The sequence below is a fragment of the Microtus pennsylvanicus genome, chromosome 22 (genome assembly GCF_037038515.1).
Source record: "Microtus pennsylvanicus isolate mMicPen1 chromosome 22, mMicPen1.hap1, whole genome shotgun sequence".
Classification (NCBI taxonomy): domain Eukaryota; kingdom Metazoa; phylum Chordata; class Mammalia; order Rodentia; family Cricetidae; genus Microtus; species Microtus pennsylvanicus.
In genome coordinates this window covers 29,711,575-30,277,904 of record NC_134600.1, presented here as the reverse complement: position 1 = coordinate 30,277,904, position 566,330 = coordinate 29,711,575, and the positions used below count along the sequence as shown (strand labels likewise).

At 39.7% G+C, this 566,330-nt stretch overlaps 1 protein-coding gene and 3 pseudogenes across 3 annotated transcripts; 1 reads left to right on the top strand and 3 right to left on the bottom strand.

Annotated features, from left to right (window-relative positions):
* Positions 1-134,259: 134,259 nt before the first annotated feature.
* LOC142839843 (branched-chain-amino-acid aminotransferase, mitochondrial-like) lies at positions 134,260-137,529 on the bottom strand (annotated as a pseudogene).
* A 10,641-nt stretch (positions 137,530-148,170) lies between these two features.
* On the top strand, positions 148,171-148,687 carry LOC142839842 (AP-3 complex subunit sigma-1 pseudogene; annotated as a pseudogene).
* Positions 148,688-160,903: 12,216 nt separating this feature from the next.
* Pclo (piccolo presynaptic cytomatrix protein) lies at positions 160,904-431,060 on the bottom strand. 3 transcript variants are annotated; one of them, XM_075956227.1, is made up of 26 exons: positions 430,691-431,060; positions 423,242-424,898; positions 403,602-405,062; positions 301,733-302,458; positions 289,900-294,946; positions 287,523-289,540; positions 258,219-260,406; positions 253,029-253,165; positions 248,678-248,768; positions 239,941-240,066; positions 231,181-231,289; positions 230,595-230,662; positions 229,607-229,821; positions 225,815-225,865; positions 222,788-222,912; positions 220,659-220,685; positions 212,827-212,920; positions 211,583-211,654; positions 209,239-209,419; positions 207,466-207,660; positions 206,113-206,187; positions 191,351-191,486; positions 186,492-186,559; positions 164,488-164,622; positions 163,871-164,016; positions 161,916-162,204 (listed from the first exon to the last, which is right to left on the bottom strand). In XM_075956227.1, exons 1-26 carry the CDS (start codon positions 430,927-430,929, stop codon positions 162,064-162,066), a joined length of 15,528 nt encoding a protein of 5,175 aa, XP_075812342.1. In that variant the 5' UTR covers positions 430,930-431,060; the 3' UTR covers positions 161,916-162,063. The 3 variants fall into 3 exon arrangements, with proteins under 3 accessions (XP_075812343.1, XP_075812342.1, XP_075812344.1); XM_075956229.1 differs by having other exon boundaries at positions 288,000-289,540; XM_075956228.1 differs by lacking the exon at positions 206,113-206,187 and having other exon boundaries at positions 160,904-162,204.
* LOC142840033 (calcineurin B homologous protein 3 pseudogene) lies at positions 357,090-357,639 on the bottom strand (annotated as a pseudogene).
* Positions 431,061-566,330: the final 135,270 nt, after the last annotated feature.

Genomic DNA, 566,330 nt, shown 5'->3' with positions numbered 1-566,330 from the left:
AGATCCTGTCTCTTAAAAAAGTCAATAAGTAAATAAATGAACAATCAATGGCAATTCAATTCAAACATTTGATTTCTAAATATTGGATTTAAAGTATTTTCTCAAACCCTAGAAAGTATTCCTTAGTATAGAGGAAACAGATATTCTTTTTTTTTTTTTCTGAGTGAAAGCTCATGATTTTATTGTCTTCATAACAAGGTCAGCTTAGAACTGGATCACTTGGCCCTTTCTCTTCTTATCACCACCCAGTTCAAAATGCTTGTATCTCTTACTAGCCAGCATCCTCTTAGATCTGCAGTTGGGCTCCACACATCCCAGTCTCAGCACAATCTTCTTTGTAGTTTTTGCCTTTTTTGCGGAAAATAGGCTTAGTCTGCCCACCATAGCCACTCTGTTTCCTGTCATAACGCTGCTTTCCCTGGGCATACAAAGAATCTTTACCCTTCTTGTACTGGGTCACTTTGTGGGGTTGGTGTTTGCCACATTTCTTGCAGAATGTACGGCGGGTCTTAGGAACGTTCACCATGTTGGCGGGTGCGATATCAGCACAGAAAGAAAGCGGAAACAGATATTCTTAACTGACTAGATTTGCTGTCTAGATTTATGAACTACAAGACTGTTCACCAGGTAAAGTTGTTGTAGAAAGTTGATTCACCTCATATTTTATACAGAATTTAATTAAAATGACATTTTCCACTGTAGTGCAACATTAATCAATTTCCATCATCAAGTGCTTTATTGAGTTTGAACTCTGCCAGTTCAAATGACGAGCTAATGAAGCCTCTGAAGACCTGGGCATGGAACGGACAGGGGCAGAGGCATTTGGGCATCTGGAGACAGGACAGGATCAGAACATCTCAGGAGAGTCACAGCCCATACTCATTAAGTCTGCAGACTCCAGAGAAGCACCGTTGGCTTCAAATGCCACCTCTGTAATTACCGGCTATGTGCCTCGGGGCGCATCTCAAAATATTTTCTTCCTTGCAGTAGCTATGGTTTCTCAGTAGATAATATCCTTGGAAATATGACTCTTTCGGGGAGGTCTGATTGTGCCATTTCTTCCCAGATATTTTTACACCAATTAAATCTTCCTAACACTTGTAAATCTTAGCTCCGCTATAGACTTCTAGGGCTTTAATTTCTTACGCACGGAGCCACGCTCACTTGCAAAATGGAGACAACAGCAACTTCTGTTTTATTGGGTTGCTAGAAAAATGAAACAAATCAATGTTTGTAAAGCCCTTGGAATGAGACCTGGCCCTTAGCACACAGCACATAAATACAAATCAATGTACGACCAGAAGCTACAAGCATCCTGCTACAGCTACAAGATTTGTAAATGATTTGATAAGTCAATCTCTACCTCCACAAACACTAAGAGATAGGAAAGTGTTTCAGAGCTAAAACCTGCATCACATGTATGCATACCTTCCTTAATGGTAGTGGGTTATAGAAAACCTGGGGCTCGTGTCTGAAGTGCAAGTGTACTTAAAGCCCAGGACTGTGCATAGATAGCAGTAAATCAGACAGCAAATCCGTATCTACAGGCTAGCCGTGGGGAAATGGTGCTGACAGCAAATGCCATGGCCTACAAAGGCAGTGATTCTGATGCAGACAGAGCAGAAGGCAGTCCTCCTGGGACATGGAAGAGGCCAGGAGGTGGTGCAGAGCTGAAAGATGAAAGAAGATTGAAATCTGGGTAGGGATCAGATGAAGAAGGACTGTGCCTTTCCTTAGACTCCTTACCGACGGCTCAGACAACAGTATCGTGATTGCTCATGGTGCCGTTCTGTTTGCTTTCTGTGTATACATGGAGCTACATACCCTGACATTGTTCACCGTTCAACCATTTCTTCTTCCATACAATGATTTTACCAAACCTTGCTAAATAGCCAGCGTTCAAGAGTAACTGTTTGTCCTTCTAATTGTCTTGTCCAACTCTGATGTGTTCATTTTTTATCTGCTATAATTTATTATTATTTTATTAGTCTATAATAAAAGTTTATTATAAAACATTTTATTTTATTATATTATTTCACAATCCTGTTTGTTTTCTAAAGAGAGACAGAAAATGAGTAAATCTAAATGAGAGCGTAAGGAGGGAGAGTAATCAGAGCAAATTACGTGAGAAAATTATTTTCAATAAAAGGAAAAAATCCAAAAATAAAGATAAGAAATTAATTGTTAAATGGGGTAATGATTGAGCAAAGTTACAAGAGGATGGCCATAACTTGTTTTTAAATTAATGAAAAGAAGCAGCCAATAATTTGAATGAGAGTAAAGCCACGTATATAGGAGGCTTTGAAGAGAGAAACATAATATTATCTCAAAAAAATTTAAATAAAATTTAAACTGGAAAAATGACATAAGCACACCCAAAAGTGTCATTGCTTCTAAGCAATAGTGCATCCAGGAATCCAAATGGGCAAAGCTCTGAAGCAGATGGTTTAGATATACCTGACAAAATCATGCTTAGTGCTTGCAAGTGTTCATATCTATAGAAACCGTATGGACAGGGAGTCATTTGTAGCGACCATAGCAGTTTTACTTCTTTAAAACTAAATAAAACCACAAACGTTCCCAAGGATCTATATATTTATTATAAATTTGATATATTCCTGAAGTGATTATAGGTTGCTGTGACTAACTCAAATCCTTCAGCAGGAGATGCACAAAACACACATTCAATCTACGCGTCCATCTGCTCTTGCCTTCAAGGTCAGGGCCAGAGCTTACTGTATTTCTTCAGCTTTCCGAGCTATTTCTGTGTCTTTTTATCTTTTTATTAATACTCTCATTTTGATAGCCTCTGAAGGATTTGTCATATTATCTTGATTCCTCCTGAATGCTTATGGCTCCACCACATCAATGATACTTCCCTAGACTCTCTGAGGGTCTACACAGTGAATGTGTGATTGACAGACTCTGTCTTGTGGGGATAAAAAAAAATGACAAATGAGGTGATGGCCATGAAACCATGCATATACTTAAAACCGTTGGAATGTATGACTTAAAAGAGTGAATTATTTCTTAAAACTCTACTAACGGGGAATGATAGGCTCTTGACCATTTTTCCCAAAGTGATAAATCTCTAGGCAGTAGCCATGATACTGGGCTTGCTGAACTGGGATGTTGTTCACTGATACGGATTTTTATGCCCACACCTTTATAAGTCTATTTCTTTGGTAATATAACTTTGAAGTTTTATTGGCCACTGTGTGGTGGGCATTATGTCTCCTTTGAAGGGTTTAACTTATAGGAAGCACAAAGGGACCTCTTGGGCAGTTGGGAGAAATCAGAGCAGCTAGATTCTCAGGTTCCCTGTAGAGAGTTAGGCTGTGTAGACGATTAGGCCTAGAGTTCAGCCAAGTTTTATCCCTCGAACCAGTGCGTTGAGCGCTGTGTACAAGCTGTGCATATCATATTCATTTCGTATTGGGCAAATAGAAGCTACCAACACTATTCTAATTGACTCCTTCATCCACAACAGCTATTAGCTATCAATATGCAATATCTTCCTTCCCATACTCACTTGGCTGACTTTCTTTAAACTTCCTCCCTGCCTCGTGTGTCTGTGTTTGTGTCTGTGTGTGTGTGTTGTTGTTGTTGATCGGTTCTTCCTTCCTCAGTAACCAATTTCCTGTGTGCATTGTTCTCTATAGTTATTCTTGAACTGAAAACATGGGAAACATACTTCACATGTTTATTTCTAAAAATGGCATATATTCGTAAAAATGAACACATCCTACACAATACACTATAATGAGTGAGGGAACTGGTGTATTAGTTATATTATCCCTTATCTTTGCTTGATGCTTTCTGCAAGATTTATAACTTCTCATTGAGTGCCAAATGTCCAAGCCCTTTTAGAGGCTCGCTACCTTCATGACCAACATCGTTGCTGTTATTTGGATTATTTAGTTGCTGCAATGTTCAAACATGGCTGTTAGAAGCTAGTTTAAATTGCGTATTGATTTTCTTAAACATGAACCTGGAGGAGATCTTTGAAGTTCCTGGCACATAAGACAGCTGTACTCCATGAAGCACTGATACTTAACAGAAGTTGGAAGAGAATTAGTATCTAAAAACAGGCAGTAGGGGATATAAGGGTTTGGGAGATCTGAATGAGGGAGTTGTTAGTTCTTGGAGCATCTGTGATTTCCCGCAGTCCATGACTTATTACCATGGCTGATGCCTGTATCTTGCTCCATGTATTTCCAACTGTTCCCCACAAGGGAACAATTTGAACACATAGTCTTACCTGTCACTAAAACTCTGCTCTTTGTGCTAGTAGCCCAATTTTAGTTAATATATTTAAAAAATTATGAGTCATTAGGATATTTACTATGAGAAGAGAAACAGAAGTTAGGGTGCCAGGAATTTTATCGCTAATGTAATTTCAGTTTTAGAAACTTAGAGGTTCTAAAGAGGAGAGCATTCCCTGTCTAGTCAGTGAACATCAAATTAATGTGAAAAATAGTTGATCTGTATCAGGGGACACCACTCTTTCCTTTTTATTTCCTCCCCTTTTCCTTCTTCATTTGTCCATATATAATTTCATTTTACTGTTTTTTTTCTCTTGAGAGCATCTAATAACCATTTGCTGATTAACAATCAACATCAAATATTGTATGTGTGTATAAACCATTCTCAATACCTTATATGGCAAACGGTTCAGTGATGTGCAAGCCTTGGCAAAGAGGAAGGCCTACATAATTGGTAGCTCTCTTAACACTCTCGGGAGCTTTTATCACACCCATGTGTACCCAACAGAAAAATCAGAACGGGACATTGAGAGATTTTGGTATTAATTACAAATAGTAAAAGGAGAATTATAGATGTCCTGTGAAAAGTGTTCCACTTCCAAATGTCACCTGGTCAATGTTGTCACCTTAAAGAAGGGATCACATGGTGTTACATTAAATTCTTTAAAAGATTTGATGCAAAAATAACACATAGTGTTTCTCCTGCAAAAAAAATGTACTTCTGTATGCTTTTTGAAAGGACATTGACTTATGAAGATTATTACTGATGCAATATAACATATCTATATAGATGGATAGATAAATAGATATCTTTTTATACACTAGTTTGGCAATAATTAATGTGTAAATCACATGCTAGAAATAGGAACCCGAGATCAAACAGATTTTAGTTAAAATTCCTGCTCTAACACCTACTGCTGTATGACTCAGGACAAGGGTATCTATTCTTCGTGCACCGTTTCCTTGATTTAAATATAGGAATAATGTTCAACCTTAAAGTAATTGTGAGGATTGTGTGAGTAACTATAATTATGTGTAACAGGAAGGCCGCTCGTTTGTTCCCAGCCACTTAGTCCCAAAATAACGACACAAAAACTATATTAATTAAAACACTGCTTGGCCCATTAGCTCTAACTTCTTACTGGCTAACTCTTACATATTAGTTTAACCCATTTCTATTAATCTGTATATTGTCAAATGTCAGTGGCTTACTGGCAAAGATTCAGCATGTCTTACTCTGGCAGCGGCTCCATGGCAGCTTCCTGACTCCGCCCTTCTTCCTCCTAGCATACATCCTAGCTTTCTCTGCCTAGTACTGTTCTTCCCTGCCATAGGCTCAAAACAGTTCTTTATTAACCAATGAAAGCAACAAATAGACAGAAAGACCTCCTATATCATTTCCCATTTTCTGTTTAAACAAAAAGGAAGGCTTTAGCTTTAACATAGTAAAATTACATATAACAAAACAGTTATCAAGAAAGCAAAATTACAGTTACAATATTTATATCTACCTTATTTTTTATCATAACTAAAAAACTATAACTATAATTATCTATCTATTCTTCAACTCCATCAAGAGCAGAAATATACATATATAGTATAACAAAATTTACCTTAAATTTGTATCAATAAACCAAGATCCATACCAATGCAAATTATTCATCTCTATAAGATATCCCCCCTTAAATGTAAACAGTAATTATAAACAATATTTGGGAATATGTTCTGTCCACAGTGCTTCCTGCTGTTTGGGAGCACCTTTAATCTTGATATGGCCTTAGAATATAAGAACATTCAAATAATTTACCTGTGTTAACTCAGATTTTTCACCATGTAGAGTAATGTATTAATTAAGGTTCAATAAAAATAAGGTTGTTTCATGAACTAATTCATGAAAAAGTTTTCAATGTCATTAATGATTTCAACATCACTTCTGGTGTACCTATGTCCTTAGTTAGCCCTTTAAAGATTGCCATGAGCATTGGTTTGGAGGAAGTATCTACTCGGTGATGGCTTCTGTTAGTATCGGAATAGAAAGGTAGGGTACTGGAGGTGTGAGATGCTCCCCATGGCACATTGCTGGGATTCTAGTCATGGTTTCCCTTAGTGCCCAAATGTATTTTAACAACTTCATTGATGCGCCCATTAGTCTTTGGGACTCTGAGTTGAATAAACCTCGCTACCCTTGTGAAAAAGATACTAACGTACAAATCCCAAGAATGTGCGTGCTTAGGAAACCTGTGCACGACTGTCTCCTTTGCAGTGTGTTGAATGATCCTGTTGGGGTTTCTCTATTCTGCTGTCATTTATTCAGTAAAACCCAGAGATTCAATGTAGGAGTTCTCAGAATCATTGTTTTCAAGTTGTTGTCCTATAGGCGAAGTTACAGACGAATACATTCTTCTCAGGGTTCACCTTCGGCCTAGACTGGCTATGGTATATAGCGAAGGTCATGAACATTTCAAGCTATAGTTATAATACAGTTATAATATGTAGAAACCATTTTAGATTCAAAATATTAAAACATGTGTTTCTCTGACCTCCGTTTTTCTTCTCTCCTCTTTCCTTCCCTTCTTACTTCTCCCCATCTCTCTTTCTCCAGCCCAGGACGTTCTACCAATGAGCCGTTGCCAGTCTTTTTCTCATTAAAACAAAATGATTAGAATTTGGTTCACAATGCTGACAATAACGTGTCAGCTAGGGGGAAGTAAATGTCACTGGAGTACTGGGTGAGAAGAGCTAAGAGTCAACGGTTTTCAGTGATAGTTACATGTATCGGTAGCTACAGAATTAGTGGATAGGTAGCGCATAACCCTTACAGTAGGAAAGAAGATAAGCAAAGTGATGGTAAATCGCTACGTTTCTCCCTATTTTTTCTTCAAATATTTTTTTCATTCAGTATATTCTGATATTGATTTAGCATCACCAAATCCTCCTGGATCTTCCTCACCTCTCCGCCTACCCAACCTCACCTTTTGTCTTTTTTCTTTAGAAGACAAACAGGCAAACAAAAAAGCAAACAAATCAGAATAAAAAAGGCAGAAATAGCAAAGGCACAAGAAACACACACACACACCATCAAACATAAAAACAAAAGAACAGTAAGTTTAAAAATGCCCAGAAGAAAGCGATCTGAGACAAAAACAAATCCACAGCCTCCCACCGAGCCAGTCTTGTGTTGCCATCTGCTGTGCACGGGCCCCAGCCTGAAGTCTGAGCTGCATTCCCAGTGAGACTCCATGGAGTGAACTAACTTTTCCCCTGTAAGCAGTTGCCAACTGAGAGCTTCTTGATTAGGGATGGAAGATCACGTGGACTTCCCCCTCTCAGGGCTGAGACTCCTGTGGCCTGAACCTGGGCAGACTCTGTGCATAAGGCCGCAGCCTCTGTAATTTCATATGTGTGTCTGTACAGTTACGCTGAGAAACACTGTTTTCTTGGTGACAAACATTCCCCTCGGCTTTTACAAGCTTTCGTCTCCTCTGCCCCACAGCTCGCTGTATCACAGCATGCTGTGAAATGAAGGTCTAAGGAAATATTTTTCAAAGCCTTTTGTACCAAAAATATCTAAGACTATGCTCTGCCAAGTATAATGAGATCGGAGGAAAGAAGGCAGGAACAATAAATGGCGTTGGATTCCTCTGGAGACTGCCCTGGCAAGGAACCGCCGAGCAGTAGCCTAGGCAACGGGAAGCCGATCCCTCACAGCTCTGCATTCTGGGAGGCCCCGTCAAATCCAGCCGCTTTCCTCTGAGGCTTCTTCACGGGCCTTGCAGATGATCCCACATATGTCCCATCTTCGCGTGGCCTCCTCTGTCCAGGCCTGAAGATGCTCTGTGGGTTCCCATTGTCTATTATACCAGGAACCTTAGTTTAGATTACAGCGTGACTTAATGACAATGATCAAACCCAGGCTTCCAGACAAGAGAGATCAGCGCCCTGCCACTGAATCACTTCAACTCATGGCCACAGTTTAATTTAGCTTCATTCCAGGACTACTGCTCCGTGATATCGCACTGGGAGAGGCTGGCACTTAAGAGTTTCAAATGTGAAGTCTGGGAGAGCACAATCCAGTCTTCAATAAGCTTGCATAACACAACACAAGCAGAAAAGCAAAATGATGCCTCAGTGAGGTTCCCAGGACAACAGCACTGCAGCCCAGAGAGTCGCTAGTCTGCAAAGTGCAGAAAGATAGACTCTCTGACAATGACAAGGAACTCTGGAACTTTTAGATTTACCCAGACTGTATTGAGAGGATGCACGTACTGAGAATATGTCTGTACTGAAAGAATGTATGTACTGAGAGAATGTGTGTACTCAGAGAACATATGTACTGAAAGAACGTATGTACTAATAGAACATATGTACTGAGAGAATGTGTGTACTGAGAAAACGTATGTACTGAGAGAAAGTACGTATTCAGAGAATGCATGTATTGAGAGAATGTATTGAGTGCATGCTTAACCTTCTGGGAGTTACTGGGAGAATTGGTGATAGGCAGATGTAAAGAAAACTAAGCAAATAAAAATTCGGAAATAATTCACTCCACAGAGAACAAAGGATTGTAGAAGAAAGAAAATATAAAGCCATTGCACACCATAGTGATAATAACACTCCTTATAATTTCCACTATAGGAAGGTGGTCAGGGAAAGGATGAAGACACTCGACCTGCCTCCTGGGTGAGTTCCTTTCTCATTGCTGTGACAGAACAGCTGACCAGAAATAACTGAGAGAAGACTTAGTCTGGCTAAGCCTTTGAGGGCGAACAGTATGTTATAGTGAGGAAGACATCATAACAGGGAGCTTCATGGTGGAGACAGGATGGGACAACTCTTTTTACTTCTCCAAGGACCATGTAGCAGAGAGAGCGAGCGAGAGAGAGAGAGACAGAGACAGAGAGAGACAGAGAGAGAGAGAGAGAGACAGAGAGAGATAGAGACAGAGAGAGAGAGACAGAGAGACAGAGAGAGAGAGAACACTAACTGAAAAACTGTAAGCAGAAGCCATATGGCCTGCCTTGGGGGCTTGCTTCCTCCAGCAAGGCTCCACTTCCTGGAGACCCTACTACTTCTCAAAACAAGGCAGCTAACCAGGCACCGAGCTCTGGAACTCCTGAGCCTAATAGGGGAGGGGACATTTCACATTCAAACCACGGCACTTTCTGTAACAAGAAGTTAACACATGACAATAAAAAGGCCAGGAGGTCATCAAGTAGCATATTAAATTCTTGGAGGATCTAGAACGTTTAAAAGTTGGCCTCTAGAAGTAAAATCCTAGAAGTAACCAGAGATGAGGAAGGCAGTTTCTTTTAATTTTCCAAGCAAACTTTCCAAACTTTTAATTTTTTATCAAAACTTTGGAAAATTAACAGAAGTGCTTTAACAAGGAAAAAGCACCTAAGACTTTCGTGCTGGTAAACACAAGCTGAAGCCCAGTGGAAATTTCTCTCTGAACATACCTGCCTCTCAGTGTCCTAAAATCTACATACTGGGTTTTTTATACGGAGCTCCAACTTAGTCCTAATGCCACAGGCCAGCCTTCCCTGTCCCCTCTTCCTTCCTCCCCCTCTTCACCCCCGCTGGACCTCTTCTTCCCCTGCTTTTCTATGGAGTGAATGGCACCTTATCCAGACAGACAGTCACCTGTCAGAACACCGGCCGTATGTTTCTCCATGTAATGCCAGCTCAGATCACCCAGTCCTCGTCACTTACCCTCTTTGTTGAATCTGAGCTGTGTCTTTCTCCCCATCTTTACAGAGTCTCCCCAGCGTTGACTCACTGGGCTTCTTAGTTAATTGCACCCATGTCTGACACTCTTCTGCCGCGCATTCCAATAACAAATTGGTCCTTCTGCTGAGACAAATTTTCTGTCTTTTTCTCAGGAATGAGCAACAGCAATTAATCCTCCAGAATGTTCTTCCCGACACATTTTTATTATTCTTCACATTAGCCTAAATACTATATTTGTGTCAATCATAATGATGGACATATAGAATATGTATAATTTGAAGGGTGAATAAATGAGTAAACTGAATGAATATTGATACATCCCAAAAGAATGAGTCTGATTCTTTTATTGAGTATGAGTGATATTTAGATGAATGAGACTTGCATAAAAATCTGTTTCTCTATTCCACTTAAATTCCACACTGGCTAGAATACCTCTTAAAACTAATCGTATTAAGATATCCAAATGTTTGGGTTCTATCATCTTCAAAGACAAGCATCACAGATGGAAAGCTGGAAGCTACCTGTCAGGGAGGGTGTTAACTAGACAGAGAAAAGGTCCAGTTATAGGGAATGTCTTCTGTTGGGAGGCTACCCTCAGCAGACGGGCACTGTCTGCTTAAAAGATGTCAGTCAGGGTTTCAGTTACCCCTTCCCCCTTGTTCCTCCCTCAGCCAGGCAACTGTCGCTCTATCAGCGCAGATCTCAGCCCTCGTCCTGCTAGCATGTCATGAGGATGCATATTCTTCTAAGACTGCTCGGCACGGGGTGACCCTGGGTGCCTGTCTTTCACCGTGTGTATTTTTAGTCGAGATTATTTTAACATATATTTTTCCCCTTCACATGAGGATATAAGTTTGACAGCTTGGGGGGTAAACAGCCACATGAGGTGGCCGAGTGGGAAAAAATCAGTGGCTTTGAGATTGAGAATTTGAAGCAAATAGAAACTGCATACAAGCTGTGCAATTCCCTTTGTTTCTCCTTCAGATTTCCAGCCCTGGAACTTTCCAGGTGCCAAGCGCAGAGCGAACACCTGTATTTTCATCATCCATCTTGCGTGGCTTTAAGCACAAGGCAGTAAACAACTGTTGTGGGTTTTCCTGTTTTATTTTTCTTTGTTGTAAATTCATGTGTGAGGTCATGAACTTTCCTTTCTTTACTTTCTTTTATTCTGTGACCTTGAAAATTTGTTTTTAAACTGTAAAGCCAAATGTCATTTTCTAAACACAACACTTGAGTTAGTCAGCATTCTGCCATTGGAATAAAATACCCCAGGAAATTAACTTAAAGGAGAGAAACTTCGATTTTGTACAAGGTTTTTGATGGGTTTGCTTCTGGTTACTTTGTTGTTTCTGGATTTGAGATTTCAGAACATGATCACAAGGAGAGTGTAGGGGAGCAATGCCACGCCCCTGCGGTGGCCTGGAAGCCAACCAGATTGGAGAATAAAGAGTCCAGGGCGATGCCACTCATTCTCTCTCGCCCACTAGGACTCCCTTTAAAGTGTCTGCCCCCTCTAGTCAGCTATGAACCGGCAACCAAGCTTTGCTTTTGCACATGAGCCACAGGGAGATGGGAGACATTTGTTGGGGGCAATTAAAAAAAAAAAACAAACCTTTATCAAACTATTCAGAAGGGTATATGAGCATGTCTTACAAATGCAAAATATTATTCTGACATAACACGTGTGTCATGTTTGTTATTGAAATTTCTACCTGCAATGACTTAGAGACACACGCTGTTCCCAGTATAGGCGGATTAGGTACGAGATTTGTTCCTGGTAAAATTGTGGTGGTTTATTTTGCCAAAGCAGGAACAGCTCTATTGGAGACTAGGTTACGGTTAGGCTTTGAAAAGGCTTCAAAATGCGGTCACATGTTAGGAAGTGATTTTGTTGGTGAAAAGGAATTGAGCGTTAGCCTTTCGCTCTTTTATCTGCTTCTGCCTCGTTTCTACAGTCGATTTAAGTTTCTGCCCGGTAGTTAGCTTCGCATCCAGAGTTGAGGCTAAGTCAAGTGGCCTCGCTCCTTTGCCACCGTCGTACACCAGTGACGTTCACACGTTTGTGTTGAACCTTTTGCTTGTGATGAGAGTGAAAAGGAAGAGACTCCTTCCATTTCACACAGCGGCAGCCACACACACGGGAGACACACGGGAGCTCACACGAGGCTGCATTTCCCAAAAGCTGGGATCACAAAAGTGCGCTCCAGCCACTGTAATTTTCCAGGTGAGTCTTCCCTTAGAGGAGCAAGCTCTCATCAGTCGCTTCTGGTTCTGAGCCGAGTCTCTCTTGGTGCGGATGCGCGCTGTTCTAAAGCCCGGCTGTTCCAATCTACATACTAAGTTCATTTCAAAACCGAGCTTTGCATCTCATACAATCTTAGCACTGGGCTGTTCGTTTCCCCCATAGGACCCTCTTTGTCTGCCTCTGGCGGAAGTTTTCTTCTCTCAGCATAGTAAGGAGTGCTCCGTGTCCTCATCTGACAGCTTCCACAACCCAGACCTGAAAACTTAACATTTTTCTTCTCATTTGAACCGGTTTGAATCTTACCGTCAAAACCAGTGCTCTCCTGAAGCCTAGTGTTTCTGCTGCCGGCAACAAGCAACACAACTTTGGGGAAACTTAAAGGAAAAAACTAATCTTTCCTTGTATTTTTTAGAGGAGACGCTGTGTATCTTGGTGGCTTCCCCTTTGGGGTCTCTTTGGACTTGGTTTCCTCGGGTTTGCCTTCATTAGAATTTCAGTTTTCCTTTGTTTGGGCGCTTGGCTTGTATTTCAGTACCCTGGAAAGGCTTACTTTTAAAAAGATGGATGTGTTGTCTTGGTAGTCTCACGTCAGCATGAGACAAGATAGAGCTATGTGAAAGGAGGGGAACTTAATAGAGAAAATGCCTCCCTAATATTCAGATGTAGGGCGTTTTCTTAATAAGTGACTGATAGAAGAGGCCTCAGCTGGGGGTTGGTGCCATCCCTGGGTTGGTGGTCCTGACTTCTGAAAGAAAGCAGATTGAGCAGGGCGTGGGAGCAAGCCAGTAAGCAGCGCCCTCTGTGGCCTCTGCATCAGCTCCTGCCTCCAGAATCCTGCTGTGTTTGAGTTCCTGGCCTGGCTTCTCTCAGTGATGAATAGCAATGTGGAAGTATAAACCAGATGAACCCCTTCCTCCCCTCGTTTCTTTGGCCTTGGTGTTTCATCAGGGCAATAGTAACACTTGCTATGAGCATCCCCTGATCTGTACTAGCAATCTTAGCTGGAGCTTTAATGTTTCCTAACAATTTATTCTCTGTAAGAGAAGAGTCTGATGGTAAACCTGTGGAAACTTCGTGATGTCTTTTATGGACTGACCCGCGACTCTGCAGTCTGCACACATTTCCAAACAGCATGAGCCACTTTCTCCCCACACCTCCTGATGCCCAGCAGAAATAATAGAACACTCTCCACATGCTGTCCAGTCGCACGGAAGCACACAGAGAAAAGCCATAATTGCGGTGAGGCAGGACAGACGGGTTCAGAAATGCTTAAGAGGGAGTCGGAAGTGTGAAGAAGGAATCAGAAAGGAATCAGACACTGAACTATCAAGGTATAGCAGCCCAAAGTCGCAGGACTAAATTCTAGCAGCATAAGGAGGCAGCACCAGGTTAGAACACAAAGCATTGTGGTGCAGGGCGCAGTATTAGGGGGTTCTGTCATCAGGGAAGGAGATGGTGGGGCGTATGGCAGGTGGGGCAAGGAGGAGACTGTGATGGCTGTTCTTGGTTGTCAACTTGACTACACCTGGAATTAACTATAACTCAAATGGCTAGTTCCACCTGCGAGGATTTTTTTCTTTCTTTCGGGTGTGGGTTGGATGTTGAGATCGGGTTTCTCAGTGGAGTGTGTGTCTAAGGTTGGTGGAGAAGCATGGCTGGATCTCCCCTTTGTTTGCCTGAGCCTTGGTAGAACAGGGCAACCCGGAGAACCTAGGACTTTAAGAAGTGCCAGGCCAGAGGCCTCTGTGGGACCAAACCCAAGCCAGTGACCTCCATGGGAGCAGGTACGAGGCAGCAACCACCAAGGGAACAGGCCTGAACCAGAGAACTTTGCCAGCCCAAGTCAGCAACATCTGCAGGATCAGGCCCGAGCCAGAGAGCTCTGAAGGAAAAGGCCCAAGTCAACAGGAGCAGGCCTGAGCCAGCCATCTCAGTGGGACCAGGCCTGAGCTAATGACCTCAGTGGAGCAGTCCCAAGCAAGCGACCTTCCTGGAAGCAGGCCTGAACATCCTCTGTGACTGCAGACAGACCCCTGGGAGCACCAAGAGACCTCCGGGGTGACTGGAACCATGGACCCAACTGCACCATGAGGAGCAACCACCTGAGCCTTGAATCCACTGGCACCTGGAAGATTGATCCCCAGAGACATGGCCTCAACTATACCAATTAGAGAAAAAGATGGGTAAGCAAGATAAGAACACACTCAACACCACAAAGAGCATCACGACACCAACAAAACCTTGTGGCTCTACAAAGCAAGACTTAAACACTCTAATATAGGTGACACAGAAGAAAATGACCTAAAAGATAATTTTAGGAGAATGTTTGAGGTTCTTAAAGAGGAAATGAAATTTTTCCTCAAAGAAATGAAGGGGAAAACCAACAAAAATTGGAAGAAATTATTAAATCCCTTAAAGAAAATCAAGAAAAAGCAATCAAACAAATGAAATATATGATTCAAGACTCGAGATAGGGTTTCTCTGTGTAGTCCTGGCTGTCCTGGACTGTAGAGCAGGCTGGCCTCAAACTCAGAGATTTGCCTGCCTCCGCCTCCTGAGAGCTGGGATTGAAGGCGTGTACCACCACTGCCCAGCTTGAGGAATTATTTCAGAATTAAGTAATTTGAAATGGGAAGACCTTCTTTTAATGTGGACCTTTTGGCGTGCGAAAATTCACCTTTATTATAAACCACACTTTCTGGTGGTAGCCTATGTAAAGAAATTAGGAAAGGGACTTTTCTCTATGTGTCCTCATCCTGGCTGGAAAGTCCATTCCTCCACCGGCATTAGAGTCTGCTTCTTCAGAATTCTGGGGCATAGTGGAGACCAGGGGAGACATCCAGATTCATGGACTGAATAACTACTGGATTCCTGAACTCTCTGTTTGTAGACCACTAACATTGGACTATTTGGACCAAAGCCTGTAAGCAACTCTATTAAATCCCCTTACTATGTTTATATAGATTCCTTCTATCAGTTTAATTCCTCTGGAGAACTCTGGCTGCTATGGAGGTCCTGAGAAGGTAGAGATGTGTTCTTAAAGGGCATTGTAAATCCCTGGTTCTTATGATTTTTTCCTCTTTCTCTTTTGCTCCTTAATATAGTTGGCCGTGTGATCACTGCCATTGTGATCTGGAGTGACCTCCAGAGACCCATAGTGATGGCTTTGTACTGATCTTGAATCAGGACTTCCAAAACTTTCAGTTGAAGAGAAACACTTTCTAGTCAGTGATTTCATGACAGTCGTAGAAAAGAGTTTAGCTGCTAGTCACATAACGCTGATGATTTGAGGAGAAAAGGGGAAGAGTGTGTGTGTGTGTGTGTGTGTGTGTGTGTGTGTGTGTGTGTAGTATCTTTATTCTAAAAGTCCTATTTTTGGAACACAGAAAACCAGTTTAATATATTCTAACTTATTCAGCGCTAAGATGGGTGCTTTAAACAGAGAGGAGCTCACCTTCCCCTGCCTGGAGAGGAATTCACTGTTTCATGCCTATAGACTCATGACTATAGAGGCTGGATTCAGATCCAAGTCGGTCACTTATTGGCCATGAGGCTGTTTGGTTTAACCAGCTTACAATAGTAAGGAGGTTGTCCTTACGGAAGATGGGATGGGAATTCTCATTCAAACGGCTAGACAACTGGGCTGCACAGAAAGTTCACTGGCAAAGTGTTTGACTATGTGTGAAGCCACACATAGATGTACGTACACACATACACCCACGGCTACACAAAATCATAGGAAACGTGTGACAATTACTTTTAAAATGTCAATGAACAATCCTGCAACATTTGATTCACATTTTGGTACATTTTAATAATCGCTTACCATCTACAGTGTGCCTGATCTGGGACGGCTAGTATATCCGGAACATATGTGAAACCCAGTATGTTAGCTATTGATCTATCGGGGATGGTGTACACGCTGTGCCCAGTGGATGTGAGGATGTACGTGCGTTTGTGTAAGTGTATGTGTGTTTATGTGCATTTGGGCACATGAGAGGGTGCTTGCGAGCAAATGAGAGAAGCCTCATCTGAGACGATCTTATGCTTACATTAATATGTTAATGACGCATAGTTTTCACTGAGGAGGGGGAGTTTGTGCCCCTGATTCTCTGTCTGATAGCTTCTCGGAATTGATAAACATTTTCCCTCGTGCAAGTCCTCTACCACAGAGCTACAGAGCTACGTCTCAGGCCCCTACAAATATGTTTAAAGCACTCTGCAGACATAAACATTTATGTGGCAATGTGTCTCGCCAGTCTTCCGAATATAGAGCTCCTGGCGACGTCGGGCTGGGTCATTGAACATGAGTCACTATAGTGAGCTGGAAGAGTCTCCGTCCTGGTAATTGTCACCAATGCAGCTGGGGACATGCTCACAAGATAGAGATTTCTGACTCTCTGAAGGAACTCAAACCTCTTTCTAGTCTCAGTAATTTAAAGAGCAGTGCTGCTCCAGATGCCGAGGAGACCGTGTCAAGCTTCTCCTTTCTTTCTGTTCTGTTCCAGCATTCTGACTGACAGCAGTATTGTACAAACAGGGCTGAGACTCTTAGCCTCAACCTGAGTGTTTAACCTCACCCTCGTTCTCAGTGGATGGTGGTGGAAATTGGAATCGGAGTCTAGCGAGTTGGTTAGGTCCTCTCTGCTGTTAGGTCAGAGTGTTGACATCAGCATGGAAGCTTCCTAAAGCCGTGGCCTGGGACTCAGGCGAGGCTGCTAATGATGGAGTTCCAAGTATTTATTGCTCTCGGTCAGTTCCCTAGACCTCCAGCCTGGCTAACAACACAGCTCGGACTACAGGCTCCTTCTCTGAAATGTCGCTTCTACCCTCTGTCCCAGTAAATTACTAGCCTTTTGGTAGGAGAGAGAGAGAGAGAGAGAGAGAGAGAGAGAGAGGAGACGGAAAAGAAGGAAAGGAAGACTCAGAGAGAAGAAACTGAAGTGAAAATAGATATCCTTCCAATATTCAGATTGAAATGTCCTTCTCTATACAAAATCATGCAGGTATTGTTAGTTAGTGAAGCCTTACCTGAAAAGTCAGTCACCAATCAGGCCCCCCAAAAATGCTGAAGTTTTGTTTGATCACAAAGTTCCAAAGGCATGGAGTGAAGGAGGGTAGATGGCGTAATTGTGGTTACCTCTCTGTCATCGCTCAGACATTCACAGCCTGCCCACTTCTACTTGTTGCCAGGAACCCTACTCCCAAAGCCCATTTCCAAGGAGAGGCTTTGTCCTAAGGTGTGAAGAATGCATTTCCATGGGGTAATTGCTTGGTAAAGAGCCATTTTCTATATTTTACCAATCTAGACTTTAGTGACTCCGGGACTCAAGTGACTTGTGTCAAGCGACAAGAGTGCATGGCCAATCAATGCCAGCGTGGGAGCTAAATGAATGCTAGCAATTCAGCAAGGGACTGTAAATCAGGGTGACCGAATCTATTTATCACATCCAATTCTGTGATAGGAAATAGGCCTGATGAAATACAATAACTCAATCCACCCTGAGACCACCTGCCCTATCCATCAAGACAACAAGACACCACCCACATATCTTTTCCTTCAAAATAACTTAAAGGAACTTTGTAGTTCCGTCTAAACATCTTTTCAGGCCTTATTCTCTGAAAAATCGGTATTTCTCCTCATTTAATCACCCAGGGAGGAGCAATAGTGGTGCTGTTTATCAAGGACCATAGCTAAGGCATGTGTGGTAAGATGCATTTCATCTTAAGTATGAATTGATTATATTCGTGTAATTTAAATCATTACAAAGAGATTTGCTTATGGACACATAAGCAGTTGAAACAGTGTTCTCAGGCTTTCCTGTGGAACTTTGTTGGCCACATTTTCCCACGAAGGCCAATTTATCCTGTAGTAAAATCAGCCTCTTAGCGGCACGTTTTGCAGCAAGGTCAGTCCCAAAGACATGGACATAACCACATGGAGGAGCAAAAAGTTGGGGTTTAAAATGCTTTAGAAAGTGCCGACACTTTCCATTCCCAAGTGCCTCAGCTTAATCATGATCAGCTCTGTGGCGAGGGACTGAAGGACAATGGAGGGCTGTTGTTTATCTAGCGGGAGAGGAGTCATTACCTCAGGCATTATTTGACATGAAAACAGATGTACCTCTGCCGCCGCTTTGACCTCGCTAACAAGATGAACAACGGGGCTGATACGTTTATTGATCAGAGCAGAGCCCATTCCACCGGAAACGGGCCGTAGATGCACGCGAGTGTAAACGAGGACTTAACATCTGTTCCAAGGGGATTGGCCATTAATCTAACATCTGAAACAATACAGCTAGCTGCACTGCGTCGCTACACTGTGTTGCAGGCTCACAGATTAAAGGTCTATTTCTTTTGGCTGGTAGGCAATATTTTCCAAATGTAGGTAATTAATTGTCTGTGAGACTTGTAAATCAAGTACACTGAGATTGTTCTGGAGTCTAAGTGGGCCGAGTATTGAAATTGTCCATCATTCCGCAGTGACCTTGTCTCTGTTTTTCTTTCTAAAGGCAAAGTACAGCCATCTTGTAAGTTGGCACTCACTGAACAATTCATTCAGATTTTCCTCCTGTTAGTGACATTTGCAATATTTGCAAGGCACGCTTTACAAAGTATATGGCGTTAATATACTTTGCAGTTCAAATAAAAGCTGCAGAGGGTGAGGCACGGGGTGAGGCACGGTGCTTCTTGAATAAGAACTCAAGATGGCTGAGAGAAACTTTCTAAACTTACTATTATTCCCGGCTCTTTTCATGTCTTAGTATGAATTTTCTATTTTCATAGTCTTTAACTATTGAAAAATAAGCAGCTAACACACAGAACAAAAACGATTTATCAATAATTAGTTGAAAATAAGAAAAATTACCTTTTCCTTACCCAGACTAAAAATAGATCAACAAGAGAAGAACAGACTTATCTGCCATTTTTTTTGTAATAAAAAATGAAGATATGAAGAAACAATAAAAATATCCATAAGTTATAGTTGATTTGATGAGAGTGAACAGTCATAGGAAACCATTGTTGGAGGAGGAGAGTTGTGACCAGTGGGAAGAAGCTGGAGGACACCACACTCGGCTCTTCTTCAGGTTCTTTTCTGTATCCCTTGATCTTCAGAGACAATGACGTCCTTTTCTTCAAGGGTAGAATAAAGGCATCTCCCTTGCATGGGTCATCCTCACTTATTTCCCAGGAAGGATAGACAGTCCTTCTGAGGGTTTAGATCCTGCTCCAGAGAAAGACTTGGAAAGGGCAGAGTGAAGGCACCTGCCTCTGCTGCCTTATCACCTGCCCAAGTAGATATCCTGAGCCCCACCACTAACTAGGAAACAGAAATCACTAGCCTCTTTGATTCAAGTAAATTATGATATATAAACAAATGCATGTTTGGGAACGGAAGTATGTAAGAAGCTGTCTTTGTAATGGACATTTCATGTATCTACATTTCTTTTGAAATATATTTTCTAAAATTAATTATAAGCATAGAACATTAATTGGAGGGATAAATGCATCCACATATTCACACACACACACACACACACAGACACACACACACACACACACACGTCTTTTTGTCCATCTACTTAAGGTTATAAAGGAAAGGATGATGCATTTGCTAGGGTAAAAAATTTATGTCAGGGATACATGAATCAATCAATAGTTTTGCAAATTATTTCACAGAAGAACTTTTGTGCCAACTCATATGCTATAAATATTAGATGTGCCATACTGAAATTGCTTTTTTCCCATGGAGATTTACTGACAAATCTGAATCCCTTGACGTTCTGAATGTAGACTTTAAGCAGTGATAAATGCTGGGGTCCAGTCTTCTGTCATTTCTATACAGATAGGCTCTTTTACTAGATGTCAGAGGGAAGAAACTTCTGAAGTGGTTTCCTTGGAGAACCCAATTCCTTCCCTCACAGTGAAATTGAAAGTTGCTTAGTTATGGGCTGGGGGCGTGTAGCTCAATGAGAGAGCAAATGCTTCCAGAAGCATCAATAAAATTCCTGAATTAAAACTCCATCCACTGGATAAGGTCAAAACTTACGTTAAATAAAAAATTACAAATCATGAAGAAAACCCTCTTAGAACACATGAGTCAGTTTGAATTTGGACTTCTTTTGAAAATTAAGAATAGCTTTGGCAATTACTCCACCTCTTGAAAGTACAAATTCTATTATGGAATGAGGGCTACAGTTATAAACAAGAACCATATAAGAACATCCATTCTTATTTAAGTCAAACGTATTTGGAGTACACATTATTAATGTTGCCAGTTGATAATTCCCTAAACTGATGCTGTTGGTACAGCTGAAGGAACATATCTCATATTATCATTGATAAACAAGGGGCTGAAAATGACCAGTTAGGAAATTTGTGCAAGATTTTATTTTGAGAAGCAGAAAAGCGGTCTCATCCAGTAGTCTTTGTTCCTCCCCACCCTTGTTTTGTTGAGTTGTTGACCCAGTGACCTCCCAAGTGCAATGGAGTTGCTGTCTGGTCCATCAAAGGCTCATGAACGCTGCTGTCTCTTGTGACCTTCTGCAGCGTTCTGCATCTGCCATCTGAAGTGACCATGATGGACAGAATTTCAGGGACTGGAGAGAGCTGGATTAAAAGAAGAAAGGTGAAGAACAGCGAAAACTTCCAAGGCAGCATAGGATGAGAAGTCAAGATGGTAGGGCCAGAAAACACCACCAAATGAAAGCATTGAGAATTTATATAATTTTCCTAACTTCAACATTAATCTCCATAGATAAAATATGTTATTCTTAATATTTCCGGAGCCTTCCTATCAGACATCTCACTAGTAATGGTATAGTACTGGAAAGATGAATCTAGATAGCACGCTGAAGTATGGAAAAGTTTCCCCAAAGATTATATTTTATTATTACTGCTATGAGTCAGTTTATATGGTCAGTTCTATACTCACGGTGCCTAGCAGACACTAAAGCAAACACTAAAGATTATTTAGTCATCAATGAACAGATGCATGATAAAAGTCACAGAAATGTAACTCACATGAAACATTGATGTAATTAATAGAGAAAATTGGAAGATAATTTAAATGTCCCTAGTAACAACATCACATACCAAATTCGAATTTGAGCCATTTTCTTTCTAGTCTTTTTCTCTTATTTGTAGACAGTATTGATGGAGGAAAGTCATTGGTTAAAAAATAAAGAAACTGCCTTTGCCCATTTTATTGGTTACAACATAGGTGGGTGGAGTAAACAGAACAGAATGCTGGGAGGAAGAGGAAGTGAGCTCAGAGACTCAACAGCTCTCCTCTCGGGGACAGACTCCTGAGAGAGACACAATGCCCCGCTCCCGGGCAGACGCCATGAAGCAAGCTGCCAGGTCAGACATGCTGAATCTTTCCCGGTAAGACTGATGCTACATAGATTATTAGAGATGAGTTGATCGGAATATGAGAATTAGACTGTAAGGGCTAGAGTTAATGGGCCAAGCAGTGTTTAAAGAATACAGTTTGCGTGTTGTTATTTCTGGTGTAAAGCTAGCCGTGTGGGAGCTGGGCGGGATAAAAAGCAGGCCTGCAGCTCTTACAACACAGTATGCAAATCTGAATACCTTATATGTGTATTCTTTATTTCAATAGTTTGTTTGGTATTTTATTTAATCATCCTATGTTTATATCATGCTAAATACTTATTAATATCCAATGATTCACAAAAAGGGTATAGTGATTTGCTTCAGCATTTCTCACTAAAATGACTAATTGTTTTGGTAATTTTTTAAATGACAAAATACCTCAGTTTAAAGAATTAGATTATTTTCCTGGGTGTGGAACTGTGTATTTGAGGTCATTCTACACAGGAAGTTCTAGTCCAGTTAAAGCTGTATAAAAAGATTTTGCTTATTTAAATAATAGATTTTTTAAGGATAGAATCTCAGAAGAAGAAATTAAGAAAGGATAATTTTATTTTTTGGATGAATTTTTGTTTTCAAAATCTAGCTCAATTTACTTTTAGTGTTTGAACACTCTGATTTATCCATGCTGTTTATATGGTATTTATTATATGAATGGGTTGGAAGAAGACTTTAACTTATTCAGATAAATGTTAAGTGTTTTTTGCTTAATGTAACATGGAGTGCTGGCTTGTTGTTGGGGGTTCTGTCCTGCCCGGTACCCCACAACTGTTTAGCCCCAAAGAAAATCACACATAGGTCTCCATAAATTATAAGCTGATTGGCCCATTAGCTGTAGCCCCTCACTGGCTAACTTTCACATCTTGATTAACACATTTTTCTGATCTATATTAGCCATGTGGCTCAGTACCTTTTTCCAGCCGGGCAGATCACATCCTGCTGCTTTGGTGGTCTGGGCAGGAGTGGGAGGAATCAACTTCCTCCTTCCCAGAATTCTCCTGTTCTCATTACATCATTTCTACTTCCTGTCTGATTTTCCCACCTATATTTCCTGCTTGGCCAATCAGCGTTTATTTAAAACATGATTGACAGATTACAGACAATTCTCCTGCACCAGCTTAAAACTGGTGCATTTCAACTTTTCGGTTGTTCATTAGCTAATAAGCAACTATCTCTTCTCTCTTGTGATTTCTTTCACACCTGTATGTGTTCATTCCTTCAGCAGTATTCACTGGATGCTTGTCTTGTCAGACACTGGCTGACACTAGGAATCCAAAGTTGAATAGAAACTCATTGCTCTCAAGTTGTTTGGAATCTGTTTGCTATGGAAAAGCTCAAAATAATTTTCTGTGTTCATTCTTTCTTTGCTTCTAGCCTACCCCTACTGTCTCAGAAAATATAATTCAAATGTTTTTTCTTGGGTGATATGACTGCAAAGCCAATAACGTGTAGTCTGTGAACAGAGGCTGAAATGACAAAATAAACACAGAAGTGCTAGGAGAGCATCCAATTTGGGGATAATGTCAAATGGGCCATTGAGTGAAGTACAAAAAGCAAAAACCGACACCCAAGTTAAAAACGCAAATGATTAATAATTTCATCCCCTTTAGAAAACTGCCAAGCTTCCTTTTGTGATTTCAGATTAAAATGCTTTTATTCTGTATAATTTTCTTCCTTTCCACAATGCTTTACCATGATCACATCTCTTTAAAAATAGCTACCATCAGCTTTCTATTCATCTTATTCAATGATCCCTTCTAGAACATTGTGATTGAGGATTTAGGATAATTATACAACACAGTTAAGTCTGTACATCCATCTTGGAACCTATTGAAGATAATACTTGGTATTTGTGAAGTTATTTTTTATTAAAGAAATATAAATCCACAAAAATTTGTACTGGAATCGGCAACAAAGCTGGAAGGCAGACATAATGAGTCAGTCTCCATTCAGAATCCGGCCGTGGAGAGTCAAAATTCTCCAACGCAACTCTCCTAAACACCCTTTATCATTAAATTATTTCCACCTATTTTCTGCCTTTCTTTCTATAACTACCATTTTGCTTTCCAATTCCTAGCCTTTTAATTCATATATTTTCTACAACTGGCTAAGTAGACTATTTTTGCACACACTGAAGATCTAAATGTAATGGCTTTCTGTATTTTGCTTTCATTCATTCTCTGAGCAAAGTAATTTTGTCCTGTTGTGTGCTTTATCTTAAAGCATTATATACCTCCCACTGTGCCCAAGTTGCTATAGTGCAATTTCCTTACTAAATCATAAAAGCTCTGTAAGAGGAAAGCAGTTCCCCCTCATGAGTGCTGATAGGCAGGCCTGGAAAGAGGCCTGTTGATACTCAGTGACTGTCTTTTCCCAGCCTTCTTAGAGCCACCAGAAGCAATGCCTTCCCTTCCAGCCACGCGGTCATTGTTGATAACTATTCGTGATGTGTCTAAATCCACGATGTGCCTATACACAAGCAACGCTTGTCAACTATTAGTACCAAGTGCAGATAATTAAACTAATGTCAAGAGTTTGGAGTATGATAGGCAAGAGCAGAGACGGCAGCCTATTTGGAAACATCTGCAGCGTTCAATCCTTCTGAGAACACAAACAAAATCAAAGTGTTCTCAAACTTTCTCAGACCTCACTCACGGGCGGTGAGTCTGTAGAAATTATTATGGGTGCTATAAAGTCCTTTCCATTTTGTTGGGAAATTCCAGTGTACCAACCTACGCTGCAAAAAGTTTTCACAACGAAACTTTTCTGATAAGATAAAGTCTATAATATATTAAAATATATTGGTATACAAATAAATTTAGTAATTTTGATAAAAGTATTGTTTATGCAGTGATTATTTAAAAATGAAATATTTAAATGGAATTTGTTCGATGTGTTTTTCACATCATGTATTTTGATCCCATTAATACCCCTACCATTGTATCCACCCTCTGTCCCTGCACCTCCCCCGACATAACACAAAATTTAAGAGAAACGAATGAAGAAAATAAAATGAATAAAAATTAAAATAAAGAGGAAGGAATTGAAAAGATCATCATGGAAGCTTCAGTGTGACCCAACGAGTCACACCGTATACCCCTTTGTCCGTAATTCTCTGCTTGCAAGTGTTCACTGAAGAGTCATTGATCTGGGTGGAGGTCCCTGATCTCACTCCACATTCAATACTTGGCTCCAACTAGGACTCTTTCTGGACATCCCGATGCTGCCTGCCCTGTGTTTTGGAGATCCTACAACTTTGGGTCAGCAGGTCAGGTCCCTTCACGTGCTCCAGCATAGCACAGATGGAGTGGACGTTAGGGCAGGCTGAGTCATAACCCTGGGTCTGGGCCTGGACAGCTGTGGGATTGGCCTCCAGAGGGGAAATGGGCACAGCTCTCCCATAGTCCAGGAGGTGGCTCACCTACACCTGCGGTAACGGTATTGGCTCTGTTGGGCAGACCTGGAGAGGAGCAGGGCCTGCTCTACTGAGTATTGCAGCTGATAGGGGTCAGGGATGTCTCTCCCGCCTGCCTCCAGCGTTGAAGGGGGTGCACACTTCTCTCCTGTCCCTGTTGTCATAAGTCAAATGGGCAATGGGGACAGCAGTCCCACTGACACCGTAAAAACAAAGTATTTTAAAAAAAGTAGAAGAATAAAGAATTTTGCAAAAATCTGGAAAACATCCTACGTTGACTACAAAAATAATAGACTAGGGTTAGTGTAGACTGTTATTAATATTGAAGATAACTTGTGAAATATCATCTTTACTGACTGCTATTGAAAATTGTAGATATTTGTTATGGGGGAATTTTTTATACAAAACAAATTGAAGTAGACTCAGTTTGGGTATCTTTCGTAAAAAATCCTGGAGGCCACCTGTATTTTGCCACCTATTAAAGTTCAGATGTTTTAAAGTTAGAGCACTGATGTCCACCATAGCTCACATCCTGGAGGGGACTGGCACAGCATCCATGTTCAGGCTCACCAATATTTCTAGAGCAAAGCATGTGAGTATTCAGAACAAATAACCTGAGTAAAATGAGACGGCCTTTCCCAATTCTTTTTCTGGCCATGAGTTATAGTTTAATAATTTTAAATAAAATTCTATTTTTCATAGGTATATTGAATTTTGTTATTACAGAAAATGACTTGTAAATTTTTGCTGCTTTTAAACATGCGACATGACTATATTGAAGTTTAAGCAATTACTTTATTTTAAAAATTAAGTAAGTAGATGGATTTTACATAAGAGTTCCCTCTTTGAAAGCGTTTTTAGGCTATCCACATTTGTTGAGACTATATTTGGCTGTAGTATTAGCATCATTATATTACAAAACTTAGAAGTTATATTAATAACACTTTCTGGTCATTTTTGATATTATTATAAAAAGTATAAAAGGAAAGTCTAAAAAGTAACAAGAAAATGATTAACCTAATGATATTATAATAATAATACCCCATATTTGTTAAGTCAAAAATCTGAATTATCTAAAGTCACAAATTCCTTAGAAAAATATATGAGTATAAGCAAATATTTAGAAGGCAAAAAAGCAGTAGTAGTTTCTAATCTTAAGTTTGTGGCCTCTAGAGTCATTGAATTTTGACCAGGTTCTTAGTACCAGGCATAATGTTCCTCCTGTTGATCAGATCTAATGAGAAAGTAGTTTCTCACTTCATAACCATCATGCCAGGGTTGCATCAGTGGCTACATCTTGCCTGGCAGGTATTGTAGTGTGCAGTGGCTCGCACGGGGTTAACCATTTCTCCCAGCAGCCTACATATGCACCTTCTGGCTCTCCACAGCTAGTCAGCAGGGAACACGTCCTTGTCATAGTCACTTTGTCATGACACTCAGTGTCACACTGCACTCTCCAGCTTTGGGCAGAGATACTTCTCTCTACCTTGGTCAGGAGTCAATGGAGAGACCAAAGTGTTGAGACTAAGTAGTCATGAGTTCTCAGCCCTAACTGGACATTTTCACAAATACCCCATCCACACCATGGTAACACTCATGTAACATCATCACAGAAAAGGAGGTGGGATGGCGAGGAATGCAGTGAAGTGCAGTAATGTAGTATTCCCCTTTGTATGCTATAAATATGTTTTAATACCATTGGTTATTAAAGAATCTGTTTCAGCTAGTGGCTTAGTAGAGTAAAGCCAAAAGGAAAATCAGAACAGAGATATATAGAGAAAGTAGGTGGAGTCAGAGAGACACCTTGTAGCTGCCGAAGTAGAAAGAATCTTACCCAGTAAGCCACAGCTTCATGGCAATACACAGATTAATAGAAATGGTTAATACAAGATGTAAGAACTAGCTAGGAATATGCCTAAGCTATTGGCCAAGCAGTGTTGTAGTTAATATAGTATCTGTGTGATTTTTTTCAGGTCTGAGCAATTGAGAAATGAACTAGCAGTCTCCATCTAGAAAATGGCATGCCAATGTGTGCCAGCAACATCCACATAAAACCTAAGAGCTGAGGAAGAAATTCTAGACACACACATAGAGTTAAACACAGCTTCTTGGTAGCAGCATTTCTCAGGTGGGCTCTGTCTGCTAGAAGCAAGTAAAGTCACTTAAGAGAAGGTTTTCTTGACCAAGTGGTAGCAGAAAAAACAGCATGGTTCCTTTAAGAAGGCTTCCTGGTATGTGCTAGTTGCAAGAACATTTGAATGGGATTTGTGGGTAGCATTCTGCAAGTTAACTTGGTGGCAGTGTGGGCCAACTGCTTACCAGAGTTGAGGTGGTGAATGCAGCTCCCACCCAGTTGTCCCAGCGCTGGTGGTGAACTGCCTCCACCATGTAATAAGGCTGAAAGAGGTGGAGCCAGCATCCATAACCACTGTGACCACACTGCTTACCATTCTAAAATGATCCTTGTCAGAAAAGGATTTCAGACATACAATAAGACAGAGTTAGACATAAAAGACTTCTAAACTAGATACAGTGCATTTAAAAAATGTAAGCAGTCTTGGGAGAGAGAAGAAAAATGGTATAGACAGTCATAAAAAATAGTTTTAAGAAATAAAACAAATTCTTTAAAGAAACAATAAAAGTAATATAAAAGATGGGAGTTCGAGGCCAGCCTGGTCTATAAGAGCTAGTTCCCGGACAGGCACCAAAGCTACAGAGGAAACCCTGTCTCAAAAAACCAAAAAAAAAAAGTAATATAAAAGAGTACAGACAATCATAGATTAAAGGAGTAAAAAAATAAGTCACATAAAGATGAAATGACATGGAGAGTCTGGATAGTGAATGCTATTATGTTTTCTTTGAACTTTTTGACTGTGATGAGCTAAGTACAGAGAGATATTTCATTGTACAGGCTGCTAAGCTAAACCAACGTATATATTTTAAAGGTATCTTGACTTCAAAATTTGTGTCTAAGAATTTGTTGTTTTGAAAAAGAGGTTCTGCTTTTGTTTCCACAGAGGATAGAAAGCTGTGGATTTCTTACCAGCTAGTATGGTTTGATCAAACAAGACCACCTAAAGCAATGGCCCAGATGGTCCAGCACCCATGACAGCTTCAGGACTGCTGACTGAGACGGACCTACCACACAGGATACATCATGACAGACATTATTAGCAGCACCCCCATACAGCAGGAAGTAGTCGAGAGAACAATGCCCAAATTCACTAAATGATTGTTTATAAATGTTTGTTTACATTTAAATGTGGACATGCTATAGAGATGAATACTTTACATTGGTATGGATCTTGGTTTATTGTTACAAATTTAAGGTCAATTTTGTTATATGTATGTTTCTTCTCTTCATTAAAGTATTGTGTTTGTGCAGCTCATTTGAAAAATGTAAAGTATAATTAAGAAAGTCATCTATAACAGTCAAGCTTATAGTCATTTTAGTTAGATTTCCTAGATGTTTAGGGATATATTTCAGATGGATATGTATTCTTCAAACCTTTCAAAGACTTATAGAATATGGCATTCCTTCCTTCGTTTCTTCCTTCCTTCCTTCCTTCCTCTCTTTCTTTCTTTCTTTTCTTTTTCTTTTTTTTTGAGACAGAGACAGTGGAGACAGAGTTTCTCTGTGTAGCCCTGGCTGTCCTGGAACTCATTTTATAGACCAGCTTGGTCTCAAACCCAGAGCCCTGCCTGCCTCTGACTTCTGACTTCTGAGTGCAGGAATAAAAGATATGCACCACTCCCACCTGGCTTACAAGTCTATATTCCAAACAGTGGCTTGAATGGACTAAGGCTCCAAAATACTCTACTGATTTGTATCTGAAGTAATCTAATTCCTGGATGTGAATATTTATAATTCTATGTAGAAAAATATAATCCAACTGCATGCCTCATGCTATGATTGATTTTTTTTTACCAGAAATCCATGTAGATACCTCTTAAAAAGCAAGTCAAACTGGTGCATTTGATATTAAGTGTAAGGAAAATATGGTATATTTCTTAGATGGGATATCTGTTATATATGCTAAGATATATGTATGCAAGGAGATAGTTTTAAAAGTAATTAAAATCTTTTTTAAAAAATGGGCCATTTTTATGCCCAGACTTATTAGCAGTTGATGGTTTGTTGTATTTTCTTTTGGTCTTTTGAGATACCATGTCACTCTGTATCCCAGGCTAGTCTGGAACTCACTATATAGCCCAGGCTGGCCTCAAATTCACAGCACTTCTTAGGAGGCAATGATAGAATTGTAGGCATGAGCCACTTAGTCTGCAGTTTACAAAGTCAGCCATCGACAGAAGATAAGATCCTACGACTCTGGCATGTAATTAGTTAATCTATTTGTAGATTCGTAATTTGATGACATGATTGGGAGGTGATGGAAACTCTGGGAGGTAGGTGTATTTAGAAGTCTATCACTGGGGATGTATCCTTTGTGAGGGTAGCTTGTTATAATCTGTCTCTCTCTCTCTGCGTTTCCTGGTTGCCTTGAGGGAAGTGCTTTCTCCCACACATTCCCAATTTTCGTGATAGACTACCTTGCCTCAAGCCCAAAGTCATGAACCCGCTGACCTTAGACTGTGATGGTGTACCCGATTTCATGGGCTTACATATTATCATGGTGGGAAAAGCTGGCACTGGATGCTTCCTCTTTGCTACTCTACACAGAGAGTCCAGTTGTCAAGGCTGCCTAAACTCACAGAAAACAAGACAGTGGAGAAATGCAGATTGGACTTTGCAGATGAAAATATGTAGCTGAGCCTCTTTCCTGTTTCGTTACACAGATGCCTCCCTGAGAGCTTAACAGAAGGTAGAAAACTTTATTTCAAATCTTTGTCTGTGTGGAAAGGAAAATAGAAGCATCCCTTTCAGTTTGCTGTGCTTGTTTATTAAACTAGGTGGAGTGGCAATGAGCTTCATAAACCCTAGTAAAATGCTTTGAGTTATGCACAGATAATATATTAAGTGAAAGAAAAGCATAGGATCTTAGATTTAATATGGACTATCCTACAGTAGCAGATGCAATTGCCCATTTTATGCACATTTCTATTACCTGATTTTTAATTGAGTGAACTGAATTTTTGTTATTTCACTTAGTTGTAGTTATATAATAGATCTCAAGTACTGAATGTTGTTAAAAGGTGTGAATATTAAAATGAATTCCCATGATTATTAAAATTAACTAAATGTCTCCTATGAAAAATGTAAAATAAAATTTTCAATTTGATATCAAATGGCATAAAGATAATCCCTGATGATTATGAAATTTAATTTTTTAGTGTAAACATTCAAATTTCTCTGCTCAGATCAGCTTTTTCACTACTTTAACACTTTAGGTATGATGCATTTGGAATAAATAATTGAGAGAGAAAGACGACATCTGCTTGGACAGATGCATCTTCTAAGCTTATTTCAAGCAATAAATAAATAGAATTAAAGATCTCACAACTGGCTCACCTCTCATGCCCTAGCAGTTTTATGCCAACTTTGCACAAGCTAGAGTCAGCTGGAAAGAGGGACCCGGTTGAGACAGTGCCTCCATAAGGGTTGCCTGGAGGCAACTCTGTTGAGTCTTTTCTTAGTGCCCCAGACCACTGTGGGCAGAACCACCTAGGCAAGCTGTGCTAGAGTTTATGAAAAAGCAAGCTTAGTAAGTAAGTGCTCCTCCATGTCTTTCTTATCAGCTCCAGTTCTGTTTGCGTTCCTGCCCTGACTTCTCTCAGCCCTGGAGTGGTCGGCTGAAACAAACCTTTTCCTTCCTCAGTTGTGTATGGTCCTGACGCTTTACCACAACTGTAGACACTTAAACAGAGAGACCATGTAGCTAGATGTGAGGTCTCTAGCTAGTAATGACAAGCTAGCACTTATTATTCAATGGGCATACTGTATGACAGACTCCCAATCAAGGAGATAAGAGGATTTCAAACGAATGTGTTTCTCTAAGAAGTTCACAGTCTAATAGGCCTGGCAAGGGTTGCCAGATAACCACTAAGTGTATGTACTGGGGCAGAAATAGATGTATCACACTGACATTTGGGCCTGGTTTGATTGTTTCTCCCCAAGGGTCATGCATCAGGAGCTTAGTGCTCAGTGGGACGGAGCTGAGGTGTCAAGTGGAATGAAATCATGTTGCAGAGGCTCTATCCTCATGAATGAATTAAGACTGGTCTCATGGAGTGTGTCGATTCTTATGCTAGTGGGTTGTTATAGGAAGAGTTTCCTATGCTGTTGGCCCTTTTGATACATGGTTCTATTCCCTCCTGGTTTATACCATGTTGTGACATGGGGAGAGGCTTTCCCAGGCCACCAGGGCCACACTCTAGCTTTCAGAATTAGGATCTAAAGACGCATTCTACTTTACAAGATACACAGCCTTGGGTGTTTTGCCACAGAAGAGAAAAATGACTAAACCTAGCTTGTTAGAGGACTATAATACCTGGCTCAGGTAGGCTGGGAAATACCTCGGTCCCCACCCCACCCCACCCATCACTGACGCTTGCCTTTGAATAATGAAAAGACTTGTTCCTAAAGAAGAAGATGAGCATTTCATCTGAAGGACACATCTTATAAGACAGCAGGGAAACTGCACTTGGAGCAGGCTGCTATGGGACCCTAGTGCTGTCCAGTGTGACGAGGACAAAGTGCTTTTAGGAAAATGAGGGACATGAGAGTCTGGCACAGGCTCATGTGCAAATGGTCTGAGAACCCACATGAAAAGAGTATAGCTCTTCTTGGAGGAGAAACTTAAGTTTGGAGAGCTACAGGATCTGCTTTGCCTTTTAAAGTGCACCTGAAAGATTGGAATAAGAGCAGAACCCCGAATGCAGGCACATCAGAGTAACTTCACCCAGAGAGAACCAAAGGAGCTGTGGCGGATTCACCTCCAATGTATGGGCAAAGTAAAGGGAATCATCCATGACCCGGGGGCGGAGCACAAAGACGTGAGGAGAACACAAAGACGTGGGAAACAGAGAGAGGGTCATGGAAATTGTGGGTCAAACAAAAGGGTAACCTATCCCAACAGAGCCTTCTTAACAGACCTCTCAGAGAGGAAGACATAGAGTCAAACACAACTTCACCCCTTCCCTTCTTCCCGTCTTCCTACACACTGTACTGGATAGACCCACAGTTTGCTCTCTTGACTCTGCAGCCAGGAGGCTCAAGGTCTCCCCAGCTCAGCTTGCTAGTGCATTTTGTAAGGGTGCGAGCCCTATTAGTTCAAGGCTCCACCTTTATGACGTCATTTCATCTTAGTTATTTCCCCACACTAAGGACGGTCACTGGTGACTGGAGATCCAGCATAGGAAATGGGAGTGGATACATTAGTACTCACAACCCACGTCTAAAATGTTCAACAGCAAAGCCAATCGCACCATGAAAATAATTAGCGACATTCTAGGAGTTTCAGACAGATCTGTCAAATGTGAAGCCTCATTCCACTTGTAACTCGGTATTAAGTAAAAAGGGTATGTGTTATTGTTTTTAATAAAGTAGAAGGTATGTATGCCAGAACACATTCAAATTTCACTTCTCACATTTCTCCTTTCATAGTCGACTGAGTTCTGAAGGCTTTTTTTTTTTTTAGTTACAAAACTTCGCTCAGCAGATGCCTCTGGCAGATTGCTCAAAGCAAGACTATTGCTAGGTGGATGCCCGAGAACTCAGGCACTGCCGTTCCTTAAGAACTTTCTGGTTCATAACAACAGTTAAACACATCCGTGTCCAATAGTTTAATAAATAATGGTCTTAGGATTTATAGCTTTTCACCTCAAAAACAGCTCCCCCCACCCCCCCAAAAAAATAGCCAGATCATTTCTCTTCCCATCCTTGTACCTAGAATTTCACTGCAAAGTAGAGCTGAAGCTTCAGGTGTGCAGAGTCCCCACATCTGCAGCGGTGTAACTACGGGATGTCGGTCCAGTCGTCTGAGTTTATTTCACATTCGGAATGCGCAGAGCTTCCTTGATGGAAATCTGCCTCGTCTACTATAGTCTGCTCACCGCACCCGCCAAGCCAAGCACAGCAGATGAATGTAAATACAACTCTCTGTTTGGTGATCGGTGCAGTTTCACAGTCAACTTTCTAGTGTATCCAGCTAGAGCTGCATTAAAAGGAAATTTCACCCTTGGGGTCAAAGAAAAGCTAATGATTTTATGAATCATTAACAGGGATCCTGGAAGAAGAAAGAATGTTTGCTTTGAGATCATGGTATCCCATGCTAAAACTACTCCATCGTAACACGGCAGACATTTCATGGTCCTCATGGCACCTACTTTCATTCTTTTCTGTTGCTGCTTCTCATAGTCATGTTCCTAAATTACAGCAGTAACATCATCTACAGTGCCTTTGTCCGCAGTGTAATAGCTGAGGCCAGCCTCCCCTTCCTCCGGGAAAGGGATCTCTGTGAATAGGCTGTGTTCTCTGTGCTCGGCAAAGGAAAGGTGAGGAGCTTAGACTTGTGAGGTGTGGGGTGGTGATGGGTGATCACAGAGAAAGTACTTCTAGTCGCTATTGATGAGACGCAAATCCTTCTCTCTGATTGCCTTAGCCACAGCACTGGTATTTCTTTTTGGCATCAGCCTCCAACTTTAAATGTGGACAGGACTCTCTCGTCTACAGCTTTGCAGGCCTGGGACGTGGCAAGCTGTTCATAGTAAACAGTTTGATTTCACAAAGCAGTGTTTAGTAGGATGTGAGGGCAAACGTATCTAAACCAACAAAACTCTCCACCCGTTTGATCTCCTTTTGAAGTCTGTTTCTGTCACCGACAGATGTGCCACAGTTTAGATCTGAGATGACCACTGTGTGCTGCATGTTGGGTCTCCAACTGACGATGCTGTTTTGGAAAGTTAGGAAAACATTCAGAGGCGAACCTAGCAGGGGAAGCAGGCTCATATAGATCATCTCGGGATGCTTCTCGTTCCAGCCTCTGCTGGAGTGTGAGGAGTATCAGGCGTTTGCTTCCAACCACCATGGACCAAGCATCTCCATCATGCCTGTGCCCTGAAACCACCAGTCAGAGTAACATCTGTGGCTTTTATTCTGACCATTATGCCTTATTTAGATTGCGGGGCTAGGACTTTGTTTTCTTCTTTTGGGGAGAAGAGTCAATCAGGGGATCTTCCCTTCCTCAATTGAAGAGATAGTTGTGTGATCTAGGCTAATCTGTATGTTCATCAGGGAATGATGATGGCTGCTTTACAGATAGAGGCAGCGTGCAAGTTAGGTTCCTGAAAGAGAGCCGGAAGGTTTGTCATCACATGCTGAAGAAAAGATTTCTTTCTTTCTTCCTTTCTTTCTCCCTCCCTTCGTTCCTCCCCCACCCTCCCTCCCTCTCTCTCTCTCTCTCTCTCTCTCTCTCTCTCTCTCTCTCTCTCTCTCTCTGTCTCTCTCTCTCTCTCTCTCTCTCTCTCTCTCTCTCTCTCTAGCAGTTAGCAGAACAGGTGGGGTAGAGCTAGAAGACCGGGTTGTCCTCCAGGAGGTGGGGCATAAAATATTCAGGGGCTGATACAACAATTTGAAATCTACCTTGGAAATTTCCAGCCACACTAATCAGTATTTAAAAACAAAATGAAAACAAAAACAAGCAAACAAAAAACCAAATTGCTTTGAATTGTGTTTTGATACTGAAAAGATCCTGATTCTCTTATCAATTAATGTATAAAGTAAAGGCAACAGAAATTGTAGCTGCATCAAGGAGTTTTCATAATACATATAAAACTACACATTATGTATTGATAGCTCTAAAAACAGTCCCCGCTTTTAAGCTTTTGATTGTCAAGCGTTGTTGTAAATGCTTCACAAGTGTTAACCCTATAATCCACAAACAACTAAGAAGTATTTTTATAGTGTAGAAACAGAGATATACCACATTAAAAAAAATGTTTCCAGCCACGAAGGTTTTGAATGGCAAAGGTAAGACTCAAGTCATGGGAGCTTGGCTCCAAGTTAATGCTCTTAACTCTTCTTCCATAACAAGGTTTATCCTCTCAGTGCCTGACACAAAATAAGGTCCACAGAAGTATCATCTCCCAATGATTCATCACCGCTCCTGGATTTACCAGTGTCTTTGTCGCTGCAGCGACGGTGGCACCGGATCGTCACAGGTGTTTCTGCAGCGACCCTTGCACCTGCTCATTACAGGTGTTGTCTTTACAGTGAGTTCTCATCCTGGACTTCCGGCTAAGTCACCTGCACAGTTGCTTTAATCCAGAATGGTCCTCCTGCTTCTGCTTCTGTAGACTTGGGGTAGGCGAGTGATTAGCATTGCTAACAGGTGTGGATGGGAAAGCTGATACAGCTGCCCTTCCGCTCCAAAGAAACATTGTAATGACCCTGTAGCAGATTGTAATGCAGACCAAGAGGATAAAGGAGGCATGGCAAGATGAATCTTCTTTTATCTCCGCATAAACAGGTTTTATTGTTTCAGACGTGTGTGTGTGTGTGTGTGTGTGTGTGTGTGTGTGTGAGAGAGAGAGAGAGAGAGAGAGAGAGAGAGAGAGAGAGAGAGAGAGAGAGAGAGAGAGAGAGAATATATGCATACATATGTACATATGCATGCAGCGGCATGAAGGTCAGAGATTGACACTGGGTATCCTTTTCTGATTGCTTTCAGTTTTTGAGACAGGGTCTTCACTGAAACTGGAGCTTGTGGATTTGGTTAGACAAACTGGGCAATAGGCTTCAGGGACCCACTTTCCTCCACCCCCTAAACCCTGGGATTACAAATTACAAACCACAGTTTCATTTAGTATGTGCTTCATTTGATATAAAAACTTCATAAAGTAATTAAGATCAAAGAAATGGTTAGATTTGTGCTTTTATGCTAGATCCATGGGGAGTAAGTAACTGGGGCAAGTGACTGGTCAGATTTTAATGAACTGAGGGCAATTTATTAAATTTATCTCTTGAGATGTCTTTCTGGATCCTTTTGTCTTCCTTTGTGCAAACAAAGTACTCCATAAAAGAGGGCTCTGTTGTTTTGTTGTGTCCTGTCAAGGGGGGGGGGGACAAAAGACCACCAGGGAGACTGACTCACAGAAACGCAAAAGCAAGGTATATTGTGTGCACAGTACAAGCCTGCAGGGACCTCATCAAAGCAACTGGTACAGCAGCAGCAAGAGGAGGTCCCCTGCCCTTCTGGAGGGCATCATTTAAAGGCAAAAGCCAGAAAAGTTACTTCGCAGGGTGTGGGGTGATGGGTTTCTAAGGTTTAGGACCCCAGATTGGCTGACTTTGTCTAGGGGTGTCCTGGTGAAAAACGATGGGTGTGTGCTGGCAGGTGATTCTGTCTAAAATGACTGGAACGTTAGGAATTTCTTTTGGATGGTCTGTTCCAGGATGGTACCTGGGTGGTCTCAGTTTGTGGTCTTTATCAGAACCAGGGTAAACTACTGAGACTCAGGCCTTGATTGAGCTAGTGATGGCTGAGTCCTGCGATTTGCCTTAGAAACATGAGACAATTCTGCCTACGTCTTATATCCCTGCTTCAAATACTCTCCCCAGTCTCAAATGCGCAGAGGTAGAGGGCTAAACCCACGGGGTACACATTCGTTGTTTCGACTTTGACTCTTCCTAGATCGAAATTTATCATACACACATTCGCGTAAGGAATGTTTTCCCTAAGAATTTGCTGGATACATGTGTCATGCTATATAAAGCAGAAATCTTATGAAAACATTCATGGCATGCCTTTGAAACTCTGGGATTCACTGGCTTGAAATTTTGTATCTTACTCAGGCATTCTCCAGAGTAGCTCTCTCTTTTTACTATATAACTTCTCAAAGAAAATTATGCATTGTTGTAATCATAAGCAGGGCGATCATACAAACTCTTCAACCTTGCAGAAGGCAAATTCAATTAATGTTTGTGTAAAATCATAATGGCTAGGTAGATGTCAGCATTTAAATGATTTACAGATGGGTTAAAAATAAATTTCAAAACCATGCTTTCCTTTTTTTCAGTAGGACAGCAAAAAACACATAAATAATGTATTCATGAGCCGGGCAATAGTGGCGCATGCCTTTAATCCCAGCACTCGGGAGGCAGAGGCAGGCGGATCTCTGAGTTCAAGACCAGCCTGGTCTACAGAGCTAGTTCCAGGACAGGCTCCAAAGCCACAGAGAAACCCTGTCTCGAAAAACAAACAAACAAACAAAAAATGTATTCAAATAAGGATTTGGGGAGGGGTTAGAGAGAATGTAAATTAAAGTTGGTTTTTATTAGAGCATCAATTATCATCATTTAATAGCACAAACTGAGTGATACTGAGTTTCAAACTGTGCTCACTAAATGACTAGAGATGAATTAGTATGTTTTCTGGTCATGTATGGCAGGCACACAAGGCACTTGGTATTGTTTCTGCAACATCATCATCAAGACTGCAATATTCAGGTATTTTCTAGACCTAGGATTATAGCTCTTATTTCCATTATGACACACTACCCACATCCAATTCTAAGACATGTAGGAGACTATTAACAGCTATAGAAATGAGCTTGAGTATTATTTTTAGCTTTCCCCAAATTAATATATTGCTTTAATAAGCCCTTGCTATTCCTGAATGTCATTATAAAGACTCATCTACCAGGGCTTATACATTCAAGAGAATGTATTAACACTTATTACCACAAATGTCCTCATTAATATTTTACAAACCAGCTGGCACAGGAAGTGACATCAATTCTCTACAATCTTGTTGCTTTATTAGTAGTTTCAGTTGTGATTTAGGGGAGCAATGGGGGATACGGGTTTCTGTGTGATTCCATTGAATCTGAGACAAACACACATGAGTTGCTACTTTTTAATTTACTTATAATTTGCGACCTTTCACATTCTAAATGCAAAGTATGCTAATTCATTAAGAGATAAAGTATGTGGGTTGCAGAATAATGAATCAGTTTCCTTTGAAAAGGACATTTTTTTTCAAAGACCCTTATACAAGAAAAATCACTTTTCTTGTTACAATGCCAAAATACCTGACCAAGGCATCTTAGTGAACTTGTTTATTTTCGCTCACAGTTTGGAGGTGTCCAGGAGGTATGGCAGTTACAAGTGGTAGCTAGCGAGTTACATTGTATCTGGAGTCAAGAAGAAGAGGCAAAAGGAGCTTGGCCCTCCTCTGGCTATCTCCTTCTCCCTTTTTATCAGTCTGGGACTCCAACTTTGGGATGATGCTGTCCAGATTCATGATGGGTCTTCCATCCTCAGGACACCCTGTTGGAAAGTGTCTCACATGTGAGGGAGGCCATTCTTCTGAGCATCCACAGTGCCTCCAAATATCTAACAGAACAAACTACACAACCAAGATTTCAATATGTGCATACTCACAAACTTACATGTGTTTATGGACGTGACATGAAAGCAGCAGAAGGACTTTTAAGGGATAAGAAGACAGGTAGGAGGAGGGGGGATAAGGGAGGGTGATGAGGGTACAGGTGAAACAAAGGGAAAATGGGTAGGGGGCTCTAAATGTTGCAAGGTCAATACAGATGGGATGGGAGTGAGGAGGGAAACATGAAACCAAAAAGTTTGAAAAGGCCTAAGGAATCATATCCTTTTATATTTGCCTAATATTTCATAAGTATATATCTATAACTGTATATGCATATACATATATTTATAAATGGAAATTATGATACTTCAGCCAAGAATGCTCCTCAGAAGAGTCACACACTAGTTATATACCAGACACTATAGACTATTGCTGTTGCTCTTGATTTCCCCCACCCCGAAGTAGAAGGTAAGTCTTCATTGCTGAAGACACCCTACACATCATATACAGAACTCAGAAAATTGCAGCTGTATCTCACGTGTTAGACTCCCTCTGAGGTCTGGTTTCCATGGCAGCAGAAGGTGCTAGGCAAACTGCCAGGGGTGGAGAGCAACGAATACTCTCACACAGTTTTAAGGTTTGAAGCATATGACCAGCATGGCAAAATGTTCCCAAAGGTACAATAGTGGCACTTATATCTTGGCAGGAATCAAAAACTGTCCAATTGGACTTACAACAAGCTCAACAAGAAAGAAACCACGCCTGGTTCTGGAACCCTAGACAGTTACGCAGGGCTTTTGAGGTCATGAACTCAGAGAAGAATCTACCGCCACTTTACTAGACCAGCCCAATTCCTTACTGCATTCTAGAACTTAGCCTTGCTCCCACAGATAAGAATATTCCTGCTCCTCATCAAAGACGGTGTTTTTTGCAGTAGACAGACACCGTTACAGAAAGCCATGGCTGTTCAAAATGCAGAGATCCACTGGTAAGCTGTCCTGCCCTGCTGGATACATCTACAGCACAGCTCCTGCACCTACAACTCAGGAAAAATCACAGAAGAGGGGGTGGGAAGAGAGTTAAAAGCCAGAGGGCTAGGAAATCTTCTGTAAGAGTGTTTCCTAGAAATGACAGACAAGCTATACCTGCAATACGCCAACAATATGGCTGTCTAAACAAGACCTGAACATTTGGATAATACCAACAGACATGCTGACTAACATAGGAGGAGAAACTCATGGAATTGCATCCCTAAACGAAGAATTACATGGAACTAAGTAATGCTGAGAGTCTGAAAAAATAGTATTCCCCATAGGTGAGCCCCATGATTGGTTATTCAATATCAAATTGTCATACACATACCTTAAGCCATACATATACATAAGATCATATACTACAAGCAATGCTAAATGAATGAAGTAGGTTATTTTTGCATATTTATGAATTTATATATGTGTGTAACAACAATAATAAAAAAGAGGTCATGAATTTGGAAAGGAATGAAGTTGAGGTCACGTGGTAGAGGGAATTTTAGAGAAGAAATGGAAGGAAGGAAACGGTGTAATAATATTTTAACTAAAATTTCAAAAATTAAAAGAATAAGATGTCACTACAGTTTTTAAAATAAAAGGAAGAGTAGAACAACATTAACTGGTTGGAATAAGATACATTACTTGAATCTGTTCTGTGAAGGATGACATTCAGACATACATGTACATCTGAGGAATGCTATCAAGGTTTTAGTATTGCTTATGTAGCCTGTGACAAAACAGATAATTTAGGACATTGTCACTCTGATAATCAAGAAACGTATTGTCTAAGCATATAAATCTCAAATTTGAGCACACAAGCATAATTGGCTTATAAATAACTGAAAATCATTTCCATTATTTATGGCATGTCCTTTCCTTTTGTCCTTCAATGCATATTCTATCCCTAACTGTGATAGGTTTGTGAACTTGACAAAAGCTAAAAATCATGGGAAGAGAGTCTCAGTGAGAAACTGCCCTGACCATGCTGGACAGTGGGCATGTCTGTGCGAGTTCTCTTAATTGCTTTAACTAACGTAGGAAGACCCAGACCAAAGTGAGTAACACTGTTCTCAGGGTTTGGGTTCTGAGCTGTATAAAAATAAAGAAATCGCTGGGTGATGGTGGTCCATGCCTTTAATCCCAGCACTTGGGAGGCAGAGGTAGGCTGATCTCTGGGCATTTGAGGCCAGCCTGATCTATACAAGCTAAATCCAGGACAGACTCTAAAGCTACAGAGAAACCCTGTCTCAAAAAACAACAACAAAAACCCACACACACTCAGGGGAAAAAAAGAAAGAAAGGGGGAACACTCCTCCATTGTGGGTGGGAGTTGTATAACTACCATGGCAATGGTTCCTTAGAAAGTTGGGAATGGATCTACCTCAAGACACGGCTCTACCACCGTTGGGCATATACTCAAAGGATGCTCCATCCTACCACAGTGTTTCTTGCTCAACCATGTTCACTGAGGCTTTTCTCATAATCGTCAGAAACTAGAAACAGAAGAAGGAATGAAGAGAATGTGGTACACTTACATAATGTGGAATTATTCAGCTATCAAAAAATGACATGAGATTTGCAGGCAAATAGATGATAAACTAGAAAAGAAAACACTCTGAGTTAACACAAACCAAGAAAGACAAATATGGTCTGTATCCTCTTGTAAGTAGATATTAGCCAAATAAAAAATAACAACCAAGTTCAGTCCATACACTCAGAAAGGTTAGGTAAAGAGGAATGGTCTGAATCTCCTCGGGAGGGAGAAATGGCATAGATTTTATTGGTAGGATGGGGAGAGGGGGGAGACAGGAGTGGAGCCATAAGATATTGACAAGAGTGTGTGGGAAGACAAGACTGGAATTTGGGAGTTTTTTTGGGGGGTGTAAACCTAGTGCAATAGAAACTTCCTAAAATCTGTGAATGTAATCCTAATAAGGATTCCTAGTAAGGAAGATGCAGAGTGCCAACTGGCCTTCTCTTGTAGCCAGCAAGGCTTCCACTGGCAGGACTGGGTTGCATTCAACTGAGGGGTTGGCCAAAGGGACCCCATGGAATCCCCCAAACCAGCCAGGCTGATGCTAAGACCAAAGACTGCTCTCTGCAAAGTAACAGTGGGGCCACGTTGCCAAGGTCAAAACCCACACAACTAATGGATCATGGAGAAGTTGAGCTGGTGCCTATATGGAGCCTTCATCCTATGTTCTATTCTCTTTGATGCTGGAAGGTATTTGCAGGCTACCAAAAGAGACACGTGGATAAGCCTAGCCATGAAACCTTTGGCTGCAAAATATGCTGGGGTCATGGGGACACAGAATTTGTAGGATTAACCAACCAATGTCCGGCTTGACTTAAGGCCCACTTCACAAGAAGTAACCCAGACCTGACACTGCTTAGTGTCTGGGAACCAGAGACTAGGTAGATATATGGTGTAAAACCAAACACTACAGGTCAAAAAGAAAAGAAAAGAATGCAACAACCACAAAACAATAAAGTGATTCCTGATGATACTCTGCAATACTCAAAGAGTGCCTTACCCAGTCACCATCAGAGAGGCTCCCTCCACCAGGAGACGGGAACAGATGCAGAGACCCATAGCCAGATGTTATTCAGAAAGAGAGTCTAAATTGGAGACCTCCATCAAATCCCTCCCCTCAGAGCTCATGGAATCCTGGCAAAGAGGAAGTGATAAGTTTGTAAGAGCAAGAGGGGATAGAAGATATAGGAGAGCACAGCTCTCTGAATCAACTAAACAAGGCACATATGAGCTCACAGAGACTGAAGCAGCAAGCACAGGACTGGCGTGGGTCTGCACCAGGTCCTCTGCTTATATAGTATAGCTAGCAATTTAGTAGTTTTATAGGACTCCTGACTGTGAGAAAGAGTTGGCTCTTGGGATGCTTTCTCTTCCTCCTGTTGGATTGCCATGTCTAAATTTGATATAATATTTTTTTGTTTCATCTTATTACATTTTATTTTGTCATGTTTGGTTGTTATCCCTTAGAAGCCTGTTTTTTTTTTTGTTTTTTGTTTGTTTGTTTGTTTGTTTTAATGAGAGACCAAAAAAAAGTGGATCTGGAGGGGAGGGGAAGTGGACAGGAACTGGGAGGGGAGACCATAATGAGGATATGTTGTATGAGATAATAATCTATTTCTTCTTTAAAAGTACAGGCATATTACAAGTCAGTTGTGGTCTACATTACCTGTTCTTATTTACAATCTCAGGCTGACAGAACAACCTTGCCTGTGATGCTATTGGTCAAAGAGAGAGGTGATTGAATCATAGAATGGTTCTTCTTTTTTTTTTTTACCTTGAATTATCTCTTACTAAGGCTTGGTCCTCATTTACTGGCGTTTTAGAGAGGGTATTAGATCAAGAGAGCATTAACTTCAGCAGCTAATGAACATATCAATGAGTTCCTAACGAAGGAGGTAGTAGGGGACAGGGCCAGACTGGATGAAATAGGCCAACGAAGGCCCCTGTTTAAGATGGATCTTCCCACCTCAAGGAACCCGATTATGAACATCTTTCAGAAGCATGCCAACCAGTCAACCTGACCTAGGCAGTTCCTCATTGAGGCTTCTTTGCCGGATGGTTCTATACACTGTTACGTAGACAATCAAATTATCGCACCCAGGAAATCACAGAAAATTAAACATGACTCTTCCCTGGTGAAGGATTTATTAAATAACGCTATTGTCAAGGAACAGAGTAGAATCACTAGCAACAAACTGTCTTTTGAAGCTACGGTTTCTGTCACTCATACACGATACAGTACACATGTCCCTGCAGGCTGTCACATGTGGAATCTGTTGTCTGTAACCCAGGCCAGGTCTGTCCTGCAATAATTATCAAGTAGGGGACATTTTCAGTTGTCACCACTTGCAGACTTGGGAGCATTGTGTTGTTTGCTCCTACCACCTAATGGATGGGGTTATAAACATCCCACTAGCCCAGGATGCTTCAACTCAGCCAACTGACAATAGTATCAAGATTGGGAAACCCTGGTATAGTGCAATATTTAGGTCACCTTTATTCATAAGACTTTATTCATGAAATAAACGATCATGGGATATCTACCCTCATTAGATTGAAATCATAAATTCTTACCCCATTCCAATTTTAAACTTCTTTAAACTTTTGATGTTTTTATGTACATCTAAAAGTTATTTATCATTTGTCTAGAAATTACCTGTACCCTCTGTCATATTAGAAAGATAGTGTCATTGGCAGGAAAGTTATATGTGGAGGGGAGGCTCTGAGCACAATGGGCTGTAATTGGCAGTCAGGAGGCTGAGGTTGTGTGGTCAATCCAAGCTGAGTGGGCTCTTGGATGCAAAATGCATTCAGATGCACTGTAGGGGCATTTTCCTCTCAATCTCACTTTATGTTAATTATATTAATACAATTATATTTATATTATATATAATTATATTAATTATGCTGTATTAATAACAACTCAAATGCTTTAATAATGGACATTCAAGTAAATAATCTGTAACATTAATGTTCATTCCCCCTCTTCTGAGTGGAACAAGAATAATTTGCCTACGGTATGTTAGGCAGAGTTACTGCCTCATTGGATCAGAGTCTTCCTGTTTCCATGTTATATCTTCTGGATTATTTTTCAGACACTCCATATCACTGCAAAGTTTAGAAGAATGTCTTCCAAGGTGTTTTCTAGCTCACATCTAAGATCAATTGACATTCTACTTCTTTATTTACATTTATTTTTGTTTTAGATTTGTATTCATTGTTAATTTCAGGTAGTGCCCAGTGTGTTCCCAACTGTCCTCAGTCTCATTATATAGCCAAAGACTATCTTCAGCTGATCCTTCTGCCTCCAGCTCCTAAATGCTGGGTCATGGCAAGGATTATTTCCATGCCCAGATGATGCAGCCCTGGAGATCAAACCAGGGCTTTGCATCTGCTGGGTGAGAAATCTACCAGCTGATCCAAAGCCCCATTCCTTGTTTACATTTTCAAATCACATCAAATTATTTAAGGGTTATCATTAGGCAAGAAGGTTAAATAAGTTCAAATTTTAATAGAAAATGCTTTAACCACTTTCAGTTGACTCTATGGTATGACTGCCTTTCCCTAAAGTTCATGTATTGGGAAATTAATCCTTAAATCCATGTGATGACAATAAGTCATGGATCTTTTGAGAAGCAGTTAGGATTGCATGGAGAGTCACTGGCTCATCAAGGACTTCCTAGGAAGAAGAAGGCAAATCTGAGTGTGCATGCTCACTACCAACCCGGTCACATGAAGCCCACCACTGCAGAGTATTCGGACCAGGTGGAGTCCTCCAGTCTGGAATTTCTTTTCCCTTGATCAAAGAGATAAAATACTCTATTATTTATAATTTATACACTATGTGGAATTTTTTGGTAGCAATAGAATACAGACTGAGACAAATGGTAACAGAGTTTGGACAATCAAACAATCGATGTTGAATCAATGCTGGAAAGCCTTACGTGGCCTTTTGTTCTTATAAGTGAAATTGATCTGTTTGTGCAGGTCACTTACAGTGATGTTTTGAAAAATACCATTTTCTAAGGCTTGGCAAGCTTTTCCTTTGGAGGATAGATTTGGTTTTAGACTTTGTGTGACATGTGCAATATTTCTACCCTTCCACTGCAGCACAAAAAGAGTCAGAGATAATATGTAAACAAATAAGATTTGCTACTTTCCCAGAAAATTGATTCTCTTTTAAAGAAAGAAAGTAAAAAAGAAGCTGATGTAATTTTCCCTGCAGAAAGGGCTGGGTGACCCTTACTCTAGTCACATCAGAAAGCAATTGTAAGTAGGACAATTTTCCTTCTATTCAGGCCATGAATACTCTACAAACTCTCTAGCTGTGTGACCGAAATTCCACTGTTTGACTCCAGTTCATGTCTCAGTTTCTTTTCAGCTGATTCCTTTATATGATGCATACACCAACTAACCAAGATAGCCTTCTATTATCTAATGAGACATAAGAATTCCACACCTGTTGTCTTTATCTTCTCTATCACATTTAGCACTCTGCCTTAGATTCAGGATCTATATGAGTTGAGTTGCTTCTTGCTGGGCAATGACCCTGATATTGTTTGTCTTTCGGTTTGTGAAGCAATTTCTTCCATGTAACATGGAGTGGTGCAACTGTAGAACTGTGGGAAAACCCAAGCGTTAAGGACATAAACACATGCTTAGACATCAGTTCTGTCCCCTGTCAGCAATTTGGTTTTACAGAGCATATAGCTTCTTTGAAATATTCATTTACACTGTTAGATACTAATACTAAATATACATAAAAGGACCATGATTTGGGATGAATTGGCTAACTCAATAAGATAGCAAATACAGGTTCATAATGAATGCCATATATTATTTCACTTTCTTTAACTTTAGGGAATCATAATTATTAAATGCATCAATCAATCAACAAATAAGTAAATATGGTATTTCAAGGCAAAGTTGCCCACTCGAACTTTTCTTATTGAAGTATTTTTGTTGTAGATGAGTGGGGGCAATTAAACAAAAGGCATTTTTAGATTTGCCAAATCAACTTTGGGAGATTGGCTGGAGATGACTGTGGTGTGTCAGAATTTGGGAGTAGAAAGAATGTATTATTGCACTTTCCATTATGGTAAAAAAATATATACCTTAGATAAATACAACAAGTTAAGTATTTCTTGGGTCACAGTTTTGAAGGTTCTGAGGCAAGAGAATAAAGTGGAGAGGGAGACTCAAGATTCTAGAGTCTAAAGGCCTCTCCATTAACATGAAAAAACCCAGTAGCAGTTGATCAGAATTCCAGTCGAGCAGGTATTGACATTTGGTAGTGGCTGGAGAAGGGTAGAGTTCCTATGTTACAGTGGATGGTTCCACCCCACTGTGCATATAAGCAATGGTAATTGACTCAGCAGGTCATAAAAAACAATAAGGATTAATAAAAAAAAAAAGAGGAAGAAGCCATAAGATTGGAATAGAATTGTTAGGGGGGTGGGGTCTGGTAGAATAGGAGGGATACATGGGGGGTGGGTGTGATCAAAACACATTGTAAACGTATATAAAATTCTCAAATAATAAATAAAAATATCATAAAACCAAATGAACAAACACAGTGGCAGATCTAGACTGCAATCCTTTCTACACATGGACTTCATGCAGCAGAGCAGTATGGGGGGGGAGGGGGAAGGGAAGCCATGCTCTCCAAATTCAGGAGAACACAGGGGCTGTATAAATAGCCTGTAGAGGATCTCTAATAGCTCAGAGCCCTTAAGCCTTGGACCATTCCCAGCTCTCTTCCCCCTTTCTGAACACATTGTCTCTATTTCTAGCATTACCTATATTACATGTGTCTAATTCAGTTCCTTATCACAGGACACAAGAACCCAGTGACCTCATTGGATGCCCTGTATACTCTTGCTTGTTTGAGTCCATGGCAGACCCATTGCCTTGTGCCTGTGTGTCAGGAGCCAATTTCCTCCTAAAATCATTACAGGAACCATCACCCTGGGGAGTCTGCAGAGAACCCCACACCCCTAATTGTGTTAAGAATGGTTCTATTGACAGAGCCTACCCCACACCCAAATTGGCTGTTAATGAGAGCTATCTGTTAGCGGAACCCACCCCACATTCCAAACTATCCAGGGAGCTAGGTGTGTCAACTTCCAGGCCTACAGTGACCTGACCAAAGATAACCTCCTGCCTACGTGACCAACTCGGACCATGTGACCAACGTGAACCACGTGGCAAGAGCCCAGACCCCTGTGCCCATCCCCCAACTCTTTACCATATATAAAGCTGTACCCCATCTGTAATAAACGGAGGCTCTGACAAACTTTGCATGGCCTTCTTCCTGTCTCCTAGCCCATATCTTACAGGTAGTGCCTCTCCGGGACCCTGAAATAACTGAACTGCCAGGCGGGCTACTAACCCTAGACTAAGTAGCCCGCCAAGACAATCAACACCTGTGGAGAGGCAAACACGACATGGGGTGACCATGAAGTAAGCCTGTAAGTAAGTTCTTCTCCTGGCTGGGATGCAGCAGGCAAGAAAGGGGGGATTCCTTCCTTGCTCCTGAAGACCAGTACTTTCTACCAGGCCCATTTCTTCATCACTTTTATCACTGCTCAGCAGCATCACAAGTGGGGAATCAGCCCTTAACATAAGGGTCTTTGCCGCAGCAGGAGCTGGAATGGAGTTTTATGCAGAGAACAAAATGATGATTTTCTTAATTTACAAACAGCACGTGTAAAAAAGCCAAGGAAAGACGACCAAACCAATTTCTTAAAAGCACAAGATGTTTCTCAAAAACTTGAATGGCGATAAAGTTGCTTGGGAATGGTGTTCACTCTGTTACAATTGAAGAAATGCAAAATATGAAAAATAAATTGTATTTCTTTCCAGTTGAACAGTCAAAAATGAGAAGAGTTTGATTTTCCTAGTGCTGGCCTTGGTGTGGATAAACGGGTTCTCTTATACTCTGTTGATAGTATGACTTTCTTCATCCTTTCTAGAAGACAGGTTTGCAATATCCACCAAGACTGAAAATACTCATATCCTCTAGCTACCGCTGCTAATTTAACCTGGCAACGTACTACGTGTTGTCAAAGGTATATACAGGCATATGTGCTATAGGAATTCCTGTTAAGAGTGAATGCTGAAAACAACCCAACTGTTTATTTGAAGGGACTAGAGCAATACATTTTAGTACCTCTGGTGATAGACTGCCCAGTAATGGTCCACAGTGATAGTGATAAATGACAGATCATTCTGCTTTAATGGGGAACAGAAAGAGGCAGAACGGTTTGCTATGGTTCTTAGGATGCTTACCTGACACCAGCTCTCGGTACGCAGCTCTGGCTCACATGCCATCAACTTCTGTCACTGCTGGTATCAGGTAACCCTGACCGTGGTAGTATTTATTAGTTTTGCCATGTATAAGGCTCTAAAGGGAAAGGCTGCTACACTTATGGGAGGGGTTTTGCCCTCTGTAGTTCATAGACCTCCAAGCAAACTACAAACTCGTTGGTACAGATGGGATTTGTCATGAATTTGCCCAAATCCAGAACTCCAGATAAAGGGTTTCAGCTTAGACCTGAAGATCATAATGAATACGGTGGAGGACCCCATCGCAGTCATAAACTACACATTGTGATCCTACGAAGAGGAAGGGAAAGAGACAATAAAAATGGACTAGGAAGAGCGCATTTCCCTCGAATTCACAAGAACATCCCATCAGTGAATCCAAAGTTGGAAGTACTTAAGCAAGTCACGAGAACCCAGCCCAGGACTCTGCCACAAGGGCTTCCCCTGGGAGAGAACACGTATGCTGTTTGCCTCAGACACACTGGGGACTGACAGTGCCATAACAGCTCAGGCTGACGGAGCAGGGGACAGAGCAGCCACACCACCCAGACTCACTGAGCAGGGGACAGAGCAGCCACACCACCCAGACTCACTGAGCAGGGGACAGAGCAGCCACACCAACCTGACTCACATTACAAAATTCAAACACCATTATCTAAGGTAGTGTTTCCATTAAAGTAGATCTTTGGGGAGGGCAGAAATATAGAGTTTATTTAGTGGGAAGAGTATAAGGGTTAAGGGTTATGGAGTGGGAGAAGAGGGGGGAAGAGGGAGAGAGAGAGAGAGAGAGAGAGAGAGAGAGAGAGAGAGAGAGAGAAGAGGAAGGGGGAAGGGAGAGGCAGAGGCAGCTTCTTCAGAAAAAGAAGAGACAGAGTGAGCTAAAGTATATCTTAAAATAAAAAAAAATCTCTTTTGAGGAAATAAATTCAGAACTAGTTACATTGATATGGATATATATATTTCATTTTTGGATAAATATATTTCAGTGAGAGAATGATATCACAAGAAACTATTAAAAGTAAGTATTTTTAAAATACAGGTTAATATCAAGGGTGAAGGGAACAGAGAGACATTTAATATTTTCTGGGCTATATAAATTTTTTTAACATCACATAATATATCACTTTTAGTATTTGGCACAACAGCAAAATGTGTGCTAAAATTTAGGGATGCTTTGTCTTTTCCCCTATATTTTGAGGAGAAAAAAAAACCCAACATCTTAAATATAAATCTATCCAGAAAACCATGTATACACACACACACACACACACATGCACATACACCCATGACCTGTGTGCATGCACACACGTGTGTGTATGTGTGTAGGTTTAAAGCTCTTCCCATAAGAACCGTCTCTAGCGATGCGGTATGAAGTAGAATGCTAGCATCAGGTAGACAAGGAATGAACAAATTGCTGAAACACCATGGAAACAGCCGCATGACAGCTTGGGGCACAAATATATCTCAGTTTCCTGGATCCTGTCAGAGTTTCTGCTCCCAACCACAATTTTTTAGTATTTATAATATTGTACATGTATGCGAATGAGGAATCGTGAGCTCTAAATTGTGTTTTGAATGTATCTGCACTCCGCAAACTATGACGAGAGAGAGAGAGCTTGTTTGTTAATGGGCACAGAGCCGATAGACAATATTTTTAAAGCAACGAGTCGAGTGCATGATTCAAATCTCAAGTTGGAAGCTTGAATATGGATATTCTCAAAACATATTCTTCATAGTGCATCACAAACCTACCTCTGTTTAATCCATGTGATCAATGTTGTCTTCCAACACTTTAAAAGGGAAACTGAATAGATTTTAGTGATGTAGAATGTTAGAGAAAAATCACTCCAGTCTACCGATCTTTCCTGGCTGCTGAGCTCCATCGCCCCGCCCACCCCGTCCCTCCTTCTCCTATAGCCCCTTCTCTTCTTCCTTCCTTTCCTTTACCCCTCCCCAGATGAACCTTTTTTCTTCTTAGTTTCTTTGTGTGACAAGAGAAGCTAAATTCTGTCTCTAGAAATAATTTCTGGTCTAGTTTATTAATTTTGCCTATTTTATTAATTTATAATAAGCACATCACTGGAATGGTTCATCCTTCATGAGTCATTTTCCTGCCAGGATGTTGGAGAAGACCATTTTAATTGGCTGTTTTAACTTATGAAAGTCCCAGAGGGTGAATTCACATCATCAGAAAAGTTCCCGATATCAGATAAAAATAACTTGCCCTTTCATTTCCTGATACCGGCCCAGACCTCATTTGTAATACTTGTTCGTAAAGACAGCTGAGCAGGGGGATGGAAGAAGGTGTGAGAGGCCGTGTAAGTCCTCCGGAGAGCCTCGGAGCTGTTCAGCCTGGCATCTTTGCTTACAGCTGTGTAATAAGCAGAGCTCCTCTGGATTCTCGAGGGGACCTCCATAGAGAAGTGGGGCGTTTCTGCGAAGGGTCCCCTCTTGCTGTGCTCTTCAGTGGACACGGGCCACAGTCACTGTGCTGTCCCTCACGTCCACTACACGTGAGGTAGGCGCTCCCCTCCCGACCCTTGCCTCTCCCAGCTAAGTAGATTCTACACGAGGTCTTGCCTTACCCTCTAAAGCTTCTCACTGTATGCAATGATGACGCTCCCTGGGTTTCTCTCCTTTCTTTGACTTTTGCCTTTCTCTGAGATCATTCTCCTCTGTATGGGAATGTCATTTCCTCCTCTGATTAAATAAAGAAAAAAGAGTAACGCTTCCCCCACCTTGCTCTTTTCCTGTGGCTTCCAGAGTATGTTGCTCCTTACTTTAAAGGGTAAGCATTTTGGAGGAGACATTTTTGCAGCCTAACTCTGATTAATGACCGACCATTTACATCTCCATCCATTCCTGTTTATTTTCTGCTATTACTGCTCCCATGGGACAGTGCCCATCACGGCACACAAGACTTGCCAACACGAAAGCAAATGACAATCTTGCTTCCTGCCCCACTTATACTCCGTGATGCTCAAGATGTCGCCATTGCCTTCTACTTTTTACTTTTAAAAAATTGCATTTATTCTATGATAATTCTTCTGCCACTGCCTAGAGGTCACTTCACAATCAGCCTGACTAGAATTTTCTCTTTACCGCAGGATCTGTTAAAGGTTTTCTGGTCATAAGTCTCCTTCCCTCCCTACTGTCCCCTCCCCTCTCTTAACCTTTCTTTTTTGGTCATTTCTTGTAGACAGAGACTGTTCTTTCATTTCTTGACTTCTCTGTCCTAAATAATCACACAGAAACTTTATTAATTATAACACTGTTTGACCTATTAGCTCAGGCTTCTTAATAATTTCTTATTAACTCTTTCATCTTAAATTAACCCATTTCTATTAATCTGTGTATCTCCATGAGGCTCTGGCTTACCAGTAAAAATTCTGAGCGTCTTTCCCCTCTGGCAGCTACATGGTGTCTCTCTGACTCTGCCTACTCTCTCTATACACATATATCTCTTCCAGCCTGGCTATATTCTCTCCTGCCATAGGCCAAAGCAGCTTTATTCATTAACCAATATAAACAACACACGTGCAGAAGGACATCCCATATCATCTCTCCTTTTCTGTCCAAATAAAAAGGAAGGTTTTAAGTTTAACATAGTAAAATTATATATAACAAAACAGGTATCAAGCAAAAATTATATTTGCAATATTTAGTCCATTTACATTTGAAAAATACTCTATCATCTATCCTATCTTTAGTCTTATATCTAATTTGTTCTTTATCATAACTAAGGAAAACTGTAACTATATGTCTTCAACTCTTCAATGACTCCAGAAGGATGTAATATTACCTAAGTAAACAGGAAGTGCATTGCAAGCAACTTCCAAAGTTCTAGAATTGACAGAGACATCTTGCTGCCTGGACAGTTACCCAAAGTTCTTCTGTAATATTGGGACATCCATCTTCAGCCAACAGGCCCATAGTCTCCAGCAGGTTTTTCCGTAAAACAAGAAATTTGGAAGACTGTTTTGTCTATATTGGCAGTTTGTCAGTCACTTTCTTCTGTGTCCTACAGGATGTCTCACAGACTCTTTCTTAAAGCAGGAACCCTGAAGGACCGGATTCTAGTTGAGCAAACTGAGCTAGCTTCTGAGCTTCTACCCTAACCTTCACCTGCATAGTGCTCCAACATCTGTCTTGAAACTACTTCTCTCAGTTCTGGAAATCATAAAGCCTCCAGAGCCCTCCGTGAAGCCATTTCTCCTGTTGGTTATCTTATCAGTCTGTGCTCATATAACAAAGTATTCTAAGCAAGGTAGATCTCAAACAACAGAGGTCTGTCATATTCTGGAGACAGGAACACTGAGGCCAGAGCGTCACCATTCTGGTGAGGACCCTCTTGCAGGTGGCAGAGTGCCAACCCATATTCTACCTTCTCAAGGCTGAGCAGAGAGGGGAGTCAAGCTGACGCCCGTGGCTCTGCTGAGGACACTGGTTCCAGTCCTGAGGGTTCCATCCTTGTCATTTCCCCTAACTGCCCCCCAGAGGCCTTACCTCCCAATGCTGTCACCCTGTGGAGTGAGGTTTCCAATACGAGCTTTGGGAAGACACAGACATTTGGTCTATAATGTATTCATTGTGAATTTGAATTGCTCAAGTTCCAAAGAACAAAACTGAACCTTGTCCAAATCTATTTAAAACTGAACATTCCTTTGCAATGTGTGCTCTTCCTATTCCCTCCCTTCTTAAAAATGCCCCCACAGTTCTCTGCCCTAGCCTGGCAGCAGACCGGTTTAGCCAGTGCCCCTATGGCACAACCTCCACCGAGTACTGAGACATTGGTACCTTAGTGTCTTGGTTTTGTAGTATATCTTTAGGAACTGTGTCTTGAGCTTTCTAGATTATCCCGAGAGACCATAATATACCTCTTGCCACTAAATTTAGCTGCTACCCATTTTGTTCTCTGCAACTAGGTCCAAACCAATCAACTATCAACATAATCTTCACATAAAAATATCTTGCAGACATCATCATGGATTTTCCCTTGCTACTGGTACAACCACTGCCAACTCCTTGAAGACAATATCCTTGTGGTACTAAAGGTAGTAGATGGTTAACATTTGTTAGTCATTAAATTCATATTCAGTCAATGCACAAAATAAAGGGTATATTTAAAAACAGCTTTATAGTTATTTTTTAACTAGAAGCTATTGAACTACATAGAATTGTGCTTCAGATAGTAACAAAACTGTCACTTAACTCAGGGTAGGACAGTGCCTTTTAACAATAATAGGAACTCCTTCCAAGGCTTACATTTTCTTCCAAATTTCCCTTGATCAACTTATTTTTTTCTACAAGAAGTTTTCATGCATGATTTCACTTTTGTTTTTGTGTTTGAAAACAGAAATTGAACTTATAAAGTTATAACCTTAAGATACATTGATGCTGTCAAATTGAAGGCCATGCAAGTGTTTCTTTGCGTTCCTCTGTGGTTCTTAGCATGTCAAGGATGACTAGTTGCTTTCATTAAGCTGCAGGGCCCGGGTAGGAAAATCCAAAGACACTGCATGGCTTGTCAAAACAGCTGAGTTCTTTTAGAATCTTTTGTACCATTTATTTTAAAGTTTAAGGAATGGAAAATAAAGATTTTGGAATAGTGACAATTATGGTAGTGATTTCAAATGGTAAGTGGCAAATAAAATTTAGTCGTGTTTATGAGAAATGCAGTCTGGGGACAGCGATAAGTAAGTTCCTGAAATCTGTTTCTGGCATTTCTATAGTTCTGAAAGTTGCTTGCTCTACACTTCCTGTTTACTCAGGTAATATTATGTCATTCTCAGGTCTCTGGTGGGGTTGAACGATAGATAATTATAGTTACAATTTTTTGTTAACAAATTCAGAAAAAAATCTCACAAAAGAGATGTAAAGTATATAAGGATGAGAGACATAAATAGAAGCTTAAGTTGTTCATCTAAGAAAATGTTTTAAGAATTAAAAAGATATTTTAGAATGGTAATACAAATCAAAATGTTTTAAGGATTAAAAAGATATTTTATAATGGCAATACAAATCATGATAAAAAATTATTTTAGATGTAAATCTTCAGACTCACTAAGATAAGATAGAAAATACAGTTTTTTTCTGAATTTGCCAAATACATATGGACTGTACATTGTGAATGTAATCCTTACTTGATAATGCTTCTTATTTTGCATAGTTTTACTGAATTAGAGTTAAGGGATATTTGCTATGGGATATTTGTACACTGTGTGAAAGTGTGTTGCTGTGATTGGTGTAATCAAAAGCTGAACAACCAATAGCCAGGCAGGAGGGTATCAGTGGGACTTCTAGGCAGAGAGAGAACTCTGGAAAGAAGAAAGGCAATACACCAGGGAGATGAGAGACAAACCAGACATACGATACAGAGGAGAGGTAACCGAGCGATGTGACAGAACATAATAAGAACAGGTTAATTAAGTTCTAAGAGCTATCTGTGGAAAAGCCTAAGTTAAGGCCAAGCTGTCATAATTAATAAGTCTCCATGTCCTTATTTGTGGGCTAGCAGTCCAAGGCAGTCTGACAAGAAAGCTTATCGATCTTGGTGCCAATAATCTGACAAAGCTCTTGAAAAAACTGTGTACCTACACACAAAAACTTTAATTTAATATAGAAAGCAATCATCACTGCAATTAGTAAGATGTAATTAGCTATTATATTGAGAGTAGGTGGGTTTTCTTTAGTACATTAGAGCAAGTCTATTCCTAAGAGAAAAATGCAAATGGAAAACACAAGATAGAGTAACTCACAGTTTTGCATATGTAGAATTATAGCCATGATTTTATAGAGATGAGTACTATTCATCCATGAGCAACTTCTATATTCATTACTAAGATGTGAAATGGTACAAGGTTAATTACTTTGTAGTCAGGCTTCTTGGCTTCAGAGGTAGGCTGGAGCATGATATGTGATAGTGTTGAGTTGTTAGGGGATGTTGTGGGAATTGTAGAACTCAGCCGAAAGGATTTAACAGTGTAGACACCCAGTAAATACAAAGATAAAAGCTACAGGTGGGTGGACTGATTTTCCAATCTTTTCATCTATGAACAGATGGAGTTTTAAGTTCCAGATTAGGGCAAGTGTGAGGCAAAGATGAACGATTGTTCTGAATTTCTCGATACTTAGCAGAGGAAAGAGAAGTATAATCACAACCAGGTAACAACCCATGTCATTTACAAACATACAGAGATGTTCTGAAATGTGAAGAAACACCTGCAGATTGGAAAGACAAAAGTGGACTCTAAAGATGCTATACTGGTAGTTATGTTGGGCAGACACCTTATGTTGGGAGGATGAGGCAGGAGGATTGTCAACTTGAGGCTAGTCTGGACTATAGCCTGAGACCTACTCTTAATCGAATAAAACAAAAATGATATTTAAGAGACTCTTGCAGGTGGCAAAGGTTTTGACAATGTAGAAAAGGAAAGGGTGTGAGCACCAGCTACAGCAGGACAACAGGAGAGGGGAGGCATGGACAGGAGAGGGGAGGAGTGGACAGGAGAGGGAACGAGTGGACAGGAGAGGGGAGGAGGGGCAGGAGAGGGGAGAAGTGGACAGGAGAGGGGAGGAGTGGGCAGGAAGGGAAGAAGTAGACAGGAGGGGTGAGGAGTGAGTGTTGGCACCAGTTACATCACATGGTGACAGGAAAGGGGCTCTCCCTCAGAGCACATTTAGAACAACAGAAAACAATAAAATATTGACTGCTTGACTTGGAGAAAGCCAAAGGATTGTCCTTAATTTTTTTTCTCAAAAGTCATCAGGGTACATTTGTAGAGCAGATCAACCCACGCACACACCCAGCCGCAGCAACTTCACATAGAGGTTGCTGACACGCCCATGTTTGCACGCGTGCTTTTATGTCCTAGAGTTAATGTTTACAGGTCTGTGGGGTGAGGCCCAGAGGAAGTCAAACAGCAGGACGGAGGAGGAGCCGGAGGTCCAGCTGTGCTTGCTGGAGGAGAGTTCATTATCTCACTGTAGTTGGTTTGGGGAGTTTTTTGTTATTGTTTTGATTTTTTTTTTTGTTTCTTGCTTAAGGGAAGATCAGTAGACTGAAAAATTCATGCTTTTGAACAGGTTAAGTAAAGAAAGAAAAATAGGAAAAGAAAATTAGGAAAGGAAAAATACAGAAAAGAAAATTATGGTTAGTTTATTGAAACACTGTTTTCCTGGTTTTCATTTGCCTAAAAGTCATTTTCTCAAATTACTTGCAATTTTACATAATTACTATATTTTGATGGCTGACTTATTATTTTTTATGCTATTTTCATGAACTTACCCATGTTTTGTAAAACAAATATATTTCAGAAGCTGTACCTTATCAAGATTAATCACATCATAAAGTGAATAACAAAGTGTATTTTATAGTCAGTAACATGTCAAGACAAGATTTCAACAAAACATTAGCAACTGACGTGAGTCTCTGGACTTTCTTGGAGTAAAATGTTTATCGCAAAAATGAAATCGCATACCCAAAATATAGGAGTCAGTGTTGCCTCATACTGTTGGCTCCTCTGTCTTCTGTCTACAGAGAGAGTAGGGGGTGCCATCTTTGTCCTTTCTAAGTACCCCAGGAATTTCTGCTAGAGCAATATTTTCAAATCCACGTGCAGTGCTATTAGTAATGTAAAGCTCCTGCTGTAAACTCCGTGAACCTAGACCCTGGGAAAGAGTAGGAAGTTTCACGGCACATGCAGGGAAGCAGCATTATGCACTCTGTGCTTCCTTGGAGTCTTTTGTTCATGTTGTCCATGAAGACTTGGCTTTTCCAAACTGTTCCTGTAGCTTTAACTCACTGCAATTTCTTTCTTCTTGAGCTCAAGTCTTGCCCCCTTTACTTTTATCTGCATCAGATTCCAAACTGAGAAAGTGATATCATTAGGTATGAGTTTCTTCTCCTCCCAAAAACTTTCTTCCAAAGCTCTTTCATCCACAGGCACACGTATCCCTATAGGACGAACACTACTGTTGCCCCAGGCAACCAGGGTCCAGTTCTCTAGCATTAGAGAAAGCATTTTTGCCTTCTTTGTTGATTTGTCAATGCTTTTCATGGAAACAGAATTCACATATATACTGTGTGGTATTCTCCTTCTCCGATCATAGCTCTCAGAAGGTAGAGGCAAAAACTCAGAACATGAAACTGTGGCATATTTTAGATTTAGAACTAAGTTTCTTTTGGTATCAGTTCTGTATTTAAACAAAATCTCTTTACATTCGTTTTACTGGACATATGAATGTCTTTTGGTTTCTTCATTGCCAAAAGCTTAGTTGTCCAACGCTAACTTATCCCAGTGAACCATGTATTTAATCGAAACAAGTCAGAGAGTTTTACTTGCACCCAAAGGGGTCTTCACCACTAACCCTTGATATATACATGTAGAGTAAACTTTAAGGACAAAGGGAATAACATGTAGAATTTTATAATTCTAGCAAGATGTTCACCATCACTAGTCATCAGAGAAATGTACATTAAAATGATACAGAAATATTAGCAGAGAGTTGAGTGTCAAAAAGTGACAGTATCAAGTATGAGTGTGGACTGACAGAAGGACATTGTTTATAGGAGTAAAACATTAAACAGCTGCTCTGGGAGACAGCTGTCAGCATTTACAAAGTCAAACACATGCTTAACACAGGACTGGGCAGGGAAATCCTTTTCCGTTCACTCAAGAGAATCCCAAGCATCTGTTTTGCTAGAGACTTATATTCACAGTAAGCTCAGAAGAAACAACAGTCAGTGCAGAGTACTCTCGACACCAGGCACAGGAACCAGTGAATCGCAAAATCATTTTGCCAGATGCAAAAGCACATATACCTTATACTTAGAGAAAGCAAAAAAAAAAAAATCTGTAAAATCAAAATGCAAATAAATGATACTGGGACAGAGTTTGGAGAGCTGATTTCCGAGCACACGAGGAAACCTTCCATGGCAACAGAAATGTTCTCTCTCAGGTGATGTCTCTGGCTGCATCTCACCTCAGTGCTGAGTGCATCAAACATAGTAACTGTCTTAACAAGAACTCACTGTGGGCTGGCGAGAGTGACTCTCTTTAACCTAGCAGGCTCACATAATTTTTCTTATTGTATGAGAATAAAATTGTTCAGTTAGATGATAACAGAATTTATGTATTTTCGTTGGTGATGCTCTCCCAGACTACCAATTCAGATACTGTGGAACCTCTAATATGAGAAAAAAATGCAACTCCTATTAGCCACTTGAAAAAGTTACTTAGATGTTTCTATACATACAAAGATAATATCAACAGTTTTACCAATTACATTAAAATACTTCCACTATATTTATTTTTTATTCATCAAAATCTACTTATGAAACATGAAGTGGGCAGAACTGTATCAAGTTTCTCCATCAGTATTGCTGCCAGAAGATGGAGATCTAATTATCATCACACAGTCGGTTTGTAAGAGATTAGCAGCTAATATCTTCTGAATAACAAGCTTGCCAAGATAATTCAAAAACTTCTCTGGGGTTTCAATGTGTATTCCTTGAGAGGCCATGCTTGTCTTTTCTCAGATTAAAATCTTTTTTTCCCTTTGAAACTCAAATTGCTGACTACAACCAGTAATACTGAGTGTTATAAATATTCTATTCAGATTGCAGAGAAGATTTAGTTGGGATTTTATCCTTGATGACAGATGAGACAGGGAACACAGGGCAGCCTGTTATACTCTGTTTGTATTATAGACAGACAAGAGTTATATTTCTATTTTCTCCAAAGGGCAGACGATATAGGGCTTCTTTCATAAATCTATGGGCATTTTCTGGGCAAAGACCATCATAGTCAAATGCATGAGGCACTTTGATTTGGGGATTGACAGAGTTGTTTCCTCGGAAACAGGATACACGTGGGATGTTTGACTAATGGTGTCAGTCTAAACTGATAAATGTTTAAAACAGCGCTCTGAAAAAAAGGAAAAAAATAATTTGTGGACTTTTCTGAGGTCCTGAGTGTAAATACTTCAACCATGCTCAACTCCAAGTCACCTCAGCGACAGCAGCCAGTTTGCAAAATTCTCAAACTTAGCCTTGGTTGCCATACGTCATTTTCTTTCCTCTTAAAAAACGGCTGAAAGGAGCACTTCTGTTCAGTAATAGACTTAAGGCTCATTGATGACATGGTCAAGAGAAGAATTACAACGTCTTTAACCGGAAGTGGGGAATGATCGCAACAAACCACAGCTGCTACTGTATTGTATTATTCCTTAATGTAAAAGAAAAATATACCAGTCTCTTCATAATGCAATAGTGTGGTCCATAACCCTCAACTCAAATTTTTATCAAAATGTGTGTGTCAGTTACGTGTTTACATCAAAGCCCAATTTGTCTTGAGTGTGAATTTTTAATGAAGAGTCAGCACACTAGTTTTCTCACGGAAATTTGTTGCTTGAAGGCTGCCTAGAACAGAAAGTGTCTTTGAGGTTAAACTCAGTGAAATCATAAATGCACTTCCTCTGAACAGTGCTGCACTGAAAAGCCCCTCAGAGACAGAAAAGTAAGTTCCTGTCGGCAGTGCTGTGCGTTCCCTAAACTGTATTCCTTTGAAGCTGGCGTCAACAGCTGCCCCTCAGTGTATATGGTTTATGGCTTCACCGTGAGTCAACATTAAGCATCATTAAAAGGGGCAATTAGAAGCAAAAGGGAAAGTTCTATGTATCTTTTGAAGTATTCTGTCCTTGAAACAAAAAGACACTATAATAAAGTAACCTTTTTTTTTTTCAAATGCATGGGCAGAATTAGGAGAATGTATGTAGATACAGTGATTAAAACAGAAGCCTGTATTTAGTATAATTCTTAAGCAAGGTGTTATGGTAGAACCAACCCAGCAACATAGTAGAAGGGTAAGAAAAAGCAGCACACGCACACACAAATACACACACACAGTTGAAAGAACTGTTGCTAGGATTACTGAAAACTACAAAAATCAAAATGTTGTAATAGGAGCAGCGGGGCTGCGTCCCCAGCACCCCGGGCCGCCTGCTAGCTTATGCCCTGAAATAAATTACACGGACACTGTATTCTTTTAAACACCACTTGGCCCATTATATCTAGCCTCTTCTTGGCTATCTCTCGCACCTGGACTAGCCCATGTCTAATAATGTGTGTAGCATCCCAAGGTGCGCTTACCGGGAAGATTCTAGACTACGTCCATCCTGGGTCGGAGCTTCATCGCGAGTGCTTCAGAGAGCAGAGCTATCCCGTCTGCCCAGGAGAGGGGAGCATGGCGTCTCTGAGCTCACTTCCTCTTCCTCCCAGCATTCTGTTCTGTTTACTCCACCCACCTATGTTCTAACCTATCAGGGCAAGCAGTTTCTTTATTTAATTAACCAATGACCTTCCTCCATCATCAAAAGACAAGTGAGGAAAATCTCAATTGTCCAACTTAAATATAAAATGTCTTTTAAATGACACATTAAGTAATTTCAAATACACTTTCACATATAGTTACTATAAGTAAAATACACTGCAACCATAAATGAAAAATTCCATCTCTGCAGTGAGAATAATTGTGAAATATTAAAAATATAAAAATATATCTAATAACACTTGTCTCACCAGACATTTTCTATAACTGGCAACTGGAAAATAAATATCAATTCTAAAGTTATTTTGAAAATTAGCTACATTTTACATGACTGTTTCTGTCATATTCTTCTTATTATTATTAATTTATTCTTTGAGTTGTTTCACCACAGGAGGTGGTGTTCGCATCTCATAATTGATCCTTTGACATCTTCATACTTTTGTATACTCAAACTGACCATACTCAGCCCCTGACTGTCTCTCATGACCCTCCTGCCTGTATCTTACCTCTGCTTCCACCAAGTTCCTGCAATGGTAACGGCTCTGATTGTCTCATATATTTGAATACTTGATCCCCAGTTGGTGGAACTGTTTAGGAAGGATTACGAGGTGTGGCCATGTTAGAGTAGATGTGTCACTATCCGCTCCTGTTTCAGTGCTGTGCCTGCATGCCTCTTGCTATGTTCCCCACAGTGATGGTGATGGACTCTAACTCTCTGAAGCTCTAAGCCCCTAAACAAGCCTCCTCTGAACTCCCTCAATCATGGTGTGTCATCACAGCAATGAAAAAGTAATCAATACAGTCCTCATTCCACTTTTAGGTCTTTGGGGGGGTTTTGTTTGTTTGTTTTTGCTTTGTTACCTGCTAGGTTTAACCAGAGCTACTTTAATGGGCATTGGGGTGGCACTATCAACCATAATATGAGACACTCACCAGTGGCTATGTCACTGAGGACTCCCTCTCCCTCAGCATACCCCAACTTCCAATATCTCTCCTAGGCGGAATAAGGCTCTGTGAACCTCTCCGCCAGGAATGATTGAGTTCCTACAGCCTCAGTCTTGTGCATGTCTGTGATGGTTACTATTGTGAACTTCTAGAAAGACCTGGAAGATGACCCTCCCTCTAGGCATGTGTTCAGGTAGATTATGTTTATTTTATTTATCGAAGTGGGAAGACACCCTCATGATGGGGAATACTATTTCCTTACTAGAAATGTGGATTGTATAAATGAAGACAAGGAGGTGAATAGAACACGTGGTCACTCATTCCTCTTTGCTTTAGAGAGCTGTCAAGTGCTTCAAGGGACTGCTCCCTAGACTTTCCTTTCATGACTGATGATGTCTGGAACAACATGTTAGAATAAACCTTGCCTCATTAAGTTGTTTTTTCATGTATTTTATAGCAACAAAAAGAAATTAATACAAGGTCCTAAGCAGGAGACCCCAATTAGGCAGTATCTCAAGACCCTCCCCTGATGGAGGAGAGTCTTCTGTTTTGTGTTAATTTCATTGGTTAAATAAAGAGACTGCCTTGGCCCTTTAATAGGACATAAAATTAGGTAGGCAGAGTAAACAGAACAGAATGCTGGGAAAAAGAAGCCAAGTCAGGAGTCACCATGATTCTCCCACCGGACACAGATGCAGGTTAAGATCTTCCCTGGTAAGACACCTTGTGGTGTTACAGGGATATTAGAAATGGGTTAGATCAATATGTAAGAGCTAGCCAATAAGAGGCTGGAACTAATGGGCTAGGCAGTGTTTAAAAGAATACAGTTTCCGTGTAATTATTTCGGGGCATAAGCTAGCCATGTGGGCGGCTGGGTGCCAGGGACGCAGCCCCGACGCTCCTATTACAACACTCCCCACTATGGCATAGTTCTTACATTCTTTATGTTCTGCCTTCCATGATGTTTGTTCCCTGGGCCTCCAGTGGAAGGGAAATGAATGTTCTCATCAGTGGGCTACGTCCATAGCAGCCATGCCTCTATTGCACCAGTAGGCACATCTTTCCTAGCAAGTTGTTATTACAGCATGCAAAATACAAAGCTGCAGATAAGGAAGCTTTTCCCTTCAGCTCCCTGCACAAAACAATTCTTCTGTCACCATGAAAATTAACCATGAAGAAGGAATCTGCCAGTTCAGTTCCACAATTGTTTCTTTGAGTTTGTCAACCAAAGTGTGTGGTGTCTTCATCCACAGGTTCCTACCATCCAGGTCTGGTGGGAAACCAAAGGCAATGATAATAACCCTACGGTCCTCTCAGCCAACAACTCATAGGAAGGCACCCCATACCCTAGCACTGGGATTTTTGTTTAATAATCCATGCTTTTGCAAAAGTTTTTTTAATTGCATGGATTTGAGGAGAAAGACCATCAACTCCAGTCTTCCTGGCCAAATTAATTAAAGCAAGCTTTTTTTTATTCATGTACCTGGGCTGTCCCTCTATGAAGGTAGAGTTAAACAGATCACCATTGGACATGGGTAAGATACAGGTTCTTATAGTTCAGAAATATGGGCTTTACAAATGGAGGATTTGGCAGGCAAATAGGCAGGATTACAAAATCAGAATAAATGGTTGAAAAGTGGTCATAACAAAGTAATTATAACAAGGCAGTCATAACAAGGTATTCAAAGCAAGGTGGTCATAAAAACCTTTTCAAACATAGTTGTTGTTTCTTGGAACAGGCATTTGTGGTTAAGAATACAGATAGGGAATAGCCTAGTTCTTGAGAAACAGATTAATCACAAATAAGAATGAAACTAGTTTATCTCTACTGTAAGATGACTTCAAGCTTAAGATGAAGGCAGGCTGGCTCACTGTTTTCTGTTAAGTGACTCGTGTATATAAATTCAATGATATAGTGATATTTTGGCTCCAGGTGAAAGAGATTCAAGTTCAATCAGAACTATAATGCTTGTTTTGTTCATAAAAAGCAATATTTTAGCTTTGATTCTAAGTTATGGGTATGACTTTATTTCAGTTAGCTTTGATCTGCACTCTCTGAGTAACTTTCACTGAAAGATCATATTTAAATGCATGTTGAATTTATAAAGGACTTTTAACAAAATACATCAGAATGATAAAAAGAAAACTCTTACATTTAAAACATTAAAAATTGGATGTTAAACATTAAATAAGTGCTTCTGATTATACTTTTTCAGTGAGCTCTAATATTGAAATGCTAGGGATGCCCTTTGAATTTGAAAACTGTGATTTCCACTAGGGAAGAATTTACATCCTGCTTCAGGGGAGCAAGAAGTGTTTTGTTTCTTCATGATTCTTTGTTCAGCTCTTACTCAAAGCTTTAGCCTCAAGCCTCTGTGGAGACAAGAGCCCACACAGGGGAAAGACTCCTAATGCTGGATGGGAAAGACTGACAAAGGACACAGTCCCAGCAATAACAGGAACTAGCTTTTCTCAGTGTTCTAATGTCATGCCTGTTGCTACAGCAGAATGCTCAGGAGAAAAAAAAAACGACTTAGGGAAGCAAAGGGTTTATTTCTCTTACAATTCCAGTTCACAGTCATCACAACAGGATAGTCACAATGGTGTCAGGAACTTGAAGTCCCTGGTCACGTCACACTCATCATCAAGTGCACAATGAAATGGATGCTGGCGTACAACTAGCTTCATCTGTCCATTTCTCCCCCTCTACAATTCACAGCCACTTGCCTAAGGAATGGTGCCGCCCACAGTGGTCTGGCTCTTCTAATATCAGTTAACTAAGACACTCCTACAGGGACTGGTCCAGAGAGCAACCTAGCGTAGACAATCCATTAGTGAGCATTTGGTTCTAGGATGTGCCAAGTTGTCAGTTAAATTTGATCATCACACTCTCAATTTAATTGAGGTTGCAACTAGAAACATATTTCTATACAAAAACTACTTTGAGCTGCACAGTTGTGATACACATCTTTAATCCCAGCACTCAGGAGGCAGAAATAGATGGATCTCCATGTGTCCGAGGCACTCCTGTTTTTTTTCCCTACTGAAGGCACCAAAGTTTTTTACAAAAGACTTTTTAAAAATATGACTTCATATTTATTAATATATTTTTGTCACTTTGAGAGAGGATCTCACTCTGAAGCTCAGGCTGGCCTTGAATTTGCAATCTTCCCACCTCCAGCTCAGCCTCTTGGGTGTCTGGATTATTCACGTACATCACCATGGATCTTTAGTAAACCGTGATAGAATCCGGCCAACTAATAAAAGATGAAGAGCTATCTATCCTTCCTTATAATCAGAGGTCGCTTGTTCATTCCCGGTCACCCAGACCCAAAATAGCCATACAGAAACTGTATTAATTAAAACACTGCATGGCCTATTAGCTTATGCATATTTCTAGCTAGCTCTTGTATGTTAAACTAACTCATTTCTGTTAATCAGTGTATCTCCATGTGGTTATGGCCTACCAGTAAGGTTCCATCAGGCATCCAGCGTTTGTCTTCTGTAGTGGCATTTTTTTTCATTCTACCTACTCTCTCCTCCTCTAACTGCTTGGTATTCCCGCCTTACTGATTTCTGCCCTGTTGTAGGCCAAAGCAGCTTCTTTATTAACCGATGGTGTTCACAGCACTCAGAGGGGAATCCCGCATCACTTGCCGCTGCCACGTTCATGATGCTCATGGACATCACGGTCTCTAGGGCAAGCTGGGGTCTCTGCTAACAAAAGTGTAATGCAGGAACTGTAGACACATGCAAAGTTTGGGAACCTGCTGGAAATGCAAAACCTCAGGCCATGACCAAGATTCAGCTAAGAATGTGAAGGATAAAGAGATCTTCACATGGTTTGCATAATCATCAAACTGAGAGGCACTGCTCTAAATTCTGTCATAAGCAGATTCTCACCTTCCTTAAAGATCTAGGTGGTTCTAACAGGCTTTTTTTTTCCGGTTTAGCTATTTGGTATTACTTAAACTTTGCCTGAAAATGATTGAATTCTAGATTGTCTCTTTTGCTTAAAAAAATAATCCTTCGGGGGTTGGAGAGATGGCTCAGAGGTTAAGAGCACTGATTGCTCTTCCAGAGGTCCTGAGTTCAATTCCCAGCAACCACATGGTGGCTCACAACCATCTATAATGAGATCTGGTGCCCTCTTCTGGCATACAAACATACGTGGAAGGAATGTTGTATACATAATAAATAAATAAATCTTTAAAAAACAATAATCCTTCTAAAGTGTGATAGAGTAACATCTTGCTGGAGGAAGCAAAAGAGAGGATATTCAGAAACCCAAGGAAAAGGGCAAATGACCCTGAGTTTCGGGCTCCATATATAACCCAGCTATGATTATTTTTTCCTTAAAACAGAGGCTGTGTCTTGGACTTAAATAATTACATTCCTGATGAAATTGTGCCGTGGCCCAGTAATCTGAGCAAAAGGTCCCCATTTCTCTTCCAGTATAATCTAGACTGTTTTACTAAAAGCAAATCTATTATCTGTGTCTATCTTCAAGTGTTCTAGAAGGAATGGTTATTTACATGGTGAGTTTACTGAGGTGTTTCCTTTTCTGAAAGAATGACACATGGCTTCCAGTTTCGTCAGAATAAACTGTTAGGCAAAACCTACGTCGATGAAGTCCAGTGGACATATAAACCGTGTTGAGCAACTCTGTGTGACAATCTCCATTGAAATTGCCCTCTATCTCCTGTCCCTCTACTCTACCGAGGACCTAATTCTTACCTTGTTTCTCTTTTGTCCTTCTGACTAGTTCTGTTATTCGAGTTGTGTCATGCCTTTAAGTTACCTCCAGTTCTGAGAAAGACAGATGTGTTCCAATGTCTTGCTGAGAACTGATGCTATGAACAGTTTCTCACTTGCCCCCAGGAGACAGCACTGACGGAATGACAGGACACAGCACGACACAGCAGAACTAGACCATGCGTGACTGACTGCATTCTATTACCTCTTGGACTGGCCTTTGCCGTTGTATATAGTCCTAGATCACCCTCAATGCCACAAGGCCGCTTTTCTGATGTCCTCCCAGTGTGGTCATGCCCAAAGAAATTCATTTTCTCTTCCGTATCATTTCCATCTATCTGTCTTCTAGTTGGACTCCTGAGGTAGCAAGTGACCAGTGACCAACCTAAGGTCAGGATTGGGGCCATGACTCTGGTAAGCACTGTGTCTGAAAAGGCAACTTCTCAGGGAAAGTGGGAGCCTGGATTTTATTGACTATGCTGTGGGCTCTTGAGTTCTTGGAAGAGTATATCATAAATAAGACTTATCTTGTTCTAATTTCAACTTTTATTCTCTACTTTATGCAGATAAAATAGGCCCAAGGTTCTCAAAGGAAGAGACAGATTAAACAATGGTTGCTAGTGTAGCTGTATGGATCGGGAATCCTTACCGACCACCTTTGGTCTTTGTAAAGACACTAACTTTTCCTTTCTCCATCTTTCTACTCTCCAGGAATTTATTTTTTAAGTTATCATTAACTGAAGTTAAAAGACATCTTGCTATGTTTTACTGATTGTTACATCAAGACTCTAGATTATTTAAAAGTATTGTATTTTTTAATATAAGTGTTTATCTTTTCTCTGTTATTTTTAAGCTTATAATTCAAGAAGTATTCAAATGTACCCCAGGAGGTATTTGCCTTGGAGTTGTAGATAATATTTCCTAGTCTAACACTTTTACAATATAGCCATCATTGTCTATTGTCTTTTCTTCCAAAAAATAAATAGAAATACAGACAAATGGTTACTTAGGATTAATAAATGGATTTTAAAATATAAAGTACACTTACTTATCAGGATACGCATTATCAGGAGAATTTAGGGTATTCATCCACTGCTTAATTTTTAAAAGAACTACATTGGGATTCTTATCCTTAATGGAACTGAATTTCTGATGTAATTAAATAAAAGTTGTTTGAGCTATAGTCTTAAAAAACTCAACTATTCCACATGGCTTAACAATACACAATAAGCACTAGAGTTGGGGGGGTGGATCTTTGACGTTCATGTCTAAGTTAATCACTAGGGCTCATGGCAAACGCAGTGGGTTGTGCAAGTCATAGAAGAAAACATTTCTGAAATATAGTGCATTAGAGATTATAACAATCTTTGTAGCAATAAAGGAAACATGTCTGTAGTTGAAATTATGACCTCAGAGATGCAATACAAGCAAATAAGAGAAACTAATACCTTATTCACAACAGAGTAACCTTCCACTGATTTATTCATATAACACCTTATTCACAACAGAGTAACCTTCCACTGATCTATTCATATAACACCTTATTCACAACAGAGTAACCTTCCACTGATTTATTCATATAAAATATTATTCACAACAGAGTAACCTTCCACTGATTTATTCATATAACATCTTAGGTCCAATATAAGCAAAATCCCAGAAGACACTGGAAATATGATGGCTCAGCAAGTTAAGGTCCTTGCTATCAAACCCAACAAGAGTTCAACCCCTCAAACCCACATGGTGGAAAGAGACAACCGACCCCCATACGGTGTGTCATCCTTCCTCTATAAACACGTACCATGTCATGAAACACCCCCATCCAATACCGTACTAACTAAATAATTATTTTTTTTAAAAAAATAAGAAAGTAGAACCAGAATAGAAATAGATCCCAGAAGGGAAATGTAGCAAAATGCCAAAGCAATAGAAACGGCTCCACAAACGCCTAAGAAAGTGAAATCATGAGACCCAACCTGCGAAGCAATTATGTCAAAAATATCCTCAGAAGTGACAGATTTCAAGATGTCTGTTGGAAGCAGGACAGTGAGAAAAATGACATGGAACTTGATTGAAAATGAACCAAAATAATCATAACAATAAGAACAAATGACAACCGTTGACTGAGAATGAAATCAAGTTAATACCGAAAACCGAAAATTACATTGACTCAGTTGCTACTGTAATCAGAGAAAACAAAGACCCAAGTGAGAAAGTATGAGCTGCGGTTTGAATGGGAAAGACTCCCAGACGCTCACGGTTTGGACACTTGAACCTTAGTTCATAGGACTGGTGGAAGAATTAGGAGGTGCTGTCTCATTGCAGAGGTGTCGGGTGGGGTGGGCTTTGAGGTTTCAAAAGGCTTACATCATCCCCAGTGTATTCTCAGCTCCCTCCTTTCAGATCAAGATGTGAACCCTCAACTGTTCCTGCCACCATGCCATTGCTTAGCCATCACTGACTCTAACCTTTGAGACAAGCCAAATTAAACACTTGCTTTTATAAGTTGCCTACATCACTGTGTTTTATCACAGCAGCTGAAAAGTCACGAAGGAAGTGCAATATTCATTCATTCAGGATTCTAGAGAGAATGGAACGAGACAATATCTTAAATTACACTTGCTGAGAATTTTCCAGAATTGATTACTTTAACTCACAAACTCAAGTAGCTCAAATAATCCAAATCCAGACAAAGACTTCTCTCTACAAACATAAGCAAACCAGGAGAGAAGGCAAATAGAAATGCATTAAAGCACCTAGGCTTCAAAAGAGAGATGACTTTCAGAGGGATGGTGGCCACACTGAGCAGAGCGGAATTAAAAATGAGCCCCCAAAGATGGGTGGAGCAATTGAACTTACATGGAAGAAGAAGAGCGTAGTTATATAAGAAGGAATAAGAAGTACACAGTGGTTGCCAATGAAGAGATGCATACAGGTTCATGGGGAAAGGAAGAGCTCCCATCAGGGAAGCATGAATCCAGCTTGTCACTTAATAGCAGAGGAAAGAAAGAATGGAAAACAAGAACATGGAAGACTAGAAAGAAATGAATAACAGTATTGAAGCCGGAATGGTCTAGGCTCGCTAAGGATTATGGGAAAGTGATATATGAGGGAGAGCTTGACAAAAGCAGGTCCCTGGATGGCGGACGATTTGAGGTTCTGCCAGTTACTGCAGGGGGCGTTTAGCTTAGCCAGGTTCCCTCTTAATATACTAAATTTTCCCGAGGACTTCTACAAATATTTAGGGACTGGAATCTAGTTGCATGTCACAGTGACTTACAATTTAAAGTTACAGGATTTTTCAGACAAACCTGATTTTGAAGGTGGGATTTCATGAACTCGTTGTTGTCAGGGATCGGAACTTTATAAATGGGAGGCAGCGGTGATGCAAGGATGTGGGTACATTTTCTGCTGCACGCTGGGGTCCTAGGCTCTTGTCCATGTGCTGATGAGGGCAGCCCTGTCTCATTTTCCTGCCCACACCAGCTGGAAGCCACAAGTTCTCCGGTGAAGAGGCTTAAAGGCTGTGGTAACTCTCATGATTATTTTCTGGGCATTATTTTCACAGATTTCCACTTGTAAAAAAGTATGTTTGAATATTTGACTTAGCTGGTTGCAATAAACACTCGTTCTGCAAAGAGTAATTCATGAGCCTATGTTCTTGTGCAGCTTATAAAATATTTGAACAGCTGGGCAAACATTCTTAACTGAACAAAAAGGGAGTAAGGTCAATTAATCACTGCAATAATAGTATACAAATTGGCCCAATAAAAGCAATAGAGGGGTCGCTGAGTCTTAAGGGACCGCTAAGGACTGGCTGCACTTAGCTAGCCTTGAGCTGCAGAGCAAAACCAGCGTTAGTGATGTATGAGACGGCTTAACTTGAAATTAAATAGAGTGGTTACAAGCTCAACAGCCCTCAAAGTAAACAACCACTTGAAATATTAGTAGCCCACATTTTCCCTCACGGCAGATTATTTTTATGCTGTGTAGATTTAGCCTAAACTCTCAGCTTCATATAGACATTTACCAGTGTCCCAAATATCTTGATACCGTTTATCCATTGCAAGGTAAATTGGATAATCTACAAAGTAGCATTTCAATAGCTGAATAACAATTTTGAGACCGAACAGAGTTATCCTTTTGGTATTATGTTTAACATTGTGTTCAAAGCCTTTAGGTCACAGCCAGTCTGTCTGCTCAGGTGTTAGATAAATACTGCTTTATCTTGGGGCATCCAGCGCAGTCATAGTAAGATGCTAAGAGTTCAGAGACCTGTTAGTAAACTTCGTTGATAGATCATCAGCATCAAGAAGATGTCCGCATATCACATCATCAATATCTGCTATATTCTCCTTCCTCACAGATCTCACATTGCATCACTTAGCATAGACTTCAGAAATGCCTGGTTTCTAAATCTAGGTTCATCTGACAGTTGTAGCTAGGTCAGTATGGTAGCAGGGAAGTGTGGTAGCAGGCTTTGACATCACCATTTTGACCTAAATAGTAAGAATATTCTCTTAAGCAAACGACAGGAGGTTAGCCATTTGGGCATCAATTGGCAGACCATCTATATGGTAAGGAGAGCTGAGGAGGACTCTCCGGTTTGGAGAAATACCGTTTCGTTAGGGTCAGTTCCTTTGTGTGCAGTTCTTGGCATGGAGTTTTACAATGAGCAATCCAGTCCAGAACGGTCAGTGTGAATTCATAGCAGTTGGTGGGAGCTGCTCTGTGCGTCATATCTGGTAATACCATCTCTGCCATGGAAATAAGGGCAGTCCTGGTTGATCAAAGTCCAGATCTAGACAAAGGCTTAGATCCAAGAGTTCTGGGCTGTAACTGAGGGGCTAAGAATATTGTATTCTGCCACTAGCAGTTTGGGATTTCTGGGTCATGCTTGTTAAAGTTTTCTACTGAAGACCAGCTCCATTTTCTGGTCTGTTAGGAACAACCTTACGTCCACATGGACTTCCCTTTGTCTTTACCAAGTGGTTACACTTGGAGGTTGATTGATCGTAATGAAATCCAGATCTCTCCCTCTCTGTTATATTATTTATAATAATAAGTAGAGTTGGTAAGTGGGCCATTACAGTCTTTGTATGGGATGTACAGTCATTTTGAAAGGCTGTCACTTAGTGAGTATTGGCTCCAATCTCAGGATCTATTTTGATGCTTCAACAGTGAGTGCCCCCCACTCGGCTGCTTGGTGCTTTGCTTCCTTGTTTTTCCCTGCGCTGTGCACGTATACTTTAAAAGTGCCTTTATTTTGTAACCTTACGATGTCCGGGTTGGGCTCAGACTTGTAATTCTCTCGCTTTTGCACCTTGAGTTCTGGGGATAATCGCTTAGCATCTGCATCTCTAACTCAAGTAGCTTAATTTATAGAAGGGAAGAGTTTACAATTTGGACTGGATATACAACCTATGTTTACATAGCATATTATATTTTCCAGTGTGTCTTTAAAGGCTTGATCACAATTTAGTTAGCAATCAGGTCAATAAGTTCTTCTGGTCTGAAAGGAGTGGAAGACATGGAGGAGTCCATATCTTGCTGGTGATGTGTGTGTGCGATATTTGGTAAGGATGAATTCTGTTGGCGGTAATTAATTTCAAAGACAGTGTCTGTCCCACCAATGTGGAGTATACTGGTAAATTTTGAGATGATTCCAGAAAGCTGGTGAGTTACCCTGTGCCTGAAAATGGGATGCAGCCATGCTGTGCTGAGCACAGACCATCAGCAGAATGAGAGAATCACTTTCAGAAAGACTGCCATTGTCAAAGCCATTCGACATAAACCTTAAGGTACCTACATAAACATAAGACAAAGATCTCCAAAGCCTTTTTGCATATATTTATTTGCTTTCTTGGCTTTTGCATTATTCCTTGTTTGTCCAACTGGTCTTCAATATTCCTTCAAACTGTAGCTGAGTTCATGAGCATTCACTTTTTCTGCCCTCTTTGAGGTTTCTGTTGCTCATATGCTAAACACGATTTTCTTTTGACCTTTTGTTAATGGAATAAACATCTAACATGCACTTTGGAAGATGAATTTTGGTTCAATAAATAAATAGCATTTATCATAGTTTTATTGGGACTGTTGTTATTTATTTTCTAATTCCCCAAGATTTGTGAGCAAACGTCATGGGGTCACTGAACACACTAACGTCATGGGGCCATTGGACACACTAATGTCATGGGGTCATTAAACACACTAAAAAAAAGATACAAATACTTTAAGAATCCTCATGAATAATTCCCAGGCAAATACCATTGTTACAACTCCAATCTGCATTGTCTCAAATTCTTCATGAAAAACATTAATCATATCTAACATTCTAAGTGAATTAATAATCTTTATAATAGGACATTCTTATGTATGGTAATTTTATGAATTTTTCATGATACAAATTTCCCCTTCGAAAATAATTCCCGTCTTTCAAATTTAAATACAAGTCTCATGTTTTGCAACAATCCCCTGATTAGCACTCTAACAAAAATATACACACATCAGAGAGTTTCTGAATAAATTTTTTATTTCTCTTGATAATAACTTTTACTCCTAGTAAAAATATTATGAATCACTGAAGGGGTTTGAATTTTTTGGAGGGGTGTTGGATTTTTAAGTAGTATTTTGCATATGTCAATCCGAATTTGATTTACCCTCTTGCCAGTTGTTTCCTAATCTCAGAATTCTATCAAAGTCACTATTATTTTGATGTTTCATTAAAACTGGTATAAGAACAACTGTTATAGAATGAAGAACTTTCCAGAAGATACTTGATTGATGAGCTTTGGTCAAGGATTCACGGTCTGACTTCGGAGCCCTTATTACTTATTGAAAACAACCCTGGAAAGAATCAATTTCCTCGCCCTGGTTTGTCCTTTCTGTCACTGAACACGACAGAGCAGGAAGTGTATAAGACACCAAAAGTTTATTCAGCTCGTCCTGGAGGTTGAGGGGCCCACTGCTGAATATGTAGAAAGGGGGGGGGGCGGTTCGCATTTGGCATCCTCTAATGTCTACAGGGCCTGTGGACAGGAGAAAGCCGTCCAGAGAGCCTGTGGTCAGGAAGACAGCAGAGCCTTCCCGGGGTCTGCTTTGTCATGCGGCATGGCCGCTGCTGGGTGGGTGTTACCTCTGCCTTTCCTGCTGCTGTGTTCCCTGACCTGTTAACATCTGTCTCTTCACCCCGTATTCTAGACAGGGGGCTGAGCCTCCCCCACTCAGCTCATATAAATTGGCTAGCATGAAAGTAACATTTGCTCAGGAAGAAACCTAGCCTCGGGCCTCCAGGAACTCTCAGGATCAGGTCTGGGTCTCCTCCAAAGGAAAAGGGAAACCGCGGAGAGATACCCCACTGATCACAGGAGCTCCCGGCCATTGTCTCCTTGTAAACCCCGGAGTCACAGCATAGCTCTTCATTCACCCTTCCACCCCGCAGACAGGAGATCTGAAACACTGGAGTCTCCTGCTTCCCTCAGGGACAGTACTCAATGAATGTGTGTGTGTTTTTTTTCCTTCCCCGGCTAGATTTGTCTCTTGAGTTTTCCCAGAGCAGCAAGGAGTCAGAAGCTCAGATTCTGACAGAATCTGGGGTAGGTGTGCAGCCCTCTGAGGTGGTGATGGGCATGAAAGGGGCATGCAAGCGACAGAGACAAGCTGACTTTTGCAGAAGGGACTCCAGAGATAACACACTAACCGTATTCGCCCGCAGTATCTATTGGCAGTTGTGACGGTACACGTTTTTGTTTGTTTTAAGGAACTCAAGACCGGGCATAAAAAAGAACCTCAAAGCAATTTTAGTCAATACTCTGGAAATGCTTCCTGACGTTTCTTTCATCTCTCTGTCGTCTCTTTTTATTTTATTTTATTCTTTTGAAACTCCTCTTTCCATAATGAAAATGAGGGCGTTATTTTGGTAAAATATTTAATTTTGGGTGTTTTGTCCACATGTATGTCTGCGCACCACATGCGTGCCTGGTGTCAGAAGAAGGATCAGTTCCTCTGGGACAGTTGTGACCTACCATGTCAGGGCTGGGGATCAACCCCAGGTCCTCTGGAAGAGCAGCAAGCGCTCTTAATCACTGAGCCATCTCTCCAGCCGCCTCGACACATGCTTACCTTCAGAAAGAAAATGGAGGTTTACGCCAGATTATGTGATATTCTCTCTTGTTCTAAAAATGGATACTTTGGAAACCATGCCATAAATATTTTGATTCATAAATATAGGATTATTTTGACCTGCTGTGTTCTTTGTGGCTCGGCATAATTCACAGTTATTAAAATTTCTTATTGAAAATTTAATATCTGGGTATTACAGTAATAAAGCTGCCCACTAAACGCGTGATGGGTGATACTGTTATGTTAACTACATCCTGCGTGTTACTGTTAGACATAATTTTTGACACCCATAAAGGTGATTGAATGTTATAATAAAGTTTGAAGCAGTTATACCATTTTTCAGTTTATTTCAGGTAACAAAATGTTTGTTCCAAGCATGTGGGAACCGTAGTATTTGAACACATGGTTCTATATATGGGCTTCAAGTGTGTGGTAACCGTAGTATTTGAATACATGGTTCTGTGTATGGGCTTCAAGCATGTGGTAACCGTAGTATTTGAATACATGGTTCTGTATGTGGGCTTCAAGCGTGTGCTAACCGTAGTATTTGGATATCTGGCCCTGTATATGGGCTTCAAGCATGTGGTAACCGTAGTATTTGGATATCTGGCCCTGTATATGAACTTCAGGCTGTTGTGTTTCATTAGAAACGTCAATGGACTAGAAACTTTCAACCTGACTCTTCAGTTGAGCTTCACAGAACACTAAAAACTGTTTGAATTTAAGCAAGTTCGTGCTCTATGTCTTGTTTCTTTTTCTACAGTATTCGTTCGCCCAATAAGAATTCCCCGAGCAGTGGTGGCACAAGCCTTTAATCCCAGCACTTGGGAGGCAGAGGCAGGAGGATCTCTGTGAGTTCGAGACCAGCCTGGTCTACAAGAGCTAGTTCCAGGACAGGCTCCAAAACCACAGAGAAACCTTGTCTCGAAAAACAAAAAACAAAACAAAAAAAAGAATTCCCTGAGACCTTCTTGCCTCAACACCATGAATGGACGGTTGATGGAGGAGGGTCATCTTTCTATCTGTTGTTTCATTGGTTAAGTAATAAAGAAACTGCTTGGCCTCTGATAGGACAGAAAATTAGGTAGGCGGAGTAGACAGAACAGAATGCTGGGAGAAAGAAGCCAAGTCAGTGAGTTGCCATGATTCTCCCACTCCAGACAGACGCAGGTTAAGATCTTCCCTGGTAAGCCACCTCACGGGCTACACAGATTATTGGAAATGGGTTAGATCAATATGTAAGAGCTAGCCAATAAGATGCTGGAACTAATGGGCCAGGCAGTGTTTAAAAGAATACAGTTTCCGTGTAATTATTTCGGGTAAAGCTAGCTGTGCGGGCAGCCGGGTGCCAGGAACATAGCCCACAGCTCCTCACTACAGACGGTAAAAAGACAGACTCGAAGAGAGTAGTGATGGCGGGGTACAAGTTTCAGAATATAACTGTAACAGCCATGTGAACATAGCGCAAATGCCAAAGAGAAATCTCCACTGATGACAGAAGCTGCAAGATGGCAAAAGAGTCTCAGAGGCAGGAGGAGGATTGTTAAATGGTTGAAATGATGCTTCATTAGAACACACCCCACCCTACAGATTCACAAGTCAGCTGTCAACCTTGAAGGGAAGGAAGTTTATTCTAGAGACAGGTAAGAGTGACTCTGGGCCAGAGACCTTGATCTGGTTCCAGACTCCATGTTCCACAGTGGTTAAGAGTTTATTGCTTTTCAAACATTGTCCCCCATGGAGGTACTTCCATCCAAACTCTCTTTCCTTACATTTTCTAATAAGCTTATCAAACAGTAGACTTCCACACGGCTTCTCTGTCTCAATAGTTCTCATTACCACACCCCTCCTCTTCCCATTCCCTCCCATCCCTTCCCTGCTCAGACCCAACTCCAGTGTTTCCAAGTGCACGTTCATGTCCCATGTCTTCTATGATCTCTCACTTCCCTGGGGCCTCTTTTATTCCCCGCTAAAGGCCTATGCCTACCTTTCTGGTCTCTGTCATCACGCAAAGTGAAATACACAGCTCTGAAATTTTCTATGGCAGATCAAGGATAAGGTTTGTCTTGTTAGGCTGTGTTACCTCACTCAGTAAGATATGTATTAGGGAAGCCTATGTTCTTTGGAAGAAGCAAAAGAAAGATGAAAGGTTACGGAGAAAAGCAAGAGGAAAAAGAGACATCGGTAGTTAGGAACCACGGGAGTCTGTTCCTGGGCACTATGTATTAATAAGGGTTTGCTGCACAGGGAAACAAGACCTGAGTGGAAACCGTCTATGGAGCCTGGTTCTAGACTAACTCTCTGGCCTGTTGGGGAGCCCAAGAAGGGAATAAAAAGTCTCAATGCACTCCTTACCTCCGACGGCAGCCAGGAGTTGGGGTCAAAGCATGGGTGTAACCCCTATTTCAAACTGCAAACTAGAGCTGGGACCAAAGTATGAGTGGGATCCCCAACCTCACCCTAAATAATGTTCACGTCCAAAGCATGTCTTAATGTAGTTATGCCAAGAATAGTCATTTTAGCATGCAGCAGGTTTACAGTGTAAAACAAAGTGGCCCCAGATTTCCATATATAATTATTCTTAAGAACTTGAAAGAACAGGTTCAGTATTGGCTCATGATGTTTTTTCCCTTGAAAAGGCATGCATACAGAAAAACAGCCAGTTACATTAAACCAGTGATCAGGAACATACATAACTGCCTTACGTCTGACTGTACCTCTTTGTAAAAACATGGGGGAAAGCTCACACTGCTGTGTTTCTGAAATGTGAAAAAGGCCCGGTGCAGGCAGAAGGATGAGAAGTCGAGGGTGTTGTGTAGATTTGATTATTATCGTTCCCAGTTTAGAGCTAAGCAGCAGAGGGACATGCACCCCCCCATGGAAGTCTTGACAAGCAGCCTGTTATGCTGGTCAATAGGATATGGATTTATTTCCAAACCCCGGTAACCCTGATGTGAACAAGGAAACGCCACAGCTTTTGCAGAGAGTCTAGACAGCAGTTCCCTCGTCCCCGTGCCCTAAGAGAGGTCTCGCCAGTCTTCCACCTTGATTCCTTTGGGGCTTGGAAAGGAAGACAAGACTAGATCAGAAAAAAATGGGGGAGAGTGAGCACGGAGAAAATTACCTTTAGTTCTGATGCAGCCTCAAAAATTGTATTACTTTATTATTCAATGTATGAGGATTTGGGTAGGTGGGTGCAATGTGTGGTGTGTTTGTGTTGAGTATATGTGAGTGTGCAAGGGTGTGAGTGTGCATGGGTGTGAGTGTGCCCATGCAGAAGCCAGAGAAGGACCTGAGTGTTTTCCACTATTGCTCTGTCTATGGCCTTGAGACAGGGTCTTTTCACCGCGTGGGGAGGTCATCATACCAGCTAGGCTGGCTGGCTCATGACCTGCCAGGTTCCACCTAATGCTGGGGTTATAGGCATACACCACTATGGCTGGCTTGTCATGTGGAGCTTGGGATTTGAACTCAGGTCCTTGTGCTTGCTGGAACAATGTTCTTACACACTGAGCAATCTCTCTAGTCCCTCTTATTTTAAACATCTTTTTTAAAAAAAAAACAAAACTTACATATAGTTTCTAAAACATAATAGAATTTTTAATTACTAATTTTATCATGTTTCTTTTGATACCAATTAAAAACTAGGGTATCCATTCATGACCTTTAATTCTGTTGATTAGGATTTCTAGCTTACTTTGCAAAGAAAAAAATGAATAAGCATTAGAAAGCAATATCAACGCAGAAAAAAACTAATTTAGGGCTACCAAACGTGCTCCACTTTGAGGAAAACATATTGCTATCATTACGATTGGGTGCATCCAGTTGTGCAAATGCTTCCAGGGTAAATTAACACAGCAGCATAAGACCAGTTTGTGTGCTCAACGACAACTTTCTCCAAACATTTCTGCTTTGAACTCTGTTTTCCTCCTTCACGTGATATCATGAGCTTCCCTGTGATAGCCAGGGGCCCTGTGGTTTGGGTCAGACTTCTGTGTGGCTTACCGTGGTAACTCCCTCGGGTCTCATCCTGAGATACTTGCTCCATTGTGTCTCAAGCTTATTAGCTTCTTTACAGGAACATGGGCACATCCAAGACATTAGAAGATCAGTGATCATCTCTTATTTCCTTTCCCCAGCTGAGCTAAAAAATAGTCTCCCCCAATCCACCCAAGAAACGAGTATATTGTTTGGGCTGTCCCATGAGGTTATGGCACATCATGGGGTGGGTGGTTTCCCCAACTCTTCCATATGTTGGACACGCCCTAAGGATGTTTGTGATCACTGCTTACTTAATTCAGAGAGTACACACAACAAGGTTGCAGAAGGTAGTGGAGGTCATGGAGAAGCACAGAAGCAGAAACTGTAAAAATGGTTGGCTACTAACTAATGAACACTCTGAAAACAAAGGGATAAACCAAATGCTTTGACGCTGAATGTTCTAGAAGCAAGCTCCATGAGTGAGCTAAATGAAATACTCGGAAACACACAGAATTTAAACAACCAGCTCAGAATACACAGTGGACCCATGACCATGCTGAAAATGGTTTGAGTCCGAGAAAGAACTCACCATTCTCTGGAGGAGACAGTGATGGACGGCTGAGTTCAAGGAGGCCCAGCTGGTATGTGGTGCCCACCCAGCTGAGAGACAGTGAGTGGATCAGCCACGATTCCCACATTCAGGGGCCAAAATCTGTCCTTGTAGAGCACAGCGCCTGAAAGAGAATAAGTGATAGTTTATTCTGGAGAGGAATGTAAATGACCATGGGTCAGGGAGGTGGATGCAGACTACAGCAAATCCCGTGTCCCCACTGGTGACAGTTTCAGGAGGATTTGATGTACGTACAGAAAAGGAGAAAGTAAGAAACTGGGGCTCTTTAACAATACATCAGTGGAAACGTCCAGGAGGCGGTTCGCCGCAAAGTGGGAGAAACTCGGCTGTAGGCTGAAGTTACCTAATGGCGTTCGCAGACTCTAAGTCTCAAAGCTAGCGGCCCGTGGGTACATTCTGATGAGATTCACCTCGTAGTAACGAGGGTATTCCACAAAACACAGATGAGAGCGATGGATGGTGACTAGGGGCCTCGGATAGCTCGAGGTAGCTTGGCTTTGAACCCTCAGCATTTCAGCTCTTCACGGCCATGGAGGTTCGAGTCCACCAACGGGTCTTATAGGATCATTCAGTGTCGTGTCCACCCCCCCCCCGGGACCCTTAGATCTTTGACATGTGGATTATGGATGAACACTTGCTCTCCCTGTCCCTAACGCAAAGAGACTGGCTTTTCTTTTTCTCATGGAGCACTTCTATTAGTAAATTTGGTTCATATCAGTAGTAGATTGCCGCGCTCCGCGCCCCCGTGTCTGCGCTCGGTGCGCTGGCACCCAGTTCGCGAGCTTCGGGCAAGGGGGCTGGAGGATAAAATACACAGACACACAGACAGAGAGACAGCGACATGGGTCATCCTTGAATTCCCCAGGAATGCCCCCGGGCCAGATTATGTAGAGAGAGCCACGCCCCAGCCAAACCCACCAGAAACCACTCTCCTGCCATCAGGAACTCCTGAAGGTCTCGTGCTCAGAGCAGCTGTAGGCACTCAGATCAGGGGAAAACAAGTTGTTTACAAGAAATTCAGGATCTGGGGTCTCTCTGCTCCTAACAGTAGATCTTATCTCTTAAGATTTTTTTTAATTTAAAAATCGCATATTTCTATTTGTGTGTGCAGGCACACATGTGTGCCACGGTGTGCGTGTGGAGGTCGGAGGATAACCTGTGGGCGCCTGTTTTTCCCTTCTATCCTATGGGTGCTTGACAGCAGCTTCCTTGGTGCACTAAGTCTTCTCTCCAGCTCGGGAGTCTTATCTAGAAAAGACAGCCCTGATTTTTCTGTGCGTTTCTTCATTTCTTACAATTTCACAACTTGTCCCCAAATCCGAGTTCACTGCTCGTTTGTCTCACCTAAAGCAGGATGTAAACTTCCCAAGTCAGGTGGACCACTTCATTATAGGTTCTTGGCGAGGATTCCCTTCCACACATGCTGGTTAAAACTTCCCTTTTCTCTTACTAACTTCTCTTTACACAGTATGACTTTCGGGCTACAGATTGCACTCGCACAGACAGAAGGAAAAAGACTGGTGTCTTATAACACAGTTGTTAACTTAGATCTAGTATTGTTAAAGCCATTCAAGAACATAAAACTAATCAGCATGAGAATCATTGATATTTTCCAATAATGTTTTCCAATAATGACTGCAAATTATCTAATTCAGTAATAACATAGGAAGTCAAACAAAAATCACAGATTTCTAGGAATTAAATAACCCTTCATGTTCTGGTAGATGCACAGGCCATACTGGGCACGGGCCCAAATACTCAGCATTATTAAGAGAAAATGATAGAATGTATAAGAAAAGTAATTTTTTAATGTTTTGGTAAAAACTGGAGACAGGAAATTTCAACCTGTCTCCACCTCACCTGTAGCAATGGGCCACATACAGAAAAGATGAAAATGCACGTTCATCTGTGTGCACAACTTATTGAAACCTGCGGGGCGACTGTTTGTCTGAGATCCAGGTCTCCTGGGGATGAGCGATTATTGATCAAACTGTCGTTTTCTGATTCCTAGCTCCCTAGTATACTTCTGCTTTCTGTTCTTTAATCTCGAAGGACATGGGACTTTGTGTCATCTGGTGAGCTCTAAATAATTGAGCGGACTCACGCATGGATTCTACCCAGAGCACGGGCGGCGTATAAAAATGAGAGCCACATGCCTGCCTGAAATCAATTTCGTGAGCTAACGGCAGCAGGAGGCAAGGCTGGACTGTGCTAAGTGCGCCACCTAGTGGAGCAACTGGAAACTGGCAACGCAGGTAAGCTTTCTTGCTCCCTTCCATTCTAGCTACTATTTTTTTTTTCTTTTGTGGGACATCCTAACCTTAACAACTTTGCCTCTTGTTCCTAACCAATGCTTTCTCTCACCCCATTGTTGATTGTCATTCTGGGTTTTGGTCCTTCGTGGTACAAGCAAGCGCGGCAGAGGGTGGGGAGACACGCATAGCTCAGACTAAGCTCACCTGGAATTCACTGCTTCCAGAAGCTGATAGCAAACATCTCAGAGCAACCTCGCACACACAGACTTTTAACCTGTCATGGTAACCTGATTAAGAACCAAGTTTGCTAAACAAGCTTAGCCCTCTCAGAAGATTGCACTAAGACCGCGCAGCCTCCTAGGTGAGTACATGCTATGCTCACCCTTTTTGGGTGTGGAGTACCTCACTCGGGATGATTTTTCTTTTTTAGTTCAATCCATTTATCTACAAATTTTATGATGTTATTTTTTAGCAGCTTGTAGCCAGAGGTCGTTTGTTGATTACTGGCCACTTAGACCTGAAATGATTATTCAGAAATTATATTATTTAAATCACTGCTTGGCCAATCACTTTCTAGTATTGCTACCCAGCTCTTATATCTTTGGTTAACCCATTTCTATTATTTTATATTTTACCTTGAGGCTTGTGGCCTACCGGCAAGGCTCCAAATAACAACTCAGTTTTCCCCGTCTAGTCTTCCCTGTCACAGGCCAAGGCAGTTTCTTTATTGACTAACCAATAAGAACTACACATATACAGAAGGACTTTCCACAGTGAGTAGTATTCCAATGTGTAAAGGATGGCACATACCACATAAAGGATAATCACACTAAAATTCACAGACCCGGAGAAGCTGAGGAACCAGGAGTGCCCAAGCAAGAGGCAGAGGGATCTCTCTACAATAGATTCCCTCCTTAGACTGGTGGCAATGGGGACAGAACAGAGTGGGTTAGGTTGTGGGAGCGGGAGAGAGAAAATACTGGGGGAAACTGCTGGAATAGGGAGGGGATTTCAGAGGCGGGGCAGAAACCTAGCACTGTGTAAACTCGCAGGAATCCATGAGGGTCATTCTAGAGAAGATTCCTCGTAATGGGGGATTTGGAGACTAAACTGGCCATCTCCTGTAACCAGGCGGGGCTTCCAATGAAAGGACTGGGACACCAAGCCAACCACAAAACCTTTGAGCTGTAATTAGTACTGCCTGTAAGATGTGCTGCGTGAATGTGGCACGGAACTTGTGGGAGCAGCTAACCAATGACTGGTCCACATTGAGACCCATCTCACAAGAGGATACTGCCAGATATATGCCAGATACTGCCTGGAGAGTCAGGTACCAAATTCGGGGTAGTTCTAAGACCAAGGATAGAGCCTAACACAATCAGAGATAGATGGATGGATGGATGGATGGATGGATAGATAGATGATAGATAGATAGATAGATAGATAGATAGATAGATAGATAGATAGATAGATAGATAGAGGATAGGGATAGATAGATAGATAGATAGATAGATAGATAGATAGATAGATAGATAGATAGATAGATAGATAGATAGATAGATAGATAGATAGATAGAGGATAGGGATAGATAGATAGATAGATAGATAGATAGATAGATAGATAGATAGATAGACAGACAGATGGATGAATTGATGATTCCTAATGAAATGATTCCTTATGCTATTCTGATATACTTGTAGATCAGACTCAGCATATTCATTATCAAGAGAGGTAACTCTTATAACAGATACAGAGACACACAGCCGAGCATAAGGCAGAGCTCAGGAATCCTGCAGAAGAAAAGAAAGGATTGTAGGAGCCAGAGGGGCCAAGCACACCGCAAGAAAGTGACTCACAGATTCAGCTAACCTGGACTCATAGAGTCACAGAGACTGAGCTGACAATCAGCGAGCCTGTATGGGTGTGAGCTAGGTCCTCTGCATATATGTCACAGTTGTGTAGGTTGGTGTTCTTGTGGGACTCCTAACAGTGAGAGTGTGGGGTGTCTCTGACTCTGTTGCCTGACTTTGAGACCCTTTTTCTCTTATTGGGCGTTGTAGTTTATCTGCGGTGAGAATAAACCACAATGTACAACAAACCCATGTGGAAGTTTATTGATAGAGGGCAACAAGGGGGGTTGTGGAGGTATGCTCCGGAAAGAAAAGTGGTGGAGAGAGAATGAGGAAGGGAGGAACTCTCTTTTAAAGAGGCCTTAGCGGGTGCACGCAGTCCATACACACGGATTGCATAGTGATGAACAGCCACGGGACACGGGCCTCACTAAGCATCTGTCTCAATACTGACAATTCATGGCTGTAGGACCCTGGACTGACTAGCTGATGCCAGAAATGCTAACACTGGGCTGTCTTGTTCAGCCTTGATATGAGCTATGTGCCTAGTCTTACTGCATTTTGTTATGCTGGGTTCAATTGATATCCTGGGGATGCCTGCGCTTTTCTGAAGAAAAGGAGGAGGAATGGATCTGGGAGAGAGGGAATGTGGAGGGGAAGGATTAGGAGGAGTGGAGGGAGGGAAAACCGTGCTCGGGATGCAATGTGTGAGAGGAATAAATTTAAAAAAAAAACAAAGAAAGAAAACTCAGCCTGCAAGATGTGCCCCGGCAATGGTGGTGCAGAACTTGTGGGAGTGGCCAACCAATGTTTGGTTAAATTTGAGGCCCACACCACTAGAGGGAGCCCGTGCGCTGTACTGCCTGAATGGCTAGGAAACAGAGACTGGATAGCCCAGAAACCTAGGGTAGAATGAAACTGGACAAGCAAAAAAAGGCAATGAAATGGTTCCTAACGATATTCTGCTATATTGATAGATTAGAGCTGCGTCCAGTCGACATCAGAAAAGCTTCCTCCGCATCAGATGAGAGCAGACGCAGAGACCCACTGCCAGATTTCTTCATAGAGAGACTAAATTGGACGTCTCCATCGGATTCTTCGCTTTGGAGATCGGGGAACCTTGAGGAAGATGAGGAGGGACGAGGGTATGGAGGACACCAAGAGAACACGGTACATGGAATCAGCTGAGCAGGCAAGAAGCATGTGGCCTGCAGGCGTCTGCACAAGTCCTCTGTGCATATGCTACAGCTGTTAGCTTGGTGTTTGGTGGGACTCTCACAGGGAGAACAGGTTTGTCTCCGGCTCTTTTATCTGCTCCCGAGAGTCTCTTCTTCGTGTTGGGTTGCCTCTCAGGCCTCAATATGTCTGAGAGCTTTCACCTTGCCTGACTCTATCTTGTTTTGTCCTGTTTGGCTGTAGTATCTTGGAGGCCTGCTTGTTCCTGAAGAGGAAATGAAGCGGGGAGAGAAGAGGGGGGACTGGGAAGAGTGGAAGGAGGTCAGGATGTATTATATGAGAGAAAAATCTATTTAATAAAAAAGACTCTCTGGGGCTGATGTGATGTCTCAGTGGATAAAGGTGCCCTCCACCAAGACTAATGACTTGAGCTGGGTGCCGAGACCCAAACGACGGAAGGGGGAAACAAGTTCTCACAAGTTCTTCTCTGACCTTGCGCCTTCTGTACTGTCCGTGCAGACTCACACACCAGTAAGTAATAATATATACTAAAAATAAAATAGGTGCCCATCAGATTACCATTTGAGAACTTAATATATCATTTCACATTTAAGAAATTTAAAAACCAAGTACCAAGGTTCCAAGCTATTTTCCTCCACACACCAATTGCTCTGAGATTTTAATGACACACAACATCAAGAAGAGCCTTTAATAATTAAACGGCATTTGTGTTTGTTCTGGGTCTAGAGGCAGAAACTCTAGGATTCTTTAGGCTCGGGCTTCAAGCCTGCAATAATACAGGGGGTAAGAACTATTGCTTGTTTGCCAACCAACAACTAAGAGCGTGCATAGGTCAAGAGTATGCAACACAATATTGAATGTGTTTTATGATATGACTTACCTTTCAGGTGTTCATGAACAATGCAATTGAGAAAACCTTAAAGCTGATACTATTTCATACATCTTACATCAAAATGTTAGTTTTAAATTTGCTTTGAGATGAAGATGAGTAGATCCAATGATCCCTTATGGCTTTATAAACTGTTCTCTTAGCTCACATGCATGACTGCCAGAATGCATGCGAAGATGTTAGTAACTTAGCACCTCAGCTGCAGCTGTTTCTTATAGCACGGCAAGGCAGCAACCACGATAGTATTTTATCAGGCTTTTAAATGTTATAAAATTAATATATATGTGTATAAAATATACAATTTACAAAAGATTATAGATCGTTTACATAGTTACATATCAAACTGTAACCATCTTCTTTTTAAAAAAAACTTTAATTTTGTTACATTCCTTAACTACTAAAACCCCAATGTGCTATATTTTTCTTTGGGCCACAGGCTCACAAAAAAAATGACATGGAGATTGATTGTTAATTAGGAAACGTCCATCTATAGCTTAGGCTTGTTTCTAATTATCTTTTCTAACTTAAATTAACCCATTTTTATTCATTTACATGCTGCCACATGGTTTGTGGCTTTTACTTCTCCTCCTGTAAGCCTTTCTTCCTCCCCGAGACCTCTCTGCCCCCAGAAGGCCCATGTAGTCTCTTCCAGGCTGGCTATTGGACATTCAGCGGTGTCTGAAACCAATCCCAGTGACACATCTTCGCACAGTGGAAAGGGATATTAAATAATGCCCCGATAGGAGAAGGCATGGTATGTTACCTTGATATATTAAAACTAGGTATTTAAAACAAGCTATTTTATAAATTTTACTAAGAGCAGATGAATATTTTAATCAATATTAGTTATGTAGATGGTAAGGCCATATTGCTGAAGACAATAGCTATTATCTCACTGAACATGGAGACGTCCTGCTGGTGTCTAATTTGGGCCTTTACCCCGCTGACTAGAGTTCATGGCACCATAAGGTACCTGGCACACTACCAGAGCAGCATGGTGACCACCATCCCGCAAGGACGACCAACCTGCACGATATGCTAGCGAAATCCTCGCATAAAAGTTGTGGGAGCAACAAGCACTGTCTGATCGGATTTAAGGCCCACTCCATGAGATAGAAACTATGCCCGACAGAGCTTGGGTGGCCGAGAACCTGAGACTAGACAGACCTAGGGGAAAACCAAATACTACTGTTCTGCTAAAGGAACGTAGCAATAAAATGACAACATTGTTCTGCTGTATCCATCACTGTGTAGACCAGTGCTGTGCTCAGCCATCATCAGAGACTCTCCCTTCTGCAGGAGATGGGAGACCTTGGAGCCCTCCGTCCTAAGTGAGATGTCTCCATCCAGTCCCTCCCCTCAGGGCTCAGGGGGTGATGCAGAAGAGGAAAATGTGTAAAAACCAGCAGAGATGGGGGAAACCAAGGAAACACTGTCTTCCAGACACACCAGGACTGATGTATGAATGAAGTCACAGACACCATGACAGCACGCACAGGGCCTACATAGGTTCTAATCCAGACGGCCTCCCAGCTCTGAGAGGGGAAGTGGTCTCGAGTCCCTATGTCCAACCCAATGGCTATCTCCATTTGTCAACTTCTTGCAGAGAAAAAGTTAGTTTTCTACAGCGGAGTCTCACAGAGCATACATGCCACACTGAGGGGCAGGGTCTATGCCCAGCAGTAGGTGGCCAACACAAAAGGAACTCAGCACTTTTGAATTTTTTGTTTCATAACGCTTTGAGTATTCTTTCTATAAATCTGTCTGTCTATCCATCCATCCATCCATCCATCCATCCATCTAGCTAGCTACACTTCACTGGACTTTTTCTTATTATGATTTCTAACTTTGTGTTTGTGTGTGTGTGTGTGTGTGTGTGTGTGTGTATGTGTATGTTCTGTTTTATTCTGGTTTGTTTGTTTGTTTCTATGTTTGTTTTCTAAGAAAGAAGGTGTGAAGTTGGATGGATAGGAAGATTTCTAGGATCTGGGATGAAATGAGGGAAGGGAAACCATGATCAGAATATATGGTATAAAAAATATGTTCAATAAAATATCTTTTAAAATATTAGTTATTCTAAAAATAAAGTACTAGATTCTGTTTTTATGTCTGTATTTTAACTTTGATCATAGAAAACCCTATAAATAAATGTTAGAGCTATAGTTAATTTAATTACTTATGACACTTATCTTCGGCCAATCTCCTGTAAAGGTTTGTAACTCCTTTAGGTATTCATTCATAACACAAATGTTTAGACCGGTATAAATAGAATGGCAGGTAAACTATAAATCAGTAACCACACATAGACTACCAGTACTTTTGTATTTTTTCCCTTCCTTCCTGTCTTCCTTGTTTCCTTCCTGCCTCCCTGCTTCCCTGCCTCCCTCCCTCCCTTCCTCCCTTCCTCCCTTCCTCTCTTCCTCCCTTCCTTCCTTCCTTCCTTCCTTCCTGTCTTCCTTCCTTCCATCCTTCCTGTCTTCCTTCTTTCCTTCTTGTCTTCCTTCATTCTTCTTCCCCGAAGACAGGTGTCCTGTAACCAAAGCTGACCATAAATTTCTGGCCCTCTGCCTCTACCTCCTAAATTCAGATCACAGATCTGTGTCACCATGCCCAGCTGCACTTTGTCTCACAATTACTAACTGTTCCTTTCTTAGGAAACAAAGCAACAAATAAAACAAAATTATATTTCTTGACTTTAAAGATTCTGATATTTGAACATTAGACTCCAGTTTGCCTCTCGCTAATGCAGAGTGTCTTTTGTGGCTATTCAAGGTTTTATGGATTAACTCTGATTTCTATATATTCATAATTAAGACCCAGTAGGAAAACCACTCAGATGTCTACACTAGCATTACACAGTCATTAAAAATATACCATATCTGGAGTGTGAATGGCCTAAGAATTTTAGCTCAAAATCTTGTCAACTATAATTGTAATATGTTGGGGTTTCTGTCCTGCCCAGTTCCCGCAGCCGATAGCCACAAAGAAAACCACACAAAGAACTCCACAAGTTATAAACTGATTGGCCCATTAGCTCAGGTTACTTATTAGCTCTTGTAGCTTATATTAACCCATTATTCTTATCTATGTTAGCCACATGGCTCAGTACATTTTTCAGCGGGACAGGTCACATCCTGCTTCTTTGGTGATCTGCAAAGGACTGGGAGGAATGGGCTTCCTCCTTCCTAGAATTCTCCTGTTCTCATTGCCCCACCTCTACTTCCTGTCTGGTTGACCCCACCTATACTTCCTGCCTGGTCAATCAGCGTTTATTTAAACCACAATTGACAGAATACAGACAATTCTCCCGCACCATATAATGTCAAAAACATCTGAAATATCATGTTTCTAAGAATCTAGGTAAGGCAGTCAGGGGAAAGCTTAGCTGGCCCATTTCAGAGAAGGAAAGACGTGTGAGCCTTCCTAGAAACTGCCAGCCATTATGACTAAGACTAAGCTTCTCTTATTGATAAGTAGGTGGTTGCAGCTAATTAACTCCACTCAAAACAGCCTTTATTAACGGGTCTTTCCAGAGAGCCAAAAAAACGAGTCTCTAAGGCTTACTACCACCTACAATAGATAATGGGTGATTCATAACTAAAATAAGAAAGAAATTGCCCTTTTATGAATTACGAAATTCATAAACCAAAGGGACGTTTTGTGGTCAATGGTTTATGAAACACCCTTAGTTGACCGAAGTGTAGAACCGTGCACAGGTTTTCATAAGCCTGGGTTAGTCCAGTACGCATGGGAGAGCTGTTTTCCACATCAGCTTGCCTGAGCCGTTCTGGCCTTCTGTCATGTCACCCACATCTGCAAACTGACTCTGTTTCATCACTCTTAGATCCCCTGTTAAGGCACCAGATAAGGAAGTCATTTCTGAGACAACGAAACTCCCCAAATTGCTGTTCTTGAGGCCAGAAAATTACATTAACACAAGCAAGATGTCTGTTAACAGAGCTGAACACATCTTTAGCTCATCGAGTGTAAATGTTCTTACTTGTCAGACATCTACTGATGTGGAAACTTTAGTTCTAAGGAAAAACAGCACGACAATACAAATTTTCCAGGTCCAGAGACACGTGATTAAGTCCAAATTAAATTTAAGACAAATTGAAAAAAGCCGTGGCTATTCATATTGCTAAACATTCGGATTTACAAGCCTTATAAATTACCAACCAGTTTTGAAAAGTAAAAAATTTTTCAAAGTTTGTTTAACTTTTTATCTTCTTTCTGTTTTTAACAATCTGATTTTTATATATCTCTACTCCAGCCATGATGAATTATAAAATAATTCTCTGAATAATTTTCAATCATTGGCCATCTTTTTTTTCCTATCTAAACAGAAAAGATAAACTAGACAAATACAGAAAAGTTTTAAACAAGCAAACCAAACTACCGGGCTTGGTTGTGCATCCTTTAGTCCTGGTACTCAGAAACAGAGGCAGGTGGACCTCCGTGAGTTCACGGACATCCTGGTCTACACAGCAGTTTCAGGACAGCCAGGGCTACAGAGAAAGACGCCGCTTCAGAAACAACAGAAACAAAACCCAAATACCAAAACACCCAAACTAAAATGGCAAACCAGCCATGTGCGTGTGTGTGTACATGTGTGTGTGTGAACACGTATGCATGCTAGCGACTACACATGTATCACAGAACTAAAATGAGAATTCTCCAGAAATAACATGAACTGAAAAGGCAGAGATGATGTGTTCTTGGGTGCAATAGCCGGGTACCTCAAGAAGAGAGCTGCACTGATTCAAAATACCCTTCATGCACACGCGGTCATATGTGCACTGTATGCACACGCAGTCACATGTCACTGTATGCACACGCAGTCACATGTCACTGTATGCACACGCAGTCACATGTCACTGTATGCACACGCAGTCACATGCGCACTGTATGCACACGCAGTCACATGTCACTGTATGCACACGCGGTTACATGTCACTATATGCACACGCAGTCACATGCCACTGTATGCACACGCAGTCACATGCCACTGTATGCACACGCAGTCACATGTCACTGTATGCACACGCAGTCACATGAGCCATGCTGAGAAGCTCAGGAAAGTCATCTCTCTCCAGTCATAAGCAAAACTCTTCTACCGATCCTTAGGACAGAATTAGTGCTTTTGTTCCCATGCAAACGATAGCACAGATCTCCAAGTACATCTGTTTCTCTCTGACTCCTAACAGTCACCCAAATCAAAAACAAAGCACAAAGCATCTTAATTGCCTTCTCAAAGAGTTGGAAAGAAGCCCCATTTTTTGTTCATAAGACAACCCCAGAAAACAAGCAGCAAATGGGCGAAAAGCCACAAAGAATAGGAAAACAAAAGAAAAGCAAAGCCTGCTGTCCCCTGCCAACAGGAGTTCACCAGGGAGACAAGTCTGCTCTACAGACTCCAAAATAGCTTTCCATTTTGTCAAAGGTGGCGAAGAGCCATGGGTGCTGGCTAAAGGAAGGGAAGGGTGGGCGGGAAGAACACAGGGTTCCTGCTGCAAGAGCTAGTCTCTTCTAAGTCCAGTGTTGGTGAGCTGGGAGCAGAAACTCTGGGACTGTCAGCCCTATATGGTATCACTAGCAGCTCTCTCTATGGTCAGGCCCACTGTTCCCAGAAACCCTTGCTGTTGTTTGGCATCTCATCCAATGCTCACTTTCATGAAGAAACAGCCTGGCGTAATTAGAAGTGGACAAAAGCATTTACTTGTAGCCTGGGCCATAACTGGAGAAAGAGAACTTCTCACCCATATTCCACCTGGTGCAGTTTCACCCTGCACAGAAAGACAGAAGATAAGAAACATAGACTCTGGTGTCAGCTGCGGCCCCAGTTTCCTGGGAATGGGAAATGTGGTTTTCCTCCGGTGCCGGCGATGATGCCCCTTGGGTGGGCCATTTTCACTCGCAGTGTGCTCTTTCCTGTAAGCGGTCTTTACTTTCTAGGGCTTCATTACAGCTGAGCAGGTTCGATAAAAACACTTACAGAAAGCACAGCAATCCCTTTGCTTATATTTGTCAAGGATCAGAAAAATTCTATTTACCACCAAGTTCTGTTTAAAGATCTCAGCAGATTTCACTTTACACTTTGGAATTGGGGTAAGGCTTTATTCCATAAAGCAAAATCAGTTTTCTTGTGCATGAAGCTGGAGCCAGTTTTATTGACAGGGGAAAGATGAAGAAAACTGGAACAAAGAGTAAGAAGCAGATCGACCCCTGGGCATGGATTCGCACCTATAATCCCAGCAGCTGGAAGGCTACCGTGTGATGGTTGCCATCGGTTTGAGGTCAGCCTTGACTATAGAGTGAATTCCAGCTTGAGTTATTATGTGAGACCTTGTTGCAAACAAAACAAACCAGAAAAGGAACAAGCTGATAATTTCAAAACCACCTTTCTTGGTAAAGCTGCCACATAATATTATGGCTAAAACTCAAGCTTCACAGGGGACTGAACTTGACCGCCCGTCCCAGCATGGCAATTAAAGGTGAGCAGCGAGAAACGTTTACTCGGGACAGCTTGATTGGGAAGACCAACGCGGAGCTCAGTGACTTTGGGTGGCACATTTTCAGGGAGCCCGGCAGAACCCCAAGAGTTTGCAGTGTTGCGATTGTCCCTTTCGTTCCGATAAGACAAAATTGAACAAAACTGCATTGGAGGACAAAAGGGTTCACTTGGCTCACATCATGGAGGGAAGCCAGGATTGGAGCTCAAGAAAAGACCCAACGGAGAGACCTTGGAAAAACGGCACTTAGCTAGATTATGTCTAGTCTTTCTCAGATAGTTTATTATTTTCATGACAAGCCAGGCCCACCCGCTCACGGGTGGAAGTGCATGCTGTGGGCTGTGCCTTGGGTTGGTAATCAAAAATATGCCACACAGATGGTCAGTCTAACGGAGCCAGTTCATTAAGTGAGATTCATCGTCTCGGGTACAGCTAGGTGGGTGTCTAGTTGATATAATGTAAGAAACGTGTGCGAGAGAAGCAAAGGCATCCGGGAAGGACTAGTAGCTGGAGGATTGTACAGTTGCAAGAGCAGCTAGCTTTAAAGAGGAGCTGGTGGGCTGGTCGATCAGATCCTGAAGAAAGCTCTGTTGCTGCTAAGACTCGAGAGGAGCAATGCAGGTCTCCGATGTGCCCCTCTGACAGGGCAGCCTCTGCTTCCATCAGAGTTTAACAGCCCCCACTTGGGTCTGTGAGCTCATTATGTAGTTATCTGCCCTTCGAGGCCTCATTCCCTGCTATAAAGGTGTTTAACCATCAGTCCCGCTGTCCCTAGAATCCAAGGTAACTTCACCGGGGAGTTATTTCAGAGAGGAAAAACGTAAAGAGGAAATGCAGAGTCAGGGAACAGCCAGAATGGGATTAATTAATTACTGGAGCCCACCGCTCCTTCAGGGTGAACGGAGGAAGGGAGAACTACAAAACAAAACAAAGCAACAAACAAAACCAATGGATTACCAAGTGTGTACCTGTGGTCTTAACACTCGGGAGGCTGGGACAAGAAGTTGCTGGATTCAAGGTCAGGATGGGCAGTATGACAAGATTCTACCTCAAAATGGACCAAGAAATCCCCAAGCTGAACAAATTATGGTGGGGAGTTTTCATTGTCAGGAGTGCTGGACTGGAATCACTTGGGAGATGCCCCTATGGATGCCTGGGGGGGCTTTTCCGGAATGCTTTGGCTGAAGCTATGTGCACAGGGGACACCGGCAGCATCATTCCGTGGGCTGGCTTCTTGAGTGAACATGAAAGAAGAGGAGGAAGTAGCTGTGTGTTAGCATTCATCACGCCCTTGACTGAGGACACAGGGTGATCAGTCACCTCGCACTCCGGCCGTCAAGCTGTGCCGACAGTGATAGATTGAACTCTTGCACACTTTGAAACAAAATAAGCTCTTCCATCTTTTAGTTTGTTAGATATCTGGTCACAGTACTGAGAAAATTGACCAGCACGGAATATTGGTGAGCCTTTCTTCCTTAAGGTCTCTTACCAGCCACTTCGTCCACAGCAAATAAAAAATAAAAGTAACAAATACACAAATAAACCAAGGCTGATTGTGAAAGATTCCCAGAGCGAGTGACCCTGGCAGGTCCCATGGAGATGGCGATGGGGGACTGTGGGGGGCGGGTACACCATGCAGAGAGTGCTTGAGCACGGAGGGTTTATTTAGAGGGTGTCCGGGGGGCATAAGGGGGGGCAGAAAGAGAGAGATAGAGGGAAGAGGAGAGAGAAGGAGGGAAGGAAGAAAGAGAGGGCTACCTCTTCAGAGAAAATGGTAAGGGGAGAGATAGAGGAAGAGAGGGGGGGAGCTGAGACCAGCTTGCCTCTGGAGGGAGAGACTGGAGGTGTGCAGAGCTTGTCTCTTAAAGGGACAGGGTGCTGACAGGGAAGACCAGCTCAATCGTAACAGACTGGCTCATGTCATGTCTCTCCTATCACTTTCTTTTAGGTTGTTTCTATAAGAATTAAAGGATGCAAAATCAAACCAGTGGGACTTCATCTCATAATAACTGATCTGTTTTGAAAAGCCTCCAGAGATGGTTAATCCCAACAGCCAAGGACGAGAATAAGACGCCTACTACAATTTAAGCCAAATTTGAAGTCAGCTTGATTTTTTTATTTGGTGCGCCCAAGAAATGGCCAGCAACTGCCTCCTCAGTTGGGTTAAAAATAGCAGACTTCTTGGCAATTTGATCCGCATGCTTGTTACCTTGAGTTTGGCGACTGAAGCCATAAGCCAGGTGGCACCACATAGATGCATAGGAATGCATTAATTTAAGTTATAAGAGCTCGTTAGAAATGAGCCTAAGTTGTCAGCCAAGCTTTCATAATTAATAACGAGTCCCCATGTCATTATCTGTGAGATGGTGTCCCAAAGAAAAAGCCTGACTAAAAACGGCATCCAATGTCTGGGACATATTTCCATATCAGACCTGAGAAAGCTTTTTTAAAACATTCCAAACACACAAACATGTAGTCAAATATGACTTCCTGGTCCTTCAGTCTCTCATGCAGGCCACGGTACAGACACATTTCCCGGCCACAGCAGCCAGCACAGCATGAGCTAAGCTGCTTGGCAGTTTAAGATTTTGCTCATGCAGACAGGAAAGGTTACAGATATGAAGTGAAGGAGGTTCAGAAAAAAAAACCCTTTACAATGTGTTTAGCAATGTGTGTGGGCTTAAAAGTAAAAGAAAGAAAAAGGATATAGTCAAAAGTAGTTTTGAAATACTACTTTTGTGGGAAATACACAGAGAATCTGGGTCCTGCACAGTGTTGTGTTGTCTTTCGATTTTTTGATTTCTGATAAACAACAGCAGCTGCGGAGATACATTGGATTTTTATAAACTACTGAATTAAACCAACCTATACATCTTTACAATGCCCTAAGTCAAACATACGTTACATTGTAGAAGAGGCGTGGGTTCTTTCGAGGCTGATCGAGTCAGATGTGATTGGGGAAAGACACCTTGAAAATCCTGGCTACAGATAGAAAGAATTAAACCTGGAATAACAGCAAGACAGGGGAGGTATATTTCACCTGTTGTATGTTCAAACATACAACAGAACAAGAAAGATCATCTTTTGCTGGCTTGTGTACAACACACAGTTCATACTTGTGTTAACGCAGATATGTGTGCTACCTTTGAAAGCTTATGCGTTTTCAGAGCACAGGACCAGACACCAGTGAAGTAGGTGGCCCGGGTGATCCAGCCTCTCTTGTAGTTTCTTCAGAGCTCCACATACAGAACAGCTTCCAGGCTGCTGGCTGAGATGGTCCAGCCTCAAAACTATTTTAGCCAGAATTTGACCATTTTCTTAATTCTCTCCAGGTCCCTAAACAATCCAGGGTCCCCAGAAAACATGAAACAGTCTAAAGGAAACACCCACATTCCCAAAAGGTCAGATGGCTGGTTTTGGTCATTCAGTGAATTATGGATGCTTAATATTGTTTAAGGTGTTGATTAAAAATTGTTATTGGGGCCACTGCTGAGAAAGCTGACCCAAGCCAGACCTCTGCAGGACCGGGCGGAAATCAGCAACTTCTGAGGTAACAGGACCAAGCCAGCAACCTCCAGTGGAACAGGCCTGAACCAGCAATCTCCACCAGAGCAGGCCTTTTATGAAAAGCAATCTACAGACTCAATGCAATGCCCATCAAAATTCCAACAAAATTCCTCATAGACTTCGGAAGAACAATACTCAACTTCATATGGAAAAGAGCAAGGAAAGAGATATCTTGATTGAGGGAGCCATCATGGAGTTAGCAAGAATCCCGGCTCTAGAAAAATGCCCAAGAACCCACAGGGATGAACCCAGATAAGACCCTAAGCAATAGAAGAGAGGGTGTCTGAACTGGCCTTACCCTGTAGTCAGACTGATGATTATCTTAAATATCACCATAGAACCTTTGTCCAACAACAGACGGGAACAGAGGCAGAGACCCACATCGGAGCACTGGACTGAGCTCCCAAGGTCCAGTTGAAGAGTGGAAGGAGGGAGAGTATGAGCAAGGAATTCAAGACCATAAGGTGATTATCCACTGAGACAGTTTGCTTGAGCTGATGGGAGCTCACCAACTCCAACTGGACTGGGAATGAATGAGCATGGGAACAACCAAGCCCCCCTGAAGAGGGTTAACAGCTGGGGCAGACTGAGGGGCCACTGATAGTGACACTGGGATGTGTCTCTACTGCATGTACCGGCTTCATGGGATCCTATTCTCTTTGGATGTAAACCTTGCTCAACCTAGATGTAATAGGGAGGGCCTGGGGCTTTCCACAGGGCGGGGTGCATGGCCCTCTCTTAGGAATGGAGTGGTTGGGGTGGGAGGGTCTGTGGAGGGAGAAGGAGGGGAGTGAACAGAGGAGAGGGAGTGGGAATTTGGAAAAAAGAAGTTTAAATAAATAAAAAAACTATGTTGTTATAAAACAAATGTTACGGAGCATAAACCATTAAATAAGAAATTTGGCCATTAAAAAAGTTAAAAAGAGATAAAGAAAACTCAGACACCTAAAAAAAAGCAATAAATTCAGTAATGTTGCCGGTTATAAAACTAACATGTAAATATCAGTAGCATTTTTCACTACAGTAACAAGAATTATGAGAAATGTGAAAATAATGCAATTCACAGTAACTACGAAGAAAAGAGAGGGGGAGGAGGGGAGAAATGGGGAGTGAAAGTGAAGGACGAAAGGGGAAGAAAGGAGAGAGCAGTTGGGAGGAGAGGAGAATCTAAAAGTCTAGGTGTTTCTGCATTCTAGACTAGAACTTTTCCATCTGGTCTCACACAGGTCTAAAAATGATAGTTTGGAGATGATTATTTGTATAACAAAGTATTTTAACATTTTCTATAGGTCGCCGATTGGATGAAGGCTAATGCCGTTTAACTGAAGAAGACGTGCAATACAAATTAACACTCATGAAAGAAACTGAAGGAGACACCTGCACAAACATAGAGTTCCCTTATGTAGAAGAATTCATATGGATTTTCTAAAAATCTGTATTACCCAAAGTAATTTTGTTTTAATGCAACCCCATTAAAGTACCAATGACATCCTTCATAGAACTAGAGGAAATAATTCTGAAAGGCATATTGAAACACAAGAGTTGCCCAAGCAATCTGTTTTTTTTTATTAAGAATTTCCTTTTTACTGATGTGTGTATTCGTGTCTGTGGGTGCCTGAATTGAGCAGAAGAAGGTACTAGGTCCCAGGAGCTGGAATTACAGGTTATCCACAGTCCTGAGATGTGGGTAGCAGAAACTGGACTTAGGTACTCTGCAAGAGCAGGAAGAACGTTTAACTGTGGCGCCATCTCTCCGGGCCTGGGTGCTCCAGAAAAGGATGAAACTTGAGGTCATTATAACGCCTCATTTTGAGCAGTGCTAAGATCTGTAGCCACAAAACAGCGTGACACTGACATTAAAAAAAAAAAATTGGAGTCAAGTCTCCAAAGACTCCACTGTGGCCCCGCCTCTCGGGGCGGGGCTTGGCGCGGTAGACGCGGTGGCTGAGGAGGCTGAGCAGCTATGGGCACGGGGGCAGTTCCTGTTACTATGGTAATGACAGCAGGGGCAACAGCCACCTTTCCTATGAACAGCTGTATCAGGGAGAGAGTGACTGTGGCCAAGCTCACACTGGAGAATTTTTACAGCAACCTGATTTTGCAGCATGAAGAGAGAGAAACCAGAAGAAATTAGAAGTGGCCATGGAAGAAGAAGGATTGGCAGATGAGGACAAAAAGCTACGCCGATCACAACATGCTCGTAAAGAAACAGAGTTCTTAAGCCTCAAGAGGACCAGACTTGGCCTGGATGACTTTGAGTCTCTGAAGGTGATCGGGAGAGGAGCTTTCGGAGAGGTGCGGCTGGTCCAGAAGAAAGACACAGGGCACATCTACGCCATGAAGATCCTGAGCAGAGCCGACCTGCTCGAGACAGAGCAGGTGGCTCCTATTCAAGCAGAAAGAGACTATTCTTCCAGAGGACCCAGGTTCAATTCCCAACAACCATCATGGTGGTTCACAGTCGTTTCTCACTCTGATTCCAGGGGATCCTACATCCTCTTCTGGCCTTCTGGGGAGAAGGCACATGCTTCACAGACAAGCATGCAGACACCCCCCCACATATGTAAAGCACATACAAAAAATAAAATAATAGTAAATATCAAAGGCAGCACAGTACTCTTAACCACTGACCCATCTCTCCAGCCTGATATTGAGTTTATACTCAGCATGGTGAACTTACATCCCCTTACATATTTCTGTCTGATGGAAAAGAATATCACAAAGGTTATGATCCCGTTGTCCCTAAAGACATTCAGTTTTGCATTGACGTCACCATCTAATTCAGGCGTCCTTTTAAATTTTCTCCTGGGCACTCAGTTCCTCGCAATGCTTTCTGACGCAGTTTTTACCATTTCAATAGACGAATCACTAGGGAATAAACAGTCGACACGTGCTGATTTCATGGCACGTGAGGGCCATGTTTCTCCCTTTTTGAGCGTTGACAGAACAAACGAGTAGATGCAGCAGCCGGCTCTGCTCTGCACTCGCATGCCTTCAGACTGATAGCTACCGTGTTTGTGAAGCTCAACTCGACTGTTTCCACGGAGCCTCTTTCATACCCGCGAATTAATAAAGTGCCAACATCTCGAGCCCGTGCAGAATGGCTTACAAGGGTGCGGCTTCTGGGAGATCTGGGGGCTGAGTATATTTTGCATTTGGGAGAAATAAAAATAATTTGTGGTTATTGGCCAATTGGGGTAGTTTTTATAACTGTCTACAATCCTGTTGATTATCCTGTGTTCTGTGGGACCTTGTCCCTGCCTCTCACGTGTGAGTTGAACTTAGTGACCTGTTTCTAATGAATGAAGCCATTTGAGGGTAGTCTGAGAAGACACTGCGGCTACCCTCTTACTCTTGGATCACTCACTAATAAGAGTCTCCTACAACGTCCTAGTGATGTGCAAGTGGCCTGCAAACATACCCCTGCAGCCCAGCCAAGGCCTCCTGCCAGTGGGCATTGAGGTATTGAGGCATCTGGTCACAGGGGTGTACCATCTTGGTGACAGATGTCCCAGCATGCATTAGGGCTTCTGATGGTTGCAATCCAGCTCATGTCTTGACCATTTCCAAATTCCTCTGATGTTACAATGCATACTCAGTGTTATAAATAACTAAGTTTGGAGAAGTCTGTAACACAGCAATAGATCACTACTACACCTGGCTAGCAGGCCACATGTACTTTAAGGATCTTCAAGTACATTGCAAAAATGACTATCTCAAAATGTGATCTCGATTTGCCCTCCTACGAGTAATTTCCTAAGATGGCTTGTTTACCCAGACTCCACTCCTCTTCAATTCTTTTAGTTTTCCCTCTCCTAGATTATGATCATAGACAGTGACAGTCATTGTTTCATTGCTTTCATTTATATAATTTCAAATGAGGTGGAACTTTTCTTTCATGCATTTACTGCCTATATTGTGACTCTCAGGTTAAGGTTTGCATTCATTGGATCCTAAGGCTATTAGTCACTCATCAGGTCTGTCTCTGTGTTACAAGTTGTCCGCTTTGTCTCTAAGCACAAAAGCATCCTTCTTGCAAGTGGGGCTAGGGGACCACTGCCTGCAGCTCTCTCAAGGAAGGACTGTGTTAGCTTCCGCTTGCGTCTTACTCAGGGAGCAGCCCTGCTCCAGTGCATCTTGCATAGACTTCCTGGTGTGAGTCAGGAATGTCTGTAGTGCCTTGGCCAACCACCAAGGGGCCATTCTCGCAGGCCATTTGCATTCCAGAACCCTCTGTAAGGTCAACATTATTGGTCTGTACTGTAGGTCAACTTCTCCCCAAGAGGTCTGTTTCCTTCACCTCCTTTCCACAGGTATTGATCCCTAATCAATACCATGCCTGCAAACTTGGTCTCAAAATCTGGCTCTGAAATACACTGCACCTACCCTGTGATGCCTTGGAACTTAAATCACTTAGCTAGTAACTGGCATATTGCATACATTCCTTTATGCATTACTTACAGGTTTACTTGAGGGTGTGTGTGTGTGTGTGTGTGTGTGTGTGTGTGAACACATGCGTGCACATGTGCATGTGTCTCTGCCACAGTACGCATGTGAAAGTCAGCAGACAACTTATGTGATGTTTCTCCTTTTCTACCATGTAGGTCCCAAAAACTGAACTTGACAGCAAGCACTCTACCTGCCTAGCCACATCAACAACACTGTTAAATACATACATACATACATACATACATACATACACACACATACATGTTGATGGAGTAGTTATAAGTGATGTGGAACAATGGTCTGTATTCTGTCAATTATATTTTAATTAAACGCTGATTGGCCAGTAGCCAGGCAGGATGTAGAGGTGGGTCAATGAGAACAGGAGAATTCTGGGAAGAAGGAAGTCCTAGTCTGCAGTTGTGACCCAGCCACAGAAGAAGCAAGATGTGACTGCCTCGCCGAATAAGGTACTGAGCCACGTGGCTAACATAGGTAAGAATAATGGGCTAATATAAGAGTTAAGAAGAAGCCTGAGCTCCCAGGCTGATCAGTTTATAACTAATGTAGACCTCTGTGTGATTTCTTTGGGACTTAACGACTGCGGGAACTGGGTAGGACAGAAACTCAGTCAACAGTTATATGGAATTATGCGATGCAGAACAGCATTTTAATACATGTGCACAATGTGTAATGTCTTGATTGTAGTTGATTTTAATCAGACTATTTAAGGACAAGACAATAATTATGAGAGAAGGTAATTAAAGTTGACGCTGGAGACCTGGGGTAAAGCGAGGACTAGTCCCTAACAGTCACCAAAGTGGTCATCAGTCAGATTGCTCTTTTGTGGCAGGACGCTTGAGCAGCACAGGTTGATTTACATCCAGGACAATAGGAGACAATCTCCATCCTGGGCTTTTGTGGAAAATACTGACCTCAAAATAAAGCTCGAGTGCACTGACAATAAACACAGTTTGTGTTCGTGTCTAAGCTCACCTACAAGACTGCTGTCGCTCCCAGACACAACCTTTAATGCTGTCATTAATAGCTCTCGGCCTAAAAGGGTTTTCCCTGTGCTTAGTAAGTAAGCCATCCAGTTTCCCAGTCTAGCTGGACCTTTTCCAGTTAGAGTTCTTTAAAACTCTTAAAATCTTTCCTCAGAAGGTGTTCGTGCCCACGTGCCCACCCCGGTGTTGGTTCATATGTGTTCACGGCAGTGTTTGTGCACACATGCCCACGGCGGTGTTCATTCACACGTGCTCAAGGCGGTATTTGTATAGACGTGCCCACCCCGGTGTTGGTTCATAAGTGTTCACGGCAGTGTTTGTGCACACATGCCCACTGCAGTGTTTATGTATGTGTGCCCACGGCGGTGTTTATGTACGTGTGCCCACGGCGGTGTTCATGCACGTGTGCCCACAGCAGTGTTTGTGTACACGTGCCCACGGCGGTGTTCATGCACGTGTGCCCACAGCAGTGTTTGTGTACACGTGCCCACGGCGGTGTTCATGCACGTGTGCCCACAGCAGTGTTTGTGTACACGTGCCCACGGCGGTGTTCATGCACGTGTGCCCACAGCAGTGTTTGTGTACACGTGCCCACGGCGGTGTTCATGCACGTGTGCCCACAGCAGTGTTTGTGTACACGTGCCCATGGGCGTGGTCATGTCCACGTGTTCACAGTAGTGCTGTTTACACATCTTCACGGTGGCCTTGTCACAGCACCCAAGGGAAACAGAGGCATATAACGTGTCCATCGAGGCCTGAAAAAACAAAATGTAGACACACACACGTTATGTTTTTCCTCCCTAAAAGGAAGGAAATTTGATACATAACATAGAGAACTTTAGAGACACAGTGTTTGATGCCAGGCCCATAACAAATAGATAACGTGTGTATGTGTGTCATCCTTTCATAGAAGATTCTTAGAGTAAATGTCTGTCCTAGGGTCAAAAATAAAATGGTGCTAACTAGAGGAGTGGGGAGCAGAGGGAGAGTTACTGTTCAGTCGCTAAAGAGTTTCCGTTCACCAAAACGATTAAGCTCTGGTGGCCAAACAGTGAATGTTCTTAATGCAACAGAACTGTGTATTTAAAGCTTGCCAAAATGTGCAAATTCTAGGCTATAAACATTGTGCTACAATAAAAATGAGGTAAGCTAGAACATACTAAAATATAGATCACATGAGCATATTTACAGTGTAGAAATTTACACATCCCGTACTTAAAAATGTTAGTTCTTTCCTGTACATTTGCTGTGCTTCAATAAAAGAGTAAGTCATGTACTGAGAGAGGACAGTGGTCCCACAGAGCTGGCCTCCAGTGTGAGGGACTACGATGTTCATGGGATGATGTAGCCATGTAGGGATGCATTGCTTAGCAACTATCCTGATTGTCAGGTGTGTGGACGTGATAAAAGGTAGAACAGAACACTTCTGAATGTGTTGTCTGTAATACGGTTAAACAATGCTCTATGAAACTTTTGTTTCATCGTGTGTGTGTGTGTGCTGAATCAAGATGACAACTGTTATTTGGGTTTTGTATTTTTAGAAAAAGGGGGAAAGTCGGGTGCAGTGGCACATGCCTTTAGTGACTACTCAGTAGGCTAATACAGGACGATCACTTAAGACCATGTGTTCAAGACCAGCCTGAGCAACGTAATGAGACCCTGCCTCTAACAGAGATGGGGGGAGGCAGAAGAGAGGGAGGGAAGGAGAGAGGAAGGAAGGGGAACTGTTGCTGAGGCTCGCCTCCATTTCCCGCCATGCAGCTTCTTCCTTCTTCCTGAATTTGATATCCTTTCCCAGTGGACATGGTTTCAGTTTGCCCCTCACTTACTCAGGCAGAAGATCCCTTCCCCTGGGGCTTGTCCATCATAAGCAGTGTTCTCCACGTCACGGCTCCTGGTGACCAGACTCTACACACCTGGTTAGCCCGACAGTTCTTGTCCAGCTCCAGGAAAGCACTGGCTGTGCTGTGATGAGAGACAGATACGGGCTTCAAACTTCAACTCAAGAAAAACTGGTTCCTTTAGGTCAAAGTGATTGGATCGTCAAAGTCTATGGTGCTTATGCCTTCTGTCATAGAGTTTCTATGGCCGCATTTGGTGTAGGAGGTCCTTCTGTTTGTGTGTTACTTTCATTGGTTAATGAGTAAAGAAACTGCTTTGGCCTGATAGGAAAGAACTTAGGTAGGCAGAGAAGACAGAACTCAATGCTGGGCGGAGGAAGGGCTGAGGAAGAGAGAGCTGCCATGGAGCCTCCAGAGACAGAAATACTGAATCTTTCCTGATAAGCCACTGCCACGTGATGATACAAATGATAGATACAAATGATTGATAGAAATGGGTTAAATCAATATGTGCGAGTTAGCCAATAAGAGACTAGAGCTAATGGGCCAAGCAGTGATTTTAATAATATAGTTTGTGTGGTTTTCAGGGCTGAGCAGCTGGGAAGCAAGTGGCCCTCTCACAACACAGATTGTTGTGTCTCAAATGACAGAACTCAGTTCCTAAGCCCAGACCATCAATCACATCCTCTGAAGCAGATTCGCCAAGTAACTGGCAGACCATTGTCCACTAGATGGCAGCGTAGGGCAGAAGTGAGAGGAACGTGGTGTGCTGTAGAGGATTTTAAGATCCAGGGCAGCCCAAGGACGCTAGTCACCACACCACGTTCCGAGCAGGCTACTGTATTTTCTCGTGCTGTCCCAGGATGGTTACTTCATTCTTGCCGATAGGCTGGCTTTTACAACTGGTAAACATTCTCTTTCCTCCGCACTGCTGTTGTCCGGGGAAGCCTCCACCAGCAGCCTTTCCTCTCTGCCTGGCTTCTTCCGTCCGGTACTGATAAAGAAATGCCCTGGTTCTTCGGCGTCATTTTCCTCTGTCAGCAACTTCTTTGTTTCTTACTTTATCGCTCGCCGTAAAGACACAGGACATACGCGGCAGGGATTTGGGGTTTTACTGCTCAACTATAAGGACAGACCTCACAAATCACACAGCTGTCTCTGGAGCGGCTCTCCAATGATGAATCACAAGTGATCCCAAACAAAACATTAAACTTCGTGTAATGTTATCTTCTGAAATAATGACATATGGAAACATTTAAAATCACATAGAATCTCTACTATCCATAAAACTTAATCATATTTGCTTGGAAGCCATTACTTTTACTTCTGTTTAATCTGTACTCAGTGTCTTGCATGGAACCCAGAACCCCATGCATGATAGGGGACACTCTATCCCTGCACACTCCCAGCTCGGTCATCCTTTGTGAAGTAGGCAGAGAGGAACTTCTGAATCCTTTCTCCTTTGCTACTTATATTCTTATGTCACATGAATTTTGCAAACACATATTAGCCTGGCAAACAGAAGAATAAAAACGTTTGCTGTAGAATGGTGTGTCACTGAGGGGAAACATGGGTTTGAGTCCGGCACAGTCCGAAGAGTCCTTCCTGCGTGCTCCTGCCAATTAAGTGCTGTGCACACTGTACTCGAACGCTGGGTTTAGAAACAGTGTTTCTAGATCTGAGTCCTGCAAAAGCGGTTCTGCTGTCAATGCTTCCTGATGCTGCAATAGAGCGTGTCCAAGGGGCAGGATGCGGTCCTTTGCATGTCTCCACCTTTCATTCCCAGGGACTGTGAGGTGGGTACCAACAAATTCCATCATTTGTAGACTTCACCATAGGTAAAGAGAAATTCTAAGAAAGAAAATTGGACGTGTGCAATGCTACGTTTAAGGAATTACAGAGACAGGGAAAGGCCAGCCTTCTGCTTGTCGGTTCAAGTTCCTGTGCACAGACGTTCCCAATGGGCCGCTGAGAAGAAGCTGGTCTCCTCAGCGGGCTGTTCAGGAACTGGATGCTCCTTTTTGCTTTTGCTTTTTCTACGGGTAAGAATGAACAGGGACAAGAAGAAGGGGAGCACAGGACAAGAATCCTTCAGAACAGGCCTTGTGGTTATGTTATGGTCTCTTCCCACTAGTCAATGTATTCTTTACAGCTGCCCTGTGAGGCACACATGGGATTTATTTGGGGTATAACGGTGTTTTGCCAGCATGGATGTCTGTGTACCACCCCAGTGCCTGGTTACTGAGGAGGCTAGAAGACAGTAGTGGATCCCCCATAATTGAAGTTTCAAGGGGTTGTAAGCTACCATGCAGGAGGGAGCTGGCAATCAAACCTGGGTCCCTGCAAGTGAGCTAAACCACTGCACTGTCTTGCATGTACATGTGCCAACATGTGTATGATCTCATTAAGGCTAATCCCTAATGCTGTGTTAACTTGTGGGCTGTCAGATGGCATTTTGATTATGTGTTTTCCTGCATCGTGCCCAAGAGTTCATCCAGCTGATAAAAATGGTGGCCCCTAGTGATCTCCAGGGAAGGACATGGGAAGCCTGAGTTCTAACCGTGCTACTCAGATTGGCATAAAATCTAAAATGTCTGAAGTGCTTATTTCTACAAAAGTCCACTTAGTGTTTTCCTCTTTAAAAGCGTTACTTTTAGCTCTCTGTGTCTGTGTGTGAGGGCGTCTGTGCTTGTGTGCGCCCAAACCTGAGCTCCGCCATGTGGATGCAGTTACCTATCAAGGCCAGAAGAGGGTGCTGGAACACCACCGAGCTGCATCTACAGCTGACTGAGTCTCCAGACTGATAGGATCCAGTCTGCATGAACACTCCACGCTCTTACCCACTACGTTCTGCTCCAGACCACCACACACACACACACACACACACACACACACACACACACACACACACACACACACACACACGCTTCCCGCTCTACTTCAGGAGTGGTTATGTTTGAACTGCTGTTGGCGGAGGGCAGGGCTGTGTCAGGAAGTTCTTCTCAAGCAGAGCTCTTTAGGTTCTGACTGAACACTGAGTAGATCTTTACATGGGAAGATGGCAGAAAGCCTTCCAGGAACAGACGCTGCTCTTGTAAACGGCGCTAAGACAGGGAAGTGGTCAGTTTCCAGGAAATGAATTCTCTCATGTACAGAGCAGAGTGGGCTCAGGGAAGTGAGACGAAAGGAGGGCAGGGAGGCAGACATGGGTCCCGACCGCCTGTTCTGAGCATGTGCGAATTTCCATCCATCACAGCACTGGTCATCGTTGTATGACAACACACAGAATTTCTCCTGTGGCTAAGTGGGTTTATTCCTGAATGTTAGGTCTGTGAATCCAGGACCACGAGAGACAACTGTGATCCCCACCACCCAGGACAACCTGCCCTAGACTCTTCCCCAAGCTCACCCGACTCTTGCCAGAGAAACAACAGTACCCGCCATGTTCAAGCCAGACACTGTGCCAGGAGCAAGAGCCAAAGCTGCCTGTCAGCCAGGGCCCTGCCTTGCCATCCTACATAACAGTTATCACCCTCATTGGCATGGGGTCTTACTTAGGAGACTCATTTTAAAATAAGATTTGTTTTTTTTAATAGTATGTAAGTCTGTGGTCTATTTGGGTAGTGTCCATGGATGCCAGAAGAGGGCACTGGATCCCCTGGAACTGAATTTACAGATGGCTGTAAACCAACAGGAGGTCCTCTGGAACAGTAGCCAGCGGCCTAACTCCTGACCCATCTCTCCAGTCCTCCAGTGTAGTCTTAATGAGTGACCTCAACTGGAGTTAGAGACTGTTAGTCACCATGTGGTTACAGGGAACCAAACCAGTTCCTCTGTAATGCAATGAGGACTCTTACCAATGGGGTCATCTCTCCAGCTCCCAAAGTTTAATAAAAGATTTTGTGTATGTATATATGTTTACTGTTTTCCTCCCTGTATCTCACTATTGTAAAGGGTTAAAATCTAGTTCCACTTTAAAGTTCTTTTGTACCATTGGGACATCCATCTTTGGCCTACAGGCCCATAGTGCAGACATTTCCATGAAGCAGAAAATTCCAAAGACAGTTCAGTCACTATCTGCTGTGTCCTGCAGAATGTCTCTCAGACTCTTTCATGAATCAGGAACCCCGAAAGATCATCTCACCTTTAGACAAGTTCAGCAGTCCTCTCTCTGTGGGTTCTCTGTGTCCAGTTTATACAACAGTCCAGGTAAGAGCAGTTTCTTGTCCAAATGGCTATCAAACTCCGTAAGGAGCCTCTTCGATGCCCATCTTCCTCTTGAAGTAGATTGGTGCTGCCAGGAGCAGACGTGTCTCACTGTGAACAACCCTAAGTTATTAAAACATTTAAAATGCCATATTCTGTAGTCTTGAAAGATATGAAGAATGCCCATTTAACTGAAATATATCTCTACATTTCTAGAAAAGCTAACATGACTACAAGCTTGACTATTGATGATTATCCATTAACAACCTATATACATTTTTAAATGAACTACACAATCACAATACCTTAATCAACATCGGAAATACATATACCTATAACAAAATTGATCTTAATTTTAAATCACTAAAGCAAAATCCATATCAATGCAAATTATTCATATCTATATCAGCTAGTGACCAAGCTGCAGGCATGACTGTAGTGCTACCCCCGGAAACAGAATGCTAATGCACTTCCACCTTAGTTTACCTGGGCGGATAAAAGGTATTTGGATAATAAACGTGGGTGATCCTCAGGATTTGAATGAAGCCTGAGACTCCCTTCTGATATTGCTGTGTGAACTGTGTCTCTATTCCCGCGCCTCCACGCTGGTCCAGAGAAGGAAAAGTAGTTTATGTTGGGACATGGGACCCCGACAGGATCCGTGCTCTTCGCCCGTGCTTCAGTCAGGGTGCTGCTGACAAGATCCCTCAGTGGAATGGTGGTGAGAGCAGCAAGGAGAGGCTCACGGGCTTTCCTCTCATTGAAACTGCTTCTCCTTGGAAAGTCACTACTGGAGGATGCTCAGGGCCTCTGAAAGCTCCTCCTTGCTGTCTCCTGACATGCGCCATGCACTGACAGACATCCCTCAGCTCCTTGTCAGAACTCCTTAGGCCCTGGGTGCCACAGAGCACCAGTTGGGAGCCAAACTGATGAGATGATCATGAGGTTTGTATTTTTCAGTTTATGGTGACTTACGTTGATTTTTGTGTAACCGTCCAGCAGGTCAGTTAGTCTAGGGGTTGTAACCCGCCTGGCAGGTCAGTTATTCCAGGGTCCCGGAGAGGTGCTATCTGAAAAAGACATGGGCAAGAGAGAGGAAGGAGGCCAAGCAAGATGTTGTCAAAGCCTCCGTTTATTAGCGTCATGGTTGCAGTTTATATAGCCCCTGGATGAGGAATTTGGGTTGGGATGGGGGGCAGGGGCATGGGATCTTGCCGGGGCAGCAATGGTCACGAGTCGACACACCTAGTGTTCTCTATGCAAGCGGAATTGTTCCTTTTGTGATTCCAACCACAAACAGTTCTCTAGATAGTTGGAATGTGGGACAGGTTCTGCTTACAGATAGCTCTGCCAACAAACAGTTCTTAATACCGTTGGGGTGTGGGGCTCTCTGCAAACTCCCCAGGACAATGGTCCCTGCAATATTTTGGGGGGGAAATGGCTCCTGACATATTTGTGTGCCACAGTTATAGCTATCCCATTGGTTACTCCATGTTCCTGGAAATAGCTCAGCGCTCCTGTGCTTTGCTCTGCTCTCTTGGAGTTTGCTGTCTCAGGCCTACTTTGGCCTGGGTTGCCAGTTTTATCCTGTTTCTGTAAATCATGGTCTGGATTCCCTCCTGAGGAAGTCCCTGGCTTGGAATTGGTCCTGCAAAAGTTTCTGGCTCAGGCCTACTTCCTCTGAGGTCCCAGACACACGCCTGGCCCCCCAGAGATCTCTGGTTCCTGCCTACTCCCTTGGAGGTTGCAGATTCACACACACCCAGACTGGCAGAGGACCTGGCTTAGGTCTACTTCCTTGAAGGTCCCAGGTTTATGTGCGGATCTTCAGCGGTCTCTGGCTTACTGGCACAGCGGTTAGTCCCCTGTAACTTTTCCAGTAGAGGTCACTGACTCTGGATCAGGTCTCTGGCTCAATCCTGATCTGCCAGTGTCCTGGGACTGGATTGGCTCCTGGCTTTTGCCTTCAAGGAGCTTGCTTCCTCAGGCCCACTCTGTCCTAGGTAGCTGGTTCAATCCCACTCCTGTGGAATTTGTTGCTCAAGGTGGAGTTCCTTGCCTCAGGCCTACTTGGCCTAGGTTACTGGCCTAGACCTTGTTCTACGAATCCTGGTCTGGATCCCCTTCTGTAGAAGTCCTTTGATGTGAGAGTCCCCTCTGTGTGCTGCTTCTATTGGTTAATGAATAAAAAAAAACTGTATTGGCCTAATAGGGTATAACTTAGATAGGCGGAGAAGACAACTGAATTCTGGGAGGAAGAAGCAAAGTCAGAAACACCATGGAGCCACCAGAGACAGACATGCTGAATCTTTCCCTGTAAGCTACTGCCATGTGGCGATACACAGATTAATAGAAATTGGTTAAATTAAGATGTAAGAGTTAGCCAATTCGAGGCTAGAACTAATGGGCCAAGCCGTGATTTAGTTAGTACAATTTGTAGTTATTTTGGGGCTAAACAAGCCAGGTGGGCAGGACTAACAATCAGGCCCTCTTCTTACAACAGTCTGGCTTGGATTTGTTCCTGCAAAGGTTTCTGGCTCCAGTCTACTCCCTCAGAGTTGCCAGGCTAAGGTGCTCCCAGAACCACAGAGGACCTGGCTCAGGCTTACTCCGTCAGAGTTCACAGACTCACACTTTGACCCACAGAGGTCTTGGCTAGGCCTACTACCTATGAGGTCCCAGACACATGCCTGGCCCCAAGAGATCTCTGGTTCCTACCAACTCCCTCAGAGGTCCAGATTCATGCCCAAACTGGGAGAGGTCGTGGCTCAGATCTAGAATCTGACATAGAGACAGCTTCTTCCACTCAGAACACCAGGTGCTGCAGGACACTGAGAAGGGCAATCAGGGCTAGCCTGTCAAGACTGTGTTGCTTCCGAGTGCTGCTGGAGCTTCTTCTGCTCCTCCAGCCAATAGCCGCTGAGACGCCAGCCCACTGGAGCATGGTCTGCCCCACATTGGGCGCCATTCTGTAACAAGGAGGGCTGGCTTGTTAGGGTTTCAGTCCTGCCCAGTATCCCACAGCCAGCAATTCCCAGAGAAAACAACACAGAGATCTCCATGAGCTATGAAACTGATTGGCCCATTAGCTCAGTCTTCTCATTAGCTCTTGTAGCATATATTAACCCATTCTTATCTATGTTAGCCATGTGGCTCAGTACCTTTCAGCCGGGCAGGTTACATCTTGATTCTCGGTGGTCTGGGCAGGACTGGGAGGAATGGGCTTCCTTGTTCCCAGAATTCTCCTGTTCTCATCACCCTGCCTCTACTTCCTGTCTGGCCAATAAGCATTTATTTAAAACATGATGGACAGAATACAGACAATTCTCCCGCACCATTGCATGCATGCTTCTACCTGTTTAAAACTTTTTTATGTATTGATATATATATATATATATATCTGGTGTATTGATATATATATTTATCACATGGCAATGTACATTTCTACCTCCGATTAAGATACTTATATATTGTTTGTGTATTGATATATGCAGGGAGCCGGACAGAATTGCCATTACAAGATGGCGCTGACATCCTGTCCCGTTGGAAATAAACAACTCCATATATGGCTATGCCTTTGGGAGCTGCGTGTCCCCTGCTTCCCGCATGCACGGTGGATAAGGGCTCTTGGGCCTATCCCGATGCAGTCTGGTGTCAGCTGATGGTGGCAACCAATCACAGAGCGACCCGTGTGCCTACTCCCTATATAAGCAGCTGCTTTAGTGCTCTCGAGGCCCCTCGCTTCCTGCTCCCCCTCAACGAAGAGGCACTCCAATAAAGCATGATCTGAGAAGAATCCTCGTGTGGTGGTTGTTCTTCCTCGCTGGTCGAGAAGTTCGCCGCAGCTGGTACCAAAACCCGGGAACTTCGGTCGCCGAGCGAGGGGCCGAAAAGGATTCAGAACTCAACACGCGGAGTGGCGACGTCAGTAAGTTTCTCCAAGTATGCTGATTGCGGAAGTTGATCCTTGGGTGTTTTGTCTTGTGTTCTTGGCGTTTGTGGTGTTTGTCCTAGCCTGCTATTTCTGGTTGCGCTGCCATCAGCCTGGCCGCGAGTGCCTTTGTTTGGCTTGATAAGCGAAAGTAAGTCCCTTGTACATAAAGAGGCTTTTCAGTAAGGGGTAGCTCCGCTGTAGAAAAAGCGGGTCCCTACTTTGTCCCCTTGGATAAACCACGCATACGTAAGTGTGTACCATGGGGAACCAACAGGGGTCCACTGGTGGATCCGAGGAGATTCGCAAGCTAATTCAGGACTTACTTAAGAAACGGAGCCTTAAAATCTCTGCAGCCACCATACGTGTCATCGTGAGGGATATGGATAAGGCCGCCCCGTGGTCTGCAGTCTCTGGGGATCTTACTTTGCCATCTTGGGTGAAACTCGGCCGAGATTTGGAAAGAGCTAAACAAGAGGACAGGTTGGGCAAGGGCACCATGCCCCTATGGCAACTGGTGCACACTTGCCTCAAGGAGGGAAACATGAGGACATTCTGAGAGAGGGGCGGAGAGCCTTGATCAAACACAAGGACAGTCTTTCAAAATCAGACTCAAAGGGAGAAGACTTGGATAGGCCTAAAAGAAAAAGGGAAAAGAGAAAAACAAAAGAAAAGGAAAAGGTAAAAGAAAAGGATCCTGATGCAGTCCTCCCTAAAGAGGAGGCAAATGAAAAGAGGGGAGGTCCCCTCTATCCAGTGCTCGAGGAATTTGCGGGCCTGGACCTGTCTGAGGAGGAGTTAGACCCTCAGGAGGGGGAAGAACTGGAGGAAGCCGCCGCGGGCTATGAGGAGAAAAGATATGGGCAGAGGCAGCCCCCCACATATAATGTGTCAGCAGGGGTGGGTGTGGGCCTGTTGGCGCCTCCGGAGCCACGCCCGCCCCCTGTGCCTCCTTCCTATTCACAAGTGGGAGGGGGATGCCATTTTATTAAAAGAGATACATGGGCACATCTAGCGACTGTGTTTCCAGTTTCTGAGGACCCGCAGACTCATGAGAGATATTATGAGCCTGTACCCTATAAACAGTTAAAGGATTTAGTGGAAGCAGTTCGAACCTATGGAGTTACAGCTAGTTATACCATAGCCTTGCTGCGTAGAATCGCCACCATGGCCATGACTCCTACAGATTGGTTTGAGGTTGTTAAGGCTTGCCTAAGTATGGGACAATTTTTGGATTTTAAATCCATTGTTACGGATAAAGCTCATGTCCAAGCTAGAGTGAATGCCCAGAATAATCATCCCCAATGGACAGCGGATATGCTTTGGGACAAGGGCAATGGGCTGCCAACCAGCTAGGATATCCTCAGGAGGTGTACCAACAGATTAATGATATCTGCTATAGGGCGTGGAAGTCTTTGCCTAATAAAGGAGAAGTCAAAGGCCATCTAACAAGGATTATTCAGGGGCCAAATGAACCCTTCTCTGATTTTGTGGCTAGAATTCTTGATATGGCTGGAAAGATTATTGGGGATGTGGATCAGGTGATGCCGTTGGTACAGCTGGAAAGATTGTTGGGGATGTGGATCAGGTGATGCCGTTGGTACAGCAGATTGTTTTCGAACAGAGTACTAAGGAATGTCAGGGGGTCATTACTCCTGTTAAAGAGAAGGGAATTGAGGCCTGGCTGAAAGTCTGCCGAGAGATTGGAGAGCCCCTTACCAATGCGGGCCTAGCGGCTGCTGTTTTCCCTACCATCCAGGCCGCAAAGACTGGAAAAAAAGGAGGATGTTTCAAATATGGACAACAGGGGTATTTTAAGAAACAATGCCTGCCACTGAAAGGGCTGACTTCTCAGGCTCAGACTCCTAATGCAAGGCAACCTGGCCTTTGCCCAAGATGTAAGAAAGGAAAACACTGGGCTAATGAATGCCGGTCTGTTAAGGACATCAATGGGCAGCCCATTGTACAGCTTGGTGGCCAGGAATCAAAAATCGGGATGAGGGGCCCCCGTCCCCAGGTGCTGGGAGCCGATTTGAATAGCTGCCATTACAAGATGGCATTTGGCCCCAGCCTCGCTTGATAACTCCATATTAGGGTTGCAGTTCTTCCACTGGGAAACAGGGTGAGTTGTTGTGATCTAGCTGCCCACACTTCCCCTGACCGGCAGGGGAACATCCTGGTCTGTAATTGACAAGGATGTTCCCCTGCTTTCTTTCCTGCCAGTGGGTCTCCAGAAAAGCAGTTAAAGTATCAAAGTATCAAAAGTGGCTAAGCAGACTCCCTATATAAGCAGCTATAGTTCAGAGCTCCGGGCCCCTTGCTTTCTGCTCTCCCTACAACCAAGAGGCTCCAATAAAGCGTGATTTGAGAAGAATCCTCGTCTGGTGGCTGTTCCTTCCTGCTGGTCAGGGAGCTCGCCGCAACTGGTGCCGAGACCCGGGACGCTGGGACAAGCTTTGGTACCGAGTGAGGGGCCAAATAGGATTCAGAACTCAACACGCGGAGCAGCGACGTCGGTGAGTCTCCCAAGTATGATGATTGCTGGAGTTACACCTGAGGTACTTTGCTTGATCTTTGTGGCCCTCATCATTCTCGTTTTTCTGTGCTGCTTTTGGTTGCACTGGGAAAGGAGGAGGGCACTGCAAGCACACCAGGACAGCCTATCAGAGTCTGATTTAAAAGGGGGGGACTTAGGCAGGTCTAGACTGAAAAGAATAAACATAAAAAAGGATAGTAAAAAGGGAAAGGATAAAAGGTATACCAAAAAAAGAAACTCAAGAGAACCCTAAACGGGAAGAAGGGGATGAAAAGGAAAAGAACCAGCTTTACCTAGTCTCCACAGAGTTCGCTGACTTAGATTTGTCGGGCGATGAACTCAGCTCACAGGAAGAGGGAGAGCTAGAGGAGGAGGCTGCTAAGTATGAGGAAGACTGTTAACCAGAAATGATGCTAGAAATATTGTAAAAGCTTGTTCTTCTTGCGTCACCTTTCTCCATCCTCCTCACGTTGGCATCAACCCCCGGGGTCTGCGACCAAACGCCTTATGGCAAATGGATATTACTCATGTTCTGGAGTTTGGCCGCATCAAGTACCTTCATGTTTCAGTGGACACCTACTCGGGTGTCATTTTTGCCACCCCCTTGGCGGGGGAAAAATCTATTCATGTGAAGACCCATTGCTTGGAGGCCTGGGCGGCATGGGGAAAACCTGTCCGTTTAAAGACAGACAATGGCCCTGCCTACTCTTCCAAGGGTTTTCGTGCCTTTTGTGCACAACTCCAGGTTGAGCACACTTTTGGTCTGCCCTACAACCCCCAAGGCCAGGGGATAGTGGAAAGAGCCAATCGCAGCCTCAAGGAGCTCTTACAAAAACAAAGAGGGGGAATGGCTGAGACTGCCTCCCCCAGGAATAGGATTGCTATGGCCCTTTTTACTCTTAATTTTTTTGATAATGGATGACAAAGGTTGTACGGCAGCCAACCGACACGCCCACTCCTCCCCAGAAGGGGCAGGGAAAGTGATGTGGAAGGATGCATTGGGTAATAAATGGTATGGCCCGGACCCCGTTATCCGGAGGTCCAGGGGAGCTATTTGTGTTTTTCCCCAGGATCGAGAAGTGCCTCATTGGGTCCCTAGCCGCCTGACCAGAACTGTTGAAGTCCATCATGACAATGACCCAGCCGCTCTTCAGGATGCTGATGCTGCTGATCCGGTCGAAGATGATGCCACTGCTGTTCCTGATGACAATGGCGATGACAATCCGGATTCGAGCAGAGCAGAGATGGGGAATACTGTCTGCCTTCTTCACACTGGCAGGAGGTGGCACCCTCGTCTGATGGCAAGGCATGCTCTGGACACTCCAGGCAAGGGCTTTCAGACGCCTCAGACTTGAAGAATCCTGGCAAACAGGCTTGGCAGGCATCGGCAACCTTCTCGTAGCCCGCCTGGCACAGACACTGCCCAACAGGTACCAGCCACAGTGGCCAGGGGGTGAGTCTCGGAGACGGCCATGGTGATGGTCTCAGGGAAGCGAGCCAGGCTCTGCAGAATCTCTGGACACGGACGGGGAGTAGCGCCACACAGGCGCCGATGTCCTGGAAGGCCAGGTAGAAGCCCTTCCAGGTGAGCGGCCTCACCGATGCGCTCCACCACGTTCAGCTTGACATTGCGAGCCTCAAAGTCGCTGCTGACTGTGATCTTATCCGGGACTATGGTGTCGATCTTGGTGAACTGATGCTTCTGGAAATTGGTGCCATAGTCCACATCCGACTCGGCGTAGTACAGGTTGAAGGTCTCTTTGCAGGAGCTGGCGCCTCCCGGGAAGTGTTGCAGTCTCGCACAGTGAACTCGAGTTCAATGAAGATACGCTCAGCTTAAGTCCCACCCTTTGCCATAAGGGTGTGTGAGCCAGCCAAGTTCCCCTTCCATTGCTGTGAAGTCCAACAAAACAACTTCCTTTCCCTGTGTCGCCGTGACTGCCATCGTGCAACCCCACAGCAGCGCAAGGCTCCATGCCGCGCCTCTCGTTCCCCGCAATCTCTGCTCTACCGCTGGTCCGTTATGTGCCTCCTGGAAAAGAAGTTTCTTCATCTTTCGATCTTGAGGGATTTTCTGGAGGCAAGAATCTACAAAGTTGTGAAAATAATCAGACCAGTGATGCCGTTTGTATGGTTGCGTGATGGGACACTTGAGGTGGAGACGGTGGATCCGATGCCCTTGTTCTAGGATAACATAACTATTAGACATCACTGTATGGTCTCCCTCCATCATGTCAAGCTCACTCTTGTCACTCGAGGTATCTGGAAGACTGTCAACACTGCTGCTTTGGCTGTAGGCACTGATAGACATACTGGGAATAGACTGATTACTTCCAACACTATTCACTGTTCCTGTTCGCCACAATGCTGCGGTTTTTCCCCGTTTATTGAAGCAGCTTCTTTGACCCTGACTCGACTGCTGAGTCCTTCACGGGGACGTTGCTGCTGTGTTCTGCTCGGTGCCCACTTCAGTTTCGCAGGCCCCAGCTGAACCTGTTTGACACTTGGCGTGTGGTGTTTTTACCATCCGGCACTTTTGAACTTTGCTCAGAGGGTAACACAATGGTGGATTCCTTTGGGGCAACAAGTTCAGTTTGGCTCTTGCAGGTCTCCTCAGTCCCTACTTTGAGGGGGGCTATTCCTTCCCCCTCAGAGCTGTGTGCTCAGCCTCTCCTTCGTCTTGACTTTCCGGGGAGACGACCTTTTGGTGGTGGGCTTGACTTGAGGGGGTGGTTCCATGACAGTGAGAAGCTCCCCCCCCTTTTTTTTTTGTTTGGGATGTATAATCTGCCCTAGACTAAAATGCCGCCCCCGAGCTCACATTTCGAGAAGGTTGCGGTTTTACAAGCATTAGCCGCTTTGGAGAACGGCGATTCACCCCAAGTATGGTTATCTGTCCTAAAAGGCCAGTAGGTTTGTTCCTTGCATAGCCTTTGCACTCTCAGGGAGAAATTCTCCATTGCACTGAGGAAGGTATGCATTTTTTACTGAGTACTGCCTTTGCACCTCCCAGGAGTTTATTCCATTGCACGAGAGAAGGAGTACCAGGAGTTTGGGGCCTCCTTTGATAGGTCCTCACATCATGAGGTGAGGACCTGACCGGGAGTAAGACCTTCTCACTGGCCTACAGAGAAAAACAGAAAGGGGGAACTGCTGGGAGCCGATTTGAATAGCTGCCATTACAAGATGGCATTTGGCCCCAGCCTCGCTTGATAGATAACTCCATGTTAGGGTTGCAGTTCTTCCACCGGAAAACAGGGTGAGTTGTTGTGATCTAGCTGCCCATACTTCCCCTGACCGGCAGGGGAACATCCTGGCCTGTAATTGACAGGGATGTTCCCCTGCTTTCTTTCCTGCCGGTGAGTCTCCAGAAAAGCAGTTAAAGTATCAAAGTATCAAAAGTGGCTAAGCAGACTCCCTATATAAGCAGCTATAGTTCAGAGCTCCGGGCCCCTTGCTTTCTGCTCTCCCTACAATACAGAGGCTCCAATAAAGCAGTGATTTGAGAAGAATCCTCGTCTGGTGGCTGTTCCTTCCTGCTGGTCAGGGAGCTCGCCGCACACAGGTGGAGAAATTTTCAGCAACATACTTGCAAACTGAAGGAAGGCATACATCAAAATGATTATCACAAACATTTTGATTTTTCCCAGAAAATGTTAAGTTTACATACTTAAATTTATACACTTAAAAATTATATAAATTAACTGAAAGGTGAATATTACACAATATTTTCTATTGATAAAGGAAAGCCCCTTGACAAATCTGATGATTCATGATAAGTGACCAAAGACAGAAGAACTATAGGGGTCATACTTTACGGTTTTTAGATGACAAAATCATAGACAATGTCATTCTAAATGGAGCAAAACTCAAAGAAATTAATTACATTAAAATCTGTAAAGTGATAGCACTGTCCACTGTTCCCATTAATTTTCAGCATATTGCTTTGGAGCCTGAGATAGATCAGTCACGGAAGATAAACAAATTAAGGGGATCCAAGCAGCAAAAGAAGAATTTTGTATCATCCATATTGTAGATGATGTTATATAATACATAAACAGAAAACTAAAACCTCTAGAAATTATTAATGCATCAAGAAGAGTATCAAGGAGATGAAAACTAACAAACATCATTGGTACTTTTATACCTATAACAACAAGCATGCAGAGAAAGTGATCACTTCAACATCCTGTGCACAATAGCTTTAGTAAAGCTTATGATCTAGAAATATAACTAATAAGGGAGGCAAAGACCCTCTACAAAAACAACTTTGAACTTTTTTTTAATTGAGCTCTACGTTTTTCTCTGCTCCCCTCCCTGACTCTCCCCAAATGCATTCAGTGTGCTCCACTGGCAAATTCTTCAAGAAACCCCCAGACTAGCAAAGGAAATTATCTTCATGCTTTTGAGATGTGTGTAGAAACTAGAAATGTCATGAGGAGATAGAGCCCCCTATATGAGGACCACCTCTACAGAAGTGGCCACATAAAGTGAGTTGAACCAACCCCAGCTTGTGGCAGTTAGGGCTTGCCCATCCCCCACAGTCCTGCCCACCAACTGCCATTCTCAAATGGGGCCTGTCTCTCAGCCTCCCTTTCACCTTATTCTCTGTCACCAAAGCATCCCCTGCCTCTGAGCAGGACCAATGGTCAAACACATGTCTGTCCTAGGTTACTTTGCATTAATGTCACAAATATCACCAAGAAAAGTAACTTGGGGTGGAGAAGGGTTATTTGACTCACACATCCTTTCATTTACTCTAACACAAATTCTAGTTGTTCTTAATAAAAAACCCAAGAGACAGATATAGGGGTTAATGCTGAGGATCAGGGAAGTAAGGGGCCAAGCCCTAGAGTTCTCATGCTCAGAAAGGAAGGGGATCCTGTCCTGCATTACAGAATGCATCTGTCTCCACCAAGCCTCAGACTGCAGTGAACTCTTGCCTCCTCTCTCCTCCTATTTCTCTCTCTGCCCAGCCACATCCCTTCCCATCTCTACCTCCCTAGTGCTGGATTTAAAGGCAGGAGACACCCAAGTAATGGATTTAAGGGCATGGACACCCAAGTAATGAGATTAAAGGTGTGAACCATCACTGCCTGGCCTCTGGTGGCTCTGAGCTCTGATCTCCGGGCAAGCTTTATTTTTAAAAACACAAACAAAACACTCACTATAATTGACCATCACTGAAGGGCGGTCAATGGTCAGGAACACAACCAGGGCGGGAACCAGGAGGTAGGAAATGGAATGGAGACCTCAGAGCAGTGAGTGCTGCTGACAGTCTTGTTTTCACTGACTGACCAAGCCAGCTTCCTCTACCTCCCAGGGCATTCTGAACAGCGTTATCACAACCCCCAGTGGGCTAAGTCTGTTACAGCTCAGATGGAAAGGTATCCTGGCAGTCAGGACCCCAGCACAACCCCACTGCCACTGGGACTCCCTAGGCCTCTGCCCTCCCTTCCTCCTCCTCTCCCTGCCTTTCTCCCTCAGTCCTTCCCTCCCACCCTCTCTCCCTCCCTCCTGGACCTACCCTGTGCCCTCTCAGCTGGTCCTGCTCTGGCCCCTGTAGCCTCTCACCTCCTGGACTCCACTGCTTCACTCCACCACAGAGGCCCTTGGAGGGAGGGCCAGCCTTGCTGGGTGCCATGCAGACCCAGGCCACCTGCTGCAGTGGGTTCCTTGTGGTCCCTGGTACAGAGGGCTTGGTGAGGGTGCGAGCCCATGCTAGCTGTCCTCAGGGACCTGGTCAATTTAGGCCAGACTTTATGGAACTGCTTGGTCGGTTCGAATTTACAGAGAGAGCAAATGCTCCAAAGGGAGGGAGAGGCCCCGTTTTAATGGGGTCAAGTGCAAAAGCTGAAACTGCCCCCAGGAACTTCCAGAAGTCAGGACTCCTGTGTGTCCCCCCTGTCCTGTCTCTGGGTGACAGAGATATCACTGTAGGTGACTACCCTGGCCTTTGGTAAACAGAACTCAGTCCCTGGTCTGCTTACAACCTATTTTTTTCCACAAATAAAAATGCAAATGACTTCACAATTTTATTAGATGACCGTGATGAAATAAGGAACAATGAAGATTTAGAAATTAGGCAATTTTGGCAGAAGAAACAACACACTACTAAATAAAGAGTGGTTCACAAGATAATGTAAGGAGAACATGGAAGTATTCCTGAAAATTAATGAAAGCACAATGCAAAATAACCTCTGGGGCATACTAATCACAGTCCTAAAAGGTAAACTTGTAAGTGCTTACATTAGAAAAAAAAATAGCCTGACAGTGGTGGCTCAGGTCATTAATCCTGGCCCCCAGAGGCAGCTGCAGGTGGATCTCTGGGAGTTGGAGGCCAGCCTAGTTTACAAGGGCTTCCAGAACAGGCTAAAGCTACAGAGAAACCTGTCCAAGAGAGAGAGAGAGAGAGAGAGAGAGAGAGAGAGAGAGAGAGAGAGAGAGAGAGAGAGAGAGAGAGAGAGAGAGAGAGAGAGAGAGAGAAATAAGCAAAATTAGTAGCTAAAAGATGCATATCAACAGTTCTGAAAAAGAAGCCAAACTCAAATTCAGTATATTGAAACGTAATTTTGAAAATGGCAGATATTAATAAAATATAAAATAAAACAATCAATCAATGAACCTAAGAATTTACTCTTAGAAAAACAAATATAGCAACCAAATCCCAGAAGACTGACAAGCCCTTAATCAAATTATCATGAGGGGCCAAAATTAAGAAATTAAGACAGGAAGTAGAAAACATTATGGCATTCAAAAATTAATGGAAGTTGTTTTCAAAACCTATAGTACATTGAAAGGCTAAATCAGTGAATTTCTATACATCAAGGAATGGAAAATTAAGCCAAGAAGAGTTGATTACATTTTTAAAATCTCATAGCAAGTAAGGAAATTGAAGCAGTTATAAAATTCCTTACCTAGAACTAAGCTGGTGCGATGGCCCAGCAGGTAATATTTATTATTTGAGAAGACCTGGATTGCAGGCCCAAATACAATATGTTATTAAGAATGAAATCTATAACTTAGGTTTCAGGGAATCTAGTAACATCCTCAAATCTGAGTGCACTGGAGGGCACACTATACAAAGACAAACACAAGTAGGCAGAATATTCATAAACATATAAATAAACTCATTTTAAAAATCCTGCATACTAATGTGAGCAGAGATCCAAGTGGATTCACAGCAAATTATTACAGGAATTGATGAAGAACAACGAGTTGTACGTATGAAATTATTCAAAAAAAGGAAGAAACGAAGAAATAAGGAATAAAGGAAGGAAAAAAGTAAGGATGGAACACCTCCAAGTTCCTTCCAGAATGAAAGTAAAATTCCACTACCCTAAAAGGTAAAAGAAAATACAACAACAGAAAATATAAGCCAATATCCTTAAAGACATAAGAACATAGGTGCAAAATTTTCAGCAAAATACTTGCAAACTGAAGGAAGACATACATCAAAATGATTATCTACCACAAACATTTTGGTTTTTCCCAGAAAATATAAGTTTACATTACTTAAATTTATACATATAAAAGTTGTAGAAATTAACGTAAAGGTGAATATTATACAATATTTTCTATTGATAAAGGAAAGCCCTTTGACAAATATGATGATTTATGATAAATGTCCCAAAGAGATAAGAACTATAGGGGTCATACTTTAACATAATAAAGGTTTTTAGATCACAAACTCATAGACAATGTCACTCTAAATGGAGCAAAACCATCAAAAGCCACCGTGGAAAAGGAGCTCGGCCAGCGTGCTGCTGGCGCCCGCGAGCTCGGCCTCCTTCCCTCCCCCGCTCGCCTCCTCGATTTATCCACGGTCTCCGGAGGCGAGGGCGGGGGCGGCGCGGGGACGCGGAGGATGCGGGGATGGAGGTGGCCAGAGCCGGGCTTTCCCTGGGACGGCGGGCGCGGCGGGCCGAGGCTCGCACGCCGATTCCGAGCTCATTCCAGCGGCCAGTAGCGCAAGGCTCGCCCGCCCACCTTGCTGGCCTCGGCTCCCAGCCGCGCTCTCCGCCCCCACGGCAGCGCTCCGCCCGGACCCGGACTTACCTGACGGCCGAAGGGAAGGGCTCCTGGCTCGAGGGACCGAGCAGGCAGGAAAAGGGTCAGAATCAAGGCCTGCGGTCTTCGCGAACCGGCCTGGAGGCGGCCGCGGGGCTGCACGCAGGGGCCGGGGAACCAAGCCAGGGCGCCGACCCCTGCGGGAGGGCGCGCGGGGAGAGGCGGGCAGGGCACGGGCGGGCGGGCGGACTCTCTAGCGCGTGGTGGCCGCTCCGTGCCTAGGCTGCCTCGCCTGCGCCGCCTTCAAGCGCGACCGTGGAAACGGAGCCCGGCCAGCCTGCTGCCGTCCCTGCGCGCTCTGCTTCCCGCGCTCGCCTCTCCGATTTATCCACGGTCTCCGACGTGAGGGCGAGGGCGGGAGCGGAGCGGGGGCGGAGGGGGCGGGGACGTGGAGGCTGAGGGGATGGGGGTGGCCAGAGCCGGGCTCGCACTGCTTCCCCTCTCCCGCCCCCCCCAGACAGCGGGCAGGGCGGGCCTTTGCTAGCACGCGGGTTCCGAGCTCATTCCAGCGGCCAGCAGTGCAAGGCTCGCCCGCCCACCATGCCTGCCTTGGCGGCTAAAAGCCGCGCTCCCCGCCCGTGGAAGCCCGGCGCCTAGTAGGGACCCCGGCCTCCAATCCCCGCCCGGACCTGGGAATGGCTGCTTGTGTCTCTAACCCCAGAATTGGTGGATTAGAGGAGGGAAGAAAGGAGCGTCCTGGAAGCTAGACAAAATGGTTGGCTTTAGTTTTAGAGAGATACCCTGTCTCAAAAAACAAGTGGAAAAGTGGTGAAGAAAGATTCCTAACATTACGCTCTGGTCTCCACATGAGCACAACCAACCACACAATGTACCTATGCATGCACACACATACACAAAACTAGGAAAACAGTTCACTTTTGTGGAGAGGAAAATGAGTTCCTCATACGCCAACTTGCTGAAGATTATTAATGAATGGTGTATAATTCTGCTGTTTACAAACAAATGTTGCTGAAGGAAAATACATGTAAGTGAGCAGAACTACTTATACTAAACATAGTAAATACAATCATACATAATTGGATGGAAAGATGTGTTGCATTCTTTTATGTTGCAATTGTTAACTTTGTGAAGTTGTGATTCTTGGCCTGTCTAAAAAACTTGATGGCCTAATAAAGAGCTGAATGGCCAACAGCGAGGCAGGAGAAAAGATAGGAGGGTCTGGCAGACTAAGAGAATAAAGAGAAGGAGAAATCTGGAGGGAAAAGAAGGAGCACAAGAGACCAAGGAGAGGAAGACATCAGGGGCCAGTAACCCAGCTACACAGCAAACCATGGAGTAAGAGTGAAAGAAAAGTTAAACAGAAATAGAGAAATGTAAAAGCCAAAGGCAAAAGATAGATGGGATGATTTAAGAAGAGCTAGCTAGAAAGGTCTGGCCTTGATAAGAAAGAAGAAGACCACCTGTGTGTTTATTTGGGAGCTGGGTGGCTGGCCCCCAAGAGAGTAGAGAGTAGAGAGAGAAAATGATCAGTTTACACATTTGACTCCAGCTGTTCAGACAATTCGTACTGGTTTGTTAACAACATCTTTCAACAACCTTGCAGCTTCTTCCCAGTAACTTCATTTGTTTTCCTCACAAATATTTAAGGGGGCTCTGCCTTGTCGGTCTGTTATGTGCTAGGATGGAGGAAGCAATAGACCAAAAGATATTACAAATGCATGCTGTTCTGAAGGAATTCATTCAATTAAAGTATTATAAAATACTCTGGTTAAGGACTAAGTAAATATTAACCACACTTAATACATACTGAACCAAAAATTGGAAAAGCTAAAAAACTCAAAGCACTAGTTAGTAGGATTATGTATTTTAAAATTTAAGTCATAGATTTAATAACGGTTTCCACAGTTTTACTTTCCTTTTACCAAATGATTGTTAGCACACATTGTAGAAGATGGGTAAATCATTTTCTTTCTTTAAGATGTTTGAGGGGCCAAAAAAAAAGGAAATATGTTCGAGGGGGGTAATAAGATGGAAAATGAATTTTACATAGTTTCTGGAGATGTATGTATGCAATGACTATATACAACAATACAAATGTACTGAATGCTATGAACTTTGCATCTAAGTTGTTAAAAGAATACCTTTTGGGTGAAGTGTGTTTTATCATAACAATAATTATGATTAAAGCACAGTTAACATATACATTATACTCTATATAGTAAAATTGGTTGGTGTTAGTGGACATGTTAAGTATACAATTAAATGTTGTTGTATCACTACTTGTTAGTTGCTGAAAATTAAAATATAAAAATTAAAATATAAAAACAGGAAATAACTTACTCTGTCAATGTCTAGGTGGGTTAGGAGGATCTGCACTATTTCTGCATGTCCCCCTCCAGCAGCAAAGTGAAGAGGTGAGCTGAGCTGCCCATTTAAAAGGTTTGGATTGCACTTTTCTTTCTCTACTAATATGCGAGTGGCCTCAAACTTCCCATACCTATAAAAATGTACATAAAAATAACCCATTTGAAATGCTTAAAAATTCAAATTTTACAGGATACCTGAAGGAAATCTAGAGGACAAACAATGTATTAAGATACTGACCTAAGTGTCTGGAATGCTTGAAATATTTCATGTATTACTTTGGTTCAATTTAACTATTTCAATTTCTGACCAACTAAGAGAAACATATTCTCAAAATGATAAAAAGATGGCATGATTATCCCATTAAAAAGTACAAAAGTTAGCCCAGCAGTGGTGGCGCATGCCTTTAATCCCAGCACTCAGGAGGCAGAGGCAGGCAGATCTCTGTAGTTCGAGGCCAGCCTGGTTTTACAGAGCAATTTCCAGGACAGGCTCCAAAGTTACACTGAGAAACCTTGTCTTGATAAACCAAAGGGGGTGGGAGGCGGAGACCTGAAAAAAAAAGTACAAAAGCTAGAAATCAGAAGATATGATCTTTAGTTCAAAATTGGGTCAGAAGCTGTAGCTCACTTGGAAGTATATGCATCAAGAACTCCAGGGTTCAGTTGCTAGCACCATGGGAAACAACCAAACCAAATAACAGCATAAAAAACACCTAAGAATCCGAAATTAAGTCATAAAAAAGCTTACACCGAGTAAGTTATAGAATGCTGTAAGTTTTAAGTAGATAGCTAGCATAGCAAATCAGTACGATTAGGACAGGTAAGTATGTTTCAAAATCCGTTTTATGTGTACGGGTGCTTTGCCTGCATATATGCTTGTGAATCATTTGCATGCAATGCCTTTGAACCTCCTGGAACTGTAATTTCAGATGGTTATAAGTCATGTGGGCACCGTGAAAGGAACCCGGCTCCTCTGACAGCAACCAGTGCTGTTAACTACTGAGCCATCTCTCTGGTACTTCAAATTTTTAATGATCAAAATAGTAAACTCTAAAAATTATTTGAAAAGAGAAAAGATACAAATCTAGTCCAAGGAAATTTTAAGTAGTATTTTGAAAAAAATAAAAAGAATTTGAATTGGATTTTAAATAGGACAGAACTTAAAAGGTGAAGAAAGTAAAGTATTTTAGATGTGAGGAAAAGGAGTAAGCAATACAAGATCTCAGGAGAGTACCAAGCCCATGCCAGGTACACTGGGTCAAGACCAAAGACATGCTGAAGGCTGATCCGAACAAAGGCAGAAAAAGACTTGCTGTTTGGAAAGAAGGGAGTAGTAGGGATGAAGGGAAGGGAAATTTGGTTTTCGCTGTAGTACATGTGGGGAAAATAGCATACTAAATGTGCTGTGATCTGCCTTCAGCATTTGCTTTCTTTCCCTTCACAAGCCCCATGGTTTCCTCATACTCTGAACTGGAACTTGTATTCTAGCCTGTCTTAGTCATATCACCTCCCACTGTGTTTTCTTTTTTTACTACTTTTAATATGTTTTTCCTCCCCCCCATTTTGTTCAGAGTTTAACACGCTATAATTATCAAAATTAAATTCTTTTAAAATACCAGTAAGTTATAGCATTTCAAATAAAATTTAGTATAAAATCTTAACAAGTATCCTTCACAAATATTTTTTAATTAAAAATTTTTAATTACAGAAGTTTTCGTTGATTTTCTACCAAAGAAACTAAGATTTCAATGAATTTACGCTGAAACATTAGGATGAAAACATTTCATTTTGCTTTAAGTTTTGAGTAAAGATTCATTCCCATTCCACAGTCCATGGGACTTTTTCAGTTCCAACATTTTAATAAGATCATCCTGGAAAGCCACTACATGCAGAAGAGCTGCTTACAGAAAGTGAAAAAAGAGGCTTTTCCCAAAAATTCCTGTTTAGCAATTATTTTCATCTTCTATAAACGACTAAAACATAATAAAGTATAAACGATAAGATATATGGATGCCTTAAAGACCTCAATCTTCTTTAAAAGGCATTGTACTGTAGAGACACTGTACAAAATACATGGTAATTACAGAAAACAATGCTTTCTAGAAATCACCTACAGAAGAAATGAAGTAGCTGTTCATTTTCTACACAGAATTTAAAGTAAACTAATTCTTGTTTCAATCAACTCATAACAAGAAGGCGCATTGAGGAGCCGCCACCCTCTTATTTCTCTGCTTTTGTAAAAGGACCAGGGGCTGCAGGAAGCCCCTCGGTGGTCAGCAGAAGCCGCCGCCCCGGGAGTTCGGGTCTGGGCTCCTGCTCTCCACCGTCCTTCCCCTTCCTCGGCCCCCGTCGCCCTTCACCCTCCACGGACTTGGGACTCCGAAGACCGCAGCCCGCACCTCCCCGCTATCCGCACCGGCGCCGGGAAATGACTTCCGGGGTTACGCCCCATCCTGCTTCAGGTGTGCGGCCGCAAACCCTCCGGGTCGCTCTGCGGGGGCCGCGGTCGTGCGGGTCCGCGCCACTCGCGGCCGTCTGGAGCGGACAGCGGCCACCGTGCACTCGCGGTGTGGGCGGCGGCGGAGCCCGAGGCTGGCGGGGGGAGTTCGGGGACCGCGGCCCGGCGCGCACGAACAGGCGCTGGACTTGACCGAGCGGCGGCGGCCGGCGCCACGGCCCCTCCTCCGGCCCTGAGAGCGGGGCGCAGCCGGGGAGGATGGGGCGTCCGCCCGGTGTGAGCTCGCCGGGCGTCGGGCTCGCGCAGCGCTTCCCGCGCCCTCCAGCGCGCATCCTCCGGCTCCGGTGGACGGGGCGCGCAGTGGACCCGAGGTCACCGGCTCGGCGCGCGAGGGCGGCGGCGGCGGCTGCGGCGGCGGAGACCTGCAGCCTGCGGGATCCAGCCGGGAGAAGGAACCGTAAATCGGAGTCACGGCTCGGCTGTGGTCGAGTTCACGCCCTTCCGCGTCTCTTAGAGCGGGTGTGCCCGTTGTCCCTTCTGTCCCCATCCCCGAACAGACACAGCAGCCTCTCCATCCCGCGGGGTTTCTCTTGCTCACGAGTTTGCAAGCCTCCGGGTTTCCGCAGGTCCCTCTGCCCTCTAAAGATTCGTGCCCTCCTTCATCTCCCGTAGAACCCGGAGCTCACTGCCTCCACAGCTGGAGTTGAGATGTGAGAAACCTCGGATTCCTCAGACTACGCGGACCCGAAGGACCAAGGAGCGGAGCAAAGAGTTAAAAGTGCCTCGCGGGATTGTCATGGATGAGGGGGATAGGTGCAGATGGCATCGTTGGACCTTTATGTTGGTTGGTTTTGCCCCCCCCAAACAAAAAAGAATGGATGCTCCTCTGTGCCCACATTCCTGTCCCTGTTTATGGGAACTGTTCTTACACTGATGTTGGAGTCGGAGCAAATTGGAGCTGGAGCTCTGATGAAGCAGCTCCTGGGGAGGTTTTATTCTCACAAGCTCTCCGTTCATATGGAAAGGCACTTTGAAAAATCTTGTCTTGCAACGATCCATCCCAGGAAAGCTTTACTTGTAAATCTGAAGAACGGATGTGGACTGTTTAGTTAGTATACTTTGGATACTGTTAATTTCTTAGTGTTTTGATTACTGTTTCACTAGACTTTTCCCCATTAAATTTTAGTTTGTTTTTTAGGCTACTTCTGCAGAACTTTTCAGAAATTAGGTTAAAATATAACTTTAATACTGTCAGGGATTGAACAATTGCTGTCATGTGTCTTCATGTATTTACTGCTTTTCAAGGCATTGTAGAAAGCAAATGATAATCTCAAATTAGTGGTACTCTGTACATTGCAGGTTCTGTTATTACTCTGTAAGCTACTCTAAGTTAGGATGGTAGCATTGTTTTTTTTTATTTTTGGAAACTATTATTTCTTTAAGAACAGTAAGTATGTTTAGTCACCCTCCCTCCCAACATCCTTTTAGCAGTCCATTCTGTAACTTTGCACTTCCCAGGCCTTAGTATTAAGCAGGCTCAGGAGATGTAGCTCCAACCTTCTTCTGGAAATACACTGTGGGACTCCTCGCTTCTGAGAGTGTTGATTGTCTTTTCTCCTTCTTTCCTGGGTGTGTTCACTTGTGAATGAAGTGCATATATTTATTTGTACAGCCTACCCATAGGTAAAAGATCAAAGGTATTTTCGTATATGAGTAGATACAGTTGATGGAAGAAGTATGAATTATTCTCCATTGGTGGAAGTGAAAACTTCCCTCAGTGCTTTTAATAGTTTATTTTTCCCTTTGAGGCTGCATATATCATTTATCTAGGTTAAATTTTTGAGTGTTTCAAATATTGAGTTTTATTTGGCACGTATTGTTAAAAAAAAAAGACTTTGAGAGTCAGCTTAGTATTGCCGGAGGAGTTTCTCTGCATTATCCTAAAAATGCTTAGGTATCTTATTTACCTTCTCAAAATGATCTACCAGCCGTCTCTACAAGGAGCTTGCTTTTGCTTTTTGGTTTGTAAAGACGATAGATATTTGTAACAAAGAATCCTCTTTGCTACTGGAGTGTGAATGCTTCCGTGTGCTTTTACTCACGTGGTTAGGATAGATGGTTTGTGTGTGCACACATGTATATACACTCATATACATATCCTCCTTTTTTATTTTGTTTTACTTTGTTTCTGAGTCATTTTCCAGACTGTCCTTAAATTTATTGTATAGCCAGGGTTGAGTTATATCCCTAACTTCACAAAACAAACAAACAACAAGTTCTAGGATGTTTCCTCAGGAGTCAGAAGTCAGATGTAGGCTGTCTGGGGCAGCGTGGTGGCTCCACAGTGCTGGCAGCAGTGCCTGCTCCTTGCTCTTTCTGGTTAGTGGTCCTGTCTCACCACCTGTGGTCTTACGGGTGATGCTCTAGACTGAGTAGCAGCTTCTTTCTATTTCTTCTCTCATCATGCATGCCTCTGGGTGTGTCAACAGTATCCTGTCTAGTCATGTCTAGAATAGAGCTAAGACAAAAGAGCTGTTCCCTCTTTCCATCCTCAAACAAGTTCTTTTCTCTTCTTTTAGAAAATAATTCAGATTTGGCTTCATGTGACTTAAAATTACATTTAGGTTAGGAACTCGGAACTTTTTTTTATAATCTCTTGAGTTGCCACACTTAAAAGGTTCTCGTGCCCCCCCACACTAAATTATTTACAAACAGAGAGATGAACATGATTGCTTATATTATCAACTTGGAAACCAATATTTTGGAGAGTACAGAAATTTATCATTGTATAGAATAAATGCAGGTTAATTAAAAGAATTTTATGTGCAATTGTAATATGCAATGATTATAAAACTGAATAATGCTGGGACTTTAGAGATGACTCAGTGGTTAAGAGCAATGGCTGCCCTTCCAGAACACCTCGGTTCAATTCCCAGCACCCACATGGCATCTCATAAATGTCTGTAACTTCATTTCCAGGGGATCTTTCGCCTTCACACAGACATACATGCAGGGAATGAAATAAAATAAATTTTTTAAAAAACTCATTTTCTCGCTTCTGTCTACCATGCCCACCTACAGTGTGGCGCGTGCGTACACACACACACACACACACACACACACACACACACACACGTATAAATAGTTAAGAGAACTGAACAGGGCTCAAGAGCAGAGCACTCACTCGCCTAGCAACTGCACAGCCCTGTGTTTAACCTCTAGCACCCTGAAGACAGGTGAACTAACCCTGAGTGTGATCTGGCTCTTGCTCTCCAGGAGTTTACACATAACCAGGCGAGCAGATAAACACTGAGGTACAGTTTTAGGTGGTTTGCTCCTCCCATGATCAAGTTAGACATCTTATAAGTTAGTGAAGGGTTGGGGAGCTATGATCCAGAGTCCTCCATAGTGAAAGTGCCTTTTAAAGTGCAGGCAGGGAATTTTCCCTCTGTGTGTTTATTTGGGACTGAATGGCTGTGGGGCCAGGTGATACAGACACTTCCATCTACACAGTATTCCACATATGCAAGCTTCTGGCTCAGTGAGACCCTGTTCCAAGGCAACAGGATAAACAGCGAAATAAAAGTACATCTGATGTCCTGCCCTGGTCTCCAACTGCATCGACACAGGCAAATGCACTTGTACACTTGCATGCATGCAACACACACACACACACACACACACACACACACACACACACACTTTAGGGCTGGAGAGGACACTCGGTACTAGACAGCTTGCTTAAATTATGAAACCCTGGCTTCAGTCCCCAGTAAATAAGCAGGAGCTGGAGAGGCAGCCTAGCAGTTAAGAGTGCTCGCTGCTCCTTCAGAGGACCCACGTTCAGCTCTTAGCACCTACACTGGGCAGCTCACAATCACCTGTATCTACTTTAGTTCCAGAGGGATCCATCCCCTCTGGCCTCTGCCAGCACCCAAACTCATGAGCACATACACACCCACAGAGACAAAGAACCAAACAAAAACTCACACAGGGCTAGGGGTGTGGCTTAGTTGGTAGAGTGCCTTCCTAGTGGTATACAAGAATTCCCCAGGGCAAGTCCTCATAGCCCTGGGTGTAGTGGGCCTGGTGTGACCAGACCAGAGGAAAGATAGATGGGGAGGGGGGAGCGGACAGAGACCAAGAGAGAGGCAGGCACTATGAGAGGGGAACGGGGAGTAAAGGGACTGTGGTGGCCAATAGGTATGTATAGGGATGATGGATTCCTGTAGCTGAAAACTGGTTGCCTCATTAACTGGTAGCACATCTGGCCACTTTTCCCGCCTTGAGACAGGGTTTCTCCAGCAGCCCCAGCTGTCCTGGAACTCACTCTATAGTCCAAGCTGGTCTCAAACTCAGAGATCTGCCTGTCTCTGTCTCCCGAGTGCTTGGATTAAAGGTGTGCACCACCACCACTCAGCTTAAGCTTGGCTACTTTTAAACTGTACCTTAGAAAAGTCACACCTCCGCTAAGACCTGACTTCCCACCCACCCTTTGAGAGTTGAGAAATTTCTGGAAGGATTGGTTAAGGCGACACACCACAGAGGTTTCTAGTACAGGAACGTGGTGTTGAATGTTCAAAGCCTGAGATGTAGAAAGTTCCCGATCATGTGCTGTTCCTTCTGCACAAACTCCCAACAGCCTTGTCAAAATTGTCTGGGTTTCCTTGGTCTCAAGCAGTCCAGGCCTGCTTTGAATTTGCTCTACTGTAGCTGAAAGGTCCTCCTGCCTCTGCCTCCTTAGCACTGAGATTATAGGCCTGTCTACTTATTTATTTACTAATCCATTACACAATTCCTGTCCACCCTGATCATCTTCTTGATATCTTTTGATTTGGTTTAGATTTTTGGTAAACTACAACCAAACTCCCAAATATTGTTTATAAATGTTTACATTTAAAGGGAGATAATGCTATAGAGATTTGCATTTGTATGGATCTTTGTTTATTGATACAAATTTAAGGCCGATTTTGTTATTGAAAGACCCCAACCCTAATCTCCATCTTAAGATGTTTTTGTGATCAACTAGGCCAGGTAAAAACAGGATATCTGTGAGGGCAGAAGCAGCCTTGAGAAAAACACCCAGTCCTTTGTGTATCAAAGCCCAGGGAGGCAGAAACGGGCTGAAACTGTCTTAATTTAGACTTGTTTTTATCCTGTTAAACTTGTTTTTGTCCTGTTAGACTTGTTTTTGTTCTGATGTTGGTTCCCCCCATATATTAATTTTAGTTGACCAATGATGTTGCTGTTGCTATGGTTCCCCGTTATGTAACCCTGAGACCCTATAAATGCTTGCTGGAAAAATACCAAGGGGGTTCAGTCTCACTGGAGTCTCGAGTCCCCCGTTGTTGCCTTCGACATTAAAGAATCCTCTTGCTGTTTGCATCCATTGGCGTGGTGAGTCTGGGGGATCCTTCCCTGAACCCTAGAAATTAGGGTCTTTCAGTTATATGTGTATTTCTGCTCTTGATTAAGAGCACAGCTCTTAATTGTGCAGCTCAATTAAAAATTTAATATATGATTAATAAATCCAGGTTAGTAGATACTTATCTATACTAGGTAAAATTGAGATGTAAGAGTTAGCAAATAAGAAGAAGTTAGAGCTAATGGGCCAAGCAGTGATTTAAATAATATAGATTCCGTGTGATTATTTCAGGGCTGAGCAGTCAGGAACAAACAAGTGGCCTTCCTATATCATACACATACATATATATGTGTGTGGCACACATACACACTCACTCATGTATGAGGACTGTCTGGGATACATAGCAAAACACTGATTTTTTTTTTAATTACTGGGTTGGCACAGTGGCTAATAGCACTGACTGCTTTCCCAGAGGACCGGGGTTCAATTGCAAGCAGTAACATGATGATGGTTCAGTAACTCCAATCCATTCCAGAGACTTCTGTGGGCTTCTGCCTCCCTAGGCACCAGGCACACATGAGTTGTAAACTTTCATGCAGCCCAAACAGCCAAAGGCATAAAACAATAAAAGATTTTTTAAAAGGATCCCAAGAACATTCCTTTGAGTGGGGTATACCCATGGATGTGGATTGGGTTAAAATGCAAAATGAAGAAAATAGCAATTCATTTAAAAATGAATATTTAACCCATTACATGCCCTGTTTAATTGACCTTTCTGGTTGTTATAAGAGAGTAAGTGACCTTCAAAACCCAAGTTTAAGAGCCAGGGTGCGACTTAGTCTTAAGTCGGTAGAGCTACTTTCCTTTCTAGATCATTCCTTAAGGAGGATGACCAGGCCCTGAGTAAAGAATCAGTGAGCGGCTTTGGAACCAGGTCTGACCTCGGGGATACAAAGAAGCCAAATGGCTTTGTATTTCGTCACTCAAACTGCAAGAGACCTGACAAAAATGGCTCAAGGAGGTTTTTATTTTGACTTTTTAAATGCAAAACAGTCTAGAAATGAGGAAATTTTTTATTCATTAGAAGAACAAACTTGCCCTCCACCACCACCCTTGAAATGTACCAGATAAACAAACGACCTTGATTTGAAAGAACCCAGTGAAAGACAGGAAGTGTTGACAGCAACCCAGGAAGAACCAGAAGCCAAGAAAATGAGCACCCAGCAAATTCTTGCACCAGCTCTGCACAAAGACATCCTTCCTTCCTTCCTTCCTTCCTTCCTTCCTTCCTTCCTTCCTTCCTTCCTTCCTCCCTCCCTCCCTCCCTCCCTCCCTCCCTCCCTCCTTCCTTCTTCCCTTTCTGTTTTCGGTTAACAAGACAAAGTTTCACTGTGTAGCCCTGGTTGTCCTGGAATTCACTCTGTAGACCAGGCCTGCCTCTGCCTCCCCAGTTCTGGGATTAAAGGCCTGAGCCTCACTGCCCGGCTGGAAATGGGACTTTTATAGAAAGGTTGAGAGACTTTTCAGGGCACCACTAGGTTCAGGGTGGAGCAGCTCCATCTTATCAATAAAGGAAGGAGGAAGATAGTCTTTCTGGATTTTTTGATGGAGGGAAGAAAGCTTCCCAAGGGCCTGCAGATTCTCCCTTGCATCCCCCTAGGCCCTTAACCTTTGCTTGAGCAATAATTGGCAAAAGGCACCTGAAGCCGAATGTGTCAGATGGGAACGTGAATGAAATAATCCCACACTAGCTCCGAATAGGCTATACTAAGGCTTTTCTTTATTAAAAGGAAAACTCACGGATCACAACGAGGAAAGAGGAACGGGATCCAACATCCAGGTGTGGCGTGCAGGAAGAGGTCGAGCGGGAGCTCCCCTGGAATTTTGGTAGCCAAAGCCATGCCCCAGCCTCTCAAAGGCCATTGGCTAAAAGTGGTTCCCCATTAGGCACCAAGATTTGGCAATGGATCATTTTGGTCACCTAAAACACTGGATTTCCAATCCAAAGGGTGCTGATTGCTTTGTACCGATGATCATGTCTGCCAAATGGTGCCGCGGACTCTCGTCTCTCCCCAGCGAATTTGATCAACAATAAAAGGGCATTCCCAAAATCAAAGGTAGCAACCAAAGAGACCAGGTTGAACCCAGATCTGCAGCTGGGTGCCAGGTAGTAAGCTATTCCTAGAGACTCATATGATACTTATTAAAGTTTGTGTGTGGGGGGTAAGGGTTGGGACCCAAGACTCCCAAGAGCCAGAGTGGGAACTCCTGCTGCAGTCAAAGAACCAGGGCCTCACTTCACATCTCTTCGTAGTTTGCCTCTCCACTCTGAGGAGCTGACATCCCTGAGAGGCACTGTGGTTGTTTGAATAAGTGGTCCCCTTAATCTCATAGGGAGTGGCACTGTTAGGAGGCGTGGCTTTATTGGGGTGGGTGTGGCCTGTTGTAACAAGTGTGTCACTGTGGGTGTGGACTTTGAAGGTGCTATGCTCAGACTACTGCTCAGGGTCATAATCTGCTTTCTGTTACCTTCAAGATGTAGGACCCTGCGGCTGCCCTAGCATCACATCCGCCTGCCTGTGGTCAGGCTCTCCACCGTGAGGATAATGGACTGAGCCTCTGAACCCCAAGCGAGCCACCCCAAGGAAATGTTTCACTTTATAAGAGTTGTCGTGGTCATAGTGTCTCTTTACAGCGATTGAAACAATAACCAGGGATGTCTTGTTCTTTGACATTTTATTTCAAATTGCAGCAAGGACGGGGGGGGGGGGGAGCATCATGGGGAGCAGCGGGGAACTGGCCTGATAACGGAGATAAGCGAATATGTCAAGTTCCCCCTGAGGAGCAGCGGAGGGCTGAGCCCTGAGACACAACACTTGAGGTGGGGTTCACATAGTCTGGGTCCCGCCCTTAAGGCTTTGGAGTATAGCGGTGGCAACCCAGCTGTCCGCCCAGACCTTTTTCTATGGCACTTCTCGTGTGTCTCTGGATTGGATGCTATAGATCCGCCGATCCGATCCGTGAGAGCACAGCCGGCAGCGTCACACAGGAAACATCCAATTGTGGGCCCTGGCTCCGTGCTGCAAGACAACGGAGTTGGGGCATTGAGGCAGTTGCACTACAACTCCCAGCAGGCTCCGTAATGTCGCAACCCACAGCTCACAGAGCTGAGCCCCAGTGCCTTATAGGAAGTGTAGTCCTAGATCCGGAGGCTCGCCCACAAATCCATAGGGACAAGGCAGGGAGTTGCAAAGCCTTGAAGGCGCTTGGGAAAAGGCATTTTCAGCTAAATATGCAGTGCTAGGCGCCAACATGGGGCCAGAATACCCAGTCAACTCAGGTCCAGCTCATTGGGAAATGAGCACAGAGGGCCGCTGGAAGCTCCCTTGGCTCACACGAATGGGTATGCTCCAGAGACTTGGCAGGAAGCCTTCCAGGTCAGGGGAGGGAAAAGGAGGAAGGCTTGCCACATCGAAAGGACAGCCCATGGCCCTAGGGAGTCGTTGGAGGCTCATTTTTGTGGCCAATGACCCAGAGGTTCTCTCGTCAGGACCCAGAGGCGCAAAGACTCCTGGAGCACAGAAAGTTCCCGTGCTTCTGGCCACAGGTATTCATTATCAGAGTTGCTACTCCTGAGCTCACCTGAGTAGCCTTCAGCTCATTCTGGAAGCGCAGGATGAGCTCTGGCCCTTTCTCCATGGTGGGAATGTGGAGTTGCTGAGAAAAGGAGGAGTGAGGATGGGGCCCTTTCCCTTTCTCTCCCGCCAACCCCGGCAGCTCCTGCTCACCTTGCCTTCGTACAGGATTGGATGCACTGGGCAGATCTGACAAGCGGTGCCTGAGCCAAAGATTTCCCGCAAGCGGCCCTGCTCCAGCGCCCGGAACTCACCCTGCGGAACAAAGGAACAGAAACACTGCAGTCCCCAGACTCCTGCCCTGCAGCCGACCACTGTCACTCTCTCCCTAAGGCTGCTGGGAAAGACAGGTCTAAGCATGGGACAGGGAAGAGGGGACATGGCAGTGGGCCCAACTTCCACCACAGCCCCACAGCTCAGGGCTATGATCCCAAGATGCAAGTGCCACGCATGTCCTACCCAAGTCCTAGCCAGGTCCAGCAGGCTTAGTCGCACCACTCCAGGCACGATGAGGCCATCGAGTGCGGGGGGGGGGGGGGGGGGGGGTTGCCAGCTCCAGTACTAAGTCAGGGATGACGGATGTCACTGCCTCCCACCCTTAAATGACCTCCCTTTCTCTTAGAAGCAACCTGCCCAGGACCCGGAGACTGTATACCCCAGTAGGAATTGGGCAGGACATCATACAGGGTGTGGGTTGGGTCATGGGTAGGCTCACCCCGGTCCTCATGGGTCCAGTAGATGAAGATGTTCATGGTGCCCACCTCGGTGAGCTGGTGGTCCAGCCAGTACAGCCAGAGGACTTGCTCACAGCCCTTCTTCTGGGCTTCTTTGCTGTAGGGCTACCGTGGGCCCATATTTCCTGGAGGGAAGTCTGGTCAGACTGGGCAAAGGCCCTCCATGCTCCCCATAACACAGCCAAGGAGGAGTCTCCTTCCCCAGCCTACAGCCCTCCTAGGAGGGCTCCCACACCTCCAAGACAGAATTCTTTTTTTTTTTTTTTTTTGGTTTTTTCGAGACAGGGTTTCTCTGTGGTTTTGGAGCCTGTCCTGGAACTAGCTCTTGTAGACCAGGCTGGTCTCGAACTCACAAGATCCACCTGCCTCTGCCTCCCGAGTGCTGGGATTAAAGGCGTGCACCACCACCGCCTGGCCAAGACAGAATTCTTAACCTAACAGTTGGGGTTAAGTTTAGGGCCCTGTGGGGCTGGTGTGCCCCCTTTCCTGCCTCTCCAGCCCCTCCTCTCTCTACCCCTAAGTACTAAGGTTACAGGCATAGTGATGGTGGTGGTTTGGCTTACTTTTTTTACTTTTTTGCTTTTGTGTATTTTGAGACAGGGTTTCTCTGGGTAACCTTGGCTGTCCTGGAACTCACTCTACAGACCAGGCTGCCTCTGCGTCTGGATCACCGGGATTAAAGGCTGTCACCACACCCAGCTGGTTTCAGGGTCAGGGTCTCTGGTAGCAGCAGAAGGTGGCCTCCAAAGCAAGATGTAGCTGGAGCTAGTCCTGAATTCCTGACCCTCTTGTCCCCACCTCCCAAGTGCTGGGGTTACAGCTGTGCACCCCCACACTGGTTTGCATCCTGGTTTGACCCGCAGTGTGTGACCCACACCAGGCTTTCCTCTTAATCACTGTCATGTCTCTGCCTCGGGACAGGATCCCAAGTCATGTTCTGAGCCTTGTGCCAATACTGGTCTTGTCTGCCTCCCTTGGGCCAACCATGATCCTATCCCGCCAACCCAGAGTTAGAAAATGATTGGGTAGTGGGATTTGAACTTAAGACCGCTTATGTGCCCGGCAAATACTCTATTGCTGAACTCCACCCACAAGCCCCCTCTCTGGGGGAACCTAGGCAGGGGCTCTGCTCCCCATCCTTGCCCGCTAGCTTCCTTTTAGAGCCCTCCTGCCTCAGCTGATTGAGGAGCGATGACTACACATAGCTTACATTCGTGGCCATTTGCCTCCGTGCCTGGCTTCTCTTACCACCTCCGTCGCCAAGAAACCACAAATAAAATGTCACCTCTTATCTGGAGCTTCCACACGATGCTGTGAACCCTGCGTTAGAGCTCCCGTAGGATCTGGACACTAGAGTTCCCAGCAGCCCTGGGGGTGGCGCTGGCTGCAGCCCTCGGGGGGTGCACTATCCATGTCACATGATGCAAGTCATTTGAGTCCAAGTTTGCCTGCTCTGCTTTTTCCAAGGACCTTGAGGGCTGTGAGAGACTTCTGATTTAGCGCACGGGAAAGAGCATTTTGCCCATGAGAAAAGAACACTCTATAAGGCAGAATTGACTCCAAATGGAAACCGAGTCACACAGGGGCTACCACACTTCAGTTCCCGTTCTGACCCTCTGGGCCCACCATTCTGTATTGCTGAAGGTCTTGGCACAGGATACTGTGAGGAGGTGCCTGAGCCTCCTGAGGGCAGGCCGGATGCAGGTTACTGGCATATCGAAACAAGGAAGGATGACCACACAGGAAGGCTACTCAGGTCCTCTCAGAACACACGAGTGTTCTGGGTGTCAGGTCCTGCGTGGGCTGCATCTGGTCAACAAAGGTCAAGCCTGGTCAACAAAGAGAGTTCTAGGACGACCAGGGCTATATAGAGAAACCCTGTCTTGAAAACAAAACAACAAGGCAACAGAACCAAGCCAAATCAACCAAACAAACAAAAAAGAAAGACCCTGCGTCAAGACCAGGATGGAGAACAATTGAGAAAGACACTTAGGTTAATCCCTGACACACACAGGGGAAAAAAAAATCATTCTGAGAACTTAAAAAAGCTCTTCGGCTATTGGAAGAACTCTGGCAGTTAGTTGGGCGAGGCTTCCTTCTGGGAAAAAGGCTTGGGCAGTGAGGATAGAAACTGGTACAAGATCCTCAGAGAACAGTTTAGTACGCTGTTCAAAATGGGCTCACCTGCCCTTTGACTCACTAGAACTAGAAGTCGGGCAGAGACACTCTTGCATTCAGAGAAAGTGCCATGGGCACCTGGCTGGTATTGCAACATGCCTCATCCTGTCTCAGGGCTGGAAAGAAGAAGCCAGATGTCCAGCAGCAGGGGACTGCCTAAGGAGGCCTCTGTCAGTCAGAAACGATGCTGCAGCAGCCAAGACGGGCCAGGCTCCGGAGGGAGTGTCATAGGAAAATCAGGCTGCTAGTCTTTCATCTCCAGCTTAGGGTCTTGTTCAATAGCCCTGGCTAGCCTCAATGTCACTGGTGCCCCTGGGCCTCCACTTCCTGAGTGCTGGAAGTATATTACTTCCCACAGGACCTGAGGGCATCTTACTATATCCAGGCTGGTTCTGTCCCTGTTCAGACTCCTCCAAAGCTCCTCATCTCTGGGGCCCTGATGGAATCGCAGGCCTCCTCTCTCCCACTGAGACCCCCCCATGTCTGCCAACCCAGCGCATCTGTCTGTGTGAGCATCTCTGCCAGGGGAACCCCACTTACTTTCAGAGCACAGAGTTTCAACAAAGTCAAAACCTGCTCATCACAGGAACCGGCTGTCTCCTAGTTTGGGTCCCAGAACACAGGGGATCTCAGGAAAAGGTGACAGGGAGGCAGCAGGGTGGGCCACAGGAGCCCCCGGCGCCACCTGCAGAGAGTAGTTCATGGCTGAACAGGCTGGGTGCAGCGTGAGGTTCTGGAAGGGCTGGATCCTTGGAGTGCTCCAGCCTGTCTTCTTGGTCCGCTCCACCATCAGCATGTGGTCTGTGAATATATTTCCAAACAGCAATGGCTGGCTGGGGTCTGACTTCTTCTGTGGCTCCCCGGTCACCTGAACCTGGAAGTCTGCAGCCTGAGCCGAAGCAACAACCAGACAACAGTTCAGCAGCCTGGAGTCCCCAGCCTGAGAGACGAGAGCTTCCATGGCCCCGGCCTCGGCCCCACAGAGGACCAGGCTCCACGAGGCTTCTGAGAGATGCTGCATTATCTCTTTACAACACCTGAGAGCAGACGACCAGCTGACCCCAGGGCGAGATGAGACCTGCCCCCCCCCCTCCAACACAGCAATAGACCCCAGGCTTCCTTTCCCCAGACCCTGAATCCCTCTTTTACCTTGAAGTTGGAAGACACACATCTTCTAGGCCCACACAGATGGCAGAGGACAGGGAGAAGTTTTTGGGCCCAGACCTGGGATCGCAAGGGAAGTAAATATGACCAAGGCAAGAGCCATCAAGAGCAGGCATCCTGGCACCCGGCTGCCACCTCTGGCTGGGGAGGCCCATGAGGTTGGCTCTGTCACAGTCCCAGCACACTCTAGACAGACCCTGTGCTCGGCCCACATCCCCACGGGGATGACTATCCCTAGAAAGAGAAAAGTCAGTTCCCGCCCCTCCGCCATGCAGGGCAAAGTCGGCACAGAGGTGCCTTCTACTAGAGAACTTTGGCCACAGCTTGTTACCAGCTTAGACAAGACAACGACCAGGGAGGAGGTAAGGGGACACTCCTGGCTTCGGGGAACCCAAAGTCTGACGAGAGTTAGGAAAGAATGGATCCTGCTTATACCAGAATTGAGCAGCCCAGACCCCAGAGCCCCTCCCTGAGACCCTGGTGTAAAGGTCATGTGCTTCTCCATCAAACCTACGGATCCAGAATCCAGCTCGCCTTCCTCAGACCCAGTGGGCCTCCTTAATCTTCCTCCCTCAGACCCACAAGTGAGAGATTCCAGCTCTCCTCCCTCAGAAATGGGGGTCCTAATGCTTACACTTAAGGAGTATCAGTCACTAGCTGGCGTTGCTACAGCCCCAGCCCCACTGGGCGCCAACTGCCTTGCTCGTCACTGTCATTGGCTGAAGGGCACACATCCCTGCTGACCCTCCCTGAGTACAAGGGATGCTGGACTGGTTATGTCCAGAAAGGCCCCTTCCTGTTGACTTCTGACATCAAGCTTTTCTCTACAGACCTAGGGAAGGCACCTGGGTCCTGAATTTGAGGAAGACAGGACAATAGCCTGCTCCTGCTGGGAGAGCTGATGGTGGCCGTAAGAGGGGGGCATCCAGCAAAGGTCACAGGTCAGAGGTCACAGGTCAGCAGGTGAGTCTTGGATGCCATGTGGATGAGGCTGGGCCATGCAGTAGACTTTCTTCTGCTATTTTTTTGGGGGGGGGGGTTGAGACATGGTCTCACTAAGTCGCCCACTACCCTCAAGCTCACTCTGTAGTCCCGTCTTGAAGTCATGATTTTCCTGCCCCAGACTCTGCTCTAGCTGGGATGATAGGCATGGGTGCCACCCTACCTGGCTCAGGTGAGATCTTTGTGTATGTGCGTGTATACACGTGTGTACCATGTGAAGGTGAACGCGTGCATCTGTAGGTGCGTGCTTACGGAGGCCGAACTCATATGTCGTTCTGCGGATGACGTCCATCCTGGGTTCTGTTCATCGTTCGCTTTATGCGCATTGGTGTTTGGTCTGCATATACGTCTGCGTGCGGGAGTCACGTCCAATGAAACTGGAGATACAGACGGCTATAAGCTGCTGTGTGGGTGTTGGGAATTATACCTGGGTCCTCTGGAAAAGTAGCCAGAGTGCTTGGCCCCTGAGCCACCTTTCCAGCCCCCCATCCTGCTTTTGATTTGTTTGTTTTGAGACAGGGTTTTACTGTGTAGTCCTGGCTGTCCTGAAACTCACTCCGTTGACCAGGTTGGCCTTGAACTCAGAGATCTACCAGCCTCTGCTTCCTGAGTGCAGGGATTAAAGGTGTACACCACTCCCACCCCACAGCCCAGCCTGTTTTTTGAGACAAGGATCCCGATTGGGTTCTGGAGTTTACCAGTTTTCGGGGACCCTCCAGTGTCCACCTCACCAACAATGATATTTTAAGCGTGAGTCGCTGCACCTATTTTTTTTCGACTGGGTTCCAGGGATCAAACTCAGGTTTTCATGCTCATGTGACAAGCACGTTACCAACTGTGCCCATGGCTTCCCAGCCCTCAGTGACAACCCTTCTATGTCTCTGGGCGGTGACATGATGCTTCACCCACACGCCACCCTGCATCAGACACTCGGAGTATGGGGAAAGACAGCCACCTTGGGCAGGGCAGCCAGCATGGAGGCAGGAGCAGAGGGAACCAAAATGTTGCTTTTTTTTTTTTTTTGTTTGTTTAATAGAGTGAGCCAGAGAAGCTGAACAGTGCGGAAAAGAGATCTTGAGATGAAGAAATGAAAAAAATTGAAGAGGGGGCGGGGTTATTCAGTTGGTAGAATGTTTGCCTAAGACGCAGGAGTCCCTGGGTGCGGCGCACCCCGCCCCCGTGTCTGCGCTCTGTGCACTGGCACCCAGTTCGCGAGCTTCGGGCAAGGGGGCTGGAGGTTAAAATAAACAGACACACACAGACAGAGAGACAGCGACACGGGTCATCCTTGAATTCCCCAAGAATGCCCCCTTTATTGTGTTCAGGGGAAGATTATGTAGAGATAGCCACGCCCCAGCCAAACCCACCAGAAACCACTCTCCTGCCATCAGGAACTCCTGAAGGTCTCGTGCTCAGAGCAGCTGTAGGCACCCAGATCAGGGGATTACAAGAAATTCAGGATCTGAGGTCTCACTGCTCCCAACAATAAATCACGAACGGTCGCACAGGGTTGCTGTATAGATCTCTCATACAGGGCTGAGCACGTGGCGGTCCCTAGTTCTCAGCATTTTAGTCTTCACATTACCAAGTCTTTCTCTGTTTTGCCATCTTAATAATCAGTCTCCTTGGCATTATTTGTCACCAGCAAGGGCCTGGGCCTTTAGGAGCTATGCAGGCTCTTTTTTTGTTCCCACAGAGGATGAGAACCTGTTGAATCTTCCCAGACTAATGTGGTTTGATGGACTAAGACTCCTGAAAGGTTGCCATAAACACCCCCCAAAACTTCACCCAACTGCTGACTGAGATGAGCCTAGCACACAGGATACACCATAAAAACCTGATTAACAGCATCCCCAATCAGCAGGAAGTAGTCTGGAGAAGAACTAAGCCTATATTCCCAAATATTATTTATAAATGTTTTTTTACATGTAAAGGGGAATATGCTATGGAGATTTGCATTTGTATGGATATTGGTTTATTGATACAAATTTAAGGTCAATTTTGTTATATGTATATTTCTGCTCTTGATTAAGGCTTGTGTTTGTGCAGCTTATTTAAAATTGTAATGTATAATTAAGAAATATGGGTCAATAGATAGTCATCTAAAATAGTCAAGTTTGTAGTCATGTTAGTTAGATTTTTTAGATGTACAGAGATGTATTTCAGATGGATAAGGATTCTTCACATCTTTCAATGACTACATAATATAGCATTTAAAATGTTTTAAAAACTTAAGATTTTTCATGACAATGAGACACATCTGCTCCTGACAGCACCAATTACTTCAAGAGGAAGATGGGCATTGAAGAGGCTCCTTGTGGAGTTGGTTAGCCATTTGGGCAAGAAACTGCTCTTGCCTGGACATGCAGGACCACAGAGAAATGACTGCTGAACTTGCCTAAAGGTGAGATGATCCTTCGGGGTTCCTGCTTCATGAAAGAGTCTTCCAGACATTCTACAGGACACAGAAGAAAGTGACTGACAAACTGCTGGATACCATGGGCCTGTAGGCTGAAGATGGATGCCCCAACAGTACAAAAAGAACTTTGGGTGACTGTCCAGGCAGCGAGATGTCTCTGTCAATTCTAGAGTTTTAAAAGTTGCTTACAGTGCACTTCCTGTTTACTTAGGTGATATTATATCCTTCTGGGGTCTTTGATGGAGTTGAAAACTTTATAGTTATAGTTTCCCTTAGTTATGATAAAAGATGAAGTAGATATAAATATTGCAACTATAATTCTTGCTTGATACCTGTCTTGTTATATGTACTTTACTATGTTAAAATTAAAATCTTCCTTCTTTTTAAACAGAAAAGGGGAGGTGATGGGGCTGATTACCATTGGTTAATAAAGGAACTGCTTTGGGCCTATAGCAGAGCTACCGGGGAACAGAGTTAGGTGGGGGAAAACTAAGCTGAATGCTGGGGGAAAGAAGGAGGAGTAAGAGAGAAGCCATGTAGCCCGGCTGAAGCCAGACGGAACTTTAGCCGGTAAGCCACAGCCATGTGATGAGACACAGATTAATAGAAATGGGTCTGAGGGGAGAACACACAGCAGGTGATGAGCGAGGACAGGCTCGGTGGAGGGAGATGAGGTAGAGTGAGATGGGAGGGGACCAGGGTCACGGAGGAGGTCAAGAAAGAGGAGAGAAGGCAGGAAGCGAGGGGACCCAGACCAGAGGCCCGAGCACCACGGTGCAGTTGCCGCCCGTCATGGTCATGGTTTCTATTGCTGTGAAATACACTGTGAAGGAACACCGTGACCCAAAGCAGCCTGGGGAGGAAAGGGTTATTTCTGCTTACAACTCTCAGGTCACCTCCATCCCCGAGGGAAGACAGGACCTAGGCTCAAACAGAAACCTGGAGGCAGGAGCTGAAGCAGAGGCCATGGAGGAACACTGCTCACTGGCTTGATCCCTCTTTCTCATACCATGCAGGACTGCTTGCCCAGAGCTGGGCTCTCCCACAGCAACTACCCCACAGGCTCGCCCACAAGCCATCTTCGCTCTTCCCCAGTGGAGAAGACAGTGACCAGCGTGCCACTGTAGAAGACTGTGAGGGCAGAAGACTGGGTTTCTAGAAGAAGGGTCTACAGACCCGAGGGTAAGGGAGGGGGAGCAGTCAGGCAGCGGCAGGGACAGAGAGAGTTTATTTCTCTTTCAGCTTACAGACTTTCAGCTGCTGTACCTATGCACTTTCCTTACTGACTCAGAAACTTGGTTGGATGCTGCCCCCTCGTGGCCATGTTTGGCGCAACAAGCAAAAATGATTCTACACTATTTTCCATTCTTTTAAAGCAAATATCGTTTTCCAAATTGGTAAAAAAAAAGAAATAGAAATCACAGCGTCACCGAAGAACAGAAGGCTGTTTTTAAAACAGTGACGTAGGAAACAGCCCACAGCGGTCAAGGAGAGGTCGCTGGCTCCCACATTGACAGCTGGGCTGGCTCTGGCTGAGGAATAGAAAAGTTAGACCTATGACATTGTGTGTGTGTGTGTGTTTATTTTGTGCGTCTCTGTGTGTGTTTGTGTGTGCGTGCATGTGTGTGCGCGTGCGCATAGGGGCTAGAGATTAAAATGGAGTGTTTCTCTCAATCACTTTAAAAATTATTATCATCATCGCCATCGTCATCATTATTGATAGGGTCTCATTAAGTAGCTCTGGATTGCTTGGGACTATCCATGTAAACCAGCGTGATCGCCAGCTCATAAAGATCTAAGACCCGCCTGCCTCTGACGCCGGAGTGCTGAGATTCAGGGCGTGTGCCAATACGTCTGGAGACTGCCTTATGTTTGAGACAGGCTTTCTCTCTGGAACTTGGAGGTTTATATTTGGCTAGACTGGGTGAGCAGTCAGCTCCAGGGTCTCTGTCTCTGCCTCCCCAGCCGTAGGATAACAGGAGGACACGCCACCCTCAGCATTTTTGTGTGGGTTCTGGGGAGCCGAGTTCCGGTCCTCACGATGGTACGGAAAACACATGAGTGAGCCATCTCCCTGACACCCTTCATCCTTCATCAAAAGCAAGGAACTGAGAAAACCTCTTAACATCCTGGGAATTGTTAAAGGAGACAATTTTAGTGGGTGAAACTGTCCGTGGTCACTTGGGCACAGCAATGAGGAGACAGCATCAAAATGCCCAATACTATAACTTGGAAACGTTTTAGCATCGCCTGCTTTAAACTTTTCTTCTTTAAATCTCGCTTTCCAGCACTAGTCCGTCCATGTTTGTTGACAGTTTTTTTTCTTTTGCGATCGTTCTGTCGAAGCGGCGCTATATAAATAATCTTCTCAGTTGAGTCCGTGTCCATTTTTCAAAAAAATGCCTCTGGTTTTGCAGTGGCTTTGCCGCTCCCCCCCCGCCCCCCCAATCCCTGAGTTGTTGGAGATAAAGCCCAGGACCTCCAGCATGCTCGGAAGAGCTCGACCACGGAACTAGACCCTTAGGCCCTGGATTCGGTATTGTTCGTACAGTCTCAGCCTGCTGTTGCTTAGGTATTGGTGATGGTTAAGCCCCCTGGCAGCCCTGGACCTTGACCCAGCTTTATTTCCGTCTCTGTGAACTCAGGTCGCAGATGGTGAGTGAACAAAAAAAATGTCCTCATCTTACCAGAGGCTCCCTTATTTCCCAAATCACCATTGTAAGGTGCCGTCGGGTCTGTCCGCATCCAGCACACGCAGGTGAGACACTCCACAACACCAGGTACACACGCAGTCGATACAATTTTAGTAATGATTCTTACCACGTCCTCGATCTCGGCAACTTCAGGTCTCATGATTTATGTTCCATAGAAAAACCCTCACAGTTGCTAGATAGACCTGCACAGAGATTACACTGTGAAATAAAAGCATGCTTTCGTTATTTAAATACATATTGTATTTAAAAAGAAAAAAGAAAAAGAAAATCGTTCCCGAGGCTGTTAAGTGGATTTTTTAACTTCCGAAGAGTTAGAGCACCACCTTGTGGCCGAATCGCAGTACGACAGCTGTAACGAAAGTGCTTTTTTTTTTTGTTGTTTTTTTGGTTTTTTTTTTTTGCTTTTTGTAACAGGACACTTCATTCAAGGAGAGGTAAAAAGTGCTTCACTACAAGAAGGCAGTTGTAGCCCCTCCTGAAACTGTCTTCATCCTTCCGATTTCCCCCAGGCTAGGAGGAGGTTTCCACTCTCCGAAAACGAGGTAGTTTCCTTCAACAACTAAAGGGAAAAATGCACTTTTAAGCCCTTTATCTGATATAAACTTGTGATTGGTAGGCATCTTCTCAGTATTTTGTTCTCCATGTCTCAGCCACTACTGACGTGAGGAACCGGTGGACCCGGCTCCGCGTTCGGACTTCAGAGGTTTCTCTGTTGGAAGGAGACAGCAGCAGATTCCGAGGAGCAGGAAAACAGACTGCGGACTTGAAAGGCGCGTCTTGTTTTTATTTTACCTTGGCATTCAAAAATGGTGTCTGTTTTACTAGTTCTTTTAAAGTGTGTTTTGTATCCCCCCCCACCCCGTCTTGCTCTTTCCAGTGGGGTTTCTTTGCGTAGCCCTGACTATTATTCTGGAGATTTCTCTGTAGACCAGGCTGGTCTCAAACTCACAGAGGTCTGTGTGCCTCTGCCTCCCACGTGTCATTAATGTGAAGCATATTGATAGTTGTTGGTAATGGTGCATGGAACTATTTCTCTTATCAGATATCAACAGTTCAAATGTAACTTTTTTCACTTATTGACTTGAAAGCACTGACCAGCTAAAATTAATTTAAAAAATCCATAAAAATTCATATAAAATCGTGAACCAATAGCAAGTTCCATAGCGCATTTCTGTTTGGCTTTAATGAAAATCTTCCGAGCACACATTGACGTTCCCAAATGACTTCTCACCCCGCAGGTCTCCAATTACTACTCTAGTAACACGCGGATCAGTAATGGCGTCCTTAATGGATCTCACCACGCTATCAATTAGAAGGAGACCACCCTTGAAGTTGAATATAGGGTGTGGAATTTGCTAATATATAATTTTTTTAAAACTTTGAAACTCCTGATAGTCTTTCATACAACCTAATTTGTAACAATTTTCTCATTTAAGATGTGTATCTTGGAAAAATAAAACTTACAAAGATTAAGCGTAATATGAAAATTAAAAATCCTGGGTCTTGTGTTGTTAGTACTGTGATATGGGGCTTCATATGTTTCTGTATGTTTATATGTATTCATTGCTTGTTCTTCCCTTTGAGACAGCAGTCACCATGTTGCTCAGGCTGACCTCAAACTTCTGAACTTCCTGACGTTGTCCTGAGTGCTGGGATCACGGACAAGGGCCATGTCTCGACAAAAATATTTGTTTCTTAATATCAAAGATTGTTACAAACAGTTTACATGTAACACACCAAGGCACTCTTGTGTATTTGTACATTGGAAATACTGTGCCCAGGGAGGTGATCACATAGGAAAAAGGAGACGAAACAGGTAAGGATTGTACAGAATGCAGAAGCACAGTTACGGGAGCAGGAGGAGAAGCTACTTCTGAGCGTGCTAACTGCCACTTGGCCAGTGACGAGCCAGTCTCTCATGAGTATCAGGTCCTCCCTCCTTCAGCCTTCTCTGTAACCTGCAAAGTTCCACTTAAATACAACCAGAAAGTGTTTCCCAAGTCTATTTTTCAAAATGTTATTGGTGAGAAAAATCTGGAAAACAATTATGACAAGAGGCCAGCCAAGTTTCTTCCTTCTTTTTCAGTTAACGTCAAGTTTATTTTATCAGAATATGTATTAAGGTTATGTAAAAAGGTTGAATTTATAATAGCCACTTAAAGACAATTCTCTCTCAACCACTGGTCTTTATTCCATCACCCATATTTTAGGGTCTCTTTTAGTCTAAAACATCTCTTTTCAGAGGATCTGAACTATACTCTTTTGTGTTGCAGACAAAATATCTTTGTTTGCTTTAAAATGGTACAAGAAGAGTAGATCAAACTTCCATGTTTACAGAAACCCAGGCTGCAAGGATTGACCAATACCTGTTTACTTACTCTGTTTTGTTCAGATAGTAAATAAACTTCTTAATGCTTATATTTCCAATCATTATACTTTCCTTGTGTTATCATTCTGACCCTCAAGTTAAAACATGTCAAATTCAGCCATCAGCGTTATAGTTACTGTTTATATCAAATAGTAATAGCATCAAAACTTCAATCCCTATGAATTAAACATATTCAAAGTACATAATTAACATACTACAAGTACAGTAAGATTGAAATACTCTGCCTTACCTTTATTTAAATTGACAGGCATATCAGATTAATCATATATCTCTATAACATAGCAATAGAATAGCGTACCACACAGGCTGTGCACATGGAAGAAATGAAGAGGACACAAGACATTGCCTTTGCTACAAGGGACAGGAAGATAACAAATCTAGGTGCAGAAGGGGACAGAGAGGAAGGCAGCAGCAACTAGCTCCTGCAGGCAGGGCTTACAAGCCCGCCTCAGCCCTGGCCCCGGTGCCCACTCGGCAGCCTAGCCCAGCCATGATCAAGGCCACCCACACCTTCAACATCCATGGGAAGCCGCAGCTTTCCGAGTTCCGCCAACCCTATAGTGAAGATCAGTAGCAGCGGATCATCAGAGAGACGTCCATCTGGTGTCTAAGTGAGGTAAGAATGTTTGTCATTCTTTAGGGGGATGATTATTAGAGGATCTGCCAACAAACCATAGACATTATGCAACACTACGTTTTGTCTTCTGTGTGGATTCCTCAGAAAGTGAGCTTGTTATTTTAGATCTAATTCAAGTATACGTGGAAACATTAGACAACTATTTTGAAAAGGTCTGTGAACTGGATTTGATATTCCATGTAGACTAGGTTCACAATAATCTTGCAAATGGGGGGTGTTATTGGGGACCAACACGAATGAGATTGTTACACAAACTATAGAATAAATGGGGGAAACTGAGGCAGGCTGAGCAGGAGCTGCAGCCCACGGTGTAGCAGCTGTAAAGAGTATGAATCTTCCTGGGAATCTTCCAAGGTATTTTGGGAAGTAAGTTCCCGGATACAAACTGTCAATCATTTAGAAACTGTTGCTGTGGGAAGGGGGGGGGGGGATGACTACATCAGTAAAGTGCTTGGTATAAACCATGAAGACCTGGGTCTGGATTCCCAACACTCATGTAAGAAAAATGCAAGGTGGCCTATGTTCATAAGCTCAGATTTGGAGTTGGAGAGATTCTTTTAATAGTCAAGAGCATTTAATACTCTTCCAGAGGTCCAGAGTTTAGTTCCCAGCACACACGATGGACGGTTCAGAATTGCCTGTAACACCAGCTCCTGGGGATCCGGTGTTCTTTGGGCTGCTGTGGAATCCCACACATGTGGCATGCCTTTGTGCATACACAAAATCATACAAATAAAGAAAAACAAATATAGTTATCATTTAAAAATGAAATCAGCACCTAGAAGGCGGAGATAGTAAGATCCCTGGGGCTCAGTGGAGAACTAGCCTAGCCAATTGGCAAGCCTCAGGTCTTGGTGAGAGAGTTTCAGGAAACAAACTGGGTGGTTCCTGAGGAACAACACCAAGGCTGGTTCTGACCTTTATACACAGGAACACAGTCATGCCCATGCATACACGTAAAGATCACACACACACACACACACAGACACACACACAATGGCTATTCTTGGTTGTCGACTTGATTGCATTTGGAGGTAACTACAAAACTGGAGGGCACACCTGTAAGAAATTTAATTTAAAGTAGGAAGATCTACTTCTAATCTGGCTCTCTGAGATAGGAAGACACACCATTAATCTGTGCCACGCTTTTACTGAAATCCTACGTATGGACATGAAAGAAGGAAACTTATGCTTTTTGCTTGCTAGTACCTATTCCTTTGCTGTATTAGAGCCTACTCCTTGGGGATCCAGTGTATACCGAGGACTAGCTGAGACATCCAGCCTTGTGGACTGAGCAACAACTGGGGTTTTGGACCTTCCATTCACAGCCAGCAGCGGTTGGATTAGCTGGACTGTAGCTTATAAAACATTCCAATAAATCCCCTTTTTATTTATATGTCTCATTCTATACATTGAGTTACTTTAGAGAAGCCTAACACAATGTGTGCATGTGTGCGTGTGTGTGTATGTGTGTGTGTGTGTGTCTGGGGGGGGGGAGAGGGAGAGAGAGAGATACCAAATAGACGAAACGGGTTGTATTTATATATTTTGTTTATACATAAATAATAATAATTAAAGTAAAAGAGGTCATGAATTTGAAATGAAACAAGTATTGAGAAGGAGAAAGAGGAAGAAATGTTATTTTAATTAAAAAATTTAATTAAAAATAAGTCAAACATTCAAAAATCTCCAGAAATTTTATGTTATAAGCTTATCATAAAATTAGAAGTTGGGTATATATAGCACAATATAAAGAACGATACTGGTTTTGAACATGGTAACTGATTGATAATAATTTTTTAGTATTCTCTCTCTCTCTCTCTCTCTCTCTCTCTCTCTCTCTCTCTCTCTCTCTCGTGTGTGTCTGAGAACACATGAGGAGGTCAGATGACAATCTTTATAAATCTGTTTTTTGAAACTGTCTCCAGACTGGTTCAGTTCTAAACCGTTTACTGACCCAAGGGCATTGCTATCTTCACAAGGGATGTCCTGGTAACGATGTATATTTCTACAAGTATCTGTGAATACTTGGATCACCCCTGTGTAGTGGCATTTCATTTGTATTTTAATAAATAAAGCTTGTCTGAAGATTGGAGAGTAAATCAGCCCTACTGGTGCAGACCAAGCATTGGTGACACACACCTTCAGTCCCAGTAGCCACACTAGTTGCCATAGAAATCAGGTGGTGCATGCCTTTAATCCCAGAACTAGAGAGGATTATAAAACGGGAAGAGACAGACAGCTCTCAGACACAATCTCATTCTGAGATTCTTGGAGGCAGGATCACCATTTCAGACTGAGGTAGAAATAAAAGCCAGAGGCTGGCTGCTTTGCTTTTTGGATCTTCATATTGAACCCCAGTTTTTGTCTCTGAGTTTTAATAATCATGCTTTTGGTGCCCAACTTTGGGGGCACAAATTAAAAAACAAACAACAAAAAAAAGCTGTTTGCCTGAGGCTTTTTTGCCACCAGCCCAGGCCAGAGCTGGGATTGGAACTCCAGCTCTAGGAATCTGAACCCAAACCTAGCCATCAGGTTTGGGAGAAGCATTAGCAACTCAGCTCCCATTGGCCCCGGCTTAGCTTCCTTCCCGCAGTTTGCATCACACTATCGTACCAGTATGTCTTGCAGGAGGTCCTTGTTAATGGTTACATAGGGTAGTCATCTGTACAAGTAAAATTTAAAATACCTTAAGTGTAGAACTTTTCCGTCATGGATATAGGAAGTGGTAAATAAAGATAATAGAGAAGCCAAAGTCGTCATGAAGTTTGACTTTGCTGCTTTAGTCATTTAAGGAAAATGAACAAACTAATGTAAATAGACCTACCAGAAAGGTCTCTTCACAGAAGAGCTGAAGAGCGTACACTCTGGGCGCCTTCTCTGGTAGCAGGATCCTCACTGACTGAAGACTCTTGGTGGGTTCAGATACTCACGAACCTCTATGAAAAGGAAGTCACAGGGCTGGATCAGAGGACACAGCTCACGCTACTGGAGCTGGGGATGCTCCGGCCATGGACACACAAGAAAGAAAAACAGACCAGGAATTCTCAGGGTTCTGAAGCTTCAGCTTTCCATGTGGTAGTTCATGCTAATATAAAGAGATCCATGTTCCACACCATAAAAAATGGAGACACAGGAAACAAGATACCAAGTTTCTGGAGAGAGATTATTGAATGAAATAATTTGGAACACTTACCAAAAGATGGTTAGAATAATTGCATGTTTATTCAAATTATTGAAAATATACCTTTCTTTAACTCATTTTTTTTTTTGAGTCTGGACCTAAAGGAAAAATAAAACACCAGACACTCCATTTTTCTTACTAAGAGAGAGGCCAAACGACTGTGGAGAGAAGGTACCCACAGGTTGGTTAGAGTTCCCAGCTCCTAGAACACAACTGAGAAATAATGACCTTGGGTTTTGGGGTGCATGTGTTGTAATGTTTCTGAACTAAACAAAGAGTACTCAGGTCCTACAGAGGCTGCTGAAAACCCAAGGGTCTAGTGACTATAACCTTAAGACTCTTCTACCTCCTGCTGAAAACCCAAGAGTCTAGTGACTGTAACCTTAAGACTGTTCTACCTCCTGCTGAAAACTCAAGAGTCTAGTGACTGTAACCTTAAGACTGTTCTACCTCCTGCTGAAAACCCAAGAGTCTAGTGACTGTAACCTTAAGACTGTTCTACCTCCTGCTGAAAACCCAAGAGTCTAGTGACTGTAACCTTAAGACTGTTCTACCTCCTGCTGAAAACTCAAGAGTCTAGTGACTGTAACCTTAAGACTGTTCTACCTCCTGAGGATCACCCTTACATTCAGGTCAGGTTAAAATTCATGACAGATAAACAGCAAAACAATATCTACAAGCTCCTCCCCTGCTCCTTTATCTTCTGACCCAAGACCCCAAAGTTTGGCTGTACCATTCCTGAAAATGTGTTTCCACCTGCTATGATTTTGAACTTTCAGCTGTAATGTCTATTTGGCTCTTAGTCCTATCTATCTCGGGACCAGGCGATTGCAAATGCTACCCAGAATTGGGTAATGTTTAACATACCGAAGGCGACGTGCCCACAAATGTGACACCCGACAGTTGTTGACAACAACGATAAAAGACAAAGAAGAACTCTGTTCAAGCAGGAAAGAGGAACTGGACAGAATACATGAGACAGATCAATAGCAAGAAAATCAGGCCAGCCATGTTTCAGGTAGAGCACCTGTGTAAACAAAGTGATTTTGATCTCGATTGCTTATCTAAATGTATCTGGGTCTCAGCCTTTATTCTTCCTTGGGAGGAGACACACTTTTGCATTCCACTTCCCGAGGGCGCTGAACAACTGCAGAGGCAGCAGCTCTGGGCATTCCTTTGAAGTCTGTACTAAGGAGGCCTTCGGAGCACAGCTGAAAGTGGGCTGCGCCATCGTTAAAGGATGCCATTAAAGCCAGGAAGCCAAAACCTGCTGCAGCAGGCTAAGCTACTTATTTATTTATTTTACACATTAAAAGAATATCGAGCTGACCTCAATAATGTTGTTCAAAGGGTCTCTGCTTGTTTACATGGGAGCTAACCAGCTCTGGGCCAGTATTGTGTTTTATGCATCCTATCAATGATTTTTAGTGATTTCTTTGAATAAAAATTTTAAAGGGCCAACTTTAAACATACAGCATTTCATTTAATCCAAGGAATAGATTCTTAGAGTAAACTAAAATAACGCTTAGGAAGAGAACCATCAACGGTGCTCAATACTATGCAGAATGCGGTGGACTAGAAAAACACTTCTGCCAAATTCCAAACCCGACTCCACGTGTCTTAAATTCTAATTCCAATTCATTTCTCTAGTACACATTTTTCTGTTTGACGTTCGGGATTGGCACAGAGCCTGATGTGCTGACGGTGCAGGAGAGCCATCCATGTCTCTCCATGGGCCTGTGGTGGAGCAGATACTGCTGTGTCTAAGGAAAGCTCCACCCGGTGTTCTATAGCTGCTATCAGCAAAGGGCCGAAGACAACAGCGATCACCTGCAACAGATCCGTGTCTCTGCGCTTCTAGTCAGCTGGGCACCATTTCTGTAGCCTGGGGCTTCCTTTCCAGTTCCCCTCTCAATCTGCCAACTGTCTACCTTAACACCTCCCCTGCGCCCGCCCGCCCGCCGTGGCCGTGTGTACTTCGTGCGGCTTTATCCTCCAGAAGCAGCCTACCTGGTCGTTGCTTGCACATCACGCTGTCTATGTGTGGGAGGACAAAGAAGGAGTGGGTGGCAAAGTGGTGTTCAGGGGCTGGATCGTTCGCTCGCTATTTACCCTGGGGAATGTGAGGCATGAAAGGTACCCGCCTGAGAACCCAGCGCAACTCCTGAGAAGTCGGGAGTGGACACTTTAGAACAGTCTTCATGGCAAAGAGCATCCCCGTGGGCGTTCTTAGTAAGGCATTTGAAAGACACAGGGTGAAGAGTGCCTGTAAAACAGCAGAGATGACTTTACCACCTCGCTGAATTGACTACTTGTAGAGATAGGGCTACTGAATTGAGGACAAGTAAAAGGGCCAAAGTCAAATATGAGTGCCCTCACAGTTTATAGATGAGCCCTGGCCGCCTGCAGGGGAAGAGCAGATGTTCTAGGAACAGCCCTTGTCAGGCCTGTTTAGAGCAATAGAACCCCATTAAAATCAGAATAGAATACCCTGGTCTACAGCTTCTTAACCCCTTTCAGCCTGCCCCATAAACTCAGACTGCACCGCCTTTCCTGGGCTCGATATTCTGGTCTACAACTTCAAAAGACTTCAGCTTTACCAGAGGCTAGACCAGATCTAGAAACTCATAGAATCAACTACCTAAACTCATAGGGGCTCACAGAGACTGAAACAACAATCAGGCAGCCTCCATGGGACTGACCTGGGCACTTTACATATATGTTACAGTTCTGTAGCTTGGTTCTCTTGTAGGTCTCCTAATAGTGGGAACTGGGTTTTTTTCCCCCTGACTTGTTCACTGGTTTTTGGGACCCTACTCCTCCGCATACTGGTGTGCCTTGCCCAGTCTTTAAAGATGGGGAGGTGCTTAGTCTTCCTGTAACTTGATATGCCTTGTTTTGTTGATACTCACGAGAGACCTGCCTTTTCCGAAAGAGAGATGGTGGGGGAGAAACTGCAGCTGGGATGTAAAATAGATAAGTGAGTTTAAAAAAGGAAACAAAACCAGTTCATGTATTAGGATCGAAACCTAGTGCCATTGTCCTTGGCTTCTCATCAGCCTTCATTGTCGGCCACGTCTAAAAAAAATAAAATAAACAAACAAACAAAAAAAGAAAACAAAAATAAAAGCAAGGGGGAAAAAGCTGAGTAGAAAGTTGATATGATCCCAGTCAGGGTGGCTGTCATCAAGAAGGAAAATTACAGCAAAGGCTGGGGAGGATGGTAGGGAAGGACCAACCTGCTCATCGCTGGGCATCGTAAAATGCTGCAGCCACTGCAGAAATCAGTATGAAGGTGTCTTCTCGCTACTGTGACCAAGCATCCTCATAAAAGAAAACTTAAGGGAGAAAGAGTTTATTTTGGCTTACAGTTCAAGAGGGCTGTATTCCATCACCGAGGAAGACACGACAGGAGCAGGGGAGGCCTGGTGGCATGATCAGACACTGGTGTCACATTGCATCCCGTCTCAAGACGCGGAGAACCATGAATGCATGCTAGAGCTCAGAGCAGTGTCTGCATTCTGCATGGTTCAGGATCCCTGCACATAGAACGGCCCTGCTCAGAATTCATGTGGGTCTTTCAACATGAATCAATGCAATTGCCACCATCTCCGCAAGCATACCTGGAGAGCTCCTTCCCATGTGATTCTAGATCCCATCAACTTGGCAGTCAAGTGTGCCCGTCACTAGAGGGTTCTCAAAAGCTAAAAGTAGGTGTACATTTTTGATCTTATTCCTCCTGACCTGGTGAACTTTTTTCCATGTATATTGTAGTCAGAGGCTGCTTGTTCATTCCTGGCCACCAGACCAGAAATAATCACACAGAAACTGTATTAATTACAACACGCTTGGCCAATCACTTAAGTGTATTGCTAGCTAGCTCTTATACCTTAAATTAACCCTTATCATGCATTCTTATTTAAATTAACCTTTATCATGCATTCTTATTTACCTAAGGGTAAATGCTGGTCTTAGTAGGTCAACTGTAGAACAGAGGGAAAAGGGCTCAGGTATATGGCTGTTATGACTTATCAACAGTCCTACCAGGGAAGTCAGCTTTAGGAAAAGTCCCGGAGAGTCCAGTACTCAGCAGACCTTCCTAATGAATTGTTGTCAGCTCCTGGTGGAGATGGGGCAGCCACTAGGAGAGTCCCGAGACCAGTATTATTACTGGAGGTCACCAGTGAAGCTTTAGGAAAATGCTACGCAGGCATGAGATTTGCAAATGCACATTCAAAATTTGGATCAGAATATATACATTTATATAGAATTGATGGTGATTTCCACTCATGGATTCTCCTGAGGATTGTACTGTAATTAGCTACAAACGGACTTTTCTTTGGACTGCCAACTTTCAAAAAAATGAATTGGAGACATATTTATTATGAAAGCTAAGCCTAGGCTTAGGCTTGTTCCTAACTAGTTCTTATTATAAACTAACACACATATATATTTTTTTTTATCTAAGTTCTCTTAAGTGGCTTGGTTACCTTTATTCTGCACTGTTCATCCTGCTTCCTCTCCATGTGGCTGGTGACTCGGTTTTCTTCCTCCATTTTCTTCCTCTCTGAGTCCTCTCTGTCCACAGAAGTCCTGCCTCACCTCTTCCTGCCTAGCTAATGGCCATTTATCTCTGTTAAACCAATCACAGAGAAAAACATCTTCACACAGTGGAAATGAATAACTCGCAACAAGTAGCTTTTAACTATTCACTACCGAGTATTCTAAATTGATTCAGACTGCCTATACATGTCAGAGGTTATTGTGTTGATTTTTTTTGATTCTCAATGACATTTACTAATGAGGATCACAAATCGTCCAACTCCTTAATAGTTTTGTGCAGTTTCAAACACACACACACACACACACACACACTTCAGAGACCTACAGCTTCTGTCAAGGTTTCAGTGGTCTGTTGTTTAGAACTACTTGAGCTATTTACTGACAAATAAGATAAATTGATACATTTTCCAAGCCCTGTCTCAGGGAAGGAAGGACAGTTCCTAGTGGAGCTGTTGAGGGTCTTGTTGAAGCACACAGATAATGTAGACACTGGCTCAGATCCAATGTACAGAACACTGCTAGCCCTGCTGAGATCAAGGTAGAGAACGGTTCGGCAGGGCTTCCTGAGAAGACCCAGACAGCTCTGCTGTTTGACTCCTTAATCTGCCAGGCCCTAAATCATAAATGGCAGTAGTGGCAGAAGAAGATGGAACTTAAGTTTCTGCACATATTTTATTTGCAACAATTTTTATTGATAGATGAACTAAGACCAAATACAGACCCTGTTGAGACATGATGGTTACTTTACTGTCATACAATTATTCCACCAGACCAGAGTTTTTGGAGTTTATTTAATCAGATTCTAAACCCTCACGGACCTCTCTTTCCAGCTTCTATCACTATTAAATTTTCTTGAGCGATTAGTGTGGATATCCGTGGCCTTCACTGCTGTCTCTGTCCCGCCAGCTGCGATTCTTCCTCTCAGCTCAGTGGGCAAACTCTAGTCAACGTCTGAGCTGGGCTTGCTGCAGGGACACGGGAAGATTTCCAGACTTGGCAGAGTCTATTCCCTCCTTTAATTTTGTAACGATTTTATCCCCAGTTCATTTTCCTCAGCTTCCCTACTTGTCTTTTTTAATGTATGCTCATCAGTTATACATCATCCCATTATGCATGCTGCACGCATGCACACCTGTTACTGCTGCTGTTTAATGGATCTGATAAGGCCTGCCATATTAGAGTTTATCATTTCCTTTGTCTGCTTGCACATGTAAACTCCGTGTTCAGGCTCAGGAATGTTCCAGCTTCTTTATCCTTCAGTCTCTCTGTTCTCCTACTTTCCTTGAGAACTATTTTAAGTCCGTCTCCTGAGAGATAACCTGTATCAGCTGCCACTGCTTTCTGAGCAGGTGACTTCATACCTATTTCACCAATGAAATAATACGCGTCAAAAGGAATCCTTTGTTTCTTTTTTTTAAATCCTCTTTATTCAAAAGCTAGTCTATATCCACTGTCTTTTCTCTTGTTTACTGGTTTTGGTTTTCATAAGGTAGTAGGTTCTAAGCTTTGCCTCCACATGACAATGTATAAATATATTCTTGCCTGGACTGAAATACTTGTTGATAAACACAAGAAGTTAAACTGATAGTTTCAATATTTATTAATAAGGCTGATACAACAGCCTTTATACAGCACAGTTTTCATAAGTTATCAAGATACAACTTGTGTACGGTCACAAAACCAATACATGTTTTTACATAGAGTGAAACTCAAGACAGATTTACAAGCATTTTGTTCTACACAATTCTCATGTATTTTCAGGTCAGTTTATACAATCAATAGCCCAAGAATTTGCATTTGTTCATTAAAATTTTTTTTCAGAGTGTTAGGTAGACAAAGAAATAATAAAAAGATTTGCAAATCACCAAGAAAGCATGCAACACATGGTCAGAAATGGGACACATCTCCAAGTACTTCATGTTTTATTGGAAACAAATTTTATTAGGTTTTAAACTTAGACAAGAAACACCCTTTGAAAGAGACGCGTTGGTAAGATATTAGCACACACATTGGTCAGTACGGGAGCACCGGAGCACATCACTAAACACAGACACAGACACAGTTGAATGAGAATCACAATCACATGCTGACTTCCAGAGGATGGGGTTAGTTCAACAGCTGCTGTGTTATCAGAGGTCTAGCTATGTACAGGGTAACAGATTCAGAAAATGCTCTCAGGCTTCCTATCGGACAAAGAACTTGATTAAACGATTTTTGTTGACTGTGCATCTTTAACAACAGCTACATGAGACATACAGAAAGCATAGATATGTCATATTCCATGAGACTGTCAGCTTCACTCATTCATTCTTGTTACACTAGAGGCCAACAGCTATTCAGGGAAAAGCTCCTGATGCGTTATCGAGCGTTCACTTTCATTTCAAACTCAAAAGGAGGGAAAGTCTCTCCTGTCATACATATATTTATAAACACATTTTGCTGTAGTTGGCTAATTTTGGACTATTTGACATTATAGCAATTAAAATAAGTTTTAAAAAATATTGTTAGTTATGATTTAAATAATAAAGTAAAAAAATACTATAGACATCTTTATGGTATTTTAATGAAACGAAGCATTGGTTAAATCATTTCTCATAAATTGGGCACAATATAGTAACAAATCATTTATTTTACTTCACATCACTGCTATTGTTACTATGGCTACCACCAACATCATTACAGCCATTCTACAATGAGAATCAGTATCAGCTGGTTACCAGCTATAATTTTCCCAGGATACAATTATGCAAGTGTGTGTGATTTCCCCAAATCAACCTCATAGATATGCAGAGGATGTATATTTAACTCTCATTAATGACTAAAATATGGACCGTATTAAGGATCAAGGGCAAGTGCTATCTCTTAATGTCGAGTATTGTTCTTTGAAACAGAAATGCTAATCAAACAAGTTCAGAATCACCAGAATTTTTCTTAATATTAAGTAAAACCAGAGAAAACACCAACATCTTGCTACAAGCGTCACGTAATCATCTGTAGCAATGATTCTATAATTCCCTGTTTTTATAAAAATTCACTCTGTGCTTTTTCTTCTCCGGTTGAAAGATTCCTTACTACTCATCTTTAAACCAGCAAGCGACTTCTGTCTCTGACGACTCAGTGGACTAGTAGGGAAAACAAAATGCTTCTCAGGGTGTAAATGCTGCAAGAAGTTTGATAACCTATTGATTAGAGATTATAAACTTTGTTACTGTTAAGATAGAAAAGCTAATTCTAGTAATAAAACATAAAATAAAAAAATGGAAAATCATGTGTTGCGTTATTTACCAAAAAAAGTTAAAAAAAACCCACTAAGAGCCCCATTTGCAATTAAAAAAGAAAGAGTTCCGTGGTGAGAAGGGCCAGTGGCATCTCTCCAAGTGCATTCCTGTAGGAATTGGTGTTGCATAGAACAAGTCCAGTTACAACCTAGGAGCCTGGTCAGCTGCACACTGGCAGGACCTTTTTCAAGGGGAATGCTGGTGCATAAGAAGTCCTGTCGTCGACTCTCGATTGATCTCATTGATCTAGCCCTATTGCTACTCCCTTGGAATGAAGAGGCAGCGGCCCTAGAGGGCTTCCATTATTTCAGGTGTAAGAGCTACTCCTGCTGATTTTGTTCTGGTGGGTCTTCTGAGTGTGTAGGTTGTGACAAGAACGGAGTAAGCTACCTGACTGTACAACCTTCCGCCAAACCCTCGGAGTACCAGAGACTGTAGAGCAGGCTAAGAGATGGACCCGAGTTGCCTGTGAAGAGCTTTTGATGTCCCACACCCTCTTAGACGCCTTTCCTCCCCAGTTGTGACTGGTTACAGCTTTCCAGTACAAGTGTCTGCTGGAAATATCCATGACAACCACCAATATATCTAGTAGTCTCTAAAAATAAATGTTAGCAATATCCTGTCTTCGAAAATTTGCATCCCCCATGTTCACTTAGAAGACTGTCAGTGGTAAATGGTATTGCATTGGGAGGGGAGAAGAAAGAAAATAGGGGAAAGAGAATGTTGGTATTTTAGGACAAAAAAAGTGAACTTGTATTTTTTTTTAATGAGTATAAGATATACGATTTGGCATATACTAGAAATGTTTACTTCTAGGGTTTTGCATTAGTTTTAAATTTAATGTTTTTTTTTTCCAAAAATGAGAAAATTCAATATCCAGCCAATATTTTTGAGATGATTTCCTACAATCCCAATGAAACCTCATCTTAAATAAGCTAACAATTTTTAGTTCAAGTACTCTGAAAAACAATTTTGTTTATTTTGGGTAGAATGTGGTAGTGGAATAAGAGCTGTGGCTTCAGAAAATTTTGTATGACAAATAACTTTTATTTAACATTCTATCTTTTTCAGGTTAAATGGAAGTCTGTTTAAGTGGAAGTTGAATAAAATGAGTCTTGGAACAATTTACTGTTTTTATTCATGCCTATCCTTGGTCGGAAGTTGTTTCTCACGTATAAAATTTGTGAATTAAAAAACTACACAATAATTGTCTTTCAATTTGTATTTGGGCGTGTGCTTTCCTAGTTCCTAGACCTCTTTATTTGAGCATCCTGGCATCCTGTTAGGAGGGACCGGAAAACACCATTATTTAGGGGGAAGAGAATTTGATCTGCATTTGAGAAGTGGTAACATGCAAGGTCAGTAGCAGAATCAGGACCAGACGCCAGGACTTCAGCCTCGGCTGAGCGCATGTCCCGCGGCTCCGTGCTACTTTTTATTTATTGACACTGGTGGTGGATAGGGAGAGAGTGCTTCGTTTTGGCGATGCACACATTGGTTGTTTGGTTCTATATTATTAAAATAGATCAAATGTATTTTAATTTCCAACATTGATTCCCCCCCCCCCAGCCTTTCCCAACATTAGCTTTCTAACGATGGTATTATCACCAAAAAGAAAGCAGAACAGGAGAAAGGACTTGAGGGTGTTGTCAGGGTGTTCATTATATTGTTATTGAGTATAGAGAAAAACCACAGAAAAATTAGAAAGGGACAACAGTTTAATCAATGTCATATGATAAATATGATTTTCTTTGCCAGAACAATAATTTGATGTCTCTGACAATACATTATGCAAGAGGAAGGAAATACGTAGAATGACGCATGTAGGGCAGCGCCTCATGAATGAGCAAACCTCCTCATAGGACACACCAATTAATCTGGAGGCCTTGATGTGCTGAAAGTGCCCTGACTTAGTGGAACGATATGGAGACCGCAACGGTTTCAAACAAGGTACATGTTTCGCGGGTCAGCATTCTCTTTTAATATCCAGTCACTAGGTTTTTTGTTTTATTTCTAGGCAAATACAGTTTAATTTTAACCTACGATTATCTTCACTCTTCACTATTTTAACTTACACCAAAAGGAGATGTGCTTCTGCCGGATAGGATCCAGACCTAGCGCTGTATAGCTTCCTAATGGAGACATAGGGAAAACATGCACGGTCCAGTCTCAAATCCATTGTTCACAACTCCTGCTTCATTTTCCCCATCCACGCAGTCACCTTCTGGTCCTGTAGACAACTCATAGATGCATCTTAGGTCAGAATTCCAAAGCAGGAAGTTTTATGAGAATATAAGACAAAGAGTTTTGTACTTTTCAAAACCGAGCTTCACTCGACCCGTCCTTTGGAACAAGGTTTCTATGTGCACAAACAATTGCTTTCACTTTACCTTTGACCGCCATAGAAAAACCTCTGTGCCTCTTCATTAGCTTCAGCCCAGGCTGCTCCAAGACTGCCACGTCAAAAAATCAAATCTCCTTCTGCAGCTTCTCTTCACAGCTTTGAGAAATCCAGGGTCTCGGGCCTGTTTTCATCGGTTTGCTTCCAACACGTGAACTTTAGGAGGCATGTTGTATTCCACAACAACGCGGTGTGTTGGCTTCTTGTTTCCTACCCCATGTTTGCCCCTGAAAACATGGATCATCAGCACAGAAGTGTTCAACTCCAGTCTCCCTCTGAGGCTACGGAGCTCCGCTTCCACACCCTGAGCAGACACAGCTTCAGTGTGTTTGAGTAGGCGTGGCTAAAAGTTTGTACCAGTTCACTAATCTCTTCCTCAGATCCACTTTGTCAAGCCAGATACAAGCCTCTCCGATCAGAGTCTTCTTCATGAACTTCCCTCCATTGGAGAAAAGCAAAATCTAGAGAGCAAAGTGAGAATTATACGTGTATATATGGATACACACACACACACACACGTACGTTTTTCAACTTTTCGAGACTTTTTTTCATCAAAGAATAACAAGGAAGAAAGAGAGACATGAGGATATAGTGTAACTATTTGAAAGAAAGAAGAAATAGTATTAAAATATCTATAAATTAGTCCAGATTAACATTTCTGGGAAGGATAGGCAACTATGTCATATACTGGGAAAGCTGATTCTAATCAGATATGCTTAAACTGACGCAAAATTTGATATTTAAACTCTGGAACTTCAGATATAACTATAACTTCTGCTTTTTGATTTGGGTGTTTCTCATAATTTTTTAATCACTAGAGTCCCTGCGATCATATTAAGTCAGTTTCATAAAAACTCATTATGCTTTTTTCTGAAAACTCCCTTTTCTTAATTTCTGGATGACACCTGTGTTTTCAGATGCTTTAGAGTTTTGTCCTTAATATTTTATTCCTTCCTACCTTCATTTTAGCTAACTCTGTCAGTGAGGCTTAACTTTGTTTTTCAAATATATATGCATATATAAAATATAAATGTATGTACATATGCATATCTATGGTTATTTATATATATTGCTAAAACTTTAATTTGCATCTATGTACGTCTGGCGAGTCCAGAAGAGAGTGTCAGAGCTCCTGAAGCTGAAGGTAGAGGGGGTTGAGAACCAGATGACATTGGCCCTGATGGTGAACTTGGGTCCTCTAGAAGAGCAGTATGTACTTTGGACCACCAAGTTATCCTTGCAGCCCTGAACTTGTCTTTGTTACTTATGTTTTCTCCATCATGAAATGGCGTCATATGGCTGCATCTCTTCCCCTCTATCCACATTTCTCCCCCTTCCCTTGTCTACTGAAGGCATGCTATGTGAAAATAATTCTGCTAGATGGCAGGGGAAAAGATAATGAAAATTAGGCCTTACCATAGAAAAGTAGCGGCAGGTGAGTGCATACATTATTGTATAGGAGAAATTTTGTTGAGTCCCATAAAAAGTAAAATAATTTGTGAATGTGTTCTGAAGTATACTTAGGGTTCTCAGTCAAAAAGTATACTGAAAGATGGAAGATGGTGATACATAAGAAGGAAGCTTTGAAGGAGAGGAAAATATGAGCCAGGAACTCAAGGCTTAACTTACAAAGACTCAAAAGTGTCTGGAGTACTGACTGAGTAGGAAAGCGATGAAGACCCAAGACCAAAACAACATAACTAAAGCTCATGGTGGGGGACTCTGAATGATGCAAGGAAAATGACGCTTTACTGGACAGCTTTAATGGAAAGCAAACCCAGTTTAATAAAGAAAACTCTGGCAGCAGGGTGCTGAAATGAAAAGGTGAGACATCAGAGAGAAATGGACCAGGTGAGCTACCAAAATTCTACAGACACCAAAGAAAGGAGCCAAGAGTGAGTGTGAGCGTGGGAGCAAGAGCAGAGTCCACCTAAATTAGCAGAGGAGACGAAAGGATTGGCTGGTGATTGGATGGACTGAACAGACCGAGAGGGTTCAAAGGGGTCCTGCGGTGATTCTTAGTGATTATTATATAGTATATGATCAATATTTAAACACTGAATAATTGAATGAACAACACATATAATGTGAATGAGAAAGTTGGTCACTATTATGGGACACAATTACCTGAAGAGAATGACCCGCAGGACTCAGGCTGAACCTGAAGGTTTCGTTGAAGGAAGGCTCTCGGTCATGCCTGCATACCCTTGTCTTCTTCTTGATAACCTTCTTTTGAGTAGAGATGTTTATCACATATATTTTCACATATAAATCTGTAAAATAGGAAGTAATCCCGGTGAGTGTCCATTACCCCTCATAGTGCTTCCTGTTGCACTGTGATGAACACAAGCACAGGAAATTCTACACAGTTTGTTGCAGAAAGCATAGAGTGATTGTAAGTATACAGCTTTCTTAGCAATTTAAGTTAGCTTTCCTGTTGTTTATTAAATGTATCTCTCCAATTTATATATTTAAAAATCTAGCTGAAGACTAGGAAATTACAAAGTATATAAATTAAAATTTATAATTTATAAATCTCTAATTTATATGCTGGAAAATTTTCTAGCTGAAGGCTAGGAAAATGATTTTATCCTTTAAGTGAGAAATAAAGCATGTTCTTGTTTCATAGTTTTTCTAATGTATTTCATGCACACATAAAAGTTTCGGTAGAATTTCTTAGAATATTTAAAACATGGTCCTAGTCAACTAGTAGATATCTTGTTTATCATCACGGAACTAGATACCTGGTAAGTGATCCGGAGACTTAAATTTGTAGGTAATATTTCTGCACTGGAGAATTTCAACTATTAGTTGTTCGCCGTCTGTTTTCATTTCCTTTTTCAGGGCTAGCTTGATCTCTCCCATCACTTGAGTTTTGGCTAGAAGATTTAATGAAAACAATTTGAGGAAGCATCAGCGCTACTTGTTAAATGCTTAGCTTATTCACTTCCGTATGTTCACTTATGGGATTTTTATCAAGCATTAAACACTTTGTTGTATGCTATGGATATGAGGCGCAGTCCAAACCCTCAAGGACTAAATAGTTTCATGAGATCCCACCATTCAGATACTGGTACCAAAGAATGCTAAATATGATGGTAGCCTAGCAACCAGGGACATAAAAGAAACCGTAAGCAGATGCACCACTCAGCTGCAGAGTCTTAGGTTTGAAGAGGTGACTGATGACCTTGTAGGAAGAAAGACAAACACGGAAATTACAAAATTCTAATATACTATGTAGGCATTAGAAAGGCTTTAAAATGTGGTATATTGTTGGCCAACAGTTGTGTCTCATCAGCTTGCTCACGAAGACATGGTAGCTTAACAAATCTCACTGCATAGAGTTTCCGGTTCCCATTTCCTTTCTTGATATAGACAGTTGTGATGTGTAATGACAAAACTGTACAAGGCAAACGCACTGCTTAGGTAAAAGCAAGCCAAGCAGGCAGGGTCGGGAGACTGTCTGGGCCGTGAACCGGCTAAGCCATTAGGCCGTCCACCCAGGAGGCCTGGAGTCCAATTCCACATGGGCGCCAAATGAAGAAGGACGCTTATAAGAAATCCCACACCAGCTCAGAATTGAGAAATAGCCGGTTATGTATTTAGGGATAGACTCACAAATCAGAATCCTCTGCTTAAACGGAGAACAGAAGCCGAATCCAGCAGCTGGAAAGAGAGCGGACCCATGTTCTACATCGGCTTATAGAGCATAAGAGGCCATGCCCCAGTGGGTGGATAACCACAAGCTGTAAGATTTCCTACAGCAGATGTTAATTGTAAACTAGATTCATTTTAATTTTTATTGCTGCTTTACCTTTCTTTTTAACTGAAGCAACATTTCATGCCACATGAAACCTGTTATTAATCTACCCGTTTCTCTATTAATTCATGAACTCATCCAACTCCTATTTGGTTCACTGTTCTACTTTGGGATTAGCCAGCAGAAGGGATACGGTATGTATAAAATGCCGAAGCATGAATGTAAGTTTATTTTTAAGTGAGAATCTTACATTTCTAATGCCGATAAATATAATCCACATAATCAAGACTCTTCTGAATTTTTAACAGCACAAATATAGCCCGAGAACAAATGCTCGAGAGCACATCGTCGGCAGCTGTGCTCAAAACAAAATATAAACTTAGAAATTTTAAATAATCGTCTCGGCTCACAGGATTTTTCACCCACCGGGAGGAGATAGTTTAATTAGAGATTTCGATGGGTGAACAAAGGAATAGGAAGAAAGATTCTGAATTTTATAGTGACTTGGTTCCAAAGAGAATGTGACACAAGACCTCGTCCTGGGAAAGGCTAGAGCTGGGAGGAGGGTGAGGACTAAGTGAGATGCAGGGGAAAGGAATCCTTCTGGAGAGAAGGAAGAGCCTGTTAGCAAACAGGACTATATCACGTGGGGAATCCAGGCCTGAAGGGCGGGGCCGGGCGCTCTTCACTGGGGCTGCACCCGCAGCTTTGTTTACATTCCCAGAGCGCAGGCAGCTATTGCAAGTCTTTCAATACAGCTGCCAACAATGTCTGCTCAAACTTTTGTTTCAGGAGATATATTTATACTTTTTAAAAAAAAAAATCAGAAGGGCCTTGCTGGTAAGGATTATATCTCTCAGCATTAGAGTTTAAAATTCTAATTTAAAAATAAAATATAAAGCTAAGCATTTTAAATAACCATTCATCCAGCGTGAAGGGAAACAAAATATTTACAAGTAAACGAGGAATATTGTTTTATGTACTTTTCAAATTTTCAAAACGCTTGGCTCAACAACAAATGTGATCTCACAAGTTCTACATCAAACCCACGGTGACACACTATTTTCACAGAGGTATGTGAAATTCATTCGAAGCTGGAAATAGGAAATATATTTTGCCACCCATTTTGGACATTCATCAATAATTTTGATACTATGTCAAGACTTAACTAGGTGTAGTTTCTTTTCTTTAAAAAAATATTTATTTATTTATTATGTATACAATATTCTGTCTGTGTGTATGCCTGCAGGCCAGCAGAGGGCACCAGACTCCATTACAGATGGTTGTGAGCCATCTTGTGGTTGCTGGAATTGAACTCAGGACCTTTGAAAGAGCAGGCAATGCTCTTAACCTCTGCGCTATCTTTCCAGCCCCCTAGATGTAGTTTCTTGAAGGTTATGGGCAAAGTAAGATCAGAGGAAATGGACACTTCTGAAGTTCCAATTTAATTTAAGATAATGATCAGAAAACTGTGAAATTATTTTAATAATGTTATTATTAAGAAGGTTAAAAGGTGATTAAATTTCTAACTCCAAAAGCTCAAATAAAAGCAAAAACAAAACAAACAAAAAAGGCTAGAAAGTAACAGGAAAGAAATAATAGAAGGTAAAAATAAAAATCTGTGAAGCAGAGAATTAAACAGATTATAGATCTCATTAACATATCAAAATTCTGGCATTCTGACAAATATTAGCACTCTAGAAAGGCAATAGTGTTAGACTATAGCATGTGGGCCTTACGTATGACATTTTAAAGTTCTGTGTTGTAAACATTTCAGCGTCATGGGTACACTCTAATAATGCTTCGCTTACATTTTGTTCACAGTTTATTGCAGACCGCAAACCATAAATCTCATCCAATGTATTTACTTGAACCCGAGGTGGCCAGAATTAATTTTGGTTAGTTAGCTTATTTCTGAAGCATAGCTCCCCATATAGCTCAGACTAGCCTAGAACTCGTGATCCTTCTGCCTCAGCCTCTGAAGCTCTGCTTTCAAGCATGACGCATCAGGCCTGGGATATTCTTTGCACATTGGAAGTGAGAATGAATTGGCACCAAGCCGGATGACTTGTGTGTTTCCTCCCCGAAAGCCACAGGGCAGACCAAGAGAACTCTCACAAGCTTCTGACCTCTTCATGCATACTGCGGCACAACCCTAGCCTTAATAAACGAATAAGGGTTAATGAAAGGGGGAGGTGCCTAGTCTTAATTATAGCTTCTTATGCCATGTTCAGTGGATATCTCTGGGAGGCCTGCTCTTTCTGAATGGAAAATGGAGGAGGAGTGGATCTGGGCGAGAGGGAGTTGGGAGAGGAATGGGTACCAGGAGGAGTAGAGGGAGGACAAACTGAAGTCAGGATGTATTGAAAACACATAAACAGACAAAACACTACCAAAACATTGTTAAAATAATGGCAAACCCATTCCAGTCCATTCGATCTTTAAATGGTCTCTCTCAGGAAAGTAAAAAAAAAAAAAGTCCAATGTAAAAATGAAAAAGATGGCCAACATTTAGAATAACAATCTTTAACATCAGTGAAAATAGAAAAATAAAAAGACTTAGTAAAGTGTCAAACAGCATCCAAGCAAGGAAAACGCTGTAGTCAGTCTCTTATCAGAGAACCTAAAACCGGTTACTTAGAGATAGAAAGACAGAGCCCAGTGAAGTCCGGCTTAGCAGCATCCCTGACTACGCCGCACGTTGCAGAAGTTTGCAAGGAAAAGAGAAGAGTAGGCCACAAAGGAGGACCATGGACTTCAGTCCTAAGTGGATGATCGACCTGGCAGCCTTAGTTCATCAGTACGGGGCTCTCTGAGTCTTAGCAGGCAGGTGAAACAGTTACCGCGCACCACAGCTGAAGATCCTTCAGGCTATGAAGACATTCCTCTGTTTGCTGGATTGAACACTCTGACCCGTTCTCAAAAGAAGAAGTGAAACCAAACCCAAACAGGTGGATAAACTCGTTACCAATGACTGGATCCCTGTCTCAAAGCTACAGAAAGACCGACAGGGGCCCTCCATTTATCAAACCATCCCTGAGATGAAGGGAGGGAAATTCTTTTATTATTATTATTATATGTGAACTCTATAGAATATTGGGCTTTATTGTGATATTCTTCATACATGCGTACAATGTAGCTGGGTCAAATGGTCACTTTCCTTGATCCTCTGTTCTCCCCACGCCCCCTCCCTGACCGGCTCTCTTGGAACGAGAATTCTCACTGTAAAGTGCGGTGGAGGAAGAGTCACACACTATGTGGAGCCAACAGAGGTGGACATCAGTGAGAGCCTTAACGTTACCGAAGCATTTTCCCCTGGGGAAATACACTTTCTAGGCCAAAGCCGTCTTTTCTGGGCCCAAACTCCGCCGCCAATTATCTGTTGCTTCCTGCCTTCTCACTTGGCAGAGAGGGAGATGAAAAACCTGTTAATTAAAGTTCCCGAGCCCTCACACTGTCTGCTTGCTTCTGGGGAGTTCAACCTCACATCCCCCGCCGTGTGATATTTGTAAAGCGTTTGATAAGTTTCCCTCTGGGTAAAGACTTTTCCAACCTGCTTTTTAAGTTTCTCCTTGAAGAGAGAAAAGGACATGTTTACTGAAGTCATCTTAAAGCAGGTTCTTTTGAGTGACTTTGTCTTCTAAAGCCGACGTTTGTGTGAAGATGGAAAGAAATCTATGTGTCTCCTGTCTTCACAGGGGGGCCGCTGGCTCCAGGTCCCAGGGCACCGTATACATAGGAGACGTGTGATAATATTTTGGAATAAGGGGTCAATGGCAGCAGAAAAAGACTTCAAACAACGTCTGTGTCTTGATGTCTTGAAACCCATGCTTCTTTGAATGTATTTAAAAAGCAATATTTTAAAGTTAGGAGAAAAATGATTGAAAATTTTCTGTACAATGAAATCATAAATATTTGAGCGATAGGTCTGATTAACCTGATTTGAATGCCACACAATGAATTAAAATATTATCTGGTCTCCTTAGTAAATTGAGAGCCTAGGAGCCATGAAAGAGGATAGAAGGGGAGGAGAGAGGAAGGGAGGAGAGAAGGGAAAATGTATAGCTCAATAAAAATAACGAAAAGAAATATCATCTGGTAGCCTACAGATGTGTATAACTATAATGGGCCAATTTGCAGAACTAATAATAATAATGCTACTGAGAAAGGAATTCTACAGTGTAGCACAAACATAGAAAGAGAATAAAGCGGATATTGTGGCACACGCCTATAATCCTTGCATTTGGGAGGTACAGACAGGAGGTTCCAGAGTTCAAAGCCAGCCTCGGCTACACAGTGAGTTCAAGTCAACATGGCTTACATGAGACTCTATTAGAAATAAAGAAAAGGGGGCAATAGAGGTAGAGAGATACAAAGTATATGTTTCAAAATTAGACCAAATAAGATTTGAAGTGAAAATGAAAAATACAGCTCGTGCCGATAATCGATAATCTTGGTTTGAGAGTATTAATGAATAAGAAACATCTGGAAACAAAAACTAAATAAGATAAATGAATATTATAGGTAGAGAAAAATATTAAGGCAATATTACATAATGTATATGTGGTGGTTTGAGTAATAATGGCCCCCATAGACTCATAGATTTGAAGGCTTGGTCACCAGGGAGTGGCATTATTAGGAGGTGTGGCCTTGTGGAGGAACTATGTCACTGGGCGGGGGGTTGAGGTTTCAGATACTCAAGTCAGGTCTAGTGTCTTTCTTCCTGCTGTCTGCTGATCTGAATGTAGAACTCTCAGCTCCTTCTCCAGCACCATGTCTGCCTACGTGCTACCACGCTCAACATTATTCCCATAATGGACTAACCCTCTGAAATTGTAGCAAACTCCAGTTAAATGTTTTCTTTTCTGTCTTTCTTTTTTTTTTTTAAATAAGAGTTGCCATGGTCATGGTATCTCGTCACAGCCAAAGAACACTAATAGAGTATCCTATCATTCTGGAACTACTGATGATCTTATAGGCTGATAGAGCTCATTGAGGTGCACTTCACAGACAGAGAACTCTGATTACAGAATGGACAGGAAAGGAATAAGGGTCTAAAAGAAACAGTCATTGTGAAACAACTAAGGCCCTGAAGATTGAATAGGTTAAAGGACTTAAAAGAATAATGCAAGGAGAAGAAAGAAAATAGCAAGTGAAAGAGGGAGGGAGGGAGAGAGGGAGGGAAGAAAACTAGAGGGTTAACCAGATGGAACGAATCCTGTAACGGAAGAAAGATGGATAGAAAGCAGACCACCTCCTGCTTTAAAGACAACAGTAGAATTTAAAGCTGAAACACAGCCTTAAAATGATACAAAGTTAATCTCTAATACTTAATTTAGTTTCTTAACCTGTGAAACTTTAAAAATAAATTAATGCATAAAATATTTATTGAAATTAAGTCACTCCTTTATTTAACATTGATATATTATTTTCATTTCAGTTAATATTTTATAAAGAGAATGAATAATTTAATCTGATTTTAGCAGAACTGGGTTCTATTATCTCTTTAGCTGGATAACACGTCCCAAGCAGTGTAACTGTCAAATTATCCCTATTTCCAACAGCTTTTTGAGCACTTCCTGATGTGTTCTTTTCACTAAAATATGCAGCGATTGCCCCGCTTCCTCCTTCAAAAGAGGTGATACACATATTTGAAAAATTTCTTTTTATCCATATCAATAGACCCACATTTATGTAGACGCTGAAAGGCTTAACTCATTTTAGGGAAATATTAACCACTAAAATTAACAAACAATCATTATCTCACACCAAAAAGAAAATACAGTAAGCATAATCACCATTTCATAGAAAATGGCAGTTTATGTATTTTGTGGTTCTTAAGAAAGTTACAGAATTGTGCAGTGGCTTAAGCAGAGCAATAATATAGATCTTTTGGCTTTAAGTCTGGGGCTCTGCCTTTCAGAAACACTTCGCACTTGCTGATGGTTAAAATATTGACTCGTTTGTGGGCATATTCACTTGGCTGTGTTTTTATAGAAGTATTAGAATGGAAGGATCCCAGTAGTAATTTTGTGGATTACTTTAGCCATGTACTAGACCTTAAAAAGCAAAAGATTCAGCCAGAGAACTTTCACCGGACTTAAACTATGGAAAATGTCCTCTTGAAGTCATTGTCCACATGTACACAGTGGGTCAGAGAGGTGGGGTACAGACTAAACAGCAAAAAGATCAAGAAAAATCTTCTCCAGCAGCCAGGCCTGGTGGCACACACCGCTCATCCCAATCCTGGGGAGACAGAGGCAGGTGGAGGATTATGGGCAAGGCCAGCCTGATCTACAGTATGACTTTTCCAAGACTGCTTCAAAAAAATATACAAAGGACAATTTCTGAGGCATTTATAGAAGAGCCTTTGAGAAAATGCTTATTAAACATGCAGTGTTACTTTATGAAGCACACAGTGACTGAGAAAGTGTTTATCTTTAAAGGTTTATTTTTTGATCATCTTTCTGCGCATGCATGCATGTGTCTGTGTGTGAGTCTGTCCACTGGCATCTAGCAGAGGGAGGAAGAGGATGTCCGCAGTGAGCTGGAGTCATGTGCCATTGTGAAGCCATGAACTGAATGCTGAAAACCAAATCTGGGTCCCTGCATGAACAGTAGTACTCTTAACTGCTGAGCCATCTCTCCAGTCCCTGACAAAATACTCCTCTGAAATTACACGTTTGCAATCTCTAAATCTCTTATGTTCAACCAAACGTCATGGTTCGGCTTGGCTTCGGCAACCTCAGCAACTTTTCCCAGTGCGGGAGCATTTCAGGCAACGCTGTCTTTGGGAGGAATTGAATCAGCAGGAAGTGACTAATGTGGACAAGAAGTGAAGGGAGAAAAACGAAGCTGCTTTTAGAGAAGACGACCATACAATGACGCCTTACTAGACCGAATCAGTCTGATTAGACTTAGAATCGGGGTGGGTTTATTGTTTTAAAGTAAGACATTTCACCTTCCATCCCAGTGAGGGGGCAGTCACCACATTAGATATGGTTTAATCATGAGTGGCAGACACAGGTGACATCAGAACCTGGAAGGTGGAGGAGAAGGGTGGAGGGGTTCAGTCACCCCTCATGCACACAGGGAACTGGATGCTAACCTGTGCTTCAGGAGACATCGCCTCACGAGGCAGAACCAGAGCCCTCTCCGACTCCTCAGAGCTCACACGTAATGGAAAGTTTGCAACGTTACCCTTTCTACAGCTACTTCATATTTATAGCAGAGGTAAGCTTTTGAGTTTTCTAAAGATGCACAGGTCTGAGCCTCCACTTACTAAATAGCTTCTGTTTTAAATAATATTCTATAGTCCCTAAACCCCATCATTATGGAAGGTTTCACTCAAGTTCTCTTCTTTGGAAGTAGTATGTAATTCTCTCATATGTTACTGCATTTGCTTTAACTGTTTTCTCTGTACCAAATACACACACATGTGTCTGTGTGGATGTTTGTGATTTGTAAATGCCTTTACTATCTAAATAAAATGTTGAGACTATTCCTGACGTGAAACTTAACAATCTTTCATCATTTACATTTCTCAGCATTCATTACCTTAAAAATGATATATTCCATATTATATATTTGTGATTTGAAACAGGACTTCTTGTTGACCAGCATCCACGATCTCACTGTAGCGAGGCGAGCCTTGCACCCCCTTTCTTTCTGCATGTTCCTCTCTGGTTCTGGGCTTACAGGTATGCGTTTCCATGACTGGCGCAGAATTTGCCTTTAATTGGCAAAACTAATTGTCTGCCCTTGTGGCGTGATGTGTGGCGATGTGGAATGAGGTGCGGCCCCTAAGACCCTGGCATTTATTTCCCAGCATGACTGAGACAACGGAGATTCAGACAACAGATCAGCTGACAGCTCACCGTCTAGCCAACCTGTGCTCGTCATTAGGGGGTTTCCCCTTTTACTCGGAATAAAGAAAACACAGTAAAGGAACCGTGTCCTGAGGTATTCATATGTCAATACTTTAAATGGAAGCATATATGTATATATATACACACATACATACACACACACACACACACACATATATACAGATGTGTATATATATATATATTAAGAAAAGAAGTCCTTTCCTACCTTGCTGAGCCTGTCAGCAGGAAGTAAGCTTACTAAGCTTACTGTCTCTTCTCACCCACCTCCCTCAGTTATTTCCTATCAGGTGTGCTGTGCTACCCTGCAGGCTATAAAGATTTCACTTGCCAGGACAAAAATTGCAATCGCATTCTTTTATAAAACGTACAAAGTCTTTTAGACTATGGAACTCAACTACCTATAACCAGCACCTCCCTTTGCTTTGCACCATCTCCCCCAGTAGCAAGAAAAGCTCCTAGATTTTTTTTTTTTTTTTGATTTTTCGAGACAGGGTTTCTCTGTGGCTTTGGTTCCTGTCCTGGAACTAGCTCTGTAGACCAGGCTGGCCTCGAACTCACAGAGATCCGCCTGCCTCTGCCTCCCGAGTGCTGGGATTAAAGGCGTGCGCCACCACCGCCCGGCAAAGCTCCTAGATTTTAAAACAAGTGTGGCCATCTTACAGTCTTGCTTGAACTGAATTCCATGACCTTGTCTTACCATTCTCTGGAGGCTCCATTAAAAGCACTGTTGTGTTTTCAAATTTAATTCTTAGAGATTTAATTCTTGACAAACTACTTTACCTATATGGGGCAGTTTATAAATGTGTGTGTGTGTGTGTGTGTGTGTGTGTGTGTACATAGTGCTAAATACAAGAAATGACATGTTTTCGAAGGTTTAACCTAGTTTTCTGTTTCTTTAAAAAGGGAAGCAGAATAAAATTAGCTTATTTTATCCTGTTTGAAATACTCTCCTGGTAAGGTCTCATGGGATAGCTTCCTGATAAGACAGCTTGATTATACAGTGAAAACAGGAATAACGAGTTATTTCTCTCCCCCTTTGTATCTTTATAACCCTGAGATGATTGTTGGCTCCAGCACTGCCTACTAATAATGTTGCAAAAATGAATAAAATAATTATTTTAAAACAATTTTTGCTAGTATTCTCATATATTACTAGTGGGTATTTTAACATTTTCATACATACATATACATATATTTTTATCACATCCCTTACCTATTATCTTTGAAATTTACTAAGTTTTCTCAAGAGACCTTGGGTGAGAGGTTACTTATTGAATCACCGGGACTGAAGAGAAAGCTCAGTGGGTTAAGCTGTCTACTGCCAAGGACCTGAGGTTTATTCCAGTGACCCACTGAGTAAAAAAGAGAAAAGACACTTGAAAGTTGTTCTCTGATCCCTACCTGTGCTTTGTGGTAGCCATGTGTACCCCCTCACATATCCAAACAATAAATACAAATATGTTGAGAACAAAAGGAAATTTGGCTACTGCCCAATGGTTACGCCACTGATGCCAGCGTTGGAGAATTCACAAGACAGAATCTGTAAACTGTTAAGATATAACAAATTTCATTTTTATGTAGCCATTGCATTCAACTATCCTCACACTCTGCCAAGGAATTTAATCTATTCTTTTACAATTTACATTCCTAGGCAACCACAGAAATAAGCTATATTACTGGTACTGATGAATCCCTATGAAACCACTAAACAACAAATGTAAATTCCTGTCTCACTATTTGTAATAATACCCTAACATCTGTAGATGTCGATACCCTTGTTCTAAAAGAAAATGAACAGTGTACATGTTAGACTAACTAAATTGCGAACGTCATAGATCATTATGTATTTCCAGTAACTTGGCCTCGATTTATTTGCTAATTTGTGGTAATAGCTTATGTGCTAGTAATTCTTGTCCCGTATATACTCTTTCATAATCATGGCTTAGATCAGGAATTTGGGACTGAGGAGAAACACTAGCACACCCACATCCATGTGAACTGGGAGACCAATCTTTGTGGGACTGTTGGCCTAGAAACATCCGGAACAGAGAAGCCATGGAACAAACAAGTAGCCATTGTCTTGGCGAGAACTGACGGGTTTTCATGAACTCCTCCTTTATTTCAGCTGCAATGGCTCCGTGTGCCGTCTCAGCAACACTCAATGCTGTGTGCCCTGCTCCTTGTTTGCTCATTAGTCCCAGCCTTTACAGTGTGAAGACTCCTTACCCTTTATCCTTGTCCTTTTAGATCACAGAGAAAACACCTAGAGGATGTTAGATTAGTTGTATAACCTCTCCAATAGCTATTGGAAACATCAAAAAGCAATCATCATTTCCACTTTGATCAAAAGAAAGCGATTAAGCTTTCTAATTCAAAAATTGGGTGATCTAATTAAAAATCTAAGCCTTTTTTCTCTAAGATACGTCGAGGCCACTAGTGAGAGGTATTTTGGAATTCTTTCCACTCCTATGGAGGATAAGTTATTGTTTTAGCTTTCTTTTTTTTTCCATAGGTGTGAATATTTGAGTCACTACTATTCAAGCTATGAAGTGGATCCTGAGACATTTCCTTGTTTTAAGGCTAAATGAGAGCTGAGAAAGTAGGTCTTTGTCGTATTTTCACTAATTGCTTTTCCCGAGAGAGAGGGTTGTGCGAGCCATTCTTAGGGCTTTTATTTGCGATAACCCAGAATCAAGAAGATAGACGCATCATTCAATACGCGCATTTTATTCTGCCCTGCTCCGATTCAAGAGTGCTGGGAAAGTAGGAGAAGCCTGCTCATCCCCTCTGCGTTCGGTGTCTTTCTTTCGGAGACAGAGCTCGAATGGACGCAATTTAGGGAGGAAAACTGGCTTTGCTGACTGATGTCCTCACGTATCTGTGACGGCTGTGAAGACGCCCTTCTGATACACGCTTCTTAGCATTCATTTGCTTGTGGCTAGAAATAGCCAAGACCTTTCCGTAAAAAAATGTAATTGGAAGTCTGCCATTGTCTCGTATGAGACAGCAAAAAACGTAATTTTCACAAGAGAACTCGAAAACCTAAATGCACATAACTTTTTAAATGTTTAAAATGTTGAAATGCTTCCTGAAAGCCCGAGGAAAACGATGCTTAGGCGTGAACAAAAGCTGGTGAACAGGAACAAGGAGAGGGAAACGGCAGGATGCAGCTGACAGGAAGCGAGACATGGCGGGATGAGGAGGAGGGTCCCAGCAAAGGAAGGAAGGTCAGTACAGAAGCACGGGGAGAGAGGAGGGACAAGTAATTCTAAGGCTGTTTGATAACGCTCCAAGGAATCTTATGGTTTTATATTTGCATAAAATTATGCACAACATATGTACTTATGCATATACATCCATCTCAGGAGCTGCTGAGGGAGGGAAGCAATTACTAGTCCTAACCAGCTGTGAAGTCTGAGATCCACATCAATGACCGGCATGGCAGGGCATCCATGGAGCTGTAGCAAGTGGCACTCACATGGTGGTGGCAACCAGCAGCATCTAACTGGACTCAAGGCCCACCCAGGAGGAGAGAAACCATGCCTGGTAGTTTGCTTCTAGGAAATTCCCATGGCTAGTGAGGCCATGGATCCTACAAGAGATTTATCAGTGCCACTTGATTGGATTGACATAACTATTTACTTTATTCTAAGTCTTATCTACAGGTAAGCATAGGTGTCGCCCTCATCCAAGAGGCTTCTCTTTACAGTAAATGGAGACCCTCCCAGAAACTTACAACTAGACATGATAATTAGCAGGTCATTGGGAGCCCATGGATATCCATGTCCCAATGGACACATTCACTTTATAGTCCATGCCTCCGTGGTTCATGGAATAACACAGAAAGGGGGCTGAAAGATTCTACCAACCAGGAACCTTAAAGTCTTCCGTGGAACAGTTGGTGTCTGGCGCTTTCAGCCAAGGTTAAAGCCTTCCAATTTGGAGGGAAACTTGTTAAGATGTAGGATATAAAAGAAAAGGAAAGCATCAGGAGAGTTTAGGGTGAGCTGTTTACAAACATGTAAAACAACAGAATGCCTTAAGAGAAGGAGAAGCACTTCCTTCTTCTAGGAAGCTCCTTTAGATAGGCAGGAAACAATCCAACATAGCTTCAGGAAGTCCTGACACTGACCAAGGACCCTTAGTCACCTCCCTTCCTAAGAGTGGATTAGTAACAACAGCTGAGAGTCCCTTTGAGACAGGCCAGACTCCAAAGGAACTCTAAATCAAGCCCTGCGGCCGGGAAGAACCTAGCAGCCTGAAAGAAGCAGAGACAAGCTGCAAAGCAAAGATGGAACAAAAGCCAGCTGCATGAAGAGGTTCCAACCAACTAGCTACCTGGAAAGGACACTCTGAATTTGCGTTTGTAGCCTGTAGTATCTGAGGTCTGTGCCAGCTGCTGGGAGTTATCACCCTTGCTGGGGTGAGCTTTGGTGGTACAACTGTCCTCATTTCTGCTTCTCCTGGAGCAGCCTCCCACCCGCATACCTGGAAGCAACCCCAGTAGAACACGCTGGTCACTAAGTTGGACATCGGTGGATCCATACTCTGGTCTGTTGCTGACTTCCTATCTGGGGTGAGCATACACGTGTTATGTCTTCCCAGGATAGTTTATCACACGGAAATCTACCACAGACTGAACAATAACAATATCTACCGACATGCTAGTATGGGAGTGGGGTGGGGAATCTCACCTGATTATACCACTGGACAAAGAACTATAAATAACATGATCTTTGAGAGAAGGGAGAGTGAGCATATCCCAGGAATGAGCCTCCCTGAAGGGGTCAGTCCTGAATCTATATTCACCCAAACAACAGAGACTCAGGGGACTTGGAAGGAAAGGAAAGGGCAGAGTGATGTGATTATATTTTAACTAAAAATGTATAATAAAGTAAAATAAAATGCTAAAAAGGAAAGCCTTTATGATAGATGTGTTAACCGAGTAGAGAGAAGACCAATAAATAGGTCAAAGCTAGCTTGCTGTCCTAGGATGTGAAATCTGAAAACCTAAATTTGGGTGACACTTGGAATAGGAAGGAGAGGGAACGACTTAAGAAACACTAATAGGCACGGGGCCCTGCAAGGATTTAGCAATTACCAAATGCACGACCAACCAGTAGAACAAATGGAAAAAGAGCACAGCCAGATCCTAGACACACTGTATGAGGACAGCATTTGACTTCTCTTTTCAGCGGCCGTGAAGGTTTAAATCCAGGGCCTCACGATTGCCAGGCAATGGAGGTCTCACTGACACATCTGGTTTCAAATATGAAATTAGGAGCTAACCTGTTAGGACAGCCCTCACCTGTATCTTTTGGAAAAACTAACCACAAACTAAAATACAGAAAAAATTTGCACAAATAAGTTTGTATATCTCAAATCGAAAATTAAATGTTGTCTTTACTTTAGCAAATATTTTTTTGTTCATTTAGCTGTTTTGAGAATCAATTTGAAGTAGCCCAATCTAGCCACAGACTTACTAGGTACCTTGAATATTTAATTTCTAAGCCATTGCTCCAGCACTTTGGTCTTGAAGTTTTGATCCCTCTGCCTCTGCCTTTCAAGTCCCGAGATGACAGGTATGGCCAGCCCATCCAGCTAAAGAATTGTTCTTAATAAATCAAACAACTGTCCTTTTTCAACAAGAATACTATGTATTTCTGCTACCATGCCTCCACGCCATTGTTCCTGTCATGGTCACAATTCAGCTTAGGTTGAATTCAGATAATATTCTAGCTAGAAGAGAAATTGATCACTCACTAGTCAATACATATGTAACTTTTGAAACCAGATTTTTAAAGTAATTCATTGTATTTTGTTCAATTATCTTGATCTTAAGTGCAATGATTTTCATGACTATCTTGTAGAAATATATATATATATATATATATATAATATATATATATATATACTTTAGTAAGGATGATAAACTTAAAACTTTAGGTACAAAATATAAAAGTATCACCCAGGAACTGCTAATCCATGCTCACAAAGTCACAAGGAAGACACATTCTGAAAACAGATCACACCCAGAGCTCCAAAATATCCTAAAGCCAACAGCTCACATCCCCTTTACCAGATTACATCACAGATAACTATTTAAAATAAATTAAAAATTGGCTGAGAAATATCACACCCATCTCCAAATCAACTAAATGGAGCAAATGGATTTACCGTTTGGCTCAGCCAATTATTCATTAATTAAAAGGAAACAAACTCTATCTACCAGACAATTGAAAGTAGAAAGAGACCGAGAGAAAATAGTTTGCATGAAGAACATTATGGAAAAACTGTTCCTGTTCGTTCACCTGTGGCAGCAGCTGAAATAAATTTGTGCTACCTACCCGCTGATTAGAGCACGTAGAAGGCAGAGTCAACATGTCCCTGCCTCTCTCAACACAGGCGTGAGACATTAAAAGAGAAACAGCCACTTTAGGTCCCTAAGACTCACAGTGGATTGAAACTGCTCAACTTCTGATAGGTTTGGTTCTCTGAATTAATAAAACATTCATCAATGAAAGAAATTTTTCAAAAACGTAAAACAATACATTTGTTAACTTTCATAGGAGATTGTTTTGATAAATTCCATTTCTTCCGCTTTGAAGAACTCTTCTGAAGTTCCCCCCAAATCTCTGTAAAGTGTCTCTATTGTTACATATGTGTAAGGTTTTTCCAAATATAGAATTGTTACTTTTTGACTCAACGTGGTCTGAGTACATTAGGGTTTTATTCTAAATATTTGTTCTCTTTGTATAGCACCTTAGATGTAGAACTCACCCCAATGTGCCTGTCTGAGATTCTTCTCATCGAGAGCTCCCCTCCCACCCCCACACTCCACATCAGCATATGGAAGGCCTGGATTCATCAAACTGTCTATACATAGAACAGCAGATCAACGTCACCATACAGACAGACAAAATTAAGAGAGTAAAATGTAAGGATTGCATTTAGTTTAAACTCCATTTGACTCTGAAATCACGTTGAAAAGCATGCCAGATGGCTTTCAATGCATAGCCAAATTCTTTAAAATCTTATGAAGTGTGGGTTTGCACTTCATCTTCCTTCAGTTCCCCTTGCTTTCATTTCCCACATTACCCTTCCTTGTTAATGTCTTCCTGAATCTCATCTTCCTGAATCAAACCTCTGTTAATTGCTGATCGCTTATGCAACTAACCCATTTCACCTCTGTGGTGCCAGGCGTCAAAGGCTGGTGGTTGGCATTCTGACTCATGCTTAGAATAAAAGCAGACACCTTCTAGATACCTAGATCTCCTCCCAGATGCCTTCCACAGCTGGCCCCACTTTTCTCTCTCGGCACTCGCATCATTTATGTGAACCACTGGCAAGCTTTCTAGCCAGTTCCTTGATGCAGATGTGATTCCATCCATCACTGCAGCAAAACTGTGAAATTTCCTTTCCTCTTCCAACTGCCAAAGCACAGTGTGGGTCAAGAGTATTCCTGATGGCTTCCTCTATTTTATAAATTATCTGAACTGTGTCTCTCTTTTGAGCCTTGTATCCCCCTATTTCCTCTAGTACAAAACTATGAAAAGAAATCAGGCAGAGATGTGGGGGAGGCTCATCTTTGTCACCTGCTGTCTCTTGTTGCTTAAGCTTTGATCTTGAAGCTTCTCCCTATTGAAACTCTAGCGAGCATTAGTCCAGTTATACCGCATATGCCTTTATTCCTAAAACTATGTGGAAAATTCTTTTTCTTCCAGGAAAATGTTCACAATTCAATCTAAACACAGAGTAGCTTAATCCTCAGTGTGCATTCACCTATATGAGAATTCAAGCCCAGTTATTCACGAACACATCTGTGGAAGGAACTCAGCATTGGTCACCTCCTTCTGTGCTCAGTAAAAAAAAGTACAGACCATAAAAGCAAAGACTTAAACCTTAAAGTCAATTATAAATGAGGTCATATCCTTTTTACTCAAAGCTTATGAGGTAACCCCCTTAAAAGTCATACATTAGCAAATATGAGAAACATAAATACTCAAGGTCCTTGGTTCGAGCGGTATGTGCAAAACATATTGTTTGAAATTTCTCAGTGTTTGTGTGTAAATATTATATTAGGTCCACAGCTGTCACTGTGCTTGGTCCTGCCTTTGGTTTATCTGAATATTGATTTCTTGGTTCAATTTTGATTAAAAATATTGATTCAATGAATATTTTGTGTTAGTACCTTGCTGGACACTAGGAATAATACATCGTAATGGGTGGGGGTCATTATTTTTTTAAAAAGATCCCAGCAGAATAAATGGCCATAATCGGCATCTGTGTTCATTTTGTTACTAAGGGGTACATAACTTTTCAAAACAATGAATCGTTAAGTAGGAAGACATCTTTCAACTGCATCCATGTCCTGATCAACCCTGTAAGGCAGAACCTGGCCACAGCAGTATTCCATAGCAACGGTGAGAGCTGTCTGGGCTTCAGAGAACAGTGCTAATTACAGAAGCCACACAGGTGTGCTGTTCCCCGCGGAAGCAAACATCTGCTTCAGATGATAACAGTTTCTACCTGCATCTGTGGAATTCTCAGACGCAATGACCTGGATAGACAGCGGATCATTTTACAATACAAGACTTAACCAGTATGGTCCCCTCCCTCCCACCATTCTCAATGTCACAAAGCAAACGTACAATGAATATATTGATTACTTTGGAGGAAATAGCCAACAGAGAGCACATAAGCACTGTGCAATTGCGACATCCTTATCTCTAAAGCCTGTTTTGTGAGGCTATGACGCTGGATTGACAAAGATGTTCTTTTATGGACTATTCTGGTTGTTTTCTTTGCAATTCTACTTTTCTAATCACATATAAAACATTTTCCTTTATTAGAAAACTGTAATTTTCCAATTTTACTTCTGCTGAATAAGAAAAATAAAAATATATTTTAAGCAGAGAAAGTAGCAGATTAAATGGTCAGAAAGGAAACTTACTTTAATGAACTTTAACATTTCATAAAATTCTGATTTTTTTGTGCTTAATATTTATAAATGCCTTTTACTTTGGAGTGAAAATAGGTATGTTGATAGGCTGCCTCAGATAGGCTTTTCATTTCCAGAGATTTTGTAATTTTCTGTCACCATCTGATGACAGATTTCTTTTTTTAAAAAAAATATTTATTTATTATGTGTACAATATTCTGTCTGCATGTATGTCTGCAGGCCAGAAGAGGGCACCAGACCTCATTACAGATGGTTGTGGGCCACCATGTGGTTGCTGGGAATTGAACTCAGGACCTTTGAAAGAGCAGGCAATGCTTTTAACTGCTGAGCCATCTCTCCAGCCCCAATGACAGATTTCTTGCAAGTGAAAGACTCTATCAACACTGGTGGGCAGAGCTTTTTAGCAAGCATGTTAAAAAAAAGTACTTAATTTGTTCAGCAACAGTGGTGTATGCCTTTTTCAGGACTGGAGGCAGAGCAGGTGAGTTGAACACTCTGAGTTCAAGGCCAGTCTGGTCTAGAAAACAAATTCCAGGCCAGTCAAGGCTGTATAATAAGACCTTGTCTCAAAAAAACAAAACAAAACAAAATATAGTACTTTGTTGCAGGAACTACCAGTAAAGAATTTTAAAGATTTAGACAGTTGTATGATTCAGGATAATATTGAAAAGTTATATATTTACTGCAATAATACGACCGTCTTTTTCCTCATCCACAAAGTTCTTATTGATCCATACATCTCCTTACATATCACTTAAAACGTATGACTTCTTTAAGAAGATAAAAACTTCACATTTCATAGTTCATTTTGTCTAAGGTTTAGTAAAACTGCGAAGAAGATAAAACAGCAGAGAAAACTCATCAACCTGTTTAAATATTTTTTCTACATTTCTCAAAAGATTTTTGTATAATATACATGCACATTTACCTTATAATGCATTGATTTTTGAAAGAAAATTTATTTCAGTAGTTGAACAAAGTCTTCCTGTCCTTACTTACTCTTATGATAGTGTATGATAATCTTAATTAATTTAGCATTTATAGTAACTTGACTATGTTTTCCCATTGCTATGATGAAAAAATTTTATGGATTTCTTTACTTAATTTATTTTGTTTTCACCAAAATTATTAATTACTTTTTTATTGTTTTTAAACATATAGGTTTCTTTTTAAAGAATTTTACACTTTGTATTTTAATCATATCCATTCATTTTTATTTTAGATTTTCTTAAACATATTTTTTTTACCTAGTAGAATTCCATATACTAGCCACTGTTGTGCGTGTACATAAAATATATCCATATAAAGAGATATTGAAATGCTAGGAGAAGCAAGATTCATGTGACATTCATATGCTTCCATCATTTCTACCTAAATTGTCACATATAAAAATTTTGTGGTAAGAGAATGCATTCTATCTTGTCCTATATCCTCTCTCCCCTCATAGCATTAATATATGGCGTGCTTTTATACATAACCAGGACAGTGATCCTTAACATGAAAATGTCTCAGTATCCAAACAGAAAACTTTTGCTCTGTAAACAATTGCATTTTACATAGAAATGAAAATTGCATAGACAAAATTGCCTGTGAATAACAACCCCAAACACTATGATGATGTAAAAGTTAGTAAGAATCCCGACTCATTGACCAGTGTTGTAATTAAGACAGTTTCTGTGTGATTTTTTGGGTCTGGGTGGTTGGGAAACAAATGAAGAGAGTCTCCAGTTACACTATGATACAGTTTATATGTATTTATATGTATAATACACACACACACACACACACACACACACACACACACACATATATATATAATATTATACCATATCTTCACAGATAGCTTTCTTTGTAATGGGCTGAGGTATTCAATCAATGCATAATTAAAAATTCAAGATAGAGTAGAAGATCAAAAGAATCAGCTTTTTTTTTTCAACGAACTGAGAGTTTTCCTGGTACCTAATAAAGAATTAAAAGGAGTGAAATGACCAGCAGGAAAACATGGACTTTATCCCAAACCAAATCATGCTGATTCCGTTTGGTTTGCTTTTCTTTTTTCCATTGAACTGGCTGTTCAAGTTGCCCGACAACAGAAGGAAGCAAAGGCAATTATCTGTGTCACGGGAGTACTCTGAACATCTCTGGAACAGCAAAAGTGACTGACGTGTTCGTCATCTTTTATACATATGTCTTTCAGCCTAGTTTCACAGAACTATGAAAATGACAAATTTGATTATTTTTAAAGTTAGTCTTATCTAAGACCTACACAACTTGTCTGAAGTTCTGCGAGTGCCCAAGGGGAAGTGACTATAAATGTCTCACACTGCAGTCAGTACACGTCCCTGTCCTCATGGTTTAAGTATGTTGCAGGATTGATATTTCTATTTGTATGATATTTAAAGAAACATTCCTGAGGCTTGGCTCAGTCATGAAAAGCACTTGTTGCTTCTTCAGGGGACCTGGGTTAGATTCCCGTTACACACATGGCGACTCACAGTGTGTCTACAATTCCAGAGGGCACCAGGCATGCACATGGTACACATACCACATGCGGGAGATACCCTCATACACAGAAGATGAAATAAACAAACCTAAAGATAATCTAATTTCTTCATGTTTCAAGAAAGTATACCTTTTAAAGCTTCACCTTGTTGTCAAATTATTCAAAGCAAGTTTGACATCCAGAGAAGATATTTTTCAGGACATTATGAATCTCAACAGTATTTCCACCTCTATACCCCTCCCCTCCTTTCTCTGCCTCTTCCCCTTTGACACCAGTCACTCTTCCTCCCTCCCTCCCTCCCTCCCTCCCTCCCTCCCTCCCTCCCTCCCTCTCTCCCTCCCTCCCTCCCTTCTTACAGTTTCCCTTTGGCTGCTTTCATGTTCTGTGGGCTTTTTTATGTGTGATTATCTCTATAAAAATCTATAATTCACAAATGACAGAAAAGGTTATATTTGTGTTTAAGCATCTGGTTGTTCTGTTCAATGTGAAAATCTCCAACTGCATCTATTTTCCAGGAAGGGAGATTTATTCCATCTTTGTGACCGAATACAAAGCCATCATGGATGTACACCGCATAGACACCAAGGTCAACTCTAACTTAGTTACTTTGAATAGTGTTTCTATACACATGGGCCTCATGATACGCTGACCTAGATCCCTTGAGTATGTATTAGGATGTGGCATAACTAGATTATGAGATAGTTTGACTTTTAGTTTTCCAGAACCTCCATACTGATTCCATAGTAGCTTGACTAATTTACGTCATCAACAGCAACGCACAAGCATTTCCTACTGTCCCGTGTTCTACTCAGCATTTTCTTGATGGACTTTTTTCTGACTGTGGTAAGAGGAAACTCAGTGAAGTTTTTATTTGCATTTTACTGGTGGCTAAAGATGTTGAATATTTCTGTATGTTTATTGGTAACTTTTACTTTATCATGTGAGGATCAATTATTCTTTTTATTATAACATTTATTGATTTATTACAGTTTTTAAGTTTTATATATTATGGAGATCAATTCTGCTAGATTTTTGTTCCTTTGTGATATATAGAAGGTTTTAAATATCATGCAATCTCATTTGACAGTTCTCGATATAACCTCCTGGCTTTGGGGTTCTTTTCATCAGAAGCCCATGCTTAGACCTGGACCTTAACACTGCTCCTCATGGTCCTTCTGACAGTTACAAAGCTTCCGGTCTCATATTGTGAGTTTTGATGTAATTGAGTTAGTTTTCATACAAGATGTGAGAGAGATCTACTTTCATTTGTCTTCATGTGAATATTATTTTCCAGTATCATTTGTTGAAGATTTTTTCACCCATCTGTGTTTTTGGACTCTTTGATAATTCAGCAGGCGGTAGCTGCATGGGCTGAATCCCGTGTCCTCTATTGTATCCTCTGATCTTTTGACTCTATTTTCCATCATCCCCATGACCCTCCTAAAATATTTGGTACCCTACGGTACTGAATATTTAGATGAAATTGAGAAAGTCAACAAGCAGTTAATAAACACAAAGTTACTCTTACTCATTAGATGCTGACTTACGATCTGGTCTTTTGTCATTTTACACAGAGGAGTTTATAGTGCCCCATGTAGATTCCGGCACAGTTCAATAATGTAAAAGCCACTCACCTTCTGTGTCTGCCGCTCCCATTCCCGGCTGCTTCACAGGGTCTTGTCCATTCTGTCCCATCTTTCCTCTGTTTCAAAGAGAAAAAAAATGACATCTTTAGTTATGGTCCCTTTAACAAAATAAATAAAAATTGGCTTGTAGCAATAAAATAACATTACATATTCAGAGTCAACTATGGATGATTTGAAAAGCAAATATGCAAGCAGTTAATTGTGTTCTGTCACATTAATTTTAGAATGGGGACTTCATTATTATTCCTAGTCAGTCTAAACATAATATCACAGAAATCAATGCATCTTATTTATAAACTCATTTATAAAAATTGAACTCATGAAATTTTTAGATTCCCCCTTTTATAGAAAATCTTTCAATACACAAACAACTTAAAAATGCTCACATTAAAAGACTACATAGTTCGTCAAAATTTGTATATATACACAGTAGCCAAATCCAGTCAAACATACCTGTATCCTTAAACATATATGCTTGCATTTAATTTTTAACTCAAGAAGGAACGATATCTTTATCATAACAAAGCGTTATGGGTTCTTTAGTGAGCAGGCAAATAATTAAATAACAGATGTAAATAGTTTTGTAACTTAAATAGATATTTCCTAGATGAAATAACAAGTGCTACATGAAAAAAAAATTACCATCCCTAATCACCAGGTAATAAATCAAAACAGCAGTGAGTTATTACATTCCTCTAGTATAAACGTTTTGGCATGTCAAACAAATTCTGGCAAGGGTGCGGTGAGGAGAGATGGCTAACACACTATTTAGGGAATTTCAATCAGTATGGCCATTATGGGGAATGGCGTGGACATTGATCAAAAATTAAAAGTGAATTTTAGCAGTGTGTCACGGTTCATGCAGGAACTCATAACTCCTCAAAGTACTGACAGTAAGGACTACGTGTCCCTAAAAGAAATATCTGTTTCACCCACTTCAAGAAAGGTGGGAAGACTATGTGAGCCCGAAGACAGGAAGGAATACTATAAAATGCTATCTTCTGGATATAATATGGTGTTTGCTGTCAAAACCTCATAGTGACTGTGAACACCTACATGACTTGTACACACAAAATTGGAAACGTCCCTGGTGGGGTTATGGAGGAGATCAGTCGAAGAGAAGGGAAACGGCATAAAGAGACGATGAGAAGGTAATGGAGAGAGGAATATAATAATGATGTGCTGTATACAAGAAGAAACCATAACAATACAACACAACAAAAATCCTCTGTAGGACTGTGAGGTCAAACGGTAGTTTGACTTTTGACCTTTGTCAAGTGAGAAAGTCTTTACGAGGATCCTATGAAGTTTTGGCTCAGTGCATGAGTAACTATAAATATTCAACATGTATATAGAATTAACAATTAGATAATGCTCTTACACTTGGTAACTGAATTTAACAATAAAGCCTCTCTTAATTTAGTTTCGGCCTCAAAGCTTTGGTCAAACCAACTGGATAAACACTTCACAGCCCTTTAAAAACTGTGATGGTAGATTGTCAGCTGGATAACAGGCTGTGGCTACTTCTTGTTGCTTCAGCCTGAGGAAAGGATTCATGACATTCAGTGGGCTCTGCAATCGCCTTTGAATGTATTTCGATTCCACCACAACATGATAGAATAATACTCAAACATGAACTGGTTGTGGTGGTGAATGACTTTTGTCCTAGCACACAGGAGGCAGAGGCAGGCAGATCTTTGTGAGTTTGTGGTCATCCTGACAAACATTGAGAGTTCCAAGACAGCCAAAGCTACAGGGTGAGGCTTAAAATAACACCACCACCAACGAAACAAAACAAAACAAAACAAAACACACACACACACACACACACTTCACACATTCAACATGCTAAATGGAAGCACGAACCAAAGAATGCCTTTATATGCAACCTTCTAGATAGTAATTCTGATACAGAAATGTTTATTAACAATTCTTATTTCCACAAAATGGTTTTTATTTCCTGGATCTATTCAAATTGTAACTACTCTTATTTCTTAAGAATCTAATTATTTCTTTTTAAAAACCACTTTAAAAATATCCTCTTGTCATCCGATTCCAGAAAGGAATCTGGAATGTTTCTGTATGTGACAAAAAAGAAACATGTAAATTTATAAATTGGTTTATCTTCAAAACCATTATATTGCTCCTTTTTTTTTTTAACAATTTTAGGTCAAATATTTAAGCACAAAATTCTCTTTAGTGATTGAGGACCATGTGCATGCAGATTATATAATTGCTAACATTTGTATTTATGTGTGTATGTTTGTATGTATGTATTCATGCATGCAGAGGTTAGGAAATATATATCTGCATATCTAGATGTCTATATGAATTCATAGTCCTGTTTAAGCAGCATATGAAACTTCATTTATTCTTTAAGACTGAGCCTAGGCGTGTGTATATTCTAGGCAATTCTCTACCACTGGGCTGAATTTCCTGATAAGCATCAGATTGTGTAATTGTTCCATTAAGACGACATTAGTTAGGTTTAATAAACTAGTGCTCCTCCATCTGTTACTGTTAGAGGAAGGAAAGCTTAGGGCTTAGCTGCAGTGTGTGTGCTGGGAGAACGAAACAGAATGTATCGTGTTCCTGGACGAAACCCAGCAAAGGATGAGGGTCGCATCAGGACTGCCCGCACTGCAGGTCAGAGTGTGGAAGAAATGCCTATCTCTGTGCTCTGTTAAAGTTTATCAAAATTGTTACAATTTTATTAGCTTTAATAATTAAAATTTGATCTGAGTCAACAATTTTATTTTTAATGATAATACCTGAAAGTAGTCTTGGCTTTTTAGTGAAAAATGAGTTTCCTTTGTTTTAAAGAAAAAGCATCAAAACGGGAAGGCAGTCCACCTTGAGGAACGCATGAACTCTCAGAGCACATGGGCCCAGTGAAGGTAAGTGACGTTCCAAGGGAATGCAGCTGTGTCTGTGTGAAGCAGCCAAGTTTCCGAGTTCTCCTCAAATTGTCTCCATCTCAGAGCGTTCAGATAGCAGACGCTGTACCTTGAAAGCCCAAGCTATCTATCAATCTATAGCTATTGAACACTTATTCCAGGTCTAACAATTGCGTGAGACACAAGACGCTGAAGAGAAGGAACAAATACTATTTCTCACATAGGCCATGCAGTGACTTGTCTTTGTGTCCGAATTGTAAAATGATTGTCTCTACACAATATTGAGAGATATTTGCTTATTGAGAAAGGCACAAAATAAGAAAAAAATGGGGTTATGGTAATCTTTTCACCTCAGACATCGAGACAGACCCTGAGGAAGTAAGATGATTTGTTCGCTGGAAGTTATAACTTTCACTAAATTCTATAGTCTGAAAGGTCCAGACAGAACAGAAGGCTGTTAGACTCTTTGTTGTACAGTCTCCATAAATAGCTATTCACAGAGTAGAGAGAAAGGCAATGAACTCATTTAAAATTCTGTTACTTCTTCCAGCAAGATTATCAGAAGTGAAATGTTAATGATATCAGATTCTTTTTAGGAATGATTTTCAACAAACAGAGCCGATTAAGTATAACCACTCTCATTTATCCCACAAACTAAATTTCTAAGATAAAGTCATATAAGAAAAATCTCTCAGATGAACTGGCAACAGAACAAGAATTCCTTTAGGTTTGGAAAGCTGTAAGGAAAGCCCAAAACAGTGCATTATTCTGTGTAAAAATCTGTTCTCCCTATTATTTTACCTTCTTAAGATAAATCAGTATCTAACTATTAGAATTACTGAAGGGATCAAATGGGATGTTTCCATAATATTTTGTATGAAAATAATAAATTCCACTGCCTGAGAAGACTTCCCAGCACTGGAGAAAATGCAAAGACTCGTGACTGTCCTGATCAGAGCCGGTTCAGATGCTTTACGTTACAGCAGCTCCACGGTGCCCTGTAGCGCAAAAGCAAGGAGGGGGAACACAGATGTCCACCCACAAGAACAGCTCTGTCCAGCACAGCTCAGCCATAAAAGGTCATTTTTGTATATTGTTCACGTGTCATGAAATAGCCTCCCTTTAAACATTAAAAACGGCAAAAGCCATTCAAGGTTCTTATAAAACCAGCCTTTGGGCTCTGCGAGCTGTGGCCTACTTACAGCTCTGGATACCCTAGCCGGGTTTCCAAGCCCCCAAGATTATAGTTCATGGAAAGGAATAGAAAGGTCTGCCAGGTTAGATTTTGAAACTGGAACTGACATAATCTACAAACCATCTAAATCCATTCTATCATAATCTGCTTTAGTTTTGTATATGAGTTGCAAAATTGCTGTCATGAGGCTTAACATACCATGAATGAGCTATCTTCCCAGAGAACGAATGTTTCTGGAATAAATTTAGAAATCGCAAAAGCACTCCAAACCCTTCCATTCTAACTGCAGAAAGGTTTAGAGTTGAAAAGGCTTAACCATTATCCCAGTTTGCCATCTGTTTCAAAGATTCTATGAATTCTTCAAATGTGAAATCTCTCCTAATTAAAAACAACCCGTCTGTGTTAATGTCAAATATCAAGGTTTGGTGTCTGGTCTTTGTGTGATGAGCATGCGGCTCTGCACTCCAGACTGGCCTAGCTCAGTTACTATTCTAACTGCTTTTAAGGTAAACACAGGCAGCGCAGACAAAGTCAGTATACTAGTCGTCTGTGTTCATCTTTAGAATTATCTGAGACAATCCAGTCGTCCCTGGACAACTGATTCTCACGTAGGCATCGGCAGTTTAGATGTCCAAGGTCCGTGATTCAGAATTGGATTAATTACCTTGCTCTCCTCCCGTGAAATGCTAAGGATGAATTACTCACGATGCTGTTAAAATTGTAGTTTCTGTCTATTTTATAAAACGACCACTTACATCCTTGGGATAGGAAGTAGATTGGTTTCCCCTGGCGCGCTTCCTTCACTGTCCACGCTGTACCCACTGCCAACGCTGCTGCCCGAGGAGCCGGTGGACACGGAGCTCTCTGCAGGCCGGTGATTGGCGGGCTTGGCTGCATGACGTGGGGAGAGCCAACACCAGAGTCAACAAGTGAAGTTCACTCTTATCTCCAAATGTCAAACTACACATGTGTGCAATACTCATAGAAAGGATCGGCAGAGACAAAACGTTCTCTCTTCTTCAACCTGCCTCTCCTTTTCATTTCTTTAGCCAGTAGTGAACACTGGCAATATAGAATTCCTTCACTTTTTATTTTTTTTTTTACTGCGTATGAGAAAATGGGAAAACATTCCCGTCTTTAGACTTAGTTAAGTACTATGTCATTCTTCCGCTGTTTTTGCTATGCGTACAGCATTGCAATAGTGTTACGGCAAGCAAGAGGGCGGCTGGGAAACTTCACAGAGAAATATTTTAACAGAATTAAAGAGATTGGGCAATTACTTTTCATGTTAGTAGTAACAGGATAGTCTCATTAGAAGGGAAAAAGGAATGTCAGAATAGATATTTACAGGTGGCTCTACCAACTCTCCAGGCGTTTCTGTTTTTAAATCGAAAGGTCTTTCTTTCCCGTCGGTATGTTGTGATTGATACGGGGACCTGTTTCAGAGTTTTCACGAGCTTCAGTTATGGATACATGAGTCCACAAATCATAGAAACATAAACAGATCTGTGCTATTATGCTATTATGCAGCAGGGGCACAGCACTGGCGTCTGGCAGAGCTCTAGACTGAAAGGAGAAGGGGCGGGTTTGCCATGCACAAGGAGGAAACGGAAGAAAGGCAGTGCCTGCTCCAACTTTGGGAGGCAGAAGGTACTTAGCAATTACTTGAAGCCAGTGATAAGTATCCCTTGCCAGCTCGAGTGACCTTTCGTCTTCCTGGTCTGTGCTTACTTGGTAGACCCCTAAAGCTGAGCTGTTGTGTGTGGAAACAATGTCATCAGTGATGACCTTAAAAGACAGAATAGGACTGGCCAGAAACAGGGGCCCAGTGGTTTGCTCTCCTTCCTCTCGGGATATTAATTCCCAAGCTCCCACCTCTTCTTTCTTGGTATTAACAGTCTATGGCTGTTTATTAGTGTCTTTGAGCGTACCTGCTCTTTGACAATGAATTGATCTGATTCTAAGTCTATATGTGTTCTAAACTACAGGAGTGTTTAGCATCCTTTTCTCAACACGCACATCCCTGTTCCATCAGTAGTCTCTCAGTTGAATGTGCTCATGCTACTGGGTGAAGGGTTGATAATCATTTCATATTGAGAGATCTATCTATATATTTCTCAAGGAAATATTTAAACATGATGATTCTTAGCCTGGAGGACTTCTAACCAATATAGTCAAATAAAATGAAAACTCAAAGAAATTGTACAGGACCCTGAGGGCAGGCAGGATAGCTACTATCAGGTCTTGCAAAGAATTTAACTTTTCCTTTACACCGCCTTGTTCCATTACAGCAATAAAATGTTCTCACAAGCTAGCCAATAATTTCATATCTGTTCCAATGATGGTAGAATTCCTTCCTCAGAAGAGGGGAGCAAGAAAGAATTTTTAACACAAGTCAGTATATAGATGATGCTTATAAAATGCAAACTGTTACTTAAAAGAAGGTCAGAGCGGTAGTCACCAATAAAATACTAGTTACTTATGTAAGTCTATATCTACATAAAATAATAGTTCTAATATTTGCTAAGTCTTTTATTCAGTTTATGTAGAAACTCAGATTGCATATCTAGTATTAAAGAAAGTATTTTAAAGTGCACAATTAAAACTACAAAGTTAACATGACTAGAATATTAAATTATTAATATGTATACACCAATTAAACTGCATAATCAACCAATAATGACTCAGATTATTTCATTAATTCAGACAAATGAAAGTTGTCATGCTTTGAATTGACATTAAATAATCCAACCCATTAGATTTTTAATAGTAGATAGTATAACACTGAAAGAAAAACATTAATTTTATTAACCAAAAAGATAAAGCCTCCTCAAATCAACTGTCTTTACTGGTTTCAAAGGTAGTTAATAGAAAATAATTTAAAATGATTTTTATCTAAGAGCAAGTACACTGCATATCAGAATTGCTACCTTAAAGGACATATCTCTATAGCAACTTCAATTTACTTATAAATGTCAACTTCAAGTACCATGGGCTTCATGTGTTTCCCTCTTCCTTTACATCAGAACAATTCCTAAATCTGGAGAATCCATTATGCATGATCAATGTATCATTCATGAGAATGGTCACTTTCTAGTTGGAATGACATTTGTTACATTAATGCCACATTGCCGGATCCTTAGATATTTGGCCTTATATATTAGTGATCAGCTAATATTTGATGAATGAACAAACAAATGAATATCAATGCCAGTGATTTTTCCTAAACCAAACACCAAGAATGCCATATTTACAGGCAGTATTTCATTTTATCTATGGTGTATTTTTAAAAAAATTTGCATATCACTTATTAAAAGTGAACTGATATAGAAGATTTTCCTCTCTCTGGTGTTGGAGGTCTGACCTAATATGCAATCTCTCTCTCTCTCTCTCTCTCTCTCTCTCTCTCTCTCTCTCTCTCTGCCAAAGACACCTGTTGAAAGCATATCTTTGTAGCTTATTAAAATAAGTAAGGACAATTTTTATCCCCTCAAATGTGGAAAAATATAATCAGTTGACTAGATTTTGAATTCCACTGCACTCAAAAAAGGGTTCGAGTCAAGGTATTTAAGTGCTAATACTAAACACTGAACCCATAGATTTGTGTGTTAATATACAAAGTACTGAAAGGCACAGATTTGTGAAGCAAAACGTTCATAAGAGACCATGAATAGCATATAAATATAAATATTCCCATTGGATGAAAGAAAATACTATGCATAGCGGTGTTGTGTGGTCGTATTTCCTATCCTGGTATACAGACAGAGAGCTTCGAATTTGATTTCAGTCTAATATCTCTTTGTTTTCCCGCATTTTCAGTGAAATAACACAGAAACATTAAAAGCTTGGTCTTCCACGAGTTTATGATTTTGGAATCACAAAATAGTCTACATCTGATTTCCTCCCAACTCTTTGAAGTCGAGTTTCGGAATTCATATAATGCTGTACAAGGAGGTATGCATCTGTGTGCGGCAGAGTAAAACGATCTTTTCACAAGAGAACTGAAGTTTTTCAAAAACGCCATTTTTTTTTTTTTGGAATCATTTTGAGATATCTACTTTGGTTTTGAAATGCTGATCACAAAGGTTCACATTGCAGGAAAGACTGAATATTTCACGCATTCTGGGAACGCTTGCTGTTGTGCGCAGGGCAACATCTTAGAAGGGCCCATTCCTTCTTGATACGCGGTTATTGGGGAGGTGTTTCAGGTAAATGTTTTACCTTCTTGGGGACAATACAAACTCTTTAAAATTATTTTTTTTCCCTTTGCCATTGCCTTTGGCTGTTTTATGGTTACAGCCTGTCTTGTTTTATTACTACTTGGTGGCTAATCCTAATTAAATATGGTACTGTCTCTGCACATCTGTGGTCCTTTGGTTGTCTTGGTTGGATGCCCTGCCCCCTCCAGGAGACGTGGCTATGCAACGCTATCACCCTAGCTACCACATGGTGGCAGCACTGTTCTCGGAGAGCTCCCCAAATTGTGGAACTACCTGCGGCTGTGGAACCCTGGCCTTCAGGAGCTTGTTAAGACCTCTAAGGGTCACCTACTCTTGAACCATCATTTCCCCGTAGGAAAAATAGTCTCTGTAAAGATTAATGACTGGTTATATCTCACAGCTAATGAGAGAATTTAAAGTTGCCAGTTCCCCTTTTAAGATTGCATCTAGTTGTCTCAAACAAACATATAAAAAACTTGAGGGCTTTGGCTACTTAGCCTCGCTTTGTGGGACATTGTATCATTTGATCTTACAGCGGGGGGGGGGGGGCAGTAAAGAGCTATGTGTCATTATTTCCGGAATAATTCCTGATCCGGGCAGCTCGCAGCCAGTTCCTGAATGACTTGATTCACTCAACACTAAATCTTCTCTTTATAGAAATAGTCTGCAGGGCTTTAGGAATGTTTGATATTACAAGAAATGAATGGATTATTATTTTGTTAATTACAGTAGTTTGATATAACAGAACTGTTTATCTTAAACTATGTGTATATATATAGTGGGTTTTAACTTTAGGGACCTTTTCTTCTTTCCTCTTCTGCCTCCCTGTCTCCCTCCCTTCCTCATTCCCTCTGTCCCTCCCCCCATTCCTCCACTCTTCCCGCCCTCCCTTCCTTTCTTTAACCTCCCTTCCTCCCACGTTACTGCTGCTCTTAGTTTTGGACTTACTCTCCTGAAGGGATTTTTAGTTTTTTTTTTTCTAAAATGCTCATTGATTATGGATTTAAAATGCCAGCTTTTAAGTCTAAATATGACTGGCATTATTCAATCTGTTTCCCCTTCAACTTTACCTGATTACATATTTGAGTATTTTCCCTTTACAGTTCAGGATTATTAATTTAAGGAGAGATATTACATTTTATATTTTAGAAGGCAACTCTTTCCTAAGTTAACTTCAGTGTGTTTGTTTCCAAGTCTGGAAACTTTTTTTTTTCCAGTTTCTGAACTGGAAAGCAGCACAGAAAACTTCCTCACTGATGCTCGCAGGAGTATTTACACGTCCCTTGGTTTTGCAATGAAAATTATTGAAAATAAATATCTTTGACACCTAACTCAATCACATGTAAATCTTGGAGTTGAGCAATTGAAGTAAGGATGTCTCTGAAACACCCTTAAATAGCAAAATTACTAGTTGACTATCTAGTTTTCATTCGCAGTATTTCCTATACAGACAACTGGTGTGTGTTCATATCACTACGCAAACCATGATCCATGAAGTTCTGCTGCCATTTTCCTTGTGAGACATGGAGACACTAAGGTTACTCCACATTCACAGAGCTTTTTCCATAGATGGAAATGCAGATAGAAAGTCTCCTTTGATACTGTAGAGGGGAGTTGGTAACAATCTTAATCATGCTTGTATGTCCCCCCCCCCTTTCCATACTTGCTGACTTCATGAACGAAATTTTCAAGGCATTTCAATGATCAATTTGCTATCTTTTTTTATCAAATAGTACCAGTAATCTGCAGGTGTTTCCTATGCCCACTAATCATTATAGAAACAGGTTCCATGTTCCCCTTGGATTACAGAAGTAATTCTGTAATGTGTTTAACATAGCAAAAGAGAGTGGAATTAACTTAATAACAAGATATGGAGGAGCCTTTCTTATATAAATTATACATAATGGTTAAGATACTATAATAATTGCCTCTATCTTATAATTTTCCTTTTAAGTCTGTCTTCCTTTTCTGAGAAGCATTTAATTCAGAACTGGTTTGAAATGAAAAAAAAACCCAAAACACATTTTTAAATTAGCCCTAAATTTTTATATTGAATAGTGGAATAAAGTTTGATTAAGATACCTTAAATAAAAGTTAGAAAGTCAATTCATCTATCTTGAATAAATCTAATTATAATTTTAGCTGCATTCAACTAAATAGAATGAACCACACTAGATCATGGGAAGTTTTGGTTTTTAACTACGGCTCTAATTCAATAAATATTTTTATCTATAAAAGACTGATCTGAAGAGGTGTTATTAAAGACTTTCACTTTCATGGGTAACTCTTACTTTTTTCAGTATTAATTTGATTTGTGCGTGAAGGAGAAATATTACCTTTTTTGTGTTTTACTGACAATATCCTTGCGTTACGTTTTTCTAATAACTGATAAGCATAAAAAATATTCAGAAAAAAGAAAGTACTTGATAGTATTTCAACCAATTGGAAAATACTTCTAGAAACAGTCATAATAAATACCTTAATAACCAAGATGTTATCCTTAAATGAAATACAAATGGTTGCTCCATGAAATTCAATTTATCAGTCATTTATTTATATCTGAGAAAGGTTCTTATGAACCTCAAGCTAAGCTAACAAGGTCCCAAGAGTAACAACCTTGAACTTCTGATCCTGCCGCCCTCGCACATCCAAATGCTGGGATTGCCGTGTTGGTCTCCGGCCTGTTTTGAATTGTATGTTTTTCTACAGATCGAACCCAGACCTTCATACATGCTGGGGGAGCAGTTTACCACACTCGCAACCTGCAATGCCCCAAATTCAACTCAAAGGAAATAAAGGAGTAAGTTCCCAGTGGAAGTAATAAATTAATAATGGCAAATAAACTGAGGCGGATAATACTACAGCAAACGCCAAATAATCTTTTCCCCATTGTTTAAATTTATTTAAGCGTTGTAAAAAGGAAGCTTAGAGAATATTTGATAAATGTATATGTATTTATCAAATTTAACCAGGATATCTAGCCTCTTTTCTAAATTTTAAAAGACATTATGGTCAATTACTGTCCTCTTTGTTGCTGGCTCCGGGGGATTGCAAAAAGTATGATAGGGACACAGAGCTGGGCCAGTCCCTTTTACTAGTGTATTCTACTAAATGAACACCGCATTAAACTCACTCCTAGTGATTTATAACTGTACGTATAGATTAATGGATCTCTTAACCTTCTTCAAGGAAAATTTTAGTTATAGTAGATGGTGATTATTACAAGACCCCCAACAGGCCAAGATATAGTGTAAGAAGAGGCTAAAGAATAACCAACCCTTGATGGACAAATATCAGTCACCATTGCTGAAGAAAGGGCAGGAAGAGGATAATGCCCAAGGTCAGTGGAGGACTACAGGGAAGCGTCTATTCTGGACACAGTAGAGAAGCTGTGCACACGGACCGTAGAGGCGGTGACTGTGCACAAACCTGAGTGTCTCAAGCCAGATCCAGTTCCAGCACAGAGAAGAGACCTGGCCAGGAAACCTCGCACATATTTCCAGAGCTATTGGCGACTGGTATCTTCCGAGAAAAGGAGGGTCAGTGTTCTTTGAGAATGTAGTCCTGGTAAGTTACATCTTATTGCAGTGGAAGGGCACGCATCCAAGAATATTTGGGCGGCACAGATTGGTTTCGATGGGGTTAGAAACAGGACACAGAGTTGATGGGGAAGGAGATCTGAGAAGGGATGTCGGGGGGGGGGGACTACAATCAAAACACATTATACAAAAATCTCAAATAAATAACAAAAATATTACAAAGAATTTTATTTCCAGATATTTCAAACCACGATGAAGTTTGGTTGGCTATAAACTCAGGTCATTGAGTACAAACCAATCTCCATTTCAGATGAGCTTAGAGAAAACGTAGTTTCTCCTACATCACAATTCTTCCCAGATACTGATAAATCGCTTATTTAATAAATATTACTACCTAGAATGGGAGGGCTCCAGACAGGGATTTCTGTCTATTTTGTTTGCTGCAGTATCACCCAACTTGAAGATGTCCCGAAATGTAACATGCTTAAACAAATATGCATATGGATATGAGTAACAATGGATATGAGAAAATTCTGCTCCTTCAGTATCAGATGGTAGGAAACTTTCAGTGTTTCTTTTCACTCCTTTTTATTATTGTATTTTTTTTTTGGAGAGTGTTTCAGTCTGTAGGTAAGGGTGGCCCAGAACTCATTTGTAGCACAATTTGGCCATAAACACATGTTCTTCCATTTTTCTTCAAAGAATCAAGATGATAATGTTCATTCTCACTATTTTATGCTAATACAAATATTTTTAATATGTAACATGAGCAATAAATATGATACGCTTGTCTTTCAAGATATAAACAGAAATATGATTGTTTACTGTTATAAAGCGTTGTCATGCCATCCTGGGCTTGGGATGGCATGAGACGACCTGATAGGCAGCTGAACTGACCAATCAGAGTTCAGGAGGTGGAAGCAATGAATATGGATATATAGTTATAATTTAATCCAATTGATGCCCAGGGAAAAATTAAATTTTTTATATAAATTGAAAATAATATTTTTTGAAGCCCTTAATAATTATAAATTAGTATTAAATGAGATGTGAAAAAAGATGTCCTGAAATGTAGTAGAAACAACTAAGACACAGAAAATTAGACAAACGAGGTAAGTGGGTTTTGAGAGGAAGGCCTTGCTCTTTTCCTGTTGTTGTTAATTGTAAAAAAATATTACTGTGTGTACACACTTGCTTGGTCAGTCTTATACACTTTGGTCTTGTGATTCTTTCTAATATTAAAAAATTACTTAATAATTGGCAGGACATGGTTCATGAAGTCCCACCCCTTGTTGAGATGCCAACTTTTGGCTGTTGGAAGAGGGAGAGCTATTTTTTTTTCATGCTCTAGGAGTTAGTCCTACATCCACGCACACACAAGCACCACTAATTATACCCAGTCAGTTTAAAAGTTTAAAGCATAAGGAGAGTTATGGAGTTGAGAGAGAAAATGGTGGAGAGATATGGAAGGATTTTAGAGAAAGTGGTGGAGAGATACGGAAGGATTTTAGAGAAAGGAATGTGGGGTGATTTTGATCAAAACACAGTATGTGCACGAGCTTAAAAGTACTTGAATTTATATAGGCTAAATATATTGATATTAATCAGAGTCTAAATTATGAAACTTGAAATGACTGACATTATTCCTAAAAAATATGTTATAGAGCCATTGTAAACAGCTGCATACTTGAGAAAAATGAGAATGAAAACCAATATTTTAACATGTATGTTTGACTTTTCTTAAACAGTGATGAAAAGGATTTCTGGGGCTTTGTTGGTGACTGATGATATCAATGAGAAAATTCAGTAATGAAACGAGTACTGATTGTGGGCACAAACTGATACCATTTAGCAAAAGCTTTCCTGACGATCGTCAACCATCAGGTACCACCATGTGCCTTAATCATTGAATGATGCCTTTCTTTCACGTTTTGTGTCTGCACTTGGTTTCATCCAGAATGACATGATTCTAGCAACTAGTGTATGGTCTGAGCTAGAAAGTACATTTAGCATAAAGGCTTGACTTTTCTCCTTGCTTTGAACAAAAGAAAACCAAAACAACTATTTTATAACATACAAAAATCTAGAGTAAATAGGGTAACTGGAAGGCATAAATAATATAAATTATTATCAAACACTATGTGAAGCCCTTTAAATATAAATTAAGAGTCGGGTGATATTAACCTAATAGTTATTTACTTTAAATAATATTAATAAGAACACCTGAAAACAACTTAAAATTAAAAACATATAAATGATTTGCTTATATTGAAAGAAATTTGAGTCAATGAGTTATAGAAATATAGTTTCTGTTTATCAAGTGAAAATAATGCTTACATAACTAGATAGTGTATGGTTTTGAAATTGAGTTGTTCAAAATGCAGGAAGAGCAGATTTTGATGCTATGCCCTTTTAAAGAACAAATAAAACAAATGTTTATTTTACCTTCTTGCATTTTTAAGAAAGGCATCCATTCCTGTGACCTTTATTATGTATGTTGCTTAACTTTTTTCTGCTTTTCACTACTTGTAAAATTACTAATTATTTTTCTGTCAGAGTACTACCAATTTATTGGCTGCGTTTTCAGTATACTTGGTCATACTAAAAATGTGGGCATGAACTCATATAAATATGAGCTCCATAATAATATCTATATTACTTATCTTGATACATTTAACAAAATCAACATCCCAACTAAATTCTGTATTTCTGGTGTTTTATCTTCTCAAGAAATTTTTTTATAGTTTCTTGTTATTCATTTATATATAAACACACAGAACTACAATAAAGTAAAATTAATGTTGTGGCGGTATGGTCCAATGTTTATGAAGGTCCCTTTCATCCTATTTCACGCCTACACCTCCTCTCACCTAGAGCAACGGAATAAAAAGCAGTAAAAATTTCTAGTCATTCATGGGTTCTTGATATGTGATTTAGGAACTATTGTTAGGTGGTCTAATAGGGCCTCTGGCAATTGCTTCCCTCTCCCTTGGTGGTTCCATGCTTCTTCTCCCAGATGAAAAGCTCTTTAGCCCCAGGTTCACATCTTAGGTTGACTTGTGAACCTATTGTGTTTTGACTTCACTTTCTGAGTCCCATGATTCTTTCCTTCGTTTATTTGCCTGATCAATGTTTTCAAGCCAATTTACCCAAGTCCAAGGTAAAGTAATGTGTATTTTAAAATTAGGTGTCATGTTTTTTGCTTGTCATAGACGTAAGAGTATTTAATGAGTATTTGTTTGTTAAAACTAGGACCTCAGCACACTAAGGTTTAAAGACATTGAAAACAAGTTTTGGTAGTTTTATACTTAAGGCCAGTGGATGTTGCTAGTCCTATGAAATTAATTGAATAAATTCCCAGGGTTGACCAAATCAAATGATGTGAATGGTTCATTGGAGACCCACAACTATGACTAGAAAAGAACAAATATATCCACTGATGGGGAATCACGTGTTCACTTTCAGAAGGAAAGCTCATTAATAAGACTATCATCATATGTTCAGAACTACACGGTCACTGGTTGCGACTCTACAAGCATAGCAGAGACTTCTGACAATAATCTTAAATGCTTACAAAATATTTGAAATTACACATATAATCATTCTAAGAAGATGAGGAAACTCCCCCAAAGCATTTTGATTTTCACAAAGAATATCCCCACCACACATAACAGGCACTGTTGAAAGGTGAACATTTTCAATAGCCTGAATATTGACTTTCTTAGACTGTTTTGGGACGGGGAAGTATTTACTCTGTTCACATGATTGTACTGTCAATTTTCCTATAATTTCAAACTGCCAAGGGTTTTATTTTTTAAATATGACTTTTTATTTTTACACAAATACATTGATTGAAGAATGTAAAATTTTAATTTATTAACCATGTACACCCAATATTAAGACAACTCCAATCCCCAAATGGCCATTTAGTTTGTCTTGCTTTCGATTTTACTTTGCTTAGGGCCCTGTACTTTTCAGAATAGAGCATACTAAACCCCTTCTGATAAAACTGGTTGTTTATTTGGGCCAGAAAAAAAAATGAGACATTGGTTATCTACTAACATGTGTAACCATCAATTCTCCTCTTTCCCAGAATCCAACCTCTTCCAACCAGCCACCCACTACCACCTCTCCAAGAAAGCAACTCCCACGCCATGGAACACCCCACAGTGAGCTTTATTGATAGTGGTATCTCCAGAAGCCATGTGTGGATGTAGCTTCAGACTTTCTTCAGACAACTGGGCCACACCAAGAAACTATCAAGCCTATCTCTTATCTCTTATGTAAGACTGTGTCTGCACAATCTCCTCTTCAATCACTCTAAATCACCCTTACTTTGCTAATTTGGAGGAAGGATATGTCCTATACTATCTACTTCTGAACCTAAAATGCATACTTCAAATCTTAGTGTCAAAAAAAATTGTTTGGAAGTTGCAAATTGCACTTAAAACCAGTAATCAGTTGTCAAGTAAGCAACTGTCCAGAGTTAAAAAATGTTGATGTTTGTTTGAGTTTAGGTATAATCTTCAAAACTGTATAGTAAGGAGATGGGCGAGGTTTTATACTCCAGCCTGACTCATAGTGAATCTCAGGCTAGTCTGGATTATATGGTTTCTCTGCAGGACCTAGACTCAAAAAATCTATATTAAAAAAAAGGGTAAAAATAAAAGTAACCCAAAGTGCTTAGTAACCTTTCTTTCTTGGCTGCTAAGAACAGTAGAGCTGATGCTCAACCAAGGGAACTGTAAGAAAATAAACTAACATAACACTTGCGCTTGCTAAGATTTCTTGCTACAAATCTGTTATTTGGCATTGGGCTGATTTGGAGTAATCTGTCTAAGGCCCCCTTTCAGATCTCCTTGCCTGCAACTAAACTCCAGAAGGAGAGAAGAATTCCATTGGCTTCCTGTATGACCCTTGCTGTTCCATATCTTAGTTCAAGCATAACTCTTATAAAAATATCTGAAAATTTCTTTAGGGACACTTTTGTCACCTTTGATTGAGATACCTGTAGATAAACACTCAGCCTCCTCTGGAGAGCTATGGCTTGCTGCCACTTGGGCTTTGTTCAGTGGAAGCAGCATCATGTAGGTCAAGAATGTCAACCTTGTTCCTGCTACCAGTTCTAGCTATGTTTAACAATTTATAAGATGTTCAGCGATAACAAAGAAGTAAATCACAATTGTTTAGAATGAGAAAGTTTGATTTCAAAGGAACTATTGCATTTAGAATATGCAATAGTTCACAGCCACAGACAAGGGTTATAGAGATAGCTTCGAGCTGTGTGCACAGCATCCCACCCCCTGACACCCGATTATTACCCACAGAACAGGGTAGAACAGTTGAATGTCTACTTCATCCACTTCCTGTGATAAAGCAAGAAATGGATGATGTGACACTTTGTACAGCATTAAGAACTGTCTAAATCGACTGTTATTTTCAGAATGCAATGGGATTCTATGATCTACATTGGGAGGACTAAAAATGACAGGATTTTATTCAAGCTCATAAAAGTCCAACCTCGACCTCTGTGGAAAGTAGAGGAGCAAGCAGGGTCTGGCTAGCTGGTTGTATATTCACAATTCTGGTCAGTTTACTCACCAGACCAATGAAATCATATTTAATTTACATAAATTTAATTCTATAATATGTTTATGATAAAGACCGGGCAGAATTATTATTTACTTGTATTATATAACACTTATAGATAGATACAGGGAAAGCATATGTATATTTTAGAAAACAGAGTTTAGTCATGGATTAGGACAAAATAAATAAGAAAAATACAGTTACTTAGCTTTTCTTCTGATTTGAAATCAATAAAGAGTGACTTCTAATTCAATTATAGTACTTTAAATGTAAATATATATTTGAGTCTTATTCAAATAAAATGAGCTAAATAATTTTATACAATTTTTAAGAACAAGTCTATGATTAAAATATTACAATATTACAAATAATTATATAGTAATAACTAAATCGCAATATAAAAAAGAAGGCAAAAATATGACTGTTTTGACATTTAAAGTCAGTATAGTATCTCAAGTAAGACGATGAGTAGCTAGAGATAAACCCCAGTTATTTGATAGCACAAAAGGTATGAAGGAGAATTGCTTTTCCTTATCTTTTAGGGGGTAATGGAGTCTCACTACGTAGCCCTGGCTGTCCTGGAGCTCACTGCCTATGTGTCGGTCGGGATTAAAGCATGGGGAACTATGCCTGGGGAAGCAGTCGCATTTTAAGCATGTTGAGAATTTTCTAGGAAGACGAACAAGGAAGAGAAAATTGCTCCCTGGGGTCAGCCTTTAAACGGAGCTGAAACACAGGCAGTGAGCGTTGTGCTTTGGCTATCTGCTTGCTTAGCCATCTGGAAATCTAAAGAGGCCCGCAGTGATTGCCTCTCTGCTGCCCCAAGCATCTATTGCACTCACATATCTGGTATGTGTGAGGCACAGTAGATGCTTTGAATTTTCTAAGAACAAACCGAAATTTTATAAGAGAACGAAAGGCACAGGTTTGGCTTATGGAAGACTACACAAAATTGAGTATTTCAGGAGTAGAAATTATTTAAGAAAAATGCCAACTTTAGATTAGTTAGTTTATGTGATTATGAATTAAATTGGAGAAAAAATTTAAAGCAACACTAGTTTGGTACCTGTCATGGGCAGTGACTCTTACTTGTGTGAAAACTCCAGATGTTGGGGTCAAGAGAGTCACAGTTATCAGTTTTCTCCATTCCTACTTTAGCTGTGACACCAAAGTTAAGTGCACATTCAAAGGAAGGGCTAGTGGGATCTACCTTCCTCTCTGCAAACACCTGAAAAGGCTGTCAACTAGGCCAGACAAGGGGGTGGAGGGAGTCAGGAGCAGTGAAAGTGGTACCTACTAGGCCAACTCCATCAATCATTTATGTTTCCATGTGAGCTCTGCTTGAGTTTGTAAAGCTTTCCCTTCTGACTTAAGTTATTTCCAGTGTGAAACTCTGTTATGCTCCCAAATGTTTTTGTCCCCATAGCTCTAACTAGCATGTATCGGTGGCCATATCTTCCTTCAAGGGACTAAATGATAAACAATAAAACCCAAACCGACACACTGATTTTATGATGTATCATATAACAATGGCTCAGAACCCAGTAGTTTATGAATGAAATAAAGAGACTTTATTTATTACACAGGCACTTGGATATTCACATGCCCAACACAGCTGATACACTTAACAGCTAAGGAAACACGCACAGATGTCTGCTTGTAGGCTCAGGAGAGAATGTTCTCTGTGCCACGGTGAATGAGTGCATTAACAATTGTTCCTTCGCTTTCCTCTAAAGCATTTCCAAAAGTTACACGACAAGTATTAGGCAACAAAAAACTGATCTACATTCCAACTGGTAGGCTAACTCGAATTGTGAGCAGTGTAAACTTTTATCACAATGCAACATAGTTTGTAGTCATGCTTGAACAGGTTAGGTTAGTAGCATGCATTCCATTGTGCGATATGAATACTGTTAAACTATTTTCCAACAAAAGTCAAAAGACGCCCTGCATAGAAAAATACAAATCACTGTAGTCAATATATCGTGAGACCGATCTTGGGACTTACATGAATGGTGATGAAATCCTAAAATGCCATGCCCACAAAAGCACATTAAAAATGGGATAAACAGATTTCATTAGACAATCCCTAAAAATTAAGGATGAGAGCCTTAACATTTGGGGGGGGGCATTCTTGCTGTGTGCTTTGAACAGGGCCTTTCTGCTCACCTCCTTCTGGCTTGACTGGTCCATCGGACATCACCTTCCTGAGGGCTAGCTGGCTTTGGTCCTGGTTGCCATTGGCTGGTGGAGGCAGAGTACCAGACTGAGTTCTTTGCATGGGGAGGACGCCTGCTATGCTGTGTCTGTGCTGCTTCCTGGCATGATTACACGGCCCGCTTTTGGGTGCCGCTGTGGCAGTGCGGGTGAAATGGAAAGCCAGAGTGTATCCTCAGATGGAACCAGCTTCAATGTTACTCATGCAAACACAAGTGTGCTTTGGTTTGGTTGAAACCATGTTTCCGAAGGCCAAAATGACACCACATGCACAGCACTGAAGGGGTTAAAAACTGGCTGTTTCCTTGGAAATGATGACCAGAGAGATGAGGGAAACAACAAGCTGCCTCTACTCCCCGGCGGACGCTTCTTGGAGGTGGCAGCACACCTCAGCCATGAAACATCTGCACTTGGGTTCTTATAGAGTTGTATCAGAAGATGTCACATGTGAAAACTCATCAATTAGGAGGAGTCAACGGCTAGACTCTAATGGACTAACAGCTACTAGACATAGCACTTCTTGACTTTGAAACCAGTTCACTGGTTAGAAAAAAAAATAATCTGCAGATGCTGCTATTCTGTACAAAGTGTGACCCAACAGAATGGACCAGATTGTGCCCCTTAATGAGATCACGTTGTCTCACCACATAAACCTATATGCATATGAAAAATACGTATTTTTGAGAATACGGATTTCTGCACGTTCTTCAGGAGACTATGAGGTTCACATATTAGCTCCTTTCTTCACACATCCTGTTATCAAACATTGCTTCAAATGGCTTTTTACCCTGGGTTCTAGAATTTGACTATTGGTCTCCTTAAGTATCTGCTTAAATGCTGAGTGTTTCCTGGTCCAAGTACCCCATTATTGACCTTACTTAAATATGTATGTGTGTCCCCATGCTTGCTTTTGTGGGGATAATGCTGGAAAACTGGCAGTCCCTTGTGCTTGTAGTTCCTGGATTCTAAAGGAGAAGGACGTGCACACAAACACACACACAACACTGCTTTGCCTGCAAACTTACAGACATGACCACCAAGTACTATGAGCCAGGTCGGAGAGATGGTGGGAACAAAGGAGAAACAGCCAGTTTTGTCTACGTAAATTAAAAGAAAAAGAAAAAAAGTAAAGGGGGGGGAGCATATTTATGTATTGATACTGTTCTTACACAGACAAAAGGACAGAGAACAGAGTGAGCAGGGGATGCCAAAAAGACAGAAAGCAAACAGGGAAGGACAGCAGGAGAGAAAGGCAACAGATGAACATTAAGCTGCCATGCTGAGGAATTTATTTGCGTCTTTTACTTGGTTGAATGCGGAGTTGTTGCACGGCAGCTTCGGCCGCGGCTATGGCAGCCCCTGCGTCTTCCAGGTGGGTTTGAGTGACACTGGTTTTGCTTTGACTGCGAGATGGTCCATGAGATCGGAGATGGCCTTCGGATGATGATTTTGAGCTACCAGGACTACTGTGGGATTTCTCAATGGTGGGAACTTGCATGTCTGGTTACAAAAGGATAAAACATGAGTTAAAGTTGTTCCCCGGGTCCCCCCTCCCCCACTGTTAAAGTCTAGTCCACACATAACTTGAAACTGTCTAAGATGGACATTCATGTTTTTCTTCACGGGTCAGTTATGCAACTTCACACCATACAGTAATGCAATTAAGATTTGGAAAGCCATTCAGGAAAGGAAGTAAGGGGAATGGAGACTAGTGAAGGGGCTCATTCATCACGAATGAGTTGTAAGAAGCCTCAGGCAATGGATGCCTGCCTCAGTTGCCCCTTCCCCAGCAGCTCTGCTCTTTCTCATAGAGGTTGGTAAGACAATGGATTTCCTCAGTTGCAGGACCAGATTAGAAGGTATTGTCAACTCATTGTCTCAGGAAACTGAGAAGGTATGGGTGCAGAGCAAGAGGGAGAATGAGATCTTTATGCTAATCATCTTTCAGGAGGTTGAGAATGGCAAAGTTGAAATGGTTACGTGGAATCCAAACCCAATACAAAACACAGACATAAATCATCTTCTGTTTTCTGAAGTCAGCCTGGTTTCTGTAGTCAGTGGTTCTCAGTTGCATTAACTCCATGGCCTCTGAGACGTGACCTCGGCTTCTCCTCCTCTAGAGTATTTTCACACAATCTGTCCTCATCTGATGTACACAAAAGCACTCTCAGAAGAAAGGAGTGCTCACTAATTGCCTTTAATCCTTATAAATAAGTAATGTATCTGGTCACCACATGTTTATCATATATAGATTGATAAATTTATCAATTACGAGGAGGATTAGTCTTATGCTGTAGAACTGTTGTTAAAAAATAACAGGAAAACTCTTTCCAATAAAAATAAGGCTGGGCAGCAAGGGCACATGCCTTTAATCCCAGCACTTGGGAGGCAGAAGCAGGAGGATCTCTGTGAGTTTGAGGCCAGACTGGTCTACGAGAGTTAGTTCCAGGGAAGCTAGGGCTGTTACACAGAGAAACCTTGTCTTGAAAAAAAAATGCTGTGCATAGTGCTAGATCCCATGTGTAATATCATGATTCAAATTAAAAATTAATTGGAACCCAACATCCAGGGAAGACTTGAGGAATTTGAATTGCCTTTTGTCTTGATGACATGAGAAAAATGCTCTTCATAGGATAAGTAAAAATACGATGCAAATTTTGTTTGTAGACTGACTGTATGAGAATTCAGAGATCCAAACCTTTAAAAGAAATATAACTAACACTGATGATGGCCATGCTTTTTCATCAACATACTAGAAGAAATTTTATATTGTTTGATGAAATAACTCAGTGAATTTTCTAAGATCCCATTAGAATGGATACAACTATCTTATGTAGTCCAATCTCATTTTTACAAAATAAGGCAATGACAATGGTGAAGCTACCACTTAAGTCTGTGCTGATATGTGTTCACAGCGCCTTTCTTCCTAAGTTAAAACACTCTTTTCATGATGTCACATTAATTTTCCCACAGAACTGAAATTGACAATGTATATTACGCATAGAGCGACTCAAAGTCAAGAAGGTACTGACTGACCAAACAGACAAACGACCACGTTCTACTTGAAATGTCTCCTACCCTTGGATGGGTCGGGGAAGACACCATGGCTTCTGCTTTTGATGACAGAGGGCTTTGGAGACTGCTGGCTGCTTTGACTGGAGTGAGACTTGCCGTGGTCAATGCTCTCGGTCTGTTCCTTCAGTGGATACCACCGAGGAGTGTTGTCCAGGTGAGACGTGCTGGATAGATCAATCAACACCTGGAAAGGATAAGGAAGAAGGAAAGAACATGGATTGAGCTCATAATAGGCTTAGTTTTCCCACAACCTAAAACACACTAAGGATGTAACCAGATGGATAAACACCACCTTAAGGGTGGGGACGCTACCTTCCTCACTTCACTTCACTTACTGACTAGTTCTTCCTCAGTTATGATACTGAGATGCGTAATAAATGTGTGGCTAAACTAAACTACATAATTTCTTTGACTCTTCCCTAATTTACTCGGGTAGCATGAAAAGATCAGAGTCATAAGCCAACCATTTTATGAAACACAAGTTGGCTTGGGTTGTTCTTTTATTTATTTATTAAAAAAGAAAACAAACTATCCTTTTTCATTATACACACCAATCCAAGTTCCCACTCCTTGCCCTCCCCCCATTCCCTCCTACTTCCCCACCCCACCCCCATCCACTCTTCAGAGAGGGTGAGGCACAGTGCTTTGGGGAAGGTCCAATGCCCTCCCTACAATGTTCTATAAAGTAATTTTTACTTTAGGAGAAATGTATGATTTTAACGGGAAGATGGACAAGATCAAAGAATGAAAAGAACAAGTAATTTGCCATTATCAGCTTATTTTTCCAATCTAAAACACACTTTAGTGTTTTAAATACCAGTTGCTGATGGGTCATGGCTTACCTAGCACCCCTCCTTTCCTAATGGGACGCACACAAATACTGTGTTTTTACAGCCACTGGCTTCTTAGATTTAATGAGTAATAAATGATATAGATATATGACCTAGGGTCGTATAAACAAGAGTAAATTAGAAGGACTTCAGAAAGCCAATGTTTTGAAATTTGACAGTAAACCAAATACAACCCTATTATTTAGAATAATTCTGCATACAATCAACTTTAGTTTTAGTGGCTGAATTAGGAAAGAATCTGAAAGGAAGGCTTCCGTGATGTGGATTGGATGGAAAAGAGGTAGCATATCTTCAACCCAAAGAAGCTCTCATTACAGAGACAACACACGTAAGACAGACAGTCCCTACCAAGAAGGGATTGTGTAAGCTTCAGATTTCCTGGAAATCCCATACACAGAGCATGTGTGAGTGTGTACACACATATAATTTAAGTTAAAAGCACTAAATAAACTTCAAAATTTTATAACATTGTTGATGGAAACACCCAAAGGTCTGTTCACTCTTCTAGATTTCATTCTTACATATACATATAGGGTTTTTAACAAATTTACATAATAATTATTTTAAGTATCTTCTTGTCTACTTAGTTTTAACTTTTAAAACCTTTGAAAATCATTACCATAGTATTTAATCATAAACGGCAATGAGAAATATTACATGGAAGGAGAAGGGATTCAAGAAACTGATTTTGCAACAAAGACACATGCTCAACTATGTTCATAGCAGCATTGTTTGCCATATCCAGAATCTGGAAACAACCTAAACGCCCCTCAACCGAAGAATGGATAAGGAAAATGTGGTGCATTTACACAATGGAGTACTACACAGCAGAAAAAAAGTGACATCTTAAATTTTGTAGGAAAATGGATGGAGCTAGAAAACATCATTTTGAGTGAGGTGACCCAGACCCAGAAAGACAATTATCACATGTACTCACTCATAAGTGGTTTTAAAACATTTAAGCAAAGAAAACCAGCCCAAAAATCACAATCCCAAAGAATTTAGACAACAATGAGGACCCTAAGAGAGACATACATGGATCTAATCTACATGGGAAGTAGAAAAATCAATATCTCTGGAGTAAATTTGGAGCATGGGGACCTTGGGGGAGGATTGAAGGGGAGGGGAGAACCAGGGAGGGGAACAGAGAAAAACATAGAGCTCAATAAAAATCAATAAAAGAAGATGTTGCATTTAAAAATTCCAGCTTAGTTTTTATTTTTTTTGTTTCAGATATCATTTGTAATCACATTGTGATTTTTTATTTTCCTGCTAAAACACTATTTATTTAATCTTAACTAAATTAAAAAGTGCATCAAATGGTGACTGGAAAATCACTTCTCAAGTTTCTATTCAAAGAGTAACTCAGGAAACTAACTTACCGGCCAAGAGATGGTGATCAGGAACGGCTATTGTGTGAACTCAAGAAGTTTTTCATCTTCCATCCTTCTTTAACTTGTTGCATAGGGTGACAGTATAAAAAAGGACGGACTTACCTCCCCAAGGAAGTCGTTGGAAGAGAATCTATCATAATCCCAAACTGTCACCTCCAATGTCTTCTTCATGAGCTGCGTTCGGATACAGTTATCATCAACCACATTCCTCCAACATGCATTTCTATACATTTCTAAATGATTCTTGCCTGGATACTTAAGACTCTGTGTTAAATGTTGTGTGGAATTATAATGATTAAATTGTAGTTCAGTCTAGCGTTTGATTCTAGGAGACCTCATTACTTTGTGAAAAAACTGGCCATACTTATTTCCCGTTGTTTTGTCTTTACTCATTTAACAAAAAGCAGACGATCCTCTCTAAATATATGAAAGCCATGAATCCAAAACATTTAGATTTTTCTTTATCCCAATCATTGCCAAAAATGAAGCATTTTTACTTCTGCAGAATTTAAGTTACTTTAAAGAACTCAGATTAATATTCACTTATAACTTCATATTCATAACCACCTTTCAGAGAACAAACCAGAACCTCATTTTGAAAGATTGTTTACTGTAAATGATCTTATTTGGATGGCTTTCTTTCTCTTTTTGTTCTTGTTTTGTTTCTTGAGACACGGTTTCTCTGTGTCATCCTGGCTGTTCTGGAACACACTTTGAACTCACAGAGCTCTGCCTGCCTCTACCTCCTGAGTGCTGGCATTAAACAGATACTATTCCTGTTTATGGAAGTTATGGAATTCATATTCTTTTAAATTAAAAAAAATACACACTAACATCATTTTGCCTTGAACCACTTATTTTTGGTTTTGATGTCTTACGGAAGTCATCATTACATCATCTTCACAAAATTTTATATTTTCCTCTTGGGAAATGTCAATTTACATAAATGAAACCCTACAGCATAAATGGGTAGAATAAATAACACATTTCATCTTAGTTTTTCTTGGTGTTCCTTCTGAAAACCAAATACCAGCAGTTGAAAATATTTCCTAAAATGTGTAAATCTGATCGAATCTATTGAAAATGTTCCATTTTAAAATATTCTAAGAGCCTTGCTTCACTAACCCATTTCTTCATGTTTGGGCTACTTTGTTAAATATGAGCCTTTGTTTTCACCTTACCTTTGAGCTTCTCTCACTGATTATCGCTGAATATATTTCTCCTGTCTTCAATGAGCTCCCACTGTGTTTGGAAAACCTTGATATTGGCCCTGACCTTCCATAGCGTTGTCGTCACTACACTTCCGTCAGCCTACATCTGTCATTTATCAGATGATGATTACATACCTGCTCCATGGAGATACTTTTATAAATCACTGTTTGATTCCATTCGGGATTGAGACTTTTCTGGACATATTTAGTTCTCCTCTTGTACTCAGCACTGAATTGGAAGAGAAAAAGAAGAGGTGTTTTTTTTTTTAAATTTACATTTTACCTTATCTGATGACTTCCTGGTCAAACTAAAGGGCATGTAACATTTGCCAGATCTTTGGCTTCACATCGCTGTATAATCATTGCACCTTGAAACTCAATTTTAAGCTGAACACACAATGGCATCTTGAAAATATATCGGGTGTCTTGATTTCGCTTGCACTACTGAGTATGAGTATGCTTTTAAAGAAATTCCTGTAGGACTTTGGACGATACTTTAGAAATTTTACTTTTTCCTATATGTGGAAGATACTTAAATTAAGTATATAATAACATTAATATCTTTTTGGTTCATAAATAATAGTATAGTCTTTAACTTTCTGAGAGTTTGACCTCTAATCCTGTCAGCAAAACTAAATTGTCTCCCCCACCCTCCCGCCTAAAAGGCAGTGAATGAAGAAAAGGGCATGAAGGCGCAAGAGTGTGAGTCCAGAATTTGCAGGCACAAACCAGAGCTCAGCTTCCCCGGCTACATAGCTACTTTGGATTCAGTTTGGGCTACATTAGACCCTATTTTCTCTTGTCGTTAAAAAAGAAAGAAAAGGTAAAGCAATCATTACATTTACAGGGAAAAGAAAGGCAAGTGGCTCTTACGTCAGATGAAATTGCAAGAACTTTCCCAAAGGGACATTTGAAACTCCCTTTAAAGTATGACATTTACCATGGTTATGAAGCAGGTTGAAATGCCTTATGCCACTAAGTTACGTTAAAATGGAAACTAAGTTAAATCTTTCATTCATTGTAAATTGGGCATTTCACTGAATCCCCAATTCTCCCATTGTCTCTAAGCAATTATTAGCTGCTTATGTAGTATACATACACTTAACAACTTACACAGAAAACCTATCCAAATCAAACATCATAGCAGATTCACAGCTGGCATGGACTAGTGACCGAAGTTGGAACTAGGCAACTGCTGTCCGTGTTTAACATTGTTGATCCCACAGGCAAGGCCTTTCCTTACCTTCACCTTTTCCTGGCTTTCCCATCTTAGTTTGTATCTCAGTGATGAAGTAATATTCTATTTCTGTAGGAGTCCTCCGTTTACTAGGAAGTCCTGGTCTTGCCTAGATTTACTAGCTGCCTTTCCTTAAAGCCAGTCAAGACTCCATACCATGACACTCAAGGAGAATAAAATGTAATTATTCTAGGATAAAGCTTAACATTGTGATTTCTGTAATGTAATATATAGTGAAATTTGAGCTATGGGTTTTGTGCCTCACCAAACCTCATATTTCACCCGTGAGAAACTGATTCTAGCGCCTCCCATTTCTAACCATCCCATTTGAGTGTACAAAAATAAGAACAGGATTTAATGTTTGTCACTCAAGATAAATTACAGACACTTTGGAAGAAATTTTTACACAACAATTTTAACAAACAGAATTCTCATGGAATTATGCTTGTATATTTATCTCGTCTAACATTTTGTCCCTACCTCATGAAACTTACTATACATACACACCCAGGATATTTCAACTCTACTAATTCTGCTTCTACGCCAGAGAATTTCTCCCACTTGTACAAAAGAAATTTATTCAAAAACATTAACCACAGAATTATCTCTACCAAAGTTAATAAATGAATAAGTATGCGCTCATATATTCAATCAATGAAATATTAAGCAACAGGATGAATTAAATCAAATTCTTAAAAATGATTTTGTTTAAAGTTTTTGCAGAAAGATAAATAGGTCACTGTTAAGTTATTAGGTGAATTTAAAATTGTTAAGTCATTTTCTAAATTACCACATACATTTGTGTATTAATATCACAGGAACACTTAGGATTTACAAATGCTAAATTCAATTTAGTGGCTATTCTAGGTGGACAAGGGCGTGATTTCTGAAGGCTCCAAATGAATGTATCTTCTACCATGGCAACATCTGAAGCAAGTATAGCCAAATGTTGACAAACTGAGAAAGCAAGCCTTGAAGTATTAGTTAATACTGTTAATAATGTTCAGTAAACTTGAAAGGTTCCAAGTTCAAAACTGTAAAGTTCTTACCAGAGTATGTCCTTTTACATTGTGCTTGCTGTTTATTTTTGATGATGTCATGGGAACAACTGACGTGAGACTTTCAGGCTAACAGCTGACCTGTGTAGCACTTGGGATTCATAACTGTCGCTCTAGACAGGGGTACTTAAGCAAGGCACAGACTAACATAGTTTTAAATCTCTGTGTGGCTCAGATATAATTTTCAAGATGGAATCATAGGAACACCACAGTAAAGATAAAACCCAAAATTTGATGTTCATGAGTAAAATTATTTTCGTTTTAAAAGAGAGAATTTTCATAATTTTTAAGACGAGCCTGAAGCCAATTGCAAACATTTCTTTATTAAAATACAGCTATGCTGAAATCATCCGTAGTGCTGTCCTCTTCCAAAAGATTTGTTAATTGAATAAATTGAATAAATAATAAATAATAAAAATTTCACATCCACATTTAGTAATTCTTGTCACTTTTACAAATATAAAAATCACCGAATACCAGTACAAATGAAACTGGCCTTACCTTATGATTCTGTGTTTTATTCCTACTTGAAGTATTTTATGAAGTAGCCACATTGAAATAATAACTACATTAAGTTCTGGCTGCTTCCTGGCAAGAGCTCTAACTACGTTTTTTGTGTTTACCCACTTAATCTTCAAAGCTTCCTTACCAAACAGGTTCTATTTATTATCTTATTTAATAGGTAAGATTGACTGAAACTTGAACTCTATGTCTTGGGGGAATTAAGAAGTGCTAGTAAGGCTACAAGGGTTAGGATTTAAGTTAAAAAAATCCTTATTCTTAACTCTTAAATATGTTACATGAAATTAACTTAATAAAGCTATTTAAAAGCATCACTCACTCATTTTTTTTAAACAGGCTTTATTAGAATTGCCTAGAGATATTCTGAATCTAATGCAACTACTGTGTGACAATTAGGGACAAATGATTACAGGCGTTTATCTTTTAACAGAGTCAGATGTAATCTCAAACGGAATAGATTAAATATATCAATAGAGTATCTTCATCTTATTGAATTTGACCCTCCAATTCTGTCCAGACTTAACCCCCTTTCCACAGTTTTCTTCTTCTTTTTTTTTTTAAAAAGAAAACCATTTTTATTATCAATGGCTAGTTCTTCTACAGAGCATCTACATAACATCTCTTTCATGTATTAATAAATTAAAAAATAACAGCAAGCTTAGGCACAAAAGTAGACAGGAGAAACATAAGAAAGTCTATGTATGAGACTTTATGCCACCTTAAACTTTTACATATTTGAAAAGTAGAGCTCATGAACTAGCAAATATTGTCCTTCTAAAGTCCTGCCAAGTTTAACGGAAGTGAGTTTCACCTTATTTACAGGCACCACACCAGTATCACTTATCTGATATTTACAAAACAAAATCACAAATTTCCAATAGATTAAAATCAGCTCAACACCCATGCAAGTTAGAATGGTAGCTGTTTGGTGAGCAAAGACCTTACATCAGTATAAGTCTATAAAGTCCCAAACTGGTCCTTTTCAAACTGTATCCATTTTGTGCATTAGCAATGTGAAGCTCAACCCCATTCCTCTTGGCACATGTATTTGTGATCTTATCATTTCATGCTGAGCATTGAGACTCTGAAAAGCTTCTTTTGGCTTTCACATCTTGCCGCTTTCTTCCTAAACTGAGCTCTAGCCAGCCAGCTTCCTCCTCACACTTAATGCCCATGGCTTTCTACATTCCAGAATTCCGTTTTCTCACTCTGGCAGTGGGAGACTTGTTGCCTTCTTTCTTGCCAGAGCCTTTGGCTCCCTTCCTCTTGCTCAGCAAACAGCTGCTGGTTACCTACGCTCGGCACAGCTATGCATATCTGTGCCTGGATGTTGGCTTGCAGGGCCTGTTCTGAGCTTTAACAGCGATCTAAAGAGTCATTTGTGTTCCCAACCACAACAACGCGGCAAGACCGAGGTCAGAAGCCCCAGATTCTTGAACTGCAGCTCGTAAAGCCATTTCTTGTTATTTTTGTTTGCAATCGTATGCTTTTGTTGTTGTTCTCGTAATTTCTTTCCCCTTTACAATCTCTGAAAGTGTCCTAGGTGTACCTTGCTGTCTTTCTGCCTCTGAAGGGAGGTGGACGAGGTGTCCATTTAGACGTCAGCTCCTCGTCTTGGTTTTCCAGTTCTCTTCTGTCTCAGCTTCGGTTCCTTGTTCTAGTGTTGAACTTGTATTTGGATCTCAATTGAATGTGTTCTCTGATTGGTCATTTCCCATCCTTGCTTCTATTCTTGACTTCTCCTTGTCTCTGATTCTGCAATGAGACTTCTTCCTTTCTCATTTCAGTGGACACTTTAATGAGACCTAGATGTTGAGTGGCTTCTGCCTTATCTTCTGTGTGTTGTTTTTTTCAGATGAATTTAGTTGTTCCCTTATTTATCAGAAGAATGCTCTTTACCCTGTGTCCCTCAGACTTGAGTCTTAGAAGATTCATCTTCTTGTCTTTATCCTGAAACAGGGCTTACTATTTCGCTATCTGAGCCTGCAGCACCTTGAGTTCAGCCTCTTTGCCCCTCAGCTCGATCTTTGCTTCTTCTCCAACTGTGTGTTTATATTCACCATTATCTGACTTTCAGTTTCTTTCTACTGACCTTTGTCTTCATCTTGAATAATGATGTTTCCAGAAGAAAGCAATGCAACTCAGTGCTCCTTTTTCTTTCTTTGTCTGGGGCTCTTTTCTGGGGCTATCCATCTTGTTCCGGATACCTAATTAACCTTCATTAGTGAAAATATCCTCTTGATACAGAGGTATAGCAAAACATATTTTGCCTGTCTGTATTTATGCCCTGAGCTATGGAGCATTGGGATTACAGATGCATCAAACCCAGTCTTCAATTGAATTTTGCTAAGAGGCATGAGATAATTTGGAGTCTTGGCTGCTAAGGTAGTACCTCTGCTTGCCACACCCAACAATATAAGCCAATAACTTTGCTACAGACTACTTCATACAACTTTTAAAAACAATCCTATTTTATTACTTGTGAATTCAAATATATATATATAGTATGTTTTGATCAAATCAGATTACCTTCTCTCTGATTCCTCCTTTACCCACTTTTCCAAAATCTATATGCTTAAAAAAAAACACCTCATAGAGTTCACTCAGTGTGGTTTTTATGTGTATGGATGTAGGGCTGTCTGCTGGAGCATGGGAAGCCTCTCAAGGGCTTCTCCCTCCCTCAGAAGCTGTCTTCTCTTGCCCAGCAGCCGCCACTGCAATAATCTCTCAGTTTGGGGTGAGAACTCATAAACACCAGCGACCCACACTGGGCATATGGCTGGTATAATCTTATGCAGGTCTTGTCCTTTTCACAGTATTGATGGCTTCATTTTAGAAGCCAAAGCAGTCCTCTACAAGATCTTTTCTTTCCTAGTTTTTCTTCTTTCCTCTCTCCTTCCTTCAAATAATCAATCAGTCTATGGGCAGCGTGCCATAATATACCAGGCTGGTCTTAAACCTGGGATCCTCTTCAAAAATTTTATTATTAATTTTTTTGCATTTCTGAGGTGCATAGCTGGCCTCATAAAGCCATTCTTCCCAAACACTCTTTTGTGCTATCACCCTCTGGTCATCTTGTGCATGATACTATAATTCTGTGTCGAAACTTTGTAGAACCGATAAACTACCATAATTGTAAAAGCTATGCCAAAATCTCTGCATTTGTGAGCCAAACATAGGTAACTGAACTGGGAATCTTGAGAGTGATCATATATTCAGTCTGAAGGGGAGAAAAGGGCTATTCTCCTTTGACTTTCTTGTTTGGGAGGGTTGAGTACTATATTATGACAAATAGGTCATGTTTAATTAATTAACTAGTTAATTAATTAGAGATTTATTTAAGATTTATAAATATAGGAAAATATAAAAGTCAGTTAATCAAATGAACATGGAACAAGCACTTCATCTTAAAATATGACTGCATGTCTCCATTTTCCTTTAAATTTTTTTTTATTTTTTGGTTTATCGAGACAGGGTTTCTCTGTGGTTTTGGAGCCTGTCCTGGAACTAGCTCTTGTAGACCAGACTGGTCTCGAACTCACAGAGATCCGCCTGCCTCTGCCTCCCGAGTGCTGGGATTAAAGGCACGTGCCACCACCGCCCGGCTTTACTGAAGATTATTATGCGTCATACGTAATACTCCCCACTTTTGGTTTATCACTAGGCATTTCACACACACACACACACACACACACACACACACACACGAAAGAAGTTATTATTTCTAGTTACAGAAGAAAGCACAATTGTGACTTCTCATGTGACATCTCATGGCTTCTAAGTGACAATGCTGACATTCAAAGCCAGGTTCCTAAGGTCTCCATTCAATGGCTTCCATGCCTTGGCATTTTCCTCTCACACTGATAGCTCCCAAAGGTATGGCGAAAATGAAATTAGGATGAGAGCTCGGCTTCTTAACTTCCAAATGATAGTCAAAGTATTCCAGGCTCATCCAGTCGTTACAAAGGGCTCCCCCAACATTCTCTCCTATACATTAAATGCAGGAAATCACCACCCTGACAATGTTCCTGAGTTTCCTTAGATAAAGGCAGGGAGTTTGTGAATGTGGGGGCTGCTTTATGAGATCTAAACTGACACCATCCATATCTTTGAAACAGAACTGATTCTACATATCAGCCAAGGAAACTCAGGTTGTACCCACAGTCAGAGAACTAGCCACCATAAGAGAGCCACCACAGTGTGTCTGTTCACTGGTTGCTAATGATGTGACTTTAAGGAATGAAATTTCTGGGTACTGCTAAGGCTACCATAATAGATCCTAGCATTGAAGATAAATATTTACATCTTTAAGACTCAGAAGCAACCTCTCTTGGGTCACAGCTTTCCACGATTAATAAAAATGTCATATTTGAATAACGTCGACAAGCAAATGTTGCAAAATTAATAATATGACTGAGGCTAAAATCCTCATTATCCTATTAGTACAGATGGTACATGAGTCTCTTTAATTAAATCACACAATTAATTTATAATGCAGTAGGCGAGGTGCAAAAAAACATCCTTTGGGTTATGTCTTGAGAGGGAGTCTTGGTTGGTAAGATGCAGCCTGTTACAAATCAGAGAAAATCCCTACGACTAAAACCAAAGAGGAGTGTTCATGTGGTTCCTCATCATTATAGTATGGTGATTTTTTTTGACTTCTAATGATTTTATGATACAGAAAACATAAATCATGGAAACGTTTCAATATCAAGTGAAGGAAAAACAAATCTGACACTTATTATATTTAAAATGAGATACACACATTAGTCTAGTCCATATATTCACTTCAAAAATCACTTGCAATATCTTCATTTACAATAGGAGATCAGGAGAACTTAAGTCATGATTATCACATAAGCAGCTAAATGAAATTCATTACTGAGAATACAAGTGGAAATTGTAGTTATATTCAATTTTAGTGTAAAATTTTCCTTATTGTTCATTTCTGTTTTCACTAAAGTCTAATTTTCTATGTCCTGTTGCACACTGGCCAGAAGGCCTGTTTGTTGTAGGCCTAATTCAACAGAATTCACTGGGAGAAAATTAATAGCTACGGCCCAAGTAGACATATTGGCAGAGGTATTAAACACACAGTTACAACTCTAGGCACGACAGAATAGTTGACGCTGAAGGAGAATCAACTCTACCTTGCGTTCTGGACAACCATGACTTGACTGCATTGATTCCAGAAGCCAGAGGAAAGGGTACAACAGGAAAGAGTGAAAGACAGGGAGAAAAAAGTTAGGAGCAGAAATAGACAGGAAATATGAGAACAGCAATCAGACGCAATGCACAGCCTGAAACTGGCTTGAGGAGGAGATAATCTTAGCGCCACCGTGATACAGCGCTCACAGTATAGTGAATCCCCATCACTCGGCAACTCAGTAATTAGTGATACCGCTATGACAGGCTAGGAACATGCTAGCCACCTCGGGGCTGAATCCACTGTAGGATAGCTAGCTAGATAAACTCTGAGAGGGTAATACTATCAGATGTACATTTTCTTTTTGTCCATTTTACTCTTCTTTTATCCTTTCAGCTAAGCATTATGGAACTGGCTGAAATCTTCATGTTACCTGTCTATCTGTTCTGCTTATTCAACTTTGCCACCTTCTACCAGAGTAACAGCATGCATACATATAAGTATTCTTGTGCAGTATCGACGATGACACCGAGGGCCACTGATGAGGAAGATGGAAAATGAAGGACAGTACTTTTTACCTTAATCCATTTAAAAATACTTAGAGACAAATTCCTAAGAGTAATTTTCTATAACTTCCTAATTTCTTTAAAGAACACAAACGTTCTCATGGCCAAAATCAAAATAAAGTTTTTATTGTTTGTTTTTTTTATTTTTGTCACGCCCTTCTTAAAAGACGTGGCCAATTCGTAAATACAAATATGCAAACTTGCTATTTAATTAAAATAAAAGGTTCTCTTCCTGTGACTATTTTATTGATTTCTAATAAAAATCACTGAGAATTTCAAAAATCTTTAAGAAAATAAAATTATATCAAGTGTACCAACAATCGTATCTTTCTATAAGGAATTGTTTGGGGAGGGGTACGGGATTCGAGCAGGGACACTGATCTATTCCTCCCTGCCCTATCTGACTGGTTTCCATTGGCAAATAAAAATTATGATTGTGCTCTCACTGAAAAGGAAACAGACTATCTCATACATGGGGGTCTGCCTGTGGTGACTTAGTAAATAGATAGCAGGGCATACACGATTCTAATGTGGCCACTTTTCAGACACGCCAGCGATGATCAGAACACACATTTGCATGTTTTGGCTGCTTTTAAGTCTGTTGAGGCTTTGCAGCACAATGCAGTTCTGCGAAATGTTCGCTATGTACTTAAAAACATTCATTGCTGACGGGTAGAGTATTCTATAAACACCAGTGGGGTCCTCAAGCCAACTAAAATATTATAAAATATATAGAAGAAAGTAATACTGTCATTAAGACAAAAAGGCAACCTACTGAATGGGAGAAGATCCTCACCAACCCCGTATCAGACAAAGGTCTGATCTCCAAAATATATAAAGAACTCAAGAAAACTAGACATTAAAACTCTAATTAACCCAATTAAAAACCTGAACAGAGAATTCTCAACAGAAGAAGTTCAAATGGCCAAAAGACACTTAAGGTCATGCTCAACCTCCTTAGCGATCAGGGAAATGCAAATCAAAACAACTTTGACATACCATCTTATACCTGTCAGAATGGCTAAAATAAAAAAAAACACCAGTGATAGCCTATGCTGGAGAGGTTGTGGAGTAAGGGGAATATTTGTTACTATTTTTAAAACATTGATTTGGAAATGTGTCTATAAATAGGGATTCATGAAAAGTCACTTAGTGGACATCAAGCATATCAGATATAAATACATACACTGTAAAAAGAAAGTAAACGGAGTTTGATTTCTCATGTGGATTTAGGGATGTAAGTTAGTTTTTTAAACCTGCCACAATTTTTCAAATGCTTTTAGAATAAGTCTGGGCACATAGCACAAGCGCGGTTCCCACAATCAAAGCGCTGCTAGCTCCCAGAGAGACTGGCGTTATTATAACCAAGGCTCTCTCAGAACCCATAAGAACGTCGTTTAAAATGTTAATTCAACTGGATCTCCTTATTAGAAATAAATACGATGGCCAAAGCAAACTAAAGCCAGGGTAGGAAGGACTACCCAGCTTAGGCCTGGAAACAAACGGGAGATGCTCTGTGGACTGTTTACTACCGGCGATACCTGGATGATGATGCCTCATTACTTACCCTCGCCCCGGAAGTAGGTACACTTTAACAAAAGGGTCAGAGTAGCCATTGTTGTCTCTAGGGACAAGATTTCTTGCTTGAAGAATATGTATTATGAGGTTTCCAAGGTCATAGTTGATTTGAAGCTTTAGGGTGTAGAAAGGATTCCGTGAAAAAACAAACAAACACATGAAACAGCATCACTTCATACTTCTCTGGCTCTTCCAACACTTTATAAGAAGTTACCCACTTCATCTCAGTTCTACTGGAAACTAAACAGTTAATGTCCAGTTTAACTGAACGCTCATAGGCATGTCTGGATTTCTGATAAACATTTTGCTACTGGACTCTGCACAAGTTAGAATCCTGGCCTAGTTAGAGTTCATTTAACAGGAAACTAATACAATAAATATTTATTATATTTTCATAATGAAAATTTATTCATAGCAAACGAGTACACCCCACAATTTCTAGGACTTTGAAAATTAAATAACTTGTAAATGTATTATAGAATAGCATTAATATTTCATAACTGAACAGTGAGAAGAAAGGCTATGTGGAGAGGATTCTATCAGGATTGAGACATACAAATTTAAAAAAAGAATAGATTTCATTTTTTTCTTAATTTCTCCAAGTTTAAAACTGTAGTTTCTCTTTCTGAACCACTTCTTATAAAGCAAGAGTCTGGGGTGATATTGACTTTACCCTTGGGCTTGAAAAGCTGAAGAGGAATAATGAATCCTAGCTTTAAGATGCTGATGAGATGCTCACATTGCTACCAAAGAACAAGAGTTACTGTTCAGATAGATATTTGAGAAACTGTCATAATCTGAAATGATTACGATTAATAATTTTCTCTTTGACCATTGTAGGATGCCTTTGTTATATTTAGATTAAGTCTTGATTTCTTTTAAGTTTTTCAAGAACTTTGAAATGAAAAGAACTTTATTTCAAAGTGGGAACTTACATGTAAAAATACTAACTTTTTAGAAATCATAAAAAAAACCAGTGTTTTCACTGTGATGGGGTTACTAAAATGGGTCAGAGCTTTGCTTAAAATTTCGGAATTAATATACATCATCATTTTGGCACAATTTTAATCTGATTCCACAGAGAAAAGCCCAGGTATCTCCGACAACAATGACCAATGTGTGAATAACAAGGCAATCTATCCTAAGGGAAAAGCAAAGACAGGGATTGGAACTGTGTGCTGACAGAACACAGAAGCAGAAAGGGAGACACATTTAGCTTGCTCTGGAGTTCAAGTTTCAAGTGACATTGCTCTTAATCTATTTCTCCCTGACATGGAAACCTTCAGGCCACCTTGAGAGACTGGTTATCAAAACGTTCCCTCTTCATTCCCAGAAACCCCCAAGGAGGTCTGGGGTCAGACCAGTCTGCGCATGAGCCATCCTCACACACACGGGCTCCAGGCCCGCACCTTTATGATTATGGCTCTATGTGCGCCACGGGAAAAAGGCTTTGCCACACGAGGGGAAATGACCGAAATACCAGCCTTCAGGATATTCTAACTCATTGGTTCTCAATCACTCAATTTCCCTTTCGGCAAATCTCTATCTTCAAATATATATGTATATATATACACACATACATACATACACATACATAACAGTAGCAAATTTACAGTTATGAAGTAGCAACAAAAATAATTTTATGGTTGGGGTCACCACAACATGAGGAACTGTATGAAAGTGTAACATTATTAGGAAGGTTGAGAACCACTGTAAACTGCTAAGAGGCATTGTGCCAGGTAAGGCTCAATTTCAGAATTATGTTTTACTGCTGAAGGATTGGACAAAGGAGAAGAAACAAGGGAACACCAAACCCAGCAGAAACAGCAAACATCAGTCAAAAGGCATGAAGTTAAGAAACGTAGGCGAAAACTAGTAATCAAAAGTTGAAACATTTCCTGTGTTTCTTGTGGGATGGGTGAAGGCAGGTTTGTGGAAACATTGGCAGCCAGCATAGGGAGAGCAAGATCAGGAATTCACAAGCCAGGCCCAGTTCCACCGGCTCTGTCCGTGAGGCACCCTGGGACAAAGTCCCTCTGCGTTTTCCTGTGTGTGCGCTCACTTCCCAGTCTTCGTACCCTTGCCCTTGCAATACTTTCTGTAGGCTGCTGACACATGGCTTTTTTTATACTTCCCCCATCACTCTGCCGCATACTCTAAGCCATGGAAAGCTGGCCTATGTTAGGTGAGGGATAATTCACCTTTCTGGATGTGTCAGCGTCATAGCTCGACTCTCAATGCAACTGCTTTCTGTGCGATGCTGTTTCCAGTAACACATTTTCCCCTTCTCTATGCTTCTTGAAACATTAGCTCATATCTCTGCTACTCTGTGAAGTCCTTTGTCAGAATTTCCTTCACACTGTGTTGGAGACACACTTGCTCTTCCTTACCGGGACCTTGTTGGCCTCTGATAGCTAATTCCTACTGTGTTAATTTCTATATGACATTTCTCATCTACCTAGAATTAATTTTTGATATTTTCTAAAACCAAGTTTTAAAAACATTTACTGCGACTCACAGTAATATATAAGCAGTGATAATATCATACAAATATAGAACTATATACAGTAGTAAAGTAACAATATTTTGTACTTTTTATGGTACTTACCTTATGAATTGCAAAGTTATCAGGAACTACAAAATGAAAAACGCTTTCCTATGATAGTTGTTTATCAATTAGTCAGAAAATGATAATTTAGCAAAAGTTATTGCTTGATTCATGAAGTTTGAAGACGGGCTTACAGGTTTTTTGGAAGGAGAAGTTGTTTGTGAAATGCTGGAACTCAGTAGCTGCTGACTGAGAATTTTACAGTCTGGAATTTCAAAACCACGACTAGTTTCTACACACACACACATACACACACACGTTATGTGGTAGCATTATATATGTATAATATATATAATATTGTATATGTTATAAAAAGTGTAAGACCCAAACAGACTGTTACAAATTCAAAGAGACAAAGAGTAAAAACAGAAAAGATAACAGAACGATGATATTAAAAGTTTGTCATACCTGAATTTCTCCTGTAATTGGATGAGAGGCAACCTTTGCTGCATCAGTAGGCTGAAATATAAAGACCACATATTACATTAATAAATATTCTTAGGTGCCTTCATTTTAACTGTTTTTTTTAAATTAACTTTAATAAGTTATAGCACACTGACTACAACATACATTTTATCCATTTGGTTGCTTCAGAATTATACCATCTACTTAAAATTCTCATACTTGTTTAAGGATGCATACACCTAATTTTCATTTTGAAAAACCTGTATCGAAGCCATGGTTTTATATCAGCAGTATTTTCATTTCCTTACAAAAATGAATACTTTTTGTTTAAAACATGTTGCTTACGTATTTCGAGGTTTTAAAGAGCTACTTAGTAATGAAGCCGTGTTTACATAAGACTGCCCAGGAGCACGGAAGCTGCAGTGAAAGCCATCAGCGCGCCTCTTCTAGCTCACTGAACAGTGAAGCACCCCCAAAAAACACTTTCCTACAGACAGGAAATTTAATCTTGAATTAAAATTTATCTTTTCGGAAAAGTTTTCATTTCCCTCCAAACTCCTTAGGCAAATGGAGCTTTCAAAGTAGTTCGGAAAGTAATCTAGGGGTCAGATGTGGTGGCATACACTTTTAATCTCAGCGCTCAGGAGGTATAGGTTCGTGGACCACTGTGAATTCAAGGCCATACTGAGCTAGCTAAAGCAAAATAATAAATTAAAACAGTTGATATATTTGCTTGTGGATTTTTATTGCTAAATCAAGGATATTGAAATTCTGTTGCACTTCATATATGCATCATGTAAAATTACTAGGTAATATTCTAATAAAGTATATCCTTTCCAGAATAGCTCTTGAATAGTTTTTTTTGCTTGATATTGAATAGTTTTAAAATATATAATTATGTGTATCATTATATATGCTTAAAAAGTATTAAAATAATTTCAATTCATATTTTATATACATTATTCAAAAGCAATCATCCAAAATTTTGATAATGTTTCAGCGATTAGTTACACACAATCACTTAAATATGGAGGAATGCTCAACAGTGGCCTGGGGAAGAACTTTTGTCTGTGAAGTTAACAGACAGTGAAAGCTACAATTGACAAACGGAATTATGGTGAACTTACAAGCTTCTCCCTAGCTAAGGAAACAAACAATATGTACAGACACACGCCTCAGAACAGAGACCATCTGTAAAATAAGTCTGACAATTAATTTCCTCAATATGCAAGGAACTTCAAAAACTCAATATTACAAACCAAATAACTATAAAAAGATGAATAGGTAGTAAATAGGTCTATTCTTTAAGGTAAACTTTTACATTTTCACTTAAAAACACACCACGCACATCACACACGCCGCACACACACCACACCCACATACTCCACACACACACCACACACACCACACATACTCCATACACACATACCATGCGTACAACACACATACCACATGCACACCACACACACACACACACACACACACTGCACATATGTCCAAAATTATCAGATTTGATTTGTGTCACTGCCAATAGTTAAATAATATCTGTACAGGAACTAGCCAATTGAGTATATGTATGAGTCACAAAAGTAGTTAAAAATTTCTAATAACCGCACTAAAATAAACAAGAAATATTATAAAAATATTTATATTCATCCTAAATATTGTCACTTTACCACGTTAGCAAAATAAACATTGTGTTGAGATATTTCGGTCTTTTTTTCCCCACACAAAGTCATTGGAATTTGGCCCGCAATTCACACAGATGTCAGCTGAAACCAGTTGCATGTGGTTAGTAGTTACTCCTTGGACAGTGGGACACTGGAACCATGTATTTCAGTCAAATATAAACCTACACAGACCCAATTATTGGCAAAGGGAAGAATGGCTACAAGAAACACCAGCTGCCAATACCACTGTCCAAATGCCATCCTGCTTGAAGAGTTTTCATCTTCTAAATCATGGTCACCAAAGCTAATGTGTAACAGTAAGGTAAATTTGTAACAGAGGTTCACAGGTGATCACTGACATTTTGAATCATAAACATCTTTGCTACTGTTCTGTGCAAGTCACTCAACTATAATATGTTGTCGGGGGAACAAAAATAGTTAAGTTTCATGGTGCACGTAGCCAGCATAGGAAAGTAAAGGAAAGTAAACCAAGAACCTGACACCTGTAGTCAATTTGTAAATTGTCTTCCGAGACACAAAGAGCACCTTTAGAAGGCGGAAGGGAAGATAGCAGGCAGGCTGGGAGGCTAGGAGGCAGGGAGGAAGAGACTGGGGAAGGAAGGAGAGAAGAAGGAAGCAAGAAAGGACAACAGGAGGGAAAAGAATGAGGAAAGAAAGATTTTTAATATCAGAGAAAGTCCAAGCCGCGATGACTTCACGGAGGAAATGTGTTACTCAGTATCGTTTCCTCTTGCCCACCATCAACTCCTCATTGCCTACAGACTGTAGTGGGAAGCCCAGCACCGCCCTACATGCCTTTCAACTTGCAACCATCTGCTTCTATACGCTATCATCCCTGAAGTACCTATGAACATCCATCCTCTAGACATGGGAGTTTCTGTCCAACACTCTTCACGCTGTGCTCTCTTTGGAGTGTTGCCCCCTTTCTTCCTTTTACCTAAACTGGTTCTTAAGCACCACGGAGATGTCCTCCCTATTTATGCTTACTGAACTTGGCTGAGCATTTCTTCATCTGTAACTGCATCAGCAATTCTCAGACTTTAAGAGCACTGCACACAGCTGGAGAAATTACAAGACCTAGGCTCCCGAGATTCAGGCGCGGTTTTTGAAATAGTCAAGGCTGTGCAAAAAAAAAAAAATGCAGTTCTAACACATTCTCTCATTCTAAGACATATGGTGCTGTGCCAAATCTGCTGAAAATGGGTACAATTTAGGACCATGGGTCTACTTGGAATGAGAGAGAGGGGGTTTTTCCATCCCGCTTTGCAGTCTGGTAGAGCGTGACAGTCATGGGCAAATGACCGGAGCAAAAAGCAGAGCTGAAACCTTCGTCAACGCAGTTCTGATCACAAGCATATCAGAGCAGATATAATAACACTATGCCTAGTATAATTTTTAAGAAAAGAAACCTATGTTTTTCATGAATAGGATAGGGCCCAATGAGAGATGGCACAGTGGACGCCACGTCAGAGAAGTCACATTGTACTGTCCCCTGCTTTTTCTAGGCAGAAGGGTCAGTGCACTGTCCACAGCAACTTTAAAGAAAAACTTTGTTTTTTATTTGTTTGTCTCAAATAAAGACAAGCACATGAAGAACAACCCATACGGTGAAAATGAATAAAATTTAGAAGGGTGATCATATGTCACTGCTTGCTCTTCCTTCCTTCCTTCCTTCCTTCCTTCCTTCCTTCCTTCCTTCCTTCCTTCCTTCCTTCCTTCCTTCCTTCCTTTCTCCTAAATTATTTCTATCCCTTTGCATTTTGTACTGAGAGAGATCTAGCAGGATATGTATCTTTTGTTTTCAAGCAGTCATAAAGCTAATGTTCTACCTAGAAGGAAATGTAGATTTCTGGAACAATGACCTCCGCTGCACATCAAGATTATGAAGTACCACATTGTTCAAAGTTGTCTTTCTTAAAAACTGAAATATCCAAAGAGATGTGATTTTCTACAGGGACCAGTTAAGCAGTCAGAAGTGGAAAATATTTGTTTCAATAGATCCTCAGGACTTTTCAGACTGTCAATCACTTCACCTCCCAGCGACCTCCCGTCCAGATTAAACGGCCAGGATTGGCCACCTGCAGTGACATGGGGCCCACCTCACCTTGCTGCTACCATGCTTCTTCTTGCTCACGGAGGGTGACCCTGGCTGCCCAGGGCTGGGAACAGAGCTGGATCCTGCTGACGTGGGACCTGAATGAGCATGAGACCCTTTCTCCACGACTGACGACATGACCAGTGGGGACTGCTGGAGCGAGACCTTCTGCAGCTCCGCCGCCAACTGCTTGGGATCAACCCCTGGGGACTTTGCCTTGTCCACTAGGAGAAAACAGAGGCGTTACGTCTTGGGTCTATATGTCAGATGCACCGTGACACTTGTTGGAGTTCTAGGTGGTGACTGAGCACTATTTAAAGATTAAGTTAAAATTTCAAAACCAAATGTACTCAATGAAAGTTTTATGTATCTATTTTTAGGGAAATCGAGACAGCCCAGATAGGAGTGTTATAATGATGAATTACAGGGGATCTGAAGTCCTATTAAGTCTTCAGAAAAATACTTTGAATGTTTTATTGAGTGAACTCTGGGAATAACAAAATACCTACTTTATCTCCCAAGGACTTGCTTGGATGAACACATATTTTCTCTTTTCTAAGTCTTTCATATTCTTTATAGAAGAAATCTCACAAAGTATATATTTTGAACTGGCTTGTTTATTTCAGTAACTAAGAGTTCCTAGTATCATTATAATAACAATAGCAAAAGGCCAAGTTGTGCTTCAAAAAATAAACAGTAACTGAAAACTATATGATTAAAAATAGCTCCGTGGATTGCCTTCACAAGATGAATTCATATTTTAAGAATTTAAAACATGAACTCATAAGCACATATTTAATATAGTTTTCTCGCTTACTCTAACTGCTAAAGATGCATGTTTCCCCAGAATGCTACTATTGTAGCTAAAACACTTTTGGCATCGTTCATGATCACATTCTTGTATATAAGTTTATAATTTTCTCTGTATCTATGTCAAAACAAACTACTTCTGTATCGGCCTTTTCACCCATAGTTGAAATCAGACTCTGGCACCTACCAGCTTTCGGTGGCTCATGCAGTTCTAGGTGCTGGGGGTTTTCCGAATCGGACAACATATTGAGGTCCCTAAAAATGAAGACAGGTCATTAAGAAAGACATTGAGGAAGATTGCAACCGAAGGTCCCTTTCCCCACCTGTCTTGATTTCCTTTCCAGAAGGTCAATGAGAAGTGGTTCATGGTACAAAGCAGCTCCCGGGCATGCGCACCCTGCTGGCCCAGTCCATATTAGCAATGTCATTAAAAGTCAAAGCTGATAAGAATGATCATTTAAGGTGAAATCTTTATGGATTAAACGCAAGTCACTTCAAAATATTACACATGTTGGGTTCCGGCCTTCTTCCAAGTGGAACATATTTTAATAAAAGCACGGAAGGGAGAGCTGTGACACCTTAGAGGTAGCTGTTGGATTCTGGCTACATTCTAACCTTTGATTCAGAGCACAAGAAGGCCATCGACTTTGAATTCCCTTTATTTTCTCATTCTGAAACACCTGCTGAGGGGCAAAGGTTCCACCTTAACAATTTAAATCAAAAGAGACATGGCGAGCCAAAAAATGGAAACAGAAAGATGGGGAAAAACTCACAGTCTTACACATATTTCTGCTTCCCCACTTTGCTGATTAATGATGCTCTGTACTTCCTCGTATGTCTTAGAGGTTAAGGGGATCCCGTTCCATTCCAAAACCTGCATCCCTAGAAAGACAAATTTGAGTAGGAAATCAAACAGGTGTGTTATCTGTAATCTTAGCTCACAGGGCACAAAAGATTTTCTGTGCTTTTCCAAGCCAAATCAGCACACATTTCAGAGAACACGGACACAATGTTCTCCAGAGCATCATGTAGTTGGACACAAACTTACCTGAATGTATAATACATGTTTAAGACAACATGCAAAGTTTGCCTTTTTAAAAAAAACCTATTAATTCTTACCAAACACATGCATTCTGTTCACACTTCCGTAAAGAAAATCATATTGAATAAACAAACAGGTAATTGCAACCATTAGCATTAGATTCCTTTTATGGAAAGGAGTGGTAAAAAAAAAAGTCATCAGGATTTCCTGCTGCAGCTCTGCTCTGGTACTTTGTGTCTATTTCAAGGCAGGCAGACGTTTCTGAACAGAACAGCAACAGCGTTCTAGGAAGGTCAGCTTTGTGGGTCTGTGATCTGTGCGGTTAGTACAGGCTCTGTGTTCAGAAAGGCTATGCGCTCTGCTGTCATCTTGAAAAATCTACTTTTTTCATTTTTTTCACTGAATCTAATAAATTATGTATTCTTCCCGCCTGGTCAAGGCATTTCATTTATGCTATCTATCTGAAAAGACAATTTTACGCAAAATAATAATATATTTAATATTTAAACATTTATACCCAGAGTTTCTGGTTCATTTTGTGAATTGTCAAAAATAACCTAAAAGTGCATGTTTGACCTCATTCACATGGCCATAAGATATAGCTATATGAGATGAATATACATGGCTGAAAATAATCCAACAGGGTACCCAAATATTTGTGAATGCTATCAGCTTCCTTCTAGAGAAAATATCTGTATGCCATTATATAGTAAATTAAAAATAATAACTTCTGAACAGCTTTAATTATACTTCACACTCTGTAATTCCCTATTGCCGACTTCCGCGCTGGTTCAATGGGAAAATGCAAATATGTAGATATGGTTGTGTCTTTAATTTTCATTATATAGCATACATTGGGAGGTATGTTACCAGTTGCAATTAAGCGAAGGAAATGCCTTTATACTAGAGTTGAGTAACAGAAAAATCCATCCAAAGGCTCACAGTAACACAGAGAAAGACTTTTCTATAACTTACTCCAAGAAAACTTTATCTTCAGAGGAGTCTTAGGTTTATTTCAACAATCCCAGCTGTTGTATACAGAAAATAAGAACATTATAAAAAGATGTTGGCTCTAAGGATAACTCAGTGCAGAGAAAGCAGAAAGCAAAAACATCTTTAAAGCTAGGAGGAAAAACCTGCAATTATTCTGAATTGAAAAATTAATGCCATAATAATCTAGATATTATCCCCTCATATTTCTACAGAATCATATTCTGTGAAAATAAGCCCAGGTCTATGTTTTTTTCTATTGTGTTTACCTTCTCAGGTTTTTACTTCTTGGGACAAAGGGAACACGGAGAAAACTTAATTATCTAGTGAAATAAAGAACGTGTCTAATCATAATGAAGGAAAACACATTTTATATCGTCAGTAACATTTCCGACCATATTCTTGCCACAGCATGCATGTGGTGCTTTTAACTCCGAGCTCGGCTCTGCCCCAGGCCAGACACCGGCATTTCTTTTCCACTCATCCTTTCTCACGCTCGTCAGTGCAGCGGCAAAAGCTAAAAATATTCTCCCAGGTCTTTTGTCCTGGTTTGGTGCCCATGCTGATGAACAAGAAAAAGCGTCACTACTTTCAGCATAGTTATTTATATTTCCCACTTCAGTGTCTCTCGGCTCCTGAAGAAGAATGGAATACAACCTCTACTCATTTCATAACGCATATTTAGAATGATGAATTACATGTTATGTGATTTCAAGCCAATGTATTTGATTCATCACAAGAACAAACGAAGGCGAATAAAAGTAGAATCATCCCAGTAGATACATAAAGGACACTTGAAAGTATTTTAAGACTCTACAACATTAAGAATAAAGTTGATTTAGAAGAAATATGTATCACCACAGTTTAATACATTTATAATAAGCCAATGGTTAGTGTTATAATGAGTGGGAAAGACTGAGCAATTCTCTCCATGATCTGGAATAGAACAAGGATGACCATGCCCATTAGTTACTGAGCATAGGTCTTTAAATGCTACTTCAGTCAGTCATGCAACACAAAGACAGGCCAGGCACTGGGGCTAGGGGATAGCGGCCAAATTCTCGCTGCTTGCACACACAATCTTACAACCAGAGAACCACAAATACATTATCAAATAACCATTTAGCAAGTTGCAATATACAAGGTCAACACATAAAAACCGTAGCATTACTGTAAAGACAGTGTATTAACTAAAACATAAATCAAGAAAGCACTCTTTTATAATGCTACAAAATTTAAAAAACAAAGCAGCCAGGAATAACTTTATTCAACTATGTGAAATATCTGTAGAATAAAAATATATAAAGCGGTTATGAAAGCCATTGTTGGGAACACAAAGAAATGCAAATATGATTATATAGCCACGGTCTTCAAGAATCAATCATTTAAAAATGCTTATGTATCCAAAGTCTCCTGCAATCCCTATTAAATATCAAAGACACTGTTCACAGAATGAATAGAGTTAAACATGTTTGGAAGTCCAAAAGCTCCTACACGTGGGTATCAAACTTGAGAAAAAAGCTGAAGCAGGAAGCATTGTACTAGCACACTTAAAATTATTTGATACTAAAAAAAAAAAACCAAGTTATGTAGACTAATATGTACAGAACCTTTTTGAAACTTACCAGTGTTATTTTACTATTTAATAATTTAGATGTATTTTCTGGTTTTTTTTTTTTTCGAGACATGATTTCTCTGTGTATCTTTGGCTGTCCTGGAACTCACTCTGTAGACCAGGCTGGCCTCGAACTCACTTAGATGTATTTTCAATCTTAAATTACATCTTTTACTGGATTATAGAAAATTTTCTAGAGAATACTATGCATGTTTAGTTCTAGGATTAGAAGCAAACAATAATATTTTCATGTATTTAAGTTATATCTAGATATGTTTTAGGTGATCTGTCAAATGGGGAGTGCCCAGCTGACATTCACAGCCGACTGCAATGGCATCCACAGACAGTGGCGATCACACCAGTTACCAGTACAGAAACTAAGACAAATTCTTAATTTTGTCCAAATGCACAACAGTCGCAGTTTGCTGTTCAAACCTATAAAGTCTGTAGATGACCAGAGGACATCAGGGAGTGAGACAGCTTAAGAAAGGAGCAACGGAAAGGACAGGCAATGGAGCACATGCGCAGTAAGTGTGGAGGGGCGATCTCGGGAAGGAAGGGACCAATAGGAACGGGAGGAGGAAAACGCGGTAGAGGGATGGATTAGGAGAGGGTATAGTGCACATATGTATGCAAGTGCCACAATGAAACCCAGTCATATGGGACCTTAAAATTAACTTGAAAAGTCCTATTAAAGTATTAGGTAAATAAATTAGAAACCAGCATGTGGTTTTCAACTCGTTTTATAAAGTGAATAAGTTCCTACAGGTGCTCTAACCTTATCTGTTATAAAAAAGAGATACAGAAGAGCTTAAATTATTCGCTTTACACTATACAGTTACTGGCTGTATACAAATATAATCTTTGACAGTGTCCTCGGTCAAGGTTATATCAATAAATAGAAAATGTTCTGAGTTTGTGCTTACTAACACCAAATTTAGCTCCATTGAATACATCAAATATTCAAATACATAAAATTTTGCACAGAATATACAAATTTTGTACGATGCCATTTTAATTTTAATAAAGCAAGATAATTTAGAGATTATTACTTATATGACAATATTAATTGATGTTGCAGACATTTAAAAACTGAAGGTATCAGTGAACAAACAGGAACCTGACCCGTGCTTCATCATTTTAGGGTAAGTAATGAAAGGAACGAGGTGGATATAGCTCCTCATCTCTTTTTGTCCCTTTTCTAGGCAGATGCATGTATCACCCACACTGGAAAGATTCATCAAATTAAAGTAGGGAATCAGTTTTAGCAAAGAAATTGTGGTTGCTTCTGTGGTCCATGGAAGAAGGTACTACCTTAAAGAAAAACTGCTTCAAGATGTTCTTAAGTTCTATGGCTTCCGTTATATCCAGAATTTCTCTTGTAAACACCAGGGCACAGTAAGGAAATCACCTAGCCTGGAAGAACTGCTCTGGCTTTGACAGGCAATTTCAGAATTACGGGTTATTCTCAGTGTTCTAGAATGTACAGTTACTAATCAGACTTTTTTTTTTATACTGAATTTAGGACAAAAAAAACTATTAATGAAAGCAATTAAATTTACTACCAATAGTTAAAGAGACAATTGGAACTGATTACAATCAACTTGTTTAAACATGTATTTTTTGTACTTCAATATGAATATTACAAATCCATGCTTTCACAGAGAGTATAACAGAATAAAATTTGGTCTGATTTGTGTCCCCGCCTTGAGATTGTTGTGATAGGATTTTTCTTTTAGTTCACAGCGATCACTAAAATAATTCACCATTATGGCCCATTATGTCCTGGAAGGACTGATATGCATGTCAAAGCCAATTTATTACTATAATCTATTGTCTTAGAATACTGCATATTATTAGAACAAGATAACATCAGAAAGTGACTGAACAGTCAGAAGAAGGTCATGGGTATGTGGGCATAATCTGATGGATCCTCAGGAAATAGTCATTTCAAGTAGATTTCAGTTCAGATATAAATAAATTTCATAATTGAACTTCTTAGTTGATTCTGTTACTATGCCTAGGATGGATGTTTTTAATGTAATTCTTATTAAAAGCTCATTATTTAGCATATTAAAACTATCACATCTGAAGAATGGCATGTCTAGTTAATATAAACAGACCAAATGAAAAAGTATTGACTTATGCAGAGATGAGCAGCTAACAGAATGGATAAATAGGTTTAGAGGAAGGGACGAAACACCCAAATGGCCACTCCTACTTTAGATGTCCAGGTGGAATCATTAAAGGCCCTAACTATTTTTGTCTTTAATCCTTTTAAGTATTCATTTGAGGGCTGGAGAGATGGCTCAGCGGTTAAGAGCATTGCCTGCTCTTCCAAAGGTCATGAGTTCAATTCCCGGCAACCACATGGTGGCTCACAACCATCTGTAATGAGGTCCGGTGTCCTCTTCTGGCCTGCAGGCATACCCACAGACAGAACATTGTATACATAATAAATAAATATTTAAAAAATAAATATTCACTTGATATATTCTTAACTATTTTTAATGCCTTGTAAATGTACTTCACTCAAATAATGGATTTTAACACAGAATATCATCACTTTATTTCAGGAAAACTGTTTCCTAATAAATACAGGTGCTATTAAATGGGTAGCAATGCCATCGTCTCCACTGAGCACACGCAAAAGGAAAACATACTTTTACCTGGTCGATTAAATGCAAAGACTGTTACAAACATTTCTGAGAAATAATTTTAAAACCCCGATAAATGAGTCAGGAGAAAAACTGTAATTAAAAAGCCGGTTTTGACAAAGAACCTAGTAATTCATCTTTAGCATTAAATGGAAGATTTTAATATTCTTATAATTTTTTTTTTTGGTTTTTCGAGACAGGGTTTCTCTGTGGCTTTGGAGCCTGTCCTGGAACTAGCTCTTGTAGACCAGGCTGGTCTCGAACTCACAGAGATCCGCCTGCCTCTGCCTCCTGAGTGCTGGGATTAAAGGCGTGCACCACCACCACCTGGCTTCTTATAATTCTTTTATTTTATTATTATTATTATTTAGTTTTTCAAGACAGGGTTTCGCTGTGTAACAGCCCTGGCAGCCCTGAAACTCTGTATACAAGGCTGACCTTGAACTCAGAGAGATCTGTCTGCCTCTGCCTCCTGGGTGCTGGGATTAAATGCGTGCACCACCACTACCTGGCTTCTTATAATTCTTAAAATCAGAAGGAGAATGGGAGTTGGCAGGGGACTGAGACAGAGGGAAACAGGAGAAGATGGTCCATGTGTTGAAATGTCTAGTTACAGGATAAATGATTTGGGAAGCCAACATTCATGGTGAGTGTCATTGGAATCACTCTACTCTGTCCTCCATATTTGCTGAATAAATCTTAAATTTCATCACCAATAAAAAGTTATATGTAAGGTGCGGTATGTGCTAATTTGTGCTAATTCACTTAATTATTAATTAAGTTTATGTACACATATATCAGCTTAAGAATGTAATAAAGCAGGGAGAGTTTCTGAGGAAAATTTAAAATGCATTTGGCATGTTGAGTATTGTTCATAACATATATTATATCGATAAACTGCACGTGCTGTTTGAGCTCACCGAGAAGCTGACTCTGGAAGCAGGGTTAAGCACGACCTCCTCTACCAGACTTAAGCATGCTTGTGTCAAAGTGCCTTTTGATGCCTTTCATCTGAGGACGGGTGACTCCCCGACCCCAGCTGGGGCAGGGAGGACAAAACACTCAAGAACAAAAACACTGTATTCTTGAAAACAGCAAGAAGGAGAAGCATTTCCAGCAGACGCTCAGACTGTTTGTCTTATGACATAGAAGTCCCTGCTGTGGAAAGAGGAGCTGGAAGTTCAGCGATGGGAATCTCATTCAGGGGCAGAAAGCTCGAAGGGACCTCAGCTGAGCTTCCCCAGTTGGTTTCGGCTGGGTATGAGCATCTCATTTGACGTTTTTATCTTTATCTGCGGCTATTTGTTTATTTATTTGGACGTCTCACCAGGGGGTACATTCTGCTCTGCCTGGTACTCTCCATGGGACCGCACCGGACTCTCCAGCTTCCCGCACTAAGCGGCTTCACCACCATGTTTCCGCGGGGTGTTTGGAGGCCCCTGGAGTTGATGATTCTAACCCCTTTTTTTTTGCTCTCTCAATTTACCTTCACTAATTTTCTTTACTGGATGTTTGGAATGCACAATTTGATGATATTTTTTATCATCTGCTACTTGTCATTTATTCTTTCACTTTTTGCTTGGTATTTATTTATTTATTATGTATACAATATTCTGTCTGTGTGTGTGCCTGCAGGCCAGAAGAGGGCACCAGACCTCATTACAGATGGTTGTGAGCCACCATGGGTTGCTGAGAATTGAACTCAGGACCTTTGGAAGAGCAGGCAATGCTCTTAACCACTGAGCCATCCATAATAAAATCTTTTTAACATTAAATGAGAACAGAACCGCTAGTGTTACATGTTTGGTAATATTAGAGTAATGCTTTATACAAACAATAAAAATCAAAGCTGCACTACACCTGCTCCACAATTTTTGAGGCCTGGTGTATTCTCAGAGAAGTTTATACAGAAATGCAAGATACCATGTATGAATTAGACATATAGGTATGTAACTACTGACGAACAAAATATCAAAACATAGATATACAAAGAGAAAGAGAGAAAGACTAAATAAAGGCCTTGTAAAAGCAAGTCAAAAGATGGAATGAATTAATAACATTTGTCTCTTTCCACATTAAATAACCCTATCATGACCAAAGCATGTCATGAAAGACATGTTGTAAAGTCTGAATCTGGATCTGGAGGGGATGTGCACTGGCTGCCTCACTTAACAGTACGAGTGGCCCAAGCACAAACTTCGGTGGATAAATACTGTGTATGGTCTGTGTAAATTCTATAATAATAACTTATTAAAATACTCAAGACCCATGTGTGTAGGTTCTAACACATTTCACTTAAAATGCCAGAGAATCAGTTCTAAAGGAGCTAAAGACTGCAAGCAATAGCAGGAAGAATTTAAATCAAAAAGTGAAACCATAAAGCAGAAAGGTTGTAAATATTTTGTGATAAACAGATGATTATTATAAAAATATCACTTGAAGATAGTGAGCTATATGTATATATAGCTATATATACACATATATAGTATATATAGCTCATGAGTATTGCATGTATATGTTACAGAATTTGTATTCAGAATGGTTACATTATCTCAAAGAAAAAACACTATCATAACAAATGGATTTATAATTTACTGTGTAAAGATGGTGAGATACATGTTATTTTAAATTGTCCACAGGGAGGTGAATAGTATCTAAAAGTAAACAGTACCACAAGTGGATACTGCGGATGTCACTGACCATAGAGTCTCTGTCCTCGCTATTGCCGCAGGAAAGCGTGCATGTGCCCCTGTAAGTTAGTAATCCTGGCTGTGCTCCAGATACATTGTTGATAGAACAGGTGGCAGATGGATGAGGCTTGCGAGCCATCTGTAGCTAGAGACCTGACCTTAGCTTCCGCTGGATTTTATTTTACATTTTCATAGCCGCTTCCCATCTAATTTTACCTTTTCATCATAAAATATTAAACTAAATTATTAAAGATTTTAAAAATTACACATCAATAAAAATCTTGACTAATTGTGTTTTTAAATAAAGCAACCAGCAGCTAATAAACTGACAAAAGAACAATGTGAGCAAAGTAAAATTATCTTATTGCGAATACATTTTTCCATTATATCGTAGCACAACATTACCATACCAAAATTTCACCAACATTGATTACAAGATTTTCTGATACAAATGTAAACAAATTTGCACAATAATTTTCACACAAATAAAACAATTTAGTACATTTATTATATTCTATTACCAAATTTCTAATTCTTACCTTCTATAAGTTTTCCCGTGTGTTCTGCACTTCCACCCGGAAGAATCTTAGCAATATAGGCTCCAATTTCTCCACCATGTCCAGGGATTTCTTTACCACCAACAATTCTAATTCCTAGCCCATTACCTGCATTTAAAAAAATAGCAAATGGTTAGTAATCACTAAAGAAGCAAATATCTCTCAAAAGTAGGTTACAGAAAGAATGGATTAAATACCCAGAAGCCAACTCTAAGAGTAGAAACTTGACATCAATAACAAAATTACATTATCGGATGCCCAAATAGATAATAATAATACGTAAGGTTATTGGCACTTAAGAATAATCTACAGTGATTAGATTATCATTGAATGCTTTCTCAAAGTTTGTTATATTCATTCAAACAGTAAATGTTCCCAAATGAAACCACATATATATATATATATATATATACATATATATTGGTTAATTTTAAATTACAAAAGAATATGTTAAGAAAAACTCTAGAGTAAACAATTTAACTATGAAACAAAGAACAATTAACTACCAGAAATATACTCATGGCTATTGTAAACCGGACAAATATAATCCCAATGCAGATACAACTTCCTGTAGCATTAAGACCATAACCTACGGTTACTCTTCACTTCCAAATTTAACTCCTCACTGAGTATTGTTTGTGGCACAAAAATATTGTTCCAGGTTATGAATAACTTTTTCCTGGTTCTTTACTCCGTAACCAGATTGTTCTAGATTACCCATAAATAATTATGATTCTGATATACATGAACCGTTGCAGCCTAAGTTGGTGTGCCGTTCCTACATGAACTAAAAACAAGTGAGTACGTGTGGTTTTTGTGACAAACATCAAAGGCTTTTGTACAAAAATGTAATACAAGAAAGCAGATATTAATCTCTAAGGAAGTCACAGTACCTCTTAATTTAACTGAATTTTTATTACTTGATAGTGGAAGTACTATTCCCTATGCTTTTCACTCTCAAAATCCCGTCCCTTTCTCACTTTATTCTTCGAAAGTCACGTTTCAGCCAGCATCTGCACAGTTCAAGTGTTATACAACTAATTATCCTAAATCAGTGAACCTTTCCGTCACTTCTAAACAAAGGTATATTCTAACATAACGCACCCTTCCAGTTCATGTGATAATTATAAACGAACTTCCTTCCTGCTTCCTGCCCTTTTTTCTTCCTTCCCTTCCTTCCTTCTTGCCTCTCTCCCTCTTTCTTCTTCCTCCTTTCTCTCCCTTCCTTCCCATCCCCTGCTCTTTCTCCCTCACCCTACCTTTTTGTCTCTTATTATGTGGGATTCAGTGGTCTAAAGGAGATCTCCATTCACAACATCACAAATGAGAGATGCTTACACCGTCTACTCTGCGTCTTAGTGGCTTAGCTACCGAAAGCCGAACAGAACTAAAAAGCGGCTCTAAAACATCCTAACTAATGAAAAACTTATTTTAATGCAACATTAAGTGGAATTTCAAAACATAAAATAAGCAATATTTTAAGTCATATAAATTTATAGTTTACACTTCAGGTTTAGGACTTTAAAATTCAGTCCGTGGCCATAGAAATAGTTAAACATGAGCATAAACCAACCCAGGACTAAGGGGGCCTGCCATCCACCAAAGACTACAGTACTAACTTTATACAATTTTTATTATTAGAGGAATCATTAAATAATTCATAGAAGTTTTAGAGAAAGTGAAGAAAGGAAGGACTTCTGCTGCAGGATGCATTTAGAATCTCTGTTTTGTTCTCACAAAGTAGGCATTAACTTTCTTTAAGATTCTAAGAATTCCATCCTATTCCCAGGAATTTACTGGGTTTGTTTGAAGGAATAGGGCACTGTGACTTTTCTCCAGCGTTCCGAGTTCTCTGAACACTGCTGTTTCTGGGAGCAAGTGTTATCCAGATACCTGGAACTACTGTTCTGCTACCTCTTGGCTCATTCTACTGGAGTACAATGAGGATTATTATGTCTGCAGCTTTCTTTTTAGGCATACAAAAATGTATTTCAATAGAACAAAAGATTCTATTGCTTATGAGAGTCTAACATCAGGTCAAATTTCTGTAATCTGATCTTTTGTGTTTTATTTAAATATAGCAACACTGTACAGTCAAAACCAATTCTGTAAGTGACTTAAAATCCCAAGGTACTATGGTATTTTTAATAGTATGTCGACATATATCATAACTGGAGGTTTTTTTTTTGCTTTTATATTCTGTTCCATCTTGCTGGGTCATTCCTGTTCATCTGAGGAAGAAAAATAATGTATGCTCTGTTTTTTTTTTTTTTTTTGCTTGTGAGGGTCTGTAGGTTTTTTATGTTTAATTGTTGTTTTTGTCCTGTATTTCCTTGGTGGTCATGTTTCTAGTTATTCCGACATTGAAAATGATATATTGAAGTCTTTGACTATTTATTAATTCCAACAATGATTATTTCATATACTTAAGGGCTCTGATTTTTAGCCCAAACATGTTTATAATAATTACATATTCTTGGCGAATTCTCTCACTATATATACAGATTTTGCTTTGTGTTACTTATTATTAATTACTTTTGCCATCTCTTGGTTACTATATGAACTTTTTGCAATCTTTTTATTTTCAACTTAGTTGGAGCTAATCTAAACACTTAGAAAGCACATTAGCAAATACTCTTTGCTAATGGTGTCTGATTGGTAAGTTTAATCTATTTACTGTCAAGGAAATAACCTTTAAAAGAATCATATTGCCACTTTGTTGTTTGTTTTCTGCATACTTTATAGGTTTTGACTATTGCTTCATGTATTTTTTACTTTCGTTCACGTTTATTTTATGACAGTGATATAATTTGATTTACTTTTATTTCTACTTATCTATATTCTACTGATATTTCCTTTGTGTTTATTATGAGAGTTTTATATTTGAGACTACTATTAAAACTGTCAAATATCAAATGATGCCAATTTATCACAGTTACAATGCAAACTCTATGCTCTCTGTTATAACTCACTATCACAAATTATAGCTATATGTATTATATGTCCAAACTCATCAATTCATAATAATTTCATCCTCTTGTCCTTTATATCTAATAGAAAATAAAAAATACTACCACAAATCATATAAAGAAAACTTTTGAATGCTGAAATATTATATAAAGAGCTATAAAACAAAAACTTCTCTTAATGAGTGAACTATAAACTAAAAAAATTATAAATTATTGACAACTTCAGCATTTGGAAGTTGAGTACATCATACATCAAAGAGAGAAGTATACATTCCGGAGAAACTACTGGCCTGAGAGGAAGAGCAGCAGAACTCTACTTTGCCTTTCTGGACTATTTCTGTACCAAGCTCAGCTGTCACGTGACTTTAACGGGGCAGAACGAGCCATAAAAACCAGAGGCATTGTTGCTATGGAATGGAGCAAGTAGGAAATCTGAAGATTCTCTAGGTATTGTTAGCCCACTTATAACTAGATCAGTCATAGTTAACAAACTCTCTCCATGCTTTTGGGTAAATGGAGTCTTGGAATATAGAAAGCATAGACCAGGCAGAGTCTAAGCCATCTTGAATATCTAGTCTGAAGAAGATAACCCAGATATATAACACAGGTAATAAACCAGAAAATTTAAAACTTACTTGAGCAATTTCTCCCCAATTTATAAACCAATGTGTTTTTTACATCCTTAGAGGTAGCTGAAAGTCACTTGAGGTGAACTTGTGGCCCATCACTGGCAATTTAGATAGAAGTCTTAGACAAATATAAATATAAGGCTATTCAAAGACATTACATGAAAATATATACATAGAACAATCCTGGAACGTGACATTAAAATACTTAACAAACAAGCTAAATCATGACATATAAAATAATCACACATTATAACAAATGGGAATTATTCTATGAATGTCATGTATTTTATAATCCAGAAATCAGTTAATATGTGTCTTATGGATAGTAAAGAACAAAGAACACATGCTTGCCTCACTATACCTAGTCAATATCTTGGGCAAAATGCTGAATACATTCATAATAAAGACCTTAAACTAAACTAGAAGTGAAGACTCAGGTATAATTCATATAGGTATGGTATGTTCCTATTGTCCTAGTACAATAGGGACAGGAGACCATCCTCCAACTACCCAGTGAGTTCAAGGCAAGCCATAGTTACATAAGACCCTCTCTCATACAACACAAGACAAAACGACAGAAAAACAAATAGAAAACAAACAAAAATCCCAAGGTAAAAATAGGAAGATGCTTGCACATTTTCTATTTGTAACATTGTCATTGTGAAAGAATAAATGTGTTCCTTAGATGTCAGGGTAGAACAAGGATGCCTGCCCTAACTACTGTATTCAGGATCACACAGAAAATTCTGCGTAGTGCTACCAAACACTGAACATGCTAATTGAAATAGGAATAGTAAATACTTTATTGGCAGATGGCATAATTTTGCATGTACGAAATCATGAGTATTAAATTAAAATCATAAGAAGAGTAAATGTGTGAGGCCAAATATCAATTTCTACATCATGTCAACAGATTTTCAAAATAACAATTAAGAAAACTCTTCACAATTAGCTCAAACAGAATAAAAAAATTAAACACATTTAGTAGACGAGAAATTTTATAGACAAGAAATAAAAATAATAGTGAGAAGTTGTATAGGAAACCTAAATAAATGAGATGTTGCATATTCACGGACTGGAAATTTCTGTGTTTTTAGGAAGCAGTTTTATGTTTGATCTGTGTTTTCAGCACAACCCCTATCACACTGAGCGGACATCTGTGAAGGAGGATGTCAAGTCCTTTGGGCATAAGTTAATGAGTGGTATAGCTGTGTCAAATGGTAGATTTATTTTTAGCTTTTTGAGAATTTTCAATACTGATTTCTATAGTAGCTGCCACAGTTTTCAATATTTAGGAATACACATATAGACATATATTCGTATATTTATATATGCAGGTGCATGATATTATATATGCACAATATAATATATGTACAGAAATGTATATATGAATTCAATGGCAATTGATGAAGAGAGAAGGCATGAATTTAAATGATGATGGGGAAGGATATATGGAAGGGTTTGGAGGGAGGAAAGGAAAGGAATCCATGTAATGAATTTATAATCTCAAAAAACACAGATGGACAAAAAACAAACCAAAAATAAATGCAGGAAGATACATACTCTACAAAGATGTTGAGATTTAACATATAAAAACTTTTACAACTTAGGTGGCAAACAACCCAATAAGAAACAGCATGCTTGGTCCTCAGTTCACCAGGGCTTCTTAGTGGACAGTCACCTGACCAGGTCCTCTGTGTGGACGGTCATCTCACCATAGCCTCTTGTGGACAGTCACCTCACCAGGGCCTCTGTGTGGACAGTCACTTGATCAGGACTTTGTGAGGATGGTCACCTCACCATGGACTCTGTGCGGACAGTCACCTCACCATGGCTTCTGTGTGGACGGTCACCTCACCAGGCCATCTGTGTGGATAGTCACCTCACCAGGCCCTCTGTGTAGATAGTCACCTCACCAGGGCCTCTGTGTGGATGGTCACCTGACCATGGCCTCTGTGTGGACAGTCACTTCCTATGACAACTGTCAGCAAGGACAATGACAAGGGAACCTACCATTGATTGAGGGAATAAGACAAGATCAATATGAGAAATGATTATATAGCTTCTTAAGAAAATTTTTCAGAGACTGTGCCTTTTCCCTCTACATGGGCTCTTATCTGCTCTTCAGGTGCATGCTATAACCACTAGGAAGAACAGGGGCCCCTGATGAACCAAAAGCTATTCTAGCTGCAACTCTCATGGAGACTTCCTGCTGAACCAGAGGTCAAACTGGCCAGCAGAAATACAGACAACAAAGACCAGAGGGCCAATCAGGAAAGAGAAACAAGGAACAAAACACACATCCAACAAACACAAACTGAGAAATCAGCACCTACATCTGCATTCATCCCAAACCCAGAAATCTAGATTCTAGTGTAAGAACACATTCAACAACAGCTAGGTCATTATCGCACCACCAGAGCCCAGATATCCTACTATAGCAATCCACAAATATTCCAACACAGCTGAAGTACAAGAAAATAGCCTTAAAACCAACTTTAGGAAGCCAGAGAGTCCTTGAGAGGGACAACTGAAATTGGGGGGGGGGAGGGTCATTTCACTAAACACAACTGGCAAAAAAAAATGTCAGTGAAAATATTACTAATGACATTCTGCTATACTTGCAGACCAGAATCTAGCATAGTTGTCATCAGAGAGGCTTCATCTAGCAACTGATGGGGGCAGATGCAGAGACCAGCAGCCAAATGTTATGCAGAACTCAGGGAATCCTGCGGCAGAAGATGAGGACAGACTGTAGGAAACAGAGGGGTCAATGATACTACAAGAACACAGTCCACAGAATCAATTAACCTGGGCTCATAGGGGCTCACAGAGACTGAACCAATAACCAGGAATCCTGCATGGGCCTTATCTTGGTCTTCTATATATATAGCTGAGTAGCTTGTTGGTTTTATGGGTCTCCGAACAGTAGGAGTGGGGCTGTCTCGGACTCTTTTGCATGCTCTCGGGACCCTTTTCCTCTTACCGGTTTGCCTGATCCAGCCTGGATATGATTATGTCATGTTTGGTTGATATCTCTGATAGCCCATTTATGAAGAGAAATGGAGGAACAACAGTTCTTGGGGAGAAGGGATTTTAGGGAAGAACTGAGAGAAGAGGAGGTGGGGCACACTTTTGTTGGGATGTAAACTATTAGAGAAGAATGAATAAAAAAGCTGAACAGAAAGTGTACAGGGTAGCTGTACATCCAGAAAACGATGCAGCAGAACTATCATAGATATATACTAAAACTTATGTTTAAATATTTTTAAAACCTAAGAAAAACCCAATAAATTAAATGAAATGTAGAGCATTAAAAGAATGGAATATATTTAGGAACATAGAGGAACATATGACTGATGTATGTTTAACAAAGAGTAATCTAAAACTTCGAAAAGTGAAAATTCAGGTACTAAAATATATTATTTGATTCTGTTCACAAGTAATGCTTTTAAAAGGTAAGCTGACAGAGTCATACAGTAAACGTGGACTTTCTCATGAGAAAGTCCAATAAACGTGGACTTTCTCAACAGACATAAAAAGTTTAGATGAGCAATTTCTAGAAAAATTTATGATAGTGGAAAATTTGAAAACAGAACTGTGGAATGGTCATACAATTCTGTAAGTTTATTAAAACTATTGACCTGAATATTAACAAAGGATATTTGTAATATTTAAACTATACCTTGATGAAACAATATTGGTAATTATGATGATGATTGTAATTAATAATAATATAATAAAACACACACTTGAAATTTCCACTCAGATCCAGTGCCTCTAAAATGCATTTTATAAGAATGAATCGATGGAAAACTTGGGATTTAAATATTTTCCTTGTATTTTCAATCTGAATAACTATATATATATATATATATATATATATATATATATATATATATATATATATATTTGAAGTATCTTTCTTTGGTACAAGCAAAAACACCCATTTTACCAGGAAAATAATGCTAGATTTCTAAGTGATGCGTATCTGTGGCAACAGAGAGCAGACCATCCCTCAGTGCACAACCATGCTTCCAAATCCCCAACACAATTGCAGCTGAGGAGACAATTGCCTTCCCAAGTCATCATGGAAACAAAGTGAAAGAGGTGTGTGCACACTCGATCAAACTCTCATACAAAGAGCACAACAATGTCTTTAAAAATTTACCATAATTTTCTGTTTATATGGAGTGGACCTGAAACACAGGTAGTGCACAGTAATTGAGAACGAATACAAGAAATAACCAGGGTATATTATTTCATCAACTTGAAAATTTATTTTATCTCACACTTCCAATAATGAAAATCTCATTTTTAATGTAAAGATTTAATAAATTTTAAGCCTTTCTGGCTCAGGAAATAAAAGAAATACAAAAACGATTATGCTGGAAGTGACGTAGGAACCATGACAATGAAATAAAAGGTGAGATCTAGATTGTATCTTGACGCAATAGATAAAATAATTGATAAGTGAAGAAACTCACAATCTGAGTAAGACTTACAGCTGTCTTAGTAATATGTGACCATGTTGATTTTTTTTTTGTTTGATGCTAGATTTATGTCAACATTAGGAAAACTGGGCAAAAACCAGATATTGCTTTTTGAGCCATTTTCTTGAGTCCAAAATTATTCCAAATAAGAAGCTTACAAAGTCCATTATCAGCTTTGATCTATAAATAGACACAAGCAATCTGATGGCTTAGCACGATTGTCAGTGTTCACCTTGGACAAATACAGAAAAATCTGATCCTAAGATCCTAAGCCTCTATTTTCTCTGTCCTCAGCAGCCATTGCATTCAAGAGAGCAAACCACACCATAATGCGGTGACCATGATACTTCCTGAAGCAGTAATTATGAGCACCGCCAAATCACGCACTGTTAGAAATGCAGAAAATGAACATAGGATCTGTACCACTCGAGTGACTCTTCATGCACAAACCATGTCATTAATGCTTTTTGTATTCAAATGAATAGTCTGCTATTTTTGGAAATGCGCTATAAAACAGATATAAATGGTTGCTTTCTAAAATTTAACGAGTCATTCAAGCTGAAAAATAAATATGTATGTCAATATGACATTAGAATTAGAAATGACCAGAGAGTTCAGTTTGCTTTACCTGAAACTGTGTGATCCTTCGAGTCTCTGGCTATTTTTACTCTTGCATGAGGAAAGATGTAATGCATCGTCTTGCCATTCATTTGCAGAATCTAGGCCATAGAAGGGATTTGGTAAAAATAAGTTATAAAAACCCTTGAAATACATTATGCAGACGTACACTTGTTCAATTCAAAGCATACCAATTAAATCAATGAGAATATACCAGATGATTCTTGGCTGATGGCAACTGAAGTCTTTACACTCACACTGCATACTGCTTAAGTTAGTTTCTGAGTTCACTATGGTGTTTCCTTTACAACCCATCTCTCCTGAGGACTGACTTGTCGTATTTGGGAAATCAATGAGCATGTATATCTGTTTTTGAAGGATGTTTCAGATGACAGTGATAGGTACTTATTATCGATGACAATGAATAATTTATATTTGAGAAATTCCAGCTCTTGATTTCACACTTGAAAGTCGGGAAATGGAAAGGCATTGTTAACTTTAAGTAATTAAATGAAACTAGTGGAGAAATCTCAGAGACATCCCTCCCTTCCCGTCAGATCCCTGACACCATACTTGGGTCTGTGACATATTTAAGGTGCTGAAATTTATTGTGAAAATTTTACTGAGAAGATCTATTACATCCATGTTCAGAATAGTTCTGTTGAAATGAATAAAGACTTTGTTCATTCAAATGCTCCCTGGTTCTGTCCTTCTATTCGAAAGTTCTGTGACTGGTGGGGAGATTTCTTGTTGCTACAAGAGCCCCTCCTGAAGCAGGGGCAGCGCTGAAGCTGCTGTTGTGTCTGTGGTTCCCAAACTATCACGCGACTGGACTTTCCTTTTAAATGTTTTTAGGTTTAACTGTTTGTTTTTAAATTTACTCGGTGTGTCTGTTACATCATATATTTAGATCCCATTCATTACCCATCCTTTCACATCCACGCTCAGCTCCCGCATCCCCAACAAAATAAAAAAAATTAAGAGGAAAAGGAGAAAAATAGAGAAAAAGAAAAAAATCTCGACATGGAGGCTGTAATGTGACACAGTGGGTCACAGTAAAGTCCCGTTGTCCATTTATCTTTACTTGCAAGTGTTCATTGCAAAGAATTGATTGAGACCTCTGGTTTCTGCTACACTGTCAATACTGGGCACGCACGGGGACTCCTCTTGGGTGTCCTGTTGTTGAGATTATTCCTTAAAATTAGTGTATGCCACCTCAACCTTATTTTGGCGATTTTATGACCTTATAAAGATTTAATGACAATTTAAGGCATTTATTCAAAAATAAACTAAGGCGACACTATTTTGCATTTAGGGTTTCTTTCTGTTTTCTATGTTTATTCTCTAGATAAAATTTCACAATGCATAAACTGCAGTTCTCAAGAACAGGCAGGGTTTTAGTGTGGCCATGATAGTTTTGTCAGTGAATTATTATCACATTTTAACCGGTATCTGTGATGTTGGGATTCTGAACATCTTCATTTCCACTGTTGTTTCCTTAGAATATCTCCACACAATTCTACAAATTTTAAGACTTTGCAACCAGCATCATGAGTTCACTTAGTAAAATATTAAATTTTATAGTTATGATTGCTATATACGAGTCAATAGAGAGCAGAATCACAATTGCAGGCAAATATTGACAGAGCCTCTGACAAATAGGCTTACGGGGCAGCTGTTTGTTGTTCTTGTACCAATATTATCAAGAGCATGCCCAGGGAAACCGGAGGGTAAGTGATCCACCAAGGTGCTGGACTCGGCCACCACCATCTCCTGATGATTCTACATCATCAAGATTGTCACCTGCATAGATACCAGAAAATGCATTGTTCTTTCCTAACCAAAAATATTTTTATGGGATGAGTCTACATATTTATGAAGTAATTACATTTGCATTAGTATAATTTTTATTTACACGTCCACTTTGAATAGCATAAATGCTTGTTATAGAGAACAGATGTCTGCCTGTTTCCCCACACTGTACTGGACACTGCGCACCTACATGTCAGGGTATGTAGGGCAGACAGCTCTTGTGTTGTATCATAATCAAAGACATAAGACATAGTTATACCAAAGCACTAGGAAAAGAGACTTTCTCTAGCTTTGTAGCAAGATAGCATTGGTAGTTTCATAGATGCTCTATGGCAGGAGGGGGCTTATTGATGACAATCTGAATGAACAGTATGCTTACCAAAGTGACTGGGGTCTAGGGAAAGAAAACAGAGAGTTTACCTACAAATGAAAGAAAAGGTATGGTCCCTTCAGAAGAATATATATATATATATATATATATATATATATATATATATATATATATATACACGTATATATATGTATATATATATATATATATATATATATATATATATATATATATATATATATATATATATATATATGGCAGGAGCTCCACGGGGTTTGCCGATGACATGAGCTTTACTGGACAGTGGGGGCATATTGTTAGAGACAACAAATGGTGACTTATTTTTAGCAAACATCATCAAAGAATATCAATCCTCTTTATATAGAAAAACCTTAAAAGTAAATAGGATTGCATGATCTGTTTGTTTCACAAAGAACATTTAGATTTCCCTTGAATAGTACAAGTATTAAAATGTACATATTTGGAAGGAAAAAAATGCTGCATTGGTGAATTTGTAGTTAATATGATTATAAATCGAATACTTTTTTTTTCCAGAAATAGTCCTGTATCTATGTAGGGTTTTGTATACAAATTTTTATAGAAGACAAATTCATGTTTGAATTAGTCAGTTGGATTTTATCCTCTTTCCCCCAGAGCATTTTGTGAGAATAAATTCATGTTGTGTATGTTTCAAGTAATAGCATCTTTGTTTATTGGTATCAAGAGCTCAGTATTACCTTTTATTACCAGACATGCAAAGAAGAAAATAAAATGAGAATGCTTTTAGACCAAAATAAAGTTCTTGATTTAAAGGAGAAAACAGTATTTGAAGACAAATATCAACGCAGGAAAGCATAAACTTAACATGTAATTAAACTTTGAATGCTATATATTTAAGGCACATGTTATCTCCTATATAGAATCCACTTAGAAATGTATAAAGAAAAGCAAAGAAATTATTAACATAAAAATAAGTATGTCTGCTACTTGTTGAAGGAGAGGCTGTGATTCACAAGGGGTGTGAAGGTTTCTGTGGCAAGCCATGCTCTCTGTCTCAGCTACTGGGGTACTCGTATGGCTGTTCACTTTACAGTATCTTATAACTTTATGATTTCATCATTACATAATGTTTTATAGTTTAATTGATACGAATTCAAATTCATTTTTGCAAATGTAAGACTTCTATCAGCGATAAATTACATTATGATTGTTATGTTCATTTAACATGGATCTTCATCCTTCTGTTTGTTGAACTAGCTAGAATTTTATGAAATGATCTTCAATAAACCTCTTCTTTATTTTCTTACATTACACTAGTCTGTAAGTACATATTTAAAATGGTACTGTGTCCTCAGATTTACTCAGCTACACATGTCAGTATCAGAAATCTTAAAACAAAATGTTATTTGCAATACATGTATTTTGTCTTTCTAAATAGAATAGAACAGATTTTCAAATTCATTGGAATAGATACAGATTACCTCCATGTATTCTCAGACAACATTATGTAACAATTTAGTTAAAGAACTCTTGAGTATTCATAGAAGAGTGTTTGATTGCAAGGTGAATTTAGATTTGTGGTTTCTATAGCAGCGGTTATCATTTTCTTTAACATATTTAACATTCCATTAACTTTGTCCAGGCTTGTAGAGAGCACTAAGCTACAGAAACCCAGAAGGGCAATAAATGATAACAATATTGGTTTCATTATTGTGGAAATTCCTAGCCAGATCTTTATGATGAGAATCAAAGCATAAATACAATGTTAAGAGTAACAAAAAATACAATTCAATATAATGACATATTAAGATGCAAAAGACCCAAAAGTATGTAAAGATTTAGTCAATATTGTCCTAAACAACAATATGTTAAAAACAAGAAAAGAGAATCTTTACAATATTTTTATTACACATATGTATATTGCACAATGTTCTTGCAATCTCTTTAAGTAGCTCCATGTATTTCCTTTTCATTCATTACCAGAGATGGTATATCCATAAAATAATCATCTATTGCATGAATGAATCATTTAAGTTGTCTGGTAGAAACATCACAATGTGCAACAAACTGATAAAACAAAGTACTATTTTCATGAAATTACCAAAAGGAAACACTCTTGAACTTGACTGATAATTATTTTGGTTAACAGACTCGCCTGTTTTGGGATTTTGACTCTTGTTGTTAACAATTCCAGGGGACTGTAAAACTGCTCACTTACCTGCTCTTGATGTTGACTGAGGGGTCTAGAGTGAACCAATCTTTCCGGCAATTTCCGGTCCAGACCATGGCTATTTTCCAAGCGAGACTCCCTGGGTTTATCAAACCAATCCGTTTCCTCCCGACGCAAGTGGTAGGCTTTGGAGACCAAGGAAACATCATACATTTCGACTGCAGCTGATACAGGTGATAGAGGGAAGCAAGTGTCTGCAGCATTAGCATGCACTGGGCTTGTGGAGCACAGCATGCATGTCAGACATAACCTGCGTCAGAACTAGACCCGTTTCCAAGAGTATCTACAAAGTTTCGGGAAACAGAATAATCTAAAGAAAATGAGGCACACATAGGCACAACATCTCATAGTAAATAAAACAATACAAAGTTACATTTATAAGTCAGTATAAATGAAATTTAGATGACAATAAAAAAACAAAAGTATATGAGGATAATTTCATTCAACTGAAGTCCATCAGTTCCTACATAGATAACATACCCTGCAACCCACCATGCATGACCAGATGTCAACAGGAAATGCACTGTGTGCATATGCAAGTGTCTCTTAACTTTCCACGTTTGTTAAGTCAAGCATATGGCTTCTGGCTACAACCCTGAGTGAATATATTTTTGAAAAATATGACATTTCTTTGACAATCATAAGTGAACAAAAGCATTTAAAGCTAAGATCCTCTATGTGTTATTGTGAGAAACATGTGTACTACAAGAAGTTTAGAGCTTAATAATAAAAATATATCTAAAATACATATATACATATATGAGGATCTTTAATATAAATAAGAGTATGATTATCTGAATTTTAGCACTGACTTAGGAATTTGACAACTACTTTTTACTAACTTACCACTGTGATAAAACTTGATAGTATATTTTGAAATTTTAATCACATTTAAAACATTCAAATATAAATTTAAAATTTTTACCTAGTTAAATCAGAACTTTCTGAGTTTTTTTAGCATATTGCAAAGTGTCAATTGTACTGAACAGCTAACACTGAATAGGCATATATCACTTCTTGGCATTCCTTGGCTATATTCTTGTCCCCTCAGCAATTAAAAGCCTTTGGAAACAATTGTTGCTTCTCAAGTGACAATGAAATGGCCTGTTCCCTTGCTCAACCTGGTACATGGTGCTTTCAATATTATTTTCTTTAAATGGTAGCTTCTAAAATGCCACAGACTGAGCTCTCTTGTCCATGCTGTTGAAGGTGGCTTCCTGTGTCTACTTTAAAAATCTCTCCAGAGACTGCCATTTCCAGCATTTACCGGCTGGTAGAACAAGACAGCCGGTGTGTGCATCTCTGTTCAGCTGCACATCTGTAGCCTGGCACACCAGCAATCCTCAGCCACACCACCTCTCCCAAGTGCACATGGAATGGGGAGTGGCATAGCATGGCTCCACCCATTTTAGAGTTGATGCCTGGGTTGTGGCTACATATACTCTCGGCTGATTTTCCCATTGGACTAGCAGCTGCTTGAAGAGGAAATTTATAATTCTTTTGTTATTTTCTCCTCTTTCAATTTTCTCCTCCCACTTATTGGAGCATAGTGTTTAATAAAGTATCACAGAATGAGTGAAACATAGACTGATTTGTCATCATCTAAAGAAGAAGTTAAACATCATAGTTAGGATAGTTTTAGATAAATAACTTCTCTTTATACCTTTTTATAGCTATCCAATATTCTTTTCATAATCTACTTGATAATTATTGTTCTAAACCACAGTAGTAATTCGAAGCTGAGTGAATAAATTTACAAAATTATTCAGTATAACAAATGCTTGATAAATAAAACAATAAACCAGATAGTCATCAGTCAGTGAATTTACTAGATTATAGTTAACTTCACTTAGGAGAAAATAATTTTGTATAGGTATTAAATATATTTATCATTCAGTTTTAAGGGTTTGCTTTTTCCTAAATAAAGGATGGGCAGGGATGGTGGTACATGCCTTTAATCCCAGCACTCGGGAGGCAGAGTAAGGTGGAACTCTGTGAGTTTGAGACTAGCCAAGTCTTTAAGAGCTAATTCTAGGACAGCTAGGACTGTCACACAGAGAAACCCTGACTCGAAAAACCAAAAATAAATAAAATAAAATAGAAAATAAAGTAAATTTAATTATGCTTTCAACATGTGGTTATCCTGAATAATACAGGCTTCCATTTGAACATGTAACTTCCCTCATTGCATTTTAAATACGACAGTTTAAATGTGTTTTAGGGGTCTCTGGATTTTACAAATATGACAGAACCTCCACCTGATCCAATTTTTATCAGTTTATCTCCAATTCTGATAACTTATTTTGATTTATGTTATTTCTAATAACAGTCTCCTATGTAACTGAGCAAAAAAGGTATCTGCAGCCTTTGATAGGACTATAGACTCAATCTAAGCCACCTGACAGAGTGACTCTGCTCCTGGGTCACATCTGTCTTCCTCATGGAGCACCAGGTATGCAGAGTCAGCTGCTCCTAATTGCTTGCATTTGATCTGCTGCGGTGGAACTATATTACAAACAGATCTTAGAAAATGTAAAATGTATGTTCCATGCTGATTCAAGTAATTTTATTTGTTTTCCTGTCACTACAAAACTTCAAGTAAAAAAAAAAAAACTTCAAGTATTTGCATGATATACAAACAATGAAAACCATTTTACATTTTACTTTGCATGTATTCTAAAGATACCCAGTATAATGCAATAACAAAGTTACTGATGAAATTCAATTTGTTATAGCCTTTCACCTAGTTATGCATCGATAGTCTTTATGAATGAATTTTGTCTGCTTCATTTTAAAATATATTTTAGTTCTCAAATTTCCATCCAATTGTACATTTTTTTTTTGCTTTGGCACAATCTTTATTTGCCTCAAAACTGTATAGGATGTGTGCTATCTTATCATGTTATCATCAAACAAAAGTTCAGTCAGTGATTACTTCTATAAACAAAATCTAGAAATAAAAATACTTAGTTAATTTTATACGTATGGAATCAAATAAATGTCACATTTTGGGCTAGTTACAAACATTCACATGTCCAACATCAAGTTACAAATCTGCCACATTTCTGAGGAATAATACTATTTGTCAAATTCTTTCCAGATAACTGTCACCTTTGTGTACATATCCTTTAGGTATTGAGTTGCTCCATAATTCCAAGAGAATTTATTTTTATAGATAAGGTCATTGATGGCTTCTCATTCCTTTTCTCGGTCATTCTACTTGTATACAATGAGAATAAGATGTGTACTAGACTAAAACAATAACTGTTTCCACATAATGTCATAATGCCAGGTAAGTTAATTGGATTATTTCAAATACTGGCCTAGGACAGACAGAAATGTTTTACTTAAATAATAAATTGTCAATAAAAATGGTCAACCAATCAGCCTGTTATGAGAAAAACCAGGTTTGAAAGAAACTTGGTGATCAGAACTTCATAAGCAACATAAACGGTTTTTACCTCAGGCCCACAGACCCCCCCCCCCCCTTTAGTTCAGCCAACAGTCTCTAAATCAAATCTGTGTCTACATCAGAATAAAGAAATTTTCTTCATAAAAACATGTTTTGATGTGAGTTTTTACTGAGAAAGATTCAAATGGGAGAATATTTGCTGTGGGATGTCTTTCTATACACTCTGAATATATGTTGCTCTCATTGGTTGATAAATAAAGCTGCTTTGGCCTATAGCAAGGCAGAATAGAGCCAAGCAGGAAATCCAGACAGAGAAAGAGGAGAGGAAAGATGGAGTCTGGAGATGCCAGTCAGCCCGCCTCTGAGGAAGCAAGACATGTAGAATATGAGCTACCAAGCCATGAATTGTGTGGCAAAGCATAAATAAAAGATATTGTTTAATTTACTTGTAAGTGTTAGATAATAATTATCCTCAGCCATCGACCAAACATTTATAAATAATGTTAAGTCAGGAACCGGTGGGCAGGAAAGAAACCTCTGATTATAAATATTCATATTATTTTAGTATTTTTTAGTATCCAAACGAAGTGATATTTGCATTTGTTTAGACATGGTTTATTTCCAGGGCTTCAGCCCTGTATCTATTCAAATATAAACCAATATACAAGACGGGTACAGTGGCTCATGTCTTTGAAACAAGCATGTCTGGGCCTGAAATTGAGGGATCACCATCAATTCAGCTAGTGTGACCTGAATAGTGATTTCCAGGTCTGTGTGAGCTACAGAATAGGATCTATCTTAAAAAAAAAACTTAATAAAAATGTTAGATAAATAAGTCAAATTATTTATCTAACATTATAGGCTTTACATAATAATTTAAAATCTCTATATTTCTCTCTATATTTCTATAAGAATTTCCAAATTAAAGCAACTCTAGTGTCATATGTACTTGTTCAACCAAAAAAGTAGCAAGATGCCTTTGGGCAAAAAGGAAAAGCAATGAAATGCCAAAGGGTTGCAGGAAGGATTAGATGCCCAGGCCTAGACTCCAGACAGTTACATCTGAAAAAGCAGTGTAATATTTTTCAGTTTTAAATAGAATTTTATATAAAAATTTCATACTAAAATTATTTTTAATGTCATGATTAGAGTTAAACTTTTTAATGCATAATAGTAAATGTACAAATTTGTCAGCAATAATCTTCATAATAAAGGAAGATGAAACACATCTATTCAATGAGAATGATAAAACTTTGTGTTATGCTAACATCAAGCAGTTGCAAAAGCTCTTGGCAAGAGAATCATAACGTCTGATGTTCAAACACTCATCTTCATTACAAAGTGGAACCCAATATTACTCAATGGCTCCAATTCTTAGTGATTTTATTAAAATTTATTAAATACGTCAAAATATAGTTTTAAAGTGTGAAGAACCATACAATGAAAATCTTCCCAGTTATATATATTAAGGATGACCATATTTTATTGATATAATTATGTAATACTTGTTTTAAAAAATCAGACACAAAACAAATCAAGCGAACACTCATGAAACAGAAGAAAACAAGAAACTTAAAATAATCAAAGAGAACCATGCCACCAAGTCTAGACACAGGAAGTACACATACAGGAAATAAAACTGAAATAAACATGCACAAGGTGCACCAAGAAAGATGGACTACATTTTTGAAGAGAGAAAATTAAACATGCAGAGAGAACCACGTTGGAGTTTGGAGAGTAACAGGGTAGGCTGAGGCCGCATTTACCTTCGCTGTCAGACATAGCGTGTTGGAAATCATCCATGATGAACGCTATGTCACGGTCATACCCTCTTGTCCGTGACTCTTCTCTCATGTGTTGCTGAACTTCGGGCAGTGAGTGACTCGATCCAAACTGATCCCTGGTGTCTGCTGATATCGGGGGCAGTGGTCCAGCGGCAGCCCTGGCCATTCCCATTGGCTGGCCAACAGGACTGAGGGGACTTTCTTCCTCCGAGTTCTGAGCCACGATTGGTATTCTTCCTCGGCTCTGGCTGATTGGTAAACTGGTGGGCTTAGTTCTGGAAGAAGATGCCGAGTGGCCGAAGGAGACATCGAGAGCTTCGGCCTCTTGAGCTTTCAGTCTTAACGATGAGCTGGAAGAATCCCTCTTAATCGATAAGTCAAGCCCATAGACAGAAGAAGGTCTCGAGGAAGGCCTGGACCTGCTTCCGCTGCTGTATGGTTTATCTGCTTCATCCTGTAGAGCCGACCTGATGGTGTTTCCTAAGGTGCCCAGTCCCGACCCAAGGGATGAGCCCATGAATTTTTGTTGATCTGTAATATTTTTTCTGAGACCAAATGTGATATCATCTTGAAGAAGCCTTGCCCTAGAAGAAATCCCACCAATAGATGAAGTGCTAGAACTCATATAACTTGGATAGTCGGGTTCGAGATCTCTGCTTTCTTGAATAGGTGAAAACTTTGACATTTTAGGGTCAATTAACGATTTCTTATGCTTTGACTGCTTTTGGTAGAGAATGGCGGCTGGTAATTGTTTGGCTGCTTGCTTTTCAAGGGTGAGTCTACTGATGCTATACTTTTCAGACTTGGGGAAATGTCTATAGCTAGTATCGGCGTGGTAATAATGTGAAAGACCAGCAAGGTGGTCGAGGCTCTCGGTGCCTCTGCGGAATTCTTGCTTAATCTGGTGTTTCAGAAGCTTTAACTCGTAAGGATCCTCCATCGGGTCCTCCTCTGCCTTCACATAGCTGTGCAGTCTGGAGGAAGTCTGCAAAGGCGCTAGGAAATCGGTCACTTCCTGAGACCTGCGGGTCTCGGTGGTTCTAAGGAGACGGTCTGTTTTGGACAGATCTTTCTCATGGAGGCTAAATGCTGTGCTTAGTGCCGCTGTTCCTTTGGTAATCTCTCCAATGTCATCGATTAGGACGTAATTCCTTGAAGTGTGGTGGTCCATATCTGCATAGAAAGAGTCTGCAGAAATGCTTGATATTGGACTGCTCACCATGGTGCTTCTTTCCTCCAGTCCTATTCTCAAATCTAAGCTGTTGTACTTACTCCCGAGGTGGGAAACAGCGTACGTATTATCAGTCGAAACAGGAGCGATCATCAAGGGCTGGTTGCGAATCACTTCATAGTTGGACGTTATCTTGGGTTCCAAATACAATGTGGTTTGCCGAGGCTTCTGCTGTATCACCATCATCTGTGACGGTAACTGATAAGACGGTTGTGGGCTTGGAGTGGGCTGAGCTTGGGGTGTGAAGGACATGGTTGCCACCGCTTGGAAGGTTGGTTGAGTCTGATAAGGTGAGACTTGCTGATGGTACAGTGTCTGCTGTTGAAAATGAGATTGTTGAGTATACGGGGTGGGTGCTTGGGTGGGAAGAGCCGGCGAGGAGTACTGGTATTGCGTGTAAGGACTCGTTGGAGGAACCAGTTGAGCTTCCGTTTGGGTTTGGGGTGGTATGAACTGGCTGAATTCAGTTTGAGGAGCTGTCCTCGGCCGCTCAATGCCGTGCTGACTTTCTATTCGGCTTGGTCTGGTGCTGCTGACCTCACTGTCGGACATGTAATCCCGGTCCTCGGCTACCCCCTGCAGGTAGGCGCGTTCTCTCTTTTCTCGCTCCTTCAGCAAGGCTTCTTTTCTCCTGTTAATCCCCATCTCTAAATACCGTAGCTTGGCATCAATCTCCTTTTCTTCTTCATCAAGTTCTGCTTGCTTCTTCCTAAGCTTGGCAGATTCCCTTTCTACGAGGTCGAGCTCTCGGTCTATGTCCTGGAGAATCTTGGCTCGAGCCATGGTGTTAGTTCTGCACATTCTTCTCCTGGACGCAGTGCCCACTGTACTGTAAGCGGACTGTGTTCCCGTAGTAGCCTCCTCGGGAGGGGGGTTTGGCAGTGTTCTCTTGACTTTTTTCTGGGTTCCAGAGGCTGTCATGGTTTGAGAACCTTTGGTCTACAATCAAGAAAACAAAACATTGTATTTTACTATCAAATAAGAAAATAAAGGCCAGAAGTAAACTACGTAAATTCTACTCGAATAACTGAGTTCACATACACTGTGGTATTATAGTATAGTAAAATTAAAATTTCACCCATATTTCAAAAGTTGATCGCAAATAAAATCAGTGAAAATTTTTCTTTGTAAATTAGTTTTTTATAATCATAATGTCTGCAACATTTCAGGGGAGTATTTAACTCAGGGCAAACTCTTATTTTAGGCAAGCTAACATTTTAGTTTTGCTCCTAGAAGAACTCTTTGCACACTCATTTTCAATCCAACTTATTAAATATAAGGCTATTTATTTAATAGATGATCACTGTAACTGTGTTGCTTGTCTGAAATGCAATATACATTTGTTGGAGATGTTTGTCTTCCTTCCCCATTTTACATTGTACTATCTTGCAATTTTCATTGTCTCCGTGATTATTTGGATTCCCACTTCCTTTAAATTTTGCTATTCTTTAGCAACTCTACTTTCTTCTGAGTGTTTTCACAAATTTGTAAGGGCAAAGATAGTTTACTTCATAAAAGATTATTGTAGCTAGTTTCAGCCAAGTAAAACAATAACTATTTTTTGTTTGTTTGTTTTTTAGACAGGGTTTCTCTGTAGCTTTGGAGTCTGTCCTGGAAACTATCTCTTGTAGACCAGACTGACTTCGAAATCACAGAGATCCGCCCGCCACTGCCTCCACTCCCAAGTGCTGGGATTAAAGGCGTGCGCCACCAACCTGCTAACAATGGCCTTCTAAAATAGCATGTGAAGTACTTTTTGTTTATTTCACTAATTTGACATATACTTGCCTGTTAACAGGCAGAAGTCTTGAGAGTCATAAAATCAGAATAGCTAGAGACACCACGAGAGATCATTTATAGCTAAACATGCTGATGTTCTCAAAGCTGTCTGTGTGTCAGTAGCATGCTGAAGTTGGAGCCTAGTCTTCTCTGTACTCATCCATGGTTTTTTAGAAGATGCCATATTCCTTTCTCTTTAGCAATCCAAAGAGATAATTTCTACCTACCCTCAGTCATCACACATATATGACGAAAATGGGTGATACTTGCCTATATGAGTTTTGGAAATAGAATCTCATTTCCTTATTGTTCCTTATTATGATATTATAACAATCAAACATTATTCCTTATTAATTAGATCACATTTGTGTAGGCCTCCACACTTCTGTTACTTTCGAACATCCTTTCATAGTTCGCTTCCTTCATGTTTCTCATCTGCTCTCCTGCACAGGTTTATGAAATATGGATAAGGCACATTTCCAACGCAGCTGTTGCGCACATTACTAATCCTTACCCCCGTTCTGTCCACTTTATACGCACCATTAATCCAGGAAGTTGATATGAAAGTCAAACGAGACAGCTGTTTTAGTACTATAGGTATCCATTAACTACTATTTCAAAAATATTATTTCTTCTGGACTTTGCAGCTTCCTGATAAATTTGCACTTGATATATTTTAGACTGCTACGTTGTTGTCAAAGAATGCCTCACTGTTGCTTAGCCTGACTACACAACAGGTCATGAATGTGGAAACTCGCTTGCCAACACATTAGCTGGTGTGAGGCAGGGTGTGAGATGGGGGAGATTTTAGTCTCTCAGGTCAAGAGAGACTATCAATGATAAGTGATGCTATTTTGGGGAAGATTTATTTGATGTGCATGTGTGAGTGCTTCCATGTACGGGTACTATATACATGCCTGGTGCCCACAGGGCCCAGCAGTATGAATGCCAGATCGAAAGTTAACTTCCATCAATTCTAAAGCTATTCAAATCCCTTATTAAATGACAACAAGCTGTCTCCATGGGAGTGTACCTTGACAGCACAGGATTTGTCATGATCTTCCAGTTAGGTGTTTATAGCTTTCCGTGGTAAAATGAAAAAAGTGAAACAAACTATACTTTAAAGTATGCATTGACCACATTTTATTTCTGCAGGTACCCATTAACTAATATTTCAAAAGAACAAAATAAATCAAGAAGAATTATGACTGAGATAACTGTCACAAACAAATAGCACAGCAAAGCAAATGCAATCTCCCATTTAATTTCTAGATTTATAATTCTAAAAAGTAAATGGTATAAAAGTTAGTAAATCAAGACATTTCTCAATCAAGTCCATTCATTCATTTATCCATTCATTCCTCCATTTAGGGGAAAGAGTTAGTTATCAATGTGCTGACTTGACATAAATGTAATGGTCAGTATAGTTCTCATTCTTTTATCCACTGGAATATTAAGATATAAGTTGTATTTTAAACATTTTATGAAGACTTCTACAAACATGAGTATATTTCCCTTCAAGTAAGTAACAATTGAGTCTAATGTTCTGATTCTAGGCTGCCATATTCTAATATATCAGATAGCAATAATCTTGATCTTGTTTCCAAGACAGCAGGTCATATTCTGAATGTATTAGGTTAGGGGAGGTGAGCACTGAAGGCTTTACTGTCTAAGAGAAGAAGTTTCCCGGAACGACTTTTTCTAGAATACTGGTTTTGCAGCACTGAGTAAGAGTGAGTCATCTCTTCTACCTTGTAGACAGACAATAGCAGTGGACAGGTCAGTGTTTATCCACTTTTCATTCCTTACACAAAAGATTGGGTTATCTGCTTTGAATATAACTACCTTCAGTGTATAATCTGAAAAGAACTAACTGTCATTTGCAACCATAGCCTTGACAAGGACTTCTTGAGCTTTTCACCACGGTCACGTTCTTTATAAAATACAGTTACCACTGATTACATTGAAATTGTTGGGAGAATAAAAAGTAAGTCCTGTAGGAAAGTTACACTGGGGATGAAAATGAGAGATCATCTTGAAAAGAGACAGGATCATGAACTCTATCCAGGGCACAAAATCACGTGGGTGAGGCAGTTTAATGAGTGGAGGAAATGAAGGTGGAGGAAACCTTGTGCTAAGTGAATCAGTCCTGTCTGTTCAGCTTTAGGTTTATTTTAGAAAATATGGAGGCTTGGTGTTAAGACATCTGTTTGTTTTTCAGCAGGAATAAGAATGTCCATTAAATTTTCAGTCTTCATTTTAAATAGATTCATTACATTGTCAATATCTGAGAAACTAAGGTTTTGAGGTACAGTTTTGAGTCAGTGCTGTAAAGAAGACTGTTCTACCTTACACCCACTGAGATGCCATTCTAGGGTGGGGAAAAACATAATCATGGCCAGTTGTACAAAGGCCAGAAGACCATAGACTTTTAAACAATGAAAGAAGATGTGGGGGAGAGTAAAAAGGTCTTCAAGATAAGCTCCAAAGCTAGTCCTTGGTGATGTCCTTTAATCTCAGCACTCGGGAGGCAGAGGCAGGTGGATCTCTGTGAGTTCAATGCCTGCCTGGTCTACAAGAGCTAGTTCTAGGACAGGTCTCCAAAGCTACAGAGAAACCCTGTCTTGAAAAAACAAAAAATGTAAATACAAATCAGGTTACAGGGCAGAGGAGAAGCATTGCTGTGTAAAGTATTTGAGGGTCTGAACTTGATCTCCAAGGAACCACATAAAAAGCTGCTCACGAGCAAGAGTTTATAACCTAAGCACTATGGAAGCAGAAACAAGTGGACCCCTGGACTTCTGGACCCCTGGGACTCTATGGTAAACAACTCTGTCTGGGCCAGTGGGCTCTAGGTTCTGCAATGGAGCTTGTCTTAAAAATAAGATGAAGAGCAACTGGAAGGACACCCAATACTGACTTCTTACACACACACACACACACACACACACACACACACACACACACACACACGCACACACACACACACACACAAACAAACACAACTATACTATTGCACTACTACTTCCTTAGGTAGCTCTTGGTGTCAATCTCTAAGATATAGTAGGAAACTATCATTATATCACTTGAAAGACATGGCAATGCATTTCTCATTTTATAAACATATAAATAAATACAATCATGAAAATTATACTGTATCTTGACTTTGCAATTTTGTTTTCCTGTTAAAGTGGAAAGATTTCTATAAACTGCTTTTTTTCTTTTAAAAGACAGAGAGGATTTATTTTAAACAGTGTGAGTCAACCAAAACTGCTGATGAATAAGACATTCTGGTAATGTAATGGTACATTTTTCTAGAGAAAATGTATTCTCTTTTGTGTTAGTCTATGAAGTATGCTAGGAGGTGAGTTAGAAGAGCATATAGAGTATTGGACCTCAAAATCAATCTTTGCTTTCAGTTTGAGAAAGGAAAAAGTAACAGATATTTCTGTGGGACAATACTCTTGCATCCTGTAAAGATTGTCACTTGTATTTGTTGAGTAAAACACTGATTGGCCAGTAACCAGGCAGGAAGTATAGGCAGGGCAACCAGGCTAGGAGAATTCTGGGAAGAGGAAAGGCTCAGTCTACAGTCACCACATAGACACAGAGGATGCAAGATGAAAATGCTGCAGTAAGAAAAGGTACCAAGCCATGTGGCTAAACAGGGATAAGTATTATGGGTCAATTTAAGTTGTAAGAGCTACCTAGAAATACACCTGAGTTGTATGTCAAATGGTGTTATAATTAATATAGTTTCTGTGTGATTATTTGGGCCTGGGTGGCCGGGAAATAAAAGCGCAGTCTCTGTCTACAAGATACAACAAATTCAGGGCCAAAACAAATGGATGGGTTTTAAGCAGGTGTTTCTGGAGGGAAATGTATAACATGTAAGTTTTCAGGGAAATTCAAGGATCATCTGGCTTCATTATCAGCAGATAATGCAACAGTGCCTATGAGCAAGATCAGATTCAGGGCCTTTTTGATACAAGCTTGGAGAGGAAAACTAGAAAAAGAGGCAAATATATGGGAACTTATAATACAAAACTTTGAAATCTGTGTTTATACTAAAGTCTCAAACCCTCTGTGCCATTCTCTCACAGACTGCAAAAGCAACCCTGGTTCTTACATCAAGGTCAAATTATCCAGGAGCACATGAAATGCAGAGGAAACCATCAGAGTGTCAATATTCAGTCCCTGGCTCTCGCTTGTGATACTGTCCACTGGGTAGTAATCAGTCTGACTTTGTCTAGGAGAAAACAGTTGAATCTAATTTCTTCCAGCGACCAGGCAGCTGTCACAGGAGGTAACACAAAGGCGATAGACATCATCCATCTTCTCAAGGAGGTCAGCAAAATAGTTCTGGTCATAGGAATGGAAATGCAGCTCATGGCCCTTCGTGGTGTGCACACACACCACACACACGTACATATGTGTAATCAGCCAATGTTTCCTAACCTTCTTATTTATCTATTGGAAACAGGTGTTTCTCTTCATGGTATAGCATACACACCACACACACGTATGTGTGTGTAATTAGCCAGTGTTTCTTAACCTTCTTACTAATCTATTGGAAACAGGTGTTTCTCTGCACTGGGCAACTGTTTTGAACTTTGGAGGATATTTATCTATACTTATGACCTTTATCTACCACACATAATATAAAAATCAATGTTGTCATGTAATACCTACCAATCATCTCCTTAAGTAGCCTTTAGCTAATACTCACAGATATTAGAAAATGTTCTCAGGAAGAGATCTTTGCTATTTTTGATTAATTCTATCTCCTGATATGGAAACAGCTACTCTTTTATGTCTCTCTTTCTGCTTTATTCTGAGTGGGAAAACATATTTAAAATAACAAAACAAACAAAAACACAACAAAAACCTGTTCCTACGGTGCCTTGGAAAGACAGGAGTGGGACAAACTAATAAATAAATAAGAGAGTCTGTGTTACAGTAATGATCTGATAAAATAAATGAAGCAAGAATGTACTAGATGATTTTGCCTCATTATCAATTTGCCTCATGATAGTAAAACACGTTCACCTCTTCTGACTAATTTTTCCATGAGCAGGTTGCTAAACTGTAAGATCACCTACCCGCTGAGGCCTTTTTGAAGGAAGCTGTTTTGCCCCCCACCCAATCTTTCTCCTCTTCTTCACCTGGTTTTGGCTGCAATGTTGACTTGTGAGGCCCTCATCAGAGTTCAAACTGACATGGGGGCTGATCTTTCAGCAACCAACATTGTCAGATAATTAAGGCTTTTGTTCTTTATAATATATTTAGCATTGATTACCTTGTCACAGAAACAAGATGCCTCATCAAATTCCTGGGAAACCTTCGACTGCTGCTTAAACTATGAAAACTAGCAAGAATAAAACTGTCAATCTGACTGGAACCTTCATAGATTTTAGACTTCATTAAAGGCTATCTATTACTAGGTTTAAAATAAAAATTAATTACGCAATCAAATACACATGAAAACCTTAACCATGTACTTATTTTGCAGATCAATACTGGAATTACTCAGTGAGATCAGTTGTATAGCTAAACTTAATTTTAAAATCAGAAAATCCCAGCCTTCAAACAAAATCATTTAAGAAACAAAGAGGTCGAACAAAAATGCATCTGAAATCTCAGGGCAATTAAAAACACAGCTGGGAACATCGTAACAAACACTAAACACTTGCATGTTCCTCACTATGCTGAAGGCTGAGACGGTAATGATAAGATGTGATCTGTACCCTTTACTTCTGGAAGCCGTACAGAATCTAAGAACAGAAATCACTCTGCGGTAACTTTCAAATTCGGCAATTCTGTTCCCTTTGAATATGGGAATAGGCCTTTTTCTTCTTGCTAAAAAGAATAATTAACATATTCTCCTAATCTCTGACCTTATTTCCCTCAGGTCTGGATACAAAAAAAAATAATTATAAGCCCTCATGCCTCTAAATTATTATTCAGAAAGTGGAAATGTGTAGGGATTTTGCCTCCTCCAAGCCAGGCAACTGTATAAAACATAAAGCTGGTTGCCAAGTTCATTTAGCTTTGAGAGGTCCGGTGAGGACATGATTATGAAGTTGTAGGTGAGTCTAGGAACAACAGAAGGAAACTCATGCTTCCCTTCTTTCCAGTGAGACTGAGGGCAAGCGGAATTAACTCTGAAGTCACAATAGAAACACTAAGAGGCTTTCCTGTCTCCACTGAGGGCAAGTGGAATTAACCCTGAAGTCACAATAGAAGCACTAAGATGCTTTCCTGTCTCCACGCCTGTCCATCTACAGGAAGACTTGTCAGTTTTGAGACAGGATAGCAGTTGAGTATAGAGTCAAGAGCATGTCCTCCAGAGGGTGCCTTTAGTGAAGCGGTCACAGAAAATCTTTATCTTCCTCACTGTCCTCCAGTTCCACGGGTTTAAAGGAAGGAAAACGCTAAAATTCTACGTATAGCAAATTGGGCTGCAGCCCAATATGAATGAATGCTTTCACGATCAAAATACTAGAAAAACAGTACTAACATAATGGGAAGATCTTCAAATTATGGGAAAAATCAGAATACTTATAAAATCTTGAATGTGCACTACTGACAGGGAGAATTTATCCTTTGTGAATGGAACTGAAATTGACCAGAGGATAGTTTAATTGTAAAAATCCAGAGACAATAATAAAAGTAAAATAATAATAATAATAATAATGTGTGAGAAGCTAAATTACAAACAAAGCGATAGGACACACTTAGAGGTCTCGGGACAAGTTCTTTATGTTGCCAGCAGACTGAAAGGCACTCACTATTCCATCGGACATCCTTAAGTTTCCCTTACCGCACCTTGTGTCCCAGTTTGCTTTGTTTTGTTGCTGAGGTCCGTTGTTCTTGGGCTGAGCAGCCAGGCAGAAAACGAGTTTCTACCTCACTGGACAGAGTATGAGAGACGCCAGTCTGTGTCACCTTCATTGCCTTATATATTCTGGAAAGTCCCAAAGAGATTAATTTCTTCTTTTTCCAGATATTTATGAAGTATTTTTTAAAGCACTCTTAGAACTTTTGTTAAGGTGATATATCCATGTACATCTATGTTTCTATCTTTCTTTCCCTTCTTTTCTATCGATTCAGATGTCTTTATCGCAAGGAAGAAACCAATATATATGCTGTTTCTAAGGATTTCTGTGCAGTTCAATGACCACATTAAGTTTCTTATTCCTTTGATTTTCTTCTCAATGCCTTTGTTCTATTATCACAGCCATAAGCTGGGTTCCATGGAAACTGTGTATTTTAAAACAGACATCGGAATGGTATTTTACTATGAGTGCTTTAGTAGAAGGTAATATCCTTCTTAACTCATGATGATCAATGATAAAACTTTCAAGAAGATAAGGACAGAGTACCTACTGCCTGTTTTAAACTGCCATTTAAAACAACGACAAAAAATGCACAACAAAATTGCGTGAAGTTATCACATACACAATCCTCAAGACTAATTCTTTACTGTACATGAAATAATTACTTGCCTTTGTATTGGTATGTTAATTTAAAAGAAGAAAGTAATCTACAATGCAAATGTAAACATCAGGATATATGATAAATAGTATTTGCATATTAAGACAACGTAGTTACATATGATACATAAAATAAATGCTGTATTTAATAATTCAGAAGAACTCAATCCTAAATAGGAAAGGAATGTTTTGATAAGTGATCATTAGTGTCTATTAATTTCAACTTTCTAGTACACTGAAAGTGTCAACTATTAAATTAAACAAAAATATTGACTGAAATGGAATTTCTCATGACCAAACAAAACCATGACCATCAACAACAACACCAACAACAACAACAAATGTTTAATTCATTACTACAAAAGTAAAAACTAATGCTTCTTAAGCATTAAAGTGCATAAACTTTGACTTCTGTGATAAATAGATTTTTACTTGAAAACTTCTAACTTTGGTTTCTGGCCAAGATAATACCTTTCCTAAAACTAGTTATTAGATTATGTGCTCTCTTCTTCTGCTGGGAAATATTATTTTAAGCGGTGTGACTTTTGCTTATGCTACATTTGTTCAACTCTGTGAAGCTGGGCTACTTTGCTTGTCTGAAACACCTGACGGGCCTAATAAAGAGTTGAACAGCCAAAAGCAAGACAGGAGCAAAGACAGGTGGGGCTGGCAGGTAGAGAGTATAAATGAAGGAGAAATGAGGAAGAGGAGGAGCATTGAGAGAATAAGGAAAGGAGGACACTAGGGGCCAGTCACCCAGTCACTCAGCCACCCAGCCACCCAGACACCCAGCCAGCCACAGAGAAAAAGTGAAAGTAAGATCTACAGAAGAAAGAGAAAGGTAAAAGCCCAGAGGTCAAAAGTAGATGGGTTAATTCAGGAAAAGCTGGCAAGAAACAAGCCAAGCTAAGGTTGGGCATTCGTAACTAAGAATAAGCCTCTGACTGATTTATTTGGGAGCTGGGTGATGCTCCCCCCCCAAAATCAAAAGAGTAAAAAAGTAAAATATCACACAACATATCTCACCTAGAATTTAAGGCTATTTCACAAATATTTTGGTTCCTTTTACCATTTCCTTGATGGAATTTCAACCTCATGGTCCTTTAAATGTTTTTTACTTATATAATTCCTAGAGTGTGTTTCCTGAGCAGACAGACACTATACTAGGTTCATATGGTAGAACAGATGTCAAGAAGACAAACCATATGGAAATTTTAGTTATGACACAGTGGAAAAATGAAGTCTGACTTAAAAATAAGAGATGAAGATGGAAGCATTCTATACTGAAAAATAAGAAATACCGTTTCAGATATTGAAATATTATCACAGAAAATGAGGCCAATCCAACAGTATCGAGCTGTAGGTGTTGGCAATCACTTTTCTCAGTTCCCGAAGTAGTAGTTATTCTTAACACTTCTGTTTTTTCACACTATTTCTGACGTTTGTATACATTATGTTAAAATTCATTTGGTTATACAAACATCCGTTATTGAAGGGGTGCTATGCATATACAGATACAGAGTGAGCCGAACATGTTGTTCAGTAGACTAACTCCAGTTCTGGGGCACAAGGAAAGACACGAGAGAGCAGGTGATATGTCTTGAAGGTCAGGGGGCTTCCTCTTAGTTTTTCATATTGCTTGCTTGAAGAGTACTGACTGGAATATTATCACTTACACATGAAAAACACTGCACTTGAAGTGCAGAATGGGAGGGAAATATAGATAAGATTTGAGAACATCCCATAATTTATCAAATGGTCCAGGAACAAAAGATGATCTGCTTTTGAAAAAGTGGTAATAAGTGGTTAGATGTAGGACACATATGTGATATTAAGAATTTCATGTTATATCTACTGTGTTACTTACGTTGACTTATTTCAATTTATAATTTTTATGGTAATTTCTAACATCTTCACCCCATGCATGAGAAAAATCAGGCAGAGAAAGGTTTCCCAGCTTCCTTTAGTTTCCAGTGCCGGCTTCTAACAAAATTGGAATCAAGAAAGTGCAGAGTTATAGAGAAAACCATTCCAAGAGCCATGGTCTTAAGTAGAAGACACAAAACAAAGGTAGTTTTCTATTGCCTTGGAACAGTTCACCTCAAAATGTAATGACTTAAAGAAACACTATTTGTTATTATTAAAAATTTCCACCTTCTCTCCTCCCATTAATAATAATGAAAAATGAAAAAAAGAAAAAAATCTACTTTCTAATTAAAATTTTGTTTCTGAAAGAAAAAATATATTTCAAATTAAACCCTTAAAAAAAAAGAAACACCATTTGATTTTAACTTATTCAATGTTTTTCCCTGAGGTTGAGAGATGGAAAAAAAATCAGGGGAATGATCTTGTAGTGAAACTTGGCTTAGTAGTACAGGGGCAGCTTTGTCAGTTAACAGGACATTTAAGTTGACAAGAATACGAGCAACCCTGAATGACTAACATGAGCAAATGCATATGTGATCAAAGAAGCATTGAGAAAATGTGTTTACATGTGAGAGGTCAGAAAACAATGTGGGAATGAAAGGACAACATGGATGAAAAGTAGAGATCATGGGTGAGCTTCAAGATGACAAAGGAACAGAGTCTCTGGTGTTAGATTATCCTCACAGAGGCAAACTCATCCAGGATACTAAGCCTTGATTGTGAAATGCCATCTGTCTAGAGGAAGGTGGTGTCATAGAGCATGTGTGAATGCTGATGCACCCAACAAGACTGCTTTGCTAATGCAAGGATATTCTTGGAAGGCAACACAAGCAGTTGAGTGGTCTTGGTGCTGTTTTACATATTTTGACTTTAGGTTTTAATTTTTCCTGCCATGTATTTTGTTCATGCTGTTTCTCTTTCCCTAGCTCCTCTCAGATACACCACCAATCCAGCCTCATGTACTTTCTCACAAACAAACAGAACAAACACCAACTAAACTAAAACAACATCATCAAGAGCAAGCACATACGGTAGATGAAATCCATTGTGTTGGCCAACCAGTCTTAACCCCGCCTGTAGTGTGGCCAATATACCCTGTGTCGCTCATTGGAGAAAACTGGGGCTTCCTTCCCCAGCAGGTATCAATTACAAATAGCTTCTTGTTCCAAAGTAAACAATTCTTGCCTCTCTCTCTCTCTCTCTCTCTCTCTCTCTCTCTCTCTCTATATATATATATATATATATATATACACACACATATATATATATATATATATTAAGGTGAGGTATGGACAAATTTTTATAAGGATATAAATACAAAAATTATACTCACTGTATTAACAAACTTCTAAGTATATTATATGCCTAGATTTACCTTGCTAATAATTTTGCCTTATGTTATTCTGACAAACAGACCATCTATTTTAACAAATGGAGGTTTCTGCCCATGTAGACTCCTGCATGCTGTTTGCTTTATGAGGTTATCCTAGGTGGCAAAGCTTAACTCAAAAAATAGAGGTGATTTCCTCTAGATCAAGTGACAAGTTCTCCAGATCACTGAATCAATCTCCTTATCTGACAAGTGAGACTGAGCCAGGTTTAGTTAGAGCTGCTTCAAAGAAAGAACAGCCATGCCTTGGGTTGTTAATTAAACATCTAGGGGCATCTCAGAAGGCACTGAACCTTTAGAACATAGGACTTAGGTGATGTAAACTGGACTTGATCTGAAAACCTCTTTCCTGCAGTCTAGCTTCCTCGGTTCCAGAAAATATAACGAAGCTGCCAAGACAAAGAAGCAATTAGACTGTCCTATTCAACTGCAACACCTATGAACCACAACCAGCAACATGGCAATAATGATGCTCTAAGTATCTGTCACATACTGATGGAAATTAAGAGCTGTTGGACTGGATTTGAGGCCCATTCAACAGGAGGAAAAAAATCTTGCAAGGTACTGGAATCTTAGCTTTCTGTGGCTAGTGAGGTCAGAGACCTAAGCAAAGAATCTAGTACTTCGTAGACTGGTGAGTTCCTTACTACATTCTAAACCTCATCCTTATACCCACAGACCATGAAAGAAGTTCTCTTTAGTGAAGCAAATGAGACCATCACAGGAAACCACAACTGGACTCAAAGCAGAAATCAACAGATTTGGGGGAGACAACCCCCCACAGGTGCAGTTAAACAACAAGTTTCATAACATCAAGGAAGAAATGGGGGAAGAGTGTAGGAGCCAGAATATCAAGGAGACAGTGTGAAACAGTCTCAGGTCAGTTTTACATCCTCTCCAGTGAAAGAGTCTCTTCTAGAAATGTCGGCACAAACAGGAACAGAACAATGGCAGTATCAATGGATATGTTAACGAGAAGGAAAGTATTTTCAGGTCCAACTCCTAGACAATGAACGATATGCAACTAATGACTACTGAGAAAGAGGAAAATAAGACTCTTCTAGGGAAAAGCCCTTTACTGAAAAGATATATGCAAAAACAACAAAAACAGACCCAACAAGTTATGTGTATGTATATATGCATCTATGTGTATACATACACACACATATATATGTGCACATACATATCCATATGGGAAATATGCACTCATGTATGCAATGTATACATTTTAAAATTATATGCATATTCACACATATATATCCATGTGTATATATGCACATGTACACCCATCCATGTATATATAAAGAACAAAAGATTATCAATTTGAGATTAGGGGCAAGGAAGGGTTTAGGGGTAAGGGAGGGTAGTTGGGGGTTGGGGAGAGAAAGGAAGGAGTAAAAGTGACATAATTCTACTTCAATTCAAAACATATTTTTAAAAATAGAACACAATTCTGAAGTTCTCCTCTAGCAAAGGACTGTTCTTTAAGAAGATGAAAATTGTTTCAGAGTATTTACAGTCCGTGGAACAAAGGCAGCAGTGACTCACGACTCCTGTTCCTGCAGTCAGGATGGGAGCACCGCCATTCAACCAATACTCATTCAACACATTCAATACTCATTATCTGGTATTACATCAAGTACTTGCCAAACAATGGCAAGGTGGTATTTATTTATCAGCATCATCATCGACATCATCGTACTAAACCCAAAACCAGAAAATTTCAATAGTTTTTCCAAAATATATATAAGCCAAGAAAAGGCATAGCAAGTACTAGAATTCCAAACTGGTCAATCCTAAGGCTACTTTTTAATCTCAAAGCTACAGATATGACTTGCATCAAGAAGTAGTTTAGAAATAGCATAGGAATACATTGGAGAAAGTGGATCATCTAAGGTTTTCTGATGCCTCTTTTCTTTTTAACAAAGCAAAAATTTTACTATTGAAACTACTTTTTCAAAGGTGGATATTACAACACTTGCCTGTCTGGCGGCTGGGGAAATGGATCAGCAGGCAAAGACACACACCTGAAAACCCGAATTTCACACCTGGATCCCACATGTTATTGTTCTCATTGTATGTCAAGATTTCAGTTGAATCCTCAGTACTTTTCTTTATTAAAATTGTCTTGGGATTCTTTTATTTTCTAGGTTAGAGCTTTCAGAGAAATGTTTCAAATGCCCTCAACTTTGGATACTCTCAGGAAGAGCAGGGATTTGAGAAAAGACCTTGGTCTGGGGAGAAATGTAAGTCTTAGGTCATCTTCCATTTTATATATAATATATATTTATATATACTATATAAATATAATAGTTTTAGAGGAGGTGGTGGCTGTGTAACATTTTAAATATACTAAACACAACCAGATTCTTTACTTTTAAATGGCTAATTTGATATGAATTTCACATTAATTATAAAAAGCTATTCTTAGAAATTATTTTTACTTCCTAGTATTTGACATATGAACAAGAGTTGTCTTCATTTTAAAACGCTTTTATTTCTAATCTCTTCTGTTGATGCTTTATTGGAATTAAATATTAATTTCGAAATTCTTGGCAGTGGCTAGCAGCGCCCAAATTACAGGACTTTCTCCGTAAAACACACGCTGAGCTGAGATGTAGCTTGATAGTAGAACAACTGCCTACTACAGGCAAGGCTCTGGGCTTGATTCCCAGAGCTGCGAAAAACAAAAAGCGACCCACTTCATCTGAGTCTATTTTGGTATGTAAAATAATCATCTCTATCAGCCATAACTTTAAAATTTGCTTAATTGCTGGGTGGTGGTGGCATAAGCCTTTAATCCCAGCACTTGGGAGGCAGAGGCAGGAGGATCTCTGTGAGTTCAAGGCCAGCTTGGTCTACAAGAGCTAATTCCAGGACAGCTAGGGTTATTACATGGAGAAACCTTGTCTCAAAAATCCAAAAGAAAAAAATTGCTTAAACATCTGTATATACACCTTATATCTAGAATTCCCTTGGCTACTGAAAGTACTTCCAGCGCTAAGAATATGGTACAAATGTTTCTCCTATGAGTGATTACGCTTGATGTGCTTTGGAAACTGTATCTCACTTCGGCAATAGCCTCCCACTGCATGTTTTACATAACCAACTGCAAGAGCATGAAAAACACGATTTTCCTATTTTGTAAATTTTATGATTGTAGACACTAGCGGGATCTATTTCAGGTGCTATTTAGGGACAGCATTGTCTCATGTAATTAACCAAAGCCACTCAAATTTTACTTCTATATTTTACAGCCCAGCATGTATTCATTGAAGAATATATTGCAGTACGAATGGGAATTGACTGGAATGAAAGGGCTTTGTTCTATGAGCTTAAAACAAAGAAACACTCTGTCCCTATGAAATTATATTTTTATATACTTATTTATTTATATATATTATAAACTATGGTAATAGTTTATAAAATCCATATCTTAATCACATGACTACAGGATCTTACTGGGTAGTGAACCTCCGCCCCCCCCAGCTTATTCTTTTCTCCGTGAACACACATGTTTAGGGTGCGGTTGTTTTCAGGGTCTAGAGTTTGAAGAGCTGTGGCCTTGCAGACCACATAAGCCACCATGAGGCAAAGTTTGCACACACAAAAGTAAGACTTGCTCTCTTTGAAGTACTATGAATATTGGGAATAGAATAATGTAGCAAGGAACATACATACATACAGAAACAATCAATTTCCTTTCAATATTATAATTAGCCTGCGGTTCCCGCATCCCGTGACATAGGTGGTAAGATTACCCAGGAGTTTGAGGCCAGTGTGGGATTGACAGTGAGTTCCAGGACAACCCGAGCTCTATGGCAAAATATTTCACTTTATTTATTTTAATATTTAAGCAACATTTTAATTTATGTGCTTGTGTGTGAGTGACTGCAGTCCCTACCATGATGAACTGACTGTACTCTGGAAATGTGAACCGAATTAAAGCCACTTCTCAAAGTCGCAGAAAATAACTATTTCCCCTTTCCAAACAACTTAACTTTTACAGGGTTCCGCTTACCTAGAGATACTGAATACCACTTACTAGCGTCTAATGATACTTTCTGTAAGGTAAAAAAATAGCACAGGCCACCTGACTGCATTCATTTATTGGAAAATGGGCTAAACCATTTGTGTGGGAAATCCGAAGAGAGCATGAAACTAAAAAAATTTCTAAAAATTAAAGCAATAACCTGTATGAAGACATAAATGCAATATAAAAATTGAAAGCACCTCTTGCTTCTTCTTAGCAAGCGATCTTTCACGCTCTGGGGTGTTAACTGTAGCTTGGCTTGCCGGGGATTTAGTCAGCTTGAGAACAAATCTCTTCTCCAGAGAGAGCCGCTGCTGTGACTCCAATGTTTTCATGAAATATCGACTTACTGTCATTTTCATCCGGATATTATTAACTCTGTTTTATAGACAATAAAATGTAATTCCTTACTGAGCATGAACTATTCTTTCAGTTCTTTCTGAACGTGAAGTATTAAATCCGTGGCTGCTGCAAATTGCTTCCCAAGCATCAGGTCATGAGCCATGTGAAGAATGAGGCCGCCACTGAGTATCAAAAGCTCTGAGAACTTTGACGACAATTCTAAAAGTGGCATTGAACTATACGGGAGTGAGAAAGACAGTCTGTGTTCATGCCGCTATAATGGCTAACCACAAAGCCATAGAGGGATCTCTATAATTTGGTGTTTATATCTCTCTGATTATTCCTTGTCCTAAAACGACATTGAAACAAATGTGAGATGGGGGTTTGTTTGCTAGCGTATTTGTTAATTTATTTTGTGTCTGTGAGTGTGGAGGCCAAGTGACAACGTGTGGGAACTGGTTTGCTCGTCTGTTGTGTGTGTCCAGAAGCATCTTATCCCATGAGCCGTCTCACTAGCTCCAAGAGATGTTTGCAATTGATGAAACATTTCTTCTCCATAAATTGAAATCCTGTGAAACGGTGCTCATAAAACTTCAGTCCTGCCGTAAAGTCATGGTAATAGATCGGATTTCAAATGTTCTTTGGATCATTTGGTTCCCTGTGACAATACTATTTACAATCGATTAGGGACTGTACATTTAATCCAGTTAGTGTCAACAAGCATTCTATAGATTGGAAGATAAAGTTCACAGGCTTGTAAAATCATGTCTTTTTTTTCTGTTATTTTAACTTCTTAAATTTGCTTTCTATTCCTAGTTCTACATAGACACAGAAAGAAGCAAGCCAATGGCTTTTTGATAGCCAAGCCATGAAATATGAGCCTATTGTGCATTTCAGTACGTATTTATTGGCAAGTAATCCCTGCCACACATGAAAAACTGGTTGAAATTTTCAATAAAGATGACTCCTGCAAACAACATCGGGGTGATTTTTTGTTAGAACAATTTTGAGCACTGATAACTATATCACACCGGAGAAACTCATACACATTTTTTTCAGGTACTAAGGGACAGCAAATTGTCATGCTAGGTTATTTAGGAAACTAGCAGTTCACATGGTTTCCTATCACATGAATCAGTGTTTTCAGGTCAAGGTTCAAATGAGGCAACAACTACCCAAGCAGCCTCTAGGCACAGAGCACAAACCCTGCAATTAGGACTTGTCGGGCAGGAACCCACTGCCTAGCAGAAATTAAATGGATTTTTAATCCAACCTCAAAAGAGTGATTTAGTCCTGTGGTTAAAATAACTTACCAGAAAGAATTTCTATTTCTTCAAATAATAAATAATAAACAAGTAATTAGCCATTCCGTTGGGAAGAGGAATGGCCACAACAAGCGTAATCACCTTCAGCCTCAAGGCTCCTTGTGTTATCCTGAATTCAGTCTGTGCTCTTTACTGTTAACTGCAATATTAAGCTTTTAGTTGACATCACATCCAATTAAATGTGATATGATGAGTCCAAGAATAAGAATATAGAAATGTAGATTCCAGGAATAAGAATATAGGAATAGAGAATACAATGTTGTAAGCCTAGGAGAATGAGAGCAGACTGTCAGCAGCTTTCTCAGCAGCTTAAGGATTAACTGCTAACAGTGGGTTACTTTGCTTACAACCCAGAGCTCTGCCTGCAAGGTTGAAGCAGCTCCTGCAAACTGAGAGGCAGATTTTAGACAATCACCCCCTTCGCCTCCCCCCATCACTCATGACCAGCTATTGATGTGACCTGAGTTAACTCGGAAATGATGGGATGTATGTGACTTTGTTGTTGTTCGTTGTCCCATACTCTTTCCAGCTTCATGAAACTGTAGTATCAGGGGGAGTGCAGAGCTTTGGTAAACACCATCAGAAAGTGCAAGAGAGAAACAATGGGCTAAATAAATAAATGGACAAACCCTGCCAATGGAAATTCTAATAACAGGCAATTTGTATCTGAGTGTCACCTCGATATTGTAAAAACTGCTTTGTTCATGTCTTAATGCTTCTTGCTTCTTGCTATAAAAAGAGGGAGCTCAGAAACCGTCTTTTGCTACAGGCTTACAAATCCATCTCTGGCTGTGGTCTCAGCTAGCTGATAAGCTTTTTGTGCCCCATGGAGATTGATTTTTTAATTTCTTTTATTTTTTCCTAAAATAAAGTTTGCTTCTGGTTTAATAGACTTTGGTGTTTTGTCCCTGATCTTTGTGTGACCCCCCCGCCCCGAAGCCCAAATAGGCATTCATTTCTCAAAGCAAATAAGTTATTAAATTATGGGGCTATAATCGGGATTAATAATTTCTTGTATTATTTTCAAGATTTTTCCTGGCTTGGTGGTGCACACCTTTAGCTCCGGCATTTTGGAGGCAGGGACAGGTAGATCTTTGTGAGCACGAGGCCAGCCTGGTCTACATAATGAGCTCCACAGGACAACCAGGGCTACACAGTAAAATTGTTATCAACTTTTTTAAATATGAATTTTATCAACTGTTTTAATATGAATCCTTCACAACTTGTTCGTAGTATGAAATTAAGATAAATAAAAGCCCTTTTGTTATTTAACTTTGGACTAACCTACTTCAACTTATTTAGTCAGTTCCTTTGAACTTACAAATTTAGTCCCATCATTCCGTCACTCAGACATTAATTATAACCCCAGACACACACAACATCATCAAAAAGAAAGCCTGTTATACGGTAACAAAATCCTACTATAGTAAAATTGACGTTGGGTAGGTGTAGTAATTAAAAGGACATACACCTTAATTTCAGATTATTCACCTTGAAATCATTGAATAAAATAGATTTAGCTACTACAGAAGTGAAGTGATTTGTATGTTTTAGCTATGCAACAACATATGAAACACTGTGCAAAGCCATAGGTTTATGTGTGCATATTCTCCATATGTATGAATACTAAAATAATATACATATGATATTAATGTATATTATATTACATATGAGAAGAAAATATCAGAAAATTAATGGGACATATTGTTCCTTAACTGTAACTTATGTCTTGAAATATATTCTTGTTTTTTTCCAATTTTTAACATTATTATCAGTTTAATTGCTATTTTGTTCTTAATAATAGTTAATGCTGTATTTTTAAGACCTAATAACTAGCATTTTTAAAAAAATATAAATAGATACACAAACATGTGCATTTGTTTGTATCTGAGTTTTGGAGGAAGTATATTTGGGGGAACGTGTGTGTAGCTTTATTGAAGAGGTGGTTATTAGCCTCACAATTGTTTAAATAGAATAACATGAGCTGTTGAGAAAATTGTATTATAAAACACTTTGGAAGCTAAATAATGTTAAGTAATGCTGTACATTAGTAAATTACATTAATCACAATCAGATCTCAGTAGAGAAGGGTCCCTTATATCTGTTAAGCTGGCATGTCAAAATATCCACTGTTACATTTTAGTAGAGGATCTTCACTAGCTGGAATATAAAACTGTTTCTTAGAAGCATGCTAACGTTTATATTTTGAAATATGGACTTCTGGAGAAGATAAGAAAAAATGGACTTTCAGTATTCTGAATTAATCCTTCAATATTGATTAAAATAAATTGCAATATTATTGAACAAACAATAAACTGACATTTGTATTTATGTTGATTTTATCACAAGACTTGATAATACTTTGCTAACTATTAATGACTCTAAGTCACTTCACTGTTATATTTTAGAAAACACTAATATACTGCTGCCTATTTTAATTTTAACATAGTTGGACTTCGCAATATAAGACTAAATCCCAACAAATATGTGAACAAGATAGAAAATGAAGAAAGATCAGACCTAGAAAAGATGATGTTTCTAGGATTTACAAATATATCTTTAAAATGTAAGTACATTTTCTTACATAATATTATTATAAATATGATTTTATCAAAATCAGTTTTAATAAACTAACATTTATCTTGCTTTTTCTTAAAAGATAGGGCAATAACCCCAGTCAAAAATCTTTCCTTAAATCCCACTTAGCCATTACTTCTTAAATCTTCATACTTTGGAAGAATACAAAAAAATTGGTAAAAACAAAAATTCTAAGTATTTGACTATGGAAATCACTCTTAGAAACAGACATTAAAGGCATCCAAAAATTCAAAAATAGCTATTGAAACAGCAATCATGAAGGCAAAATGTATTCTTGCAACATTCAGCTCATAATTTGCATCTGTTTTCCTAAAGGATCTGGCTTATTATAGATAAAAATAATTTTAATAGAGATTATATCTGTTAAGGCTGGGAATAGGATCAAACAGTTTTACCAAATACTTTGTGTTCCTATGGCGAAATCATTAAAGATTTTTTATTCTCTAGGACATATGAATCTTTGAATGGATTCAGCTATTTCTAGCTGGGGGGATGTTCTTAGAATTTACATTGCTTTCTTGCAGTGGCTAAGGTCACCTTGTCTCCTGACCTGCTCAATTACCATTCCTTCCTGAGGCTGTGGATCACCTGGGTCAGTGACACTTTCCTGCCGTGGAAGAGAAAGGTCGCAGGGAGCATAGCTTCTTTCCTCTATCTATGCAATTCTCCTGCCCTGAAGCTACGGATACTCCACAAATGCATTTTTAAAAAGTGGGTTGAAATAAATTCTGACGAAGTCCAGTGTTGCATATCCAGGAGGTAGAAAAAGAAGCAGGATAAACCAGAACGAAACAATATAACACTGAGTTAGGCAAGTTTGGTAAGCGGGTGAATACTGGCTTTTTTATTACAGGCTTAACTTTTGCTTTTGTTTTACTGGACATTAAGAATTTGTGAAACTGTAAAAATGGAAACAGTTTGATAAGAAGTCCATTAAACATTTGTTTGGTCAGGCATTTTTCTGTGCTTTCTATAAAGCTGTGAACTCAGTAAACAAATCTTTACCCACGAATAAAATCTGAGCTTATATTCTTCTCGATAAGAAAGAATATTATGTATTATGTATATTCTACTAGATAATGAAGATAATATTTCACATGTGTTACGTGTAAATGTAGGCGTGGAAGTGAGACTTAATGTCATACATGTATATAAGAAAATTAGGCAAGAGGGCCTCTGTTCAATATCATCTGAGCCAAAGTCCATCAAGTAAGAGTGAATTTTACAAGGATCTGGGAGGAATCCAGAAGAGGAACCTGTACTGGGATAGTAGATGTGTGGGCACATCCAAGCATCAGAGAGCTCCTGGTGTGAGCAGGGCAAGGCGTGGGAAGCAGGCAGGAACAACAGACAGGAACAACAGACAGGAACAACAGACAGGAACAAGAGACAGGAACAACAGACAGGAACAACAGACAGGAACAACAGACAGGAACAACAGGCAGGAACAACAGGCAGGAACAACAGGCAGGAACAACAGGCAGGAACAACAGGCAGGAACAACAGGCAGGAACAACAGGCAGGAACAACAGACAGGAACAACAGGCAGGAACAACAGGCAGGAACAACAGGCAGGAACAACAGGCAGGAACAACAGACAGGAACAACAGGCAGGAACAACAGACAGGAACAACAGACAGGAACAACAGACAGGAACAACAGACAGGCAGCGTTTAGGAAGCAAAGGGCCTTCTGAAGAAATGCAAATCAAAACTACTTAGAGATTGTGTCTTACACCAGCCAGAATGGCAAAGATAAGTAAAACAAATGAGACCTCATGCTGGTGAGAAGGTGGGTAAGGGAAACACTCCTGCATTGCTGCTGGGATTGCAAACTGTTTTCCCCTGTGGAAATGAGTGTGGCAGATCTTCGGGAAGCTGGGAGGAGATTTGCCTCAAGATCCAGCTGTGACACCCTGGGCCACATATCCAAAGGACTCTACCACAGTGACACTTGTTCATTCACGTCCGCTGCTCCTGCCGAGACTGGAAGCTGCCGAGATGCCCATCAACAGACGAACGGATTATTAAAATGTGGTGGATTTGTACAATGGAATATTGTCTACTTGTCTAAAAAAGTGAAATCATGTGTTGGTTCCCAGCACATTTGAATTAGGATTCTCACATCCACAAAGACAATCCTAGGAACCTTCTAGGCATGGGGAATGTGAGTCATTTAGACAAGTCACTTCCTCTGGGATGCTACTTGAGATTAGAATGAAGTTCTTAGGTCTGGTATGATGGCCTGTGACTGTAACCCCAGTGCTCGAGAAGTTGAGGCAGGGGGATTTCTGCAAAATTGAGACTAGTCAAGGCTACACAGTGAGTTCCAGGCCTAGGCCACATAGAAGGACAAATGTAATATCCTTTTAATATATATATATATATATATATATATATAAATATATATATATATAAAACAGAATATAATAAAAAAAACCCTAACCCCTTCTCAATGGTCCCTTTTCTTAAATCCCAACATGACTGACATTAGATTACCTTTCTTTTCCTATATTTCCTTAAGCTCAGCATTCAACTCAATTTTACTAAAGTAAAGGACCCTCATATAGAGAAGAAACTCTTTTCTCTTTTTTTCCTTCCTTTCTTTTTCTTTTATTTTTTAAAAGAAAACAAACTGTCTTTTTTCATTTTACATACCAATCCCAGTTTCCATTCACTCCACCTACCCCCACCCCAATGACTATTCAGAGAGCATAAGGCACATTGCTTTGGGGAAGATCCAAGGCCCTCCCTACTATATCTAGGCTGATCAAGGTATCCAACCAAAGAGAATAGCTTCCAGAAAGCCAGTGCAAGTAGTAGGGACAAATCCTGGTGTCACTGCCAGTGGCCCCGCAGTCTGCTCCAGCCAGACAACTGTCACCCACATTTAGAGGGACTAGTTTGGACTTATGCTGGTTCCTTCCAGGTCTAGGTGGAGTTGGTGAGCTCCCATTAGCTCAGGTAAACTGTTTCAGTGGGTATCCCCATCCTGGTCTTGACCTCTTTGCTCATATTCTCATTCCTCCCACTCTTCAGCTGGGCTTTGGGACCTCATCTCAGTGCTCCACTGTGGGTCTCTGCCTCTGTTTCCATCAGTTGCTGGATGAAGGTTCTATAGTGACATCTATGATATTCATCAATCTGAATATATGTCAAGGCCATTTTGGGCACCCTCTCCTCTGTTGCTTAGGTTCTTAGCTGGTGTCATCGTTAGGCAGAGGTGGGAGGATTGGCAATTTGAGGCCAGCAAAGCCATGCACTAGATGTAAACAAAAAAAGGGAAGAGACATCTTGTCTACATAAGGATTCTCTCTAACATCACTGACACTTCTGCCAGGGTTCAGTTGACTCCTGTGTGGCTCTATCACTGAGGACAGGGAGACTGTTCCTCAGAGGCTGGCTCTCACAGATCCATTGGGGATTTTGAGCTGCCCTGGACATGAAGGTTATTCCAGGAGCCTTCCGATCTATCCCAGCTGTGGTAACACCTCCCTTATTTTCCTCAGCAGCTGGTAGCACCATGCCTTTTCCTAAAATCAAGAGGGGGTACCCACCCCAAAGTCTCCCCTCTCTGTGTCAAAAAAAGTGAAATCATAAAATTCACAGGTAAATGGATGAAACCTACGTACAATGGAAGCTTGTTAACATATAAACATAAAATATAAACGCAAATGAATGGGGAGATAACAGGGCTGCTACTAGACATGTTTTGCCACCAACCTATACCTCCAGAGCAAGGAATTGGTTTCATTTAATTAAGTTTTTGAACAAAGGAGCCCTATTGAAACCCCTAGAATACACGGGCTATTGTGATAGCTATGGCTTGTTCTCCACAAACTGATGGGACGGCCCTATTGCTGAAGATCACACTTACATCTCTCATAGACCATGGAGAAGTCAACCCGGTGTCTGCCTAGAGCCCTTTTCATCCCTGTTGTTAAAAGTTAATAGTGCTGGAAGGTGCTTTGCACACTTCTGGGGGATTGTTAATCACCAGTCCAGCTACAAGTCCTGAGGTCTACAGTGATGGCCTGCCTGCATGGTAAACTGCACAATGCATAAACTTGTTAAAGTAACCATAAGGTCTACTCAGTGAGATGGAGCCCATACCTGATACATCCAAGAACCTGACAGTAGATAGGGCTTGGATCTAGGGGAAAAACCCAGTAGAACCCACTCTTCTGCTAAAGGAACATAGCAATAAAATGACTGCAAACAACCTTCTTCTACACCATTTGACCAGTGTCTGAGTTATCATCGGAGAAATTTCCTTCTACAGTAGATGCAAACTAACACAGACACCCACAACTGGAAAATGTGCAGACACTGAGAGACTGGGGAAAACTCAGCCCTAAATGGGATGTCTCTATCAAATATCTCTCCTCGGAGCCCAAGAAAGACAAGGTGGAAAGATTGTAAAAGCTGGCGGGGATGGAGGGCTCCAAGGAAATAGTGTCTTCCAGACACAGTGGGGCTGACGCACACTTGCAGAGACTGTGGCCGCGTGCACAGGTCTATGCTAGATGGGGTCACAATGCTGGGAGTAGAAAAGGACATAAGCTCCTATCACTAACCACTGACAGCTGTTGGCAAAGGAACAACCTGTGCTCTTGGGTGCAGTTTCACTGGGTACACGAACCATAACTAAGGGCAGGTCACACGCCCAACAGCAGATTGATGGCATAAAACCAACTCAGTATTAATTTTAGAGAATTTTTTTCAATTTATATTTATGTGTTTGGGCATTTTTAAACCTTATTTGTCTTTTGTTCACATATTATGTTTTCTTATTTTATTTTTTCATGGATTTTATTTTGTGTGTGTCTCTCTGTGTATGCGTTTTTTTCATTATTTTTTTCTGTTCTTTTCTGCCTGCTTTTTTTTTCTAAAGAGAGACAGAGAGAGAATTGCATGGAGTTGGATGGGTGGGGATGTGGAGAGGATCTGAGAGGAGATGAGAGAAAGGAAGCCACAATCAGAATAATATACTGCAGGAAAAAAATAACTTCAATAAAAAGTAAATTCCTAGTATTGACTGAACTTTGTAAGATTCTACTAATGAGTTCAAATTGTGAAGCAAGTAGTGCATTTGCTTACATAGATTTTAATCAAAAGCTACTCTACTTGCTCCTTTAGAGAACTCCTTAGAAAGGAGCAGAACAGCAGAGTCCAAAGGCTAAACACAAAATGATGGTAATTTGATCCAGCTTGGCACACAGGAAGCAAACATAGGTTCTCTAATTCGGACATTAGATTCCGTGTAATTGACCCCTCACTAACCACTCCAGTTTTATTTAACGTAAACCTTGTTTGCCCCTTTTTTTGATGTATAACTGGCTATTAATCTGAACACATGGATATTTTTTATCCTCTATTTGGAATCATCTTCATCTTTCTCTCCATGACCCAGCAGAGAGTTCAGCCTTCATGTCTAAGAGTCTCCTCCCTGGAAACGTTCCTGACCTATTGGAAGCAGAGATGCTGGTCCAGACTTTTATACACTATAAAACTTATCTTCTGCTGCTTATGAAGGGTCCTACCAATAGCAATATCAATAACACGTATGCAATTATCCCATATTTAGTATATATTGAAGTTGACCAACTAGAAGAAGTTGGAATTGTGCTCCGAGACTCAATGAACCTAGGATGTTTCAGACTTAGTTATTATTTGGTAATTGTACTTAATAAACTCACGACACCCATTATATCCTTCTTTGTACATTTGCAAATGCAAAGGGAACAATGTGAGGAAAATTCTGATAGCTTGAATCTCTGCCACAACTGAATTAAAAGTTTAAAGCCAAAATTTGAGTAGACAATCAACGCATCAATTGGCAAATCTACTCTTTCTAATGACCAAATCCTGAAACACTATTTTAAAAGTTCAAAACATAATGTTTTCCCATTTTATTATTTATGTGAATTTATAGGTCAGAGGTGTAAAAAAATAAATACACACTGAAATTACTTAGATGTCACTTTCACGTGACATTGAACGGATTTCAGAAGCAAAGCTATCTCAATGCACAAGTGTCTATCTGACTGCAGTCCTGGCCTCTGTGCCCAGTCTTACTTGTATCTTTAGGATTCACCTCACAATACTCTTTAAGAAGGAAATACAGAAGATAATAAAATTCTGTTATAAATGTGGAAAATTTAGATGTGAAATTTTAATTAATTAATTTAATTAATATTATTGTAAATATGTCTATATAACTACAAACAGACTTAAAGGTTTATATTTTATAATATCCATTTAAATATATAATATTAAATTTAAAAAATTATATTTTATAGACCACGGCTGTTGTTGAACCCATGGGGGATCAGTGGAAGAGTGGTACTTCAGACTATTGTATTCAGAAGCTTCAGAGTTTGCAGGTCCAGAGGTAAGAAACTACTGCACCAGGGCAAATTGGCACTTGAAAAGATTTGTTCCAAACTGAACTGATAGTTAAACCATATATAAATGATTTTATTAATTACAATATGCCTACTATTGTGGTTAATCAACCTTTCTCATCTCCATTTAGGTCTATATGTACAACATATTTATCTGTTTCTTCCCTTGAGACATGATTATACCTCATAAGATGATCTCTATTGAGACAAACACACACATTAGTGCATGATGCTTCTATTAGCATTTGTAGTAAGGCTCATCTGAGGTTAGTTTAAGGAAGTTGCCCCAAACAAAGTAAACTTGGATGAACTGGGCCTTCCTTTCGTCTGTTCACATCTTGGGAAATAGTTTATGCTAAGCTTTTAAGGCCAATATCCTGACTGGGAAAAGAGACCAGCACTCCAGTCATGAGTTCTAACACTCCTGGTCTCAGTGCATGGTCATGCTTCATCCTTTGCCTTGTTTATTTATATTCAATATTTGATCCCATCAGGTGGGGGAAATGAATATTAGTTGAACACACTAAAATCGGTCTATGAGTCAGAGATCTGTATTTTAGAATAAACCTTTTTTTTCTTCTGTAGGCACTTTTAAGAGAAGGAGGTCCTCCCCACCGCGGACACACTTATAATGCAATAGTCCTCCCTCAATTTTAGTCTTTCACTTTCTACGCGCTAGCTTCGTTACCTTCTACGTCTGCAAACACATGATCAACATCTACGCATCCATTGTCTTCTACCTGAAAGGAACCCCTCTTACCGTGAAGCCCTCGGAATACGGAAAAGGAACCCCGGAACGCTCGTCTGCTGAAGGACTCACAGGCTTGGGGTCGGACAGAGAACGCTGCATCATCTTGGCTGTCTTAGGACTTGCTGGGGGCACTTTAGCCATGTCTGGATGGAGCACTTTCTGTGGACTTACGTCATCAGGGAGGGGTTTTTCGTAAGGTACAAAGGCTGATTCTAATGCTTTGCCTGGTGACAGTGGGGAGATGGGGGAGTAGAGGACCTTGGGAGATTTGGGTGGGGAAGGAGCCAGCTGGACTGTGGTGTCTGCCCGAAGGTGAGCTGATGAGTACCCAATCTCTAAAGGTGTTGGGCGTTTCTTGTCTTTGGGTGGAGAGGAGGCACCCAGATAAGGAGGGCTCTGTGTGTCTGAATCTGTTTCTGTTTGACATCCTAAACTGCCCCCTTTGTAAGTCTTTTCAGGTGCTGAAATGTGTTTAATTATTTCTACCTTGGCATCCACCCGCGCTCGTATGGAAGGTGTCCTTATGGTTCCCAATGGTTCAGTTTGCACAGATATCTCTGCCACTGTCTGAACCGCTACACTGGAGACTTTGGAGAGGGGTTTGGTCTTGTCACCCTCTGTGGTGCTCTCTCCGTACTTCCCCGGACGGGCTTTTCTCCTTGACCTAGAAGGCACATCCCATTCATCCTGATCTTCGTCATCAGTCTGGACGCTGGTATCAACGCTCTTTTTAGTTCTCCTCCTTCTACTGGCATAGCTCCGGTCAGCAGTTTCTTCGTCGTCAGTTTGGACGCCACTGTCCACTATCTTTTTCAAGTTCCGCGGGTCGTCTGCCAGACTTTCCCCCATCTCTTCATACTGCCCCCGAACTTTAGCTCCAGAACTTCTCTTTTTTGGTTGTTTCTCCTCTTTTACCACAACATCTGTCAGAGGTATCTCTGAAACAGTACTCAGGATGCCGGGCGGAGCGATGTACTGAGTCACCCCATCGGATTGAACAGTGTACCATCCTTGGCTCTGGGGTATTTCAATGGCCATCACAGTAGAAGCAGTGGTAGTGGCATCTTCGGTGGCCCAAAACTGACTGCCCTCCGGAGCAGCATACTGACCCTCCAACATGGCCTGCTCAGTGGTGGTTTGCGGAGAGGCGTTTGCAGAGGGGTCGTAGTTGTACTGGTAGATCTGGCGGAGCTTCTGCTCCTCAAGCTGCTGGTGTAGCTGCTGTTGCAGCTGCTGAATCTGCTCAAGCTGTAACTGCTGCTGAGCTAGCGTCTCCTGCCTCATCATGAACTGGGCCTGCCGCTCTTCTTCTTGCTGGTATAGGAGGTGCTGTTTCATAGACTGCAGCTCCTCCAGCTTCTTTTGAACCATGATCTTTTCCTGCTCTCGGAACCTCTGAATCTCCTGACGTTCCCACTCCAACTCCTCAGCAAAGCGCTGTTGCTTAATTTTCTCCAGCTCCAGGAGCTCTCGCTCCAAGTCAAGCTGCTGTTGCTGCTTGTCTTCGTCAGAGACCATTAGAAGAGTGCTTTCCTCTCCTACCACCTCAGAGAAGCCTTCCGATGCTGTGGTTAAAGCAGGGACAGAGTCCATTGTCTCAGCAGGGAGAGTTTCCATAGTCATTGTTTGCAGACTGGCATTGATGTCAATGCCGGTTACTGAGATGTCTGTTTCTGATGCACCTGTTGTTAGGAAATACGACCGAGGCATTGGCTGGCTTTGATGCAGGGCTGAGAGGGAAGTCAGTGCATCTGTTGTATGAATGCCAGACAAATCCCTGACCGTGGTGCTGAAAATGGAGCCGGGCTGAGTGGTGATAGCAAACGTGGCGGGGATTGGAGTTGCTACTGAAGAATAGACAACACCATTAGAGGACCTCAAAACACTTCCCGCTCCATACTGTGGTCCTGGGGGAGGAGTCATTCTCGCTGTGGAATATTGTGGGGTACTAATCCCAACTCCTGAAATGACTTGGCGTGTTTCTGGGTATGGACCTGTAGTCTTGCTTGAATAATCCATTACCTCACCTGAAATACAGGGTAGAGTTATAGTCCCGTTCTCAGAATGAATGATGCTGTTTGGGTCTGAAAGCCCTTTTATCTCGGTGGATGCAATGGATGGGACGGCATGCAAATCCACAGGTTAACCTAGTTAGGTGCGGAGAAAAAGCAATGTTGGACATGCAGGCACATGCAGACAACGACAACAGCAAGAACCATGAAGAAACAAAAATGCGCGTGTACTGTAAAATATAATTGCCAAGACATCCAAAAGAAAGCAAAAATGTAAAGGAAACCAGAGTAGGGGTATTTTTTTCATCCTGAAACGAGATGCAGAACACCATAATGGCATTTCAAGGCAGCGTCTATGGCTATATCATACTGACCTGTAGATACTCTCCCTGAAGTTAGATCTACTGCTGCATCAGCGCCTCCAGAATAATCAAAAGCATTCTTACTTTTATAGAAAAAATGTCCAGCTTCTGCCAAATTAGTATCAGACATGGAAGGTTTCATTCCACCAACCCCTCTGTAACCGTACTGCCCTGATCTATCGTACTGATAGTGATCGTCCCTGTAACCGAAGCGGTCTTCAGGAAGGGTAGTGGCGGGCTGCTGCGCTGTGCAGCTCCTTCCAAAAGGCAACTTATAAACCATGTCACAGCACACAGCCCTTCTTCCCGCGGTCAGATCAACAGGCTTCTCGTCGTCTTCTATTATTTTGGTCACCACATTGGAAGTAGACTCATCCATTGTTACAACAGTCCTATGAGACTTGGATGTGCTGAGATCTACCGCTTCTCCGTCTGTGATCCCCTGAGATGCGATGCTGTCAGTCCAGCCATTGGTAACACCGACAGGGGGCACAGTGACAGGCTTCGTAACCGCCAACGTCACTGACTGAGCGGAGGGACCTAGCGATAAGTTGATTGGTGCTTCGTCTCTGATGGTGGGAAATGTCTGGCCGCCTGCTACCCTATAGGGTGACTCAGTGTGTTTCGATACGGTAAGCTGGAGGGGTGCTGCCCCCGCACGCTCTCCGCTCACTTGGCTTCCCGTGACTGTTGTGTAAGTTGTAGTATCGGCGCATGTGACAACCGCCACTGTCTCGGAGTCTAGGCCGACTGGAGTTATTAAAGAGGCAGCCGCGCTGAGATTTATGATAGAAGGTTGGATGGCGCTAATTTGTCGCCCATAAACTTCATTTGTCGTGGTCTGCCTTTTCACCTCCGCTGCAGAGGCAGAAAGATCCATACATTTTTCAGCTGCTTTAGCTTCTGTTTTTGGTATTGTGCGTAAATCAATGGCATTACCAGTAAGTGGCAACTTTCCATTTTCCTTGTACGGACGCCTGTCTAGAGCAAGAGGCTCTGGCGGAATGGGTATGGAAACACTTCTGGGAGCGATGCTGGGGGCTGTGCTTCCGGTCGCAGAAACCTGGGTTTTTGATCCTTCTGTTGGAAGGAACTGTGTAAGTGATGTTGGAGCTCCTTGAAATAGAGACGGTGTCACAACAGGGGCAGATGAAAATGTCTCCAAAGCTCCTGGTGCATACAGGGCTGGCTGTGAAGAACTTGGAATTTCTGTAGTTGTCATAGGAGGAACTACAGAAAACACTGTTTCAAGGGAAACTAGATCTTTTGGGGGTGATCCCAAGGGCCAGCTGGTAATGGCTTGGGGAGCAGAAGAATCTGTTGGAGTCCCAGGTTCAGAGGGTAGTGTGATAACCACGTAGGTCTCCATTAGAGACTTAGAGTACCTTGGTGAGGATTTATTGGAGTGTGGGGAAAGCGGAGAGGTAGGGGAAGGCAGTTTGTAATCTGCTGAAGTCACTAAATTCAGGGACATACTTGAAGTTAAAGACAGACCTGTTGGTTTGGGGCATGTGTCTGTTGTTTTTGGTGTAGTGACCGGAATCTGAGGAACTACTGGCTTGGGGGCAATTGGAGGTTTGATCGGTTCTGGCCGATGTGTAAACACAAGTCCAGTTGGAATTGAAGCAGGCTTCGGAGGGACAGGAGGCGGTGCGGCGGCACACACTTTGGTTGCAGGTTGCCCATTACTCCTCTGAGCAGCTGTGACCTCCACTGTAGTAACAACATCAACGTGGGTTGTAGCGATAGTTGTTGGAGTCACTGGAGCTTGAGCGGCCACCTTTTTTTTAGGATGAATAGTTGGCTTAGGTGAAGTTGCTGGGGGCAATGGTGGAGGTGGGGGAGGAGGAGGTGGTGGAGGAGGAGGTGGAGGGGGAGGAGGGGGTGGCTGGGCTGATATGTCCAAAGAAGAACTTCGGAAAAATGGATGAGATTTAGGAGGACCGGCTGATGGTAACCTATATGTGGGCTTTTCCTGACTGGAGACCTTTCCAGATACAGAATATGGAGATACAGGCTGTTCTTTCATCTGAGGGGCTATTACGGAAGGAGGTGTTTGGACCAACCCAGTTTCAGGTAAGCTGATTTTTGAGAATTCAGCCTCGGACTCTTCCCTTTTGTCTTTGTAAGCATCCAAAACCTCTAGAATAATTCCATCCCCAGTTTCTGTCTTGCCTTTTATGGTATCTTTTTCAGATGTAGGTAAGTCCGTGGACACAGTGTCAGCGTGTGGCCTGTCAGCTTTAGGTCCTACAGTTTCTGTGACAGAAGGGGCCATACTAGAGAAGGAAATTCCAGCATGCTCTCCATCAATTCTACTTTCAGGCATGATGGTCCGATCTAAGGACACGCCTATGTCTTCTGGGTAGTCTATGACACTGCCTGGAAAATAAGTCGAGGAAGAAATCTCCTCAGAGTCTTCAAATTTAGTTAATCCTCCCGCTGGCTCTGTATAAGCAGCGGTTACGCTGTCCAGGGGAGCGACGGGTGAGGAGCTGTCGGTGGTGCAGACGGAAGAAATCGATGACGTAAGAGAAGGTGTGTCAGACGGGGGGACAGACGCAGCACTTTCTGAAGGCTCGGAGTAGGTCAATATCAGTGACTCATGGGCAATTATTTCTTGAATTTCTCTGGTATAATCAGTTACATATTCATCTTCAAGTTCTTCTGTTGAAAAATGTTGGGTTATCTTAACATCTGGGATAGAGAGAGTGGCGCTGCTGGTTGAGTCTGTAAGAGATGCTCCAGAAAGGATGCTTGATGTCAAAGATGCATCTTGCACCCTGTCAAAATCTATAGTGGACTCTGTCATGTCATCCCCGATGGTGGTCTGCAGAGGACTGGATCCATCTGTTACCTGCATCTGTTGCCGCCTCATAAGTTCTTCATAGGCAGCGTCAGCATCTAATAATTTCTTTTCCTCACTGGTAGAAGTAACCATGGTGCCCAGGTCCACTATCTCGTGGCTTTCTGGAATGATATACGAGCTTGAAACTATGTCTTCTTGAGGCACAATGGAATGTAAGCTTTCTAACTCATAAAACTCTTTCTGGAGGTCTGTAATTTTCTGCATAGGATCATCATAAATCTGTTCGGGGAGTCTTATCTTTTGCTCTCTCCCTCTCTGCTGCAGAAATCCATTTTGTTCTTCTTGCCTGGTGAGCAGGCTGCCATCTACAGATCCATTGTATGTGTCCTCTACTAAAGATTCATAAATGTAGTCCTCTATTAACATGCCCCCATACAGCGGCTCTTTTTCAAACACTTCGTCTCGCTCATTTGCAGCTGGGAATGACTTGTATTTGTGGGTTTTATGCATCATTTCTTCATACATCTCCTCGGCACTCCTCAGGGCCTTCTGAACACCTTCTTTCTGCATCACAGATTGCTCATCTGTGGGTGAGTACAAAGACACAGCTGTTGGCAATTTATAAACTTTCTGAACTTCTATTATTTTCTCAGGGCTTATTTCAAATCCTTCTGGGTCGGATTCTATGCTAGGTGAGTATTCAGAACATGAGGACCTATGGAGCTCCTCCATTTCTGCCGCCTGGCGCAGTTCTTCTGTGGGAGATGCATCCTCGATGGGAGAGAGATTACTGGGTGGCGTCTTGGGTCTTTCTCTCCTTCTCTGAGCTCGAAGTTCATCTTTGTCTTTCTTTGATTTCTTACTAGAACTCTTCCTTTGTTGCTGCTCTAATTCCCTCTGCTTCTCTTGCTCTTTGAGCAATTCTTCTTCCTCTCTCAATTCTTCTTCCTCTGAAGAATCTTCGATGGTGGGCAAGAGAGGGCCATGTGTTCGGTGCCGCGCTTTGCGCTGCTGTTTGCTTTCCCCTTTCTTGTGGCTGGGGCTGCTGTCGCTGTCCTCATCAAGTGACGACACCGATGTAGGGGACGTGCCAGGAGTGAAGCTGGATGCATGGAGACTAGAGGACCCCTCTCCCCTAGATCTGTCCTCAGGTGAGTCTGTCAGGCTTTCCATTTCTAATTCTGGCTCTTCGTCAAAATACAAAGTTGTTTTTTTCTGAGAGGATTCCGCGGAGTATTTTTCTGCTGTCGTGCTGTTGAGTTCGATCGTCTTAAAACGACGTAACCCTCCGCCTCCAGCAACGACGAGTTCTTCGCTCTCTTGACTTTTAGTTTCTCGGAATTTGAGCTCAGGACTGTCATCAAATGTTTCGTCGTCCTCGTCATGCCAGGAATGACGTCTCCCTGCGTCATCATCAAAGCTAGTGGTACTCTTGCGAGTCAGTCGTCTGTGCTTCCCCACTGTGCTTTTCCCTTTGACTTTGGCTTCTTCCCTTTTCTGGCTCTCAGGAAGACCGCCAATCTCTTTGAGCTGACTCCTGATGAACTCATCGTCTTCAGAGCCAGAAGCATCCTCATCCGCACTCATTTCGAGAATCTGTTTTCGAATGAAGTCCTCTTCTTCCCCAGAACCTTGACTGTCTTCCTGTTTATACTCATCGCTGCTTGAGGAGCCAACACTGGTTCTCCGCTTTCGACGTACAACAGGGGAGTTTTCACTTTCGCTGCTGTCTTCCACGGAATCATAGGATGCTCTTCTTGGACTCAGGTCATCAACCAGCTCAGGCTTTTCTTTATGGTCCTTCCTGGAAGGAAAGCCTTGTTGGCTATCCCTTTTGGAACTTTCTTTCTTTTCTTGGCCCTCTTTGACCTCTTCTTCCGAAATAGTAATATCCAGCATTTCAGACTGGATCTGAGGCTTTTGTTGGTCCTGAGGCTGCTCAGGAGAAACCTTCTGGGGCTGTGCTTTCTTTTCTGATTTATCACCCAGTGTACTCGCCTGAGCTTCCAATATGGATAGTACTGTGCTTTCCAGCTTCGCTAGGTCCGAGGGGCTGGAAGGGCTGCTTTCTTGTGAGAAAGAGTCCTTTTTGAGTCCTTTGAGCAAATCTTTGTCATCGCTTGGTATAAGACTTGGGATTTCACCAAGAGAACCTGATATTCCATCAGAAGAGTAGCCCGTGTCACTCAGACCTTGTGGGCTCTTGGGCTGCTGAGAACTGGAGGTGTCGGACTTGTCTTCTTCCTTTTCCTAGTGGAGGGGAAAAAAAAATCACAGGCAAATGTATTAGAGTTGAACTAATCACGTGGCTTCACCATTATTATTAAATAACCATCAATAATTGAGGAATAAATATGGAAAAATCCAGCTATGTGATGATAGTTTTTGTTTGTTTGGTATCATTGTTGTTGTTGTTTTCTGACACAGGGTTTTTTTGTGTAGCTTTGGAACCCATTCTGGAACTTGCTTTATACCCCAGGCTGGCCTCGAACTCACCAAGACCTGCCTGCCTCTGCCTCTGCCTCTGCCTCTGCCTCTGCCTCTGCCTCTGGAGTGCTGAGGTTATATGTGTTTTCCACCACCACCTGGCATAAGATGGTATTTTCAAAAAAAAAAAAATCTTTGTATGAGAACAAAATTGAGAACAGTTGATATTCACTAACTTAGGTTAGTTTTCGTTTAAACTAAATTTAAATTACATATTCATTCTCAATTTCGCTTGATTTTCTTTCATTAATTTCACGAGGCCCCTTTACATTTTAATTTCACTTTCCTTCAAGTACATTCTCTGTATCAGTACATTTATTTTGTGATGGAGTTCAAATGGTTAAAAGCAAAGGTCAGTCTCTGTCTCTTTCTCTCATGCGTGTATGTGTCTCTTGTCTGGCCATGCTTGGACGGCAGAGGAGAACATTGGGTGTTCTATCATTCTTTGTCTAGTTCCCTTAAGACAGGATCATTCACTGGACCTGGAGCTTGCTGTTTTTGGCTATGCTAGATGACCAGTGAGCCCAAGAAATCTTCCTGTCCCTGTCTGTCCTGTCCCAAGTCCCTACCCCAGGACTGATGTTACAGGTGTACAAGGCCACACTTATTTCTTACATGGGTGCTGCAGTCTGAACATGGATTCTTGTCATGATCATACAGCAAGCAATCTTTCTTTCTCCCTCCCCCTTTTCCTCTCCTGTGTGTGTTGTGTTTTTTCTTTAATTGAAAAGTTTTCCATAAATATTTGATTATGGATTTTCCTCTTCCAACTCCTCTGTGCTGAATAGCTTTATTTCAACTTGACACAAGCTTGAGTTATCTGAAAGGAGGGAGCCTCAACTGAGGAAATGCCTCCATAAGACCCAGCTGTAAGGCTTTACTCGTGATTGATGGGGGAAGGCCAGCCCATTGTGGGTGGTGCCATCCCTAAGCTAGTGGTCCTGGGCTGAGCAAGCCGTGGGGAAGCAAACCAGTAAGCAGATCCCTCCATGGCCTCTGCATCAGCCCCTGCTTCTAGGTTCCTGCCCTGTGTGAGTTCCTGTCCTGACTTCCCTTAGTGATAATGTTCTTAGAAGTGTAAGCTGAAATAAACCCTTCCCTCCCCAAGTTTCTAGGTCATGGTGTTTCATCACACAGCAACAGTAATTCTGACTCGGAATCCTCCCAGGTCCCTCCTGCCTCCTCTCCACCCACACATCTTCTTCCTCTCTCTCCTTATAGAACAACGGAGACAAAACAAACAGGCTGCCATCAGAGCAGTCCGCTAATACACGGTCTTCCTGAGTGGACAGCGCGACCTCACCGCGTCCCACAAGATGACACAGAGCAGGGATGGGAAGCACAAGAGAGTCTCAGTGGATGACTTCATTAGTTAATGCTGCCTCCCATCATCCACAGCAAACACCACGGTTATGGAGGAAAATCAGCCAAAATATGATCTTCCGTAAGTTAATTTTGATAGTTTATAATACAGATTTTTGAAGTCCGCCCTGACATCTTTATAAAAGAAAAGGTTAAGACTACATAGAACATAACAAAGAAAAGCAAAAGGGAATTCATGAAGTGCTAACACAAAACATTAAAATCCTTTCTCTGCTCCTGCCGGTGTATGGCTTTCCCGTGTGCCTACGCATCTTGCACTCCTTTGCACTATGTTCTTCCTTCTCAGACCTTCTGGTCCTGTCTGCCCCACGCGCTTCACGGGCTTCCCTCACCAAGTCTGGTGAGGCTGCTTCTGTGCTGTTCTCTCTATTGTGTATTAAACGGTAGCAAGTGTGCAAAGGCTCATTCTGTAGATAATATGCTAGGAGTGACCGATGGAGAATCAATTAGTTGTTTCTAATGCCCCTCACTGGAAGGTTCAAAGGAGAGTCGTGCTCACCAGGGTACACTTTGGAATGTTCATTTTTACCCCATTAACTAGATTTAGGTCTATATAACCTCACATAATAATGTGTTCTAATTAACTACATAGTTTAGCTGTGAAACATCAGATCACCCAGTGATCAGGTTCTTTGCTTCAATGATTAAAGGCACCTACAAATTAATCTTTATTACTGCTATTAATCATTTTAAAAAGGAATTGGACATATCAGGACTTGGCAACCATTTGTCTTTCTTGTAGCTAACTGGTCCTTGACACTGCTTCATTAATAACACTTATAAACAAGGGGAAATTAGATGTAGATTACAGTCTGTAAGACGTATCCTGTTTTCTCTAATTATTGAACTTTAAAGTGGGTGTTTGAAGTACCACAGACTAGAATATGGTCAAAAGATTCATGTGAAGGCAACATAATGTGGGCCATTTTACCACCAATTTCTCATTACATCAGACTAAAAGATTGGAGACTTTTTCTCATGTGCTTCAAAAATTTGTAACAGTATACTTATTTCAAGAAAAGTATTAATCTATTTAGTGAATTAATATTTATATATAAGACTATAACAAACATACTTTTGAATAACGTAGAACACACACATATATAATGTTATAAAATATCTAAAATGTAAACTGTTATGGACTTTTAAAAATTCACTCCTTTTCATTTGAACCATCAGGAAATTGATATCTGTATTTTCTGTTTCACTTTTAACACGTAATACTGTATAGAATCACTTCCGAAATTCTAAAATGAGAATACCATTTCAGTTAAATTACTTCCGTATGCAAGTTTTATCACCTTTGATAAAGTCAGTAAGGCTGCAGGCTCAGCTTTAACATCGCAGTGTTACTTTCATTCCCCTAAAGAGAACGCTGTCTGTCTGTTCCTAGTGAGCAGCGTGCAGTCCATCACACTGCCCTATAGCATACGGCATGATTTCCATGCATAGAGTTTTAGTTACTTGAGCTTTGCTAATCTATGTATTGAAAAAAACCACTCAAAAATTTCAGGGGCTAAGCTTCAGTTTTTAAATGGACTAACAAATAGTAGGGATTGGAGCATCCCCTTTCCCGAGAGCCTCCCATAGCCATTACTGGACAGCAGACACGTCAGAGAGAAAGCAGTCACGAGTCAGCGCCATCTAAAACTCTTGACTGTACTGGACCTTGTGGGGAGCCTCGTGGGAGAAAATGCACAAAAATACATATGTTCTTTCGAGCGTGTCTGTGCTCTTTCCTCAAGACTTGACTTGAAGCCAGAGGCACTCCACACTGGAGAAGAACAAAAGTTTCTGAAGATAGAAGCGTTAGGAATTGAGTTCTAGGATTCGTATAAAAATGTGCAAAGACAAATAACTGTAAGTGCTTGGTTGGTTTTTCTAGACTTTATTTTAAATGAGCTGATCAAGCACAGGGCCTAGCTTCAATCCTGTATAGAAAGTTTATGTTAGGATGGAGGGCAAATAGGAGTAACTTTTATTTATTTATTTATTTATTTATTTATTTATTTATTTATTTAAGATTTCTGTCTCTTCCCCGCCACCACCTCCCATTTCCCTCCCCCTCCCCCAATCAACTCGGACAGAAATATGAGTAACTAAAGCGCTCCAATCGCAAACAAGGCAGGCACTGCATTCTATGCTGAGAGATAGCTTGACTGTTGGCCCTTCAGCTACTTTAACAGAAATCAAAGCCCACATTAAAATCTACGCTAACCCTAGTTTCCTTCTGGAGGATAGCAGTTCTCAGTAGAGAATATGGAACAAAGACGGAAAGTTTCCTGCGTGGATATATAGGTGAAAATACAGAATATTATAGTGACATGACTTAAAAATATGAAACTGAAAAGTTTAAAGAGGTATATTTTTAAATATATATCATATTTAAGTAGATTCTCATTTTAATATATATTCATTTAATTTTGCTTAATAAACACAGTTTGGAAATTTGAATAAAGAAACTGAATGATGTAGCAATGAAGAAATAAAAACAACACAATATTAAAACAACTTACAAATTGATAAATGAATATAAAATAGTGCAGATATACAAGCTGTGAAAATCGCCCAAAAGAGTGTGCCAAAAGTTAGAAAGAGAAATGGATACTAAGGAAAGAACTTAAGTCAGAAGTGTCACAGGAGAAAAGTCCTCACAGGTAGGGGCTGTGAATCGAGGCTTTATAATCAGAACCGCACTAAAATCCTCATTCTGCTATTTTCCTCCAAGTATACTTGTATTTGGAGTATAAAATCCAATTTCCCTATTTTTTAAAACAACCACCATGATGGTTACATTATCAATATTTGTGTAGGTTAGATAGAAGGAAATGGGATTTATAAAAAGAACCTTGAATGTGGTAAGAGGCAAATGAGGAGGATTCCTTGGATTTTTAAATGGCAATATAAAAAGGAGTCAATATAGGGAGCTCTGCAGCAGGGGAGGTTGACTTTCAGTCGTGGGGGGAGGGGATGGCATCCAAAGGACAGCAACTCAGGTGGGGTTTCGGTGTTGACATTGCAGAGACACACAGAGAAGTCCAGACAGCTACAGAGGGGAGAAACACATTGAAAATAAGAATCACATTGAAGTGTTTGTGGTTTTGATTTCTCACTGGTAGAGGGTGGTGAGCCTTGCAGGGGAGTTATATTGCAGACAGATATCACAGGGTGAAAAACCCTAGCTAATCTGTTTAGCCAGGACTACACACTGTGGGTACGGGCAGCCTGACCACTATGCAAATGTCTCAAGGTGGGAAAACAAAACATTAGAATGTTTATGATAGCATTTAAATGCAAGACAGAAAGTTTTAGTTTGATTTTGGAAATAGACCGATAGTACTGGTGTTCTTTAATTTCCTGTTGCTTGTTAACACGGTTTACAAAACCCTCAAGTAAAACTGGAAGTTCTGCTGTAAGAGAAAGTATAGTGAAGCAATCACTTCATTTGTTCACTGTCGATTTAAAACTTATTGTTTGACAAAGAAGAAATATGACTTATATTGTGTCAGCCAAACCCTTTCCTATAGTAGGCTAGTGGCAGATAAAACAATAACACACACACAAACACACACATACACACACACAGGTCATGTGCTAATAAAACTTACAATGCAAAGAACTCACAAGTGTATCACTAGGGAACTGACCCTTCCTGTATGGCTAAGGCATTTGTCTAGCAGCAAACCGAGGTAAAACAATGATTAAATGAGATCCCACAAGGAGTAAGCAAAATGTGCCAGGAAAACCGATGGAGTCTGCATTTATAACCATTATGAGAATAACAAACTCTGGAGCTCAAGGGAAGCATCACGTAGAGATGTCCTCATGATCAGTAATGGTATGGAGGACCAAGTCCCTAGAAAGTGAAACCTAGCTGGCCTCAGATTAGTGTCTGCAAGACAAGAGGCAAGTAAATGATGGTGTCACGTTACAGAAAGCCAAAAGGAGAGGTGGGTTCTAAAGAAAAATGAGTAATTAGTCAAACATGTTGAGCTTGAATTTACAGTGAGGTCTAAAGGGAAACTGTCTACTTAAATACACGAAAACACAGTTCTGAAACTCAAAACTAGAGACGCATATGCACATGTGATTTTAAGGGTTAATCATGTGACTTCTCTGTATAGAAAAGAAGGAAACTCCAGGGGGAAAATTGGAGACTGGCAAAGAAAAATAAGATAAAAAATGGCAAATGCGGGACCCACAAAAAATGATCAGAATGAGAAAGAAAATGGTGGAGATGGGTCAGCAGCCATGTGTCATGGTGAACACAAAATAGCAGACCCCCAAACTAATTAGGCAATTGTAATTTCTGCTTGTGGTTATAATAGATGTACAATAGGTAATTTTTCTGTGAATCATCAGTGTCCTCTATGAATTAAATTATTTAATTAGGTAGAAGATATTTTGTGGACCTCTAAGTAGCTTATATTTTAATTCTTATGTATGTATACACACACATATATACATAATAAAATTGGCTTTTAATTAAAATGAATATACTTTGAAAGAACAGAGTTCCTTTAAAATGGCAGAATTGCTTATGCAAATATTACTTAAAACGGGTCATTCTTGAAACTTTTAACTAAAGGAACAGTATACAAAGTACGTAGTACTCTATACTATATGCAGATAATAACCAATCCTCCATATTAGAAAATGACACTAAATCATGAGAAAAATCTAGAATAACTAAGAATATGTAAATTTACTTTCCCTCTGGATTTTAACCATGAACTTTTTTTTTAACCATGAATTTTGTGGCTGACCGCAGATTAGAAATCTATCAAAAAGGAAATCAAAACGAAGCAACAACAGAAACAACAACTTGCCTCTTACAAAATCTTAATAGATTATTTTAGGTACAGAGAAAAACTGACTTATACTCCCATTGTGTAATTAAAACACTAACATGGAGCTATAGGAAATCTTTTCATTGTTCTCTATGATTTAGAGAATTTTGTCTCTATGCTTTATGGAAGTTGACTAAGGCAAAACGCCATTGCTTTTCACTTAAGTGCCAAAAAAAAAAAAAAAGTAGAGTTCTCTGAAACGTAATCCACGGTTTAAAGGTTTTCACATCCATCCTATCTGTGACCGGCTGAGGCCCTAAGCAAACCTAGAGAACTGCGCGCACGCAAAGCTACGATGGTAGGAAAGACAACTTACCGGTTTGTCTTTGCCAGGCCCCACCAGGTCAGACTTGGCGCTGCCTTCCGCCGGTGGCGGTTTCTCCGCACCGCTTTCCCTCCCTCCTTCCTTGGGCAAAGTCTGAGGTGTGTCCCTGGGCAGATCTTCAGTCCTGGCCTCGGGCTGCCCCTCTCCTGCCACTGCCTTGGCGGCCACCCCTGCTGTGGGCTCTTCAGGAATTTGTGCTTGAGCTTTAAGTATTTCAGGTTTCTCTCCCCCCTCCAAGGCCAGTGGCTTTACTTCTGGGGGTAATTCCTCATCTCCCGGGGTTGGCTTCTTTCCTTCAAGGGGTGGTTTTTCTTCAGCAGGTGCCGACTTCTCGTCAAGTGGCTTCTTTCTCGTTTTATCTTCGGGGAGTGGTTTTTCCTCTTCAGAGGGTGATTTCTTTTCTTTCCAGGCCGAAATTTTGCCTTTCTCTACTTTACTCTCTTCTGGTTTTTGATCTATGGTGACCGTTGCAAGGGTTTTCTCAATTAGTGGTGTCTCTTTTTCTGGAATAAGTTTTTCAGTTTCAGTTTTGACTTCTGTTTCCTTCTTTTTATCTTTTACAGGGGCCCTCGCTGTTTTCTGAGACGGTGGTTCGGCAGGGACAGGCACAGGAGATGCCTTGGGTCCTGACGATACAGGAGGCATTTTGCCTGTATCTCCAAGTTGTCCTGAAATTGCTCTCTGCGTCTGGCAATTTAAACAAAGCCATTCTTGAATCTGTAAAATGAACAGCAATGAACAGATTAGGATTACAGCAGACTTTCAGCGCATTAGTCAAAATGAAAACTGAAAATGTCTAGTTATTCGGTTGATTGTTGATAGGCCCAGGGAAAGTTATTCCGTTCTAAATCATAAAAAGCATCATGGAAAAAATGTAAAGAAGATTATTTAAAATATAAACATGGGCAAAATCTATAACGACTACCAATTTCTATGTCCACCACCACTTGGAAAAAGCAAGGGGCAGAAGAATGAACTTTAGGAGGACCCAGAGAAACACTTATTTAGAGTTTGGCACAGGAAAGAAACCTGTAAATTTGAAAGAAATATTATTTTAAGCCAGGTATCTTAAAACTTAGCATTTCCATCATAAATTTGCTTAAATACAATTACATTACATAATATGTTTAAAACTAAAAAAAACATTATTTGAATTTAGTTTAGCAACTCTTTATCTCTTGGTATCAACCAAATAAATTCCCACCAAGTTGCATGGACTTTTCCAGAGTCACTCATGTGTAATTCTCTATCTTCGTTCTAATTAATAAAATGATTTCATTTTTAATACTAGTTACATTATTCACCAGTTAAGCAGAATAGAGTCATAGATCAAATTGTTTGCCATGTTTGTTTTTTTTTTTAAAGTATTTTGTTTTTCTGACTGAAATGCCTCCTTCTGGGACTGCTTCTCAAGGGCCAGGAGACTGGAACACTCTTCAGCAGATCCCCTGATCAACTACAGTTTCCTTGAGGGCTATTTTAGCAGAGCACCAAGAGAAGAAAAGAGGACCCACCACTTTGAGAACCATCCAGCTCACTGTTTTTGCAATCTAAGTCATGAAAACTACTTTCTGAAAAGAGCACAAGGCAAAACAATCACACGGGAGGCAGATGCAAGGTTCGGGGCAGACATTATCCTTGACTTTTGTGTTTTGTATTTTGTCTTCCATTATATGTATTTTCATATAAAAGACAAAGGCTGTACATGTTGCTTCTTTCTAATCATTAGCATATAATGTGTATTTGTTATGCAAGGAACAAGGTGGGAGGGTCCTATAAATAAGTCTGCCTGCTGTCTTATGTGTCATTGTCTCTGGATAAATTCAGTTTCAAATTGCTTTTCATCCTGGATGCTCTCTCCAGGTGCTCGGCTTAAATCCCTTGCAGAAAAATCACTTACTGCAGTGATTCAGTGGAATACTATCAGAGAAAAGTCTCATTTGTTCCCCCTTTTTATTTTTCTATTCTTTATAGACGTTATAAATGGTGCTTAATCTATTTGACTATTTTGTAATCTGTTAGGGGTTATAGATCCTTAGTTTCTCCTCTAAAGTACAAAGATAAAAAGACAACCCTTCCTTTCAGAAAGCCCTGACTTAAAACAGTAGGATGCATGTGGACGCCTTTGCTGTTGGTGTGTATGGCCCCTCAATATCAATCCTTTCTTAAATTCCCGCGAAAGCATCTCTGGTGTGAACTACAGTGTTATGTAACAATCTGCTTCACGAGTCATGGGAAAGAAAGTGACTTGGTCACTTGTCAGACAGGGCTGAGTAAAAGAGAAAACCTCCAGAGCACCGGTCTTGATCTGTGCTGCGGCTCAGAAGTCATTACTTAATTGAAGCCCATCTGAAGATACCATCATTATTCATATTTTGAACTTGATGTTTCAAAAAAAAACCCCCAAAACAGACAAAAATAGCAGTCTCACAGGGCTGTTTTGATATAAGGAGTCTAAAAATCACAAGCACAGGTGTGTATGAAGCATTCTCATCAGGACATGTCCCAGTGTGGATAAGCTGGGGACTTTTAATCTAACAGGAATACAGGTTTCAAGCATTTTGTCCACTATAAAATTCTGATTTATTTTTTTTTTGTGAAATTATTCTTACTTAGTTGTCATACATTGGGTATATGGTAAGTACCAGAGAACACATGGCTGTTTTTAAAGGGAGAAATCTGTTGAGAAACCGAAGAACTTTGGTATACTCAATATTCTCATACCTTCTTGAAATTTAGGTAAGAAGCTCAACTTTAGTGAATCCATTTAAGCTGTTATGGCAAATAAAACACTTCATTTCTCCAGTTTATTGCATGTTTGGTAAACTTATGAAGCGGTAGTGGCTATACCACAGTATCCCGGGTGAACACTTGGTAGAACAGCTCTCAGAGATAACACGCAGCTACAAACCCTGAAACCTGCAAGAGCCCCCTGTCTGCAAGATGAATCGGTGCAAATGCAGAACAAACGTGGTGGGAACATTTGGTTGGATTTGTCACACTCCACAAGTTGAATTCTATATCAGACACTCAGCAAGGCTGAGATCCTGAGGCTAGCTAAGTCATGAGTTCTAGGGGGAACTCTATTATTATTATTATTATGCTAAGACAACATACAAGAAACTGTCTCTTGATGGCATATTGCTATGCCTATGGAGAACTTCTATATGCACTTCTCCACCCTCATCAGAGAAGCTTCTTCGTATAGTAACTAACACTGAAAGCCACAAATGGACAATGTGCAGAGAATAAGGACTTTGAAATGCCCGGTCCTATATATGGTATCCATATCACACTTCTGAAGCCAGGGCTCAGAGATCTGTAGAGAAGAAGGTGTGGAAAGACTGTAAGAGCCATAGGGATGGATGGCCTCAAGGAGACAGCATTTTCAAGACACAACAGGGCAGATACACCTAGGAATTTACATAGACTATGAAAACAATCACAAGACCTGCAACTCAAGCCAGAAAAATCCTAGCATAGAAGAGAGGAAGTAAGTATAAATTCCTAACCCTGCCCAAGAAGGTGTTCATGATGGATAAACATGGGGAGAAGTTACTTCAAAGGGGTGACACTGTGTGTATCAACCACACTGTGGGGCAGGCCCCATCCTCAGTAGTTGTTTGCTGATACAAATTTGACTCTTGGTTTGTTCGTTTCTCTTAAGAGAGAGACTAAGAAAAGCCCCTGAGGTCAGGAATGTGTCAGCGGCATTCTTGAATGGAGAGAGGCCACTGCTAAAGCTGTGAACCTAAGCATGGATTGCCTAGAGAACCCCAAGATGTTGGCAATGCCAGAGTCATAGAATTGCCGCCAAGGAAAGCTGCTAGCGGGGAATGGAACCAGCCAAAGAGAAAGAAGTATGTTGTCAACAAAGCTGAAAGGAGTTGGAGATCTGAAGAGCATTTTGACATCAGACATGGGAATTCAGGGTTTGGAGTTTGCCCAGCTGCTTTTTGGTCTTATTTTGGTTCAGTATTTCCTCACTATGCTCCCTTCCATACATTTTGAAATGGTAATGTATATTTTGTGTCATTATATGTTGGAAATCTGTGATTTTATTTTTGCTTTTGCTTTTATAGAGGAATTTATAGTTAAGAGACTGCTATAAGTCTCAGAAGAGATTTTGGACTTTGCAACAAGTTACAGACTGTTATATATTATGAGGACTTCTGAAGTGGAACTAAATGCAGTTTTGAACCATAATATGGCTGAAAGTCTTTGGGGGTGGTCAGTGAGTGGTAGCTGGTAGTTTGAAGGGAAATGTCCCCAAAGGGACTGGCACTATTAGGCGGTCTGACTTTCTTGGTGGAACTGAGGTCTCCTACATTCAAGATACCGCCAAGTGTTTTAGATCACTTCCTGTTGTCTGTAAGATGCAGTACTCTTGGCTACTTCTTCAGCACCATGTCTGCCTGCACTCTCCCATGTCCCACCCTGATGATGCAATAAACCTTGGAACCTGTAAACCACCCCAATTAAATGTTTTTTTTTATTAGAGTTGCAGTGGTCGTGGTGTCTCTTCACAACAATAAAAACCTTAACTAAGACAATTTTTTTATACATTTTGCAGATTTTAATGTTTTATTTTGAGGATACTCTTGTTAGTATCCTTTAATGGAACAACCTACAAGAAAAGATTTTCATCTATGCTATGATTAAAGATAACAAAGCCAGAAACCTTCATATTATAAAAATAATCACATTCTTATTTCCTTCTTTATTATCACTTATTAGAATATAAAAATGTATCTCCAGATAGGGAAAATTCTAATAAGGAAGAAGCATGTAAAAATAACTATGATGATCACAGTATATTCAAGCACATTCAACTGTCAGCTAGAATATGTTAGTAAAATGTATTTACTTTAACATCAAGTCATCAAAGCTTGTTCAAAACAGAACAATAATACGAAAATCCATTAATCTTAAGAGGGGACTAGGAAATGAAAGCAATAAAAAAAAAAGAAACAGAAAAGGGATTCTGCAGAGCTGCTCAGCATTTCCCATCAATAAGTAATTTGTTTTATGTAAGATTTCAGCTGTAACTATAGCAACAATAATATCAAGTTAAATCTCAGAATTCAGGGCTGACTGTTTGTTATTCTAAGTGTCTTCTTTAAAGGCTGAATATGAGACCTGAAGTAGGCTGAAGATTTACCTATAAATTTAAATGATGCTCAAAATTACATTCACAAGCATACATATTTGTCTCTGAGAAATCATGTAAATAAAATTTAGTATTGATTTTCATTAAAAAACCAATTGAACTTGTTTGGAAACTAACATTCTTTCCTTCAAGAGAATCACTGAACCAGAGACGGTGATAGCCTTATCTCCACTGACAGAGTAGTGACTAAAACATCATTCTGAGCCTTGTGCAACTTTCAGTTAAACAATAAAAGAGTTAAGCAATACTAAGCGATAAGTTAACATTTTTGATGGCTTGTAGATGTTCATAACATATCAAATATTATTTAGGAAAAATAATTATAATCATAGTAATCTATTTCTAAATCACACTTTTTGAATATTTTCACATATTAAGTATTGTGTGTGTGTGTGGGGGGGGTGCATCATGTGCACATGTGAGTGCAGTTGCCCAAGGAGGCCAGCAGAGGTCAAAAGGTCATTGAATCCTCAGAGTTGGAGTTACTGCCAGATGTGAGCTGCTTGATATGGGTGCTGGATCCTGAACTCAGGTTCTCAAGAAGAGCAGCAAGTGTTCATAAGCACTGAGCCATCTCTTCAGCTCTAGAAATAAGCTTTCTTTTATTAATTGATCCGAAAGTCTGGGAACAATGTTTTCTGAGACTTGCAATCTCTATCAGTACTTCCTACTATCTTAGCTACATAATATTTTATGTATCTCAGGACCCTGTATTCTTAAATGTAATTTGACATTCTAAAATTGTTACTTTTACTATGAATGTAGTGTTTTTGTTAATTGTAAAAGAGAAAAAATACAATTGAAAGATTATATGACATACATTTTCTAGATTATACAATCAGTTGTCCAGACCATAAAATTAAGATGCTAGCAATATTTGATCATGTGATTACCATTTACAAGAATGCAAATTGAACTAGGCATGCTATTGTAAGTCTGTCATCTTAGCACTCAAGAGCTGATAGCAAGAGGACCAGAATTCAAGCACTGTTTATGCTAAATAATGAATTAAAAATCAGCATGGGACACACAAAACACCGTTTCAAAATGAGATTTTTATTCTTACTCTACCTCTCTTAAAAATGAATGAGAAATATGTTTAAAGTCCACTTATTACTAATTTTTTAAAAATTAGAATATAGAGTTTCCATCATATTTCTGGACTTTTTATGACAGCTAAAAAGGAATAACTCATAACCAAAATTGAAAAATGTGTTCTTTCTCATTTGTTCATATATAGAAAGTAAATTATATAAAAATGCAATGCAAAATAGACATGCATGCATATGTAAGACTGCATAATGAGAAACAGATGCTTTGCTAAGTTACAGTAACATGGCTAAATAAATGGAAAGGATAGGGATCAATAATAAAACCCAGTAGACTAAGGGGAACTGAAGTTCTAAGGTCCCAGGTCCAAGCAGATCGGAGGTCATGCCTATGTCCCCACCGCTCTCATGTGTGTGCACATCTGCAGTGCTGCATTGCTGTGCACTCAAGCAAGGCCGCTCTGCTTCTTTCTTTAGGAGTATAAAATGCACATTTCCACACATACAAAATTTGTGAACAATAGTTGCATAAAGAGCCAGATGCTAACTAAATTTTATATATATATATATAATTTTATAATACTCACATCATATTATGTATATTATAATCAGAGATTTAAAGATACTGAGAATATAATTTCATACATTTTGTTGATAATTTTAGTGTTAGGATTTCTTGACTTAAGTCAGATTCCTTTTCTGTTTAATTTCCTATCATAATGTATATGCATTTTCCAAAACTATAAGAACAATTTCAGAGAAAAACTACACAGGAGCAGGATTGAGCCAGCAACCAGGGCTGGAGCAGGCCTGGGACAGTCAAACTCCACAGGAGCAGAACTGAGCCAGCAATCTAGGCCAGAGCAGACCTGAGACATTGAACTCCACGGGAGCAGAGCAAACCCCGGTAGCACTGAGCGATCTCCAGAAACATGGAGTGACCGATGGAGTAACTGGAACTGTGGCACTGACTGCACAGTTCAGCCCTCTGAGCCTTGGATCCACTGGTGTCTGGAAAATTGATCCCCAGAGTCACAGACAGCCCCAACCACATCAATTAGAAGAAAAGATGGGTAGATAAGGTAAGAACAAAGGTAACACCACAAAGAGCAACATGACAGTCAAAGCAAACATTAAATCTAACAAAAGCTTAAAACAAAATATCCAAGAAATTTGGGATACCATGAAAAGACAAAACCTAAGAATAATGAGTATTCAAGAAGGAGAAATTCAACTCAAAAGCACAGAAAATACATTTGATGATATGACTCAAATGGACTTAATAGACATCTATAGAATATTCCATCCAAACATAAAAGAACATACCTTCTTCTCAGCACCTCATGAAACCTTCTCAAAAACTGACCACACACTCGGTAACAAAACAAACTTCAACAGACACAAAAATTTGGAATAACTCCATTATCTTATCAGATCACCATGGCTTAAAACTAGAATTCAACAGCAACACTAATTCCAGAAAGCCCACTAATACATGGAAATTAAACAATGCTCACCTGAATCATCAATGGGTCAAGGAAGAAATAAAGGGAGAAATTAAAGACTTCCTAAAATTCAATGAAAATGACCACACAACATACCCAAGTTTATAGGACACAATGAAAGCAGTGTTAATAGGAAATTTCATAGCACTAAATGCCTACATAAAGAAGATGGAAAAATCCCACACTATCCCCTGCCCTATGTGAAGACCAAGGTCCTCCCTGCTCCATCCAGGTCTAGGAAGGTGAGCATCCAAACAGACTAGGCTCCCACAAAGCCAGTACATGCAGTAGGATCAAAACCCAGTGCCATTGTCCTTGGCTTCTCAGTCAGCACTCATTGTCCTCCACGCTCAGAGAGTCCAGTTTGATCACATGCTCCATCAGTCCCAGTTCAGCTGGCCTTGGTGAGCTCCCATTAGATCAGTCCCAATGTCTCAGTGGGTGGGTGCACCCCTCATGGTCCTGACTTCCTTGCTCTTGTTCTCCCTCCTTCTGCTCCTCTTTTGGACCTTGGGAGCTCAATCCAGTGCTCCAATGTGTGTCTGTGTCTCTATCCGTGAACATAGCTGAGCAAGTATCCTTGTGATATGATTGAGCATCCTTGGGGAATAGGATGAAATGACAATGAATGCTGGTGAATAGGAGGAAGGAGAAATCCTTATCCAGTGCTGGTGGGAATGTAAACTGATACAGCCATCTAAAAACTGATGAGGAAGTTCACACACAACTAAAATTAGATATTTCTTATAGCCCAGCTTTCCCACTCCTGAATATACTCTCAATAGACTACATCCCACTAGAGATGCTTGTTTATTCTTGCTTTCCTCACAATGGCAAGGGAGCAGAATCAGCCTAGATATCGATTAACATATGAATAGATAACAAAAACGTGGCATATCTACATAGTGACATTTTATTAATCTATAAAAATGAAATTTATATGAAGGTGGGTAGAATTAGAAGATAGTATGATGTGAGGGAACCCTGACTGCTCTTAGGACTGGAGAGGAGGGGGAGGAGAAGTGGTGGGATGGGGGAGGGAAATCAGATGAGGGGAGGAGGTGGAAATTTTAATAATAATAATAGTCATAAAACACAAGTTTCATTTTTAATAGTCAGAACCTGGAAACAACCTATATGTTCCTCAACTGAAGAATGGACAAAGAAATGTGGAATATTTGCACAATGGAGTACTACTCAGCTATTAAAAACAATGATATCATGAAATTTACAGGCAAATGAATGGAAATAGAAAAAAAAAAACATCTCGAGAAAGACAAACACAGTATGTACTCGCTTACAAGTGGATATTAGCTGTAAAGTAAAGGATAACCATATTATAACCACAGATCCAGAGAAGCTAGGTAACAAGGAGGGCACAAGGGGCTGCATGGATCTCTCTGGGAAGGAGAAATAGGAGCCATCTCCTGGGAGGACTGGGGGCATGTGGGGATGGGAACTTGAAGGATCAAGTTTAGGGATGTGTGAAGGAGGAGAGTACCAGAAGAGATGACTGGAAAGTGGGGGCTTTTCACAAAGTTTTTCCAATGATCTATAAAATGTATGCTGGGCATAAGGAGTAAGTTTATAATGAAAACCCTTGAGCCACTGACTCAATAAGGATTTCCTGCGAGGTGAAGACAGAAGACACTGAATGAGTTGGGAAGAAGAGAAGGTACAGACAGACAGGACAGTCAAGCCAGAAATACTTGGGATGTATGTCATTGGCTTGTTCTACTGACACAACTACCAGGAATGATTTGGGCAGAAAGACTTGTTGCCCCGAATTCTCAGGGAGATGGGGGCAAACATGTTATATAGAGGGAGTCAGTTGAAGTCTCCCTACCTTAAATGATCGGCTAAGTCAAAGGGAGATTTAAGTCATAAAGTGGCATGATTATATGTAATTTTGAAAGAATCTGCTAAAAACTGTATGCTAAAAATCATCACTGCTGTCTGAGCCTGTGAGTACGTACGTTGGGCTAGGATCAAAAACAGAAAGAAAGCAGAGCTCCTATTTTTAAGACGAATCTGGTTTCTGGTGTGTATAACTTCCTCCTTTGTCTGCTTCCATTGAAGAGGACGAGGGTCCCCTGAAGGGACAGCGGTGCTTGACACAGTTGCAGGCTTGTGTAGACGACAAGAGAAGCAGCGGCAGAAACTGAATGGTGGAATTAACATTGCGAAAACAACAACAAAAAAGCCTGTCCCGATTTACAAGGAATATGGTGATTTAAAATAGAGAAGGAACAGATTCAAGAGAGAGAGAGGGTGGAATATGTTGGATTAAAGGATCCCGCGGATATTCTTCATCTCATTAAATTCTCACCCCATCTAAGGAGTTCCTATAATTATGTTCATTATACAAATGCAGAAGCTGACACATGGAAACTAGAAACTATATCCTGTTAAGTATCCAGTGGGAGAAACAGACAGGATGCAGAGATATGGGCGCATCTCTAGAGTCAGTTTTAAAGGAAACGAAGATATTTAAATCAGGATTAGTCATGAAATTCCTACAATTCTTTCATACAAATGAAGAGAGCAAAGAGCAGGCTCTTAATATCTCCCTCTGGTCCGAAGAAACCAGCCAGACATACTGTGCAGAATTATTAATAAGAGTGGGAGGAAGTGCCAGTTTTTCTATGCTTGAGTGAAGGAAAAATGAAAATTTCACAGATACGAACTGGCAATATTGCTTGCAATGAGGCTAAGTAAGATATCAAAAAAAAAAAAAAGAGGCAGATTTCTTATTTTTTCTTCTTCTCTTTCCCTTTCTTTTGACAAGGTCTCATTATGTATCCTAGCTGATTTGAAATCCATGATGAAGATCAGGCTGGTCTCAGTCTCAGAGATTCACCTGCCTCTACCTCCAGAGTGCTGTCTGGGATTACAGGCATGTGCTACCACACGTAGCCCCGATGTAATTTTTTAGACACATGAGCTGAGTGCTCAGCTAATAATTTCCTTCTTAACATTTAACTTCTTCCCTTCTCCTGTAATACTTATTTTTATTTTTCTCAAGTAGACAGTAAAACTGATTATTGCTTTAGTCTTGATTAAATTTCTAGAATGAGTTATGATGCATGTTACATTGCTCCATCCTTATTTTGATAACTGGAAGTTACTCAAACACTGTTCAAAAAGAATCTCAGAATTCTAGTTTCATGATCCAATATCTCTCTCTTCTCTCTCTCCTTCCCTCCCTTCCCCCCCCACCGCACCGTGTATGTGTGTGTGTGTGTGAAAGTTTGCATGTATGTGGATGCTAAGAACAAACCTCAAATATCATTAGAATCATTCTTATGACACTGCTCCTGTTGGTTTTGGAGACAGGGTCTCTCACAGGATTGAGACTCTCCAACTGGGTGTGGCTGGCTGGCCAGGGAGCTCTTAAATTCACTCATCTCTTCCTCCCCAGAGCTGGGATCACAGCCATGTGCCACCAAACTGGGCTTTTTAATGTAGGTTCTAAAGATAAAATGTTGGTCCTGTTGCTTGCACCTCAGGTACTTTACCAACTGAACCATCTCCCCAGCCTCAGAGGCTGCAAACTTTTGTAGATGATGAGGACAGCAGCAGAAGAATCCAGTGAACACTGGATCTGGAATAGAAATCTATTCATGGGTATCATCTTTCCCTATAAAGTATTAAAGGATTAGAAATTATATTTCCTACAATGATGTTCAAAAATCTGCACATGCTTGCTTTTCTAGCTTTTAAAATGGCAAAACAAAGTTAAGTTATAAAGAGGAAATAAACATGTTTTCTATGTTTCTATGCTTTGTACATATCAAGGAATACCTAGAAACTACTGAGAAACTATTTATTTACCGTGGAGAAGCGACTGAGCTACCATACTGAATAACTCATTCAATCAATTCAGCATCGTAATACATTTTCGGAGACACTGCATGGGACTATGCTAACACAGGCATTGAAATCATAGTTGTTTAGCAAATGTCCCCATAGTCTAGTAGAAAATATGAAAACAAGGCTTATGATAACAGTGGAAGACTCTCAGAAAGGACAATAGAGTTGTTAACTCATGCGAAGATGGGTTGACATCGCAGAAAAAAATGGAACAACTGAGGTGGCACAGTGAGACAGAAGTGTAAACACTAGGGAGAGAGGAAAGTTGGCAAAGGAATGTGTCCTAACAAGGATGAAGGTGTTCGTGAAAGAGGACCAGTGACTGAAGCAGCATTCTCAATACTGGGATTTTGCTCTCAGTCAATGCTTCTGCATGGAAGAAGACCCACACCCTGTGCTTACCTCAGTTTGAACGGAGCAAGCTTTTATTTTAAAAGCCAACATGCTAAAACAATTAGGGGAAAACATACAGAAAATAATTCAGGACACAGGGATGGGCAAAACCTTTCTGAATAACCACAATAGCCCCGGAAATAGGCTCAAGATTTAATGGGACTATGTAGATTTAAGACTTCTGCATAGGAAACCAAACTGTTAGTAGAACAGAGAGAAAGCCTATAGACAGGGAGACAAACCTTTTCCAACTATACTTCAGATATTGGTTATTCTCTAAAATAGGTATAGCATTACAAAAATTAAACAGAAACACACAAAAATATGTCCACCAAAGAATGGTCTGATTAAACTGAACAGATAGTTCTCAAAAGGAAAAAAACCCACAAATGTTAAAATGTATTTTAATAAGGGTCAGAATATTAGCAACCTGAGAAATGCTAATCAAAATCAGTATTTTAATAAGGGTTCAAATATTTAGCAGCCTGAGAAATGCTCAAACTAGTTCAAAGGTCCATCTCACCTGCCAGCGTGGCTGCCCTTGAGATGAAAGGACAATGAAGGCTGGTGAATAGGAGGAAGGAGGAGTCCTTATCCAGTGCTGGTGGGAATGTAAACTGATACGGCCACTTAAAAACTGCTGGGGAAGTTCTCACACAACTAAAATTAGATATTTCCTATGACCCAGCTTTCCCACTCCTGAATATACTCTCAATAGACTACATCCCACTAGAGATGCTTGTTTATTCTTGCTTTCCTCACAATGGCAAGGGAGCAGAATCAGCCTAGATATCTATTAACATACGAATAGATAACAAACACGTGATTTATCCACATAGTGACTTTATTTAAGCTATAAAAATGAAATTTCTATGGAAGTGGGTGGAACTAGAAGATAGTATGTTGTGAGGTAATCCAGCCTCAGCCATACAGACAGCAGACTTTCTCTTACATGTGAGTCTTAGTTTTGAGTTTTTAACATTTTCATTTTTCTTTTTTTTATAATTTAAAAATATTTTAATTCTTGGAGAATTGTATAAAAGTATTCTAATCATATTTATCATTCTTCCCCCAACTTTTCTTAAATTCACACCCATTTAATATCCACCTAGCTTAGCATCCTGCTTTTCTTTTCTTTCTTTCTTTGTTTCTTTCTTTGTATTTTTCATTTTATTTTATTTTTTTAAGAAACCTATCCTTTCTCATTTTACATACCAATCCCAGTTCCCACTCCCTCCCTTCCTCTTGCTCCCTCCACCTCCCCCTTATACCCTCCCATCCACTCCCCAGAGAGGGTAAGACTTCCCATGGGGAGTCAACAAAGTCTAGCAGATTGCTTTAAGGAAGCTCCATGGCCTTCCATACTATATCTAGGCTGAGCAAGGTACCAGGCCCAATTTATTTTGCCCATAACTCATTGATTTGAAGCTACTCAATAGAGCACTGGTAACCCACCAGGGGCCTTACTTAGAAAAAACTGACTGTTTCTCTTCTTGTAGTTATCAACTCCTAGTTAAGGACTGGCTTTGGTGCCCATTTCTCCCCATCAAGTTAGGATTCTTGTCAAGTTTGAACTTGCACAGGACTTGTTCATATTCTCAAGTGCTGTGAGTTCACATATGTAGCTGCCTCATTGTGTCCAGAAAATACTGTGTGGGGCTGTAGTCATTCACTAACTCTGGTCCTCATGGTCTTTCTGCTTTCTCTTCTACAATGAGAGGAGTAAGTGGGATGTATTCTAATAGTATCGATTCTTCCTCCTCCAACTTTTCCCATTTAATGCCAGCTAAGCATCGTGTCCACTTTTTAATTTCTGCAACTTTATTGATTGTCTCTATTAACTGATTTCTAGTTGAGAGTTAACAACTCAGGGGACAGTTTAATGCTATGTCCATTTATTATAGTGATAGTAGACTCCACCTTAGAATCTATGAGTTCGCTAGCCACAGGTTCTTGGCCCCAATAATGCTATCAGATATTGGTTCTCTCTTGTGATGTGGGCCTTAAATACAAACAAAAAGTAATTGGTTATTCCCATTAACATTTCTGTTCCTATTGCTCCAGTGGGCATATCTTGCCCCTGACTGTCATTGCAGTTGACAGAGTTCACAACTGGATAAGACTGATGACTAATTTCATGCATAGCATCTTCTAGCACTGTGAAAGCTAACAAGTAATACTAACGTTCTATGACTCAAATACATGGTGACTTCAGCATTCAAGAATTACTGTAAAGCTTGTAATGTTAGGAGCGCTCTCACTGGGCAACTCCAAGTGTTAACCCATTTCTGAATGTGGACTGTCTTTGTTAGCTTGTGCTACCAAGTAGGGATACTGTTGCTATATCACAGGGTAACTCCACTAAAACTCTTTTTATATCTGTATATATTTGTAAAAAGCTCTTGTAGTGATAGATTTTGTATATGTGTATTTGTGGGGTGGGAGGAAATGGGGACAGAAACTCGAATGAGCACAGATAAGAGGAAACATGAGGCTTTAAAGAAGGGGCGTAGTGAGGGTGTTAGAACACATACGGTGTGAACTTGGGAAGGGAATACTGAAGGTGGGGAAGGTGGGGTAGGACGAGCAGAAGTGGAGGGGTGGGGAAGAGGAGTTTCTTAGATGCAAATTAATCAAAACTATGTATTCATTATATACATAAGGAAATCTGTTACTTTCTATATTACCTAAAAAATAAATTAAATCGCTTTCTTTCACATCCTACAATATTAATTTTATTCTGAAATTCAGGTTAAAATCTTTAGACAGTTCAATATTAAAGCATTATCGATTTTTTGAAAGGAAAGAAATATATAAATTTGATATTTATTTTTAAATACGTGCTGAAATTTATTACAGCAAACTAGCAATTTGCATTGAGATGTATGTTTATACATAATTTTTCCAATATCCAATGAATTCAGACATTTAATAATTTGGTCATTTTTAATATGGTGATGAGCTCTTGACACCATCTACAGAATTGGGAATTTTAACTGGATTCATTGTTACAACTTTAGGGCTCACAGTGAATTTTTATGTCTTCAGGCTGGCATATATGACATGCCAAATAAAAACTTTTAATGAAGCAATAAAAACTAAAATACAGTTGTATTATGGATAGGGCTTTTAATAGCTAATCCATTTTTTAAAATTTTCTCACCTGTAAAGTTATTAAGATAATATTGATGCCCACTCTAATCAGCAGACAAAATTGAATAGAAAAGTGAGTTGAAAGTTACTTGCTAATTTGTAAAGATGCTCATAAATTTAAGGCATTTTGAAAGTGTTTTTACTGTTATTTATGAAGCATTGTCTTAATTGGAAATATATTTTTTTATTTATTCACACTGAATACAAGGAATAGTCTCATATGTCTAATAAAATATCAGTCATAATATAATTTTAGTTCATTTTGTCAAATGCTAAAGCTTTTTAAAAAGTTAATAAGTATTTAATCCATATTAAGAAATTTAATTTTGTGAACGTGGTTATTTTACCTATCCATATTTCTTCACATCACACGTGTATGCTTGCTGCCCACAGAGGCCAGGAGAGGTCACCAGATTCCTTGCTATTGACGTTATAGACAGTTGTCAGTTACCATTAGGGTTCTGGGAATCAAACTGGGGTTTTACAGAAAAGCAGCTATGTTTTTAACCACTGAGCAATCACTTTAATCCTTAAAATTATTTTTTATGATAACAAAAATATGGCTTTATAAAATGAAAGTTCAGCAGTGGAACCAAATGGTAGCGGGGTAAAAGCTTTCAGCAACCATCTCCATGCAGTCATAGCAACCACTCCATGCAACCATGGCAACCATCTCCATGCAGCCATGGCAACCATCTCCATGCAGCCATGGTAAGCATCTCCATGCAGCCATAGTAAGCATCTCCGTGCAGCCATACCTAGCTACTAACTATTCATTCTCAAGACTGTTCACAGGGAGAAGGAATCCATAGTAGCCACTGCTTGGTTTTAATATAATACGGCATCACCCCTTCAACTGAAGTTGTATAACATGGAAGTGGGTGTTGCACACTTGGGGAAGGCAGAGGGATAAAGTCCCAATCTTTGACTTTAAATGCAATAGCAGTCCCACCAAGGCTAAGCAACACTGCCAGACCATGAAATCTAAAACATGGCTCTATCTTAGAGACATCTTGCTTCTGTGGGAGGACCCAATACTAAGTAGACCCAAAGTATTGTATAGTCTGCTTACGAAGAGACCCTCTAGACTGCCAGCCCTAGAAATAGTTACATACCTGGTGACTTGAGTTTCAGCTGATATCACTATGGTCCTTCGAATGGTCTGGGAGCATAGCTTTTCCCAAGACTGTGCAGGTCTTTGCAGTTGAGAGAGCCAGGTATGAACTAGCTTACCATAAGCTGTGGCTATCAAGAAACTTTCTCTTCCGTTAGTCAGGGTGAAGCTTGCCCAGCTGACATCCTAGGCCTGTTCTGTATTACTACAGAAGAAGACATGTGTACTGGACTTTTATTCTGGCCAGTATCATCTGTGTCTATTGTAATTGTTTGGGGCATGAGCTCACCTTGGCAGTCAGCAGGTCAGAGCAGTGTGGGCCTGGGTCCAGGGCTTTTTTAGGCTTATGAACTTGGACTCCGACACAGATTTACAGTGTTATCAGGGGCCCAAGACTGGTTCCTCTACAGTGATTCTGCGCTGAGTTTTCAGAATCCCAGTCCCTGATGACAAAAGGAGGCTATGGATGGCATTTCTGCCTCTATGTCAATGAGAAGACAATGACTCTGGGAGATATTACTCTTGCTAGGTATATATTCCTTGTTCATTTTGAACAACAATTAAGTGGATATGCTTACATCAGCCTGAATGCTGAAAGAATGCAACCAGAAGACATGTAGAAAGCCTAGACTTAGGTCAAGATCTAGTGTCAAAATACTGAAAGTAACAATATCTAAAGAGATAAGGTAGGTTGCTTAGAATGGCGGGGGAGGAGGCGGGGGCACGAACATAGCCAGATTAGGCAGACTGCAAGAATATCTGATCCTTACATGTCAAGACTTTGCCACACACTAAAAATCATGAAAAGTTCTCACAAAACCATGATGATATCACCTAAAATGTCAAAATAAGGTGAGAAAAAATGACCAGAGGGTAATTAGTATGGGAGAACTCTGAGAAGAGAAATATAAAGCACCTAACTTAAGGAAACTCAAAGATCTTGAGGAAAACAATACGATCAGAATGAAAGCTCTTATAGACAATTAACAGAGCTGGAAACAATAAATATCAGAAGTTCCTGAGCTGCAAAATACTTTAAGCAAATTGATAAAACAGCAAAAGGCATCACTGTCAGTGCATATGAATGGGAAGTAACAGTTAATGAGCTCAAACTCAGGATATTTGAAAGTGCACAGCTGTAAAAGAAGGAAGAGTAGATGAAAATAATAAGAAGGTAATGGAAACTCTGGGATGCACTGATAGAGTGATATTCGGGTCACTTGATTTGAAGAGAAATTGAGGCTGCTGAAGAGGAAGAAAGTGAGAACGAGAGAAATATTCAAGAACAAGAACATACAAATCTCAGGATGTGAGGTTCAAATAACTAGACAGATTAAGATAGGTCAATTCCAAACTTTTAAAAGTGCAAGATGAAATTTCTCAAGATGGTAAAGGGAGAGGGAGTGTGCATATGAGTGTCCACATTGCTTTGACAAAATGCTTCCCAGTGATGCTTTAGCAGCCAGGAAGAATGAAAATGTCAAGAGCACTGAGGGAAACAATACCAAATACATTATCAACCAAGTACATGGCACGTAGGAAGCTGCTTCTTTAAAAATGTGAAGCGGCTCAGTGTACTGACAAATGCCTGTAAATTACAGCTACTTGGTAGATTGGGAATTTCTAAAGACAGCATGGGAAATCAATCTATCTATCTATCTATCTATCTATCTATCTATCTATCTATCTATCTATCTATCTATCTATCTATCTATCGTCTGTCCGTCTGTCTGTCTATTGTCTGTCTATATCTCTACCTACCTATCTATCTATCTATCTATCTATCTATCTATCTATCTATCGTCTGTCCGTCTGTCTGTCTATTGTCTGTCTATCTATCTATCTATCTATCTATCTATCTATCTATCTATCTATCATCTACCTACCTACCTACCTACCTACCTACCTACCTACCTACCTACCTACCTATCCATACATCTATCCATCCATCCTGTTCAGATGGAAACTTCACCCCAGCCCCTGGCATCCACATACCCAAAGAGCTTGGGATGTTCTGGTAGAAGCTCCACCCCAAGCCCACTCCCCATCTCTCTGCCACATCTCAGAAAGCACACCAAATATTGACCCCTCCCACAGAGATGCTGAAAATCACTCCCACAGTGTATTTAAACTGAGAACAGACGTGGTTTTCGGGTCTCTCTTTCCTGTCTTCACTCTGGGATAGTTTTATCCATTAAACCTGGGCTTTTTCTAATTTGGTTTGATCTGGTCTGATTTGGATTGCTGCATTGGTAGAGAGGTTTATTGGGAGTACAGCTATCATCTATCTAACAACTCTCTCTCTCTCTCTCTCTCTCTCTCTCTCTCTCTCTCTCTCTCTGCCTTTCTATCTCTGTTTCTCTCTCTCTTTCTCTTTCAGTTTAAAGGTACAGCATACATAAGGTACTAGGTACAATCCCTAGTACTGGCAATAAAAGAAAAAATAAATACATTCACTGACGAAGGTGAGTGATCATATCTCCATCAGATATTTTGTAGAAGAAATGCTAGGGTATTCTTCAAACTGGAAAAAAAGCAGGAGAAATTAGTAAGTACATGGGAAGACTTAATGAAAATGCTTGGCATAGGCAATCCACAAACAAACTCAGGATGTTTTGAATTTTAGGTTCTTTCTTTCTCGCTGTTACTTCCTGGCCATGACGCAGGTTTTGCTTACCACCAGGACTTGCCAGATTTCACATCTACTGCAAACACTGAGACCAACTGTTGGTGGGTTAGATCTTCCAACTGTGAGGCAAAAGTCTAAGAAAAATAACCGTGGGGAGTAGGGCAAGTTATGGATTACCTAAAGCATATGTTTGAGGAGGGTATTCCAACTCAGAATATTTATGCTGAGAACCATGGCTAGAATTATATCTGATGATATGGAAAAGTTTTTAGAGTTGAATTACAAAAAGATTTGGGGAAGATTTGAAAGAGCTCATGAAAGAAAAGTGAGACAAAAGCTGAGAATTCTGTATGTAAGCAGAACTTAATGAGGGATTCTGATGAGGGCTGAGCGCAGAATGCTAAGAAAAATGTGTGCAGAAAAAGCTATGCTAATGAGATTCAGATGGAAATGTGCATTCCACTGGGGACTGGATTAGAGGATACTGTTCTCAAAACCACAGGAAAAAATTTCTCCATGCCCCCATGAAGGTGCAAGGGCAGAGTTAAAAGTGAAGGAGTCATTAACCTGGAAGGAAAGCTTCAGGGAACCATGGAATGCAGACACCAGCAAGGTCGCCGCTGGTTACATGGGCATCAGAGCAAAGTGGAGCAGGGCAAGGATACTTGAAAACTGTTCAATTCCTTCCTCCGGAAAGAGAATATGTTTAAAAACGAAAGCAGTGAATAACATCAATAAAGATAAGGCAAATTATGTTCAACAATACAATAGGAAAGCTGCAAAGGGGTCTTCTCGGGAATCAGACAGACTCTACCTAATGCGTGCATTGGATACAAAAGGGTAAATTGTTTCAAAGACTTTATTTGAGAATAAAGGCCTGCTGTAAACTGTTCATCTACCACTACTTAAGTAGGAAGGCACAAAGAGACTACAGGTATAGGTTAAATTAGTGGTCGACCTAAGCATTGTGTATTCCGTGTTGTGTAGACAAAAGAACCAAAGAATTTTTGAGTCACGGATACTTCCACGGAGACATCAATAGTAAGCTTAGACGACCAACTCCACAGCGCTGGGTCATCATCCCTGCAGGCAGGGCTTGAAAGGTCAAGGATTGGAGTAATGAGACAGAAGCCTAAGCTGCAGTACACATCCACAGAACTTAGAGAGGCCATCAGCAAGGTATCCCTGGAAGGAAAGTGACCAAAGCTTGCAAATCCAGCCTGAACGAGGCCACAAAGAGAGAAACTAAAAGAAGAGAGTTAAGGATCCCTTGGAAGCTGTCTCACTGTGGTGTGTTTCAAATGTTGGAAATGAAGCTATGGTATCCAAGCTTTTTCTCGCAGGCTGTGGTCTTATTTTGGGTTGATTATTGTTTCCTCTTAGATTGGAAATGTGTACTCAGGATCTGGACATGTTTTATCATTTTATATTGGAAGTTTGCAAAATAAATTTAAAAAATATTTTACATGGGCTTGGTATGGATTTTCTATTAAGATTTCTTAACTAACATATAATATGTTCTTAGAATAAATTTCATAAGTTTTGAGATTTTAATAAAATTAACCTAAGAACAAATATATGTAAATATTTCCATTCATTTATATTATATAATTATTTATAATAGGAAAAATATGAAGCATGTTATTATATTGGCCAATCTGAATGAGGTCTTGGGAATACAATGACATCAGGCATATTATCCAAATCTAATTTTGCAAATTAATTTTTTTCAAATACATTTAATCTATATGTTTTTCTGGTTTCGGTATGGCAGTGAAGATAATTTCATTGTATCAGTTCTGAAACCACATTGACTATGCTATTAGCTCAGGTTGAATACGTTTACTTGCAAGCATGAAAATATTTTGCTAGCCACTAAGAAAATAACATAGAATCTGACCACTTAACATTCGGCTGTATTTAGTTTCATTTTCTATTCTTTTGGGATTTAGATACACAAAAAGTGAGTTGTTCTTTATTTATATGATATTTTATTGTTTTTTGAGAATTTCATATATAAACATATTTTATTTACATAATTTCCACTCCTACTTTGCCTCCAACTCTTCCTTCTCCTCCCTCTCCCTCCCAGACTCATTACTTTCTAGAACCACTACTGTCACATAAACACACACACACACACACACACACACACACACACACTACTGAATCCATTTAATGATTCTCATATGCATACGAGTTTAGCGCTGAATACATGGAATTGGATAATCATTGAGAGGTCTTGTCAGTGGAGAAAACTGACTCTCCATCTCTCAGTAGCCAGTGATATAGGTAGTTCTTCAATGAAAAATGGAGTCTTGTGGAATTGCCCTTATCCCTGTTGGCATGTCAACTGGTGTGGTCATTATACAAGTTTGGTTTAGGCAAACACCTTGTTGAAATGTTGTGGATAAAGCATCCTTGTCATGTCTATTAGACAATATCCTGCATCAGGTACCCTAGTTCTCTGGCTCTTATAGGCTTTAAACCCCGTATCAAAGATGTTCCATGAGCCGTAGGTATTGGGGCTGTGCTGTTGATCTACCAACTGGGCATGGTTATTTGTGACTATTTAGTAGCCACATTTTGACCAGTTGCAAAACTGTATTAACAAGTATCTGTTGGAAAAAGAAGCTTCTTTGTTGAAGGGTGAGACCTATACTATCTGTGAGTATAAGGATAAATATTCAGAATGTAGCTAGAAGTTGTATTGATTTAGAGAAGAAGCACAGTAGGTTCTTTTCTAAGGTCCATGACCTCACTAGTCACAGTAGCTAGCTAGGTTTATGATAGTAAGCATGAACTGCCTCCTATTGATTGGGCCTGAAATACAACTAAGGTGTCTGCTGTCACCCCAGAAACGTAAGTGATACTAATGAACTCTTGGGGTTATCTTTCCTTCTTGGTGGTACCGAGTTTTGTAGGCTTAACAGCTGGGCAGTACTATCAATTACTTTTGTTCCTTGACAGCTTACATATATCACCTTCAGATACTATGAGAACTAGTCCTAAGAGCAGAGACTTCCAGGTGAGGGCCAGTTTGAATCCCACAAGCCTGGTGTACTTGTATATGATGTCTTCAGCAACAGGGTCTTACTTTGAAATTCTGGGGTGCAACCAATCATCTAATAACATCCATAATCAATGTATATGGTTATTGGTGTGTCACAGATACAAAATTAAGTAAGGAAATTAGCCTCAATATTGATACTGTATTAGGACATTTCAAAGGATCCTTTATTGGTGTGAACATTTTGCTTCTGTTTATAAAGATTACTTAGCCTCAAGATGTTCCTTTTCAAACATTAAGATCTGAAGGAACAGATTTGTTTAATCATTTAATTTTGACCTCTTATTAAAAATTATTCTTGAACTATTATGAAACAGAGTATAATTTTCTTATGTTAATATTAAAACTGTCCATTTTTCTTAATGAATGTCAAATGGCAGGTGTGCTTTTTTAATGTTTGAAAGGCAGAAAATGTACTCATAAAAAACAGACTAAGGATAGCTCAGTTGTAGAGTGCTTGATTAGCATATATAAAGTTTTGGATTTAATTCTAAATCCAGATTATATTTTTAAAAGAACAAATTTATACTCAAAATTGTGTTCAAGCATAATATTTTTACATAGACTTTTACTTTTACTTGAGACTTTTGTAAAAATGTTTGAAAGACATATGCTAGGATAGGAAATACACATACACCCTAAACATTATAGGGCCAAAACCCATTTTAAATCTTTCTACTGTATTTTGATCTTAGTCAAAGGAGATTCAATTCTTTGTGGGAATGAAATGTCAATAAACCACGCTGTGCTACTCTCAGACTGCCACAGGCATCAGCTGCCCCTCCTAAGGAATGTGAAAGCGTTCTTATTACCAAGGCCCCCCGAAATCAATTTCATGGAGCAATCATTGCAGACTTCCTACGTGCCCTAATAGATGTCTTAATCTGCTTTATGGATTATCTTGAGCACCTTTGAAAACTCTGTTTTATATAATAAAACAACAACAACAACAACAAATCCTATTGCCAGCTCAAGAGAAACTCACTTTCACCCCTGGATCTTAATAAAATCCCTACACAGTTACATTTACATAATCAATATGATAATTGTCTTTGAAAAAGAAGTATCTTCCAGTTATTGTCTTCCTGAGTAACTAACACTGGTAAGCTTCTAGCTCTGTCCCCTCCTGCATCTTGACCTCTTTAGCCTTTGTCCTATAAGGAGCCACAGAGATGCGGATGCCACCCCAACTGCCCCACCCCCACCCTGCAAACATTGCTCTCCAGACCTGGAGAAAGAAGATAAATGGCTGCTCTCTGTGCGTGTGCTTCTCTCCATAATTAATGTCAAGTGAACAGTTATTATTTGGTGAGCTAAAAGTCAAATGTTAAAAGAGTAAAGTATATTGTCTTGTAATAATAGAGCATCCTATCTTTTTGGTACTTTTGAAGTTATTATACGGGACTGATGCTTCTGATTGCATTGTAAGATCAAAACTGTTGATATTTCATTTTTGTACAATCACATAAAATGCTGATATTCATACCACTTCTAGTTTTATAAATTCAATAACTCAACCAAGGGATGCTTCAAAAATAAGTATGAGTCATCTGACTTGATATCTAGCATGTCTGGGGAATATATAAATGATGATATACAACTAGGGATAAATCATAACTGGCAATCAGGATGTGTGCTATGTATCAGTTCTACAATGAAGAGTCACACAAAGTCAAAGCACATTACCACTGATGTGAGCACTAAGGTGAAATTCACACCAAATAAAAATGAAAACATAGTTTGTTTCTCCAGCAGATTTAGAATCTAGCATAACCTATATGACTTAATATCTCAAATTTAAAAAAACAAAATAGGGACAGAGAAGATATATTGGTGAGTGAAGCTCTCACTATGCAATTGTGACTCAGTTCAGATCTCAAGCACCTAATAAAAAAATACAGATGTAACCATCTGTGCATCCATTAGCACAGGTGGAGACAGGCAGACCCACCCAGTGCAGCCAATCAATAAGGATTAGGTCCAGTAGGGAAACTTGTCCCACAAGATAAGGGAGACATCTCATGTTGATCTATAACCTCCACTTGTCCACGTGATCAAACACATACATACACTAACCAAACATACATAAAGTGAAAGCTCAATCATTTTACTATTTATTCATCTATTTATTGTGACAAGATATTACTCTGTAGATTGGGGTAGCCTCAAAAGCATACAATCCTCCTGACTCAGTCCCCAGGGTGCAATAATAAGCTTGAACAACCATAATATTTTATAAAAATAAGAGAGGATTAAAGCCAGGACCTAATTGTAGGAAGTCAACAAACTGTTTTAATTACAGCATGTTTTATTGTGGTGAAACCATACATTCTAACTTAACCTGTTTGGTTTGGTTTTATAACCTGAGACAAATCACAGATAAATCAGGCCCTTGAGGCTTTTAAGCAAGCTCTGAGTTTTATTACGTTAGAAATTTCATTTGGGCCTATTACTTAAGCCAGTAACCCTTTTTTAAAAAAGAAAAAAAATTACTGAAAATAATTAATTGAGATATTAACATGGTATTTAAAATGTTATCCTGTTTAAAAAATACGATAATAAAGGACAATATATATATATATTTTATATATCACTTGCTGAACTTGCTCAAGACCCGAATTTGACTTTAGGAACCTCTGAGGAGGCAACCCTAAAAGTCCTTGACATACTAGATCAGAGACAAAAGCCTCCAAACACTCGATCAGTTTTCACAGTAATACTGAGGCGAAAGAACCACAGTTCAGCAGAATGCACAGCTCTCGCAGCAGAAAGGTAGGGGAAAATGTTTAAAAACATACAGAAATGCTTTGCTCTTTCTAACGAGACCTGCTCTCAGGAGAAACTATTACTCCAGTTCACAAAGAAAAGATTTTATGACTTTTTTTTTAAAAAAAAACTTTTATCAGTTATAATTGATGAATACAAGTGATAAGAAGATACAGGAAAGGTGTTCATCAGGAAAAAAAAAACCCAAACCCCAGTGTGAAAACTCAAGCCTGTTTTTAAGACTAACATCAACATTCAAATATGAAATAGAGAACCACTTCCTAATGTAGGCATAGCCACTGCCTTTCTGATATCCTTCTTTGGGGTCTAGACCCCAAAGTGTAATCTTCACTCCTGATCAAGGAAACATCTCTGTGTAATGGGCAGAGACCACTACAGAAAGCCACAACCAAAGTACAGAGTTGTGGAGCTCAGTCCCAAAGGCTACATCTAAACTATAGCCCCTGTTCATAGCACTGAGGGATCATTGTTGAAGGAAGGTGGAGAGATGGTAAGAACGGAGGGAATAGGGAGCTTGCTGTGAAATGACGTCTTCTAGCAACGTCAGAAACAGCACATCACCATGACTGCCTAAACATAGGCTGGGCAGGACAACAATCAGTGACAGGGTATCATGGACGGGACAGCCCACAAGGCCTCAAAGATACACTACGGGTACCTAAGGAAAGCCGAGAGGAAGAGAAATAGTCCTTCCCACCAGCTGCTTATCCGGTGCCAAATGGTCGCCCTGAGAATACATACAAGTGACACCAACAGAAAGTGCAGGTTGTACTCGTGTATTTAGGAATACACAATAATACATACATACATACATATATATATATATATATATATATAGACACATGAATATGTATATGTCTCTCTCTATATGCATGTATGTGTGTGTGAAAAATTTATAAAAAGGGGGACATGAGTTCGAAAAAAAGAGCAAGAAAAAGTATCTGAGAACATTAAAGGAAGGAAAAGGAAGGGGGAAATGTTGTAATTATAATCCCAAAGAAAAAAAATATTGAAAATAATTAAAAGGCACTTTTATAAAGCTGTCAGAAACGGTTTTCAGCATTTCACTATAAAACTTAAATGTTTTAGGAGAAAGAAACTTATTTTTACATCAAAGAATCATAGATATATTGAAATATCCATGGAAATTCACAAATATGTAAACATTTTGTGTTTCAATTTTAAAATGTTTTAAAACTCTCACACGTAATTTATCGTGGTTAATAACTTCAAATGATTAACACATGCATAACGTAGATACTGGAAAAATGCTACTTTGGCATTAAGTAGCAATTTAACATTCTTAAATATGACGTCAAATAACAATTTAACATTAGATATGAAATGACTGAAGAAAAAGAGGACGCGAATTTGAAAGAAAACAGGCTGTGTGTATCTGGGAGGATTTGGAGCAAGGAAAAATGAAGAGTGAAATTATGCAACTGCATTATAATCTTGAAAAATCAAACAATTATTAGACTAAATGAGAACACAAAATTGGGCAATTAGGGAGGAACAGGATGGAGCTGAGAGGACTCGGGGAAGTGGAGCGGAGTATGAGAAAAACGCACTGTATGAAATTCTCAGAGAATTCTGAAAAAGTTGAAAAAATGAAGAATTGGATTAAAAGTCCACTCCATGAGATGGAACCCGTAGCTGATATTGTTGACGAGGTCAAGGATGGGGAAAACCTACCGCTATTATTTTGCTACATGGATAGCATGATAAAATGACTCCTAGACACACGGCTGTGCCCGTCGTTCAGCGAGTCACACAGTCATCAGAGAAGCTTCTTCGGGTAGCAGATGATAATTACCACAGAGGCCCACATCCGGACAGTATGGTGACAGTTAGAGCCCTCATCTCGGAATGGGACGGATTTATCACACCCTGGATTGCAGGAAGATGTAAGAGCTAGAGGTGGTGGAGGATTTTAAGGAAACAGCACTCCCAGACAAAACAGGACAGATGCACATCCGAACAGAGAGATGGTTACAGTATACACCGGACTGTACCAGCTGCAGAAGACAATATCCCAGCGTGGAGGAAGAGAAGGGGCACAAGGTCCCACTTCTTTTACACACACACATGCACACACATACACACACTCACTCATACACTCTACATATACCTATATCTATAGATAGATAGATAGATAGATAGATAGATAGATAGATAGATAGATAGATAGAGATATATAAAACAACCCACTGTTTTCCCTTCATTGATGTTGCCTGCATGAATTTTTCTAGGGCTGATTACTAGATACTGGGTAGCAAATCAGGGGGCTCATCCCTGGGGAACACCAATTCTCCCTTTCTCCGTAAATGTCAGTTGCCTGTAGCTCTTGATTTAGGGGTGGAGTCCCATAAGGTTTTCCCCATATGTGTTTGGATAGTTAGACATGAAGACAGAGAGGTGTAAAGACAAAAACCTCAGGCCTGAAAGAGCTAGCACACTGGGTAGAAAGACTTGATCTTGGAAAGATGAAGACAATGGATTTAAGGCACTGTACACATTGAACTAAAACATGACAGTCTGGCTTCAGTAATGGTGAGGAGCCTGAAAGAAGCTAGCAAGCCTGTGACTCAATTTCCTGCTCTTGTAAAACAGTACGATAAAAGCAGGGATGGATTTGTAGAGAGGCTTTGAATATTAATGAGGAAAATGTGCGGTATAAGCCGGTCTCATGGTATGTATTCAAAGTAATACTGCCAATAGTGGTACAAAATAGCCAAAGGTTTTATTCAAAGTCATCTGTGATAGTTGGCAAAATATTAGCTATATGTTTTTGTGGTGCACCTGGGAGAAGCAAGCTTGGAATAACTAGTTGAACAAGACATTTTACATAGTTCTCACAAAATAACTAGATTATAAATCGACAAATGTAGGTATGGTCTGATTCAGCACAGTAAGAAATTTATGCAGTTAGATCATTAATATGGACAGTGCTGAAAAATTATCCCAGGCACCATCTAGAACACGCAGAATTAGGTAAATAAATCTTATGTGTAAGAAACTTGGAAAAAGTACACTTGATTAAAGAGATTAGTGGTAGCTTGCTTGTTTAAAAAATCCTTACTCACCATGGGAAATTGTCTATAAGAAGTTCTGTTCTAAAATGTGTTTTATAGAAGACTTCCTAATTGTTCAAGGAAATATATAGAAGAGAAATAGACTTCTTTTTATTTGTATTTTGATTCTGTTTTATGTCATCCCATTCTTGCCACTGGCGGTTTTACATGGTGGCATCTGATGGCCAGTTGAGTTGTTTTCCTCCGCATTATATAGTGAATTCATTTAAATTAAGACGCCTCTCTGATAATAGGCTTCCACATGGCTTTTCCAACCACTTTTACTGTTCCTAGTCTCTCCCCACATTCCCTCCTTTACCTCATGCCTTATATAATCCCTCTATTCCAGTTCCCGTCTTATCCCATTATAACACCATTTTTATTTCCTCTCCCCTGAAAGTGCTCCCAGTTTTAATAGCTACATAAGCTCTGTGATCATTGTGGTTGAAACCCACATATTGAAGTCTTAAGAGTCAGCATCCTCACGAGAAAAAGAATGCAATATTTATCATTTGGGGTCTGAATTACCTCACTCAGGATGACTGTTTCTAGATCCGTAAATTTACATACAAATTCCACTTGTTAACAGAAAAATGATATCCTGGTGTGTGCATATACCACATTGTCAATATCCACTCATCAGTTGGGTAACAGGCTGTCTCCAATCTGACTATTATGAGTAGAACCGATAAGCACATAAAACATTGATCTCTCTATCTAGAAAAAATTTTCAATTTGGAGGAGAAAGCTACAAGTGAGGTAGTATCATAGGGACGATTTTTGGATAAGGCAGTTCTTATAGTCTACTGGGTCAGACATTTGACACATTACATGCTACACTCCATGATTTATCTGTAAAATGCACTTAAGTAATAAAGCAGTAAAAGGTTTTGTAATAATGCCGGTGTTTTATGGCTGGTAAAGACTATACAATAAAAGGGTTTTGTGTGTGTTCATTTTTTCTGGACAATATAGATGAGCTCAGAGGAAAAAGAAAAAAGATAACTGGAATAAAATTTTGAGGAATATTCACATCAATTTTGAACAAAAGTAGGAGAATTAGAAACGGAAAGTTTAGCTGAACGAAGAGATAATGAACGTAACTTTGAGTTTTTGCACTGAAAGGTCAGAGAGGCTAGAACTAAAGTTACTCCTAGGACACGACAGAACATGAAGTCTCCAGAGATAATGGCTTTGTTCGAGGTCAGAACGCTCCTCCAGAGACTGGTGAGAGTGGACCGACAGGTACTGGATTGAAAAGGAATAGCAGTGGGTAATAGTACAAGTACATCATCATCATGAGCCGAGGAATTACAGCTCAGCCTTGCTGCATCTCTGCAAAGGATGCTACGCTTTCTGAATATTTATAAACGATGTCAGAAATGCAACCTACGAAGACAACTGCAAATCTCACGGCTCAACTGAAGGAATTAACTCGTCAATACAACGAGAAAATGGAGGGTTTTAAGCAAACAAAACGTACCAATGGCAGCCCCGATAGTATAATGAGTGAAGGAAAAGATTGTGAGGCAGGTGTGGTCTATCATCTTATTTATGAAAAAGGTGTAAGCCCAGGGGCAAAGGGTGGTTAATTTAAGGATTACATACTGAACTGTATGCATGCACACAGGAGATTTATCTATGGCCTCCAGGAATCAGTAAATGAGGAGATGTAGGTATTATAAAATCACCTTGTCATATGCTCTCGGCTTTTGTGCCATCAAAAACTCACCCTCAGAAGGTTAGATGGTTTGCAATAGTAAATGTTTAGTCAAATCTAGCTGATGGAAACAGTTGTTAAAATCATTTTGAGAATTTTATATACATACTTACACTCAATATTTGTCATGGGCCAGAGAACAGTAGCTATGGATTCTGAATAGAACATGATCTGAGGCAGCTTCTCCAGCCTTCTCCATCCATAGAAATCCTCAGGGAACTGATAAGCTAAACAGTTTTCCCACACACTCATGCTTTCTGATGTTGGATACCCAGAAGCTTTACAGTGTTTCTCATAGAAAGCATACAACACAGGCCTCCGTAAACTCTAAAGTTAACATAGTCCCTAGTCTAAATTTTGCCTTTAATCCCAGCACTCGGGAGGCAGAGGCAGGCGGATCTCTGTGAGTTCGAGACCAGCCTGGGCTACAAGAGCTAGTTCCAGGACAGGCTCCAAAGCTACAGAGAAAACCTGTCTCGAAAAACCAAAAACGAAACAAAACAAAAAAATCTAAAACTTGTGTTTAAATTCAAACGTGCTTGCTGTTTAAATATTAAATCACTTTCATGTTTGTAGAAGACACGCTGCACCAACACAACTATTGGTTTTTGTGGGTTTCATGACATGCATCTTGATCCCACTTACCGCCCCGTCCACTCATCCTTGAAGCAAAACAACATTTAAAAGAAAAACCAAAAGCTAAACAACAACTTGGAATTCTTAAAATGATCCTGTAAATGTGCAAAGACTATAATTATGGTACTTTATTAAATCTCTTATAACACTGTCTTTATTTTTCAGATACTTGTGTACAAACACTTTCTGTCTGAATTAGTATCTAATATACTGTCTTATTTTTTTTAAGTCTAAACTAACAAAATACCTTACTCTACATAATTTATAAACAACAGAGGTTCATTTCTCAGTCTGGCATGTAGCAAGGCCCACTTCAGGGTGTGAGAAGGTCAGTGTCTGATGAAAATCAAATTCCCATAAAAGGCACCTGTTGCGTTTCCTCGCAGGCTACTCAGTCCTGCTGGGCTCCACCTTCATTACCTCATCACTCACAAATAGATCTCACCTCTCAGTTCTAACATACTGGAGCTAAGATTTCAACCAAGCTACTTCGGAGAGACAAGACATATTTAGGTTGTAAAATACATAACAATTTAAAATTTGGTTTGGTAATACAACTCAGTAAGTAAGGTAGCTTGCCACCAAGCCTGACACATTGACTTTGATCCCAAGATCAAGATGATGTATAGGTCGAAAAGACTCTCTTAAAATTTATTCTGACCTTCATGTGACCACCAAGCCATGTGCATATACGTACACAGAGAGAGAGAGAGAGAGAGAGAGAGAGAGAGAGAGAGAGAGAGAGAGAGAGAGAGAGAGAGAGGAAAGAGAGAGAAAGAGAGAGAGGAAAGAGAGACAGAGTAAATAAATAAATAATGGGATAATGTTAGGTTAAACAATTACATAATTTTATCTTGCTAGTATGTTTGATAAATGTCAAAAAAAAAACAGCTGTATAGCCTACACACTACAATTGTAAATGGCCTATAGGAAATCTGGTAATACATATCTATCTATACATACACAAGCACACACATGCATATACACTTAGTTTAGTGTGGTTGTGTTGTCAAATGTATCTTCTTGTCCTTTTCTCTTCATGTCATGTGCCTCACGGAAGATATGCGTTCATTCCCATATCTTCTTACTCACTGCACACACTTTGACGTATCAGTAAGATACCCAATCATTTTCGAATTACTTTATTCCTATAATAAATAATTTTAGATGTTTTCTCTGGTACTTCAGAAACACTTCCACCCTTCTGTTCTTAAATCTTAGAGAGAGCCACTGTCTTGGGACTTTTAGTTTTATAAAGTTTATTAATAAGTATTATAATATTGATATTTTTTTCTGGTGAATGGTAGTCATTCATAACATAGCTTTGCCATTTTAAGTCAGTCAGTTGTGCTGTGCTTTACTGGATTTTATCTGAAAAGTGATTGTTGATTCCTTTGTACCGTCAGAGAAGAAAGTTGATATGTTGGTTTTGCCAACCTCTCAATATCTAGTTATGACCATGTTCGGACTCCATTTTTTTTCTATTTCAATCTATCCTCAATGACACAGAGAATAACTTTTTTTTTGACATTTTCTTTCTTCATGTCATAATGTATACTTTATAAAACAGAACACAAGAGTGGTTTCCTGGTTTCTTAAGAATGATTCCTACCTTTATGCCTGAGTCCGTCATTTAAGGCCCTTCATACAAGACTTATCTTCAACGCCTTCTTTCTACCTCTTCAACAGATTCCTTCACAATGACACCAATTATTTAAACAGCAACCCGCCTTTAAAGTTTAAAACCAATGCCAGCAACACATTTTAGTTTGATCCAGTCCCCCATAATTGATGATTGACATACAATTTCTAAATCAGCTATAGAAAATCACTATATGTTAGTCACCTAAGACCAGAAACATTAAGAAATAAAATTAAAACCATTCTTCGTTGTTCATTCTAAAGTCCTCATATATGATCTCTTTTCTCCAGACACAGCTGAAAGAAAGCACTTTGCTTTTTTCCCCATGGACACTGATTTGAATTCCATGTTCCCATTTCCACACGGATTTTTCCATTTTCCTCAACTTACGTGTTTTATTTTATTTTGACATTTCCAGATTTTGGCACCAGCACAGAGATTCTGAGTCAGCCCATCTGTTGTTGGGCCTCTGATGGTGGGTGTCCAGCCTTGTACTAAGTCCCTTTTCACACGCGGAACTCGGTGAGCCGGTGGGAAGAGCATCACCTGCCTCCCGATGTTTGCTTTGCTCCCCAGGCTGTGCACTTCCATGAAGACAAGCTCATGCTTAAACACTGCCAAATTTCTGTTCTCTTCAGGAAACAGACGTAAGAATGTGTGACATTTCAAAACGGTAAAGTCAAAAACTATTGTGTTCTGAGAAGACTTATTTTTTTTAAATTTTTGGCTTTTGACAAGGCAAAAAGCATATGTTCTTTAGAGGATAAAAAATAGTTATGAGATCTTTAGATTTTTGTTAGAGAAAAAACTTTAAAACAAGAATTAATTTTTATTCATAAAAATACTATGATATATTTCACTACTGAGAGATAATGACTCCATCATTCATCTGCTCCAAAGTAGGATATTTATGGGGAAAATGTTATTTTTCATTGTCATAATGTCTATATTAAAAAATTAATGATGATTTGTTATAGATTATTGCCTATTACACCTGTTTGCATAATGAAACAGTATCTTGTTTATATAACTCATTGACATTTTATTGGTAAGATGTGTGTTTATTTAATACAGATGCTACCTTGCACCTGCAATACAAAGTGTTATGTTTCATCACTACTATAGAGAAATGAAAGAGAGGAAATTTTAGCACAAAGAAGTAAAGGTATCTATGTAAAAAATCATATGGAAGATGTGATTTTTTTATGATCATAAAAACTGTGTGGCTTAGACATGGAAGTCCAGGAATTTAGTTTTCCTAAGGTCAAAAGGTGGTATGTGGTTTAAAAATGCAGAGTCATACTTACAAAACTCACAGATGTACTTTGTGTAACTTGCACTCTTAGGTTACACCGAAAAGCAGTGAAATACCCCATAAAGAAGATCATGGATTTGGGGGATTGGTTGCCTGGACCAAATCCCATCTCAGTGACTTAAGGACCATGGAATAGCAGTCAGATTAGCATTAGGTCCTTCAACGTCCTCCTTGCTAAATTGAAAGAATAACTGCATAGAATATTGGGTCACAGCAATAGTTTAGAGCGTTAGTACAGTTAAAAGCACTTAGTGAGAGATAATTTGTTCAGAACGTGTCCTCTCCTGGAATTGCTACGATGGTGAGGAGTACAGCTCAAAAAAGGGAGACTAGCCATATCCATTTTCATAAATTGGATCTTTTCTTGGGAAGCTGCCAGAGATGTTCTAGGATAGCACAACATTTTCTCTGTAAGCAGGATGCAGGACAAAAGTGGCGCATAGTCCGGCTGTCTGATGTGCTTTGGAAGAGGCCATCTGATATACCTGTGTCTCTAATATTCTGCCTGAACGTTAAAGCCACTTTAATCTGTATTTCTCTCGATAGCTATGGACGCTGAGGCTATTTTCAGGCATTTATTGCTCATTGCATTTAATTTATTTTTATTTCTTATATTCATGTAGTTATCATAGAGTAGCACAGTTTCAAAGACAGGCTCTTGAAGTCATTTCTATCCACTGTCTCCTGACTTGGAGGGTAACAGGGTTACTGTCCACTGTTGACCTTCTATTCAGAGACGTTCTTATCTCAAAAACTCATGGGATAGATTCTGAGCCTTGCTAGGTTGCCACTATTTTTTTTTTATCAGAACCTCCTGGATTACCTTTTGGAGGACTCCTCTCCTCCCACCATGGCTCAGAAGCCTCTAAGATGGTTTATGTTCGGCTTAGATCAAAGTTTGTGTTTTTCCATCACACTCTTCAATTTTCTATGAAAACTTTTATGAATTTCTGAAGCTCTTCTCCTTTTTCATTTTTAGGAACAACTTGCCCCTTCTTATTCTCATGAGAATATTATTATTCTTCTCACACCTGGTGCTCTTCACCTGGAAGTCTCAGGGTAATTTTTATTTCCTTTCGCACTCTAGCAAAAGTTTTTAAATATTTTTCTTATATTTATTGGTCATTTGCACATCTTTAGTGTTTTTACAAGCTTCTCTCCATATTATTTTCCCATTTATTAGTTATATGACTTGTTCAGTGACGTTCACTTATTTTCTGTTCTTACATATTCTGTACATTAGTCCTCTGCTGTATTAATAGCTTGTAGCGGTTTTCTTCCCGTTCCGTAGGCTGCCTCTTCACCCACCATTATTTATTTTACTTACAGAAGCTTTTTTAATTTAATGCAGACCTATTTGTCAATTCTTGCTTTTAATTCAGTGGATTCAGAGTGCAATTAAAAAAAAACCAGAAGCTAAAGAGATGGATTAACAACTAAGAGCACATTCTGCTCTGGAGGAGGACACAGACTCAATTCACAGCACCAGCGTGGGCTGCTCACAAACTCTAGTTCCAGGGACATCCAATGTTTCTGGCCTACTGATCTCTGAGGGACTCAGAACTCAGGTGGACATACCCACCGGCTGACAATACATACACATAGACAAATTAAAATTTAAAAATACGTCTTAACAAAAATAAATTCTTTGCATGTTTCTAGGGCTTAAAGTGTTCTCCCCCGTTTTTCATCAACAATTTCAAAAACTGAGGTCTTAAATTAGGGCACTTGCTTATTTTAGTTGTATGTTACTTTATTCATTGTATTTGGCACATGATGAGAGAGGAATCTAGTTTCAGGACTCTAGAAGGGAATTTTGTGACACGTTACGTGTATGTCGTCCAAGTGTCATACAAAAAGTGAGATATAGAAACAAGGATCAATAAATAATTAACTGATATTAATCTGCAACTATGGACCATGTCTTTTGTTTTGCAGGTACTGTGTGTATGAGACATCATGTGGATGTTTTCTTAAGAATTTGCTGTGCTACAATGTGCATAGCAGCCGCTCCACCACCAAATGCTAAAATGAGGCTCTGTATGTTTTCTAACAAAGGGTTCTTCACAGTGTATGAACATCTAACACAGTCTCCGCAATATTTGTGTAGTGATCATTATTCTTATATTTCCTAAATCTTATCTGTCTTGCAATTTTGTTTAGTCACATAGATATTCCATTTGAAGTCTATCATCACACTCTAAGAAGCTGTCTTTCTTATTACAAAATCTTTTCAGCTATAGACTTATTAGAACACAGGCAAAATATCAGGGCTTCAATGCTGTGAAACTTTCTAGGTCAGGGACATATTTTCTTTAGATTGACATCTCTGGAGTCAAATATTAGGCTTTTGCACCAGAAGGCATTCAGGAAGTTCAGTTTTCCAAAAGTAAGTAAGTACATCTTATTACAGATACAGTAGAAGACATTTACACACTTGTTTAATTTACTCCTACAACACCCATGGGAGGATGATCTTATCACTACTTGGAATAAAGTGGGCACACAGATACTCAATAATTAAGTTGCCTGTAGTGGTATAGAGTACAGATGGTACAATTAATATTCTAAATGTAGCTCTGTACTGTTTGTGTGCCTTCTGGGTGAAGTTTATCTTTACCAAGTTTCTTGTCTACTGTATACAAGCATTTAAACTCTGATTCATCAACTTCTAGCCATATTTAAATAAAGTATAATATATTTACACTGATTTGGAAAAGATAATTTCTTTTCATTCTGAGATACTTTAAAAGTTTCTCTGTCATTTATCGAACCAAAACTGTTTGTGCTATATCGATATAATAATCTGTACGATGTACTATCAGACATAAAATATTTAGGGCTAACATCTGATCTAATCCGGAAATACTTAACTCTTCCTAAATATTATAAAGAAAGATATAAGGGATTTTGGAATTTTCATTAACAATTACTTTAGTAGTCTAGATAATCTCTACCTTTGTGTGCCTTTCAAGACATGATTTTAAGAATCAAATTTAAGATAAAAATACAGTTGCTGAAAACTGTAAACTGTTTATGCATTAATATTGATTAGCAAGTTGTAGAAAATGATTTATAATTTTGCATCTATTTTTAATTCATTTCAGTTTTGTATATTTATAAATATATTGTATTGCTTTTAAACAGTAGCAGCATCTACTGATTTTTGATATTAGTTAAAATGTTTAATCCATGTCCCCTATATACATGAATATTTGTATATTATATTTTCAGAAACACTTTCATCTTTTTATGTTGTATTATCCTTCATTTTCTAGTTGCTAATCTTAGAGATGTAACATTAGATAAATGTGCCATTTTTAAATTCTCTTTCCCACCGTGATACTCCACCTTCTGTTTACTTCCCCCACAGTATTCCGCTTTGTACTCAGGGAGACAATAATTGGGTTTTGAGTACTTGAGCCGCTGGAAATGAAAAACTCTCTAACTTTTCTATAAAAACTGGATTACCAAGAACCCTTGGCTTATTTTTTCTAAGAATAACAATTCTTAGTAACAGCAGTGATTTCTTTTTTTATAATGATAAAATGTTCTCTGCCCCACAATTCACATTGTGTCCTTGAAAACATCTGTAATATTTATCTTTATGTCAAAGTAGGATTTTTTCCTTTTTCTTTTTTTTTTAAATTGATTTTGTTGTGTTCTACATTTTTCTTTGCTCCTCTCCCTGCCTATCCCCTCCCCTTCAACTCTCTCCCACGGTCCCCATGCTCCCAATTTACTCAGAAGATCTTGTCTTTTTCTACTTCCCATGTAGATTACATCTATGTAAATATCTCTTAGGATCCTCATTGTGGTCTAGGTTCTTTGGGATTGTGATTTGTAGGCTTTTTTTTTTTTTTGCTTTATGTTTAGAAACCACCAATGACTGAGTACATGTAATAATTGTCTTTCTGGGTCTAGGTTACCTCATTCACCATGATGTTTTCTAGCTCCATTTATTTGCCTGGAAATTTCAAGAGGTCATTTCTTTTTCCTGCTGTGTAGTACTCCATTGTGTAAATGTACCACATTTTCCTTATTCATTCTTTGGTCAAGGGACATTAAGGTTGTTTCCAAGTTCTGATTATGACAAACAATGCTGCTATGAACATAGTTGAGCACACATCCTTATGGCACAACTGAGCAACCTCTGGATATATACTCAAAAGTGATATTGCTGTGTCTTGAGGAAGGTTGTTTCCTAATTTTCTGAGAAATCACCACACTGATATCCAAAGGGGCTGTATCATTTTGCACTCCCACCAGCAATGCAGAAATGTTCCCTTTACCCCACAACCTCTCCAGCATATGTTGTCATCAGTGCTTTTGATTTTGGCCATTCTTACAGGCATAAGATGGAATCTCAGAGTGGTTTTGATTTGCATTTCTCTGATGGCTAAGAATGTTGAGCATTTCCTTAAGTGTCTTTCAGCCTTTTTAGATTCCTTTGTTGAGAGTTCCCTGTTTAGGTCTGTACTCCATTTATTTTCATTGAATTATGAAAATGGTCATTGATGACCATTTTCTTGAATTCTTTTCATATTTTGGAGAGCAGACTTATGTCTGATGTGGCATTAGTGAAGAATTTTTCTAATTCTGTAGGCTGTCATTTTGTCTTGTTGACTGTGTCCATTGCTTTACAGAAGCTTTTCAGTTTCAGGAGGTCCCATTTATTAACTGTTTCTCTCAGTGTCTGTGCTACTGGGGTTATATTAAGGAAGTGGTTCCCTGTGCCAATGCATTCAAATGTACTTCCCACTTTCTCTTCTATGAAATTCAGTGTAGCTGGCTTTATGTTGAGGTCTTTGATCCATTTGGACTTGAGTTTTGTGCATGGTAATAGATATGGGTCTATTTTCATTCTTCTACATGTTGATATCCAGCTATGCCAGCACCATTTGTTAAATATGTTTTCTTTTTTCCATTTGATATTTTTTTGCTTTGTCAAGTAGAATTTTATCAGTATCTAATTTGCTTTACTATCTGTTAATCTTTTAAGGTTGCAAATTATGATAAATAAAGTATGAGACCTTTAAAACTATTTCTGGAATTGAAACGCAAAAATTGTATAAAATTAAGGATTACTATGGGACATTTCCATACATCTAGATAATTTTCAATGTGAAAATAAGATTTTTTTCTCCTAAAACATCTGCAGTATAATTCTTGATCCTAAGATGTGGGCATCATTGTGGAAGAGGGAGGAGAAAGTCTGTAAGAGCAAGAGGAATAGGAAGTGTGCTGTAAGGTTGTGATTACTAGAGCTATCACAAGCGCCACCAACATGGAGGGAGGGAGGGTGGAATGGATCCAAACAAAAACATATTGCATGCAGGTGTGAAACTCTCAAATAGTAAATTAAAATAATACTCCCTAAAAGGTAGTAGAAATGTTTTAGAAAATTTTAATTTACTATTTGAGAGTTTCACACCTGCATGCAATACATTTTTGTTCAGATCCATTCCATCCTCCCTCCCTCCCTCCCTCCCTCCCTCCCTCCCTCCCTCCCTCTCTCCCTCCCTCTCTCCCTCCCTCCCTCCCTCCCTCCCTCCAATTTTTCTAAAACATTTCTACTACCTTTTAGGGAGTATTATTTTAGCTAGGCAAAGATGTGTTACATTTGTTCATGCTGCAGTGTATTACTTTAACTGTGTAAAGCTGTGTTGCATTTGTTTGCGCTGCACTGTTTAATTATGTAAGGATATGCTGCATTTGTTTCACTTTGCCTGCCTAAGGCACTTGATTGGTCTAGCAAAGAGCTGAATGCCCAGTAGCTAGGCAGAGAAAGGATAGGCGGGGCTGGGGGGCAGAGGGAATAAGTAGGAGGAAAAATCTGGACTCAGAAGAGGAGAAGAGAGGAGCAGTGTTTGTTTGCAGACATCATCCTAATCACATGAACGATGTACTGCACTGTGATGTCACACAGCTGTAATATCACCAGGGAGCTGTACCAGGCTTCTTCTTTTGGGCCACCAACCAACTCCCAAATCATGACATGAGACTTCTTATTAGTTATGAATGCTTGACCTGGCTTAGGCCCATTTCTGGCTAGCTCTTTTAACTGAAATTAACCTGTTTATCTACCTTTTTTTTCCTTTGGGGCTTTTTACCTTTTTAATTTCTTTCTGTATATTTTACTTTTACTGCTTCTTGTGTCTGCAGACCAAAAGTTCTAATAAAACATTATCACTATATGGATTTTGTTTACCCATAGGTCATATGTTGAGTTCTAACATGGAGCATACAAAATCGGCTACTGTGTAAATTTCTATGGAGGAATGGTTATTTTTCTCTGACTTTTAAGAGTTATTTTTGTAACACAGACACAAATGTCTCATCATATATAACTATTTTCAGTATTTTCTCCTATGTTGTGGGTTGTCTCTTGATGTCATTTGAGTCACTGGAATTTTTAATTTTCATGAACATTTACTTACTTTCATTTTGTTCCTTGTGTATCTGGAGTCATAGTTACAAATCCATTTCAAAAATTCTACTTGCAACTTCTTTTTATATTTTATATTTTTACTTCTCATACTCAAGACTTTTGTCCATTTTAAGTACGATTCTAAAATGTGAAACTTCAATTTTATTGCTTGCACATAGATATATATGTGTTTCAATGCAATTTTTAAAATAGTAAGTCCCTGTTGAATTGCCCTGTTAAATTTGAGTTTAACTCCGTACTCTATAATTAGATGTCTTTATGTCTAGCATACATGTTATCATATTATCTTGAGTATGGCTGCTTTGTATTAAGCTTTAAATCAAGCTTGTTATTTTTCTATTAACTTTAGTTATTCTTTGTCACTTGTAATTTCATGTGAACTTTAGCATTATCTCATACATTTTTATGAGTCAGGTAGCATTTTGGTAGGTGTCACCCTAAACCTGTAGAAGAATTTTGGGGATGCTTCCACTTTAATAACACAATCATTTTTCCATTAATGTGTACAGTTGGCAACTTATTTAGATATGAATGTCTTACAAAAATATTTTGAGGTCCCAGAAATAGTTTGGTATTCCTGTCATGGATTTACTATTAAGGGTTGCTTATTTTTGATTCTTGTTTTACGACTGGGTCTCATGTAATCCACATGCCTGGAACATGCTATGCTGAAGATGATGGCCTTTAAATCCTCATCCATTGTCCCACTTTTACTAGCAGAGTGCTGGATTAGAAGCATGGGTCACCTAACCCAGATATGAGCAGCTAGGCAAACAGTCTACCAACTGACCTACATCCCAAGCCTGATTTTGTTGTTTTTTAATGGAGCTATAAATAGGAATGCTTTATCCTTTTTTTGATATTCAATGTAAGTGCAGACAAATATAAGGGATTTTTATATTGATCATAACTCTCCAGCCCTGCTGGACTTGTGACTTTTAGTAGTTTTTAGTGGGTTTCGTGGGACGTTCTTTATAGATCATGTCACCTGACAATCGCAGTCATGCGTTCTTGTTTCTGTTTTGTTTGTCCGTTTGTTTTCAACTCTCACAATTTGTTACAGGTAGCAGGGCAGTTTAGATAGGGATGCTTCCTATTCTCCATCTGGAACATATTATAAGTGACATATCTAGTAACTGAAAAGCTCATTTTATTTAAGTTATTCATTTGCTGTTCCAGAGTGGGCGCATCGAATACTGTCTGTGTAGACAGAGAATCTCCCAGTAATGGCGGAGATTTGGATCTTTTCATTGCCCTCAGGATTTCACCAGCTGTTTAATTTCACTAACAGTGGCTGATTCGTCTCCCGCTTTTAAGAATGCCTTGGGCATAGCGTAAACTACTTACTGTTTAATCTATTCTAATTTGGGCTTCTTTCTTGAGATCATTTCCCACTTAAGCATCTGATATATTTTGATTCTGTGAGGGCTCCTCCCAGCTGTCCTTTTCTTTCGTTTCTCTCCAGCAGGCCAACTGACCTACAGTTCAGTTCATGTCCCTGATGGATCTATCCATCAACCCTAAATGGCCTCTCATTGCAACATCCACTTTCTATAATGGGTCCTTAGGCTCGAACTTCTTCATCAGCTGCTGATGCCATTTACTTGCAGGCAAGGATTTGCAAGTTGCCACTCCAAGGGCAACATTTTTCAACCATACAGAACCACTTTGCCATGGCTTGGTGCCAAACCAAGGGACAATGCAGATGATCTTGGTAGACATGCCTCCTTCCCAAGCGCTGAGCTCTGGGTGAATATGGAGAACGCAGTGTCTGCTCTCTTAGCCTTACCTCTTTCTGTTGGGTTCCCTTATGATCCAGGTCAGTGAATGGCAACAATTTGAACTCTCTAACTCTTTCTTGCCTGTAACTTGATTTCTTGTTCTCCTTTTGACTCCCTGTGAGCTGTTTATACTTCCTTATAATCACCACAGATACCAGGAATAATAGGTTTGTTACACAAAAATCTTGCGACGAGGGTCTGAAACTAACTGGAGCAGCTTTTTTTTTTTACCTCCAGGAACTCCAGCCTGATGATTCTGTATGTTCAACAAGATTAGCCAAAATTATCTGCTCTGCTAGATATGCAACCCTCTGTGTTATTTAGTCTTTATTTTCAAGTTATTGGACTGAGAAGTGACTATAAGATCAGTAAAACACATATTTGCGTGTGTCTGTGAGAGTGCTTTCAGAGATAACTCAATCATGAGAGCTAGTGCATAGTGAATAGTTCAATCCAGTGATGGACAGAGAATATGAAAAAGCTCTCAGAAGGTGAAGGAGCTGCAAACGACAGGGTCTTGCTGAAGGAAGCGAATCTCTGGGACCATAAACTTGGGGGAATCTATCTTGCCCCAGCAGCTTCCCATTATTGCTATGCTTGGTTAGATGAAATAAAACCTATGGAACCATGAGGAAAAAGACTTTCCTCTATTAAATATCTATTTATAGTCTTTAGTCTCAGCGATGATAATATAGTTAATACCCCAGCACAGCTATGTAGTTGTCTTTCATGATTTTCTTGCTTCCCTTTTCCTAATGCCCCAAAGTTCCTATATCTCCTGGAAGATGAATCTTAGAATCTTGAGGTGCACTGCATGTTTTATTTTTCATTACCCTTCCCTTTCTAGTGCGTCCACACTGAGTACTTCTTTTCTAGCCCTCCTTATTTCTTCAGGAAAGGAATATGTGGACTGTATTGATACAAACAAAATTTAATTCTTGGGGTTACAGATAGGGCTCACCGATTAAGAGCACATGTTTCTTTTGTAGAGGACCTGAGGTTGTGTTCTTTAGGGTACAATGCATGTTTGTGACTTAAGGGTGTGATTTAATGGTGAACAAGAACTTTGGCTACCTCTTTGGAAAGAGTGGTATTCCTTTATTTGATCATTTGTTCATCAAATAGGTTGTGCATCAGATTGGTGGTGAGGAATTGTTTCCTATTTATCCACAATGAATATATCCATCCGTACATAAAAAGGATATTTGCTAATCCTAACTCAGTTAGCGGATCTCTGTGAGTTCGAGGCCAGCCTGGACTGCAAGAGCTAGTTCCAGAACAGGCTCCAAAGCTGCGGAGAAACCCTGTCTTGAAAAACCAAACAAAACAACAACAACAAAATACACATTAGGTGTGGCAGTACACACCTGCAATGCCAGCACTTGATATCCTAACTAATATATCCTAACTGAGATTAAAAGTAATGTTATATATCTTCAGTAAAATGAGCTCTTTCATCTTACACTGTGTATGAATTTTCATTGATTTTGAAGACACTGAAAATAGTGTCTTACATTATCATCGTCTTTTTTTTTTTTTTTATTTTCGAGGCAGGTTTCTCCGTAGCTTTTGGTTCCTGTCCTGGAACTAGCTCTTCTAGACCAGGTTGGCCTCGAACTCACAGAGATCCGCCTGCCTCTGCCTCCCGAATGCTGGGATTAAAGGCGTATGCCACCACCACCCGGCTATCACCGTCTATTTTATTTGAATATTTAGTTCAAAATTCATTTTCTTGGTGCTCATATTAATGATAATGAAAGTAGGATTGTTATAGAAACTACAAAATGTATATAAACTAATTTAGGATGGGTCCCTAGTAGCTTACATTATCTAGGGACTACTGTTTCCCAGGCACAATGTTAAGTACAAAAACACTAGATAATCACTCTCTACTATTCCATTTTAATAAATATTTCACTGACTGAAGGTATGACAATTACAAAAATTTAAAAATTGGTCAACGTCATATATAAATATCCTGCATTCATGATATATGCCCATTATGTTTATACTCAAAACATTTGACTTTAAGTAATAATCTAATACTCATATATCTCATATATAAAAATCCATCTCATATATATCATGCATATAAATCATATATATTTCAGTGTCAACATCTATTTTATGCTATCTTGGGTTTTTGAACTTTGACAAGATTTATAATCCAAAATGCACACGTATACCTCACAGTATTTTTCTATGTATTTGACTTGTGCACCTACATTTACTTAGAATTTAAATTTTAATTTACTATACAACTGAGTTGTTACGGTTCTTATGCTAGCTGCTCAGAGCTCTAAGGACACTGTACTGAGCTTGATCTTTAATACTAAAGTTGCTGACTTGTGGAATATTCCTTTACACCATGTGAACATATGTCACTGTGATTGGTTTAATAAAGAAGCTGATTGGCCAATAGCTGAACAGGGTAAGGTTAGGTGGGAGAGTCCAACTGAGAATTCTGGGATGAAGAAGGGTAGAGTTGGGAGTTGTTAGCAGACACAGAGGGGAGCAAGATGGTCATGCTATGCTGAGAAAATGTACCAAGCCATGTGGCAAAGCAAAGCTAAGAAATATGTGTTAATTTAAAATATAAGAGTAAGCTAGTAATAAGCCTAAGCTACTGGAGGAGCATTTATAATTGATATAAATATCTGTGTGATTCCTTGGGAGCAGCTTGCAGAACAGAAACATCTACCAACACTGGCTTGACTGAAGTATTGGCTCCAAGTTCAGAGAAAACATTAAAGATGTCATCATTTAAACGACTGTATTATTCATGTTTCTCTAAGGTAACAGAACTGATGAATTGGACTATATTCAAGGACAGTTGACATTGGCTCATACAATGTTTTCTGGGTAGTTCAAACATAGCTATATTTAAACACAAAGAAGAACACGTGAACTTAGTAACTGTTCATTACACTAGGCCGACTTTCTTAGAAATCTGCATCTTTCACTGAAGGGTTGGAAGGTTTCTGGAGAAGCAGAGATCTGCAGTCCAGATAAATGAAGCCTGATAAATAAATGACTTATATGCACGATATATATGAGATGGATTTTTATATATGAGATATATGAGTATTAGATTATTAATGAAGCCTGCTTCTAATAGTAGGCAAGGAAGGAAGCTGCAACATGGTAGATAATATTGCCGGTGAGAGAAGCCAAACAGGGAAAAGCAAAACTTCCTTCTTTCGTTTCCCAAGTTCCTAGGTTGCCACGGCCACCTTTAGAGTAGGTGTTCAAATTTAAAATATCTTAAAAATCTCTTGCAGTATTTCCCAGTAGCTTGTCATTTAGTTGAATTCATAATACAGTCTATTCGAGAATCAAGAGTCACCATCCCAAAGCCCTAGAGGAGGACTATCTTATGACCCCAAAGAAGAAATCCCTGTTGAATCAGCTTGTGACTATGGATTGTTTTCTACCAATACAAAAGCAAGCATGCTCCAGGTTGATTGTGGAAATGTTTGCACACTATGTCAGTCCTCACAATCTTTGGAGAATTTAGGCAAATGTGGTAATTTCTTTCTGTTTCACACTCATTTCTCAAGTGCTGGCATTGCAGGTGTGTACTGCCACACCTAATGTGTATTTTGTTGTTGTTGTTTTGTTTGGTTTTTCAAGACAGGCTTTCTCCGCAGCTTTGGAGCCTGTTCTGGAACTAGCTCTTGTAGTCCAGGCTGGCCTCGAACTCACAGAGATCCGCTCACCTCTGCCTCCTGAGTGCTGGGATTAAAGGTGTGTGCCACCACCGCCCAGCTCCTAATGTGTATTTTAAATAAATGTTTTGGACATTTACTTGGCGTTCTTTAAAGGGAAACTAGAATTCACCCAATGAAAACAACTAAGAAGCTGTTAAGCATCGTATTCTTTGGAAACTGAACGGACTTATACTCTCCTCTCTACATACGCCAGTTTTAACACCTTTCAGACAGGTCATTTTTTACCATAACCATGGCTTCAAGGGCAAAACCTCACATCGTTCTGGTCCATCAAATTATGGATGAGAGAACCATTCCTAGTCCATTTAGTTTATTGTTTAACTTGTGGTTTACTATATTTTTACAGCAATGTCTTTTTTACCTTATACTTTCCTCAACAAGGAAAGTGTCCTGCAGATTCAAACTATTAGAACAGTTGGCTTAGTCATGGTTGAGTGTCGTCCCGAATGACAATAATGCACCCATCTGCATTTTGATCAAACTCCCTTAGCCACCTGCTGTTAATGTCTCACCAGACGGATTTCTCCTATAGTCACTGAACTCACCTCTAAGAAAATAACATGAAGATAGGAAAGTCACAGCCAACTCTAACGTTCCTGAACAGACACCTCACAGGGAGGATATGACTAATGGACACCTTCAGGTGGGAAAAGTAAATCCTTAGGCAACTGCAGAAGAATCCCGTCATTAGCAGTGATGGCTGAAGCGTAGGCTCTGAAGTGAGACAGTTTGGGTGTGGAGCCCAAGGCTGAGGGATATTCCATAACTTGTTCACTCCGTCCTCACTTGTAAAATGACAATAAGCATACAGAAAACAAACATGCCCCCTTCTTCGAGTAAATATTCCTAAACTATTCACAACATTGTCTGGAATCAATGCCTCAACATCATACGCTACCATTAACATCTTTACTATCTGTGACCATTTCTTAGCTTCAGGTGTCACACTTACTTGTCAGACATCCACATTCCTCAGCAGTTGTACACTGGTGACTCTTAAAGTTCCCTAGAGTAACTAAAGCACTCAAGTTCTCAATGAAGTATTAGCAGGCAAGTCTAACAAAATAATAAAAGAAGAAAGTTGCATGTCACATCCAAGAATGAAGTATCCTAATCATATAAAGACATCAAAATACTCAAAATTTAATGCAACCCATCACATTAATATAAAAATAAAAGTGTAGCTATAGAAATAGAAAAAGATGTAGTTTGAAAAACTCAAGAGCCACATGTTAAAAAAAAAAAAAACACTCGCGAAAGTAGAAACAGAGAGACCCAATCTCAGTCTTAGGAAGAAAATGGTGCTCTGTCAGCTGAACATACCCTTGCATGAAGACGGAATTTAAAACTCTGCACGTCCCCAAACGGATTCATCTTTATTTCTCTGTTTTTGACAAGTCCTGTCTCCATCCCTATTTTAATGTTCAGAGCCATGCATATGGCTGCACTGTGTGCAACCAAGAATCTTCACTTTTCCTTCTGGAGGTAAGTGATAACCAAAACTTTTCTACCCTAACATTTAATTAGATCTGTCCGTTTGCTTTTCTGTATTAGTTCCCTCTTCTGTAATTTAAAATACAGCCTTCTAAATTGAGGATTGGATTTAATAGACTTGAATTGAGTCTCCATTCTATATATTTCACACATTGCAGCTTCAGTAGTTTTTAAGGTAACTGTTCCCCACATAATTCTGAAATTGAGTTCACAATACTCTCTAGAAAAGCTTCTTCCCCCAGTACGATACAGGAAGCCCATGGTGACCCAGCCTTTCTACGTCTTCGGGTTGTTTACTGACATACTAGTTGTACGTATGTGACCATGCCACTTCAAATCTTCTGTAGAATCTCTGCTTCCTCAGGCATTCTCTCTCGTGCTCTGGGTTTCATGTAATTTCTCATTTGCATATTCTTTCTGCTTTGAGCAGTGGCTCAAACACAGCTAAGTCATTTCCTTTCCCAGCATTGCTTTTTCATGGCATTTGCAAACCATCATGATATGGAAAGTTTCCTTTATCCATCTGCTTACAAATGTAAGTAACGTGACATCACAGACAGCATAGAGTTCAAGGCCAAATATTCTTTCTTTAAGCCATAACATAAACACATTAAATAGATGTTCACAATAAAGAAAGGCAGGGGAAGGAAGGAAAGCACAGGGCTGGTGGATAGCTCAAAAAATTGATCCACATCTCAAAGCTATTTAAATATCCATAGCAATTTGTGAATTAATTTTAGAACTATAGAGCTATTTTGAGTTTTCAACAACTCTTTTCCTTTCAATCTATGTAATTATTCTTCAAGTTGCAATAGTGCTACACGATTTTATTTCAGTAAATATAGAATGGCATATTTTGCATCCCCCAGAGAAAATGAAATGCCAAAACATAGCAATTTTTTCTTTTTTGGTTTTTTTGAGACAGGGTTTCTCTGGGTAGCTTTGGAGCCTCTCCTGGAACTCTCTCCATTCCCAGGCTGTCCTCGAACTCACAGAGATCTGTCTGCCTCTGCCTCCTGAGTGCTGAGATTAAAGACGTGCACCACCACCATGCAGTTTAGCAATATTATAATATGCGTACTTTAAAAATACTTAAATAAAAAAGAATTCACTGTAGAATTTATGAAATATAGGTGGTTGTCTCAGCTAGGGATCCTATTGCTGTGATAAAGCGCCATGACCATCAACATCTTGGGAAGAAAGACTTCATTTCAGTTTACATGTTCGCGACACAACCCATTATTAAAGGAAGCCAGGACAGGAACTCAAACAGGGCAGAAATATGGAGGCCGGAGCTGATGAAGAGTCTATGGAAGAGAGATGCTTACTGGACCACCAGGTCAGGAGTAGCACCACCCACAATGAGCTTGTCCCTCTACATCAGGAATGAAAATACATCAGAGGCTTGCCTACAAACCAGTCTTGTGGAGCATCTTCTCAACTGACTAGAAATAAAACTAGTCGGCACAATGGGTATAACACCAAATTATTCCTTATTACTCACAAAGAGTATGAAAGCTGTTCTCCATGACTATAGGTACAGGGATATTAGTGGGTGTCAGTCAGAGGACAATGGAGTAACTTTAATGGAGAGATTTCAATTACTATGACTTTGGTTCTATGATTTTTAGTATGAGATTTTATAAGATTCAAAGGATCTATATTTTTTTAAGCAACTACAAAACAATTTGGTCTAGTTACAAAGAAAAGAGCATAATGTTTCTCTTAATTAAGTAATAATTAATCATTTGGAGTTCTGTAATACAAAACGCAAGACTAGCCGGGCGATGGTGGCGCACACCTTTAATCCCAGCACTCGGGAGGCAGAGACAAGCGGATTTCTGTGAGTTCGAGACCAGCCTGGTCTACAGAGCTAGTTCCAGGACAGGCTCCAAAGCCACAGAGAAACCCTGTCTCGAACAAAAACAAAACAAAACAAAAAAAACAAAACGCAAGACTAGCCAATCAAATCTGAGAACTACTCTCGCATTACGCACACACAGAAGCAGTGCCCTTAATGTGGGAATTGTTCAAATCCGAGGGCTGCTCATACAATGCACATAAACAAGGCCTTGATGTGGGAATGCTCACTAATCTTCATTGTCGCTAGACTTGATTCGCCATCTTCCAGTGGACACGCTTCTGGTGTGTCTGTGAGGGAGTTTTAAGTCTTCCCACTGGATGGGCAAACCCATGCCGAATGTAGGTACAACCATGCCATGGTCTGAGGGTGTCAGTGGGAATATAGAGGGAAGAGGATGAAGCTAGCCCATCACAGCCTAAATCTCTCTCTGATCCATACCTGTAGACAGGGTATGATTAGTTTTATCAGGCTCCTGCTACTTACTATACCTTCCTCAGGATGACTGACTATCCTCAAACTATGAGCTGAAATGAGGCCTTCCCTTCCTTTAAATTAATTTGTCAGGTATTTTCCACTACAACGAAAGAAAAATTGACTAATATATAATACATTTTAATAATGAAAATCAATCAAGATCTTAGAAAATAATGTTTTCCTTTTTAAGAATTAACATGAGAAATGTCAAATGTATTTGTTCTTTTATGGTAATTTTTCTGATGTTAGAGTATTGTTTAAATATCCATTTAGATAATAAATTAGAAGAAAAGAGGGAAGCCAGATTTTAAACTGCTAAACACTTAAACATAATAAAATTAGGGCTGGCAAGATGGCTCAGCAAATAAGGCTGAGGACTTGTGTTAGAGCTTGGAGACCCATATGGTAGAAGGAAAGAATTAACTGTCTCAAGCTGTCCTCTGATCCTCCACACATGATAGCAAACCCTAACACACACAGATAAATTATGATATAAAAATATCAAAGAAATATAAAGTTTTGCTCTAAAGTCGGATTTTAGGAATCAGACCAAGAGATGAGCCAGATGCACAGGACTCAAGCCGCTGAACAAAATTCTCCCTAATGTCCTGGCTAGGACATCAAGATTTAAGTGTCCATAAGCCCTCATTAGCATAAAACTGAAGGCCAATTGGTTCAAAAATGAGTACAATTTTAATACAAACAATTGGCAAGGCAAATGTACATTGGGTAGAAGCATTATCAATCACAAGCAGCATCAAGATAGGGAATTTAATTATGTTCAATCAGTTAAGCAACTACAGTGGTAAATATATTCTCAAGTGCAATTTAGCCACCACGATAAAATAACTATTAATTAGCACACTAAAAATCTTAGCTCTTTTTCCACTCTTAAGTCTTAGAAGTTGATTGTCTTGCATGTAGGTTTGCCCGCATTGTCACCACCACAGAATGGAGCATGGATTTGCCAATGAGAAGAATGACTTCTTAAAAACACTCTTTTCCCTAATGTTGTGAGCAATCCCAAAATAAACTCACACCCTAGAGGGCTGCACTCACTGAAGAATAAATGGGACATCTTCCTTCCCACTGGCACTGAGGGTGTGGGCAAGAACGTGATGGGAGATGATATTTAGAATGAGATTCCTAATGACCTGTGACATGCTGTCAAAACCGCTATCAATTTTATTTGAAGAGGGCTACCACGGGCTTTATAAGAAGCAGAATTTTTTAAAAAAGTGATGACCTTTCATTATATTTAGAACTAAGAGGCCGAAGATGTATTCTGGCCTTAAGACACCAGTAATGCTATTCCACGGACTGAGCTCTCAATGCTACCTCCCATTGTGTGTGTTGGTGGGCATTCTATGATTCTCCTCCATAGCATTTCTTTAGATCAGGTTTTAAAAGACGTGCATTTCCAATGCCCAAGATTCTAATTACTTACCAAGGATAAAGGGTCAGATAAACAATATCTGGGCCTTCACAATAGCAGATGTGAATTTCTAATAACCAAGAAAACTAATTGTGGACATTTTGGAGAAACCTCTGGAAGATCGGTACTGCTTAATTCCTATTTTGATTTTCTACAATAAAGAAATATGTTAGGCAAAAAGGAATACAGTAAAAAGAAACTGCTTTCCTTCTACAAATTGAAATTCAGGGCAGATACGTAGGTTATTCAGTACGTTAGCAATCTAGGGACAGAAGTAACTCAGGTCTTACGTGAGAAGACACCGAGCTCCTGAAGTGCAGGGAAGTCTGTCTTGTGTAAATAGAGACAGTCCAAAAAAGTAGCTCATATGTAGGGAATTAAAAACCAGGGTTTGCCTAATTTTTATAATTCTAATTATTTTCTTTTCCAAAGTTTTGGAACTCTTAAATCAGACTCATTAACTTATTAATTAAAAATAGAGGGTTGGGAGCCTATAACTCAGACTGAATCTCAGAATGGCCTCGGAACAATAGTAAGTGTTGTTTGAAATCATGTTTTTCTATACAGACACCTTGCTCTTGTGTTTCATTTTCTGAAAGTTAACTTCAAAGGAAACAGCATCTTATGCCAATTTTCTGCTATTAAAACTGAAAATAAAGCATACTTTGAAGCATTATAATAGTACAGAGAGACACAATTTCTCAAAAGTATTAAACTTCTTGAGGATAAAATCTGTAAACAAATATAGCATACTTCTCTAACATGTACCCAGACAATAGTATAGCACTGATCTACGGGCCAAATGAGAACTCTGTTAACTTACTGTACAATTTAAATGCCATGTTGTAGTGATCAACTTAACATGAATAGAAGCATCAATAAAATGCGGATATTACCAAATATCTAATAGGTTGGGTTTTGTACTAATAAAGTTACATGGATCAATTCATTTATTCCTCAACACAACTACCCATGTCATATGAACTAAGAAATGGGTGGGAGGAGTTTTACTGTATACCCAAATTCACACCATCAGCAAGGGATGCTACCAATTGAACCCTCTTATTCTGACCCACAGCTCACCATCTTAACAACCCCACATTATTTTCTCCACAGAGGCATGCAGAGACCCATTTGCTCATTGCACAATGAGAGTAATGACGTCAGCAATATAAAAGAAGCCTTACCAAATGAGAACAATCCCAGCACTCATTTGAGTAAAATTACTATTTTCTCCTAAAGAAACGACAGCTTCCCTTCCTGCTAACCTTAATAGGAATAGAAAGCCACCATGGATTAAAGCAAATAAAAGTACATTATTCTTGCTTAAAGGGCAATCGAGTTTTATAAGTCACGGCATGAATAAGAAAATGTCTCTTAATACCATATACTACACTCATTGATTGATACAGAGCATGTGTGTATATATAGATATTACATATCTACACAGTTTGAAGATAAATTTCAATGCAAATGATATAGAAGGCTTAAGTTTGGTCAGTCCAATGCCTGTAACACAAACACCTGTGCTTGGATCCTCAGTACCCACTGGAAAGTGAGGCATACACCTGCAGCCCCAACACTGTAAGTAGAGACAAGCAGCACTCCAAAGCTTCTTGATCAGCCAGGAGAGCTAATAAATGAGCTCTGACTTTAGTGAAGGGTCATGTCTAAATAAATAAAGTGGAGAGCAATAGACACACCTATGTCTACCTCCAAGGGCACACATACATCTGTACATACACACACACACACAAACACAAACATACACACATACACTCTAAACATACACAGACAAGAAAGAAAGGAAGGAAGACACAAAAGAATGAACAAAGGAAGTCACAACCAATAATGGAAAAGTTGATTTATGTATATGCATCATTATAAAACTCCAAGCTTTAAAATGTTAACCTACAAGAACCGTAAGAATAGAAATCATGAGAAAAATCTCATTTTTATACTGATAACAGTGTTCATCGGTTCATTATTTTTAAGTGAAATGAAAGAAAGGTAGGCATAAAGGACAGTAACGTTGGGAACGTATCTAGTCTTACTTATATGCACGACAGACAGAATCTAGAATGATGGATCTGGGGTAAATGGAAAATCAACTTCATGGTCAGGAAGGGAATATCAAGTCACCCAAGAACAGTGTCATGATGGAAATCGTAAAGAGAGGTCAGGAGCAAGCCAAAGAAGGGGGGGGGTGTCACAATTTAGGTTTCCCAATTAAATGCGAAACAGAAAAGGCAGAGCAATGAGATTACAGAATAATATGATATGGATAAAGGAACTCTGAAGTCTTTCCAGTTGTATTCCATGTCCAGGGCTGGATGTGATGAAGGTATAAAAGAGGAGGGGGCATCTTGAGTGTTGGGCATTCCAGAAAATAAAAGTAATCTTATATTTACCAAAGCTTCTAGAGAGGGACACTATTAATTTTCTGTGCACTGAATCATATTCATAAGGAAAATCCTTCAACAATACACCTACCTCCCTTATAAAGGTTTTGAAGGATCAGACATATTGGCAAGGACAGCACAAAACAAATAACATCTGAAAATACCAAGACCAATCTTGATTGCCTAAGAGCCTTCATTAATACAAGGAGCCAGATAGGAGTCCACTGGAAGCTCTGCTCCTGATACACTATCCTCACGAATCTCTCCCGAGTTTCCCACACACTTCTGTGGGGGAATAAAAACACTGCTCCTGTTTGGCTCTGGCATGATGCTGAGGCTGCTGTTTTGAGACTGCCATTAAGCTCCATATAATCACCACTTGCTCTGCCAGCAATGCCGCCCAACCCTGATGCTCACGCCTGATTGTTCTCTGCTGCAGCTTCCAGATACAAGCTTGAAAGCTGCTCCAGCTTGCTGCCTCTCTGCGTCCAGATCAGGGATTCTTTCAGTTCAATGTCATCTTTCTTCTCCGCCACAGCGTTCTCCCTGTTCTCAGGTCATCCATCCATCCACTAAGTTGTGGAGGTACAACTTTGAGATGAGAAATGACCAAAGGATCAAATCTTTTAATAATACTCAAGCAATGAATTGTTCCTAAGTGTGTGGCGATGAGGGGATTCCAGGGAGTGAGCTGAGGCATGGCTGGCTACGGACAGGCCTAACCCACTCCCCTACTCTCATAACTCCTTTGGTCAGCGTGGCTATGTTCAGCCCCACGTGAAATATCATTTTAAAATTAATCCTCCATAGTTTTTTTTTTATGAGCAATGCTATACACTGAGGAATGTTTTGATTTTCACAACTGCTCTCAAAAAGAAATTGCTAATATAGAACATTTGGTACACATACCAGTGTGTCTAAACTTCAACTGTCCAAAGATGTATTTTCACAAACCATTTCCTATTCCCAAAGAAATTATTTGGTACACAAATGTAGAAGAATTGATAGCATATTTGTATCTATTATCATATGCAAAAAAAACCTTACCAAAAATTAATGTTCTAAAGTAACAAAAAAATCTTTACATCAGACCTTGTGGAAATCAGATGCCCAGCAACCACACCACTGACTTCTTTGCATACAGTTTTAGAAGCTTGGCATCCATGTGTTGGCTGAGCTGCATTGTCGCTTATAATTCAAGCTTTTCCACATTAAGGATGTTGGTTAACTAACTCCTCAAGTTAACCAGACAAGGAACATTCAGCACTCATTCTTGCCTGGTGATGTGGGAGTGTCATATCAATTTGTTGATTTCATTGGCTAAGCAATAAAGAAACTGCTAGGCCCATTGGATAGGCCCACCCTTAGGTGGGTGGAGTAAACAGAACAGAATGCCGGGAGGAAGAGGTCAGACTCCGCAGCTCTCCTCCCAGGCAGACACACGCGATGAAGCGCTGAACTAGAATCTTCCCGGTAAGACCGGTGCTCACAGATTATTAGAGATGGGTTGATTGGGATATCAGAATTAGCCAGTAAGGGCCAGAGCTAAGGGCCAAGCAGTGATGAAAAGAATACAGTGTCTGTGTAATTATTTCGGGGCATAAGCTAGCCGAGCCGGGCAGGCGGCTGGGGTGTTTGGGGACGCAGCCCCGCCGTCGCCCATATTACTACAGCCTGGTTACATTTATTTTCTTGCTGAAAAATTGTCCTTTGTGGTTAATTTTTGGACTGTATTATTTCAGATGAGTCCTCAAATAGGCAGCCATATGCCATAGTACTTAAAGCTAAGTAATTTTGCTCAGAATTCCAGTGTAACCATATGGGTGATCTCTTGTACTTACAATTCATTTGAATGTGTAAGAAATGATTTATCCCAATCCTATTTTCGAGGATACATGGTATCTTGAATCTAAGACCAAGTATTTTAAACATTTTGGGTACTTAAGATTTGACACTGAAGAAAATATAAAAGACTTTTCATTGCCTTATTTACATCATCAGAATCAAAATATCGGTTGGTGATGAAGTGCCAGGCGGCACAGATCAAGAGATACCAAGAAGTGTATCTCTCAGGACATGTCAAATATGAGGTTCATATGACAACTTTGAATTACTGTCTTAACGAAACCCTCAAAAGCCACAATTATAGATATATGAGCATATCCAGTATCTAAATTCTCACATAGCTAGATGCATTACATGATTCTAGGAAGTCTGTCCCTGTAAAAATCAATGCTTACATTCATTAATTCACCAAGTTATGGGTAAAACACAAATATTCTGAAATATAACAGTCAATGTCTCTCTAGGAAAAAAGGTAACTGGTACCCAAATTGATAGTAAAAGTTCAAGGGAGTGCTGTGGGAACTCCTTCAGCCAATAGCCTTTAAGATTCCAGCTCACTTGGGTGTAGTCTCTTATACTATAAATGCAGCTGTAAAGCATGAGCTAGATTCTGGCTCTCGCTTCCCATTAGGTCACAGATACCCCATAGCTGCTGCCAGGCTCAGGGGCAGCTTCTCCCATGGTGAGGGTGGTGGGCGGGGTAGCCCGCAGGTCACTGGCATAAGGCCATGGCTTCTAGGTTCAGGAAAGTGACTCGCATCTTGATCTCAAAGATGGCTGGCCCTCCTCCAGCGGCTTGTCTGAAGCCCTGGCCTCCTCCTTCAAGGGAGGTGTGCGAAGGAGTTGGCAATGGAGCGCGCCCACGCATGCTCCAACTGTGGATTCGCGGACAGCAGGTTCTCCCCACCCTATAGTACTCTTGCAACATGATGAGCCCATCGCAGCCCTCGTCCTGCAAGTAAAAAAGGAAGCGCATCTTCTCTCAGTGGTACAGCTCTACCTCCTCCTTGTTGATGTGGGAGCGCAGCGGCTTGAAGTAGGTGATGATGGTCATGAAGTCCTCGAAGCTAATCTCTGCCAAGCCGCTGGTCCTCTTGCCTAGGTTCTGATTGTCAAAGAAGGCATGGATGATCCTGGAGCGAATTAGGTTGAACTCCAGGTCCTGGACAATGCCGAAGTTCGTTCTCTGCCAGATGGTGGGCTGGTTTCTGCTCAGGAGCCATAACCTCTAGTGCAGCTGTTTGATCCAGTCACAGTTGAAGTCGCTCTGATTCTGGAACCCCTCCTGCATAGATCACAGTCCTCTGCAGGAACGGGGAACAGGAACCAAATCTAGCAGCCGGAAGCCAACACAGACTTTACAGCTGCATTTTTATAGTATAAGAGACCATGCCCAAGTAGGCTGGTGTCTTAAAGGCTATTGGCTGAAGGAGCTCTCATAGCAAGGGAGGATCAACTATACCTTGACAAAAGTTCTGTGTTAAAGAACATAAATATCAGGGTTATTTCATCTCATTTCATGACAGAATCTCTAAGTTGAATTTTTATAATAGCTGAGAATATGTATAACTGTTAAATAAAAGCAAAACATCTTGGTCAGTATTAAATAGAAGTGTCCTCTGGTCCAAGTCAGTAACAACACACATCTGTTGAAGTATACATTAGATTTGACAGCATCCTATCTCATTAGCACTTGTATTAGGTTCAGTTTTCACTACTCTGAGTTTCAGCCATTATTCTTGTTCAAGCTCTAATTTGCATTTTATGGTAGTACACCTTTCTTTTCTTCACCAAAAGGAATCTGGGGATGCTTGTGTGAGGATATCGGCCTCACATTTCCTGTCCGGTTCCTTACCCTGGCACTGTTTTAAAAAGCATACTTCAAAACCCTTTAGGATAATGGGTGCTTTCAAACACTAAATTTTCGGCCTAAAATTATTAACAATTATTTAAAAAATTTCGTGCATATAATGGCGGGCTTGATATTTCTAAATTCCTAGTAGAGGCTAAGGGTTGAATCATGTTTGAATGACATTTACCAGATTCTGTCTTAACTGCTCTCTATGCATTTTGTAATTTGAATCTGTAACAACCTGTTTGAACTCTTGTTGTTTTTCAGAGGAAAATTAAATAAAATATGTGAGGAATTTTTCCAAAGTTACAGTCAGATATCTGACTCCAAAGCAACTTTATTATAAACAGTTGAATACTTTTCTTTTCCTTTCTTTTTCCTTTCTTATTTTGAGAACTCAATCAGTAGAACAGGTTGGCCTCAACTGAGAGATAACACAAATAATAATATTAAGAGTTTTCCTTTGATATATTATGTAGTTTATAAAAACTAAAAGACAGAGATAAAGACAATTTATGATAATTTAAGAAGAGTCTATCAAGTGATTTTAAAATGGAAATTTTTTTCATTTACTCAGATCATTTTCAATGAATCAAAATCATATTTTTTAGTATAGACATTGGAACTGAGTTAAAACTGATGTTAAACAATGGTCTCTAGAGACTTTCTAAAACCACATGCCTCTTCAAACCTCAGCATGCCTTTCTAAACATAGCAGTTTCTTAGCCCTTTTAGAAACATGCATTCTGTAAGTCTTTATACTAGTTCATACTAGAATCCCTAAGTATCACTAGAGTCTTGTAATTTATTCCTCCATTTGTGCAACTGATTCAGGTTTAAGGGTACATAATTAAAAGATTTACTTCTGAAAGTTTCATGGAAAAATGTCTATATTTTGATCAGTGTTATCTAGCCTCCTCTTACTAAAAAAAGAAAAAAGTGAACAAGCAATAAAAAGAAAACAACAACAAAAATACCCCAAAACTAAAAATCTTTCAAATTTCTGTTAAGCAGATAACTAGAAAGCGTCTGTGGAACATTGTGCCTTAGTAGGTAACCAGAGGTCTGTCCTCAATTCTAATATATATATGAAGCTATACATATAGAATAATAAATATTATTCATTCATCACAGTTAATTTCAAGATTTTCTAGAGCTCTGTTCTATTATTTAGTTATAATATCCTGACAAAAAAAACAATCTGAAAGTATACCACTTTTAAACTCTTTTAAATGTTGACATTCAAGCACAAGAAAGAATTTAAACACTTTTGATATTATTCTTCTTACTAAAACAGAACTGTGTTCCGCACACAGAAAACCTTACTTACGGAAGCTCATCTACGGAGTGTAACAAGGAACTGGCTCTTGCTATCATCCTGAAGAGCCTCACTATGTTTCGGAATTATTGTCAACTCTCTGGCCTACTGCTGTGTTGCTGACATCTGTTGTGCTTCCCAGGCTGGGTAATTGAAACAAGTTCAGGGAAGAAGAAAAGGGCTGGTTCCTCGACAGTAACAATAAAATTCAGTTGCAAGAAGGTCACCATGATTCCAGAATTCTCTACAGATTTCCTCTCTATCAACCTTCTCATTCTATCCTGGACAGCTTCTTGCTTCTTATTGTTGAAATTTCAAAGTAATTTTGATATTTTAAAAAAATAGTATTTTTCGGACTGGAACCAGCTCCTGCCAGACTTATAACAAATATAAAATTGACAACAGCTGATAACATCAGCTACACATGAAGCTGTTTGAGAAATATAAATGTTCTCTTATTAATAATGCCCATTGGACCTAGATAAAGAGCCAGCCAAATTAAAAGACCTCGAGAAACTCTTCCTGTGTTTTCTCTTATGAGCAGATTCCTGTTATCCTGCAATCTAAGCACAGATTAGCGAACTTTTTTCCCCACAAATAGATTATTATTTTCCATAGAAAGTCAAATATGGAATATTTTAAAGGAAGATTTACCTGAAAGAGATGATATCAAATCACAAAATACACATGAGAAAAGCATATAAGTTACATAAACTTAGCGATGTCAGCAATCCCTTTAAAAAAAAAAACTTAATAGGAAAGAACAAGCTCATCTCAGCAACTGATGGAGGGCAAGACAGAAAAGGCAGGCAGGGCAATGGGGTCAGGCCGTACCTCCAAGCAGTCTGTGCCAAGCCTTTCCAGCAATGAGAAAACAATAAGAAAGAGGCCCCGCTCTATGCAAAAGCTCTTGAGGCTGCCTAATAATGGCTATGAGGAGAAATTAATCATTAATTTCCTAAATATAACCATATAAATGGAAACTGAGCCTATTATTGTCATCCAACAATCCCCAAACATACATTATTAAAACATCAAAATAATGACTTGGAGCTGAGAGATCTGTTAGACACCAAAAGCACTCAAGGCTTACTTTTAAGGAGTTATCTTCAAAGAGAACTTTAGCTTGATACTATTGAGCCATCTCTTACTTAGTCCCAAAATAGCCTATGTCAACCTTAGCTGCCCTGATTATTGAACAGAAATTGTGAAGACACACTAAGAAAAAAATGATGAATGACAAATGAGGGTGTGCTTTTAAAAAATTTATGTAACATAAATCAGGTTAAATAACTGATTCAAAATATACTTTTTGTATTGTTCTTATTAATATTAACACACCCATATTGTATGTAGAATGTGACATTTTATAAATGACTAACAGAAAATAAACAAGCCTATAAACACAGCCAACTTAACACCAGTTAAATGATTAAAATAGTATTATGTAGATAAATTATGCCTAGATAAAGCGATTTTTGTAGAACATTTTCATCAGCATTCTCTGAATTCAGGTCAAGTAGATACAGCAAAGTTTGTAACAAATATGTTGTGGCTTACGTACCAACCCAAATTATTTTTTATTAGTATTTGACATAATGTTAGCAATGGAGTGCATTACCATGAGGAATACCATGGAAATAGGATGGTACACTAAGAGTTGATTTCTATTTTACAGTTTTTAAACGTCATAAGAATACCAACAGCTGCTACAAAGTTGCTACTGCAAACCCATCGCCCATTCTAACTTAGAATGAATATAAAAACTGCAGTGTGACGTAACAAATAAGACAAATTATTTTTATTATTTCTGAATCAGGTCATCCAAAATAAAAATAGGAGTGGTGATGAATAGAAGCTCGTATTTTCTCTCCCTGTTATTCAACGGGCAGAAATAGCTCTGGTAGAGCCACAGAGGAAGGCTGAGGAGACATTTAATAAAACTCCCTTTCAGCACTTCCTTCCATTTCAAGTTTTAAACTTTTCTCTAAAAGTGGACCTGCTTGGGTATAAAACACCTGGCTGTTTCAGAAAGAACTGTGATTAGAATCTGACTTAACATCTGTGTTTATCCACAGTTTCTCTTGGTGTCGTGACTTCTCTCAACAGAAACATATCATTCTGCTTAGACTGCATATGGGTTAGACAAGATGTGACGGCAAAAAGACACTGTTTATGCTAAAGAACATAGCAGTCATTATATATCCCTAAAATACATTACTACACAGATGGATCAAAACTGTCAAGCAAAAAAAAACTAACCTTTAAATTTGTTTTACTAGGTAATTTTAATGTTCTCTCTGGGTTCTTACTCAATTTTTCATTCATTTTATATTTATGTCAATGAATCTGACCATTAATAAAAATAAAATAAATGCTAGCCAGATTATTTTGAATATTTTCCTGGATATGATTAGAACTATATATTAATTTAAAGTATTGAATTATTTTCACTATGTTGATTTTCACTGTCATTATTTAAAATAGTAATGTTACAGAAAGGAAGAACACTGATAAATTTCCAATATTTTCCAATTTCCAAAAGTTTTGCAATTTTTTCATTCTTGAATTAAATTAAAACTGCACACATATGTATACACCCTCAGACACACAAACACAAGTGCATGCTCACACATGAATACATAATGTTGAACTACATTTTAAGGATTCATAAAAAGTCAGTGTTCTCAAATTACTCTAATGGACAATATAGATTTTAAAATTAGTGGGAGAAAATTAGCATATATGTACCTCATACAGGAAACCAGCACTGCATTCACCAAAGAGAATTTAATAACTGAGGGACAGTTGACCTGGTGACTTCAATAGACTTTCTTCTCATTTAACCATCATACCTCACACTCCAAAGGAAAACAGAAAATGCCCACCCCACACTCATAGATGGGAAAATACGTTTAAGCCTGATGCCTTTATATTCAATATTATGTAAACCAATTCTCTAAAAAGAGAACTACCTACATTATGATATAATTTAAAAATATTGTTTAAATAAGATTTTTTGTGGTATTGTTTCTCATATAATTATTGAAAGTTCAAAACTCCAAAGAGTTGAACATACAACTTATAATGTAATCAGCCATAGTTTGACTAAAATATGAATATTTCTTTTTCATTCATAACCTAGTAAGATAATCACAACATATTCTTTATATTGAACAAGTGCTTCTTTGAATTAGATTAAAGTCATAAAGTCAAATTTATTTTGAATACCACAAATGGACTAGAATGATGTTCTTGTTGAGTATATTCTGACTGTAATAAATATAGTTATCATTTTATATAAAGGTTTCCAAAATTATTAGTTATATGTTTAACCATGAAACAGGATTTTGTTGGGGAATATTATTTTAAGGGGTGTGACTTTTGTTTACATTTCTTATGTTTAACTCTATGAAGCTGTGTTTCTGTGCCTGTGTAAAACATCTGATGATCCTAATAAAGAGATGAATGGCCAATAGCAAGGCAGGAGCAAGGAATGGCGGTACTAGCAGGCAGAGAGGATAAAGTGAGAAAGAAGAACAAGGAGAAAGAGAAGAAGGAGAAGAGGACATCAGGGGCCAGCAACCCAGCCACTCAGCCGCTAGTCATGGAGTAAGAAGGAAAGAAAGATATACAGAAATAGAGAAAGATAAAAGCCCAGAGGTAAAAAGTAGTCAGGATAATTTAAGTTAACAAAGGTTGGCAAGAAAGAAGCCAAGCTAAGGCCACAAATTTATTCCTAAGAATAAACCTCCCTGTGTGATTTATTTAAGAGCTGGGTGGTGGGTTGCTAAAAACATGCCAAAAGAGCAAAGCATCACATAATAGGATTTAAAAAGTAATGGCTTCTGTTCAAATATGAAAAAGACAGAAAGAATTGAAAAAAGACAGTAATTAGTTTGGTACAGTAATTTTTATGGATTTTCTCCAAAAATTGTATTCTATGTCTTATACTGTTATTTAAATATATGTGTATATAATTAATTAAAAATGTTATGAACAATAAAACAATCCTAGTCAGTAAGGCAATGATTACTTAAAATATTTGAAAGGAAAGCTATACCACTCTCAATTAAAGTCATTTTTTAATCTTCAAAATATCATTTATTTTTATATTTGTCATATAGAAAACATTTGTGGAAATTATTTTGCTTTATGTCAAAGGAGAAGTTAAATGGGTAGTGTCACGGCCACCCTCGACCCGCAAGGAGCTCTTCTCACTGCAGTTTATTCCAGGACTTTATTCACTTTCTCTCTCTCCCTTCCCCTCTCTCCTCGGGCAAACCTCTCCCAGCCCTTAAAAAGGCATGGGCTGCCAATCCTGGATTGCCAGGTGGGCATTGCCCATAGGCCCATGCATATGCAAGCAGCTGATGATCATTGTGCGATAATAGCATAAGTCAGGTCTTAGGCATGATTAGGAGCTGATTATCAGATGTGGCTTCACGCAGCTCGCTACAGGGTAGATGTAAATGAAAAAATATAGTCATATGAAGACTTCATTTTTTAAAGTTAACTGTAGACTCAAGGAGATAGCCACACGTTTGGAAAGAGAGGGGGGAAAAACCTAGTAAGATATCCAAACAAAACAGGTATGAGAATGTGGGAAGTAGGAAGAATTCTCTGAGATACTGGTTTTTGAGCCACAGAGTATTTAAAACTACAGTATTTTTAAAACTGTTAAGAATGACTAAATTCACCAAAAAACAGAATATCTAAAAACAATGTCCAAAAGATCGACGCAGTCTACGTATTATAATAGGCGCTCATAAATCACTGGAAGAAAACTGTCCATTAGAAATAAACACTGAGGTAGTTAACTCTGCAAGCCACTTGAGAACTCCATCTTTCATTCTATACACAAACTAAACCTCAAATGATTGATATCATCAGTTCTAAAATATGTTAACAGAAAAAATAAACATTTCTACTATACTATGTTAGAAATAACTTCAATAGACAAAACTGTGATATTTAAGTTATTACATTTACAATTAAATAATAAAATATTATATAATTACAATAGTGTTTAAGCACATTATTGATATGAAATGCAGCTTCACATTTTAAAACTAAAATATGACTCTGGCTCTATTAAACGCTATGCAGAGATCAGAGACAAATATCATTATCTGTAGGTGGGAACTTGCTGTGGGATTCCCCTCTGTATGCTGTGAATATCACTGGTTAATAAAGAAGCTGCTTTGAGCCTATTGTAGTGCAAGATAGGGCAAGGTGGGAACTCCAAGCAGATAGAAGAGCAAAGAGTAGGCGGAGCCAATGAGAACAATGAGAAGCCATGTAGCCACCACGGGAGACAGATGGTGGACACTGGACGAAATGTTAATAGTGAGCCACAACCATGTGGCAATGCACAGATTAATAGAAATGTGTTAATTTAAGATATAAGAGTTACCTAGAAATATGCTAGAGTCATTGGCTAATAAGTGTTGCAATCCATACAGTTTCCATGTGGTTACTTTGGGTCTGGGCAGGTGGGAAACTAACAAGTAGTCTCTGCCTACAGGAACTTTTGGCTTCTTGAATATTTGAAGATTTGTATTTACATCAAATACAAAACTAGATACTATCCAATTGGAGTCTTGATTATTACGTACTGTATCCAAATTAAATCTAGGCAAATTTTCTTTAATCTTTGTTAACTTTTACTCCTCTGCTCCCATTAACTCCCTAGTTGATAAAGATAAATTCCATATACTCATGAATAAATATAATCACTTTTGTAGCAGCCAGATTCATCATTATAAACAGATGGAAGATGTTATCTACTTTTCAGAAATTTTTGAGCAATAGTTGAGCAATAGTAGTAAGGACTGAATTCTCCCCAAATGTCCATCCCCTCAAATATACAAATAACATTACACATTATACATGCTGGGAAAATTATATTTATGTATTTATGCATATATGTGTGTATACATACATACATATATACACAAAATAATTAGAGAAAGAAATTAAAGAGGCCATGGATTAGAAAGTGTATTAGGGGGAAAGGCAGATTGGAAGATTAAAAGGTGGGGGGAGGCAGAGGCAGGCGGATCTCTGTGAGTTCGAGGCTAGCCTGGTCTACAAGAGCTAGTTCCAGGACAGGAACCAAAAGCTACGGAGAAACCCTGTCTCGAAAAATCAAAAAAAAAAAAAAAAGGTGGGGGGAAGTGTAACTGTATTTTAATATCAAATAAACAGTTAAAATATTCCCAACTATTAAACGGATTCTTGAAATCCTGACAGTAAACCCCTTCCACGCTGAGTTCTCTTTAACCAATCAACAGTTTTAGAATAAACAATTTGTTAGGACTTATGAAAGGGGCGAGTATAATTCTTAATCTCTCTGCTGACATGTTCTGAAGAGGAGATGGGCAGATTGACAAGCAAGAACCATCTCTGTGGGAAATAAGCCAGGGCTTCCCAGCTGATAGGAAAGATGTACATCAGCCAATGAGGAAATCCAGGCAGTGATCTATTTCCAATGATCTGGGAAATGCAGAGGCTGAGACGCCCCATAGGAACCATCATTCAATGTGAGAAATTCTTCAGAAGGTGTGGGCTGATAGTTGCATTTTCTAAGTTTTGTCCATGTAGATGAATAAATTAGAGTGTCTAATTTGGAAGTTTCTGGTAGTTAAAAAGATAAAGTTTGTGTATCCTACCAGAATTACAGCTGGGGGTCTAAAATAAGCAAAAACCTGTGGCTGAGCCAAAGATCTGGAGCCTGGCCTATTATGTACAAGGTCCTGGGCTGCATCTGTGCCTCCAGAACTGAAGAAAAAAAATCACCAATTCACCCTTAAAATTCCTGTGTTGGATGCCATCCAGAAATGTGCTAGTACATACAAAGCCACTGGGATGATAGGGCTACACTTAACCATTGTTAATGGAAGAGGAGACAGGTAGATAGTAGATAGATGATAGATAGGTAGATGATAAGTAGGTAGGTAGGCAGACAGGCAGACAGACAGAGCAATGCTATTCTAGAGGAACAAGAGTAAAAATAAAAATAAATGCAACTCCAACTTTTCCTGAGGGAGCGATTGAGGGTCAGAGAAACAAAGCACCACATCGGTATCACAAAACTGCTAAAACATCGTGGGTTTCTAAATCGGTCGGTTTTCCAGCACAGCCCACACTCTTACTCCATCCCTCCACCTGGTCTGTGCCGCAGGTCCCTATTTGCTTCTTCGCTGTTACGCTATGCACAGACTTCATCAAGCAAGGGGAACTACTCCCTTCCCCTTTGACTTTGTTCCTCATCTTGTCACCGTATCAGTCCTGAAATCATCAGTGTGGATGGCAGCCGGCTGCTGTCTGGGGGGCTAATTTTAGTGGATTGAAAGCATTCTCCCAGCTGGCCCCTCACTGAGGGCTCTTTCTGACTTCTGACCACAACATTTCACAGGACAGCACAATCTGCTGCCTTGCGAACACTTTTCAGATTTTCAGCTCCCCGCCCCCAATTTCCATCTTCACTGATGTGGCCTCAGAGACAACAGAACACTGCCCCCTTTCATGAAATCTCTCTTGCTGCATTCTCCTTTTAGCAAGGCTTCATGATGCTGACAAGATAATCTTGAAAAAGTCAAGAGTGATCACAAGAATCCTTCTGAAAAATTCTTCCACGTTCACTCTAATTCCTTCAGGATGAAACCCTAGCATCTGTATTACGGTTCATAAGCCTCTTCCCTAGATTGCATTACAGAGGGATACCAAGTGCACGAGAGGACTTGAGTCAAACTCAGTTTTGGAGAGTTTCTCTAAAACTTAATACCAGAAGCTGCTGGGGTGGGCTGGGGGGGGGGGGGAAGGGAAGCATGTTTATGTTTTAATTGAAGGTTAGTATTCTCGTGTTCTAAATTATTTATGTTCCTCTCTGCTCTTCTTATCGTCACGTTTGCTATCTCATCAATTTTATCCCTCTCTACCTACACCCACTAGCAAGAGCTCCCCATATTTCTAAAAACCCTCGTAGTCTAGAATACAGCTGGCCTTTGAGGATCCTATAGCTTTGAGCATCTACCTACATGACTAGAATGGTCATATATGTCTTATTCCAAAAAAAAAAAAAAACTGTCTACTAACTTGTTAAAATAGGTTTCATGATTAAGTTTCCAGAATGACGTCTTTGGTTGAGACCTTAAAATAAACACATTGTTGGTAACAGCATCCACCTATACTCTGACCTATTGTATGTGATAACTAACTATAGTACATCCTTTACCCTAATCTCAATCCAGTATTAATATGTCCTTACGCTAACTTGAAAGAAAGTTTTAATACATGTTCTGGTTAGTTGAGGGGGGGAGTATTCGTCAGTTTTTTTTTAAATTTCTTTTGTCAACTTGACACTGGCTATAATCATATTGGAAGAGAAAATATCAATGAGGAATTGTCTCTATTAGTTTAACCTGTAGGCAAGTCTACAGGGGAATTTTCTTAATTAAGGATTAGCGTGGGAGAGGCCAGCCTACTATGGGTATTGCCACTCCTGGGCAGATGGTCTGGGATAGTATTAGGGAGCAGGATGAGCAAGTGAGTAAAGAGCATTCCTCCATATTCTCTGTGTCAGTTCCTGTCTTCGGGTTTCTGTCTTGACTTCCTGCATGACATACATTCATGATGGAGTAGTAGTTTTAAGAAGAAATAAACCCTTTTCTCTCCAAGTTGCTTTGGCTATTTTATTTATCACAGCAATGGGAAAAAATACAGTGTACGCTGTTACCAAAGCTAGAAGAAGCCAGTAGACGGTCAGGACAAGAAGCTCAGTGCTAATGTCTTTGAACACTAAGAAAAATCCTGAGGCTTCCTGGAACCACATCATATCTGGAACTTTAAGCCAAGTGCTGGGCCTTGTGAACCACCAATCCTATATCTGTCAAAACTAGAGCCAGGATACTTCACTGGAAATTGAGTGCTTGTTTTAATCCACAAATATCCTGTAGCCTGGATAAATCTGGTAAGGTCTGGATAAATAAAGTGAAAATTTTATAAAAAATAGGATTTGTAACCAATCTTCCCAAATTACTACAAAATGCAAAAAAAAAATCAACACTATAAAGTGTGGATTCAATCCTGAGTTGACTTAATTAAAAAACTAATGTGGTTTTTTTATTTGAAATGTGCTGAAGACAATTTCAAAATACATAAGACTCTTTAAAATTAAACAAGAAATGAAAAGAAATATCCATGTCTTTCATGATTGTTAAGTTCTTTCACAGAATCAGTTGGGAAAGCAAGACTGCTTTCGAAAAGCTTTTAGCAGCTATAAGGTTTGCACAGTCACTTAAAATTTGATAAACTTCAAATGTCAGGCCTTAAACTCCTGTGTGAAACAGATAAGGAAGCTACACTCTCAGCAGGTGGCCTCCCCATTATCAAAACGATTGTTAAAGCTTGTTGAGATCCATCATCTCATGACTCAGCACACATTTCTATGATGGGCACGTTGGAAGTTGGTTTCTAGATGAACAAGTAGATAGTTCAAATTTATTTTTATATCTGTTTTAATTCAAGAAGTTAATATTCTAAGGGTATATTTAAATTAACCTACTTCTTGATGACAAACAAGAACTGAAACTCTGAGTTCTAATTTCAAGGAAATTTCATTTAAAGATAAATAAAGTTGTATTATTCCTATACTAAATTTAAAGTACTCTATCCCACTATCATAAACCCTACTCTTTCTATTGATAAGTAAGATTCAGAAAGTAAGATTTTTGTTTCTAAAGTACAAGTAAGTAAAGTTCTTTTTTGTAGTATTTTAATAAATAATTGTGTCTTAGTGATATTTTAACATAGAAAGGTTGATACAATCTACTTTTATTTTCTGACAAAAAGTAAATGTTATAAACTATAAAAGCTTGTTTCTCATCTAACCACTGAAGCAAGTTCAAATCTGTGTATGTACAGAGTCCACTAAATGATAATATGTGAAGAGAGGATAAAAAATGTTCATCTCTTTAATCTTGATCCATTTCTCAAGGCTTGACAATAACTCTCTAAAACATTTACAACCACTATGGAAATCTTCCTGGGGCAGATATTCAAGCAAAGGGACTGCATATACCTCAAGATCCAACTGTAACCACTCTTGGGCCTATACCCAACAGAGACTTCATCTTATCACAGAGATACTTACTCAACCATGTTAATTTCAGTTGTATTCATAATAGCCAGATATTGGAAACAACCTAGATGTCTCTCAACAAAAGAATGAATGAAGAAAATGTGGTATATTTACACAATGGAGTATTATTTGGCCATTAAAAAGAATGAAACTCTTTGGTAAGTAGATGAAACCGGGGGAAAAAAAAACCATCTTGTGTGAGGTATCCCAGACCCAGGAAGACAAATGTAGAATGAATTCACTTCTATGTGTATATTATCTGTGAAGTAATGATAACCAAGCTACAATCTGTAGAACCACAGAGTTTAGGTATAGAGTAAGGAATGGGGGAGAAGTGAGTAGATACATCTCCTTAGGAGAGGGAAGCAGAATAGATAGTTATGGCTGGAGAAGGAAGTAGGGATTGGAACAGAACGATGAAGTGAAGAGGGGAAGTAAGAGAGGGACAAAAGAATATGAAGAGAAACAACTAAAATAAGGGCCATTTGAGTGGTCATCTGGAAACCAAAAATGTAGTAGAAGATTCCTTAAATATATACATATATGAAGGTGATCTAAATTAAATATCTAAACAATGGGAGAGGTAGAGCTCCAACTGGACATCTCTTGTCACCAAATGAAGCTTCTAGCACTGGGAATGGATTACATCTAATTGATGCTGTGGGTCAAAGGGGTCCCATGGTGACCTCCCAAACAACTAGGCTCTTGCCAAGACGATAGGTTACTCTCCACAAACTAACAGCAAGGCCCCATTGTAGTAATACGAGTGGCAGGGCTGTGTCCCCAGCACCCCGGCCGCCTGGCTAGCTTATGCCCCGAAATAACAACACACAAACTGTATTCATTTAAACACTGCTTGGCCCATTTCTATCTAGTCTCTTCTAGGCTAATTCTCACATATTAATTTAGCCCATTTCTAATCATTTGTGTAGCATCACTAGGTGCGCTTACTGGGAAGATTCTAGCCTACATCCATCCTGGGTTGGAGCTGAATCACATGTACCCCAGAGAGCAGAGCATGGCGTCTCTGCTCCAGAGAGCAGAGCTGTCGAGTCTGAGCTCACTTCCTCTTCCTCCCAGCATTCTGTTCTGTTTACTCCACCCACCTATGTTTTAACCTATGAGAGCCAAGCAGCTCTGAGTTATTACACCAGCTCCTGGACTTTAAGCCCTGTGCAAATTAACTTCCATCCTAATAGTTTCTTCATCTTTCAAGTGAGAGAAATAATACTGTAAATAACAAAATGGAGTTCAGGAAACAAAACTATATCAGCCATTTGAAGAGTGTGGGACTAGTATGTAGACAGCTAACTATGACAACGCCAACTGTATTTCCCCAGTGATGCTCAAGGAGAAACTGGCAGCAACATGTGACAAACATGACTAGCCGGAACATGGTATGCTAGTGGCATAACAGGGCGTGGCTTTAAATATTGTAGGATGCCTTGGTAACTTAAGTGAACCTCAGTAGAAAGGCTTAGTGTTTTGCGCCATGTGGCAATCTTTACTTTGTACAGGTTAAAATGCTTACGCTAATTTATTTATTATTCAGCTTTACAGTCATGACCCCCAAATATACCATGGTGAATCGCCTTTCTGAGAAAAATGGCCCAGCATGGGGGACTATTGAAAATCATTATTACTATTGTACTCTAAAATGCACATTGTTTATCCTACAAACTAACTTAGGACCTATCTCCCCCTCTTTTCTTTCTCCCTCTCTTATTCTCTCTTTCTCTCCTGATCAGAAGAGAATGGAGTAGCAGCAAGTTTACATTGCTATCATTGGACACCAAAGTAAAATGCATACGGCTACTAACTGCTTCTAAACCCCAGACCACACCCAATTTGCGCTTTCCCTTTTAACTGCAACCCAGTCTGCAAGGGTGGATTTCATGTTCAAATACGTTTCTAACTCCAACTTCCAGCTTTGGTTCATTCTTTTAACAAAGCAAACTCTATTAAAAAATGGAATAAATGTGCAGAAAGTTTATTATCATCACAAGAAAGGTGCCTCAAGTAGGAAAAAAATTTACAATATCCAGGATACAAAACGGATCCAGAAAGAACCAGAGAACTTTGGCTTTTCTAATTGGATATTGAGAGAGAAGGGCCACTTGGGACCAGTATAGCTAATTAATGGAACATTGGCAGATTATTAAATGGCTCTCACAGTTTGAGCTCAATTAATAGAATCTTGAACCAAATGTGGGATCCCCTTGATTTCAGCATACGCTCACTTCATGGTTTCCACTCTGGCAGGGTGGACAGCGGAGGACAGATGGCAGGAGGACGTGTCAGAGGAAAGGATGGGAGTTACTGGCGCTGATCACGATTACAGTTTATCACTGCGGACACTAAGTAGCAGTTGTGTGGTGCTTTCACCGCAGCAACGGAGAAATGGCTTAACTGAAGTGTTGATGGACTATGGCCATGAGCGACAAGTATTTTAAATGGGTGTTTCAACATCAGTTTTGGCTCTTAGATGGTACAACTAAAATCATTAGCAAGATTTTTATGATTAATCTCTCAAATTCTTCCCTTTTCCTAATAAAATATTATATATTATAGAGTTGTTTTTCCTGTGACAAAGAGGATTACATATATTCATTTCATCCGTGATTAAGACACTGGGTGTACAAAGAGGGTCACTTAAGTTCATGGCAGCTGAACCCAGGTGAAGAATAAAGAGTGGTTTGCTGGGGTGTGTTCCAGCAGTACGCTAGAGTATCAAGGACACTACGGCTTTTGATAACAACACCCTATGCTCGTAATCCAGCCCTTGGAGAAACACACAAATTTCACTTAGGGTTACTTCAACAACATGATTTAAGTGGCCCTTCTTTAAAAGTGTTTACTCAGTATTACATAGAATTGAATAACAAAAGATAACAAGGCCCTTATTCCAATGCAGTTAATTTTTCATGAGAATTTTGAGTAAAATTGAGTAAAAACTTTGTTCTGTGAGATCAAACCTCAGTAAGGTTAACTTACTACGTAACTTAGTTAACACACACAATGAAATAACGATAAAACTGTTGTGAATTTTATGTTAGATTCAAAAGTTTTATAAAAATTCCTTCCTCTTTTGTACTCTACTAGAATGACATTCACACAAAGCAGTTTCATTGTTTAATATCATTCATTCTTGTTTTCTATAAGGCTAAGCTTCATTTTCCAATAGAGCATCTCATCTTTTGGCTTGGGTATCTAGCCAAGAAAGATGATGCCAGGACTCCAACATATGGCCCTGCTCTCGCAGGGACATCTACTCCCACATCACCTTTTAAATGTGATTATGAACATTTAAGGTAGTGAACATTGCTGAGAACAACCTGAACTTCCATTTTCATTGTCTCTAGAACCAGTCACAGACAGTCTCCTTTGGCCCTTAAACTTCATGGATTAAAAAAAATCAGAACAACCACAATTCTATTTTTGGTGCCAAGTCAAGTCTGAGTCAAACTTTAATGACATCTTGAGGTGGAGGGATAAAGATACACCAGAGAAGATAAATTTTAAGATATATTTAAAACAGAAATTTAAAGGTTACTTGTAATGGAATCACGTTTGTTCTCCAATAATGTAAATGAACTAGAGTTGGAATTACTCAAGTAATTTTTGCAGCAAGGGAACATGACTCTTGTTCCTAAAAGGAACATGACTGACTAACATCTGCCTCATCTAAGGATTAATCTCAAGGTATTTTTACATGAGATTGTACTAATCTTTCCTACTAAATGGTTATAAATATATTCTATTCACAGTAGAATATATATCAGTCATATTTTTTAAATCATAAAAAACATAGATTTATAAAGTGAAGGGAAGAAACTCCCAAGAGTGGGAGGGGCATTAAGACAGAATTAGCCACTCCCACGTTTGACAGTTTCAATTCAATGTATAGGAATTCACTCAAATGACAATAAATTCTTGTGACCCCTTCTTCCAGAACAAGAATGTCTGGAAGGGCACCATTTGTGTCCTCCACTGACTCAGGCTTGGATGGGGCCAGCAGTTGCTGGGGATTGTGACTCCATCAGAGGAGAGGTCCACTGGGAGTTTAAACATGCTCAAGCACATATATGAGCAACAAATAGGAACTGGTATTTTTTTCTTCTTTTGAGAAGGGTGGGGAGTGGATCTGGGAGGACTGGGAAGGAATATGATTGGGGTACATTAGGTGAAATTTTCAAAGTAAAAACATTAAATTAATAAAAGAATAAATTAATTTAAAATTTTTGACCAGAGAAATCATATTAAATATAAGTTCCAATTTTCATCCAGGAAAAGAAGCTTTATATAATATATATATATATTTTTTCTAGTAATAAAATGAATTTTATATGTTGAATTTTACCTAAAACATACACATGAAATGAACAAAAAACTGAAATACAACTTTAGAAATCAAAATACATTTGATTATTTACTTTGGTTTTACTTTAAAAACAAATATTAAAATGACTTTGGAAGCATATTTAACGTATAAAATCAAAATAAAAAGATATTCATTCTTAATATCTATATTACTAAGATTCAGTGGATTTCAGCATAAACTGAAATAAATAAATGTAGTTAACAAGTAAATGAAATGAGTAAAGTAACCAAATAAAATCAACATATCTGACATCAGCTGGTAGGACTGCACAACCAAGAAAGAGGATTATAAGACTTAGGAGCAACCATAATCACTTGTGTATTTTCTGATCTGCAACTTTGAGAAACTAAAGGACAAACTACATGCTTGAAAAACTGTAAAATGTGCAAAAACTCATAATTTTATAAACCTGATTAAGTGCACACCACATGGGCAGTCTGACTAATCTTAAATGCTATTTCTTATTTGAATCATTATTCTTCTGACTATTTTTGGCAGGGAGAGAAAGGGTTTAAGACAGTTTACAACTCTCTGACCACACTCCATCCCTTAGGGAAAGGAAGAACAGAGAGAGAAGTGAGAGCAGACACCTGGAGACAAGAACTCAAGCAGAAGCCATGGAGAACATAGCTTTCTGGCTTGCTCCTCCTAACTTGCTCAGTCTGAAGCTTCCTACCCAGGGCTATCACTACCCACAATGGGCTGGTCCCTCCTACATCAATTATATTTATCATGAAAATGTCCTACAGACCTGTGTACAGGCAAATATTATATAAGTGTTTTCTTAACTGAAATTCACTCTTTATAGGTAACTCTACCTTATGTCCAGTTGACAAAAAACTAAAGAGGACATATTGAATGCTATCAACTCTAGAGCACTATGGTGAGTTCTTGGGGGAAAAGACTGAAAACAAAATGATAAACATAAAAATTAGCAAAATAATTTTCATCCTCAAGAAAGTCTATATGAGTGACAAGAGGGGCACAGGAGATTGCCACATAACTTCAGAGATGTTGGAGGAATGCCTATGAAAGCATTGACAGAGCAGGGGATGACCCAGTGCACACTGGATAAAGAGCACACTTGGAATATTGCAGATGTGGAAGAAAGCACCGAGGTGAATGGTCATCGCAAGGCTGGCATGTAAAACAGAAACGCTATATCTGATCTTCCTGGGAACTTTATGGAAATAAAAGTTCTTAACCTAAGGCAATAAGGTCAAGGATTTTAAAGTCTGTGCAGGCAAAGTCATTAGTGTACCTGCCGCTAGCTTCATGACCTTGTAATTTTAAGCCTTTCTCCCTTTTCTTTTCCTTTGAGAAACCACTGGAACAGAGAGTCAACAGAAAACCTACCTAAGAACTGTTGGTATTTTTCAGAAAACAAATAAAATAAAAAGCCTATGGAATCACTGTATTATACTACATATCAAGTTATTATTGAGCTTTCTTTTCTATTTGAAAGGGAATACAAATTCACTTCTATTCAAGGCTGAGAAAGTCCCAAAAGGCTTTAGTTCTAGTAAATTAATTTAGGGGATTTAAGGAAGAATGCTATGTGTAATGCATCAGTAATAATATTTTTGATAAAATATATTCTCAGTATTTGGAAAGGGATCCTTCTGATATTTTAATTTTACTTTTTCTCACCCTCTTCCAGACAAATATGCAAATGCATTACTGGTTGGAGAAAAGCAGGGACTTTGCATTCTGGAAGATTTGCGATTGAACCTACCTCTGCTACTTAGTAATATCAAGGAATTTATTCAAAATATTTGGCATTCAACTAACAAGGTAGTGTTACATCATAAAATAGCTTAAATTGCAATTCTTAAAATGTTTTTCATGTGCCAAGCAGTAAAATTTGGATAAATTAATGTTACATCTCTTAATTTATTTTTTCTAGCTGAAGTATTCAGTCTTGCTTAGTTAAGTTACAAGTGCCCTATTTCCAGTTCTCTTTGGCTTAGCGGCTGTAGTGCAGACTAAACGACATTCGCTGGAAGGAGATTTCCTTACTCTAATAGTTTGTGACCACAGTGGCATTTGCTCTACTGAGAAATTCCAGTGATACAAGTTTATCCACATGAAATGTTGGCCCTCCTAATTGGATCATTGATTACTAAACTCAATACATTATCCCCAACTTCTTTAAGATTCTCTGTACACAAACATAATTTTGAATTGAAATTTGAATCATCAACAGAGACAAGTCTTCCTAAGTGGCAACCATTGAGGGACACTGGCTAGTTGACGTGTGTAGAAGGAAGGACGTTGTAAATAACGAGAGCTTCACTTTTCTTATAAGAAACTCATGTATCAGTGCCCAGTGCCACAATTGGCTGAAATTTCTCTCTATTAAGAATAAATCCTCAAAAATTAATTTTTCCAAGAAGAAGGTATCTCATACTATACAGAAAAAAATCTAAATTTGATATCAGGGTCATACTCCCAAGGAACCCATAAAGGTTCTACAGCTGAGAACCTTTAGTAGCTTCCCCGAGAACAGCTACACTCAGATGAGCCCACACATCTTCCTGAGGAAAGAATGTCACTGCTTCTTTCTGTGTCTCACAGACAAAAGGACATGAGGCTTGAATGGAGCTGACTCGGGGCCCTGCAATAATTCAGAGAACTGCAACTGGCAATCTTAAGAACTGAGACAAAGTTCTGCTGGACTTGAACAATGTTCTGTGCCTTATAAATGCAACCTCAGCACATTCCAGTAGAATTTTGCTAAGCACTGAAAGTGGGTAATTATTTACCCCCACGTACACAATAGATAGCCTCTTCTATAACGCATCTAAGAGATAAGTAGTATTTCTTATTTTGTAAAGTAAAAAAAGTTAATTGAAAGATAAGATTTACTTTTTCCTAAGCCTCAGAATTTATTAATTAACATACCAAAAAGGACATAAACTGAATTAAAACTTTAAAATTATTTTTATATTTATATAAAAAGTCATCATAACCAAAATTCTTTGTTATTAAACTGTTAGATAAAAGATAAAACAATGTAAGAAAAATTATACTAATGAAAAAAATTAAGTGTTATTTGGATTTGAAAATGAGTGAAATGATCATTTTCTGAGGGAATATCTGCATTGTTGTCTAACCAGGGCCATGATGATTCTGTTTCTTTTCCCAGAATTGCCTCTCCTGTCCTCCTGTATCCACACAGCCAGCCCTCCTCATGGCTCTCTGCTGAACCATCTTATGAAGAAGAGGCTTTGATGAGTCACATTATTCCCATAGAATTTAATCATTTACTTCCTTCCAAAAACCTGTTTGTTTCCAAGGTTTGAGGCAGCAGGGCAGCATATCATGAGGATCCAATAGAGGCAGGCTGGTCAAATGAATGCACTTGAAACATATATATTTTTTTAATTTCTCACATAACTAATCACAGAGATATTGGAACTCTAATGTTTTGAAATTAGTAACTTTAGTGTGTTCTTACTATAATTTCTGCTGCAAGACACATAGGATTCATAATAATCTAGCAAAGGAGTAAAGTGCTTGGTACCCAGAATTCAAAAATCACATGACAAAAATCTCCTTCCCCTTAATCTGGTAGCAAATCTTCTTGTATGATTTAAAGAAAACAGATCACATATGTGCAATTCACTGTTATTCAAAGTTTACAAGACATAAAACTATAAAGAGTTATCATCTTAATCTACCTATGTTTAACACGGCAAAGAACACCTAAATTTTTTTCCTTTCAAAACATGAATTTCAATGAAATGTTAGTCAGTTTCTAACTTTGCCAAACCAAAGTAGACTTTTCAGTCAATGTTTTATCTCATTACTAAATTATCACAGGAAACAAAATGATTACCAAAACATTAAAATATTTTAAATTGTTCTACTTAAGAAAAAACAAATCATAAAAGCAACTTCTTTGCAATTTTTGTTATACAATCAAACTTAGTCATTGTGCTAATACTTTAAATGTGTTTCATAAAGGAAGATGGGAAGGCTGTAGGAGCCAGAGAGTCAAGAGCATCACAAGAAAACAGAATCTACTAACCTGGGGTCTTAGGAGCTCACAGAGACTGAACCAACAAGCAGGGAGTCTGCATGGGACTGACTTAGGCTCTCTGCATATATGTGACAGTTGTGTACCCTTGTGGGTCTTCTAACAGTGGGAGAAGGGATTCTGTTGTCGGCTTTTAGTATCTTTTCCTCCTATCAGATTGCATAGTCCAGTCTTAATAGGAGAAGAAGTATCTAGGCTCACAACAGCTTGATAGACCATAGCTGATTGATATATAGGGGAGGCCTGTCCTTTTCTTTTTCTTTTTGGTTTTTCGAGACAGGGTTTCTCTGTAGCTTTGGTGCCCGTCCCGGAACTAGCTCTTGTAGACCAGGCTGGCCTCGAACTCCCAGAGATCTGCCTGCCTCTGCCTCCCGAGTGCTGGGATTAAGGCGTGCGCCACCACCGCCCGGCCTGCCCGGCCTTTTCTGAAGAGAAATAGAGGAGGAGCAAGGAATGGAGGAAGGGAAAGTGTGGTCTAGATGTAAAACAATGAATGAATAAACAAATAAATGAAGGAAATCTTACTTCAGTCAAAGACAGTTACCTATATTATTACAGTTTCAGGAATACCAACATTAACTTCTTCTTCCAAGACTCTCATAAGGATTTATGACCTTTAGCCCAGGATTATTTTATAAAATGACAATGTTTTATACATTAAGTGAAAATTTGAAAGCCCTTTGATTTATAAATATTCACTTTCTCAATTACATTTTCTAAAAAAACAGTTATTTAAATTTTCTCAAAAAAATGTCACATTATTTGGAAATGTTCTGAAACAATGTTAATTTTATAAAAATAAAAGAAGACATAAAATAACCACAGTTGACTCCATTAAGAAGAGTAAGAAAGGTTAATACATTCAAAATATATTTTAGCTACTTAAATATACACATGTATCTCATTTTATATTTATTTTACTTTGGAATAACTGCACACACCAGACTCTTCACTAAAGTATTTACAATATGAAAACTCTTTCAAAATTTACCTAATATAACTTTAATTTGTAGTCATAACATCATTAATGAAATAAATGTCCTGTCTAAATACCTATCACCTACTTACAGAAGCAACCAAACACTTGTAATACATAGTTCATTACCAAGCAAAAGGACCTTGCTTAATTAACTGGAAAAATATTCACATTCTTTTTTTTTTAATTCAGAAAAAGATTTCAGATTAGGGAAACAGAGGGACATCTATGTGTCCCGATTTCTCAGGACATTATTATTATTTTATTAAACTACTATTTTAAGATCAAAGAGATGTGGGGTTGTATCATGCATCAAAACAAAAAGCTAGAAAAAGGTTTCTCTGTTTTAGGATTGCATTCAGACTTTTCAACATTGTGAAAAAATTTCTATAAAAACTCAACAACACCTGCCAGTTGGTTGAATAAATACAGAGTAAACAAATGGATCAGCAAGAGGCAGAATTCGAAATTTGAGTTTTTGTGATTTTAATCCTACTATTATACAAATCTTGCAATAAATCATCACTGTTACACAACAATTTTCAAGAAACACAGAATGATTACCAAGGGTGAGTTTAAAGAGTTCAAGGTCCGACATTTTTTGTTGTTATTGTTGGTTTTTCGAGACAAGGCTTCTCTGTAGCTTTGGAGTCTGTCCTGGAAATAGCTCTTGTAGGTCTGACCATGTTTAAAAGCAAAGCATTACTCACAAAAGTTTAACTCACAGTCATGGCATATACAGAAAATAATTCCTTCAAATATATTTCTTAAAATCTGATTTTTTTTTTCAAAACAGGTTTTCTAGGTGTCCTGGGACTTGCTCTGTAGACCAGGCTGGTCTTGAACTCACAGAGATCCACCAACCTCTGCCTCCCAAGTGCTGGTACTAAAAGTGTATGCCACCACTACGCAGCATAGCCTCAATTTTCAATGCATTTGCTGAGTAAAAACATATGATACAAATACAAAGGCTAATTCCCATGTTAATGAAGATTTGTTTTGAAAGCAGAAGAACATATTAGCTATTTACATGCATTTAATGAAGGCACCTGATTTCTGAATTTTGGCAAATTTTTATTAGTGTATTTTTTATTATTTAAAATGGTTTTAAAGGATTGTAGGAGCCAAAGGGGTTGAGAAAATCACAATAAAATGGCTCACAGAATCAACTAAGCAGGACTCATAGGGGTTCACAGATTCTGAAGTCACAATCATGGAGACTATATGACTCTGAACTTGGTCCTTTGCATATATGTAATGATTTTACAGCTTGACATTTTTGTGGGACTCCTAGCCGTGGGAGGCAGGGCTGTTTCTGATTCCTTTGCCTGCTCTTGAGATCCTTTTCCTCCTACTGGATTGCCTTGCCCAGCCTTGATATGAAAGTCTGTGGCTAGTTTTATTGTAACATGCTATGTATGATATAAACATATCATACATATTTGGTTGATATCCCTGGGACGTCTGCTCTTTTCTGAAGGGAAATGGAGAAGGTGTATATCTAGGGGAGAGGGGAGGTGGTAGTAGTTGGGGACTAAGTGAAACAAATAATTAAATAAAATCATTAAAATTATAATCAACTAATAATTATAAAAATAATTAAAAATAAAACAATTTTTTAAATTTAAATATATTTCGTTCATTTCTTCCCCTCCTCCAAGTTCCTCCAGATCCTCTCCTTCTCCCTACCGACCCAACTTTAAGTTCTTGCTCAAAAAGCAAACCATAATCCAATACAACAAGAAACACATAAAACCTAGAAAACAAAATACAACATATCCTAAAAAGAAAAAAGGAAAAATATAACCAAATAAAAACACACACATATGTACACACACACACACATGCACATGGATGCAAACTGTGGAATCCATTATTTTCAAGCAAACAACTCCAGTGATTTCATAGGAAGGTTACAAGTTTGAAATGAGAAGCATCAGATAAAAAATAGAGTGCTAAGGATCTTTATGTCTCCGCTACTCAGAGTGTGAGAAGGAGATCCCCTGTGGGGACCACAGAAGTGGGTCTGCTCCACTTCACATTTGCCTGAGTGTATTTTGATAACCAGAGGAACTGGGGTGGAGCAGAAACAAATGCAGAGATTTTTATAGTTTGTAGAGAGTGCCAATATTCTGCTCTCTCCCCGGCTCTGGTGGCATGGCCACAACTGCCTCCAGACTGCCCCAGGACTTGAGGAAGCAAAGGTGTGGTCTCATCTAAGCCACAGCTGTTACCGCTGCTGAGTAGGCAGGGCAATGAAAGAAGCATGAACACACCGCCTGGCCAAGTTCCCCAGTTCTTGGCAGGACTGCCAAGAGGTGGAGAATTCAGGAAGTTGCCCTAACCTAGCAGACAGCTGCAGACGATAGCCTTGGGAAAGCTAATGTAGTATGTAAAGCTGCTTTAAAGCCTTTTAGAAAGACGACATCTCCTATTATATTTGGATTTGTTCAGATACTGAGTTCTCACAGACACAGGGACTAGCTGCAGCTGCTGCCTTACAGGGAAAGAGTTAAAGATGTTCTCTCCCAACAGAGAAATCAAGGCTATGACTCACTCACCTAATGAAGTTTCTGTGGTGGAAGACAGACCAGAGAGAGGCTTGCACAATTAATTTTATTTCCTAGGGTGCAAACTAGAAATCAAGTTAAGGGAGGAGAGACTGGATTTGGTTCATCGGATGCCTATTGACTACAAGTCATAGGTCCACAGCAACCAGAACTCACTTTGCTTCTAGATGGGAAACGTTTTTCTGGTCTTCTGGATAACTGTGCAGATATTTCTGCTATGACTGCCAGTCAATGGCCTCCAAGTGGCCAAAAATGGAGACTATTACACAGTTACAATCTCAAGATCCTCAGCAAAGTAGCAATGAGCTTTACTGGAGAGACGGAGAGGGTCATGAAAGAACTTGTTGGCTATACATTGTTCCTCAATTATCTATAAATTTGTGGGGCTGAGACATTATGACCTGAATAAGGGTATATTTATATTCCCCCCCCCAAAGTTATTGCTACTCAGATGTTCCAGCAAGGGTTGTTACCCAATCAAGAGCTGGGCAAAGAGAATGAGGGAAGGATTAATCCTATCATACCTAGCAAAAGACCTCCCATGGCAGGATTAGAGTATTTTTAGGAGAGGTCTTTGAAAAGACTGCACCCCATGCAGTCCCAATTATTTGAAAAAGTGGCAAGCCTGTATGGGTCGATCAATAGCTTTTAGCAGAGGAGAAGATGTAAGAATTCTCCTAATTCTGTAAGCTAGTTGAGAAAAATATTTACATAAGAATATAATGGAGTTAGGCAAATAATGTTTTCTGTTCTCCATGGTTAATTTTCAAGTACTGTACCCAAGTAACAGATTCTTCTCTTCTGGTGTCATTGTTGTTATCTAGTCCTTCCATTCTCCTTTATACAACTTTAATAATAATATAATTCATCTTCATAGGTATGTGACTTAGTACTTAGTATGAATAAAATATGTTGGCTCCAAGGATGAATTTTTCAAAGATGTGTTTGCTACCTATGCAAATGATAGCTGCTCGTGGTATTAGCAATAACTCTCTATATTCTGGATAGCTAATGATACTGAGGCAAGTTGCTGATGACTGACCACTTCTCCTGAAAAAAAATGGAAAATAATATTTTAATCTAAGATCTTTGCAATCTTCATAAAGTAGTGTTTTTTGTTTAACATTATATTATAAAATTCAACTTTTCCAAACAGCACTATTATAATTTTAAAAGTTGTAGATCACAGCATCAAAACTTTGAATGGCAATTTTGAAGATGAGTTAAAACTTCCAAATCTGGAGACAGAGTATGGGAACTAAATTTTCTATACAGAGTGCTACATTAACTTGAGAAAGCAGACACTCCTGTGGGCTCAGTTCCTTCTGAAGAATAAGGACAGTGATAATGCAGCTCAAAAGTCTGTACTTGCAGTGCTGTTACCTGACAGCCAAGAGAGCTTAGTAAATGCCAATGATAGATCGCATATATTACATCACATATATTACATGGTTCCATGCTTTCTTCTTGTTACTGTCTAATTCAGGAAATGTAGGTCTCCATAATTTTTTAATGGCTACTTTTCCTACTAAAGGAAATGTTGCAGTAAGCACTAACTAGCTTTTCACCTGTTGAGTCTTTAGTTATGAAAGAATGGTATTTATTAATCAGATGGTCTTTATGTACATTTTAAAGAAAATATCTGCAGTTAACATAAAATGCAGTTACAAAGAAATAATTTTATCACCATTATTTCTGGCACTCAATCAGTTGTTTCCCTTAAATATTTTTAAATTTTTCTTTAAAAATGCCCTTGCCAAAGATTCACTTCTCATTTCTTAATATACTATTTCCTACTTCCCTCATAACAAAAATTCTTTTTCTTAGGCAAAATGTCTGGTTTTCTGTGTTCTTTCCCTCCATGTTATAACACCCTGACTTTGACATCATTTCTATTCTGATAACATCCAAAACAAATAATTATCCTGAAATATCTTTTGAGAACTAGACTTGAATAACACAACTCCTCCTAAACAGCAACCTGCCATCTTATTAGACATTTCTCCAGTCTTTCCCCCTACCTTAAATCCTTCTAGATCCCACCTCTATACCCACACAACTCTTAAGAAAACAGGTCCCTTGAATTTATAACTGCTGACCCAATATGCCTGGATGAAAATGGGTGCTATTCCCATCCATTCAATAAACTGTCAAGTTCTTCATCAGACGTAATTCTATAATCTAGTTTGCAAAATAGTGTGGCTAATTTTATTAATTAATAATAAAAATACAAAATAAGGTTAAGTATTGATTATAAATCCATATTGTCCTCTTACTGTCCAAGATAAGAGGATAGTCTCTTATTAGACTTAGGTAAAAGGGCATAAGAGAAAGACAATGCCATAAAGAGACCTTCTATTGAGGCCATGGCTCAGTTCTCCTTGTTGTGGTATTTGACGCTGATTAATTCTATTTTAAATTAACATGTCAATCAATTATAAGTATTAAATTTGTTTCTATATCCTGAAATTTGAGTTTTCATGTGTTAAGAGAATGATCTTACACCTAAGAGAATGACCAAGATCAAAAATACTGATGACAACTTATGCTGGAGAGGATATGGGGTAAAGGGAACAATTCTCCATTGCTGCTGGGAGTGCAAACTGGTATAACTCCTTTGGATATCAACGTGGCAATTTCTCAGAAAATTAGGAAACAACCTACCTCAAGACCCAACAATACCACTTTTGGTTATATACCAAAGGATGCTCAATTATACCACAAGGACATGTGCTCAACTATGTTCAGAGTAGCATTGTTTGTCATAGCCAGAACTTGAAAACAACCTAAATGCCCCTTGACTGAAGAATGGATAAAGAAGATGTGGTACATTTACACAATGGAGTACTACACAATGGAAAAGAAATAATAACACCTTGAGACTTGCAGGCAAATGGATGGATTTTGAAAACATTATATTGAGTGAGGTAAACTATACCCAGAAAGACAAAATATCATATGTACTCACTCATCAGTGGCTTTTAGACATAAAGCAAAGAAAACCAGCCTATAATTCACAATTCCAGAGAACCTAGACAACAAAGAGGACCCTAAGAGAGACATACATGGTTCTAATCTACATGGGAAGTAGGAAAAGACAAGATCTGCTGAGTAAATTGGGGGCATGGGGATCATGAGAGAGGAGTTATGGAGGGGGGAAGAAGGGAGAGAAGTAGAAAAACATATAGCTCAATAAAATCAATTTTAACAAAGGAAATGTGAATTGATGATACCTAGAGGTGAACCTTTGAGGAAGTGACTAGAATTCGGGAATAATCACCAAGATAGAGCCCACATGTTTAAATAGCAGTGCCACCAAGTAAGCAGAGAGTCAGGTATATAAACAGAAGAACACAAGCATATGCCCCTGTCTCTCTCCAAACAATATCTTTTGCTACCTCATGATTTACTGTGCAAGAAGGCTGACTAAGCACCTCACATTGGACCAGGATTGTAAAGAAAAAAGTAACTACTTTTCTTTTTTAACAAATAGAGTCTGTTCTATTGGGTTATTTGGAACAGAAACAAAGACTAATACACCTTGTGAAAAAGTCAAGTAAGTGATTGTTTCCAAAATTTTTTCTTCATAAACCAATCACTTCACTGCTATAGTCACAGATGCTGGGGATGTACTCCCATTATGCCCAAGAATTCTGCTTTCCAAAATTCTTACTTTGTTTAATTCTCCCATTGAATATGAGTAGAACTCTAAACATTATAGAATATCATGTCATGATTAAGTTACTAATTAGTTTACTTTTTCGTAAATCAACACAGTCATCTATTGATTAGATCAACTATAATCTGATGGATTTCATATGAGCAAAATGCTTCCTAATTGGCTCTGAGGTGGAAAAAACATGAGGAAAAGAATTCCAGAAGCCCCAGTCTGTAACGCAGTCCTACAACCAAAGCTACTGAGTTCAGATGGAAATCAGACTTTGATTCCTATCTGAAGTCCCTAATCATAGAACCCTCCCAGTCTAGGCTTGATTTATGATCTACAAAATAGTGAGTGACTTCATGTTGTTTGAAGCTGTTAAATTGGTAAAAATTTGTTTCACGGAAATAAAAAACCCCAAAAACTTACAGGGAAATTCAATTATATTTAGTTACTTACATTAAATATTAACATTGTAAAGATAAATTACTAATATTACAGTTAAAGTCAAAATGATTTCTTCAAGTTTTATGACATAAGTGTATGGTATCTTCAGCAATAGTGTCTTACCCTCAAGTAATGGCTGGCAACCAAGAGCAATGGCGATGGCTTACACTATTTGGAGCGATCTCACAGACACACTGGGAACAACTAGTACTAACACGGAAGCCTCCTCCCTGCTAACTAGTCTTCATAGTGTGGAAGGTGCTATGTAGACTTTTGAAAGAGAAAAGTTATCAATGATCCCACCCAGATGCAAATTCTGCAAATTACAATAAAAACTTTGCTGGCAAGATATGTTGAATGTTGCAATGGTGCTTTGGAATAATCAATGATCTGATTGGACTTAAGGCCCTTTTCAACAGGAGGGAACCCATGCCTAGTGCTGTGACCTTAGCAAAGAACTCATAGCTGGAGAGGCCATTAACCCTAGAAGAAAACTTCATCATTTTGCTAAAATGATACCGTAGCTCACTACATTCTAAATACTTATCTTTATACCCGTAAGTAGGTTCCCCATACTCCAGATGATCCCTGTAAATCTACATAAACAAGGGTATCAAAACTGGATTCAGAGGGATAAATATAAGTAAGTTGGGAGGAGCATGGCAGAAGAGGGTCCAGGAAAATTTGAGGGTGTGGATATGATCAAAACAAATGACTCTGTAAATTTTCAAAAAATAAATTTTAAAATTGTAAAATATTCAAATGGCATAACTGTTTATATGTGTAACTCAAATAACACCTATCCAATCTGTTTACATTTCACTGAGACTAAAAGTATACTTTCATTAGTCAATGTTCACTTTGTTTATCTTCAGAACTGAAGCTAGATAAAACAGTTCTGACATGTCAGTATGATTTGGTAAAAATATCGGTATAATAATAAAACCTTCAATCTGAAATTTTTAGAGAGTATTGACATGACTTGTTCACATGTCTGGAAAGAAAATAAACGTAAGAGCACATCAGATATGAATTCAGCCATTCATATTTCTCACATCAATGCATTCTTGTTTGTAAGCTCTTGTCAGTTTCCTAAGGCTTTTGTAAGTATTCCATGATAAAATTTCTCCCATTAAACTCTTTTCAAACCCCTACAGATAACTTGCTCTTTTCATATGTAAAGAACACATTCATGTTAATGACCCAATCATTGAGAAAAGCTCATCACATAAATAAAGATAGAAGCAGTGTTGACATCGGGAGTGAAGAAGCATAGCAATGACTCTGTTTCCGTTTCTTTTTGCCACATTATAAGGTAATCTGAAATAAGTTTACAAGCTCGGAGTAAATGGTCCCAACTTGGCATTTAACAACAAAACTTACTTTGTTAACCAGAACAACTCATCTCAAAAGTGACTCTTCAGTTAGGAAAAAAATAATTTCAATCTTGGCTGTATAGAAAAGAGTGGATCTTGATGCCATATGTCTTCTAGACCTGGCAGCGTTGATTAACAAAGTTAGCAGTGATTTTGCTTTGTCAAGTGCCATAAACTACCTTTAAATATGAATCCACTAGCCAATTCTCAGGATAAGGAATGTGTACCAAAAAAAAAAATGGCTAAACTAGGCTGTTTTTGAAACTCAGGCAATCAGGTACTACAGGTGCCATTGCAACACCTTTTGCTAGTTTGTTCTTATAACCCCACTGAGACCACATCTCTTCCATGAAGCAGTGACATTATATAATCCCCACTCATAACAAAAGACTTGCTATTCTCAATACACCCAAATTCAAAATAAGGAACTATTTGAAGAAAGTTTTTGGTAAATACTATATGTATCTTTTCTTTTTGTCCTTTGAAATGTCAGGGAAATTAGATTGGAAAGTAGATGAAATATTTGCCTGTAATCAAATCTGAAGTCAATCATTTTTTTTGTTTTTATTAGATAGCTACAATATCTGTAATGACTATATAGGATTAATTCTTTCTTTTAAGAAGTTCATATTAGCATCTACTGTGTGATGATATCCTGGAACAGACAATATCTAACAATCATGGATCTTGTATCCCACTGATACTGGAAGATATTTTAAAAGATAATAAATTTGTAAATGAACCATCATAATTTTAAAATGATACTAAATGCTAAGGACAAAAGAAAAGAGATCAGGATAAGATTGCATTATAGAAATCCTGAGGGAGGTTTTATGACTAAATATGATATTCAGGGAAGACTTCAGTAAGATAAAATTTAGGCTAGTAAATTTAAAACTTAATTTCCTATTTATACATATGTAAAAATGTATCTCTAAAAATCATATATTTTTCTTATTTCATTTCTTAAAAATAAATGTTGACAGATGCATGTTGCTACTAACAACTTCACTAATGCTTTGAGGATCCTTGTAGTCAGGCCTGTAAGATAGCTCGGTGGGTAAAGGTACTTGCCACCAAGCCTGATAAACTGAGCCTGAGTTCCAGGACCCACATATTTGAAGGAGAAGACCAAATTCTGCAAGTTGTCCTCTGGTCTCAAATGAGTCATGGCATGTCCCAAAATGTGTTAACAAACAAGTAACAAAGTGTAAAAAAAAATTAAAACCCTTGTAGTTAATATAAGGTTGAATAAGCAAGTCGTGCTTCTAATTGTGGCTGTATTAACATAAAGTATGACGCTGAATCTGTTCTATTTACCAAAATTGCTCATGAATTTTCTTTATCAAACAAATGTGCATTGCTCACATATCATGTACACAGATTTTGATAGTACCCAAGAAACTAACTGATATATCCTACATTGTACATTCTTGTGAGTTCACAAAAACAGAGAACATTATATGGATATAATATTAAGTGGATGTGCTATGAAGAAGCAAGAACAAGCAACAACGGAAGAAAAATTTGAGATGAATTTGACCAGGTGAATAGGAAGCATCAGGAAGCATTAGGAACATGTAGAGAGGCAGAGAGTATTAAAGTGTATTCCACTATAAATCATTATGTACAGTGTTCCATGAATAAATAAGATGAAATAACTTCAGAGATTAAGTATAGCACGATAATCAAAATTTGCAGGAGGGGGCAATGAGACCTGAAGGTCTGTATTTTTCCAGGTCAAATATTGAATGCTGACTACTGTAACCAAGATACAGTCCTGATAAAGAGTGAGGTCATCTTTATCAGGAAGAGTTGTTGAGAGGTAAAAGACAATACTTCTGTGTCATACTGCTGTTCAGGAGACACAGGAAAGAAGACCAACCCAATCTAGTGCATGGGGATATGAAGTGTCAGTACGATGTGTCTAAGGGAGTGTTCCTCAATGACACAATTTATGAAGCTGGAGGCAAAGGAAAGAATCTTAGGAGTATGAAAATGAGGTTTTCAACATTTAATAATTCTGTTTGTCCAGTCAATGCTACGAGTGACTATACAAAAAGTATTTAGGTGATTCTACGCTTACAGAAACACTCTGAAGTCATGGTTGATTGTATTTTCACTAATTCAAAAATGTTTATTGAGGGTCCTTATATGTTCGAGCAATCCACCACAGTCCAAGGAGATCACATTGCCTTCCTGAAGATTCTCACAGAGCAGTGACTCACTCAACACTGTTCAAGAGGTCAATACACAGAATCCAGTTTAAGTTCAGGATTATGAGTCTTTGACCATCATGCCGTATTTTCTTAGAGTTATTCATGAGAATTTAAACTATTCAGTACCACAGTAAAAGATGATAAGGGAGCAGCACAGGATGTGGAGGATAAGCTTCTGCGAGATGATAGAACATAGTTAGAGGAGGAGTTCTTTTCTCCTTCTATACGGCATATGTATAACAGCATTTTGAACAATGTTGCTTATCTAATCAAGAAGTTTCCCTTCATCCATTTTGTTCCTGTTTTGAAACATTCATGGTTTTACTGCACATGGGGTGATAACTAAAGAGAATCTGTTTTCCCAGACTGGCAAACATATCAGAAATATATCTCTGCCTCAGCATCTCCCAATGAGTGTCTTCCAGAAAATGAATTCTGCCAAATAAAATTTCAAAATGTGATATATTTGGTTAAAAATATATCCTTCTTGCAAGACCACAGATAGCAGTAAGTTGCATATATATATTCCATGTCACTAAATTGGATTAAACTGGAAACATTTTCAAACTCTGTTAATTCAAGGAGTATGTTTTTTCACATCTCCTGAGACTACATGTCTATAACTTTCATTTTCCATAAAGACAACAGTAGTGGTAATTTATTCTTCATGCATACTATCTGGTTCTATTTGTAATATTAATAAGCATGTGTACATTGCAATTTGATTATCACAAGAACATTGGCTATGGGTGGCTTTGCACCTGATAAATGGGTTAAATTTTGAAATAGAGGATTTCTTTCAAAAGCAGTCTCAAAACATGATCATTTGTTTTCGTGACTCAGTTGACACTGCGGCCCTTCAGACTGCTGTAAGTCCATTATATGGGACTCAAACGTTACAAAATTTTACATAATCAATTTTGCATGAATGTGATTTTAGAAAGGGTATTGTTTTCTTAAACTCATGTATTGCATAATGTAGTTGAAATAACGAATATGTGTCAGGTAATGAACATTAGAAGACTAGTGTCATAAGGCCTGAGAAAACACAAACTTATTAGCAGGCATTCTCTTTGTGCAGCCGGTGTAAAAGTATACAATCAATAGGACACTCTGCCCAGCATTTCCTTGGGGTGTGGTTTTGCTAGAGCACTCCTATGTTTAGCAAGCACAAAAGAAAAACGGGTATTACTCTGGGGTGATGAAGAAAGTGTGATGTGATATGTAGAAAACATCATTCCACACAAAAACTTATGACTATAAGTTTTCAATTTTAAAATAGTAAGCTAGAAATAACTGGAAAATATAAAAGTTATTTGAAAAACATTCAAAATGAATATAAATATAATTCCAGAAATTAAAAAGAAGACCTCTGCATTTCTTTTACCCTATTCTGCTTTGTTTGTTTATCATTATTTATCTTCATCATAATTATTATTTTATTATTATATTAGATTCTTTTAGTATTCTCATGAGAAAAATAATGGGTGTGATTTAGGTGGGTGGGGAAGTGAGGAGGAGCTGGAGGGAGCCATGCAATTTGAAACCATAATAGAATATATTGTAGGAAAAGAATCTATTTTCAATTTTAAAAAAGGATAATGTTTATAACCATCATTGGCCTATTACTTCCATCAACTACTAAGTTATTAATATTTAAGACAAAAATATTTTTGTCACTAGATTAGGTATATTTCTATAATGTGGCAAGTAATTTCAATAATGCCCACAAATGCTTGTCCATAATAAAGGTTACTAAATTGATTTCAAAGCACATATGTATGTGAGAATATACAGCCCATCCAATGAGGTAAGAGAATATACATTAAATCTTACAGTGTGTATTTTCTGCTAGAGGGGTGCATGCTTGAATATGATACCATGAGCTTCACAAATTTTGATACTTAATTTTGTTTATAACTTTCATAAAGCAAGGATTTTTAATGAAGATAAAATAAATGTAGAAAAATTTTAGTACTGAATGTATAAAATATTTAGTATAGAATTAACTACTTTCCTTCAGGCACCAACACTTTACATATTTTCCATGATCCTAATTTTTTACCATTATCACTGAAAGCTGAAGTGGTTGGTTAAGAGCCAAACCCAAGAATAAGAGTGTTTATGTAACCTACTCTCGGCTCAATGACTGATGCCAATCAAAGACGGCGTACTTTTCATTTTCATCCGTCTTAGGACGACAGTTCAGTCTTTAGCTTCATTTGAGTAGGGTTTGTAATATTAGATAGAAGTTCATAATAATGTCCTATATACTTTGCAGTATACATAAGCACTGCAAGACCCTGGCTTCTCATTACCCTGGCAATTTGTCAGGGTTATGTTCACAGTAGGCAGCCATAAAGCCATCTCTATGGTAAAAAGAGAACTTTAGCTTGCTACTTGCATTGAAAGTATGACTTTCACAAGCAGGGTATTCCTCAAATTGACCAAAGCCCACTATGTTCACGCTAACATTCCAGCTCCACACCGCACTACTCTCCATAGGGGGGGCAGGGTGGAGGATCAAATACAATTCTCCTGCACTGTTGTGCCACGGTGTCAGCATTCACACTCTGACCCGGGAACGAGGTATTTACAGCTTCAAGACGTACAAGGTCAGATTCCAGCCTAGGAAATACTCCACTACAGGACCCTTTAGCCAAGATTCATTTGCTACTTCATATATTTAAATACCAAAAGTGGTTTTATAAAAAATATAAGGTACTGAAACTATGAAACGCTCTTAAAATGGGAACTTTATCAGAAAATATTGTATGAATAAAACTACTTTCAATAAGAAAAAAGCTAAAGGATTTAGGAAAGAGAATTGATTTAATGGAAGTCTATTATATGATTAAAGTGCCTCCATAAATCAAGAATGAAAACAATGAGTTGTTTAGCAAATAATCTGGAGTCAAGTGTTTGTGTATTTGAATAAATGATATTAAATTTTTCATCTTCCATGTGCCAAAATTTATAAAAAAATCTAACATAAAAACTACAGATATTTATAAAGAAATACTAAAGACCACTTTTATAAACAAACAGAAACAGACAGTTTTATAAAAATATGTTGTCTGACAAATATTTTAAAAATGTAATTATATAATGAGAAAAGAATAAATAATATTAATAACAAATGTTACACAAGTAAAATATCATCTTAAGATATATTAACAAAGAATCAGACTATGTAAAAGACACATAAATATTTTCCAAAACTAACATGGACATAAACAGTTTAAAAAATATTAGTATATGATAAACTCATGATATTGATATAACTTACAGGCAAAAATAGCAATATATATTTAGATAAACCCTAGATCACTGCCTACTTTATTAAAGAAAAATATTACTTTTATCATTCAATTAATAAAGTAAAGTTTTTAATGTAAGATGGATAACCATCAAGAAAATAAAACACTGAAAATATAATATCTTCAATATGCAGTAGTACTAGCATTCTATATTTCTAACATAATCTGTCTTTTAATAATGACCTCAAAGTTGAAATATTTCACCCAAATGCACTTGAAGTTCACAAACAGACTCATAATCTTTGAAAGATAAACTTAGAACAGAAGAGACAACAGAGAACATAAGGTCATAAAGTTTGATATGGCCACAGCATGTAGTGTGGTTACTGTTATTAATTATTAGCAAGACCTAAGAACCCTGATCTTCAGATCAATTTAGACATTCATTTTGTGTCTGTTGACAATGAGAGCACTGAAATCTCTATATTCACAGGAGAATGCAGAAGCCACCAGTTATCTTGTATAATATAGGGATTCCTGGGAAAGGTAAATAGATAGACTTACAAGAAATATAAGGTATTAGTGCACTTCTCATGTAGAGAGACAAGTACATCCTACATGGAGGCAGATACAGTATATGTTTGCACAACTGCAGTTGGGCAATCAAAGACAATGTTGAGTAATATTTGCTGAAAAATTAATGAGTCATTTTATATTGTTTATACCACCCTTTGAGTTGACCAGTTTTATATCAATCTGTCATAGGCTAGAGTTTGGAAGAGAAAACTTCAGTTGATAAAAACGCACCCACTAGATTGAACTTTGGGTAAGTTTTTGGTGCAGGTACTTGATAGATGATTGGTGTGTGAGGGCCCAAATCACTGTGGCTGGTTCCATCCCTGGACTAGTGGTGCTGGGTTTTATAAGAAAGCAGGATGAGCAAGCCATGGCAGCAAGTTATTAAGCAGCGCTCCTCTATGACCTCTGCACCCGCTCCTGTCTCCAGGTTCAGGCTACAGTCTCTGATTCCTGGTTCCTGCCTTGAGTTCCCTGTCCTGATTTCCCTCAATGATAGACTGCTACCTGGAAGTGTGAGATGAAATAAACTCTCCAAGTTATTTTTGGTCACGGTGTTTTATCACAGCAGCAGAAACCACAGCTAAGACATGCTTTAAAATTAAAGTTAAAATACAACTTAACTTGAGCCAGCCACTTGGTGTTCATAAGTACAGAGACTATTGCATCTGATGGTCCATCTCTAGCAAAACAGAAACACATATTCAACACTGGCTAGAATATTACTCAGATACTGTGGAGAATAAGGTTAAGATTGCACAGTCTCAGAAATGCTGAACTAGAAGCATGACAGAAGACACTCTGAAACAATGAGGGGAGAAAACATCTAACTCGTGTGTGTGTGTAGTACACACATTATACATAGCATATAAAATGACTATTTTTATATTTTATATACATTATATATAATACATATGATGACTAGTAGGACACAAGACTTCCACTGTATTTACTAACACATATAAATTTCTTGCAATTTTAACGAATATACTTGGCACTCTCACAATCAGATGGTATAAAAGAAGAGCCATCATTTTATTATCTTGTCAAATATCAGTGCTCGTTTATTACCTGGAAAGATAAATCTTATATTGCATAGTTTTATATCAAATTGATATAAACTGGTCATTAGGAAGGAGAGAGCCTCAATTGAGAAAATGCCTCCATAAGACAGACCTTTAGGCAAAGCTATAGGGCATTGTCTTAATTAGTGGTTGATTGTGGAGGTTCCAGCCTATGGCAGGTGATGCTATCCCTGGGCTAATGGTCCTGGGTTTTAGAAGAAAGCAGACTGAGCAAGACAGAGGGAGTAAGTCAGTGAGCATCACCCCTCCACGACCTCTGCATCAGCTCCTGCATCCAGGATCCTGCTTTGTTTGAGTTCCTGTCATTATTTCCTTCAGTGGTGAACAGCAATATGAAAGTGTAAGCCAGATAAAAACTGTCCTTCACAACGTGCTTTTCATCATGGTGTTTGATGGCAGCCACAGAAACTTGACCAAGACACACAGTGATGCTGATGTCTATGCTTCTGACTCCCCAAAACTACTTCATCCTTACAAACAAGCCATGCAACACAGACACATTGTTCCATGGAAAATATTTACAAAATTAAAAATATATCCCCATATTTACAAAGTTGTAGGAGTTAAAATTATAGAAATTACCAAATGAAGTATGAGCAAGAGAGTGTAGAACAAGTGGTATTTGTTCTCTAGTTCCATTGGGTTATTTAAACAAATAGAGTAAAGACAGTATTGACTTGACTCCTAAAGTAAATCTTTGTTGTTTAATAGCTCTATGCCTCTCATTCTCAGTATAATTCCTAAAGTAGGGCTTAAATTATCACATAAAGTTCTGGAAGAAAAGTGTGTAGCCCAATGTTTTTTGCATTAAAACACTTGCTTTATGAAAGTAATGAGATGAGGGAACAGTTGATATCAGGTTCATTTCAAACACGGTCTACAGAAAACTTTCAATGAACCACAGTCACACTTATTCTACATCTGCAGTTTAAAACAAAAGTATAAAAACATACTAATCAAGACTTCCAGATGAATAGCTACTGTTTTAAACAATAATCAAAGTTCAGAGAGTCTACGTGAAAAAGAAATCCCTGTGAACTATAGTTCTGCATTCTCTTTTGTAATAATTCATTATTTTATTTGTGTGTAATTGAAATGATGAAAAAAAGCCGTTTAATAAGTTGTCAAATAATAAGTTATTCTGGATTAAGCAAAAAGAAATTTCGCGAATGAGTGGAGGAGATGAGTAAAAGAGGTTAGTGGAGGAGGTGCGTGGAGGTGAGTGGAGGAGGTGAATGGAGGTGAATGGAGGAGGTGAGTGGAGGAGGTGAGTAGAGGTGAGTGGAGGAGGTGAGTGGAGGAGGTGAATGGAGGAGGTGAATGGAGGTGAATGGAGGAGGTGAATGGAGGAGGTGAGTGGAGGAGGTGAGTGGAGGAGGTGAATGGAGGAGGTGAATGGAGGAGGTGAATGGAGGAGGTGAATGGAGGTGAATGGAGGAGGTGAATGGAGGAGGTGAGTGGAGGAGGTGAGTGGAGGAGGTGAGTGGAGGAGGTGAGTGGAGGAGGTGAATGGAGGAGGTGAATGGAGGAGGTGAGTGGAGGAGGTGAGTGGAGGAGGTGAGTGGAGGAGGTGAGTGGAGGAGGTGAATGGAGAAGGTGAGTGGAGAGGTGAGTGGAGGAGGTGAATGGAGGTGAATGGAGGAGGTGAATGGAGGAGGTGAGTGGAGGAGGTGAATGGAGAAGGTGAGTGGAGGTGAGTGGAGAGGTGAGTGGAGGTGAGTAAGGAGGTGAATGAAGGTGAGTGGAGGAGGTGAGTGGGGGTGAGTAAGGAGGTGAGTGGAGGAGGTGAGTGGAGAAGGTGCTTGGAGGAGGTGAGTGGAGGAGGTGAGTGGAGAAGGTGCGTGGAGGAGGTGAGTGGAGGAGGTGAGTGGAGAAGGTGCGTGGAGGAGGTGAGTGGAGGAGGTGAGTGGAGAAGGTGCGTGGAGGAGGTGAGTGGAGGAGGTGAGTGGAGAAGGTGCGTGGAGGAGGTGAGTGGAGGAGGTGCGTGGAGGAGGTGAGTGGAAGAGGTGAGTGGAGGAGGTGAGTGGAGGAGATGAATGGAGGTGAATGGAGGAGGTGAGTGGAGGAGGTGAATGGAGGAGGTGAATGGAGGTGAGTGGAGGAGGTGAATGGAGGAGGTGAATGGAGGTGAGTGGAGAATAGTGGAGGAGGTGAGCTGAGGAGGTGAGTTGAGGAGGTGAGTGGAGAATAGTGGAGGAGATGAGTGTAGGAGGTGAGCTGAGGAGATGTGAGTGGTGGATGAGTGGAGGAGGTGAGTGGAGGTGAGTGGAGAATAGTGGAGGTGAGTGGAGGAGGTGAGTGGAGGTGAGTGGAGGAGGTGAGTGGAGGTGAGTGGAGAATAGTGGAGGAGGTGAGTGGAGGAGGTGAGTGGGGGTGAGTGGAGAATAGTGGAGGAGGTGAGTGGGGGTGAGTGGAGAATAGTGGAGGAGGTGAGTGTAGGAGGTGAGCTGAGGAGATGTGAGTGATGGATGAGTGGAGCAGGTGAGATGGAGATGCTACCTGCTTTCATATCTTCCAAGAGAATGTGATACACTGTGATCTTTGTTCTCTATTTAATACAAGCAAATTTTTCTTATGAAACATTCAAAATATAAATCTTATGTACAAAATTCTGCTTATTTAGAATAAAATAATAACCTAAATCTCTAATAAAAGTATAATATATACAGTGAAATATAAACCCACAGAATTAATTCATATTTCTTCATTTAGACAACACTAAAGGTGTTAAATGACTTATAGGGTCACTGAGATATGTAGCTACCCTATAGAATCCATCCAAAATGAGGACTGTAAGGAAAAATTAATTTCTCAAAAATTGAGCAAAACTCCTCAATTTTAAATCTGCATTTGACTATTGAAAATAAATATCATTCAAGAAAGAAAACAAAATTTATCTTGAAATTGAATAACTTTATCATCTATAACCACATTATAAATGTTGTTATAAAAGTTGCACTAGGGATCTCTGTCAGAAAGGTCAGAAATGCCAACCCAGACTACAGAGTTCCACCATGTGCTTCCTCTGGAACTGATTATTAGTAGAACCCTCTATTCATAATTGATCTGGGATCATCTAGCTTTAATTTTTGTGCATACTTGCACCAATAGACATACTTTAAAACAGTTCTTGGTGTTGCATATGCTTTTTACAGTATTAAGTAATGTTGATGAATGTGGATGAAAGATATTATGCATTGCTAAACTAATGTGTTTCATCTTTTCTAGACCAGCTGTAAGTGATGCAGAATGCAGAAGCCACCTCAGCGAAAGAGAAAGAACTGAGAGGATCACCATCTACCACTGGGTCTTAATCAGCTCAAAAGGCTCATTTGTTGCCTAGTGACAAATATATGCTAGCTATTTCTACACCATTTAGGCCATGCAAAATCAGCTTGCTAAGAAAGCAAAATCATGACTCTAGGACTTCATTCAGCATGAAGAAATACATTTCATGTTGTCTTATTTTTCATGATAAAAAGTTACTTCAGAAAAGAGAGGCAAAAAAAAAAAACCCAACAAAAACAAATACCCAGAAAAAGGATAGTTTGGCATCTTTTGCATTTGAACTAAATGAGAATTACTAAAATTTAGAAGGGAAAGACATTGCCAGCCTAGACTGTTTTGCTCAGTATCTTTCCAGATTGGTTCATTGCAGCTCTTTTTTGGAAGATATACTGCAAATTTTAAAACTTCATCCAAGATAAACCACATTTTGCTTGGACAAAAATTAAGACTAAAAGAACTGTGTTTTGCTACTAGAGGTTAACAGATTATTGCACCATTTATGCAAACTGGATGTTACCCAGTTAAACAGTAAAGCTCAGGCTAGACATTAGATGCACCCCAGGGTCCACGAGAAGGAAGACTTTGGTACTCCTCAGGACCAGTGAGGGATGATGCGCAAGAGGATCAAGAAGCAGCCTTAGGACAGCTGTATTTGGGAAGGGGTGGACAGGTGGGATACTTTTGGTTGCTCCAAATACAAATCTACAATGGGTGTCTTTTCACTGCCAGAGAAAGGAGAGGAAAAAAAAGTATGACAGGAAGGCAGTATGGAACAGCAAGGAAAGCATCTGTCTCCGTCAAGGGGATAAGAGAAACAGAGACTTGGTGCCTAGTTGTATATGCTAGGAAATAAATAGAAAACTCTGACTCTATCCAAAGGAACATCATTTCTTTGTACTTAAGGAATAAGTGTGAATATTTTGAGAATATTCCTTCTGAACTAATAGTACAGTAACACCGAATCACAAGAAAAATATACCACAAACAGAGCTTAAAAACATAGAGACTAAATGAAGAATAGAAGTACATGCTTTCCTGCTGTGGGACAATGGCTTTATACCCCGTAAAGATCTGTCAGTTATATTGGTTTAATAAAATGCTGATTGCCAGTAGCTAGGCAGGAACTATAGGTGGGGTGACTAGAACAGGAGAATTCTGGGAAGAGAAAAGGCTCAGTCTACAGTCATCACCCAGACAAGGAGGACACAAGATTAGAATGCCTCACTGATAAAAGGTACCAAGCCACATGGCTAATACAGACAAGAATTATCAGTTAACCTAAGATGTAAGAATTAGTTAATAAGAAAACCTGAGCTAATAGGCCAATCAGTTTATAATTAATATAGGCCTCTGTGTGTTTCTTTGGGACTGAATGGCTGCGGGACCGGGTGGGACAGAAACCTCAGTCAACACTTTCCCAATTGAAAAACAAACAAAATGATTTAGTAGTAACAGTGGGGCTCATGTTGTAAATTAAGCCTAACTAGTTAGAACTATTTGGACACATATAAATCTGCCTAATAGAATATATTTACATATTGCTGGGTGTATATATGTAAAGGCATACAGACAAGCAGATACACTGTATCATCAACCTTTTCAGGGTGTATATATGTAAAGGCATACAGACAAGCAGATACACTGTATCATCAACCTTTTCAGGGTGTGTATCTGTAAAGGCATACAGACACGCAGACACACTGTATCATCAACCTTTTCAGGGTGTATATCTGTAAAGGCATACAGACACGCAGACACACTGTATCATCAACCTTTTCAGCTAGCTCATCTGGCATTCCTCTAAAGCTTTGGAAGCAATAATAACATGAATATTTGAACATAAAATAAAAGAACTAACTTTCATTCACGTCGTTAATATTGGATTAGCCAGTAGCTTATACCCACAGCAGAGGTAAGCCTTATGCCAACTGAATGAATCCTTTACCATAGTCATGGGCAAGAACACTGGTCATTTTTGCTGTATCAAAATCTCCTCTCCCCTGCAACACAGTCTTCTAAACGCAAGGAAATGACTACAGAGCACAATATTGTGAAGAATGATCGATATTTTATATCCTGCTGGGCCATATTTAAAATAGGATCTTACTTAAACTATCTAAAAACTTTAGACAACTTACACCTTCAAGTTATCCAAAATTAAAGTCCCACACAGGCTGGCTATTTCTGCAATCTATTCAAATGATTTCCTTTCCAAACTCTGACCTTCAAGGCATGATTAACCAACATCCAGAATACCAGAGATTGCCCAGGAAGAGTTCCCGACTCTGTACTCAAGGACTTCTCATGTCACTACTGCGAACTCTGACAGAATGTTAATACTCATGATAGGTCAAATGTGGTAAATGCACATCAGCACATAAACAAATAGTGTTGGTGTGTATATAAACAGATATATGCAACACTGTATGTGTGTTCTAAGGCACAATCCTTCTCTTGCTCTATATGCATGATTGCGTTAAGAAAATATAGAAATTACAGCTTTGTTTTCAGTAGTGCTGTTTGGCTTTACAGCTATTTCAATAAACGCATTGTGTTGACACCATAAGGCTCCTCATTAAAGGGTACAATTTTTTAACAGCTTAGATAAATGCAGCTGTACTAGGAAAACAAAAATTATACTGCGGATGAATGCACACACACACATACACACACACACACACAAATGCTCTTCTAAAACTATGAGGAAATTAAATTTGGCTTTGTGTTTTACATTTATACTGGAGTTAATTTGCAGGCAATAAGAACAGTTAACACTCACAAAGGGCTGAGGAAACAATATGTATCTGCCTTGAAAGATGAATGTTAATTAGCAAGGCTCATCACAGCTGAGAAAACAAACCTGCTGAATCCTGCAGCGAAGGTGACTTCACATGGTGCTAGCAAAGTCATGGCAACCTCCTGTGCTTTCAAGGTGAGCAACTAAAACGTTCTATGCTTGTTTATTAAAGAATTGGAAAGTCTTTCTAGGTCCACCCATTTACCTGTGTTTGAAGAAAAGTTGGAGAGGGGATACCTGAACCTGGGAGAGGCTGAGGGAGGAAATGGAAAAGGGAAAGTGAGGTAATTTTATTTTAATTAAAATTTATTTTAAAAAAAATCAGAGCCCAAATAATAAGAGCAACCCTAAGGATTCTCTGACATGTCTTATCCAAACCTCTTCAGCTCTGCCTGATTGACTCACAAGATTAGACACAGTGGACTGAAAGAGCCCTTCAGTAGATTTGATTTGCGTAAAAGTGATGGACACTTCTATCATTCTCCATGAAACTCAAAACCAAATGGACCAAAGACCTCAACATTAATCCAGATCCACTGAACCTGATAGAATTGAAAGTGAGAAATTGCCTTGAATTTGGGACAGGAGACTACTTCCTAAATATAATACCAGTAGCACAGACACCAAGATCAACACTTAATAAATGAGACCTCATGAAATTGAAAAACTTCTGTAAGGCAAACGACACCATCATAGGACAAATCAGTACCCTCAGGAGGGTAGAAGTTTTTCATCAACCGCACATCTGACAAAGGGCTGATTTCCAAAATAAAGAATTCAAGAAACTAGATGTCAAAATACCAAACAATCCAATTAAAAATGGGGTACAGATCCAAATAGAAAATTCTCAAAAGAGGAATCTCAAATGGACAAGAAACACTTAAAAAAATACTCAACATCTTTAGTCATCAGGGAAATGCAAATCAAAACGACTCTGAGATTCCATCTTACACTTGTCAGAATGGCTAAGATCAAAATCACAAGTGAGAGCTAATGCCAGAGAGGCTGTGGAGCAAAGAGAACACTCCTCCATTGCTGGTAGGAGTGAAAACTTGTACAGCCATTTTAATCAGTAAGACAGTTTCTCAGAAAAGTAGGAATCAATCTACCACAAGACCCAGCAATGCTATTTTTGGACATATACCCAAAGGATGCCCAATCCTACCACAAGGTACTTGCTCAACTATGTTCATAGCAGCTTTATTCATAATAGCCAGAACCTGGAAAAACCTAGATGTCCCTCAACCAAGGAATGGATAAAGAAAATTCCAGGCTAGGGATGACTCAGAGGTTAAGAGCACTGGCTGCTCTTCCATAAGTCCTGAGTTCAATTCTCAGCAACCACATGGTGACTCACAACCATCTATAATGAGATCTGGTGCCCTATTCTGGCATGCACACAATTAATGAAAGCAGAACAGTATACATAATAAAAAGTAAATCTTAAAAAAAAAAGAAATGTGGTACATTTATACAAAGGAATATTACACAGCTGTTAAAATCAATGACATCATGAAATTTGCAGGCAAATGGGTACAACAGAAAAACCATCCTGAGTGTGGTAGGCAAGATTCAGAAGGACAAACATGGTATGTACTCACTCCTAAGTGAATATTAGCTGTAAAATAAAGCATAACTATGTTACAATCCACAGACCCAGAGAGACCAATTATCAAGAAGGGTTGGGAGGGGGGGGGTGGAAGCCGGATCTCACTGGGAAGGGGAAATAGAAGAGATTTCATGAATGGATCGAGGGCAGGTGGGGAGAATGGATGGATGGCGGAGAGTACTGAATGAGACTACCGGAAACGGGAGGATTTCAGAGTCAGGTAAAAGCCTGCTGCAGGGGCATCTCCAGGAACCTACAAGATGACCCCAGTTTCTGTCTCTGTGTTTTTATTAATTGTGCTTCAGTTCACAGAGACTGGAGCCTGCATGGGACTGACCTAGGCCCTCTGAACATATGTGACAGATGTGTAGCTTCATCTTCTTGTGGGACTCCTAACAGTGGAAGCAGAGACTGTCTTTTGTCTCTGTTTCTGGTTTGGAACCCTTTCCTCCTACCTAGTCCAGCCTTGATGAAAGAGGAGGTGTCTAGACTCACTGCAACTTGATTTACCATGGCTGGTTGGTATACATTGGAGGTCTGCCCTTTTCTGGAAAGTGACAGAAGAGGAGGAGTGGATAGTGTTGGGTAGGTTGGTGGGAAGGACCAGGAGGAAAGGACGAAGGGGAAATTGTAGCCAGGAAGTAAAATAATTAATTAAATAAATAAATGTAAAAAAATATAATAAAAAATGATATAAGGTGATGGACAGTTATTTTAATTTTTGAAATATTTATTAAGGCAATGCTTTATTTATCTAACATAGGAATGATCATTTAACCCTTGAGTGACCTATAGCCAAAGATTCTAATATTGCCTTAGCATAATACCAGTTCTTATCCACTCATTCTTTTCCAGCTATATGATCAGGTAGAGAGTCACCAACTGCATTTTGGTTATTTACGTTGTAGAGAGAATGTTCTTGACATCAACTCATTAGAGTGTCTTCTCGCTAGTCACAGAGGACATTGGCCTTCCACAGCTCCCAGAAATGTATTCTATTATCTCAGCAGACAGCACCACCAACAGATATAGAGAAAATTTAAACAACCACGCGAGAACTACTAACCTTACTAGACAGTATCCTTAACTGACACCAAGGTTTTATAAGTGTTTGATTATACTGTATATGAATCTAATCAACTAAAGTTCTGTTTGAAAATGCATTAAAGGCCATAGCATGACAGCACCCCCAGAGGCTCAAGCAAGGATGGTGGGTTCCAAGCCAGCCTGGCCTGAACAGCAAGATCCCGAGATCAAAGGAAGGCAAGACGAATTTCAGCAATGCACTGCATTAAAGACAAGAAATGGGTTGTAGAAAATGACAACTATGCATTACATTTTTTTTCTGGACTTCCCATATGGAAATGGAAGAGCCTTGGCATGGGTTCTAACTCATAAAATACTGAGGTCATTATCATTTTAATTTTCTAACACATCCCATCTCTTACTTTTTGTGCAATAACCCATAAAAGCACAGAGATCAAAAACTCCTAACAGTGTGGATGGAGGCAATTTTAACCTCTTCCAAGCTACCAATATTTATTTCTTTTTTTCAGTAGAAACATACTTCATTGCTCAGAAATTTGGGTTCCCAACTATTCAGAACAAACTGACATATATTCTCATCCATATGTAATGTAAGTGTTGCTTACCTCCGTCAAGTGGGGTGTTGGGTTAAATCCACAGAGACTGCACACTTGGCTCTTGCACTCTGTACACGTGTTGAAGTTGGGAGGATCCTGAGAGCCTATGTTGAGTTCAGTTTTGCAGAGCGGACAGGTTGGCTCCGATTTGGTGGTCTTGTCAGGCTCAGCCGGTGGGGGTTTGCTGACCTTACTGGGTGGGGGCTTCTTGTCTTTTTCTAGCCTCTTTGCTGCTGGAGCTTGCTCAGGTTTGGACCCTAAGCTCTCAGCGGCCGGAGCCTTTGTTTCCTTCTTCACAGGTGGCACCTTGGCAGGTGCTGGTGGGACCTGACCTGTGGGTTTAGGAGCTGCAGGGGTCTGTGATGGAGTAGGGGCTTGCTTCGTTGGGGCTGCCGACCCAGTCTGTGGATGAGGTCCGGGCTGGCCTGCTGTGGAAATTAAGTTTGATGCTTGGCTAAAGATGGATGCTCCAAACCCGAACAGCTTCCCTGTCACAGTTTCTTGAGGAGTTGTGGGTTGTGATTTGGGGGCGTCGGTGATACTACCCAGATTCAAACTGAACCGCCTTGGTTGCTCCTGAGGCTTTAGGGGCTGGTGAGATGGGGGTGCAGCTTGACTAGGGGTAGGTCGTGGGCCAGAGGGTGTCGGTGACCCTTTTGGCACTGGCTTGGCATCTGGTTTAGGACTCATCTTGGTTTGTGCTTTCTTAGGCTCTTCCTTTCTGGGAGTTGGATCAACGTGTTTTGGATCCTTGCTCTCAGAACTGGGCCCCGGATGTGAAATAATTTTTGAGTCTGATGCAGGCCTAGGCATGGCTTTAGAATCAGATGGGGTGGTTTTTTCTCCTGTTGGTGGGAAACTGTGGGAAGGTTTGGCAGAGTCCGTTTTCAAAGGAGGGGCTGTTTGCACTTGAGCCTGTGGCTGCACCTGAGAGCTCGGAACATCGGGCCTTGTTGTTGCCACGGCTGAAGATTGAACGTCAGCGCGCGGCTCTGCCGTCTTGGGCTGCTTTGGTTTAACATCTGCAACAGGTGCCTTGGCTTGTTCAGGTAGGGGTGCAGAAGGCTCCTTGGGAGGGGCTGGCTCAGGTAAGGCCTCTGCCACTGGAGGCTTTGGGGTTGTAGCTGGGGTAGGTCCGTGAAGGGTTGGCTGCTTCACCAGCGGTGGTGGCTTTTTGGACTCAGGTGCTTTGGGGCTGTCCTGTTTGGGTGGAGGTTCCTTCTTGGGGGAAGCAGGCTGTGATGGTACCGGTGGCTTGCTGGCCGCTGCTGCAGGAGGTACAGAGGCAGCCTTCGGTGGAGGTTCCTTCTTGGGGGAAGCAGGCTGTGATGGTACCGGTGGCTTGCTGGCCGCTGCTGCAGGAGGTACAGAGGCAGCCTTAGGGCTGGGCTTGGGTGAGGATGGGATTGGAGCCAGTTCACCTCCCAGAGCTCTTTGCATCTGACAGTTTAAACAGAGCCACTCTTTGATCTGCAAATAACATACAAGCACCGTCACTAAGATAACACTGCAAAAACACAAACGTGTTCATAGCATGCATGTTGCCATGTAACTCGTTATTCCAAAGATCAAATATAGTCGTTTTAATCAAACATGCAAAGTTTCACTCTATGGAAGATAACGAACCGCAGAGACTAAAGCACGCTGTGTTTTAGGGGAAGTAAATAGGAACACAGCATGATTTTACTCTATTCTGCCTCTAGTGCTCATCCTGGCATTCTTCACCCACGATTTGCTCAGATAGGTTAGTTCCAGAAATAGAAAGTAATACGTAATAAAAACCATGAATTTTGGGGGCTGGAGAGATGGCTCAGCGGTTAAGAGAATTGCATGCTCTTCCAAAGGACCTGAGTTCGATTCCCAGCAACCACATGGTGGCTCACAACCATCTGTAATGGGGTCTGGTGCCCTCTTCTAGCCTGTAGGCATATATGCAAACAGAATATTGTATCCATAATAAATAAATAAATATTAAAAAATCCCATGAATTTTAACTTCTTAGAGTCCATTAATATATGATGACATGTATTTTTCTGCTCCTGGCTCATCACCAGGTTTTAGTTACACAAGCCCGAGGAGGCTTGTCAACTTAGGAAACATTGCTGATTTGTTAAGGTAGAGCATCTTCACTTCTACTTCAAGTCAACATAGTCACACAGGGGGGCAATAAAGTTAACCAAGCTAAGCTGGAAAGAGACTTCTAGGGGCAACTCTTTGATTATCATAAATAGCATGATTTAGCAAAGAAAATGTTGATTCCCTGTAAAGTTTATCAAGATGATTTAAGGTAAGTGTTTCAGATAGTAGATAATGTATCTAAGTGTGTTTAAACTAGAGAAGGGGGAGGGAGAGCAAGAGGAATGTACATAGGGGAGAGAGATACATGTATGTATACACACGCACAATTACGCCCACATTTCATATGTCGTTGACTGGGAACACATGCGGAGTTTAATATAACAAAGTATAAGACAATCAAAAGGGTGACACTTTAACATTTTGTATGATTCCAAAAATACTTACCACAGACTATTTTAAGTATTATCAGAAAAAATATAATTTTGATTTCTGTCATTATCTAATCCTGTCCATCCAGAGTAACCAGGACAAACCGTTGGGAAACAAAACTCTCTATACATAATGCCGCATGATGAGGGAAAGGAGTTTACCAACCATAGGTATTGGGGAAATGCCAGGCAGTACAAAATGTATGTGTTGGCTGGACACGCAACATATTCTTTATTTACAAGTAATTGTCTTTTGGAATAAAATTTAATTAATCTTTCCTAAGACTTATAAAAGTATTTTTTCTTCTCTGCTTTTATTTATTTTCGAGACAAGGTATTGCTGCATAATCTACCTATCTCAGTCTTCTGAGTACTGGGATTATAGGTGTGTTCAAATAAAATTGTTTCAACCCATAAACAGCAAACGTAAGACCGGACAACTCTAAAATTTCATATTTCCATTTTAAATATTACATTAAAAATTAAAAACACCCACGCTAAGTAGCTATGTATTCCTTACGTTTTTAAAAATATTGTCTCGGGTAGGCCAAACCTGCCTCAGACTGGCTCCACTGCTGAGGAGCCCCTTGAACCTCTGGTTTGCTGTGGATTAGATGCAGGAGTGTGAACCCAGGGCCCACACATGCTAGGTCAGCTCTGTGCAAGCAGCTACACCTGCAGCTGTTCTGCATCGATAGCTTTCATGTGTTGGAAGCATTTCAAAGAGTAAGCAACGTTTGTGCAAACAACGCTTGAAATCGTTGAGTAACCAAATAGTTGCTGCTTCTGTAAATACTTTGGTGAAATTACTCTGAGGTATAGAGGAACTTTCATACCACTTCCACACCTTTTTGATGAAGAAAGAGCCCTGTATATAAGTAGATTCCCACTATCCAGATCGCTAATTGTAAATGTCCTACTATTTACTTTTTTTGGTGTATTTTTCCAAGTCCTGACATAATTAGCCAAATAAAAGAAGAACATATAATTAGATCCCTAAATCTTTGTAAGTATAGTGTATCCAATTTTCCACTGTCTTACAAAATATCCAAGTACATGGTGTGTATCTGTGTTGATAAATGTAAATTACAAATTTCTAGGGCGAATTCTTATGATGACCACTCCGTTTCATTGATATAAAATTTTATCACCAGTCATTCCTTCACTCAACTGTTTATTGAGGGCTCTGAATACTGCACAGGCCTCTGAAGGAAAGATCCAGAGTTCCACACCTACCGGCAGCTACCAAACAGTGAAAGTTAGAAGATAAATGTTAAAGCATAACGCAACATTAAAATTTGTATCTGAAAATATTATGTTGTTTCCTTCTTTCCTACTTGTTTCAGCCTCAGGTTTCTATCGGTAAAATATTTTTGAGGAGACAAACTTGAACTTATGAGTAAAATTGAAAGTTCTTTATGTCCATCATTGGTCCTTAAGTACATCTTTGGCCAACTTCAAAATTAATATAATACAACAACATATATAATGTCTGATATACATAAATTCAGGAAATGCCTTTTATGTGGCCAAAACTAAGCGATCGGCTGTAGTTTATAAAAGTAAATACTTTTGTGTCTACTTAGACACAGAAAGTAGTTAGGGGAAGGAGAAAGGGTACATGTGTGCCCATCCATTCAGAGAATGCTCTTCTCTTAGCACACCTTTTTTTCGAGCACATATGGCTATCCTCTCTTATCTATTTAATACACTATTTTTTTACTTTCTAAACAATGCATGAGACATTTCATCCTTCTATATTCTGCTTCACTTCTAGAATAAGAGTTTAAATCATTTGCCTAAACTATGATAATACAAACAGCCCTTTATCCTCTTAGGATGTTTTAAAAAAAGAGTCTCCTTTTAACTTAATTCTACTAGCCATATCTGATGAGTATCTAAAGGAGTCTTATGTCAGTGCTTAACAGTGTTCGCACATGCATATAACACATACTCACACACACATACATGCACACACGCATATGCACACACAGATAAACACTATCTTGTCCCTTAATACACTGAACAAATGGTAAAGCTCCCAATTATCCTCGGTAGTAACATAATTATCCAAGAAAATTGTGAGCCAACTCTGACATTGATGCCAGTTAGATTTCCCACAAAGAACAGAGAGATTAATGAGCACAAGACAGAAATAATGTCACTGCCCTCTCTCTCCCAGATTTCACTGTCATATTTTTACTATAGTCACGATACAATTATTGCCTACATATGTCTGCATTGGGTGTCAAAGATAATTCCCTGGTGTGGGAGGTTCTTCTGTCTGTGTGTTGCTTTTCTTTGTTAATGAATAAAGAAACTTCTTTGGCCTGTTGATAGGGCAGAACTTAGGTAGGCAGGGAAGATGGAACTGAATGCTGGGAGGAAGAAGGCAGAGTCAGAGGGATGCCATGGAGCCGCCTTAGACAGATGTACTGAAGCCTTGCTGTTAGGCTAAGACCTTGCGGTGATGCACAGATTAATAGAAATGGGTTAAATTAATATGTAACAGTTAGCCCATAAGAAGCTAGAGCTACTGGGCCAAGCAGTGGTTTAATTAATACAGTTTCTGTGTGATTACTTCAGGTCTAAGCTAGCCAGGCAGCCGGGAAGAACAAGCGGCCCTTCCTCCAACAATTCCCCACTTATTCTTTCACTTCTCCAAAGCAACTCTCTTTCATTGACCCTCACATCTCAAATAATGTATACTTCCACAAAGCAAAATTGAAAATGAACAAGAGAAGTGCTTAGCTTTAGCTTTTACTATCGAAATATGCCGCTGATGTTCTTATGTTAGTACTTATATAGCTATTCTATGGCGAGATCTATTTCCAAACTCCCCAAAGAATTTAAGCATCCAGTAGAAAAGGACTTTCTTATGTTTTTCCTGACCCCCAAAGTGTATCTGACCTTCTCAGCATCAGGAGCATACAAATGTTTGGTTGATACAAGCTTTTGAAATTGCAAGTGTTTAATTTTGCTTACTGCGGCATTTATGTTTATGCTGCGTACCACAACTATTAACACAGTCAGCATCGATGCTTTAATACTTATTTTCTGATTCCATGCATTTCTCACTAGTACTCTTAATTCTGGACATAGACAGCCACCCCAATTATGTATTCAAACTGGAAATTATATACTATAATCACATAGGCACAAATATTTCTTGTATCTGGAGATATTAACTTCCTTATTTGCCTTTCAAAGTTAAACCCTTGTCTCTAAAGCGGGCTGAGCAGAGGTACCTGATGTACCACCACTATCAGCTAAATGCTGGCTGCCAGTTACACCGGTGGCTGTGTTTCTCGTTAACAATTGCCACTTCGTTTCTTATGACTGTATCTTCATTCTATGACAGCCATGTGTGAGGACCTTGGAAAATGTTAGCTCCTAGTAGACATCAAAGCCTCAAAATAAATATCCCAGTGCCTGGAATGTGTTACCTCTTTTGGAGCGGTTGGTCAGTGAGGTTCCATATATTGGTGATGTGGGATTTCCCTCTCTGTGCTGTGATTACCATTAACGAATGAAGTTACTGCTTTGGACCTACAGCAGAGCAGAACATAGCTAGGCAGGGAAGACAGAACTGAATGCTGGGAGGAAGAAGGACGGAGTCAGGGAGAAGCCATGTAGCCTTCGCTGGAGACAGACGTGCTGAAACTTTACCGGGTAAGCCACAGCCACATGACAATACACAGATTAATAGAAATTGGTTAAATTAAGATGTAAGAGTTAGCCAATAAGAAGCTAGAGCTAACTGGCCAAGCAGTGATTTAATGAATATGGTTTTTGTGCGATTATTTCAGGGCTGAGCAGTCAGGAACCAACAAGCGTCCTCCCTACTACATACTCTCAAATATTACAGGCTATTTATGGTGCTATTGGTCATTCTCAGAACTTGATAATATGAAATATCGCTCAAGATGACATACGAGATGGAGCTATCATGTTGGTACTGATGTGGAAACTTCATCTCTAGGTGCTATGCACATTACTGGATGAGAAAAGTAATCGTCAATCTTACCCAGCTGTGATCCCTGTGAGTTACAATAATAACAGTCCTGGAAAGATGTACCAAAGTGCAATAGTATCATTAACATCGTGGGAGTAACCAAGCACTTCCTGAGTGGATTTAAGTTTCATTCCACAAGATGAAACCTGGCATCATTCTCGGGACCAAAGGCCTGTAGGTAGACAACTTGACCTTGGGAATTACCTCCTACTACCATACTTGGAAACAGATACACTGCTTCTACTAACTTACAGTTATACCCATAGATCAAACATCTCCCCACCTTCATCTGAGAAGCTTCTGTTTCCAGCAGATGGGGATTAACCTGAAGATTCACCACTGGTCAAAGCACAGAAGATAAGTGACTGTGGAATATCTAGTACTAAAGGGAACATCTGCATCACAAACTCTTCTCCAAGGCTCAGAGATCATTGAATAATTGGGACAAAGGGATGTCAAGAGCTAGAAGTCCATGAATGATTATAAAGCAAAGGTGTCTTCTGGGCACCATAGGGAAATTCTCATGTAAACTCATTGTGCCTGTGATAGTATACACAAGACCTATGAACATTTAGGACAGACCAAATCTCAACAGGAGAGGGTAGAGTTACAAAACCTCAACCCTAGCTCCTGGACACTGACATTTGATAGAGGCAATTTTCTTTAAGAGTGTAGTCCCTTGTAAGTCAACCAAATTCCAGTGCATGACCACACATTGAAGAATATGTGGCCTTTAAAATCAGCCATCATAGGTTAAAAAAAAAAACAGTGTACTAGCTGGTTTTGTGTGTCAAGTTGACACAAGCTAGAGTCATCAGAGAAAGGAGCCTCAGGTGAGGAAATTCCTTGATGACATCCAGCTGTAAGGCATTTTTTTCTTTTAGTGATCAATATGGGAGGCCCAACTCATGGTGGGTGTTGCCATCCCTGGGCCACAGGTCCTGGGTTCTATAAGAAGGTAGGCTGAGTGAGCCATGAGTGAGTAAGCAGCTCCCCTCACATGGTCTCTGCATCAGCTCCTGCCTTCAGGATCCTGCCCTGTCCGAGCTCCTTTCCTGACTTCTTTAGTCATGAACAGCAATGCTAAAGGGTTAGGCAGATAAACCCTTTTCTCCCTAATTTGTTTTTTGGTCATGGTGTTTCATCACAGCACTAGAACCCCTTAAGTAAGACAAATAACAACAAAAATAAAATGGTGGCCAGGAAAGGGAAGTGGACTGGGAAGAGTTGGGGGCAGTGAAATTAAAAATATGCATAGCATAAAATTCCCAAAGAACTAATTTTTCGAAGGAACATATTATTCCTCATAACTTCTTCCTGCTTTCACAGAGATATCATAAACAACTTTCAAGTTCCCCCGTCACAAGCAGTACCCCTCTCTAGCAGTGTGTTTTAATCATCTGCATCCTTCTGATAAAATGGAGAGGAAAGCAGAATAAAGAATAGTGGTAAGAGAAGAGCTTTTAACTCTCATGCCCTTGAAGTACTCTTTCTTTCAAAATGCTAGTATTAAAACGAAAGAACATAACACAATTAAACAGAGCCCAAGCTGAACTGACTGAAACTCTAGATTATACAAAACAAATAATAAAATAGTCGTCTTTTACATTCCTGACAGGCCAATTTATAGAAAATCCATAAGTGAAATTCAAGATATAGAAACATATTTATTTAATGAGCTAATCTAAACTCTATTAGCCCTCTGGAATGCGAGGCTAAAAGAAAAGCCTAATAGTGTTTATTCATTTAGACTTCTGACTTTATATGCTACATAAATGTAGGTATGGGAGAGGTCACCTCTGCTCACTTTTGGGCCACTCCATATGTGAATACAGACACACACACAAGCACCTAACAAATCTCCCTGGTGAACACAGGCTCCACATTCTCTTTCTGCTGAGCCTTTGAACATCGGATCTCGAAAACACAGAAATACAATTTCACTAGCTAAGGCTTTGGGAGATAATCAATGTCTTATTTAGATTATTCAAGGGGTTTAATTGTGGGTATCACATATATGATTGTAATTAATAATGTATGTCACTTTAAAAATTATACACAAACTACTGATTGTCAAAAAATTACATTATGACTCTTAATTTCAGGCCTACGATAGCAATAATACTCAACTTGATAACCTAGTTAATAATATCAGTAGTACATTTTTTTAGAGATCCAGAAGAAAATCACATTCCTGTTTCGAAGCATTATTTTGTAATTTTCTTCAGAATACAAACTTGTTTATTCTCTGAGAATTTCAAGCATGCGTTTAGCTTCAAAATAGAATGGAAACTTCTTAAAACAACAATGGTTAAAAAAACATTCTTTCATTAAAACAAAACTAAAATCCATCTAAAATTTATAAAGGACCCTTTGCTCAACTCCGATAGCTGACATACTTGAAATAATGGACCATCAAAAGAACAATGTCAGGACCTGATGTCTGCTGGTGTTTGTATCAGCTGCTGCCCTGGTGTTCTCCAATCATGCTTTCATCGTGACTTTGCACAATAAAATCTGTTGGGGTTTAATTCTTGATTCATCACAACTAATCTTTGTGCAAATCATAACCCCTAAATGGACTATTTCCTCAGCAAGCTGGTGCTCGCATCCTCTCTGAGCCGAGCTTGTGATTTTGTCCACTGGGAGCTCCTGTGCCTTTCCCTAAGTGCAACCCGTCTTGTCTTCTACAACGAGAATTGGATGTCTTTGTTTATCGTGCCCTATTGCCACAACTAAGTCTGCCACATCTTAATTACCACTTTGAAAATTTGCACTGTAGTTAAAATATGCAATAGCTTTATGTATTTCCAGTTATTCGTCTATCTCCTATCTTTACACATTAAAAGGACTGGCCACTTACCATGTTGCTCATATTTCTGTATTGGAAAATACATAAATCTGGATTTTTTTTACTATAAACCATTACAAAACCTTCTCCTATATAATTAATTTATTTTAAAATACTTACTGAAAACCTTATGCAATTTTGAACACCACTGAAAATATAATAAAGCCAGACAACTGGTCTAAAATGCGACTTTATAAATAAGAATCCAAGCTCTTCCAGCTTCAAGGCAGGTCATGCTTCCTGCTACTCAAACATTGCCCAGGGCACATGACACGTGTCTCCCACAGAGACAGCCACACCCTACAGCAGTTTGACTACAAGTGGCCCACTGTAGTTATAATCCTTAGCTATGCATATCAATGCATAATTTATTTTGATTAAAAGGCAGACATGGCATTCTTCAGAACTGTAATAATATTCTCCACAACTTGGTGACAATCTTTATTTAGCCCATAAAGTTGCATATTGCTTCTCTTAAACTAACTGAAGGCTCCTGCTGAATAATTTGGCCACTATGTCCAGTTTGTGATAAGTATGTCAAATGTGCACTTCTGTACTAATAAACCAAAGCAACATTCCCAACATTCACCAGCTGCTAACAATACCATTCTTGATCCTTGCAGCTTCAGATGATAGGAGTATGTTTTAATGTTTGCCACAGTTGCCTGAAACTAGAAAATCTGACACTCACTATAGCCCCTTTTACCTAAGCATAGCTCTGTCAGACCATGGTCCAAGAATGGAATCAAAGCAGGGAATTCTGAGTGTTTGTGGGGAAACTCCAAGAAAATTAGAGAAGAATCTTGTGACCTCAGTTTTGTCAACATAAGGAGTTGCTTTCGGATTGTGCTTTCGAGCCCCTCTCAGATGTTCTGGATAGGAGTGAGTTGACTTCACATTATCCATTATTGCTTGCTGGTGCTATCAATTAAGTGTTTAAACTATCCTTTACACGCCTCTGCGGAAAAACTCCTTACTATACACAGTTTGCGTGAGGACTTTACTCAGGGGACCTTTCTTAACACTCAGTGTATAAATCGTTTGATGCTCTGAAGAATGCTGGCTATTGCATAAGACTTAGGCCTCCTAGTGTTTAGGTTCCATTCTTCCAGGTTCCACCACCTCAAGAGTGGAAAGCATTTGCCTATGGAAGGGAGTCCATGTTTACCATCGCAGTTGCACACAAGAGGAGGATGTCTAATCAGCAACTGAGCTTACATTGTATAGCTCAAACTTCTAAACAGTTTCTCAAGCTCCCACACTTCAGAAGATGGAGAAACACAAGCCTTGGCTCTCAATTTTTCAGTTTATGGCTTCTAATGGCTCCAGTTAAACTGTGATTGTTTAAGTATTCCATTAGCTTCTTGAATTATTTTATAAGTATTTAATTTTTTGAAAAATTAAGCCATGCTAGTGAAGTAGGCAAACAATCTCGTGGGCTGAAAACATAAAAACAAGAAGGAAGCCAACATGTGCTAAGAGCTGCAGATCATTAAACTAGATCAGAGCTGGGGGAAACTTTGTATGCACTGGCCAAGGAAGGAAAAAAAACACTTTATAAAATGGTAAAAATGCTAAAAATATATTAAAGCTCATATAAATATCCATAGTCCCTAAGGGGCACTTTTGAATCATAGGTTTTTTAATGGAAGCCTCTTACAACCTGCAAATGATTCCAAAGCTGTACAGCGGTGTATAAATACGTTTCACAGATAAGTATCAGGAAAATGGGTTTCAAATCATTCTTCAGCAGCCTTACATTATTCTGTTTGCACTCAAATAAATTTAATCTAAACTTTCATTATCATTCATTTTCTTCTGATAATGTTTTGAAATAAATCCTTCTTCCTCTGTCAGTACAATAGAATAAGAGGAATCTTGGACAGAAGCTTAGCTTTCCTCAGCCAATCCAGAGAATTCATTACTATTGTCACGCTCACAAATGAAGAAACTAACCAATTAGGTTGTTTTCCATGAGTTGACTGTGTTGCTAAGATTTATTTATTACAAGTATAGAACTAAAACTTCTGATGAATTCGTGATACAAATATTGTATTTCTGTATGATATATTTCTATATGACAGATTTATATATTTCTATATGAAACAGTTTACAGTTAGTGCTATTTATTAGAAAAAGCACACAATAGGTAGTAAGTTGTTTTATATTTAGGGACTCTCTCTCTCTCTGCCTCTGCCGCTCTGTCTCACTCCATACATATTCTATTTTACAAACAAAATCGAATCTCAAATTGCTAAGTTCCTATCTGTCCTTCTAGACTCCACATGCTATCCGTAACCAGAGGCAGTCATCACCTCCCTAATCTCTACCGTCAAACGCCAGTAAAATGGCGAGTGACAGAGGAGCCCTCACAGTAAAACAGGATCTCAGCTTTCCTAGAGAGCAGAACTGAAGTCAGAGTGCGGCTTCCAGCACCAGTGATCAGGAAGATAAGAAACCAGGTTCCTTCTTCATGACTCTTTTTCTGTACCAATTGCTTTCAGAAACTAAATGTCATTAGCTTAGTAGTTCTATAAATATCAATACCTCATTAAAAGAATATTAAATGTCAAAATCCATATAAATTGATGAGTAAACGCCTTGAAATGTACAATGTTCAAATTTCTATTTACTAGATCTGTGATGGATGATCCGTATCATCTCATTATTTATGGAAAATTATAAATTTATCATAGATTATTTTATACATTTGTCTTTAGTAAAATATTCTTGAAATGTTTATAATGACAGGTTGTCTTGTCAAGGGCATTTAAGACTTGACATAATTTAAAAGTGACAAATGCATGCTTCCTCATAGGACAGCAACAGGCAAGTGCTGCTATCACTCATCAAGTCAAGCTTGATGACCTCATCATCTTCAATTATTTGCTTTCAAAGAAGGACATCTGCTATTACTAAACTGTATAGATCATAATATTAGGTGTAATTATACATAACAAGCAGAGTAAACATAATCAAATACAACTCTTGAAAAAGACATCTGAAATGTTTAGTCATTTAGAAGCCAAAACTAAGAAAAAAGCAATGGTTTAAAGTCTAGTGGCTATGCTCGCGAGTATAACATGAAACTGTGCAAACACAGTGCAGTCAAGGAATGCAGGAATCAGAGAGATAGCATTCACATTGAACCACATCAAAGACTAGGATTCTATGTAATATTTGTGAACAGAATTGTTAAAAATTATTTCTTCTGGTAAGTAACAACATTAGACAACTAGTTTACGTGGCAAACCCATTTTGTTATAATCAAGATAATCTACTTTTAATAGTAAAGGAGGTATCATGGGAGTTTCTAGATCATTGGAATAAAACAAATGCCTTTTATCTTACAAAAATCTTATGCGTAGAATTATGAGATGTTATTTATCTTAAGACTTCTATGCCAATCAAACAACAGATATCCTTGATGGAAAATGATGAATAATACTGACTAAACAGCATCATAAATATGTTATCTCAAATTCTCATATCATTCAGAACCACAAGTTTCATCAATTAGGTTGTTCTTATAACTGGTATCTATAATGTCTCCCAGGGGCACTCTTCTAAATATTTCCTATCTATAGATGCATGATCCCCACAATGGGAACTGCTGAGATGATGAAAATGCACAGATGGGCCTTCCTGGTCTAATCCACTAAGACCAAGCCATTGCAGGAGACAGCAGAACTGGTACCTCTTCCTGTTGACTTCTACTCTCCAACTATAAGGTGGGTTGTTTCCCCGTTCACCTGTTCCTGACACAATTGCTGCCTCCTGACAGGTTCAACCGCAATAGGCCATTGATCACAGGCTGAAACTGCAAAACCGTGACCCAAAATAAAATCCTTCTCTTCACAACTACCCAGCTTGTTATTGTAGTAATAAAAAGCTGGTCTTGAAATAAAGAAAGAATGAAAGAAAAAAGAAAGAGAGAGAGGAGGGAGGGAGGGAGGGAGAGAAAGAAGGAAGAGGAAAAGGAAGAAGAGGAAGAAAATATGACTAGACAAAATCTCTGTCTTTGAAACTACCCAGGTAGTTATCACAGTAATAGAAATCTGACTATCATAATTACAAGGGGTAAAGAGGTTTTTAAAGAGGATTTAAATAACATCATATACATTTTTAACCAATAATTCTGATCAAGTAGAGTCTTCAGATTACTCCAGTGTTGATTTTAGTTTGGACATGAATCCATAAATTAAAAAAAAGTACAAAACCATTTCATTAAATGTAAACCCTCCTATTTAGATGTAAAAGCACCAGGACTGGCTGGCGCACTGGAACCAACAAATCTAACTCTTGCTTTTACATTTTGTGGTGGCGGTTGCCATAACTTTCTATGTTTTAAGTTTATGTTTGAGTTATAAATTTACAATGCTATATTTTTTATCTTGCTAAATAAACTGAATTTTATCTGGAGACAACTTGGTGTCACTCATTTCTAGGAATAAAAATACACTCTATAGTGAGAATTTCGAGAATGAGTTGATCTCAGAATTACACCAATACTAAATTCATTTCTACATTCTCTAACCTTCAGCTACACTCACTAATTAGAACTTCAGTTGAAATTACCACTCAACCATAGTCCAACATATATTTATTTTGTGTATGGGGGCACATGTACTCCATGGCTCCTGGGTGGGGGTCAGAAGACAACTTACAAGGTGGGTTCGCTCCTTCATGATGTGAGTTCTGGGGATAGAATCGCAGTTGTCATGGTTGGGGACAATCACTTTTACTCACTGAGCTAACTCATCTACTTCATTAAAACTTTTATACCTCAAATCCTCCAGTACCCCTAAAGCATAACATACAACTGAAAGAGAAAGAGAAACGCAGCACTCACCCCCATTCCTCTCCTGTGCATAACATAATCCTTGTGGTGGCATTTCAACTGTATTTTAATAAATGAAGACTAACTGATGATCTGAGAAGAAAAGAGTCCCAGTAGTCAGCTTTATAGACCAGGTTATGGTAACATACACTTTCAATGCCAGTAGCCACAATTACACGCACCTTTAATCTCAGTAGCCATGCTAGTTGCCATAGAAACTGGGCGGTGCATGACTTTAATAACGGAGATGCATCCCTTTAATCCCAGCACTAGGGAGGAAACAGCTCTAAGACACACAGTCTCCTTCTGAGATTCCAGAAGGCAGGAGTGCCATTTCAGACTGAAATCTAGGTAAGAGCCAGTGGCTCCTTGTTTTGCTTTTTGGACCTTCAAGTTGAACCCCAATTTCTGACCCTGAGTTTTTATTAATCGTGCTTCAAATCCTCCTGTATTTCATCTGCATTATAACACTTTTACCATCTGTCACACCATATGGATTGGTTATTTGTGATGCTGACTAGAATACTAACCCATAAGACAAGGATGTCGTTCATGTCTGGATGCCCAGAATCTAGAACATCCATGGAATTTAGTGGATGCTACTCAAGTAGTCGAAGAACTTTGATGGGTTTTGCTTATTTGTCTGTTTGGTTTTGGTTTTTGATTTTTGTTTTTGATTCTACAGTCTGGGGCAATTAAGGGTTCTTGTTTTCCAGGTCATTAACCAGCTCTATTGTTATCTTCAGTCAGCCCACTGACATTTGAAGGTGGTGGTCCTCTTAAATCTTTCTCAAAAGGCATGTAAATCATGTTGTTCATGTTACCTGGAGGAACTCACTACATGTTTATATTTGCTGATGTGAAGGACCCTCTGACAAGCCTATGGGTAGTTTTTCCTCAGCTCTCCCTCAGCTACTTTCAATGCCCACTTCTTTGGATGCTTCACCCTATCAGCTTCTATTTCCAGTCCTTTTTCACATTAAAGACGGAGCCTTAGGAGAGGTGGTCAACACTTGTAAGCTTCGGGGATTTTTGGCAGTGGAGGTAGGGGATGGGAGATGGGGGATTGTGCAGCATTTTTGTCGAGAATTAGAAGTGCCAAAAAAAAAAATCTGTGCTAAAAACAGCAAGCAATTGGAAAAACACTTCCTGTTTTATAATTCTTTCAGCTATTCCATCATGAGGGGAATGTTGTCCTGTTTTTCCTAGACCAGAGGTGCCAGTCATCTCTACTCTTTTTGTTTAGCATACCTCTCTCTGCACGCACGCACGCACACACACACCCTGACCACAGACACCTTCAAGCACATATACACTCACTCACTCTCTCTTTCACACACACATACACACTCACATACACACATATGCACACGTTTCTCTTGAATCAGAAGTAGTGACAGGATTGTCACTACAGGGTAACTAGTGAAATCCCTTTCCCCAAGTAAAGTATATAAAACATGTTTTGTTTCATCCTTGTAATAAGGTTCACACACACACATATACATATATAAAAGTCTACTTTGGTTTTGCTACTGTTTTGCCCTTGAAAGATAGCCATATTTTTATTTAATTAGACATCTAGTTTTAACCAAAAGCCATGTATAATGACTAAGAATAAATTAATCAAATTCTACTTCATCACTATCATTTAGCTCATTGTCAGTGTTCTGGAAGTGACAAGTCGTCTTCTTATATTGAATTTCAGAAGAGTTGAGAGAATTATGAACAAGTCTTTATATCCGTCCATAAATGTGTCTTGCCTGAGGCTATTCACTGATAGAGATAAAATAAATGCACAGAAACAACAGCAAAAAAGAATCCCTTGTCAATAATTAGAAAGTAAATACTCAGTTTGTCAGGAAGCAGACTCAAAGAGAAAGCCTGTGTTCCGTGATTAATTCCATTAATGGAGCAGCAAGGAGAGCTACAGATATGACTTCCTCTCCATACCAGGACCCTAGGCTGGGAGCCAGGGCCTTCTCAGGATGTATTTGGAACAGCTCCTATCTCAAGAGCCTCCAGAGAGGGCAGGTACTTTAAAGGCCTCCCACTGCACATAGAGGAGTGAGCTGAATCACAGGGTGTCGGAGAATACTACAGTGAGCATACGGATATCAGAGGGAGACTTTCGGGAGCCAGTTACTCCTTCCACTGTGTCATCTAGGGACCCAACTCAGAGCGTCAGGCCTGCACAGCAAATATGTTTAGTGCCTTTGCATGGGCTGTCTCAACACTCCCATGTTTACTCTTCATATCCTAAACACACTCTGTGTTGTTCTACGTGCATTTCTTGCTTAAATTCTAACCTGTTGCATCTTCTCTATCTGTTGAACTCATGTTTATACTGATACACTCTATGGAAAGACACTTTTCCCTTGAAGCTTTTCTCAATCGCACCCACTAGGAAAAGAGTGCTTCCCACTCATAAGTCCATCATATTCGTTTTTATCTTTCACAGATATCACTATCATCTGAGTCCGTATCATATTCATGGGTGCAGACATGCATGGAGAATATTTCAATCATGGTATTTTCAAAAATTCATGCTTTAGTCTCATCTCTATTCCAAAACCATTTATGAGAATGCCTCTCATGTATTAGAAATTTAAATAATATCTATCTTCCAAATACTGGGGATATAAGCAATAAATGAAGAATATATTTCCAAATGCATTTATTGCCTTGTGACTTACCACAGAAGTGAGATAAATGCAAATGTTCAATGGACAAACCATCCATCTTTCAAACTATTTCTTTGTATCATTAGCATAGTATGGACCAAAATGCAACTTTCCTAATATTTTAAAAGCTAAGCACACACACATACACAAACACATACACCTGATTACAATATGATTCTGCTCATCATTTATAAGAAACATAATACTGTTTTCTTATTAATTATAATTTTATAAGTAAAAATTGGCTCATTTAAATGGTTACAGAACCAGTGAGCATTGCGATTACAAACTAAAATTCTTCAGAAAGCAGAGAGCACTTGACAAGTCCTAAAACCTTACTTTTCTCATACATTATACTTCAGTGAGTGCATGAATATAACAGCTATCAATCTTCATAACTTAATATTTATAAATAGAGTGAAGAACTCTGTCTTGGAGCTATTTAAATCCCATACTCAATCACTTCCGTTGGTGAGTTGTTTTTCCAGTGTTCTCTGACACAGTGCTAGACAGTCCACTAGCTGTGTTCCAGATGGACCGAACGTACTTTTTATATAGTAGAAGGTGTCAGACCTCTTGGAATTAAAAAAAAAGACTACACAACTCTGCCTATGCCCTCAGCTCCAGTCTCTTCACATTTGCTCTAGGTTATCATTCCATTTTCATGTGACTTCTTTTCCCCAGAAGACGCTTCACACCCCGTCTATTTTTCTGTTCCAAATGCAATCAGGGAATAAAAGTACTCAAATCAAAGCTTCTGCAAGCTTGTGAAAGAATTCAGTTGTATCTGATGTCTAAACATACTGTGTTGTGCTGTAACGTATTAACACCCAATCTTACTAGACTGAATCATGTGGATTTAACATTAGAAAAAGGTATAGAAAGGTCTATATACACATTCAAGACATAAAAATGATTTATATTCCCTATTATATATTATTTTCTCTTCCCAACTAAAGTATGTAGAAGCAGGCCAGCAAGAGGAATGCAAATAGATCCATACTTATCACCCGGCACAAAACTCAACTCCAAATGGATCAAAGACCTGAACATAAACACCAGAAACACTGACCCTGATAGAAAACAAAGTGGGAAATAGCCTTGAATTCACTGACACAGGAAAAGACTTTCTTAACACAACACCACGAGCACAAGCAATAAGCTCAACAATTAATAAATGGGGCCTCACAAAACTGAAACGCTTCTATATGGCAAAGGACACTGTTATTCAGACCACGTGGCAGTCTGCAGAATGGAAAAAGGTTTTCCAATAACAAATCCAACAGATGGCTAATATCCAAAATATATAAAGAATTTTAAAAAAACTAAATGTCAAGAAAACAAATAACCCTATTTAAAAACTTTGTACAGATATAAGTAGGGAACTCTCAGAAGAGGAAACTCAGTTGGCAAAGAAATACTTAAAATGTTAAGTCGTCTTCCATCAGAGAAATAGAAATAAAAATTACTTTGAGATTTAGTCTTACACCTGTCAAAATGGCTAAGATCAAAAGTAAAAGTGGCAGCTCATGCTGGAAACGATGTGTAGTAAGGGAAACATAGAACCACGGCTGGTGAAAACGCAAACTTGTCTGGAAGTCAGTGTGGCGGTTTCTCAGAAAGATGGGAATTCGTCTACCTCATGATCCATCTATAGAACTCTTGGTCATATACCCAAAGGACACCTCATGCTACCACAGAGAAACTTGCTCAGCCATGCTCATTGCTGCTCTATTCACAATAGCCAGGAACTGAAGCAACCTAGATGTGAACAGATGAATGGATAAAGAACAAGTCCATTTATAAAATGGAGTATTGCTCACCCACGTAAAATAATGGCATCATGAAATTTGCGGGCAAATGGAAAGAACTAGAAAGAAGTCATCCCAAGTGAGGATGTTTACATATCTCGGTTCCCTTTTGATTTGATGGTTAAGCAGGCAAGTTAGCTACGTAACTGTCACATCTCCTGGGAATAAAGATATCAATGATGAGTCTACTTTTATAGCTTCAATTTATGGATCAATCCATGTTGTTATCAGTGACTCTCAGCTAATGAGTGGGGTATATCCTCATCGGGTATAGAAGAACCACCAATGGGGATGGGTATGTACAAACTGAAAACTATCCCAGTTAATATTAAAAATATATTTAAAATTTGAAAATAATCATCCACTTTCTTAAATGCAAATATTATGTCAGTTAGTTGTATTAAAATGTGAGCTGGATGGGACTGAACATGCCAAAGTCCTGCAGTTTGGAAGGCTTTGGAAGGAAGATTATTAAGTTAGAAGCAACCTGAGCTATGTAAAGAATTCCATATCGGCTTGGGCTACATGGCAAACCTTGTCACAAAAAGAAAAAAAAAAAGAACTCAAACAAACAAACCACACAACAATAATAGCAAAATTGGTAAGTGGGAGCATCAATTTTAACCTAAAGCAGCATCAGTTTATGCTAAAAAAAATGTAGATGTTAAACCCCGTGAATCTAGGAGTTCAGCTCCTTTCCTAAAATTCATATTTGTTTTATACGCCACATCTTTAGAAACTGTGACATTATGTTAAGACTTTCATGCAAGAGAATATTTTATAGAAATAAATTGACAGGGAGAAAGAAAAGGACAAAGGGGAGAGAGAGAGAGATGAAGAGACAGAGAGACAAGCACTCGCCGTCCTAAGTAACGTAACAGGCACCACGTGTGGACAGCGCCGGTGGGTGCTTATGGAGCTTGGGCTGTAATAAATGCACTCACCTCGGTTAAGTGAGGATTGGGGTTAAAACCACAGAGGCTACAGACGGTGGTCTGACACTCAGTGCATGTGTTAAAGTTGGCCTTTTCTGGACTATGCAACAGAAGTTCAGTGGTGTTGCAAAGGGGACAGATGGTTTTGGAGAGGTCTTGTCCTGGAGTCTGTGCTGCAGAAGTAGGTGGTGGCTGCAGAGGTCTTCCAGAGACCGTTTGGCTTGTCGGTTTCATAGGCTGTTGTTGAGCTAAGGGTTTCGCTGGAGCGGGCTGTTGAGCTGGGGGTTTCGCTGGAGCAGGCTGTTGAGCTGAGGGTTTCGCTGGAGCGGGCTGTTGAGGCTGGGGCTTTGCTGGAGTGGTCTGTTGAGGCTGGGGCTTCGCTGGAGCGGGCTGTTGAGCTGAGGGTTTCGCTGGAGCGGGCTGTTGAGCTGAGGGCTTCGCTGGGGTGGGCTGTTGAGGCTGGGGCTTTGCTGGCGTGGGCTGCTGAGGCTGGAGCTTTGCTGCAGTGGTCTGTTGTGGAGGTTTTGTAGGAGCTGGCTGCTGAGGCTGGGGTTTCACTGGGGTAGGCTGCTGAGGCTGAGGCTTTGCTGGAACCGGTTGCTGAGGTGAAGACTTTGCTGGGCCTGGCTGTTGAGCTGGTGTCTTCCCAGGTCCAGATTGCTGAGCTGGAGGAGTCTTTGTAGGCCCAGGTACCTTAGCTGGAGGCTGTGGGCCAGTTTGTTGAGCTGGGAGTTTTGCTGTTCCTGGCTGCTGAGCCGGGGATTTTACTGGCCCTGGTGGAATCTTTCCAGGACCAGGAGTTTGAGTTAAAGGCTTTGGCCCGGGCTGCTGAGATGAAGTCTTCTCCACTCCAGCCTGCTGCACTGACGGCTTGGATGTCACTGGAGGTTGCACTGGGGCCTTCACTGTCCCTGCAGGTTGAGCTGGGGACTTTGTTGGCCCTGGCTGCTGGACTGTGGCCTTTGCAGGTCCGGGTTGTTGGGCTGCAGATTTCCCAGGACTTGCTTGCTGAGCTGGTGTTTTGGCTGGGCTCTGCTGGGAAGGCTTTCCTGGTTCTGAAGGTTTAGTCTGAGGCCTGGCTGCATCTCTTTCAATAGGCAGCTTTGTCTGATCCGTCTGCGGAGGCTGGGAAGATGCCTGGGAAGGCTTTCCTGTGCTGGGGGCTTGTGGTTTTATTTTTTCTGCTTGTTGGGAAGATGCTGACTTGGGAGAGGGGTCCTGCTGTATCCCTTCCTTCACTGGCCCTTGCTGTTTCGGAGCCGACTTGGGTGAGGGCTGTTGTAAGGGAGGTTTTGTGATTCCCTCTGATTTCCCTTGGTCCTTCTGAGCAACTTTTTGTTTCCTTGTTGTTTCCTCCTGGGATGCCTCAGAGTCCGATATCAAATCAAAAGGGTTGAATTTATTTACTACAGAGGAGACAGCAGTTAAAGGGTTAACGTCTGAGAAGAAACCAGGCATCAAACTAGGCTTATACTCTTCCTTAAAATCAGTTCTGGACTTTGATTCTTTCAAGCTAATAGTGGACGGACTCCTTCCAGGCAACTTCTGCTCCGACCTAAACGTGTCTGTAGTTCTGCTTTTACTGAGTCCAGGCTGAGCGGGACGCCCAGGGTCCGGGGGCTTTCCGGGTTGTTTGGGAGACTGACTACTATCCAACTCTTGTTTCCTGGAAAATTGAAAACAGCGGAAGTTATTTCAAATCAAATCAATATTTAAGGTTATTCTTTTCTTATATCTCGAACGTATGAAGCCCCAGTTCGTATTGCAGCCTAGATGGAACATAAAATTTTCCTAGTCTGATACTTTTTTGAATGGGTAGACATTTTAACAAGGTAGTATAGCAAAAGCAGCTTCTTTGTGACAAAAACTTATGTGGATAAACAATATAAACTTAGATAAATATATTTATTAGACTATAACATATAAGTTTAAAAAGTAAAACTGCATTGTCAAGGTAACGCCATATTGACTATCTCTAGTACGTAATGTCATACATGACTATGTCTCCTTTTTGATCAAAACTTATGGTCAAGGAAAAACAAAGAGAATTAAGAAGTTGCTTTAAAATATAACAGCTTGCCAGTTTTGTTTTTACTTAATTTCCATAATTCGTAGTTACCTAAGGCACACTGTAATATTTAGATGACCTGCAGTAATGGAGCTAAATGATACCTTTTTAGCATACTGAGAAATCTAATGCTTTACACAATTTTGCTTTGTTCTACTTGGAATGGAAACACCCATCAAGCACTATCCTTATTAAGCCTTATAAAGATTTGTATGTTAGTTACTAAACTTCTTTGAGAAACAAACTTTCTTGTGCGAGGCCGATATTACTTTATTCGTTCTAATAGTTAAATATTAATGTGGAATTTTTATGCAGCATCACAGCTGAGACTTCAAGTAGCTTGAGATAACAACCTGATAGCCAAGCAGCATGGAACCAGCTATGGCCCCATTTTTGAAAAGTGCTACTACTTTCTTCAGTGGAAGAAAACATGTAATCACTTCATTTAGCGATTGCTACATTGTTTAATCATCTTATCTATTATCACTGATATTGCTAGACAGGTGTAACAAGAAGCTTTACATGACAGTTTTTTAAAACAACCTGTCAATATGATCAGTTTTAAGTGATCTGAATTGAATGATTAAGACAGGTATTTACAGATATGTTGTTATATTAGGTATGTTAAGTTTTGAATGAGCCATTTCTGTCAGCAACAAAAGTGCACTGATTTCCTTCCACACTATAGCAGTGGGGAAAAACAGATAAGGAGTTTTGCTTCATCAATGTCCCTTTCTATTTGGAAAAATGCATATTTCTGTTTGAAAGAAACAAGGAAAAAGAATGCATGATTCGGGAGCACCTGAAATGTAAGATGGCCCCAAAGAGTTCTACATCTTTTACTCTGTCAAAACAGGCTAGTTAGGGACACAGCCACACATTGTGAACTTTGTGGTATTTAATAATTCTCTTCAGGACTTCCCTAATGCTTACAGTATGAATCAGGATCTAAGAGAGAGTGAAAAGAAATGGAAAAGTGTTACTAGTAGCAAAGACTGAGTGAAAATATTTTTCCACTGGCACATATGCATAAAATGACGTAATAAAGTGACTAAATATGGTAGAGTGTAGCTCACTGGTGCAGTGTCTGCCCGTATTATCCAAAGTGCTGTATGGATCCCAGGACTGCATACTATCAATGCTAACTACAATAGAAGAGTTTGGGATGGTCCCTCCAGGAAGCGGTTTTTTTTTTTTAAGAAAATATTTTACTATGTTTCCAAGGCCTTAATTTTAAAAGAGACCCAACGCTATTTCTTGAGTCATTACTCAAAGCGCTGTGATATGTTTTTTTAAAGTCATTGCTATATATGTGCATTTGGACATAATGTAAGAACGTCTTCCTAGGACACCCTACCTGCACCCCCCCCAACCGCCATCAGAAGGCAGAAGAGTCACCATAAATAACTGAACATAGGTTACTTCCAAAGAGATACATTGTTTAGATTTTGACATTATTCTAAAATTGGTTCTGCATTCGAGTTAATATAATGCAAAACTCCCTTGAAAGGACTTTGGTAGAGTTTGTGCCTGTATTATAAGTAATTATTGGGAATTTCACCAAACTGAACCTTTGTATGTGGTCTTTGAAAGTTACCTTTAAACAAAGGCCAAGGAAATATATTCTTGATTTTTATTGTCATTTCTTGAAAATACTATTAAATTATCTTAATCTGTGTCTTGTGACACTACTTCTTCACTTAATCCAATGTATATGTAATAGCAAGTGAAAAAAACCAGCTTCACAAATACCAAATATTTGTTGTAACAGAAAACATCAAAATTGAAAACAAGCTGCATGTGCTACACATCATAATACATTATAATTGCATAAATATCCCAGAAATATTAAGTTGTGCTGTCAGAAAAGACATGCATAGCCACAAAGACCGTCCCCAAATTCTAACTTGGCTTTAATGATTGTCAGTATGTGAATTCAAGTAAAAAAGAAAAACAGAAAGGAAATCACCAAGATAGCGACTTGACGCCAAACAAAAAGGTAAAGCTGCCTGAGAAAAAGTGATCCCGTGAACCGTTTGCCCTATCAGCCACTCTACTGAAATCTGAACTAAAATGCAAACTCTGCTTGTACGCTGAACTATGAGCTAGGAGAGGACATTCACCCATCTTTTTATTGCCAGCATCAGGGCTGGAAGTAGGAGAAAAGCGCTAATGTTCGATGAATCCGTGGATGAATGGATGGGCCACAATGTGAGAACCAATGGAGGAAGGCAACAGGTCCTTGCTTCACTCTCCATTAAAGTTTCTTGAGTTCCTTTCCCTGCAAAGTCTTCTACAGGTCTTCTAAGATTTTAAATGTATACTTCCCATATTCACTTAAGAACCCGGCTTGACCTATTGTTCTATAGTAAAAGAAAAACAAACAAACAAAAATAGCGGAGCAGATGGCCACTCAGTAGGGGAGCCTCAGAGGAGCACCAAAGGAAACCATCAACTCCCAGATTTTATCTTCTGGGATAAAAAAAGTGTGCAGTAGGTAGGGCCTTCTCATATCCCAGCTTCACGAAACAAGTGAACAGTAGAAATAAAAATGTCTTTCCCTAAGTCTACAATGAAGCAATGTCAAGAAGAAATTTTGTTCATAACCTTATTCTGATTCTAGCCTAAATTATTTGTGTTTAATTCCACATCCTTTTTTTTTTTTCATTTTACTAATGCTATTCCCAGATTAGAACTTTTCTTTCATAAGTTAAGAGAGAAGCTGTTTTGGATAAAATGATATTTCAGGCATATGCAAATATAAAAATCTGAACCAGCTGGAATGATGAAATGTTTTTAAATGTAACACAACAACAGTCAATGACACTTAATTTGACAGTGCTGAGTCACATAAAATATTCCATATCAGAAATAAAAATACCTAAGAAAGAGCTATTCACTTTTATAAGTGAATATGTCCTAGAGAGGACATAGGATTTAAAAGGCTAAGAGAAAAATTCAAAGTCATAAAACTAGGTAAGGAAGTTGGGCCTCCAGCCTCCTAATGAGGGTGCTTCTGTGAGGACTCTCACTTATTCACATGTAAAGGAATAAAATTTGTATTATTAGCATTTCTAACAATGCATACAACACACAGCTTGTGTGGAGCCATAATTGAGACTTTTCTAGGGATGGCATTGAGATTAGCATGCTTATATCTTCCACTCCTTCCTATTAAAAATCCGGCAAAATGTCCCTGTGAACTTGAGTCATCCTCAGAATGACTTCCTAAAACAGGTAAGACAGGTTTTTATTATCTTCTTTAGAATCCAGGAACATGAGACATACATGAGTAGTGAAATGCATATTAATTTCCTATGAGTCACAAAAAAATCAATGCACTAAGAACCTGAGTCCTGGAGCTGAAAATCCTTACTTCTCAAAAGTAAAGCCAGATAGATAAATTCTGCCATGTCTAATGCATGCATCTAAAAGTCTAAAAATCTGAAGTAATCTGGACCTTTATATGCACGTATATTTAATTAATATGATCCTAAAAGTCTAAATGGCAAGGTCAAGTGGATCTCTCAATATTATATGTAATGCATATTTTCCCAAAAGTATACTTTATAAAACTACCTTGGCAAAATATGTGTGTGAGAAAATAAAATATATATATATATATATATATATATATATATATATATATATATATATTTGTGTATCTTTTACAAATCTTTACCAATTGCAATTGGGGGCAGAAATCGCCGAATAATAACAATGCCAAAGTGTTCGGTTGCTAATGAGGAACTTTGAAAGCATACTGCAAACACACACAACATAAAGCAGCGGTTATATTGACAGATATCTTTCTCCAGCCATTTGCTGTCCATAAGCAAAGGTAAAACACCAATGATCTCGGTCGTATTTGCAACCATGCCAGACCTGTTGCATGTGGCCCCTCTGGAAAAATTAGAGATCTGGCTAAGAAAAGCCCTGCTGCTCACTATGATCCTAAAATGACACTCTTAGTGAACATTTTTTTTTCTTTCAAAGGCAGGATTTTAGCAAGCAGAGAAAAACAGCTCCTCTTATAAATTATTTAAGAAAAGCTTCAAGCGTTTACTAGTTTTCAACAATAAAAGATTTTTAAATTTTGGGGCTAATTTTCACGCTACTGTGGTTTCTTTCGAATTAAATAGGGATTTTCATCCGACAGAGTTCAACATTTCAAGATCACTACCCTTAAGAAACTTAATCTTCTCCTGTGATAGGTTTATTGTGATAACTGGAAAAAGCAGCATTTGTGTGTTAGCATGCTGGCAGCTAAGATGAATTTTTTTTAAGTTTATGAAGTAGAACATTCTTTACCTATACATCCAGCTCTTTCATACTTTTGATACCTCAAGTCAAGATCGTGTAAGTCCCGTTAAGTAGTAAAAGGATGTTTCAGGACCATGGATAGCTATTTGTTCCGCCTAAGGATGTGAAGTGAAAGGGTTTGTTTACAATAATAAAGGCGGAGAAAGCATGATTATACCCTCTTGGTATCTAATTAGAAAACAACTCATTCATTAGAAAGGGGGGAAATGGAAAGCTGGAGAGGAAATGAATATGTTAATATTACAGATTAGCTTTTATAATTGCTTGTGCAAATTGTCATTTATTTATCCTGTTTTTAAGTGTGGATTGAAACCTAATCTCAAGGTAATGCAAATTCCCATCTTCCATAAACTGAAAGTCATTTTTGCATAAAACAGAGCAATGGTTTTAAAAAACCACCATATGCTAATTCTGAAATACATGTACAGCACCTGCTCTGCTGTGACCGAACCATCTGTTTAATGTCACAAAATATCTCAGGGCCTCTCTCACTGAATATAAAAGGTGTATTTCTTCTATGCCTTTTACCTAGGCAGCTCCTGTTCTCTGGGGAAAGGTTGGGAATGGAGGACCAGTCACCTCCAGGGGCTTAAGGGTATTGTTGCAGATATATTTACACATCATTTCCAGAGAAAAAGACCTCAGAACACTAAGGAGGTTTAAGCGTACAGGTAAACACGCAACCCAGCTCTATCCATTTTCCAACACGTCTGTGATGTATTAATGGAAGATTTCCAGATTAGTAAAACACTGTAGGGCATCTCTCCACACCACCCTAGAGGGAAAAGGTTACAAAAGGCCAAACATTTAAAAAAAAATTTAAAATCACACCCTAAAAATCACAATTCCAAGAACGCAATTCATGACTATCCCACCAGAAACTCTACACTGCATCATTTTTATTCCGCCCATCCAAAGCTTATGATCGCCTTATCGCCACCCCATTAGGGAGAATAAAATGAAGGGAGGCGACATATATGTACCACCGCGCGGGCACACACACACATACGTGCACGGGAAGCGGTATATATATATATGCCTGGACCTCTCCATCATGCTGTGCGTGCCTGTGCATAGAAGGCGACTCCGCAGCGGCCGCGGGGACGCTTCCCTTGGGCAGCCCCTGCGCCCTTGACATGACAGCAGCGATCTGTCTCCTCTCCTCCTCGCTCAGCTGGCTCAGGTCCGCCTCCATGCCGGCTGGGATTCCGGGGTGCAGGGCGCTCCCCGAGCCGCCAGCCCCGCCTGCGGCCGCCGCCAACCCTTCGGGGAGCCCTTCCCCTTCCAAGCTCGCCTCGTTGCCCATGGCTCTCGGCGGGACACGTCCCGGTGCAGAAGCCCGCGGCCGCCCGAGCCCCGCCAAACCGGGGTCCGCCCCGAAGCGTGCAGGCTGCCCAGCCCGGGAGGATCGGGGCCCTCTCGGCTGCCCGGTGCAGCGGCGGGGGGGATGAGCGCGGGCTCAGCGAGGTCCGCAGGCGACGACCGCGGCCGGCCGCTCCTCCATGTTGGACAGCGCCAGGGCGAGCTCCTCGCTGCCTGCCTCCCGGTAGCCGCCTCAGCACCCGAGCAGCCCGGGAGCGGCGGAGCTCGGCCAGCCCGGCGCCGTCGGCCCCGCCCCGCGCCCCGCCCCCTCGCCGCGCCCGCACTGCGCGTGCGCCGCCCCGAACAGGTGATGTCCGCCACGCCCCCCCCCCCCCCCCGCCCTGCGTCGCGTCGCGCGTCGGCGCCCCAGCACCGGCTTAAAGGCACCGGGCGACGCCGCGGTGAAAGGGCCGGGGCGGGCCGCGGACGCTTCTCCCAGGCGTGTCGCAGGTTCTCCCAGGCGTGTCGCAGGATGTCTCGGTCTGAGTTTTCGCGAACTCCGTTTAAGGGCGGGAGGGGTTGGGCGGGGCGATGACTGCAGCGTTGCCCCCTGGGATTTGTAGTTTCGTTTCGGGGGTTGTGTTGCCCCTCCCCCCCGCCGCCCCCTGGGGACTGGGAAAGGTTCTTTAAAGCTCCTAAGGAAGGTTCAGGTAGCTAGAGATGGAAGAGGAAGAATCTTCCTACTTTTGAGGTAAATTTCCCAGGATGAGATAAAATGGCCCTTATCTTCTAGAACTTTCCCAGACCATTACATGAAGACATTTCAAAGTGATAAATTAGTAAATAGATAAGAAATCAGATGCTTATATCTTGCACTGACTCCACAGGGAACTACAGCAACGTAAAGAATTATGGGAAATTGTTCACCTAGGAAGCATCAGATTGTTAAGTATGTTGTACAGTAATGGGAAACTTGGAAATCATGGTTTCCACCCCTTTTATTGTTTTATTTTACAAATGTAGAGAAGTAGGTAAACCCCATTAATCTCACAGCTGCTTAGCAACAGAAATGCCTACGTTTATAATACCCCACCACCGTACACACACACACACACACTTTCTGCTCCTTTCCTTAAAGATTATTTCAGTTATCGCTCAGTATGAAACTCCAAATTTGCTATATAAATTTTTTTTTCATGAAATTTATTTAATGCTTCAGCGTTTGAACTTAAAGAGACCAAAAGCTAAGAATCAGACTTGAATTATTAAACAGATTTGAACAGGCTTTCAGAAATTAAGTTTCCATGTTTTGTCAAAAAAAAAAATCTCTTCTCTGTAGTAACTCTGGGGCTTCTACTTCTCTTAGCACAGTTGTAACCATCTCTGGCTACACTTACTAATTTAAAAATGGCTACTCAATAGAGGAAATGCATTATTTGTTGTGTCCTTAGAAACTGATCAAACTTTGGTTCTCTGATAATATATTGGGGATGTCACTTCCAAAGTCAAAGCTGTAACAGTAGTTCTTTGAGATAAAGAGGATATTCTCATAAACAAATTAATCCTAGGCAATCAGACATCCTGATAATCCCATCTGGAGGCAAATAGAATATGCTAAAGCTTTTTAAAGGGAGTACACTTCAAAGAACATGATTAAAAACAAAATCCTAAATCCTGTAGTACTTCTCTTTCAAAACCAGCGACTGTTCCACAGTGGACACTGAATGGAAATTTGTAACAATCATAACCAACAGGGAAAGGGGAGAGTCACATGTTAACTGTTTTCTCAGGCTTTGTGGGAATAAAATATTATTTGACGTATGCACAACCACACACCACAAGCTTCAACCTGCAGCTTTAGAGTAATGATTAAGCTGAGAAAAAAATCCCATTAATTTTTATATATTCCTGAAAGATGGAAAGGAGCCCACCAGATATTAAGAAAAAAGTCAGTGATGATCTCTATGCAGACTAAGAATATTGGAACTTGTAAGGTCGGAGTAATACATGGCCCATTTTCGCAAAGTGTTCTTCCTTTTCACCCCTCCCCCAGAAGCAAACGCCATCAGAAAATGAAAATGAGCTGTATGGTGAGGAAATAAATGGACTGTTAAATGAGATTAGAGAACCAGAGAACGGAGGACGTATTTTGAGTGTTGACTTTCAAAAATGACTTTATCTTTAGGACCTTCTAAATGCCGGGTGTTGGATAGCTATGTTCTTTTTTAATTTTCTATTTGGGGATAATTTGTTAGTTCTTGGAGGTGAGTTGTTGATGTTTTGTTTTTGAGGCAGGGTCGTATGTAGTATGCTCAGACTGGCATGGAACTGGTCACGTAGCTATGAGTGACTTTGAATATCTTCTGCTTCCTATGGGGTGCTTGGGATACTACATCCTGCTTCATGCCTGCTATGTAAACACTCTACCCACTTTGATAGGAACAGAAACACTAAAGCAGAGTCAAGTGCTTTCCTTTTGTGTGAATCATTAGAAATCTGAAGTACAATTCAGGTTGTGGAGAATGGGCAGAACTCAAGGGGTATCGAATGTCACGGAAGTCCCTGTTTTCCAGGGGTGGGCTATCAATTTAATAGAGTAAACAGACTGGTGATTCTCCCCGTCGCAGAATCTGTTATTATATGCTCATTATATAGTCACACTAAGGACGTTTTACTAAATCTGTATTTAATTGAAAATAGTTTAGCTCTAATTCATTCTGCCTGACACGGTGATCGGGAAACAAGTGAGTTTCTGAAACCCTCTACTCATGCATGTCACCTAAAGTGTTGGCTCAAGAGAGTGAAGTCTTCCCATTCGCTTCTTATCTCAATTTCCTACATGGATTACAATGTAATGGATAACATGCTAGTTAGCAACTAAACATGACTGGGAAACAATACCTTGGAAAGCCATCCAGTTGACCACGTTCCTGCAATTATCATTCATACTAAGACATTAAAAAACATAATCACACCACTGACCATATGTAGAATACCTGAACTAAATCCTTGAAATAATTAAAATTATAGTAGCTTGCAAATTTAGGTAGGAAAGTTAAGGGGATGAGGGGTGGAGGGTCATGAGAAGAGGGAAGGCAGGTGAGGAGGGCAGGCAGGCGATGGGGGTGGGCAGGTGAGGAGGGTGGGCAGGTGATAGGGGTGGACAGGTGATGGGGGTGGGCACGTGTACCTGTAAGATACCCTGAAGATAAAGTGCTGGTCTCAAGAGAGTCAGCACTCACCAAATGCACAGCCCTTCATAGTAGAAGTTATGCATGGCCATCAAGAGATAAATGGGATTTCTTTCCCCCTTTTACTAGAGCCAAAACCATTTTTTTGTTCTTGTTTTGACAGAAAACAACCAACCTCAAACTATAAACCTAAGTGAATGCTGTGCAATTCCCAGTTCAGTCTGGCAGCTTTGCCTTCTCTGCATCCCCATATCTCAGGGTATTAAGATTACATGGAGACAAATGTAGTTCCCTAAAAGCTAGCTTCACAGCTAAGGCTGCCGAGGTCCCTTAGCCCTGTGACCAAGCTGAGCCCCCTCCTGGTTACAGTTGCATCAATAAGCTGAATGTAAACAACAGAACTAAGCAGTGGACACAGCATCACAAAAAGAATCATGATGATGACGATGTTAATGATGCCAATATTAACGAGATACTAAGACGAAGAAGTGCTGCTCTTAAGTCGCATGGTTTTGTGGTTTCAGTTAAACTATATAACTGATAATGCCAGATTTTGCACACTGTGATTATATGTAATTTTTCCAAGTTCCCTTTTCACTATGTCCCATATAATTACTGTTTACTGTACTTATAATTCAATTTAATGTAAAACTGAGAATGAGCTATTTGTTCAAATCTTCCAGATCTACTCTTCAACACCATGAAATAGAAAGGTCCAATTATCTTGAATACTTGCATGTTTATTTCGTGAAAAGCCACAATAAAAAAATACCTTGTGTTTATGTTTAAACTATAACTATAACGAATACAAAGTTATACTGAAGCATGCAAAACATACTCATACAAAGTTTTCTGAGGGGTATTTATACGTACATCATAAAAACTACTGAGAGAGGGGAATATATTCTTGAGATTCCATGTAAGACAGCTGTCTAGATAACAGCTGTTCAGATGCCTGGAAAAAAACTTGAGATCGGAGATTGAAAAATACTTGCGAGGAATTGCAAACACAGTATCAATTGTTATATACTGTACACTGATCCCTGTGATGTAAATCAGTTGAAACCAATTGCCATTCATCTTAAACCGTAAAGGAGGTGGGAGGACACTATCTAGGGGATACCGGTGTGGGAGGTCCTTCTGTGTGTGTGTTGCTTTTATTGGTTAATGAGTAAAGCTGTTTCGGCCAGTGGCTTAGCAGAACAGAGCAAGGCAGGAATTGCAAGCAGATAAAGGAGAAAAGAAGGCAGAGTCAGAGAGATGCCCACGGGAGCCCACCGGAACCTTGCTGGTAGGCCACAACCTCATGGTGATGCACAGATTAATAGAGATTGGTTAATTTAAGATATAAGAGCTGGCTAGCAATATGCCTGACTGATTTGGCCAAGCAGTGTTTTAATAAATACAGTTTCTCTCTCTCTCTCTCTCTCTCTCTCTCTCTCTCTCTCTCTCTCTCTCTCTCTCTCTCTCTCTCTCTCTCTGTGTGTGTGTGTGTGTGTGTGTGTGTGTGTGTGTGTGTGTGTGTTTCAGGTCTGGGCAACCAGGAATGAACAAGCTGCCTCTGCCTACAGGATATCTGGCATTACTAAGGTTCACAATATGTGGAAAGTCAGATATTTTGAAAACACAAGCGTAGGTTTTCTTGACTTTCTCGGCAGAATAAAAAGGAGACAGTTTGAACTGGGGAATGGTGTGGATTATAGATCAAATTAGGCAGATAAATATGAGAAGAAGGGAATTTAGTGTTACTTACTTTGGAAAGGAGCAATGAGTTCAGTGTGTCTACAGTGTTTGTGTGGCGCGTCAGTGGAACCTCACAGCGATTTCCATTGAATGCACTGTGTATTACCCTGTTTCCCCTCCCCATAGACGTGCAGATATTTTCCACATTACTAAAATTTTTTGTAGAATTGCTATAGCTAATTTCATGAATTAACTGGACTGGCTCACAAATGGTTCAAATACTTAGCTAAATGTCTTTCTGTATGCATCTAAAATTCTATGATTTTTTTCCTTTGATAAAATGCTTTGACTTTTTTTATTGGAAAGATAGTTCTGCTTGCAAAAGCAGTTCCATGCTGTCCCGGGCTACAGAGTTAAGCCCCCTATTTTCCAAAAATCAGTAAATAAATGTGATGAAAAATTTTCTTGCTGTTTTGATGGTGCATAGTGATTGAGTAAGAAATTACCATTTCAATTTGTCATGTTTTATTTCAGTTAGGAATAGAGCACTTTGCTTCCAATCATAGCATAAGAACTGTACTGTTCACTATTTCAGGAACCGTTTGGGGAATGTTTAATTTTATTTTAACTGAGCTCCAGATTTCTCAGGTTAATTATTGATGAGTAAGCTCAGGGTAGAAATGGTGTTATATAATTCTGCCTTGGGTTTCCCCTGTCTTTCTCCATTCAAATTACTGCTCCCATTGAAGATCAAATGGTCCATAACATACTTATAAAAATAATGTTTCCTGTTTCTAGTGGTCTTCATTGCAAGGGTCTCAAACTCTTGAAAGTGATAAGCCATACAATACTGCAGTAGCTGTTACTGTCTACTTTTACAAATGGTTAAATTGCAGAAAGCAATCAGTGTGCCAGATTTTGAACCATTTGTTGTTGCCACTAAAGAAACGTAATTCTTCACATATCTTAGGCTCACCACTCATGTCAAGCAAACTGATTCAAAATTTTGGTGCTTCAAAGAAAAGCAATAATAATAGCAGTCTACTAAATGATACTCCAAAATTTATTATCTTATGTTTCATTGATTTGCATGCAGTTTCTCACAAGGAGCATGGCTACTTGAATTATAGATAGTATAAAATATTCAGGAAGGTATTTGAAACACTTTTTCACAGAGGAAACTCTCTCTTGAAGATAATAACATGTTCACCTTCTAGTTGCCTACATATATCATTCCTTTCTCAAATGTGCCCTGACCGAAGGAGAACCCTTTGGTACCTGGAGTTTATACTTTGGCATGGACATACTTCCCATCTGAACAATTGGTTCTCAGAGACTGCAGAGCACCTGGGGAGCCACCTCACTTGCCTGTTGTCGCCATCAGCTGATTGGGATTCCTTAGCTTTGCTCAACAGTACAGGCTTATCAGCCACTTCAAGCACCTATGATGTAAGAATGTTAGACTTACAGTAAGATACAAAAAAGATCATAACCCTATTCTCATAGAGTGTATATTGTGTCTAGGGAAACACATTTCAAAGGGGTTTAGACTTTAGAAGATTAGCTAGGACTCCTGGGAAAGCAAGCCCTAACTCTGTCTATCAGGATGCTTCACCCTAGAGGCTGCAAGCCTGGGGGTGCACAGTCCTCCGTTGTCCTCTCTGTATGTTAGTAGGAAGCAATGTTTCACAGAGTCTACATGCTCCGTTCCAAAGAGGCAGAATGTACCACCTGCTGCTTTTCAGATTCTCAGGAACACACCAGATTCCATCTTGGCGATATTGTGGGTGGGTGCCTGCGTGCCATAACACAGAGGTTCCCTGAAAAATAGTCTTAGTCATTTTCCATGAAAATGATGTTGACCATTGAAAATGTCAAAGGAGGGAAGCACCACTCTTTCTAGCCTCCTGAGTATTGTCTCTCCACACGTGACTCACTAAACATATAGTGACTCGACTATTAAGTATGAGACCTCATTCAGGTGGCCATCTTCCAAGCAACCATCAATCTGGTGTCTGTGAAACCAACCCACCTAGCGGTACAAATGGAACATGTCTTTGGAATGTTGAGGTTCAAATCACTTATTAAAGTGTTAAACGGTAAAGTCAAGAACATCACAGAAGCTGGATATAGGACTTCTAAGCCGGCCAGATTAAAGGCAGGGCAAAGCGCTGGTAAAAATATCAAAGTTCGTTCCATCTTCCGGTAAGGAAGACCCTCCCTAGGGAGGAAATGCAAGCACAGTTGCCCTTACTCCTAATTAACTCAGCTTCACTTGTAGCTATGTCATTGGCTATGTTCTTGCATCAGATGCACCTAATTGTGGCAGACTAAATCATGGGTAGGGACGCTCTACAAAAGCCTCCATCTATTTGAGGAAAGAAAGACCAGAGTCCAGCACTAGAGGTGGACCAGCCAGGTGATGTGGGAGGTTCAGATTTAGAAGCTGAGCCACTAAAAGCAGCCCTGTGATATTGCTGCTTAGCTGGCACACCACCTCACACAGCACGGTAGGGCACGCTTTTTGCTTTGCCTGATTGCCTGCTGAGATGAGACTGGACTTGTTTCCTCTACCTGTGCCTGGGTGTGAATTATTCTCCTTCAGGAATGTAGGGAGCAAGACCACTTCTGTGGTTGGAACTGGAAGGAATAAAAAAATAAGGCATATTTCTACATGCATAGCATGAACCAAGCAGTTCACCAATAGGACTTCCTGAAGGAAATGTGTCTCTATCTGGGAATGCCCCAACATGGAAAGTTTGAAGATTCCAAGGCCCTCAGATCCGACCACAGCCATCTCGTGGATGTTCTTTTGTCTGACATCCCAGCTCTCATGTGCTCAGCAAATCATGTCTTGCTATGATATATTAACAACCAGTTCACCATGGGGATGACTGTTAGCCCAAAGGGACCACTCTGCTCTCACTGCTCTGGAGATGTGAACAACTCTAGCCTTCTAAGGTAATACATGTCTGAGAAGGTTGCAGGTAGGGCTTTCTAGTTTCCGACCTGTGTCTGGGCTCTGTGAGGGGCAAAATGGCAGGTGCAAGGCAGACTGCCATACTCTTCCTGTTCTCTGGTTTCATCGGCAAGAAGCACGGGAGGTGACCACCGGGAGAATGATGCTGTCCTATATAGCATCTGCATTGTGTTTCTTACCCAGTCAGATTTCTTTATTTACCACTTCTCGTCCATACTTTGTATCCATACGTAGAGGTCTGATTGCTGGGTCTCTAGCAGCCTGAGAGCTTATCCAAACCATGAGGGAGCTCATGGTTGTTTGTGGAATCTGAGGAGGGTCACATGACCTTCAGGAACTCTCAGGGCAGTATGGAACAAAGGCAGAAAGTGTAGGCACAATTATGCCTAACACAGGAGAAGGCTTGGGTTTTCTGTGGACACAGGGCAGCTGGGGACACTGATCATGCGGAGAGAGCTTACATACAAAAGTGTGTTTTGTACAGAATTAATGGAGTGAGTCTCCAAATACTGTTGATACAGTTGAATAGTACAAGTGGTACTGGATTGGGGAAGGGGCCTTGATAGATAAGCAAGGGTCTAGAAGCTCATAAACCTCTTCAAAGACGTGAATATCCCGGTGGTGAGAATACCTACCCCACAAGGTGCAAGGTGTTCATACACACCCCATCAGGTAGAAAAATACAGGCAGTGGGGATAAAAAATGAAAGAATGGGGAAGTTTGTGCCCATCTCCAGCTAAAGAGTGTGGAGAACACCACAGGAGAGGAGTTAAAGGGCTTTCTGGGAGTGGGTCTCACACTTTGGCATCAAGTGAGCCTTTTTCAGGGGTTGCCCAAGACCACTGGCCACTGGAAAACATGTTTACATTACGATTCATAAGACTAGCAAAATTACAATTATGGAGTAGCAGTGAAAATAATTCTATGGTTAGGGGTCACCACAACATGAGGACCTGTATTAAAAGGGTCACAGAATAGGAAGGATGAGAACCACTCTACTACATTCCCCACTACAGTATGCTTGTAAGTGACAGCCCTCTCAACCTCTCCAGAGACATCCAGAAGTTTCGACTCCAAGGTCAGATTGACGGCGTGTTACACTGGGAAGCAAGCAGAGGAAGGGTCCTCTTTAGCAAGCTCTACTCCTCCCACACGTCCCTGCCAGCTTTGTAACTTGGTAAAAATTCTCTGGTTATTTCTGTGTGTTTAAAACTCTTTTTTGAGAATATAACCCAAAGTGATTTGAACAATTCACCTTGAAGGAAAAACAAATCAGAAAACTTTTTTCCCCAAGAATATGAAAGTACATCAAAGGGCTAACAAAACAGTGAGCGAATACTAGGTCAGATCTCAAGATACACGAAGCAGTGTTTTGATTTTGAGCTGGATCCTTATCTGATTTTTTTTTAAAAAAATGAACTTTTCTTTGTACATCCTTTTTGAGTGAAGTGGGAACCCCAAAAAGCTTAGAGTCTGTGAAGGACAACAGATCGAAGGTCGGTATTTACCAAGGATGAAGTAACACTGTATGGTAAAGGTGAATGAGAAAGTGATCATGTCATTTTTAGCCACCTAAGTTTTCATAGAAATGCATGTCAAGCTTTATGACTTCAATACTAAATTGGCCTGAAGTGTCGGTGCCTCCACATGAAAGGCCCAAAGCAAGGCTAGCCATTGTCCACAGGCAAGTACTGTCATCCTGACCTTTTAAATCTGCCTTTTCTGGGCAGGAAGTGGTGTGTGGTGGGTAGGTTTTAATTATTTGAGGACAACTTGTGAAACCAAACTCATTTTTAGAATATCTTCTGAAAAGAACGGGACAGAAAACTGAAGAGAATACAGAGAACAGTGAGTATGGGGCAGAGCCTGACTCATCCCCGAGACAGACAATAGCAGTGGCTTATGGATTTTTCTGGGTATCATCTGGCAGCTAGACCTTCTGCATCAGCACCATCTCGGAGCTTAGGAAAAACATCACATTCTCAAGCTTGATCCCAAAACAGTGGAATCAGATTCCGTATTTTCACAGGGCCTTTGATTCCTAATCACATCAAAATTTGAAAGAACGAATGAGAATAAGTAAGTCTGAACTAGATCAGTAAAAGGGGAGACGAAGGGCTATAGAAAAGTATATGTTGTATGACTTGATTTCAGAGCCATGGGCTTGATATCAAGATGCACGCTCTATAGAAACTTATGAAGGATGGTCTCTGAGATGCTTCCAAATCTGGTTGGTACACATAAAGCCAATAAAAAATGACGAAATTGCTAGAAACCAAATATGAGTGAGTACATCCCATGTTCCTCTTTTTGGGTCTGGCTTACCTCACTCAGGATAGTGTTTTCTATTTCCGTCCATTTGCATGCAAAATTCAAGAAGTCATTGTTTTTTACTGCTGAGTAGTACTCTAATATGTATATATTCCATACTTTCTTCATCCATTCTTCCATTGAAGGGCATCTAGGTTGTTTCCAGGTTCTGGCTATTACAAACAATGCTGCTATGAACATAGTTGAGCATAGACTTTTGTTGTATGATAGGGCCTCTCTTGGGTATATTCCCAAGAGTGGTATTGCTGGGTCCAGGGGTAAGTCGATCCCGAATTTCCTGAGAAACCGCCACACTAGGCAGTTCGGATGCTCACCTGACTAGACCTGGATGGTGGTGGGTGGTCCTTGGACTTTCCACAGGGCAGGGAACCCTGATTGCTCTTCGGGCTGAAGAGGGAGGGGGCTTGATTGGGGGAGGGGAAGGGAAATGGGAGGTGGTGGCGGGGAGGAGGCAGAAATCTTTAATAAATAAATAAATAAAAAGAATAAATAAATAAATACTAATATAAAAAATTTAAAAAAATGACGAAATTGGAACAACAGCATCTAACTCTTCTACGTTGTTTACCTCTATGAACTTAGAGAATGCGGGTATTTGGACTGGGTTTACATTTGGTTGTGCTGAAGGTGTAATTGGGATTCAGGTTCTGAATTTAGGACTTGTGTTCCTTCCATTGTGTGCATTAAAACACAGTCTTCCGGGGTTGATGCAGAGGGCTGATTGCAGAATGCCATTTACTCCTGTTTTAAAAGTTTAAGAATATTTATTCTACCCGAATAAACTCCAGTGTATCTTTAAGTGGGAAACCGCACTGTTAAAAGTCACTCACAGCTCCTCTTTGCCTTCTAATAATACTGTTCTCTAATTTCTTCCTAACACGTTATCATATGTAGAGGTACCATTAAAACAAAATAAAATTTGAAAATAAATACAAATATGAAGTCGAATAAATACGTGAGTAAACAAAGGTGGCCGATTGCTCTCGAATGGTGACTTTGGATGAGGGGACTTGGAAAGCTTTAGAAACCCTTCACAGTGTAGATCTGGGTGAATAATAAACAGGTCTACTTCCTTCTTCTAAAGCTTTGTATATACACATGCATATCTGTGTGTAACAATAATGAAGAACGAAGTCATGAATTTGAACAAGGAGAACAAGGGGGGGTATATGGGAGAGTGTGGAGAGAGGAACGAGAAGGGAGAAACGCTGCAATGATATTAATCTCAAAACAACGTAGAGGTAATTATGAGAAAGTAACTGCAGATGACAAGCCAGTGTGCCCTTCACGTGTGCTTTAGAACACCTGTACAATTTTGTTCGTGATATTGCTGTACTTTGCAGATTGTTCATTAAAATTTTGATGTCTCATTTTCTTGAAAACCTGAAAAGTTAATCACAAAGGTTATCGCCTGGCAATAGCTTCATGCTTTAAGTTTGATGCATTTCCTACCTCCTATGTAGCTTTGTATTTGACTGTTCTGTAATCTTCATGTCTCACCAAGCAAGGATTCAAGTCTTTCTACAAATAAAAGATAACTGCCTGGGGCTTGCAAATTCATAAATTTCAATACAAGCGATCTACATTTTTGGAAAACTGAGGAGACACAACACAATAACAGATTTCAACCATGGCTTCATCTTTCCACCTCTGCTTATTCTTCGAAATAATTTTCCTTTGAGGCACATATTTGTGTGCCTGAATGATAATTAGTGACAGATTGAATTTCTCTGTGCTTGTGTGTGTCAGAGTGCAATTAACAACTATGTGGGTAACATAATGTTGGTGGCTATATAAAAGGGAAAAATAGCCTTTCTTCTTAGTTTCTTTTACAGTTTTGTAGTGAATATTTTCTTTTGACTTCAGAGAATATTTCGCTGTGCAGCAATTTCAAAACTATGTCTCATACTAGACCACTTCCCATGTAACAATTCTTATTTCTAGAAATCTGTTTGAGGTCAAAAATTAATACTGCTCTGTGTTCTCTTATAGGCTAGTATCTCTGGATTTCAAAAATTCTCTATCTCTCAGTGATTTTTGGAAGAAGTTAATGATATTTAAAAAATCTCCTATATACATCATGTGGTAATGAATTTTTATATTTAAATAAACTTTTAATTAACTTCAGAGCTGATAATTTTTCATTTGTTTTAGGAAAGACATGTTGCCTAAGTCAGGCACATTTATGTCATTTGCGATACCCCTTTCCTGAAAGAACAGACCTGTAGTTCACGATCTCTAACACACGTTCTCTCTGCGATTTGTTTTCCATTGTAAGAACTTGTATATGTCTTCTAAGATTTATTACATATCACCTTTGACTCCGCCCATGCTAAGCTGCCTATTCCCCAGCATTGTATCTGCACCCCAGCTGCAGTGGAGCTGAGTCCCGCCCAGACTGGCTGGACTTTCCCAACTGCATTTCCTCCATGAAACCAGCCCACTTTACCACGGACACTGGCCAAATATCATGTGTTATATTGAAATGCTATTGCTTTTATCAAATAAATTTAATGAATAACTTTACATCTTATTTTTCAATAATATACCTACTAAATAAACCAACTTTATTCTATGTTTTCTTATTCCCTAAATTATCTTTCATAGAAAAGGCTGTATTTCCTGTCAGATAAGCTAGTTATGAGCTTTGGAAGCTTAAATCCATGATCCAGTACAATCAATTTTGTCTCTCTGGAGTGCCTTCCTTATCATCAGATAAGCGGGAGTCTGTTCCCTGTGTACTTTTGAAGTGTCCTCTTTGACCTCCTTTCTCCTGCAGCTCTAGTACATTTCTCTATTCTCTCTAGCAGAATCGATGGCTCCACCAAGACGTACATGTTTAGCCTGTGTGATTTCAAGAGCTCTATTAAAATAAATGCACACAGCAGTACTGATCTCCACTGACAACGCACCCCTAACGCTCCATTTCTACACATCACTGAACAGTAAGAGCATGCTATTCCTTTACTTGTTAAAATTAGGACAGGGTGTTCGGTGCCCGTTAGTTCCAGCACTTATGAGGCAGAGGCAGGAGGATCTCTGGAAGTTTGAGGACAGCCTTGTCTAAATAGTGAGTTCTGTATTCTCACCTCCATTCACACCTTTCTGTCACATCCGTCATTTTCTATTCAAGTATACCAAGGATACTAATAACTTAAGACCTTTGTATTTGGCATTCTTTCTTTCTAGAAAAGTCTGTCCCTATGAATCCACCTAGATATATACTTCAGTAGCTTGCTCCAGTGTCATGTTTTTATATCTTAGTTAAGAAGTGTCCTTAGAATGTTAATCCTTGCTTCCATTAGATGTCTCCATTGGCCTTTCCTACCCCACATTCTCAACATGACTGGTCTACATTTGATTTATGTAATTTCTTTTCTATATTATCAACCATTATGGATACTTCATTTGAAAAAGTTTTCTTTTGTGTGGATGTTTACTGTTTATCTCCAATGCCAAAAACAGCGACTGGCTAGCTCATAGTGTGTGCTCTGCTAATAATTTCTACTTTAAGAGTATTTGGCTGAATAAATGACAGAGTAACAAGGCACCTACTGAGAACAAGATTTCAGATGAAATCAAACCATAATGTGATGTGATAATTTCAGAAGGAATTACCAATGATGCCTTTGGATAGTGCATCCTAATTCCGTATGGACTTAGGTACTAGCTCTATCACTATTGATATACTCTAACCAACCACTTTTCGCTATGCACCCACATCTCTGGTGGATATTGTATAGTAATTTTCTTGGACACACTATGTTCAACATGCATAATGTTGCCACACTTTCTTAAAATGACCTGATCTACTGTGCTAACTGCATCAGTGAAGGCAACAATTCCTGCCCAAGCCAGTTAAGATGAGGACATTCTAAAATTTTCTTCATCCTGTACAGGAAAATATCAACACTTCTTAGATAGGGAAAAGACTATCTCCACTCTCTTCTTATCTTTTGAAGCAACCATGGCAAGATAATGCTAGGAAGAGAAATGTACAGGATTATATTACCGAGTTGTTCTCTCTTCTTTTGTTCTAAGTAAGAAGATAGATATATAGAAATTTTTTTAACCAAATAAAGTTGTGAGGGGTTAGGGTTTTTTGTTTGTTTGCTTGTCGATGCTATTTAACATACAATACTGGCTTAAGTAGCAAAAGAGAAATATCAATAAAAATGACATTAGAACAGAATCATAGTGTTCCAAAGAAGCCCACTCCCTGTACATAAATATTCAGATACTTTAGTGTTCATCACATTTTGAGAGTATAGAATTAAGGGATAGCTATATAGCACTCTGGAACAGTATTACTCTGAGTGACTCCAAGATGGCCGGTTACCAAGCACCTTCCCTAGTTTTCTGTAAGACCTTGAAAAACACGGAGCTTCAAATTTCAATACAATGAACAGTAAGTGTTTTTCCAAGGTATCATGTGTAGCCCTGGGGTCCTCAAGTTCTATAAGAAATAAATATCCATTGAATTTAGGCGTTTATAATCTAAGATTTATGTTACCACTTTTTCCTCTCTCTCTTCACAACATCTTTCTTTCTTTGCCTTCTTCTCCCCTTCTCTGTTTCCTCTTTCACTTTTAAGAAACAAAGACTCTAGGATGACTGAAAATTCAGGTAACAGTTTTATTTAGGAACAGTACACAGGATTAGAAAAAGAAAGAAGAAAGCTTGATGCTCTGACAAATACAAGATCGTCATGCCTTGCAAGCCGAGGAGACGGTGGTCCTCATTTCTTTTTTTTTCTTTTTTGGTCTTCATTTCTTGTTTGTTTTGTTTTTTCGAGACAGGGTTTCTCTGTGGTTTTGGAGCCTGTCCTGGAACTAGCTCTTGTAGACCAGGCTGGTCTCGAACTCACAGAGATCCACCTGCCTCTGCCTCCCAAGTGATGGGATTAAAGGCGTGCGCCACCACCGCCCGGCTGGTCTTCATTTCTTGCTTATCAACTAGTTTTCCACAGTTAGATTGTCCACTGGCATAAAACAAAGATATAACTTAAATAGAATCATTCTTAAGATAAAAAAAAATCTACCCACAATCTTAAAATTTGGGAAGATAATGAAATTGAGGAATTAAGAAGCTGACAGATCTTTTGGAGGAAACAATGGACAAATCAATAGTGAGCTTGAATATCTAGGTTTTAACTCAGGCATTTTATTGGATCCATCTGTATAAAGAACTGTATCGGTGTATTTGTAAGCAGAATGTTGAAGTCAAACTTTTCTTGTTGAGAATTGTAAGACACAGAGAAATCTCTAGTCTTCCACAGCCATGACTCTTGCCTCCCACAACTAATGATGATTTGGAAGGCAGAAAACAATTTTGGAAAACAGGTTTGGTTTAGGTAAGGTTTGGTTTAGGTACTGACAGATACACAATAATTTAACTAAGACTTGATTTTTTGAGAAGAGAAAAATTTGGTTGACTTACTGACAGCTGCAACATACTTACTGATACCTAAAGGATTCAGTCATTTTAAACAAGATCCCTATTATCTGGAGACTCTTCTTTCTATAGAATAATGAACTTTTCAAACCATCCAATAATTTAAGATTGAATACGTTTACAATGTAATGAATAAACAAAGTTGGATTTTATTCATGCTGTTTTGTTTTCTTTCTTATTGGAAATCTTGAGAGACAGAAATCTCTGTCTTTTCAAGGCTTCATAATTATGATGAGTTTGCAAGATAAAGAACAAATACAGGGTACTGAATGGAGGAGGATTGTAAAAGTGCTATTTGTGTCTTTTAAAGTCTGCTGGTCAGCTGTTTTTTAGATTATTCTTCAATTTGAGCCTGTCTGATGTGTTCTCATGATTAGATTTAGAGTATGCAGTTTTTGGCAAGAACACTACAGAAATTACATGCTTTTTTCTCAGCGCACTTTTTTCTCTGAAACCCAAACTGTATAGAGCAATCTCAGCAAATGTCCTTATAGTTCAGTGAGTAGAAGACCTTGTTTGATTTTATTTCTTTGTTAGACTACACCTCAGTTTCTTCCTATAGAGAATTTGGATTCCGAAGGTATTTTATTTACAAAATTAAATATAGATGCTTGTAGATAATAAAGCAAAATGTATCAATAAAATATGTAATGTCTTAGTTAGAGGTTTACTGTTGCTGTGAAGAGACACCATGATCATGGCAACTCTCCTAAAGGAAATATTTAATTGAGGATGCCTCACTTACAGTTTCAGAGGTTCGGTCCATGATGATCATTACAGTGAGCACGGCAGCGTGCAGGCAGCTGTGGTTGGAGGTGAGAGTACTACATCTTGTAGGTAGCATCTTGCTGCATCTCCACTGACTGCCCCACTAAGGGAAGCCTGAGAAAAAAAAGAGACTTCAGAATCTGCCCCTACAGTGACACACTTCCTCCATTTTCTTTCACCTCAGTAATTGGCGTGCATTTTACACATCCTCTATTAATAAGTCATGATACAGATTGTCCAGTGTCCCACACCCAGTTGATAAATGTGACTCAAATACTTCTTCATAGCAAAGAAATAAGCAGCAAAGCAAATTCAATAAAGACATAGTATTTGTTAACTATATATCTGTTGAAGGACTATTATTGATAGTAAATAAGGAAGTCAAACAATTCAACACTAAACATCCAAATACAGATGGAAAAAACACAATAATATAAAGTTACAGTGAAGAGAAAGGATTTTGATACACAATTAAAGCAAATAGAAGAGAGCTCTGATTTTTTTAAACCAAATTACTCTTACTAAAGACTAAATGCAGAAGTAAAAGTAAAGTAGGTCTTAATCTTTTTTTTCATTGTGAATCTTGCTTTTTTGGAAGTGAGAATACTTATAATCAAACAAAAATAACAAAAATATGTGGATCTTAAGATCTGAAGAATTAACAAATAAAAAGTGAGGTCTTCACCTAAAGAAAGTGATTGCGGATTGAGTAGAAAGAAATGGCTTCAAAGCAGTTTTAGCAGAGACCTAAATAATGACTCTGTGAAGACCCCGTGAAAAGTAATCTACACAGGAAAAGCTCCGAGACAACAAGAATATAAAACGTCCAACAGGTTAGTTTGCCTAAGGATAGCATAGCAGGGCACTATAATTGGTAAAGGAGGCCACGAAGAAAGGAGTTTGAGATAAAGTAGAAAGAAGCAGGAAAACACCAAATTATTCAGGGCCATTGAATCAAGGCAAGAAATTTTGTTTTTATTTCAAGAGCAATGTCAGCCCATTGGAGGCTGAGGAAAGAACAATATAAAAAGCAACAAGATTGGAAGTATGTTATTCACCTTTTCTTTCCCACTTCCGTATAGTATTTTGGCAAGAAAATGAGGGATGATGATCTCCATGTGAAAAGAAACGTATACACCCTGGAATACATACAAATGGAGAGGGATGCAGTGATTTGTGTGATCATATCTGTATTTAAATCAGAGATCAGTATAAAATCGTGTTTAACTTAGCATAGGTAGAAATGTGGACATTTGGGATTGCTTAATTATATGTTCATGTATGGGTTAGTACACACGTCAATATTTGTTTTTCTCACTGAAAATAGGACATAGGGCAACAGCATCCTGGTAGCACTGAAACTATTTAGCAGCCGGTTTTGGATTTTTCTACCATTCTTCAATTAAGGAATTGTTTGGGAGAAGGCTGATTCTCTCTCTATCTGTGGTCAAGATCATAGGAGATGAGTTTGTAAGAGTCTTTTAGTCTCTCAAATAGGAAGGTATTCTATTATTAGGAAAACATGTCAATGATTGGGCATCTTAAAGGGACACATATAAGAGAGCTGCCAAAGGCCATGGGGTAAACAATATGAAATAAACAAAGTAGCCTTGTATTATAATCTGAATTATAATATTCATCCATTTATTTTGATATAGTACAGTGAACTATGAATGAGTGAATGAGGAGGAAGATTTCAGGAAGAACTCAAGATTACTATTATTATAAAATCATCGCTTACTCGGTAAAGAGTAAGTATCCACACCTTAAGTGTGCACTAGTTCTATGACTTCCTTCCAAGCATACAGTATAGAAGCAGGCAAAATGATGAATATGGAAACACATGGTATCTCAACAAGATGACCACAGTTAGGTTAGCATCGATATTGGTAACTTGCATCAACAGCCCTGATGTGTTATGTGAGAGAACACACTTGACCTTGGTGATCTTACTCCCAGAATCCAGAAAACTTAATCAAGTCACAGAAAAAAATGGCAGAGAAATCCCTATTTAGTATCAACAAGATATTAGACCCTTGGGACTATGGAGTGGGGGTGAGAGGGAAGACGTGGAAGGAAGGAGAGAGTGAGATTAAAGAACACATACCCCAAAGAATCTAGGTACACATAGGATAAATAAGTAAAAGCAAAGAAAGTCTGTAAATAATTTGATTTGATATTAAAATATCAATGCAATAAATGCCAACATTGGTTTTATAATTATGATAAATATTGCCCTAATTTAATATGTTAACGTAAGGTGTGAGGCACTCAGGAATCCCTTGAACTATGTTTTCCACTCTTCTGTTAATACAAATCTGTTCAAAAAGAAACTTCATTAAAATTATGGAAACAAAATGTATTATCGATGAGAAAGACTGCCTTTTGCCAGCGTGATGTCATTTGCCTTGAAGCACCTCAGTAAGATTAAGTGAAGGGACGCAGAAGAACTAAACTGTGTCAACACCAGTGCAAGGCTTGGCTGAAGGAGCTAACCCAGCATGCCAGTTTATGCACCTCCAAACTAATCATGGCTTCAGAGAACCACACCCAGTTCGAAGAGCAAGGGAGTTTTGTGTATTTGAAGTTGTACTGTACCTAGAAGTACTGAGCAGCTAAGTACTTGGTCCATGCTTGAATGCTGGACGTGAAATAGCAGTACAATTCTGTACTTGGACATCCTGCATCTGTATTGGCTTGAACAGCATCAATAACTGTAGCTATACTCAAGTCTGTTTTAAATGTAAGCAGTAGAACACACATGCTTTGACTCAGCTCTCGTGTGTGTTAATTGAAACTTTAGAGTCTTGTCTAATTGTTAGGAAAATTGGAAAATGTAACCTCTTCAAAGCCAGAGATGATGAAAAATATTAGAAAGGAGAAAATGCAATTGTAAAGAATGAATCAGCCTGTGATTTGTATTTTCTTTTTTTTATTCCATCGTCAGTGCATATATGGCGGTTCCATTGAACTTGTCCATACTGGTTTCATGGCCTAAGTTGGTGAGGATGACTAACCAGGTCTCTTCCTCCTGTGATTTGTATACCCTCTCCTATTTAGCCTCACAGGATTAAAGCAGAGAAACTCTCTATGGAGAAGCGATATTCAAGCCCCAAGTTGTTTGTCTCAGTGGTTGATCGGCATTAAGTCTGCGCAAACACGAGGGCTGTCTAAACTGCAGTCCACTGGACAAGCTTCCCCATTGTGAGACAATGGAATGCAGAACAAATGCAATCAAAGTCTGAAATGCATGCAGAAAAATATTCGCTCTGCCCTTAGAAACAGGGCCTCATGATTTTGAAAGTTCAAGGCAGCTGGTTTCTCGAGGACAGACAATGGTGCAGTGTATCATTGAGGCTTCTTGAGTGCTCTCGCCTCAGCCATGAGCATTCTGTATAAATAAGAGAGCACAGTTGCTAGGAATGGGGTCAGATAAGGAAGCCACCGAATGCTCTTGCTTATTGCTATAATGCAGCCTATCATTCAGTGATTTATTTTTTCTATTTTTTTGTTTTGTTTTGTTTTTCGAGACAGGGATTCTCTGTAGCTTTGGAGCCTGTGCTGGAACTAGCTCTTGTAGACCAGGCTGGCCTCGAACCATGGAGATCTGCTGCCTCTGCCTCCTGAGAGCTGGGACTAAAGGCGTGTGCCACCACCGCCCAGTGATTTCTATTTTCGACAAGGAATTGGAACTCTTCCTTCATGAAGGCTGTGCGAAACTTACTGTATTACTGTATTCTGTTTCACTCAGTTTTACCTAGGACAAATTCGGGCTCTGAGTTAGCTTTCTGGAAAACTGCTAATTTCCAGGTCAGTTTACAAGGCATTTTTTCAGACAAGTGATTGGAAGAAGCAGGCACTATCCTGGAAAAATAGAGCGCCAGCTTCTTTTGTAAATTATCAAGATACCAAAAATAATTTTCAGGCAGACTTTGGAAGTGTCTTGTCTGAGAAATATAACCTTTTGGGAGAGTGAAAATTTCTTTAAGTTTCTAAACCAGAGAATTCTTTTAGAAATTAAACATTGAAGATAAGATGATGAAATGTTACAATCAATTCTGCCTTATTTGGCTTGATTTTTTTGTTTCATTTTGTTTTATTTTCCTTCACCATAGGAAGAGATCACTATTTTTATTAATTGTTACTAATTTATTATTATTTTTGATATAAACTTTCAGTGGCCCTTTGAGCCCACAGATAAGCATGTGGTTTGTTTAAAGGAATATGGAGACTTCAGGAGAATGAGATGGTTTCCTAGTTTCCTTTTGTGTGGCTTCTATAAAACACTGATCACAATAAAGCTGGAGCGGACAAGCTTTGCACCATCTTCTAACTTATAGCCCATCATCAAAGGAATCCAAGGCAGGAAATCAGCTCAAAAACCAGCAGGCAGGACCTCAAGAAAGAACCAGGAAAACATGGCTTTCTGGGCTGCTCCCCATGGCTTGTTCAATTTGCTTTCTGTTTTTTTCTTTTATTTAAATTTTAGTTTTTCATTCATTTTACATACCAACCCCAGCCCCCCTATCACACTGATGATTATCTCAAATATCACCATAGAACCTTTGTCCAGTGATGGATAGAGATAGAGACAGAGACCCACATCAGAGCACTGGACTGAGCTCCCAAGGTCCAGTTGAAGAGCAGAAGGAGGAAGAAGATGAGCAAGGAAGTCAGGACCGCAATGGGGTTTGGTCCACCCACTGAGACAGTGTGCCTGAGCTAATGGTAGCTCACCAAAGCCAGCTGGACTGGGACTGAACTAGCATGTGATCAAACCGGACTCTCTGAATGTGGCTGACAATGGGGGCTGACTAAAAAGCCTCTGATAAAGGCACTGGCACTTGTTTCTACTGCATATACTGGCTTTTTGGGACCCTAATCTATTTGGATGCACATCTTCCTAGGCCTGGGTGGGGAGCGCCTTGGACTTCTCACAGGGCAGGGTACCCTGCCCTCTCTTAAGACTGGAGGGGGAGGGAGGAGGGAGAGTGGGGGAGCAGGAGGAAAATGGGAGGAGGGGAGAAAGTGGAAATTTTTGAATGGAAAAAAAAAATATATATATATGGGTTAAAAAAAGTTTTGTGATCATAAGACCTTGCACCCCTTTTTTTAATTAAGAAGATGAGACCAATTCTGCATTCAGCTATGCATTCCTTAAATATAGGAGGACACATTTTCCTTGTGGAAACTGCAGCATAGAATGGAGTAAGAAGGGAAAAGAGCATCAGGAGAAAGGTGGTGTAATCTAGCGCTTCAGACCACAGTAGCCAGCACAGATCTGCTCTGTAGCCTCGACCGTCTGCTGAGCAGTTCATGGCTAACCCACTTACCGCATTTCCAGGGCCCAGGCACTGCTCACTACCTCGCTGTCATTACGCTCTGAAGCAGATGTGAACATTAAGGAATTAGGTTATTCCACCACTTCATGTCCATCTGGAAGTGGGGTTGAGCTTTCATTTTAGGTAACGTATCTGTGGTACTCGTGCCTTTAATGACCATATTCCTTTAGGCTTCTGTGTACGTGCAAAAGGAGGGCATGGCTGAGTATAACTGTGCCCGCTGCCTGCTGTCCTGATAAATTTAAGTATGGCTAAATGGATGTTGAAAACCTTTCCTATAATATGTTTCAGGTAATTGTAGACAATTGCTACGCTGCCAACGGCGGCCACAGTGTCTGGAATCGTAAAAACGGTTTTACAGACTATCTTGTTTTCATTAAATTTAGATTTCTGAGTCAGATAAAGCAGACCTGTTATTAAGAGGGAACATATTTTCCACCACCATTAGTTTTGCTAATCAAACTCATTTTGAAATATCAGCTGACTCTTTGGAACTACGCAGAACATTTTCCTTCTCAGGCAGCCTGAAGGGATATTTGAAACGCTTCAAAGGTTTGAAAAATAGTTTCAAAAATTGTTAAATCCAGGAATCAATTTCAGCTTTGATTGACACTGACATAATGAAATAATGTGGTTTTCTGAGTCCAAACACATCCTCTTTTGCTCACGTGTTAAAGGTTTGCTTGTCAGAATCTGGAATTGGAGAAGTAGTCGGGGCATAGACGAACTCATAACCAAAGGGACTGTTAGGAGCTGGGCATGGGTTAAGAAGAAGGACACTGAAGGAAGACCTGAAAGACATGTCTTTTCCCTTCAGCCTCTCTTTCTTGTCTATGGCTGCTGAGCATTGAGCGGATTCACCACATAATCCCCTTTTGATCACTATTTCTGCTTTGCTCTCCTCCTAATAGCAATGGATTTAACTGGCCACGAACGGAAACTTTTAAAACCATGAACCCAAATAAATCTATAATTATTTAAATTGTTTTTACAGCTATTTTAGGACAGTGATAGTTTTAACACAGAATTACTTTCCAGCACATAGACACATTGCAGCACAAATGTGGAGCACAGAATATGTTTGGCTAATTGTCTGCTAATGCGTGAGTGGGTGTTTTACATACAATTTCCCAACTCCTTGATAACATTTCTTTTGCGTAAGAATTTGAAATCACAGTCTTGTATATTAGTGCATTCTGGGGAAATCTTCAGAGAAAAGTGACCAAGAAAACCATAGATTTGTCCTTCAGAGTCTAGACAATGTGTATAACTTGCACACATCACTAAGACTGCTGAGCCTTTGCATTAAGAACATCGTGCTTTAGCTACAGAAAGGTTTTAAACACCTTCATGTGCCATAAATGGAAGCATACATAGACTGAAGAAATTACACTTCATTTTTTAATATGCATTGTTGTGGTGAGGAAGTGCACACATTAATCAGATGCCAGTTGTAAACACAATAATTTCATGTCACGTGTTCTGCTTCCAGCTCTGTAAATCATGATTGTCTAATTACAGCATACCTGAGCTAAGCAATATCTTACACATCTTATGAAAACATGCATCCCTGTTTTACTGTTGTTAGATTAAAGAACTCATCTGCTTTGTCAAGACTTTTAGGCATATTGTTTTTCGTTGTTTTCAAGACTGCTGTTACTCATTTACAGTTTTACTTTGTGTGTGTGTGAGCTCCATACTAACTTGGCAAGTACTAGAACACTGAACCAACATCTCCACTCAATGCTTCTTATTATGAATATCCTTTTCAATTCCACATTTATGTTAGTTTAAAATTAACATAATTATTAGAGAGTTATTTCTGGGAATGCTTTCAAAAACCAACAAAAAATGACAACATAACTTCCAAATTTTTATTTATATGCCTGACTTTCAGGATAATCTTTGCAAAACTATAAAGGATACAAAATTCAGATATGGTACAATATCTTTGAACTTGATTAAATTTGATACATAAGTAAATAGCATTTCCTACATTATTTTCTACCATTTTGTTAATATACGAGGTTTGGAGGTAATTTCTAGAAAGTAAAGGTAAGGGACAAAACTTCACAAAGATTACTTTTTGCAATTAATATAATTGTGGAATCGAAAAGGTTATTTATAATAAAAAGCATTGATTGGAAATGCTGGTTCAGTGTTACAGTACTTGCCAGGTTAGCATTCTAAGAATCATGGTAGAGTTGGATCTGCAGCAACACATAAACCAGGAGCGGAGGGATCACAACATCTGGAATTCCAGCATTCTGGTGATGGATGCGGACAGTTTGGATATTCTAGGTCACATTTGGTTACATAGTGAATTTGAGATCAGTTTAGGATAAAAGTGAACATGTCTCAAACAAAATCTCAAAATGTAGGTTGTCAAAAAACAAAACAAACAAAAGAACTTTGTTTATCTACTGAACATGATTTACTTTTTAAGAAAATTACTATTTTAAACAACTTTGACCCTTAGCTCCCTGCCATGATTTACATGTCATAATGTGTAAATTGTTCTATTGAGAGAAGACAGACATTACTTGATTTACACGTTATGACAGGAATTAATGAAATTTTTCATCTTGAATTAAAATAGAGTCATTAATGTAAGGATATTCAATATTTTCAAGTCAAATAAATGAAATTGGTTTAAAAAGCAGAATTGGCAAAAATTTCATCATCAGAGTAGTCTAAAATTCAGCAACATGTTATGCAGTGTACTGCATTACTGACGTGGTCTCTCAGGTGTGTTTATCTACGAATAATATAACATTGACATGACTTGAATAATCTACTATTAAATCATTCACCTGTTCAACCAACCATATAATTGCTCCTTTAATAACTAATAGATGACAGCATTGATTAATAGTGACATATAAGTTCAACTAGAGAGATGAATATTCCTAGGTCCAAATATACCTCGATCTGCATGCACAAAATAACATTTCAAATTAAAACTTCCCTGTAGTTCTTTGTCGAGAAAGAGGGCACATGAAATTAACTCCCTGCACCTTAGAATGTCCATTTGTGTTGCAAGAGTTCCTAACTGGTTGCTGCAGTCATTCTAGGAGATATTTAGCAACTGTACTCCAGGAAAAATAGGTTATCAATCTGAGGGTGAGGGAGAGGTGCTGTGGGAGAGACATAAGCAAGGGCAGCTGGGAGAGGCTAGAAGGAAAAAAGCGAAGGGAGAAGTGATGCAGTTCTAAACACTTAGAAATACTAAAGCCATAAATTAAAATAAAACATGAAATAACTTTAAAAGTACTTAGATTTATTTATTTTATTTATTGTGGTTGGGTGTTTTGCATGTGCATGTTTGGTGTCCATGGAGGTCAGAAGAAGGCATGAGCTCTATCTCCCGGGACTGGAGTTGCAGGCTGTTGTGAGCTGCCATGTGGGTGCAGGGTACTGAATCCCAGGTTATCTGGAGACGCAGGCAGTTAATGCTCTTAGTTACAAAGCCATCTCTCCAACCCTGAAGAAAACTTTTCCGTCATGTACATTTTCCTATGCATATTCTTGTTTAGCCACTAAAGTATCCACATATAACTGTGTTTGAGACTTTTGTTGAAAAAATATAATTTTGTTTGGTTAAGGACAAATAGAATTGTATATACATTTATATAAATTTTAAATTTATTGTTTTTCTACTTTTAGAAATTATTTCATTGTTTCATTATTCAATTTTACTTTTGTGTTTTGAGATAGGACAGGCTTCTTGACCTTTGCCTTCCTAGCTCTGTGACTGTACTCACGTTACTACACTTAGATTTTAATAAATCCTTAAGAGACCTATGCGATTTTGGTAGAAAATCTGATTCAAGGTTGGTATCATGTCACAAGGCTCTGCCTTCTTGGGGGACTTTTTTCTTAGACGGACTCTATCCTCTCAATAGCATCCACTGTTACTGTCAGGAAATTATCAGTTCATAAACAGGGCCCTGAATCTTTATTGTGCCCTGGACCCTGTAAATCATTAGCTATGCAGTCAAATGTTCAGTACATCAGATTGCCACATCACTGTTTTAATAAAAGAACTCTTATTTGAGACTTAAGACCTTCCCCTTCCATGACACCTGCCTTCTCAAGATTGTGCTCTACAAACAACATTACACTTCTGAGACCCTGATAAGACTGACTGGGCTCCTCCTACCACCTTCTTCAATACCACAGCTCCTCCATGGATTTCATACAGTACTAGTATTGCAGGACCCATTTAATTTATTGACTGACTTTTAAATTAAGCAGGCCTGTGTAGACTTCAGTGAATATTAAATAAATAAAATGTAACTGAATCTGACACCATAAGCAGGTGTTTGAATAAAACTAGCAAGGGAACTCCATTAAATACAATATAATGTAATATTGAAAAAAATGAGATCAGTAAGAATGTGCTAGGAAAAATCAGTGTCACCAGCAGTGTGTGTATGTGTTTAATAAGTTATGGGAAAATGTGAAAATAGTGTCATATCACCATTTTGTTTTTAGAAATACTTTTAAATATCAAAGGCGTTTGGAAACATGCAGAATTATAGTGCTAACTGGCATGAATATAGGAAATGTCTATAAATAGGAGGTGCATTTATTTGGGGGATTTTGCAATAGTGATTATAAAATAATTCTTATTTCTAGAACATGATGTTTTGCTTTTGAGAAACAGTTTTTGTAAAATGACGTTTCTTTGCCTAGAGAAAACTTGAAGATTGTTGATTTTATTAACAGAAGAAATATCTAATATATTTAGAGATAACCACCACATTTTAAATCCGGCCATTCCTAAATAAATATTGTAAGCCTTAAGTTTAAAACTGTAAGTGGTACTGTTAGGTATAAAATAAGCTATTTTGATCACTTATATAAGTGTTTCCTTTGAGAATTCAAATCCATGGCCCTTACAGATTTCTCATGGTTCAAATACAGCTCATGGCCAGGAAAAAATAGCAACACTATTCAATGATTAAATATAGGAATGCATCACCTGTCCTCAAAACTCACACATCTCGGTGAGTCAGACAGTGATAAGAGCAGTATACACTGTAATTCATATTTTAAATTAGAAGAATGATCTTTGGGTAACTATTACAATAAGCTGTATATGAAACCAATTCCTTGTCTTGGTGGAATTCTGACTCTAAATGAGACTTCCTTTCGATATTATAACAATGAATAAGTAAAATGTAAGATAAAGAACTGTGTTCACACATATTATATGTGGATACATTAGCTTGTTATCACAGAACGGTCAACACAAATATAATAGGACAACTTAATGAATACTGTTGTATTACATTATCTTATAGCATAAAATAAATTTTATGTTCCTGAATACCACAACAAACGATAAGGGTGACTACTCTTATCGGCATGGACATTGCAAAATGCTATTAGCATTCTGAGCAGTTTTTTATGAAATAGGCAAGTGCCATTTTTTTAGTATTGCAATCATCATTAGCATCCCTCTCGTAACATGCTTCCCCTAAAACTCACTGTATAATTGAAAATGACCACCTACTGTGATGTTTCTAAATCAATAATGTAAGAGTTATGGGTGGCTTAGGCTAAATGCTTCTGGTTCATATTCAGCTTAATATGCACAGACTCTAGTAATGTGTTGCTCCATAATCAGCTTTGCTCAGCGACTACTGTTCAGATGGTTGCTGAAGACCGAGAACTCCTAGAAGAGATTCTTACAGTTGTTTCAGGGGTCGAAATCTTTTCTAAACAGTATACCTAGACAACTGTATGTCAACTAGGATTCTTGTATTGGATAATCTAGTATATGACTAGTATCACTACTCACAAAATTAGAACCATGTTACAGGTTTTTAAATATTTACAAATATGTAAAAATTAAAATGAATATCAGAATCTACTCTTTACACTTCCTATCTCAAATTTTAAATTTGAGTAAATTGCTAGTCCCCTAAAGATTTTAAACACACACACACACACACACACACACACAGAGAGAGAGAGAGAGAGAGAGAGAGAGAGAGAGAGAGAGAGAGAGAGAGAAACACACTATAATATTCATCATAATGAAATATAAAATGAAACAATTGTACAATTATTTATGTAATTAAACATGATTTATCACAAACCTTAAAGGCATTTTCAAATATAAACTTTCTTAAGGAGTCATGATACCTCTCCAAATGTAGCTACACACAGCAAAGATCATATGAAGATGACTTGGAGAAGATGGCCAGAGAGAGAAGCCCTTAGAAAATCCAACCCTGCCAAGATGCTGATCTTGGATCTCCTACCTCTAGAACGGTAAGAGTATCAGTTGTCAATGTTGAGGCTGCTACATCATTGGCACGTAGGGCTGCTCTGTTAGAAGAACACAAGTCTTCAGAGGTACAGATGAGAAGTACCAGCTTTAAATTTAGATTTTTATGCCAGTTGCATATGGAAGCACAAACAGATTCTCAAAACAAGCTAGAATAAAAGCCAAATGATTATAATTGAATCAAGTAACTACCATTACCTTCCTACTGGGGCAAACCTTCAGCGCAGTCACCACGCCAAGACATCAACTCAATTATGTAACTGCTATGGCAAATGCTCCCTTCAGAGAGCCACTGCAGAAGCCGCCACTGAGGTCCGCATCACAATACTGAGATGTCTGCTTCCAGCACGGGAAGTCTCCCGATAAACAGGATGACAAGTGGGCAGGGTGTGCCAGCTATTAAACACAATTCCCAAAAACGTTGGTGTTTGAAGACTGGAAAATATTTTCGAAAACTCAATATCCCCAATGTACAGAAATGTCTTTCTTGAAACATCAAGAAAGGCCTGCTAAGAAGGACTTGTAGATTCCTCTGTGCTTGCCCCATATGTACAGCATAATTCTTAATAATCTGCCCAGCATTGATCATCTCTTTACTTTAACTTTCTACAAGGCCGAATAATCATAGCATTCTGTGTTCATATTTTAGATCTTCAAAATTTTTGATTCGGTTTTTCTAAAATTTCAAAGCTAACTTCTAAAACATTTAAGAAATTATTCTTTTCCCTTGGTTAAAAATCAATTAACTATGAATTGTTTAAATGGGTATTTTAACCTTCATAGACTTCTCTGCTGAAGTCTTTCAAGAGTTTTCGCTGCCCTTCATCAATAATACTCATGTAGTAAATCCTTTTATGGAGCATTCTTCCTTTTACATAAAACTAAAGCCTTCATAATAACCTACAGCCACTCTAGACAGCAGACCTACTTTATAGCCCCCATAAACTTTTCTCTGCCAGGTATATAGCTTTATAAAACCTTCAGTAAAACTGGATCACGCGATACCTAAGTTAGAGAATTTCGATATAATGGAGATGAAATGATTATCTCAGCTTAATGGGATAGGTTTGGGTAAACCAGCATGTTCTCAATAATGTGGGCTAAGGGAACTTGGGCATATTCTGTCTCCATTTGGTCCAATGACTGTTATAACAGATAAACACCTTCAGATTCTTCCCTAGCACAAGAAGTAAGCTGTAGAAAATAATTAATCAATAATAGTCATATTTTCCTAAAAGCCTAAAAATGACTACTACCAAATTTCTAGAGTTAAATGAACCAAAAGGTGTTGACCTTGCTTCTATTAAGTATACCATTGAGATAGGTAGGTACATTATTATACTATAAAATAAACCAACTCTGTACCAAAAGGACAGGGCACACTGTACATATTCAAGTGACTAAAAGCGAAACTATATCTCATTTACTATTGTTTTCAAAAATAAAGGGACAGAAAGAACGACGAGTGAGTTGAGAAAAGAATGTGTGTGCCCCACAGGGCACTCGCTACCAAAGAAGCATGTACAAGAAGCAGGAGCTGCCAACAGCTGCCCTTGTTAGATGCTGAGGGCCGTGCATTCCCACAGAGCAGTTCCTGAACTGACTGCACAGCGGTGCCTGGTGGAGTTGATACATTTCAGTCTTTGTGCAAGGATGGATGAAGACTGTGCAGGAACCACGTCTCAGTTTGCTGCTATTGCTACACAGGCAGCCCCCTTCTTCCTCTCTCGCTTTACCTGGGTGTCCAATGTGAGGCCTCACCTCAACAAAACTATTCAAAAGCTTGCTGCATCTTCCTCTACACTCTTCTCTATCCTCACAGGCACCTCCTACACACACACACACACACACACACACACACACACACACTCACACACGCACGCACACACACACACACACACACCATTTGTAGGTACAATTCTACCAACTTGTCATCTGCTTCTCAAAGGACTCAAGCTGGTACAGAAAGTAAAGGCTCAGAAGAGAAACAGAAGTTATTTTTCCCTGAAGATAAGGTATTTTTCCATCCATTTGATTTTTACTTCTTGTTATCTAAAGATGAGGATTATGTATAATTTGAAAATATTTGATTCAAGTAGTCAAATACATTTCAAAACTAGCATTTTTTAATCAATGCTTGAAATGTTTGCTGTGGCACCAAATCCCGTGATAGCTGCGAGATCAGATTTGACATACCTTGTGAGAGCTAAAGGCGTTATTAAAACTATGTTTTTAGGCCGGAGGCAGAGGCAGGCGGATCTCTGTGAGTTCGAGACCAGCCTGGTCTACAAGAGCTAGTTCCAGGACAGGCTCCAAAACCACAGAGAAACCCTGTCTCGAAAAACCAAAAAAAAAAAAAAAAAACCTATGTTTTTCACAACTGCTCATTTATTTTTGAATGACCATTTAAAGAAAATATATACTATTAATTACAAGGCTGTATACCACAAACTATAGCAATATATTTACAGGTTAAGCAAAGAAAACTCCCTGTCTACTATCAATGATTCAAGAACTGTAACCAAAGACATAATAGACCATTATTTATAAGAACAAAATGTTGCATAGAGAAGAAAAGCACTTGGTGGCATAATTATATTCTCTTCTCACAGAAAAGAATTGGTTTATGTTTAGAAATAAAAAAAGAGAGAATCAAGTGAACTTTGAGGTCATATTCAATTTTGCTCTGCCTCCAGTTTTATAAAAGGATTAGAATGTGTCACCATCATTCAGGGTAGAAGGTGGGCTGAGGCAGGAAGACAAATGCAACGTTTCTGTTAACCTGACTACACAGAAAGACCTTCTCACAAAGCAAAACAGCAAAACAAAAGGGGTTAGGATATGAATATGCAGCGCTCTATTTTTTAACTCTAATCGCAATGCTGATTTCCATGACTACAACAGATTCACGTGTTACCGGCGTGTTTGTTCTTCCCCGATCTCGCTTTAGTTACCATCTCTGTGCCGTTTATACCCCTTTCCCCCTAGAGCCCTGTGGAGATCCACCTACCTTTCATGTTCAGACAAAACTATCTATCCTTTGATCTCCAGTGGAAATGATGCTTCCCTTCCAAATAACAGACTCTGTTTTATTTGGAAAGTTCGTGTCCTCCTAAACTTGAAACTGTAATTTCTTTTAATAACTGCAATTTGCCTTAATAACTGCTCTCTTCCCTAATGAGTGCCTCTGACCAATCATGTCTTCCCAGTGGTTGACATATAGTGTGACCAAATTGAGCAGGTCTTTAAAGGAAGCCTGGGCATAGTCCAATGTCAGCATTCTCATGGATCCAAGAATATGTTTGTTTTTCTTCACATTTAAATAAAAAATTGCAGAGATAATCTAGATTCCCCGCTCCTTCTTTCACTTAGAATTTGAAAGAAAAAAAAACACTTGATTTCTTTTATAGAGCCCAATGTGAAAGATGAGATGTCGGAGTCAACATATTTGTTTTACCTTTTCATAGTTTGTAGACTTTCTTCCTTTGTTGGAATGTCACATTGTGGAGGTCTGTGTTCTTTCTCAGCTATCTTACTCAGTCCAATCAAAAGTGTATGATGTTCCCTTCCCCTACCATCTCCCTCTCTTGTCTTTTCTCTGCGTTGTCTAAAACCCTCCCGAGAAACAGAGGGAAAGGCACCCTATCTTATAAAATACCTGGGCCATTGTCTTGACTTACGCTTGAAATTATTTAGATGGTCTATTTTGGTTTAAATCCTAATATCTAGTTTCCTTGTCAACATTAAAATACCTTTTTTTGTTTGTGCAGTCCCTTTTCTTTGTTGTTGTGTGTCTCTTCCCTTATGAAAGTCTGATCTGTTTCCAGATTCAGTGTTCTCCATACTCCTTCTGAGGACACGCATTAGAATTTTTATTCATTGTTTCCTAAATTATCCCTTCCCTTCCGTGTCATTTGCTCTCATTGTTTGCAGTAAACTTTCTATTGCATGCTGTTAATTTTCCTAAATTGTGCAGATCCTGCACTTCCTGGATACACTGTGAGGTAGCCAGGAAGGGTCTCCTGCACTGGCGGATCTGGTTTTCAGGGAGACGTACTTCACAGTGAGAAGAATGATAAGTATCTACATTGCTCCTTCCAGATTCCCATCATTTCCTGAGAAAGTCTCCTGGGGAGGATCTGCCACTCAGAAAAAGTACTGCCACTTCCCAATTTGACATCACAACCAGTCCTTCTAACACACGAGTCCCTGACAGAAACTAGAGTGTGTACCCGTTAACCTATGTTACAGAATATCTGGTCGACCTTATACGAATCCTTGTTTTGTTTCACACACGTCCTCAGTGTACAAGGGCTGTATTTGTGTGTAGTGCATGCAAGTGAGCACGAAGATGAGTGTGCACGTTAGGAGTCCAGGGAACTTTAAGTGTCTCTCTTCACTGCTTCCCTCTTTATTGCCCTAAGGTGTGGTCTCTTACTGAACCAGGAACTCATGTCTTTGATCGGATTGTCTGAAAAGCAAGATATCTGTTTTACCTGTCCCTGCCCCTCAGCATCTTAGTTACAAGCAAAGGAAGCCACGCCCAGCTTTCTGTGTTGGTGCTGGGATTTCAATCCAGATGGTGATGCTGGCAAAGAAAGTGCTCTTATCAACAGAGCCACCGCCATAGCTCTTCCACTAGGTCTTTCTTAGAAGAGCCCAGGGAGAGTTTACTAATCTTTGCATGATCCCATCTCTAAGCACAAGCTTTGTCTTCATTAGCCCATGTTCTTAATTACATGATTGAACTCCCATTGTGTTCTTCTCTTTCTTCGTTTCCTTTCTCTGTCACCCACCCTCCGTATTTTCTTTATTTCTTCTTAAGGTCTTGATGTCAGGACCCATTTCACATAATCCATTCCCTTCTCCTATTGAATTTTTACTAAGGAGATTGCGGCTTTCTTTCTCTCTTCAAAATTTTGCCATCTGGAATCCTCTTTGCCAAGGGGACTGTTTGGACTTCCCCATACCGTGGCTGCTAGCTCCAACTGTATGTTCCAAGAAACAAGGAGTCTCTTAATGCCTGTGTCCAGGCATTATGGTTTCTTGTAAATTCTATTGTTCAAGGAGCCACGGGGTTTCTAGACAGGAGCCAGGACTAGCCTACTGTCCATGTGTCTGAGCCATCTTGGGGAAGCACAGCTGATAATTGGAACCGGATTTACCTTGTTCAGTTTCTCACCAGGGCTTGACTTTACTCTCCAGCTTTTCCTTGTTCGGTGGCTCTGTGCTTTTGCAGTTTTTCTGCCAGATGATCCTCCTTCCTTTCAGTCTTGCTGCCCTGAGATGACACAATATCCTGGAGCCCTGAACCACGGGACTGAGACTGTCCTTACTCATTCTCCTCACACCTCAGAGCGAGCTGCAACTACCTTCTCTTGCATAATGAAGGAGACAGCCACACTCACCTGGCTTCCTTGACATCTGACTTAGCTTTGGTAGCATTTCAAGGACAGTCCATTTCCTGCACCCACAAGTACCAACTGCTTATCAACTCACCGGCTATTGGAGACAAATTGATCACCTTTTATGTCAATATTGCTGAGTCAAAGACCGTTGTCTCTTGCCCAGGAGTTTTAGGTCTTGTCTAAAATGTGGAGAGCTCACCAACTGCAATTTTCTAGAGGACCCGGATCCAATGGAGATTTCAAACAATGTATTCTGTTGGGCTGATTATTTGCAGTTATGTTTTGATTTAGTGCATTTGTACTGATAAAAATGAATTCTCAAAATCATACTAATTCCTTAAAAATATGCAGTTTCCATGACTGTTTAGAATAATGGAATAAAATACACTATACTGAAAAGGCAAATAAAATTACTCTGTAGATGAACCATAAAAAAAATTTGCACTTGACTTAGCACTTTTAATAAATCGGGATCATACCACAATCTTTATAATTGCTCCTTTTCTTCGGTCGTTCATTGTGAGCATGCCTCAATACCTTAAAACAGCAAAGACATAAGAACAGACCTTTCCTGTCAAGCATAGTGAAATGATTCCCCTCACCTAAATAGCTCAGTTGCCTCATCTTAGCACCTCACTGAACAGTGTCTTGCAGTGATATTTCTGTGACAAAAAGAGGACAAACCTATCATTGACTTGCTCTAGCCACATAACCTTTTCCCCATGCATCTAAGTTATGGATATTATGGTCAGCATTTCTTGCATTATTTAAATCTCTGACTTGTCAATCTACCATGGGTATCAACCACCATTTTCTACTGCTATATAGAAGTAGACAATAGAAATATATTGAAAGGTAGAAAATCAAAGAAAGTAGAAGAGGTGGTCTTTTTTACTGTGGTTAACAGAGAAAATGAAAATATTAAATAACTGATATTGTATTGCCTTCAATTATTGTCTTCTATAGTATTTTACTTTCAAGTGACAAACAAAGTTTATTATCATGTAAAGTCTAGATAAGCACATTTCAGAGGATGGAGAAAATTAACATGGCCTGGAGTTTTGAGGATGTATTTCATGTTTTTGACATGACAACACTTATCAATACCAAAAGTACATATTTGAAATGTAAATTTACTTTTGAAAACTATTAATTTTAGAAAACTATTAATTTTAAGCCCCGAAAATGTAAATCATAAGCTTATTCCAGATCACCGAAAACAGATTGTGTCATCCAGAGACTCATCATAATCAAGAGAGCAGCAGAAAGTTGCACACAGGGAAAATAAAATATCATCCAACCGTTTTTCTCACTAGCACCCATCAAACCTAAGAGAGTGATATAAGAGGTAGGAGGAGTTACAGAATTTTATAGTAGGGTTCCCAAGACATAGTCGGATTTTACCAAGAGAAAATCTAGATACATCTAGTTGATAGTCCATTTCTTTGCCCGGAAAGCGCAGGGCTCTGAAGACTGTCTTTAAGGTATTTCCAGCTAGAGTGCCAAGTGCAATGGTGCCTGGGAAGAGTGGCCTAACAACACCAGTACTTAAAATGGAGACAGAGAAGTTCCAGCATGCCCATGTAAATTGACAGAGTAGTAGCCTGCCAAGATCCTCAAAAGAACAACTCATCCAAGGATTTCACAGGAAGGAACTTGGAGGTAGGACTGTGCTTCCCAGGAGAAGGTGTCAGTACAGGGATGCACCGATTTCTTCAGGAGACTCAGAAACTTTTATTAACTCTATGACATCTCTCATGATCCTCCTGTTACTTGGTTGCATAGCTCCTACATCTCAAACCTTGACTCTTTCTGGATGCAAATATAAAAGAGTACAAACATTGAGTATATACTTGAGGTGGTCATGAAGCTATGGCACTGTTCAAAGCATGATTTCTATGTGTATTTATTTACGACATATTTATTGAAAATAAAGTGTAAGCAACAATATATTTGATATGCGCTAAACATTTTTAAAGCCTCCTTTTTTATAGGTTTTGTTCTATTGGAATGACTAAATCACACAGATTTCACCAACATATATCTGAATATAATTTCTTTGAACATAGTGACTTGCTTTTCTAAACTAAGATCTTTGTTAGTGTTTTACTTTCTTAGCACTTTTGTGTTTTCCTTGTGAATCATAGGGACAATTTTAAGTGTTTTACATATGAGCTGAAATGAAGGATCAAATGGTCAAATCCAAATTATACCCAAACTGCTTACCTTTCTCAATGACAAACCTTAGTAACAGTGTCAAGAATATAAGTCATTGGAAACAGGTAATACAGGAAGAGAGCTGGACACAGCAGATTCCAGGTCCAGGAGCTTTATTTTACACATCTGTGACCCACAATAATGCATGATGTCCTTAGTGAAGAATAAGAGGCTGATTCACACACAAAAGTCTATTAAACACCTACACTTTGTACCCATATACTTATAGGGCTGATATAAATTCTTTATTATAATGCTTCATTTCCTAGAAGCACACGTACATATATCAATGGACACTAGACTTGTTGACCAGAAGGAATCCTAAGAAAATACCATAGGTAAAATTTTCCTCCTGATATATATTTATTTACTTTCTGGGAGACAAGTGTTTAGTTTGCTTAGTTTGTTTACAAGACTTATCTAAAGCCAGGTGGTGGTGGCGCACGCCTTTAATCCCAGCATTTGGGAAGCCGAGGTAGGCAGATCTCTGTGTGTTCGAGACCAGCCTGGTCTACAAAAGCTAGTTCAAGGAGAAGTTCCAAAAGTTACAGAGAAACCCTGTCTCAAAAAACCAAAAAGAGAAAATAAACTGACTAGTTCAGACTCCAACAAAACAAATGAAGGAGTTTTACAAGACTGGGTGGGTAGGTATTGCTCAGATTCTTAGAGCTTTCTCGTACGGATTTCTCCCAAGTGGATTCAGAGACATTTACAGCACCTGACCAGGATGAACATAAAAGAGAATCCTGGTCTCTGGGACCCTGTTTTCCACTCTTCATTTTTGTTATTCCAAATGCGAAAGAATCTAAAAGATTAGCTCTTCTCACCTCCTCTCTATCTTTTATTTTAAAATTGATATTCGAATGTCTTTGATATAATAAAATAACGCAAAGTTACTTAGATTTTCTCAATTTCATGACAAAAATATAGTGTTTTACATTTCCCAAAAGGAATCATGAACTCATGAAAGATAGTTCTTTATCTGAGTGCTAATTCAATGAACCTGAATTTTGGGCAAAACCAATTATTTTTCTCTGCGTGTAAAAACTTTGGAATTAGAATGGTGGTACAAGAGATTTAGTGACAGCAATCTCAGAGCAAAGCTCCTTGTTCTTCTCCTTCCCGCCAAGGATTGAAGATTCTTCTGCTCCAGACAGCACATCTGTGTCAAGAGAGAAAGACAGTAAGAATGGAGGTGCTAACTCCATTTTCCTAAAACAATGAAGTCTTTCGGGGACATATGGCACAATACTCCTTCCTTCTCATATTGAAATATATTTTATAGAACTTCCCATAAGAAGCAAACTAGATAAAGATTTGCCTTAGATTAGAAGTAATATTTTCTAAAAAAAAATTATATTTTAGTTAGTTAAAAAAACAGCAGAACTAATTAATATTTGACCTATAGTTAACTTTGTCACCAACAACCCAAACATTTGTTTCTATTATGACATTCTTTTTTTTTGTTTATTTATTTATTAAAGATTTCTGCCTCCTCCCCGCCACTGCCTCCTGGCTTGGTGGGAGCCTAGGCAGTTTGGATGTTAACCTTATTATGACATTCTTGCACCCATATACTCAGCCACAAATGCAATGTTTCATCAAATGCGATGACCTTATCATCTAAGTAATCTGCCTATTTAAAGAACACATTGCTTTATGTAAGATATACTTTATGTTTTGTGTGTGTGTTGTCTGAGTTCTCCAACAACAAGCAGACCTTGAAAATGGAGTAACACGATGATATTAATAAGGGGTATTTGAAATTAACATATAAAAAGGACAGAACAGTCTTGGAGAGATGTAGCCTAAACATTTGGAGGCAAAGTAACCTTCCTGAGCTCCATCCCAGACCACAAACTAGGAGAAGTAAGTGCTGAGAAGCCAAAGACAATGGCACTGGGTTTTGATCCTACAGCATATAATGGCTTTGTGGGAGCCTAGTCTGTTTGGATGCTCACCTTCCTGGACCTGGATGGAGCGGGGCAAACCTTGGACTTCCCACAGAGCAGGGAACCCTGACTGCTCTTTGGACTGGAGAGGAAGGGGGAGGATGTGGGGGAGGGGGAGGGAAATGGGAGGAGGGTAGGAGGTGGAAATTTTTAAGTAAAAATAAATTTTAAGAAATTGCTAGAATGTTCTCATTTATCCTTAGGCATTCTGAGGTATGAAATTACTGAGTCAAAGAGTAACTCTGATCTAATTCTTACAAAAAGTATTTAATAATAATTGATGACTTAAGAACAGAGTATGAAATGTGCCTTTAAATCTCAAGAAGTCTATACATACAAACTATTCCATGGCCTCTTCAGGCCTACGTTGTTTAGAAGCACACATCACGGTCTAGAGTTCCATAAGATGATGGTGCCTGCTCACATAAATCTCACAGAGAGCACAGATTAAGTCAGCAGCTTCTAGCTACAGAGCAAAAGAGAATCAGGGTGCCATAACACTGAGCTAGTTGTAACTAAGAAACTAAATGCAGGAGATTAGCAGAGTGGAGTGGGTCAGCAACTAGGCAGAAGGCAGGATAAAGTGTAGCAGCCTTGAGACCCAGACAACACAGTCCAGATTTTGATCCTTGGTACCAAAGGCTCAGCTATGACTAAAAATGAATACTGAAGCCATCCCAAAACAAGACAAAGTAAATAAGCAACCACCTCAGAGAGAGAATCTTAGAAAAGGAGAAGAGAAAGGCAGTCTTCTGTGATAAAAATTGGAAAGGTAGCCCATTTCCTGCTGACTAGAGACCATCTCTCCTGTTTCATGGTACTTCAACAGCATCATGATACCTTTTCACTGTTCTGTTTTAAACGCAGATCCCACAGACGTATCTGTATGCTCATGCTGTAAATGCTCACCTGCAGCACTCTGGCAAAACAGAAAGCCTCTTTAAAATGTGACATGGGTGAACCCATCATGGTCTTGCCCTCTTTGCTCATATTCTCATTCCTCCCACTCTTCAGCTGGACTTTGGGAGCTCGGCCTAGTGCTCCAATGCAGGTCTGTGCCTCTGTTTCCACCAGTTGCTGGAATATTTAAAATATTCATCAGTGTGACTCTGCAGCAAGGCTAGTTCAGGAAATCAACCTACCTGAGCTAATGGGAGCTCACCAACTCCAGCCAGACAGGGAAGGAAACAACATAGGTCCAAACTAGTCCCTCTGAATGTGGTTGACAGTTGTCTGGCTGGGACAGACTAAGGGGCCACTGGCAGTGGCACCAGGATTTATCCCTACAGCTTGTACTGGATTTTTTGGAACCTATTCTCCTTGGATGGATTGTTGTTCTTTTGCCGAACTACAGTTCCCAGTGTTCTCCTGGATACGGACATTTCCCAGAAGCCTTTGCATTCCCGTTAAAAGCGAAGGTCGTCACGAGTTCGTCCTCTTCTCCTCTCTTCCCCTGCCTTTCCTACTGTGTTGGCACGCCCTTACCTGCCTGTTACCCCTCCCCCATTAAAGTGCACCCATGTGGGACCGCCGCGTGTCTGTGTCTTTTCCTCGCATAACGTCTTTACCCTCTAACCTGCAGCCAGCCAGAAATTAAGAACAACATGGATACCTTGCTCAGTCTAGATATAGTAGGGAGGGCCTTGAACCTTCCCCAAAGCAGTTCTACCAAAGGCAATGTATAAATTCAATGCAATCCCTATCAAAATCCCAACAAAATTCTTCACAGACCCTGAAGAATGAAAATAGATCCAAATCTATCAGCATGCACAAAGCTCAAGTCCAAATGGATTAAAAACCTCAATATATATCTGAGCACACTGAACCTGACAGAAGAGAAAGTGGGAAGTAGACTGCAACACATGAGCATAGGAGATCACTTTTTATGTATAACCCCAGTAGCACAGACATCAAGAGCAACAGTGAATAAATGGGACCTCCTGAAACTCAAAAACCTTAACTTTTAAATGAACTACCCAGTTGCAATACCTTAAACAGTAGGAGAAAAATATATACAATATGTTGTAACAAAAATAACCTTAAATTGGTATTAATATACAAAATCCTTTAAACAAAAGCAGAAACATAAATACAGTGTAACAAAATTGACTTTGAATTTGTACCCATATACCAAAATCCATCCCAATGCAAAATATATGAGATTAATAGTTGTTTTTTAATCGTATATTCCTATTTTCCCTTAAACTATAACAATCATTCATGACCCATAAAAGGACCAAAGGCCTCCCACAACTCTACTCTTGAGAATGTGGGCATTGTGTTCTCTAGACTGCTTCTTGATAGATGTGGGTAAAGGCATCTTTAGGGTCCCAGAGAGAAATTCTGGGAAGAGCAGCATTAATCTTGTTGATAGATATCACCTGTCAAGATTCAGGAGGTCTCCCTTGAGCAAATCAGATCCATATTTACCTGAAATGAATCCACAGCCTCTGTTTCCTATGGAAACAAAAACAAAACAGCTTCTTCAAAGCATTTTTTTACTTTCCATTTCCATTTGACAAGTACATTTTTTTTGACTTTTTAAAAGTTAAGGCATTCTTAAAATATCTAGGCTCGTTTATTTCCACAGCCCATCTTTCAATTCCAGGTCTCTGACCAGCAACCCTTCGCTATTCACACCAAAAATTCAAAATTAATACAATAACATCCAGGATCCAGACTCCCTATCTTTATGTGGCTTTCCCATCTCTATGTGGCTGTTTTCTTTTATATTACTTTTACTGTCTCTTAAAGAGCTTATTTTATCTTTTAAAACTAATTATTTCTATAACTGCTATAACCATTTTAAGCCTATATACACTGTAAAACAAGATGGAACCTAATTAGATATTTTTTCTGTTTGGATCTTTTAACTGCTTACTTTTCAGCCTTTTTATGGCAAAAGAAAACTTCAAACTGTTAAGCTACACCTGGTTCACCTCTTGCTTCTGCAGGCTGTCTCTGCCCACTCTAAGTTTACGTCATGAAAATCATGCCCAAAGCTTACAGCTAGGTTGGAGGTACATGATCTCCAACTGCGTTCAACCTTCCTCGAGCCCTCAAATTTCAATGGTTGCACTGTGCCTGGCATTTTTACTTCGCTTTCTGTTCCTAATTCAAGTACTGGTTGCTTGAGAGCTCGTCAGCAGGCACAAACTCTTAAAGGAGCGGTACTCTTTCTTCTTCCTCATTTCTCAGGCTCTAGATAGATATTCAAGCCCCATGTTGGGCACCAAAATGTTGTGTGATGTTTTACCCTTCTTTTTCCTGAGGGCCCCACAACCCAACTACCAAATAAATCACACCCAGTGGCTTATTATTAGCCCGGCCTTAGGTTGGTGTGCTTTTTGCTAGCTTTTCTTAACAATTATCCTGACTACCCTTTGCTTTCTGGGCTTTTATCTTTCTCTATTTCTGTATACCTTTCTTTATTCCTTTCTCTGTGACTTGCTGTGTAACTGGATGACTGATTCCTGATATCTTCCTTTCCTTATTCTCTTGCTCCTCCTCCTTCTGAATATAAGATTTCTCCTTCTATTTGTATTCTCTGCCTGCCAGGCCTGCCTATCCTTACACCTGCCTTGATATTGACCATTTAGCTCTTAGGATCATCAGGTCACAGCTTCACAGAGTTAAACAAATGCAGCATTTCACACACGGCAAATTGCACACCTTAAAATAGTATGCTATATCCATGAGCAGATTGGGGAAATTAATTGTTAGGGAAATGATCTCTAAACTCAGTAGACATCAGGGCAAAGCAAGATAAATATAATGTGATCTGTCTACATGACTCAGTCAACAAATAGCATGTATTGGTGAGGTTGGGGTACAGCTGAAAAGCTCACGAGGATCTAATGGGTACAGGAATTGGTACAACCATATTAGAAAGTGATTTTAGATATATTTTAAGAAACATAAGCATATCCATGGCTTATAGATTCATATACCAATGCATATTATATGTTGTATACACACACAAACATATATGTATGTATGTATATATATATATATAATATAATTACATTTGAGATGAAAAAGAAGTGTTTAATGTTGAGAAAAAGCATCTAGAATAAGGATAAATGTATAGTCTCCAATAACAACACAAAGTACAAAAACGGGAAAAAAAACAACCTAATTTGCTGGAAGTGAGGATAGTGAGCACTTTTAAGGAAAGAAAAGGCAAAACACAGTTTTGATTTGGATAGATTTTTGTCTCCTATTCCTGTAGTGGTAAGAACCTACCATAACAACTTTTTGAGCTTTTTAAATTCACTAAATCTCAAATCAGTGAATGTGTCCTGCAATAGTGCCAGGTCCCCGTTCTGACAGTAAGCTTATCAGAATTAGCTTCTTTTTGATAAAACCGGACTTGCTGATCATAGCGGACAATGAGGACTACTGAGAACTCAAGAACAATGGCAATGTCATCTGGAATGTCAACAGAAATAACGTTTTGTTTGTTTTCTCTTCTCTTACACTCTAACATCCTCATTACTTTCAAGAGAGCACAGTTGTGATTACAATGGGGGAATTTTAAAGGAAATGACAAGGAATGGCAGGTCCTTTTCTGCTGTTTTATGTTGACAAAAGAGCTAAATGCAATTTTGTGAAAATAATTTTGCAGCTTTGTAAGACCATATTGATGTGCGTGTGTCTAGAAACCCCACCCCACCCCTTTTTAATTTGTATGTGTGTTTGTCTTGAGTGCAGGAATGTTCATGCCAGGTATGAATATGGAGGTAAAAGGACAATCTCAAATGGAGACCCTTGCCTCCCACCTTGTATAAAACTGGGTTTGGAAGGTAACAACGACAACATGTCCCAGGCTCGCTGGTCCACAAACTCAGGACATTCTGTTGTTCCCAGGCTCGCTGGTCTACAAACTCAGGACATTCTGTGCTCTGCATCCTATCTCGCAGTGAAGTCACACTGGGTTCCAAAAGGCTTTTATTTGGATTCTGGGTCCATATTTAGATCACCTGGCTCTTATGGCAAATGCTACAAAGCTCAAAACCTTGATATATGCTTTGTATTTTAATTTATATATTCAATGTGTGTGTGTGTGTGTATGTGTGTGTATGCATGCATGAAATGACATAAATAACTTTCAGGAGGTGATTCTCTTAAGCCCTTTGGATCCCCAGGCCCCATTTACTCAGAGTCATCTCACCAGCTCTGTTGAAACCAATTGCATTTCATTCTGAAATCCCATCTAACCAGTGTGGATTAGTTGGTAAGAAAAGCCACATCATAATATACTTGTCTGGGAATCTAAGTGAATTACAAATTATGGATTTCCTAACACTTTAATATGAATCCCATCAGTACATGAAGTTGAAAACCTTACTCATAAAATATTTACCATGAGATTCATTGGAAATCATGACTCTGTGTGTGTGTGTGTGTGTGTGTGTGTGTGTGTGTGTGAATCTAAAATAGACATCAGAACTTAAAAGATGGCTTTTTTTTTCCTGCTCATCCTTTCAGGAGAGAGCCAGATGGTCACATAATGCTTTAACCTGTATTGCTACCACTGGTAAATTGTTTAAATTTTCAATTTGGATCTGAACCTTTATCCCTCATGTCAACAAAAGGGATTCTCTTATGTAATTACACTAATATATAATCTTTAAATCTATTTATATCTAAAGGATAAGATCCTCTTAAGTTATTTTTAAATACAAAATTTTTGCAATACAATAATGACAGGAAAAATTAGAAACTATATATATTGTGTGTGTACGTTTTTTTGAAAAATATGTTTCAACCGAATATTTTAAATATATTTTGTTTTATGCATCTGCTTAATGTGCTAATGTGACCCTCCATAATTATGTTTTGCTGATTTAATCAATTCTATTAATGAAAAAGTCCTCGAGAGCACACACAATCACGGAAGTACTCATCTACAAGCATGGTAATTCTATTGAAAGAAAGCTCTAAAGCGTGAGCTGGGCACAGATACTCCCCCATCTGAATTTCTGTGTATTGCAGAAGACTTGGGGGCAGGGGTGAAGCCGCTCATTGACTGTAAGGAGAGCTGGAGGGTTTGAGTCAAAGCTGCCCTAACAGCAAGACTCACTGTCTTCACACTGCTCTCCCTCAGCCTCTAACAGAACAATATACATTCATTTTTATATCTTCACCGCTTACCCGCTCTTCTTTCCAAACCTGGTTTCTCCCTTAACCTCTTTAAAGAAATTCCTGCCTTGCCATTACTGGTAGGTTTTCTCCCTGCTGATGGGTTAAACATTTCTCTCCTTTCATTTTCTGGGGTGCGTGGATACCATATCCCTGGAAAGGGTCTTCTTCCCAGTGTATGGCCCTCTACCATCTTGACAATAACTCTTCCGTTCATTCTCTCTCTCTCATTAAAAGAGCTTTCCTTTCCTTGCTCCTTCACCCACTTACACAAAGCACACAATTCTATTTCGGAACTGCCCTTCCACTAATCTCACATTCCAAATACTGTGCAATGGGATCCGATGTTTCCTTAAAAGGAAACTACTTCACTGTTTCTACATCATTGAAGAACGTTAATGACTTTAGCCCATTTTTCACATCTGCTATAGTATTTATCCACTCATAAAGTCCTGTCAGCTCACTATGTACCTAATTTGTGGCCCTCTTCTTTTGGCCAATGGGTACTGGATTGGAGGCATTGACCACCACTCCTAGCTTGCCTTTTGTGTTTTTTATTTACACTGGTGTAAATTCAAAGTTGATCCTTTTTCAAGCACCTACAATGTAAAGTATATTCTTACTTAGATTCCCAATATCAGTCTCCTTTAGAACCAGCTAATGTTTAGAATAAAATCCTTTATAGATATTGTCAAATTTCTGTATAGTCTGGTTTTTGTTAGTAAAGTCCAGATAATCTAGATTAAGTAATAATTGAATGATAAAAATACTTAGGAAATTAAAGATAATGAATTATTTCCAGATCTGGCTACCACAAATAAAGCTGTTAAGAACATTGTTAAGCAAGTGTTCTTGTGATATTAGAGCATCCTTTGGGCATATACCCCAAAATGGTATAGCTGGGTCTTGTAGTACATTGATTTCCAGTTTTCTGAGAAACTGCCACACTGCCTTCCAAAGTGTTTGTGCAAGTTTACACTCCCACCAGCAATGAAGGAATGTTCCCTTTACTCTACATCCTCTCCAACATGAACCTACACTTTTGATTTTGATCTTAGCCATTATTCTGACAGGTGTAAGTTGGAATCTCTTGAGTTATTTTTAATTGCTTTCCCCTGACGGCTAAGGATGTTGAAGATTTCTTTAAGTGTTTCTCAGCCATTTGAAATTCTTCTATTGAGACATCTCTATTCAGATCTGTACCACATTTTTTAGTTGGATTATTTGTTTTGTTGATGTCTAGTTACTTGAGTTCTTTATATATTAATCCTTAAGCTGCTGAGAAACCCGGTGACAGCCTGTCTCATTATCCTAGGCTTACAAGTTTATATTTCTTTATTTCTATGTTCTTCTTTTTGGAATCTATATTTCTATATTTTTATTATTGAACTCTTCAGACTGTGCCTCTGCCTTTCCTCTTCCCATAATTCTCTTCGTTTGGTCACCCATACTTCCTGCCTGGATACTCATCAATCAGTATTTTATTAAACTGATAATATGAGTGACAAATACTTACAGTGTACAAGATCATTATCCCACTGTGAATGGGATGTAAAATAAACAAATTATTTTTTAAAAAAGATTTTTAAAATGGTACCTTGTGGCTAACTTTAAATTTGATTCCTCAAAGACTTAGTTAATAAGACAAGCTTTTTTAATAAATTAGGGTAGCAAACTTTAATTTAAAAAAAGCAAAGATAATAAATTATACCTATAAGATTTGATGCTATATTATGAAGGTTATTTTCCCCAAAATTATATATTGGTAAATAATCCTCAGTTAGAATTAAAAAGTATGGTGGTTAGGAGGTAATTTGTCAGTGTAGAGTGCTCATGAGTGCCATTAGAGCTTTTTTGAAGCTGTCAGGGGTGAGGTCTGTGCTTTCTAAAATGAGGAGCCCATAGGAAGGCACCATCTACAAAGAAAGAACCAGCCCACACCATGCATCAAATATGCAGGAACCTTCATCTTTAAAGGACTCTTCAGTCTTCAGAACTGTAAGAAATTGCTTCCTGTCACATATAAATTACCCAGATTTATGCTTTTTGTTATAGCAGCCCATAGGACTGGAGTATTTCTCAAAATTATATGCTTGTATTCTAAAGATCAGAAGGGTCATGCATTACTTTCTAACAGAGGCTTTCAATGTTTGTAAGGCCCTTCACTGGAAGTAAACAGTGCTGTTCACACGAACACTATGGTATCATCAGGGCAGCATTCCTAAGGCGATCTGCAAACACCTGTCTTCTGATCCATGTTCATCTTTTCTGTTAAAATGGATATATTAATTAAACAAACAACATATGAAGCAATCTTTAAAAATCAGTATTTTCTTCTTTTCATATAATGTCTGTGTGTAAATATATTATCTCTCATTTATTTCATTTCATAGAATGCTTGTATGTAAAATACATTACATAAAGCCATATTTGATATACATATTTGCATACGCTTGCCACTTTTCTTTCAAAGTTCTCATTGTCCGTCATTGGTATTATATACCATAATTTGCCATCTTTGTTTCACAAACAAATTGTATTTCCTGTTTCCCTGAGAAAGTAGGTTTATATGTTTATTAAGCGATATTGCAGGAGTAAGATAACTTTAAGAAAAATATAGAATTTAAAGTTTAACTCTTATTGAGATGAGGCAAACATACCTGAGAATTAAATGTAAATGATGAAACATCTAAGATTTCTGTGAAGTCCTCCTTTAACTTTGTAAATAAATGTACTGCAAATTTAAAGTGTTTTCTGCTGTGTAAAGTCTCTCTGCCACCTCCAATTTGTCTTTTGTTGGCTGAACTTCATTTCCTTTATGTATATTTATGCTACACTGAAAACTTAAGAAACATATCTGATGTCTTTTAAGAACTCAAAATGGGTTTAAGAAGAAAAATCAACTCCAAATGGGTCAAGAACCAGATACCCTGACCCTGAGAGATGGGAAAGTAGAGAATAGGTTTGAACTTACCTGCATAGGAAAGGAGTTTCTGAACAGGACATTTATATCACAGACATCCATAACAATAATTAATAAGTGGGGCTTCATGAAGATATAAAATCAGCAAAGGACACCATCATCTAAGCAATGCAGCAGCTTATAGGATGGGGAAAGTCTTTAAACAGTTATGTATCTGACAGAAGCTTAATGTCTAGACTATACAATAAACTGAAAAAGCCTAACAAGATAAAAAATAATTATTAAAAGTGGGCTATAGAACTAAACCGAGTTCTCAAAACATGAAACACAAGTGAATGAGTAAACTTGTAGAGCGTTCAAAATCCTTAGCCACCAGGGTAATGCAAATGAAATGACTCTGATGTTTCTTCTTACCCCTCTCAGAGTAGCTAAGACAATTAAAACAAGTAACAGCACATGCCGGTGAGGATGTGGAGAAAGTGGACACACTCACTGCCGATAGGCAAGCAAACCGGTCTGCCACTTTGGAACCAGTGTGGAGGTCCCTTAAACAGCTGAAAATCAGTCTGTCACAAGAGCTAGCTGTAACCACTCTTGGTCACATACCCAAAAGACTGCACCTTACTATAGAGATATTTGCTCATGTATTTTTATTAGTGTTCTATTCATAATAGTCAGAAATGGAAACCTTCCTAGATGTTCTTCGATTGAGGAATGAATAGTGAACATGTGGTATATTGCACAATTTAATATGTTATGAAAAAGGAAAATTGCAGGTAAATGAATAGAAGTAGGAACAATTATCCCAAATAAGGTAGCCCAGATGCAAAAAGACAAATATTGAGTGTTCTCTTTTAGATGTACTTCTAAGCTTCTAAGTTTGGGGAGTATGTGCTACAATCTGAATAGCCACAGAGGTTAGCTACTAATGGAACATGGCAAAGGTGAGAATTATCCAAGAAAGGGAAAATGGAACATATGGTTACAGTGAGATAATAAGGAAGACTGAACAGCGAGGAGGATGGATGACAGGGTGAGGGGTTAACACCAGAAAAGCAGCTAACACTAAACCAAGGCTTTTTAAAAATCCATATGGAGCTACTTCTTTTGAAGTTCTCTGAAATACATGTGTGTATGAAAGGAATATAAATGGAGTTACTATACAATAAGGAAGACAGTGCCTCAAGTACGTATCTTATACAACTAACTGCAATCTCCAGCTTCAGCAATAAGTAACATCTTGTTCAGTCATTGGCCAAATGAGCCCCATAAATCACTCCAAACATCACAGGGTATTGCCAAGACTATTAGTTAACCCCCATAATCTGACAATAAGACCCTATTGCTGAATATACTGCTTACTTCTGTCATTGAACATGAAGAAATAGAGTTCGTGCCCAACTAGAAACTTCACTCTACTGGCTAGCATTTCTGGTGCTGGAAAGTATTTTACGCAGATCTAAAGGTACTGAAGGAGAAAGAAATCATTATTACTAACCAGATATAAGCTTTGTTGCCTGCCACAGCTGTCTGGCTGCAGCATAAACTGGCACAAGGGTAGGACAAATGCTATAGGTGTAATCAACCATTCTTGGTTGGATTTCAGGCCAATTCCATGAGATAGAGCCCATGCCTGACACTGTTAAAGCAGCCAAGAGCCTCAGATAAGATAAGCCATGGACCCTAGGGGAAAACTACTGCTGGTTTTCTGTTAAAGAAACATAGTAGTAATAGAACTCCAATGGCATTTTGCTATACCCATAGATCAATGCACCACACAATTCTCATCAAAAAGTTTCTTCTTGCAGTAGATGACAATTAACAAAAGATCCACAACTGAGAAATATTCAGAGAGTGAGATAATTTGGATCACTGAACCCTAAATTCCTCCCTTTAAGGCCCAGGTATCTATGTGAAAAAGGAGGGAAAAAAAAACTGTAAGAGACAGAGGTGTTGCGTAATTCTAAGAACACAGAGTCATCCAGACACAATAGGGCTGATACAGGCATGAACTCACATAAACTGTGACAGCATTCATAAAATCTGCACAACTTCAGACAAGACAAAAATGTCAGCGCTGAGAAGATGGAGTGGATACAAAGCTCCACCCCTAAGCAAGAGCTGGCTGAGATCGATACATTCCAAGAAAAGGAATATCAGTTTTCTCTAAAGGAATGTCACTGGATGTATCAATAAAACTCTGGGACATATCCTGTACTCAAGAGCAGTACAGTATACCCTGTACCACCAAACAGATTCAAATTATTTTTTAGCTCTTTTTTTGGGGGGGGGGAATTATTTTTGTTGCCATATTACTTTTGTTTGTTTACTTGTTAAAACATTTTTTTCTTTTATTATTTTTTGAAAGAAGAGAAAACACATAAAGCTATTTATTAGGAGTTTGGAGAGGATCTCTGAGAAGTTAGGGGAGGGGAAAGAACATGATAAAAATATATTGTATGCAAAAATATTTTAAATTAATTTTAAAAATAAAAATAAAATAATTGCCTTGACAAGCCATTTTTGATTTAAAAGAAGAGAGAGAAAGAAAGAAAGGAGAGAGGGAGGGAGGGAGGAGGAAAGGAGGGAGGAGAAAGGGAGGGAGGAGGGATGGAGAGAAGAAGGAGAAAGGAAGGGCTGCAACCCTGAACATCTAAGAGTAATGTGAAAAAAATCGAATCTGCTGGCCAAGGACAATGGTCTCAGTATAAAGAAAATCTCAGACACCTCAATCTTTGGGTTGTATCTTTCACAACATTGAGAAAATAATCTTTTTTAACTCAAAGTACTGATCTGTGGTATCTTGTTATAAAATTGATAGGAAAGTTGTATCTGATGTATCTTTTATTTTGAGATCTCAAGATCTTGATGGCATGGCCACATTCTTTTTTCAAGTTACATGGTTGAACAGATACTGATTGCCAAGGAAGGTAGACTTTCATTGAGACAAATTACCTGCTATAGGAAGTGGAGTGGTTCATTTAAAATTTGTGTGATAATCATAAAGTAAACTACTTGGAAATAAAAGTTAATACATAGTCATGATCCTAAAATGAAGCACGATTAATAAAACCTCAGAGACAGATATTGGGCTTCAACCTGAAGACCAGAAAAGCAAAGCAGCCAATGGCTCTTAACTCGATCTCAGTCTGAAAATGGTGATCCTGCCTCCAGGAAACTTCAGAATGAAGACTGGGACTGAGAGCTGTCTCCTGCTGTTTTATAACCCTCTGTCGTTCTGGGATTAAAGACGTGCACCCCTATCACCTGGTTTCTATGGAAGGCTAGTGGGATTAAAGGTGTGTTTCATTGCTGCCTGGTCTATAAGGCTGGCCAGAATAGCTGTTAGACTTTTCTGATCTTCAGACAAGCTTAATTTATTAAAATACAAATGAAATACCACTACACTAAGGTTACTCAAGAGCTCTCTAGCAGGCTGAATTTGCCCAGTTAAGAATTATCCTCATTATGCATCTCTTATAGATACAGACCCTGACCATCTCTCTAGAAAATTCCTTGGGTTCTTCATGGTACCTCCAAGGCATCACTTGAATGTATCTAATAGCCCTGTTTCTTTTGATGGCTAGGGCATATCATTTTAGTGTTTAACTGGAGGTTCATTGTGTCATATCATGATACAACTCTAGTTGGCTTTCTATCTTAGCATACCCTCTGATATCAAGGTCATGTCCAAGTGCCTTACTTGATCCAAGAAATGCTTTTATCTATAGTATAACTACAAACAAATAGTACAAGGCAGTTCTTTTTAAAGTTCTTTCTTTTAAAATAGCTAATGTTGTTTATGTGTGTATATACCAAAAGTGTTATTACATTAGGCATTGATCTCTGTACAATAATAAAAAATAAATCTAAAATTAAATTATTAAAGAAAAAGTAAATGTATTATGGACATTACTTGAACTCATAATCATTTATCATAAATTATGATTTCTCATTTCAGAAATATAACTATGTGCATATTTTATCATTTTTCTTTTTGAATGCCCTATTTTTCTCTACTTATGGGTTTCTATCCACAGTACTAGCAATTTATTTGCTTATCAATATGATGATAAGAAAGTCATCATTGCCATTTATAGTGATGCAATACTCCTTATCATTATTATTAATCAGTGTTATCCAGAGTCACCCGGATATATGTTCTAATTGGCTGGTTCATGACAACTTTTTGAGAGTGATTATAATTTGACAAATTAGAGCCATGGCTGTATTACAATAACACTTACTCATAAGCATTTGTTCTATGTTCATTCATCATCTACAACCACCATGACTACTTGTTAAGTTGACTATAGTCCATATAATTTCTTGTGTTTTTAAAAGAAGGGGTTTGGACAAGAAACCCCTTCACCCAAAGACACTATGAAGCTAAGCATGTAAGCTGCTTGTTTTATGGTTCGAAACCCCTAATGTGTGTACATTAGAAACTTTTAAAAAATAATTTAATGATTGTTGGCTGTTTCTCCTTCAGAAACTGTCATAACATTCTTCAGTTTATCATTTTATTCAAAAATGTTACTCCAAGTAGTTGCCTTTGGGTTTAGCCATCTGGTTTATTCATATTGCCACAAAGATACACTGTACTACTGTTGCCGTGAAGATCTCTTTCCAACTGCGGGGAGTCAAAAAGATCTGTGCATGAGAAATGGTTTAGTTACTGTCAACTTGGCAATGTATGAATAAGGGAGAGTAATATCGCAAATTCTGTTAGAATTCTGTTAGGTTCAACTTTATAAAAGCTGATTTTTATTGTTGACTAATACAGTCTGTTTTGTTCTTAATGTTTTCTTTAGTCTGAGGATTACTGCGTACATTAACAAAGCAATATGGTGAATAAGAAAGTTGAGTATGAAGCTATATACATCCTTCCCAAACCCAGTCTCACAATTCTACCACAAATGTATAGTAATTTTTCCAGTATAAATAGAAACTGCTTTAACTTTATTGTATGTGCACGCATATATACTACCATGTGCATGTCTAGTGCCCCTAGGGGCCAGAAAAGGGTTTTAGATCCCTGGAAGAAAGGATATAGCTCTGTGAACCCTGGGAACTGAAGCTGCATCCTGTAAAAGAGCAGCTAGTGTTCTAAACTTCAGAGCCATCACTTCAGCTCCAAGACATGTGTTTTGTCTCTTCAACTGAAGTTGTAAACAGAACAAATGTAATAGTTTTTCCGTTATTTACCAACCCTCATCTAATTTCCTATTTTTTAGAACCACGAATGGATATAATCCTACTGGATGTATTCTTTCTTCATCTGTTACTGTATCGTGTTGTAAGTGAAATGAGAGCCCAGGCTTGATAAGTCAAGTAAGTCATAATGCTTTAGGTGTCTCATTGATAGTATTATTAGGATTGATCTTAGTCAGTCATATTGCAGCATCAACTCTGGAATATATGATTAAATCTTGTCAGTGCCCACATATATCCAACATAGATACAAATAGATACTACAGTCTGTTTTCCAGCTATGTGCTAGACTGCTATAGGCAACATCATGTCCCTTTGGGAAGTACAAACACTGCCTTTCTTCTTGACAATCAGGACAATTTTTACTAATAGTTTGTGAGTCAATAACCAGTCCTGAATATCACTTATTTTTCTCATCTCTGTATGCTTTTCCGTCATGTTTATGAATTTTGTAGATTTAACTTAAACCACTTTCAAAGAAAGAACTGAAACAATGTTTAGTTTACTCAAATATCATATTACTTCAAGAACTTAGACATTGCCAAGTCAATCAATTTCAAGTTTCCAGAAGTAATACCATAAATGGGAGTCACTTTGTTATAGTTATTATTATTATTATTATACATTTATCTATGGACCATGTTCTAGGCCAAGTTTCAGGAATTTTGGGGAACTTAAAGATAACCTCAGAACCATGGAACACAAATAAAACTTCAATGAAGGTTGAATATATCCTTTTGTACATTTAGATTGCTTTTTATTTGTTTATTTTATGTAAGAAGCCCTAGCAGGGTATGGAGAGGTAGCTCATTGTACAATAAATCTACAATGCAATACTTGTTTTGAACATGGCCCATGTTTGGTTTCCAGAACCCGCAACAGGTAGCTCACAACTACATTAAACTTCAACTCCAAGGGGATCCATTACCACTGGCATCTGAACTCACTGCGTTCACACGCATATAGCCCACACAGACAAATGTACACAATTAAAAATAACAAAAAATATTTGAAAAGAGACCCCTAGTATCAAAGTTCTTAAACTATCTTACTCAGATCAACTGAAATTTATCAGTTCTTGTATATTCTCCATAAGCAGCACTGAAAATCTGATATAAAATACCTACAAATTTCATAGACCTGTAATTATAAAAAATAATTTGTATGGTCTGACTTGACCAAAACTAGCACTTGGCAATTCTTTACTTAAGTGAAACATTTTCAGGAAAATTTCAGTCTTACTGGAATTACTGTTGAAATCCAGCTGCTATACCAATGTCATCTAATGTCTCTATAATGACTATGAACTATAATATATTAATATTAATATATGTACCTGAACAACTTTACTGTCATAACAACTATAATAAGAAATTTTATAGACACAAACCAAATTTAATGACAATCACTTAGGCATTGAAAATGAAAATAAAATTTTTATGTATCTCTTCCCCATAGACTGCCCATTTTCTTTTGTGTGAGTGTTCCTCATTTCATTATGGATGGTGGTAAGAAAATGTTCTTTTTTTTAATTTATTTATTTATTAAAGATTTCTGTCTCTTCCCCGCCACCACCTCCCATTTCCCTCCCCCTCCCCCAAGTAAGTCTCCCCCCAGCCCGAAAAGCAATCAGGGTTCCCTGTCCTGTGGGAAGTCCAAGGAACCCCCACCTCCATCCAGGTCTAGTAAGTTGAGCATCCAAACTGCCTCGGCTCCCACAAAGCCAGTGCGTGCAGTAGGATCAGAAACCCATTGCCATTGTTCTTGAGTTCTTAGTAGTCCTCATTGTCCGCTATGTTCAGAGAGTCCGGTTTTATCCCAGGCTAAGAAAATGTTCTTCATCAATAGAGTACAATACTCTCTGCTTTTAAACGGTTAAACTAGATCTGCTGAGAGCTGTATTTTAAGGATATACAACTATTGAGCATTTGCTTTCTATTCTCAACTTTTCCTGGAATAACTGCTTAAAAATTCTTAGTGGTATGCAAACTATTTTAAAATATTTTTATGAAAATATTTAGACCTCTGGATATCTTCAAGCCTGTTTTATTTCTTTCTTTAAAAAACAAAATAAAATAAACAAGAATTAAGCATACCAAATTCTGACACCAGTCAGAGAGGCTAGAAGCAGATCTTCCTGAACCTCTGTCTCCTCTCCTCCAAACCCAATCCCTTTAGTCTCAAGCCAAGCTCTGTAGTGAATCACCTGCTACAGGCTCTTTTCTCTCCATGTCCCCATCTCCACTGGATTAAACAGATCTTCCTCCTCATTTTTTCTTCCTGGACTCATTACTTTATCCCATCCTCAATTCCACCAGACATTTCCTGGGAAGGCACAGGCTGCTGAGGCCAGGGAAACCAACAGAATAAACTGCAGGTCTCCACCTCCCTCTCTCCTCTCCTAAATCCAGTCTCCATCCTCACCCCTATTTCTGTAGCAGACAGCTTGCTGCAGCTTCCTCCTCCTCCATGTCCCATTTCCAGCTGATCACACACATCTCCTCCAACCTTTTTCCCATTCTTCCTGTTATCCTAGCCACCAACTCCAGCAGTCTTGCTATGAGAATCTGTCAGAAAACCTGCTAGAGAAGCCAGTAGGCCAGCAATGCAGGCAGGAAAATTTCGGATGTTCATTCCCACCCGTCTTCTCCATATCCAACCCCAGGTCTCACCACCAGCTCTGAAACAGACTTTCTTTTGTGGCCTCTTCTACTCCCTGGCCCAGTTCCCAAGGGACTGAGCAAATCCGGGTGAAACACCCTGTTTTGTACCCTTCTGTGGACTCCTCATCCTCACCCAAGCCCATCACCATTCTTAAAGTTCATCTAATGCCTTGAAACATATTTTACCTGGAACCCCCATGACTACATCTATCAGGATCACAGAAAAATTCCTTACCAGGTAACACATGGATACCAAACCGCCCTTGAAACGAAGATGGCAACAGAAAGGAGACGGTTGAGACCCATTGGTTGAGAACCACTGCTCCAGAAAATGAAGAAATCACACCCAAAAGGAGTAGACAGCAAGAAATAATCAAACTTGGCTAAAATCAATAAAATTGATTTTAAATTTTAAATTGCAAAACCCTTTTCCTGGAGAAACAAAAATCCAAATTAACAAAATTAGAGATAAGTAGGGGGCTTTAAAAACAGATACCGAGGAAATCCAAGGAATCATACCTCAAGATCCAGTCATACCTCTGGAGCGTATACCCTAGGAAATGCAAATCCAATAGATAGTTATGGATGGAATGGGAAAATCAAGAGGATATTGGAAGGCAAGACGGAGATGAGCAAGAGAATACTGGTGAAACCAACTAAGAACCATTTGAGAGGTAGTATAGGAACCTAGGGCAGAAGAAGTATCCTAAAATTTATACATATATGAAGGTTATGTAAATAAAACCACAAATAATGGGGGAAACAGAGTCCCACTAACATTCCTTGCCACTAAATGAAGCTTCTGGTGTCAGGATTAGGTTACTTCTCACTGAGTGGTTGAAATCCCTAAGTAACACAGACTGTTGCCAAGAGTATATGTTGGCTCCACAAACTGATTGCAAGGCTCCATTATGAAGACAACATCCATATATCTCATTGAGCATGCAATAGTTGAGCCAGTGCCTACCTAGAGACTTAATTCCTATGTGCTAACATCCTTGGTACAGGAAGGTACCTTGCATGCTACCAAAACAGAAACATAAACACTGGTCTAGCCACAACCCCTTTGATCTACAATGGTGTGTTTCCTGCTAGATTTGCTAGTGTAATGGTGGCCCAAAGTCTGTGGCAGTAGCCAACCAATATATGATTTGACTTAAAGACAGCTCTGAGGTGAAACACATACCCAACCCTGCTTGGATGATCAAGAACCAGAGGCTAGGAAGCTCTGGAAAATTAAACATTGCTGTTTTAAAACAAACAAAAAATCTAGCAATAAAATAACTCCTAATTCCATTCTGCTACACTTGTAGATAAGTACCTTGCTCAGCCTTCACCGGAGAAACTTCTTCCTTCAGGAATTTGCAAGAAATATGAATACCAATAGCGTTACAATATGCAGAGAGTGAGAAACTTTGGAACACTCAATTGAAAACGGGGTGTCTTCACCAAATCCCTTCCCTTGGGGCTCGGGGAATCCTGCAGAAGAGGTAGCAGAAAGAATGGAAGGTTGGGGGTGATTGAGGACACCAAGAAACCAAGGCCCTCTAAATCACCAGGATTGATGTATGTATAAACCCATAAGGATGGAGGAAGCAAACACAGGGCCTGAATGATGTGCAGTAGACAGCTGAAAGAAGTGGACAGCTGTTCCCATTCCTCATCCAGAAGCTGTCTGCCCTTGCAAAGGAAAATTAGCTTACTACAATGAAGTGTCGCTTGAGAAACAGACTACTCATAGGGGTCAGTCTCCTTCCCAGCAGCCAATGGTCAACAGAAAACAAGCTCACCAGCATCGTTGGCAGCTCCTTCTTTCATAATAGCCTGTCAGGCTTTTCCAATCTTATTTTTTATTTTATTTTATTTATTTATATTCTTTTATTTCCTTTTCTCTCTTTATACCCTTCCAGGTCCTCTGCACATATATTATGGCTTCCTGTTTAATATTTTTAAGGGATCATGGGTGTGGAAACAAGTGGGTTTCTGTACCTATATCTGTTTATTGGACTTTTACTGCTTTTTGTTTGTTTTATCCTATTTCAATATGTTAGTTTTTGTTTCATCTAAATTTATTTTACTTTTTATTATTATCTGTTAGAAGCCTTTTTTGTTTTCTAATGAGAGACAGAAAGGGAGTGGATCCAGATGGGAGGGGAACTGTTGAGGAGTCTGGAATGTAGGAATCTGCTATCTGGATATATTATTTGAAGAAAAAATTATTTTCAATAAAAGGAAAAAAAGAATTCCAGCTACCACCATGTGGAAGAGAGTATGTACTTGGTTTATTGTAAAATGGATTGTGCCAGCTACCTAGTTAGACCCCTCAATTAGCTCAGATTTCCTCTTAATTTAGAATAAAATCTACTCAAGTTATATGGTGTTAGACACTTATTGTTAATGTCTAACTTAAGCATTATGGTTATTATTATAAAGGGTATACTAAAGTTTTTAAGGGTTGTAAAAGCTTTTACTTATATTCAAATTGTTTAATATATATATGTATACACATATATCATACATCATATATTCATCTGGATGGATAAAATAATTTTGTCATAATGTTTGTTGTTGAATATAGTAGTGGGTATATAGGTATTTCTTGCAATATTTTCTGTATATTTGCATGTTTTCTATGCAAAAGCACATATAAAGTGAAAAAGAGAAGCATGATCACTTCTGATATCCAGTCAATGACAACTACACTTCTGAAGCATGCTTTGTTAGATGTCCACACTCTTAGAAATATTGGAACATTTAAAAATATGAGGAAATCAAACACTCACCATGGTCTTACCTTCAATATTTTCATAGTCAACTTCAATTTTCTCTGTGAGTTCTGTTGGCCTACATTACAGTGTAGCAGATACTGGTAACCAAGGCCAGTCTGGTTGGTCAGCTCTCTGCTGTGAGCTCCCTGTGACTGACACACTCAAATTGTAGGGAGGATTATATGTCATTTTCAAAGATGCATTTTGTTATCTTGGAAAGTAAAGGGGGAAATCTGGGGAGAAAATGCACACATTCCACAGCTCCCTGAAAATAGTGAGGTAGCAGCAGAGAGGATGTAGGAGTGAAAGTGAAACATTACATCAGGAAGCTGTTCAAATAAGTTTTGAGATTTTTGTTTTTAATCTTTTAAGTACTAGGCTGGAACACGAATTTTCTGAGTTTGACTTAACCTCCACAAAATTTATTTCTAAAGAAATAATGTCTTTGAAGCATATTACCCTGGACAAAAATGTCCTGAAATAAAAGCCCTGATGTGGGATAATGCTCTTGAATACTGTAAAGGTTTGCCATTCCTATTGGTTTAGTAAAACACTGAATGGCCAGTAGACAAGCAGGAAGTAAAGATGGGGCAGCCAGACAAAGAGAATTCTTGGAAGAGGGAAGGCAGAGACACAGTTGCAAGTCAGATGCAGAGAAAACAAGATTAGAATGCCTTACTAAGAAAAAGTACCAAACTACTTGGCTAAAACATAGATAAAAAGTATGGGTTAGTTTAAGTTGTAACAGCTAGTTAATACTAAGCCTGAACAAAAGGCCAAGCCGTGTATAATTAATATAAGCCTCTGTGTATTTCTTTGGGACTGAATGGCTGTGTGACCGGGAGGGACAGGAACTTTTGCCTACATTTCCTAACTTCTCTTGGGAGTCATTAAAAGATCTGGCATGAATTTAGCTTAAATCTATTATGACACAGCATTTAAACACTCTTATTACTTAAGAATAAAAATACCAATGCATTCAGAGGATTTACAGCAATAGAGAAGAGAACAAAAATGTGTTGGCTTTAAAGCAAATGTAAGATCTGCTCATCTATAATCTGCAATATTCTTCTCTTCTTGAGGACCAAAGTGGTAAAGCCAAATGGTTATGCACTGGAAATGGGAGGTAAACTAAACCTTACTTCCTTTAAGTTGCTAATGGCAAATAGTGTCAAAGTGACACGAAACTTTCTAACACATATAGTAAAATGTGTTACTTAGGCAGATTAAATTTATGGAGAAAAGAAATAAATTTCATTCATAGTTCAGGGGGTCTCAGGGTATATCTGGTGATGTCCTTCCTGCTGCAAGAGTCCCAGGTGGCACAAGACGTCACGTGACAACAAGCAGAGAGCATTCGTGTGTGTTTACATACTTTGATACTCTCTTTCTCTTATGGACCCATTACTATTTAATCATAGAGCACTCATCCTGATGACCATGTTCACCTACTCACCTTCTAAAAGCCCCATCTTCTAGTTCTGTGGTGGGAGTTAGCTTCTAGTCTCTTGGTATAGCAGAGAGGAGGAACTAAAAGCAATTGATCATGAACATACCCTGAAGAGATAAAGGAATGGAAACACAGAGAAGATTTAGTGAAATAGCTCTGGTTCGAAAAATCCATTGAGAAAACTATAAGTATACTTCAGCACAGGTTAATCTTATCAATATAAATTTCAAACTATGCTAAAATAATTATAGTATTTTAACTTATTAAAATTTTATTGGTATTTAAAATTCTTCTAGTTCATTCACTTTCACAGCTATCATTCAATATTAAAAGTACTTATTAGAAGATACAAGATAAGATACATATATTTTCAAGGTTGGAAATACATGAAATATGTTCCACTGATCACACTTGTCCTCCCTCAAAGCATATGTTTAACTTTCAGCAGAATACCTCCATACAGCCATATGTGCAGACAAAACTTTTGTAGAGAATAAGTGGAACAAGACCATTTGTGTGGGTTCAAATCCAATCTGATTTGTGTCATAGAAGCAAACGCTAAACAAAATGACCATAAAGTAAGAATGGGACCAAGAATGTCTGACAAATTGACTAGAGGAGAAATCAATATCATTGCTACTTCCATCTTTACTGTTCTAATTCCCAAAACTATAGGAAAACAAATTTCCCAATTGTAAGCCTTTCAGTCAGCAATATAGTGCTGTGCATCCCTAGCTCCTCAAATGCTCCATTCTTCAGTTTCAAATGTCTACGTCTTTTCTGCCCAGGAAAGCTTGTGGAAAGCTGCTTATTCCATGGTGCCATTTGAAATCTCTTCCTCCCATGCACCTGTGAGTAACCCCTCTATCATTTTAATTCACAATATTCCCTCTTAGTTTAATTTCTACTTATAAATGTAATCTCTTTGGAAGAATAACTACCTACACATCTAGTAATGTGCTTAAAACATTTTTGTGTTGTTTTCTTATAATGGTGCCCTCTACATAGCTCAAGTTAGCTTCAAATGCACAGTCTTCCTCCTCTAACAACTCTTGTGCTGAGATTCTAGGAGCATGCCACCACATACAGCTTAAAATATTTTCTTGATCCATGAATATAACCTTATTGAACACTAACGGAGATATGTGAATACAGACGAGTAGAAACGATGGAAGATGTGGTGAGAGAGATGGCATGTGCTATTAAGTCATAGCCATAGCGCTTGGTGAATAAGTTCATTTTTTATAGAACAAGAAATGGATAATTTTTGATATATTGTTGGAGGAGGTGAGGATAGACTTTAGAATCTGCAGAGAGGTGTGAAGAAATACTGGATGGAATCTTTTCTTTTTAGTAGGAAAGCTTGCTTAGACTTATTCTCAACTAGTTCTTAAAACTTAAACGAACCAGTTTATATTGATCTCTGTTCTGTCACGTGGCTCATTACTTTTCCTCCTTTCTGTATGTCAATTTCCTCCATATCTTGCTAGAGACTCTTTGCCTCTCTGATTCCTTCCCAGAGTTCCTATCTCTGCCCAAAAGTCCCACTTATCCTCTCCTGCTTAGTTATTGGCTATTCAGCTCTTTATTAAACCAGTCAGAAGGTGCCTTGGCAAAGACACATCTTCACAGTGTATATAAAAATTATATTACAATTCTTTCTTTTATCTAAATAATAAGGAAAGGTGGTGTGGGAAGTCCTGCATATGTGTTGCTTTTATTGATTAATAATGAAGCTGCTTTCAGCCAAGGGCTTAACAGCCAGGCTGAAGAGAGAGTAGATGGAGTCAGGGAGTTGCCATGTAGCCCCAGCAGAGACAGATGCCGGGAATGAAACTTTACCAAGTAAACCACAGCCACATGATGATACACAGATTAATGGAGATGGATTACTTTAGGATATAAGAGTTAGCCAGAAATATACTTAATCTATTGGCCAAACAGTATTGCAATTGATACAGATTTCTGTGTGATTATTTTGGGAGTCTGTGCAACTGGAAAATGAACAAGCATCCTCCCCCAACAAATTGATGTGCCAATGTGGTTGTATTCATGTAAAACCTGAGAAAGCTTAAAAAGGAATTCTAGACATAAATGAACAGAGTTAAGCATGGATTTTTGGTAGCAGCACTTTCTCAGGTGGACTCTGTTTGCTAGATTCCTTTAAGAGAAGGTTTCCTGACTCAGCAGTAGCAGCAAAACCTGTGCAACTTCTTTAAGAAGGCTTCCTTGTTTGTGCTAGTTGTACAAACAACTCTGAATCTTTCAGGAGGCCCAGCTACAGAGCATTTAAATGGAGTTTGTGGGCAAAGTGCTACAGGTTGATTATGGCAAAGTAGAACTGCTGTGTCCCTGGAGCTGGTGCAGACAGATAGGATCTCACAGAGTTGGTGGTGAACATGCCTCCACCATGTTGAACTGGATGGAGCCAAGAGGCAGTGCCAGAGAGTTGGTCCTAGCCACATCTGCTTAGCATTTAAGAAAAAAAAAGGCACTTCTGATCAGAAAATAATTACAGATACAATAAAGACAGATTCAGATAAAAAAAAAGACTTCTAAATGGGTCACAGTGTTGAATAAATGTACCTAGGCTTGGGAGAGAAAAGAAAAAGAATAGAGGCAGTTATAAAAAGAAATAAATGGTTTTAAAAAATGAAACAAAGCCTTTAAAGAGACAGAGTACAGTCAGTCATAGATAAAAAGAGTAAAGAAAAATAAGCCATGTAAGGATGAAAAATACACAGAAAGTTTGGATTATGTATATTATTGTGTTTTCTTTGAAATTTTGTCAGTGAATGAGCTAGGTAGAGAGAGACATTTCATTGTATGGGCTGCTAAGCTAAACCAACATATATGTTTTAAAGGTAAATTGACTTCAAAAATTGGGTCTAAAGATTTGTTGTTTGGAAAAAAAGGTTCTTCTTTTCTTTCAACAGGAAAAGAGAACTTGTGGATTTCTCCCAGACAAATGTGGTTTGATGGATCAATACCCCTTGAAAGGTTGCAGTGAACACCCCCCAAAAATTACTTCTCCCAACAAAAAGCAGAATGCAGTTTGGAAAGAACTATGTCCAAATTCCCAAATATTGTTTATAAATGTTTTTTTACATTTACATGGGGATATGCTATAGAGATCAATATTTTGCATTTGGTATGGAACTTGGTTCATTGATACAAATTAAGATCAATTCTGTTATATATATGTATGTATGTATTTCTGCTCTTGATTAAGGTATTGTTCATTTAAAATATAATGTATAATTAAAAAATACAGGTGTTAATGGATAGTTATCTATAATAGTCAAACTTAAAGTCATGTTAGTTAAGTTTTCTAGACATATAGAGATACATTTCAGTTAGACAGATAATTTTCAAACCTTTCAAAGACCTATGGAAAATGACATTTAAAATATTTAAATTATTAACTTAAGACTCTTCATGACAATGAGACACATCTGCTCTTGGCAGCACCAATCTATTTCAAGAGAATGATGGGCATCAAAGAGGCTCCTTATGGAGATTGTTAGCTATTTGCACAAGACACTGCTCATGCCTAGACTGCTTGATGTTATGCTGTATAAACTGGGCACGGAGGACCCAGAGAAAAATGACTGCTGAACTTCCTTAGAGGTGAGGCGGTCCTTCGGTTTTCCTCCTTCATAAAACAGTCTGCCAAAACAGTACATAGAAGAAAGCAACTGATGGACTTTACCATTATAAAGCAGAGCAGATCTTCAGATTTCCTGATTCATGAAAAAGTCTTCTAGATACTATGGACCTGTAGGCTGAAGATAGATGACTGTAACATTACAGAAAAACTTTGGGTGACTATCCAGGTAGTGAGATGTCGCTGTCAATTCTAGAGTTTTGGAAGTTGCTTATAATGCACTTCTTGTTTACTTAGGCAATATTATATCCTTCTGGAGTCTTTTATGGAGTTGAAGAATAGATAGTTACAGTTTTTATTTGTTATAATAAAAGATAAAGTAGATATAAATGTCATAACTATAATTATTGCTTGATAACCTGTTTTGTTATATATAATCTTAATATTTAAAGTTTAAACCTTTTTTTTATTTCAACAGAAAAAGGGAAATGATGTGGGAATTGCTTCTGTATATGTGTTACTCTTATTGATTAATAAAGAAGCTGCTTTTGGCCAATGGCTTAACAGAATATAACCAGGCTAAAAGAGATAGATAGAGAGAAAGTTGGGGGAGACAGAGAGATGCCATGTAGCTCCACTAGAGACACATGCCGGGGACTGTACCTGGTAAGCCACAGCTACATGATAATACACAGACTAACGGAGACAGGTTAGTTTAGGACATAAGAGTTAGCCAGAAATATGTTTAATGAATTGGCCAAACAGTATTGCGATTGATACAGATTTCTGTGTAATTATTTTGGAAGTCTTTGAAGCCAAGAAATGAACAGGAAGCCTTCCCCCAACATAAAGATTTAACTCTAACACAGTAAAACTATATAATAAGAACAACTATCAGGTAAGCAATACATTCACAATGTCCAGTCCATTTGTACTTGGCAAATTTAGATAAAGTATTCTATTATCTATCTGATATTAATGAGTTCAAAGTTATATACATAAACTACTTTCTATCATAAGTTGTATCACCACCCTAAAAATATGCTTTTATGCCCTAGACCGTTTTTTAAATCCTGTTTTTCTTAGATAAACAACTTAAGCGTTTATGTCTGTCAATCTTTAAAAGGTTTACAACTCTTTTGTGAGTTTCTCCTTTGAGTTTGATAACAAAGCAAACAGTAAAACTATGACTATCTAATCTTCAATCCCATAAGAGACCTGAGACATACAATATTACTTGAGTAAACAGAAAGTTCAGAGCAAGCAACTGATATTATGCTGTCTAAATTGAACAAGCAGGACACAAAGGAAGTCAAATGCAGAAATTTGCCAAGACAAGGCCACCCAAGCCTTCAAAATTCCTGCTTCATAGAAACATCTGTCAGGTATTTCAGACCTGTAGGCAAAAGATGGATGCTCCAGCATTGCAGAGGAACCTTGGGTGACTGTCCAGGCAGTCAGATGTCTCTGTAATTTCTGAATGGAATCTTAAAGGACAATGAGTCGTAGATAATTTTCAGATGCGAGTGAAGTGTTAAGGACGTGTTGCTGAACTCAGTGCCGGTACAGCATTATTTAGTGCTGCTCTAATTAATTCTAATTTAGGAATTCTGTAATTTGTAATACCTAAAAGAAATGTTCAATACTCCTTACCTTGGTAGTCAAGTCAGAGCTGCAAAGTCCTTTTGATATGTGAGGCTAAGGGAGGCCTTCTGCTCATAGATGCTTAGTTTCACAAAACCCCATACTTTGTTGGAACTGTAAGTTTAAGCACTTTAAAAAACAAACATTCACTGAGTATATAAATACCTGCTGTGCATAGAAATATTGAGTGTAGGGAAAAATATGCTTGGCTCTTATAAGATATTAGAAATATGAAAATTTAATTCTTGAAAAATACTTTCCATCGGTGGCTATATAAAATTATCATCTCAATTTGACATATCATTTTACCCCAGCATCATCTGAGTCTGAAGGGTAGATAATGTAAGTAACAAGATAAAGGCTGACATCAAGAAAAAGAAATGTCTACCTATCATCATTCTGAGGTAAATCAAATAATTATATTGCCCTTTCTGAAAACCCCTTGGTGGTTGGGCTTAGGAATATAACAAGTAATAAAAGGTAAATGGAGCATGATATATTCTACTCACACAGAAAATTTAAAATTGACCCTTGTATTAAAGAGAGGTCAGTGAGTCAGTGTCTGTATGTTCAAACAGATGAGGCACGATCCTGTATGAAATGTATCTGAAGTTATAAATTATGGACCATTACAAAGTATGTTCCTTTAAAAAATTAAAATTTTGGATTAAAATCATCTGCCCTCACTCATTTATAATTCTATGAGTAAGAAAAAAATAATCAGAATAATATTCTTAAAGCATTGGGATCCTCACATATTCCAAGCATTCTCAATGCTGTGTCATGTTGTCTACTAAATACACACTCATGTGAGGCTGTATTTTGTTGCTTTTGGAAATACACATTCTGCCACAACATGTTTAATGTTGAATTGGGAGGTATTTTTATAACATTATTATATATCTTCTGTGATTTTCACACATGTAAATAATATGCCATATATTTGGCTTGTTTTGGAGAACATTATTTTCATCAAAATATGTCTTTTACATTATCATTAAATTGATTCTATGATTACTTTTTACTTGCATTTGTGCTGTGGACTTCACAGGCTGTGGAGTACTTAAATTGGAACCAGAGGAGAGCATCAAGATTCAGCCCTTTCCTTCCATCTGGAGATGGAATCCAGATCAGCAGTCTTGGTCCAAGGCCTTTTACCCACCAAACCATTATTGAACAATATGTATTATTCTTATACTAAATAGCCTGGTATCTTACAGTTTCTGTATATGTAATTGACCCCGTGCATGGGCAATTTTGGAGGCCAGAGGTGGAAGCTCAGTGTCTTCTAGGATTTTCTTGACCTCTACTTCATGACCAAAGAATCTGCTGCTAGTAATACACAGTCAGCATAAAAGGGAATTCTTGTTGCTTTTATAAAATTGTACCCTCTGGCATCTCAAAAATTAAGCAAATTTTTAACAAGTAAAAAAAAGAACATTATATACATGAATAAAAAGTATCAATGCATGTTTCAAAGTAAAATTCTGAAGGTAATTAGATTGTGAAGGGGGTCAAGAAGTTTCATTCCCTTTAGCTGAATCCATAAAGAATAAGCCATGGAAATAAATCATGTACCTCCCTCTTATAAGAAAAGTAAAATGGAAAAATCTTCCAATGAGGAGATGTTACCTTATTCTTACTAGTCAATTCATTAAACCAAATGTGTTGAGAGAAAAATTCTCATATTAAATAGCTCTTATAGTAATTCTTAAGTTACTATTTTCGTGGCCATCTATTAGTTGGACCCTGCTTAACTGGAACATCTAGATTTTTCCATCCCAGTTACACGCGAGACCTGGAGTTGCCGCTTGCACTTGGTTCCTTTTGATCCATAATTGACTTGATCTGTAATGGGAATAACTGGTAGCTATGCGATAGTGTGTGCATTCGATGTGATTGAACGAGCAAAAGGCACAACAATGATATTCCTAACAACTGCCTTGTGTGTATCAGTTCTTAAAATAGGAGGTAAATGAACCTGTTTCATCAGGAAAAATTCACTTGTAACAAAAGCTTCATGTACATTAAACACCAATACATCTAGACAACATTATTGATTAGATTTTCATTCATGATTCACTAGTAATTAAATGAAATGATTTAATGGCTTCAAATGAAAGAGTATGCCAGCAGAACAAAATTAAAGTTCTCTGTCCTTTGTACCCTTTCTCAGTGTATTTGTATGTGCGTATTTATTTTATACAGTTTACATGCTGAAATCAGTGGCAAATATTTTTCTTTCATTCTCAAAGACTCTATCAAGAAAGACACTTTAATGCACAATATCATGATATTAATTTATTCTGTTTTTTACTGCTAAAATTTTTGAAGAGAATATTTTTGTTGTTATTTTATTTGAATTTACTCTTCCATTTCAAATATTGGGCACATTATTTGATACAAAAATGGACGCTTTTTTAGTCAAATTTTTATAAAAGTTTAACTTATTGTCTCTCCTGAAGTTTCTAGTTTTCATAAAAATAATCCAAATTTATTGAGAAGTTGAGAGTGTTTGAGAAGTTGTTATTGCTACTCAAAATGTGTCTAGGGACCTGTGAAGGTCACCAATACTCTTGTCTGTCTAAGGGTTCATAACAATTTCTTTTACTAACTCCAGGGTGGGGACGTTATTAGGCAGACATTAGCTAGAGTGTGTGCTTGCATATGGCTGTCCTCTGGAACTTCCCTTCCCCACTACAGTCATTTATGTAGGAGAGAACTTGTATAAATAGGCAACCTTGATCTTCTTTCAGGAAAATGAAGGAAAGGTGTTTAAAAACCATTGTAGGCAGCGTAATAACCAGGCTAGCTTAATATGAAACAGCAAATTTTAATGAAGGAATAGCTTACAACACCAGAGTCCAGCGATGAGCAGGAGATACAAAAAAAGAGAGCGGTGGGGCTCAGGCTGCCAGATTTATATGTAAACATTAGCCTGAGGTGAACACTCCCCTCATTGGGCGGAGTTTCCCTTATATCTCCCCTTTTTGTCTAAATAAGACAGAACTAAACCAAATACAACTATATACAATAGTAACAAATAATAAATATAACAATCAATATTGAGCAAGAAACATATAACAAAAGTTTTGCTAAACATTCTATCTCAAGGAGTCTAAATAATGTAGAGAGTAACTACAATTATATAATCTTTAACTCCATCAAAGATCTGAGAAGGGAATTAATATTACTTAACAAACAAGAGATATCCAAAATGTGCAACAAATGACAGAGACAACTGACTACCTGGGCAATCATCCAAAGTCTTGTTTGTAATGTTGAGTCAACCAACTTTGGCTGAGGCCTAACATAACTGACATACCATTATTAAAGGCAAGGAACTTTCTTAGAACTATCCTACCCTGTCTTGGCAAGATAAAACAATCCTGTTTTATCCACTTAAGGATATTCTTTATCTTTGTCAATAGTTGAGGTATGGGCTTTTCTTAATCCAAAGGCCAGTTCTGCCAAGAAGACAAGCTCCCAGTGGAGTGTCTTTGGTGTTAAACATTGGCGGGCTGCTTCCCACCACCCGGCTAGCTTTATACCCGAAATAATTACACGGAAACTGTATTCTTTTAAACACTGCTTGGCCCATTAGTTTTAAACTCTTATTGGCTATCTCTTACATATTGATATAACCCATTTTTAATATTTTGTGTAGCACCACTAGCTGGCTTACCAGGAAAGATCTTAACCTGCGTTTGGAATGAGAGAATCATGGCAACTCCTGACTCAGATTTTTTTTCCAGCATTTTGTTCTGTCTACTCTGCCTACCTAATTTTTTGTCCTATCAGAGGCCAAGCAGTTTTTTTATTAGCCAATGACCTTCCTCCAACATTTTTTTTCCTTTTTGTTTAAACGGAAAAAGGGGAAATGATGGAGGAAGGTCATTGACTAATAAAAAAACTGCCTTGGCCTATTTTATAGGTTAGAACATAGGTGGGTGGAATAAACAAAACACAATGCTGGGAGGAAGAGGAAGTGAGCTCAGACTCGATAGCTCTACTCTCTGGAGCCGACGCGATAAAGCTCCAACCCAGGATGGATGTAGGCTAGAATCTTCCTGGTAATCACACCTTGGGGTGCTACACACATTATTAGAAATTGGCTTGTCCAGGTGCAAGAGTTAGCCGAGAAGAGGCTAGATATAATGGGCCAAGCAGTGTTTAAAGGAATACAATTTGTGTGTTGTTATTTCGGGGTATAAGCCAGCCAGGCGGCCAGGAGCCGGGAGCTGGATGGCAGGAACACAGCCCGCAGCTCCCACAACAAACCACTGCATTCAGCAATCCAGAAGAAACTATATTTGTGGATGTGTGAAGGGTTGTGAGAAAGAGGAGATAAATTTCCCACTATGTGTTGGAGACTAACTGCATCCAAGTTCCTGATAGCATCTCTGAGAGAAGACAAGATAGAAAGGGGTTTAACACTGAGCCTTAAGTTCTTATTCTAGTCCCACCTGCTTTTATGAAATGGACAGACTTGAGAGGTTATAATATGTGACAATCAGGTATTTAAGTGCAAAACACGTTCTCATTTTTGTTCAGGGAGTTGACACAGTTATTTGTTTCTCTTATGACATTATTTTTCCTAGTAAAGACTCTTTTGGTTTTGCTCTTAGCTTGGACTGTAGAAGGAGGCCGCTTCTTTGTTCCCAGATGCTCAGCCCTAAAATAAACACACAGAAACTGCATTAATTACAACACTGCTTGGCCTATTAGCTTATGTATCTTTCTAGCTCACTCTCACATCTTAATTTAACCCATTTCTATTAATCTGTGTATTGCCACGTGGCCAGAGGGGACTACATGGCATCTCCTTGACTCTGCCTTCTTTCTACCAGCATTCAGTTTAGTTTTCCCTGTCTACCTCTATTCTGCACTGCCAGGCCCAAGACAGACTTTCTATTTTATCTCCATATCATTGGACTGTGGCAGCTTCAGGGAGCCTGGTTCTTTCTGCTCAGATCTCACTGTATATGGGAGGTAGCAACTAGTTTAAGAGTTTAAGATCTCTACTAGATACTCTTCCCTGTGATTATAATCCTTGAGCAAGTGGGACTAGAGAGATAGCTCAGTGACATTAAGGGCTTTCTCTGCACCTCCAGAGGTCCTGGGCCTAGCACTCACAGAGAAGCTCATAACTGTCTATAACTTAAGGTGCATAGGACCCAACACTCTCTCCTGAGTCAGTAAACACCAGGCATGCAAGGGATGCATAGAAACACATGCAGGAACAACATCTATACACAATAAACTTTTGCAACATAACTCTTGAACAAGTGACACCAGGAGAGAAGGAAAGTTTTAAGACTTGTCACCATAGCGACCACGCTGGCAGTGGTGGTGGCAGCAGATGTCCAAGCTGCTGTGCCTCCTGCTGCTTGCCTTTCAAGACTACCTAAATTTTTAATTTCTAAAGCCCAGCTGTTCTAAATCCATATCCTAATAGCCCTCCTAAAAATTCTCCACAGAGCAAGTCAGTTAGCAATCTTTATATAATAGACGCATCCCTAAGGTCTCAAATTCTTGAAGGTGAGGACACGGAGCTAAATTCAATTTCATTTTTAAAAGATGTCATATAAAATATCATCTATTAAATTAAAAAAACAATAATCTTCCAGTTTTAGTAATTTGAAATTTATTATCAAGCATTAGTCGTCTTTCTCAATGTATAATTTCTGCCTTAAATGCTATTTCTTTGATAGCTCTCACTTGGGTGTGATAATTGTGTTATCTAGAACTAGAGGCAAAGAGCAGAGTGCTGGCAAGGAGGTTTTTTTTTTTTTTAACATGGGAAAAAGGTGTTATTTTAAAACTGGCAGGCGTTTTTCCTTCCAGATGGAAAGCAAAGTATACCTGAGAAGAGGTTTTATTTTCACTGTGCAAAAAAAAAATGGAACTTAGCTTATTATATTGATGTAATAGACAGGGAATGACTTTTGAGCTTATACATTCACAGATCATCCCTTTTAAACAATCTTTGAAGATAGAGTGGACAGTAGATAGTACCACAAGCAACTGTGAAGTTGCAAAACAGAATACTCACCAAAATGACAAGCTTTGGTATCGTACTGTCAGTGGGCTCTGATGCTAACACACATACACACTCTTCCTTGAGTTCCTCAGTCCATCAACCTTCAGTTTCATTTCACGTATCATAGTTGTTATACCTTCCAGAGAGGTATTTAAACATCATAGTTTTATGAGACACATAAACAATGCAGTAGAATCATGCTCACTCCCTATCACTCTCTCTTATCTTTCTGTCTCTCCTAATTATCCCCTTCATCTTCTAAAATAGTGACCAGCCTGCTTTCATAGGTCTGTGTGCAGTTCCGGTGCAGGGAGCCACTGCTATTGTGCATTCGCAATGACAGCTTCAGTGTCATATCCAGACGACATGCTACGGTGCTCTTCTTCACCCATTGACTCTCCCGTTCTTTCCACATCCTCTTTTATAATGCTTCCAGAGCTTGGAGGGATGGTATAGCTGTCTAATGGTGAACCTGCAACAGTCAGTCATTTTTAGCACTTTATCAGATACACAGCTTTTATTCATTTTACATACCAACAACGGTTCCCCCTCCCTCCCCTCGTTCCCTTGCCCCAACCTCCCATCCACTCCTCATAGAGGGTTAAGCCTCCCATGGGGAGTCAACAAAGCCTGGCATACGAGGTTGAGGCCCCTGTATTGAGGCTGAGCAAGGTATCCCACCACAGGGAATGGGCTCCAGAAAGCCAGCTCTTGCAGGAGGGAAAAATCATGGTTTCATTGCGAGGAACCCCACAAAAAGACCAAGCCACACAACTGTCACCCACACGCAGAGGGCCTAGTTCAGCCCATGCTGGCTCCCCAGCTATCAGTCCAGAGTCCATGAGCTCCCACCAAGTCCAGCTGGTCATATGTCCATATGTTCCATTTTGTCCATAATGGTCTTGAACCCCCTTGCTCATAGAATCCTTCCTCCCTCTCTTCCAGGAGCTCAACCCAGTACTTGGCTGTGGATCTCTGCATCTGCTTCCATCAGTTACTGGATGAACATTCTTTTTCTTTTCTTTTTTCTTTTTTTGGATTTTCGAGACAGGGTTTCTCCGTAGCTTTTTTGGTTCCTGTCCTGGAACTAGCTCTTATAGACCAGGCTGGCCTCGAACTCACAGAGATCCACCTGCCTCTGCCTCCCGAGTGCTGGGATTAAAGGCGTGTGCCACCACTGCCCGGCTCTGGATGAACATTCTATGGTGACAATTAGGGTAGTCACTAGTCTGATTACAGGAGAAGGCCAGTTCAGGTACTGTTTCTACATTAACCATCCTTAATGTAAAAAAAGAAAAGAAAAGAAGAGAGAAGTAGTAGAAGATTTTTGATCAAAATTAGAACAGAACTTGTCTATAGATTTAATATAAATAGTTAGAAGGCACTTTGACTATACATCCATATAGCAAAACATCAGTAATAAACTCTATCTTAGGGCCTTTGATCTCTTCAGGCACAGACTTTTGACCAGGTTTACAGTATGAGGCATCTATTCCCTCTCATACAGGGGTCTCGAATATAATCAGAAAGCAGCTGGTTATCCCTTAACGCATCACACCACTGTGATGCCAGAGGCCATATCTTGCCTGGTGGGTCAGTATTGTAGTGCACAAGCTCACTGCTGTGTAAGACCATTGATGATTTTCTGCTCCAGCATCCTACAGAGGGCCTGTAGTATAATGAACGGTGGTAGGTAGGAAGGAGGCATCCAATTCAGTTCCACCTTGATATTTCTGTGTCTTGTATTCAAAATAAGTGGCGTATTCAGCAGTACAGTTTACTGTAGTTCTGCTAGGCATTCAAGTGCAGGGGACACAATTTGATTTTGGATCCTCTAAAGATCCCATGGTCAATAACTCCCAGAAAAGTAAACCATCCCTAGCACTGGGTTAAAGGAACATACTAAGGGAGAGTCTTTGGGTTTTTTTTTTTTGATGGTCTGTATTGAAGTTCAAGCTTGAAAAAGCAGGTTGACGTCTCTAAATGTGAGCATCTAGAAGGTAAAGAGGGACTCTATCAGGTGATGTATAAAAAGTCATTAATTTAGTGAGCAATTTTTCATAAAACAAAATTGTAATATGTATTTTCTATATTCTCTATTTTATTTTCATTAATTGGAGTGTATATTGTGGGCTAAAGAGGTGGATTAGCCTTTAAAAGCCCTGGCTACTCTTTTTGAGGTCTGGGGTTAGTTCTCAGTACCCACATGGTGGCTAACAACCACATATATCCCCAAATTCAATGGCCTCTTCTAGACTCCAAGAATATGTCACACACATGAGCACTAACATACATGCAGGAAAGACATTTGTAAACAGAAAATAAAAATAATCAGATCTCTTTTTAAAAGGAAGGGATATCTCTGAATGGAAGAAAAAAACTGACTATTCAAAAAGAATGCTGACTAGGCAGGTATAGTTTGCACTAAGGTTCCTTAAGACTTTCTTGAAATTTCATAAGGAATAAAACAACACATGTTATTGATAAGGTTGAATTGTTCTCTTCAAAACTAACTTTATGATATTTTGTATAGAAAAATGAATTTGAGTGACTCATGAAGAGCAATTTGAAAAGAACAAAAGGAAGAAGAATGTCTTTGCTGAGATGAGTAGCGAATCTTGAAATTGAAAACACAGAAAGATAATGGCCTCTAAAAAGGAGAATATAAAATTTGAAAATGTCAGTCAGATAGGTCTCGAATTCAGTAACTTCCTAAACTAAAGCCATTTAGTGCAATACATATGATTAAGTAAACTAAATTTCAGTAATTTTTAAAGGCTGGTTTATATTATAGTATGTTTACTGTAATTTATCTTTGAATTGCTTTAATATTTTTTTCCTTGCAAATGAAAGATAAAGAGGAACAATAATCCATATATATTATACATAACATAATTCTATATTCGCTCTTTGGGAATTTGACATCATGCACCTCAATCCCACTCACCTCCCAGTCCCTCCATATCCCCCCCTTACCCCTACAGTAGCCCCAAAATTAATTAAATATAGAACAAACAAAAAAACACCACACCCCGCCATCTTTGCCATCTCTTCAACACCTCCTCATTCAGGTCTGTCACTCAGCATACCCTTTTGTCCTATCGGCCCCACTGCAAACATTTATTGCAATGAGACATTGGTCTGGTTCAAGGCCTCTGTCTCTGGCACACCATCACCACGGGATCCTCACCCAAACTCCTCTCAGCTATCCTGCCCAGAGTCATGAAGAGCCTATGGCTATGGTACTGCAGGACCGGTCCCTTTCTTCACTCCAGCAAGTCAAAGAAGGGTGTGATTTTAGGATGAGTCAACTCAAGACCCATGATGTGTGTCTGGGTGGTGGCTAAGTTGGTAAGTCTGGGGCAATGGGACCTTCCACTTCAGGCCAGGCATAGAGTCAGCTCTCCTAGGCTGATACCCATCAGGGTCAGCTCTCCTATGGCCGAGGTGATGGCCAGATTACAGGAGCCAGCTCTCCTGAAGCAGTATCCAGAGATGGGCAGGGTCTCTGGAGATCAGTCCTTTGTCTGATGTGGGGTTAGAAAAATAATTTCCCAATCAGTTGGCTGCATTTCTGTCTTATTGGCTGTGCCCTTTGCTTTACAGAAGCTTCTCAGTTTTATCAGGGAAATGCAAATAAAAACAACTCTGAGATACCATCTTACACCTGTCAGAATGGCTAAGATCAAAAACACCAATGATAGCTTATGCTGGAGAGGATGTGGAGTAAGGGGAACACTCATCCACTGCTGGAGGGAATGCAAACTTGTAGAGCCACTTTGGAAATCAGTATGGCGGTTTCTCCGAAAATTGGGACTCAACCTACCTCAGGATACAGCAACACCAGTCTTGGGCATATACCCAAAAAATGCTCAATCATACTACAGAGAGATTTGTTCAATTATGTTCATAGCAGCATTATCTGTAATAGCCAGAACCTGGATAAAACCTAGATGCCCCTCAACCAAAGAATGGGTCTAAGAATAATAAGATTGGAAGGAAATATATGTTGATCATTTGCTACTTAGCCTTTCTTCATTAGGAATCAGGTGTCCTTTGGGAGAAGTATCAGTTATACAAGTTTTTCATTGCCTTTATCATAGGACATGACAACCACAGAGTTTTTCAGCAGAAATAAATCACCCCTGATGCTGGGAGCTGAATATCTCTCCCAATGAAAAGATATATTAGGGTTATCCAAGACCAAACTGTCAGCATATATCTTGGGATTTTAGCAACCAATATCATAATGTTAATATGTGTTTTATTTCAATTGTACGAAGCTTGGATTTGCGCGAGGCATGTTGCCGTCATGATAGAAGCCTCCCACGGTCAGAGCTGGTAAAGACGGTTGCCCTCCAAGGAGTTGTCACAGTGAGTTGTTAGCAGAGCCCATTAATCAATACCAGAGCTCTGTTAATGACCAGCCTACTTCCTTTGGAACTTCAGAGCATCTGTTTTGAATATCCACTTATAATGTCAGTGAATTTGACTAGTGTTTTCTGTTTCTCTGTACTGGAAGTATCTTTATGGATATGTGAAACTAGTAGGAAGACAAATCATAGGCAGAGGAACTTTTCCTTCTGTGTGCCTTTGATTATGTACAAATTCTCTTTAACTTTTCAACATAATTATTTTGAGGAGGGAAAACTTAACACAGTTGTGTTGGCATTCCTCTTTGGAATTGCATCTACATCTAGGCATCTATACTCCCTCACAGTTTCCTCCTGTGCTCACGTCCCCATTCCTACAGCTTTTTTGTAACTTTCCTTCATATTACGTCTGTTCCATAGTGAAGATACCTCTGCCATCCTTCTTGTTTTCTATCCTACCAGACTGTTACCTTTCTTCTAAATTGTATCACCTGTGAGTCTCTAAAAATTTTTTAAAACTTTGCAACTATTTATTCTTGTCTATAATCATTAGTTAGATCAGAGTTACTATGGAATCAGAAAAATCAAACTTTAATAACATCTTTGCCAGTTCTGCTAATCAGTGAACTCCTAAAATATGAATCATAAAGAGATGCATGTATGCTGAGCATTGTGGCACACACCACAAATCCAAACACTGGGGAGGGAAAAGTAGGTTGGTCTCTATGACTTGAAGCCTTGTCTGGTCTACATAGAGAGAGACACCATTCAGGGCACTATAGGAAAAATCTGTGACAAAACAAGAGACAGAAATACACACATACACTCACTTTCACACACCCAGTGTGATATTATAATATAGTGTTGAACAGAAAGAATGGTGAATATTTAAATGAAGTATTTCAAATCATGTTCATAGGCCCTTTCACTTTTAAATCTTCTTGTTTATAGGATAAGTAGGAAATCCGATTATTGACAGTGTTTAAATAAGGAAAACTATTAAAATATGAATAATTTTGCTCTTGTTATAATAACATTGGCAGCATATGAAATTGAGGTTTATTAGAAATTTTTTATAATATATATTCATATTTCATCATTAATTACAACATCTCCAGTTATATTAGGTTCCAAAATTTACACTGAGAATCAATCCACTTTAAAATAGAGAAGAAATAAAAGGGACTGGTCCTTTATAAGTCATTTTCAGATTCCCCTGACCATTTGTTCTTTTCTAAGAGTCAGCTTCCAGCAATTTACAGGGATCAAAAGTTTACATCCCAACTCTTTCCCAAATAAAGTGAATTTTTAGGTTATAAGCTTGTGGACAATAAGTGATCAAAGTAGAACATCTTTAAAAGAGACTTTTTTTTTTGCATGTGAATTTTTCTTCCTTTCTTTCCTTTCTCTCTCTCTCTCTCTCTCTCTCTCTCTCTCTCTCTCTCTCTCTCTCTCTCTCTCTCTCTTTCTTTCTTTAAGACTTCTGCCTCCTCCCCGCCACCATCTCCCATTTCTTTCCCCCTCCCCCTGATCAAGTCCCCCTCCCTCGTCAGCCCAAAGAGCAATCAGGGTTCCCTGCCCTGTGGGAAGTTCAAGGACCGCCCACCTCCATCCAGATCTAGTAATTGAGTCTTCATTCATACATTTTTTCCTTCCAGAAAGTACTCTCATTCACTTTTATTTTTTAATTTACACTTTAATTTTTTTGAAAATTTCATTGAAGATTATTATATTCACATCATTTCCACCTCTCCCTTGCATCCCCTCCAACTTGTCAATGCCCCTTACTCTCTTTCAAATTCATGACCGCCTCTTCTGTAATTAATCATTTGTACACGCATGTGTATATTTCTGTGTGTCATTGTATATAGGTGATTGTGTACACACACACACAAACTCCTAACTTACTGAGTTCATTTAGTGTTACACGTATGCATATTTGTTTTAAGCTGACCACTTGGGATTGGATAACACATTAGGATAGTTGCCCCTGGAGAAGAACGAGTCTCCATCTCTCAGTAGCCATTAATTACCTGTAGCCATTCATCTCAGGGTAGAGCCCAATAAAACTTTTTTCATCCTGGAGGAGAGCGATTCTCCATCTCTCAGTACCCATTAACCATTCATCTGAGGGTATAGCCCTAAAAATTTTCCTCGTCTGCCTTGGCAGGGAAAATGCTGTTGTCATTAATAGATCTTGTTTAGGGGACCATATTTTTTGATGTAGTTAAATGCCACTTCCCTGTAATATATAGAAGATAGCATTTAGATTGAAGACAATTTGAGTTGACATATAAATAGTGAATAAGGCAGACAGCCACTGTGGCTAGCTTCATCAGTGGTTAGGTGATGTGTTTTTATTTACTTGAATCAGATGCTATGGTCCATTGTCTTAGAATGTTCTTACCCCATCTCTCATGATGTTTCCTGAGCCTTAGGTATCGTAAATTTATCAACTGGGGACGGGCATCCTACAATCTGTTTGTTCTGCAGGGCACGGGTGAAACAGGGAGAGATGTGGCCATGTCTCCAGTTAAAATAGCACAGTCATTTTGTGTGTTGACGTGTAGCTGGGAACAACATCCACTCACATATTTAGAATTATTATTAAATTAATAATTATTTTATTATTACTATAATAATAAAAGAATAATTACTTTTATTCTTCTCTCATACGTTACATCCTGACCACAGTTTTCCTTACCTTCACTCTTCCCAGTCCCTCCCCTTACCTCCCCTCTACCCCAGATCAGCTCCCCCCTCCCAAAAAAAAACCAAACTTCCCAGGAATATCAACTGCACATAGCCAAACAAGGTACAATAAGACTGGGCTCAAACCCTCCTATCAAGGCTGGACCTGGTAACCCATGGGAGGGAGAAGGTCATAAGCACAGGCATTGTTGGGAGCTCCACAAGAACACCAAGCTACACAACCATAAGGTACATGCAGAGGACCTAGCTCAGACCTGTACAGGATCTCTGTTTGTAGCTTCAGTTTCTGTGTGAGGCCCTAAATTTTATGAGTAGCATTTTGTACTTTTGAGCTACAGATTTGATGTGATTTCTAGCTTTGCTTTTCAGCTGACTGCTTTACAGCGTTTGACCCGTTAAACATCTCCTGTTAATGTACATGCTGGAACACATCCTCATAAACAGAGTGGCTGTGAGATCCAGCCCTCTTCCCCCATTCGCTCGTTTACACAGCAGAAAAAGGGGGGTGGACTACGAAATGGCGGTTATGAGTGCTTGCCTGGGTAACTGGAACGTGCAAGTCAGAACAGGTTGCTAGGAAGCTGTGGCTGTTCTCATCACCAATCAGCCGCTCCTCCCAGAGGATCGGATAACAGTCTGGCTGTGGTGAGGAGAGCAGGATTTGCTTTCCTAGGCAAATTTGATCACCTGCGTAGCCTTTCTTACCCTGTAAGAAAGTGTCACATAAAATTACAGAAAGGATGATTTCACACAGGGAGAAAACCCCTCCCACATGTTCCTTATTCCTTTTAGCTTTGTCTTAGGATGTGATTTTCTTTTCGCTCAGAATCCATTACCCAGAAATATTTTTTTCTTTTTCTTTTTTAAAATCTCTCACCCAAGAAAGGTGTCTGTAATTGAGTCAAAATTATCCCCCTCCCGCCTCAGGGCTGATCCCAGTGTTAAGTGGGTGAGTCATAGAGTGGTCGCTTAATCTTAGCAAAGGGGGGCAATGGCACCTGCTGTGCTCTCTGCTTTTACAGCTCAGGAAAGGAGAGAAGGAACATGGAGGAAAGATTCCCACCAATACTCAGTGCAACAGAAATGGAAGACGCCGTGGTGCGCTGGCTGTGGCTGGCAATACAGTCTAAGCTGCGGCACTCATCCGCAGAAGTCTCCGGCTGCGATCACCGGAGCTTTTCGAAGTCGGACTGCATTCCTGGAAATATGGAACAGGTGAGCAAAAACTTAAACTTTTGAATTTGCCTGATTTTAGCTTATGCAAGTTTAAGTGAGCACATATTGTTAGAGGCTGCCATATTACATATAACAGCCCAAGATATTAATTTAATTAGAGACTCCCTCAGGCTTTCAGATCATGAGTCACCAACCATCCATCACAGCGGAAGTGATCAGAGTTCAGCAGACAAAATCTGTGCCTCACCAGGGTAGACTGTGTTCAAAAGCGCTCAGATTAAGAGAGTGATTTGCCTCGAAAAACCAAAAAAAAAAAAAAAAAAAAAAAAAGAGAGTGATTTGGTGGTACCTATATCGCGAATGACACGGTTTTATCTATGTTTTTATAACTCTTTGCAACTTTTTACATGGGACGGATATCACAAGAATCCATATCCGCTAATCCACCCAATCTATTTCTCAGCCCGAATAGTACGTTCTGTCAGGTTCATTGGCTGTGGACTTCATTGGGAATAAGAAATCCCAGGAGCCGGGTCTGGCCTCTGAAGCCTGCGGGTGGACCCTGGACAATATACTATTTCCAAGCAGAGAGGAGCACAGCACAACCGTTCCCTAAAGACTTTAGAATCCTGCTACTCTTCTTCAGTTCTCTGCCCTTCCATCATTCTGTGAAATGTCAATTTTCAAGTCTTTTACATTTTAAGTAAGTGCCAGGAACCTGCTATACGTAAAACAATTTGCTAGCTCCAAGGACCGTGATGAGCCTTGAACTGCCACCTGAACTGATTGCACGGTACTTGGGAATATTGGGCAATTATAATTACTTAATTTTCTAACTATCTACATAGTAACATGATTATGTAATGCCAATTTGGGATCATAGAAATACGATTGGAAGGGTAACTCTGGGGCTTCTTTTAGGAAGGTCTGAGACTTTCTCTTTGAGGATTACACTCCAGCATCCGGCCAGGATCAGAAACAGCATGTCTTAATAAGGGTATTCCTGCCGCCCCTTCTCGTCTTCACAGTAAACTCCTATCCATCCCCGCAAACTCATATGCTACTTACTTTTGGGGGAGAAGATAAAAACAAGATCCTTCATGAGAAGATAGCTTTCTCGTAGCTACACAGTCTGATTGCCACAGTTGCCTGTGTTTTCTTACCCTCTTCCGTAGCTCCAAATTCTGCTGGGGATACAGTCCTCATGTTTCCATTCTCTAGCATGTACAAAACTGAAGGTTCTAGAAAGGAATAGCACAAGCTTCCTTTGCTTTGAGCATCCAGCTGAGAAACAGGAGAGAAATCACAAAGGCCGCTCTTCTTCATCTTGATCCAGGCAAACATAATGGGTCTCCTAAGAGGCAATGGGTAAGGAATGCTAACCTAGGGAGAGAAAAAGAGAAAGAAAGAAGAGAAGATGTGAGCAGACAAATATTGGGTGCTGTAGGACAAATTCAGGTTTGTGGCTGTTTCTTAAGAGAGTTACTAGAATAAAAATTGGTAACAGCTGCTCTAAGGCAGATGAAATAGCAAGTAAAGGTGAGGAAGAAACCAACCTACGAAAGCAAAACCACTATCAATATTGGTGTGTTCCTCAGAGAGGACCCGTAACTTCTGCTGGCAGCATTTATAGTATGGGCAATTGTTGGTGTGAGACGGCTCCTTCACAAAAATATAAGTAAATAAATAAATAAGGAACTAAATAAATAAATAAAATGCAGAGCTTAGATAGATCTGAGCAGTATTTCCTAAAGGGTCTGCCACTCTTGGAGGGCGAAACTCAAAAGTGATTTCAGACCTTTGATTGAAAGATTCAGTAGGTTTTGTAGTATACATACATGAGTCTAACATAGGCTAATAAGAAGCACAGGCTAATGTAACATCCTGCTCAAGGATCCTCTTATATTTTTCCTCCAGTCAGCTTGAGACAAGAAGCCTGTGGGTCACGTGTGTATGTGACAATTTATGTTAGCAGGCTAGAAGAGAAACTGATAGGCTGCTAAGAAAGAGAATAGCCTGTTTGGATTGTGTGGTCCAAGAAGATCCCTCCGACCAGGAATGTGACGTGAAGAAGACAGCTGAGTCATGAAGCGTCTGGAAACAGGAAGAAATAGCCAGTACTATGTGCCAACTCCGATGATGAAATCAACTTTGTTAACTCATTTTCTTCTTTCTTTGATGTTGTAGAGTTATTTGATGACAGGGAAAATTCCATTAAATATATAATTAATATAAAATCTATAAATTAATATAATACAGCATCAGATGAAAACAAGTTTAAAAATAGGTTCATCTCACTTTTAAAAAGATATGTGCATGTGTACATAAGTGTGTTGTAAGAAAGCATCTGCACATTTGAAATAGATGTTTCAGAAACCAATGACTATCAGTTAATAGTGGAAGTGTGCAGTGTGTGTGTCTGTGTGTGTGTGAGAGAGAGACAGAGACAGAGAGACAGAGAGGAGCAAGAGAGAGAGACAGCGTATGTGTGTGTGTGTGTGTGTGTGTGTGTGTGTGTGTGTGTGAGAGAGAGAGAGAGAGAGAGAGAGAGAGAGAGAGAGAGAGAGAGATAGTCCGTGTGTGTGTGTGTGTGTGAAAGAGAGCAAGAGATGGTGTCTATGTGTGTGTGTATGTGTGTGTGAGAGAGAGAGACAGAGAGAAGCAAGAGAGAGAGACAGGGTATGTGTGTGTCTGTGTCTGTGTGTGAGATGGTGTGTGTGTGTCTGTGTGTGTGTGTGTGTGTGTGTGTGTGTGTGAGAGAGAGAGAGAGAGAGAGAGAGAGAGAGAGAGAGAGAGAGAGATGATCTCATGTAATCCAGACCTCAAACTTACTATGTAGCTGAGGCTGACTTTGTTGCTCATTCATTTTAAGGACATGAAATATGAAATCCAGGGTAAGTTGAGTCTGAAGCTAGTGAGAGAATCGGAGCAGTCAAAGTACAGCGCAGACAGACCCGTGTCCTGTGTCCTGAGGCACAGCTACCCTCCCGTGTTCGTGGTTAGTCATTGCAGGGCTTCCTTTGTTGAGAAAGGCTGGATAAGAAAAAAAAAAAGGATGTCAGCTGGGTTAAACTTATACAACGATTGATTTTATTCCCCTCTGTGGCGAGGGTATGATGTCACGACAGATCCATGAAATCAGTTCAGAGTAACTCCAGAGCTAAATGTAATTCTGAAAGGAGTGGCGAGCCACTGAGGGTATTTAAACAGAGAAATGACATTCGTTATGCAATGTCTGTGTCTGTGATAAAAGCCAGAAACAGGTGGTTCTGCCCTGGCTTCTGTTACCTTTGAAAGTGAAATGCCACGTCGCCCAGTTCTGCCTTCCAGTAGGAAGGACATGCCTTTGCTCGTGCCTACCAGCATTCAGGTCCTATTCTCGACTTTGCCCTTCATTTGTATCTGTCCTGTCTTTGTCCTATCCCCAAGCGAATTGCAAAGGTTGTCTGGGCCGGATCTGCGCCGGCTCTATCTTTTGCCTAGAGGGCATTAAAATTATTTTGAAGAGTAAATTTTAATTCTTGTGCTGCTTCTTGTAACTTTGAGTTTAGAAGTTATTTTCCATCCGTCCCCCTTTTTAATGTTGCTTCCCACTTTCCTGGATGCAAAACACAAGTGTAAAAAAGGTGGCTTTCCAATCAGCCGCAGTTTCTTGCCTGAGGAGGAATAGAGCATTTAGAACTGTGTGGCGCCCTCTGGTGGGAAGAGAAGCAATGGCTTTGGGTGAGGATAGGCCACGTTACAGCCTGATGCTCTTGGTTAGCTCACACCTTAATTGAGAGGATTTATAAAGGGGGTGTTCCATTTTATTTTGTTGTGAAAATATAACTTTAAAAGTGAAACAGCAAGCTTTTAATTACTCAGCGCCAATAATGTTATTCAGAAAGCTGCATCTTCTTTATACCAAAAACAAAAGCAAACCAAGGAAGAAAAAGGCTAATTAAGGGACGGGTCCTAGAGGCTACAGGACGCAGCACACTTCGGCATTAAACTTCTCCCCAGGGTATAAGGTTCTAGACACAGAATCATAATTACTGAAGCCGTCCCTATGAGCAAGTTAGGAAACAATTCTCTTTATTTTGGTGCACAATTCATAATCTGCACAGCCATTTTTGCTTAACACATGCAACGTCTTACGTCATAGATGACTTCTCCTCGTTATATGTTTTTCAATACAGGTGATAAGTCAGCTATCTACTGCTCTGTTTAGCATATTTGTATAGAAATTCTGTGCGAAAGGAACAGAATTGTTCTGAATTCCAGATTAGGTCAATATTTTCTTTAGTAATTGGTAAGAAAGCATTGTTTGTCCGCTATCACTGAATGTGTGCATGATGTGTTTTTGATTTTGCTATTTTAATCAATGTCCTCAGTCTGTTCTAACCCTTTTAATGAATCGGATGGGGTAGGTTATGTACCCGGCTCATTAAGTACCGCAGTCGGCATACTCAAGAACTGCTGGATGAAGAACGATTTCGGAAGACACAGATTGTGATGGGGGAGCAGGGAAGGACCCCAGCGTTCCTCCGGCTCCAGCTCCGCTCAGACATTTCTACGTGATGCAATTGCTAAAGAACTGCAAAGCATGAGAGCAGGAATCTTGGCTGAGAAGAGGCTGTGGAAGATCCATTACACTGCGACGAAGGGGACGGCGTACAGAAGCGCAGACGCAAGCAGCACAGACACTGAACCGCAGCCTGAAAGAATGTCTACCATTCATAGAGAGCTAAATGCCGTGATTTATAGGTTTTTCTCAACGAATACTTTAATTATCTAAATATCTGAATAAGAAGAAACGTCAGAAGTAATATGGGCTTCTAAAGAGAATGTAGGGGTCTTAAAATCAAGGAAAACCTAAATGAATGTAAAACTCTCACAAACATTTCTTTAAAATCCCTGGTCTCCAGTTAGTTTTTCCAGACTCAGAATAAAGAAATACATGTATTGAAAACTCCTTAATTTCTGACCTTACTCTATTTGTAGAATGGAATTTTCCCTTACAAATAAATGTAGGCTCTGCCACAAGAATGGAACAAAAGAGCTCGCTTTTCTAAGGAATTGCTTACTTACAAAGTCTTTTGATAATTTAGACATCTGGACAGCTGTGTTTAATTGCTACTTAGCTCGACTCTACTTGCATTCAAATTTTCTCAAAAAAAAATCCAATGTAAACCACTTATACACAACTTCACATTTTAAAAATTAAATGCTGTAGTGAGTCAGCTAATTCAAATATGCAAGCTGGAACTTGGGCCTAACTTCCGGAAATGCTCTAGGCACTTCCATGGCTCCTGCAAGAAGTAGCATTAACTAACTGCCTGTGTTTTAACCAAGCTATTAAGCAATGACCGGGGCCGAGAGGTGTGCTTCAGAAGAGTAGAATTGAGTGCCATGTGGAAATTTAGGATAGAAAGATCCATTTTTGCTGGCGTTCCCATGTTATGCAAGTTTTAAAAAGTTTCTTTGGTTTATTTTTTATTGTTTATGCTTGTATATGATGTGTGCATTATGTGTAGGGTGTGTGTGAATATGCATGTGTGTGCATGCATGCCTGTGGAGATGTAGGGGGAGTGTATGTGTGAAGGTCAGTGGAATGGTTTTAGAAGCTAGTTTAGTTCTCTTCTATCGTGGGTTCTGGGAATGAACTTGGGTCCTGATGCTTGGCAGCCAGCATTTTCATACCCTCTGAACCACCTTGCTGACCCACACATAATGGAAAACTGCAAAGCATGGGCCCAAACAGTTGAAGATGCATTGTTTTTAGGCTAATGACATCTCATAAGGGCATGGCTGTGGTTAACATCAGCACATTGAGCTGACTGTGACTTTTAGTGTTGTATAAATGATAATATATATATTACTTTATTGCTTATATAACACATATACTTCTATAAGCTGATTTTATCTTATAGGAGTGTCTACGCACAGGCTGCACTGAAGATCGTCCTGAGTTTGGATGGACACATCCATTTAATTTAAATATGTTTAATGCTATTTGCTCATCATACATTAAGTAATTACTAACCTACAAAGAAATGATCTGCTATGAAAATCAGTAAGAGAAGAATTCCAGCATTGATCTCTTTTATTCCATTACTAAAAAGGAGATTCAAGGGGTTTCTTTACAGAAGTTCTCAGCTGTATATAAATGATAACATTGTATATCACCATTTTTGTTCTTATTGGGTCTACACCTTGAGCACCCGCAGCAACTGCTGACGTCCTTGCCTAAAGAGATATCTAGACTTAATGTTCTTGGTAAAGGACCAAAGACCATCTACAGTCCTGCCAGACAGATATAAACTGAGTCTAAACAAGCATTGAGACACAGCTTTCAGTTCCCAGGAGATACAGAGGGACTATCAACCTGAGAAAACAGACAATAAGCTTCTAATCCATTAAACCAGAGTATAAGAAATTTCATGAGCACTTGGTCCAAGATCTTTCCTGTTTAAGCTGCAAATGAATGAAATGAGTGAAAATAGTGCAGACAAAAACATGGAAAGCTCAGCATGCTTCTTTCAGCAATGCTGAAATGTGCCCTTGATGGGCATACTACAAGGGCAAAAATGTAGACAATGTAAGAATGCGTTTTCTATACTAAACAGGATGCTGTGTATGAGGAATACAGGGGACAAGTTCAGTTTGTTGTTGAAGAGAACAGAAGGACATTCTTGCTAGGAAGGCTGTGTGTGTACAGTGTTACCAATACTAGGGTATTGCTTGAGCATACCCTAGTGTGTGTACATATGTGCTTGTTGACATACTTGTGCACACGGAGGCCAGGGATCAACACTGAGTATCTTCCTTTCCTCTTTGTCTTTTGAGACAGGAGATCTCACTGATCCTGGGACTGCAATTGGCAAGGCTGGCTAGTGATGAGCTCTAGGGACCTGTCTGTTTCTTCTCCACCCTCCCCCTGTTCTGGGGTGGCAGATACTTCATGTGACAGTGCCTGGCTATTATGTAAGCACTGGGGATCTGAACTCCCATCATCCACAGGCAGAGCAGCACTTTACTGACCGAGCCATCTCCCCAGTCCCTGGAAAGTTCTGTTTCTTAACCCAGTTGCTGATTACAGGGAATAGAGCTTTTAAAATAACCCACTCAACTATATATTTATTTATATCCTTGGTAGTGTTGCTGCTTGTCCCTTGCTTTATATATATATATATATATATATATATATATATATATATATATATATAACTAACTTAAAGACAGTATCTATTTCTTCTCAACCGGTATTCACATGGGTTTATTATAACCCTGAGCATTCTTGTGTTTGGATTCTAAAATAAGTTGTACTTCCTAAATTCATTCAATCTGGAAATACTGTTAAGTATTCCAATTTTTAAATTTCTTTCTGATACTATTATAATTCTTCTATTATTATCATCCACAGTACCTCATATAAAAACATATTTTATGGCTATGTAGTTTTATTAGACAGGTTGGCATCTTAAATTGCCCATCCTCCTGTTCCTCCCCAGATTTCAATTAAAATAACAGTGAAATATCAAAACAACTTAGAGTTTCTACTTGCTTATTGCTTTTCCCCCCGCAATGGAGTCAGTTTCTAAAAGTTGTTTCCCATCTGATAACCAATTCCCCAGCATGGTCCAAGGTTGGCCCTGTAAACTTTAGGAGCAGGACATTCATTGATTTTTTTTTCAGCATACGCCACCCATTCTTCCCATCCAGCAATGGATTAATGGATTAAGATGTAATTAATCTCAGCTCTTACTGCTCACCCATGCCAACTGGAGGACCTATTACGTACCAGAAAATAGGCACGAGTCTTGCTCTGGACTAATTAAAATATAATTAAGTAAGGTTCTCTGTGGGTGACCATATGTATTTTTTCAAAAAGGGTTTTGTGTGAGTTTGGATTGTGAACTACAACACTAATGGGTTGTAAGAAACTTTGTTAATACATCAAATCCTTGGTGAGGTGAGTAATACATTAATTTTTTGAGGAGCGAAGTAGTATATTATTTATCTGTATCTACACTTTCCTACGCATTATTCCTAAAGAGAGGCATCTATTAATGTACCTATGCGTGCTAAGATGAACAGGGGGAATGAGAAAATGAGACATTGGTGTTAATTGTCTTGTGGCTAAGATTCAATTTGAATGATTGCCAGCTAGGAATAGCCGCTGAAGTAATGTGGGAAGATTGTTCGTAACGGCTCCATTTAGGTTGTACACTCCCGACTGCTATTAAGGGTTAAAACAATCTTATTTCCTCATGCATCATGTGGTCACCACAGCTGATGAGCACATAAAACAGGAGCAAGGAAGTGAGGCTAGAGAGCATTTTCTTTTTTATTTATTTATTTATTTATTTATTTATTTATTTATTTATTTATTAAGGATTTCTGCCTCCTCCCCGCAACCGCCTCCCATTTCCCTCCCCGTCCCCCGATCAAGTCCCCCTCCCTCATCTGCTCGAAGAGCAATCAGGGTTCCCTGACCTGTGGGAAGCCCAAGGACCGCCCACCTCTATCCAGGTCTCCTAAGGTGAGCATCCAAACTGCCTAGGCTCCCCTAAAGCCAGTACGTGCAGTAGGATCAACTCTTCCTTGTTGTTGTTTTTTTTTTTTTAAAGCAGTACCTTTGAACAGAGGGGAAAGTCACTTCAGAATGCTGACCAGGCAGGCTAGAGCTCCTGATGACACTTGACACAAGCAAATAGAATTGAAGTTAAATCATTCCAGATGCAATCAATAGAAAATGGCACCTCTGATTAGAAGAGACTTAAGCCACTCTGGTGAGGGAAGCAAGGAGGCTAACTGCAAATCTTCTCCTGTCCCTCCTCCCCTCAAATCCTTTCCACCAACTCTGTAGTGGAGCACCTGCTACAGACTCCCATTCCTCCCTGGAAACCCTCACTCTCCCTCCTCCCCTCCATGCCCCTGTCCCCTATCTCAGTAGTGGAACACCTGTTGCAGCCTCCTGTCTCTATCTGTCCCTATCTCCAGCTGATGGCATATCTCCAACCTCCCTCCTCATTCACCTCATTATCCAAACCCCCAACTCCAGCAGGCACCCACCGGTCAAGATTGTCAGAGAAGAAAGTAGGCTAGCTCGGTAGGTACAAATGCTTCATGTATTGATCTCACCCTTATCCTGATTGTCCAAGCCCCTACCTCAACCCTGGTTCTGGAGAAGACTACCTCTCTTTACACTCTGCAGATTCTTTCCTCCCTCCTGTGTCTCAGGCCCCCACTCCTCAGCAGCCCATTCACATTCCAAAGTGACAGCTCCCAATACCTAGGAACACATTTTACCCAGAACCCACAATGGCCACACACAAAGGGATCTAAGAATTGTCTACCAGGCTATACACAGCCACCACACCATCCTAAGGACCAACAGAAACCAAGAAACAAAACCCCCACCCAATTAAGACAAGACCAGATATCAGCATCTAGCATTAAAATCTTATCAAACACAGACGATTAGACCCCAACCTAAAATCATAAGCAGTAACAGCTAGAATAATATATACCCACTAAAGTTCCACAGCCCTTTCCAAGCAAGCCTTGAGGTCTGCAGCACAGCTGAAGCACAAGACAAAGACCTTAACATAGCCTTGATGGATAGGATAGAAGTCCTTAAAGAGGAAACTAATGAATCCCTTTAAAAGATCCAGGAAAAAGCAGTGAAGAAATGAGTAAAACTATTCAAGACCTAAAAGTGGAATGGAATCAATAAAGAAAAGCCAAACTGAAGAAAATCTGGAAATGAAAAATTTAGGAAATAAACAGGAACTTCAGAGGCAAGCCTCACAACCAAAATATAAGAAAAGGGAGAGACTCGGGAGGCAGAGGCAGGCGGATCTCTGTGAGTTTGAGCCCAGCCTGGTCTACAAGAGCTAGTTCCAGGACAGGCTCCAAAACCACAGAGAAACCCTGTCTTGAAAAACCAAAAAAAAAAAAAAAAAAGAAAAGAAAAGAAAAGGGAGAGAGAATCTTGGGCATTGAAGATACAATAGAAGAAATGAATACCTAGGTCAAAGGAAATGTTAACTTTAAAAAACTCCAGGCACAAAACAACCAGAAATTCTGAGGCACTATGAAAAGACCAAATCTACGAAGAATGGGAATAGGAAAAGGTGAAGAATTACAGCTTAAAGACACAGAAAATATACTCAACAAAATCATAGAAGGAAATTTCCCTTACCTAAGGAAGGGGATGACTGTCAAGGCATTAGAACAAACAGACTGGACCAGAAAAGAAATTCCCCTTGGAACATAATAATCAAGATAGAAAATGTATGTAACAAAGAAAGAATATAGAAAGCTGCACGGGAATATTGAGTAACATATAAAGGCAGACCTTTTAGAATAATACCTGAAGTCTCAAAGGAGACCCTAAAAGCCAGAAAGGCCTGGACAAACTCTGTTCTACAGACTCTAAGTGGCCACAGATGCCAGCCTAGACTACTATACCCCGTGTAGCAGACTGTATGTAATTTGTCCCCATATGTTCATAGGTAATGGTATTCTTAGGAGGTATGGCTTTGTTGGAGTAAGTACAGCCTTGTTAGGTGAAGTGTATCACTGTGTGGGAAACCAGGGGGATACCTGTTGGGACATATTCAAACTAGGAACAGAAGTTAAAAATTTATATATTTAAAGGAAGATAATACATTTGAAACTTTTAGGCCCATATTAAAATCCATTTTATGGGAAAAAGCAAAGAACAGATATCTATAAAAAAGCAAAAATAGACTCATACCTTTGAGTCTTAGCAAAAATATCCCCATAGATTTGGGTTAAAAGTGTGTAAACTTAGAAGATAACCAAAATAAATTTAAAATCCTGAGCTTGTGACTCAAACAGTAAATAGCTATTGCTCTATTAGCTTATCAGAACTGTAACATAGAAAGGGAAAGAAATCTGAAACATTTTTATATTTTAATTATTTATTTATACTGTAGTAACCCATATTTATATCTTAATTTTTTTCGATGCTGTCAAGTTAACAAAGCTACAGCTAACCTAGCCATCAATGCTGTCAGAGATCTCAGAAGGATAAATAAATCATATTTAAGCACAGACCAAGCAACTTTCAAAACTTTAAAAAATGATAGAGACCCGCCATACCCAGGTCTCCATAGCATTGGAGGAAGAAATACCAGAACAGCAGGCTTTACCAGGCCCACAAGGTGAGAGGTTCCTGTGGAAGAGGGGTATAGAAAAGACTGACCTTATTTTGTCTAGGCAAACGTGGTGCAGTCAATTCTCCAGTGTCCACAGTCTGGGCTGGGTCCTGACTGCAAACTGTAGGATTGGGAAAATCCACACACCTATGTACACCTGATTTTTTTTATATGAAACCAGGAATATATACTGGGGAGGAGGGGGTGAGGAATACAGCATCTTTAACAAATGCTGCTGGTCAAAAAGAAGGATGCACGGAGAAAGTTCCAAATAGATCTTTATCACCCAGCACAAAACTCAAATCCAAATGGATCAAAGACTGATGCACTGAACCTGACAGAATAGAAAGTAGGAAATAGCTCCGAACTAATTGGCCTTTAGAAAAGGTCCTCTGTGCATGTGTTAGGGCTTAGTGTTTTTATGAGATTCCTCAGTATACGCCTTCTCTGGGGCTCTTTTCCTTCTGTTTACTTGTTTTGTCTATTTCTAATTTGTTAGTTTGTTTTTATCTTATTTTATTGGTGTGGGAAGTCCTTTTGTATATGTGTTGCTTTTATTGGTTAATGAATAAAAAATCTGTTTCAGCCAGTGGCTTAGCAGAGTAGAATTAGGTGGCAAAACTAAACTTAAATGTTGGGAGAAAGAAGGTGGAGTAAGTGAAAGCCTTGGAGCCCCACCGGAGACAGACGCTGAACAAAACCTTGCCAGTAAGCCACAGCCACGTGGCAATACACTGATTAACGGAGATGGGTTAGTTTAAGATATAAGAGTAAGTCAGAAATACGCTTAAGCTATTGGCTAAACAGTATTGCAATTGATACAGATTTCTGCCTGATTATTTGGGGACTGAGTAGCCAGGAATGAACAAGCAGACTCTTACAACATCTTATCGAATTTTATTTTAATTTATTTTATTACTGTCTCATAGAAACCTGTTTGTTTTCTGATGAGTGATGGAAATGAGGTGGATCAAGAAAGGGGAAGTGAGGAAGAGCTGGGAGGGGCAGAAACTACAATGAAGGTATATCATGTATGAAAAATGTATTTTCAATAGAAAAGAAGAAAAGGAGAAGTGACCTACAAAGGTGACTTAAGCAATGGAGCTCCTGTCGGATATATAAGTGGGGTGAGCGGTGTCAATGGGGCCAATGAAGTCTTGCTCTGCACTGGTTTCTCTATGTCATGCTAATATCCACAGCTGTGTGATAAAAAAAAAAAAAAAAAAAAAAAAAAAACAGAATCCTGGGAAACCATTCCCAGGAGTGAAAGAGGTCTGGAGTTCTTTATTCAGGGTCTTCACCACAGAAGGCACTATCCAACCAAACTCTCTATTTCCCTCATGCAGATCAGGCTAAGCACACAGAAAGATGCACACCCTGGTGTTCAGTATCTAAGCAGTGATCTCTATCTTCAAGAAAATCATATACTTGAACTAGTGTTCAATATGCAGTGATATATGAAGATAAAATAGTCTTTACTAGCCAAACTACATACATTGGGAAAGTTATATGAAGATGAAATAGTCTTTACTACCCAAACTACATAAATTGGGAAAGTTATGTTTTGCAAACTATACAAATACAAGGGAGTAATTTAAAATAAAGCCTCCTGTTTGATGTCTTTCCTTTCTGTATGCCAGTGAGACTCTAAAGTCAATACACCTTGCATGTCAGAGAACTAGGGACTGAGCTTCAGCAAGGCCAAGGATCGTTTGTCCTTAGCCCCCACTTTATGGAACACTCTACGCTCATGACTGTAATTATTCCTAAATGCATTCTTTTTTCACCTGTGTGTCCATTTGCAGAAACACCTAGAATTGTGTTTATTCTGTGGCAAAAAGCCCTGAAAATGGCTCGTACTTGTCCCAAGACTGCACAATCAGTTAATGTACTGGATGATGGGGACTCAGCCATCCTTATTCAGCTAATTCTCTGGAGCTGGGCCACTGGCCCTTGAGCACGTCTGCTCTAATGCCTTTATATTATAACAGAAAGTGCCTCTTGCTTTGCTCTCCCACTCATTTTAATTAATTGAAAACTCCACAGTCACCAGGAAGTCATATGCTCAGCATGTTCCTGTGACAGGCCAACTTATCAAATTACCCTCTTCCTCTGGAAAGTGAACACTACACATCACTAAATTGTTTTCTGTCTTCTTTCAAATGCTCTGTTTTTTTTTGTACTCAGATCAATTCAAGAAGCCTAAAGGTCTTATATCTTTTTTAATTAACGTTATCAACGTAGTAATAGTTTTTTTTGTCATTTTAATGACACACTTTTTTCTCATGGTGATCAAATAAAAACACATTGCCAACTTAACACTTGACAAAGATGCTGTAGAGTGCATCTCCAGGCTCTTGTCGTACTTATTACTTCCCTTTCGGTGTCCACTGCTTTTCCTTTCATCCTGAGATGAGAGCTCTTCATCCATGCTCTACAGATTAATGTAGTCATCTGTACAATGTACAATGTCTCATATTCCTCGGCAAAGAAGATTGTCGGTGAAAGAAAAATAACTTAATGATGTAAATCCATAAGCAAAGGGTTTTTATGGATTTCTGGTGGCCTGTTGATTCCACTGCTGATACAAACCATAGTGCTGGCAGTATTATCTTGATGTTTCTAACTTTTGCTCTGTGCACACAAAATGAGAGAAGCCACTACCATCTTCACCTCTGTAGGATAATGGAACACACATTACCTACCACTTAAATAGGCACTCCACAAGAGATCTTCCATTTTTTTCTCACAATGCAAAGCTACTACATATAATAGCAATACTATAAATATTCTTGACTCACCTGGTGCTAACTCTGTTCTGACTCAGACAAAAAGGAGAGAATCATTATACAGAAATAACCAAGTATTAGAGTGACAAAAGTTTCAATTGTACCCAGTTGACTTTATTTGTGGTGAATTATGCAATTGATTTACTGTTCACGATCCAATTTGCCAAAATTGACTCATCATAGTGAGCTTGAACTGTCAAATTCAAGTGAGTTTCTTTTAGTTTCTAGTAGTCATGACTTTATCATCATAAAATTTTCTCTAATTATGTTATATTTAAACATAATACTCATTTGGTTGATGACCAAGAAAATGGAGTGTTACTCATCAACGACAATGCTATTTTCCTCTGTCAGAGACTTTCAAATTCTGTTTCATAGACTAGTCATAGAAGAATGCAGCAGAAAAGAAGTTAAAGGAATAAAATATAAAGTAGGTTTTCATCAATCAAAAGTAAGCATTTGTAAAAACCTACAGGACTCCTTTGTTCAAAAATTTTGCTTTACATTTTGGTATTCTAATGTGGATGGGAGAAGGTAAGTGTGGAAGGGCTAATATTCATATAAGCAACACATATCTAAATGATTAGTCCAGAAATTATATCTTGTACTATGTAAAAAAAAAACCTTTTTAGTTTTGTTTAATGATGAAAAAATGGAGGACCCATGGGGGAGCTGAAGGAAGGTAACAGTAGACAGAAGAGGATCAGTGCACATTGTTTAAGTATATGGGAGTTTCAAAGAACAAAAATATTAACCATAAAGATAATACTGTCTAAATTACTTTGCTTGCTTGCTGTATGTATGTATTTCTCAGGAGATTTTTCTTTTTACAAGTGATAGCAAAACCTACAGATCTGAAATAAAAGACTTAAAGCAGCAAGTACCAGGAAAAGGATATGATATTGCTGCAATTTTACTTTGGGTTAAATATTGGGAAGTTCTAAGACAACCAATGATCAGAAGCTAGTAGAACATTCTGACAGATCCCCAAAGATAAAAGTGTATTTATGAGTGGAGAAAAAAAATGAGACCTTGGTATGTGAAAAAAATCCAAAACCCGTACTGGATAAAGACTGTTATTTCTGGTGGCTCTGGGGACAACAAAAATGGAAATTTGAAAGGAAGACAAGGTAAGAAAAACTAGGGAGAAACTTTGGTTATAACGTGCATATGAAAATTTTTAAAGAAACTCATTGTATGTGGAAATACTTTGGTGTAGCCAAAAATAACAAAGACTGAAATGGCCACAATTTAGACGTTAAAATTTAACATATATAAGAATATACAATGCAGCTTAGTAATCTCATCAAAGGGATTTTTTAATACATGGGATGCACAGGATAGAAACATACCTAAGGATCAATTTTCTCCGAGGATGTCCGGTCTCATTTCTTTGCAATTGCCAACTGTGTGTTGAATCATCACTTTCCTGGGTCAATATGTCATGACTTAGTGTCACCTTTTCAGTGAAGCTCTGTACTGCAAGCTTACTGTGAGGTTAAGCCTAGTTAGAAGCAGAGTTACTTAAAATGCAGGCTTGCTTATGAATGTTTAAGCTTCAGGAAAAAAAAAAATGTCTGCCAGAAAATCTGTCTACATGTAGATTCTTCTGTGTCTGTTGTGCCTGACAGAGATCTCAATTGAAGCGTTTTCTCATGGTAAGTGTCCCAAATTTCCTGTGGGGAGAAAAAGTCATGAGGATCTATATTTAGCCTTTCAAATGTGATTTTGTAGTAAACCTGAAAAACATTGAAGCAAACTTTTCTTGAAACTCTACTATCCTCACAAAACAAAGTACGCTGTTCCTGAAACTGACCCGGGCATCCACATGCATGCAGACAGATAGACACACATGGGCACCTACATATACATACACCACACACGCACATATACACATTAAAAAAAAGTTTCCCTGTCTTCTGAGCAAGTGACATAGCAATGAAAGTTTTTCTGAGAGTTGGAGAGTATTGTCATAGCAACAGATGTCTAAGTAAGTGTGCATAAATCAAAGTTTTACAATCTTTTCAAAGATAGAATGATTCTAATTTGAACAATATAAAATTCATGGTGTTTAGCAGAGATCTAGTAATGAAGCAAATTAACACCATCCACTCAGAGCAGGAATTATAGCCAGGGCAATAGTTTTATGATGCAATATCCAGAATGAAACAGTTTATGTATGAAGCATCTATATTCATTGTTCAAGACCAGTGAGTCCATCTTATTAACGATATGGGGAGAAAAGGAACAGTTGCTTTAACTACACAACAAGAATAAATTCTAAAGTGTTCTCAGGTAATGTTGTAAATCTGATTGTATTTTATAAGCCTGATAGGGTTTAGGAAAAACTGAACCTTCACTAGAGAAGACATACATCACACAATCTCAGAGGCAAAAGTTGTAATGCCTCCCATAAGCAACTTTGAAAGGGTTATGAGACTGCTGACCAGTCCCCATGAGTGATGAGTGCTATCATGGGTGTTCTAGCTTTTTTTAAAAAGATTGTTTTGGGAAATGAGAGACATTTTCAAGAAGTATGATTAAGAAGATCCTCTGGTACAGACCTAAACAGAGAATTCTCAACAGAGGAATCTAAAATGGCTGAAAGACACTTAAGAAAATGCTCAACATCTTTAGTCATCAGAGAAATGCAAATCAAAACAACTCTGAGATTCCATCTTACACTTGTAAGAATGGCCAAGATCAAAAACACTGATGACAACTTATGCTGGAGAGGATGTGGGGTAAAGGGAACACTCCTGCATTGCTGGTGGGAATGCAAGCTGGTACAGCCCCTTTGCATGTCAGTGCAGTGATTTCTCAGAAAATTAGGAAACACCCTTCCTCAAGACCCAGTAATACCACTTTTGGGTATATACCCAAAGGATGCTCAATTGTGCCACAAGGACATGTGCTCAACTATCTTCATAACAGCATTGTTTGTCATAGACAGAACCTGGAAACAACCTAAATGCCCATCAACCAAAGAATAGATAAGGAAAATGTGGTACATTTATACAATGGAGTACTACACAGAAGGAAAAAAATAACGACACCTTGAAATTTGCAGGCAAATGGATGGAGCTAGAAAACATCATTTTGAGTGAGGTAGCCCAGCCCCAGAAAGACAATTATCACATGTACTCACTCATAAGTGGTTTTTAAACATAAAGCAAAGAAAACCAGTCTACAAATCACAGTCCCAGAGAACCTAGAGAACAACAAAGACTCTAAGAGAGACACACATAGATCTAATCTACATGGGTAGTAGAAAAAGACAAGATCTCCTGAGTAAATTGGGAGCATGGGGACCTTGGGAGACGGTTGAAGGGGAGGGGAGAGGCAGGGAGGAGAGCAGAGAAAATCTTAGAGCAGAGAAAAGGAGATTCTCTGAAAGAACATGTAAAACATGAATAAATGCAGGCAGATTTACAGCGAAAATCAGAAGGAGAGGGGCCCCTTGTTCCATGCAGCGCTCATTCCACTACACTTTGTGACGAGTATTTATTTACATTCATGTATAGATGTCTTTTCCACGGTGTTTATATTATTTAATAACAAAGCAAAGGTGTGAATGCAAATCATATTGCATATTACAATTGGAACTATTCATAAGTATCAGTATCTTGTGCATAGAAAAAGAGAAAAGGAAAACAGGAATAGTGACAGCATTTCAGTCATGGGGATGGCAGCAATCTTTCTTTCCTTTCTTTCCGTAGTATTTCCTACAGTCTCAAGCGTTCTATAGCGCCTTGCATACAGCTTTATTCATTTTACAACAGAAAAGATAAATCATTACATACATAGCAAAGGGGGAATACGATTTAAATGCAGCAGCAACCTTTCTACCCTTCTCCGTGGCGATCTTATTCAGAACAACTGAAACACTGTAAAGGTCTTCTGTTCCCTTCAGTAAGGGGAGAGCTACACACGGTATGAACTCTAATGACAAGAGAATGCTCACAAGTAAAAACAGACTATCAGGCAGGAGTGCAGCTCGCTAGTAAAGTGCTTTCATAGTATGTTCGAGACCTAGATTAGGCTTCAATCCCAATCCTTGCTATAAATAAATAAATGATGGTTAATGATATGATAAGATGATTCCATTTCTATAACCAACACCAGGAAAGAATTCTAGGGATGGAGAGCATACACAGTTGTCTGTGAAGGAGATGATCATCTTGAGTGTGAAGATGAGCTACATACAATAGGAGGGGACGCTGTCATGGTGCTCTACGGTAGTGGCATGCCTCTGTATCTTGGCCATGGTGATAGACAGTTTCACACTTGGCATATGACGTAGACCTATATACACACATTGCACTATTGCTAATTTCTTGAGCTTATTTGTAGTGCTACGATTATATAAAATTCAAACACTGGAGAAAATTAGATACACGGCAAAGAGGTCCCTATGCTCTGTTGTTGCGATATCTTGTGTTTCTAATTAATGGTCGGGAAGGAGGGAGAGTCAGTTCTTAGGAGTGTGGCTACTATGTGCTCCCCAAACACCAGTGGATGAAACCATGCCCACATGAATATGGCTGCATTAATTAAATTCAATGAGCTAAAAAAATAAAAATTATAAAAGGAGGATGTTAAAAATGGGAAGAAAAGGTTGTTGGGGTGGAGTTGAAAGGTAATATGACCAGGATACGATAGATAGATAGATAGATAGATAGATAGATAGATAGATAGATAGATAGATAGATAGATATAATTCTCAAGGACATGTTTTAAAAAGGGAGAAATTGCACAAATATTTAATGATTTCCTTCTTTTCTTTCTTCTCTAGGTGTTATTCAATGCAAGTGAAACTGGGAGATAATTTAAAATTTTTATAATGGGCTACCATGCTTTCAATTTCAGCACTTGAGAGACAGAGGCAGGTAGATATTGCAGTTCCTGGCAAAAACAGAACTACATCATGAAGCCGGGTGGTGGTGATGCATGCCTTTAATTCCATCATTTAGGAGGCAGAGACAGGAGAATCTCTGTGAGTTCAAAGCCTGGTTTACAAGAGCTGGTTCCAGGACATGCACAATAAAATAAAATAAAATACCAAAAACCAAAAACCAAAAAAACCCAACAACTACAGAAACCCTGTCTCAAAAAAAAAAAACCAAAAAACAAAAACAAACAAAAGAGAACTACATCATGAGAGCCTGTCCAAAAGTGAAAATAAAAAATAAAAGATTAAAAAATGCATCTTGTTTCTTTTTTCAGTGGACACAGGTTAACACAAACATTCGCAACCCATCAAAGTGCAGAAGACAAGTATCTGTGGTGTGGTCAGTGCTCATCTAAAAACAAGACATCTGTGCCATTGCAATGCTCCCTCTCAGGTTCAGAGACATCACTGAAGAGGAGGCAGAGGACAGTAAGAGGCAGAGACCTTGAGGGCAAGTGAAGTAGCATCTTCTGGACATATCGAGACCCTGCACTTAGGAACTCACAACAGCTGTGGTTGGCCACATCAGACTTAATTAGTCAGCATCCAGCACCCAGGGGAGAGGGATCACAAGCTCCCATCCCTACTGAAGATCTATTCACAGTTAATGACTGCTGGGGAATGGAGAGTCGGCTTTCTTTAAGGGTGTGGCCTCTTATAGATCAACAATATTACAGGGGGTGGTGTCATATTCTGGAATATGTATGGGCAGCACAAATTAGATTTGATGGGTTATTGAATCAAAAAGAGGAAGAAGTGGGGTAGGGAGTAGATCTGGGAAGAGCTGAAGGAGTCAAAATATTTATTTTCAATTTTATTATTATTCAACCACAAAATTCTATTACTTTAGTTTGGTTTTGTGCTTCAAATAGTTCTCATAAAGAAAGAAAAATAAATGCTAGCCATAAGGTGGTATTTGCCTGGATTTCAGTGACATTATCTAAAACCCAAAATAGCCATCAATAATATAAATAAAATGAGTTTTCTTCTGTGTGTGCTGAGAAAAAAGGTAGAAACTGCATCTGTGCATTCCTTCTTGAGCCCCCAGCCTTTAGCATGCTATAGCCGCTCAGAGTCAACCACCCTTGGAACTGGACTCTCGTCTTACAATGCATCACTAGGCTCAAAAACATCAGTTACTCAACTTCTGACTTAAAGTGATAACTCTTTCAGATTCAGCTTGGACAGCAACACACAAAAGTAATGGACCAGTGTTCTTCCTCCTGCTAGTGTGTAGTTTTCTCAGTGAAAACCATGGGCCTATTGCTCAACTCTCTTCAACAGGTGGAAGAACAGAAGCAGTTCAGAATCAGGATACTTGAAGCAATCCACAAGTCTAGGCACAGACGCCGGGCCATTATTCAGAACAGAATTATAAGACTCGCAGCTTCTGAGGGTATGCCGAGTGGCAGAATCCCATATTTTCGAGATTCTGCTTGCAGTGTGCTGTAGCTTTCAGAGAGAAACCAGCTCTATTCCTCATCCAATCCAAGATAAACCATACCAAGAAGGTAAAACACATAAGAGGACAGTGAGCTGTGGGAGTAAGTAGGCGGAGGTGGATCCCTGGAAAGTGAAGAGAGGAATTGAGGGGGGTGTGATAAAAATGTATGAAACTATCAAAGAATTAATTAAACATTTGTTTAAAATGTTAGCATCGGACAACATAATGCCCAAAATGTGAGACATGGGTATTTATCCCTATTTTGATTTTTTAAAAAATATTAGGGTCAAACTACTTTTTTATTTTTGAGATTTTTTTATAGACAAATGCTGTCTTGTTATACAAAAAAAGATGCTAGAGGGGCAATTTCATGCATTGCTCTAAAAGCACTTTAAGAACATTGCTAAAGAAACATAAATCACCTGTGAGGGTAGATGTTTCCAGTGGTGCAATAGTGGTGCAACTGTTAAGGGTAACTAACCACTTTCCGATTGAATCGGAGGCTTTCTACATAGAGGGAATTCATGGCTGGCACTATACTATCACAATGTAAACGTGCATTCAGTTTCACTTCAAAAGTCCCCATAGACTTTCATAGTTTCAAGACTGTTTAATGTCCAGTGTCCAGAGTCCTTTCTGGGAACACAGGTAACCTCTTAATTTTAACCTGCTGCAAAATCAGAATCAAAAACTAAATTATATACTTCTGACATAGAATGGCATGGACTATGCATTACTGTCTCAAAAGGGAGGAAAGGGGGCCATTGTGAGGAAATATTGGGCCAAAGCAAGACTAAAACCTAACAAGGCGAACTCAGTTCTACAGCCACGTGTCTAGTATTTAGAAGTTTAGATGAGTCTTCAGATCCTCCACTCCTCCCAGCTTTGCTGAAGGTAACACTTTTCTTTCTTGGGTTGGTTTCACATCCTGTCTGCAGCTCTCCTTGGCAGGAATCCCTCAGCTCTGGCATCTCCAACATGTTGGCATTTCCAAAGCAATCCAAGCTTCATGCAATGATTACTCCAAGCCTTCATGTAGAGAGTCCCCTGCCACACATCTAAATACTTTTCTTAGCCACAACAACCGGTTTAATCCTTTATCTCTCTTGACAAAGTCAGAACCAGCTGCCGAGTTCTCCTACCTACTGGGGCTGGAAACTGGGCCCATCCTTGAATTACATTTGCGTAAGTTTTCATTTGTTGATGCTTTTTAGGTGGAAGAAATTCCTCTCTGGGGTGTTTTCTTTTCACGTGTTACAGATTAAATGTTCTGAGGGCGTTACCCAGTTTATTTCATTTAGCAGGAGACCTTGCTTTAATCTTCTCATCCCTTAGAGCGAAAGTTGTGGCTCTAACCTTGCATTCCCTGGAAGTCTTTTTCACTCCTTAAACTGTACATTATTTATTTCTTTTTACCACCCATGTTCTGTTTTATTTTAATTCTATATATGAGTGATCACTAATAAGCACATGGCAGTCAATATAGGCTGTCTTGAAAACGCCTCTGCTAAAGTCAAAATAATTTCAGTTTAGCCTCTAGCCTAAAAGTCTTTGGGACAAGGCCAGAAAGCAATCACATTCTTTGCCAAGACATCACAGGCATGGTCTCCAGATAAGTTGCTCATTTTGTTAACCCCTAAAACCTCCGGACTGAGCTTTCATAGTTCATATCGCTATCAGCACTACTGTCTTCCAAGGTCCTGTTAGGCCCATTAATCCCTGCTGGAAGAATCTCACTGTTTTCCACTCCACAATCCTATAAAGCAGTATGGTCAAGCCTGTCATCCACTCCTGGTACCAACTTCTGTCTTAGCTACTTATCTTCTGCTGTGAGGAGACACAACGACCAAGGCAATGTATAAGAAACCATTTCATTGGGAGGTGGCTCACAGTGGCGGAGGGTGGCTCAAAGGTCATTGCAGCAACGAAGGCAGCAGACAGGCAGGCTTGGCAGTCGAGCACAAACTGATATCTTACATCCTGACCTGTAGGCAAGAAGGAGAAAGAGAGAGGGTGCTCCTGGAGTGTGCTTTTGACACCTCAAAGCCCAATCCCCGTGACACACCTTCTCCAGGAAGGTCACACCTCTTAATTCTTCCTAAACAGTCCATGAAATAGGAACCAATCATTCACACATATGAGCCTATGAGGGCCATTCGCATTCAAACCATCACAGACATATAATTTAAGAATAAAATAATTATAAATAAATGGTAAGAGTTAAAGGATAAGGAAGATTGAGTGACGTGAAGCAGTCTCTTCTGGACGTAACATTGCTATTTCACTCAAGAGCTCACAGTAGATATAGCTACCTGCAAAACACCAAGTCGGTCAAATCACCAGTATACACTGGGAAGGTGCTCTTTAGGCCCCATTTCTTACTAAGAAGCAATTGGCTCTTGATAGCTGCTGGGAGAAAGACCATTATTCTTCTTGAGAGTGTGACCTTAGTAGGTTTCTCATGCTCAGTGGATGTCTACACTAAAATCAAAAGGAAGACAGGAAATTGGGAGGGGTGTGTTGGGGGAATTAGAAGGGGAATTCAGAAGCATATCTGATTGCATTTCATCCAATGCATGTATAAAATTCTCAAAGGACAAACATTAATATTAAATAAATAAAATATGTGAGCAAAAGCAAATTAGGAACACGAAGCTGAAAGCAGAGGTTCCCCTCACAGCTACCCTGACTCTGTCCTCTGAACCCTGCAGCCATTTTTATCCTTCCCTAATGCACAGCTTCCCTTGCCTGGAATGCATTGCTACTGGGATATCGGCAGTGTCCTCCCTAAGGGGTAGACTATACTTTCTAAAATTAGCCACCTTCATAAAATATGTATCTATACACTCCAAAATAACATTATGCCCTTCTATAGTCTGCTTGAAAAGAATGGGAAGTGAAACAATTTTACAACATCAGCATTTTTACGGGGATTGCTATTTTAGCAGTGATTTTTTAATCTAAATCCAGGAAACAATTTTTATTTCTTCAATCTCAGAGATGATCATGAGGCTTTTGGACAGAACAATTCAAGTGAAATATTAATCTATATAACTTAAGTATTTAAGTATTTAACACGAGTACTACTTCTAAGGACAAACTGCCAGTCTATGAAACTCACACTAGCCCTGATTTGAAACACTGTCTCTCCTGACTCCCCTGCTATGCAGGTACTTAAGGAGCAGCTATGGTCAATTTACAGAATACAGTCTAGCTATTCAGGGAAGACATAGAGAGCTCTGTTTCATACACTTTTAAATGTTACATTTCAAGCTAAGGACAATTTAAAGTCCAGTGAATACAGATCAAAAATAGCCAACCCATAAAAAGATGTATTGACTCACGGCAGCATGAGGCAACAGTAACGGAAAATAGGTCTTGGAGAGCTGGCATGTTCTTTGGGGGTCAGACTGCTCTGGGGTTATTCTGAAGAAGCATAAAGAAAAGGACTACAAGTTATGGGTTGGAGTCTACCAAAAACTGGCACAATTTGTGTGTCTGTGATGGATGAGGAAGAGGCATGAAGGCTGTCATTTATAAGGAAACATTCAGAAGCAAGCATCTCTTATTTTGTATCAGGGATGTGGCCTACTCTCTTGCCCTGAGCTTTGGACTTCTGGATCCCCTGTTGGTAAACTCTTAAGAATATTGTAATCTCTACAATTATCATGCTGTAAAGCAAGCTCTTTTCATCAAAGCTCTCCTTCCCCATCCTTTATGAGTCACAGAATTGTAGCAGGCAAAACACTGGCAATTACAGGTTATGTAAATGACTTTTTGAAAAATCAGTAAATAAAATGTTCCTTAATAATAAAGTCAACCCTGCCAGTATGTCATTTGCACGAAAGTATTTGAAAAAGATTTTTCTAACAGCACTGGCCTTTCCAGAAAAAAAAAAAATATTTCTTTTCCATTTTATAAGCCTGTTGACTTTAGTCATACTTCTAAGGGGAAAAAAATCAAAGTCACAAAAGACTAAATACCTGAAGAATAGACTGTTTCTTTAAATATAGTTAGTAGTGATGAGTGTTCATACACAGTTCTTAAAACTTCGGGGGATATTAGTTCATCCAATCCTCACTGTTGTTTCATAACAGGCCAACTAGTTTGCAAAGCCACAAGCTGGTGTGGTGTATAGACCTGAGATGCCTGTGTTCCAAGTCCCTGTTTGTGGAGGCAGACATGGATGGATGATACAGACCTTATTCAAGTTTCTACCATTGTAGCTGCTTCCAGTGAGAGATCTGATACTAGGGTCTAAGGTCAACCCTTACTTAAACTACATAGGTAAATCTCCAACTATTTGTACAGACTGTTATACACATATGCAAGATCACAGTTTCTTTTCTTTCTTTCTTTTTTTTTTTTTTGGTTCCCTGACCGGGAGAAATATTTTATGAATATATAATAATAAAATATTTTAAAATTCATTTAATTATAACTTCTATGTGTCTGAAGTATAGGTCTCCAACAAATATCAAAAGCTTCCTTCCAGAGGCTGGGAATTGTTACCACCTGGGATTGTTGCTTTTAGTACCAACTTACCACAAGTTAGAATCACCTCCATGGGGACCTGCTGCAAAGGAATTGTCTTAATAACCTCATTGATGTGGGAGGACTGAACCCATATGTGCTTGGCATGTTCTGGGAGCTACCATATTTTAAGAGCTGGTGGTGCATGTAGTAGAGGAAAGATTATTTCTTTTGCTGGCTTGCGTGAGTCGAATTATCACATTGTTGTTGCTGCAGCTGCTGCTGCTCCTTCCTCATTGACATCAGAATCAGTTTTCCAGGCTTTATCATTGACTAAGGACTAGTAGCTCTCCAGGAACCTTCCAGGTTTGTGTAGCAGAATAGAGCCGCTCATAGAGTGAGCAACTTCTGTGTTGTGTGAGAAGGCCATGTGAGAAGGCCATCATGGGACTTCTGTGGTTGCTGATGCACCTGCCTCAAGGACCTAGCGACTGCTGGATTCTCAGCCTCTCCGGTGTGAGACAACCATTTTTACTATTTTGATGTAAGCTGATTTTAATAAGGTTTATGTGTGTGTGTTTGTGTGTGTGTATGTGTATGACATGTCCAAACATTTTGTAGGTTATACTCATTTTAAGGAGAATGTTTATTTGCATATCAAACATGAAACTATGGGGCTTTACAATTTTAGTAAAATAGCTCCTAAACACATCTTCTGTTTAGATAAACTTTCTTTTTAGTCACGAAAAGAACTGATTTCATTAAATATTACTCACCTACGTGCCTGTAGAACTATATTTTTCATTCTGAGGGGTTAAATATAAGATAGTACTATCATGAAATTATTTGAAATACAATACTATTTATAAGAATTAATGTTTAAGGCTGGAGAGATGGCTCAGCGGTTAAGAGCATTGCCTGTTCTTCTAAAGGTCCTGTGTTCAATTCCCAGCAACCACATGGTGGATCACAACCATCTGTAATGAGGTCTGGTGCCTCTTCTGGCCTGCAGGCATACATGTTGACAGAATATTGTATACATAGTAAATAAAATAAAAAAAGAATTAATATTTACTAAGGCATCTGATAAAGTAAGGGAAGTTTAATTCATATTTCTAGAAGCCAAGAATTATAACAATTATTCTGAACTTGCTGAGAAAATGATTATACATTGATTTATTAGTGACTATCAGATTGAAATAAATAAGAAACTGAAGGTCCATCAGTGTTTTATAAAAAAATTTCAGATGACAGGCATTTTGTGAAAATTGTCTAATCAAAGTGCTCCAAAAGAGTCAGGCAATCTAAAAGCAAGGTCCCAACGTCCCCAAGATGCTAATATTTTCCTATGACTAAGTTGTGTCGTACTGTATGAAGAGTATTCCTTAAATGTCGAGGTGTTTCTGCCTGGTCTACCAGGGTCCAGCCTCCTGTCTATACTCAACACGTTCACACTCATCACCCAAACTCCAAGGACAGAGGCCATCTTGGGGAGGTCACAAATAAGTGGATGTGTCACTCACCGCACCCAGGGAAGTCACTCTGAGTTTGAAGTCAAACTTCTAGGTTGCCTCAGGATAGGGAATGCTTCATTGATATGCAGGCAAACCAATTTTTCCTTAATTCATATCTCCTCAAATAAAGAATGGACTCCTTCCTCCAGTGTAAAATATCCTTTCATAAATATTCAGGTTTTGTCAATCAGTCTTACCCTATTTTTCCTCCTCCATCGATGAATGTTAAAAGAGCCCAGTTTTCTGCTCTAAAATTTTCTATTTCCCCTTTCGTTCGATCTTCTTGGGCTATTCATCTGGTTCTATGACCTTAAACAGAAGCAGATCAATTCTAACTGAACCTGACCAAAAAAAAAATCTAAATTTTAAAATTAATTAAAATTAATTTATATTGAGATAAACTATAATTTTAAATTGAAATAGAAAAATACCTAAATATGTAATATAAATTTGATTTTAAAATGTGCCAGTTTTATTTAAAGTAAGTGACATTAAAATTCAGAAGCATGTTAAATGAGTCAGATATAGGATAAACATTTATTTTATATATAAAATGCAAAATGCTTAATTCCTAACAAGATGCAATCTTGCTCTCTGAATTTAGTATCAATCTGCAGGGCAGTTTTACCCAAGGTTTAAGCAGAGAACATGATAAAAAGTGAGAGGACCTGCAGGAATTATTCAGCAGAACATATGATTGACACATTGAATCAGATTTGCATTACTTTCAAACGTGAAATTGTGTCTTTGAAAAGGAGTCACACTGCAAGATTACACTATGGAAATGGCACCATGCCGCTATTCAAGGGAGTATCTTTTTCTGGATAGGTTTCCGTTAGCCTGACTGCTCTTTGACAAGCTAAACATCATCTTTCACTGCAGTGGGCTGATGTCTGGTAAATGAAGCAAGTGTGTCTCCCTTGGGCCCTCCACCTTCATACTGCTAGGCATTTCTCAAGAGGAGGGTGCTTGGACGTTCCTGTTAGAACCCTTTATATTCCCCCTGCTCATGATACCAGAAGGCTCTACCAGGTTTCACGTGTCTGTTATGTCAGTCACTTTCAGAAAGTTCCTTCGGTTCCGCACACCAGCTTTCATGCCTATATTGCTATAATGCTTCTACTGAAAGTCCAGCACGTCAACCCCTCAGTTTGCTAGTCCTTTATGTCTAGTTTGTCTCAAACAAAATACCAATCAAACCCTCACTTGATGCAGAATTCTTTTGGCTTTAAGAGAGTCCTGGTTCAAAGGGCTAGAATTAGTAAGAGAACTACCACCCCTGGTGACTAAATGCTATCATAATCTCTAATGGACAGGGCACTGGGATATTAATGTCCTTGATGCTTAATTGTTTTGTCCTGCCTAAGACACTGAAGGTTTTTATTAAGCAGTGATGTGGGACGTTATAGTGAGTAAAGACCTGCCTTCCCGACATCTTTTCATATGCTGTTTGATGATTGTGATGTTAGTAATAGCTGTTGTGGTGCCGATGAAGATGATAACAGTGATGGTGATGATGATGATGATGATGATGATGATGATGATGATGATGATGGTGTTTTTGTCATTTCCAGTGCTGTTTGGTATAGCAGAGAATTTTTCTTTTTTGTACTACTATGATTTTCACACTTATCCCTAATATCATAATGGTTCATGTAATGTGAGCTTTATCTCCAATACAGAAGTGAAGAGGTGGTAGAACTTTTCAGAGGTTTAGATAGATAGGTGGTATTACTGATGGTGCCTTCATAAAGGATCAATGTAGCTAACAAGGGACCACGGTCAATTTCTACAAGAATTTGATGTGATACAAGCAAGCCTGGTCATTGATTCTCTCTCTGCATTCCTATTACACCATGGAACTTCTTCCTTATGAACACAGCTCCACAAGGTAATGTCCAGCATGTCTGGTGTAGACAGAGTCTCTTTCCAGAAGCAAGCATGTTCCAGTGCTATCCTTTGAAGTCACAGAGTCAAATACATAAGCTTCTCTGCTGTTCAGAGTACCCAGTTTTCTGCCTAGAGTACCCTCGTCTAATTTCAGTACTGAAAAAAAAAACCAGACTAAGACACTTGCTCTACATGAATTATTTCTTGGTCCCATTTTTTAACATAGTTTTATTGATTCTTCGGGAATTTCACATCATGGGTACCACAATCCAGTTAAATTCCAAGTCCCTCCATATCTACCTCTACCCCTGTAGCATTCTTCCAAAAAAGGAAATTAAAAATATATTAAAGAGAAAACAAAACAAACAAAACATTTTAATCCCCCATTTTTTCCCACTTCTCCAACACCTTCCTTTTAGTGGCATTGAGAACTGTGGTGTGTCACAAAGTGTATCTTTTGTCCATTCAACTTTACTTGAACGTGTTCATTGCATTGAGTTGTTGCTCTGCTTCAGTACCTCTGGCTTCTGCTACACCATCAGTACAGGACCCTCAATGAAATTCTTCTTAGATATTCTGAGTTCTGTTGAGTTATGCTGTAGAGCCAGTCCCTTTGCATGCTCCAGCAGATCATAGATGGGGTAAGCAAAGGGTTGAACCAGCTCTTCTACACCCATGCCATCGAGGCCAGCTCTCCCATAGTGACAGTAAGGAGTGGGACGTCATTCCTGAGTGCGGGGCTAGTTCTCCTGTGAGGGGCAGGGCTAGCTCTTCTGCTGCCATGCTCAGTGCTCACGGAGGGGCAGGGGCAGCTCCCACCAGAGGCAGTGAAGGGCAGTGTTGGGTCATCATGACCCTCTTTGACATGCATGGTTCCTTTGGCCTCCTGTAGAAACTGGGGCCACAGGTATCAACAAACATCCCAGCTACAGGCCTCTCAGATCTGTATGGCTTAGGCTGAAGCATGACCCTCAGACACAAGCATGGCTCTATTGGTAGCCCTTGGTGACATTGGAGCCAGGGACATCAACACAGCCCTGGTCAGAACAGAGCCGTAGATACAGACATGGCTCCCAGCTGAAGCCTGGCCCAAATGCCACCAAGGACTTGGGTGTCAGGGCAAGACACACAGATGGGTATGGCCCCAGCAACACCATGACCCTCACACACCAATAAGGTCTGGGCATCCATGTGGCCTTACGTGGATAGAGAACCAGGCTAGGGTAGAATTACCATGGACCCTGATACGGCCCTTGCCAGCGTCCTAGGCCTGGACATCACCGTGGTCCCGGGTGGCAAGCAGGTCACTCACCACCCTGTTTCTTACTGTATTATATACTTCTATAGACAGTTTCACTGGATATAAAGTGTTGTATAAACAGTACTAGACATAGGCTGGAGGTGTAGTTCAGTGGTAAAGAACTTGCCTATCACTGGTGAGGGTCTAGGTTTGATGTCTTGCACAGTCAGTCAACTAAACAAGTATTAAATGTGGCATAATACAGTGCTGGAAGTACGTTCAAAGGAATTGCTTTGTTGGGGCTTCCTGTTTATTTCATAATTGGAGACAGGCCCACCTGGGTCCTCATGGCCCAGGCAGGTGGAAGACATCCAAGGTCTTCCCACAACCTTGTCATGCTGGGTGGGTGGGTACCATTCTGAAAAGCACAAATATGATAGATAAATGACAAAGAAAGGGAAGCAGATGATTCATGTGCTGTGGAAAGAGGCGTAACTGAAGAAATGAAGGAGGTAAAAGACAGGCTACTGTGAGTGACCTGCTCAGCCCGGAGCTCCGCTACAGGTCTCTGCCTCGGTTTCCATCAGTTGCTGGATAAAGGTTCTATGGTGATATTTAAGATATTCATTAATCTGACTACAGACCAAGGTCAGTTCAGGCACCCTCTCTTCTATTGCTTAGGGTCTTAGCTGGGGTCATCCTTGTGGATTCCCAACTCTTTACTCTGACATAATATTTGTCTTTGAAGTTGATGTATTTTATTTTATTTTATTTTTTTTTGCATCCAGTGGAAGGATGGATCCTGCTTTTGAATCCCTTCTGTTAACTCCTGCCTTTTTATAGGTTAATTGAGTCCATTGACATTAAGAGATATTAATGACCAGTGACTGTTAATTCCACTTATTTCCTTGGTGGTAGTATTTGTGTGTTTCCATTCTTTACTGGTGTGAGGATATCTGTTGCCTGTGTTTTTGTGGATATAGTTAGCTTCCTTGGGTTGGAGTTTTCCTTCTATTACTTTCTGTAGTGCTGAATTTGTGTATAGATATTTTTTAAATCTGGTTTTGTCATTAAATATCTTGTTTTCTCCATCAATGGTGATTGAATGCTTTGCTGGGTATAGTAGTCTGGGCTTGCATCCATGGTCTCTTAGTGTCTGCAGCATATCTGTCCAGGACCTTCTGGCTTTCAGGGTTTCCAATGAGAAGTTGGGTGGGTGTAATACTGATAGGTCTGCCTTTATATGTTACTTGGCCTTTTTCCTTCACAACTCTTAATATCCTTTCTTTATTCTGTATGTTTTGCATTTTGATTATTACATGGAAATGGAGACCTTTTTATTTATTTTTATTCTTTGGTCCAGCCTATTTGGTGTTCTGTAAGCTTCTTGTACCTTCATAGGAATATCCTTCAATGATTTTGTTGAATATATTTTCTGTGCCTTTGAGCTGGAGTTCTTCTCTTTCTTTTATTCCTATTATTCCTAGGTTTGGCCTTTTCATGGTGTCCCAGATTTCCTGAAGGTTTCAAGAATTTGTTGAAGTTAACATTTTGTTTGACCTATGAATCTATTTCCTCTATAGAATCTTCAACACTTGAGATTTTTCTCCTTCATCTCTTGTATTCTGTTGGTCACGTTTGCATCTGTAAGTCCCGTTCTTTTGCCCAGATTTTCCATTTCCAGAATTCCCTCCGTTTGTGTTCTCTTTATTGCCTCTATTTCAATTTTCAAGTCTTGAACTGTTCGTTTCACCTGTTTGGTTTTTGTTGTTGTTGCTTTTGTTTGTTTATTTTCATGGGTTTCTTTAAGAGCTTTATTGATTTCTTCCAATTTTTTTTTGTCTATCTTTTCCTCCATTTCCTTAAGTGAATTTTTCACTTCCTCTTTAAGGCTCTCTATCATCCTCATAAGGTTATACATAAAACCATTTTCTTCTGTTTCTTTTGGGTTAGGATGATCAAGTCTTCCTGCCATGTGACTACTAGTTTCTGATGTTATCATATTGCTTTCTAGGTTGTTGAATGGATTCTTGCATTGGCACTGACCCATCTCTTCATCCAGTTGGTGCCAGCAGTGTCTTTACCATTTGGTTCAATCCTTGTAGCTGCTGTCTGTATCTTCAGAAGCTGTTCTTGTTCTGCTCTGTGCTGTTGCTGTCTGTGTCTCAGGGAGCCGCTGAGGTCTCTCTTGACCTGGTCTTGTGGTCCCCTCTGTGCAGTCACAGCCTGTGTTTCAGAGTTCCTCTGAGTTTGAAGGGAAAGTGTGGGTTTGGGGCTGGAGTGGGACTTGTAGTTTACAGGGTTTGATGGATGATGGAGTGGCCTACCTGTAGGAAGCTCACCTGCTGGCTGGCCGATGAAGCTGAGGAGGGAGGGGCCCAGAGAGTGGGATGCCCAACTGGGTGGGTGATCACTCACCTCTTGGTACAGTTACAGTCTGTGCTTCAGAGTTCCTCTGAGGTCACAGCGGATAGGTGGGTTTGGAGGCAGAAAGGGACTTTTGCTTACAGGGTATGATCAATGTGGTGGGGGTGTTGGAACAGCCTGCCCACAGAAAGCTTGCCTGCTGGCTGGCTGGCTCGTGAAGCCGAGGCAGGTGAGGGAGCCTGGATTTTTCAGATCCGTTTCTACTTACCATTTGTATTGTCATATCTGGACATGGTCATTTCAGTTCCCCAGTGACTACTCACAGTTTAATTTGTGAACTAAGATGGCTATAACCAAATACAGGTAATTGCTCCCATCAAAAAAAATAAGGGTCTCATAGGCAAAGGTTTTGAAGATTCCTAACATACTCTAAGAATTTCACTCAGAAATGCCCCCTAAAAATGAGCATCAGACAGACTTCTCTAAGGAAGGCAAAGGTCAAAAGGGATTGATGTCTATTAATGGCTTATTGTGCATTTAAATGATAAACTAAATTTCATTAGGCCTCTCCAGACAAGAGAAGCATGACCGTAATGAGTGTATTACTCCTCATTTGAGCACAAAAAGAAAGGATACAAGGCCATGCAAAGCCTACCCAGTACAGTGTGGCTGAGCAGTAGCTGTGAGAATCTCAGTTGGGAAATAAGTCTGACTCAATGCCAAAACACCCCAGTTGATGAATTTGGGGACTGAAGACTCTCATAAAGGATAACCCTGTGGTCTATTGTGAAGATTAAAGTAAAGGAAGTAAGACAGGGAAATAGAATAGGAGGAGGTGAAATGTCACAATGTCACATGTATTGCTGACAATCTTACCTCTGAACCTGCAGTACAAAGTTTATTGTACTTTTTGTAGCATTAGAGAAGCAAGCAGAATAGTATGGACACATCCTTTAGAAAACAGACCCCTGGTGAATGGGAGGGCATGGCCAGTGCTAATGTGTGTAAGTGGCTGACTCCTGAGCCTCGTTTTGCAGATTAGTTAATACCTCTCTGGAGCAGAGAAGGATTGAACTGGCTTTCGTTCCTAGGCAAAGCTACAGCAGAACAGTGAGTTGACTCTGCAGAATATTTGCTTCAAGCTCATCACCCTCTAAACTTTCATGCTTTGATTAGTCTCCAGAGCCTTGGGTAGCTTTGTATACGTCTTGTGCAAAGTTCAGAGATGGTCTTTGCCGAAGGGTTTATTTTCAGATTCTCACACTGCCCTTCAGCTATTTATAGACTTGAAACTCACTTAGAAGTGATAGTCCTTAGGCAATCAGAAAGTGCTCAATGACAGGCAAGATACTTCTATCAAAAAAGTGCTTGGACCTCAAGAGAGGACCCGAGTTTAATCCCAGTGCTTTATAAAAAGTCCAGAGAGGTGGTACTCACTAACAGCCAATAATATTATTAAATTGTAACAAACATAGCAACTTCTTTCTGTGTTTATGAACTTAAAGGAAATAATTCTAGTTTATAGTTATTTGGCAGTGATTTTTGTGGATTGCTTTGTAGAGGTTTTGCTAGTTTGTGGTATGTTTTATATTTTTGAAAGAGTTATTTATGGGCAAATGTTTATAGATTATTGTTAGGTGTTATGCTAGTTTAGGAAATTAAAGGATGCAGATTCTCCTCCAATAATCATGACTTCACTAGCACTGAGTAGTTAAGAATACTTCCAGTACCAGACATGATTCTCCTCTTGCTGAGTGGGTCTTAAGTGTAACTCGAGAGCTGTGAGATCCCAGACCCAATGTGTACATCTACAAAACCTTCCTACACCTAAGGCCTACTGGATATTGGGGAAGATGGCACAGAAAGAGTGTAGAAATCTGCAGATCAGGACTTTGCTGTAAGGTTGTCTCCTGGTAACGTCAGAAACTACACCCATCAAATCTCACCAACACGAGTGTCCAGACAGAGCTGGACATCAATGGACATACCAAGGCTGAGGGGGAAGTCCCACAAGGCTTCAACCCTAGACAGGAAGGAGTATCAGCAACTGAGGAGAATTGGGAGCAGGAGAGGTGGGCTTCTCCAAGGACAAGCACGCCAACTGGCTGTTCAGTGCCAAATGGTCATCACTGAAAAAGAATAAAGACAAATATTATAAAGACTGAACAGGCTATATTTATAAATATGTATTTATACAATAAAAATTATTGAAAATAAAAAGGCCATGAATTTGAAAGAGAATAGGGAGATGTATATGGAAGGGCTTAAGGTGGGGAAAAGGAAAAAAGAAATGTGTAAATTCTGTTATAAAATCAATTTTTTTATATTGCAAAAAAGTTGCAGACACGTAATGAGGGTTAAAGATGGCCAGCTCAGTGTATTTACACAAATCATTTTTCCCTCTAATATAATAGTATGATGAATTACATTAATATAATTTCAATGTTAATTCTTCATCCTTTGGGATGCTATCCTTATTACTTCAAGCATTAAATAATGTTCATTCTGTTAATAAACTATTGTATTTTAGTCTGTTGGCATTTTGTCTTGGAATACAGCTAATCATGTGAGCCTCTTATCTTTCTACAGTAGTGAGCATGTGAGAGGAACAAAGGTAAGGGTTTAACATGAAGCGTCTGCCATCTTTTATTTGCTACATTTTACTCTGAACTTCATAGGGAGAGCTAGACTGTTCCTGATTCTTGAGGTCTGTACAGGATTTTGTTTTCCTACCTTAGAACTCCAGAAGCCTGGAGACAACTTGTCCTCTTTTTTGTGCATGTTTTCTCTTTCACCGTGAACAAAATTGAATGCTTCCAGCCTGAGGGAGATGCCCTCCTTCAGATAAGAGCTTGGTGTCTGTGTTTTGATTAAATAACATGGCCCCTCCCCTGTTTCTAGTCTTTCAGGGGAAGAACTTGTGTCCTGGAGACTAATGGTTTATACATTTTTTTAAAGGAAAGAACATAATCAGGTTGCTAGGATAGGGGTGAAGCTTAATGTATGACCTCCTTGCCTTATGAAATGTTACCTAAGAGGGTAGAAAACAATTAGCCATGAAGAAAGCTTTTCTGTCCCTGCTTTTATTTCCTTATGTAAGCCAGTCCTTCCAGGATACCTGCTGGGGGAAGATTAGACCAAGACTAGTTTGATTGCTTGGTGAAAACATAAATAGAATTTTAAACAGTCCAGATGAAGGACCAAAGCTTCGTGCAGGGTGAGGAGCTCCAGAGAAGACAAATTTAAAATGATGAATTGAAGACGGTGTGAGTTTCAGGGAGACTGAGGACGGTGATTACATACAGTACACACCTGGGGAACAGCAATGGCCAACGTGACTTTGGAGTCGTCACTACAAGACAGAGGGTCCCCTTGCTACTTAGTAGTGCTGATAAAACAATGTTGAAATGGACCCAGAAAGAGACCTTGAGGATAGTTTTGTTGGAATGCCAGAGAGTAAAGAGCATGGTGGAACACTGGAGGTCTTGGCAGATGTCTGGAGAGAGATGGAGAGAGAAGAAAGAAGAGAGTGCTTTTGTGGTCAATGGAATGTAAATACATGAAAGCACTCACCTTGGAGGACTGGGAGAATTGAATGAGATGAACACCCAGGCCATCATCCCTTGAAGTTTCCTTTAAAGGGGTGAAAAGTTACTCTACTCCCAGGGTGATGCTGTCTTTGGCCATGAGTACAACACTGCACCTTTTGATGCAACCCAGGAGAATGTAGTCAGCCTCGGTATTTAGATTACGCTGTAGTCAGTTAAGAGTGACTTTGCAGCCTAGAACCCATGTCTGAGGCAAGAAGGAATGATAACTAAAGTCCCAGTTACAGTTTAGCTTCATCAACTGGAAGAGATGTTCAGAGCTCTGTCCTTATTTAGCCATTAGCTTTGGGGGTAGTTTAAGGCCATTGCCACACGCTTGTTTACAGCTTTCCAGTTAGCTCTGAGTATCTTGGGGTCTTTATCACTGACTGAAAGGCAAGTCAATGCTGGTTTGTTCTTTATTTAGCCACCGAAAGGCAGCCCTTGGAAGTGTGTTAGAAGCAGTTTGGAGATTTTGCGTTATAGCATTCCGAATATTCCTCCTTCTAATTCTTAAATTCCCTCCCTGCAGGCATCCATCCATTGACCTTTGACCAAGCCTCTTAACTCCAGCAAGCCAAACATGCGTGCCTTAGAAGATGCCTGGGAAGCACATAGCTGCACAGGGCCGTCCTTTCCTTCTCTTTTCTGCACCTCCTAGCGTACACAGAATGAACTCAGGGTTTGGGAGGAGGAGGACATCGGGAGCTAACCTGCTGTGTCACATTTATTTCCAGGCAGTAAGGCTAAGGACTTGCTAGAGAGAAAAAAAAACAAACAAACTATGCTCAAATATTAAAGAGCTTAAGAATTTAGTTCCCCTTACCAAAATTTTAACAAAGAGAATATTTCTAGGAAAAAAATAAGGAAAAGATAATGAAAATTGCTTTCTGGAAATCAAGTTGTGAGTGAGAAAATGCAGTGTAAAGAATTGTTTTTGTTTGTTTGTTTTAAAGGGAAAACATGGAAATACTAAAATAGCCTCACAGAGCAAACCAGAAGTAGGAATTCACAATTTGCAGAAAAGCAGGCAATTAGAACAAGACTCAGCTAAGCAAACTCCTCAACCAAACAGAGATCTCCAAGTGTTTGGGAAGATTTTGTTAGCTCCTGAAACTGAAGTTAATTTCTTATATCAGAAAAATATTTCATAAAACTGAATGGCTTAATGGCATTTGACTTGTGATTTATTTATTTCCTGTTTTCTGTTCTCAGTGCTGAGGCTGGCACCCATGTCCACACCTGTGTTAGTTGAGCACTCTGCTTGACTGACCTGGATCCCCAGACCCTATCCACAGTTTCACTTCGATAAGCCCCTCTTTATTCTATTCTGTTGTCTATCAGATTGCCAGAGATTTAGTTTTGACTACTAGAATTAATAGTAAATGACAACAAATATACTTTCATGTAGACCACCATGGGGATTTTATGGTCCTGGTTATAATCTTTATAGTCCTCATCTATCATATGGTTTGTCTGAAACTTTATAGATTACATGATGTACTAGAATTCTTCTTTAATTTAGAATATTTCAGCTGGGCATGGTTATGCATATCTTTAGTCCCAGCACTAAGAAAGCAGAGGCAGGTGTGTCTCTGAGTTCAAGGCCAGCCTGATCTACAGAGCAAGTTCCAGGAGAACCAGGGCTACACAGAGAAAACCTCTATCAACCCTCTAAACACACACATACATGCACACATACACACACACACACACATGCACACACATACACACACGCACTGATCACCTGATATTGACTTATGGTGAATTTCTGTTCCACTACCCTATCTATGTGTTTTGCATGTGAATTTTGTTTGTAAGTGATTCCCATTGCATTGAAATATTCTTTCCCTGGATAGAAGTTTCCTTATGAACCAAAAAGAAAACAAAATTTGCAAGGCTCAGGGAGTAAGTGAAACCCACCAGTCTCAGGATGCTCTTGAAACAGAAATGATCCACAGGGCCCCTCTCCAAGGTTGCATACCAGTAACGACTGCTGGGACCAGGAGATGCTGTGGCTGGTTCACCGACTGCAAGCTGTGCAGGAAGCTCCAGGAATGCAGTCATGAATTGTCAACCGTTCTGGGGTAGTATTAGGGAGATGTAGCTGCCTTTAAAACAACCATGCTTCTGTAAGCAACCCTTTACCCATGTTCCTGTAGTAACACCAGGAAATTCAATGGTTCACTAGCCTAGCCTTGGACAGAATACTCTCTTTGGTCTGGCATCAGTGCTCAATCTGAGTCGAATAATCATTTATTCATGTGTCCATAGGAAACTTTAATGCAATAAATTTGGGGTAATGACTTAATCCAATAACGTGATTTTATTTCCATATCAAAGGAAAAGTATTTAATATTCATTTATATAACTTCATTTATTATTTTTCTCTAGAAGTAATTTTTTGAAACGTGTCTAACTACTCAAAGGATTTTGTGAAGGATGATTAAATGACAAGTGTACAGCTGTCAAATCAGTGCACAGTGCATTATAAAGACTAAATCAAACTTGACATTATTTTTGTTATCTTCTTCATTTTCAGAAGGGAGAAATAAATGTGAGATTACAAATTCATTGGATGATTTGCTTTCAATAGAAACTTTTCTAGGTCATGCGCTCTTGTTTGAAATCTACTAGATAAGAAGCACTTATGCTTTATTTACATAATTGGAATTTACACAATTGGAATATCATTATCTCTATTCTCTTTACTCTAAAGACCACGGGGAGTGCCAAAGAATCTATTAGAAGTGCTGAATTTTAGACCCAAACCAAAACTATGGATTCAAAATCTACATGTTTAAAAAAAATGTAAAACACGCAACTCAAATGCATGTAGAACTTGGAAACTTTGGCAAACTCTGCTCTAGACAGATCAATTGAGTTCTTTCAGTGTTTTTCACTTTACCTTGATTCTCAAACTGTTTGACTCATTCTCCTTGAACTATAGATGTGTGCTTTGTGCTTTGTTTAGCCATTCATCTGCTGAGTCACTCACATTCATCTTCTGCACGCCTCGTCTACTCCAGAAGACAGAGTGTTCTGAACACCTGTGGAAGGACACTCCCATTTTGTTTCCAGCCTTCAGGGGTGGCTTTTGATCTTCATTGTAGTCTTTAGTCTCTAAATCATTCCGAGGATACTGAATTATTTGTAAATGTGGGAGATTTGAGAACAGCTTATGCATCTTTTACTGAATAGGAGTAGCTTAAAGTTGCATGGTCTCAATCAAAATTTAGTGTGAACTCATCTATACTGAAGAATTCATGAAGGAGTATGCATTTACTGATACACATAACTTCTTTTGTTTCCTCAATATATGTGTGGTTCATGTTGAATAGAAGTGCATTGTCTGATAAAAATTCTAAATCAAAGGAGATATAAAGTACTACCCAGAAGCTGGAACTATAACACAATACAGCTCAAAACCTTTATGGGCATTCATTCGGTATGGATTTATTAGGCAGTTTCACAGTAGGCTCCCATATCCTCCCCCCCATTGATCTTGAAGCCCATCCCCATACAAATGACGTTTTTCCCCCTCTCTTTTACTGTTCTTCTTTTGGCTCTAAGCTATCACTTCCCAGCAACTGATGGGGGAAGTGAAGGTATGTTGACCTAGGTTTCTGTCCCACCCAGTCCCATAGTCATTCAGCTAGCCCCAAAGAAACACACAGAGGGGGGCTGGAGAGATGGCTCAGAGGTTAAAAGGTCCTGAGTTCAATTCCCAGCAACCACATGGTGGCTCACAACCATCTGTAATAGGGTCTGGTGCCCTCTTCTTGCCTGCAGGCATACACACAGACAGAATATTGTATACATAATGAATAAATATTTTTTAAAAAAGAAACACACAGAGGTCTACATTAATCATAAACAGATTGGCCTATTAGCTCAGAAATCTTATTAACTCTTTCTAACATCTTATATTAGCCCATTATTCTTGTCTGTGTTAGCCACATGGCTTGGTACCATTTTCCATGAGGCATTCTCATATTGTTTCCTCTGTGGTTGGGTCAAGACTGCAGACTGATCTTTCTTCTTCCCAGAATTTTCCTGTTCTCCTTGCTCTGCCTCTACTTCCTGCCTGGTTGCCCTGTCTATACTTCCTTCCTGGCGACTGGCCAATTAGTATTTTATTAAACACAAGAAACAAATCTTTACAGGGTAAACCCATTGTCCCACAGCAAAGGAATTTGTTTTCCACTTCTTCAAGGTCTACAAACTGTAGACCTTCCTCCTTGGGTAAACAACCAGAGGTCACCTAAGTCTCTTCTCTGATACACCAAACTACAAAATAGCCTTCTTTTGCTTTATTAATAGAGCTTTATGATGGTTTCTAAAAGAACTAAGTCACTGGTTCTCAACCTCTGGTCATGACTCCTTTGGGGGTCAAGCAATCCTTTCACCGGGATTACCTAATACCGTGGGAAAACACAGATACTTACATTACAATTTATAACAGTAGCAACACCCCCATTATGAAGTAGCAAACAAAGTAACATTATGGCTTGGGAGGGGGGTCCCCACAAGGTGAGAAACTGTATTAAAGAATTGCACCTTTGACATCCTAGCACACAGCTCTGGCAGAAGCCTTCCACCCAACCAGAGAAGAGGCCAGAGCCCTGAATCCCAGGTAAGACTGCCTCCTAACCTCAACCACACCTACCCAGCATAACTCCAACCTCCTCTCCTCTCCTTGTCATCATATCCCAGTCCAAACCTCTGGCAGAAGCCTCCTACCTTATGAGAGTCCAGGGCAGCATCCTGTATCTCAGGTAAGACTGCCCCTCTAACCCTCCCATGCCTGCCCAGGATAGCTCCAACTGCCCTCCTCTCCTTGTCACTGAAGCCCTCTACTCCATCATAGGCTCTCAAGGACTGGCCTCAACCAAAATACTTCTTACCAGGGTAGGGGTGTGAGAATTAAAGAAATAGAACTAAAGAATATGCAGACACATCAAAATAATAAGACAGAAAACAGGGAAGATATCAGGAGTGTATTTCAGGGAGTACTCAGACCCTGAAATCACCCGCATTTATATTTCCACAGGTTTTATCCCCAGAGTAAACTGGGGCAAAAGGTAACAAAAGACTTTATTAACATGATACAAAACGTTAACTTACACAGTCAACTCTGAAACATTCAATCATTAGCACTCTGTTATCTAGGTACTAGGTAGTGAGGTGGCCTTCATCATGTACTCTAAGTCACACATGCAGAAGACCACCCTTCCCTAGGTGGCCTTATAGTTACAAAATAAAGCAGCAGACACACAGCTGCATATCCTGACCACCCACTGTCAGGATGGCACCAAGTTTTCTTAATTTCAAAAGGGCCAGGCAACCACCTCCTGAGTTAGAAGGCAATTAAGCCTGTTAGTCCTCAAACTCCCTAACCATCAGACAAGGTGGAAATGGGCCTGCATTTTTTGGCCTCCACAATAGGCCAGGTCAGCTTGCTGAAAATGAGGCAAAACCCTCCTGTCACACCAGAAGCCAGGTCAGCATCTTGAACCACAGAAGATCCTTAACCAGATCAGAGGCCACATACATCTTGCCTCACCAGAACTCCAGTCCCTAACATAAACCAGAGGCTATCAAACTCCCTGATGGATATTAGGCTATTCAGGACATTAGAAGTCCAACCCCCAACTCAGTGGATACCCTCTATTTAACCACAGCTAGAAAACCAGAGAGAAAACAGAAACCAAGAAAAAAAATACCCATTCAACAAACACGAAGCCAGAAATCTGCAGCTAGACCTAAAATCTCTCCAAATCCAGATGCCTAAAAGTCAGTGTAAGGACACAATCAACAACAGACAGAGGGTTATATGTCACCACCAGAGACTGTCCAATCCACTACAGCAAGCCCTGAATATTACAATACAGCTGAATACAAGAAAATGATGTCAAAAGCAACTTTATAAAGATGATAGAGGTTCTAAAAGAGGAAATGAATAAACCCCTTAAAGAAATTAAAGGAAAAACAGCAAAAAGAAAAAAAAACGAAGGAAATCAATAAATCCCTTAAAGAATGTCAAAAAAACTGAAGCAAATGAATAAAACTCTTCAATACTTAAAAATGAAAATAAGAGCAATAAAGAAAACAAAACAAAACAAAACTGAGGGGATTTAGGAAATGGAAAATCTGGGTAAGTGAGCAGGAACTACAGACAAAAGCATCACAAATAAGAAATGGAAAACAGAATCTCAGACATTGAGAAGACACGATAGAAGGAATCCATTAATTAGTCAAAGAGAATGTTAAACCTAAACAAGTTCTGAAAAAAAAAATCCAGGAAACTTAGGACATGAAATCTTGAATTATTGAATGACCAAATTGTAACCGGCGTAATAACCAGGCTAGCTTTATATAAAACAGCAAATTTTAATGAAGGGATAGCTTACAACACCAAGGATCCAGCGATGAACAGGAAATACAAAAAAGAGAGCGGCGGGGCTCACGCTCACCAGATTTATATGTAAACATTACCCCAAGGCGAACATGCCCTCTAAGGGGCTGGGCTATCCCTACATCTCACCCTTTTGTCTAAATAAGACAGAACTAAACCAAATACAACTATATTCAATAATAACAAATAATAAATATAACAAACAATATTGAGAACAAAAGTTTTGCTAAACAGTCTATCTCAAGGAGTCTAAATAATGTAGAGAGTAACTACAATTATATAATCTTCAACTCCGTTAAAGATCTGAGAAGGGAATTAATATTTCTTAACAAACAAGAGATATCCAAAATGTGCAACAAATGACAGAGACAACTGACTACCTGGGCAATCATCCAAAGTCTTGTTTGTAATGTTGAGTCAACCAACTTTGGCTAAGGCCTAACATAACTGACATACCATTATTAAAGGCAAGGAACTTTCTTAGAACTATCCTACCCTGTCTTGGCAAGATAAAACAATCCTGTTTTATCCACTTATGGATATTCTTCATCTTTGTCAATAGTTGAGTTATGGGCTTTTCTTAACCCAAAGGCCAGTTCTGCCAAGAAGACAAGCTCCCAGTGGAGTGTCTTTGGTGTTCAACGTTGGCGGGCTGCTTCCCACCACCCGGCTAGCTTTATACCCGAAATAAGTACACGGAAACTGTATTCTTTTAAACACTGCTTGGCCCATTAGTTTTAAACTCTTATTGGCTAGCTCTTACATATTGATCTACAGAATATTCTGTAGTTCAATTACAGTAGGTAACTAATTGGTAACCAGCATTTCCTTATTATCCTAAATAGCTGGTAATAATAACTTTCAAGGGTTAGAAAATTGCATTACATTGTTAAATGACTTGCATAGGTACCATACCTTGAACAAGATTAGAAGTATATGTACAGTATGTTCTAACAAAAATAACATCAAATATACAAAAAAATTCAAGTCAATGTAAAACATTTAGAACTAGTAGCTGCTTTTTTGGTTTAAAAATAGATTCATTAATCTACTTTTTAATCGTATTTCTTTATTCCCCCTTTATTTCTTTGCAGAATAGTTTCAATAATCTACCCTTATATCCTAGCATGTCTATATCTTCCCCCCTTTTTTCAAAATAAAAACTCTGACTCTAATCTCCTTTGTTCAATTTTTCTCCCTGACTATACCAATAACAACTTGCAGCCAACCCCCCCAACAATTATAAATATTCATAACTCACTGAATGACCAAAAAGCATCCACCCCACCTCTTGAGACTGTAAGCATTATATTCTTTTTTTTTTTTTTTTTTTTTTTGGTTTTTTGAGACAGGGTTTCTCTGTGGCTTTGGAGCCTGTCCTGGTACTAGCTCTGTAGACCAGGCTGGTCTCGAACTCACAGAGATCCGCCTGCCTCTGCCTCCCGAGTGCTGGGATTAAAGGCGTGCGCCACCATCGCCCGGCTGAGACTGTAAGCATTATATTCTTAAATTTACTTCCTGCTGTCTGAGAGTGATGGCATCTCTAGGGGGATCCTGAAAAGAAAAATTCGGGTAAATTGTCAAGTCATGGGAGATGCAGCTGTATCATTTGTTGCTGAATCTCCTTAAATCTAGCATAGGAGTCCATTTAACTCTTACACCGCCTTTGAGATATCTGTCATTTGACAGTTCCTGTAAGGTGACTGGATAAAGTAAAGTTGATTATTTGAAAACCTTAGACTGTTTCTCTCTAACCTGGTAATGCAATGCTGAGATTTGTTCTCCATTAAATCCCTCTGTCTGGATATGAATATCTTTATGAACTATTTCATTTTTTTTTCTAAAACTTGTATCTTAGCACTCATATTAACCAAGGTTTTGAGTGAAAAAGTAAAAACGATAACACTGATAATGTTTATAATTGACATTAAATAAATTCCATCTAAACTACTTATCCTTTCACTTATTTTTTTTTCATTTTCAAATTGTCCAGATATTATCACACAGAGACCCAAATCCTTCCATAGTAATAGCGTTTCCCATTTTTTAATGTTGGTTAAAACTCTCTTTTAATTTCTCCCTTTATGAAATCCCGATTGTCTTACCAAATCTCCTGACAATGTCAGTGACCTGTGATGCATCGTACATCTGAGTGGGGAGCAAAGGCAGTGACCAGCTTGGCTGAGGACCGCTGTGGCTGCTAGCCTGTAGCCGTGAGCTGCAAGTGTCAGGTGAAGGAGAAGGAGTCCAGGTACAGATGACAACCCATGGTGGAAAGAGGGTTGTTTGGAAAATGCACAGGGGATTGTGGGGGAAAAGGACACGTGACAGTGCTGGTCTAGGGTGGGTATGTCCTGTGGAGTTTGGAGCCCAGGCTGAAAACCGTTTTAGAGAGCCTACAACAGGAAAATCCCAAACTCTCTCAGAGGCTTGGGGAAAAAAAAGAAAAGAAAGCCTCACCAGGCAGGGAAGAAGCCCCATGTGCCATCACTGCCTGCGCAGGTGACTACAAAGCCACAGGCAAGTGGCTTTTTCATGAGTTCCTGCCTTCAAGTTGGTGCCAGTATGTAGCACAAGTTCTAATAGATCTTAATAATAAAAGCCTGGAGTCTGATACTGAGGAAAATGCGGAGAGATCAGAGACACGAAGGTACAAAACCACAGCCACCCTACCTCAGCTTTCTAGCTGAAATGAAACTGAGCTCCTGTTTCTTCCTGCCTTATCACTTCCTCTCTCCTCCCAGCCATATGACTTCCTGTTTGTCTATACAGACCTCCAAACCTCTATGGTTAGCTAGTGGCTAGTTCCACCCTCTGAACTTCAGGCAAACTTTATCTGTACAAGCAAGATATCACCACATTTATCTCAACCTTAAGCCTGAGAAAAACCCGTCCTAAGAATGTGCTGTCAAACACATCATTAACTCCTGGAGCAATTATTTCGTCTTACCTCATACAATGTTCACAAAATTCCACTAAACACTTAAAAGAGATGTTTTAGTATGAAAATAATTTTGGTGTGAAGGACACTCTGGGATGCCTTAGGAATCATTAGTGACTCCAGAGAAAACTTTGAGAAATGATATCTAAACACAGAAGATATGACAATGTTGCCTGAAAAGCTGACATGGCAAAGATCCAGGAAATACAATAGAGCTTGGGCATAGGATTTTCAAAATTCTCTATTCTGGAATCAAATAATAAATGGGTTCTTGGTACCATAAAGTTCTGACTTTCCACCTAAGTTTTGAATGGGAAGCTTGGAGCCCTACACTTCTATTTTCTTTCTGTCAAGTGGCCTTAGTCACCCCATCCCACTATCTTTGCAGTTGCAGCTCTCCTCACGCCAATGAAAGGTCACAGTTCCTTGACCTTGAAGCATGCTGGTTCTGGATAGGCGCACTCCTGCCTTTGATGAACTAAGTGCCTATGGCTGTATGGCCTACCATGCGGCTCCATCTTTCCTGGGAGAAGATATGCTCATTAACAGATAATCCACACATACCAGAATCCCCATGATGGGGTTTATTTCCTGTACCCGTTCCACATACTAGGTCAGAGAGCACCCTTATCTAGAAAAAGCAGGCAATTTCTAGAACCATTTAATGAAGTAGGGATTGGGGTTTCAGAAGTGTGGGGAGGGTTAAAGGCAGCAGCAGGAGCAGAAGAGACCAGGAATACTGAAGCATTAAAGGGGAAGCAGAGACATCAGTTTGGATAAAGCAGGAGCCGCAGCAATGGAGACATGATAAGGTCCTCAGTGCATGAGTTCTCAGAACACTGTGAAACAGGCCCCTGGGGAATTGACAAGTCCCTTCAATCACAGAGCTCCAATATGCTGTCCTCATTCTGCAGTCTACTTCTGTCTGTCCCAGCTGGGAGCCAGACACAGAAGCAGCAGTGTTAGCCTGCAGACAATAAGGAGCATGCAGGGAAGAAAGAAGGGAAAAGTAGGCATGGCTTGGTGCTAATGTCTGAGAGATTTCAGGGAAAGAAAAATGGCTTCACTTATTTACAGGGTAAAATGGGATTTTAAAGGAAGTATTGGTGAGCCATATTCAGGGCCTGAACTGTGGAACCAAATAGATGACTCGTGGCCACGAACACTTGCAAACAAAGGAGAAAGGAGTAAAGAGTGAAATGTGTGTGTGTGACTCCCTGGACCACACCACACTTCCACAGCAAGACCAATGTTTCTTTCTTTCTTTTTTTTTTCAAACTATAACTATAAAATCAGCAAGGTCTTTCTCTTATACTTTTCATTTTTAAACAGTATTTCTATCTATGATAAAAATATACAAATAGCCTGACACTGGTAGCAAAGGACTGAAATCTTAATATTTCAAGTCCCTTTTAATGGAATTATTGTCTTATATCAAGCACTTAATAGATATTACATCTCTTGATTATATTATAAACTGTGACTTCATTACTTGTGGTAGAAGGACAAATGAGTCGATGTGATCTTTAATTTGTTGGTAGGTATGATGAGTACATTTGTAGTAAAACTATTAAATACATTTAAGTCTGTATGTGTTTCAATAACTATTCCATCAGCTAAGAGATTACTTAATTATGTATCTTATTACTGAAGTTTTGCTTGCTCAAAGAGCTAGAATAATTTTGTGATTATCTCACAGAGCATAATGCCCTGGGTTCTTTGTTCTCTGCTATATTCTGTAATTACTAATTTTCTGAGTGAAAAGATATCATTGCTACAAGCCCAGGAAAAAGTCTCTATGTATCATAGAGAACCTGAGACACTTGATTATCCAGTCATGAAAAGATGCCCTACCATAATGATACCACATTTTCAATATCAAAGTTACTCTAGAAATAGCCTTTCTGACGGGTATCCACCTCACTACTTTTCTTTCCCTATGAAATGAGTGCATATCAAGTTCATATGTCAGTGGAGAAAATTATTTTATTGACTCAGGATGTGTCAGGGGAGGCTGCTTGTTCATTTCCTGGCCGCCCAGACTCTAGAAATAATCACACAGAAATCTATATTAATTGCAAAACAGTTTGGCTAATAGCTTAAGCATATTGCTAAGTAGCTCTTATATCCTAAACTAACCCATCTCCATTAATCTGTGTATCGCCACTTGGCCGTGGCTTACCAGTAAAGTTTTGGCAGGCTCCATGGGAGGCATCTGTCTCTGGCAGTAGCTACATGGCTTCTCACGGACTCTGCCTACTCTCTCTCTCTCTCTCTCTCTCTCTCTCTCTCTCTCTCTCTCTCTCTCTCTCTCCACCCTGGCTAGATTCTGTTAAGCCATTGTCCAAAAGCAACTTCTTAATTAACCAGTAAAAGCAACACATACACAGAAGGACTTCCCATACCAAGGATGAACCATTTTTCAGCATGACTCTGATTTAGTATTGAAGTAAAAATTTAATTTTAAATACCTGTCAGAAATCTCTTGTATATGAAATGCATGATCACATTTTCTGTAGCTAAAATGTAACGAACATTTGGAAGTCACTGCTGACAGACATAGATTTTTTTTTATGATGGTATTTATAATGATATTTCCACATAATGTAAACCATATAAAGGGTTTACACGTGTTACAGGGGAGGTCACTGAGCCACTTGAATCTTCTTTTTAAATAAAATGCAAATCAGACTTTCAAAGAATTTCAGATTTAATTATAAATCATTGTGTGTGTGTCTGTCTGATGTCTGTCTGTCTGTCTTTCTGTCTCTCATTTGCATGGAATACTTTTTTCCCCAATGCCATATATGACAATCCACAATTTCCTGCCCTAGATATCTGTTGGGCATATGATGGGGAACCCTTGTTAACCAGTTTTCTTTAAGAGGTAGGATCAAGTTAGGGTGTGGTTTTCTGGGACCCAGAGAAAAATGGCGTATAGCCCAGGTTCTCTTTCTCTGTGGTTCCCTCATGGCACAGCTGAGCTTGGACTTCTTATTCCTGTTTCATGAGTTTTCCCTTTATAATAAATAAAAATGTAATTGTTTTATCTTTTAGCTAGCCTGGTTATTTCCCGAATCAAGCTAACTTCTACAGTTGGAGCCCTGAATCGTAGGGCTCAGGTCTCTATCAGTTCCAACCAGGTACTGTCAGGCTCCACGCGGTTTATTTGGGTGTAGAAGTCCCACATAGCAGCCCTGAGTAACTGTTAGCTGTGGTCCTTCATATTTTCTCAATAAATATCTCAGAGAGTCTTGGTCACCCGCTCCTGCACTGTTAGCTTCTGGGTCCAATACGAGACACGGGCTTCCCTGCTTTCTTGCTCTCTTTGTGTTTGTGTGTCTGCAGACCAGTCAGGGACTTCCACAGAGCACACAGTCTGTGATTTACACTGAATAATTGTTTCTAATCTGAGAACAAAGCCCTTATAATTCTGTTCAGAAGGCAGAATTATATGCTATTCTTTGGTGCTAAGGGATTTTAAAGAACCTCTCAATATAGTTACTGATTCACAATATGCAGAAAGAGTTGTATTGCTATTGAAACCAATGAATTTCTATCAGATGATACAGAATTGACTTCATTATTCATTCAGGTGCAAGACATAATCAGGAATAGACTTTATCCTATATACATAACACACATCCGATCCCATACAAGTCTTCTAGCACAAGGTAATGTAGAAATTGTTGATTCCAATTATTGATTGGAAGTGTGTTGCAAGCCTCAGAATTTTATAAAAGAAATGTCAATAGCAGAAGTTTAAAGAAAGAGTTTTCTATACATGGCAACAAGTTAAGGAGATTATAAAGAAGTATCCCATTTGCTCTTTCTATAACCAAACAGGGAGTAACCCAAAGGGTACTCAAAGGAATGAGATCTGGCAGATGGATGTGTTCTACTTTATGGAATTTGGAAAATTAAAGTATGTGCACCACACTCTAAACACCTAGTCAGGTTTTCATTGGGCAACTGCCTTGAGCTCGGAAAAGGCTGACTCAGTAATCATGCATTTATTAGAAGGTATGGCCATCATGGGTATACCTGCACAAATAAAGACAGACAATGGTCCAGCGCATATGTATATATATATATATATATGTTTATTATAAAACAAAAATATTACAGGTATACCAAATAATCCTACAGGTCAGGCAGTTACAGAAAGGTCAAATCAAACTATAAAGAATATACTAAACAAACAGGAAGGATTATAGAAAATACACTTAGAAATAAACTGCATAGTGCTTTATTAACATTGAATTTTCTTAGCACTAATGAGAAAGGAACAATGGCAGCAGAGAGACATTGGATAATGGGAAAAAAACTTCTGAATTGAGTCAACCAATGTACTTTAAGGATGTATTGACCTCACAATGGAAACCAGGAGATGTTCTACGTTGGAGAAGCTGTTTCACTTGTTTCCGCAGAAGAAAAACTATGGATACCATCAAAATCAATAAAGATTCACTTCAAAAAAGAGAAACCTCTTGAGAAAGAGAAATGACAGCTCATCCACAATGGTGACAACCATACAGGTGGTAAGAAAACCATATAGGATTGGGGCAGTGTTCTGCTCTTGGCTTTACAGGAAAATTCACATCTCCAAAAATTCAAAGACCCTGGATGTTTGGATGCTGACAGAAGGGAAAATTAACTATCAATGAGGACCATCAAGAAAAAGGAACATTACTTATGAGGACAGGTGATCTAAACATATACATATACATACATATACAGATATACACACATACATATCCATGAATATATAGAGCTGACTTTGGAGTTGTACAATGACTCTGTACTTCTCTAAATTCAATTGTGTTGTTAAAAGGAGCATTCAGAGTTTCTGTCTCATGTGAGGAGCCATCTGGTGTAGGACAGAAGGAAGACTTTAGCAAAAATTTTACTTTCTCCATATCTATTTTGTCTATATCATATTATATCCATTGAATGTATGTTTATATGGATAATGTTTAAGCTTTCTATGATGAACAATAGAGTTTCCTACAGATCCTTTTCCTGCAGTAATTTTTGAAGTTTCCAGGAAGAAGATGGGGCCCCACAGCAACAACTTCACCTGGTTGAGATGACATCATGATGCTGATAGCACTGCTATAAGACTGGTTTTTGATACCAGCTGTTGACATGGCGCTCCTTCTCATGACATTCTTGCCAAAACTCCAAATAAGAACTTTGGGAAAAACATTATTGACTGTTTGGAAATCATTTGCAACTCTACTAGACAGTAATCTTGAAACTTAACCATCACTTCATTTTACTTTTGCAGGATCCCATAAAGAAAACATTGCCCCCACGACAGCGAGAAGCAATTCTAGAGGACGATGTCCCCTCTCCCAAAAAGGTTTGTCCTCAGGATTGGGAACACGATTTGGGGGTTGTTGATTATTACTTGTATCAGATAAAGGGTTGGGGTGGAAACTATGTAAGTTCAGAGATAAAAAAGAGATAATAGTGGGTAATAGAGTGAATACTTGTGAGATATTTATGGATAATTTACATTGGTAAATTTTTTGTATATTGATACAAGTTCAAATTATATTTGTTATTTCTGTTTGCAATATTTGTATACCTATGCAAAGTTATTCTGAAAGATAGTACACATGCGTGTTTCTATTTCTGTTTAGGATATTTTGTATACTGATACAACTTTTAGGATGTATTTTCATATGGCATTATTTTTTATTCTTACCTCTGATCATGATACTTATATATTGTTTACATTTTGAGGACATTGTCTTCATTTGATACACATTTTTTTACAGATTATTTAATATTCTGACAAAAGTCTTAGTTCTTAAGTTATACATGTATTAAATATTATAGGTCAATAGTTTTTCATGTTTGTTATACAGATAGTCAGATTAATTAGGTTCTTTAGATACATAGAGATTGTATTCTGCCTAGATAGCTAATTTTCAACCACTTCAAGGATATATAGAACATGACATTTAAATAACTTACAGTTCTGTTGACATGAGACATGATTACTCTTGACAACACCAATCTATTCCAGAGAGAATTTTGAGCACTGAAGACACTCCACTCAGAGTTTGTTTTTTTCTTGGCACAATTGGTCTTTGGGAAAGGAACTGCCCATGCCTCAACCACTGACAAAGTACATGATATCCAAACTGGATAAGCAGGACACAAGGTAAAGGACTGCCAAACCTTGCCCAGACAGGATAAGACACTTCTGAAAAATTCCCTGCCTCTGAAAATAGTCTGTCAGTTATGCTACGTCTTAGCCAAAGTTGGTTGCTTCACATTGCAAATGAGATTTTGGGTGATTGCTCAGGTTAGCCAATTGTCTGTTATATACTACTTGACTCAAGTAATATTATCTCCCTTCTCAGGCCTTCAATAGGGTTGAAAATTAGATAGTCATGGTCACCTTTCTGTTATGATTTACCCAAGCCTATTTCTGATGCAAGAATTAGACTCTTTAGAATAGAATGTTTGTTAAAACATTTATCATGTGTTCCTTTCTTAATATTGTTTATGTTGTTTGTAATTTTATACTTGATATCTGTTCCTATTGTATATAGTTTAGTATTGGGTTTGGATTGCTCTTGTTTAGACAAAAGGGGGAGATGATGGGGAAGCCTTGTTAACCAATTATCTTCAAGAGGTGGGACCAAGATAGGGAGTGGTTTTCTGGGATCCAGAGAAAAATGATATGTGACCCAGGTGCGTTTGGATTTCTTGTTCCTGTTTTGTGAGTTTTTCCCTTATAATAAATAAAAATATAATTGTTTTATCTTTTAGCTAGTCTGGTTATTTCCCGAGTCAAGCTAACTTCTACAGGTACAGGTCTGTTCAATATCAATAAATGAGAAAAGAAATAAAAGGCTTCATATGATAACAGCAAAACAACAGTCTATGACACATACACTTTGTACCTCAAATAGTCATTAAAATGCAGTAATCTATCCTCATATGTACACCAAAGAGAAACCATCATTTTAGACACTCATAAATTCTGAGAAAGATGGGAGAAAGGGGGAGAGAGACTCTGTATGCCTTCTGAAATAAAATATGGAGTTGAGCTCCTTAAAACCTAGTGACTGCATGAAACTGCTGATTCACAGGGCTAGTTCCCAGCTGTAGGGCTGAGACAAAAATAGGCAATTCCTTATCATTACATGTACATCTATTATTCTTTCACATTCAAAATAATTCTTTGACTATGTTCTATAATAATTATAGTATGCTTTCCTACCTCCATAGACAAATCTGCTTGTGCAAGTTGCTTCTCTTTGGGGACTACTGCTGTTACTATTTTTCCCACTTTCCTTAACAAGGATTTCAGAGTTGTATTGGATTCTATCTGTCCATCACACTGAAATTCAATCCCCTCTAAATCCTGTTGATTCTAGATGAATCCCATTGCTACAACCTCATTTCAGGCCTTAATCATCCCTGCCCTACATTTTTGCATAGGTTCCTATACCCCATCTTTTTTTTTTTTTTTTTGCCATCCATCAAACCACCAGCAATCTTACTGAAAACGTTAATCTCACTGTGTCTTCATATCTTTGGTAAAATAAAACACAGTCTCCTTGGTTTCATTTTGTTGTTGTTCTCCTTTTGAAGTTGTAAGTTGTACTCAAGCCTGATCACATTAAGTAGCTACTAAGACAGAACTACTCACATGTTTTATCGTATCAACTGCCTTTCTTTTCTCAGCATATCACTCCTCAATCCTTCAAGTACCAGACAAAATGAGTTTCCGTTTTGCCAGAACAATTTGAGTTCTACAAACTCTAGTTTTAGAAGTATATTTACAATTATCTCAGCACACTTTCCTTGCACATATTCTTTAAAATTATTCATTTTCCAGCAATTTCCAGAATGACAAAGTAATGGATTTCTTCATGGCATTATAATAAAACAATTTTGTTATGATTTGTTATGCTTATTCCCCATATCCAGGAATTTCTGAAGCCCTTCCTCTATTCTTTCCATAAAATAAGTTCATATTTGTTCTTATTCTAACTCAGTTCTTCATTGAATCATGAAAAGGTGACTTCAACTCCTACATCATACATGAAGGTCAGTCTTTCATATCTTTGAAGTGTGAAGCTTTGGAGTCCTTAGTACTTAATTCATATTATCTTTGTTTATATTAAGTAGCTAGTGATCATTTCTTCACTGTTTTGTATCATGACATATTTTATTCTGGTAACAAGGGGAAGTCTAGTAACAGAATGTGCCTACGTGGGAGAACTGGGTCTGTGGGTGTGCCTTAGAGTCAGACTTGGGTTGGTTGTAAACCGTGAGCTCAACTGTAGTCTCTTGGGTCAAGTTATCTAACTTTAAAACCAAATTCCAAAATTTATAATTATTTGACTTGAACACATTATTTCAAGTATCAACACTTCATTTTTTTTCAGTCAAGAACCTTATAACATTAGAAATATCTCATATGTACAAGGTCCTACTCTAAGTGTTGTGCTAAGACTCATAAAGATGACAGTCAAATGTTATGCATCTGGGCAATTTATGCTTTTGTAGTTTTCTCAAAAATATGTGATTAGAACTGGTACTGTAATTATAAAGTTCTTACCATAGTGCTTGGTACATTTGAATATAAAATAAATGCTATCGATAATTCTTATTTTTTTAGTGATACTATTTTAAAGTTGATAAGAATAGGAAGTACAACAACAACACACTTGTTTGATTCCTCTAGTTTAATACATCTGTCCCCATTTCTAAATATACTCATATCTCCCTTATGGGGGTTTAGCTAACCATTAATCACTACTAAATCATGGAGTTGTTGCTTTGGTTCTAAAATGATGAGAAACTTTGGGCAGACAAATACGTACTGTTACAAATGAGTTGTCTTTGTGCAGAATCCATGTATCTGCTTTATTTTACCTGCCTTTCTTATGACTTCTGTGAACCTCTGGATTTCTTTATGGAATGATTTCTGATTCTATACTTTTTTCTGTCCTTAACTTTCCATATCTCAATTCTTGTGTACTTTTTTTACCTGGTGTCAACTGACACTACCCTTCACTATCTAATGTATATGAGTTTTATTCTTGCCTTAATTTTAAAACACACCCTTGAGGTTGTCTAATTATTTGGGGGAATTAGAACATTGAATCCTCAAGTAGGTGACCACTGAGTAAATTAATCTACTAAATTGATTACTATCTTGGTATCACGAGGTGAGATGTATATCCTATTCTGTGTGTTCCTTAGTTTTAATAGTAAACTAAATAGAGATGTAGTAAGTATTATACATATAACAACACAAATAATCATTATTCCATCCTTCAAGGTCATTATTATTATGTCTCTTTTAGAATTATGTGGGGTATACAGAAGGTAGACTCATAATTCTGAAGATAGAGAGCTTTGAGTTCATCCTATCTGACTTCCTAGTCTATGCTGTAAAGTCTTAGGAACGGCTGATTCTCACTTGATATGAGGATGGTATAAAACCGTGTTACAGTGTAGCCCTTACATATAGTTGGAGCAGGTGCCATGCAGTCACATCATAGTTTAAGGATGCTGTGAGATAGATGCATGTCATTTCAGATCATACACTCAAGTTTTCCTCAAGAACCGTAAGATTCTCTCGGTGGAAGCATGTGCTATCTTAGTAGGAAAATGTTGACACACTTAGCCTCCCCTTCAGAGCTTGAAACAGCACAAGATTTTCTTTTCACGATCTTTTCCTGTACTTCACTGACACAGCCAAAGCAACCCAGCTGACCTAACTTTCTCAAGTCAATTCCAGTCTTGCCAACTTGGGAGTTGAATCAAAATCTCATGAACTGTGGAAAATGCAAAAGAAAAACAATGCTGATCTCGGTGTCCTCATCCCAGCCATGGTTGCTGAGACCATCTCAGGTCCTTGCTGTGGATACATGCTCCAGAACATAGATCCTTTCCTCTCAAGCTTCCTTGTTCACTCTTCCTTTCAACTCTAAGTTAGGTGTCTACATATTCTACAGAGAAAGTTTCTCCCTACTCAAGCTGCCCACTGTTATAATTTAAGCATGAACCCCAAACCCTAAACCTGGCTCATGTTTTTTAACATTTTATCCCCAACCAGCAGTCTTTTTCCAGAGACTACAGAGGCATTAGGATTTGGGGCTTAGTTAGCAGAGGCAGTTCACTATGGATGGGCTTTGAAGGCTATACAGGTTCCTGCTTCTTACCTCGCTCTCTGATTCCTGGTACACTATGCTGTCAACAGGCACTGACAAATGTTCCTGCTGCTGCAAACCAAGCCATTTCATTGTGCCATCCTCAAGGATAGACTCCACACCCTACAAAACTAGAGCCCACACAAAATTCTCTGACTTAGATTCTCTTTATCAGGTACTGCAGTCACAGTGATTAAAAATTAATATACTCAGAGAGTGTTGTTATTATGGCTGCGATGTTTGCCCTCTACCTACTGCACATTATGGGTGAAGAATAATTAGTAAATACAGGACTAGACCACATTTCGACAGTGGTGGTGTTGATTTTTTTCTCTCTCTCTGCATTTCAAGTCTCACATGATGTTCATTTTGAAGGCTGAAAGTGCTAAGAAAATGATAGTAGGTAAGAAGAAACATTAGTATAGAAAATTTACAGAGTATTTGTCAACTGTTATTTCAGACACTGAAGAGTTTTAGAAGATAGGAAAACGAAGCAGCTTTTGTGATTATTTAGAAAGTATAATAGTGTCTTAGACAGCGCCAAAGAGGAAGTTCAATTAAGATAGCATATCACAGACCCGGGTCTATATATGTCCTGAAGAGTGGGAGCTAAATGGCTTTCAATTCTGGAATGTGAACTCAAAATTTCACACTCGGAAGCAAATTGGAAATCTTCAGACTATAATTAGCAAACCTCTCATGACAGAATTCGTCAGGAAGAAGTCTCGGCATTCACAGTAGCCTCTCCCTCAGACTCTCTCCAAACGTTCATTATCCAAGTTAAACTCAGAACAGCCTCTTTCACCTCCCTCATAAGGTCGCCCTGTGCTGCCAGGCTGTGGGAGGAGCCAGGCGCCCAGCAGCCCACTGCTGACCAGTAGCCACCCTCATGGTTCAGTTGACAGTTCTTATAAACATCTCTGAAGGGGAAGTAGTAAGAGGGATTATTACTGATTGGTTCTCTGTGAACTATTTGATCCCATGAAGTCACGTTTAAATACATGAATGAGCATTTTACCCAATACTTTAGAGTTTTCCTCATAGGTAGTGATTCATTAAATCACTTAAAGTTTAAATGGCAAAAAATGACTATTATTTCATTAATTTATTTTTTCTAAACCATAGGAACAACGCACAACACTCATCTTCATAGATCACCTCGGCCGAGCCATTAGGAAATACTTGTTAGAGTACTAACTATTTTATATCTTATATAGCAGCAAAATTATAATTTTAATATGTATACCAAAAGTCAATTTTTCTTATTTTTTAACTCAAAGTAAATCTACTTGCATGAATCTTTGGAAAAATATTCAATTATATTTCTGCAGCAACTACTTCTTTTTACTGTGGAATATAAGCCAAGCTGATATTTCTTGGAAAAATTAGAGTATATGAGCTTTAGACTTTAATATATTAAAAAAAAACACAGTTTAATGGTCCAAAGTTCATAAAAGTGAAATTTAAATATATAGATTTAATACATGGATAACATTATATTAATTTCATAAACATAAGCCACTTGGGTTTATAATATTAAATTATAAATATATCAATTAGTCGAAACTTTTATTTGAGTCATAGGTATCATTGATTTGCAGGCTACAAAAGCCAAATAAAAATAATATAATCAACATAAAAAGCTTATTGCTATGGAAAAAAACTCAGAACTAATAGTGCAAAAATTCTTAATAGAGAATTCATTTACCCTCTTTTAAATAAGTATACATTTGTGTGCCAAAGACAGATCAAAGACATAAAGAGATACAAATACAACACAGAAAATCTCCAGAAACAATTCAGTAAGGAAAGCAACTATTTATATCTACATAAACAAGCATCACACAGCATATTATGGCACATGGTCTTAGAAAGAAAGCAAGACAAAAACCCTTAACAGAGAGGGCAGAGAACCCCCTGTGCCAACCACCATGTGTTAACCAAGGAGTGCTATCGGCTGGAAAACTACAGGATGAAAAGGTGTTGGGCAGAACAGGAGGAAAAATGACGGCGTCCAACCATCTTTATCTAGATCAATCGTGCACATCCCAACCATGTGAGGAGCGGGAGGGGGTCCTGCACTCAG

Excerpts from the sequence above, each read along its gene's own strand:
- Pclo (XM_075956227.1), bottom strand. The coding sequence starts at position 430,929 with ATGGGCAACGAGGCGAGCTTGGAAGGGGAAGGGCTCCCCGAAGGGTTG. Across the intron at positions 225,866-229,606 it reads AGAAGCATGGTAGCAGCAAG|CCTACTGATGCAGCAAAGGT; the intron begins GTGAGGTGGGCC and ends TTTATATTTCAG. Across the intron at positions 191,487-206,112 it reads ACCAGTCAAGCCAGAAGGAG|CCAAGCCCGCCAATCACCGG; the intron begins GTGAGCAGAAAG and ends CACGTCATGCAG.